Source organism: Lasioglossum baleicum, chromosome 11, assembly GCF_051020765.1.
Source record: "Lasioglossum baleicum chromosome 11, iyLasBale1, whole genome shotgun sequence".
NCBI classification, from domain to species: domain Eukaryota; kingdom Metazoa; phylum Arthropoda; class Insecta; order Hymenoptera; family Halictidae; genus Lasioglossum; species Lasioglossum baleicum.
Window position 1 is genome coordinate 16,423,223 of NC_134939.1, and position 466,568 is coordinate 16,889,790.

Sequence of the window (466,568 nt, forward strand, 5' to 3'; positions counted from 1 at the left end):
AACATTGATTTCATCCCTTAGCGATTTTGTTACATACATTAAAAGCAACATTACAGTATTCCTGAATTTTCAAAATGTTTTACTGTTTTATATTTCGCCGAATCAGTTTCTTCATAAATGCATAAAGATCCGCGGTCTAATTATAAAGAACTGGACATAACTCAAATTCCTTGAATTCTTCCGCTGCTTTATGGTTCAGCATGATCGCCGTGCTCGATGAGCACAGAAATTAATTTTCTGGTTGGATCTAAGGGCCGACGCTCGCGAGTTCACGAGAATGATTCTCGTCGAAACGTATCGAGGAATCGCGTCGCGGAATCAGCAACGCTTGGAATCTCGATAAAACAGCGACTTTCGCCGGGGTGTTAAAACGTAACGCCGTGTCGTCGCTTGCATTCACGGTTATCGATGTCATCCCGGCGGTTATCTCGGTGGAGTTAAATACACGGGACGGAGGTGTGTTGGCTTCTTTAGCGTTTACGTAGGTAATCCTATCTTACGTGCAGGCCCGGCGATAAATCGTCGAAGATGTAATTTGCCTGTGATAAATCGTCGGGGAAAAAGTCGTTAAGGTTATGCACGAGCGTAAAGTTACCGTCGTTAATATTAAAGTGGAATAGATAATATCAATGATAAATCATTAATTCGCTCGGCGAGCTAACCCGGGGAGTGGGAGACGACCGACCGGGGGAATAAAAAAGACGAAGGAGAGAAAAAAGTTATATACATATATACAACCTGTGTACATATAGGTATTATGTACGTACAAGAAGGAGAGAAAGAAGAAGCGTCACAGCTAATTAATTCGCTTTATGCTCGTCCGCGGTTTCTAATTCTCACGCTTAGCGCCGCGGACGCGCGTATGCAAATAGGAACACGAAAATCCACGAACCCAAGTTTCTCCTGTCGCAATCAAACGATGGAGACTCGTGGCGTCATCGACACTCGTCGATTCATCGCCCCGGCCAATTAATTAAACCCGACGTTTTAGACTCATTGTTGCCTCACGCTACACTAATGAAACCGTTTCGAAACACACTTTCCTGTCCTCCTCCACCGTCTCTTCTAGCATTCGCAGATCTGCTCGTATTCGATCACTGTTCCATAGATGTTCGATAGAAAAGTATGAATCGCATCTGCAACCTGAAAGGGCAAAAGAGGCAACGTGTTGAACTTTCCATTGGATTTTCAGAAATTAATTTTAATTGGACTTTGTAGGATTCGTAGAATCGGAAAGGTTAACGAAGTAACAGTGTTAAACTCTAACGTTGGAGATTTATTCGCCTCGGCTTAATTACTTTGATCTTGTGGGATTTTTCGAGGAGTGCTCTAAATTGATATTTCGAATGATACCAACTAACAATTTTCTCACAGTACCTGTGATTTAATCCTCGGTGTTTTGTCACCGTAACGCTAAAATCCAGTTAAATATTGTTATATAAAAACATGAGTCGCCATAGATAATATCTAGACCATGAAGGCAGGGGATAGTTAGAGGTAATGGGTCACTTTACGACAGTGTAACGGGCCACGGGGTCAGTGTCGCGTTACACATTTTTACTTTCCCGAAATTACTTGTCACCGTAATTTTCATATTAACTCCGTTAACGCGATATGTTTTAACGAGGCCCCGGCAAATTGTTTTAAGAACAAGTGAAATAATGAAATTTAATTCGGGCATTCAAGAAGCCGGAATTAAATATAAGGATAATATATTGCCGCGGTCGTTGATTAATTAAAAAAGAAATATACCGTCCGTCCGTTTCGGGAGAATCTCGTGAAGCAATTTCGTCGACGATCTAGACATTCTTTGCATTAACGATAAATCGCCGCGCCGCCGTTTTGATACTATCAATGATAAATCATTCACTTGTTCCGGCCGCGCGCGAAATAAAGAAAAAGAAAAAACGACGCGGTCAATTAATACGATTAGAATCCCGGTTTCTAATTCTCACGCTTAATGAGCCGACGGTTTGCATACGTATCTATGGAAATTGTCGAAAACAGCGGGATTTCTGGCGAAAACAACGACCGAAGATTAATTTGCTGTTACAATGATCGATGCCCGGGGTAATCCTTCCTGGTTCCAATTAATTGCCGCATCGATTTGGCTTGGCTCCTAATTAAAACTCGCAGTAATTTTCTATGAAGGCGAAAATCTCTAAAATATTGCTGACCGATGAAGAATGGCTCAGAAAATACGAGCACACCGAACTCTCCAGTTTGCGTTGAAGGAAACGAAAGAAGTATTTATAAAAAAAGTGGAACAACAATCAAACTCGTGACAAACAAATCAATTATACTCCTGTGCATTAGCAGAACGTTCCCCGCTTATCTCAGCAACTGCTACGACTATAATTGAACAGTGAGTGTAATTCTTCAAACCTGTTTTCGCTCGAAGTATCAAGTTGTCCGCGGGATTAACCAGATTGCCATTATCAGAAGCAATTAATTTATTACCGAGCGGCCCGAAAAACCTATGTTCTACGGCGCCGACCGTTCCGCGAACAGGTTAATTCCGCTGAAAACGAGGAATAGATTCGATCCCGATACTGCTTGTACATACACGTGTTATAAATTTCGTTCTATCGGAGCACCTGCCCATACACCTGACGTACGCGCGAACGCGTACCCATTTTACGTAATAATTACCTTGCAAATGAAGTCGCGCGAGAAACTGACTCCAATTACACAACTTGCTGTCTTCATTTAATTCGTGTCCGTGCCGGGAGATCGCGCGATATCGATTCGATTCCGTGTATCGCCGCGTAGCCGATGAAACGAAATAATTGACCATTTTTACGATCCCGGAAGCTATCGGAAGCGAATAATCGGAAGCGATTAAATTGTAATTATCGGCTTGTAAATTTTTATCGCAGAAATATTTAGTTGCTTCGAATTTCTTAATCCAAGCACAATTTCTACTAAAAATCGCACAAAATTTAGATAAGTAGAGCCTTGTCATTCTTGTAAGCTGCAACATTTCAATCGCTAACTTGATGCTACAGGGTGGCGCAAAATGATGTCTCTAGTTTGAATTCTTCATAAATTTTTTAATTTTAGAGTAAAATACATACATATTGGAAAAAAATATAGTATACAGAAGAGGAATTTTATTGAACTAGACGTGAAAGATTACATCTCGCAAATGGCGGCCATTTTCTGCTTGACACATTCGGGCTCTTTCTAACACATTTTCCATGACTTTTCCCAAAATTTCAGGTGTTATGGTGAACGCGGTGGCCAGTTGAAGTCACTATTGCGCGAAATAATGCGTTCGCCAAAGACGTCTCGTAGCAAAGCTATTGTTTCCCTTGCAGTATCTGTTGTGTATCTTTCCATATTAAATTCTAGAAGCCTTGTTTACAAATTCTGAAAAAAAAATTTAAAGAATGTTATGAAGAATTCAAATCAGAAACATCATTTTGCGCCACCCTGTATTACTTTCGAAATCGTCTTTCTCTTAGCAGCTTCCGAAGAAACCAGTGTCCCGTGGAGGGGAGGGTGAGCGATAATAATTAATAAGCATAGTGGTGGAACGCAGGTGGTGATCGATGATAGTAGAAGGTGCCCCTTCCCCCCGGAAGAGCCGACTCACTCGATAACAGTCCGCACACGGTGGTGCCATGGCTCGAAGGGGGATCGGTGCTCGCGTAACCGGAAGTGGCATTATACGCGCGAGCAAGAATACTCGTCTAATTGTCCGGGAGAGATAATTCCGTGCGATTTGCATACGTTTCCTCGTCCGTTAAGCCAAACCGCGTCAGCCGAGCAATTAGCGATTACTGATTAAGTCAAACGGCCGGGCAGACCGGGGGCCAACGAGGGGGGCCACGGGGGCCAACCGAGGTAAAAGAGGTGGCCAGAGGAGGCGAAGGGAGGAGGAGACCGCGAGAGCTTGCCCGCAGGGGAAAAGCGGAATTCTGGGAGAGGTAGGCGGGGGTGCTCCTGATGCCGGACGATTGATATCAAAGTGGGAGGAGTGATGGGTGCTCCCTGTTGGCTCGACTTTCTGGCTCGTCTACTCTGGCTCCGATCTATCCGACGGTTCTTATTGTATGTTAATTATCCGACCGGCCTAATCAGCTCGCGGTTCTTCGCGCGGGACCACTATCTTCCTGGATCCCGGACGTGGGCTGATGCAACCCGCCGCCCCTGAAGACATTCGAATTAATTGTACCCGGCCTGTAGACAAACTGATCAAACTGAACTTCTTGCGCATCTGATACCGCCGAGCTGACTCCGCCGCGATCTCTTCCTTCGCTCATTTTTTATACCGCCACCTGCAGACCCCCCGCTGCAATTCCATTTCCTATATTTTTCAGATTATCTACCATTTATTAATGAAATATAGAAAGCACATGTTTTAAAATCAGGCTTAGAAACTGCTCCTGACAGAGACGAAATGTTAATCTTAGATTTCACGGTGCTTGACACTTTTTCGATTGTTCGATTAGACCGGCGCGCTGTTGGAAAACCACGCAACACAGCCGAGGCGACATTAAAAACCTATTTAATCTCGCGGTGCAGAGACGAAAAGGTCAGATTAATTACTGATTTCGTAACGCGGGAATTAATGATTTCGCGGTAGAGCTTGATTTCTGGCACGAGTCCGGCCGCTCGTAACGCTGTAAATCGATACTGTTTGCAGATGACGTTGAATTTAATTAACGAAATTAGTCAAATTTAATTAACAATCGGACTTCGGTCGCGGGGACACATACCCACCGTTTCGTATTTCGCCTGGCACTCGGAGCTAGGAAAAGAAATTATACATGATCGATGGCGGTATGGTTATCGAACGACGCGGCGCGTGGTGCAATAAACGATTTAAAAATGAACCACCGTGCGAAAGAAAACAAATTACCAGCGAAAATCGTTTCTACTCCCCCGGACCTCATAGCCCGAGCATTCAAATGAGCCCCGGCGCGGGAATAATTATTTTTCACCAGTGACACAGCGGAAATGAAAAATGCCGGCGACAAATGTCACGGCTGGCTGGCCGGCCCTCTTTAATAGCACAGCCTTAAAGTAATCGTTATTATTGCTTCTTATTAGCATGTTCTATCGTCCTATCGGGGACCGAGGACTGTTTCAGGGGATCGAGCCGACCGACCATTATAAATGTTATCAGCCGCTGTTTTACAAACAGTGGTTCTCATTCCTGTCACCCCCGGCACACGTGAAATCGTGCTTCACTCGTCGCCGTAAATTATTCGACTTTTGATAAAAATATTGGGTCACTGCGGCAACCCTGACGCGTTACACGTATCAAAAAAAAACCTCTGCGTAATCGTTCACAAAATACGACCATAAATTATCGCAAGAACTTGCGGTTGATTATTTTATTCCTATTTCTGGGTCAGTCGCTGCTAAACGCAATAGCTGGGTATTCTTGAGAAATAACGAAATTGAGTCGAATACACTCTTTCTTTATCCACCATAAAAAATTCTTTTCCTTTTTCCAGTCCCGGACTCACCTTGAACGGTGTTCTACATAATGTACGACTTTCTTTATCAATTGTCAATTGCTTTTCGTTCCAAGATGAAAAGAAGAAACATATTTATAAATTTTCTATTTAGGTAATGACTGGTTTATTTCCAGTGGGATTATACAGTCACCAATAACGTTTTGTTAATGATTCATAGCATTCCCTTTTTTCCGAGGAAAAGGGGAATAATGCGTCTATGAATTGACAATATCCTAGACCCTTTGATAGTCTCCAATTATTTCTGCAATTCTGAAATTCTGCCATGATAGGAAATGTCACTCTTCGTAATGGTTAATCGATAGACTGAGGAGACATCGTGCGGACCACAATTGTGTCTTTAAGTAAAATTATACCATCTGAATTTATACAAATTTTTAAGGATGAAGGAATTCCGAAAATCTGGGCTCGCCCAATTTCTGCACCGACGTGTTCGATCATCGGCGAACTATTCTCGGGGTAAAAAGGAGGAACGCGTAGAAGCCCTCGAGTTGTAAATAATGTGAGGGTAGGTAGCAGGGTGTATTTTGTAATAAAAGTGTTATAAGACGTGGCGGAGGGTTTCCGCAGGAGGGGTGTATCTGCAACCCCCTTTCGATTCACGATACCAGGTAGCCACCCTTGTCAGTTGATCGCCACTGACGTCCGATGGCGGGCACTACAGTGGCGCGAGGGCATGAATATTCATCCCCCTTTCGTAAAGAAGGCTTTCGCGGTTGCGGGAGGGTGGTTAGCGGCGTCGATGTTAGTGGTGGTGGTTGTGAACGCGGGGGTGGAGATAGTCCAACGTGGGCGGTGGAAAAAGAGGTGGAAGACGGAACGAGAAAGAGAGAGAGAGAGCAGGAGATTGATAACGGATACGCGATGGGTACTTCGTTTTTTTCACAATGTTTGCCCCGAACGGCCGGTCAGGGTGATAAGCAGCGCGGGGACGTAAAGCGTCGAGGGGGATGAAGGGCTGGCGTCGGCCTCCGAGCACCAGCAGCGCCGCGACGCCGCGTTTTTAATTAATGTCGATAAAGTTCATCGCGGCGGGCTGAGACGCTGCGGTGGAATTATTCAAAAGCCGTCCGGCCGTACGCATACTAATTATAAAGTTCCACTGGCCTGGCGTTTCTGTTTGCGGATCAACGCGATCGCGACCCCGAGAGCCGGGCGTTCGCAAAAACGAGGAAATGAGCATTGATTACGCTCCAATTTCAGCCACGTAAGTCGCTACGCCCTTGCGCACGATACACGTACACCGGCCTGCCAATATTTTACTTCCCTAAATCGGCACGCTAAACATTTCACCGATATTGAATCATTTCACTGGTTCACTTTTGCTCCTCGCTGAGAACACTCACACTCGAAGAGAATGAAATAAAATTGATTTTTGAATCGGCAGTGGACGATGAGTTAAACCATGATTGGTTTTATAAATATGCTATTAGGTGTGCAAATAAGTTCCTTCCTCTTTTCTTCTACGATCATAACTTCTGACTGAATTCGAATTACTTCCCGATTTTTATGCCATCTGAAAGAGCGTTCTTTTAGTTTTAAGATGAATCGTGATGAGCGCACTAAGAGTTTCCAGTCCTATGCAATAATTTCAAGCAATATGGCGTGCGAGAAGCATCATTTTCGTTCCAGCTTACGAAATCAGCTGTCGGAGCTACTGAAATGGTTTGTGCGGCACTGGGAGACAACGCTGTATCTTAAAGAACATGCAAAAAATGGTACCAAAGATTTAAAGGCGGAAATTTTTATTTGAAAGACGACGATCGTTCAGGGACGCCGTGAAAGTTCGATGACGGCGAGTTAGAGGAATTGCTCAACGAAAATCCGACCCAGACGTACGAAGAATTGGCAGAAAGATTGGGAGAAGATTTTATTACATTTTATGTAACTTGGAATTTGGGAAAAAAGGGGAAAGAATTTATTTGCACACCTTGTAGTAACGCTTCTAGATACAAATAGAGAAGTGCGTACGAAATGTTTGAATATTGAGAAAAATCGAAGGACGAGGTCGCATAATGGGGGACGGCGATGCCGATATCTCACGAGGTCAGCGGTGTCCGATGGCTGGCATGGGGTCGCGACAGCCGTATCCACACTGAAATTAATATAGCCGGGTTAATTTGAAGTGTGTAATACACGAGGTCAGGTTCTGAGCAATTTGGCTCGGAATCACTCTTCCACGCATCTTAATTATTACCTCCGTGTGGCTGGCGGCTGGTTAACCATACTGAGAAGGTCATTACGCCTGGCGGAGTTCTTACGATAGCCGGACATGCGACTGTATATACATACATAAGTTCCTAGAGGTGGAAAAGAGTCTCTTCCCTCTTCCCAACCGAGCAGTTTCACCGTGCGTATGTCGTACGGGAAAATACCGGACAGTGGGTAAAGTACAAGCCAAGTGTGTTTCCTTTCCATGCTTGTGGTTTTAATGGACGTTAATCGTTGCCTTAATTTATAAGGCATTTTTAATGCGCGCGATTCCTAGATTGCAGACTGATCGTATACGCTTTGGACGATTTCAACAAATACACCGGCCTACTCGCAACCTGGCGGAGATAATTCGCGCTTTTCCGAGCCCGTGCAATTATCGAGCCGGACGCGTGCAGTTTTGTTCCGATGCCTCGGGATTTTCACCTCGCTTCTTCTACTTTTATCTATTTCTATTCATTTATTTCTACTTCTTCATTTTGATTTCTATCCATGAATTTCGACTCGTATTTGTTAAGAGAGTCATCAACGTGTGTTGATGTAAACGTTAGCACCGGAGCCGCGGGAAAAATAAAAGGGAGCACATATTGCACACTGATAATTACTACATTAGCTTTTCAAATACCGCCTGGCTGCATCTCGTCTCCCTGCATAAAATTCTACATTCACCGCGCTACACTTGCAACGCGTCTATGCGCAATATGATGTAGCAATAATTTCTAAAATGTTCATATCTCCAAACGAATTGCTCGGTACATGCATAATCAGCTCGATGAAAAACAGCACGCAGTGCATCGAGATGCAACGAAAATGCATCCCGAAAGCAAAAAGGCGATCGAGTATCCTCTCTGGCTTCCAATTAACGCAGTTCGGCTATCAGAAAGAATGTTTTCCGTATCTGGGGAACGGAGGCGTGTAAAAGGGTTCGTTCTCGGATTAATAATTCAAAAATTTATTTCATAGAACCAGGGCATTTAATTGTCGGAGCGATTTGCAGACGAATTCAAGGAATTCCCGGCAGCCAGCTCACCGTGACCGGACGCGAACGATAAGGGAGCCAGGAAGGTTCGCGCGTTTTCTTAAATGCGCGCGATTAGCGTGTCCCGGCGGGGAGGCGCGGGGGTGGGTGATTTCGATCCGAATCGTTAATTTGTGTATTGCAGACGAAGCGTTACGGCTTGACTTCCTTTTTCGCCGTCCGTGGAGGAGCACGAGAAGAGGAGAGACAGAGTTAGGCTACTCGGATCGCTCGTTTTTTCCATAGGCGAAGATCGCGCGGCGCTGCGGCGCTGGCATTAAAATACAATAGCTGACACAGTGTGAGCGCGCACTGCTCATAAATAACCTTAATCGGGATCGCTAATTACAGATTACGCTCGCGTTCACGTGTGTACCCGTCCGCGGCGGTGTTCCCATTCTTGACACACGGGTCAGACGGATTCGCCTGTTACACGTGTGCACGCGCACGTTTACACGCCGAGCCAACCATTTTAAATTCGTCTGTGAGTCGGAGGAGCTCCTGGAATAGGGGAAAAGGGGGTACGAGAGCGCATCTAAACGCTGATTAAGAATGTTGTACCAACATTCTACATTAATATTATTCTACCAGTAATCACGTTGCATTAGTTTACACTGCGCGCTCTGCTTGCATAATGAATACCTAGCCGGCATCGAGGCCCCGGCTACAATACCTGATACAAACTGAATTGCACCTTGCCTACGTAATTCCGACGCGCCAGGTACCCTGCGGAGACAATTAGAGGGGCAGTTACGCGTTTCAATATGTTTTCTCGATTACCGAGCGATGGGAATGATAGTGGGTGAGCATGGCGCCTTCGATTGGTGACAGGTGACCCTTGAAAGGTCTGTGAACTTTTTGGAAAATTTTTAGAACTGGTCTGTAAGGTGTCCAGAAGATCCCTGACATTTTTGGAGAATAAATTTTTAAATGTTTTCGGCGCAAAACGGTTCGATCGTTTATTACGAATTATAAAGCAACTTTGCTATTTCTCCGAGGACTTAGATCATGTTTTATGGCAGTGTTGTCTTTATGATTCCCAAAGAATTAAATTAGTTAATAAGTTGCGTAAAATTAAGTTTTTTCTACCATTAAAAGCGGACATTTTCTTTGCTAAACCTAATGTTGAAGCCTGTGAATATATCTTCCAGTTTTTATGCGACTGCAATCTCCATCTCTAGCGATTATTAATACTGTCATTGTATATACACTAACTGTAAGACTACTGTAAAAAAAATTGTTAAAGCTGAAATAAACCCATGACAGGTTTCAGTGGCTCAATAAAGAAAAACTTTGCTACTTGTCAAACAAAATCAACGTTTCGATCCTAGTTTGGATCTTTTTCAAGATTTATTTGAATCGCGTCTGTAGATTAAATATGTTACGCCGAAACACGTGTTGCGCCGAAAACATTTAAAAATTTATTATCAGTAAATACGATCGATAGAAGAAACACATTTTTGGAGAATAATTGGAAAATAATATAATTATACGGGTATTTCACCTAACTTGACCACCTTGAATATCTTTGTTGTTTTTAAAGATACATCAAATGTCTGAAGGACAAAGTTGAATGGTCAAATGGGGCTGGAGGTGAAATACCCTGTATATGTATAATTGGAAAATATTTATCGAACAGCGTACCCCAATAACGAAGTCCGAGATTCACATCAACGGAGCATCTAAACGCTGATTAAGAATGTTGCATTCGCATTCCGCATTCATATAATTCCGGGAGTAGTAATATTGCGTTACATTCTGCGTTGCTTGCATAATGAATGCGAGTGTAACGTTGGATTGTTACAACTTGGTACAGATTGAGATGCACCGTTGCTTCTTTAATTGCTCTGGTTCGGTACCGTAACAGGATGATTATTGAGGCAGGCAGACATTCCTGGTCGTGTCGTCCGTTATGTCTTCAATCCAATTACCAGGAGGCACTGATAATGAGCTCGTCTTCTAAAACGATCCAACAAACAATGGAACAGCTGAAAATATAAATATTAACCAGCCTAATAAAAACGCCATACTGATAAACATTGTATAGAGACTACAGATTTCACGCATTTATCACGGAATACCGATCCACTGATTAATATTAAGAATAACGTTCAGGTGAAACACTGACGCGGAATCGAATGACCGGAACGGTCTTCAGAATTCTAGGAAAGGAACATGCTTTCAATTTAAACGGACATGCGCACGTTTAAGCAGAAACACTGTACGAGTGGCATTGAACGACGTTTACGCGTACCCAAAAGTACCGTGGCTTACTGGCCACGTCCATCCGGTGATACGCAGTCCAGATAGGAAAATTAATTACAATAAATTTAACGGTAACGAGAGCGCAAGAAGAGAAGCCGTCGCGCTTCTACACACGTCCACGTAAATGTATTGTTCCTGAAGCGTTCGCGAAGGATCGGCCTGTGACCGGTCAAGAAAACCAGTGACCTAGCCTCCTCTCAAAATCTTTTTTATCATACCCTTAAAAATGTGAAAAAATGTTTCTGGGTCCAAAATACCATTTTCGAAATGTATAAAAAGTTATAAGAAGGTGAACGATGATAGAGAATATGTTAGTCAGGCTTAAACAATGAATTCGCGAGAGATCATCCGAAAGATCGGACCACGAGTATGTTGAAAGGTGTGTTAATTGTTCCTGGGACTCTATTAAGCCTATTCCGGCATGAATGACTAGGCAAAGAGTATGCAAATGCGAGGTGTTAGGTTGCCCACGGTGGTTATTAAACCTCTCCTTTCTCTCGATCCTTTCGTTTTCACTTGATCTGAAGTTCGAGTTACTCATTCGGCCCGCTGGTTCAGAAATAACGGAATTACAGGAAGCGAATCGAGCAATCGGATCGAAAAAGAACGTATTAAAGACTTGTGGCGTTGGGTAATTGCAAGACACACAGTCGATGGGTAGTAATTTCGATGAAATTGTTAGTAAACAGTTCATTGTTCGGACTTTCTGACTCGAAACGGCGGACTCTCGTGCGCGAACCCAGGAATTCGCTAGGAACGCGTGCAATTTTTCTGGCTTGAGGCACTCGTCTTGAATTTATTTGGACCTCCTCACCTTTTGTTCTCACCTTTATTACTTCTTAATCTCTCGGATCTCGTGTCTTCTATTTTTTGCGGGAGCCACTGTCTGCGAAGTTCACGACGCGAGTAGTAATATTCGAAGAGAGGAGAGAGTGAGAGAGAGAGAGAGAAAAAGAGATGAGAGACGATACGAACCTCCAAGGGCAGAATCAGAGAGCGCGACGCAGCCTAGCAAGACAAATTAAACCGAGCTTGTACGGAACACTTCCGGGTATAGTAATAGATCTAACACCCATTAACTCAACGAGAGATTTCCATAATACGAGCCGGCTATTTCGCTCGATGAATTATTCAATACAATTTCGTTTACGGCACGGAGATCGCGGTGATCTCCTTCGGTATCGAAACGAAAAATAAAACAACCGTTCCCTGGGCAATCGTACGATCTACGGACGGAGGGAAGACAGGATCTTTCGCCTCTTTAATTATTCACCGTACGTTTGACGCGGTTGAACAGCGAGCGCCGCGGAGCACTAGGTACCCGCATTCTGTCTGTCAGGAATCGTTTTTCATGAATTCGAAACGGGCCCCGAGACCCGGCCCGCGTTCGCACGGAACGAGAGAAGCGTTTGATAAACACGGATCAACAAAGTGTTTGTTCTGCGTGCGACGAATCAACCGCGTTCCCGGCGATAAGCCGAGAAAAATGAACTTCGATCTAGACCGCGCGTCCTACTGTCGTTTGATAAATAAAGCTTGATATGACCGGCTCATCAATCACGTTCGTTGGAACGCCACTTGTTCCAAGACGTACCAATTCTCGAGCCTCGGATCACTATTTTACTGGAAATTGCAATATTTTTAACTGACTTTAATATCTTCCCACCTACTGATTTCCAAGTCCATCATCATATTCCAATGAAATCATAATCAGCAACATCTGTCATTTGGAAAATTTTTAATTTTTGCGCCGCCTCCGAAAACTTTGTATTGTATTCACATAAATTAAATGGAAATTATTTCGTACTTTTTAGTGCATTTTTTCGAAGTCGGTTTAATTTTTTCTTATAAAATTTATTTATTATTTCAAACAGACAACTTCGATCAATTTTCAGAGAACCCATGCAAAATGATTAAAAATCTAACGACCAAGTTAGGGGATGAATTCCGATGCGCTAGCGAGCAACGTTCCCCTCGGAAGTTTGTTGTCGCTTGCAGGTATGTGTTATCGTGATTATTTAGAAGGAAGGACGACAAAACGAGTAAAGAAAAATCGGCGTGCCGGGAGAGAAAACGCGAGAGAGAGAGAGGCGAAGAACGGTGGCTCAGGCTCACTGCGACAGCTCAGCTCGCTGTTACGATTTCCTGCTATAGGCTGTTGTCGCTGGTGCGCCACTGCCTCTTCCAACGCCGCCCCTATAACGGGGCTTGAGACCGTTCTCATTAACCCGCGAGCGAATGCCGTGCTCCGTCTATTCTGTTCTATCTGCGTTTTGCACCCGGGAGCATTCGGTGGATGCCTACTTTGATTTGTCTTGGAATATTGCGTCCCGTTCTCTCGAATCTCGTGTCTGAGTCTCCGGATCCGAGCGTCCTTTCTCTCTCACCCGTGTCCGACCCTCTCTTCCTCGTCGTCTATCCACCCCTCTTCAAGTTTTTCCCACCCTCCGGCAGAAGGTAATTGGTCGGTCGCCTACTGGATCCGATCGGCTAGATTAAATCTGACCCAATTTAAACTGTCTCCCGCAGCTCCCGAAATGTATCGGCTTAGGGTTCGCGCGAACTTATCGATTGTCGAAGCGCTGAAATTCCTCGACGCTCTGCCAGACCTCGCGCGGATTACAGCAGGCTTGGGGTTTGGAAATGTTTGAATTTAGGCGAAATCCATCTGCTGTACTCATCAAAATACGTTTAAAAATTATACAATGTCCTCCAGTCGAAGTTTAATCGAATTCCAGAAAAATTTCTTTAAACGCAGCATTTTGTACGATGAGTGTTCTACTAATACGTTCGAGTAGAATTGGAAATGTATCAGGATCATGGTAGACACGATTCGATCCGTAGATTATTCTATTAATTAATACCGGATAGAATCGGAGCATCGGGCTCGTTAATGGCGAAAAGGTTATCTAATTATCCACTGTTTAATTAATCACATTGCAGAAGATCCTGTTGGAATGAGTATTAATGAACGACAATTACCAATTTGCTTGTTTTCTAAATAAGGCAATTACCGTGCATAATTTCGCCGTGGCGCCGCGGTACCTCGAACGAGCTACACAAAAGATGTCGAACAGGATGCCTACATTTTATACAAGCAATTCGCCGTGATAAACGAAATTGTTCATCTTTAATGTCTCAAGGTCGTACGAGGGGCATCTTATGTTTTTCAAATGGAAAGTTATATTTTTGTTTTGGTATTTATGAAAGTATAGAAAAGGGAAGTTCAGAATTGGTGTACGAACGAATTTCTCGGGATTAGGGAAAGTTGAAGACGAACGGTGCATAGATCGAACCGAAGAGGCAGCGCGGCGCGACGGTGTAGCTCCTATCGCAAAGGAAAACGGACTATCTGCCATTGAAGGAGGGCAGGTACTCGGCAAAGGCAATCCGAGATTTTGACCATCCTTGAGGATCCGTAGGGAAACTGGATTAAGGGAAGGAAGCGCCGGCGGAATTCTAGTCGATGGATGGACAGACGAGGCTCTTTGACTTCGGAAGGGTCGAGCGGCGATGGTATACGCTATCAAACGGCTGGTATGCCACGGAATGCCGCTGGATTCCCTCCGCGGAGTCACTCCCTCCGACCGATAGACAAATTGACGCGGAATTTCCTCCGGTCTCACGCTCAATCGGTCCAACCACTTTTCTCTTTCGCCGAGGAAATCCACCCCTGCGCCAAGCCGCCACCCTGTCCGCAAGAGGTTTATCACCGACACTTGCTGAACACCCTGAATCCAGACCTCAAACTCACTTAGGCTAACTGGCAATTAATCCTTTGTCGTTGGGTAACTTGATTCCGCCCGGTGGCTAACAAGAAACCCCGCGTGCTCCTTAAAATATTGTTTATTCGTTGTTCTTGCACGAAATTAACCCTTTGACGAGCACTTCAACCCCTTGTACTGGTAACATCGAGTCAGAAACAAGATGTCAAAAAAGAATTTGATAAAACTGATCGAGTAATTTTCAAAAGATGGCAGAAGCGACGAATCGGGTTTGGTGGCTGTCCAAGGAGACAGCGTGGTCGTCGGTTCGGAGGAAAATGTTCCGCGCACGAAAACGGTTTAATTAGCGCGACAGGGAACGTGTTTTCCAGGTAGAGTGCGCTCAGGCCGGCTCGTGCACGAGCTCGCGGGGGTGGAAAGAATCACGAGCGAACGATTGCTCTTAAATTCAAATCCGAAGGAGCCTTGAAGAACCACTTGGCATCGACTCCTCGACTTCCACCCCATTTCCGACAATTGTCACGAACGAACGGGTATCCCGAGGAAATGAGAAAGATAATGAAGGAGCGTGACGTAAAATAAAATGTAAACACGGGGGTGAAAGACGAGGGAGTGGCACGCGATACGCGCGGGATACCTACAGCAAGGGAGGAGAACGAAGAGGAGGAAGAGGCGGCGGTGATGGAGGAGGAGGAGAAGAAGGAGGATGAGAACGATGAGGAGGAAGAGGGAGGACGGCGAAGAGCCACGAAGAAGGAAAAGAGAGAAAGACGCGACAGGGGTTAGGAAGCCTGGAGGGGGGAGGGAGAAAAAAGAAGTGACGGGAGGAGGACGGAAAAACGCATCGACCAATAGTGCCCGCAGGCAGGCAACCCAAGAGCCGACCACTTATCTGTAGGAGCAACATCAGAGGAGCTCTTGGCTGCTTGGTTGGTTGGTTGGCAGGAGGCAAAGAAGTGGCTGGCATGAGAAGGACGCCGAACCAAAGTGAAGTGCGCGAGAGATACGAAAAAAAGGGGGAGGAAGAGAGAGTGCGGGGCGAGTGGATGGGACGACGTGGAGGCAAATGATACCTCCTTAGGCAATTTTAATTTTGCAGAAATCACTGTTGGGCTAATAAGAATAAAGAGATCTCCGTGGAACGCGTCCTCCCTCTCTCTCCCTCCCTCTCTTTCTCTCTCGATCCTCTTCTTGCTCTCTCTCCATTTCTCTCCGTCTCAGTCTTTTCTTCTCTTTCTATCTCGTTCTGTTCGTTCGTCAGACCTCTTTGCTCACGGCTTGTCTCTCTCTCATGGCCGGTCGAGTGAGATACACCGTCAGCCACCAGCGACATTATACGACCGTGTCGACGACCCGTGTACTGAACTGCGTCTACCTTCCATCTTTCTCCCGGTGTTCACCTCTCCCGTCTTCTTCCTGTCATCGTTTTTCTCCCATTTTTGCTTTTAATTCCTTTCTGAAGACGGGACACGGCCGCAGTCGCGGAAAAATATTAATCAGGGACCTCCAGCCACCACCGCGGGTCCCTTTACCCAGGCCCTTCTTCAAACTTTCCGCTAGCCTTTGCCTCTATAGCTTATACTCACTCGACAGCACCCCCTTGTGTCTTCGAACAGGGCGAAATGGATACACGTGCCGTTCCGACACCTGCTTTCCTCAATTATTCCCTTAACTGACCTGGTTGCCTAGAATTAGGGGGTTGGCTGGGTTTAAATCATGATGAAAGTATTGTAACATTTGTTACGTCGATCGGTACAGAGGTTCACAATTTTTCGATACAGCAAAAAGACCTCGCGCCTCCCCCAGATTTTTAACCATACAACGCACCGCTGCCAACCGTGCTCTTCGAAAATTTAGAATCGAGGAGCAGGGTGTCCTGCGTCAAGTACGACAGGAGCTGTCAGCGGCACGTACCCACGGACAAAACGACGACCCTGTCCGTATCAAACCATCCATCCAGGGCGAGACGTGCTCGTACGCGAGCAGGATGCCCGTTGCTCCCGAAGACACTAGAGAGACCACTATACACAAAGAGAGCGAGAGTGAGAGAAACAGACGGGAAGCGAAAGATAGAAGGCACGGTACGTGCGAGGAAGGGTTAAAGTGTTGGAACCGGCTGAAGGCTCGAATCGAAAGGAGGATGAGGAAGATCCGGGAAGAAGGGCGGCGAGAAGAGACACGAAGATCGTAAAGGGGTAGCTAGAGGGTGGAGGGGCAGGGATGGTAGCTGGGGGGTTGCCAGCAGAGGCCGGCGGTAGTCGTCGTCGGAGGGCGGGAGGGGCAGGAGACATATTTATTTGACATGCGACGCGACTGCACCCGAGTTTCATTAATTGAAGATCGCGGGAATGAGCACGGCAGACAGCACACCGGAGCAGACACAGGACCTGTGCACGCGCGCGCGTACCTCTCACTCTCTCCGTCACTCCCTCACCGGCACTCTCTCGCTCTTCTTTGTAGCCTTTCTCCCTTGCTTCCGGGCGCCCTTTCTCGCTCTAACCCTATTCCTCTAACTCGTTCCTCTCTGTCTGTGTATATGCATGTACTCGCGGAAACGGCAAATGAGGATTCGCCATTTCTCTGACATTCTAGCATTCAAGTTCGTCTCGATCTAGGCCACACAGAAGGCTCCCTCTGACGCGCGCTACCAACCCCCCTAACCCCCGCCGTGCCACCCTCGGACCCGGGGGTAGAGCTCTCGGCTCGTGTGTTCCGCTAAAGCGCGCCCACCTATCCTCTATCCCGCAGCCGCCTAGGCGCCGCTCATGCTCGCGCGCGGATTTCGTTCCGTCCCGTTCCGTTTCGTTCCGTTCCGCGTCGTTCCGTTCCGTTCCGTTTCGAGCGGCGGCGGCGGCGGCGGGTCTTCTTTCCATAGGGTTCGCGTTCGTCCTCTCCGGAATGAATTTAACGGGTGACGGCTGATGCGAGATCGTTACGAGTGGTGGGCGGACGGCTGGCGGCTCTGCTGGGTGTTCGCCTTTTTTCTTCTGTTTCCCTCTATCTTTTCCGCTTCCTCCCGTCCCTTTCGACGCCGTCAGCGTACCCAAGTCCCCCCCCTCCCGGTTTCTCTTCATCGTTTCCCGACGACGACGACGACGACGCGCGACGGTGTCGCGGAAACAGCGACGTTTTCCGCGACGCATCTACAACCTAGGGCTAGATGTTCTCTCTAGCGGTGTCCCTCTTTCTCATTCACCCTTCGACGCGGTTCTTAGAGCGCGCTGCGAAACGGACCCCGGGCTCACCATGGCTTTCTCTCTCTCTCGGCTCTCGGCGTTAAATTCGTCGCTTTCGTTCCCGGCTTGTCCCCCGGTTCCTTTCCGTTCCATTCCCGTTCGTTCCGTCGAACGAGCAATGGGCCTTTGATTAAACCCCAGACTCGCCCCGGTTCTCCACGGCGCGGTGGCGATGAACGCGCGCGCGGCGGAGGGGATGTATTAGAGGATGAAAGGTGGCGGAGGTGGCGTGGCGATATCGGAGATGGTGGAAATTTCATTTACCCCTCGTAGAGTTATCTAAGAGCAATACCGGGTGGCCTTAATGAAACATTCAGTCGCGAGAATAGCTCAGCAATCTCGAAGGGTCGCGGCTCAGGGGGCAAGCGGGACGAACGCCCGAGCTGCCCCGCTCTTTATCTCTCTCTGTCCCTCTGTTCCCTCTGTCTTTCTTCAGCTTGTAGCCTCCATCTTGGTCTCCATTGCGATCCATGGCACAGAGCGAGAGAGAAAGGGAGTGTGAGTGTCAGAGAGTGAGAGAGAGAGAGACGGCGAAGGCATGGGTCTGATTCCTGGCAATGCAATTGCAGGTTTAAAGTGGCGTTCCCCCGTTTATTTCGACGGTCTGCCCTCTCGCCCTCCTCCTCCTCCTCCTCCTCCTCGTCCACCCCCGTTGGATTCTCATTTCGGTCCTGGCCGAAATAGACTGAAGACTCCAGCCGTCGCTCGTGCGATAAATCCTTGATGAAGGTCAATTCAATAAAAGAGGATGTACCTGGACCGATCGTCCAACGGTGGACGTCTTCCGCCCACAAGCTGCAAGCCTGACACTGACCCATCAAAAACTTTCTTGAGACCGAGGCGAGATTTTAATTAATCTTTCAGTCCCCGTTTCTGCTAACCGGATCGGTTGCTTTTGAACGTCTCCGAGCTACCCCGCCGTTGTCTGTGCGATAAACCTTCGTTGTTGAGCTCTCGTTATCAACTAATGATCGGCGACGATAACTCGGTCATCGTGTACACGGTATTTAATTGGAAGTCTGAATTTTCTATTACTCGATTTTCCAAAAATAAAGAGAGACAAAAGCTTGCGGACCATTTAGCGAATGTCCACCTCTGAAACGATCCTCAAAGGAAGGAAGATCGATCGATCGGAGGAGCGCGGTCGTAATCAGGCACGTCCGGGTCGGTTATTGCTCATTAGCGGGCCGGTAACCCGGTCTATTTCTTTTATTACGTCGGGGGTTGGAAAGGGGTAGCCTGCCAGTGAAAACAGAAGCCGAGAATAACGACCGGCGCAATTATTCCATAATGTAGTTCGCATAGCTGAACTCCGAAGAAAATTAGAGGGGCGCCTGGCCAGGAGAACGAATGAATGAGAGTTCGGGCGTACGTGAGCGGCAGCCGAGAGCCCACAGCAGAGCGGCAGCAGCAGCGGCAAACCGGAGACAAAGACAACAGGAAGGCTGGTCGTCTAACAACCGAGGAAGACAGAGATCCGGGACGACGCGATAGAGACTATGCCCGGGCACAACTTTCTCGTTTTATCTCTCAATTCGCATTCTCGGAGCCGACGAACGTTTAAACTACAAGCCCGTAAGTCGAGCCTACCTAACGGCGGACTCCTGTGATTAAAACCAGCGAGAGTTCCCCGGGTGGTGTGCCCTCGAACGGTGGAACATGGGCCCAGCCGCCGCTACCACCTTGCCACCCCTTTGGAACGCTGCCCTCCAAAGAAACCTTTAAACGGGGCTCGATATAATTATTGCTCGGCATACGTTACGACGCCCCTGCGGAATTACTGCGAACCAACCGACCGACCAACCAACCCCCTCCATTCCTCTCCTCTCTTCAGGTTCCAGGGATCATCCCTTTAACCAGCGAACGCCTATGCTAGCTGGTTGCAGCTAACGGAGCCGCACCGACACGCTGCCCTATGGGCCGGAATTGAAGAGCAGAGGTCGCTCGCCGAATTCATTCGCGTAAACTCGCGCCGTTACGCCGTAACTCCGGGCATCTCCAATTAGTCGACGCTCTAGCACCCCGTCGACTACCGCGACTAACTGTCTGCGCACACCGATCCCTCGATCCTTTACTCATTCGCCGCTCGATCCTGAACACCCCGAATTTTAAAGGAACTGCCTCAGCCATCATTATTCTCGGGCTCGATCATCTTACGGGCGCGACTTGCGGACTTTATTTGTGACTCGTGAACGTCGGTATGTTTGCTTTGAATATAATAGAAGACATTCTTGGGGTCAGAATGTTCTGTGACTGATCGTAGAACGAGAGAGATCAATTTCTTTAAACACAAACATGTGTTATTGACCAACCACAGGACCGTCATTATTCAAGGTCGCTGAAAATATTCGAAGAATTGCATTTTTTCCGTTGATTACTGAAATAGATGTAATTTATTATTATATGCACGCGATAAAAGCGTTCAATGAAACAGCTTTTCCATCGCTCCACACGGAACCGCATACAAAGTAGACTCCGGCAACGTTCGCCGACGCGCGAATTCGTTACCACAGCCAATTAATTCGCGGAAGGGGGATAAATTCGACGTAACATGTAGTTTTTAATTCGACGAGATAGCCCGCAATCACCGCGAGGCGTCATCTGCATTTCGAGCGGCGCGAGTGCAGCCGGAACATCGGTGCAACATTGGTAGGGCTGGACGGGCGGGCAGTATTGCGTGAGAAGAGGGAGTGTAAACTCCGACGAGATTAAAAACATTTTATCAACGATATTTAATTAAATGATAAAAACTTACGGCTGGCTGTTTAGAAATTCGTCATCGCGCCGGATACGATGTTCCCGGCAGGAAATGACGTTCTTAGTTGCAACCGTGGGTAAGGTATACAGTTTAGTGCAATACTTGGAGCTCGTGGCGTCGGTGTAGATATATATAGTTGTCGGCGGGAATATTTGTAAAATTGTGCGATAAGAATTCGGGGGAAATTGTATCGCAATTTGCGTTCCGCGTTACCAATAATTTTCATTTCCCGTGCGCGGACGTGCAACGGGAGAATGCAACGGTGCATCAACGCCCAACGCCAGGCCGGAATATTGAAATTACAGCGCGTATCGTTGATTTAACGAAGAATTCGCCGAAATTGGTCACGGTACGGTGGAATTCCATTAATTTCGTCGAAACTACGTTGAATTATCAAATTGTCGCATCGGTGTCTGGTTAATCAACGACTTTCAACCCTGATGGGGATCGCGCGCCTACACGTAGTACGCTCTCGTTGGAAAGTGTCCTTGAATCCGGTGTCGTCCCTCGCTCTCCGAGGACCACCGAGCCAGCAGGAGGATGAGGAGGAGAAGAAAACGGTTGCAGAAGTGTGCGAAACTGCTCGTCTTACTTGGCTCGTACCCGTTTCGCACTCCGGGGCGGAAAAGAAAGCAAGGCGAGACCGGGGACGAAAATGAAAGCTGGGCTCGCGCGATAATCTCAAGCAAACGAGTTAATTTGCATCGAAAACGATCGCGATGATGGTTTGGGAACGACGATCACCCGGCAGCTGTCCCGCGCCACGGAAAAAAAGGATCATTAGAGGCGGCGATCATTAAGCTGCTGCCCCCTGATAACTTCCTCGTGCGATGTCTCGAATAGTCATTTTCTTGAATAATTCAGAACGCGCCACTGTTCAGTTGTTCTGGATCTTTACAATCAGAAATCTTGTCAGCCTTCATGCTATACCTTCTACTAGAACTTTTCTGCATGTTAACAAATTATGTACTCGATGGCGCGCTTTAAAATCACTTTGCAGTGTCGATGAGAAAGAGGCTCTGAAAGCACGGTAGGGAATCTTTCGAAGGCCGCGTTTCACCATCAGCGTCGATTAAAAAGGAGGTTCGGCGTCTGGGGAAGGGCTGAAGGGCGTCGTTCGAGATTAGATTGGAAGATCCCCGTGTTTCCCGGCGCTAAGAAACAATTTCCAATGGTTCCCGGTGTCGTCGTCGTCGTCGGATGGCGGCAAGTAACCCGCAACGAACCAATCCCACCGCGAGAAATACTTCCATCTCGGTTGCATCGATGCGGCTCGGTCGGCTCAGCCCAGCACGGCGAGAATCCTCTTCTCGCTCCGCAATTCTCGACGTGGCGCGGCGCGGCGTGGCGTTCCCGATGCGGTGTGTAGGGACACGAGAGAAGAAGATGCAAGCAGGCAAGCAAGCAAGCAAGCAAGCGGGGATCGGGGGGTGGCAGAGGGTGGCTGGGAGGTTGCAGCAGCCGGTGGGTGCCTTCTTCCTCCTTTTTTCTCCTGTTTTTAAGGGACGGTGATGATGGGATACTCTCGCCGTGAAGAAGCCGGCATAGGCGCGGCGAGAAGCGGCACCTCTTAGTCTAATTGAAAAGTCGGCAGAAATTGAAAATTGCGATCGCGAATTGCGAGCTGCTTTAGGGAAAGCAAAGGGACAAAGTTTGCCAGCCAACTGAAGAGGACGGACAGACCCGGGCCGTCGTTCACGAGAGCGAGAGACGCTCAGAAATAGAGAGAGAGCGAGAGACGCGAAAGGGGTGAGAGAACGAGAGGAGAGGGTGCAGGCTAGCGTGTCGGAACACGGTAGAATGAAGATTCAGTGTTTTGTCTTCTCGTTCGCTGCTGGGGGGATGGAAATGGTGTCGGAGGGGGTGCGAATCCAGGCTCGCATGGGCATTCTTTTAAAGAGTCGTCAATTGTACCGTTCTATATGCCCGTTCTGAGGGTTGATTTCCTCGTGCCTGCATCCAACCATCCATTCATCCGTGCGCATAGTCTTCGCGGAGCGCGCGCCCGAACAACAACAACATCGTTGCTAAATTCCTAGCACCCTGTGTGTGTGCACCTCTTCCCTTCCCTACCTCTCTCTGTCCCTCGCTCGACGACGGATCCCCGTTTTATCCGAAGGTACTTGCCGGTTTTTAAATCGGCCCGTCTAGCGCGCCCGGTGCATCGAGAAGGAAACGATGAGAGAGGGACGCGGAATTGTAACGAGAGACGACACACCGTCTCGCGGCGCAACTATAATTACGCTTACTGGAAGAAACGACGCGAACGCTTTGATAGTCTCTACGAGCCAGCTGTCTACGCACTCGGCGGCGGGACATACCGTTTAGCCGAGGGAGCGCTACTTACCGGATTGCTCCTCAGGGACAGCCGGAACACGGATCCAATCTGCTTTCAGAAAGCTCAGACACTGATCTAGTCCAGCTCTGATCGGGATGTTTCTTGGAATTGATTAGCTTCTTTGGGAAACTTTATTTAGTCGAACGCAAAACTACCCCTGAACTCTCTCCTCTTTAATCCACCTTCAGACCTATCCGAACCGTTTATAAACGATCATATCTTCAAGATTAACGCGTGGACCAAGTACTCGCACCATCCTCCTCGTATCCCATTGACCAAAATTATTTTACAACCCTCCAAACGCATAATACATTAATTGTAAGAATTTTACAATTTATAAAATACCTGGAGAGATTGTAAAGGGACTGCAAGGTATGCCTGGACTCGGGCGTTAATTAAAAAAGACGAGGCCAGGAGGATCGAGGTTATAGATGTTCCGTTGAAATGCTAGACATCCAGGGTGTCAGAGAAGAGCCGTTTTCGCGAAGACAAGTTCAGCCATAGGGATGGTAGTTCAGGGGGCTGGTGGCAGAGGGTGGATTGCGGCTCGATTCGGCAGCAGGCCCCCCGAGGCACGTCGAGGATCGAGAGACGCGCCATTTCATTCGCCGACTGCCGATATCGCCAGCCCCTTCCAAAATATCTCATTCCCAAACGCCCGGAGCTCTCGATGGATTACAAACCTATCTATTACTTCCCTGTCCTATCTCCCCGCGACGAATCACCAACTTGACGAGCCGTCTGTTGGCATTTTGGGTCTCTTGAAGATCGCGTCCCGGAGCACTGCTTTTTAGTCTCGTCCCTCAATCGATAGCTCCATTGGTTGTCTCGAAAATAGTAAAAGACCATTCGCGTATACGGATTTGTCTTTCAAAGACATTTCCGCCAGGATATACAACTTTTAAAAAATTCTTTTCACCCCGTCAATCTGGACAATTATCAACAAAAATATTTCACAATTTATCTTTTTATCCGCAGCATCAACCCACCACGGGATATTCGAGCGAATTTCCACCCTCCACTTCCAATTCTGTTTCCACCCCTGCGCTACACAAAATTGCCGATAAAAAAAAATACTAGAATATTCGTCAGAATTCCGGGTTCGCGGAGAATTTTATAAAAATTGATGATCGCGGGTTCTAGTCAGCGAACCGTCGAGAGGAATGAAAAAACGCGATAAAATTTTTGGATCGCGTCGTTGATTATGAGGTACTCCGAAACATTGCTATCGGAAATTTAGTTGGCTGGCAATCCCCCATAGACGAAACCGAACATTCATTACTAGTCGTTATTCACCGTAGGATCTGGTAGCCGACCTCGTGGATTTTAATGCCCGTAAAAATGACAACAATGACAGTCGTTCAGCATCGCGTTTTCCATCGTCGTTACGCCCTCGGCAAGAATCCGACTGAATGGAATCCTCCATTCTCCTCCTGGTGATCACCGTGCTTTCTTCAATCTCGATAACTGTCTATGTTTATGGGAGCCGGAGCCGGAGCTTTCAGCCCTTTTTCCATTTGATCGCCGATGGAATCCGACAGGTGCCTGGGGATTCGTATCGGTGCACACCGATCCGCCATTCTAATTCAAAAATACCTCTGCAATCAACTTAAAATGTAAGAATAATGCCACCACCGCGTTTAACTAAAAACTTCCTGTATAAAACAATTAATGCTGGGATAATGCCTAAAGCGAGCAGTTTTTAATTATTGAAGATTTTTGATGGATCGCAAAGGCTTTGGGGGAGGACGATCACCGATCAATCCCCTTTGCGATCACCCGTGGATTCTTTTCGTGCACGTGGAACAACCGTCGGGCCGTACACTCTCATCAGGTTGCAGCAGACTGGAACATTAGCAATTCCAATATGGCCGCGGGCACGCTTCCGGGAAACAATGTCGAAGATTACCGAGCATGCGGGAGAACGTCAGCGGAGCTGGAGCAGCCAGAGCGGAGGGCGATCACATTGTTCGACACGATAATATTTGTCACCGAAAATAACGCCGAAAAACCGAGAAGGAATAGAGAGCCGGGCGAATCCATTGAAACGCAGACAATGCGGCAGATTCATCTGGCTGCCCGTTCGTCTCGTCCTCGAATCCTCTTCTGCCGGTCGTCCAACCTGTCACGTGACACGCGCCAAATTAAAAACTCGGTTTCGTTGCTCCTTTTGCTCGGGCTGACATCGGATATCGAGGTGGTTTATCGTGGAAGAAAACGGCCATTCTTCCGCCCCTCGTTTCCGCCATTTTTCTACCTCTTTGAGCCCAACCGCGCATACCCATACCTCAATTTATTTACGATGCTGCAAATTATTCCAACATTAAAAGACATTCATTTTGTAGAAAATGATTTTACAAATTACCCGGCTCTCGTGCATTTAATGAAGTGAATCGAACGCAGCATTTTCTAGTGAAATCTTAGCGCGTGCGTTGCGAGGGATGCTAATTAATCGATGTTGAAAGGGCAGACGTCAGGGTTCCGTGAGCTTAAAAGCCGCCTAATTACGCGATCGCTGCGATCGGGCTCGCGGACTCGCGGTGCATTTTAGAAAAAATATGTCGAAAAGCCCGGGGAACGCGCGTTAAAATAACGCACGAGTGCAGATAAATTGGGGGAGGGAGATTCGGGGGTATGAGCGGCTCACTTTATAAAACATTCGCGTCACGAGCCGCGAAGAAACGTATGCGCCGAGGCAGAGGAATAAAAAAAAGTAAGCCACCGCAACGGAGAATACGCGTGTTCGTGCTCTCGTGCTCCGACTCACTCTCTCTCTCTCTCCGGCTCCCTCTCCCTCTCTCTCTCTCTCTCTGCCTCTCTTGTTCTTCCCTCTCTCTTTCTCTCTCGCTCTCCCTATTTTTTTCGTTTTGTTCCGTTTTGTTTTTTAATATCCGAGAATACATATTGCTTGCACATCCGTGAAGTTCAGCCGTGACGCGGTACTTAGCGAAATGATCAGCGGGAACAGAAGGCAATATCGGAATTATTGTGATTCGCGGAAGTCAGGCCGCAGGCGAGTAATCTATACCCGAGACGCAGACATTACTCGTCGCTCGGATTTGAATATTGCGCCGGTAATATCGCTTCGGGCTCTAATAGTTACTGGGAATGCCACGTGCACGCTCCTGTAACGCGCGGATACGGTCGAACGAACCTTTCCAATTGCCGGCTGTACAAATATACTTCCGCCAAACAAAAATTCACTTCTTTCTTTTTTTTTACGTTGAAGCTAGCATGCAGCGCGGAGTGCACCCGTGGCGCGCGACACGGTCGAAAAAGATGCGATTGATCATGTGGAAACACTCTGTTCGAAGTGCATAGTTCCTTCAACCACTCGTTGCAATTTACAATTCCTTCTTCGTTTCTGCGACTGGTGTCACAGGAACGGTATGGATTTTAACATTAAAAAATGCCATATTATGCGGTCCTCCCGTCGTTCTGTACCTCTTATATATCCTTACCGTCTTAATGACTGTATTCTCTCCTCAATAACAGAAGTTAACGACTTAGGTATTCACTTCTCCTCTACCCTAGACTTTTCCAACCATTTTTATCACATTGTCAACTCCGCTTCAAGAATGGTCGGTTTCATACTTCGTTTTTCCACAGATTTTCATTAAATCCATACACTTAGGTTGCTATATATTACCCTTGTCCGTCCCCAGTTAGAATATGCTTCAAATATATGGTCTCCGAAAAGCGTTAAATATGAAATTATGCTAGAGAGAGAGTGCAGCATAAATTCCTCAGGTTTTGTGCATATAAGACAAACAACCCAATGTCATTCTTTGATCATAATTACTCTATAATATTAAACACAGTCAACCTTGAAACATTATCCGATCGTAGAACAGTTTCCGCGACCAGAGCTTTATCTTCAATTTGATTACATCCTTCTATTACAAAAATGTGCTTTTTAAGCTTACACGATTGTGACCTTGACGCGGCCTCGAGTACCAGAGATTGACATTCGATAATTATAATGAACATTAGGCGTAATTGGCGTCAAAAGAGGTTTGACGAGCGCAATTAGCGAAAAGGTCGTCGGGCAAGGGGTTAATCGGTCGGAAGCACCTTTTTCCGGCAGAACCGTATTCGCATCCCGACCCTGATCCCGAAAATGGCAACAAGGAGCAAGAGTGACGCGAGGGCACGCAGGAAGCCGCGATTAATGCGGGGCCGAGCGACCGTGCGAATTAACGCTTGTTTCCAAAAGCCCTAACGTGGCCGCGACAATTCTTGAGTGCTGTCTGCTGCAGAGCTAGAGCTCCGGTAAGCGTTGAAGGGTGGGGGAGGCAGAGAGAGAGAGAGAGAGAGACAGTGGTCTACAGAAGGAGAGAGAGATAGCAGGAGAGAGAGAGAGAGAGAATCAGCCGATCTCTTGCCCTTTCTCCTCTAGCCACCTCCTTCCCGCTAACCAACCCCTTTCTCTGACCCCGGGGATGCGGAGCAACCACGTTAAACGTTGGTAATGTTAACGTAAATAGATTATAACACTCTGTTAAGCAGCCAGGCAGGCAGGCAGCCAGGCAGGCTCGGGCTTGGGCTTCGACTCGTGCGAATTACTCACGGATCGCGTGACGCGTTCCCCTGTCCTGCCAACCGCTGCTTTCGGCTATCATCCGACGTGGTGCACGCGTCGACGACGCTGTCCTGCCGACAAACCCCTTCCCCCGCATCTTGCCAACCATGTGAACGCACCCGGAGTTTTCGAAACACAGGCCAACGAAACCGTGCTCGCGGTTTTGGAAATTTCTCGGCCCGTCCTGACGTCGCATTCCCCCTTTTTCAACCCTTAACAGGCCGACATGCTCTCGCGTTGCAACTGACCACCGGTGTCCAATAGACACGCGTCAACGTTAATTCGGAACGCTTCGTTAACGAAATTTCACAATTAAATAAATTTATAGGATTCATTTTATGCGATGAGTTTATTGGAAAAACGTTGACGCTACTTGGTGGTTAGGGGTTGAAGATGGTTCAGTTATTTCACTCCGCACGCCCTATCTGGTGCCTGAAACTGTTTTAGTTTCGTGGGTAGTGGTTCCGTATATTTATAGCGATCTCTGATGGATGAACGCAAAAGCTGGGGTGATTTAGCGGCATTTTGTTTCGGGAAGTCGAAGTTAGGGTTACCCTGCGGTTTATAGTTCCTTGAGAGGACATTCGAAGACGCATGTCCTCCTGCGAAGAGAGCAGGCTTTCTCCACGCACTCCGCGTCGTTCCACGTGTGGCACGCGTAAACGCGGCTTAATGCAGACATGGGTTGATGGTTCCGTGGGGGTCGAAATCATTTATAAGCTATAAATGGGGCTTATTGGGCAGGCGAGACCCTCACGCGACAATAAAAGCACACTTTGTCGCAACTAGACATGGCCAGTCACTCCAGCCACTCTCTTCTGCTTTTTTATCTCTTATTTACAACTCTTTTATTCGTCGATTCCATCTCAATCAGGCCTCTCTGCTTTCGGGATAAGGCTCCCGAGGTTGCCCTTCTTTCAGTCGACTGTTGACAAATAGTGCTCGTTATAAATGCGCCTTCCGTCAAGCAATATCAATTAAAGTGTGGGTCACAGAATAACAATAAATAACAATTTGTTCGAAGCAGTCTCTCAGGATGAATCAAAAATTAAAATTGTGTTTGAATAGGTAGAAACAGTTTCTACCCTACATTGAAGGGCTGCTTTCACCCCCCGGCATAGCAATGGCGACTACAGAAAGCAGGATACGTGATTTCGTAGAGCTCACGTCACAGGTGAGTCTGCGAAAAATGGTGGGGAGACAGGTGTCGGGAGGTACGCGGCGGGGGTGAGTTTCTCGGGATCGAGGGGGTTGATTCCTGAGAGCGGGACGGTCTCCGGGTGGGGGACAGTTTACTGGCGGCGTTTCTGCGTCTCGGCTCTCTCGTCCATTAGCCCGCGTCCCTGAAAATTATGTGTGACAGAAGGACAATAGGTGAGCGCGCAGCAAACAAGTTAGCAGTCGCCTGATTCCGCGGAGTGGCAGCACCATAATTGTTACGACATAACCTCCAGATAATCGCATCTAAAGTTTCAGGACGTTTCGCGGAGTTAGTTGCCGGTTTGCACGGAGCTGAGCATTTAACCCGTATTGTCGTGCATACGCCGAGCGTGGATGTACACGCTCGGAGGCCTCTTTGCCTACAGGGTCGTTCAAACGGAACGTACGTACGTGTTTCTCGCTGACGGCAGTGAGCCTTGTACTCTACTCGCGAATGTCCGTAATCCGTTCACGGACGAACTGCTGCTGCCGCCGCTGCCTCCGTTCCCGCACAATGCCCTGTTACTTCAACTTGCGTGTCATTGTGTGCTGCTAATACGCCTGGAATCGTGTGATTCCCCGGCGAAGGCCCGCTCCACAATCGTTGTCGTTATGTTAACCGTCCGTACCAAGATTTATGCTACCCCCCGCCACCTCACGCCGGTCGACGACGACGACGTCGCCGCCAGCCCCTGGAATTTCTCTCGCCGTTTTTACACCGAGCGAACCACCCCCTCGACAGACTTCTTCGCGCCGTTTCAATTACTTCGACGCTTCCGCTCGATTTTTCCCAGAATTTTCCCTTTACGTTTCGATATTTTCCAAGCGGTTCAAGTTTCTCGAAGCAATCTTCTTGTCTCGATAATTCGAACGGAAAATTTGCAGGTGGTCTTACACAGTGTGCGAACGCTTAGGGGTTGGCTCGGCGCTTTCCGGTGATTTCCAGCCAAGTTTTCCGATCGACGAACGAGTCAATGGTGAATAATGAATACGTTATTGTTAAGTGCGCGTTCTGGTGTAAGAGCCAGAGCCGCAGAATGGCTCTCCCCCAGGTCGGTTTCCGATAGGAATCCCGCGAAGCGAAGGAACGACGAGCTGCCATGTCGATAAAAATCCCTGTCCGCCGATTGTAAAATTTTACGGTCGCGGGGAATAAAGATGGTATCGTCGGCGGTTGGAACCAGGACCTCCCGTTATCGGTACGCGCGAAGGGGAAACTTTAATATTTGGCCGTCTACGGGATCCGTCGGCGAAGGGGGGAAACAAGGGGAAAAGAGACGAGAGGAGAGGGACGGAAAGGAAGCGCCGGGCACTCAATGCGTTCGGGGACGATAAGCGAGAAGATAGAGAAGGGCGCTGCCGAGCTCGACAAATAAAATCTGAACAACCTGCTGCTTCGTTGTTTACCGAAGGATACCTGCAGCATTAACGGCAGGTGGAAGGGGAGGAGGAGGTGGAGGGCTACAGGGAAGGCCAAATATGCGGCGATAACGGAACGACTCCCAGGTGGTGTCAGCGATTTTTTTCGTGAATCCGCCTGCTATGAAGTCTACGGCTCGATTGTGAAACCGAGCACAAACGGATGTGTCACTCGTAAACGCAAACACCGACGACGACGCTTTATCGCCGAGCCTAATCGGTCTCGAACGAGACAATTAATCGCTTTGTGGCTCGAAACTTGCCCTAAGCATCTCACTGAATTGCTCACAGCTGATTAAAATAATTGGGAAAAGAAATTAATATTTCTGTGGACAATTTTTATTTTGCATAAAAATCTGCAACCCGAGCACTAAGACTTGCACGAAGATTAAATGTGAAGCTAGAGACTCGGCGAGGAAACATTTTCAGCCGCGAATCCAGATTGTAAAATCTCAAGAAACCACCGTTCCTCCTCTTTTCTCATTTGTGCGACAGGGGCGCGGGCGCAGATGGTTAATTTCTGTTTCCCGGTGAGACGCGTGCGAGACCGTTGAAAAGCAAAGAATTTCTATTTCCGGGGGGTACGGTGGAAATTTCGGCGGGTGGCCCCATACGAGCCGCGATAAAACAAAAGTCGAGGGGGCGAAAGGAAGAAAAGTCCGACCGCGAAGTAGCACGAAGCTCAGCCAAGATCCGCCTTCCGCCCGGCGGTGTAATATAAACGTCGTAAAATAGGAACCAGGTGAATCGTATAATTCGCGGGAGAAGGAGGGGTGTTTAGGGGGGACGAGGTTGGGGGGGTTGAAGGGAGGAAGGGGGCCAGGTTCGTCGAGTAATTCTCAGCCAGTGCTGCGACACCCAGCCCTCTCTTTCTGCGCGTACGCGTTTACCACGAGCCGCCACGTACGACCGCATCGCACACGTGCTGCTCATATTCGCCCCCTCGACAACAGGGGGAGGACCGGAAAGGGTGAGTCTTGTGTAATATACGAAGAGAACGCGGTCACATCCGATTCCATCCAGCCTCGCCGCCGGTTTTTCCTTTCTTGAGACAAGCTGGACCGCCGAAGAATTATCTCTACGGTTTCTCGAACGTAGCGTTCCTGAAGAAAATTTCCGAGAACATATTACAGTATCGTAGTACAGCAACTTACGAAATATTTTTGGATTGATTTTATCCCGAAAATAATCGCTGGAAGGGGGCTGGACTGGAGGTCCTTCAGAAAATAATTTGTAGCCAGGAAACCCTCGAAACAGCCGGTAGTCGAGTGGCGAGACGAGACCCTTCGCTGTTCGTTTATGTACACGACCTATGACACTGTTTAGTCTACTGCCGAGTCTCCAGACGATAGATTCATGGATCCCGAGTGTTTTTGTGGTGGCAGTCGCGACAGATGTCTCCTGTTATCGAACGTCGACTTACGATCTCTGTTTAGCCTGTTCCTGGAAACACTTGAGGCTCGTTCGGGGATATCAGTAGTGCGCATGGGAACTTGAGAGACGCCATACTCTGTGATCGAGTCGAAATCTGAACACCAGAAAAATTTCCCACAAGATCAATTTAGATTAATTAATGAAACAAACGTTTTTGCAAACGCCCCTGTACCAAATCCCAAGCTCATAGAAGCCGTTGCTCGCGAAGTCAATGGGAGCGAAGCTCGCTCGCTCGAGGACAAGGCAATTCGAAAGCCAGCAGACCGTGTAACGCGTTCAAGTTACGTGGCGTTGCGTGGTAGCCGGTTTGATTAAACCGAACGAAACAAGGGTCATCGTGGAAGCGTAAGAAATAATCCGGGCCCGATCTGAAGCCCTGTAATTAAACGGCAGAACGGGAATGGCGGATTTATCGCGATCCAAGGGGGAACCGTCGGGAACGATCGCTCCTCGATATTGGCAGAAGACGCGGACCTCGAACCTCGACTCACCTTCCCTCAGGTCCTGTAATTCCCCGACACCTCGAGCTCCAATCTCAACCGAGAAATTAATATCCGTAATTAACCCTCCGTTGCAAACCTTATTTATAAATTCGTGCAGTATTTTCTTATTCCAGTGTATAAACAATCAATGAATCGTAGATACAATCCCAGGGTCTCCGTAGGTAGAGTCCCTGGAAGGACTCTCTCGGTGCTAGCGACCCTTGTTCGTCCTGCAGGATCGTGAAACCCTATCAGTGGTCTTAATTCGGCACTGGTTTCATTCGCATAAATAATTTCCCCGGCTGTAGGATCCCATCCCGGCCGCGGCAACCCTTTGTCTTCGGCGTTAGAGGAGCCGTAGCCGGCAACGAGTGGCCATTTTAACCCCTTTTCCTCGCGAGACATAAATAATGATCGTTGCTAATTTGGCCCCGGCGCAGCCCTTGGCCGCCGGCGTACGTAAACCGCGCAATTATAATGCCACCACATTAGAATTTATACCGGCGCCGGCAGCCAGTCTCCTTCCGTTACCTTTTTCCAAAGCTTATGTCCTTAATCCAGTTGAAATATTTTTACCGGCGGCTCCCGTATCGGCTCCGCGGATTTTCGTCAGCTCTTAAGCCATTTAATTAAGTCCCCGCAACGGCTCGCGATTCTCCGAGAAACGCTGCCCCGGAAGAGAGTCCGACACTCCTCCGCATCTATCAGGCTTTAATTTTTTCCAGCGAGTGTCTTAAATCCTCCCAACACCATCCTTGACTCTGCAGTTCTCAGGATTCGCTCGCGGTGTTCGTTCTCGTGCCTTTAACTCGGAATATTGGAAAACAATGATATACAACTGTTAGCTTTATTCCACAATTTATTTTCCGGGAGAAAATATTCGAAAATTGGCAAGTATGATCTTCATACCTCGATCAAACGCAGCACATTATCCTTTCCAGATATTTGTAGTCGTCGGAATGAAACTCGCGTTCGTTTCCGTGTACAGGATCGTCGGGCTGATTCCGTCCGCGCGTCCCTTCGTCCCGGAAGACCGAACAAAATGGGATCTGATCGCGGTTTGCAATTACCTCGAGGATGCTCATTTTCCACTTATTTCAGAAAGAAACCCTGGCGGTGCGGCGCGGCGGCGGCACGAGTGGGCAGAGGCACTTGCTCGCGATAGGCGTATGGGTAATGGATTCGTTGAAACGATATCGGGTCTGGTTGCACGGTGTGCCGTCGAAAAAACGGTTTCGCTCTTCAATACCGCGGGGAAAATATTCGTGCAGCGAGAGGGAGTTTGCGAGCTCGTTCGATGATTAAAACGTCGTTCCGTATCGGTAGTCGCGGTGTTATTCGGTGTAAAAAAAAGGGCGGTCCACAGGGATGACGATTCGCTGAAGGGGGTTGGTACAGGTGCGGGGGGTGGGTACAGGGAGACAATTAACGACTGGGCGAGTACACAATGCCTTTTCCCAAACGGCTCGACGCTCAAACTGCACACTTGTTGCTTATCTGCTCGGTTCGGCGTAGACATGTCTGTAACGCGTTAGGATAACATGTTTAACATGGCAGATAGCTACTTATCTGCCGTGGTGTTGTTTGCCGCGGCGCCATAAAGTCCCGCTGTAAAGTCCAGACGGAATGTCACGGTGCCCTATAAATTACCGGCATGCCGCACCGGAGACGTTTGTTGAAAAAACTCGGGCGTTATCGAACGACGGCAAACCAACCGCGACAAACCGGCCGAAGCCCGATTCCATATTTGCGCGATGGCTGGAGAGGAAGTCCCATCGGACGGGATCGCTTCTTGGACCGACGGAGATTGTTGGCTCACACTGTACGCACAGTGCAAACATCAGTTTCGTTCGCCCTGTTCGGTTCCCCGGAATCTTCGGAATTAATCCTTCATTTCCAGAACCATTATCTGAACCACCACTTTCGAAATACAGCTCGAAACAATGGCTCTTATATTTGATTTCGGTGTGTTTTTGTTGTAAACTCCAACTAGTCCTGTGTATTTTATTCGTCACGTTTGCGACCATTAGATACGAACATATTTAGTAATGTAAACAGTATTGTGAATAATGGTACAGCGATTTTTAGTGGTAAATCTGAGTCACCCCTCGACTGCTAAGGGTTAATATTAGGTTGTTGCAATTCAAATGTAGTTAGTTTTTCCACGAAAGATGGGGTTGAAGTTGTCCAATTTGAAAAGTACATACATCGTATATGAATTTGCGTGTATAAGATTATCAATATTGTATAGTATACATGATTCAAAATCGATTTTGGTTCACCATGGAAAAAACCTTGTAAACTGAAAGATTATGTTAAAGATTCAGAACGGCCATTTCATTTGCAACAACCTAATAAAATGAACCGTAAAAATGTCTTTCAATTTTAATTTTTTATCCAATGGAAGAATTTTCATTATTGTAATTCAGATTTGAGTTAAAAATTGCGGCCCTATCAAATTTGAGAAACAGACACCCATTCGTCTAATGAATTTTGTAAAGGGTTTGTCAGCTGGCAAACTTTTGGTGGCCAGAAGGAGAAAGGATCGAATGAATCGCGAGAACAAGGGAAACGGTAGAACGATCGCGGGAAACCCTCGAAAAGCAGTATTTCACGGGAATGGCCGATGAAGCCTCCTTATGGTCAGCAAATATAATAAAGTCGGGGTCCATATATCCGCGCTTATGGTCTCGCCGAGGCCAGACCCCAAGAAGAAGGGAACGCGTGCCGACTCCGTAGACCCGTGTATACAACCAAGAAAAGAGGGAGACGCGACCCAGGATCGTCATATTTTCTGATTTTCCGCCAATAAACCCCATTACTATTTATCAGGCTAATGCGTCCTTATAACTCCCATTAACAACAATCTATACAGTCTCACGCATTAGTAGCCCGAGTACACGCGGCGTAACCCTGCTAGGGATTTATTATTTCCCGCGCCGGAGGAACCGTTCTTCTTAATTGCGTGTAACTTTATGCTTCGCCGTGATGACGATGGGGGGACGAATCCTTTCGGACAATGCTCCGCTTTATGGGATATGTTGGTCGTACAGATTAGACCATCGACTATGGCGATGCTTGAGGTAATGGTGACCATAAACGAAGTTCGAGGATTGCTGCCTGATTTATCAGAGTCTCCTCATTCTGAAAAGTACACTTATATTTTCATGAAAATAATGGTGTTAATGCTGTTGATTGAATTCGTGGAATTATCGTTACTTCTACTAATAATATTAACGTCCGTTTCGAGGACAATTCACGATTTTTAGAGGAATTAACCCCTTGCCGTATTTCGACGAGCCAGACTCGTGATGAAGGTTTTTAACAAAGTCTAACAAATAAAATTTGATTCGTTTGTAATCAATATTTAAGCATTAAAATAAGTGTAGCCATTCAAAAAATACACATTCTCCTTTCCTTTATACGAAATTTTTGTGCGTAAAGACGTTTAATCACTGTAATTGTAAAGAAAAAGGTACGACAAGGGGTTAAACAAAAAAAAAGTGTATCAAGTCTGAATTTGAATTTAGAAAAATTAAGCTGGATGCATGTATATTTTTTAAAGAAAAATTGAAGTCTTCAGGCTGTCAAGAAAAATTGTCGAATTAAAGAATCTGTGATCAGTTCAGTCAGCAGTGATCAGACAGCTTGCAGCGGATTCGTGATATTTCTAGTGTGTAATGCCCGGCAATACGCGCGGCGTTAAATCAAATTCAATTTCAGCTCTTACGCGTCGCACGCTGCGGCATGGAGTAGCACCTGACAAACTCATTGGTCTGACAAATTGAATCATTCGCTGTTCAATCGTTCCGCGCGCGCGGTGCCTGTGTGTGCCACGATCATCGAACCTCTGTCGCGTTCGTCGTGCCCCGCAGCCAGCGATTGCTATAACATCCTCGATACACCGGAGCTCGCTTTGTCTTCCGTTCTGCCTTGTCTACTATTCATTTTCGCGCAAACACTGCCTCCGCGAAATTTACATTAAATCGATTCATTCGTTTGGTAAAAATCCAAGCGACTTGCAAAATTACAAGAAATATATTTACGTTTCCTTTTACGGAAAACACATTTTCGATAAAATCTCTGCTTAACATAACTCGAGAACATCGTCGACGACGACAAGCGAAACTCAGCAGAGTGTTGACTGAAAGGAAAAATATGGATGATACGTAAAGTTTTAGAACGGGGTTAGTAAAAACAGATAATGGAGGCAAGCGCATCGGGTGCAAGGTGCACTTCCGACCCGAAGGAACTGCGAAACCGGGTTATCGCCGGTTTATTTCGTACACCGATCGGAGGAAGTACGCGCGACGCGTGCAACACGCGGACAATGCCGGTGCTCGTCGACGCGTCGCCCGGAGAGATACAATGCTAGTCAATAATGCGTGTGATTTGTGCAATAGGCGCCTATTGCACGTGCACCCGGTGCCGTGCAATTCGACGCTCCGAAATCGTTCCACCTCGAAACATCACCGATGCACATGTGCGCCCACTGCGATATCCGGGCCGAGTTGCATCGCGCCGCGTCCATGTTACGCGCATTTGTGCTCATCATTACGTGCAACGCTTGCCCGATACCGCATCTAAGCCGCCGTCATCTACCAAATTCGCAATTGCAATTTTTTGCCAAACGAATGGTCCATCGCTGGACCTCCGAAAAGAAAAGTGGTCCTCGTTATTGCTAACTAGACCGCGGATCTTCGTACAAAATAGAAATCATAAAGACTAATTAATTTCTCTCTTTTTAGTGAGTTTATTAAGTTAAATTCGTATAAGTTATAACTAGACTGCGAATTTTATGCATTTATGACAAAAAGGTGTACGTACAATTTAAAACAGCGGACATATATTAAAAAGATTTAGAACCACCAGTGTATTAGCTTCACCTTAATAAGTCTTGCAGTCAATGTAAACATTTTTTATTTTGCATAAAGATCCGCAGTCTAGTTATAACTTTGTATTGTTTACAATCACATCCACCAGTTTATACCTAAGAATAATAAATTTTATTCTGCATAGAGATGACGCACGGATTTGTCAGTCCTCGTGTTGCAGTTCCATAACAATTCGCGACTGAAGAATCGTCTGTTTAATTAATGAACGTACCTTTAAAGAAGGGAATAGCAGCGAATATCTTTGCGGGAGAGCGGCAGGGTTGTCCCTTGATCCAATTCCGTTGCAGAATGCATGCGAAGCGCATCGGGCGCAGGATACCGAGGCGTCTACCGTGTGACACGATCACACGGTGTGTGACGTGTGAAATGGTGCACGGTCCCTCTATAATTATATGTATCCTCTATCCCCTGTCGCCGATGCCGGGACGATCGACGTTGAAACCGGCACGAGCCTGTGCGCGAAACGTGGAGAGTGCATTGATGCAACGGCACCTCCGGTGCACCGTGTGCATGTGCATCGCCCACTGTCGACCATCGTTCCCTGTCCCCACTCCCTCTCTCGTCCACGCTGCCCTCGCTGACCATGGATGACTGGTCCATCGTTTCGACCGACAGCACAATCGAGATGATTGCGTCACATTCCTGTAAAATTGACTCTCTTGGATTAGCGGACGTTTGCTCGATCGTCGGGATTGATTTTATACCAATTAACCCGGCGCTTCATTACCATTTGCCAACGCTCCAATCGTCCCGAACACTGATCCCCAAATTCTTTCGACCGACTGTGCACGATTCCAGACTTTTTATCAGACGAATTCACCTCATCAGCTTCCGCTTCTTTTTGGAATCGAATTGTCAGAGTCGGGAACGTTTTAGAGAACGCGGAGGCTGGTCGAAACGAGTTTACAGAATAGTCTGCAGATTCGCATAAAGATGCCAACAGTAGCGCTGTTAACGCGGCAGGTCATTGAATCGAAAATGAAAACACGGGAGTCCGTGAACCGATCCGGTTAACGAGAAGCATATCACGGTCGTGCCGTCGTAAAGACGGCAGGAGGTTCGACGCGAGTAAATAAACTTGCCAGCTTCGGGGCTCTTCTTCGAAAGAAAACACGGCCGGGTGCCTGCTACCGACTTGCGACTCCTTGGATCGACGATGGATCGAGTGCCCTTCGAGTGTCTCGAACGACGAGAGGGTCGAACGGAAGCTGGGATCACAGGTCGAACACTTCTGAACGGATTTAGGCAGGAAAAGTCATGGCCAGTCGTCACTGTCTTAAAGCAGATGGAGTCTATGGCGCCAGTCTGCGCGATCGAAGGATCTCAGGATCTGTCGGACAGATTCCATGGGATCCGTGATGAGTAGACTGCGGATCTTTATGCAAAATAAAAACGTTTTTCATTGATTGTGGCAAGCAGGAATAACGTAACAATTGATTTCATCCCTTAACGACTTTGTTACTTTCAAAGCAACATTACAACACTCTTGAATTTTTTAAATCTTTCCCTTCTTTATATTTCGTCCAACCAATCTCTTCATAAATGCATAAAGATCCGCAGTCTAGTGATGAGCCATTAAAAGTGGATTCAGTTTTGCTGGAAGAAATTTTCATCTCGCTCTGATCTGTGCATGAAATAATTTATACACTTAATAATAACAGAGAGAGAAAGAGGGCTTCATCTGACAGATACGTTTCCGAATAGAAGGTTTGAGCATTCCACGATGATGTCGAAGAGGGAAGAAGGCAGTTTTAGCAGACGCAACACGTAATTCCATTTGTTTAGGCTCTCGAAGCCGTTCAGATGCGATGAATCGACGTCTATTCTGGCAGTAAGGGTCCGGGGGACTTTAAACAAACATCATCTAGTTCAGGAGCAAGGGGTTGTATCGAGTATACGCGATCTCGTGTAAACACGACGGATCGAGTCTCGAGCCACTCGAAACGTCCACGGAGAGAGGGCTGGTAGTTTTCTTAAGTTGCCCCTGTCTGGTTTCAGACAGGTTGGGGCGACTCTTGACTTCGACTTAACTCCGCTTCCGATCTGCGTGTGCTTCTTCGGATTTTCGGGATGAAACCACTTCATATTAAATATTCAATCTTGCTGGAGAATTACGTTCCCTTCCATCAAACCTCCTCATCCCTCGTTATCGATATCGACTAGAACGTCAACATCAGAAAATGGAGATTGCAGGAAAAACATTTAATAATAGCCTGATTGCTCGCCAAGAATTTCTACATCAAAATTGATCGAAGAACTGCAGCCTTTTTTGTAACTTTTCTTTCCATAAAGTATGCTGTTCCATTTTTTGTGTATATTTTTGGAAGAAGTTTAGCTGTCGACGACGTCGGAAAAATCAAGAGATTGTGTACGGCGTGATTGCCGTTGACGTTCATTGCCGCATGCAAATGGCCGGGGTAACACGATGCTCGTGAACCGCATCGAGAATAACCCACCGAGGGAAATTATTGATAATCTCATCAATATTCGCGTTATTGTCAGGCGCACAACGCCAATAATTAACGGGCAATTGTACGTACGCGAGGTATCGATACAACGCGGGCCGATCTGCAACACATGTCGCTCTATTAATAACAAGCGTGCCCGGTGCTATCGATACCTCGCTAATTCATCGGAAAACGGATTTGCAGGTCTGTCGCATTTGCATCGGGAAATGCGGAGAAGAGTATTTAATTGCTGGGTGATAACTTGTCGCTAATTGAAACGTCACGCGACGGGAGCCGCGCGGATAATATACACCGTGTGACCTGCGAAGAACCTGACTGATGTCTCAGGTGCGTTTCATTCGTTCGTCATCAATTATCAAGCCTACCCAATTATGGTTACGCTACCCCTATTCATCGCAATGTTTAATCGGTCCCACAAATATTTACACAAGTTAAATGATTCGTAGAGCTTCGTACGATATTAGAAAAATTGGAAACAGATCTTCTGCTTTTTGTAACGAAGATATAATCGATAAGGAACCCCTGGTTTGGAATCCGGATGATTTTTCCGGTATTCTTGCGACTGTGCTAAATTAATGAAGCATGTGACAGGCTGGAGAGAGGATCGCTTGATCTGTTGAACGGCGGAATGCTTTGGTGCAAAACTTGGAAAATAGAGGCCGGGAATTGTCTGTAGCAGAGCGTCGCGTCGCCCTAATCGGGGAGTAAGGGCATCGCGATTGCGACAAATTAATCCGTTTCCAATTAGACAGTCCTTTATAAAGCGACGCGCTTTCCAGCCTCCGTTTAATGGCCTGAATAGGTATTCCCGAAACGTTAAGCCCGGTGGCTTGGCCGGGGGTATTCGCGAGTGTCTACGTCGAAAAGGCTCGCCTTCGAACCGGTCGCATTAGTAATTCACCGGCTGCTAGAAATGATACGTTCAATTCCGCGGCTGAATTAATAAACACAAATAAAGAGGCAGGGCCGGCCTCGCGCGTCGACTAATAACGTATTTAGCGCTTCAGGCCGCTGCGGCCAACGCGGCGCGCGGCGTCGGGACGCGTCGACTGCGCGTCTATGCCGGTTCATTAAAATTTACCTTATAAACCGGCACCGTCCTCAACGCACACAACCACCCACGCGATAAGATAATGTTTAAACACTTTGTCGCCAAGACTACCGCGCGAAAGAAGCGGTCGCGATTTATTATGCGCTATCGATCATTCACGCGGCTCTACAACTTCCCAAGAGCTGAAATATTTGGCAATTTTTATCGCCAATGTTACAATTTAATTGATTTTGTTGCATAATCAACGTACGAATGTCATTGATGGAGCAAAAATGGTTCCAGATCGAATCAGTACGAAGATAATCAGTACGAATAAAACAAAATTGTAGTAATGAAGGACGGCGATTGTGGCTATAGTCCAGTCAATGAATGCTCATAAGGGGTGTGTAGAAGGAGATGGAAGTCCCCTTTTTCGGTTTCCCGCTTATATCTCGGAAACTATGCGAGATAGCGAAAAACTGAATCGAATCAATCTTATGGCACATTTTGTCAGCTTTACTTTTGTATGGGATGGTCTTATCGCTAGGACGCATAGTTTCCGAGATATAAGACGAAAACAGAAAAAGGGGACCTTCTATGTGCTCCCTCGCACCCCGCTAACCTCCTAGGAGTAGGGACTTTTAGTATGTTTACCTCCTAACTAGTCCAAACAAAGACCCAAAGTTAAAAATTGTGTTCCTTCCATTTCCCTCTACAACTTTTAGTTGACTGGACTACTATATGTGTAGAAAAAGCGGTGAATTTTGGAAGAGAGATCTAAGGACAGCAATGAACAGCAGAGGCGAGGCGAACGTCGGTCCAGCCTGCCTGGCGGATAAATCAAAAGTATGAAATGCTGCCGGCAGAATTTCGGCATATTTATGGCAGTGGCAATTCAATGATACACATTCCCGGTCGCGCGTAATAGTCAATATTTCCATCAGAAGCATACCTACAGCTCACGCCCACGCGGACGAATTGGTGCAGCCAACGGTGCTTTATGAGAGTTCAGGACGCATTTGACAGCGCGATGGGCCCCGGCTAGTTGTTGCTATTTATTCGCGCATTACATTACTCTGTTACCGAGTCGAGTGTCACCAGCTAATTTGCATTATAAGTGCCGCTGATGTTATCATCGCTTCGCTTATACGTTATGGCGTCGCTGACGGATCATCAGCGCGTGCTGGCCATCGTGTCCGCGAGCCTGAACCAGCTGAATGGATGCGAAAAGTGTTCGCCTGTGAAGGAGCGTGTTTCACGGATTCAAATACCCAGCCGACCCTCTGTCACACCTTTGGCTACTCATTCACACTTGATCATCGACCTGCTCGCTACACTGTCGATCGTCGGTCAAAATGGCCGCCCCGCAACAAGCCGAATTAATTTCTGCCACAGATTTCCGAATCCGGAAAAATGATCAGCAGACGAACAAGTGTAAAGAAAACATTACAGAATAAAACGCGATTCTCGTATAAATATCCCCGCACGATTTCCCGGTCGACGTTTCATCCTGGAAATTTCAGCAAGCTCTATTTACAGCATTCGTATTCGAGGAATTGCATTGAGATCGATGAACGGGTGGAAAACGGCGGTCACAATCCCGGCGAATAGAAAAAATTCGCGAGTCGGTGGGAGGTGGAGGAGGAGCGAGAGGAAGAGTGGCGGTCGTTAGACAGCAGCAGTGATAATTACCACTAAATAATTTTCGCGTAGAAGAGCCATTCAACGGTCCGGCAGCAGATGTAAATTCCCCCCTGGCGGTTTCCCCGGTGGCCCTATGAATTCCGCACGAGTGTCCGACCTTTCCCGGGGCTGCGCGATGTGTGTTGAGCGGGGGCTTCAAGTGGAGATTGAAGTGAAATATGAAAATCCGGGCAACGCGCAACGACGGTCGCTGGCCTGACGCCGGCATTTTCGTATTGAGCACGTCGCGTTTAACGAGCCGCATAAGACAGAAAAATATAGGTAATGAACGTGAATACGGGTACCACGGGACTTTCTTTTGGTTAGCCGCGTTCTCGCGCGGCATTCACCGAAAATCGCTCCTCCTCGTTCCTCGCTGTAAAACCGGCCAGCGGAAACGAAACCCAAACGAAACGAAACGCGGGAGCGCAGCGTGTGCACGGCTCTCTCTCTCTCTCTCTTTCCCTCTCTCCGCCCACACACGCCCAAAGCTCTCCTTTCCTTTTCAATGTTATTCCCCGACAAAAATTCCCAGGCTCGCCTATATTTTTAATTAAAGTCATTTTGCCGGGGCTACACGAGTATGTGGAATTTATTAACGGGCCGAGCATATGTTCGCTCCCGACCTCGTCCGAAAATCAGCAAGGATCCCGGGCATTCCGTCCGCCTCGCCCCATTCAAATCCCTCATATTCCCGTAGAACCTGAGCCGGATACATTCGGAAAATGCCCACCGTCCAAATGATCGTGCTTTATCGGGCTCAAAGAACTTTTTAACAGCGATGTCTTCCCGCGCTGCGTGAAATTCGACTTTCCCGGTTTCCACTCGCGGAAAATCTTCGAATGAACCGCTCTCGCCCTTTGTTCGCTTCTTAATGCTGTTTCCAATCCCCGGGAAAAATTATTCCGCAGAACCGCGTGCCAGAGAAATCCTTCTTTATTTCATATTCGTTTTCATTCGCGTGAGGATGTTATTCAAGGCATATCCGTTTCATCTACGTTTTACTTTCCGACTCGTTTGACTCGCCTGTCGATTTCCCGATTATTCTAATTCGAATCGGCGGATTCACAAATGAGAAGAAAAGCTGCGCGGCGCATCGCGCGGCTCGGTGCATCCCGGCGAGGGTCCGCGCTAGGTGCTCAGCATCTGTTCTCAGCGTTTACGGTTCATAATGCGCTTCTTGCGGCGGATGACCGGCGCGAACGCGAGGCATCAAACGTCCTGGCGGGTGGAAGAAACGCGAACGGTCAAATTGACCGGAGGGAAAAGGAAGACGGAGCACCGGGACAGGGGGGGAATCCGAACGCTTGTCGGCGCTTTTGTGACCGCGCACAATCGTAAGATCATGCACCGTTTTTTCGTGCACCGCCGAGAAAAACTTAAATTGATGCGAGCGGCTCGCGAGACCGAGACAGATGCGCCGCCGCCTCCCGGCCACCAAGGGGCCTGGCCGCAAAGCCGGATCGCCGCGATTGGCAAACACAGATGAAAACGGAACGGAATCGTACGGATACTGGGCCAATCTATCGTCCCCCGATCGCTTCCATCCCCAAATATTTTAGATGCTCCTGGCTTTGGAGAAACAACCAGTACAGGAGACTCTCACGTATAACGCGACGAGAAACTTGTATAAAACGATTGTACATTTACGGCCGTAGAAGTGCACGAAATACACAGTAATTTTAAACAATTTTTTCATCGCGTTATATGGGCGTCTACTGTACACAATTTCATTTTCCACGCTAAGAATTTTATTGCATTAAAATCTCAAATTAAACATGTTTCATTGATTTTGTGTACATCCTCGGTGGATGTACACGGTACAAAAATTTTGGCCAAGTCTAGCAAAGGGAATAAAACGTGATTTCTGTGTTCGCTCAGCAGATGCTCGTTTAAAAACAAGGCGCAGCACGCCGATGAATCAATAGACGTCAATTCCAGCATCGAAACCGCGGCCCACCCTCGTTACATGTTGCGTTGCAGCCCCGGCGCGACTAACCATCACCAGCAGCGCAGAGAAATAAATTCCCAAACCGAAATGAAGGATTTCCGGTGCGCGATGACGTTCGGTTCGCGCCTCCCTCCGAAACGTGCACAGTATCGGTAGATTTGTTTCGTGTCACTTGCCAGGTGTATGGACTGCGTAGTCGAGAGGTCTGTCGTATCATCGGCATGTCGCCTGTGTGGTGGTGCATCGAAAAAGAATTGGTGGAAATCAAGCCTGAACCATTCGCAAACATCGAATGGAATACGTAAATACACGATAAAGACGATAAGTTCGGAGCGGCAGCGGCGGGGCTCGCTATTAAGATAATTTTTTCGGGAGAAAATCATTTATCCGAGTAAATTAGCATCAGCTTGAAACAGTAATCGGCCCCGCCCCCTCGCGCGCAAATGACCCCGACCGTCCGCACGCTCTCGCGAGCTCGGCTCGCAATTATTATGTACACCGGCCGCGCGTACAATGCGAATACATTTCAGAGTGGCAATTCGCGCGATACATTATCCAGTCAGCGCGATTGTCGGCCATATACGATTCGCAGTTTCGTTTCAGTCCGCGTAATAACGCTGGCATTTCAACCCTCGCCCCCGCCACTTCTGTAAGAGGGGGTGGTGTCACCGACAATATTTTCCTTCGACGAGAGAGACCGGCGCCGATATTTCGCCTACTACTGTTCTCTGTCTCTCTTTGCCTTCGAAATTCACCCCTTTCCTCTTCCTCCATCCCCATACTTTTTTTTGGTCCGTTCGTCGCCGCACCGTTCGCGAAATAACTCATTTCGAGAACGCGAGGCAGCGTGAAGCTGTCGATAGCAGGCCGCGTCTGGACGGCGCACGACAACGTGTAAACAACGGCCGTGTCAACTTTATATTATACGTCGCCAGCCAGAGAGGAGTCCCCGGATTCGGCGTGTGCACGCTCTCTCGCATACTCGAGCTGGCTCTCGATTTCGATGCGAGAACCATTCCCAGCCACCCCCTTCGAAACTACCCTCTTGCGCGGCCGATGCCTGTTCGGCTGCTTCATCCACAGACTGCTGCCATTTTTTAACGATTTCAAAAGTAACAGGGATAAACTGATTCCAATTATCGATCGTAAATGTTGACTATCAAATTTATATACGTATCAAGACCAAATATGATCAAATTCAATGCTTATCATTGAAATTTATATTTATATATATATATATTTTTTTTATTAGAAGCAAATTTCCACCTTTGATAAAGGTTTAAAACGGAACTGAAACGTCAGGAAGGAAGTAAATTTTTCGCAACAGAAAGAAAGAGACGCGGACAGTTGCCGTGGTCTCTCTTTACACGCGCTCTGTACTTCTTTACGTTCGGCTCGGCCTCTGAAGCTCAAAACATAGTACCAAATGCGATAGATGCGAAGAAATCCCCCCGAGGTCTTCGCATCTATAGAAAATTTACTGTAGTTTTTTTGCGAATGTCTCGAAAACTAAAAGCGACCCTCCCATATACATATGTGAAAAGGGAAAAGTTGTTTAAAGTGGTGAAATCTATAACATATTTAAATTTCATCAAAATCGGAGAGGAGTGCCTCCTTCTAACTAATTACCATCATTTCTTAAGGATTGTAGATGCGTATGTGACGCCATAAGGGACGAAGAAAGAGATCCTCCCCGCGCAGCGGTTTTTCCGAACGAGTATCGCGAGTACATATTGTGTTTCGAATTGAAGCGGCGCGAGGGCTGTTCGACGGGGCAGAGGAAGAGGAAGCGGAGGAACGCGGGGATGAACAAATTAAATGAAATGTCGTTGCTCTCGGCGAGCGAAGCGAGTGGAAGCGGAACGGAGGATAGAGAGAGATTGTTTGTCGTTACACCCTTCTGTCCGTCCCGTACCACTCGTATTCCCAGTTAGACTGCTTATTTGCCTAATTGCGTGGCACACCCGATAAATTTCGGCAAATCGTCGCTCTGTTGCGCCGTCTTTCTTTCCGACGGTGTTTCTCGATCTCCGAAAGTCTCTCTGCCGATCGACTATTCCTCATTCCATTAACTTCCGTATCTCTCACACATGTTCCCATAAAAATTAAAATTGTTCAGCGACCATATTCCCAATTTTAATTATGGTAGTTCGGCATACCGAAAAAATTTTCGTAGCGTGTCTCGATTAGATTTTCCTCCGGGACGCTTCGCCTGTGTTTCCCCGGATCCCGAGCCGATCGAGGCAGGATGAAGAGGGCACGTCGGAAGCGAGGGCGCGATTTATTCGTAAATTTATTCAGGAAAAACAGAGAAATCAGATTCGGTCTTACTGGCCCGAAGCGAGGCGGCCGCCGCGCTCCCTCGACGCAACTTACCACAGTTTTATTCGTTTTTACATATGGCCGGGGCTCGCGATAAGAAAATGCCCGTGATATTTCACGTTTTTATACGTGTCCGCTTTTGCCTTGAGGTGTTGGCCGGGCTGCGCTGCGGCGCACCCTTCCTCTATACTGCTCTATAGGAACGTAACGCGACTTGGCTAACGGCTGATATGCGAAATAAGCAGCCCCGGGCCATTAGAAGCCCATAGCCTCGTTAACTCGATACCGCAATCCCGAAACTCGTCCGCGCAGATGGGCCTTTTCCTCCGTACCTTCGGACCCTTCGATCTGGCCGTCTCTTCCGAATCGAGCTGTTCCTTCGAGGGAAATGCTCGTTTTTTGAAGGAAGACTCCACCCTCGCAAGGGTTGTTTCGTCAGTCCTACAGATATTTCTATGCAAAAATAATCAGAATTTTCTGGACCTCTCGGTCCACGATGTTTATCGCTTTTGCTCGTTGGAGGGACAAATTATAGCTGATATTTTTACCATACAAAAATCTCGACGACATTGATGCTGGATACTTTGAAAGAAATTGATCATGCCATTGGAGGAGCAGTGAAGCTACAGCACCCCTCGTCTCTTTGTGACCTACCACAGCCCACATGTATCAAAGAAAGGGAGAAAAAGGATCGTCGCATCAATCGGTCCCGCTCGACGACTCAATTTGCGAGGTCTGCTCGGCGGCGTGTCTCCTGCAGGATCCGCGCAACAAGAAATCCTCTCGAAACGTTACAGGTCCAAGCGGAAAGCACATCCGCGGTTGGTAGTACACGTGCTCGTGTAACAAGACGGTCGGAGAGGAGAGGTAGGAGGTTCGAGTGGCTATTGAGATGCTCGATTCCCGAGCCACCCTGGGAGAAGAGCAGTACCCGCCAGCAGATATTGGAGGCAATGAGGCGGGCTACTTTTAACAAGACGACTACCTCCACAACCCCCTACCCCCACTTCCCAACCCCCTTTTTCCAACCACCCGCCCACCGACGTACTGCGCTCCACTTCACCGGTCCCCCCATATTCGATACCAAACGATGCGCTCGTTGTTATGGAATCCCATAAAATTACGCGCCACCGCGACGAACCCATTGATCCTGGACCCCCCTAACGAGCCCACGGATCCCGAACGCCGACGAGAGCATCCGCGAATCGTCTTTTTTGCGGATGAATCTCTTCGCGATCGAAACACCCCCTCTTCTCGCCCATCCCATAACCTTGCTCTCCTCTAGACGAACCAACGCGTAGAAAAATTGCCCATGGCCCCAGCCGCACCCGAGTTTTCCTCCCCCTGCTCTCCTCCTCTCGCCACAAAATTCGCGGCGGAAGATATGGCAATTTTTCAATCGACGATTCTGCGGCGATTTACGCTTTTGTTAAGCTGGTTAATCGGGTGAGATTCACTCTCCTACATTAACCCCTACGCCAATAACCAAAACTTTCTGCGATATTCAATGACGTTGCGATTTATAGTTTCAACGCATAATTCTCTGGTCATCCCCAAGAACGTAAAAGTCGACGATAATTGTGTTGTTTGTAAACAGAAGTATTAAAGTATTGATCTTGTGAAACACTCAGTACAATATTCAGTATTTTTCAGACGCAAAATTCTCTTGAAGATTATTCATACTTGGATCGAAACGTTGAGAAAAATCTTCTAAATTGCAAAATTACTTTGTTTTTGGATCGAACTTGTGCGCCGGTAGCATAAACTAATTTCTAGTATTAAAGTAGTTCTGAAAAGAAAGTGAAAGTGGATATCCAGGTACCTGGTCATTGACCTAAGGGTTAAATTGTAGTTTGCGTTGACGAATTTCCATTTGCCATAAACGCGTGATGGTTTCCTAAATCTGCGACACCGGCAGAAAGGCACAACACGTGGACCTCAGCAAAATGTTAAGCGATAGGGCTCGCGATAGGCGGTGGTTTTTATTCTTCGTTTGTCGCAGGTCTTCGTAAGTGTGCTCGCAGCGTGGAAGCCTGAATTCTAGAGGAGGTGAGAGGTGAGGCAAATGAAATCGTTTGTTCTAATACCAGGGGCCGACCTCTGAACCTCGAAGATGGAACATCGTTGGGTAGAAATTGTCCCGGTGACGTTGCAAATGGCTCGGCCGATTTTAAACGAGTTCTTCTCTGTATCTTTGTCGTCCTGACTCGCGTATCTACGTGTATACGTGTGTTGTCTTTCGTTATGGACCTCCAGGGATTAACTTCCGAGTGGTATCACCTGTATACTATTACCCAGCAGAAGTTTTTACGTTTCGGAAACCCTTTGACATGTAATCTTTTATACAAAATATTGTAACGTGACTACTTTGACTCGAGCGATGCTTTCAGCGCGATTAATGGCGATGCGGAAGATTGGTTCAGCGATACACACTAATCTTTTCCAAACGCAGAAAGAAATCGCTTAATTTTTCACTCGGTCCCGAGCTTGCATGATTTTAATCTGCGCGAAGCGGAAGAAAATAATTCTTCCCGACCCTTCTACTCATTTTATAATGCTACATATTTTAGAGTTTGTCATTTATAATTCCTAATGGGCTGGGGTTTTTCAAAGTCTCCGCGAGGAATTTACGTGTAAGTCGTGTGGACGCGTTTTTTAAAATTTTGTAGCTCTGTTACTGTTTTATTTAAACATTTATGAGAAAAAATTAATATTCATTCTGATACTCTTAGGCAAGTCTCGCGACCCCTTTCAGAATATTAAGTGAAGTAGAATTCGGTTGTTAGTGAAGCAGATTTTTGATAAATTTTGTTGGAATTATTTGGTGAATCCTCGCCTTTTAGATGATAATGCGATGCGTGCTGACCAAGCAGCGAGAGCGAAAGATAGAAACGAGCGATACGAGGGCGAGCATCGTCTAATTCGAGAGCCGGGCCCGTTCTTTCACCTGTCACGACGTCAACAACGGGTTTCCCGGTGCGGCGTTTTCCCAGTCGGGTTGGCGGAAAGCGGATGCTTCCCGGCGTTTTCATCGGCGCAAAATGATACGTCGGAATCGACCGGATTAAATACAGCGAGACTCATCACGGCGAGGACTACGCCGGCATGGTGGATAAATCGTGATTGCGTAATATCGCGCGAGCACGCCGCGAGTAGAATTGCGTAAAAGCAAATATGCAATAGACTACCTGAACACCCCGTATTGTACGATTGTCTCCTTTCTCCTCTCGCCGCGTTTCGCAGGAAATGCCTGCCTTGCATTTCCCGGCATTGTAACCACCCCGTCGGGTTCGGAGTATTGCCAGCCTCAACGTTTGAATTGCATTACCTATTATTGCTTATTGTTCGCCGCTCGCGCTTCGTATGCCGCGCTTCCTCCACCCCGTTCCTGTTACACCGACTCACCCCACCCACACACCGCCTCCCATTTTCCACCCACACACCCCGTTTGGTCAACCCTTTCTTCATACCTTTCGCGCTTCTTCCCTTTCAGCCCCGGCCAACGTCCCTTGTCAGGCTCGAACACTCAAAACCCCTGCGGTCATCGTCTTTTAAATATAAGTACCGACTAACAGTTGTAATAGTTTATAATATACGGCCAAACTGTAATAGTTTACAATCTATATCTGTACAGTACCTCGCTAATAAACAACTTTTATAAAAAGCCCTTCAGAAATTGGCTAATGTGCGGCAGTCTTTTTAGGGGTGGTTTCTAGTCCACTTTCAGCAATGTAAATGAGTAACTAGTTTTATGAATTTTTGTTACATTACATCAGTTTTTTGCACTTTTCTGACCACAGATGAAATGAACAGATTGTCCACATTTCTTTCGCTCCTCATTTTTCGCACGCGTACGATGAAGTCATTAAATTGCTGGCGTTCGACGAGTTCCAAGAAAGAATCGCAGAGAGGAATCTAGAGGGGAACATTTCTCGAGGCATCAACGTGTCTGTCATCGCATTAGTTAGTTCCTGGAGCAATCGGCGAGTGCCCCGAAGCAAGACGAAAGCGTGCATGATGGGTCACCGAGCGGATCTCTGCCACCCCCGCGACAGAATTTCCACGGAGGAAGTTGGAACGGTACGTCATTGATCTAATTCACGCGGTAAATGACTCGAGAAATATAATCTATGCCCGTGCTTTGAACTCAGGAAATTTCTTACTCTAGTCCCATGCTCTTGTTCCTTACGTGTTCTCCACACCCCGGCGCATCGACTTCTCAACCCTTCCCCCAAACAGCCACGTGCTCGTCAATTCCCCGGGTAAGCCGAGGCATTGTCGCGTTGAAATTGTGCGTAACTATGACAATAGTTCGGCAGGATCGGCGAAATTAATGAAAACTCGGCGCGCGCGGCAGTTTCGGAAGAAGAAGGGGTGAAGAAAGGGATGAAATCCTCCTTGGGAGATCGGATATCCTCGGAGGGAGAGGAGGAGAAGGAGGAGGATCGGCGGCTAATCGTAACAAATACTGATCCCGGATTGCCGAATTATAAACTAATGTCTTGAGGAAACTTCGCCCCGAATGGCTTTCTCCCCTTCTTCCCAATTACAACCCCCGATTGCCTCGCCGATCTTCGAACGGAGGCTTCCTCGGTTCAACGCGGCCTTACTTATTGAAAACCACCCCCTAACGGCCTCGTTTTTCGCCGCGCCGGATACCGAAATGTTAATTAGCCTACCTCGCTCCCTCTAAAAATTTTAATACGATCTTTACTTCCCCCGAACACGCACAAAAATGTTGGAAAAATTATCACCCCTTCCGATGATTCATAATTAACAAATTTTTTTGCGCGGAGTTGTCGCGAATGAAAGTTATAGCGTGCAAGTAATCTTCCGAGATATTAATTTGGACATAACGAACGACAGGGAATAATCGCAGAGCTAATATTTCCGATTATCGATCTTGGCGCCGTAAAAATGGCCCCGCCTAATTTCGCCGCGCGCGGGGTAGAATGGGATAATGTATTCGCGCGTTTCGTTTCATTTATCTGATCTGCGGCCGTTACGAGGCATTCCCGGTAATACCATCAGAAATCTGAGCGACGAGCCGGGCGACTTACAGTTCCATTCCCGATGTCCCTTCGTCATAATTTCATATATCAGGAATCCGCAAAAGACCGGGGCGGTTCTCTCTCTCTCTCACTCTCTCTCACTCTCTCTCTCTATCTTTCTCTCGTTCTCTCTCGCGAAAAGATCACATATAGGGACACGGCCAGGGCCGAGGTATAATGAGAGCCCGGAAAGCGTCAGCGGCGTCTAATGTCGGAAATTATAGCATATTGCCAATAAAATCCCTGGTCTGGGGTCCGCCCTTGTACGACCGAGCCAACTAAACAGGTTTCTCCTGCTCTTCGGGGGCGGCGGGCTTATTGTAACGAACGTCGGAACCACGTTTTGCCATTACACAAGATCACGCTCCCCAGAGAAAGTCCGATACACCGATAATGCTGCTGGCCGATAATTCGATTACCGTTTGACGTTTCTTTCCTCGACGTCCTTTCTTCACCCACGATCCACCGAATCTCCTTTTCTCCTGACACTCGAGATGGAATTAATCGAACTTTAAGAAAGAATATATTTCTAAAGGTCTAAAACAATTTTCTACGAACAAAATATTGTCCATTATTTCTTAGTCTCTGGTATAATCAATGTATTTTCTGAACATAGACGTTTCAATAACACTTAAACCGACATAATGTTTCCAAGACAGTTCCATAATGTACTTAAAGAACCGAACACTTTGTAATAACGTGAAGCACAGTGCTTCGAAAGAAAATGGTCTATTAAAACGGTGATTGAAATAGTTTACAGGTACTGCATTTGTGGAAGCATTTGATGAAACGTGCGTAACAGTGTCTACGGAATAAATTGTTTCTGCAATAACGAAACGAACAAGAAACGGACAGCTGGAACGTGAATCAAGATAATGGGAATCGTACGTATAGATTGACGAAAATCTGAGACAAATGCGGTTATCTACAGTCTCCTAAATCGCTGCATAGTCGTTTAGTCCCACGAAGCACCATTCTGCAACGTCAGTTTCCGAATCGCTGGTGTTAACGCAATCACGTTTCTTGTCAGGTTGACACGATAGCTCCGTCCTCGCGTTCATTCTTCGAACTTTCATCCAGCCCGACATTCTTCGGTGTCTTCCTGGATCTCGGAAGCCAATACCGCATTTACAGAACACTTCGGAACAGTCGGACGCGTCGCTCTGTGTCTGACGCGCGTCTACGTTCGAGTTGTTCAATCCTGAACTGCCTTCTGTCTGAAGCATTTAAAACTGTACAGAATGGGACGGAACTGTACAGGGTGGAAGTTAAATTGATACAATCGTTACCGCACACCGAATACTTTTATCCCGCTGCTGCTTCAATTTATATTCCGAACGAAATCTCGCGACTCGGTTCACAATCAAATATTTTCTACTCGGACACTGCTAACCGAATTGTTTAGTTCAGACGAAAATTCAAACGTCGAATTTACGACAATTAGATTTCAATACGGGCCAAATTAAAACTACAAATTCATGGCCACACGCTGTCAAGTTGATAATTATTAGACTGCGGATTTTATGCATTTATGACAAAAATGAGCACGTACAATTTAAAACAGTGGAGGTATTATAAAGATTCAAGGCCACCAGTGTATTAGTTTCACCTTAATAAGATAATTAAAAGAAGAATGAAATTTTTATATGGCTCCTGTGTCTAGCAATCAATGCAAACATTTTTTATTTTGCATAAACATCCGCAGTCTAATAATTAGACTCGACGAAAAATTCACATTCAAATTTAGTATTGGAATTCCACGTTTTAAAGTCCGAACGTTAAATTCAACATTTCAATTCGACGTTCTAAATCGTGAACTTAAAATTTCATTGTGAAATTAATACTCTGAGAGAAAACCTGAGAGTCCCAGACGTACCGAACTCGACTCTTCCGATCTGCAAGTGCTGCTGCCATCGAGCGTTTCCTTGTGTTCCAAAATTCGCGACTCGGAGCACATCTCGCACAGCTGCGAGCTCACTGACCACCTCGATTTGAACGACAAACATTTCACGTCACGGCCTCTGTCGCTGTTACGCAGCAGCCAAAAAGGCAGCCTACTCTTCAAGCTTCTATTCACGTGATAAATCTTCGCCTTCCCCAGCTTCCTATTCACAAATTTCGGATATCCTTTCGCGTTACTGTTCGCGAACAATTTCTCCAGCCTGGTCAACTTCTCTTTCTTCTTATCAATTTCGATCCTCAGCTGCTTGATCAAATGTTCGTACTTTTTCACCATCAAATCCTTGCGTTTCTTCAACGAGCACAGTCTCCTTTCTTTCTCGAACAATCTCACATTAAATCTGTCGATCCTCTCCTGCTTCTCGATGTCCTGCCGATTCAGTTGCCAGATCAATCTGCCGAACAGCAAGCAATCAAGGGATATCTCTTTCAAACTCCGTTCCACTTTCTCCGCCAGCTTGCTTATGTCTTCTACATTGCGGTCTAGGGTCTCGAAATTGCTCTTCCAGGTCCACTGCGTCCTCTTCAGCTCTTCTCGGTACTCTTCGGCGACGTTTTCGCACTCGTTGATCGTATACTGTTGCATCTGATGTAATTTCTCATCGTTCCCTTCTATCTCCATACTTTTTCTCGACAATTCTTTCTTCAGCTCCTTGATTTTCGCCGAGTACTCGGCGATGCGCTCTGCCCAGGCTTCCAGTTCCTTCGGGATCGCTGGTATCTCGATCTCGCGCGATTCCTGGAGCAAAGACGACAATGATACAACTATAGTTCGACATTACAATTTCGCTTGAAATTACCTTCCTGTCCATTGTCAAACAGCCCTCTTCAGCATCGCTGGCACCGGGAATCACGCCGGCAACCTCGACGACAGCCTTGATGCTGTCCAACTGCTGCGACAGTTCCAAAACGCAGGCCTTCTCTTCGGAGTACTGCGCCTCCAGGTTCTCGTAATCGATCTTCAGCTGCTCCAATCGTTGCTCCATCATACTATCATCGTCCTCCATCGTTTGCGTGCACTGCTCCCTAATTAGACGAGGACTATCACCAACACCCGTCGATCCTCTGCTCTTGTGGCTGGACTCGATGCCAGAGTCCTCTTTCGCGCTGCTGTCGCTGAACCTGAAGATCATGTCCGCCTCTGAATCATCCGGCGACATTTTCCTCGAGGTCTTGCCGCTCTCATAATTGAAGTAACAGTCTAACTTGGTGTCCACGTGGGCTTGCGTCGCCAATTCCGGCGTGGAGACGTCTTCGCTGCAGAAGAAGTCGCTGACGGACGACGAAGAGAATCCTCGTGACCTGTAGCAGCTCGCTTTCGACTCCTTCAGCAACTGCAGCTGGCACTTCAAGCTTTCCACCAAGGCCTTCTCCTCGTACAACTGGTTCGCCAGCGACTTAGCCAGAATCCGCGACTCCTGCAACTCCTGCTCCCTCTTCGAGGACTCGGCGAACAATCTGACACAGTTCTCGTTCGATTCTCGTAGATCCTTCTCCAGAATCTCTATATTCTTCTTCTTCTCGCTGAATAGAATCTTCACGTCTTTAACAAGCGTGTTGAAATTGGTCTTCTCCAGCTGAACGCCCTCCACCAGCTCAGGAAATTGTTCCCGGAAGCAGTCGCGTAGATTCCCCAGCTCTTCCTTGAGCAAGGATAGCTCGACGTTGCTCCGGAGTTTGTCCGTGTTCAGCAACTCGTTCTCCTTCTTCAGATTCCTCACTGTCTCCTTCAGCAGAACCACCTTCGAAGTGACCAGCGCGTTCTCCGTCTCCAGCTCGTCATGGAAATACACCGATTCCTCGTTGTCCCCGCTGTCACGTCTCTTCCGCTTCTTGCTCCGCATGATGCTGTCGATTCGCTCCCGGTAGAACAATTCCGCTTGGTTCACCGACTTCTTCAACTGCTCCTTGCCCTCGTCCTCGATGTCCTGCACGCGTCTCTTCCACGAAGCCTCTATGTCCTCGATCACAGTGGAATAATAACTGTCCAGCTCGTCTCTGATCTCTAGTTCTCGATTTAGGCGATCGCACTTCAGACTTTCCACCGTCCCTGTCAGTTTATCGTTCTCCTCCTGCAATCTCTTGTTATTCCTCAAGCAATCCGCTCGGGACTTCTTCAGATCTTCCAGTTCTTCCAGCAGCTCCTCGTTTCGATGTCTGAGAGCCTCGTGTTCCTCGAAACTGACCGTCTTCCTCGGCGTGTCGCCGATTATCGGCAGCAAATAGGCTTTCAGACTCCTAGGAGTCAGCTCCGACAAGTGTCCACGTCTAGAATCTCTAGAATCCGACTCTATCTTCCTCACGATCACGGACATGTTCAAGATTCCCATAGTCTCGGAGAAGAATTGATCAGCTGTGTCGACCGTGATGATGAAGCTCACGGTTTCCTTGCCTGTCAGAGCTTTTTGCAGGACTCTGGTTAATTTCGACTCGCGAAACGGCCCGACAGCCGGGTCACCGTTCGTGTAGCTGTCCCTCACGCTTTTCAAACATCTGCCGAAGACTAGCAGACTGTACTTGATGCTTTTCGACTCTGTGGAGGTGACGCCGTCCTCTTTCACGGTCTTGGAGCGGCCCGAGCCTGCCACGTCGCAGAATGTCAGCGTGCTCACCTAAATAATTTAGAATGATGTGTTAAAGAGCTTCTAGTTTGAGTATTTTTATTGTCACTAACACTAACCTCTACGTCACTCGTGGCGTCCCTCGTCCGATACTTCAGCAACCTGATCACGAACAACGTGTGGGACCTAGAGCTAGCTCCGTTGTTGCCATTCGCAAGCACTGTCATTCTAGACTGCGCCAGGATCAGCAGTTGACAGGCCTCCAGGCCGGTGCTTACGTTAACAAAATTCAAGCCTTTCACGTACGTGGAGCCATCCCTGCGAGTGCTCACCTTCAGCTGCTGCCTTTCCTGAGGATCGACAGCCAGCAGATCGTAAATGTTGTCATTGTAGATCTCCGCTATCGACAACCAAGCGGAGAAGATCCCATCGCCGCCGCAACTCTCTCTCTCCTCAACATCCACGAATCCGACCACAGAATTGTCCAGAGATAATCTAGCTTGAACGAAATCCCCTTTCTCGATCACGTCGCTGTTGATCAATTTCAACTTGTTCTGAATTTCTTGAAGCTTCTCCGCGTCGTTCAAACTGACCACTTGGTTGTCGTCCGTGACTCTGTACCAGGGCTGAAGGGTGCAATTCACAGCGGAGAAAACGAACTCGATGGAACGAGGGATGATCCCAGGCGATTCCGGTGTCCCGTACAAAGTATACGTCTTCCCAGAGTCGGAAGCTCCGTAAACCACGATCGAAGAACTCCGTCCAGAAATCAGATCTATCACTCTCTGACGAGCACACTGATCGAACACGTCGATCTGAGTGGATCGAGATTCGAAGATCTTCTTGAAAATGTATTTTCTCTCGACGCTGTCGCCTTTCCTCGCGAGCAGAGTCGTCGGGTTCAGAACAGTGTAATTTTCATCGACCTCGGTGTGCGATTTCGGCTTTATTCTGAGGTACACGTTGCTCAGAGGTGAATTTTGAAGGGATTGTTTCGGTCTCGGGAATTCTTGAGCTGTCATTATTTTCTGGGATGCGGGAGAAGCGGTGTTCGACGGTTCCTTCGCTTTTCGGGCAACGAGGAGCTGATCGGTGAGCGAACTTCGAGTTTACGGATGAAACTGTAGGGTTTGACGAGGTTTCCTAGGCTTGGCCATTTTCTGCGACTGTACCTTTTGGTTAGGTTACTTGACAGTGATGGGAATGAAGCTGTACCATATTGTATCTGTTTATGGATTTGGCAATTGTTTGGCAGAGGAGATACTTCACGTTGTCGACGAGTGCGAGAAGATTCACGAGAGTTTTAAACGCGATCTTTATGTCGAGACAGTCCATCTTTTTGCAGAAGAACGGAGCGAATCGACAGAGTCTAATTCGAACAGCAGCGTCTCCCACGCGGAATACAATAAATAATCGGAGTCGGCGTCCGCGAAAAGAGCATCGGCTTAAAGGAAGACGATGCGAAAGTCTGGGGTCGGCTCGCGCGGGTGTCTCGAAATATCTTCAAAGTCGGCGTCCGTCGGCAATTTATATGCGTGTCGTTCGGTCCATTAAACGCAGCCAATCAAAGAGGAAGCTAATAGCCGAGCCGACCGCGGCTCGAGATGGGCCGGCAAGGTCCACGAAACCCCTCTCGCCGTAATCTCGGCATCGGAATCGTATTGCGAGAGCACAAGTCGGCCACTGTGCGCTACTAGGCTACTAGCGAAGGGGCCGGTGCCTTTCAACCCACAATCGACCCCTTGTATCGACAGCCCCTACCACCCAAGTCCTCCTTCTGCACGCGTTCAACGCCGGCGATTCCGCTTTTCGTTTTCGCCGCTCCTAAGCTATGCCTCCGATCCGTATCAAGCCTCATCGCACACACGCTCTTCCCTTTTCGCCATTCCGCGGCTTTCCAACCCGTCGCGTCTTCCACCGACTCACATCAACCTCGCTGCTTCCTCTTCAAACCGTTCGATCATTAGACTATTTCTTCTCGAAAGCGAGGATGTTTGCGCAACAATTCTAGACATTTACGAATTTGTTCTAGAAAAATGTATAAAACGTATTTGACAGTACAGTCAGCGGCAATATTAAGTGGACACTCTTAAAAATCGCATAACGTTTTAAAAATTGGTCCAAAGGACTTGAATTTTTTTAAAGATGTTAGACCGGCTAGTTCGCTAGAAAATAAGTAAACAAAAATTCACTTGTTTCACTTGTTTCGATGTTGATAAATATTAGCAGAAGTGAGCCACTATTTATGCTGCACAAATACGCCATGAAAAATGATAGTAGCATTAATGGGGTGACAGGAAATTCAGTGCATACTTTCGTCGGTCATTGTTACAAGTAGAAACAGTCGACAATGGACAGACACGTTGACCAGACCTGTTCAGAAGCACGCCTGCAGAATATATTAAACTGTATTTTGTCGAAAACGAAGTGCTGCGCGTGACGGTAATTTATTCTACCGACAAGTCAAGGTTTTTACAAGTCTCTTCTAAATCAGAGTGTTAAAAGAATGAAATAATATTCGAAGAATGTTACCAACCATTTATAGGCTCGTACTAATTGAAACACCGAAGAGCAAGTTTTCTTAAATAAAGCAACCCACGTACAGAGCACACTGTCGGATGTTTAGGGTCACTTAATACCACAGAGCTGGGGAAAATAGTATTTCAAATAGTAAATAATAAATAATCCTATTTATTTTAAAGTATGCGTACAACAAAACAAAATAAAATATTTTATTTGATGTAGTAACTTTCGAAAATAAAATAATTTATTTGAGAGAGGCAGTAATTTTTGAAAATAGTACTTTATTTGAAGAGTATTTCGTCTTTATCTTTAATTTTATTTTTAATATTATTGCTGAAGATAATGGTTCGAATTCAGTACATTTATGAGTGTAAACCGTTTATGCGGTTTCTCAGAGTATTATAACAACGGAAAAAGTAACATTTTTCATTTTGTGTGTTCAGATTGTTAAAATGGAAATATTTTATCTTCTGGATCAAATTCTTGAAATAGAACTATTTTATTTCGAGGTTCAGATTGTTAAAATAGAAATATTTTGTTTTCGAAATTGCATATCTTATTGAAAATATTATTTTCTTCAGGCAAAATAAAATCTAAAATATTAAATAGTATGTGAAATATTTGTTTCGCCAAATAATGCCCACCTCAGCTTATATAATACCGTGAATCGTTAAAATCCCAGCCGGCCAATAAAATAGTCCCATAATATTTAGGTAAACAGAGGACGGCACGAGGACAGGGACTCAGAGATGAAATTCATGATCCGATTATTACAACCAGCATTTCGGAGCAGAAGGATTCGCGGCAGTAGCCTTTACGCAGCAACGGCCTTCAGGAATCACGGACAGCCGCGGCACCGTTCCGTTCTCGAGCGCCATTAAAGGCGCTATAAAAGAAGTGGCCTGACGGCGGCGAACAAGTCCCGATGGCGAGAGTGCCGAGCGAAATTTGTCAGTATTAAATAAATAACCCATAAACGTGGAACATCAATCCGCCGCGGGAGCATTAACGCCCGATATAAGGGAGCGAGGCAACGGCTGTTATTTTTCATACACAGGCAACCCGTCTAATATACGATCCCTGTGCCAGGGCCTCGGAATACGTAGCCTAGCCTTGGTCGAAGAGTATGTCTTTTTTCCCTTTCCATCTTCTTTGAGGCTTTTACGAGCCACCGTATCGCGGGCTGCACGCCGTAGATCAAAACTGATGTATCTATCGCGACGGAAACGCTGCCGGCACCACCCCGATCAATATCACCAAATTATTTCATTAAAAACAACCGAGCTAATTTAATTTCATCCTTTCTATAAAAAACCAGAGGATGCGGAGCCAGCAGGATTGTGTAGAATTCAGTGAAAGACATCAAAGAAAGAAAAGTGGAGCAATTAAGCACTCGGGTGACCATAGTCCAGCGACTGTTTGCAGATCCTTTAAGCTCGAAGGACGCCGATACACGCGTATCTGCGATTCCACGCCGCGGATCCATCGGCTGCTCATCTCCCCGGGGACATCCTGAAGAGAGGATATCCGAAGATTATCAATCTTAAAGCCTGGTGACTTCCCTGCGGCGCGTCGTAGTGGCCTGAATCCGCGGGAAGACACACCGGGCCTCTCCTCAAGGAGCTTCGGCGTTCCGCTTCCGAGATATTAGATTTATCCATTTGTTTGCCGAAAGTCTCATAAATATAAGCTCCCTTTGACAGCGTCCCACGGGTCTTATCTGGCACCGTGATCTCTCGCGTGGGCGTCCCGGGGAAGATGAGACGAGAGGCGCTAAGATAGACGAAAAAGGGGGACGAGAAGAGACTCTCCTGCTTGCTCTTCTCCTCTTCGATCCGAAGTCAGGAGAGGAATCGATCCGTAGGTAGGTACGGCAGAGGAAAGGTTCCATGGGACACCATCAGTATTCCCAATTAACGGGCTCCTTTTCGCCCCGGGATTATGGAACAGCCCTGTCCCGGCTACATTTATAAATATGATGATCGTAAAAGGAGACATTACCATTCGATGAGACGAACGAGTCTTTTCGGGAGATTCCCCGGGAGGAGGTGATATTGCCCGGGCGAAATTGATGGCGGCGACCCTGTTGGGGTGGAAATTTTACGGATGCCTGTAATCTAAAGGGAATAATTAATGTGCCATTGGCGTGGACTCGCTAGACGCCCGGATGCTGCTTTTTATGTCTCGCTGGCTGTCGGTGTTGCGAGATGGTTCTGATCGCTGTGAACGATGAGATCGGACCATCCTGGTACAGGAGATCGCTTGATCTTGACTGTAATATGATCATCTATTATGCTTTCATAGAGACTCGAAGGGAATTCAATCATTCCCGATGATTGCTGTTGCTTCTAGGAGCTCGAAGAGAATTGGAATTAGAAGAACTAATTTATAGGATTGTTTAACAAGTTACATGTTTGTTCAAACAAGAAGTCCAAACAACCAACAAAGAGATGTAAAGAGACGGGAACCAGCTTTGGATACGGACGAGACATTATGGGGGTCTTGTAAGGGCTGATTAAGTACGATGTTGAGGTTCCAGAAGGAAAATTGATAAAGAGGGGCTTGCAAATGTGTCTCTAAAACAGTTTAAGCAGAACGATAGCAGGAAGATTCCGCAGAAGATGAGGCAGCCAGAGAGACTAAACGCGGAGATAGAATTTTGTAGTCTCCGAACCAGTTCGCTCCCTTACATTTGTAATGCGGCAATCTCCTGAACCAGTGTCTAAACCCCGAAAGTGTGAATTCATGTAAAATTAGCAGTCTGTATCGAGCAGATCTTTGAATGTCGTCGAAAAAATTAATTTCTCCAGGGATTGATCTAATCGATAGAGACTTCCGCCAGTGTAAATAGTAATTGAGCAGTGTTCGCGATATAGACGGTGTCTCTGAGGAGAACGACGGTAGCGAATTCAGGTGGACGCGGATCACGAACCGGCCACAAATCATCGACGAGCCGGGGTCCGCCGAACTGTAATCAGTGTTCATTAGCTGTACGAAAGCGCGATTCCACGGGGTTTCTCCCATGGGGAGATCTTTTCAATAACTCTTGGTCGCCTGTAATTGGTGGTCGGCGATATCTCTCGTGGCTCCAACTCTTCGTCCTTTCGTTGCCCCGAGGCTCTTCACAATGTCGTATATAACAATATACCAGACTGTCTCTCGTCCTGACCACTATAGATAGAGAAACATTAAGTGTCCCGGGTCACAGCGATGAACCACACCCACACAACGAAAGAGCAACAGTATAGAAAGCTACCTATCGCCGACGACAACCAACGGGGACGTCGATGGAACGGGGCAGAAGCGTTTGTATTGTACTCGCATTGGCTACCGATGCTTCGCCCTTCTTTCCCTCTCTGTCTTATGGCTGCTTTCCGGCCAGCAGCTCTCATTCGACCTGTAAAATCAGCTCGGTTGACCAGTCTCCAATTTTCTTCTGGATTGTCAATTAAAATTATTACATTTGATTTGCCTTTCTTAGACGTACATCTTAAAACAGATGCAAATTTAAGGGTTCGTTTCACGTTTATTAGCGCTCCGGAATAAAAATGAGTGGACATCTGCAAGGGTTAGAAATTGCAATTAAAAACGCGAAGAACTAAAATTAATTTTTCGATTGCTGCAATGATTCGACGTGCTCGAAAGAATGATCTGGAAGTAGAATGAGAGCCACTGTCGGGAAAGCGGCGGATTGAACAGGTTGTCGCATGGTCAGGGGTTCGAATGGGCGCGCACTGGGTCATAAACGCTTATATTGCGCTCAGTGCGCCAGTAATGCCGATATTGGCAAGTTATTGGTCCCTTCCTCGAACGCGTATCACCCGCAAGGTAGCCGCAAGCGGAAACCGTATCTTTGGTAATCCGGAAAAGTATCGTTGGCCGAACACCACGGAAAGTTTAATTGGAAATATCAGGGGGATGAGATAGAGAGCGGGAGGGCGAGAGAGAGGCAAAACTAGAGGCTGAACCAGGTGTCCAGAACTGGTGCATTAACCTCTGGACGCCTTCTGGCGAATCATATTTTTGTTAACTGGTCGAAAGGGTCGATCGTCCGATAGATGGAACTTCTAATCACTTATGCGACTCCCCGCGGATATTAAATTCCATTGAATTATAGATTAATCAGAAAAATTCGCCGCACCTCCCGCGTTTTCGACCATCAAATTCAACGATCGGACACTTGTTAACTTGCGGACCGTGTTACTAAATGTTTCAGACGGAGTTCAACGCTGCAAACACATACTTAACCCTCGGAGGCCTGCACATATACTTTCCAGTGACTATTTAACACATTTTTATCTTTTGGACATCAATTTTTGATGAATTTTTTCCATTTTCCTTGGTTGGAACCGACTGAATAAATAAAACGAATTATTTTAGTTCCTCCTTTGAATAAAATATTGAATCTACGGAAAAAGCTCGACTCAAGCATGAAGATGTGCGATGAAAGCTGGCCAGAGCCCTAATTCCAGCTAATTTATCGAATTTTCTTCCAGTTTGAACCCGGACGAGACAATTTACTCGGCGAAACGGAGCCCCGGAGCTGCGAGACCGGCGCAGAAACCGAATCTCCTCTCCGGCGATACTTTTCCAGACCCAATCAACTGATATCGCGAGCTTAAGCCCCCCAAGAGCCGCAACTCCTGATACGACGGTAGTTCGGTCGTGGCCGGGCGGTCTGATCACGAGTTAGTGGTTCGAGATGGCGAGGAAAGACCGTGGAAGTAAGAGAAGCCCAAGCCGACTTTATGTCGGGACGTAAGCCGGTTATAGGCGCTGCCGATGTTATTTGATGGCCAAATGCACTCCAGCAGCGCGAGGCAACCTAAACTTCCCCGCCCTATATCCGATCTCTATCGTCCGGCCAGCATTTTCCGGGCCACCTTCCTCCGCTAGCCATCATCCACCGAGGAAACCCGATATATCCAGTTTTTTAAGGACCGTGCGACCTTGAAATCTTCATCAAACATTTCTTCCTAATAACCGAGTCAGAAGATTTTTGTTGTGGCACGAAGATCCACAGACATTTTCTCCGAGACATTTTCGAGCAGCGTTTCTGTTTCGTAGGCGAATTGTCGCCGGGCTGATTCAAGTTTAGTCCGACTTGATCGCCCCAAGGATAGCCGTTCTATCCTTGAAAAAGGACCGGAGTGAATGGGTGCCACAAAATATGATCGAATCCTTCGTTTGAAGGGCAGAACTCCACTTTATTGTTTAACGCTCGGGTCGCGATCCGTTAATTATACAAGAGTCATACGACAAGAATTATACAAGAATTTTACGAGGTAGTCTTTAGACGGACCGTTGAGAGAAAAAAGCGTTGTAACGTGACGGCGATCGAGATGATTTCGAAAATTGTGTTCGACTGGCTAAATGTGCCCTGTCGCCTTCGTTTTTATTGTCGCAGGATATCGATTTGATGATCGATAGATCATGCTTCGGTATTGGTTGCTCGCCGTCACGATTACGTCACACGATTGCGTCGTTATTGGTCGACTCGTACCAAGCAGCACACGCGCTCGGGTATTTTGATTCCGAAACAGTTTCCAAAATGACAATCTGACACAGAGGCTGCAGACGTCAGTGCCACCTTAGTGCATCGAGGTGCTCGGTTACCGTTCGGTAGCCGCGCAAGGAGCATCGCAAAGAGTAAAACCGTGCTGCTGGCGGATACACGGATGCACGGGCGAGAGTTTCGCGGCTCGCATCGCGCACTTAAATAAAGTGAGAAACCCGCGGATATCAAAGAGCCATCAATAGACAATCGCGCAACAGCGCGACAAAGGAAAAAGCGGCAGACAAAGGGAGCCGGGAGAGCAAGAGAGTGAGAGAGAGGGAGAGAGGGAAGAAAAAAAAAGCGAGAGATTCACCTGCCTCTCCTGCACAGGGCCGAGCTTGTGCTCGAGCGAGCATAAAACGCGCCGCGTATTTTCCACCCCCGCGTATTAATACGTAACCGCGGCCGCAAAACTTAATGAATTCTTTAGCGAGATCAAAAAGAACTCCGGTCGGCCGATACGCCAACCGTTGCCAGCATTTCCTTCTCTCACTCTCTCTCCCTCTCTCTCTCTCTCTCTCTCTCCTTTTCCCTTTTTTTTCCTCCTGAAGAGCGAGGAACAAAATTGAACGGCGATATTCCCGGTACGGTTTAACGACGACGAACACCCCCTGCCTCGGGGCCACCCTTACACCCTGTGTCCTGTGTTTCTCTTAACGAGGCACGTTCTACCGAACCCTCTTTCCTACCCACCTCCACCTCCTCCTACTCCTCCTCCTCTTGCTGCTGGTCCTCATCCTCCCACGACAGAGCAGTGTTCGTGCCGGCCGCTAGCAGATACGAGGTGCTGCCGCATTATGCTCGGTTTCATCGCGAGCAACGTCTCACGCATTAATGGATTCCTATAGCAGCCAAGCCCGTAATGAACACCCAGTCTACCGTGGGCTGTCTTTTCATCGGGATCCGCTGCGCGTTTGGCGACTTACGTTTCATTGCCGGTGATACGTCCCGATAATGAGGTCGATATCTCTCGCCTCTGCCCGTTTCTCTTTCTCCTTTCTTCCGCCGGCGGGGACGACGCGAGCGGTTTAACCGCGGTGTCGAGGATTCCCTGATTCGAAACGTCATACTCCGTAGCCGGCAAATGGCGATTCACCACCCTGTTCAGACGGATAGTTAGGATCGCGAGCGACCCTTCGACGCGATCGCGTATCGAGAGGTAAACGGCGCTTTGCCATTTTCTGCACGTCGCGGAATTATTCGAAGGAAATGGAATACTGTCTTTCGTATACGAGAAATTAATCATCATAGACAGCTAGGGTTGCCAGATCTTCTATATTTGAACTTGATCTCCTATATCATATTTGAATTTTCAACAATCTCTCTTTGAATAGAAAAGTTTAAAATGTGCTGTGTACCGATTTTACTTGAACTCCATAGGAGTTTTTGAGCCTATCTCATATATACATAGTTGCAGTTTTCATTACTTCTTCTATATTTGGATAAAACATTTCTGGCAACCCTATAGACAGCGGATCTTTACGCAAAATTAAAATTTTCTACCTGATTTGCAACCAACTGGAGTGAAGTAGAAATTTATTTTGTTTCTTAATTAAAGTATTTTTAAATTCTTCTACTATGTTTACTGTTTTAAAGTACACTTATTCATTTTTGTCGTAAATGAATAAAACCCGCTGTCTACTTATCACTGCGCGAGATTTAAAAAATCATATTCTGACCAACTTTTCGCGGCAAACACACCGCTGTGCGCTGGTAGAACGGAGGTGTCGTGAGTTTGCGGCTATGCCGAGTAATTGAAACGGAATCGAAGGGTTCGGTATCGACTGACTTTGGCGAGATGAGCAATCGTAAAATCCGAAAGAGGCCGGAGTCCGAAGGGCGCCTAAAAGGATCCCAGCCGGCGATAGGGCGTGGATGGCTTAATGCCCACGGTGTCGAGCAATCGGGTATCGACTTTTCCATTAGCCAGAAAAGTTGTGGTCACCGGAACGACGAAATTGGCTATACCAAAAGGGACGTTTGCGCCAAGGTGATGTCGCCCGCGTCGCCGTGAAAACGGCTCGTACAAGGAGGGTGGACAACCACGTTGGAACGAAGACACCACGCCGACGGATACCGGAGGCCGACATTAATTCTCATAACATTTTACGAGCTGGTATCTGACCCGTGTGAAGTCCTTCCAACGCCCAGAAGCACGGTTTAGGACTCATAACTCCCAATCACCTTAAGACATGCAGTCGCGGCCAATTCACCAGGACTATGGTTGACTGTTCTCCGTTCAACATTGCTATCCTCAAGCTCCTTGCCTGCGATTCTGGGATCCACCAGTGAAAGTACTCTGCTTCGGGCTAACACTTCATTTCAATCGATCACATTGTAACGGATTTACAATACGTGTAAAGCGTCAGTCGGCTCGTAACTCGTTTGCGGTGTAATGTGGGGGTGTACTCTTCCGCAATAATTTGCAGAAAAGTTCATAAAAATCGAATGAATTTCTTCGCAGCAAATCGACGGCTCGATTAATATCGAAACGATGAACTCCTCGAACGACTGGAGCTCGATATTAATTTTTATTGGAATGAGCGTCGATAGGGGAACAGAGTCGTTCGTTCCGGCGTATTGATTAAAATATGGACGGAGGGCGAAGAACGCTTTGTTTCGCCGGGAAAAAAATGATCACAGCGATAATTTGGAAATATTGAAGCCGCGTTTGAGCATGATGGGGGTAGCATAAGGGGGTGAAACGGCAGATTTATATGTACACCGAGCCGACACATACGAACGATTCGATGGGAAAACGTCGCGTCGCCGATACCGATAGGCTCCTTTGTTTTTCTACTAATTAAATTGCGACCCTTTTTCGTTCACCACCCCCCTTGTTCTCCCACCCTAGATCACTTCAACCCTTCGCCGCAGAGAGAGAGAGGCGTCGTTTGAACTTTTCTCCTCGCCGACGATTTCGAAGGGTTTCGCCATCGGTTTTCGCGAGGTGGACTAATTAATTACCGTGGAAGTGGCCCGTTGATCCTGCATCCCAGTCAAGGAGATTTAATTTAGCGGCTTTGCCGGTTGATTTGCCGCGCGGCTCTCGCTGCCTTTGTGCACGCGATTTTTCCCGCACACGCGGGAAATACGAGAAAGACTCTATTGCGATGCGTGCGGAATAATATTGCCTGCGATACTTCCGCGGAAAACAGTCGATCGATTGTTAACCTCCTGTGCGCGGGGATTTTTCGGAATAATGCAAATGTTTTCCTTGGAGAACTAGATCCCTCTGCCCCGTGTAGCCGGAACACTAGGAAAATAAATAGAAAGATCTGTAATCTATTTAAATGATCAAATTATTCAAAACAATTTTATATTATATAGTACCTGACTCAATTCACCTCTTAACATTATAATATTATAAGTAGACTGCGAATGTTTATGCAATCTCCAATTTTCACAGACAATCACGAGATAAAAGTTAACACATTACCGACCGGTGATTATTGCATAATTTTAAGAAATCTATGACACATGGCTAATCACTTTTTAATGGAACCTTCAATGGCAACAGCAATTTTTATTGAGAACTAACAAGTCACCCACAATATCGTAATCTAATATTATACTTTCATTTAAGATTACAATGTAAAAGAAAATTTCTATGTTTTCTTTTGGTACAGCACAATGATTGAAAATCCTATTAATAGGCTTCCGGTAGGTGAAGTGATAATATTAATTTGAAGCTGGAGAAATATCGTGCAACGTTTCTGAGGAGGAAGGTGGCTAGAACATCTGTTGGAATAAATATATTGAATTGAAGATCGGGGCGTTGTGACGTAGGAGTGATGGAAGAGGAAAGATTGGAGCCGTTCGTGCAATCTTTCAATCGGCTCGATAGCGTTTAGGCGAGCGGTAGAAGCGCGCGTGCACGCGGCACCGTGGAATAAGACAGCCACGGACAGAAAAATTGATTCGATCGTGGTGTGATCGTGTACAGTCTATAAATAGTGGTACCGATGATGGAAGGCCTTAAACGAGATGATATGGCCTCTGATCGACCCAATCAATGCATCCACTAAATCATCGTCTAAACTGACGGCCGCGACACAGCTAGTTAATGTAGACTGCTGGTGGAACAGTGGTGGGCGACCGGAAGGGGCCACTCATCCAGCGATTGCCGATGCATGGCATCTTTATAGGATCACGAACCATTGCGTGTTCCTCTGTGTTTCCGTGTCCCTCTCCGCTACAGATTATTAAGCCAATCTTTTCGTGAATTGAACGGTTTCCTATGCTATAGTAGGTGTTCCACTTAATCTCCCACAGTATCGTTCCCATCATTTTCCCAACGCAAATCCCCCACCTCGTATAATTGCATTCATTCTAAGTGTTTTCCCCGTGCAATTCATTCTATTTGATATACATATATTTCCAGGCTTCTTGTCGGAATCATTTATTTTCTCCTGTTCGTATAAAAATTTCACTCCGGCTAGAATTACTTATTTGATTCTAACTGGAATCGAAACAAGAATTAATTCACTATGTTCCGAACAGTTTTCCACATTACTACTCGTACATTTACATACCCCATCTCGTTCGTTACGTTTGTTATTATTCCACCGAATATATCGTGCTTGTAACAAACTCTCGAAACAGTTCACAGAAAAATTCCATCACACGCAGTAATGAATCCTGCCCATACTAATTACAAGCTGTCAAAGGAATGAAACGAAGATCACGAAATAAAGCAGCTGCTTCATAAAAATTGTTTCTAGACATTACCGTTGCGCTGCGGCTCAAAGGAATAGGAACAAACACTGAAATAAACGAGAGAGAGAGAGAGAGAGAGAGAGAGAGGAAGCATTAACAAGCTGTTCTTACACAATTAATGAGCACGACCAATAAAATAGCTTTGATACTCTCTGTCGACGACATTAGAGGACAAATAATAAATACACAGAGGCGGATACGTGAAAAGTTTTGTTATTGCTATAAACAGACAATAGAGATATTCTTTGTGCCGGGTGACGAATTCCGGACGCGACTCGTTTCAAGTATGTATGTATGTATTTCCACTAGTTATTCGGCGTCGAAAGGAAATACGATGATGCGTGGCCTGGTAGGGTGGCACGCATGACTGCAACGTCACGCCGAGTGAACGCTATGACAGGTTTTGATATAAAAAAAAAATACGAGAGAAAGAGCGAGAGTGGGGGGAGAAAGGAAAAAGAGGGAAAAAAATAATCGGTACCGCGTTTCCTGTCATTAGCATCGCGGCAGTTCAATATAAAAACGAACGTTCAGTCGGTTAAATTGATAGGTAGTGGAGGTTGACGAGGCCGGTGCCAGAGGAAATCAGATTTTGCCGTCTCGTTAATAACTGGACTGTGTGACAATCGCTGAAAAACTCGCTTCAATTCATTCCGCGATTTCCCCTCCGCGAGTTCCTCCTCCGTTCATCCCGCGATACCATCAATTTTTCCATTATTTCTGTCATCTCAAACCGACGCGACGAACAATGCTCTTAAACATTAAGTCAACGTCGATTCGCTGCATTCACTTCCCACGAAGTTTCTCGAATGATTTCATAACGTTGTGATACTAGAGTTCGATTTAATAATTGATTCTTTAAAATATATATTTTCTCTTATCTCTCGTCTTCGTTCCGGAGATAAAAAAAGAAGCGAGGTGGGGCGACTGTTTCGGGGAAGGGAGGTGGTTAGGCAAACGCAACCAATAATCGCTGATAATTTATTAAGGGGGTGGAAAATGCTCGGCGTTCGTCGGCGCGGCTTCTGCGTTATTTAAGAAAATAAATATTTGATATCCCAAACAAAGACTCGGGTTCAGCGTCTTGATGTTCGAGGAGTGGAAAAAACTGGCGAGGAAGAGAAAAAGAAAATGGGGGGTGGTGGTGGTGGTTTGGGAAAAGGAAAAAGGGCGAAGGGAGAAGCGAGCGAAACCGCTATACCGCTGCTAAAAAGTGTCGAGGGAGGGTCGAGAGAGTCTCGTGCAGCCGACGCGGAGGGCTTAAGGGCGAGGGGGTGGCGACTCATTGGCCGTGAAATATAGGGTAAAAGGTTCGATAATTGATTACACAGATTTTTTATGCCGCAAGAAGCCTTAATTCTCGCCGCGCGCCACCCCTCGATAATTCCGCGCCAAGCCGCGCCGGGAAAAACCGTCCGACGAGCTTGGAATATCGAGTCCTTCGATGTAAAACGATCTTTCAACCCTCCGCAGAAGTGTTCCGGTCCGTTGGGCCCCCGTTACCCCGTGAACAACCCCGCCCACGAAAGGCGTCGCCAACGGGAATGATTTAATTGTTGCTAAACATTTTTCCTTCCCACCGAGGGACGCCGGAACAATTCTCCTCTTCACAGTACATGTGGGAGAAACGCTAGACGCGAGACAAACCCCTTGCACCTTCAATTTTGTTTAAATTTTGGTGCCAACAACCCCCTATCATACCAAGCGCACAGGATAGGAATTTTTTTCGGGGAAACTGTTGAACCTTTTGCATTGGGATTTTGCACTCGCGTTTACTGGTATCTGAAGCTAATAAATAATAAACATTGCATTATATTTTTCATAAAACGTAATTAGTAGCGAACGACGTTAAAGAAGATTATTAGCATTGTGAAAGTTGCAATTCGGTATACCAGAGTGGCTAGATATTCTTTCTGTTTGTAGATTAGGAAGATCTTCGTTCCAAGCCCGATCTTTCCAGAGTGTGCGTGTGTTTTTTTTCTCTCCTGGCGGGAATTACCATGGCAAAAGTATGCCGGGCCAATCAACTTTTTTGGGCTGTCCACGGCGGAGAATCAGGTGAGCTTCCGTCGGCAGGGTAAATCCGAAGAGGCATTCGTGGTCCTCGTTTCGCGTGTCAATTATTCACGAGGCACTCGTTGCTCGGTCATTCGAGCGAGGCTAGAACGCGCGAAAAGGTCCACATTATAGGCAGAGCGGAAACAAGGGAGACGAAAAGGTGTTCTCTTTGACACGGCATTGATATAATATTAATCTAAGCGAGGAAAACTCAAAGGATAACCGTCCGAGTCGTAACGAGTCTTTGTTAGCGGATGTACGAATTCAGAGGAAAACGGAAACACGCTAGCGAGACTATAGTGCTTTCCGCGTACCAAACTTTCGCGTCTGGATCGTCGAAATTGACGACACTCGAAACGTCGGTGAAACTGTGCGAAATTATTTCATAGACCACTTTTGATAAGCCTGGCCGGTGTGAAAAGAATTAGAAAATTTTTGAATAGGTTCCGTTAAAAACCTACACCGTAGAACATTTTTTACAACGTCCTTAAATTATAAACTCCAATGGAAACGCCAGAGAAATAAAGGTCCCGAAATAAATTTGAATGTCTTATGGCTAGACTGCGGATCTTTATGCAAAATAAAAAAATGTTTGCATTGATTGCAGGACACAGGAGCCAAATAAAAATTGTATTCTTCTTTGAATTATCCCATTTTTGTCATAAATGCATAAAATCCGCTGTCTACTGATGGCCATTTAAGGAATTTAATTGGAGCGGACTATTATAATGGATTGAACATCAAAGTACACCATGATTTTCAATGCACGATCACATTGTACCTTCGACCTCAAATCGCCGTTTGCAGCTCGCACGGAAGTTACCCTCAAACGAAACTTGGCCTGCGTCGTGAGAACGAGACAACGGACCTGACCTTTCCGCACTAATCCGAACAGTACTCTCTAACTACTTCTAATATGCCTTAAGTAGATTTTCAGTTTTCGCGTTGGCGAAATTCGAATCCGCTCAACGGGGGCTGAAGTTTTCGATTCGAATCGGCGAAGCTCCCGAAACAAGCCCGACAAGATTTCTTCGGGTGAATGGAGCTTCAAACAGTATTGGTCTCGGAAAGCGTCCCCCAATTTCCTCGTTAAATTATCCATTGCCCACTTCATCTATCTTCTGCATCATTTTCCAATTCTCCAGTTAACTGTCTAGTTCTCCATCGATAATAAAATTTGAAGCTGAAAGATTCTGCAATTAAAAATGCAAAATTTATGCAGATTAAGAAGTTCTATTTCGGGGATTAGTTCTGTAAATTCTATCGTTAAGATTACGTTAACAGGGACGAGGGCCAATGGGTTGTTCGACGAACAACGTCCTTCGTCGGTTTCAAGTCCGCTCGTGGCAGAAAGCTCGGAATACGCGAACTTTTCCTCTCCGACGTTTTGTGCGGTGATTTTCCGACTCACACGCGTATGCCTACACTCGTCTCGGCGTGGAGTCATGGCGTTTGTTTTTCTGCTTACTTTGCCACGTTGAAAAAGCATTGGGAAGTGGCTGCCGGGACGGCTGCGTTAAACACCACCCCTGTGACGGGCAAAATGGGGGGCCCAAGATTTCCTTTTGCATCGTCGCGACGAATTACGCGTTTCAGGAAACGCAATCGATCCTGCAGACACTAATTACACCCCACTATTTTATACCACAAACTTTGCTTCGTTGCACCCCTAAACTGTATGTAAACGATCACGCAAACTTCTTTATTTTTAAAGGACTTCGAAAACGGAGAAGGTTACTCAATTCGATCTGTATGTGCCTTTTAATTTTAGCCAGTGTTATGAATCGAATAAATTATGAGGAATCGTGAAAGAGTTTCCGAAATTTTACAAATTTTGCAAATTATTCTTGAATGGAATTGAGTCACGGATTTTTTAAGATTTTCGTAACGCCAGCGCGTGAAGTTGGGAAGACGATAATCGGAACGATATTATAAATAGATGTTAATCGATTGTCTCCTGTTGGTGGCTAGGCTTTCGCCGTGTTTGTTCCCGTAGCAAACTTCAACGAGAACTTTTCATTAATGCCTGAATGAATAAATGCCACCGCGCCTCCCCCTCCCGGCTTTCTTAAATTCTTAATGCAGCAACCCCGTGGAAAGTACTCCGGGGTCTTCAAAATATCTTCAAGAAGTTATATCTTTAAAGTCTTCCCTCGATAGTATGTAAATATTGTATGTAAAGCGCGACATCAAAGGGATTCTTCCGTAGTATAATGCTTTAAATTTCGTAGCGAGGAGAGATTAGGGAACAACGGGTGGCGAGGATGTCAGGGCGTGTCACGCGAAAACGTTCGTGTACCCTTTGCTCCTCGGCTATCCTCGAAATTTATCCACAGGATCGTTTAAAAGAATGCTACATCTTCTCCGAGCAACGCCATCCAAAATTCCAATTACGACAAAATTGCGAAGTAGCGAGTATTATAAAAATTTCAGAATGTGTCGGAAGATTTATTCCCAATCCATTCGAATTTTTCTAGAATTGAATCAATGTTGCATTTAAATTTCTATTTTACAAACAGCTAATGATAACGAAATCAATTAAGAGGTAAGCTTCGAGTGTTCGGTTTTCTTACCGAAATTCGCGGATCCCGGTGGCGAAAATCTGACACTTTCGGCGGGCAGTTTTCGAGAGTTTGTCCAGCCCGGTGGATTCCAAAGGATTTTTCAAACGGGATCCGGCGAATCGCAGAATTCCTGATGAATATTCAAGAATCCCGCACGGGAACGTAATCATGTCAAAAGGACGACAGTGGTCAAAAGCGCAAAGGAAGAACAGAGATCGACGCGCGGCAAAGGGACCACAAAATCCCTGCTGGCATCCGTGCCAGGACGTTCGCGGAAACTTTGTTACATTTTTGGTGCTGGTCCACGATACACGCCGGGCCGAATAACTGGATCAAAGGGACGCGGTTGAACGCGGCAAGAGGCTGAAAAAGAAGCGGCCGTCGCGCGGACAGAGAAGGACCAAACCTCGAGAACTTTTCCCTCTCTCGGGGCCCTCTCTTCCATTTCCCCCCCTGTTTTTCTTCGACGTTTCCACCGTTTCTTTTCGCGCACCGCCCCTCCGCCCCCTTGGAAAAAGCTGTCGAAAGTCCTTTACTTTGCCCCGGACACAATGGACGATCGGACCGTGGAGAGAATGGCGGAAGGGAGGGGAAAGTGGACATTCGCGAATCGTTGCTCTGCAAGACGATCAAATTTGGGCGAAGAAAATTGATTTCTAATTTTCTATGCGTATAAAATGGGAACTCCACAATATGCTTCCGAGTATTAACTCGGCGTTAGTTAGGTGGGGTCTCACAGGCCCCAGAGATTTTAGATTGATTGTAACATTGTAACAACGCGTGACAGTTGTCAAGTATTTTTGAATAATAAAAATTTAATTTCGTGGATCTGCGTTTATACTCTGATAAAGTACAAGCCTCTTAAGCAATACCTAATCTTATATTTATGAAAAAGGTATTTATTTCTATAATACAATATACTTTTTCCTGGGGTCTGTGAGACCCCACCTTACCAACGCCGGGTTAAATATAAAAATACAGTGAATCGACGTCGAGGGTGGTTTTGAATTTCGAGCTTTTCGGGGCCGTGGGATGATACATCGGATCGGGTATTTCCGGGCGGAGGCAGTGTATTACACGAAGAACAACAACGAGTCACAGTTGCCCGGGCAATAAGAAACACCGCGACTCGACGGAATAATTAAAACCGGTGAAACGAATGTTTTACGTTGCGACGTGTATGGCTGACGTGCGTGTGCTTCTAGCGGTGAAAACATACTGTACTTGAAAAAGAGCGGAGTGGGGAGGAGGAGGTGGAGGAGGAGGGTTGGCATAGGAGTAAAAGGAGGAATAGCGAGAGGAGGAGACGTAGAAAAGGGACGAAGGAAGACGAGAGAGCCGAAAAGCGTGGCAGGAACGAGGAACCACCGCGAGTAGCTCGCGCTAAACCACAGAGGAAACAAAAGGTGCCGCCGGCGAATTAAGAACGATATTTTAACGCTCGACTTAATTGCATTAAGCCGGGGAATCCGAGTGGGAGAGCTGGAAGCAAACGGGGAAAAGACGGAGGGAACACCGTGGACGAGGATAGACGCTCTGGGAGCTGGGGGGATGAAAGAAGCCTGTCAAGAAAAAAAATAAGAAAACAGTCCGGCCGACAGAAGAGCAAGAGAGAGACGCGGAGAAAGAGTGAGAGAAGGTGATGAGGGGAGGGTAGAAAAGCGAGAATGGAAGGGTAAGGGACGCGGGTCAACCTTCATGGTTGTTCTATTTCGCGATTGGATGTGCCACGGTAATACGTCGGATTTTCAAAGTGCTCCTTACCGCGGCGCCGTTGTACCCTTTGAGCCGAAACAAAGAGAGTGCTCGCTTTTTTCGCGAAGTGGCCGGGGTGAGAGGCGGAACGGAAGAAACGGATTATGTTTTAGACCTCTGGAAGGCCGAGGGAGAAGAGGAATTGCGGGAGGAACGCCGCGCCGGTGCCCGCGCGGCTGCGGAGGGAAAGGGATCGGAGGGAAACAGGAAAAAGAGAGAAAGTTCTCCGGGACCACACGAGGCATTCGGGGTAAAAGAGTTTTCTTGTAGTGTTTTTCCCCCCGGTTTTCCCTTTTCTTTCTTTTTTTGTTTTGCTCCTCTCCCTTCTTCTTCTTCTTCTTCTTCTTCTTCTTCGGCGAATGCGCGTCGCGTGGCTGCTGCAACTCGAGCCTCTCCCTCTCTTTCTTGCGCTTGCTGTTTAAACAGCGGTTCAATGAGACCCCTCTTTGATTCGATGCTCTTAGAAATGCGAAATAATGCCAAAGGATAGTCTTGTTTTTTAAAAATACGTGTATTCGGCGCGCCTCCTTCGGAAGCGTACAGACACTCGATTCTTTGTCGATCGTCGGTGTGGTCGTTCGTCGTTTACAGGCGATTAATTTATACAGTCTTTAGTTTTCGTTTCCAGGATTAGTACTGTACATTGTTTGTTTATTCGCACGAGTGTTTCGAAAATGATGCATACCGCCTCGAAAATTGCTCAACAATTTCGAGCGAACAGTTTATTTTACGGTCGGGAAAATCTTTGTACACGCGGGAAACACTTTTGCGAACGGTTGCGGAATCTGATCGACTTTAATGTTCATTCGTCACGGAGACTCTTGAAAAATTTATACTCAAAGACAATGAGGTAGCAATGTTCTTTATACTCTAACGATTTTTACGCAATATGGTGTATCCATCGAAAAGACTTACTACCTAAAATATATTCTCCTTCCTTCGTCGATTAAACAGCACAATCTACCAACATTCAAGGCAGACTGTCTCTTCCGGAACGGATCACACTTGCAGCGTGATTTATTCTCTTGTGACTGTCCAACGCTAACGCCCCCATGAAATACTTTTGGCACTCCTGGCAGAAGAATCGATGCTTGTTATCATGACACTTCAAGTGCTTGTTCAGCAGGTCCTTTCTGGCGAATGTCTTCTCGCAATAAGTGCAGGCGAACTTGTCAGGATTTACGTGAAATGCATTGTGCCTAGCCAAATTGTCCAACCTGGTGTACTTCTTAGTACAGATGTCGCAAGTGAATTTGGTCCTCTCGGAATGACACCTCTGATGATATCTCAGGTACCGTTTCTGCGCGAATGTCTTCTTGCAAGCACAGCAGATTACTTGGTTTGATTCGTCCTTCTTTATGTCCATGTGATCATCTAGCTCCTCTTCGTTTGCAAACTCCTGCTTGCAGAACTGGCACGAGTACTTCCTAGGCTGCTTGTGCTTCTGAATGGTCTCCAGGAAGGTCGGATCAGTCATGATTTTGTAGAGGAACGTGTCCTTGAGTTTTCCACTGGATATGGTGTTGAGGTTCGATAGATCTTCGTCCTGGTGATCCTTTTTGCAAAGATTCACAGCTTCTGTTGGACTGGCGCTGTCACTAATGCAGGGTTTTGAGTCCTCTAGGAGTTTAGCTAGGAGTGGTCTTGATGGCAGCACCTGGATCATAGTAATGAATGAGTTAGAATAAGTCATACAAAAATATAATGTGTAGTTATATGTGGCATTCTTTACATTGTTATTGTCATCGCTGACAGTCGTTTCCTCTGGCTCTTCTTTAATTGATAATTTTGAGTGCTCGATGCTCGATGGACCAACTATGAAGTGTCCGTTTGGTAAATCTTTCTGCGACGAGTTAAGCTGAAACGTTACAAATAACGTTTGAAATGTATCCTGGGAATAAAATTAATTTTGTTTAAAATTGACCGCCCCCAAAAATAAATTTTGATTAAAATTTACCGCCCCTAAAATTAAATTGTGTTCAAAATTGTCCGCCCCTAAAATTAATGTTGTTTAAAATTGACCGTCCCTAAAATCAGTATCGTTTAAAATTGACCGTCCCTGCGAAATACTATGAACACTCGATGAATTGAATCGAACAGCCTGGTTTCTGTTTGTATACATTCCCCCTCCGCAATCTCAAGGAACCTGTCACCGCGTCGCGCGTCGGCTACAAATCGCGCACGAATTAGTACATATATAAATAATTACACACGAACGCACGCATACTTCGAAGCTGTCAATCACCGTACCTTCCGTTGAATCGTCATGTCCAATGCTTCCGTCGAATAATTCATAGCTTCTTTCCTCCCCTCATCGCTTTCAACAGATTCGTCTGATTGTTTCAACTCATAACTATCATCTTTGGCATCGAACGGGTATCGTGCACCTTCCAGTTTCACTTTTCCATTTTGATTATTCGATAATCTGTCCGATTTCCCAACAATTACGACCGACACTGGCTCGACGTGGTTGCTACCGTGAAGTATTCGCTGTCGTGGCACTGTCTTCACTCTCATCTTATTTGTTGCAACAAGATGTTATCTGGAAGAAATGTTTCGATAATGTAGCATTACCGCGATGTCGCTTATTTTGTACACCATTCTAGAGAGAAGCACTAAATACACACACACACAATTAATGATATTTTTACCAGTCAATTTATATGAACTATAGAAACAACAAAATCGATTCTCCATCTATCCCTCTTGCACTATTTGGCAAATGGCCTATTCAATAAATAGAATTTAACGTCATCAGTATGTATTCACTATGCAAATTAATTTTAGAAGTGAACGAAATGTTCCAGTCGTAATGTCAACAAACCGAGAAATTTCTATGATATTACGTTATCAATTAATCGTCAAGGTGACCATATATATAGAGAGAGAGAGAAAGAGAAAGAGAGCAAAACCGTGGATCCGAGGGAAATGATTCTTACCGTGCTTGGACAGTCCACTGGAAGCAGAAAATGTTCGTGAGCCACGGGTTGGCCGTCTTGAAGCACAAGAATTTCGGTAGCCACACGACACACGACACACATTTCACGACGCGTCAACCGTAACTGAGAAGAAGCACTGTTTAGTCGACCTCGGGCCGAGTTTGACGGTCGGCACAACAAAGGGCGGCTGGCGGAGTCGCCACACCGAAATCCAAGTTTGCAAACACGGGGCCCCGCGAGTTCAGCGGAATCCGATGTGTCGCGTCGGCCGACGTAGACAACTCGAGGGACATGAACCTCTTGAAATTCGTCTGTTGCCATCGGGTTATAAATTGGAATTCTTGCGGAAGAGAATGCACCCGGAGCGAGCCCCGGGCTGCATCGGTCTTTTCTACCATCTCGACGCCCGAGACAGCATTCTACCACCCACACTGTTTCCTATCCAGAACCAAAAACTAATTTTTACAATGATAAACGATCTCCACTCAATGTGAAATGCTCCAAAATTTTATGAAATAATGCGGCTTCATTTTCTGAGATTTTTCAGAGAGGGGGTGTTTTGTGGCGAACTGTAAAAGACAAATATCGGAAGACGAAATTTTTTATTCTGTCCAGAAATCTTTTAAATATTACTGCCTCCGGGTTCTTGAATTTCTAAACCAGAACCGCCCTCGGGAAACATTTTATTCGAACTGCCCTTATCTCGCACACAATCGAACGAGTCTCCAGCCAATTGCCGAGCCCCATCGTTGCTTAACAATTTAACACGCCAAGGAGATTGTGAATATGCATTGTGCTTGGAAATGATGGGGGTGGGGAAGATAACCGATCGCAGCTGAAATAAAGTAACGAGCTGTCGGGGGGGTGGAAGAAACGAGCGCGTAGCAGGAAGGACAGATACCGGGCGGGGGTGGTTTTTCCGTGGGGGTGGAGTAGGACAAGGACGGGCCGGGAGATGGGGTCAAGCATAAAATTGGCAAAAAAAGGCTCGATGTTTGGTAGGATGTTTCGCGTCCGTTCCCCGCCGAACCTCTCTCTCCCTCCCCCCGCGGTCGTTAATACGGCATAAGGAGAAAGCAGGGTTAAGCGAGGGTGAAGCGAGGATTTTTAATTGTAGTTCAGCCGGTATAACCCCGCTCGACCCGCCGGTATTGTCATACCGGAGCGGCGCTTTTCTTTATTTCCCCAGTGGCTGGATGAGGTTATACATTTTTTTTAACTACGGCAATGCCTCCGTCTTCTTATTAGCAAAGCTAATTGGAAATACAAATGGTTATTCACGGTAAGAAGGAAGCCCGAAGACCGACTCTGCGAGCCGAGTACCAACCGATGGAGGGCTCTATGGAAAGAGTGGGGGTTTGAGGAGATGGGAGAGGACGTGGCACTGAGGAGAGAGAACCTCTGAGAGAGACTATGTCCTCTCTCTTTCTCTCTCTCTCTTTCTCTCTGTTCGCGTATTAAGCTTGTATTTGCCCTGGATAATTAGGACTTTTTCCCGACCAATTCAGATGAATAATTGATTTTCCTCCGGCCCGACGGCACACCCCGTCGCTTCTGGACCTCCACGGATGACAATCACCCGAAGAAAAATACAGATCTTTCGGATGAAATATTCAATACCTGCTCGATGAGAAGGGTGAACCGAGAGACCCCCGAGGTACCATCTGGCTTATTGTTCCCCGGAAGTATCGGGAACGACGCGGAAAAATTCATCGACGAGTCTCTTCTTCCGCAGCTCCTTCTTTCTCTCGTTCAACACTTTGCCTCCTATAAGTGCAATTTTTTAATCCAACCCCTCGTCGTTGATTGGACACTTTCAGAAAATTTACAGCGACCATGTCGGGAGAGTTTCTTGAAGATTTTTTTCGGGCAGAGATTTCGGAAAAAATTCACGTTCCCCGGTCGGAAACAAAGGGGGTGGAAGTCCTTTAACGAGCGAAGCGGCGATTTGTCTCTTTGTGGCCTGGAGAGAAGTTCGGCTACTCTCGTTCGACGCGTCCTGGAGAGATTGGCCGTTCCATGGACATAAAGAAGAAAAGCCACCCCCTTCAACCCGGCAAACACTTTGCCCGTTGGCCCCCGTCTCTCGCCCCTCGTGACCCGAAACCGCGGCCGGTTATAAAGCATTCTTCCAGTTTATTAGACGGAGGACTCGCGGGCTTCTTTTTATATTAAGCATGTGCATTATTAATGCGCGGGCATAACCGTAAAATGCTGATGAAAAAAAGTTGCGGAGCCCCCGGCGGGCGTTTCTTCAGCGGCGAGACCGTGGCTCTCCAGCAAGATTGCTGCTTGACCGACTATTCCTTCGACAGTTCGCCTTGATGCCTCGAGATTTCCACGATCCACGCCATTCGAAAATTAAGGCGATCGTCTTTCGCGCGTGTTATTTATTAAATCCTTCGGTGGATGAAATCACTCGAACAGAAAAACAGTGAAAAATAAAGTTATTGATACAGAAAAGGATCTACTCTCGATAAAAAGGCTTTTATTCGCATCCACAGCATAAACCAGTCCGAATATTTCCGAAGAAGGGAAAAACTAGGTCCAGATAGAGATCAGAGGAAACAGTGCGAATGCTTGAAGGTCCGCTATCTCTCGAAGTGTCGTACGGCTGGCGATATTCAAATGGCATCAATTCCTACGGAATTGCTCCGTATATCTGGCCGCAACCTGGATGCAAGGCCTCTCTCCCTCCTTGAAGAGGGAGCGGACCGTATTGGCAGATAGCTACGACATCGTTTTACAACCCCTTATCTGGATAAGTTACGGACATCTATTCGCAGTTTCTCTCTCCATCCTTAGGGAGCCGAGTGTTCCAACTGGCGTCATCGATTTCCATGGAAATCCCTCGCGCATTCGAGTAGCCTATCCCCGGGCAAAGTGTCTGGAACGAATGATAAAAAACGGACTCCGACAGGAAACCACCCCTGCGCGTCTTAATGCCTCGCGATGTTATCTTGACACGCGACAGACTTGACCGACGACCATAAATCGAACGATTGGAGCCTGTCGCGGCGCCTCAAGTGACTGGAATGATTGAACTTTACTCGATGATTACACCTTTCACGTCTGTCCATGTGGTAAAATTGCTTTCCGATTGAACTGAAATTGTTCAAACAATTTTCATTCGCAGAAGCATGTGGCTGGAGAATTCTGTCAGAATTTTTATGAAAAAGTTGGACAATATTTGTAGTCTAGATTTTATAGGGTGTGTTTTTATTCGTTGTTTAATAAGAGTAGACTGCGGATCTTTATGCAAAATAAAAATTGTCTGCATCGATTGCAAGAAATAGAAACCAAACAGAATGTTATTTCTTCCCTTAACGATTTTAATAGAGGAAAAATCATACATTGACATCTTCAATTTTGAAAATTTGCCAACAATTTTGAATTTCATCTACTCAATTTTCCTATAAATGCATAAAGATCCGCAGTCTGTTAATAAGTACGTTAAATTTCATTCAAATCAGTGAGTATCAGTTGTGTTACTTGCAAGTAGATTTGTTGAGATTGGTGAGAATTTTAGTTTCTCTGAATAATTTGCATTCTATGAAAGATTAACTTTGCACAGCCGACTGAGGGATTGCCAGTTCCATAAGCAGGATAGACGGTAGTAACAGCGCAGGTGGATATCGTGACAGTCAGTAGATCACGGGCGATTCCCTTCATCTGCTTATATTACACATACAATATCTGGGTATCGAAGTCGGTTGATCCCGGTAGGTTCTCTCCCTTGGCAGCCGACCATACATCATGCTTTTCTTCTTTATTAAACTCATATTTTTCAAAAAGTCTCACCTCCGCGAACCGCCCGCGGCCTCCTCTCGCTCAGGCAACTCGAAAATCAGCTCTCCCGGTAGAACGAAAAAATTCATTTGACTCTCGAGGATAAGATGAATATGAAAATTGCCCGGCCGCGAAAAATGATTTACATTCGAACGTCACCCTGACGATATAACTAGAACCGACTGTCTTGCCATGAATAATTTATCCAGCCGACGAAAATGATAGAAAAATATTTCGTCACGCCTGCGCAAGATCTGTCCGCGAACTAACCTGTCTCTGATTTGCTCGTTCCGAGTGATGCAAATTATCCGATATAGTCAGTGTAATAATATTCCCCTGGATCTCACATTTTAGCCTCAACAGATCTGATCGGGACGAGCAAATCGAATTATTTCTTGTCACCCTGTAATGAAAGTGAAGCAATGAGTGGTGGATCGAGACGGAGCGTGGGTTGAAGATCGAGAGGTCAGTGGATCGTTTGGTCGTTCCGGTGCCGGAAGCGTTTCGAGGCCGGTTTTCGCGAGGCTGTGGTGCGCGTCTATGGTAATCGTCATTATTAGAGCCGCGCGAGGAGAGGAGAGAGTGCAGGAAGAATGCACGGGGGGTTGCGCAACGATAGCTAGTGTACGTGACGGGGTCTCGTCACGTAGGCGTTATCTGCAGTCGTGTTTATCAAGTGCACCGCTCGAGTCAAAGTATGTACAGTGCTCGGTGCCCGTCAATGGCGTTTCTTAGCTTATGCATAAAGCTCTTTCGCTACCTCCTTTCGCGTCTCTGTCGGGCTTGCCTGGTTTGCCTGGCTGGCTGGCTGGCTGGCTGGCTGCCTGGTTGCTTGGTTGGTTCCCTATCCCCTTCCCTCACGGCTTCTCATCTCTCACGATTTCCAACCACCCCCGTTTCATCGAGGCTTCAACCCCTTCTTCGACTGGTGGTAGCTTGGCAGGGTGTCTCGCTCACTCGCAAGTGTTTCCGCCAGGATATATCGCAAAATCTATACCGTCAGGAGGTGAGACGGGGTTCGGAGGGGGGTCGGCCAAGGGGGTTGAACGGGGTGGTGGTGGTGGAGGAGGTTGAAGGGGTGGGCAAGAGCCAGAGGATGAGACGGAGGAGTGGGCGATGTGGCGGAGGCCAGGGCGGTTTTCGAGAAGGGTGAGCCCCGTCACATTTCACTACAGACTAATAACTTCTGAATATTCATTTCGTGTTTCTCCTTGCCTGCTTGCGCACCCGTAAGCAAGGCTAATGCGACGCTCACAACGCGATCTACCCTTCGGACCCTTTTCCTGTCGAAACATTTTTGTCTTCCCGTATTTATTCGCCCCTGAAAATCCGTCCGTCGCGCGGACACTCTGCGGAACATCCTTGCAAATTTCCTTCAGCATGTTTATTAAAAGAACATTCGCTCGACCAACAATTTCGTCAGCCGTCCTAGGTCCTCGCTCGAGACGTACAGGATTATCTCGGGCACTTGTAGTGTTGGTAAAATTAATTCGTATATATCTGGGATTCTCGAGGATGCCACTAGAAATATATTTAACACAGATACACAATAAATCGCCATATAGGATTTTAATCATGGAAAATGATTAAGAGCAAAGAAACAATCGGATTTTCTCAAGTCATCTCAGGTCCCACTGATGAAACATACACCAAAGAAAAATCTGTCTGACAAAGATTTCTGTGCAAACATTCTACGTAATTAAATAAGATAGAGACGTAATCACGGTCGACTTGGCAAACAGTAGGCGCCGAAATTCGAATCGCTTCCGTGTGAGACGAGCCTAAAGAGCACGTAACTCTCCTTCGTCGAAGCGAGAAAAACAGAACAGCTTGAAGGCGAGGGAAAAGCGAGAGGCGGTCGCCATGGTAACTATGAATTAAGTAATCAATGAATTATTATTGACATTGATGTTTTCGTCGGCCTCCTTGCAATACTTCGAGACGCGAAATACGCGTCGCCCATTGTTGCCGATTAATACGTACGGCGTGGTAGGGGGAATGGTTTCATTGGATTTGAAAGGAGGAGAGCAGGGGAGGATTCGTGGGGTATTCTTTCGTTGCTTAATTACGGATTACGCAAACTGTTGCACCTTAAGCAATACGCGTTCCAGAGGGCTCGATAATGTTTGGATTCTTCTATTTAAATCGCTGGGTGGCCGTAATCCTCATTAGTGACCGCGTAATCTATTTTTTTCTTTCACACATTTGTATAATATAGTCATCTATAAATACATATTAAATATCGTAGCAAACAAACATTAATCGGTTGATCGAATGAAAAGAATGGTCGCAAATCAACCCAGTAATTCCAGTCTCCGAGAACGAAGAAGTCATTTCGCTGGTAAAACAAAAATCGCTGGTTATTAATTAATTTTCCTAGGACAAAGGCTACAGCTAATTGGTAGATATCAATTAATTAGCAGATGCTCTTGTTAATTTTCTCGGTGTTCCTTCCGACAAGCGTCTTCCTTATCGACAAAGAGTCGTAGCTAATTCGAAATGGAACTCGTAGAAAATACGATAGGACGCTGCCGTGCTAGTCTGAGAGGATGTAGGGGTTGCGGGGAGCGGAACGGGGGATGGGCTGTAGCGTCGGGGGTGAAAGAGAAAGTCAGGGGTGGCCCGGAAGAAAAGCATGCAACGGAATGCTTCGGGCCAATGGAAGAGGCAACGCGGCGCGCCTGCTTCAATTCCGCGATCTCTGCGACAAATTAGCGCAGACAAATTTCTCCCTTGTCTCGAACCCTCTGTCGTTTCTTCCTCCGTGCGTACTTCGCTGAAATTTCCTCGCGGTCCGTCGCTTACCTTAACGAAACATCCCCGGGTACTCTTTCCCGATTCACCCCGATTGGGAGACGCAATTTTCCGAACAACCGATAACCGATCCGACGCCAATTATGCCACAAGTATTTTTCTAAAATCTGAATTCGCTTAAGGGTTGAACGAACGTTTCAAAGGTAAATTTGCTCGCTAATGGGGGTGATTTTCCGTCGATGATATTAGCAAGGACGGGGCTGGTTAAAACGGAAAAAAATGAAAATTTTTCAACGATAGCTGACAATTGTGAATTCGCCCCTTGGTTGTCTCCTATAGAGCCACGGACGACCAATGTATCAACCCTCCATTGTCTCCGACGACCCCCCTCCGGTTAGGAAGCGCACGATAATAAATATAGAGAAAATGAAAAATTATTAAAAACTTCCTTTTTAGCCTTGGTAATCCTCGTCGCCCCCAGAGATGCCGCATTAAAAACCTGCTGCCCCTTCCATCCCCTACCGACGGTGGTAGAGCCGAGGTCGACCTCTTTCTCCGACGCCGCTTTCTCCGCCCTTGTCCATCCTGACTCGAGATCCTCGGGGCTGGGCGTCCGGACACGCGAATTATTTATACGCAGAAGTCTCTCTGACGACATTACCGCAGTGTTAGCATTAAATCATAATGTACGACTCGCTGCGAACTACCGTGATTTCGTCCTTATACGTGCTCGTTTCTCTGGCAACGGAATCTTCCCACCGGATTTACGCCAGACACCCACCGAATTCTCGCCGATCGTAATCTGCCGAATCGCTCTCGATACCTCCAAAAATTTCACATACATTCATGTTCAAAAATTGTTCAGAAGATATTTCAACAACCTCCGACACTCAACTAATACTGCTATAAATATACCCATCCTCTAATTACAAGATTAATCTTTGTCTTCTTTCACAGACGCAGCTGTCACAGTTGAGAACCGTGCACGAACATCCATAATCTATTTACGAGAGGACTCTTCTGTACTCCCGTACAAGTTCATTAAACTTTACATATATTAATTACGAAGTGTACTTCGTCTTTCGCAGACCGAGAGTCGAAATACATGAAGGATCGCATAGAATAATTATTTCCTGCGACAATTATTCGCGACTCGTAATGTACGCCGGCCACGTGGATAATTAAAACGATCCGAGGTATTCAATAACGATCGTGTATCAGCGGGAAAAAATCAGCGAAGATTTACCTCTAGCTTGTATCCCGGGCGTCAAGCTGAAAGAACGATACTTATCGTTCCCGCGGGAGGAACGAAACACGAAAATCCATATGAATCATCTGATGCAACGGGCGCGGGCCCGCTCTACACGCGTATCTCTTACGTCTGGGCGAACGACAGAAGAACACAAAGCTAATGCAATTTTGCAATTACACCGAGCGCCCGGCGCTCTCCTCTCTTCCTGTGAGCCCGGCCCGGGGAGGCTCGGAGGAATGTCGGCAATACCGCGAGAATATTTAAATTTCGTTTCGTTTCCGCGTCGTTATTCTTTCATCCACGGTCCGCCGGCTTTATCCCTCGTCGGCAATTAATTGGTAAATCCAATCGGCGGGCGAGGATGCAAAGGATGTAGCCTTTTATACCCCTGCTAAGTTACCGGGGAGAATGGATTCAGATCTACCAGGGAATATATTCCTCGTTCGCCGCGCCGGCTAAAAAAAAATTCCCCTCTCCCCCCTTTCTTTCTCACGACCCCGTATCATTTTTACAATGTTTCTAGTTGAAAAATCGTCACGGCTCAAAACAGCCGCCGCTCGAAATTAAATCCTCCGACTCGCTCTTTGAACTACCCTGGACAACTTACAAACTGTGCTACACCTTCGAAATTCATACCGTATTTGTTTCGATGTTTTTTGCTTTCAGTATCTTTTTGTAACACTGAAACTAGGGGCGCAATCAAAATTCAAGGCTACTAGATGACTTCAGGGCTACAGCTACTTTTTACGTACACTGAATGTCTACTATTTCTGGATGAGTATGCTAAAAATTGACCACACTAAAAATATAAGGTTGTATTTACGCTGAAGTTGCCTACGTCGAGATCAGAAAGCTGCATCCGCGATTAAAATTTAAGGGCTATGAGTTCAGTGGGTACTTAGTATTTTTAGTTCAGGCCGTGCTAAAAATATGAACTCATAACTGGAGTGCGGATCTTTAGGCATTTATGAAGAAATTGGTTGGACGAAATATAAAACAGTAAAAGATTTAGAAAATTCAAGAATGTTGTGATGTTGCTTTCAACATAACAAAATCGTTAAGGGATAAAATCGTGTTTTATGTTATTCCTACTTCCAACAATCATTGCAAAACATTCTTATTTGTTTATTTTATTTTTAGTGCATAGCTACACTAAAAACAGAAAGCATATCTACGATATTGACTATACCTATATTGAAATCTATGTACGCGAGGCTCTACATTGAAACGTACATGGGTTCAGTTACATTGAAAGCTATAGACTGTAAGTCCAGATACAGGAATGAGTGAACTCTTTTGAACTCGATCAAAATACCCTGTGTAAAGTCTCACAATTAATACAGTGACTTGCGAAAATTCGTCCAGCAGAAATGAAACGAGAAGGACGAGAGAAGGTCTTATCGAACGTCCGGGGGTGGTCGAGGGGGTTAAGTTTCCGCGTAATCCGGATCGAAAGCGACGTATCACGCAACTGTTCGCATTCTTGAAAGATTTTCCGCCGTCGCGTTACCTTCGAAATAATTCCAGCGACGAGTAACAAATCCCGAGATTAACGCGATATAGTAGCCGCGCCCGTGAAGCATTCAGAGCTTTCATACCCTGTCCGGGTCCGATTCTCCGTGCAGCGGAAAGTTTCCGAAGGATACGTAATAATCCTCCCTACAGTTTCCGCGCTCCGGACTTCGCGGACCGGTGCGAGAGATAGAGACAGAGAGAGAGAGAGAGAGAGAGAGAGAGGGGGGGTTGGACCCGGGTGGATGAGGGAAAGGACGCGGAGGTGGAGAAGAGGACACCGCGGGGGTTGGAGAACGAGAAAGAGAGAGAGAGAAACCGGGGGGAGAGATAGGTGGAGAAAGAGAGGTAAAAAGGGAATGTGAAAGATGCGGGCGTGTAGGTACGGTCGGCTGCTGTATTAGATTTGCTTTCTAGGACACTTTAATCAAAATGTACCTATGTAAATTTTTGAATACACATCCCTCGTCTCCCGCGATGTTTGTATAGGTCAGGCGAAGGTATTTTCCTGGCGAGCACCGGTGTCGCGCAGCCAGCCTCTGCCTCTGCCTGCCTCTGCCTGCCGTCGCCATCGCGTCCCCGTGAATTAAAGAATTTGCAATTCTGAAATTCAGGTGATCGCATACATACACACCATCCGGTTTTATCTCCGCGACGGCCTTCCCGAGCCGGGGGTAAGTATCGACCGAGGCGAGCCTCCGGCGGATGATCGGGCTGCGAGGCGAACTGCCTGCTTCCACGCTAATTCTTCAAAATGCAAAGATTTCTTCTCTCCCATTCTGAATCCCAGGATCTTCTATTTTCCATAGAAAAGTAGATTGTTTGCTTCGTGGAGGGTCGAAGGGGGCGGTTTTGTAGTCTCGAAGTTGGAAGTTGACGGACTTCTGCAAAGAAAAGTAATATTCACGCTGAAGAATTTCTTAAAGAGTCTAGAGACATCAATTCAACTGAATGAAATTACTGCAGCAAGAAACAAAATCTCCATTGGTTCCCGTATCATGGGAACCGTGATTTTCTCGCGTAGATCCGCAGCGTGCCGATATTTAGCGGCGATCGGTATCACGCAGAGGAGTACGAAAATTCTGTTTTCTCGACGATGATGGGAGCCCATTTCGGCGTATCCCCGTCCGCTTCCGTGTCACGAAGCAGCGGCAGCGTTGTAGACGAACGGCTCAGCGAGTCACCAATTTCGAGATAAATTCCAAAGGACAATTACGAGATTTTAATTGCATAACATTCGAGTGTAGAGGGTGTCGAAGAGAGAACGGAAGAGGAAGAGAGGAGGATGAAGAGAGTGAGAGAAAGAGAGAGTACAGAGAAGCGATGCACAGGCGAGGTAAAAAGGAGAAGAGAGGCGGCGGAAGAGACAGCCGTTGCCGTTGGAAAAGGTGAAAGAAGAGAAAGACGGACAAAGGGGTACGATGGGGGGTGTGGGGGGGGGGTGGCGGACGGGTACAAGAAATGACTGACCGAGCACACACGAGTATAATTATAATAACATTACTTGACAGAGATGGCAGCGAGAGGCGAGCCCTGCTGGACAGGCTCTGGCGAGCATTGAAATATTATACCTACCAAAGAGAAAATAATTAAAATTCAACCCTTGCGCTTGCTTGCCTGCTTGCTTGGCTCGCATACGAACACTAGAGGGAGGAGGAAAAGGGGGTACGTGTGCGCGTGTGCATCGACGTACTTACCCACGTATTCCACCCCATCCTTCGCGACCACCCTCCTCCTGCCTCAACCACCCCCATTCCTCTCACTCTCTCTCTTTCTCTCTCTCTGCACAACCCCCTGTCTCTCTCACCTACCCCCACCCAACCACCCCCTAAGGATGGGGTTTCCCATATTTTTTCCAGCGCCGTAGGTACCAGGTATTCTAGAAACGTTTGTTCGTTACGGACGTGCTTCTGAGCAACGTTCCGTGGTAAGTAGAAAAATCTACCGTGGCTCGCAGCTCGCCGTTCACGATTATCAAATCTACCCCCCCTACACTTTGACATCGTGAATCTTTACGCGTTCCACCTCCCCCGCACATCCGTCCCTCGGTTTCGCCAACCCTGACTCTACCTCACGGTTTTCAAAATCTCGCGAATTTGAATATTTCGATCGTACATTCGAATTGTTTCGAGAGGATGCATCTTCATTCATTCGATCATTTTGTGTGTTACAGGACGCACACGGTGAATGACACATTTTAGTTCTCACTGTATAGTATTATATTCTTTATAAATGTATACAGAAAAATATAGCCCTTGTTAGTGAATTTACAATTTGAAATCAATTAGAAATCTTTTATCGTATTTCACACTGTGCCAGTCCGAGCTTCAAACATCCGTGTCTGCAATAAATGAATAAAATCCACAGTCTATGACAAAGTTCTACATAGCTGACGATGGTTAATTGTCTAAATCTACAGTAAAAGTACTTGAACGACATGGTGGAACAGGAATAATTGTCCTCGGAGGTGATGCCCTTGTCCTACGATTTCTTCCGAAGCTAGAATTATTCTAGTCCCATAAGAGAAATACAATTTTCGATGTTAAAGGGTTTGTTTTTGAGCGGCAATATTTTTCCGCGGAAGCGAAGTCTTCCGAAGCTAGAATTATTCTAATCCCAGGAGAGGTTTACAATTTTCGATGTTAAAGGGTTTGTTTTTCAGCGGCAACATTTTTCCGCGGAAGCGAAGATAAGGAATTATTTAATTTCTCGGGACAAAATAGGACACTTTGGTTAACGGGCAACCCTAACTCACCGCAATCGCCCGGGGGGGGCGCGGCATAAAGCAGCGCGGCGTGTCGCGCAGCCAGGGAAACTTCTTACTCGTATAAATGCAATACCGGGCACTTCGGTCAAATATGCATTAATAAAGCCGTATTAATCTCGGCGGGGAAGGATAGAGCGATATTATCGAGCGAACGTCCTCGGCAAATGTCGGTTCACCTCCGTCGTAACTTTTTCATGAATAATCCCGTGGCTAATTTGAATAAATTATAACAGGCAGCGTTTGACTGGCCCCGAATCCTCTGCCCGGGCGCTATTGATAGCCGTGAAAACGGAAAAGGAAGAGGAGCAAAGAGGGTGGTGGTTCGAGGTGGTGGTGGTGGTGGAGAGACGACGAGGAGGAGGAGGGGGGTGGTGGCAAGGGGGACAATCTCCAACGGCTTCCATTAACCGCTTTGTCTTCCATTTGTGGGCAGAAGTGATTTTCAAGGACTTCTTTTTCCGGGCAATCCATTAAAATATCAATTAGAATGTACCGCGGACGAGGTTTTAAACCGGGATCGATGCCTTTTCTTCGTTTCCCGCGGCGAAATCAAGTCCATTGTGCCACGGGAAACAATGAAGACAGGAGACTCGCGAAACAGGAAGCACGAGTGCTTGCCGATTGGCCCTTAAGTGGCTGTGAAGAATTCCAGCGGACCGTTTCATTTCCCTCGAAATGGTCACGCTGAATTCAGATCGAGGAGACGCTATTGGCCTCGTTGGAACTGCGCTGTTCATCCTGCGAACGCTAGAGGAGCTCCTCTTAAAACGCAGCCAACTACCTCACCCCTAAATATCCATTTTTGACAATCCATCGAGTGATCCACGAGATAGTATAACCTCTTAAAAATATAACCATGGTCCACCTTGAATTAAAAATTTGTTCGACGCGCTTTTAAACAGAATTTTCACAAAGAAATTTCTAAAACATTAATCTACAAACTTCAGCAAACTAAGTAGACTGTTTTCACAAAAAAGAATGAATAAAATATCTCGCACAAGATCGAACAATGTGTATCACCGCGCCAGAAGCAATTAATACGAGGTACTGCGGCGTCCCGCGAATTTCAGGGAGGGAGGGTGGTATCGGAAACGCGTTTTCAATAATTGTGCGATTTAGCAGAAAGAGATCCGGCACGGGGTTGTATCGCGAAGAGGGTGGCCCCGATGCCCGACATTGATTTTGCAATGTAAAACATTTCAGCGCAGCCCCGGCAAGCAAGGGTGGCGGAGATCCTGCGACTGCGGCTCGGCGATTTTCTCTGCGGCCGGGAACGAAAAGATATTGATGGTTACGGGGATTTGATGGCATATTGCTCGGCTCGGATCGCTCTGTGATGTCTTTGGTAACGCTTTCCGATGTCGGCGGGATGTATTAAGAGCGTAGGGGTGGCCAAGACGATTTCAAAGTAATGCGTTACTGTCAAGAGCAACGCGCCCAGCCACACCGACGATTTCCGCCCTCGCGTCCCTTCGCGCGACGCTTTCCGCGAACGGACAATTGAATCGCCGTCAGTTGAAACGCGTCGATCGGCAAAAGGGTGCAACGACGATGGACGGATATTCCCTCGGAAGTCGATACGCAACCCTTATTTCCACCCCTTGCCTTTGCGTTTCTTCTGGAGCCGCGCTTGCGACGGCCACTTTACTTCTGACGCGATGTTTTTACCGGAGATTCATCGGGAAGGTGTTCAAAATAAGATGGAGCGACTGTACGGGGTGATTCTGCAGGAAAAGGTAAGTTCAAAAAGACTTTTTTAAATTATTTTCTTTCATAATTTGACAAATGGTCGAACTGATGTATTAATTTTATGATCTCAATGAACGAAACTCTTCTGTAATCGAATTTTTACGGACACGTCTCGAATATTATCGTATATTCACGTGTGTATATTGTCTGTGTCCTCCTAAATGAGATATTGAAATGTTTTCCAATCGTGAAAAGTGCCCCTTTCCGGGATCCTTTGTCCATCGTCTTAGCAATTTTCTGTTCAATTAGTCCACGCGACTGACATTCGCGTGGCGCTAATTCTCGGAGATACTGTCAACCCGACGGCGATTATCAATTGCCTTGTCAATTACACCCCGTCCAGGAGCGGCGCGCACATGCTGCTGAACCCTGCTCCACACCGTAGCTGCTTCTCTCTCGCTTCCTCTGTTGCCGTGACCGAATCTCGAGCTTGGCCTGATCGCAACGAGTTATTTAATTACCACGATCTATCACTGGCTGTCAGCCTCCAGTCTATAATGCATGATCGATCGAGCCTCGACTTTCCTAAAGACAACCCTTTGCGTCGATGGAGTTGCCTTTGTTCGGCTAACAAATTCCTGGAAAAATCTGCTGCTCGTGCAATTCATACGACAGTTGGATAGAATTAATCGGAGACTGTAATTCAAATGCTGTTTTAGTCATTATTGCCCTGTGCATTGAATAATTTTCTCTATTCAGAAAATTTTATGTCGATGTTTCAATTCCCGGGCGAAGCCTGCCGAGGCATTTGTATGTAGAAATTGCGTTTCTCGCGGAGGAGCTGCAGCGGGGAAATAATTTCTTCATACGTATAATCTCCTTCGAAATGTTCCGCGTTCTCAGGCACACGGTCGAATTTAAAACAACCACACAGCCTCGGATGCCTGCTTGCCGAAATTAGTTTCAGAAGCGGCGAGCTTGCGTAAACATTCGATACAAATTAATCCCAGACAGAAATTGTTAAAGTTTCTTTTAAACGAAACGTAAAAAACGAGACGGATAGAAATCTGATAAAATATCGAATTTCTAATCCACGAGGGGTCCGGGTCTCGTGCACTCGATAGAAATTAAATCCAGCGGAGGCGAAATGAAATTCCTTTATTCCGGCGGATGTTGTTTGCAGCTCGTCCCGCAGGTTCAAAGAGCTAGACGGGGGTGTATTTAGACATGAAATTTTTAAACGGGCGGAAGGGAACCGGGAATCGATTAAGATATAAGTTGAGAGACCCTATACATCTCACTCTCTCTCTCTCTCTTCCTCTCTCTCCTTGTTTCTCTCCCCGGGCTTTTTCATCGTCATTTTTATCGGCGCGGATAAGACAGCCGGGCTAATTCGCATTCCCCTTGATGTCTGCCGGAGTTAACAGTTTTAAGGGATGAAACGAGTATAGATCGAAGGTTGGCGAGTACCGTGAGAGACCAGAGGATCAGAGAGGGGAACGGAGACGAGGCTGAAGAGGGCGACGGACGAGGAAAGGAGGCGAACCAAGAAATTGATATAGCATACGAAAATGAATTGCCCCTTTGCCGAAGAATGTTCCACGGCAATCTGCCTTCTGTCTCGCTTCTTTTATACTTTTTATGCTCATTTTCAATTTCCCCCATACCACCGATCTCCACCCCCCGCAACGCGGTTACCCCATAAAACTTTGCGGTATCGCTTGAACGTGTGACAACCCCCCTCGCAGACGCCCCCGCGTTATCCTCTTACTCGCCGATGACTGAATACAAACTGACTCATTATACGCCGGCGAACACTCGCGTCAGGATCTTCGCTTTTCGCGATTTTCGATGTCCCTTTTTCATGGACTTGTGGAGCTCACGTCTCTTGCCAGACACCTCCAGAAATTCTCCGGAAAAGTTCTACAATTTTCCGAACGCGAAACTCCAGGTACGGAAATGTTCAAGACCAACATTCTCAATTTTTATCAATATTTTCGTCATCAATGTAACTGCAGTCCCAGCTCATTTTTGCCTCTGTTCGCATCCCAGTTTTGCACGAATGTTTAGGTTTTTCTGTGACAATTGTGTCGAGGCGCTCGTGAAAGTAATTAGACAATGTCGTATAGTAGAATGGTAATCGGATTCGAATTTAAAAGCGTCGTGTCTGTCTGGGGTCGAAGAAGATAAATTTCCATCGGGGGACTTGGGAATCAAGTATCTGGGAGAGGTTCGGAGGCGATCCGACAGTGCCGCGAGATAGAACCGTGTTCGTGTTCTGTTGCTTATTTGTCGCCGGAGAAACGAAACGAGCCAGGGAGAGATGGTTGCTCGGTTCTGGTAGGGTGGGGTTCAAGTCGAAGGATTCTTCGATACGGTACAAATAACACTCGCAGACGATGTCTGGTTCCTTCTCTCCTTCTCACTCCTTTCTCTCTTCCCCCTTGCTTTCTCTCTATCCTTTTCCCCCATTTCCGTTCTTCCTCTTCGAAGCATTCAAGCTCACGGCGACAACAATCGATTCTTCTATTCAAGCTGGGAATCTTCCATTCGAGACTCGATGGCTTGGTAGGCGCTATCTGCTGCCGAGGAATTCGATACCGTAAGACTACCGGCTCCGTAAATTAAAATAACGCTCACCGAAACAAACACCGAAGCTGTTAACGATATTTTTGTCGATATTTCTGCGTTAATCAGATGTTAATGATTTTGATCACTAATGCTTTGACATAGGACATCGGTTAAATTGCATTATTTCTTCCAGCCTTTCGGATTTGTTTTAATGACATTTTTTAATTTTTCTATAATGTTTGCGTGTATAATTCTGACGTGCGGCGTTTTTCCTTGCAACCGCGGATTTCATTACGCACATCTAGGACACGCGAACGAGTAAAGTGCTAACAAGAAAACGTCAGAACAAATTCACAATTAAATCCTCGGTCAACTTTCGGCGTCTGCAAACATTTCAAGCAAACATTGACGAATCTACTCGTCCTGTTCGTAAAATGAAGTCGGACGATTGCTATTTGCAGAAAGATGCCCGGCGCGGTTATTTCGATGAAAAATGTCTCGGTCCCCGTACGAATCCATGGATTTGAAATCCGTGAATCGCGGCGTTACGAGTCGCGCGTGCACGGGAATCGTTACGTTTGATCGTCGGCGAGCTCGGGATCGCAAATATTCGCTTGTTCGATGAACCACCGAGAAATTGGGATGTACCGGATAATACATTATGCACCGTCCAATCTCGCAGGTGATCTCCCACCCAACCCCCTCGACGCACCACCCCCCTCGCCACGAAATCGAGAGAGGCAATCACCCTTTTTAAATACTCAACGACGACCTCGGGAGGACCAATAAAAACTCACTTCGCGGATTGGGTAATAAAGCCCCAATCAACGGCTTAATTATTCGATTACGGGTGTCGCTTCGCCCGAGGAGGAAGGAGAAACGAGAGAACCCGAGCCACTCGGATTCCCAAGCGTTTCCGACGGCCGGATTACGGGATCGAAGATAATTAGAAATAAATAGTAACGGATCTCTCTTTCTCTCCTCTCCTCAACATTCCTCGGTCCCTCCCCTCGTTCTTATTGCTTTAATTAAAACGCAAGGCGATGTCCGGAAATTCTTTCCGCCTTTTACTCGATTGGACTCGCTGATGAATCTCGTTACGACGTTTCCGGTTAGTTTAAGTCGTTTTCGATTGCTCGTCGTGAATATTTTGCAAGGGATATTTTTTCACCGTGGTAATGGAAGTTGAAATATTGAATCAACGCCGGAACGATCAGGTCGTTTTCGGATTAAGAGTGTTAATTAGGTTTCGCGTATACTTAGCACTGACCGGAAAGATATGTAGCTTCTGCGAGCAAGAGGATATGACACTATAGGAATATTGAACATAAAAAAATTGGCAACGTGTCGGGTTCATTATATTTTCTTTTTGCACTTGTATTCAATCTTCCAAGAGGATCATTTCATTTTTATATCGAGAAGTTTTAATATTGTACACTGAAATGTGGTCAACTGCTCGTTCTAGTGTTGAACCAGGTATCGTAAAAGCTTTGACGCTGTTTCTCAGCGATTTTACTTTATTTTAGCCGGTATAAGACTTTTTATTCGTATAAAAATTTACGACATCACATTTTTGTCATTATTATTATTATTATTATTATTATTATTATTAACGGACCGAAACCCTCTTACATAAATGTTTAGTATAGTATAGTAACATAGAAGGGACATGCACAAAAACTAATGATACTAACTATATGGTATTATCCTATAATTCTGCGTAATTTTTTTTTAAACATGTGCAAAGACTCAATGAAAAAATCAATACGATTATACAGAGTGTTAGAGTCTGCAATAATGCGATTTATTGGATTAATTAATCCATAGGTAGATCTGGCTTTAAGGGTTTGAAAATCTGCTCGTGATCTCAAAGCACGTTCAGGTGCGTAAAAATTGATTTGCATAAGGAGAGAGGGACAATCTCTATATGGTTATTAATTAAATTAAAAATAAAACTCTGTGGTCGGATACTCTTCTGCGAGCAGACAATGTTTCCAGGTTGACTATGTTCAATATTGCCATTTAATATTATGCCATTTTCATTACGCAGTTCTTATACTACTTTAAAGTTTGCCAGACTAGCGTGTCCGATCATGAGTGACCGTTTCTACTTTCTCTAAAGACCAGACTGCATATAACAACTCCAATGCAATCGCACGTCTGAATATTTATACTCGCATTACCGACCACTCATTCGCAATCGAAGAAACCTCGTACGTAATTCCTTGTTGCACAGGATTCGCGAGCAATCTGCCGACGATTCGGAGCTTTCATCGGTCTTAATATTTTTCACAATTTATTCGCGGAGCGTTTTCCGCGTGAAGGGCACGGTCGCATTAAAAATCGAAATAAATTGCAGTAGTCCTCGGGGATCCGTGGTATCGGAGGCTGGCAGTCCCGTCATTACCGTCGGGAATATCGAAATATTTGTGGCCATTCCCGTTGGGAATTTATAAATGCATCGCTTCCGCGCGCGGCTCGATAAACGATTACCGGAAGATGGGCGCCGGATTCGATACGACGACGACGTCGACGATGGCATTAACGCCGGGCTTTTAATGATCGCCGATATCGAGACGAGAAGACGAATCGCTTCTTGCTCGCTTTATTAAATCCGTGTTTGCCGCACGCGCGCGGGGGGGCGGAGGCGAGCGCACATATAAACGCGCACACATCCTCGCCGATCGTTTGAAACCGGGGGCGTTAATACGTTCGACAATTTTTATGCCCGCGCGCTCCGGAGACATATTGGTGGCTTTAATGCGACATAAAATTTCACAGCCGCCGCCGCCCCCCGCCCCGCCCTGTGCCGGGGCTACCGGCAATATATATCGGCGCCACCTATATTGAAATACATATTTCATGCAGCCGCGATCATCGCCGCGTTTACCTTTTTACGCCAACCCCATCCGAGAGCTTCCTTCTGGATATTCGGATCACTGAATCACTAGGCAAGTTCCCGCGGCTACGGCACCGCGATAAACCGCGTAATAAACGCCATAAATCACGCATCGCGCGCGCAGAGGAAACACAGAGTCCATATACCGATCCCGTTCGCAACGCCAAATGCGATTTCAAACTTCTCCATCCAGGGACGTTGTGGCGATTAAGCTCAATTTTTAGTCTTCACAGAGATACGCTGTCTATCGATAGTACGCGATGTAATTTCCTCGTAAGTATGGGCCAGCGACCCCACAGCAATTTTTAACCGACTTCGAAACAGGAGGAGGTTACTCAATTCGATTTGTCTATGCCTTTTTTTCTATGTATGTTCACCGATTACGCCGAGATGGAGGGACCAATCGGAACGAATCCTTCTGCATTTTGTGGGGTATGTCTCCCGATTGGTCCCTTGTAAACAAATTTTGCATTTTCTCATTCTTTTTGCAGTTTTTATTGGGAATAACCAATAAGCAGCCAACTCAGCTGCGGCATGCAAATTTATGACATGGGCGGATGAAGTATCGGAGTTATTGTGGGTTTTGTAGTCAAGGATTCTTGATTTCTTAAGGGGTTAAATACTGTAACTATTTTTTAACTATGTTTCACCAATCCGATCATCTTGAAACTTTTAGATATATTAGATAGGTAACAGAACGTTCAGTTTTTCCCGTCCGAGGTCCCCTTCTAAAATCTCGTAGAGAAATGTCCTCGGGCCGCCAAAGGGGTTAATGCGTCTGTCATCATTTCCGGATGGAATCCCGAAATACAATATCGCAGAATATTCGCCGTAAAAGGTCGTGAACAGAGGAAAGGGAAAGGGTGTAAGGGAAGGAGGGGAAACAAGTCGGACTTTTACCATGGCTCAATATTGGTACTCCTGACGGTGTCTCTCTACCTTCAATTCTCCGTCGATCTCATTCCATTTTGTTCCTCTCCGGTCGAGCTCGTCTATTTCTTCGAGAGGAAGTTATTTGACAACTGTTATTTGCATTTCTATCCTATTGAAGAAAACATCTAATAAAGTTCCGCGAGAAATGCCGTCTCGAAGAAGAATGCCACCCCTCGCCGCCCCCTCGTTCCCACCATTCCGACGTTGCTTCCTCTTGCATCCACCCTTCAGAATTTGTACTTTGATTCGAAGCGCTCCGAGGCTCGAATAGTTCGATGGCCGTCGGATAATTGCAGTCCCTGCTGCTGAGGAGACGTTCCCGCGTTGCTCCGAGCGATTGCCAACAAGTTTTCTACGATAATCGATGTTGTAGCTCCCAATTCTGTAGTGTTCTAATTTGCTTGCTTCGAGAATCACTAGACTGTGGATTTTACGCGTTCATGGCAAAATTGAGTAGGTGTAATCTAAAATAATATTACGATAATTCCAAAAATATTTTGGGCGTCCTGCAAAGTTTACTCGATCGAGGATCCTCACAAAACTTTCTGAACGTAGATACCTATTGCAATTGCGAAAGATTCGAATTCCGCCGTGAGTTGCCGCGAAAAAGAAAACTCTAGAAAACAGAGAAATTCGTGTTCGGTGTGAAAACATAGTGTTCACAAAAATGTCTCGATCCCACAGATTAAAGCGGGATCAGTAGGACCGGTTGGTATTCTCGCTCGACGGAAAAATATTGTAAAATCGCGGGCGAGAATGGCGCGAAGTTCCCGGGAGCAGCAGCGTTGAATACAATTAAAAGCGTCGGAGTCGAGTGAATACGAGCAATTAATACGGCCATTGAAAATCGGTACGTTTGTCCGGGGCGTCGTTCGTCGCGCTCGGCCATCGCGAATTACACGGAATAGAAATAACCGATTAAAATCGCGACTCGCGGCCGGCTGCGTGAGATCAGCCACGAGCGGACGGATTAATTAAGCCCCGTGACAGCTGTTACAGCGTGAAGTTATTAGCACAACCTACTTCGCCGCTAGATACTCTGGATCAAATGACAATTCGCCGATACAATTGGCTGCGCGGCGATCACGGCTATTTCTGACTCTGATTCACGCTCGTTTAACGAACGTACTCGTTGTCATCCGATCTGTACAGTTTTATAAACAATCCCTGACCGGTCGTATTGCTTTCGTTTCATTGAGCATTCGACCAGGATCGGGCAGCTTCGATCGAGATCGTTTCGCCAGAGAAGTGGAACGCGAATTCTGCGCGAGGGCAGCCACTCGGCGAAAAACATTCCGGGGAATCTGCATTTTCATTCGAATTTATGTCGTCTTCGCTGAGTAAACGGGAAAGAGGAAAAGTATTCAAGTTCCCTCCATGTTTTTCCAATCTGCAGGCTTTCGGCGAGCAGGTTCGCGCTCTCGGCCCCCTCCTCCGTGAATTTTATAATTAATTATCTTAATGCATTCGACTCGAAATTCCTCGGGGCTCCCGGGGCGGACTAAGGTGGTGGAAATGTTTTCCTAATTTTTTGCCGAGCGGAACGTGATTTTCCGCCGACCGTGGAAATATGTTGTCTTCGAGAAGACGCCGAACTACGTTTCAAACCAGAGGGAGAATATTCGAACCGGTCTGATTAGTTTCTCGATTTGATCCAGGTTGATTTCTTCGTCGATAATGGAATTGGAAGTCTTATAATCCTTAATAAAGGATTAAGGGACGAACACATGTGGACAGGGTCGAACGAGAGGCCAAGAATCGAAGAGGAGCGATTCGACGGGTCCCAGCAAGGGCTCCAACGTTCGCCTCAGACACGGGTCGGTGTTTTTATTTACACCGCATTATTTACTTGCCGTGTATCCTGGCGAACGAACGCGAACGGGCGCGCCGCTTGCCGGGGTATAAAGCGGTCGGAGAAGACTCGGATATAAGCACACAAGCCGGTTCATTAGAGACATTTGAGCTCCTCGCGAGGATGGCGGCCTGGAATGGGTGGACGGGTGGGCTCCCAGGGCGGCTGCAAGAGAGAAACGGCTCTGGCGACGTGGGCTGGGTTTCAGGGGTCTCGCTGGGGTGGTTGGGTGGAAACAGACAAAATCAACAACGAGTAACGAGAACTCCGCGATATTAATCCACTCGTCGAGTTTTCAAACTTCCTACAAAGGCACCGCACCCCCGCCCCCACCACAGCCCCCCGCTCGCTACGCCTCTCGTTCACGAATCCAACTCCCCCCATCCTTCCCTACCTCCCTCCCCCCGCGGAACCTAACCCCCGGACCAACCCGCGAGCACCAGCGGGCTCACCTTTCTCTTGCAGTCTCTGCATGTTTGCGAACGAAACCATAATCAATATTTTATAACTGTAGCGCGGATTGCGCGGCGATGAACGAGGGAACTGGCTCTGCCAACTACCGCGGATCGTGTCAACGCGAATCGCGTCGCTTCGAGGCCGACGCGCGCACTGACAGATGGACATGGACCCGAGGTCGGCTTCGGACCCTCGCGGAATCTTTCAACCCTTCGCGCCCGAAAGTTCAACCTGATATTCTCATAAATTAGCCGGACGTTGTAATTGGGATATTCTCGAATTTTTCATTAACCTTTAACTACCCGTGCTGGTGTAAAAAGTACACCAATACAATAATATATGTACTGTTCAGAAGCACGAGAGAATACTAGCGGCAGGGGAACGGGGCAAGAGGAACGCAAAGGCAATCTTCTTAACCCCTTCCTTGCCCGCTAGTTTTACATATACAAGTGGTGTACTGAATACACCGCGCGGGTAGTTACGTGAAAATTCAGGGCGCGGGTACTTAAAGGTTAATCATCGGTCTTGCATCGAGAATTCCGCAACTGATGAAATTCGGCCTTATAAAACCACCACGTCTTTCGGTTTCCGTCGTCTGTTCTTTAAACTTGTAAAATACACGTGTCCGCACCAGCGACTCCAGATCTTGTCCGTAATTATCTGAGCACCTGTACCCGGATCCAGGATCTTCTCGTCTGCAAAGCCGCGGCTCGACATTACAGTGTAACATTTTTCACCTCGAATTTCCTCCCCATCGGCCCTCCCGAAATGGACGATGCGCGGACACGCATCAAAACGCATCGTCGTCCAGTCGTTCTGGCACGGTGTATATAAATATGCAACTCCGCCGGGGCCGAGGAAATTGAATCAAGTCGGTCTCGGACGCGTAGGTGAACCGCTCCGAAGTGTCAGTGACTTGCGACGATTAGTCATCGGCTTCAATTGACCCCGAGATGATCGTCCCGGGTATTCTTGCACGGTCCTCGGTGTCAATTGCGGCACGCGCCGACGATTCATGTGAGTCGTGATCGACTCGCGAACGGCGCAGGTTACGTCACCGGCGAATCGACACCAATGATCGAGGACGCGATCGTAAACCGTCCGTGTATTTTTAGTACGAGTATTATTGGCTATCAGAGAGGAACGCTCGAATTAGATCCCAATCTGGTGGACATGAATCCCGGCGAAATTAGTCCGTTGTCTTTCGTTTCTTCTTTTTCTGTTCTCGGTTTGGTCGATGATCTGATCCGTTTCAAGGCTGTTCACTGGAATCTAAAAATGATTGGAATTGTGCGAGGCGATCGCAAAAATCGCAGTGGACAGCGGATTTTATGCATTTATGACGAGAATGAATTGGCGCCATTTGAAACGGTAAAAACATTGGAAGAATTTGAGAATACCGCTGTATTATTTTCAGCCTATTAAACGCATTAAGACAGAAAATAAATTTCCATTTCACTCCAGTTTGTTGCAATTCTGCTGGAACATTTTTATTTTGCATAAAGATCCGCTGTCTTTAATGAGAATCGAAAAGAATAAGACTGGAAATTGATACAATTGATTAAAACAGAATAATTTTCCGTAAATCCATGAAAAGAGGTGCAGTTTTATAATCACAATGTGCACTATGTATGTGAAAATATTCTATAGACAGTCGAAAAAATTTTTCTAAACTGCTTGCTTTGTTCCATTTTTGTATTTTAGCGAAACGTCAACGATTTGAGAGTGAGTACGGCAAATTACGCGGCTCCTTGTTTGAGAGGGGGATATAACAGTAGGCGTGTAAAGTGGTCGTTGAAAGAGATCTTAGGAAAGAAAGTCAGCATATTTGTTCCAGGCACTATACTTTCCATCGTGGCGGCACTTCTACAGTTCGATACCCCCGTTTCACGTACGTACACATCCAGTACGGTCGACGAGGCGTCTGCCGACGGTATTACGTATTAAAAGCTGCAGCCGACGTGAATTTTTCACAAAAGAAAAAGTAGCTCGTATCTTCTATATTAAAATTTAATATGCGAGCAGGTAGACGTAATATCTATTACAGAGTAATATCGCCCTCGAAAACCTTCCACGAGTACTTTGTTACATTTACCGTTCATATTCGAAGGGTTGACACTGTATTAAAAGGAATTCCCGCGTGTCGACCTCGATCTCTCCCCAGAATCGATTGTTTTTTTTATCCGACACACTATCGATGCCAACACTTGTGGCTATTCGATGCAGAGGGCATTTTTGGAATTTTTCCGAGACGGTAAAAAACAGCAATATTTTCATTTTAACTGGCATACTACTTTTGACAGCCCCTTAATGCATTAATCAATTCTGAAGTTTATTTACCACCCCCATAAAAATCGTAGGAACACGTAAATCGTGTAAACAGCTACAGAAATTATTTATATACACTACCCCTTTAAAATGTGTAATGATTATTTATGACATAAATGGCCACGTACAATTTAAAGCAGTGGACATGTTAAAAATATTTAAGGACATCAATGTATTATTTTCAGCTTGATAAGATGATTAAAAGAAGAATACAGTTTTCATTTGGCTCCTGTATCCTGCAATCAATGTGAACATTTTTTATTTTGCATAAAGATCCGCATTCTAGTAATGACGAACGAATTAATTATTTGAGATTGCTTATGCTGGGGCCAACTAACAAGTAGACGAATGTTCCCCAGGATCGATGCATTTAAATAGTAATTGTAAATTAGGAAAATCGATCGAACATTTCGGAGGGGTAGCCGAGCAATTCCCATAGCAATCACGTTGATCCGATTGCCGGTGCATTCTCGGCGGGGACGGGATACTAAAGAATACATAAATACGGTGTATTAATAATCAATGGTTGGCAACAAAGTCTCGAAATAGTCGGTCGATCGAAGTCTGGTAAGCAGCCCCGTAATATTCCGCTAACATGATAATCCTTCGCGGAAGAAGCGTGTGTTAATTTCAAGGCGAAGCATCGCATCGCCTCTCTCGTTTCCCTCCCCCCCCCATTATCTCCTTATTCCTCGGCACCCTATTTTCCGAAGCTCCTTTGCATATTAACAATATCGCTGTTCGAAGAGACGAAGCGGTTTTAGGATAAAAAATTATGGAGACAGGGGAACCCCTCGAGTATTTCCACCGTCCTCTTCTTCTTTTTCTTACGGAGAAAAGGCTCTCGGTATTTTTCTTCATCTTCCCAGCCGAGTCGACTGGATCCTCTCTCTCTCTCTCTCTTGCACGCGCGCTCGCTGTTTCTCTTTCGTTTTTTTACGATAGTACCAATTACACGCCCGTTTGAATTCACTATCCGACCGAGGCGAATACCCCGATATAAATTTTTATCGTCCGCCACGGGGTTCTGCTCGCTGCACTTCCTGTTCCTGCTTTACGACAGTCTTTACTCGAATGGCGACGACTCGACGTTCATAATTCTTGTCCCCCGCCTACGGTTGCGACAACTTTCGAACCGGCCGGGAACGTGTGTATGTAATTGCCGCGCGATTCTACCGCGTTTAACCTGAATCTAATTGTCCGCCGACTTAACGTTAGTCATCGGAGCAACTAGTGGCCCCTACGTTGACGTCTCTCTGTGTTTTTCAGACCGTCTCCTTGGAGACTTTCGACTTGTTCAACCCTTGGAACATCTCGTAACGTCCATTCATATTTCATTCTCATGGATTTTCGAACGAGCTTTAAGAACATTAAAAATACTTGTCAAACATTTCAGCAACTCCGTGAAACGAACGATCGATAAAATATGAAGGGTAGAAGCAGCGAGCATCGGTAAAGCATGTAATCAGAGATTAAGAAACATAATTAACGAGCTCGGTGGGCGTAGAAGCGTCTCGCTGCAGTCGTCTGGTTTGGTCCCGACAATAAAAACGTCACGGTCGGACATTCTTATCGCGACAAGTTGAAGTTTCGCGAACGACCATAGTCAAAGTTGGCTGGAAGTTCCTCTATATCGACGGGCAGCACGATGATGAAGAAAAGACGAAGTTTATGGTAGACGGTAACGGGCCCCGGTGTACAGATTGTCGAATCGGGAAAGGACAGGAGAGGGCAGCATGCTAATTTATGGCACCCTGGCGTTCCATTACGAATATTTATCCGCGGTGAGTTTAATCTAAACTTGGAGAGTCCTCCTCGTCGCCTTCCTCGTTCGAGAGTCCTCCCTCTCGCCAACCCCCCGCGCTCTGCGAGGGAGGTTCGAGGGTGCGAGTCATCTTTCTCCTGCGTCGTCTACTTTCTACTCCATCTCGGAGAGAGAAATCCTCGCCACCTTAACGACGTATTGTCTCTGCAACTTATCAAAACAATTCGTTGAACTACTATTCCGTGCCCTCCGTCGACGGAACATTGTTTCGTCCGTTGCTGATTAAACCGGCTTGGACCCGTCTCTGCCGGGTACCTTCCGCTCGCCAACCTTTATCGAACCCACTCGCACACCTTTTTAGAACCTTCTCCGACAACCCTCGACCGCCCCTGCTACTCGATTTATTCTTTTTTACACTCGGACGGTCGAGCATTTTTATAATTTTATAATTGATCGCGTGTAAGACTGTTCAGGGTCCTGTTTACTAACTTTGTAAACATATTTTTGGACTAGAAGGGGGAACCGAATAAAATATTATTTTCAGAGGTAGTAGCCCCCGTTCGTAAATTATAATAATAAATGTAGCCCCTAAATTATAATAATAAATGCATAAAGATCCGCACTAGACCTACCCACTTATTTTTCTTAGATAAAAATTAAAGGAACAGTGTTTTTTCCCCGCGAGGTGGATCGGGAGTGCCGGATCTACGTCACAGATCGTATGGAAGACACTTTTGGTCACGACGGAGCGGAGGGTTCCCGGTGGGGGTAAACCGCTATTAATCCAGAGCGGAATTGAGTATTATTAGGGGATACATCCAGGATTTGCGGCGGACCGGGTTAAAATCTCTTCCCCGCCGTATCTCAGGAATATCTGGTAATCGTTACTTTACGTGCTGGCGAGAAAACTCTTTCCCTCTTCGTACCTCTCTATCTGTGAGATTAGACCGGACGCGGATTTACTTTATTTTATTGGCCCCAGGGTCGCCCATCCCCTCTGCGCACACGATTCGCCCTGAAAGGGACTTAATTGGTGTTGCGGGATCGCCACGGTACCGCAGACGCTCCCAGACAACCTACCACCCATCGAATTCCTACTCTAGATTTCCAATCTGGGACGATTCCACCGAGCGAGACCACGTGTGTACCAACGATAGCGGATAAACGCTAGCCTTTAATTGGCGAGCTTGCGGCTTGCTGCTCGATGGAATTTATCAAATTTCCGGGGGGCCATCGAGCAACTCGAATTCCGCTCCTCCGAATTTTCCTACTGACTCTGTCCGAGGAACGTTCTACCTGAGATTCTGACAATATTGCATTATTGTCAGTCTAGATATGTAAATCAATTGTTGAAATTAGAGCAAATTTCGTTGGGATCAGCTAAATGCGTTACTTTGATGGTATACACTAACGAGCATGACTGATTCAACACCCTTTAAATCAGAATAACTTTGTGTTTACTTTACTTTACTTTGCGTTTAATTTACTAAACTAATTCTTCTAGTCTTACAGAGAAATTGAAGTCGTTTGGTCCATTCATAAAAAAGTTATTCTGATTTAAAGTGTGGTGAATCAGTTATGCTCGTTAGTGTAATATTTTTGAGGATGCGCTTGTGCATTTTTATTCATTCACACTAGACCTACCGAGCCTTCATAGTAACTGGTACACGTTCCCTTATCAAAATGACAAGATTCATTTCACTTGTTAGACCTTGTGCGGCTCCTATTGTAATACGTGCTCTACTAACGATACCTATACAATCATTCCTTACAAAGTCATTGTTATTGCTTCGAAAATTCCACAATAAAAGATCTGGAATCAGCTATTTTGACTGCGTGCTTGAAATGATCACGCGCAAACATTTTCCACCATCGATACAACAGAGAAGATCAACTTGTCAGCTATGCTGGCTGTCACAGGGAGGTAAACGATGCGACTGGCGGAAGTGAACGCGTCAAGATCGAACGGGAACAAGCAATGAAGAAAGAGGATGGTGGAGCGTGGAACAACGAACAAGGAACGAGAGAAACAGACCGGGAAAGGTATTTTGAATCCCAAAGGTGTCTCTTTCGATCTCAATACATCTTGGCGTGTCTGCGACGTAATAGAGAAAAAAAGGTTCCTCGATGCTCACGGGGCTGCTTTCTGGATTGAAGTGGATTAATTGGTTGAACACTCACGGGGGTTGGAGCGAAACCACCACCCGTCTCACCTACCCCGCCGACCCCCTCTCTCGCTTCCTCTTCCCCCATTCAATTACTTGTGATCTTTGCCGCCAACCCTTCGGTACTCCGAGAGACCTCCGGACATATCTCGCCGCTGTGAAAATTGGTCCCTCCGCCTCTGCCACCCCTCGCGCCAAGGGAAAGGTGCGCCATCGCAGTTATCCCTTCGAATAAGGAAACCTTGCTGGGGGATCTTTCGACACATTCCCGACGTGACTGTCATATCGATTTCGAAATCTCGAGTGCGACACCGGCTACGAAATTGTCACTATCGTCGGAAATGCAAACTCGCCAAGAAAAAAAAAAGAAAATGGGGGAGGAAATGACAGGGTTGGTAAGCATTGGACTAAATATAAGAAAGTTAGAGCAAAAGAATAAAAAAAGCTGAACCGCTAAAAGAGTGAAAAATGTTCGCAGAGCATCAGACGCGCAATTCCGAGGCGGTGAAATCGCGGGCAACGCCGATAACAATTAGTCGCGATATTTCTTAATTAAATATAGCTGGGGAGCCGAGAATGAAATGAAACAGGAGCCAGTATTTTTTCGTGGGAGTTACCTGGGTCTCCTCTCTTCCCTGCTCTCGTTTCACGGCTGGCCACCCTTCCGTCTAACTCCTTGGTCGGCCGACAATGGCGAATAAGGTTGCACGGGCAACTCGTGCACCGGTTTCGAATAAGCCCTCGCTTTTCGCCCGCCATACATATTTCACGTCGAAATAATTAAACGTCGCTGGACCGCGAGTCGCCTCGAGTCGACCCGTGCTACGGGTCCGGCCTCGCTGATTATTAATTAGATCGTGTGTGTGTGTGTGTGTGTGTGTGCCTTACCGGCCTCGACTCTCAATTTCCCGATAAGCTGACCATTGATACTACCAGGACCCGTGCGCGGGACGGGTATTAATGAAAATTGATACACCGTCCGAGAACATGACTTGCCTTCGAAACTCTCGGTCTAACCGTGACTCTGCTCTTTCCGTGATAACTTCCCCATTTCCCAATTAGCCTTCTCAGAAATTATTGCGGATTGATAAGGCTTTGTCCAACCTGGTGATACCTGGCGATTGCACGCTTAAGAGTGTGGCCATGTTATTCTCAAATAATTAAAAGAATAATTACGATAAGAATATTGGAAAAGTTGGCAACACGCATATATCTTATCAAATTTAATTTAAACTTCTCAATTTTTTTTACTGAATCAATAGATCGTGAAAAAGACATGGACTTACAAAAATTTATTTAAAGTGGGGGCCTGCCGGGATCGTTTTTGTACGTTTCCAGCCGACGGTTCCCATTACTTAAAACAAATCAATATTTTCAATATTCGTAAATGGAGCTGCTCCAGCTTTCAGCTCTTGTGACAGGGACCACCGTGTGCTGCACACTGTCTCTCCCCTTATACTTGACAGTCTCTCTGTCCTGCCCTCGGATCTTTCCTTTCTTCTTTCATCAAGGACCACGGGAGAGCACGCGTACCATACGAAGGAAGGAAGGAGGGAGAGAGGAGAATGTAAACCGTGAAAACGGCGAATATGCGGTCTGACAATAAAGGACGTTAGTGCCCGGAAACTGAACCCCTCATCGAAGGACACGTCGTCGCGGACCCCTCGAATTCGACAGCGTCCCTGCAATTTCGTAAATGGGGATTGCCAATATATCGTAGGACATTGTGCATCGATTCTGTCTTGATCTACGGGGTGGAAAAAGATTGCGAACCCTTTCAAAGGTGACAGGATTTCCTTATTAGATTTCACCCACTCGTTTTAATGAAGTTCCTTTAATGTGAAAATCGTAGGAATACTTGTTTAAATATTTCTGTTAAATGGCATCGAACAAGTACACAAGTTTGCCGAGCAGACGTTTCGGTAAACCCAGGCGATTATCAGCGAAGTTCGCTGTCCTTTCCCCGGAGGAGGTGGATGGGGCCGCAAGAAATTAAAGGCAATGACGAATCCACGTCGCGCAGATAATTGAAATAAATAAAGGAATAAAAGACCGCCGAGGCAAGGAAAAAGTGAACGGCGGGGAGGGCACGAGCGAGAGGAGAGAGGAGAGTATAGTAGAGTGAAAGAGAGCGAGAGAGGGCGCAGGGAGCGCGGCTACAACCCCTTGACATCAGTAATTAAATGAAAACAAAAAGGAAGTAATCGTACGGTCTCGAGAGGGCGAGCCCAGCCCAGAGAAATGAAAGAATCTGATAGGGAAGCGGGACAATACCCCCTCTTGCTAGCACAAGAATGAAATGTCACCCGCCGGACACAAATCAGCGATTCGTTTGGAATCGCCGTTCTTCCGGGCCATCTTTATATTACTGAAGCGGCCCCTCTGCGGCCGATCTCCTTCCGTTCCAGTGGCTGCGGAGTGTCCTGGATTGATCCCGACTCCTTCTCCACCCGTCTAATTTCTTCGGGAACCTCGTTTCCATTCTTCTGCTTCTATAGGAACCGCTGCTACCTCGACCAACCACGATTTAGCCACCCTCCCGGGCGCCATTTTCCTCGCATAATGCGCCTGTTGCGAAAATAAAAATTTAAAACCCCTGGGGTCCTGCCCGAAGACGGTGCTAAATCTTCCCAGACGTTCTTGATGATCTACTAGTTGGTGATGACTAGACTGCGGATCTTTATGCAGAATAAAAATGTTCGCGTTGATTCCAGGACGCGGGGGCGAAATAAAAATTGCGTTCTTCTCGTAATTATCTTATTAAGCTGGAACTAACACCTTGATGTCCTTAAATATTTTTAACACGTCTGAAAGAACGAGCTCAGCCACAATGATTCCGAAAACCCTGTCAAATCCATCGAAGACAGAGGTGTCACGGCGGCAACGGCCTCTCGAATGATTAAAAACCACGGACGCCGAGGTAAAAGTTCGTCAGATCTCGCGATTAACGCGATTCCTTGGAACCATGTTGTCCCGAGGCAAAAAGCCAGCGCGCGAATGCAAATGGAATGGAGAAAAGGGGGTCGGTTCATCGCGAATAAAAGATAAAAAACGAACGCAAAAAAAAGCAGAAGAAAAAACGGAAAAACAGGGAAAAAAAAGAAGAAAGCTCACGTCTCACGTACGGCACGTTCAAAGTTCTCTTCCTAGCCCCTTTTCCACCCCCATGCCCCATCCCTTCGAGCGCAACCCTTCGCGCCCCCGGCGACGCAACAACTTCGATATCAATATTCTAAAAACATCCTTTGTCGTGGCGATGCAAAAAAGCGGCGTGCTCGTAATGTAGGTGCGCGTGGCTGCAGGGCCGTTTGCAGTTTGCCAGTCCGAGTCTCTCTCCTCTCTCTCCTCTCTCTCTCTCGCTCTCGGTTTCTCTTGCCGCCACGGTATCCAACAGGTATGTATCAAGCAACTGTATATAAACCAGTCCCCGACCCCTTGGGGCGCTGATATTTCCTGAAATTTGTAGATATTACATGCTCGCGTATGTGCGGAACTCCCGGCTGCGACCGCATCTTTCACCGGAACGGGATTAACCGTGATAATCTGTGCAATTTGCAAATTGTCGGGTTGCATTGTGCGACGATCGACGGACCCCGCTGAAAAACACCGAACTCCCGACTCGCAACTTCCGGGAATCGGAGCGCGACAAACACCACAGTGTCTAGACAGTGGACTGCACTTACAGTAAGGAGCGAAACTGAACCAATAACCACAAGTTTTGTATAAATCATTATTTATTGCTAGGAATATAGGAGAATAACAAAAAATCAACATTATAATTATTTTTATCATAGTTAGAAGTAACTTAAGAAATTTTTTTCAATAATTAATGTCTCCTCGTTTAGCAATGACAACAAAAATAGATTGACTGACTCTGTACTGTATCGATTGACTAGTACTCTGGACTGATAAATAAACTCCAGTCGTAGGACCGAAATATTTATGCATTTTTAAGTGATTTGGCGAAGAGATTGATCCCGTACAGGATTGGGGAGTGCAATTATTTTGGAGGTTATGTTCGTCTGTCCGACGTCTGAGTGGTACGAGCTATTTTTCGGGAAGGCTCGTATTTCCGGGTAACAAGTATAGTTATTCGACAGTGTACATCGTTGTACAGGGTGCTGTCGCTCACAGCATTTCGTTGCGCATTTCTCTCTTCGGCCCTCGCCGTCTACCCTTCGATGTTACACCCCCAGCGAGGGGTGGCGCTTGTGTAAACCGCGTGTACAGCCGTTCACCGACACCTGTTTACTCCCTACGGACGGTCGCGTGCACGCACGCTGGAAGCTGTTGGTTTACGGCCTCGCTAAAGTCATCTTGTTGCGCATTCGATTAATTAAGATTGACCCAAAAACCAGAAACTATCGATCGCCATGGAAACTTGCTCGTAATTATCCGAAACGCTGGAACGAACCTAACAGATACGAACTGTAGATATTTGCGCACTCACAGCTCGCGCGAATTTGTAGAACATAATCTAGCTAGCCTTAATAATATTTTGATTTTATTTTGGCTTGTGTACGGGTCTTCTACAGAGCGAATGAAATTTTTTACGTTATTCCGGGTTTCATAAAACGAGCTACTGAAACGGGAATTTGCATAAGGGTCTACAGTCTACTTATTATACTGCGATAATTACCAACAGTGTGCATTTTATGCATTTCAGATCTTCTAGAATCTGTTGCAGTAGAATATTTCAACACGTTTAATGAGATTCTTATCTTCGTGGGAATATAATACAACCTCAAAGAGAATGAAGAATAATTTCAGTTCCGGATCTCTGTGAATCTTTAGAAACTGATACGTGGAAAATGCACTCGAAGAAATTGCATTCTAATAAAGATCTGTCTGATCGAATCAGGGAAACAACACGTAATTCCACTTAGAATCATTTTCGATGAAGAATTGTAGGATCGATCGCGATTTAATTAATCATATTTCACGTTCTATCCCCATCGGTTTCCACCGTGTTCTTACTCGGGCCGCCGACCACGATATTAAAACGAATAATGAACCCCGGTCGGTTCTCCGTTGGATACCATCTAGGAAAATGATACGAGAAAATTTTAACATCCGGCCAGTATATACGGGCCGCCACGATAGCGCGTGGCCGTGTGGGAGGGTGGGCGAGGAAGGGGTGGGGGTGGGGTGTGGGGAGCATGTGTGAGGGCGTTTCCTTGGTTTTTTTTCCACCTTTTGGGCCGGGAGAATAATTAAAGGCACAAAAGAGTACGCCTAGCGAATTACTCGGCCGCTGCACCGCCCAGCCACCACGATTGGACGGTTATTCTCATTCCGAGATTCTCCTTGAACACGAGGTCCACGTCAGACGCGGAAACGTTCAAAGGGTTTCCGCGGAGCGGGAGGAAAAAACTAATTAACTTTTCGGAATAATTAAGATAAGACCGTTGGAGATCCGGCCGAAAGCTCGGCTCTGTGCCGTGCGCGCCGCTTCCTCTTTATTCTTCACGCCCGAGGAGCCGAGCCGAATCGGCCCGGGAGTGCCCGCGCCGTTGGGAACGGCGATCGGTCGATTAAATCGTTTGCATAAGAAGGGGACCGCCACTTTCGTTCGATGAGATCGCGCTGGAACAACGAATTCGCGGATTGATCGCTCCCGGCGATTACCACGGTGTCCAGGCACGCTTGGAAATTCGCAACGGCTACTGCAATCTGCTCCCCCGACTGCTGAATAGCTCTTAGATCAGCGCCGGATCCTCTGCTGCAGAATCACCGTTTTACTGAATTTCAACATGAACGCAACATCAATTTATTTTGATTTATGTGGTAGCATTTCGAAGTGTACATCTTTGATTATTGAAAATTTCAGCATAGTTAGGATGGCGACTATGCTTCCGATAGCATCCAGACAGAAAGTGCAAACCGAATCGAATCAAAGGGATTGGCCGTTCAAGTTCCATCAAATTTTTCGCCCGACTTCCGGTTCCGCGTCGCGCTGCGGTGTAACTTTGATTTCACTTTAATTTAACTTCATCGAGAGACGGTCAATAGCAATATCTTTAATTGCTCGTTGGCAAATCCTACCGGTCGGTAATGGCACCCTTTATTGAAATTCGCGCTAGACTTTCTTTACCCGAACACTTCTTCCCCCGTCTCCCTCCGCCATCCGCGGCAGATTCAATATTTTAATCATACCATTTCCGCTGCCAAGCGAACTGTTTTATTATTTTTGAATATCCTCTCCGGTTCATCTCGCTCTGTTCCTCCTTTTGCCGTTCCACTAAAAAAGACGTTTGTTCTTCAAGAATGTAAATTCACTATTTGACCCCTCGAGAAGGGATGGTCGAATCACGCGAACAAGAACCGAAGCATACCCGTAGAAGTTCCAGGGGTGTATCCAGGAGGGCGGTCGGCGTTGGATCTCGGCCCTCCATTGATAATTAGCAAGCGGGCTGAAGGTAGGACTGATAATTCTCAACAATGGTTCATTACCGTCGTTTAAATGTGCACGACAAGTGCATTCGAGTGGTTGTGTCTGACGTCGTTGGCGCAGCGTCGTCGTCGGGGGTAGCTGCTCTGCCTATCTGGCTATTTCCATACATCTTTCATTGTGTTCTTTGTCGCGCCTAACTATAGATTCGCGGACTGACATTTTTATGGCGGAACAATGGGGGGCGAAGCTAATGCCACGGACAAGGAGAAAAAGTGGAGGAACGAGGGTTGGAGGAAGAGAGGAGCCGAAGCGAAGATAGAGAACGGGGACTACGGGGACGAAGAGAGAATAAACGAGCACTGGTGGTCGACGAAGAGAGAGCGAGAGAAAGAAAGAGAGAGAGAGAGAGACGGAGTGAGAGTGAGAGTGAGAGAGAAGGAGACAGTCGATCCCGACGTCAACCGGAGCATCGTTATCCGAGTAAATAGGCTGCCACTGTCGTCGACGGCCCCCGACGGCCCCCGCACACAATCCACGATTCGTATTGTTGTACTTTATTCCCCGAGTGGTCGAGGCCGCTACAACGAAGTACGAATGTCTACAATCCTCTGCAACCGGTAACCTGCCTCAATCTCCGCGTCACCGACGTCGCAACGAGAAACTACCTTAAATCCTCCGAGGAACCGGAATTGATAATTCCGCGGTTGAAAGCTCGCGACCGTCCTCCCGGTGCTTCGGAGGAAATCGTTGTGCCCGGGATACCAAAGCTCTCCCGTCGCTTTTTCTCGAGGATCCCGACGCCAAATTGGAGATCCAATCAACGAGTGAAAGAGGCGAATTATTTGCCAAACGATAACCTCGCTCCTCCGCTCGTTACCCGGCGATATTGGCGCGAGAAGAAAGACGCTTTTCTAATGCCGCGTGTTCGTTTCGCTTAACCCCAGCGTAATACACCTGGAAATACATCTGTGCTACCTGTAGCTCATTTAATTCTTCTCTATCGTAAGTATTTCTGGATAGTAATAATTAGAATTGCACTGACTTCAACTTTAGAAATGTGGGAATATGGATCGAGAAATGGTCGAGAATCGAGAATCGAAGTCAAAGATCCCGCGATCGGCACTCATTTCCATTGAATGTCCACCGTTTGTAAATAGTTTCTAATGTTTTATGTTATCAGTTGTTCTTTGTCCACATGAATTGACGTATGTTCTTTAAATAAATCGTTAAAATCCTTCAGAAATTTCATTCTTCGATCTCTTTCTTTTAGTATTTTCCAGAAGTTAACTGAAATGCAATTTCAGAGGGTCCCCGGGGATCGATCGCTTCGCGAGATTGACCGTGGCGGATCTTGCGAATAAAATCGCGAGTGACTCGATGGAAATTAGCCGAGACACTTGTTCCGCCGGGGAGGCTGGATATCAGAGGTGTGGAGGGTAGTCCGTGAAACGTCGTCATTAACTGCCAATCACTGCCATTCACCGGTCGAGAAGACGAAGCCGAGAGGGCGGAAAAAGAAAGCTGACGCTGAAGGGAGATTCTAATTATTTATTTACGAAATCCGAGGAGCACGAGATTCGTCTCCTGAATCCCATTTTACCTTCGTTTGTTACCGATGTCCACAGAAATTCGCACCAAATCTCCAATAACAAGTAATGGCCTTCAATCAACTCACGAATTGAAATTATACATTGAATTCGTGAATAACATCGGCGATATTCATGTTCGAAAATGATCCATTTAATTAATTAAAATTTCTTTGCGAGCCGATTTTTCAACTTTCCAGAAAATGGCGAAACGAGTGACCACTCGACAAGGCTCAGCAGGTATTTAGCGAGTTTTTCCGAATAAATACCGCGACCGGTACATATAACATTGCTCGGGGAAATAAATAGCGGCAGGTACGCTTTCTGTTCAACTTTTAGGAAGTGTTGGCCATGGAACACCCGTGGAACAAGTAGCAGCGGAGGTCAATTATAATGGAAGATTACACGGCCGCGATTCCGCCTCGCTGGCACAAATAGCTACAAAGAGTATTAAGTATTTCTCTCGGAAGAGTATTAATCTGGCCGAATCATTGGAGGAACTCGGGGAAACAAAGCGGACAAATAATTGGATGGTTTTTCGCTGTCCCTTGCTACGGTTCACTGTCTCTTTGACAGCATTTCCCGGCAATTGTTCGAAGGAAATATTTAAAAGCTGTCCGTCAGTTCGCGTTTAAAGACGTTTGACCGCTGTCGAATTTCATTCCTGCGAAACTCAAGGAGTTCTACAAAAATGTCAATTAATTTTTGACGCTGTTTTTGGCCGATTTCTTTGTGAATGGCTTAGTCTAGAAGGTTAGTCTGTATAAGTGACGTCGAGAGGCTGACTTGTCCCGCAAACGTTATTCCCGGACGATTGCAGAAAATTGCAGCGAGTCGTCTGGCGAGAAGAGTCGATCAGACAGACTCTCGACGTCTCGCAGCATTTTGTATCACGCTTTCCAACAGATTCCCGGAGTTCCACGGTTTGCGGAAACGTGAAGATAGTGCACAGGCGTCCAAACGTCTCATACAGTTGCTCCGAGCACTGACTGGCACTGCCTGTTTCTATTTACTTGCTCTCACCCAGAGATTCTCATTCCGCCTAGACACTTTTAGCATCGATTCTTGTTAACGCTCAGTTTTCCATGAATTGTATCGTTCAATTCCCCTGCTCGAATTTCGCCGGAGATTCGCGAAGATCGTACGGTGGATCGTAGAATAGAATGAATTGATAGAATCGACGGGGTGGGTTATTGGATAAGTGAAATGAGAACAGCTGCATCCCTTAATAGCGGCCGCGGTGCATAGCCGCCGGTATTACTAACAGTCGTGCATAGTTAGGATTTAATAGCGAGTATTATTGATTATAATATCGCATGATTGGTACAATCACGTCACATTGTGCCCATCAATGCACGACATGCAACCGGCTAACCGTTCGAAGCAACCGGCGCACGAAAACGAGGGGCATCGGCTCGTTTCCTATTAGGCCAGTTAGGGTTGCCGGATTAGAATCGATACGAGCGCGAGCCGACCCATCGATGCCCGCTATTAAATGCTCACGCTTGAAATTTGTATCGACTAAATTATTCTAAATTTTATACTATTCAAGGGTGGCGGCGCAAAATTGACAATTTTCCAAATGACAGATGTTGCTGATTATGATTTCATTGAAATATGATGGTCTTGGAAATTAGTAGGTGCGGGAAGAGAAGATACATTAATATGAGAAAGTATGCAGAAGAATTTAAGGATTTTCGTAATTTCCAGTGTCGAAAATTATCAATATTGCGCTGCCTACGAAAAGATTGTATTGTATTTAAGTTCGTGTGTATTCACATATCAATTAAATGGAAATTATTTGATACTTTTTAGTGCATTTTTGTAGTGCGTTTTATCGAAGCCGATTTAATTTCTTTTTATAAAATTTTTTTAGTATCAAAGAGAGAGATTGTTAGCGGATCAAACGACGCTGATCGATTGCCGACGCGTCGAGAAGAGCCCTGGACGTTAGGTAGCTTCCGTAGAAGGGTAGTCACTGGAAAAGACGGAAGCAATTACAAACTGGCGCGCGCGCGAAAAAAGCAAAGAGAGGAAGCGAGAGAGAGAGAAACAGAGAGAAAAGAGAAAGAAAGAGTGAAAGAGCTGAAGAGAGTATTCAACGCCTTCGAGATTGTCGCCTGGTCGGGAAGATCGACCGGGCTTCCAATAGCTTTCACGCAGCCACTAATGGTCGTCTGTGAGAGAGCTGATAGGTGGGCGAGAGACACAGCGGGCCCTGAAAATATAGACCTTTCGGACAGACAAAGAGGGAAATAATAAACAGGGGTAGGTGCACGCATGGGATACAAAGGGGCTTTCTCTTTCTCTCGTCTCTTCTTTGTATCAGCTGCCTCGAAAAGATCAGAACAGACGGAAGGACAATGCTATAAGTCTTTGTCGTACGGACATCTCTTTGTATACAGCGGGGCCGTGTTATGTACGGGGTGTCCCAATCTCGTGAAAAGAATCAAAAATAAGCGCGACGCGGGAGACAACGGCGACGCTGTAAATCTCGTCCCATTCAAAAAATCCTCGTCTTTTCGCCCCCCGTCAAAAGTTCATAGATTTTCTGGAGCCAGAAATTCGACATTCTACAATTCTACATGAAAGTTTTCAAAAATTTGTTCAAATTGACCAAGATTCGCGGATAGATCATTTTCCTTGGGATGAACGCGAGCGCTGCTCCAATTCGAGAAGCATCCGTGCCGACGAATTCCGCGATCCGAAAGAATCGCTGGTAAGGCGAGCCTCGTCGTTTCTCCCCGCGATTTTTCCCATCCTGAGTTCATTGGAACGTTCGAATACTTTGCTCTGGGCGGCTCTCAGAGCTCTCTCTCTCCGTCTCGCTCTCTCTTTCTCTCAGAAGTCTGGGGGTCTGAGGCTCTCGGTTCTCCGTCGACGTCGACGGTAACCTCGCCGCCTCGCCGCGCGGCACATTTCCATTTGACATCGCGGTGCCGCGGGTAGACGGCGTCGCCGCTTGCCGCGGAGTTGGTTAGCGTTAATTGTAATGCTTTTTGGCCCATACGCGATTACACGATGAAATAATCCCTCATTTATGAGTTAAGTGGTCTGTGGAACTACACGGCGCTTCTGATGAAATGCTTGTGGCAAGTGCGCCGCCGGTCCTGAGGAGGGTCGTTGACGACGGGAGAGAAAGAGGGACGGAGAAAAGAGAGGAACGTTTGAGTGCAACGCTAGAGAACGCTGGAACACACCGACGACGGGAGAGAAACCGGGGTCCGACGAGGGGGTGCAAGAGCGGGGGTTGGAAAAGGGGGCTCGGGAACGGGGGTGAAACGAGCCGGGGTCAGGGGGCAGGTAACTACGGCGCAAACCCCTCGAACCCCCCCCCCCCCCCCCCCCGCGCTCCCGCGCCCGCCACCCCGACCCTACGGCGATACGAAACCTTTGCTCGTATTATAATTATATTCTGCCGTCCGTAAAATTGCAAATAATTAAGATTCGGTCGATGCGAAACGCGAGCCGAGCGTTCACGGGGCGCGAGAGTCGTTTGTTGCGATGAACCGACCGCCACAATCGCGTCGACGCGACGAGAGGCCTCTCGAAACCGACGCGCGATAGTCGCATGAGAGAAGACTCAATGGACCGAGCTGCCGGGGATGATTAATTAAAAATACGAGGGCCGCGGAGCCTCGCTAAACGGTTCGACGTCGCATAAGCCCTCGCGAAAGACATTTGCGATGCTCTCGATGCTCGTTGCTTCGAGGATTTCGTTCAGAGAATTTTTACAGACAGGAATATCAAACATGATTTTGTTTTTCATCGTGCGGACTGTCTTTTCATCTGTTAAAGTAGAGGATGGAAGAGAAAATCGAAGGGAGAGAGACCGGCTGACGAATGGGAACACAAAGCGACGTGGTATTTCCCGTAGGGTGGTGGCACTACGTGACAACTGCCGAAGATATTTGGCTGCGGAAGAGTATAAGCTTAATCCTGCCGCGGCAGCAACAGAAATATGGGACCATATTGTTCCCATATATCATGCCACTCTTCTTCGACGTGTCTGCTCGAACCACTATCCAACGATCCGCATCGTGCGACAGACTTAGGCGACATTACCAGCGTGCAGCTCCCCAAAAATTTGGAACAGGAAAAACATATCGCGTCGCGGGACATTAAAATTCTTTAATAAACTCAGCCACACCAGATTCAACGGACTACATAAAAATCGCAGAGGTGATTTCGATAAGAAAAAACACAATTAAAATGAAATTGATTGATATTTGAACCAAGGCAGAAGCTTTCAGCAGCTGGAAATTTCGGAATCGCAAAATCCATCTTCCGGCTTGAGGCATTGGAATCGGTGGGACACGCACGCGTACTTACACAGGTATAGACAGGTATCCCGAAAGAACCTGGGGGTGGCTGGGGGGAAAGGCACGGGAGGGTCCGCTAAAGGGTGTATGATTGATCGCGCCATGGCATGCCAAATAATGCAATTTTATTTCATTTGATTCCGCGAAGGTAATTGCTATTTTGGCGGGTCTGCCGCGGCGAACAGCCGACGGAGTGATGTATTGGCCCCGGCTCGTTCTTTCTCACCGTCTCCTTCCTTTCGCATACTTATTCCCCGTTTTCCTTCTTTCCGCTTTCTCACCTTTCTCTCGCTGTCCTTGTCCCTCGCGCGCAACGCGATATATTAACTCCAGGGTTGGATTATTGCGCCAAGGGTGGCAAACGATGGATCGATCGGACCAAGGAACGGGAAAGATAGCGAGACAGTCGCCGAGAAGATTATGGAACCTGATAAATTACAGGAATCCCCGTTCGGTAAGCCTGTCTCGATCCTGAGTTCGTTCTGATTGCCTAGCGTGCACCGCCTTCGGTGATATATCCTTAATAACGCGTGATTACGGATGTGTATCGACGTTATCATAAATCACAGTTGTTCGGGAAACTTGGCAGCAAGCGTTGATTCTTCAACTGCGAGTTGAAGACGATCATAAGTTGGACTTTCGGAAATATTATATGATGTCTGTACGAGGAGGAAGTATTTCTTAAGAGGTATAAAACATCTGAAAATTTGTTGAAATGGATTTAATTCGAGAACTCATGTTTCACGATATAGTGATGCAACGATTGATCCCATCGCAGAGTAATGTTCGAAGTTTTATACGGTTTTTAGAAAGAGCGAACGGAGGGAGACCGTTATTCCTCGCAATGCGATAAGTTCGTACCGGGCTGTAGGAGTGGCATGATTATTACTATTGCTATTATTGTTGCGGTTACATCGACCACGATCACTCAAACTCGTTAAAACTTTCGGTATTAGTACCGACTTCGGCCTGCATTCAACCCTCCTTGCCGTGCATTTCTCCTAGTTTCCCTTCTCCGCCGCCCTCGATCAACTTCCACGCACGCCCCACATATACTTTACTAGCTTTACTTTATCACGGCCGCTTTGGATAATCTTCAACAAATCTTTAAAATCAGGTATATTCCCTACACTTTGGAAAACCAGTCTGGTTACACCCATTTTCAAGAAAGGCGACAAATCTAAAATTGAAAATTTCAGACCTATAAACATCAGTAGCGTTATGCCTAAGATCTTCGAAGATATTGTCACAAATAAGTTATACAGTACTGTTTCTCTCTCGATATGTGAACAAAAGCATGGTTTCTTTAACAAGCGATCAACAACCGCTAACCTAGCGGTGTATTGCAACTTTGTCTCATCTTCTTTGGATGCTAATCTACAGGTTGACACAATTCGCGAACTCCAACACTCTATATAATAGTATTGATTATTTTAATGAGTCGTTACACACTTTCAAAAAAAAATTACGCAGGATTAATTTATAATATCAGTACCTTTTTGTACCAAAAGTTTTTTTTTTATGCATGTCCTTTCTTAGTAATTTATGTTAGGTCTTTGTTCTATTGTAAACATTTGTGTAAATGGACCTCGGTCCGTTCATAATAAATAATAATAATAACATACATACCCGGTGATCTACTCGATATTTCTCCATACAACGAACCCCGACCGCCGAAAAATCATTCGCAATTGTCCTTAAAAAATTCGAGACTTTTTAGGAGACAGTTCGTCATCACCAGCCCAATCACAGGAATCATTCAAGAATAAAATTCAATCGAAGAATCGAATTCTAAAGGATACCCGATTACCGCAGGAAACAAGGAAATTAAGGGAAGACAACCCTCTCAAAAAATCGGACGAGCTACGAACGATGTCTTCGCGGTTCCCGCGAACAAAGAAGCTACGTGAGCAGCGAGCGCAGTTGGAAGCGACACGAAGACACCGAGGTCTCCTCGGTGGGCAGAAAAACCGCGTTCCGAGGTGGATCTCGAAGGGAATCCTCGTCAGTCGTCGGGTCAGCGTAATTCCAGGTTTCCGCAAGTGAACATACATCGCGCGTGTCCGTCCGATTCTTTGCCGGTTCTTCTCGAAGGACGGCCGCTCGTAAACACCCTGGCTTCTCGACGGGCCGGTGAAGTATGAGGCTGGCGTGCGGCCCGTTAGAAAGTATCTAGGAATACGGAATTAATCGCCTGTTTCTCTTCCATTCCGCCTGGGATGGATGCAACACATCCCCGTCGTCCCTTACACAATCTTACACCTTGAAGAAACCGTGTATAGAGTACGAGCCTTGGAAGAAGAAACGCACGGACGAGCCGAGAGACAGAGAAGAACAGAATTTCCGCCGTCGTCGTCGTGAGACCGAACTCTCGCAGGGCGTTACTGTGGAGTGGAAGCCGCGGGCTCGTAGAAAGAAACGGCGATATAAAAATAGATATGAGCCGATGGGGGCGGCGGCTGTGTGCGGGTGGTGAGAAAGGGGGTAGAGACCGCGAGGCCCGTGCAAAAAGACACGAGCAACCGAGAGGAAAAGAGAGAACACCGGGGGAATGTATGGAGATTTCGAGTCATGCGATTCAACTATAAAACTCGCCGAGTTTTGCAGCTGGCGAGGCGTCGTACCTACCACCCTCCACGCACCCCCACGAACCCCTTTCTCTACCTCTCACCCCTTTCCTTTCCTTTTCGCCGTTCCCGCAGTTATTTACGGTTTGATTCGCCTTATCTTCCCTACCGCCACCGCCCGACCACCGAGTCCCATTCTCTCTCTCTCTCTCCCTCTCTCGTCTCTACGGCTACCATGCGCCCAGAACTACCTGCAGGAAGATAGTCGGGCAACCCGTTGCCACGGACTCCCCGCATCACCGCTGTCTGCCGAGCAACACACTTATTAATTGCCCAGCGCCGCCTACCTTCGATATTTACTACCCCCCGTTCGTATCCTGTCTTCTTATTCGGGCCCACCGACTCGGAATTGGACCGTAGGCGCAGTGAATCGATCCTTGGGAACGGTTATGGTCGTCTGAATGAGTATTCGGATGCGTTCAGCGCGGTTAGTGTCCCTGGAAACCGCGACAGTCCATCGACACCGCGTTCCGTGGAGGGTTGTGGTAGAATCGGGTGAATTATTTTATTTTAATCTGTCGGGGCTTGATAGGGATGGGAAGGATTGGTTTGAAACGCTATCGCGTCGAACCTCTCCCCTCATCTTTCCTCTCCACTATCGGACTGTTTGGAATCGAAACACCGAGGATTACGTCTTTCAAGCAAATACTTGGTCCTCGTTAAGGTAACAATGTTCAAACAGATGCTACATTTCCTGTGTACCCTCTCCCTTCCCTCAGACGTTTCGTCTCAAACATACCTTTCGACTCATTCAAACAAATACTCCCCGGAGAAATCCAGCTCCGAGGTGATTTCGGTTTCCCGGCGATAATTGCACGAAAATAATGGACAATTTCGTTTGTCGTCGCGTTTCCATGGTCTGCCGGCGATCGTTCGTTGCAATTGCAACGAAATCGCATGCCGAGACGGTGAACCAGCCTAATCAAAGGGTCGTCTGTTGCTAGATAATTATCTATTGAGACGCGGACCTTTCGTTGATCCTCGGCGAAAGGGTTCGGCTGTCCAAGGAGGACCTAGAATGACCAAGAGTACGCGCTGACCATGGGGTCTTGGCGCGCGTTAAAGGGCTTTGAGGAGGACTTCCGGTTCCCGTGAACCAAGACGCTTGTCCAAATGTCGGAATAGACGATAAACAGACAGGATAGGAGAACATCAGAGGGAAGCGTATCTAGCCGTAAGCTCAATAGCTCCGTTTCTAAGACGCGGCGAGTCCTTGCCGGCGTTCACCGGATATATTCGTGTATACACACAGTGTAATTGAATGCATACACCGGCGCCCAAGCACGCCCATACACCGACACGGGACCAGGATACACACACGACGGGGGAACCGACGATCGTACTTCGTCGTATAAACGCGTCTTCCTTAGCCGGATACGGCCGGATCTCAATCTTAGCTAGAAATGTAATTACGCTCAATGGACAGACGGTATTTCTGCTAACAGATAAATTTCTATCGAATGGAATTTCGCCCGAGCAACTGTCGCCGCTGTTGGACCCGCCCCCGCAACAGAGAACCGTTGCGATATCCGCACAGGGCTAATAGGGTGCTTACGGGCAGAGTAACTTTGCTTTGGGAACTGCCACGGTGGCGCTCTGCTGCCGGAAATTAATCTATTTCGAATTTTTACGGTGTCTAGTAAATCATTTCCAAACTAGAAATTGTCAAAACGCTGCACAAAATGTCATTTTTTAACTAGCCTGACGAGAAAAGTAAATTGAGACGAGTTAGAAGTCGAGCATTGCGCGAACAAATATCGAGAACACGCTTCGAGGAGCAAGGTAGGGAATAAATCGAGTTGAAGTTGACTTCGAGAACTGATTTTCCGGGAACAGGTCTGCTCTCCCCGCATTGAAATAGAAAGATGGCGGTCCCGAGAAAGGGAATAAGAGGACTGTGGAGTTGCTTGGCACAAACGCTTTCGCTATCAGTTGGCTCTGGCAGCGAAGCCTATCCATCCATACCACAATGCGGAGATATTAATTATGAGATATTACGATAAGACCCGAACAATACACCCGTATTGAATGAGAGATCCTCCTTCTACCGTTCCGTCGCACCAAGGAGAGTGTCTTACCGCCCTCTTCAACCGACGAATACACACCGAACGTGTTCAACATACACCCATGACTCTCCAACGAACAGCTGATAAGCGGCAAGCATGTACCACGGCCGATTATAGGTTCCACGAAATCGCCGAAACTGAACGCTTATCTCTGCCCTTGACGGATCTACGATGGGATCCTTCGTTCCCAACCACTCCACACCATTAACAACGCATAGAGCATAAATGTTCGCTAATTCCCACACGCACAAAATATACAGGGTGTCCCAAAATTCGTGAACTTCCCTAAAGGGGGTGGTTCCTGAGATCATTTCAAGCGACATTTTCCTTTGCAAAAATGTTATCCGCGGCTTTGTATAGGAGTTTTTAACGAAAAACACGGACCAATCGGCGCGCCAACTGTCTATTGGCCGACCGTGGCAACTCGCGTCTAGGTCGCGCTCTGATTGGTCCGTGTTTTTCGTTAATAACTCCTAAACAAAGCCGCGGATAACATTTTTGCAAGGGAAAATATCGCTTCAAATGGTCTCAGGAACCTCCCATTTCCGGGAAGTTCAGGAATTTTGGGACACCCTGTATATACATTTAGATCTCAAAATTAATGAGATATACATTTTCAACAAGGTACATTACTTTAAAAAAATTATCAAACAGGCTTATTCCACATTATTCACATTACGTTTGTGAATATTTAGCAAGACACTCGACGTCCCTTCTTCGCGTAAATGTAAAAATAGTATTTTCACGGGACAGAAATGCCGGAATGATCGCAGCAAAGGTAATAAACAGCGCGAAACAATATTTACAAGCAGCCCAGCCGTCAGGCCCGAAATTGTCTAATCCGAATACATTTAGAACCTCTTAAAACAACCCCCAGCGACGTCTCCGAGGGCGATTTCGAGGCTTACCTTTACGATAGATAGCGGGGATACTCGCCGGCGAAACTACGAAGCGGATCGATGGGCTCACCGCGGTAAAGGGTTTGTGATTACGCGGGGTTCGGGATAAGGACGCACTTTGGTTCCTTTTACGACCTCTTCTACCATGGATTTACGACTTATCGCGCGGTGGAGAACGTCCGCGATCATCCGTAGGACGGCTCTTTAAGTCTCAAGATTCCTGGATACGATGATGCGGCTCGCTGCACCGCGAAACCCCCTGCCTCTCTCTGATCCGATGCGTCTTGTTGCACCCGTTTAATTAGCATTCGCCATTTTCGCCGGTCTTCTTCCGCTCAATGTTGGACTAAAAACTATTTTTCAACTGTTAATAGACTGCGGATTTTATGCATTTGTGACAGGTGAATCGCAAAATTGAAGAAAAATGTTTATTTTACGATCATAATATTCTGGATAAAATTAGACCCAGGTTTAATGAGTGCGATCGTTCGCCATTTTTGCCAGCGTCCTTCCGTTCGATGTCGGACTAAAAATTATATTTCAACTGTTAATGGACTGCGGATTTTATGCATTTGTGACAGGTGAATCACAAAATTAAAGGAAAATGTTCATTTTACGATCATAGTATTCTGGATCAAATTAGAAATTTGAAAATTTTAAATAAAAAAAATTGGAAATTAGAGAATTAAAAATTATTTTTCAACTGTTAATACGACAAGAGCGAGTAGGTGAATCACAAAATGGAAGGAACATTTTTATACGAACATTTTTATTATAATATTTTGGATCGAAATGAACCTACGGTGAAGAGTTCCATGAGTAATTTTGAAAACGCGCGTTCATAGCCGGAAAACCGAAACATCGCAGCCACCGGCATTTATGCAATTCGCATTAAACGCCGGGCAAAGAAGCGCCCCGCAGCAGGACCGCTGATATTATGCTCGAGTGTCCAGTCGTGTCAAAGTGGTATTTTCAATAGACCGCACCCTGGAATCCAGCTCCGGGAAGAATTTGCATTTCCCGAGGGAATCGCGACTGGTCATCGAGACCAACCTTCCCGGTGAATTTCACGGAATTCGAACGACGTCCGAATACAATATCTTTTTGCAAAAATCGATTCAATCGGTAGGAGAACGACGGGATAATATTTTCCGAAGGGTAATGGAGGAGCGAGACGTTGATCAGCGGTGACAGTACCTCGGAATGTCAAGAGACAACCGGGAAGAATTCGAATTTCTCTCTCTCTGTTAGACGAGGGTCTAGCTTCGCGATTCGATCGCTGGCGGGATTCGGCACGTGCAACGTCTTAGGAATCCGACTGATTCCGTAACCGGCAAAACGGAGCTCGATTGGGAATGACAAGGAGACCTGACTACCACCCTCTTTTCCAAACCCCAGCATCCGGGAATGTGGAGCATCTGTAGTTTCCTAAATACTAAGGTCAGTGTCACCCTTCGGTGAATCGAAGGCGGATCTTCTTCTCTCGGTGACTCGGAGGAGGGTCCCCGAATGTTTCTTTAATCCCCGGGTATATATTGAACCAGCCGGATGTCTTGCGGACAAATATTTCCATAGAAAAGGAACAAGGGGTTGCCCCGGGAAAATATTTCCGTGCGCAATCGTCTCGATTATTCGAAATCGGAGACGCTCCTCAGCCTCTGTGTTACGATCAACGAGACCCTCGAGAGAGAGAGGAGTTCATTCTAATTAACCCCCGCGGAATCTTGCCTTTGCTCAGCCTTTTCGAAAGGGTAGACGAGAAAGAAAAATGTAAGAGGATTGCGTTTTAATTATCCACTGTTGGATCTCGACTTTTCTTGAGAAAGAGAGAGTGGAGCGACAATGTTTGACCGTACGCCGGCTTCTAGAATGTCCCGTCGATACACTTCTTGGTTGATTTTGACCCCGTAGCAAATCCCATTTTCCAGGTTTCATCACATCTGCGGAATGGCCGTCGTACTCGCCGGATCTCAACTCTATGAACTCCAGCGTTTGGTCGATTTTGGAGGCCAGGGCCTGTGCTCAGCCCCATAAAAGTTTCGAGTCGCTGAAAAAATCTCTACGCCGGGAGTGGGACCGAATGACACCTGAAGAGCTGCGGCCCATAGCCGAAAATTTCAAAACACGTTTGTAGCCTCTGAATCGGCTCAAAGGGTGGCCACTTCGAAACTTCTTAAATATATGAATACTAAAGGTCTATGTTATGGTTGTTACCATTTGGTTTTTCAAAATTCGTCGATTTGACAGAATTATAATAAGAAATGTTTAACTCCGTTATTTCTTGTCACCCTGTATGTATTCGAGCATTGAATCAACTTTGAAATTAGAGTGCAGCAGTTTTCGGTGGAGCAACAGAGCAAATTTCGGCCGAGTGCCATCGAGATATCGACCGGAACTCGCCTAATCTGTACGACACCGTCGGATTCGGCCCCGTGAGATTGAACGGGAGATCGACAATAAAACTGCATATCGGTTGTGTCTCTCTCCCCCGGCTCCCGGTAATCTACGAAGATTATAGGCGGGCAGAGTTGCCGAAATAACTGCGCGCAAGTAAGTAGAGTCTGCCTGCCATTGTTTCCGTTCAAATCAAAAGCAGTCAAATTCTCCATTGTGATCGCGCCACGTGCTATGGTTTGTGCCGGTGTGCGATCTCTCTCTCTCTCTCACTCTCTCTTTCCCGCAGAGTATAGTATATACGGTATAGCGAGTATAGGCAGAGCGACGATGCTGGAGACGCACGATATAACGTCGCTCGCTTATGTATACACGCTCCCCCCCCCCCTACTTCCCGAAAACCGATGCGCTCGCGCCCCCTGTACGTGTGAGATTTCCGGGTTTGTAGAATGCTGCGTACCCACGAAGGCCCTCGGGTGTCTCTACGTATACACGAACACAACAGGACACGGGAATTGGTATTCCGCCGACTGACAGAGCTAGGCAAACAATGGACGTTTGATTGTTCAAGATTTAGTACCGGTTTACTACTGTCGAATTCGAATTCCTACTGCCACGACGTCTCCTGCCATTCAGCTTCCGTTATCCTGGCTGAACCCGAGCCGTACGAATTTTTTTCACCGCGACACGCGATCATACATTTTTCATGGAAGTCCTCTTGCCCGGGATCTTCGCGTTTTCCAATCTTTCTTAATTGACACTTTGTCCGAATGCTTCCGTTATTATTAAAACGCCGCGATAGAATCAAGATAGAAATGAAGAGGGGCACAAAGCGGAGAAGGCAGAGGGATAAAATAAATAGAAAGATGAATTTCCCGAAATTCAGAGGAATAATATCCGCATTTGCGAAATCCAGTTTCTCAGCCGAGACATTACGGGGGCGGGGGTGGAGAGGGTTGGTCGGCAGCGTTGTAAAATTAGTGTAAAATGTTCTAGAGAAGAGGAACGATATATTTTTAATATTTTACGCTGGCGGGGGAGCTCGAGGAACCACCCCCTAATTTTTCTAGGATGAATATCCGGCCGCTCGGCCCTTTGTGCCCCGGCGAAAAAGGAAACAATTCTCGAAACGCGTGCTTTATCATCGGGTGCACAAAGGGTTGTGGAAAGTATTCCGACCGATCCTGTAGCGGCGGCGTGTAACGTGTACAAAGTAGCCCGGGGAATTGACGTTGACTTTTCTTTCCGTTCGGGAAATCATCCGGCACCTTTCAAACACCGGCGGAAATCAGTTTCGCGGGGTTACAGTAGCACGCTCGGATTCGGCCTTTGTCTCGTTTCGGAACTGGCACACCGGGCAAGAAAAGGAGAAACGATAAGGGAGGAGAGAAAGAGATCGCGTCAGAGAGGGAGAAAGAGAAAGAGAGAGAGAGGGTAGGAGGTGGGGAGAGGGAGAGGCTATTACGTAGACGTAATTCAAAAGCGGGAACGTATGCTTCATTTATTAAAGAGATTGCCTCGAAAGATTGCTGTTTCGCGCATGGCTACGTCTCTGGCGCTGGCTGGCGTTCTGGCTGGGCTGGGCTGGATGGCTGTGCCACGGCTCCCTTCAGCCACGGCCGCTGGTTTCTACACAGCCGTCATCATTATTGTGTCGGTGCCGCTGCAGCAGGCATTCGAATTACGCCGCGTTTATATTCAATTTGTTTCTAGAAATTACAATTTGTCGAGAATTGGCGCGAGACGACGCGGGATGAACCGCGAGCAGCCTCTATCCGCGTGCCCCCCGGCTCTCTTGGCACATAGTCCTTCGGGCACCTGCCTTTTCAAACCCCCCCCCTCCCAATAAAACCCCACTCATCATCCACGAATCTCCTCCATCAATGGCGATCTCGTTATCGAAGCCAATAGGCAACGATTGACATCACTTTCGTTCGATGCAATCTCTTTGACTACGGTCACGCGAAGTATACTTGAGGACGCGTCACCTGATTCACCTTATTTTAACAATTAGACAGCGATTGGCAAATGCAATATTCTGTTTAATACCGATACCACCGACCACGGTCACGTGAAAAATGTTTCAGATGAACACATTGATTCTGGAGCACCGCGAATTATTTCACTCGAGTATATGAAGCGCACTCTCGTCGGGAAAATCGAAACGGGATCGTAGAGCATGGGGTTAATTGCGGCGATTCGACCCGATGACTTTTTATTATTCAACGCGGACCCCGGGTCCTCGTTCAGGGATCGAAACTTTTTAATTCGTCCCGAGCAACCGGATTTTATAGGGAAATTCCAGATCCGCGGCTGTTTCCTTTTGCCCAACGAGCCGAAAAATAAAATGACTGCGGGAATTATTTAATATTTTATCCTCGCTCTACTCCGTGTTGCCGTTTCGCCGGTATCGGTCCCGGCGACGAGGGTTCGGCGGAGAGAAATAAAAAAAGGGGAAGGGGCGTTTAGTATTCCGACGCAATCGAGGCTACACAGGAAAAATACTTTTCTCTCCTCTTTCTCGGTTCGCCGTTTCGCCCACTCGAATTAACCGTATCCGATCTGTATGCACGCAATGTGTAATCGAAAGAATTGAGTATCTTTTACCGACCCCTCGACTTGTAACGAGACTCTGATGTTGCGCTACGACCCGCTGTTCTTCCCCCTTTTTCACGCAAGGGTAGCCGAGGCCGAGTGTACTTTCAAGTGGCCTCGAGATCCGCGTCTGATTATGTTTATTCGTGCATGCCGACTAAGTATATTCTCGATTCTTCTGATGTCTCGAGAATCGCCCCAAATTGCTCGGTAATGGAACCCGCGGCTTGTCGCTGCCTGCGGCCTGATTATCGCCGCCCCTGACTCACCCCCTCCGACTTATTAGTCGATTAGTCCACGGTGAATCGAGCACAACCCCGCAAGAAGATTATTTAGTCGACATCAATCGAAATAATGGAGCGAACGAAGTCAGCAGGTAAAATAACAATGCAACAATTTTCTCGCGATCGAAAACCAATGACAGGGGAATGTTCGCGCGAGTCTATCGATCTCCTAAGGTTTTGCCTGCGTGGTGCATCCGCGAGGCCGTGTTGCAGTCCAGTGTCGTATCTTACCACTCGGGGCTCGGCGTTCTTTTAAATAGGAACTTGCGAAATATTCATGGACGATATTCAAGCCCCATTCAAATACTCGGGGCACACACAAACTCGTACTCGCCCGTATGGTACGGTTCAGCGTGCACCCCCCGCCCGACCACCCCTTCGAGACTCGACCGAGGCGAGGGTGTATTTAGGTTGGCGTACGTTCAGATAGACAGAACGCGGGGTTGAAGGGGTGTTGTAGGCGGCGAATGGTGAGGGTAGTAGAGAAAGAGCGAGAGAGAGAGACTTCGTGTGGAGGTGGGTGGTGGATCGTGGATATACAAGGGAGAGGGTAGAGGGAGAGGGGAGGGTGTGAGACGCGCGTTAACGCGGTATCCGCGCGTTTCGCGCTCTGCCCCATCATAAAAGAGCCCCCACCGTCTGCGCATCGGTGTATCTTTAGAAATATTGGTTAGATTTACATATTTTACCGTAAAGAGAAGTACCCGGGGCGAAGTAAAGGAAGAGACCGGTGTCTGGCGGAAGACGCGAGAGGAGGGAGGGGGTTGGTCGACGATAGCGGTGGCCGTGGTTCCGAGAGAGTGGAGAGGCCGGGGATGGTTTGGCGGGGGGTGGAGTTAGATGGGAATCCAGCGGAGTTGCTTGAATGCGGGCGGCTTCAGAGATGCTAAATATTAATACCTACTAGTGTTCCTTTTATGCTCTGTCTACCCCACTACCAACCCCTATCGCTCTTTTCCACCAACCGCGCCACCCCCGTGGCACCCTCTCGCGCGCGTATCTACGCGTGTACGCTGTCTCTCTTTCTCGATTCGTTTGCTCTCCGTCCGTGTATCTCTTTCAACCGGCGTGTCTTCTTCCTCTCTTTCGCCCCGGTGCTCGACGCCGCATATCGTTGTCTCTTTGGACGCTGGCCGACAGAGAGGACCACAGAAAGAGAGAGAAAGAGCCACGGCTCTCGCGCGTTTGCAGACGCTCGCCTCCGGGCTCTCTCCTCATTCGATGGTCCGTTTTCACGGCATCGTTTCAGAGTAATAATGAATGCACACTCGATAATACAACTGCCGGGCCCGAGCAATTTCGCTTTGTCGCCGCCGGTTTTACCTCTGTGCGCCAAGCATCGCGCGCGCGATGCACGCCAGCGCCACCTCCTTTTCAACGCACCGCCTTTTGCGAACGCCGGCTCTCTCTCGCCGTCGCGCCGCGCCGCGCCGGGGCAAGTATTTATTTTAACGCTGCCCAAGTGCGAGAGCTCGTCCACCGGCCGCCCGGGAATTTCACTTCGACCCGTGTTTCATACCATCCCGAAGAACAGACGACCTTGCCGATCGTGGCTTTCAAAAAATATTTGGTCATTTAATTTTCAATCCCGGAGGGCGCAGACGATGATTTTCGTCGGCGAACTGCTGAAAAATCAGCGTGAAAAGATGCATCCGCGATCGTGGGCGCGCAGAGACGCGTGCGTGACGAGGCATTGCGAAGATCCAAAGGGGGTGGTTCTTTACTTAAGCATTTCCTTCGGCAGGCTCTCGCATCCGTCACACTCTCTTTTGATCGTTAGTTAAGAAGTGAATAATATTAATTAAAACGTTCTTTCGCGGTGTTGGTCTTTCTTCTCCGGGGCTGGAGGGGGCCGAGCGTCGTCGAGCCCTTCGCGCAGACGAGACGAAGAGAGAACGAGAGAAAAAGAAAGGAGCGGAAGAAAGAGGGTGGCAGTCGTCGGGAACGTGGTGGGAACCGCCGGCACTCGACTTGTCGCTCCTTGTTGGATATTTATTCGTTCGTTCGTTTTTTATTTATACTCGAGGTCTGAAGACCCGCCTTATTTGCACCCATCCCACCCCTCGAGCTCTGTTCCCGACCTCCATCCCCGTTCCGCGCGTTCCTCGCGAGCAGTTCCTTTAAACGACGCGACTGCTGCCGCTCGACTCGAAACCCTTTTTCGCTTCTCCTCCCTTCCCTCTTTCTCTATCCCTCTCTTCGTCATCCAGCCGGCTCCGAAGGAAAGGAGGAGGAAAAAAGAAATTAATGGACGCATTCGAATGAATTTTATTAATTGAATCGCGCGCAGGGCGCCGCGCTTCGACGCGACCCGATGCAACCCTTTGTGCGAACCGGCGGGGGTGACTTGTTGCAATCGCCTTTTTAAATCGTCCTCCCTCCGGCTTGCTCAAAAAGAGACAAACCTGATGCCACTGCCTACCTACCGTGGCTGCTGCTGATGCTGCCGATTGCCTTTTGCCCGTTATCACCCTTGGCTGGAGGACGGTTATTGCCGCAGACGGACACGGGGTAAAAAGTAATTGCTGTCAATATGGAGATTCTATTGGCGCTGCGCGTGCTCCTTCGTGCATGAGCTCGCGTTTATTGAAGTCAGACAGCCTCCTGGATTGGGGCGCGCGATTACGCGTGTCTGGCTTGCACACACCTTTTCCACTTCTGCGCTCAGCCTCGATCTTCAGACGTACAAAACTATTTTTAAGAATAACCTGTTAGCAGAAATCTATTCTGGCAATCTTCTAATGTAACGTATTTTTATTTTGCACGGAAATCAGAAATCTCTCCGAAAAGTCCTGGCATCCCAGCAAATCATTTCCAGCTTTCGAATAAACAGAAAAATTTGTAAAAAAAAGAAACGATTCAGCCCGCGGCAACGGCACTCCGATTAATCGGTCGATGGAGCCGCAATTTTCGTGGAACAATGGCGGGAAAAAGCGGGGCGGGATTTTTCCAGGTGAAGAGAGAGGGAGAGAGAGAGAGCTTCGAAATATCTATTACCAGCCGACGCAAACTGTTCGCTTTGAATATTGAATCGGGCGTCGCGCGGATGCGTTCGGGAGGGAATCTAATCCGCGAAGAAGCAATTTCGCGGGCGCGGGTCCGTTGCATCAATTTGCGTCGTCTGCTTGACAAACGATCAAATTCTCTATGCAAAGAAATCTACGAGGGATATTTCGTTCGCCTCTCTTTTTCTTCCTCGCCTCTTCGCCCGTCCTCTGGCACGGGGCTCCTCTCCGTAGCCGAAAGCACGGCTCCGATACTCTACAACGGGGCACACGTTCTGAATACATTTATACCACGCCGCGCGTCATCTCGCATTTTACACGACGTTGTAACGCGGCAGGGAAACCGACAGGTAATACATGAAGACGTCAAACGCGATGCTCGCGCTTGTTTTTCGCCGCAACGCTTGAACGTACGCTGTCTACGTCATCCCTTAACCCGCAAACACTGTTCGCAAGCAATTTGATTCAACGCCGCACCGCTCCTTGCGATCGGAATTTTTCTTAGGGGGGTAATTTGATCCCATGCATTTTGTAAGTAAAACGAAAGACAAAAATTGTCTGCGTAAGTATTTGAATGCTTAAAAAATTTAAAACATATCACTAGACTGCGGATTTTATGCATTTATGACAAAAATGGGCACGTATAATTTAAAGCAGTGAACGAATTAAGAAGATTTAAGGATATCTGTGTATTAATTTCAGCTTAACAAGACGATTAAAAGAAGAAAGAAATTTCTATTTGGCTCTTGTGTCTTGCGATCAGTGCAAACATTTTTTATTTTGCATAAAGATCCGCAGTCTACATATCACACACAGAATTCAAGAAGATTTTTCGAAATTTTCCTGCAGATGATTGATCCTCCAAATGGCTGCAGTCTGCAAAATAAAAATTAAGCATTGATTTCCTTTTGCTAACACTTTTTGTGGTAATTGCGTAAAATCCGCAGCCTATTGATCTAGAGTAGGAGAGGACACGTGGAGGAGGATCGTGAAGAGGCGAGCTCGTTATCGAAGAATTGAATATTTCCAGGGGTTCGGGGGGCGAAAAAGTAGTCGATTAATGGAAGCCGGGGCTTCGGATAAGATCGAGCGGTGTCTTGAGCACTGGAGTGACGTTGGAGCGAGGTTCGAGGCACTCGAGGCTACAGGAAGATACACACGGTTGGCAGCGGCAGTCGATAGGGAACGGATGGGTGGCTGTATACACACCGTGATTTCTGTCTTTGCCCCCAAACCCCCTCCTCCCCACCCGTCCGTTCCGCTCATACGCACGCTCTTTTCGTACGCACGCATCAGCTCATCCTCTCGTCTTTTGGCTTCGACTCTTCCGTGTCTAACGGCCTCCCCCGCTGCCTATCCGAGCCCGCACCCGGCTCCTTTAGGCCTTTCCTTTCAATGTTGCCTTATTGAATATCCCACGAGTGGAAAATCAGTTCAACCTCCCTGAAAGGAGTCCACGAACCCCAAGCTACGAGGCTCTGCTGCTCGCCTCGTTCTTCCTTTCGTTTCCCTGTCCCCCCTCTCGCCCTCTCGCTCGCTCTTCGCGTGCTTCGAGTTTATCGTGTTCAATGCGATTTCCTGCCGATCAAAATCGGATCGCGGAAAGAAGGAGCCTCTCGTCGACGGCGAGGGTTCTGCCAGCCGAGCAACAAATCGTCGCGTCGGATTTGCGGTAAAAGTGACGCTTTTGTGGTCGGAGGGGGCGAACGGGATTCTACGATTATTGGCCCCGAGCCGGGGATGGATTAATTATCACCGACGGGAATCATTGTATCGACGGCTGCGCTCGTTCTATTCAGATCGCGAGCGATTCTCCCTATATTCAACCCTCGAGGATCGAGATTCTAACTTTTATCCGCGAACTCTGTCTCTAATTTCGCTCCCGGAGAATTCTCGTTCGTTTGCGTTTCAGTAGAAATTCGAAAGGGTTCAAGATACAATTCGATTTTCTCGTATACCGATAAATTCACGGTGACTGGTAGAGTTGTCGCCTGGAATCCGAAGACGATCGCCGATCAGCTTTAAGCCGAACGAGGGGTTCCGGGTTGGTTCTTTGGATCGAGTGCATCATCAAGCGCTGAAGATGAAAGGTGGCTGGGCGCATAAAAGCTATTCCCAAATGCCAAGCAGCGTCGGGATGTCGACGTCGGACGTAGCCGGGGCTCTTTTCAGGGCTCGTCGCGGCGACGAGCGCGGCACGGCACGTCTCTCTTCTCTTCTCTTCTCTACTCTCGTCGTCTCTACTCTTCTTCCACGTTGCTGGTCGTGGTTGTGCGCGTACGTACGGTCAGCGCTCGTATCAGCATCAGCTTCACTCCGTCGCGTCGCCGAAACACGATGTGCAAGGCCTGATGGGCGCGGATGTGCGAGAGCATCGCACACACGCGATCCCATGCCATGCAGTCAATAGATAATACCGCGGGAGTCGGGAGTTCTGTGAATGCCCGGCCCGAAGATCAAACAGCAAACCTAAACCGCTGTTTGTTTTTCATCACGCCCCTGATCTCTTATGCAACCCCCGTTTTATTCAGAATTTAGGTTAGGTTGGCCCGATATGCACGTACATGTACACATTGCACGCACATAGACCGACGATGCGGTGCCCGCCGCGCGCTCATAGATGCACACGAGTCCACAGGTATCGACTCGTTTTGCCTCCGTGAATTCGCAACGTCTTGCACTTCCCCCTCGCCGGCCATTCCCGTCCATCTTTCTTTTCTCGTTTTTCCCCCCTTTCTTTCCGAGTCTCCTCTATTATTCCGTTTCCTTTCTCTCGCTTCCTCTTATTTATCTCTCTTTGTCTTTCTCTGAAGCTCACCTCGGTCACCCGTCTTCCATTCCCTCTTTTACTTTTTCTCGCCGCTCGGCAACTACCCTGGGATGCATCGAAAGTCACCTATACAACTGCAACACACACGGTCGGGCACGGCTCCGCCTGTGTATGCGACTCTTGCTGCAACGCCGATTCACCCTTGGGGGCCGACAAGGAACGAACGCACACATGGCCCGCGACAAGAGTCTACGGGATGTGTCTCAAAGGTACTGTCGTTGCAAATTACTTTGTCTCGACTGCCTGCGGATGGCAACTTCAATTGGATTCCCGTGTGTGCGAAGAAATTCCGTCGATTCCAGCCGAATATCTTTGCTCCAGGACGTACCACCCGAACTCGGACGAATCTACACCGGTACCTCGTGGAAAAATGAATGAATCGTCCGGTGCAATGTTTTCTCATCCGACGCGTGGTTTTCGAGACAATTCAGATTCGGTGGGACACGAGCGCGTGGTTCCGGCGAAGGGGAACAGGACAGCCATGGTCAGACGTTTCAATAAGAAATTTTACTTCTAGTTATAATTAGACAGCGGATTGGCTCCTGTTTACAGGATGTTTTTGTTGGGATTTCATCAATTTTTGTTGAAATTTCATCAATTATCAAGTAGGTATTACTCTTACCCCTGATTCATTAAATCCTAAACATTTTTTATCTTTGAGGTGGACATTAAGTAAATTAATAAATACATGTTCGTTTTACTACCTATTTATACCTATTTCGTAATGTTTTTTCGATACAATCCCTTCAAGGTGTAAAATTTCAAACTTTGATAATTATTATAAATTTTTAAATGTTTTCGGCGCAACGGTTCGATCGTTTATTACGAATTATAAAGCAACTTTGTTCATTGTCAAACAAAATCAACGTTTCGATCCTAGTTTGGATCTTTTTCAAGATTTATTTGAATCGCGTCTGTAAACTATAACATTACTATAACATATTTAATTTACAGACGCGATTCAAATAAATCTTGAAAAAGATCCAAACTAGGATCGAAACGTTGATTTTGTTTGACAATGAACAAAGTTGCTCTATTATTCGTGATAAACGATCGAACCGTTGCGCCGAAAACATTTAAAAATGTATTATTCGAAAATACGATCGATAGAAGAAACATATTTGATAATTATTCCTTTGAGTGCTTGTTATGGTGGACCTATGTACCAAATTTTAAGCTTGTAGGTCAATGGGAAGTACCCAAAAGGTTTTGATGATCTGTCAGTCAGTCAGTCAGTGACAAATTCAGCGATTTTTGAGGTCCTATATCTCGGAACCTACTAATGTTGGAAGATTAATGTTTTGTCAATATTGAGACACGATAACATTTAACAAGTGTACGAAATTACATCTCTCTATCCACCTCCAGTGTCGAGTATGAGCCTCTAAAAAAGGCTAAGTTGTTTCGTGTAAAAGGAGGTAGTGCGAGAACTTGGCTGGTGCACTACCGTGCAACTAGATTGAATAAATCTTGACGCAGCCTAAATGAGGCATATCCGAAATCCGAGTGTGGTAAAGGGACTAGGGTAGGAGCCGGAGGGATCGATGAAGAACTCTAAATCGACAATGGGTCCAAGATGGCGTCGTCAGAAGAGTTACGCCCGCGAGACTCGCGGCATTTCGCGTTATTCTCATACAGACGAAGTATCCGAGAGCATTATCTTCGTGCATAATGCATACACACCGGCAGCAGAAGCAACCTCCCCCATTTACAGAGGGTTGGATTCTCCGGCACCCGGTAGGAGAGGAGGTGGAGAACGGGTCTCTCGCTCTCTCGCGGGTTCCCCTCTCCCCATCCACCCACGCCTTTTTCTCCGGCCAAGTATTTCATGTTATTTTATTGTGTTGCGACTCAATAGTGGCCTCCCTCCGTTTCGCCCGTTACATGTAACGTTCTTTCCCTCTCTCTCTCTCTCTCTTCCTGGTTCTCTCGTCTCGCGTGCGAGGACATACCGAAATGTATGACGGCGCACGAGTTGCACATATGCGAGAGGATCATACCTCTACGATGGCGGAGGAGTTAAGGGGAGAGGCGAGAGCAGAGCTCGGGGGATGCATGCAGATACACCGAGTACTTAGCATTAAGTATTCAGCGCAAGGGGATCACGTATTATCGCCGACTCCCTGCACGCCGTACGATTATTTATTGCCACCCGGTACGTATATCGCGCTGGGAAAAAGGAAAGTACTTACCCAACGCCACCTAATGCCTCATCTCCTGCCTGCTCGCTGCTACTCTGTTTCCTTATTCCTGACGGCCGGCCGACGTCTTTCTCGCCATTCAATTCTTTACCGCACAAAGAGAACTGTTATCTGTATGCCGCAGCCGGTGTCCACCCCGTACGCCCATCTAAACAACGCGACATTCTTATGTGAATCCTAAGACGCAACGTACCAAGCATCGCTCTACTAGAATTTGGGGGTTGTATAATATCAGGAAAAATTGGTACGCGCGTCTGCCGTATATAGTTTCTCATTGTAGTTTAATTCGAGGGTGCAAGGGGATCTTTATACAAAATAAAAATTGTCTGCGTCGATTGCAAGACATAGAAACCGAATAGAATGCTATTCCTCTCTTAACAATTTTAATAGATGAGGAATCATATATTGACGTGTTCAATTTTCAAAACTTTACTCAACTTTGCTATAAATTCGTGAAGATCCGCAGTCTGGTAATTACCATTAATTAAAAAAAACTGGCGCAACGTCCTTAGCTGCAGGGCCAATAGATCGTCGGTGTTTTTGCCGCGGGAGTGGCGAGTATTTTATTGGTCAATTCCAGAGATTATCCGGGTGTGCTGTGTGGTCTCGCGAAAATAAGTTCTCCGCGAGGGAAAGGAGGAAGCGACGGAAAGAATCCGGGAATTCGGGGGGGGTGCGGGCGGCGGGGGTGTTCGGTAGCGGAACGCGAAACTTCCGAGAGAACGGTTGCAGGGAAAAAGGGATGAAGGGAGAAAGGCAGAGCTTGTTTCGCAAACAGTTAGGAAATAGCTAACGCCGAGGATAAAGTGGTATCGGAACGAGACGATCGTCGAACAGATGCCGGGCCATAAAACAACCGCTTCCTCTTCTCCACCCCCTATCGCTCTATCCCAGCCCCGTGGAGCAAGCCAACTAGCGTTTCTCCTAATGGGCCAAGACAAACTGCGCCCCCGCCGTTCGGTGTTTAGTGTCTGGCTTGCAGGGGTTGCTCCCGGAGAATTTCTTCCAATACCCATTATCTCGAGGCTCCGTCTTTCCATCCGCCCTCCACCGTCCCTCGATCTTCGTTACCGTATTTCTCCGTGGTTTTCTTTTATTTCACGAACGCGTGTTTCGAACGCGCATCAACCGCGATAAGGTCGGCTGCTGCCTCGTTCCACGGATCCCCTTCTTTCCGAATGGAAAACTCGGAGTCGTCCCCTGGCGGGTTCGTCGACCACCCGAGTGCAATTGAAATAACGTCGTCGTCGTCTACGCTGGACAACTATGAAACCTTCATGTAGATTGCACGAACACACTGGCGAAAGTGCTTCTCCAGTTCCTCCAGAGGGTGAGAATGCGTTCCATTTTTTCTAAATCTATTCTGCTACACCTACGGCCCTCCACCAAAAATGTGGCAATAAACTCGGCTAATCGTGTACACTGCGGACGAACAATTTTACACTATACAATGGCTAATATTAATTTTACCACGACGGCGAATTATATGTTGCGACTAACGACTATCTTATAATGCATTCGACTCGACTACGACTTTGTCTTTCTATATTCATTCTATATAAATAATATTAATCCTCAAATACTATTAATTCTATACAAAATCTATGATATTAACCCCTCAATTAATATTAATTGTATATAAATAATATTAATTCTCTCAAATAATATTAATTCTATATACAAAATCTATAAAACTTTCTCAAGTCTTTAACTTTAGAACTCTCTGTCTCACCGCCCGCTTGTCCTGTTTTATGTGGCCCGGCTCCTTTCTCTAATATCCGGGCCAACGCAGTTCGTCCTTCCTCTCTCACACACACGCAGCCATGTATCCATCTCACAAAAATTAGAAGTACATCAATTGACTCGGACACGTGCTATTATACAAAAATTGTCAGCGATTCTTGGCGACTCCCTCCTCCCCCGCTTTCGCGCATTAGGTATACATAGGAAGACAACGGTCGAGAATGTATCGGGAGCCTGCATACATGAATAATATTGTGAATGTTAATGCACAAGACATATTGAACATCTAGGAGTGCTGTACCCTGAACACCGATCCCTTCTCTTCGTGTCGCGTTGATTACGGGAATCTGTAACTTCGTTAACAAATTCAACCTTCACTCGTCGTCCGTCAGCAGGGGTCTCGAGCCGGAATCGATCGTGCTTAATATTCTCTCGTCCTCGCCCCTCTGTCGATCCCCACCCGGAAAACTAAAATAATCCGAAGAAATTCTCTCGGATAAAAACACCTCATCCAAGCAGACACCTCTTTCAATGCCAAAAATATAAAACCGGTGAGGAAGAGAGAGAGAGAGAGAGAGAGAAGGCGGGGGGGATGAAATGATCGTCATCGCGTCGGCGCCGGAGGTAGAGCGGCGGAAGGAATGCACAAATAATGATAGCTCGCCGTTATTTCTCATTAAAAACAAGGGATTCATCGTTCGCCATTATCGCAGAAGTGGTGGTGTGCCCTGCTTCAGGGCCGAAGCGCGCGAGCACGCCCGCGCGACACGGACACGCGCGAAAGTGCCCCTCGCGCATCAATATGCCAGCGCGTAACAGCAGGAACAAATGAGTGTCATTGAGAGGTGTCACTTCGTGGCATATTCGTTTTTTATTTCCCGCGTGCTCGTTACCTATCCGCTACGCGGCTCATTGTCGTTGAGCGTCGGCCGCGCTCGAGTGCTTCAAGCCCGGCAGATTACAAATAATCAGCACCCGGAGCGTGGCTATCCCTTTCTCTCCGATATCTCTAGTGCATCTTCTTTTTACCCTGTCGTCGTCGCTTGTCGCCACTTCACCGGCAACCAAACCAAAACCCCAACCCCCGCGACGCGCCGCGCCAGCTCTGGCCGACGACAGAACCTTTCGATTCATTTTTCCGGCGATATAACAACCCGCGTCGCTGATCTGCTCATCGTTCCGTGTCTACCGGCTGAATGGAACGTCTTTGTCTCGCCCGCGCCGCTAACAGAGGAAAGGAGACAATCGTTTCGAGAGGACAACCCCTTTTTACAATCCTCCCCCGCTCGTGGCAAACCTCCCACCACATCAAACTAACCGTGAAACGAAAAATTAATTTTCGATCGCACAGAGACATCCCAGGATTTGTTTCGTAATTTTGCTGATTCGATCCAGCAAGATCTAAGACGATATTCTTTTAATATTTTTCTGTGCTGAAGCTTTGTCAGTTTAACCCTGGAGGCTCGGCGAACGCCTTTTCCAAATATAATTCGAGGATGGAGAGTTTTGAGTATTATAGATCGTAAAACATTTTTCAAAGTGAAATTGTGGAGGAGTGTGATAGAATTTCGAGAAAATACGAACTTTATTGTATATGTTTGTGCTTGATAGTTTCGCACATGGTCCACTGACCACATTTGTTTGTTCTGATGCTGCACAGGGATCTGGTGCTGCATATTCGTTTCATAGGGAACACAGCTTTGAGCTATTGTTGCTGGCGTTTACGTTAATTGGTAATTTGACGAAAGCCTCTGGCTCGAACCGATGCTGGGAATCCCGCTGTAGAAATGGTAGTCACTGGCGAATGTGATTTCCTGTGAAATCGTCGAGATTCGCGGAATAATTCGCCCGACACGCTTCATCTTATTTCGGATCGAATACTTTCTACACCCAGCAGTTTCCTTTCCGGTCCGTTCAATTCATTTCCAACTTAGATCGCCATTTACCAAAACAACGAAGTTCCGTCGAAAAATTTTGTGAATTAAAAAAATGCAGCTAGAACTGCAATTCATTCGGTGTAAACAAATCTTGAAAATGATTTTAAAACTATGCAATTTAATTTTAATTTTTATCTAAACATATTTGTATTTTCGAGTGTTTGCGTTTTAAATATTTTTTTTTGACAAATAATGAAATCACGGAGGAAATGATTATGGCATTCTTCGAGTCGGTGAGACCAGGACAGTGACGCCTGCCGAAATTTTCGACGTACCAGCTTTAACAGATTGCGTAGCTCATAAACGCAACGTAGCCTAAAGCTATATCGACTACTAAGCAGCATGTAGTACGAATATACCTCGGTATATGCAGTGTATACGCCCGTAATTACCTTTACCCTTAATTATCTATCCAATTAGCCGCAAGCTATTATGATTAAACCTATACTATAAGTTTATAATAACAATTAGTTACTATCGACCACCCCTACGACATGGTAATTCGCACTTAGCGCGATGAATCGCGCCGCGATTGAGTCTGAAGTATCGCGAGTCAATTATCTCTTCATTCTTTGCATTCTGGGTGGCGACCCGAAGCTATTATTCCGTGCTTCGGTTGCACAACAGCTTCGCTTCACATATTACGTGCTATCAACACTGGAGTTGTCTTCTATTTCCCTGCGTTCTCTAAAATTAATATTACGTGTTAAAATTATTATTAAAACGAGAAGCATATTTTTTCCCCGGCATTGCTGGACGGAAGAAATAATTGATGGCGCGGCTTAATATTTTAGTAATTCCATCTCGAAGGAGGGCTTTTTTCGCGAAACAAAGTGTTTGCGCGGCGAAACGTTCAATTTTACGGTGAATGTAACATCGCGAGGCCATTCAGCGGTGGTATTGTTTCCCCCAAAGCGACGTTTTTTCTAGGTACAACGTAATTAAATGTGATACTCGAGCCTCGCTTCCGTTTCGAGTGGCCATTGAAAAATAAGTCGCCCCCATACCATCGCGCGCAATTGTCATATTTCCAAGTGGCAAGAAATGAAATAGAAGGACACGGCCGACAGAAATATGGTGTTCGTTAATTTAGTGCTTCTCGCCCCCTCCTGTAGCTCTCCGCAGTCATTATACCTTCGGATAATTAACTCGATTTTTCTTCCACGGAGGAGGAGATAATTGCACCGATGAGGTACGAATGTTTCAGCTCGTTAAACGTGTTATTCCTCCTAGCAAACCGTTCAAAGGCCAATTATCTTTACTACGCCGCTTATGTATAAGTACAATCAATGTACACACACATACAAATCCTGCGAAGAAAAAAATCTGAAGCGGAGAAAAAGAAAGACGGAAAGAAAGACGAGGGGAAACCGGGGGCCTGATAAATTTTCGTTTGTCGCGAACGTTATCGGCGTCGCGTTCGCCACTCAATAAATGATTTCCGCGGAAACGAGTTATTAGTCCATTAGACGGGAATTGTCCGTGATGGAACGTAACGACGCTTTCTGCATAATGCAGCCCATAAAGTCACCGATGCGTTCTATGCCTCGGCCTCAAGAAGAAGCTGTTAAAAAATCGCGGCTCCCTCGATGCTAATCAACTGGAATTAGCGCAGGCTACTTTATGTTTCCTTTGTTCGTAAATATCGAGTTCATTCGATTCCTGTTACTCGCCGGAACCAGCTCTTCAGATCCCTATCTTCTCTTTATTAGCAGCCTCTGCTTTCCTCTAATTCAGCCAGCGAGTTTTTTAATATTCCAGGCGCAATTAAACAGACTTCACATTTTTTATTCTACTCTATACGGATTGTTCTCACTTCTTGGCACGTATTGAAGCGACTTAGAATTGTTTTAGCATTCGATAACGCGAATGAACGAACGGCTTTCACGCCCGACATTTCCATACGGCGAAGCAGGAAGCGCGCGTGTAAAAATCATCGGGAGAATTCCGGCGGGATACAATAGGAAATCGGTGGATGCGCGCATCTGGCATCGAGAAACTCGATATGCAAAGTGGAAAACAAAACTCTGACCTGGCTGACAGAGGTACACCTTTGATTCCTCCCCGTGAAAGAGGTATGGAAATCACGGGGGACGTTTGATCGAAAATACGTTGGTCGTCTCGATTACGAGACTCCTCGAGATCGTTCAAGGAAATGTTCAAGGAAGTGTCACCGATTCAGCATCTGTCGGGAAACTTCTGGCTCTGGAAATCACAGTGTCTCCTGAAAACCGAAGAGTACACGTTGGGGAACGTGTTGTAAAAACGAGTCTGCAAAAATCCGCAGAACGCGGAGACTACGGTCGTCGGCAACGGCCAAAAAAGAGATCTATCGCGGCATCGTGCAAAGGGTAGGGAGTGAGTGGAGGGTGGAGTCTAGCGTAATCGCCATAATAAATAGGAAAGTTTCGGTTTAATTATTCTCGAGAGGGTCTCCATCATCCGGGCGACGTGATTCCGACGCGAGGGGTTAATTATTAGAGCCGGAGCATATGAAACGGTTGACGAGCACGCGTGTCTGAGACAATGGCTCGAAATCCCGCAGCTTGTGATTCATTCAACGAGCGAAGTCGATCGCTCGCGAAACGGACTGACATCTCTTTTCAGCGGTTCGTGGCACTCGAAAGAGAGACAAACAGAAAGCTAGAGAGAGAGAGAGAGAGAGAGAGAGAGAAGGAGAGGTTAGAGTCGAAGGACCATTTACCCGCGTGACACGTCGTTTCCTTCATAAGTTGTCACGCGACAACGATGCAGACGATTCACGAGCGTCGCGGTGGCTCCCTTTTCTCAAGAGGGTCAGGGTCGACGCTTCAAAACGCACATACACACACTGACACGCTCGCACAACACGCACATTGAAAACGCAATGGAAACGATCCCGAAGGCGATGGTCCCCGGTCCGTCGTCTACCGGTCCGCGGCGAATATCTGCAGGAAGTTAAACAAAAAGAAATCCCCGGGAGCCCCTGAATATTCTGAATCGATTAAATAATCGAAGCCTGCCATCTAGTTTCCCCGCCGACGCCGAAACCAACACACACACACACACACACACGCTCGCCTCGTCCTCGTACTTTGCCTCGCATACGCGTGCTCCCGTCGAGCGGACCATTCAGCCGCGCTCCTTCTTTTCATATTCAAATGGCACCATTGACGCTTCAATGAATAATACTCAATGATAAATTTGTGGGCGTATTCAGGATGGACCGCGGCGAGACCTTGAAATCCAACCGCGCCAAACGCGCGCGCATTTGAATACGTAACCGAAGGAGAGGCCCACCAAGTGAAAGGCGAGGGGCGCACGGGATCAGACCAAGGTGTACCCGAACACGGTGCACGCTCTACCGAACGAATCCTTTTTCTAGCAACGGACTGCTCTCGAACCGCGATAGAACGTTCCGACGCCCTGATCGCGATCCTACGCGGAATTCAGAAACGATTCTTCTTGAAGAATCCTGATGATTCTCGAAGAACTCCGCACAGTTCGGAACTTTTTAAAATTTTATCTTACTTACAAGTAACACTGCCCAACTGATACTCACTGATTTGAATGAAATTTAACGTACTTATTAATTATTTAAGAAATAATTAGCGACAAACGTTTTCATCTCCAGAGGTCGAGGAGTGCTATCTACCCCTAAAAAGCGTATTTAGTCAAAACAAAAAAACACATATTTAATATTTTTCGGTGTTTAATAAGTACGTTAAATTTCATTGAAATCAATGAGTATCAGTTGGGTAGTGTTACTTGTTAGTGTCTTCCACCCTCCGGAAGAAGAACAATAAAATACCGTACAAGTTGAAAGGGAAGCTAATCCGTGAGAAAGCTCGAAGCTTTCAGGAAATCGGAATCACCGCCACGGAAGAGTCACCGATTAAAGATTGAGATCCGTTTGAGGGAGAAGTTCGACGCCGCCGGCTCGTTAGACATTAATATCCAGGCGGCTGCGGTGCTGTTGGAAACGCGGCCCTAACAACGTTCCTGATTTTTCGCGCCTAACCGAGCACAACAGGAATCGCAACGCCTCTCGCGTGGCTCTTGCAAAAGTCGATGCACACATTTTTTCCCCGCCCGATACCGAAGAAACCATTAAATTATTACGCTCAATTAACCGTATCCTTTAGGCCGCAAGAAATACAAGCACGCCGGATGGTTACAGTTTCCGCGGTAATAATTCGTAACCTCGAACCAGAGCACAGAGGAATCGTAATTGTCGTCACGAAATCGTTAACTCTTACGGCGAAAGGGAGTCCCAAGTTTGGGTATACTGCTCGCGAGCACTGTTCCCTCTCTCTCTTTTCCCTTTTTACTCTGTCCTTCTTTCCTGCTCTCTGTCGTTCTTTGTCGTTCTCTGTCGCGCTCTAGCCTGTACTCTGCTGGTTTTTCTCTGTCGCGCGCATGGAGGCGGGCACCGACGAACGACAGCCGCTTGTGGAGCGCTCATTGTGCGACATTTTTAATATCCAGGTGGATGCACCTCGAGTCTGTCGCAAGCAACCCCCCTCTGGCTGTGCAGGGTTCGCCTACGCGACGACGCTGCATTCGGAATTACGTCACGCGTGATAAATTCTTGTCGCGCGCGCGTGCGGCCGCGCTGAAGGGACTCTCTCTCTCTCTCTCTCGCTCTTTCTATTTCTCTCTTTTTCTCTATCTCACTCTCTGCTGGTTCCGTCGTCGTCGTTTTCGCGTTCATGGCGAGCGCAAACGATCTCGGCCGGTAATCCTCTCGTAGAAACGGCGGAAGAGAATAGACGCGGACGATTTAGAGCCAGCCGCCCAGCCCGGTCGGCCGAGTACACGCGAACAAAGAACTTTTTAAGAATTGTTACCGCCAGTCTAGACACCGCGAGACCCGCGCCGCGGTCGCCTTCGTCAGGGATACGGCCGAAGAATGCATGAAACGCACCGAAACACCCCCGCAATCTTCTAACTTCGTGCTACCACCTGGGGGAACCCCATTGATTCCGGGCCTGACTTCGCGGAACCATCCTTCCCTGTCCCCGATCCTATCATGATATTTTTACCGGTTGCTGGTAAAAATTTGGTAGTCTCCCAGAGACAGTTGAGATCATGAAGCTGTCTGAAAGAATATTCCAACGCAAACACGTTTCAGCGAACTTCACCGAAAAGGTCACCGCTCGATGAATTCTTTTCCAGTGATCGTAGTGATCCGTTGCGCAACGGAGCGATTGAGAGTCTAACGAGCGATGGACAGGTATCAGCTGTTGCGGAGAAGTCTATACGTCAAGTAGCGGAGAAGAAATTCCACAGTGAGAATGTACAAGAACTCTCGCATTCGTGAGAACGTTTAAAACTAGACAGCGGAATTTATTCATTCACGAGAAAAATGTGCACGAAAATATACATTTAACGGAATGTTGTAAGTTCGAAAAAACAGATTCGTATCCGAAGGCAGAAGTTCGCAGCAGCGATTCGGGACGGTATGTAAAACGGAATCGCCGTAACATCCCCGAATTTGTCCCAACGTTCCCCTTTCTCCCACCGGGAGAGTGGTGAATAGAGGTTCCCGGGTTGTTGCGTCCTCTGTTCCGTCGTTATCCTCTTTTCAAGACGAAAGCGTTCGATTTTTCCAGCTCGCGGAGCCTCGCGCAACCGGCAAACAATAACCGATCGAAAGGGGAAGAGAATGAAGGAATACGGACAAGGGAGGAACGGCGAGAGAGGGCCCAAGAGAAGAGGTTCTACCCTGGGCGAGAGAGAGCCCCGTATTTCACGGGGATTTGAACCGAAGACATTTTCACTCGATAAATAGATAGTAGGCCCGGCAGCGGCGTGTTATACACGACAGCCGATCCTTATTATAAACTCTAACTAGCTGAAGCCTCCTGCCACCATATATACTCACGCCACGGGGTAACGACGATACTTGATGGGATTCCTAGCCGATGGTGCGGACAATCCTATCTCCGAAACCCCCACCCGCCTCTTGAAATCACGCGCCTTCGTCTTCGCCGCTCGTTCCGCTGACATTCGCTCGGCAGCCTGTCTATAATGAACGAATCTTTGCCGTACCGTATCCCAAAGAACCTCATGCTATCAGAAATTTCTTCTAATCTCCAACCACTGGGCTGCAGAACCAGTGGCAGCTGTCAACCTTCCAGAATCTCAAGGAATCTGCAATTGAAAGTTTCCAATTATCTGCAGGACCAGTGGAACCTGTCAATCTTCATCCAGCCACTCCGAAACAGTTTTTCTTGGATTTAGACTAGATTCGCAGTAAGGTTTGTTAGTGAATCTTCTGCAATTGTGTCTTCTGTATTATTTCTTTCTTCGAGCTTCCAGATCTGTCAGTCTTCGTGCAGGATTCGAAAGAAGACACACGTTTGTCAAGCTTAAATTAGACTCTCCCTTCTAGAATCAATGCTCTTAAGTACCGAAGAAAGTCAATGTTGGAGGACTGGCGTTCGAAGAATCGACATTATTAATATCTCCGCGCACTTGGTCGCGACGCAACGCGCGACGACTTGTCGCGAGAAGCTGTTGCAATAAACGCAGCGCTCTCGAGACGGCGGAGAGAGAGAGAAAAAAAAATGGAGGAGAGGTGCCCGACGAGTTCTTATCGGTGATTATGGATACGTCAAAAGAGAGTGGAGTGTTTAACGAGGACCGTCCGACCGATTGCGAGTCACCGTCGCTAATGATCGTACGCCATTTTCCTTCATCCCGGGTGACACGTCGAAACTCCGTGTGGTCCTCGAATTGCCTTACCTCGAGCGACAGTTTGATCGGCGACGAAAAAATTACCGTAACCACCGCCCCCTCGAACCGCCATTACTAGCCCACCCATGATTGCGTGCCGGTTCTCTTTTTATTTTCCGCGAGCGCTGTGCATATATTAATTGCATCGCGATTTATGGACCCGCAATCGGAATTATCGCGGTGACAATGCGGTCACGCTGAATTCCCCGTGATATTATATTATTTTTGCTCTTTGTTGCCGAAGTGGCCGCGAGTTTTTCCACTGCCAAATAAATGACAATTTCACTGGAAATATGTGTTTTTAACATTTTAGCGTGGGCTGTTCGTGTCGGTTTGATCCTCTGCTTTTAATATTTTGTAACTGAATCTATGCTATTCTCCCACTGGGTTTAGAAGAATTTACGAGAATAACTTTCTCCGTCGCAAAATCACCACAAAACTGGAGTCCGAATAAGAATCGAAGTCTGTCGAACACATGTACAGTCTCTCGAATGGAATTGCAGCAGAGTGCTCGGCCAATTAAGCAACAGAATTAATTCTCCCCCGGATCCAGAGACAGAGAACGTTCCCAAAGCAAGGGAGTAACAGAAAAACGTACCAATCTCCTCGAAAATTGCCTGAAAAGCTAATAAGCACGCCGCAAGAACGATATTGACCGTACCCCAGACGAAGGACCGGATTCATTTACATATCAGCAGCGGGCGCGAGATTAAAAACGCAGACCGCGACGGGGAGCGGTGAGGCGCGGCGCGGTGCGGCGTGCACGAGTAAAAATAATTCAGATGACAATTACATTGTAACGAGATGCGTCGGAGCGTTCCGACAATCCTTCAAAAGGTCCGTCGGACGTGTGTACAGGTATATCGAAATCGATGGGGTTCGTCGGAATCAATCTAAAGTGTCCGGGAACAATTTCCAGTGCTCGGCAGGACCGTCGGCTCGCAGCGTACAATCTCCTTGCCCCGTTATTATTTCAAAAGAACGTGGCTAATTAATTAAATCTCGCTTCGGTACAGTGGCGCCTCGATATCAAACATTAGCGAAAATACCAGGGACGTGGACAAAGCGACAAAGAGCACCATGGAGGAAGGGAGGGGGGGGGGTTGAAAAGGGGTTGAGGGTTGGAGAAACGGAGACAGGGAGGAGGATGAGAGCCAGGACGAGGAAGAGGAAGCGTGGGAGGAAAGAGAGAGGAACGGAGGGGGAGAGAACGTGAACTCTACACACTTGTACGCGCATTAACAACGGCATCAAGAGCGGCAATGGCATACGCAACGAGAAACGGAAGAAGCACGCAACGGCAACACAACAGCGAAGGCAGCTCCCGGCTGATTACGTATTAATACGTTTCTCTGAATCCCGTGCCGTCAGACCGACGGACGGACGGATGGACGGACACACGGCCAACAGAGGGGGTGGGAGAAGAGAGCGGAGGGCGGGGAAAAACGGGGCTGCGAAAGGGGGTGGACGAGAGAGCGTCCCAGTGCTCAGGGCGTCCCGCGGGACACTCGGCCAGCCATGCTCTGATGAGAAAAATTACCAGAAATAAAAGGAGGACCGACAGTACGATTATACAAAACGGATATTACAGCGGACTCACAGCTCTGTGTCTCTTATTAAACCCTCCGACCAGCCAGCAACGACTTCGCTGCGATCCGATGAGGCGCTACGACCGACGTCTTCATCCGGGAACCTTTGTCTACGGGATGCTGATTTAATTGACAACGGATGCTTGTACACCGCGGTCCTGCTGAAGAAGTGGCTTTCCCTTGAGACACTTCCTGTGGCTGCTAATGGGAGTCCTGCAGCCTTCTGAAATTAGAACGGTGCGGGGAAATTAGCAAATTTTCTCTCGAACAGTGCATTCGGAAAATTTCTCGAGTTACGCTACGTAAAATCTGAACATGATTCTTCTTGAACTGCTTATCAGCTATCATGGTTTCACGTGAATCCCTTTCAACTATCTATTAATAATCTCATACACGAAAATTTATGTACGAGATATGTACTTTTCAAATTGTACAACTTCAACCCCACCTGTCGTCTGCCAAATGTGAAAAACGGCCATTTCATTCGCAACAGCCTAATAGTTTCGAGACGCGTGGGAACAGATTATGAAAGGTTTCAGAGATTTACCACTGTTGAATTAATTACAGTGATTCTATGGGACTGTACGGTTCGCTCGACAGTGTTTGATTTATCGGAAGCATTTGTAAAAGAAAGAGAATATGAAAGGGTATTGTCGGTGGGTCAAAGAAAGGATCAGACGACAGTGCAGGCCTAACCCAGCAGAAGTGAGACGTCCAACGGAAGCCGGGTACGTCCGATATCGGGACAGAGGCACCTGATGTTTGATAATCAATTCGAGAACAGATGGATGCATATCCTTTCGACAAAGCCGAACGAATGCCGCGGCAGGGCTCCGGGTGGGTTACGCGATCGTTCGGCATTATCTAACGATCGGTCCATTTGAATACAGGTCAGATCGTGGGTCCGATCTACCCGTTCCACCTCCCTGGGCTTTGCATTTAAATATTAGCCTCCTACGAGAAACCCAATGAATGCCGGGTCGCAGGTGCACCACTACCACCATCACCAAAGAAACGCTTTTGCTTTCTCCGCAACCGGGAAACACGTATACCGCGTGCGTTCACGTGAAGGCGCACCCTTCGAGGGATTTCTCGATTCCTTCTGTTCTCCGTTGGGTGCCCTCTTTCCCTCTCCCCGCGCGCGGTCCCTAGACGATCACTCCCACCAAACCGCCGATAAAACCCACGGACAATGCAACGCGCGATGATCGACTCGTCAAAGGGTTAGCCTGCATGGGAATATCGCCGAACCAAGGAGAGGAGAGACCTTGGACCGGTTAGGATCCCTCAAAGGAGACGAAGGTCGATGTCTGATGGGTCGCAGGCCTCGATCATTGACTCAGCTGCTTCCTCGATCTTTCATTCGACATACTACCTTATGATTCGACCTCGACACACTTCGTGTTTTCAAAATTCATTTTGGAATTGTATCCTTCGTCCCTGTTCCATACGTTCACCAGCGATCAAAAAATTAGGAAAGCACGTGAACCAGACTTCACGGTTTTTGGACGTGTATCGAGGATGCACGTATTAATATTTACACGTGTATTGAGGATACACGTGTATTGAAAATACACACGAGTATACACGAACACAAATGGGGATCGCTAATATGAATAAAGGTTTAGAGTTTGGGCAACTTGCTGATTCTTATTGGCGAGCATAGCGGCGCGTTTAGTTACCATGAACGAATTACGAAACATGGTAGGCGTTAGGGGATCAACGGCGCCGTCGATCAACGTTATTTTCACAACAATACCATAATCCCAGGAGCAAACGGGAAACGCCGTGTAATAACATTCGAGAATGGCGTTCCCTCTCAATTTCGAAGGTGCACATTTGCCACGCTCCAGTGCGCAGAGTTATTTCCGATAGATGTTGCGCCCGCGCCGAGCGCTCATTTAACTCTGGCCAGATGCTACAAAAGTTATCTCCTCTAAACTCTGCCTTCGATAAATCTCATTACTCGGTGCGCGCCGTGTCGGGGCCCCGTATCGAGGCAGCATCCACTTTTCCATCGCGTTTTCCCTCCAACCCTCTGCGCTGCCCTCTACTGCTTCTTTCTCGTCTATGTACCGCTTTTTACCCTTTTTTCCGACGGCTTTCGTTTCAGCAACGTGCGCCCCGCGCGCGTCCATCAATTTTCGCGGAAAGTTCCCTCCTCGAGTGACAGAGCGAGGACACGCTCGCGCGCAGCCGAACCGAATTAAAATCCGATCAAAGTTGCGAAATTGACGCTTCAATATTTGAGCCGGCGGGGGCCAACGCGATAAACGGACCCCCGTGCACGCGAGCCTAAATCATCGCCGTCCTCCAGCTGCGAAAGTTTCGAGGGACGTCGCGAAATACTCGATACCACGTACTGAAACGTTTCACCATTTGCAGCATCGATAAACATGCTACATTTATCCATAGAATCTCCAATTAGTGGCTCGTTTAATTCTTGTTTCAATTGGCATAGCCTTCTTCTGCGATGTACATACACTGGAAGAAAGTACAGGGTACAAATTCAATCTTTACATACCGACATAAAAGATGGCGCACTCTGTACACCCAAAAACATGTTAATAAAATTGTTTGAAAATGGAACCACTGTCGGACTCGCTACAGAGACTAACAAGACGTTATTCCTGCGGATTGAACCAGCCAAGAATCGCCTGGAGAATCAGACTCTTCGAACGAGACAATACGAGAGACGGTAATCAATGATAAAGAGGCAGACAGACACACACACACAGAGAGAGAGAGAGAGAGAGAGAGCAGCACGGGGCACAGAGGGCAGCGGGCCACTTTGATGCTGGCAGCCAGTCCGAATTAGGCTAAGCAATCGGAAGGACAAGTCTTGCCTATCCTGCAATTTCCTAAACTCCAGGCGAAATCCCTTAGAGGTGTGTGCCTCTCGCTCTCCCCGGCCGTTTCCTCTTCCCGCTTCCCTACCCGGAGAGATGAAACATTCGCGGGTTAAGATAGCGTCTTTTCGGTGGGTGGTGGTGGAGGGACGCGGAGAGAGAGAGAGAGCGGGGTGGGGAGGTGGTGCGGTGGATGGGGTGTGGGAAGGGAGCCGTTTGGTAGTTGAGGAAAGTGTACGGGGGTGGCAAGGAACCGTGGAAGGTCGACGAAGACGGGTATTTGTGTAATATTCCGTTTGTCTTGCCTTCAGAGCATCCGCTAATGTACACAACACTAGGCACTGTAACGAAGACACTTGGCAGAGAGCAAGAGGCAGCTACCGGAGGATGCCAACCAGCACCGCTACTAAGATTGTTATTGTACAATTTGCTACGTCTAAGGCACATCCCGAGCGTCGAGTGTGAGGGCAGCACCTTTGGACATCAGACGTGGGTATCACAGAGAAGAGCGACTAGTACTCCTTTTGCCGGCGCGCGCCGTGCGCCAGGCTGTGCACTCGTGCCTGGAAATTCTATTGTCCCGAATCGAGCCACTTGCCGAGCACCGTTATGCCGATTAATAACAAACAACAAGCCCCCATCCACTATCCCGACAACCTATCGACGCGTTATGTTCCATTTTCACGTAGAAATCGAACGAGACCCGTCTCGATCGCTCGATTCTTTCAGTACTCGACGGAGAAGTCCCGGGTCTAAAGTTTCGCTGTTGATCGAGATCAAAGCGGAGGAGACTAGGTCTCGTATGGATCCCTGGGAGAGAGAATGGCCAGATCGGCGGTGGCTAATGGAGAAAACGTTGACAAATAACAACGGCCCGCGGGGCTAATTCGCCGGGAACCAAAGACAAGAGAGCCGTTTCAGCTTGGATTAACAACGCTCGCAAGATTCCGCGAGGCTGTTCGCGTCTCGACGGAATTACGCGACCGGAAGTGGCTTCGTTCAGCCATATTTGCTGATCTCCAACCCTCTCCACCGCCCCGCTTCCCGTTATAGAATCGCTGCGAATTGTGACTAGGTGAATCCCTTGTTTGTGTACCCGCTAGTCTATCTTCTGGGCACCGTGCGAGAGAGAGAGAGAGGATGATGGCAATAAAGTGGTTGTTCTTACACAAATAAAACAGCACTTAGTGCCGGTACTTACCCTTGCTGCCACTCCATCCCCCCACCCCAACCCTCTCTCTCTCTCTTTGATCCTCTCTTTCGCTCTATTCGTCTCTCTTTACGACAACATAGACAATGGAAATGTGACATGTGCCCGGACTCCCTACAACAGCAGGTAACGCCGCGATACGAACTCGTATGCAAATCCACTCGAGCGTGCACTTCAGCTGGAGCTACGGAGGCATGAGTTTCAGGAAAACTCCTCGGTTAAATCAGGGAACGCTCGTAATCACTCGATTGTGAGCTTCTTCGCCGCGTCGGCGTCTTTGGTCTCTGTTCTGAAGTTTCATTCGATCTCGGACGATGCGCTTTATGCATTTTAGATGAACCGGACGCGTTAAGAGAACCAGCAACAATTTTCATTCAGTGTCAAAATACAGAGAGACTGGTACAACACAATATTATTGCTTTTTTAAGACACGATGGTTTCGAAGAGAAGCGTTTTTCATAGTAGTCGATGCACTTACTATATGAAAGAAGTTTCGGACTATCGTCGTCGCGGATGGACAAGGGCAGAGGGAGACGAAGAAGCGCCGTGGGCCGATTACTCGGCCACCCGAGTACAAACAGCAGATCGCTTGGTAAATGCATGAAACACGATATGAAATGCACGAGTTCGGACGTTTTGGCATCCGGACAAGCAGACAATCAACTCATCGAGGCGTGTGGATGCATTTTTATTATATATTATAGACTGCCCAATGCTTTCCTCCATATCGTACGTCACTCACGATGTCAGTCGCTAACGTACCGTCTCGAACGTAGTTCACGTACCGGGTGCTCTAAAAATAGATTGAAAACCGTCTTCCCTACCTGCTCCCAATCTGACCCACCTCGGTCGACGATTAACTTCCGAAAGAACCTCCGCAATCTTTTCGTCATTCAGTTTTCTTGAAAAGTACCATTTTTTACAAACCGCCACTAACTCACTCGTCAAAACGACGGATTCCAGATTTCATCTTCCACAATTATATACAGTAGCGGTAGAAATTTTTGAAAAACTTTCTTTTCACATCCTTTAGTAAACTAATTGCTCTAGCTTCCCAAAAAAGTTCAAATCGTATAGTATAATATTAAAAAAGTTATAGTCTTCTTTAGAGCGGTCTTAAACTTTTGTCCGCTACTTTATACAAATTTCTTGGTATACTCTTTTAAATAAGTACAAAATAATGCGAACGATAAAAGAACAGTTTAGGACTCGTTTAGAGCTCGATAATTGTAGTATTAAAAATTGAGTTGTCCAATTGAGCCGTCGTAATTGTCTAATATTCAGTCTGCAACGCGGATTACAAATCGAAGCTCGACGACGATTAAAATGGCCCGGCACACGTTCGAGGGGTTAGGGTAATTAATCAGGTGTGTAAACGGGTGAACGAGGTAACGGCCGATTAAGTTCGATACTCACCACCCAGTATAGATTTCGGATATAGGTGTATCGAGCCGTATCTGCCTGTATCAGCGTACACATAATTACCATCTGATAGAGTCCGTTGTCTGTCGGGAGGATGATTTCATACTTGTTCTTGTTGCGGACCCGTCAAAGGTATCCCCGTGGCGGTAGGACGGTCGATCTCGGATGGGGGCCCAAGGGCCCTATGGACTCCTTCTCCCGTCTCGACCAATCACCGGGCCCTTACACACCGGCGTGCCGGCGAGCAATCGCGCGGCCGAAAAAAAAGTTTCCGATTAGGCTTGCTACAGGACGATGCATCGACCTGTCCGTGAGTTCCAGCCGCATCGATGGCCGATCGGAATTCAATCATCTCGCCAAAGATGGCGGACGGCATCGTCCGCACCTCTCCACAAATTATACAATCAATTCTTCTCTTGGACCTCGATCGTTTAGGAAATGTTCAAAAAATGCTAGGAATATAAAATTTCATTTTTATTCATGTCAGATTCGCAACTGCACGTTCGTCGAACAGGCATGGCACTTTAAAATCGGGAATGTAAATTTCAGGAAGGTTGCGTGACGAGGCTTCGCCTCGTTTCACGACAAAGTTTCATAAAGAAAGTCATACCGCGTGATTCCCACGCCAGGCGTGGACACTGTGAAAGACGTGCATTCATTGAAGTCGTCGATTGCGTTACATCGACGCAACACCTGTCGAAAATGCAGATTTACGGCGCAGCTGCTTCCGCCAGAACGGACAAGCAATAATTCACGGGGAGAAGAAGAACTCGTTCGCAATTTCGCCGCTTCTTCGATTTCTTTGAGCATCCTCCTCCGTCTAACTTCCTTTCGGGTTGTGCGAGGCATTGTTTCATCAAAACGCGCCATCATATGGGAACTAAGGCTGTAATCAGCCCTCTGAATCTCCTGTCGACTGATCGACCACCCCCTAACATTCCCAAACGTTTCCTTTCTATTTTTACAGATAGAATTTTAGAAATTGCTTCTTCTACAGTCATCAAAATTTTTTTTGGGAAGATCGAAACCCTCCACAGTCGTAGGGTTCACGGAGGTACACCTTTTCGACAGCGCATTGGCAATCACGCGTATGTGAACGTTCCCTGAATCCAAAGCCCTACATCGAGACCGAGATACGTCACACGCACGAGTTCTTTTGTTATGACATTGTCGAGCCATTCATTGGTCCGTATTCGCCCGGATGGGACCGAGTCTCCCACGCACAACACCCATGGAACCTGTTTTCTTCTTCTTCTATCGAGCAGACGAGGTGGCGAGATCGAGAAAAAAGAATCGAGAATTTATTTCGGCTCCTCCGAGCGGAAAGTATCTTTCTGTCGAACGCCGTTACGCTCCAGATTCACTTGACCGACTTTTCACGGCGGTGTCGATCTTCGGGGAACTAGAATGCACCCCGTAGCGATGGACTAATATCCCTCCATCATTTTGTACCCTTGAAATCTTTTATAAAAAATTACTTTTCAATAAAACTCTAAAATCGTCACCGAAGTGTCACAAAGATGCTTCCTCCCATAAAATTATGTTTTCCAGATATAATTAGACTGCTGACAGGTACGGGAAATTTTATTCTCTCAGAAAAAAATTGAAACCCTCGGCGGTGAATCACAAATGAATGAATTTCGAATCGTCAGCAGTGAATCACAGGTTTTTGGAAAGTCCCGAGCAGTTCCTCGCACCCCTAACGAGTCAACAGTATGTCCGGAACTTGAAACTGAAAGAAGAAGTTAGTTTTTCGAGTTCAGGGCGCACTCAGCCCTTTGTTAATTTTTCAAGGCGAGTACGAGGGAGCAAATCTTTCGAACTGGTTTAAACGACTTCCCCAGAGGGGAGAACGAAAGGATCACCTGTCGCTCGATGACGATCAGGCGAAGGCGGAGAGGACCATTGTTGGCCGCGTCCGGTTTCATATGAATCTCCATTGTCCGGGACTTATATTTATTCATTAACAATTACCGGGTACTCGCGATACCGGCATCGGTATTGTCCGCCTGATCGCCGCCTGTCCGTCAATGAATCTCACGATCTCATCAACATTTAAATAAATTACTATGGGAGACCGAGAGAATTGGACTCGCGCGCGCGCTTGCAGCCAAATTATCGGATCCTGTTGTCAACATTGTGGCCTGTGCAACGCGCATCCGAGATTCGGATCATTGACACTCGAGAAGACATAATTGAAAAATTCATTTTGTAGGCTCTTAACCTCTCCATATATTTACAGGTTAAATAGAAATCTGGGTTAGGCGATGCATTTGTACTAAAACTGGCAACCACAACTAAGAAATATATATTTAATAATTGGACAGCGGAGCTTTGTGCAAAATAAAACTTTTCTACGTGAATTGCAACAAACTAGAGTGACGTACAAATTCATTTTCTTTGTAATAATTCCTTTGTAATTCTTCAAAATAATATAACAGTATTTTTAAATTCTTCTAATGTTTTCACTGTTTTGAATGACGCTATTAATTTAGCCAGCTTAACACATTACCGACCGGTGATCATTGCATAATTTTGAAAAATCCATGGTACATGGCTAAACACTTTTTAATGGAACCTTCAATAGCAACATCAATGTTCATTGTGAACTAACAAGTCACCCTGAATAACGTCATCTAATGGTTTCATTTAAGATTGCAATGTAAAAGAAAATTTCTATGATTTCCTTTGGTGCAGCACAATTATTGAAAATCCTATTAATAGGCCTCCGGTAGGTAAAGTGTTAATTAAGGATCACTGGAGTCCAGAGGAGCATATATTTCCATAAAACACTTTCATCATTCTCCTCGAACGTTACGACGTGAAAATGGATTGGGAGTGCGGCGAGCCACCGTGTATACACAGCCAGGAACCGGATTGAGAGAAGAAGAAAGTGTCGTTCTCGAAAAGATACAAGCTGAAAGGAGTGGACGTCCAATATATGATTCCACCGAATCGCCGGTTAAGCCAGTCGTGAAAGGACAGATAAACGAGGAATCTTCCACGAAAATAATCTCCCGAGGACTCGATCTCGGATTGATACACCCCAGAGGGATCGCTTTGTGAGAGATTTTCTTGCTCGTTGTCCCGTTCTACAATCGCGCTTTGTCGAAAACTTCGTGAGAAGTCCTTCGGGGTGTTTGCGATCCTCGCTGCTTCGCGACACCTTGCGACAACCTATCTGGTCCTGCGTTCTCCGACAAACGAGTTTCCACTGTTAACGAGAGAAATCGGCAGCGCCTGATATTTGTTCTGCACACACGAAAAATTATTCAAAAGAAGTGGAAGAATAGAAAATCTATAAAAATCCTGTAACCTCATTTACTTCTGCAACAAACGAACAGCGTTTGAATGGGAACGCATCGTCCGTCGGACATGGCTTGCTGCAGTTTTGCAGTTCGCCGCAAAGGCGGAGGAAAAGATTGGCCTAATCGAGGGAGAGGTTCATGTCCGCGCATCATCAGCGTTGTCTGTCCATTACTAAAATTAACGGATGAACGCACCAGGGGGGATTCAGTTCGAGCAACGGAGCGACGCCGCAAGTTCACCTGGGCTATGGATCTGAGGAAGCTGGCGACGGGTGCCGATCAATTAACTAATGATCGCTAATTAACGTTCCCCCAGGACGGTAATATCCGATAACGCCGGCTCGACGCACCAGCCTTACGTTAACCATCGTTGGTGAAGCCGGAACAATCTTGGCGAAGACCTTAGTTTGAGTTTAACCGTGGCTCAGCACAGTGCTGAGTAATCAAACAATTACGAGGGCGGGGGGGGGGGGGGTGAAAGGTGGGGTATGTAGGTGGTGGGTAACGGGGGTTGGTAGAGGGGTGGCTTCAACCATTGCCGAGCCAGTCTGAAATGCAGGGAGAATGGACGAGAACGAAGGGATCGGATTGGAACGAGACAGCCGAATTCGAAACGCGCGGCTCCCGAAGCAAGCTATTTCAGCAAAATAATGCCTACCAGTCGATATCATCGCGGCACCCCGTCTAATTGACTGTTAAACGCCCGTGGTCAAGATGTCTGTCGTCTATTCCGTCCCACGCGATCGCGAATCCCATTCTGAAGCACGCGTCGATCCTGTTCGAACACCGCGACGAAGTCCCGGGTAATTAAAATCTTCGTACACGTTTCAAAAACGAATAACTTATTCAAAATTCGACCCAGCAGCTTGAGTTTTGTTTCAGACGTTGCACAGTGGTCTAGAGAAATCAGTTCTAGTGCTTATTAATTATTGTGCGAGGAAAAGATTGACATTTTGTGTAAAAATTACTTTTAAATTTTTAATTTTTTTCTTCCCACGCAAACTCGTTATATTTGATTTCCGTCTTACTTCCAACCAAGGAATCTACCTGGCCCAATCTGTACCATAAATTATGAAACACCCGGTATAGACACCTTTGAAAATATCATTGGGAGAGTGTTATCAAACGTCGACAAGATCGTTTCGAGAGAAGCAAAGAGGAAGAGGATCGGGGAGGAACACGCGTAGCCAGAGACAATACGCGAAAGGTGAAGCTAATAAGCCACGAAGCCCGAGTCCACTCGCGGCTAATCCAAGGACAGCAATGGCCACCGCTCCCTTTACGGCTCGTAAAACTTCCGAAAGAGACAGGAAGGAAAGCGGCAGCCGAGAAAGTATTCGCACGAAATTGAAAACTCGACGACATGCATATTCATGCTGGCAACTTTAATATATGTTTTACGGCCTCTCCGAGCCCTCTGTACCCCCTCTCCCCTCCCCCATCGCGTACCATCCTTTCGGTTCTTGTCTTCTTCTGGCGTGACCCCTGACGATCCCGTTCCTGACAGCTTCCAGTGTCTCCCGTTTCGGGACTGCACACTCGTCGCCATACACTCGGGGACACCGGATAAACAATCGTTTCTTAGAGTTGAAAATTTATACTCGCCGTGAACGTCCAATATCCTTAGAATTCGAGCGTATAACTGATTATTCTGATAGTTAGGCTGCATTTCTGTCAATCAAACTCTTTCTCCCTTGAGTAATTTCAGTAGGTTGGCAATAATACGTCGGTATTCTGTATTTTAATCCTTTGCACTCGCTTGTCCCCTCCGAGAGGCGCCACTAAAAATTGCTGCACCATTATTCGAAATATCGATATCTAATCTAATCAACAGACTGCGGATCTTTATGCAAAATAAAAATGTCTTACCTGAATTGCAACAAACTGGAGTGAAATAGAAACTTATTTTCATCCCTATTATGTTCAGTAGGTTGAGAATAATAAAACAGTATGTTTAAATTTTTCTAATATTTTTGCCATTTTAAATTACACCTACTCATTTTTGTCATAAATGCATAAAATCCGCAGTCTACTAATCAATTACTAAACATTTCGGTATTGTATGAGTATTATACCAATTTCATATCCATAAAATTTCAAAAATCGTAGGGAATGGGAATATTCTAGATCGGTAGAAACGTTTAATTTTTAAAGGGTTAATTAATTTTTACCGTAAGGAATTTCCCAGGTGTCTACGTAACGTCTACATATCCCCGAAGAATTCTGGTTATTTTTAAGCATCAGTCAGCCATCGAACCCACGTAAGTATTCAGAGGAGATGATAGATTCCGATCGTGTCTCGGTCGGAACGTCGAAGGTCCTCTGCGGGGCCAATAATTTGGTAATGTTAATTGGCATCGTGATCCCCAGGTTCGACGTTATCGCAACATCGATAGAGTAGTTCGAAAGGCGGTGGAAAGGCGGTGAAAATGACGGAGGAGCGTTCGCGCGGGCGCGGGGTGGGGTGGGGGGCGGGGTGTGTGTGTATCTGCTCGAAAGCAGATTTTAATCGAGCGTCAAGCCGGGACAACGAATTTACGATCCGGCGTGGCCCTTTAGCAACTCGATTTAAGGCCGTTCGACGAACCAAACGATACGGTAATTAACATAAAGTATTAATAACGATTCTATCGTTGACGGTTCTCTTTTTTATGCCGAAGCTCTTTTTCCACGGTTTATGCGCCCATTAGATTTTACGATCGAACCAAAAAATAGCCGGGCGACGGGTGCGTAGGGGGTCCTCCTCCACCCTTTTTGCTCTTCGTTTTCTCGGCCCTTTCCACTACCTTTTCCTCCGGTCTTTGCTCTATCGGCCAGCGCAATTTATGTTATTCCTCGGCCCTCGATATCGACGCACATTTTCTTGCGTGCCGGGCATACCGATTTTTAGCTGGAGATACCCCGTACAGCTGCTGCGTCTTCATTATTATCGAACTTTATAGTTTAATGGCCGAGCGGTCGACCGTGTGGAATTTTTATCCAATTAAAATTGCATACTGGATCTCACGAGTGCTGTGAAAACAGTCTGTCAAATTTTATCTTTCGATACTACAGCGTCAATCGAGCAAAGTATGCTTTACGATTTAAATAACAAACATATCAATGCTTTATAGCGTTTCATCTCGGAGCGTGACGGATCAGACGCGATCACTGCCCAGCAATTGTGTACACGGTTCAAAAATGGTCGGAGACCCTCTTAGAATCTCTTATACATACAACTACTTCGAAAATTGGTAGAGAAATTGTATAAAATGGTGAACTTTGTTTCCGCACACGCCAATTCGTGAATGTTAAGCGTGAAAGCCGATAAGTGTTTCTGCAACAAGAGATTCGGTTTCCTCCTGCACGTCGGAGGAGTACAAATGACCTAACATCCTACTCATCGGATCGATTCAACGGTTAATTAAGTTCTCTCTCTTTCTCCCGGGGCTTTTAAAATGTTTGATCGACGTTCGATGGTTTCGGGTATCCGAGCTCCAGAGGACGGCCGCGGTCGTAATTAGATTGAAAGTTAATTAATACCGGACAGCTAATTCCGCGTCGATCTCGTCCCTCGTATTTTTGTGAACGGTAATAATACCGTGAACGGATGTCGAGTCGCACAGCTGTCAGGTATGCCCACCTGCTGATAGTCGGAATCAAAAATGAAGTGGATAAAAAGGCTGGTCCAGCGAGACCCGTAGAAACCATTGCGTCCGTAAACCGAGAGAGATCACTTCGAGCGTACTGCTCTTTTCGATTTCGCAGAAACATATCTTCTCGCTTCTCCTTTTTACTTTTACACGTGATTTTATTAAGATTCTCCCGTGAATGTATCGAAAAACTCCGTGCCGGTAATCTTGAAGGAATTACAACACGGTAGATGTGTAACTTGCTTTTGTTGTTTGATTCATTGAAAGCATTTTATTAATTGCATTTTATTAATCCTCGAACGCTCTCCATCAACAGCTGCGCGAAAGACTCTTGATTAATATTCTTTCATCTTCGTCTTGCAGGTTAATTCTGCAAGCTATATTTTATACAATACAATTTTAAATGATTAAATTTTCACTGCGAGGAACGTAGGGGAAGTTAATAATTTTTTGGAACTTGATTATTCTACTACTACGTTCTTAAATTATCTTTCCGGCTGCGTTTAAATGAAATTTACGAGACAACAGGCTGCATATTGCTCCAGCTGCGGTAATTCAAGCCGGAGGAGGCCTCTCGGATCGGCACAGTTCGTTTGAAACTGTCTCCGCGAAATTCGGGCCGCATCCGCAGATGCAAGTATCGACGATCTTCCGTCGTCGTTTGCAAATCGGCAGGAACGTGCACGCTGAATAATTCAGGGGAGAGAGACCGGCTCTGATATCGCAGGTAGAACGCAGTAGCGTTCGACGTCTTCTCGGGACATCAGCAGAGAAACCAAGAAAAAGAGAGAAAGGCAAACGGGAGAAAGAAAGAGGATGAGAATGGTAGGACACGGCGGAGAGAGGTCAAGATTGTCGCGAGCCTCCGGCGAAACACACGGGAAGAACGAGAAATGCCGATTTACATATTTATTCCACGAGGAAGATCCACTGGATAGACGGAAAATGTCGTGACGCATTATCGAGGCCCTTCCGTGGGAAATATTTCCGGTCAACCCTTCCGTGACCGAGCCATATGCTCTTCTATCGGCCCAACATCTCCTCTGCACTTCCTCCTTGCTCGTCCAGCCCGATTTTCTCAGCCTACACACTCGCTGATTCCGGGACAATTCGATACGAATATAAATTGGAATGTGAAGTAGGAAAAATGGGAATAAAAATTGGAATCACGGCGTAAATTCAGAGGAACAGGATGTTTCTATCAAAAACTGAATGAATTGCGAGTAACCAAGCAAGATTTATTTATGAAGAAACTTTAGAGCAGCATATTTTACATTTTGTATTATTCATTTTATCGAGGAATTCGTATTTTTCTTCGAATTGCTCTTTCACTTGAAAACCGCTTTTATCTTTAACGACAGTCTTTTTCGAATGTTTCTAATCTGACATTTTTCCATGCTTCTCGTAGAAATGTCCAAAGATGTGGCTTTACTATAATACAATAGCATTATGGACATAAAAGAATGCTGAAATCTGTTCAGAAATGTTATTGAATTAATTAATATTCGATTTTTACAAAAATCAGCAAGCGATTCCAAACTTTTAGCCGGTAGTGTAGATTGGAATGTAAAATAGGAAACATAGGAATATAAATTGGAATGTAAAATAGGAAAAATGGGAATATGAATAGGAATATAAATGGGAATACAAATAGGAGAAATAGGAATATAAATTGAAATGTAAAATAGGAAAAATGGGAATATAAAAGCGGAATGTTAATAGTGAATTAATGGTAGCCGTCGTGAACGAGAAGAATGAAGACATTTTTGGAGGGGAACGAGGGAGGACAGAATGCTGTCGTCTCAGTGTAAATCAGGTTTCTTCATCGTCGCGTGTCTCCGTATAGGTTATGGCGGTTTCGCGATCCACGCTACTTAACAAACTTACCCTTTAACCCCCGGCGTCTGGGCCGTGGCAGCGGCTTGGGCGCGGGGACGCGGAAATTCTTAACGCTGTTAAGATATGTTAATTTTGTTTACCTATAAGCTATTAAAGGGGTCCTAACGTGCTTAAAGCTAAACCGGTTTAGTTTTCGCCGGATGTGTTCACGGCGGATCCACCGGAATACAGCGTGCGCGACCTCGACAGGGATTTTGGAGACGAGTCGACGCGAGGGGGTGGAAACAGAGTCTAAGGGCTTCCGCGACACAGAATTTACCGTTGGCAAGGCAAGCCTTACCAACTGCACACGGGGAACGAGATCTTATCGGAGCTGCGACAACATCGGTGTATTTTGATCCACCGTCGAATTTTACGTGAATTTCCGCCATTACAACGATCCTAAATATCATTCAACATAGACTGCGAATGAAATAGATACACTACCGGCCGAAAGTTTGCAATCACTTGCTGGTTTTTTGTAGAAATCGAATATACCGATAAATGTTGAAATGATCCGTCGGTATTATATCAAATATTAACTAGTTGAATAATATTTCTAAACAGATTTCAGTTCTTTCGTATGTCCATAATGCTCTTGTATATAGTTTATACACTCAGTGTAAGAATTCACTATTCTAAAGGGACATCTTCGGCAACTTCTATAGGAAGCATGGAAAAAATGAGAAACATTTGAAAAACTAATTGCCAGGATAACCTCAATATGTCAGGCTGTCATTAAAAATGAAGGCAGTTTTTTAATGAAAAGGCAATTTGAAGAAAAATACGAATTCCTTGATAAAAAAAAAATAATGCAAAATGTAAAACATACTATTCGTAAGTCGTTCGAGATTTATTGGACGGTCAAGACAGCCGACGATCGCAGGATCGCAGCCAGCTCTTATTACTAATCCAAGGCGGAACAATTTAGGTGTTTGCCATTACTAATAACCTGGCGAGCAAACGCAGCATTATTAACAGGTTCGCAAACATGTTCTGTATTAGTGATCCCGTCCCCCTATAACCCACATAGTCTTTCCCGCGTGCCGATTTTCCAACATCAACGACGAGCGGCGGCGCGGCAGCCTGAGCGGAGAGAGGCGCAACCCTTATTCCGATCTCTTGTACAGATATTTGCCGTGTCTACACCGACCAAATTATCTCCGGCGATTTGAAGATAAAGGATTTTCACCGGGGCCCGGAGATACTACGCGTGAAAGCCCTCCGCGTTGAGAATCGAGCGCTGATAAGTCGCTCGTCCGCGATTCTTTCCACGAAAATACAGACTCCTGATAAACGAATTTACAATCTTACCGTGAACCATGTTAAACCCGACACGAAGCCCAATTTTAACAGATGAAATTCTCCTACAATGATTATTTTCTGAAGATTCTTTTAAGGCTAAGTACCCAGAAATATGCAATTAAAATAATTGAATTGTACACGAAATAAAATTTGATTTTTCCACATCGACAGTTCGATCGCATATTAGGTAATTGCAGAAGTACAATGTTCAAATTGCATTCGAATGCAACTATGTTGACGTTTCCCGAGAATTTTAAAAAGCAGAGAATGCACTGCACTTTGTTCTTGTCAAGGGCAATTTAAAATAAGGGAATCTTAAACGAAATAAAATACAAATTCCACGAGAGATTCTGTTCGAATGACTATGTCATTGTTTCCTGGTAGATTCGCAAGACCTGTGTGTTCAAGAGCAATTTAAAATAATCAAATCTTTAGGATGCACGAAGATGCAATTTATGCGTGTCTGAAGAAAATTTGAAGCAAGCGAATTTTCCAAGCGAGATAAAACACAATGTTCTTCGTCAAAATTGAAAACACAAGATTGTTTATGCTGTTGCGAACATTTTCAAAGCTCATAAATGTACAGAGATTCGTTCTGTTCGTGTTTGGAGCGCATTTGAAAACCGTTGAATATTGAAAGAGACGCGTATGCACCGTGGATGCACGTGATCCTGATCGATTAAGTGTGAAAAAAATCCCGGTGAACAATGGCCGGGCGAAGTCAATGGATTTCCACACACGGCCGCGTTACGATGAGATATCCTCAATGACAACGTATTCACCGCGGCCGGCCACGGTGGCTCTTTATGTCCACAACAAAGCGTAAATATAGCCGATTCGCCTAAGGCCACCTTTGTGCAAGTTACACCGGCCGATCCACTATCGAGATATCTGTGTAGGTCGCGTGTGGGGGTGAGAGAAGCTGCCGCCTTGTATCCACGGTGAAATATGAACTCGAGCGAAAATGAGGAAAAAGGGGAAAAACGTAGATATGAAGATATCAATGATCTTTGGTCGCTGGACAAAAAGGAACGAGGTGTTTCACGATTCTTATCGAACGTATTAATACCAGACTTTCATATCGGGCCTGGACTACTCTGGACATTCTCTCCTTTGTGCGAAACTTTTATTCACGATCATATTTTCACAATTGTATGGTATCCTCGTACAATCTGTTTCATGTAGACTGCCGATCTTAATGGAAAATGAAAATTATCTACATCGATTGCAAGGAATAGAAACAAAATTGAATATTATTTCTTCCGAGAGAAATCAAGTATTAGCATCTTCAGTTTTGATAATTTCACAACAATTTCGAATTTCATCCTCTCAATTTTGCTGTAAACGCAGAAGATCCGCAGTTTGATTATAAGATTCACGAGAATGGGAAATTTAATCTCCCTCGCAGTGGCTCCATATTTTAGTGAAACAGAACTCTACATTAGAATTGCTTCATCCCCCAAAATTTTTCAGTCAATAAACGTAGCCAAAAAGATGGCTACGAGTCCAGTGAGGTAAAAAGCGACGAGATCGTGGTCGAAATTGGCTTTGGAGACTATCGGCGGCGAGCGACAGCAGAGCAATGTATCAAGAAGCACGGAACAAGAGTAGAAAACAAAGAAAAAGGTTCGGGGAGACAGAGGAAAGAAAGGAAGAAGAGGACGCCGAAGACGTCGGATAAATATAATTCGTTAACCGATGATGTTAGGACATCACCCCCGACTCTAGCAAGTCCTGAGTGTACCAACATTATTTCTGGCATTGACTCCCAGCACGGTGTACGATCTGACGACGATACCGTCATCTCTCGTGACTCACGGAACCCAAAATACAACGTGCATTCGAGGTGATCATTTAGGCCACCGTCATTTCCTCCGCGTCAGATAATATTTTTCATTTTACATTCGCAATTAACATTCTCTTCGGCGGCTGAATCCAAAAAATGTATCCATAACCTCCACTGATCGTGTATCAATTTACTAATTAAAATCGAAATCGTGATGAGAGTTGACCTCTCTAAATTCAGCAGATTTAAATAAAACAAAAATGAGCCCCGTCGGAAATGATAAACGATTTCGTGCGACATCGGGAATGAAAATGTACGAGTTACTCGGTGGTTTCAACAGCGAAAGAAGCTGCAGGGTCGCTATCAAGCTCGCGAATCGCAGGTTTGAGCGAGGCTGCCGGTTCGAGCGAAGGAATCGTGACAATCAAATTATCAGAAAAAGTTGAAACTGGACCAGATACAAGCGGGCACGGAACATCAAGAACTGGATACGGCGTATACGGATTTGTTATCCCCCCCGATCACCAACAGACTCGAGACAAATGCGCCCCCCCGACCCAGGGGGTAAAAGGGGGGCCGTACGGGAGTCGGTGATAAACAGTGTCGCTCATTCACAATGGCCGGCAAACACGCATTAAAACGGACTAATATGAAGTGTATTAATGCGAGCGGCATTGTCTAACCCATGGTGTACATGGCTACTGTCGTGGAGCCAGCCTTTATCCCACTGTGGGGGGCCTCGCGATGCTTACGTACGTATATATAGGGCCCCCTCGATATACCCAGTGACTTTTTAAAAGTCGCCCTCGCCAACCAGATCTCGCAGATGGTCCATTTGTGAAATTCGCCGATCGCTTCGGCTTGAATGGCGGACCTTGGACAGTCCCGGACAATCAAGAATCATTGTCCGAACAGAAGCTCGCTCTTTCAGATGTCCAAAATTCAAATTAACCAGTTCCATCACCAAAATTTCATTTCGCGAACTTTTATCTTCGATCTTCTGTACCGTCGACGAGGAACATACGGTCTTGCTCGATTTTATTTTGCTTCTTTCTGTTATATGGGGTTCGGAGAATCGAGTTCAAATCCTGGAGATGTTCAACAATTGATGTTGACATTCTCGCAAATTGCTGGGGCCCTTTACTGCCCATCTTTCAGGTATTGTTGTAGGCAATTTTTGTAGAATGTCTCAGAACATTTTGAAGTCTGCCAAAATCTAAATAATACCAAAATAATTAGACTGCGGATCTTTATGCATTTATGGCTTGTAAAAATTTTCAGAAAATGATTTTTATTTATTTTGGATTTACGTTTGCAGTCTAGTTATAATAATTGTTTCATTTTCAGCCCGAGGAGCGTTGCAGGTCAGAGTTTGCTGATGCAGCTGACGGGAATAGGAAAAATCTCGCGAAAAAGTTGGGGAAGGAGGCGCTTCGCGGACGATCAGGGAACGAGATGTACTCGAAGAGGCGTTCAAGTACAAGGTTACCAGGTACACCCCGTATGGGACCAATCGCAGGGTAGTGCTGCAAGCTAGTTCTGCCCACTGGTCTAAATTATGGGGTCGCTGTCCAGCGCGCCACGCATAAATGATTGCCCGTGTTATGTTAAACATCCAACAACGGAGAGCCCTGAGAGAGCTCACCCACACGAAACATCCGATGGAGGTGAGAGAGGAGCCTGGATAAGGGAAAGAGGAGGACGCGGAGGAAGGAGGAGAAAGAAGCAAACGTTATTTATCTCGAGCAGTTGCGCGAGCGAGGATTTTGAATAATTCCTGGTTGGCGGAAGAGGTCGAGGATCTCGCAGCTCCAGGCCTCTTCGGATTGTCCATAAATATTCTTGAGGTCTGCGAGAACTGTTCGAACACGCTTCACGCACCGGACCCAGGGACATTCCTTCGGATTTCGCCTAACCTATCATTCTCTCGTTAAGATACCATACCTCTTCTCACCGAATGTCTCCTCTTGGCTTTTCGAAGAATGTAAAATATCAATTTTTCATATATTCGTACTCTAGATCCATGAACTCGCAGTTACGAGTAACGAATGAACTTTTAATGGCTATAAAGGTGACTTACGAGGTGCATAATCTCCTAACAACGCTGCAAATGGTTCATACCCGGACGATTAAAACCTTTACTCGAGTTTTTGATGCATTTACTTCAGAAATTAGTTTCTACTGTCACATTTTACATCTCCATCTTCTCCACCAATGAAAGTGGCAGAACTTCCGTTGAAGAAATATATCCTTGAAGATATTTTCTCAATTGTTTTATCAGGTTGGTAGACGCGTTGTTCGTATCTTCCAGAAGGAAACGACGGGACACCGTGGGACTTGGAGGTTCCGATAGGTTTCGAGAAATTCTGAGCGCGGCGTGTCGAATCGCTCATGAACGCGCCAGTATTCTTTATGCGGGAAACACATACATCTCCCGAGTGGTTGGTCTGTAACGAATAGCCGGCATTAGTTAACAGGATATCAAAAGGATACTCTGAGCCAGGCCACCAAGGCACCAGGACCCCACCCAGTCGATGCCCGGTGTAACATCAGGAACGAAACCCTACCGAACACAATGCCTCGAACCTGAGACTCTATCGCGATATCATCCGGTTATAAATTGGAACACAGCTTCGCCCTGGCATTATGATGTCTCTAATATGTCTTTTTCCTCGCTGGTCACTGACCGACCGATCTCGCTGCCGATCATATTTTATTATTTTCGGTTCCTCGCGATCGTTCCCAGTCCGTCAGACATTTACCACTTGCTGCTCGCTGCGCAATTACTGTACCGTGACCACCGCAACAATCTTTCATACTCTATCTTCCAAACCAGCGTTATCATGAACTTTTGCAGTCTTCACTGAACTTCCTGAGGCAACTTCTCTAAAATAAGGAATTGTAAGTTATCTAGTTCTTACATTCAGGCGGCGATATCAAAGATATGTTCACAGTTTCATCTTAATTCATTATGTATAGGTAAAGTTTATTGAAATTTACTTAGATTGTTTTACTTCCACATTCAATTACGAAATAATGACACGAGATCGACTCTGTGTAAAATTGCCGGTCAAGAATGTGTTAATAAGAGCGCACGGGAGGCGATTGCGTGTACCGTCCAGGAGCATAGGTCTCGGTTAGGTCTCTCGGTTAGGTAGCTGGTGGGGCGAGACAAGGATGGTCAAGTTGTTCCTCGTCAGGATCATTCTGGTAGGCGGTGCCATCGTGGCCAGGCCTACCTCTCCTCTGGCTCTCGGGTCTAACAATGGATCTGCAACAATGCAAGCACCTCGCTTGCTGCCTCGGACCTAGCCCCGGCACTCGCGTGACGAGTCGCCGGCATAGACAACCGAGAATTAAACGCAACTTTGCGTCTGGCCGAGTCCCATGGTCCGGAGGCCCTTCTGCACCAACGCGAAAATAAGAACTCGTAGTCTCGAGGAAATCGCGATCACGATAAAGGAAACCGGTGGACAGAATGGGAGGAATAATTCCCGGCGGAGACAAATGCGAGCGTGTCGCAAATGAGCATGGTGGGGAGCTCTGGACGTGAGTCACACGATTCTGGCCTCTTTACCTTGACTTCACGCAACAGACTGCCCGCAATTTCGCAGAACCTTAGAACCCTACACGAGAACAATGAGCGACTGATGATTTGCTCGGAAGTTCATTTAATAATTCAGTATCGATGAATCACCGGCGTTCTTTCAATTTATTCTGTTCGATCGCCCTGTTCTTACTTCTTTCACTTTCGAGATATTGCTGTTTCAGGTTTCGATCGCTAATGTTTTCACACAGCACATCGGTTAAATCGCATTTTTCTGGTAAACACGCAAATCCTACACTATTGCGTTGGCAAGAAAGTAATTTCGGTATTTTGAGGTGAAATAGAACCAAATTCTTTTATTCAAGCAATGAAATTGCATCAGTTTTTTGCCGATGAGGACTAGAAGTTTTACGAGCGCGGAATTGTGAAGAAAAGAGCATCCAACAAAAAAAAATTGGGTTCTATTTCACCCTTATAATACCGAAATTACTTTCTTGCAATATAAAGCCCAATTAATGCATAAACTCAAATTTTTAAAAATTGTCACAGGCAAACACAGATTTTAGCTATTCGTTCATTCGATTAATCATCTTTGCTTCTCGAGGGCTAGTTTCTGCACTCGTGGGACGAACAATAAAATGTTCTACGTGATATCAAATAGGACAATGTAATCCAAGCAACAAACGGATGCGTCACTGTTAAAAATACGTTTAATTGTTGAAGGTGCAAGGATCGCAGTCTCTCAAGATGGCGCTAAAAAACAAAGGGAAATAAATCACTGACGGATCTTACGCAGAAACATCCGCCGAAGAGGTGCATAAATGCATATGTAAGAAGATGGCGCCACCTCCTAACACGGTCGGCATGCACTCGACTGAAACTCGGTGCGAGGAATCTCTTCGTAAATCATTGTGCACTGCGATTAACGCTTCTCTAAATCAACATCAAAAAATTAATCTTCTCCTCTGACACATTAATCACGTTCCCAATATTCGTCAGCCATTACGCGAGAGTAAAAAGTCTTCTCTTCATTTAGCAGCAACAATAAGGAACGAAATTGATCGTTCAGGTGTTAAAAGTCACAATTTCGTGAATGTTTCGAAAGGAACGAGAATAAGGATGTAATTCACAGCTTCTTTGAACTTCATTGACCCGAATCTACGCTTTATTCAGTTCCGATTCAGTATGTTTCGGTGAAAATTCGCGCAGTTTAAACGAATGACGAGGAGACCGGCGCGCGTACGGTTTTTTCGACACTCGCGCAATTAATTTAGAAATAATTCCAGCAGAAGAAACGGCGGTCCGCGTAAGAAAACACGATACGGCCCCATAATTAGTACACTAAAGTAGCCCAATTAAATTGCACTACACTACCCGTATGTTGCTCTGCCGCTGCGCGGCTCTGATTTAAAAAGATTCGTGTTACACAGTACATATTTAGAAGCCAGCCGCGGGAATATTACCGGTGGAACATTTGTTCGGTTTCGTCCATGTATGCCTCGTTAAATGAACATCTCCTGAATTATAAAAATGTTCTACCTTTTTGACCGGGGGATTAAGTTCAACGTTCGTGGCAACCCCCGGTTGCGTCTGCATTCTACGTTGAAAAAGTAAATAAGCCGGTGCCGGAAATAAACCGTCATTTATGCGTAACCAGCGAAAAACCATGGGTCATGGATTTTTTCAGGGGGAAAACGTTTCCCATAGCGAAGGGCGCGAGGCATGGCATTTTTTATTCAGGAGGGCGGTGTGCACGTACAATTCGAAAGGGTGAAACACCGGTTCCGTTGCTCTCCTTGAATTACCATTAAGATCATCGTCGGCGTTCGTTCAGCCTGCCTCTAAAAATTCTGGAAAATTATCAAATTCATTGCTGCTTTCAAGCGTGGTTCATAATTTATCGAGGTAGTTGCGAGTCTGTTTGAGGAGCAGTGATTTCGGTCGGAATCGCATGAAGACGTTCTACGAACGGTCTATCGATAACGTTGACGACTACGCGTCGAGTGTATCACGATTCCGGTGCAGCCAGCTCGCTAACAAGCCTCATTGCCACTTTATTATCGTATCCAGATCGGCCAGGAATAGCCACAAATCATGCAGAACTGGTTATCCTGCGCGTCATACGCGAGCCTACGTTCGCGTACATATATCTCAACAGCATTACCTATGGGAACACTTGGACCAACTCTGCCGCGTGAAATATGACGTGAAATATTCTCGAGATAACCTCGGAACAGTTAACAGGTTCCCCTAAAACTGATTTTATAAGGGATTCGCAATTTATCGGGCCCGCCGGAGATTGCTTTCGCCGTCTGATCACTCGCGGCAAATTCCACTTTCGCAAAATTCAATAAAATACGACAGAATTTAGTACGCTTTCAATTTATTTCAGAATTCATTTTTTCCACATGCTTAAAACTCGTCTAAAAAAATTGAAATAGACCTCTTTTAAAGAATCGATCAGTATTAAAACGGGAACGAACTGGGTCGGCTTTCAAGCATTCGAGGGAACGAGAGCCGTTCGACTGTCTTACGGCAGTTGATGCGGGTTCGGTGCACGGTTGCACCGTGTGCAAGGCGTATGCACATGCAGCTACTGCGCCAGTGGGCAAGCCTAAGCTCCGGCAAAGAGCAGCCGAGCGGTTTCGCGATGTAACGGCGCGGTCTCGGGCCGATCTGCGGACGAGATTGGATCTGTAATTCAGTGGACCGATATTTATGATATTTATTGGCTGCCCGAAACAATGGATCGATATTGTTTTTCGATTGGCCGGCTCTTTGTGTTCGCGTGGTTGCACCGTATGCACGGAATGCACCCGGCCCCCCTCTCTCTCTCTCTCTCCTTGTGCGCCTCAGTCGCGTCGCATCGCGTTGCATACACGCAACAGAGAGAAAAAGAGCGCGCGCAAGAGAAAGAGAGGACACGACAGTCCGTGGAACGGAGACTCGCAGCCAGCCCCGGACTCTTTATGCGAACGAACATAAATAATATTTAATATGACAGAGGGAAGCGGCGCTGCTTTGTGCGATATATTTGGTATAGAAATGTCACCGATCGCGTATCTTACTCATGAACACGAAGATCGCGCTATATTTCCGCTGCCAGACGCGAACGCGGAATATTACCGACCCCGGGGCCACCGAATTTTGGGACTATTGTGTTCTGCCTTTTAACGTAATCGTTCGTTACACGTGTATCGACGAATTCCGGTTAAGCAACCGGAACCTGACAAGCGTCAGATGTTGCAGGAAATCGCTTCTTGGAATTTGGAGTGCAAGAATACGCATGCTTAATTTTCAAAAAATCGGCGATGAAAATGATGAACGTCTACCGGTTACCCGACAAGACAACAACTCGTTGTTAACAAGGAAGCTCCCGTGGAAGATCCACGGCATCTCGCGAGCAGCCGGCGATTCGCGCACAGGCGAAGGAGGAAGGAAGGCTTCGATCTGGGATCTGCGATCGGTCCAGATCGAGCGTAGTTTCGCGGGCCAGCAGCGAAATGCAGCAGGAAGAACAAAAGCCGAGGCGCGTATCGTCCATTTGAATATCAAATTTGATGCCGCGGCATAGCTCTTGCGTATCTTTCGTTATCCATAACCGTATTCAAATGAAGATCGCATAAGGTATGCTGTTTTAATGGAGGTTACTCTACCATCTTGCTTTTCCCTTGCTCTTCCTGCCTTCTCTCTCTCTCTCTTCCTTTTCCCCGATCGTTGCTCCAGTGACGAACAATAACGATAAACCATATAATGGTTAAACGCGACAAATATACATAGAGGCGATTCTAGGGGGGTCGAGTGAAGGGGAGACAGAAGAAGAAGAGGAGAACGAAGAGTAACCTATACCCATGGGGGGAACGATATAGAAAGGGTAGGGGCGAAGGGAGGGAGAGGGGATCCACATATGCATACAATTGATACAGATATACCATCGTCTTTATATACGCGTCGCGTTATTCTTGCCCCAGCGCCAGCTAGCCGGTATATATACCTCTTGCGGCATAACACGGGGCGTTTGTGAGCCTCGTAGGCTACAATACGATAACGCCGCTCTCATAGATCCGATGTAGGCAGCCGAACGAACGAGACTACCGGATACACGCGGCCGTCCTCTCTCCCGCCTTGCTCGCTTGTGCTCGGCTATGCTGTACGCCGCCTTATTGCGCTGACTATTCGCGACAGGACAGCCCCGCGTACATCTGTTCTTGTCATAAGGAGTGATTTAGGGCCGGTCGCGGGCATTGATCTACCCGCCTTATGGGATATCGAGCCAGAGTCAACCGGGCGCACCGAGAGTACGCGCGCGACGGCCACGCCGACAAAAATCACGATGTGTCCCCCACCAGATGAATAATTAATTCTGCGATTCGACTTGTTAGGCGATCCTTGAATTATACGGGTAATTGGTTCCGAGAATAATTTGTTATTCAGTTGTGCTCGCTGCGAATTCTTGTTGCTCGAGGGTGTCGCTGTTAGAATTTAGAATTTAGCAGCTTATAAGATCGCGATGTGTCGAAAAGTGTATTGCAGCCAGGTGGAACTGATTTTAATTGGCTTGGAGTGTGGCTGGCTAGAATAAAATGGGGATTAAAGAGTCGTTTCGCAATTTTCGCCAGGTACCGTGGCAAGTATCGCGTGTTACGTCAATACAGACGGTTTGCAAACGATCTCGATGGAAGGAGCCTTCCGGAGCGTGGATAAAAATGTGGGCATTGTGGAGAGTCACCGAGGAGTAACATTATATCGCATTTGTTCTGATGTACCGAACTGAGACACGCGTTTTGTACTCACGTTTCGGTGGCCATTTGTGCGTCACCCCTTCAGCAAACCGGGCTAGATAGCGTATTAGTTTCTGTCGCTGTTTCGCAAGCGGCGACGTTCCGTCGATTCGAAACGCAAGGAACCCTTGGACATCTGGAGCCTACAGATATCTAGAACCACTCGCACTGGAAATATTCGTTCATCCGATGATTTATTGATCGAATATTGAGACGTATGTTCAGTTCGTCAGTATGCATTTATAGTGGAGCAGCGAGGTGAGCTGTGCGGTGAAAAAAAAAGAAAAACAATGAAAATACATATGTATTTTTTCATTAGTATGTGTCGAAATGTTGTCACGAATGTTGGTTTCTTTTCACCGCGCCGCTATCATCGATGCTCGCCGCTCCACTATAAATGCACCCTTAGAAAAATAAAGTGAATACTTGTGCTACGCTTTATTATAAATGCTACAGTCGTATGAAACTACACCGCGAACTGCTGAATCCAGCTTGGCAAGGCGTTCTCTTCGCGATAGTACTGACACCGCCATCTCTTGGTAACCGACGGAAACACCGTCAGGGTGTCCCTGGTACTCGACAAACTCCGCATTTTTCGCGAGAAAACATTTAATTACACGATTCTTCTTCGGAACGACCGAAAAATGCTTGAAAACGAATTCAACATTTATGAATTTAAATAATGAAAACCAATGGGATTATTCGCAAGATACGAGCCGAATGAATGTGCCCATAATCATGAAAGGATATTCGGGTATTTTCAATAAATAGATTTCAGACATCCGAAGCGAATCAGCGAAGATACTGAAACATGCAATTTCAAACTGCTCATATACCGACCAGCTCCGCTAAAAAATTAACTTCAGAATGAAATAATAAGCTGCATAGTACCACATCCAGCGACATCATTCTCTCGTCCCAAATATTCCTGTGAAGCTAGACGCCACAGGGGCTAGGAAAGCAAGATGGTTCCTCGGTCAGGCGACTTCTTAGATCCGTGAAAAATCCGGGAAAGCCTTGATCGCGCGGGGAACGAGTTGTAAGGCGGCGTGTACGTGCACAGGTTGGATCCGCGAGTTTTTCGTGAGTATCCAGCCGCGGTATAATCTCGCATCGAGTGGTTGGATAGACTCAGAGGAAAAAGAGCCGGGCTCGGCTCGGCTGGAAGGGTGGAGACGCGGCGGAGGAGAACTCGCGCGTCGAGGGGGTAAGTAGAAAGCTAGAGAGAGAGAGAAAGAGAGAGACGGTGTACACGTGTGTATGTGTCGGGGAGGGGCGGGAGGAGTTAAAGAGGATTGCCGATCCATCCATGAGGGACGATGCAGTCTCTGAATGCGAGATAAAACCTCGCTGATGCCCGGCAGAGCGATCCGACTGGTGCGAGCAAGAAGGCAAGCTAACCGGCGGCCGGGAAAGAAAGGAAAAAATATACAGGGTTAAAGGGAACGCTGGACAGAGACAGCCAGAGTGCTGGAGAGAGAGAGACGTGGCGAGGAGAGATCCATTGAATGCGGCGGAAGGTAAAACTCGAGGTAGCAGATCCGAAGAGACGCTGAAGACTCTTCCAAATCCATATAAATTGTCGTATTGTTAGAACGCCGTACCGCATACCAATTCGAGATGACACGAAAAATCCTCGGGGAAAGAGTTGCGTTGACAATGTCGCCCCCAGCCGGGTTCTACTCGCGATCCCCCGAAGTCGATATTACCGCTCTGTATCGTTCGCGATCCCGTTGACGTTTCAACGACTTCTAATCCCGTTCGTGACGACACGCGATTCAGAAAGAATCGCCGGGGAATTAACACACTGCGTACGCGCCGTCTCGAACGAACAATTTCCGACACGCCAACTTACACCTTCTTCCGTGTTACACGGCGAGGAGACGTTTCGATTGTCGTTTCCCGAGCTGTTCGCCGGCTCTCTGCAGGATTGATGGGTCAAGTCAATTTTTAACGCCGAGAACAGTACTCTTGGTAATTTATCGTGTTTGCGACTGAGAATTCCTGTTTCTTGAGAATTCTTTCTGCTGGACATTTTAACTCGAATATGATTAAAGAGTTCAAGATAGTTTCTGAATATCATAAGATTAAATGTTAAAGACGATTGCGAGCCAACTAGAATTTTCAGAAGCGAGTTGCAGCATGCAGCAAGGAAGGAGATAGCGATTTCTTTTGTCTCGCGAGCGAGAAGGAAAGTATATAGTACATATACATATAGCGAGCGTTGCAGCATCGGTTGGTCGTGTTGGTTTGCGTCCGATCGAAAAAAGAGGCTGGCGATTATCACGGTTGAGCGAACGGTTCGCTGACACACGGCCCTAACCACTGGAAATAGCCAGCGCGCGCTGCCACAAGTGGTAAAATTAAAAAGGAACGCGAGGAACGGCTGCCTTTAATCTCCTGGTCTATAAAGACTGTTCCGCGGGGCGAGGAGGAGAGGCAGAAGAAGAGAGAAGAAGAAGAAGAAGAAGAGAAGAGGATCGGTGGTGTGTGTCGCGGGGCAAAAGAACGCCGGGAAGGAAAGGAGACGGCGGAAAGGATTTCGCGCGATTCGGCAGCAGCCGGTACGTTTTTCGAACGCATCGGCAGAAAGGAAATCGGCTTACCGGGCAAAAATATACTGATATTTATGAGGGTCGCGACATCAGAGCTAATCTTCGGGAGATAATAATTTATCGGCCACCGGCGCGCCAAGGAGGTGTATTTTGACTGAAATCTCTTTGCCCCTCCTTTCTTCGAGGCGTCTTTCCACGCCGAACACCAACCGACCGATCCCGATCCTACGGAACGCACCGACTCGTATTTCAGCCAACTTCAAAGACCAGCATGACAGAATGACAACCTGACCTCTGACGGTGGTGAACGAAACGCGAAGAAAAAACACGATTATCGGTCTCGATGATGTTCGCAATGTTGCTGGCTTCACCAAAATGTGCTCCTTTTAGCATGTAAAACAGAAAGAATTTCTTTCTGAAAAGAGAAAGTTCTTTTTTTATTGTAAGGCTATTTACGTCGCATCAACATCTAGGTCATTAGCGGCGAACTTCCATGATGACTTTAGATTTTGTGGAAGTGGTTGATTTCTTTAAGGGTTTCTAAGGATTCAATAGTATATCTTGTGTGCTTTTCGGATGTAAGGGCAGCGTTCGAGTTGATTTTGAATTTGACACGCTGGGTAGAAAATGTTTGGCAATCGTACGAAAGGTGGTGACCAAGAATTGAAGAATTAATTGCAAGATAGAAGAGCAACATAGACCTCAATTTCCTTTCTCAATAATTACAATCAATGAAACTAATTCAACAGTATCTTTAAACTCTTTAAATAAGAAGAACTTTCATCGGAGACACAGAAAATTGCGAAGACGTTCGCGAACCTATTTTCCGTTGGTTCGTGTAATCTGACGGTAAATAAAAATATCTGAATCGGGTCGATCTCGAAAAGCAAACGCGACGACGCGTCGGGAGCGAGCGCACGCGTGAAAGACCGTCACCGTACCAGATCGGAACGCGGCCAGAATAATAATAGGATCCGAATTCCTCGGTGATACATCGACTGACGTTTCGTTATTTACGACAGCTCCCCTTAATCCACGCTAGAAACGGCGAATCGCATTAACGGGAATGGTGAATCCGAAAATCTGTCCTTGCACGGGAGTCCCACAGGCTGCTGCTGCTGTTGGCGTTGGCACTGCCGTTGCTGTTGCCTTTCCGTTCCCGCGTACGAATCCTGATCACGAATCGCGAGCGGATTACCCTTCCTCAAAAGCACGAGAATGTTAATGCGAGCAGGAATTCCTTCGGGCGACAAGCTTTCGCCTGATCCGATCAGAAGACATTTCTTGTTCTACTTATAAATACGGCACCCTCCTTCTTTCTTTCCTTTGCTACTGGATTTCATTGATTAATCGTATCTCCGGTGGCCTGTCGACCTGTAAATTATTTATTCATTCTATCTCCACACCGTTGGAAGACGGTTTTTAAAATTAAAAACTGTTTTCGAACAAGAGCAACGATAAAAAGCTCGTTTATTTTCCAGGCAGCTTAAAAATCCTTCAAGAAATATCGAGAACAGTTTAAGAGCCTTGTACGTACCGAGGACAATAAAAACCGGCGATTAAAGTAAGGGTGGAGGGTGTATCACGTGTCGAATCAATCCGAATAATTCCGTTCCGCGAAATTGATCGTCTATTGCGTCGGGGCTCGAAAGATCGCGTGTCGCGGTAGATAACGGGGTCGTTTGTAAAATGTAAAATTCGTAATGCATTGCCGCAAAAGTGGAATAAGCCAAGACATACGGGGGTGGAGTCGTCGTCGTGGGGTTGGCGGTGGTCGTGCGGCAGCGGCGCAGCAAACGGGAAAAGGGGTGGCGAACGAAAGAGGGAAAGAGAGAGAAAGATAGTGGAAAGAGGGTGCGGGAGGGGGAAGAGAGGCTTCTACGTGTACGTTTATGTGTCTCATTTATCAGCACAGATATTATTATGGCTCTACGCGGGCCGAGCTAGGAATTTTACATACGTACAGACATTTGTACCTTCGCGATATAATATAAGGACGTAATAATGCACGGGCATACAAACGAGCCGGCGTACCAGCACTTTCAACGACGTCCTGATGCCTCGGCTCACGTATTTCCACTTCACCGGGGCTGCTCGGACCGCCGCGCCGTGGAATTAAGTAATTCGCGCTTCCAATTGAATCCTTTTGCACGTTGCACCCTTCGCCACTGCGTCTACGCGTCACTGTTCCCTGCAATTACGCGCTGCTCTCGATAATTTGCTGAAATTATCTCGACGAGCCATGCCACCGCCATGTATGCTCGCGCGGACCACGAAATACCGTTTACCCGATTTTCGCCATCTTTTCTAACCGCAATTTCCACCCTACGTATTCGCCATTTTCCTCGTCGTGTTCTCACAACCACCGAGATATAAAATAGCGATTCCATTTTTTATTCTCCTTCTCTACAATTAAACGTTTTCACCAACATCTCCTCCTAATCTTTCAGAAAGGACAGCCTACCCGAACTCGAAGCAAGCAAGCGAATACGATCCCGAACGGCAGAGCCGGCCAATGGCAGAGAGGCTGCCAAAGTCGACTAGGAAGGCATTTTTCGAGCAGGAGAAGTGGGCCAGACCAGCAAGGGGTGAGTATCGAGTTCTCGAAGCGTCTCGGGTTGTCCCGTGAATTCGTAAAGAGAGAATTCGCGGTATCCCCGAGACATTTGGTGAAACGGCAACGAGAGAAGAAGAAGAAGAGACATAGCGGACGAAGCCGTGGAGGAGGAGGAGGAGGAGAAGGAGGAGGAGGAAGAAGAAGGTGGCGTACGGAAAGAAACGAAAGAGTCGAAGAAAGAAGGAGAAGGCATGTGTCCCAAACGACGTATGCACGCCGAGACACGTAAACGATATATCAGGGGGTTAGCCGCTGGGGACGGACGGCCCGGGCCATCTTTCTTCTACTTATACGTGTGATATTCACATGCGCAAACGTGATACACTCTATAGAGAGATCCACCGGCAAATATCCAGAACTGCCGCTCACGGCAGCACCGAGTGCTCTCGTGAGCTGTAAATGTATTAAGGTTTGACGACCGTGAAGGGACTCTTCGGTTCGGGGGTGCAAAGGGGTTGCCTTCTACCTTGCACGGTATGTGACGCACGCATCAACGTTTCCTTCGTCTGGACGCGCGACTGGACCCAGAAAACGCTTTAGCGGAGAGATAAGGCACGATTTTCACCGAAAAACGTACGGCCGTTACTCGAAATCGAAGCTAATCTCCTTGGCACCCTCTATCTCGAATGGTAAGTGTCGTTAATCACTTTGCCAACATATATTCTAATGTTAACCCTGTACTGGGGTGCAACCGTACCCTCTGCATGTTTTCCTCGAAAAAATGTATAGGAAAAGCTGTGCGGGAGTGTTTCTAAAATTTTATTGATTTTCATGACAGTAGGTAAGACTTCATTGAACGATTTAGTGCTATTGGTTATTTGCAATAGAAACCGCAAAGAATGAAAAAATGCAAAATTTGTTTTCAAGGGACCAATCGGGAGACATGCTCTACAAAATGCAGAAGGTTTCGTCTTGACTGGACCATCCATCTCGGAGTAATCGGTGAACATACATAGAAAAATAAAAGCGAAAAAAGGCACATACAGATCGAATTGAGTAACCTCCTCCTTTTTCGAAGTCGGTTAAAAATGATGCGGTATTATTAGTCTCGGGTGTGGCTACACCCCTACACGCAGAGTTAAGGCTAGTTGTGTTTTCCAATGGCTATCAAACCATTCGAAAGCTGTCCAAGAAAAACACCTCCGTTTAAAATGTCAGACCTCTAGCTTGCCTGCGAGGATAGCTACAAGGTAAATTAGATGTCGCGCTTTCCCGTGCATTTTCCGGTCTCTGATGCGTTCAAAAATTCTGAAAAAAATGTGACACATTTTCGATCCTTAGGCGGATTTTAGAGAATTTTTTCATATTTTTTTGTTGCAAACTGTGCTCACAGAAAATGAAACCAACGTAACGTGTACGAAGAAGAAGGGATCGATATTGCTAGTGCCATCAAAACGTTTCATCGGCGGTGGGCACGGTCATTCGTGGGGTCATTGCCAATTCCTCGGCGACCTTCTGATTCTTAGGTTACTTCGCGGGAATCGTCGTCCTCGGAGGATGGCCGTGCAGGATACGATGGCTCTCGCACACACAGCGTCCCGCGATATCAGCCGCATTATCGCGTACGACATTACCCCGGCTTTGACTAATGTCCTCGAACGAATGCCTACGCTTCGCCGATTTATAATGCCGGTCAACGAGATGTGGACAAACACCGAGTACCAATATATTTCAGATTATGGCTAAGCTTGCTCCGGGAGTCCCCACCTCGCGGTATACTTCTTCCAAGCTGGACGTGGAACCAGACCGACATCAGAAGTGCATCTGCAGCCCTCCTAGCCCGAGATCCTTTATGATAATCACCGATCGATGCTGTTGGCGCTCGATCCTGGAACCTCTTCCAGTTTCTCTCTCTCCTCTTTTTTCTCGATTCCCTTCGTCCAGAAAAAGAATATGAATTTATACAGGTACTTTGCTTCTTTATTTTGACGACCGAGAACCGAGCGAGTCTATTGAAGATGGTTCGTTGTATTCTTGTTTCATTAATTGGTTGCACGTATTTGTGCAAATGATATCCGCTGACTTGTACCACAAAGATTTTACTGAACGCGGCAATTAAAAAGAACACAGCTTTCGAGAACGTTCTATGAAGTGATATTCATCAACTTGCGGCACAAAGGGTTCGCTAAATGTGCCAGTTAAAAACGACAGAGCTTTTAAAAATTCTATAAAATGATATTCGCCGCCTTGCGACGCAAAGGATTTATTACACGTGCCAGTTAAAAGCAACACGGCTTTGAGAAGAATTTATCAAGTGATATTCGTCAGCTTGTAACGGGGAAGTATTGTCGAACTTGTAAAAATTCTATGAATATTTATCGAAGCAGAAAAGCAAAAGAAACAGCCACTTCGTATACGAGACAAATTATTCAGGATGATCGTTTGATTTTTTCTGATCGTCGATTCGAGCGCAGGTTTACAAGAAAAATAAAATCGAGAAGCGAACGAGTCGAAAGTCGGTTTCTTTGAGAAAAGAAGTTCGGGAATGACGAACGACCAAAGATACACGTTAATCGTAGTAATACCTCAAAACCACAACGACAGCGTACCCTTTAATGGACCCGATAAGCGAGCAGCCGAGTCTTCGATTATTGGTAGCTATTACTTAGCTACCGATAAAGACAGCCTCTCGGTTACCATAGCACCGCGATCGGTGACTAATTCGTTGATGTTACCACCGGCGGGAATAGTTAGTCTTCTTGCTTTCTTTCGTCTATACATCGCGAAGTAGTCCCTGGAGCCTCGACGACAAATTGGCCGATAAGTCTGCGGTTAATAGCATTTTCCGGATGTTTCGAGGAACGACGGGGATGGAAATCGCGTGGTATTTCTTAGGGTTTACTGGCCCGATCGTGCCAACTGCCTGTGCGATCTGTTACGTGCAACGATGGTCTGCCATTTGTTCCGGCCCGACTTTAAACAAATACTGTTCGCTGGATGTACATTCCTTCTATACGATTGAGACTTCGTAGAATTATGAAGACTCGTTTTTGTTCAACTCCTGATGTTCCGCTTCGTGCCAGGAATTGTCCTAAGTAATAGAATAATTACAGATGATCAATATATCAGAAATATTGTTGTGTCGTACATGAACACGGCCAAATGACGAATACATTAGAAGTTGTATCGTACATGAACACGACCAAATGATGAATATATTAGAAATTGAATGGCGCATTGTGATGGTGGAATGACAAAGGAGTAATCGAAGCGCGATCTGTCGAGGATTTCATGTCCATCGCCTAATGAATCGTAAATAGCGCCGAACACGTCCCGGATTGTGGCTCGATCGTAAATATCGGTGAAGGTGTCGGTGATCTATGACTGGCTGAGGTGGCCACGACGACGAAGAAGAAGAAGAAGAAGAAGAAGGAGTAGAAGGTTAGAGAAGGTATCAGAAATCTCGAGCGGCAACCTGGAAGGTCCACGGAACCAATAGAATACGAATAGATGGTCTCCCTCGGTCTCCCCCTTCCCGCACCGTTTCACCGGGTGGTTCCCCTGTACGTTTCCCCGGGTACGGTAATGCACTTATATAAATCAGGTTCAACCGCGGACCACCATAAAGCATTGCAATGTTTCGATGTCCGTAAAGCATTCCTGTGCGGGTTTCGCGTTTGATTCACGCTTGTCGGTGTGTGGGGCAGGCCCTTGAGGGTCCCATCGGCGCGGGCCCATGGTGTTCCATACCCGTCCCATGGGTCCCAACGGTTCCTATACGGACACTGACATCGCCGAGACCATTCCACCACCGTGAAACAGGCGTGAGAGAACTTGTCGCCGGCGATAATAGTTTATTTGTCGCCGGGGCCTCGCAGGAACCGAGATATGTTCCGGTTACTCGTCCCGTTCCTACCCGCGGAGGATTGTTTATTATGCGAATTGAACGAGCCGAAGGCGATAAAGATCCCGTCCGTTCCTTTTCGCCGATCCATCCGCTTGAACCCCCACCCCCCATCTACCTTCCACGCATCTCGTCCCACCCCCTCCTTCAAACGACCACGACCACCCCTCGCATTTCGCATTTCTTCGTTTCGCGAGCCGCCATCTGTTTCGGCCTCTAATTGCCGATTATCTCGATTCTTCTAGCTGTTGTCTCCACCTAGCAAACTGAGGCTACATGCAATTCTAAAAATCTATTGAATTACGAATGAAACTGCTGTCGCTTTTAACAAGTTCACTGCGTTCGACGTGTATACACGTCAATCCAAATCTCGAACCTTTTCAAGAATGAATTGTTAATTTTTTATCAAATGAATTTTTTTCGTGAAATTTATAATAGGACCATTTGTCCTGCTCTCTGTGGGAGAATTTTAAAATTAAATACAGCAGTTAAGAGGTTAAACAATTGGGGAATTCTTTCAGTCTCAAAGAGACTAGAAAATCCCAGCTAAGTTGAGTGTTAATTTCGAAGTGAAATTTCACACCAAAATCACTCTACATCATTTCGATCACGGGAAAAAATTCGACCGACCATCGAGACGTCTCCGAAGCCCAACTCCGTCGCTCGTTTGAGAAATCACGAGCCGTGATTAAGCTTGAGCAGGTAGATCGCCGCGCGAAAACAAACGTTCGGTAAGGTCGGCAATAATTTCCCACGGCGATTGGTCGCCAAAAATGGTATTAAAAAATTGTCGTCGCGGTCGTGGCGTTTGTCATCTGGCTCCTTAGAGAGAGAGAAGAATAGCGAGAGGACCGTGGTCCCGGCTGTGTATATAGTTGCACGTCTCGCATTCGAACTTGTGCCGAGGTGAGTCGAAGGTGAGAACGCCAGTGCGAAAACCATGAACGCGCGTGCGCGCGCGCGGTGAGAGTTCCTCGGAAAGACGAAGGGGAACATGAAGCAGAAACGAAAGAAGGCCGGCGCGGCCGACCGGCGCGCAACGTGTTGTATATTTTATCCTGATGTTCGAACCCGGTGTCCCCGGAACACGCTCTATAATGAGGAAACTCGGATACGATGAAGTAATACGGGGTTAGCCGTTGTTTTTCACCGGCGTCTCGCTGAAATATCGTCGCATTTAGTCCATCTTGTTGGTTCGTTAGTATCGCCGCGTGTTCACAAATGTTACCGGCGAACCGGCAGTTCTTTCCGACCTGCTCTCGCTCCTCGCGGTTCCTTTAAACCGCCTGGACACCATTCGTTTGGATAGCGATGCTAATTTTGAGAAATAGGCGCCTTTCTTTCGATCTGCTTTGGTCTAGAATTTTCAGACATTTTTCGAATAGGTAAACTAATTCTTCGAGGGCGACTATGCAGGGATAAATCGAGTATCGTTCATTTCTCCTGTTACTTGAGATTTTTCAAAATTAATTCTGACCTGATAATGCAAACTTTCGTGCCGTAGGATGCGCAAACCTGCCGCAACCTTGCATCTTGTATTTGTTGTTGTGTTTGTCATTTCGCAGTACGTGACGAGGGATATAATAAAGATCATGCGTTCCCTTCCCCCAATCTCACCAGTCCGCGTCACCTTTGTTCTCCTCGAAACAGGGAGGGGATCGTCGCGTTTCGAAACTATATTCGAACTGGTCGAAAGAACTGTTTTGAAAGTTGCGCGGTGTGTTCCTGCAACTCGCTGCGTTCGGCGTAAATCAGTCAGCCACGTCCTATTAATTGATATTTATTATCGAGCGGCGGTTTGATTGCAATTAATAAAAGACTTTGTCGGCGTCTTGAGGACCTGCACTGCGGTTTGGCGAACGCACCGCAGGTTCAGAGGGACCCTCTTCCGTTCATTACTCGCGTTTCGTCGCTGCGATGCAATTGTGGCTGCCGCTCGTCGCGATCGTTGTTTATATTAACCTGCGGGTTTCTCGAGACACTCTACAGGTTGCAAAATAGTCTATTGAAATTGTAGACGTTTGTTGAAAAAAATGTGGTAAGCGGATGATTAAAATTGATGAAAATGTTGCGATCGCGAGAAACGGAGCAGCATAATCGTCGGTGGAAGCTCGCTTAGGATCGCGTAGCGGTAGGAAGTGCAGGTGACGCATTGCCGAGATCTACGAGGCGAGGAACGGTATAAGTGGTAAGGCCGTGTGTCTTCCTCGGTTCTCGGATCGAAGGGTTCTTCAGCGTGTATATATCGAGCTCTCTTCGGGTATCACGCTGCTGGAGGCATGTTGATTTATACCACCGGCAAGATTTATAAGAAGGAACCGCGCGATTGAGTCGCAACACGGCGCCGAGTTATCGCGAGTGGGTAGAAACGACACCGCGAAGAAATGTTGGCCGACCTGCGAGGGGGGTGGATCGAAAAACAACGAGACTCTGTCCGACTATCGATCGACGCCTGCGAAACACTATCGTGGAATTTACGGGCCAACCTCGATCCACAACCTCCTGCAATTTTCGACACCCGACTATATGCATTCCGAAATCCATCACGGAATCCTGCGATTTTTCTCCTCCAATTATTTCATCGCCCCTTCAACTATTCTCCGCATTGTCATTTCTCTTTACGTTTGCACAGAAATGCGTTGGGTATCTAGTGGGATTTTTATTTTTTACAGGGTGCTGGAGAACTACATTGAATTAATGTGAATAATGCACTTTCATTTTATTCTTGAATTCGTTAGAGAAAGAGAAGTCCACCATCAATTTCGCTTTCAAGAATAATAGACTAAATAATTCGAAGAAACGACACCTCAAAAATCATCTACAAAATCGCACCAGATAAATTCTAGCGAGGATTTCAATTTTCTGTTTCGACCGTAGAGAGATTGGGGTGAACGGATTATTTTTGGGGATCGAGGGGGTTCAATGGTCGTGTGAATCGGAGGGCTGTGAAAAGAGTCTATCGGAAGGAAGCCATTATCTCGACGCGGGACCTCGGGGGCCGCGTTGAACTCAGTTTGCGTGTAACCCTTAAGGTCAGCCGCGGAGTACATTAGCGAGGTTTAAGGCATGAATGAAAAGAGCCGGTGCTCTCTCTCCGCGTTGGGTGGTTTGTTCGCGGTTGTAAGGGCCGCGGCTGCCACAGCCAGAAAAGTTTACGAGCGCCTCTCATATCTCCCGGGCCTTTTCCTTTTTTTCTTGCTCGTATATCAGCCGGTGCGGTTTCGAAATTATTTTTATGTCCCGCCGTCAAAGGCCGGACCCGTGTGACGGTAAGCGTGCCCGCGCGCCTCTATGTCTGTGTGAGCGCGTGCCCGCTCGCGAGGAACCGGCCTTGAATTATGCAATCTGCAGACTTTTCTTGATGGATCTGCCCACCTCACTGCTCCAAGACCGAGCAGGAGATTCCGCGCGTTTTTTTTTCTTCGAATTTTTCTGCACCTCTTTCGACCGAAAATCACCGTCTCCGATTCTTCACCGATTTTCTGCATCTTCGTTCGAGACACTTTATGAATTCATTTATGATTCGTTATTAATTGTTGCTAATTTATTGTATCATTTGTCTAGATAAAGAGGTTGCTTGGATGTTACGTGTCCGAGAAATTGAAAAAAAATTATCGGCTCCGGAGAATAATTTGTTGAAGGAAGAAGGATGACTGCGAGGCTCGAAGGGTCGGCAGAACGAAGGGTTTTCCTTGTATTGTCGCTAAGGATCTGGGGACGGGCCTCTCGGCTGCCGCTTCCTTTCATCTGATAAATCAGCAGTCGTAAATAACTTCGAGAGGGCTCCTATTCTCACTATTTCGTGAACGGACGGAGAAATAGAGAGATCAATAGACTACAAGCTCCTCTTCTCGCTACACCGAGGGCCCTCCCACGCTTCCCAATGTATCTTTCTCGACGGGTGAGCGTCGAAAATATCATTTCATGATATTAGTTTCCGATTAATAAACGTTGCCGAGCGAAGAATTCAATGTTACAAGGAAAGTCGGTGTCCTGGGGGTTAAAAGCGATGCACGATAAGATGCGCAGGTTTCGAGACAAGTCCCGGCATTGCGTCTGAGATTCGTTTTAGCACGCGGCTCCGATAACGAGCGATGTCACGCGAACCAAGCTGCGATTATCTGCGGAGATTAAGGACGCGATATTGCTGACTTATCGGATTCTGTTGTTTTATGGCGTGCCAGTCGCGAAAACGGACATTCGCGATTTAAATTCCCGCTGATACACTCCCGACGACCCGCAAACATTTTTACAAATGCCAGGGATACAAAGAACGGCGCAAATATAATTTTAAGCGAATAGTCAATTGGTTAAGGAGAGGATGAACAATATTCCTTCGAGATTTAAATATCCCCTTGCAGTGATTTAATCAAAATTAAGCAGTAGAAAGAACTCAATGACCCGAATTTCGGATAATAGGAAGCTGAGTGGATTTAAAAATGATCAATTGAACGAGAAGAACAATATTATTTTTGGGGTTTTCAAAATTCCTTAGGAAATTTGATGAAAATTGATCTGCATCTCCAGCGAAATCCAGCAGAAAAGAATAAGTGTCCCCCAGAATGGATTTGGAAGTTGATAAGTTAATTAGAGAAACTGATGGTACACGCCGATTGTAATTCGGTCGGCGGAATAAATAGGCAATTGCCACGTATAGGGGGTAAATAATATTTAACCGGGAGAAAAATCTCGATTTGCATAATACTATCTCAGGTCCACTCAATTCTAGGCTATTGTTACGAAGCTAAAGATACAGCTAGCGGCGCTCGTTTCATTCTGATTAAATTAATTCCGAGAAGAGCGGCCGGCACTCTCTCCTTTTTGTCACGTATGGTTTTAGTTGATTTTATAATGGAGGAAAACTACCCTATTTCCTTCCGCGCTCGGTTATGGGAAGGAGCACTCCCAAATCCCTAGAAAATTCTAATTCAATTATCCACCCTGCATAATCACGAACCATATGATTGCCGCCTGTTTTTCGCGGTAAGGTTATTCGATTTAATCACCGGGGCTGTTCTTCCTTCAACCCCCAGCCAGCAACGCCGAGGCGAACAAATGTCGCCCACGGTTTCCGGAAATTGTCAATGTTAGCCGGATAAGGTAATACTTCTAGAATAATTAAATTCCGCGAGACATAATATTCCGACTATCCAATTATTGGGGATCCTCCGAGCTTTGCGAGAAGCAACCCCTTCCCGCCGAAAGCTTGCCTCGCTGTACCAACTATTTATTGAAATAATCCTTAAAACTAACTGTGTTGATATTTTTGTCAATTTTTAAAGTAAGTCTTTCAAGTGTTTATTTTATTTTGTAAGAGTTTGTAGAGCTGTGTCTCTCGAGCGGTTCTAGGAGCGGCACAAGACTTCCTGTCGATTGAGAACCGCTGTCAGTAACGAAACAACCCATAAAATCCAGAGACTGATATTACCATGGCGTATTCCGGCGGTCAATTCCGAATACCCGGTGGATAGGGTTCAGATCTACCTTGGCAACTCTCGTTTCAACCCTCCAGCTTTTCCATCCTTTTCCCTTCATCTTCGTTTCACGGTGTTCTCGGTCGTAACATCTTTCTAGTGTCAAATAGCAGGTGTGCTGCAACAAGGGTGCCTGAAAAATATTCTAATCAACCCTTGTAGACATTCTATACTCTGCACCGTATCTCGAACATAATTAATTAGTAGAAAAATCCCGAGCATGGAAAATCTAGTTTGAAATTGACACAACCTGGATCCGGGAACAGTGTCCAGCATGCTCGGGGCAGTTTCCAATGGAGGATTCTCTTCGGTAAGGACAAGAGTGCATCGATCCGTGGTCGAGCGGGCGAGGTACAAACTGTTAAAGCCGTTAGAACAAACAATAAAAGGAAATAAGTAGAAGCAGACCCTTAAGAACAGCAGGACGATGCGTGGCCTGGCTAAATTGGGCGGAGTCCTTCTCTTAAGGGGTCCATGGAATTTTATTCTCCGTGGAAAGAGGGCGAAAGGTGCACACTCGACTAGGCTTAGAATCCATAAAAGTAAGTGGTATAGATTTGAAACGGCGTTGGTTTGCCGGTGGACGCGAAGCAAAGGGGAATGGAAAGCAACGTGTGCAGAGAGAGAGAGAGAGAAGGATGACGAAAGAACACAGGAGGATGTTTGCGGGGGTGGTTTGTGCAGGAGGGTTGTTACGAGCGGTGCGTTCAATTAACGGTGGTCGACATGGTCCTGCCGTGCCACTGGTCACGGGGGTAGTTAACGCTAGAGGCATACCTACTTACCTAAGGCAGTTTCTTTTTATGGCCGGACCACCGCTACAGGGCAGTTTCTCGCTAATTGGTATCGAACTATTATTCTCCCTCATTAACGGCCTCCCCCCGTACCACCGGCAAACGATTCTTCGGGATGGTGTTGCGATCGCGTGTCCCCCGGAACGAAAACCTATTGCGTGACCGTTCTTCTTATCCCGGGGAAGATTGAACGTTACGTGAGGCGGTTAATTGTCCGACGACGAAAATTCGGGGACCGATGCTCTCTTCGGGGCTCGTCGCGTGTCATCTACTACTTTGCAAATTTTCGACGATTCCGCGGGAATGTGGTGTCGACAGAGGAACCAGATTGAAACGCTAATTGAACGCCCGGTGGCATTCGCTGCCACCGCGATTGACAGAGGCCAACCCTCGCGATCAGGATGTTCTTAAACTTCCGAAAACCACGGAGGTTCCTGGAAATAATATTTTCCAGGATCTTTGTGCACATTTAACCCTTAGTGTTGTACAAAAGTATTCAAGTATTGTATAAAATGAATAAAATCGTGTACAATGAAATTATTCTAGGTCGGAAGAAACGTTTCATTTTCAAGATAAAATATACACATTTTTGGAAACCGTTTAATGGAAGGAGAAGGGCGCAAGAATTTTTCGAAAGAGTTCGAAATGTTGGGAAATGCACGAAGCTAATGATCAGAATGAGAATCCCTGGAAGTTCATCGGTCGAATCCCAACCGCAACATAGAGTGTCCCAAAGGTTGTATCAGAATGTAACACGGTTAATCGAACGGTCCTTTAAACGGGAGGGTAGAAACCTCGATCGTTTGGTCAGCCATTACCCAGAGGCTCGTTTGTTCTTACGATCCACGGACCTCGATCTTAATGCTCTCCTATGATTTACGCTTTATCTGTGATAACTTGTACCTCGGAGTAAAAACGAATCTACTAAAGAACTGAGCAAATGTTTTTTTATCGTTCTTTGCAAGAGGAGGTTGGATTCGAAGTTTCCATTCCATGGGCAATAGAGCTCGACAATATTTCAAAGCTCGCGTTATCGCCAATTCGTCAGACACACGCATACACACAGAGACCGGTGCGGCGAATTTCCAGCACGGAGAAGAGTTGCCGGGAATAATCATGAAATTTCCCAGGCGTCTACCGTTTTCGTAGAGCACGGGGCGAGCAGCTACATTGATACAACGTATCCCGGGAAAAGAAAAATCCTCGGTGGAAATTGGTAGGACAGTAAGAAGACGCGGAATCGGTTATCGCGCCGGCATTCGCAGCCTCGGCTGACACTACATTGGGGCACGTCACTTGGGGAGAAAATAAGCGGCGGTAGAAAAATGCGAAAATTATTGATATTGCCCGGGTCACATATCATTGTCTGGGGGATATAGACGTCGCTCTCCGCGCGAGCTCCCACCCACTTTCTTCCATATAACTTTTCTCGATCTAACGCGTGGCATCGCGAGAGCATATCGGGTCTTCGGCGAGGTGATACCAACGGGGTGTGAACTGACGGGGGTTAGGGGAAAGGGTACAGGGGTACAGGGGTTGTAGACGGGTTTGATATATTCTAGTAATATTTTTCGATCATCGCGTGCTACGGAGATTTATAAGGGAGAACGGTATAGGCTTCCGGCCACCTGATCGCGAGTTACTATCTTCGGAACACTCCTAGCTGGGGGTGGAAACGCCTTCGAGCCGACACACTGGATTACAAAGCAGCTGCCAAGTGCTTTATTATCTTTAATCTACTTCTAGATTCAATATTACCGCTGCCGTTTCTGTAAATTACTTCCCGGTATGCTTTTTATCTATCTCAATGGTTCTAACTTTCAGAATTTAGTCGAGGAAGATCGCAAGCAGTGTAGAATGTTTGCAGGCGAAACGATCAATTCGAGGAGAACGCTACCAGTTTAGTGAAGCGATACCCGGGGGTGGACACATCCGCCGTTACCGACGGCTAGACGATAACGCCGAAGGTCAGTTAAACTGTTCGGAAACTCCCTGGCTTTCCAATTAAGCAAAGATCCAGGCAGCTAAGGGTCGTGCGGCGCAGTTGACCGCGCGTTTAACACTACATAAATCGCGGTCCATCTTATTGGTCCTTGATCTAATTACCTTCCGATGCCTGAACCACTATTTGAGACTCGTGCCCGTCGACCTACTTCGAGGGTCTCCCGATTACTCCGACCCATAACGCTACCTCGCCCCATTGATCCTTTGATCTTTTGAGGTCAAGCCAGTCACCGTTTAAAACTGCCCTCTAATTCGCAGGATTCGGGAGCCAACTCGTGGACAATTAGTATCATTGTACGTACAGTGTGTGTACAAAGTATTCGTACAACAACTTTTTTATAATTGTACCGAACGAACTGATTTTTTATAATCAATTAGAAGCATTGGTTTACGAAATGATATGCGAGAAAGATTTTCCGAAAATTATAATTTTTGGAAAGTCCTTTTTGCATGATATTTTGCAAACCAATGCTTCTATTTGATTACAAAAAATCAGATCGTTTGGTACAATTATAAAGAAGTTATTAGTTTTTAAATAGGGTACGAATACTTTGTGTACACCTACTGCGTACGTAAAAATGCAGTTTCTCAAAAATTATCATTGGGAATACATACTCCGTGCTGCAAATTAGGTTGCTCGCTCTCATGGCGGATTAAACGATTGAATCAGATCCAGGGAAAAATTCGAACGCGTTCAACAGACACCGTAAAATGGCAAATTACTCGCACGGACGTGATCCTATTTTGGAAAATATGCGCGCGCTCGCCCCGGGATTTCCCCGTGCGACTGGAAAACAATTTCAATGTAATCTGTTTACGAGAATGGCGGTCCAATTAGAACGACTATTCACGGTGTGTAAACGTTAATGTCACTGCGCCACGATTATTCGATATATTTCGGTTTGTTCGCGAATTTTCGAACATTGCGGCCGCCCTACCGAAAGGGAATATTCCTGCGGCGCGCGATCATTATCGGCCTGTCCCGGAAATTAAATGAGTTTCTTACCGTCTCGCTAATGAAATTGCTCCGATAATTACATCAAAAATACAATCAGATATCCATCGCAGATAACACATTTTTTCCCGAATTTTTAATCCGTTCGTATTCACGTTCTGTTATATAATTCTATATTTTACTACGTTCATTTACGAAACGGACCACAAAAGCGATTTCGTCATTTATCAAGTTTAATTCTTGAAATTCTAATGTTTAACCTGCTGTTAAAATTATTAAACGCACCGTGTGTATTTTAGAATCGTAGCAGAGACACAATGAATTCATATTGTAATAATTAGTTGTATTATTGTAACAATTCTAGTGTTTATCGTCCTGTAAAAACTACCGAACAAATTCTGTACATTTTAGCATCGCGTCAGAGACAGAATGAATGTTTCCACGAATTCGAGAGAGAAATTCGAGAATGGATTAGAATTCGAACAGGCAGAGCCGGTTTTTCCCGGTGTAATTTCATTTCCAGGATTTACAACGCCGCCGCCAATCGTGTAACGTGATGTCGGGGCATCGATAAACGTCCCCGGTGTCGGACAAACACATAAACAAACATTTACATTTAATTGGTGGACGGCGTGGCTGAGTAATAGCCGGCCGTCTCAGTTTCGATGCGTTTCGATGCGATCGTCACTCTTCCGCGGTTCATGATCCTCCTGTCCCAGCAGAAAAATTCGCCTCGACGTCGAAATAGTGACGGATGCTCGGTCGGCTCAGTCATTGAGTGATTAATCGGCTCGAGACAGCGCGAGCCGGTTTTAAATCGCGATTTACTGGCGCCATCACGATCCGCGGGACATTCGACGAATCGAAATTCAACTGTAAAAGTTTTTACACGTGGAAAACAAATTCCACGTTCTAGACCGCTTCGGGAGCTGCACTCTAAATTTTTTTACGAAATACACACTGCACTCTTTCAATTGCTACAAAAATTATTAGGACATTTCTGTGAGAAATGTTCTGTTCGAAGACTATTTTACATTTTAATTTTTAGAGCTTCATATTGGAATATATTTTAAAACGGCGTCGTTATTTTTGAAGGCCTTGTGAAATGATTAATGCAGTGTTGTTTTACTAATTGATATAGATTTAATGAAGGACTAATGAGCGGAATAAACAATTGTACATTATGTTATTTGTTAGGTGGATGGAACGGGAGGAATAATTCGGCGAGATCAAGAGAGAAATAAATTTATAAAGCACGTTCAATTCCGAGTTCTCACGAGTCGCGTTAGAAGGCCGCCTCTAATTGGTTTTATTGATACGTTAATTGGTTATTGCCTTCGAGTGACCGTAAAGGTGTATCGCTATCGTACCAATAAAACATTTCACTCGCGTTGCATGATCGCGATCAACGGGTTCCCTCTGCCACAAATACTTTCGGGTCGTTCGAACTGTTAGCTTTGATTAACCCTTTCGCAGCACGGTATTAATTGAATAAATCGTGTCGTTCGATTTTAACAGTTCCCAGCTTCAAAAAGACGAAATCGTTTTATTAAAAAAAAAAAAGAAAATCTTTCTACCTTCACATGAAGTAGAATAAAATGTCAGTGTAACAAAAATTAGATCTTTTATTGTGTAGAGAAGTGAAAATCATCTTAAAAATGTCACGAATTGCTAAAAAGCGCAGTGACAAGTGAAGGAGTATAAGGATAATTTTCGAGCCGATTTGACATATAAAAAAAATCACGCGGGCGAATAATTAGGGTCGAAGAATCCCCGAAAAACGTCGGTCGATTTTCCAGGCGGTCGGAACGCAGCCCCGGACACGCCACGGCAATAATACAACGATATTTCACATCAAGATCGTATTCGCCGCCGGGAAGAAAAATGACGGTCACCGGTAACTCCCAGGCGAAATTCATTTTGACAGATTTCATACATTGAATTGATGTTTATATGTCGCGTTTGCCGGAAGATAAGCCACCCGGAGAAGTGTGTTCTATCTCCGCAACGCGGTGGACGTGTTACAAACGGACAAAACTTTGACCGCCCCGTCGTCCACGATACATATAATCCGTCCGAGGGATCAAATTCTTATAAAGGACGAGGTCGGGGACAGAGACAGTGGTTGGAAGACGAACTTTAAGGATTTTCATCCCCTCTCTCTGCTATCCATTGACCGGCGTAATTCTCCTTCACGGATATCGGCCTTTTTATAGGAGCAAACCACCCCCCTTTGTCATATTCCGTCGATCTTTCACGAAAAATGAAACACTGCCAGGGGAGGACACTTGCTTTCCTTTGGGCGGGATTTAATATCTACGGAGGCGTATTAGTTCCTTCGAGACTATCTCAGAACTCTAATTAAATAGATTATTACAGGAATTTGTCCAATTTAAAAAAATGCCTATATGTATTACTTGCTGCTTTATTTATAAATTTTGTTGAACGTAATCTTAGAACTACTTCTTCTAGACATGTTAGTATTGCTGTTGTTCCTGACGTAGCAGTTGTTCACTGAATTCCACCGCCAGAAATTGAATAGTTGAATGATACCTGTTTTGTCGAAGAGAGAGCCTTTTCCGAAGCGTAGAAGAATGTAATGTCTTTCAATGAACGAGAGGTCGGGGGTCCACACAACGAATATGTGGAGGCTCTAATTAAGGTTCAGCACCGTGCGATCGGTTTAAAAATCGACGTCTGAGAGGAGCGTCTTAGGAGCTGGTTCTTTTCGTTTCGCAGCCGGCTGGGAGTTGAGTCTCCTCGCCTGTTGGATGCTAAACGGATTACGTCGCGACGCGGATGTCGCTCGCGACGCTGATATTAATTCTCTCGAATGCATCCGTGCCGGGCGCTGATTGATTCCAAAGTTCTCGCAAGAAACTGCCGCGTGTCGCGCGTTAATACGCTGCGAGTTACGTACACGTTCGTCCCCTAGTTACGCGGTTTAACGCAATAACTCGTAGCCCGGTGATGGGGGGTCGGGGAGCTGTTCGTAGGGGGGCGAGTGGGTGGATAAGGGGTGGAAGAAGAGGGAGAGAGCTCACGGCAGCCACACGAAAATGCTTCTCATTTTCACGCGAGTAAGAGAGACACGGAGACAGAGAGAGGCCACCCAACGCTAGAAACCTGCCGGCAGCGTTGACATAGAAGGCTGCGCGACGAAAGGTGGGACGTAAAGATTCGTTAGCGTCTAATTCGGAGCCGCAGGCGGAAATGAACTTTAGGAAAGTGAGCCGGTGCCGCGGGAACACGGCGAAAATATATTTTGATCTGAATAATGGCGGCCCTGCCTTCGAGGGAGAGCCGTAATTGAGCAGCTGAACGGGATTAAAGATACTTTGTCTTGCTACGCTCGCAGCCTTCGATCGAGCTTCAACTTTTCTAGCAACGATACTTTCGCGCGATGTTGCTAAGAAAGTACGGTTTCAACCATTCGCAGTCGGAGATATTTTAACTAGAATAAATAAGAATACATTTTTTTAAAATACCACGTTTTTAAAACGGACTGGAAAGTATAAAATAATTTTTCCTAGCCCCATACAGATTCCTAACCCCGTACAGATAGTTCTGAAAATTTGTGATTGTGAATTTTGAATAGCTATGAAAATACTTGTAAGATTTAAAACATTTCTTCCGACCTAGAATAATTCCATTCTATACAATTTTTTGTAGTTGATTAGATATAAACATGTCTAATAATCTAGACAATATTTTGAGTAATGGTACAGCGAAACAGTTCCCACACTCGTATTCGAAACAGACATAAAAATGCATACTCCAGTGACTAAATATTGACCATCAATATCTGATTTGTTCTTTGGTTTGATCGAAAGAGTCCAAAGAAAAATCGAGATGTTTGTACAGATGTTACCAAGTCGCTGGGGATTCTTCATATTTGGAAGAAGAAGCAGGTAATCGCCGAGCAAGCAGAGAAATATTTCACATAACTGTCATAATCAGAGGCATTTCTGTTTGTTTTCTATAAAATCAACTATACACCGGGATGAGCCCTAGCCCTTTCCAATTAGCACCCTCAGCACTCCGACGCTTCTGGACATATTTCCCGGGCTGTATTAATATTGTAAACAGAAGATATGCTAGAAATATTGTGTTTATACTCGAGAAGTTTTCCCAGGTATATATGGCATAGTTAACAAATGTTCGATACCGACAACAGGAGGGGAACACGTGAATCGTTTCTCTCGGGCTGGTTGTATTGAAGGTTCAAAGGAAACGAGAAGACATAACATATTATACAGGGTATCCGAAAAATGATGTCCTTCCTTGAAGGGGATGACTCCTGAAAATGTTGGCGTCTCGCGGTGAGCCGGGCGCTGGCATTGGCTGCGCTGAAATCCCTCAGCCTCTGATTGGCCCGTGTGTTTCATTAATAACTCCTTAACAAAGCCGCGGAGAACATTTCTGCGAAGGAAAAAGTTACTTCAAGTGACCTCGGGAATCATCCCCTTCGAGGAAGTACAACACTTTAGTACCACCCTGTACGAAGAAGAAATAACACCATGTTTCTTGGCTTTCGTAACCGAAGTGAACGTATAGAGTTTGCACGAAGCAAGGTTCCTGAAAAATTGGAAAGTTGTCGGCATTCTGTGAATAACTGGCAATCGTAGATCGAAGACTGGAGAAAGAGAGGAAGGCAGAGAGGAAAAATAAAGAAATCCGTGGTTTTCTTGAATAAAACGGGGGCCCTGGGTTGGCGCAACGCTCTCTCGACGGGAATTGTGTGTACGCCGGCGTGGCAATAACTAATAATACCGTGAAGCCAATTTCGAGGTGTCACGAGAAATGGCTTCTATATCATTCGACCGCGCGGTGTACACTTCCAATTTCCAATTTCATTGCCGCGGCACGCGCAGTTATACGGTGTATAGAGGTTGTCCCTGTAGCCGAGCGGCGAGCGCCGCGCGCGCGAATACGTGAACGCCGCTAAATGATCACTGCATTAACTTGCCCGATAAATATTTAATGGCGCATTGCGGCCGCCGCGGATTAACCGTTCATATGTAAACCATAGTAATTCAATCAACTAGCCCGCTGACGAATTTTCCGCGCGCCACGGAAAAATAAACTCGCCGGGCCCCGGCGCGGCGCCCGCGCTCATTATGCTAGCGCAATTAAATACTAAATTGTTTCAACGAATCACCGGATTTACGCCCCCCGATATTTACTTTACGCGGAAAGTCCGCGCTTTGGAGAATACTTTGCGGCGCGATTGAATTCCCTGCTTGTTTCCGTCGAGAACTACAGCGTGACTACAGAATTTCGTCGCTTTCAACAGTGGCCGATGATGAGACTCGACGGACCTGTTTCACCCTTATCTAACCTACCAAAATGTACAAATTATTTAACCCTTTGCACTCGAATGGCGAGTCTGAGGTGCCACTAAAAATTGTCCATACCATTATTCAAAACAGTTTTAACATTCTTCAATTTGTCTGTATTCATATATACATTGTAAAAAGCTCAACTGTTATATAAGAAAACAGGTTCAATTTCATGCGCACAATGTAAAAAAGATTACACAGAACAAAAATGATCTGGGTTGAAACAAATACCTTGATTTTCGAGTTCAAATTGCTACGAGTGCAAAGGATTAAAACCTTTTGCACTTAACATATTTGCAGAAATCCTCATTTCGACATTCAGAGAAATTTTTGGAGGAACATTAACAAGTTGTTGAAAGAAATGGTGTAACTGGGTACCCGCGAAAACAATCAGGCCTGTTAGAGTTAGATGGGTGAACCAGTGGCGCAGCTTTGGAAGCATTAAGTGATACAATTTTGGAAAAGCGCCTCGCGTCTTGGAGGAAGAAGCTGCGGAAGGCGAAAGCAGCAAAAGTATCCGCGCGGGAGTACGATGAGATGGAAGCGTATTTAGTTCTCGCGCCCACTTTGAACTAACTTGGTAGCTGGCTTTGACGCCCTACTAATCCAGCCGTCCAGCCTTGCATAGAAGACTCTCCCCGAGGGTAGCTTGGGTTCAAGGAAAAAGCGAGAGAGAGAGAGAGCGGGACCGTTTGGGGAAAAAGAAGAGAGAGGGTCGAGCTCGAGGGAAAGGGGGTGAAGGAGAGCGAGAAAGGCTGAACGAAGAGAAAGAGAGACGAGTATATGGACGAAAGGCAAATGAACGAGTCGCTCCATGAAAGGAACTCGTACAGAATCCGGGAAACCCCATACGAGGTCCCCGCGACATGGGCCACCCGGCGACTAATTGGAATTCGTCTGTGCCAGTCGAAGCAAGGCTTTCTATAATTGAGACGCGGCCAGACCGGCAAAAAATTTAGAAAGGGGGAAAGGATGCGCGGACCCGCTGTCTCGCGGAGAGAATCCTTTTCCTCTCTTTTCAACGGAAGTCGAAACTTTCCGAGGGATGATCCATCCGGCCCCGACGTATATCCCGCATTCGTTACCTGTTATGCCCGTACATCTCTCAATATTGCCCGGGTTATGAAGGTGGATCGACCAAAGAGAGAACAGGAGAGAGCGGTGAGAAAGAGAGAGACAGAGTCGGTGGTCGGGAAAAACACATTGGAGGAGAGAGGATCGGGTTTCAGAGAAATTTCACCTCGACGATGGCGAATTAAACGCAAAAAATCGGGTCCCCGCCGGCCTCGCTACATCGCCTCTGATGTCCTGCAGATTTAATACGAGGAGAAAGCGCTTCACCATCCCGATCACGCTCGGCGACGATGCTCGATCTAGTATTCAATAGAAAAATTTACGAAGAGGACTGTAGGATGAATCAATTTATGTCGTTTTAATAAATCGTACCGCCAAGGGGTTGAGAATTGAAAGATGGCTAGGGGTTGCCGATTTTTCGATAGACGTGGTGAAGAGAAGGATGGGGGTGGTATTGCTTCCGGTGTAATAACAGCCATCAATTCGAGCATCCGACACTTGGCCAAGTCTGGACCTTATCTATCGTTTATGGCGAGTGATTCCGGGTGCCGGTCGCCTTAGGGGACGATAGTTCGCGGAACGCTTCACGGCCGGATAAGTCGACCTTTAATATGCCGTTTGAATCGGAGCTTTATACAACGTTACGAGGAGAGATAGCTGCCGGTCTGACGTGTTTGCATTCGAGTAAACCGGGGAGTATTGGATGCATATGTTAATCAGCAATATGGCGCCACGTGGATATTACCCTGCGCCGTAGAAGACCATCCCACTGGATAACTTGCCTCGACTCTCTCTCTCCCTCTCCCAACCCCCTTCGAAACCCATTACTATCTCTCTCTCTCTCTCTTTCTATCTCTCTTTCGATGAATACATTCTAGGAATATGTGCGACAATGTTCCGTGCGTTTCCTTGCCTTTCTAACCCCGTGCGCTCCTCTCGCGTCTGCATAAAACTTTATACCTGTCCCTACGTATAGGAATGTGATTGCTTAACGTTTCGATGACCCCATTGTCTCTGATCGCTGCAGAACCCCAGTCGAATAGGACGCCGGATCGTTACGAGCTCCAATGAAGTTTCCAGATGCAAAACGACACCGTTACAGTTCAGCGATCGGTCGATGCTCCGCGTCTGCCCTCCGAAACTACCCCTATTGCTCATTCGCGTCGCATACCCCAAAGAATTTTTCTTCCGGGACACGTTTCTCCGCTAAATGTTCGTCCGAGTGCCAGTAAATAATTACACATACATCTCAATTAACGCCGTTCATTGCAGTGAGAATATTCACTTGTTTGCAGCCGACCCTTCCTAACAAAACACACTATACAAAACCAAAAGTAAACGTTTGATCTAAGTAAAAATCTAGTTTAATTACCAACTCACGTCTCCAACTCACTTAACCGAACGAGAAGCCAACAAATCTCTGATCTCATATATAAACGCAGGGAACAACGGAGGTTTGGAATCGCAAGCAGCCGGTCACGAAACGATCAAGAGATTCGCGAAGCTTTTTCTAATTAACTGCGGTTTGCTGGATCGGATGATCGAGGCAGCCGATTGTTCGCGATAATGCCAATTCGCCCGGGCGAATCACGCAGCCCGATGGCTCTAAATTGAATCCAAATAAGAAATCCATAAAGGAGCATCCTTTGGTGATTACGAGCTTCTCCGACTTTGATCGTTCGGGCGTCGAAAGACGCTTTACCTTCCAGCCAAGCTTTGCCGTCGATCGTCCGGCTCTTTCTGCGAGTTCCTGTCTCTCTTTTGCGCGACGAAAACGCTGGCAAGTTCAATCGGAAAAGCAAATCTTTGGCGTTTCTCGTTCCACCTACACCCTCCCTTATCCCTTCTCCTCCCTCTTCTCCCCCCTTTGGCTCTGCTACGCCCTCGAAGTACCCCGATAAATTCGTTCCAGACGACGAGGGATTACCTGGCTTTTTAGACCAAGGCAAATGCGTAATAGACGGCAGTCAGGGGATAATCTTTGGCCGCGGAACCGCGAAGCCCTTTCCGCTTCCATGGGTTTTTAGCCCCCGCAGAAACCCCGAACGGTGAACTCCTCGATCGATGATTTAGGGGATGCCACCGACGTGTTCCGTTCCGTCGGATCGATCGCGTTTACTTTAATTCCGAAGCGCGAGCTGCGAATTCCGTTACGGCTCGCGGTAATTCGGCTCGGGATGTGTCTTGCGCTAGGGGATGAAAAGGCGAGTGGAAAAATGTAACGCGAGAGTTAAGGACCTGTGTTGTATTCAATCAATTCGAACGTGAAGTTGAAATACGGGGTAGAGAATTCTTTATAGAGTCCTTACTATCATTATATTTTGAAAGGATCTCGCAATTAAGGTATCTGTATCAGTAGACAATTGTAAGAAAATTGTTTCTCCAAGCTGAGTGCTTTGATTGCAAAATTGCGTGGCACGTTGGGGAGACTCGATCGGGAAAAAAGATATCGGTCGAAGGAACAGGGTGGCTATCAGCCCTTCTATCCCGCCCAATCGTTCGCGATACATCGGGGTTCGGGTTACAGGCACACAAATCTTGAGCCAGGTTTACCCTCGGTGATTTAGCGGGTTTTCCAGGGGATTCGGGAGCCATGGTGCGGCTACCGAACTCTTTTATATCAATCGCAGATTGACCCGGTGAGAGTCCATTGAAAGGACATGCTTACAAGAAGGACTGGGACCCTTGGATCAAGTGTGAACCACTGTTCAGCCCCTTTGCTTCCTTCTGGATTACCATGTGACAGAGGAACACAAATTGTCCGCGCTGCAATATTCGCCATTCAAAATGGCTACACCATTATTCGAAACATTGTTCAGATTATATTAAATTTTTTCAAACTTGTACTTGTACTTTATATAAAGATAAAAAACTCCGAAGCCAAAGTAGCGCCGTAATAATGAATAAAGTCAGTTTTCCAGTAATTCTGGAATCTCCAGAAACGCAAAGGCGAGGAACAAGGGGAGGTAACCATGAAAGTTCCTCACTCTCTTTCGCTCTTTCTCTTTCTTTCTCTCTGTCTCTCTTCTTGCTTTCCTTCTGTTCTCTCTCGTTTCGCAATCCTCTCTCGTTGTTTCCTTTCCCTCGAACATCCGCGGGAAAAGACCGCGATAACGGCACAGCAAGAGAGACATAGGAGCAATTGTAAAATTAATTAAGAGACTGGGAAAATAATTAATTTTTCTAATAATTCTTGCAGCCGCGCTGCTATTTTCCCAACGCGCGCGGCCACAGCTCCGCGCGGCTCTCCGGACCCACCCCCTCGGGGAGGGACGAAATAATTTCATAAGGGGCGGCTTGAGAACCGCACCTACATTTGCGAAAACATATCCCCTTTTCCGCCGCCTTCCTCGTCTCTGACCACGTCCGACCGCAACAAAGATCCCCGGCCCCCGCGATCCAATCCCCCTGCACCCCTATAACACCCTCCGCGGGTAGAAAACCCACCCCTGATGCTGCGCGAAACGAATTTTCACGACGGCGAAATTTCGCATCGACTGCTTCTATTCTGCTGCTTCGAAAAATTTCACTATTCCTCCCTCAGCTATTTCGTTCAGTTGCAATCTTCCTGTTTATTTCGATTATAATTCTTCCAGTCATTCCCTGTGCTATGCGCAGCGTTCACAATATTCCTGTCCTAATTTCCGTCGCCCTATTGCTGAATAAACTATTCCTGAAGCTATCCACAATGAACCATAAAAAAATTAAATCGACTTCGAAAAAACGCACTAAAAAGTATGAAATAATTTCCATTTAATTTACGTGAATATACACGAAACTAAATGCAATATAATCTTTTCGGAGGCGGCGCGAAATTGAAAATTTTCGAAATGACAGATGTTGCTGATTATGATTTTATTGGAATATGATAGACTTGGAAATCAGCAAGTGGGAAGGGAAGATACATTAATATGTGAAAGCATATAGAAGAATTTAAGGGTTTTGGTAATTTCCAGTGTCGAAAATTTTCGATTTTGCACCGCCTGCGAAAAGATTGTATTGTATTTAAGTTCGTGTGTATTCACATAAATTAAATGGAAATTATTCCATACTTTTTAGTGCGTTTTTTCGAAGTCGGAATGAGCAGAATTTGTAGAACATCGTTGGATGGTTTTTCGGTGTTATTGGTTATTTGCAATAAAAACCGCAATGAATGAAAAAGTGCAAAATTTGTTTTCAAGGGACCAATCGGGAGACATACCCTACAAAATGCAGAAGGTTTCGTTGCGATTGGTCCATCCATCTAAAAAAAAAGATATTTCTCGAACCGCATCGAAGCAAACCTCGGCAGACCGGCATTGATTCCAGTGGTATCCGAGAGAGTATCCCCCCGCTTAATAATCGCTCTATCGCAGATCCATTGAAAACTCCGATCTAATTACGGTAATTGTAGCGACGGTAATACCACGGTAGACGGGAAACGATTATTAATTTAAGGTGGTACGGGTATGTAACGACCATTGAAAATATTAATACGTACCGATGCAATTGGGTCGTGGGATCGGTGCCTCGGCGTCGGTCGAGTGCACCGGGACGGTCCGAACCCTCGACGTGTTTGATCATTGTGTTATACGGTTCCCCTGGTGCACACTTGCCATAAGTGTATTTTGAAATTTCGCTCGTTGTAATAATCTTCCGGCGGGCAGGTAGGAGTTCGCGTTATACCCCGCCCACGTGGCCGTAGCCGTATTTTCGCAACGGTACGCCGCCGTCGACGTCGTCGGGGCGGTTCCTCAAGGTATGCGTGCGTGTGTTACGCATGCTATGCGTGTGTGTGCTCTCGTCGGTTCACACGGGCGCACGCGGAACGTCCTGCAGGTGTGGACGAACCGTAGAAACCCCGTAGTTTGGTCAGTCAGAGAGCATAAAGGCTCTCGAGAAATTAATTCTCTTGCAGACACACACACGCGCGCATACACAGAGGGAACCCCTGGCCACCGAGAGAGAGAGAACGTTCTTCTAGATGCATTCAGACACGGACGAGAACGTACACAAACGTGTTCGGTACACGACGAGGACCGAGAGGTGTGGACCACGAACGTTGAACGCGAGAGCGCGAACCGTAGGTAGGTACGTGTTTTATTATTGAATGGCCTCCTTCCCGGGCTGCGAATCAACCTGGCAATTGGTTTATTATAATTTCATTGTGTTTTCATTACCCGGGTTAATTTGCGCACGACCCGCATGTCTCCCTTTATTACCAGACCCCCGAGGTCTTCAGACGCACGCACACTTCGACACCGTTCTTTCCTCGCAAAAATCTTGTTTGCCAGGCTAGTCAAATTCATCGTGGATTGGATTTTCGTGGGCTCGATGGGCAGTTTAGGTCGGCTCGGAGAGATGAAGATGCTCGTTCTGTCAATACTTCAATCGCATTGTTTGCAATGAACTGTCGATAATCGAGTGCAAAAGTAAAGCACAGGTTCTAATCTCCGAGCAGAGTCGGCGTAAGGCGATAAGCATCGGTTAGAGCCGGGGAGATCGGTGGGTCCATCGGCTTTAGAGGCGTCGAAAAAGCGGGGAATCGAAAGTCGAGGTGGAACAAAAATAAACGAGGAATCTCGACGGGAATCTCAATGTAAATGGCCGAACGGGATCCGAAGTAGTGGCGCACACGTCAATTTGTTTACACGTCGGATGCAGCAGAGAAGATCCAGGTACGAGGAAACGACGACCCCGTGATTCTACGGTTTCACGCGGTGAAATCCGGCCAGGCGAACGATCTGCCCTCCTCCTCCTCCTCCTTCTTTTTTCCCATCGGTAGAGGAGAGCGTGTTACTGTTCTGTCGTTCTTTGACACCGGTCACGTCAAACAGAGACGGTCGAACCAACGGCAACGAGAGGGAAAAAAAGATAGAGAAGAGAAACGACGGATGCAACGGCGTCGCGTCGGTGGCGTCGAGCCCCGGGAAACACGGTAAAAGAGAGGAACCCCGGTGGAACGGGAGAGGAAAAAAATAGGTTGGAGGTGAAGCCTTTTGATTGACTGTTTGAACGACTTTTGCTCGGCCGACTATGCTCCCGGCCCTGGCATTGATTATCGCTTATTGAATTTGTATGCCAGGCAAGGGATGCCACGGAGGGGTTGTCCAAAGTCACCCGGATAGGGGATGACGCCCGTAAAATGTTTCACTCTCGCGTTTAGGCCACCTACGCGCTAAAGATACCGATTCCTCTCGAAATTCCCGCTCTTCCCGCTTTACCGTCCACATTTCCGCCGAATACTTTTTCTCTGAAGCGGCGTCGGTGTAACCAACGCTGGAAGAATGTGCAACAGTCTTGGTTATCACTAGATTGCGGATCTTTATGGAAAATATAAAATGTTTGCATTGATTGCAAGACACAGGAGCCAAATAAAAATCTTCTATTAAGCTTAATTTTCATATTAAACTGAAAGTAATACACCGATGTCGTCGAATCTTTTTAACATGTCCACTGCTTTCAATTGTACGTACCCATTTTTGTTATAAATGCATAAAATCCGCAGTCTAGAATCATAAACGTGGTGAAAATTGCAATTTTTCATGATTTTCTGCCCGTTAATACATTTTCGGTAATTTCTAAACTTCTAAACTTCTAAAGAATCCAAGTCGTATAGTCCACTATCAGAAAAGTTATGGTCTTTTCAGAAGTGTCCGACTATTGCAGCAAGCAACCGTAAGGCTAAATTCCATATTTCCGTAATAAATGTTACGGCAAAGTGTGCCGGAGCTAATGGACGAACAATACAAATGAGGAAATTGGGAGTGTGAGGCACGGGTTCGTTTCGGAATCAATGGTCACCGTTGTTACGGAGAAAATTTCTGTTTCTAACCGGCAGAGGCGTTGCCTCGGACAGAGAAAGGCGAAGAGAGAGGGCAAAGAGGAAGTTGAAAGAGAGAAAGAGAGGCTTGTTTCGAGATCCGCGGTTGATCCCCGTGTCGTTCAATAATTCAGGGATACGTCGCGAGCTGGACGAGGCACGTAAGCATAAATGCGAGGAGGGACGGCCGAGCCGCTGGCTGGAGGAGGAGAGAGAGAAAAGGGGCGGGGAAAAGGGTTCCAGGGACGAGATAGAGACACGGGTTACCTCTTTGGTCAGGCAAAATATTTCTCTCTGCGATGTACACTGAATCTCTTGGGGGATCAGCCCGAAGCAGTGCAATTTTCCGAAGAGTACTGTTCTGGCGAACGGTGAGCAAATGGGACGTTTATTGGCACGATGATGCCTGGTCGATTAAGGAAATATCTACTTTCTACCCTTTTTTCGTACCACACCGTGATTCTACCCGTTCTACAAATAATACAGAACCTGCACAGACCTCAATTTGCATAGCTACTCTGCTTCCGGGGCGGTGTTAAATTAATTTTGGGAGGTACAATGCGTTTCTCTTCGATTAAGAAGAGTTATACTTTCCACCTTTTTTATTCTACAGTGATTCTACTCAAATTGTATTGCGGACCTCAGAAAGATTAATGTGTCCACAAGAAATATCTCACATTTTAAAAAATTGATAATTAAAAGTTACTTTTATAAGGCACCGTGAACACATTGATCTTGTTGACTGAACATCGCCATAATCGGTCGACGAGTCTCTCCACATTCCAGAAGCGCGCTGCAGCGTCAACACGGCATTTGCATTCTCGAAATTGAACCACCGTTGTCGCAAAAGTGTAATACGAAATGTAGGATTGTTAGGTCGACGGCAAACCGAAAAACACAGCATGATAGCGAGAGAGGCGGGGTCGGAAGGCGAGAAAGACTCGCGGTGGCGGAATCGAGAGGGCGATAGTACCGCGAGAGCCCACTCGTAATAATCTCCGCTAATTTAGCTTCTGGAATACGGTAACTGTATCGTTAATATTCTGAACCCTGTAAATAATAGATGTTGATGCGCCATTTGGGCCAATGAGATTTCCGCGGATGGAGTTCGAGGCTGAACCGGACTGGACCGGCTCGGAGCCCTTTCGCGCCGCGACTTGCCACCGATTCGTTTCTAAATATTACATCGATATGGCCATTCTCGTTGGCCAGCCTGCACACACACACACACCGTGTCTCTCTATATATTGCCCGTCGAGCCAAGCGGATCCTTCGGTCTTCTTCGGGGATTCATCCCGGCCCACATGGAAATTGAGTTTTAATGAATTCATCCCGCGGCCTGAGCTCTTTTAACCCTTCGTGGCCGCTTCGACGAACAATGCCGACCTCGTTCTTCGTTTTCGTACAGGATCCTCCGGATTTTATATAAAACCAGCCATTTTTTCGTCGCTCTCAGCCGTCCAGTGACAAATTTTATTCCACGTTCTTCGATAAATATGTAATGGCAGGAATTTGTTGTATCGTAAAAGCCAGGGTTCTCCGGACTTCCGAATTTTTGTTTTAATATTGGGTTGGCAAATAAGTTCGTTCGGTTTTTTAGAGTGGAATAAATCACAAAAACCGAACGAACTTATTTGCCAACCCAATACAATATTTTGTGCGGTATAAACTCTTTCGAAAATGCAGTTACGACAAAAATAAATTAACTTATACAGGGTATTTCACTTAACTTGACCAACTTGAGACATTTGACGTATCTTTAAAGACAACAAAGATATTCACGGTGGTCAAGTCAGGTGAAACGCCCTGTATATAAAATAATTCATTTTAATTAGTTTTCGGCTTGGTTTCTTTCGTTATTGTCTATCTCTGGAGAACGCGAAGGGTGGGAGGAAGCCGACGCAGTTCGGCGGACCTGCGTCCGCGCGTGTTTTTACGAAGGCCGGCGCCATTAATTTTAATATTATTGCATATTGCCGGGCCGAATTGGTGGAAAGTGCGCGGTGACGGTCAAACCCGCGATCGCGTCCCGCTTCCTCCCCCTCACTATTCATCTTGATTTTTCACGGTGGCCCCGGCAAACTACGATATTGATTCCCTCTATAAATATTTTCGGACCGGGGGAAAAACCGTATCGCTTCGGGGTCGGGTCCGACAACGCAACAGCGCGCCGCGCCGCGCTAGCACACGCTTCATCCTTCGCATATGAAGATACATGTGCCTCGTTGAAACCGGCAACGACATTTTTTCTGCAATGCCCGGCTTAATGATTTCTGTCTGGGAATCCGCGTGCCGCAATGTTCGTGTCGAAATGCTGATCGACGAGCGCAATAGGTCTTAGGCGAGCCCGGCTTTTTCGTCGAACGTGTTTTCGGAGCGTATCGCGCGGTTTCGAATGTTCTGTTCGCTGGACTCTGTGAAATATTACTGTGATTTCCATTCGGGCACGTCGACGGGTCCTTAATTAGCGTTGAATTATTTTTCTAGAATTTTTTAAGCACAGTAATTACTTTATATTCCATTAAAATACCTTGAAATCTGCATCGAACTCGCGAATTTTGTCAAAAAGAAAAGATATTGGCAGTAGTAGAGATTTTGAAGAAAATTGTCCAGGTTTCCGGGATATTGGAGAAGGGTTCTAATCGCGGGGGTGTATGGCAGTCAGATTTCCCGCGGCGGGCCCCCCATGGGTTCCCATGCGAGGCTAACAAGACGTATATATTTCCCGGCAGCGGTTAGCCGTCGGCAACGGATAGCCAGCAAGTGGCTTTTTATCGAGTGAATGCGCCATCCCCCGACCAGTTTTATTGGACCGGGGGGTGGCTTCGCTTTTCCACGCCGACTTTAGCTTTTTTCATTGGGGAGAAAGACTGTTCCGCCATAGGGGACGGCAAAGTGGGAAAACGGGGACAGAGAAAGCAAACCCACCGTTCCCGTTCGAATCTTTCTCCTTCTACCCGCGAGTACACCCTACGAGAGACCCCGGAAGACCAATTCCGCGAATACGAATACGAGAAGGAGAAATATGGATACTTCGTTTTAAAGGACGTAAAATGACCCGGAGATGGTGGCCTATATAGACACGTCGGGACGAGGCACCTCTGGCGGTACATAAACGTGATGTAGCGTGCAGATTTTGTCCTGGCATCGAGATTGGATGGCGCGAAAAAGGGGGATAGTTGTGTATCCCGTGAGACCGGAACCGTGGCTCTCGAAAAAAATACAAAAACCCTCGATACACAGAAACGGGAGCAGTAACATAACGCGTTCGAAATTGTCCTGCGGCTCGAAAGTAAGTGAATCCCCTAAACGTCCGTCCAGAACGCTGAAGCGTGTGCTTTAGGACCACGTTTTTAGCGGTGTCCCCAGCCAGTAGACGCGGGCAGCGTTGATCAGACTGGATCTCGTACTTTAATTTTGCAGAAACAATAATGAACGGATCGAGATTCGTTCGGATATCGATGTCCGGACAGAGGGGCAGTTTTCTCGGAGTTTTTCGAGACCCGTGTCGTCAACCCTTAATTTTTCGCGTCCCGCTGCGAGAGGCGAAGAGAGCGGACGCACGAGTTCAGGATTTATTCCCCGTCGTTGCCTCTGGAGGCCCTCCACCTCTTGCAGCCTTCTTCACCCCCTTTGGCGCTCGGTTCCTCCTCCTACGCCGGGCTTTATTGACCCTTTATACATCTATTTGTTATGCCGTGGCCCTTTGTGCGACGGTAGACACGAATGGAGGGCCCCCGGCGCGGCCGTACTTGCCGAGTTCTCTCCCCTGGCTATATTTGACCAGTATTATAAAAATCAACCGACCGATTTCCTACGTAAAATATTACCCCCGTGCGTCCCTGAATATTTTATCGCTGTCCACCCCATCGCTTGCCCTCGCTGCCGAGCTCCTTTCCTACCCGTTCCGTTTTCGCGTGGGACAAAGAGAAACGGAAGGAAAACATTCGGGACGAGGGCCGGGGACACGCGATTTCGGTTTTGCTTCGTCGCCCGCCCTTCCATCACGCCGCATCCGAGACGTCTTCCCAGAATTCCTGCGGTCAATGCCGAACCTTTACGCCAATCTTCGCTCCACCGCCATCGGGATTCCTGGCGATTTTTCTGCGTCCTTATCTCGATTATGCATTGAAAACATTGATGTATAATAATCGATATTATCACCAATGCGTCACGACGGGAATCTTCTCAGTGGTATTCTGCTTCAAATTATATCGTGAAATATATATAAAGAAAGAAAGATTGACCTATTCGGAGTGATTTGTTCTGTAAGTTTCTCATTGCGTTGGAATTCAGCTGAGTAGATTGATCTGCGTTTGAATTGAAACATTTGGTTAGTATTTTTAAATTATCAAGTTTTTTCTTTGTTTTTTAGTACGTGTTTTTTCCTTATTTAATGTTCAGCAATTTTAGATGTCATCGATATAATTTTCTTTCTACTTTAGTACATAAAAAGAATGACTCGCGGAACGGAAGCAGTGAAACGATTAAGATCAAATCAAATTGAGGAAGAACAGGCATCACAAAGAGTGGTTCAAATACGTGGTTCAGAGCTGAGGGTGCACGGTAAAATAAAACATATAAATGTCACATCTGTGACAGGTAAAAACATGCTTTTAAAAAATACTGACTATAAAGAGGTATTCTGGTTCTCGAACAAAATAACGTAGCAATTAAAAGAGGTAATTTGCACGGCAGCGTAGAATGAAGGATCGTGAAGGTATTTTCTATGACGGTAATCCTCCATTAAGCGATTCTACATCAAGATTCCCGAGTCCATGGGAACAACGACGCGGACCTCGCGCGGAGGAGCGTATTCCTGCAGGACACCGGGGCTACTAATCTAACAGAATTATAGACGGTGACGGTAGCTAATTGTCTATCTATATCTGGCCTGACGTAGGTGTGTCTCAATGTTCCCTCTCGTATGCCGCTCGTATATGCGTACATTGTATTGTAGCAGAGTCCGAGGCTAGACCGTCCGTCAGGTCTCTCGGAGCGACTCCCTCGCTCGCATAATGGCCAGCCTGCGTACGTGCATTCCTAATAATGAAGACAACGATAAATCAACGCGGAGAATACGGCCGCGGATGTGCGCCGAATATCCTATGCATAATATCGCGTCATTATCTGCGGCTACTGTGCTTGCTCCCTGTGCACGCATGGATCTCCGACTCGACTTTACCCCGGGTACAGGACAATCCGATTACCAGGCGAGCGCGTCGGGTCGCGTCGGGTCGGGTCGCGATCTGATCGTCCACCAGAGGTTCCTTCAAGAATTAGGGTCCTCTAGTATACCTAACCCTACACGTTTAAAAAGGAATTCTATATTGATCTGGATCCTTCAAGAAGCAGGAAGGTTGATGAGGTTGATAAACAATTTTAGTGCCAACATAGCTCCTCCAGGAATTAGAATCCTGTAGTACATATGCACATCTGACCATTTAGAAAAGAATTCCGTGTCAATCTGGATCCTCCAAGAAGCAGGAAGGTTGCTGAGTCTGATAAACAATGTTACTGTCAACTTGGCTCCTTGAAGAATTAGGAGATCTTCTCACCCTACCATTTAGGAAAGAATTCGTTATCAACCTGCCTCAATAAATTTCGTCACTACATTTTTATTCCGTCAAAATATATGTTGCAATTCTTGTCTGCTTCTTTGTGTAAATTCTCTTGTCTCGTTCGTGATTACCATTTTGTTTAATAGAGAAACATGATTTGACGACGATCGTTTCCGGATGGAATTGACGCACGGATTCGGACGCAATTAGGCTTTTAACACGGAAGCATTCGCGCAGCGATTGTTTGCGAGACGGCATCTGACCAGACATTAATTCCAGCGGTGGCCAGTGACACGGAGCATCGATCGACGAAACCTTGCGACAGGCCATCCGTGATGCCAATAATGATCCGTCATTCTGCCGGCGTAACGACGTAGATCGATCTTGGGTGATTGACGCACTCCGACCTACCCCCGAAGAGTGGTGCCACTTCTCTCACAAAAAAAAACTAGCTTGATGATCTATCCTGCACTTAGCCAGACCCAAAAATATCTGAAAAAAACGTCAGCACACTTCATAAAAGTGTCAAAAAAAATTTTCTGATATTGTCTGGCAATTCAATAAACCGCAAGAAAATATTTCGAAAATGGATTTTCAAGTTTAATTAAAAAATTGTGTCTATATAGCTCCTATTCCCAAGAAGAGAGAAAAAGATCCACATCAGAATCGACACGTAGTTTCTAATTAATTTGCAAAATTGCTGTGTTTCATCATTGATCGAACCTGTGCGCCGAGATCATCACAATTTGATTAACAGAGAAAAATATCGCCAAAAAACCCGCAATAATAAAAAATTGCCCGATCAGTTCTCAGAAGAATAACAGATGAGTGGAAGGTTCGTATCGAGTGCTCGAAGTCGATGGAGCAGGATCGACATCGCGCTCGACCGAGCGCACATCCGATCCTGGCGCAATTAAGATCGCCATGGAACACGAGAGCAGGATGTGGGAGGCGAAGAAATCCGGTAAGTCGAGCAAGAATTCGCGTGCCCGTCAGTGGACAGAGTAAAAGGAGCAGGAAGAAGAGACGGAACGGGAACGGGACAAACGGGCTAGCAATCCGTGATTCCTCTGGCAGGCAGATCGACCTGTGCGAGTCGCGTGTACACCTGGATATCGGTTACCACTGATCTCTTGTTTACGCACCGTTCTCCTCCTCTCGCAGTCTTGAATCGAGCAGAGTCCCCAACGTTTCTGCTCGTTTACCTTTCCCTTCTTAGCAGAGAGAGAGCTGTCACGCGGGATTGTCTTACTTCGGACAGCGACGCGAATGCCATGAAAAACCATAGATACTCTCCGCACGGAACGGATCTCGTCTTTCGTTTCCATTCTAACGAGGAACCAAAGAGACTCGAGTAACCTGCGCTCTGTCGCCTTCCGTTGTCTCTTGATCTCGGCCATCCGGTGGCTTCTCGGATTCGTACCGACAGAGGAAATTGGTAATACGGTACTCATTACCGCTGCTTACGTCCTCTTCTTCTTTTTTTTTCTAGTAATTTTATTTCTGGCCGCTTTTTAATGTCCTTGGATACAAAAATTATCTCGGATTCCCTTTAACGCTTTAAATCCCGTCTCTGGCAGAAGGAATTATTTCTTCAGGTTTGTAAATGAATTTTGTCGTATAAATACGAAATGATTAAATTCATGTAACGCTTGTGCAGTTTTTACTGTAATGTACGCTTGGATGAAGTATTTAATCATTCCGAAAGATTGTGAAATTTGAGATCGGTTAGCCGTGTATCGCGAAGGTATTTTCTGCATGGTGTTTCGCAGACGATTCGCATGAGAGCTGAATAGCGAAACGCACGAGGCTCCTGACGGAATAAGCCGCGTCATCGAGGATGTTGCAATAACTTTGCCAAATGACGTGCGGACTAAAGGGACATGCATCACGATCCAATAGCCGTGCAGTACCAGAACAGGACGTAGCACAACCACCTACTGTTATCATCGATGCGATCAATCCCACTCAATTAGCCTGATCATTGATTATTGCCCTGTATAATGTCACGATCTGCTTCACGCGTCCGTGTATCGCAGCAGCCCGGCCGCGTTTAATGCGGGCTCGTCCATTCCTTGCAATTTCGCCAACATTTCAAAACCTACACATGCGAGATCACTTCAAAAAATTTTACTGTCTCTCCCCATTAAATCACGAACGATTACGACTCCTCAGATTATTTGAAAATAATTTTTTAATCGACATCAAACATGTGTGTGTGGAATAAAAATGCTTCCTTCGTTAAACAGCAGAATTGACGAGTCCAGTGCGAAGAGATACGAAGAGATAAAAAGTTCCGCGGACACAATTCCAATGGGAATCGGCGTGCGGAATAGCAAAGATGCAAAGCGACGATTAATCGAGGTTCGAGTAAAAAAGGGTCGATCGCCGCTTTGAAAACAATAACAGCGATAACACACGGTGTCGCGACACGTTCGCCGATAGCGGGAAAAAAGTCGTACGAGAGGATCCCGGCAGCGTTAAATAAAATCACACTTGAAAGTGAATGCACACAGGAAATTCGCGGGCGTGCGAATAAAAAAAAAAGGGGCAGAGGTAGAGGATGAGGATGAGGTGGAGGATGAGAGAAGAGGGGGTGTGTTCGATGCGAGAGGAGGGTGTGTAGATCGAAGCAGAAACAGGATTGACCACGACCGGGGTCGGGGCTTCGGGGGCTTTTAATAAAAAGAGAAGGGAAAAAGCTAGCGGGATACGAAGGAAAGAATAAAAAGCCAGGTCGCAAGTGGAAAATCCGATATAGCCGAAGTGCGTGCAAATATTTTCTCTTCCACTCGGCGGTGAACGGGCGGACCGTGGGTATCGAGCGACCGTGGCAACGTCAACACATCAAATCAAGTGTGTATCGGTGATGCAGCACACGGTAATATCCTTTGATAACCAATTTGTGCATCCTGCGAGGCTCCCGTCACGTTCTATACGCGGACGAGCGCGCCGCGCCGAGCACCACACCGGTTTGTATTTACGTTCGCTATACCACCGCATCAAAAATCGTTCCCATAATTTTCGGATTATTTCGCTCGGCGTGTTCACTGCCGTCCGCCGGTTTAATGGCGATAATGGAAACCATTTAAATTAATGCAAAACTGGTTACGTTCGTTCTAATGGGCAAATAATCAGGCGACCTGTCTCGCGTTTTGTTTACCTATGGTAAACACGTAAACGGTATATCCGATATTGTTTACTCGACCAGTTTTACTCGGATGTCCGGATTTAATGCTGTTTAGAACAACTTTTGTATCGAGCACATCGAAAACCCTCAACCTAATATTAGGTTGGAGGTAAAGTTCTGCCGTATTTTCAAGAAAACATTTCAATCATTTTATAAATTCCTGTTTGCCAATGACTCGCTAGCAACGTGTGTTCTTGATTTACAAGCAAAATTATTTGCTTATTTAAAACGCGACAAAATTTTCCCTCCAACGTAATACTTTGATCAACGAACGAACGTGTAAAACGATACACAAACTAAAATGTCCAAATAAATCCGATGATACGAGCAATCGAATGTGCAATCTGTTTGCGAATCAATCGAACCGCATGAAAAGTTTCCGATGTACATACGGTATTTATCGGCGACTGTATGCACCCGAATCCCCTCGATCCACCTGCATATATGTATGTATGCGTACATGAGAGCTCTACTTTCCCGTTCCCGTCACGTGAAATCGTATTATTCAGATAAATTGCACCTGTCGGATTTTCACCGGATTTTTCCGCGAACGGTGGAGAATTGTCTTCTACAATATACAGTGATTCGTTAACTGCGAATCGGTCAACAATCTCGAAAGAACTTTTCATGGGCAAAGCCGATTTCCCGTGCTTCGATCATTTCATTCATCCATCTTCCATTCTCTCTTTCCATTCCTCGTCATTATTTTTCCATCGACGTAATGAAAATGTTCAGCTGCGCATCGCTGATATCTCGCACCGACAATTTGTCCGCTCGCGAGCCCTCGATGCGACTCGTTTCACTCGCAAAGGGGATTACTTCCGGTAGGCTCACGAATGCTGCCACTTCCGCGCTAATGTCGAGTGCGCGAAGAAAAATTTATCCCGTTGAAAAATACGATCGGCAGTCCTCTTTCGCCATCGATCTCCCTCAAAAATATTTTCATTCCAACCAAATGCTTCCTCGAATTTTAAGTCACCACTAACAATTGCTGTACCATTTCTCACAGTATTGTTTACATTATTAAATATATTGGTATCTAATCAATTACTACACATTTAAAGATGTTCTGGAGGTATATAAAAACGCAACAAAATTTTTGAAAATTTGACTAGATATAATTCTTACTACATTAATGCAATTACCACAATTTGGGTTCGATTCACTGCACCGTTTAAGAAATATATAGCAACTTCTTGCACATTTTAACACGTCTTCTTATGGAGAATTCATAAAATTCCACTTCAAACCCTATTTAAACCTTGAAAAAACGCAACTAGAAACTCCAGTTTTTTTAATATATATCATAGTAAAAATTATGTTCAAAATTTATTGCGATTCACTAAACAGTTACAGAGCAAAAATTTGATTAAAAAATGGATATAACATGAAATTCACTAATTAAATGAAAACTTTTTAAATTAATCTATTTTTTAAATGCAAAATATAGAGGAAGTCGGGGTATTGTGAGCCACGGGGAATCGTGAGCCAACGCCATCTCTGTTTTACTGGTAAATAATGACAGCTGCGAAATACGACAGCTGTTAACTAATTATCCTGGATCGAATAAAAGTGTTAATTCCGGGATTTTGGCTGACCGTTGTCAATAACAGGAACGCGATCGCTAAGTAGTGGTCCGTCTCGGTTGACGGGCCACTTGCACCCTGCACCCCCTTTCGGCAGGGGTGGTCGTCCAACTCACTGACACCCCACAACGCGGCAGAAGAGCAGTCAATCGGCTTCGCTAACAGGGATATCACTTACATGCAAATTTAGAGCTAAAATCCTGACCGTTTCGATGAGCGTGCAAGTGGTGCAAGCGCTGCGCTGCGGCGGGGGGTGAGTGGCAGGACAGCGTGGCTGTAGCAATGCGAATCGCGGGGCTGTGCTGGCAAAAGGGGACGAGTGAGAGAGAGAGAGAGGGAGAGATCAGGAGGCGCGATGTATTAATTACCAGTATTGATGTCCATTTGCAGTGAATTGATGTGTGGTCAGTGTTGCATCACGCACAGGGGTCGACCGGCCGAAACACACGGTGTGCAAGCGGCGCTCGCAGAGGGATGAGCCCGCATTCAAACAGGGGAGAGTCCGAATGGCCGTGTGCTGCGAATTTAATCGACGTCGATCACACGTATCGATAAATCGCGATCCTCGATTTTCCCTGTTCGAACGGCTCGAGGAATCGCCGCGTCAATACACCGACTCTCACTCTCTCTCTCTCTCTCGATGGGTTCGTATCTTCAACGTATTCTTCAAGATACTCTACACAAAAATTTCTTCTAGAAAAAATTCAAGAAGCACTGGCAACGCACAAGAAAAATCCAGTGAATCGCTTATTAACGGAGCTAGCTAGCATTTTGCTTCCGAAGGGTTCACGACTGGGTCAGGGGTTGGGTGAGACCTTGAACCAGTTCGTGCAATCTCATGGGTGGGTAGGTGGCGATAGTTGTACTAAGCGGTGGAAGAGTTGCTCGTTCAGGGTCACCGGTAATCAAATTTTCCGGAGTCATTCAAAAATCCTCGGCGTAATCATTCCCGGCTGTGCAGTCCCCTTTGTGACAAAGGGAACCGAAGTATTCAACGGAATCTTCAGTTCTCCCGTAGCGAACAAAACGATTGCTAAAAATGATTAACCCCTTGCATTCGGAGATATTTTAACACGAAAAATAAAAATTTCTTCCAACCAAGAATATTTTCATAGTAATATTTCCATTCTGTATGACATTTTAAATTTGATGGATATGAAATTGGTGAATACCCCATACAATACCTAGATGTTTGGTAATTACTAATATTTGATAACGTAAACAATATTTTGAATAATGGTAGAGCAACTTTTAGTGGCGCCTCGGAGTCGCCATTCGAGTGCTAAGGGTTAAAAATCCTGTTTTTCCCTCAAAAAAAATGTTCAGGAAGAAAATGCTTATCGAAGCTCTGCTGCTTTCGGAGCACGGTTATTGAAATTGGCTGGGATTCTTGATAATAGATATCGATGCCGATCTCACGCCCGGTTAGCAGTGATCAATAGCGAGGCCGGGCAAGTTCGATGAAGGGATAGGCATGACGGATGCCGGCCGCGGATCCCGAAGACCTATCAAGACATCCGTCGTCGACGTTTCAGAACGTAGAATCGGTCGGCAAGATTTACGAGCAGTCTCGACCGGTCTTTAGCCGCTTATTAGCATGCGGTATATCACGGCGGCTGGACCAGGCCAGGGTCCGCGACAATAATTAGATAGATACGGGACACAGACGGAACAGGAATGGGACGTAGGTGATGCTAGCTGGGCTAGCTAGGTATCTACGATCCCGGAGAGAGAACCAAAAGGGATAGAGAGAGATAGAGAGACACACACAGAGAGGGAAGAGAGACACATACAGCAGGCTCTCTGACTAGAGGACGAAACGCGGGGTCGCAGAAGTGGGTGGCGGTTGGGTGGCGGACTGGAAACAGCCAGAACGGTGCGTCGTATGCAAATGATGACGTCATACAATACCACCCTCCGGTACAAGGGGCTATAGACAATGCATCTGCACAGATAGGTCTCGTTCTACAACCCGTAGTGCACTTCGTGCTCCGCGTTCTGGACGATTCGTGACTCTGACACGGGATCTGGGATTGTTCTCCGAGACTGTTACCATGATCGCGACGGGATTTCAAAGTGGACTCGCCCCGTGAGCCGAGTGCGTAACACCTCGTCCATATGTCTCTGCCCCACCTTTTCTTCCTCGCGCCTCAAATTCCTTGTATGCACGATTCGTGTTCTTGTCGAACAGGCCACTGCTGCATTTACGACACGTGCAGATCCAGGAAGCTAAGGGTTTCTATTTAATCATTCGAATAATTCATGTTTGCTACGAATGAAGATTTCATAGTTTATGGAGAAGGATCCCAATGATCCTGTTTGCACAGACTTTATTGTTCTTCCATGCGGCTCAAACTCCTAGACTGCACGATTCATGTTCTTGTCGAACAGAAAGAATTTTTATGCGAAAAAAATGCTGCATGGACATTTCTTTCTTTAATTCAATTCGAATAATTCATGTTTGCTATGAATGAAGATTTGTCAGTTTGCGAGGAAGGATCCCAATGATCCTGTTTGCACAGACTTTCACCGGCAACCTAAGGATTCGCAAAATCGCTAAGTGGATAACCCAGCAGCGTAACGCAACGCAACGCAACGAAAGCCGCAGATCGAGGACGATACGCGTGTGCCTAGCCGCGATTAATCTGGATTTCAGCGTCAGTGCGATAGACGGAAAGCTTGAACAGTCTAGTAGCTCGTATTCGCCGTTTCCCCGGCCGCTGTTGCCGTGATATCGAATGTCACTCGCAGGATCCGTCATTTCATTCGGGCCGATTCGACCGCACGTCATTGCGGTAAGATCTCTCTCACCCCCGCCCACCCCCTCCCGATTACGCCTGATTTTCTGTCCAGGTGCTTCATCGAAATTCCCTTGAATTTGCGGAGACCGCAGAGGATAGGGGTTAAGTCCTGAAGTCATGCCAGCCAATCGACCGAAACCAACGCTGATGCCTGTGTGATCAAGGATACCTAACACCTACCCTAAGTTTTGCGCTTACTTTAGCAGGGAAAATCATAAATTAACCTTGTGCCCTCGTAGACAATGCCGTGGAAAATTAATTCGACTATTTTTCAGTAAATTGCGAGCTTGCGGTTAACGCAAATAATGTTTATTTCGCGTGATGATCCTGGTTTGAAAAATATTCGTACAGTATTTCCAGTCGAATTTATTTTCGTTTCGTATCTGATAAAAATGTGAAATTTCACGCTACCGACTTTATAACGGCGGTCCTAGCTCCTTATCCTTCAAATTTGACGAGTAGATCGCTCAGGCCAGGATGGACAGGACTCCCGAAGTGACAGTCGCCGCGGAACACGTGTCGGTGGTTGATCGAGGGATCGAATCATTAATTGATTTGATTGATAGTATCCACGCACGTTGACGGTTGCACATGTTGAATAGGGCGAGCGTATCGCTGGTTCGGCTGCGATATGTCCAGAGGATTCGTACGTAGGGTTCACAGACACGTAAACGCGTGTGGGGGGCTACACACAGAGTCACAGAGGTGTAGAGAGCAAGTATGTTGTTCGCGCTCGCGCTTACGCCTATTCCCACGTGCGTACACGCATCAGCGAGCGGCAAACGTGCTCGTACGAAGCCTAGGCTCGAGGTTGCTTCCTCTCTCGGTTGCTGGGTTGCTCTCTGGATGTTCTCTAGGTTGCAGAGGCAACGGGCACACGTGTACGCCGAATGTCATTTGTCATCGCGGCTAATTTGCCACGTTCTGAGATACGGTGACGCCTCTGACGCGGTCATTATTAAGATGCGAATTAGTAACAATTTGCGCCGGATTTAGTCTGGACTTGATCTGTTTATGGCCCACACGGATTAGGCTTCCGGACCTTGCGCGTAAATCAATATTAACCGGCACGGGAGCCCGTCCGAGTCGCGGTGTTATCGAACACGCCGGATCATCAAGGTCTTCTGATAAGGATACGAAACGAACGGATCCGGTATACGGGTCCGGGGCGACACAATGCTCGATGACGGCCCTGCCGCAACCTGTCACTGTCTTATTCCGCTGAAGTATTAGGTTGTTGCATACGAAATGTTCCATTTTAGACTTCGACTCTTGGAAAACTTTTCGATCAAGAAATTCTGATACAGTCTCTAGGTTTATTATATGAAAAACTTTGAGGTACAAAGCTAACCCGTAACACTAAACGTGCCACGACCGGTCAAATAACCGGTTCTAGATTTTTTTATTTCACAATTAATGAAATTGTAAATATGTTTCATAAGAAATGATTAGATTCCGGACGTTCATGCAAAATAAAATTGCAAGATGCAGGAGCTAAATATAAATTTATATTCTTCATTAATAACTTTAATGTGATGAATATAATGTTTTAATACTCTCAAATACTCTAATATTCTCACTGTTTCAGATTGCACTTGCTCATTTTTATTATAAACGCATAAAATCCGGAGTCTAGAAATGATTTAATAAATATCTTTATTGGAGCACATATTATAATAAGAACCGCGCAAAGTCTAAATTAATTAATTCTTGTCATTTTTATAAGGCAACCACGTGCCTGTTGCTTTCATAGCTAGGTACATTTAGTCTTAGCAAAGTTTATTTCAACGTCAATCAACGCGATTGTCGTGTATTTCTTTTATATGCCTGGAAAAATTAACGTTTATGTGATTTTTGATTAATTTACTTACTAGTCGTTCACGGTAAAAAAGAACTACAAAATCAAGATAACAATCTTGTAAACAAAAAACATGAATGACCATATCTTATTTTGACCGTAATACAATCAAGAAACTTGAAATGTCTAGATAGAATACATTGGGTGCAGAATTTCACACACATTTCTGATAGTAAATATTGTAAAATACCTCAACAATAACGTTTTCCCTATGGCGCAATTAACATCAGCTGCAACCTGTTCTCTTTGGCTTGCGGAGGCTCACAGAAATTTCAAACCTTTTTGTCAGCCCGTCCGATTTAATCAATTAACGAAATTCGAGTGTGAATTTATTCGGCGAACGGGAAGAGCGAATATCGTGCAACGAAGGGGATGGAGAGAGAGAGAGAGAAAAAAAAGGATCTGAAGAGGAAGGGTGATAGCTGGACCACAAGCCTTTCTCGATGGTGTATAGCTAATACAACGGAAGAGCCCTTTGGCAGCCTAGACAGAGCGACAACCCTCGACAATATACTCCATGACAAGACATGGATCCCCATTAATTTTTTTAGCCAGTATAAATATTTAAACGACCATTTCTCATAGGTCGCGGGGCTCTTTGGCCTCCGGTTTTTGCCCTTCCGCCCTTTCACCTGGCTTACATTATTAATGGGCCACGGTGATTTATTAGAAACTTTCCCCGCTGCCTTTTTGAAATTTTATATTAATATTCTGGATGCTCGAGCGATCGTTTCGTTCTTTTTATTCTTGATAGGTTGTAACACTCTTTCGCGATAGCCGCGTTACAACGTTCTCCTGATCGATCAACAATAGAGAATATCGAAGGACTCACCGAGTTCCCATTTACGTCCTAAAACAACAACGCTAATTACAGCGTCGAATCGGCAGATTAATCTCGCGATCGGGGGTCGGAAGAAAGTCTCAAAGCGTGGGGTCGGTCAAACAGGTAACAAAGTCTCCTCTTAGACGTAAACCGGCCGCGTAACGAGGGGGTGGTCAATAAAGAGAAAGCTAATAACGAACGTCTAGGGGTAGAGCCGGGGTTGCGGGGGTTGGACAGGTCGAGAGAAGGGGTGGGAACGCGAGGGGTCGGAGGGGTTGGGTGGAAAGTGGCGCGCTCGAAGGCGACACTCGAGGCAGAGCGCGCGAGCGAGCCGCTATCGCGCTATTGAAACGGCAAGTGAAATATACGAAATAAATCTTGCAAGACCCCATTCACCGGAGACAATGCAGCGTCCAGTCTATGGACGGTGGCGGAGGGTAGGTAGAAACGTATTGTGCGATGTTAGGCGAGGGTGGTGCCGGTCGACGAACGAGAAACGCCAACTCGAACTGTTCTCCTCGTCGACCCCGTTCCCTCGTATTTTCTCGCTCCTTTTCTATCCTGAACACCGGGTGGCCCTCTTTTCGCCATCTTTCTCCCGCCGAACGTGGTCTCTATTTCCCAACCCCCTACCATCTCTGCCACCACCACCACCGGCCGTCGGTGCCACCACCAATACCATCAGTAGAGGCAGCGGCGCGCTGCCACCGACCCACCACCATCCTGTTTCGCCCTCTTGGACTTCTCGACGACTCTCCTGGCCCCTCCAGCTCACGACGACCTCACCCACCCCCGCAGCAGCCAGCAGGACGGTGTCCATCTTCCCCTTTCTCCTTTCGGTCTCTCTGTTTCGCTTCGATTCACGAAACGGTCCGCGAGTTGGTGTCGCTGGGTAAATACCGACGGCGTGCGGGCGATCTTTGCATGGGGTGGTCGTAAAGAATGGTCGTATTCAAAGTCCGGCACCACTTCTGTGTTCCACCCTCCTCACTCACGCTCTCTCTCTCTCTCTCTCTCTCTCTCTCTCTTTTGCTCGCGCACCTTCTCCCTCTCGCCCCCAGTTAGCCTCGCTCAACGTCCTCCAACGCTGAGCTCTGCTGCCTAGCGCGTTCACTTCCTCGCTGCGACCACAGTGCAAAGTTTCTGAACCGAGACAACCCGCAATATAATGCCACCCTCCCAGCCAAAGGTACGCGGACCAACCTCGCACCTCCGGCCAGACTCTTCCTAGATACACCCCCCGACTACCTTTTCCTCGCTTTTTATGCAACTTCGGCAGGATTCTTCGCAAGTAATTTCGAAAATCATCGCTTCGTATGCCGCGCCATTCTGATTCTTAAGATACTTGTACTCGTACAGGTAAATATTATGATTAACCCGGCGTTAGTTAGGTGGGCTCTCACAGACCCCAGAGATTTTAGATTGATTGTAACATTGCAAAGATGTTTCATTAGTTAAGTATTTTTGAATAATAAAAATTTAATTTCGTAGATCTGCGTTTTTACTCTGATAAATTGCGAGCCTCTTAAGCAATACCTAATTTTATATTTATGAATAAGGTATTTATTTTTATAATGCAATATATTTTTCCCTGGGTTCTGTGAGACCCCATCTTACCACTTACGATACATTTTCCCACCTTACCAACGCCGGGTTAAAATTGAGTAGATGAAATTAAAAATTGATGATGTCAATGTATGATTTCTCCCCTGTTTTAAAATTATTATGGGAAGAAATAACATTCAGTTTGGTTTCTGTTTCTCGCAATCGACGCAGACGCGTGCAGATGCGTGTTCGAAAAATTATTCTGGAGGTCGCAACCTTCGAGAATCCAAGGTCAAGAACGTACTCGACGCGACTGCGCGATTGAATAGAACTGGCTGTAATTTAGAATAATGTAACGGTTAAATACACGGCAGCGATGTTTCAGATATTGGATAAACAATTTCAATATTCAGCGCGACGAATCACGGAGGCGAGTTTACGAAAATTGAACGATGGGAAAGCAGGTGAGCCATGAAAATCCGCTAAGTACGTTTGCCGGGTTGCCGAGGTCGGCGTTTAAGATAAGACGCGCGCGGCCTCGTTAACGGTCGCATAACGGCGGATGCAGGCCCTAATGAAGCACAAGCAGCCCTGGAATTTAGGAAGAAAATGTCGGCCATTCACCGGCGAAAGTATCGAAAATAATGAGATGAGCGGCCGGCACGAGGATCAATTTCCGCGGGCAGGATTTTATCGGCTCGGTATCGGTCTTCGTACGAAGCGACGCCGCGCTGCCGGAACAATAACAACAGCCTTATCGCGCAGGCCGCTAATTAAAAATAATTATATTCTAAGGCTGATCCGCAATCGAGAACGAGAGAGAAAGAGGGAACGTGAATATACGCGACAGGGGGTGGTTCTCCGGCGAGAAAACGACGCCCATTATCCCTCCAATAAGATTCTTGTCAATGAGTTATAGGCGTTTTTTACAGATGTAAGAGGCTTCCCTTTATTGCGCATCAACCCTTTTTCCTAAAGCCTCCACTTTGTCAAACCGCTTTTATTTCGGGGGATAGAACCGCTTCCGTAAGCCTTGATATCAAGAACCTTCGGTTTATCTTCTGTTGAATCGTCCCACGTCACTTTACATTCTTTCTATTCTTCGTATTGTCTTTTCTGGAACCGCGGAAGAGATCGTTCACACTTGCGTACACCGAATAATTAAATAAAACGAGTGTTTTACATATAACAAAATAAATGCGCTTGAATTGAATTGTTGAAGATCGCGAAAGCGTTGAGTTTCATCGGAGAATCGCAGCGACATTTACGAGCGGCGTTAAGATGGATTCGCCGTGAGATTAATAATTAAAAAGTCGCACTCCAGGTTCGGGATGGGCCGGTGGTTTTTTTGCGTCCCCCAGGCGGCCATTTCCGTGGCATTAGGTTCCTTATTTATGGACTTTCATTAAGATAAAGAAAAGTAAAGGGAAGGGTTGCCATCGCCAAACACCATGTAATTATTTCCACGAAGGTCTAGCGAAGGCTTTCTCGATTCTTTCGGTAGAGGGTCTCTCTGAAAAGGGAACCGATGCAAATAAACCCATCAAATAAATTTCGATATCGATCTTCCCGGTTCCGAGCTCCGAAAAAGGGGTGTGCCAACCCCTTCGAGCCTTTGTGCGGCTACTTCTACTCCTTGGCCTGATCGATCCTTTGCCACTCGAGAATTCTGAACCTGCTGTTGACACTGTGATCGCCGATTAAACAACCAAAACTTCACGAATTGCCACTCGACGCTGACAAATGGGTCACGGATTTTTCGATGTTTCTTCTTATTTCTTTGTGGAGGCAAATCATTTATTACTAGGCTGCGGATCTTTATGCAAAATACAAATTGTCCACGTCACGGTTTCAATAATTAGAACGTTTTTGTGGTTCGTAATTTCTTTTAAAAAGGAAGCAAATGTGTGTCTGTTGTATCCCTATATGTTCTCTAACAGCTGTACATTAACAAAATCAAAATAGAATTTTATTTCAATTTAAAGAAAATTAATAACTAGACTGCGGATCTTCATGCATTTATGAAGAAATTGATTGGGCGAAATATGAAACAGTGAAAGATTTAAAAAATTCAAGAATGTTGTAATGTTGTTTTTAATGTAACAAAGTCGTTAAGGGATGAAATCAATTTTTATGTTGTTTCTGCTTCCCACAATCAATGCAAAACATTTTTATTTTGCATAAAGATCCACAGTCTATTAATAACATAAATACATATTCATTAGACTCTGTTCAGAATCTTCATCACGTGTCTGACTCGATATCCTAGAACAAGTTTTTAAATGAAAATGTATTTTCTTTTTAAATCGTCTTGAAAAGTCGAAAATAACATAAAAATGTCCTTTACTTTTCCCATAAGCGCATAAAATCTGCAGTCTATTTATTACAGACAAGTTGGGAAGGCTAGTTGGCAGCTGGATAAAATTCGCTAATTTTTGCGAGAGCCGTAACGGCGGAGATTTTTGCATAAAGTGTCCAGGGTTTCATTCTGGTCCGCGCGGGCAAGTGTTCGAACCGGGCGGCAAGTTTTCATTTGTTCCAAGTTACGAACAGGTTCAGCGATTGTTCCGGTCGGGTCAGGACGTAGACGTAGGTGGTGAAATTGAATGCGACTGTCGGGAAAGGGTGTGGGAAAACGTTGAAGCGGAGGTGACGTGAAGCCCGCCACGCTACCGGACCCGTCAACCGTATCTTTGGGACGAACATTGGTCAGCACTAGGTTGTACACGAGACCCACAGACACACGGACTTGGCTCTCCCTCTCGTACGGGGTCTATCTACCATCAACCAGAGAGAGAAATGACCAAGGGGATCTACGTACGACCATTGTCCCGCGAACTTTGAAACAACTTTCGGCGAAAGAGTTCCGTCATCGGAATGCAGGAACCGTGACTGGCCTATGTCAAGCCTGACTTTTTAAAACTGCCTCCCCGACATTGCCTGTTCGATAAAATCACCCTAAATACATCGAATCATTCCGTTCTCTTCGATACACCTCCTCGAATATTTTCTTTGCATCCCCTTCAAATGTCTAAGAAAATTCTGTAGCTGTACACGTTCTTTCCTACGCCAGAATTTCTGAAAGAATCTTCCTGGACTTTGAATGAATACACAAATGAACAAATGGATATTAAAAGGCAATTACACATTACCGACCGGGGATTATTGCATAATTTTGAAAAGTCTGTGGTATGTGGCTAAACAGTTTTTAATGGAAGCTTCAATAGCAACAGCAATTTTCATTTTCACCCTCAATAACGCAAAAGAAAATTTCTATGCTTTCTTTTGGTACAGCACAATTATTGAAACTCCTATTAACAGGCTTCCGGTAGGGGTAAAGTGTTAGAATGATGAAAAACGCACAGCTAAAAATTGGATAAAGGCAGCATAGTTCGAGACTAGTTCGAAAAGGCAGCTCGAGATGGCAGCACTGGCCAGCAGCCTTGCAATTCCTACCTGTGCTCTTGGATTTCGCGAAATCCAAACCGATATGAACCCCGTAAAAATTGAACAACAGTCCTTGGAATAATTAATATTGTAATTTCCAGCATATTAGATGTTTAATGGTTCCGACCTATTTCCGGCAACGATCGAGAAACCCGGAGAAATTTTCGCAGAGACGCACGGCATCCCCGGTTCTCTATATGTATACACGTCTATCTAATTACAGTTCGCAGTGACGCTGTAAATAAGATACTCGGTCCGCGATTACCATACAGAGCTTCTGTAGCATCTGAACGAAAAAGAAACGCTTTAAACACGAAATGAATATGCAGGATCCCCTATGAGACATCATATATATTCGCGGTGGCTGGTACACGCGCATAAAAGTCGTTACACTCGTCGCCGTTTTGTACACCGTTGAAGAACTTTGCAGTCAGCGGAGCAACGTTCTCAATTTTTGGAAGAATCACCCACGGTCCGACACTCGAAAAAGATTCTCCTGCAAACACCGTGGACATTCTCGCCGCGCACACCAGCTCGCAGGAATTACCTAGTTAGCTTAGGGACGTAGAATTTTTTGGCCGAGCACTATTAACAGCATTGCGTAGAACGGTCTGTAATTACACGTTGATTACAATTTTTTGGCGACTTGATAAGCCGGAAATATTATCATGCAGATTGTGGACTCTGCGGGGCAGGATTTATTGTAAAAATGATTTGTACTTGTAAACAAACAAACAAACAGACAAACAAGAAAGCAAGCTAATAAAAACGTGGTAAAATGGTCCGCGAGTGTTTATTATTTTCAGTGGAGTCGAATGAGGTGTTTTTGATTGAAATTATTTGGAGGATGCTTCGTGTTTGTTTGTGGGGCATTGTGGGTTGTAGGAGGATGTTTCCAAAGGACCAACGAGTGGCCCGAACGGATGGCGAAGTCGGCTCGGTCGCAGAGTTCTGATAAGTCATTTCGAAATAATAGTGGTAGGCGGGCGTTAGGCGAGTTTAAGGTCTCGGCCGGTCCTTGCACGAGGGCGAAGGTGGCGAACGACAGTTTAGGGGTGTAAGACGGGCTGACCTCAGGTCGTGACCCCCATTTATACTCTATTACCACTACATTAGTCTCCACTGCAGGGATTTATGATCCTTGTTCGAGTTCCAGGCTGACCGAAACTTTGAATCGATTGCAAAACGCTCTGCCTTCGAGTTTCCACTCTCAAACAACCTATCGATGGCTTCCCCATAGTAATTCTCCTGTTTACTCACGAATATTTCAAATCGATCTTCTTCCACTTTCTCATTTCTTCCACTGCATAAATTAAAATTTAAAGAGCAAAGGACCGACTACGACACGGTCGAAAAAATGCAATCATGGCCAGAAAAAAATGGCTCGTCCCTCCAGACATCAATTTCGTTCCGCTCGCGGAGTCATCGCCGCTCAGGAAGGAAAAGAGTCCGGGGCGATGATTCATAGAAGAAAATCAATATATCCTTATTTTGCGGTTGTTCCCCTCCCCGCCGGTCCCCGGTCCCCGGTCCCACCCCCGCACCCGTAATTTTTAATTACCGTTATCTGGTAGGGTGGCGCGCCACCCTGAAATATTTCTCCCCGCTACTCAGTCCGGAATCACACGCCGATGTAAATTACCGCCAGCAAGCCCCGAGACTTTATCTTCTTTATCTGGTCGAGTATTTTAGCGGTTATTTTTTCCGGTGGCCGCCATTTCCGACCGACCAACCCAGCCAACCAACGCCACCGTCTCGCCCAGACGAAGCAGAAATGGAATTAGCTACTTTAAACGAGAAAATTTTTAATTATTCCTTATCGAAAAGCAATCTGCCAGGACCAGCCCCCTCCCTCGCCCCCTTCTACTACATCCACCCTGTAACACTATCTCAGGGGCCACGTAACTTGAGGATGCTGCGAGGTTAACGGGAACACTCGTAATTCAACGTTCCTTCCTGCGACTATTTCGTGCTGTGCATGATCTTACGACTCTTTCTTTTCCGCGATCGATGTGCGCCGGAAATGCTGTTGCGCCGAGATATACGCTCGTTTATTATTCATCTCTGCGTCAAGATATTTTATAAAACGCTAACGATTGATGTATTAAAAAATACCACATTGCATTTTAAAAAATGAAGGTGACCTTCATATCTCTAATAAGAATTACATAAAAACAAACCTTTTTTTGGTATCGTACGAGGTGAAGTTAGGTGAAATACCCAGTATAATGATCATTCGTTAGACATGTTGTAGATTTCAAGAAAAATTAACTGGTTGACTAGTTCCATGGGAATGGGCTTCACAAATTAATTTTTACCCGAAATTGAACTGTTTTTCATCTCACTCGTGAAGAATCGCCGTTCCAGAACAAATTTCCCCATCGCCCCGCGGATTGACTCCGCAACGAAATTTTGGAGAAACTTCGCCACGTATCGAGAAGCGAGCGTATCGCGAGGAAGTCATAATCGGACGCCGCGAAGCGAAAGAAAACCTCGCGTTAGGAGAGACGAAAAAAAAGCCGAGGGAACACAGCATCGGGAAAGGTTTTCTCTTAAAAGTGTCGAGTATTAAAATCAACGTGGCGAGGAAGACGCGTCGGGCTTAATAATTCAGCACGTTTGATGGAACGCGAAGAGACAAGGGGACTTATTAGTTCACGAGAGCGATAAAAAGGAACTTATTACTTATCCAGCCCTTCCAGCGCCATCCTCCGCTACGCTGAGGAATATTCATCGGGGTGCTTACGTACAGAGAGAGAGAGAGAGAGAGAGAGAGAGAGAGAGAGAACGTGAAGAAGATCGGGACATACACAAGGGGAGATTGTCAATTTTCGAACACCCGTATTGAAAGGCGCTGATAGGCCGACATCAAATATTCACCACTTCCCGAGGCCCTTACCGAGTTATTCCGCCAAGTCGTTTATGTATTATCGAGTAATGGGAGGAGTCGATACGCGGACGAAAACCTCGAATGGCTCTCCTGCTTCGGCGTTTCTCGGTTTATTGATTTTTTCCACCCGAATTGTTGCCTTTTCCTCCTTCGTTCAACCGGGAAGAATAGAACAATCTCCAGAGAGCAACAATATACATTAAAATGTACATCGAGGCTGTAGAAAGAGTTGGAAATCCTGTTCGCAGCGGGGAAAGAATTTCGGAAGAAAATCATTCGTCGAATTTGCTTTTTCGATAATTGCTTTTAGGGTAGCAGACCGTAGTCGATAAGTTGCAAGCGAAGAGAGTTACTATGCTATGCGACCGGCGATACAACGAACGTTTACAGAAGGCAACGTTAACGGGGACGGAGCGCGAGTAAAACGAATTAAACGTTATCTCCGAAACGGAAAAGAATCTTTCCACTCGAAAAAATAGAACTGAAACACGCAGCGTTCGCCGGGGTCCGCGCTCCCTTTTAATTTCATAATTAATTATACCAGTGTAAACATGTTCTTAGGTTTCAAGCGAAAGGCAACGCTGACGAGTTTACGTTTTCGTGAACTAAATTTCTGCCGAGAAATGGAGGCAGGCAGGCCGTGCCAACGCTGCTCGCGAGCTGCCTGCTTTCGAACGATGTTATATTTCTTTCCGTAATGCGAGAACATATTTGCAATTTATTTTCGTAGATACTGCGAGAAACCGTATATCTCGTTTCCGGCGGGCAACGCGGGAAAAAATCAACGATTCCCGTTCCATAGTAATCAAATTTATTCAGACCATGCCACGCAAACCACCCTCGTGCGAAGCCACACCGTTACTACTCCATGCCTCTCTCTCGCTCTCTCCGGTATGTGCAACATTTTTGATCTACGCACAGGCGGTCAAAAAAATTAACCGACAAGCAGTTACCGGTTCAAACTGCGTTTCTTCATGAATTTTCATGATATTCACCGTTTTTTCCTGCAACATATTCCACTCGAAAATGTAAGGGAAATGAGCCGTGCACGATTGTCGAGCCGACTCGTTTTCCAAACTGTCGACAATTCTGCTTTTGATTAATATTGACCGTGTCTACCGCCTCGTTCATCCATTTTGGAAACGGCGAATGCGCTACTTTGTTGCTGATACGCAGAGCGATAGCCTGCGGGGAAATTCGAAAAAATTTCTGTTCGGAAACCATTCAGAAGAAACACGATTAAAAGTGAGCGTTCTACGTTCGACAAACGGCACGTAGATTTTCACAATGAAATGTTCTTTCTGCGTTGGGAAACCGGATTTGTACAAGGAAGATTGCCGAGGTCCACCAGATTCCTATCGTTCATAATTAAGCCCGGTGCTCCCGAAATACACACCCCCGGACAGATCTCGCAGAAAGGAAAAGAGAGTCGAGGCCGTCTTGAGCTTTTCCCTACGGCGTCTCCGCCGCTGTTCCCTGGCCACCCCCTTAAACCACCCCCTAGAACCACCCCCATCGTCCCAAACCATCCGCGTAACTCTCCGTTGTCGAGCGTTGCGAACGAAACGAAAATAAAATGTAAGTGGAAATTTATCGCCCCGGGCGATAGGAGACGTTTCCGTACTTTTAAATATTTTATAAACTTTCTTCCTGTTCGTGCCTGCCCCGTGGTTCCTCGGCGAGGCCGTGACGATGGGAAACGAGAGGGACAGGAACAAGTGGAACGACTTAGGAGAAACGGGAACCTAGTCTCTCTTCTCTCCATCCTCTTGTCGATTTTTTACCTCCTCTCCACCCCCGGGGGACCGACGTTGTATGCATACTATATATCGTAATGTTATTAAAACTTCTAAATGGCTATGGATTGCGAGTCACCGGGCGCAGGCTTCATCCCCCAGGCGACAACCCCCGATTCGATGTGTTCCGTTATTTAACGGTGTAATCGACCACTCGGCATTCGCATAATTACGCGAAACAAACATTTTCCGTATTTATTCAGGTGGTCCACAGTCGCCAGGTACTTTTACCTGGAAAGTATTCCGAACTTAATGAAATTTTGGCACGTCATTTGGGGGTACTCTGGGGAGTCGAATCTGAGTTTGCGACCTCGAGGACCCTGTGCTAACTTGGTGAGGGGGAAAAAACCACGATTTTTGTTACCTGTTTTTGGTATTTCGTCTATAACTCAAAAACTATGGGTCCTACGAACTTTTTCTTTTCGATGGGCCTCAATTTTTTTAATCCTCCCACGAAAGCGATCGTCTCGAAAAATTCGGGGCGTCGATTCCATCACCAGCGAAACAAGAAACATTTTTCCCGCATAAGATGGCGCACTATATGTACATTTTCCGGTTGACGATGCGAGACCTATTTAACGGACGCGAGTCCGGTAATGGGATTCGAACTTACCGCCCCTGGGAGCCATTCAGATCCGTTCGCTTCATCTTCTTTCACCGCGTTCCGTGGCTACCCTAACGTGGCTGAGAAGGGAACTGGGAAATTTCGATGGGAACGGAAGCATCGATCACTTGGAGCTGGCCTTTTAGAATTTAAAATTTGTATGCTGCCGGGAACTACATCGCAAACGGGGTGTTCCCATTTAGGGGCTGGTTCAATCTGCAAAAAGAAAAATATATCCTGAAAAATTATGAACTGGGTATGCATGAACCAGTTCAAATTAGACTGCCAGTCAATGAAAATCTTATGGACTTAGAATATGTACCAAAATTCGTGCTGCCGCGGCGAGGTTAATTATAAAATATGATGGTCCGAGGAGAATTTGCTAAGAGATGGCCGTCGCAATATGTACGCGGCGGTTTTCAGAAACGAACTAATTCCCGAGCCGCGGTTCCCTGAGACGCGCAAAACAATAGCCAGCTGTCAAACGGGGCAGAAACGATTCCCGAGCGGGTTTTGGTGACCGCTCGGTTTGCGGTTCATTTGTCAGGGATCTGTCTTGAACGTATCAGCGGTTGTTTAAATTGGCTGTGTAAGTAGCACGAGAGGTGGGGTTGGCGAGGCCAAAAACTAGCGATTTAAATCCATTTTCGTTTCAGGAAGCTGTTAAGAGGGCAGAGGTGCTGGTAAACGATGCCGTTTTACTCGGAGAGAACGGTTCTCCTCCTTCGGCGATATTTTAGCGGTCAGCGAAGATTTAATGGCAAATTAAGTAATAATTACCCGGGAGAGGTTCGGGCGTTGCCGGACGTTCCCTTAACTGAAATGCGATTGTATTCCTCGAGTTCGATAATGGGAATGCAAGAGCCGCGAGCAGAAGGGCCACTCTAGCTCCATTATCGAAATAGCAATTAGAATAAATCAAAAGTGCGGCAACTCGTACAATCGGCCCACCAATTTGCCCCGGGAATTACCGGCCTTGGTGTGTAACTTGCCGCTGATCTGACGGATTAATAATCGCGCCCGCGAACGTCGATGAAAAGCCAACGGCGAAATATCCGCGGATTTCTTCTTCTCTCGCACACACGCACACATGTATCCATGTCACAATATAAAATAAAATTTCCATGGAGAGAATTTGTTCGAGAAAATTACCGGTTAACCCTTACCACTCTAATGGCGACTCTGAGGTGCCACTAAAAATTGTTTACATTATTAAATATATCGGTATCTAATCAATTACTAAACATTTAGGTATTCTATGAGGTATTCTGCCAATTTTATATCCATAAAATTCAAAAAATCATAGGAAATGGAATAATCTAGGTCGGAAGAAATGTTTAATTTTCCAGTTAAAATATTCCTGGACTCTTTCGATCCCAGCTCATCAGCTGTTGATGCAACAAACAACTCTCCGGACGGCGTGCCGTTCCCAAAATGCCCGAGGAACACGATCAGGCCCAGCGAACATGTGTCTAACAGTTGGTTTCCGTGAGAACGACGTCGTGACAGAGGATCAAGGGTTCGCGTGACCCTTTGGTGTCGTCAGGAGCAGGTCGACAGCGTCGTTCAGCACCCCATGGGCAACATATTCAAACCTGAACGGTATTGGGTTAACCTGAAGAAAATTCGTCCGTCCATCCCGAAGGAATGAACGCCGGAGAGAACAGAAAAGAACAGAGGAAAGATCGAAGTTTGTTGGGGAAGAAAAAGGGGGACGGGGTTGAGAGGGTAAGTCGCGGAAGCCTGGAGTATTGTTACCGGATGTCCCCGTCGGCGTTGACCGAAGATCGTGGTAATTGGATGGAGGAGATCGAGCACCCCTACGCGACACTAACGCTCTCACACAATCCTCTAGGAAAACCCACCCTCCGGAAAACCCGTGGCTCGAATACCTTCTGGTCAATGTATCTCCCGATGCTTTCATTTTCGAAGATTGCACAGCTCCGGAACGAACATTTGTTAACGGTACAGTCATGATCTGTTTCCGATTTTACCACCACATTTTTTCCATGAATGCATGTAATACGATTTTTTGACGAAAATGCGTTCATTAAACACTAAACCTACCAGGTTCCACATTTTTTATTCTACAATTATCGAGATAATAAAAGCGATTTCATAAGAAATGATTGTATAGATATCTTTAGTAGAGCACGCATTACAATAGGAGCCGCACGAAGTCTAAATAAGATCAATCTTGTCATTTTTATAAGGGAACATGTGTTCCAGGTACTTTTAAGGCTCGGTAGTTTTAGTGTTAAAAGCGACAAAAAGAATTAATGGGTATCGATTGTTCTCAACTTACTAAAATTGTTAGGGGATGAAAAACATTCCTGAATAGTTCTTGCGATAGAACAGCTACAATTATATAGAAAACAATTGTATTTTTGTAACCAGATTTACCTTCTTCGCAAAATGCGTACGATAAGTAGAATGAGAAGTGTGCGGTCAGACAGTGCAGACACTTGAGACTCGAAATAGAACGCTTTCTCCAGCAACCTCAATGAAATTCTTGAGAAAGAAAAGCTCGTGTGAATAATCATTCTTTAATATCTCACTTTGCAGTCAATACTTGTATCAATATTTGAATATATCTAATACCTTCAATTTTTTAATCCATCCTATACAACCCACAAGTAAACTGCAAGATTGTGGACGTCGCATAACCGCGCAGGGGTAGCAAAAGTTGTTAACCAACTTTTGCCAACGAGCGCGTACCAATTTTCATACTCTCGGTTCGCGTTTTCCGGGACGATTTCCCGCGAGTTTGGCGTACTTTTTCGAATCGGGGGATGAAAGGAGAGTTCCGACAGGTGGAAGTTGGGTTGCTGTCAGTCCGAGGGGGATGTCCAGGATCGGAAACCAGGTCGAACAGTGAGAGCCACTGAAGTTCAGCGGCCGGCCGCAAGAATTTCCCCGGTGAAGAGGGAGAGAGAGCGAGAGAGAGAGCGGGAACGGGGTTGGTTTATCAGTCCCAGCCCTTCTTGGACGTTAGTCGACTGGACGGACGAACGTTAGAGGGGTTGGCTTAGTGCTCTGCTGGACAGCACTTGATCTTAGAGTAGCGACCACCGGCTGGGTTCGGCTCAAACTACGAGCAGGACTCGACGTTCGTGGTTTTCCCGCAGCCCGAGAGAGGGTTAAAGGTTGTCGCGCCAACGAGTTGGGTAAACGGCATTTAATAGAGGACGCTAATGTCATCTGTGCAATTTGAGCACGTCGTTCGATGTCCTTTTGTTCGATTTTAACGTCCATTTTCACGGCTTCGCGAGGATTTAATGAGAACGATTCGGTGCCACCCCCTCCCGCCACGTTCTGTGTGTTTAGGTACCGACGATTTACATTTATTATCGCTGCGTTTAAAGTGTAATAGAATCGCGTCGGTTAAACGTGTCCAAAAGCGAGCTTTGTCCACTAATAACTAGATTGCGGACATGTTGCCGGATATTCACTGTTTTTGAGACTCGTTTGCGGAAATGATGTGGTTTGATGGGAATTCGGATGGTTCGCGAAAGCCCCGGGAAATTTGTTTCGAGACATTTCAGTCGAATGTTTTCGTTCGAATTCTTCTATTAATTGTAGCTATAGTGTGAAGGAAAGGGTATATTCGTGGTAAATGATTTTGTTTTTTAATGTCAGTGGAACGACGGAGTTGAATTAATGTTTAGATTGCACGGACAGACGAGTGGAATCAATGATGCATCGATTTTTGCGCCGTTCAGCCACAGCGGAGAATGAACAGTGAATATTTGAGTGTTTAATCTACACTTCAACGTGATTAATTGTAATGTGTAACCGACTGAATGAGCGGGAGTATTTATGGGGCGGATAGTGAATAATTGACCGCGACTTATTGCCAGACTGCGAATAAATACACGTATCAGACAGAAATAAACTCGTATTTATTTCATTAAGATTATTAATGGTCTCTATTCATCTAGAAAATTAAAAGCGCCTCTTTTATTGAAGCGACTGGAACTAACAGCTGTCTAAAAATTTCTAGACTTGCCGTCTATTATTATTAGACCGCGGATTTTATGCATTCCCAATAACATTGTGTTGGTGCAATCTGTAATTCTTTTTGGTGCATTTTCGAACAGGAGAAAAATGAAGATAAGCGTGCAATAAATTGTCAACGTGTTAAAATTATTAAAGAAACGTTTCAATTTTCCTAAGAAATAGACATTGAAAAAAAGAATAAATGTCTTCTAATGCCTTGAAATTTTCCACCTATAAATCCATAAAATCCATAGTCCAATTACTGACGATCGAAAGCCTTCTGCTCTTCAGAAAAACGTCGACCAATTCCATTGAAATTCCCGGAGCCCTGTGACCAAATTTTCAGCGTAATCATCTGTGATTACTAGACTGCTGATTTTATGCATTTATGACAAAAATGGGTACGCACAATTTAAAGCTATGGACATGTTAAAAATATTTATAGGATAATTAAAAGAAGAATTCAATCTTTATTTGGCTCCTGTGTCCTGCAATCAATGCAAAATAAAAAGGCACTGCATTGATTGTGGGGAGCAGGAGTAAAACAAAAAATTCATTTCATCCTTGAATGATTTTGTCGCGTTAAAAACAACATTACAGTATTCCTCAATTTTTCTAACCGTTTACAGTTTCACGTTTCACCCAGCCAATTTCTTCATGAATGCACAAAAATCCACAGTCTAGTGATTCCTAATCAAATCCTAGTGGTTCAGCTGGGAGAAGTGCAGCTCCGCGCAAAGTTCTCCGGGAAATTCTGTTCCCAATCAACCGTTGTTAATAACTGATTTATCCGCAGCACGTTCTCCATTGTCGTGCACGTTGCGCTAGTATAACACGGAGTAATTCCAGGTGAAAAAGGGTTGGGCAGAGGTTGAATTAAAGAACGGATCCGGAGAGCGAGATACCTTTCAACGGCCGATTGCATCGAGAGCAGAGGCCAGAGCGACATTGTGGCCACACTTAATTCATCCCCGGGTTACAAAAGCTATGGGATCTGAATCTGAATCTGAATCGAGCGTGTCGGATATTCCTCTGCGACGCGGACGGGGGAGGAAGAGGAGGGAGATCGTCGTCGTCGTCGCGCAGGTGAACCCCGACGGTGTCGGAAGTCTTTTTCTATATTGTCCGGGGGTGAATAACGAGACCACTCAGTCATTCCCTCCAATTTAAGTGTAACGAGCCACACCGATACGTTCCGTCTTATTCTTTTCCGTCGCCGGCGGCCGCTTTCTCGCCCGGACCCCCGATGTAATCCCGCAGAATCCAGACATTTTTCACCATTACTCCGGCCGACCGGCCGTCGCGATGTGCCCGGCAAATAATTAATTTCTCACGAAACTAACGAGCATCGCTTTTCTCTTCGAGACCGCGCCGACCCGCTATAGGCACCTCCACAGGAAAGAATAACAACGGATCGGGATCGAGACTCCGTTTTCCGGCCACCGAAGCGCAGCTCGTCTAATTAACCGACCTCTATCGAATCCGGATGTTCGGTTGTTATTTGTTCCAATAGCTCAAACTCGTCGAGAAATTGTTCCGACTCGTAGTCAACAATTTTAGTATTTCACGTAAGAAATTGTAGCGTGTTTAAATGTTTAAATTGCGAGTTAAACTAAAGTTGACTTTTCAATGAGATAATAGAGTCTGAATGGGGCTTCGACGCGTCACTAGGTCCCAGTTCGCCATGAATCTGTGAATAATCCGCATAATCGAAGATTCTTGAGGGTCGAACAAGTGGATCTTGGTTTCCTTATGAGGGTACACCAAAGCACCGAAGGGTAGTTCGGTTCGGGGTGGGAGCTGTTTCACGATAGTTCACACGATCTATGAGCCAGAGTTCGCTAAGAGACCATGAAAGGGTGGATTTACTGGTCCGTCCCACGTTCACACCACACAAATCCAAGTGACCGTTCGGGGTCTCTGCGTCCCCCATTCCTTCGTCTTTCTGGGCCAACTTACAGCCGGCGAAACTGTTCGCATGCTCTTGCTATCATTTACCCATCGACTGATGCAAACTTCTCAACCAAACACTAATTTTCAGCGAACTAACTTTTGTGTTACCTGGCTTGAGAAGTATTCATCGAACGGTTTTTCAGTATTCAGCTCCTCTATAAACGCGTTTCAAAACAAATATTTACTCTGACGCAATCGAAAGAATGTTCTCTGTCCTTGCTTAATATTAACCAATTATTGTCTTTGGTTCTGGAATAGATAAATCCCTCGGTGTCGTGAGACACAGTGCAACAAAAATATTAGATCGTTCGTGGTGTATCTTGACAGCACAGAGCTGGGTAAAATAGTATTTTAAATAGTAAATAGTAAATAATCCTATTTATTTTTTAAAGTATGTGTACAACTTATTTAATTTACAGACGCGATTCAAATAAATCTTGAAAAAGATCCAAACTAGGATCGAAACGTTGATTTTGTTTGACAATTAGCAAAGTTACATTATAATTCGTAAGAAACGGTCGACCCGTTGCGCCGAAAACATTTAAAAATTTATAATAAATAGTATTCGAAATACTTGTTTCACCAAATAATGCCCACCTCTGCTTGACAGCTGAAATTTCGGACGTCGAACCAGTAAAAATCAAATGAAACGCTCGAAAAGATTAATCCCCAAATTCCGAAGTTGAAACCACTTCCGCATCGTGCTCGGCCCAAAGAAGCTCGCTGCCAAAAACAATTTCAATTCCAATCTCGCGAGATCGGACAAAAATATAAACCAGCCGAAGCATCGACATCCCAGTTAGCAGACTTAATACACCGCCGGTAAATATTGACAGAGGACCGTGGAATATTCGTCGGTAAGCAAACGAGAGCGAGCAAGGCGTCCGCAGATCAAAGAAAAATTGTAGTCGACTCGAGGCGTCGCCAGGAATCGTTCCATCAGAGTGTAAGACGTAAACGTCGCTAATTCCAGCAGCCGGCACACGGTTCCTCTTCCTTCCTCGTCATAAAGCTCAATTCTTTCCTGAACGTTTTCGCGAGATGCCGCGCGCCCGCGTTTTCCGCTCCGAACCCGAACAGCGGAAGCAGCCGCTTTTATGCTCGCACGACGTTTCAAGTTATGCTAATTCGCGAACCGTCCTCGACTTCCCCCACCCACGCTATCCCGATCCTGGCTCTCGGTGGAGGGATATTTCTCAAGGAAAAGTATTGTAGTCGCATCGAACGTATTCATAACCGGCGTTCAAGAAGACACGTCACTCTCCTCGGCCTTTTACTCGACCAACGCAGCTAGACGACAATTTTATGCCGGCTTTTACGAGCCGCGAGAGCACACTTTGAATCGGGATCCCAGGAGTTACAGGGTCTCAGAAACTGCTCCTCCATCGTGACACGGACCGGACGGATTTTAACTTTTATTCCGGAACATTGTCGCAACTTTGTCCGTACGTGGCTGGCTTATTTTTACCCGAGGCTTTAATTCGCCTTAACGGAAGTTCGCCGGCCCCCGAGCCAACTATAGTGGATTATTAGAGTGCGCGAGCTGAGCCACCCTCTATCAGTAATCGATTTACAGTCGGTTCAACAAGAACGCGTCGTTCCTCATTTTGTCACGACGCAACTGTTTAACATTCGGTTACTTCGATTGTTTCAACACTTGGCTTCAATGGCTTCAGGTTAAATCAATTATATTCAGGTTAAATCAATCATACAGGGTGTCCCAAAATTCCTTCAACAGCCGGAAATGGGAGGTTCCCGAGATCATTTGAAGCAACGTTTTCCTTTGCAAAAATGTTATCCGCGGCTTCGTTTAGGAGTTCTTAACGAAAAACACGGACCAATCAGAGCGCGACCTAGGTCTAGGTTAGGTACCAACTCGCGTTTAGGTCGCGCTCTGATTGGTCCGTGTTTTTCGTTAACAACTCCTAAACAAAGCCGCGGATAACATTTTTGCAAAGGAAAATGTTGCTTCAAATGATCGCAGGAACCTCCCATTTCCGGCTGTTGAAGGAATTTTGGGACACCCTGTATAATCATATAACATATAAAATAAATTATGGTTATAAGGACTTTACATTCGTCAGAATAACTTCTTTATGAATGGACCAAACGACTTCAATTTCTCTGTGAGGCTAGAAGAATTAGTTCAGTAAATGGCGTCTAATAAATATGTTGACGAAACTCTCATTTGGTCGGAATTGTGGAAAACAACAGTAAAAATTGATTTTTACAATTTTTCCAACAGTTGAAATTTAATAAAAATATTGCTCCTCGTCTTTCTGGAGAATCTACTTCGAACGGGGAACTACGTACATTGAAATGATTTTTCACATAGCAGCAATATCCTCTCGCGCGATTCTCGTCGCTCCGTGACCTTCCGGTTCCGAAGCACTAATGGGTGCGTGGAAATATTTCATGCAAGTACACACAAAGAAACCCACGTGGTTCGGAGGGTAGCCGCGAAGGGGTAGCAGAGCGAGGGGCTAGTAAATGACGCGTGGCGATATTAAAATGGCATAAAAATGAGCTGTAATTTGTATCTGGCTTCGAAACTTACCCCCCCTTTTCGGCGCGACCGACTTATACACTCCCTGCCCTTGCTTCCACCCCTACTACGTCGTCTAGTATTATTGTTATTAATCTCAAAGGTCGCGAGTGCACTTAATACCCTGAGAAATAGCCGCGTTTCTTTATCGGCCCTCGACTGAAATATAAATTCTTCGGGGTGAGGGTGCGGCATTGTAGAAATCTTCAAATTTAATTCTTCACGTATAATAAAAATCGTGTAGCCAACGAATTCGCAATGATTTTCTCCAGTCAATTTGTCAGTCGAAATGAAGAGGAGTAAAAGTAAAAGTAAATTCTGGTTTCTTCTAGCACAGCTCCGCGATGGTGAATAGTAGATATTGAGGGGGGTAGAAAATGATCTCGCAAGGAGCGCAACATTAGCGCCCGCTGAACGACAGTTCTCTTCATTCAGCCCAGCGAAATCCTTCCGCTCGAAAGGATCCGCGGATAAAAATACCATTTGAATATTTGGCGTACATCCTCACTGTCATTTATAACGCGTGACAATAAAGTCTCTGGCTGGTAGTAATCTTTATGGAGCGATACGAAAGACGTGTACACGTCCTCTCCCTCTCTGCCCGTGACGCTTTTACGATATGCTAAGCGTCGCCCTTTTCGAAGAAATTCGAATCTTTATCGTCCCTCCACCTCCTGCAAGCATTTTCCACCCCCTTAGACACCGAATTGACGATCTCTGCTAACAAATAAACTACTTATGCTGTATCACAGTGTGTCGAGTGACGTCAGGACTGACTTCGAATCACATTATCGCGTCAAATGTTCGCCGTACTATACAAGCATGTCCCTCTAACCCCTTGCCTTGCGATATCGAGTCAGACTCGTGAAGAAGATTCTGAACAGAGATTTTAGAACATATAGGCGTACAATAGATGTTAAGTTTCCCCATTTTTAGTAAATTAAGAATAACAAAAAAAGTTTTGATCACTGAAATCGTAAAATAAATCGTAGAGCAAGGGGGGTTGAGAGGGTAGTCCCGTCGGAAGCACAAAGCTACGCACGTATGTAGCTATTTTCACAAAGCTGTGGCAGCTACATGAACCAAATAAATATAAAATAGGACTTTTGAGAGCGACTGCGGCCTAGATTGACCTTTCATCTAGCGTTTTCGACTGCTGAAAACCCCATCTTTGTGTTATCGAGAAATGAGAAGGCGTATCCCGCACCCTGCAATCCTGGAAACGAGTCTACTTCCTAAAAATCGCGTGATCTTCAAGCGATGAGGATAAAAGGTCCTACCGTGGCAGCAGGTTGCTGTCAGAGTCTGGTAGGGCGAATTCTTTCGGCCGAAGACAGTGTGCGTGGTGCAAGGGACAAAACGCTCGTTAACGACCGGTTATGTATCAGGTGAACGTCATTATGCTGACTTGCCAGTCAAGGGAACGTGTTGTGCGCGTTTCTGTCGCGCAATTACACGCCGGTAGACGCGTGCGGAGGCGCGGTGCAAGTGATGGACGGTCGAAAGTCAGTTGATTCGTGGTTCGGTGGATGCTGGTCCCGCAGATGGCGGCGGTTCACGGTGAGAATGGGTGTTGAGGTTAATAGGCGGCGTAAGGAGGGTGGCTTTAATGCGAGTCCGCGCTGAAATATTTAAGTTCGGATACCAGCGGCAGGGCCCCGGCGCGCCTGGAACGCCCGACGAATCTGTGCCGTTTCCTGCTGTACACACTATTATACGTACACCGGGCCTGCATCACGATTTACAATGTGTACGTGCGAACCGGTACAGAGGCGAATCTGCCTCCGTGTTGACCCGGACCAGAAGCGGATAGGGTTAACGGATTAATGAAAGCCAATTCACCAGGTCCCGGTAACAATTCCTCCTACGCTCGCCTAACGTTGCCACCGCTATAAACAAACCGGAGATAACGAATGCTCCTTCGAGGGTATCGGCCGTGCGGTTCGGCCCCCCGGAGCAATATTGCGCTACCGAAAGTATAAGGAAATTCGCAGTGGCAATTATTAATAGGAGCTTGAGTATCATACGTCATAATGTTGTCTTGAATTTTTCGGGTTGTTGAGATTGTAGTCAATTTACACAGATTCGTTCTACAACTGAGAAAACTATAGAAGATAGAAGAATTTTCACTCGGCGCGTGAGTGACACGCTGCACTGCTTCGCCATGTTATTTTGGACACAAACGCAAATTCGTTCGCAGCCAACTATACCGCTCGACTCTTTCATTCGAACGTTATTTTATTACGGTTGTAATTACATCCTATTGTGCGTATCGTTTTATTCAACCAATTGTACAACGTCCATTGTACTCTACGCTTCTATTCCGACCGTTCCGCGAGCGTCACCACACTCGTTCAACACTTAAAAACGAATCAATTTCGAATTTCATCTACTCAATTTTCAAGATCAGCAGCCTACTCGTCATCAAAGATCCAGCGCATCCGAGGGAATCGTCAACAGAATCCGACAAAGATGAATTCCCAGGAACGAGGGTATAATGTCGTCTGGGAAACAGCATCTCGATCCGGTCGTCGTGCCAGCGTCCGGCGGCGCCGCGACATATTTTCCGCGGTATGGCCGACGGACGACCATGCAGTATGTATATTTCCATTCCGGCGTTACGAGGTGTGCCGGATGATTTTATATGCAAAGAGTAGTTTAGAGCTAATTGTTAATAATAGGATTGGTAAGGTGGGAATTCGCCCCGGCGTCCGGGGGCCGGGGGCCGGTCACCCATCCCCCGGTTCAAACCCGGGTTTCGGTCCACACCCCCGCGACCACCCCCTTTTCTCTTCCCCCTTTTGCACCCCCCCCCCTCGTTTCCTCCTCTCCACCCTTCTCGCCCCCTTTTCGCCCTCCGCCCTGCGCGCTCGCGCCGAGCCGCGCATCTCATTTGGCACTGGAGTCAGCGCGTTGCAGATCTCTTGCTGTCTGTCTGTCTGTGCTGTCCGTCCGTCCGTCTGTCTGTCTGTCTCTCGGTGCGTCCGTTCCGTTGGACTGTCCGTAGGTATGTAGCCTACACGTACGCAGAGCGGCGGAGCAGGAGCACCACCAGCAGCCTCGCACCATTTCCGTCCGGGGATACGGAACGTATATATACGCGGGGAGCGGACGCGTACCTACACCGGTACGTACGTATTATTACGTATAAACGCGTAATTCTGAGTTATACGCCGGCCTTGTTAATGATAATTAAAACGCCTCGCTCTATACTTTTTGCCTTGGAATATTTTCTGAAATTCTCGCCGGATAATGGCGCCATCCGCGCTCTCTCCGCTGCTGCTCTGCCTCCTACTACCAGATCCTCTTCCTCGCCACCGCCCCCTGCAACCCTCTACGACGACCGACACCCCCGTACACCTTGCGCCAACCCTTCACCTTGCCTTTGCCCACGAAACGCTGGTCCTCGGATTACCACACCGAAAACCGAGCCTCTTCGATCTTCTACCCTTCCGATCCGTGGCTGGATCGAAGAGGGGTGGAAGGATTTTTTCAGAGGCCAATTTTTAGCAAGCGATTCAAAGATCTTTTTAGAGGTCTTTGCGAATGGCTGAGATTTTGATACATTTTTTAGTCAACGAGCCACTTCAAGATCCCAGCCGGGACGACGAAAGTCAAGTCGCCGAATGGCGAGCAAACTTTTATATTTGCCGATCGCGGCAGCGAATTAACGGCGCCGCGGTGCGTCGGTGTAGCTCGAGAAATATCATCGAACGATGAATATTCATGTCGATGAGTCGCAAGACCGTGGGCGGAGGGTACCGGAAGCCGGTAGCTATGTTATGAAGTTGCTCCGTGGAGGATCGGCCGCCATATTTTGTATGATATATTCCAGCCGGCGTCACCCTTCCTCGGTTTCGCCGGCGTCTAGCCTAACCCTTCCAGTCAGACAGATTGCTTCTCCTTCTTCGCGATTTTATTCAATTACGTCGGCCATTCAATTAGCCGAACGTTGAACAACAAGCTCGTTGTTAATACGCTCGTCGCATCGAGTCATCGCACAAATTATTCACTATTGGACTAGTCAGCCAGTTACGCCGCCGGCATTCCGCAATTGCGTAATATAGTGTCGCGTTATCACGTACCCGCGGCAGGCTAATTGCGCCGGGAAATGTTTATCAGCTGAGGAGGAACACACACACGCGGATCGGCATCGTTCTCCTTGCCCCTTCTGCCGTAAAACTCGAGATTTTATGAGCTAATGCCGGACGATCCGTCCTGGATCGTGATTTCACCGGAACCCCTAACTCACGCGAAATCCCGGATTTCCCATATTTCGCATAAAAATCAGAATGATCACTCTTAACGGCGAGAATTAAGGCAATAGTTCGCGAGACACGATACACTGTTGTTAACAGCATCAATGGTATCAATGAAACAGAATCGCAAACGACGCTGTAAACGAACTTAACGCGGCCAGGACACTTCCTTCGGAATCGTAGCTAGGATCGTAATAGATCATTAATCCGTTCATTATTAGATTATAGTCTATAGATCGCGAGGAGCATGCAGATTGCGGAGAAGCATCGTCCCCAACCTATAAAATCTTCAGGACTTGGTGAACTCGGTGAAATTACTTAATAACGACACATCAATTTGTTAAAATAATGTCAGTTATCGATCGTAAATGTTGAATATCAAATTTCTAAATGCTTTCGATCAATTACTAATATAGCAATTTTGCAAAATTTTATTTCTTTCCTGACGTTTCGGTTCCGTTTTGAAGCTTTATCAGAGGTGGAAATTTGCTTCTAAACAAAAATATATTTATATTGTAAATTTCAATGCTGAGAAATGAAAATGATCATACTTGATACGTACTTGCTATAATAACTTTGTTTATTAGCAAATTTCCACGCTTGAAATTGCTATATTAGTAATTGATCGAAATTTGATATCAATTTGTTAATGCTGAAATTGAATGACACGTATTGTTCCCGATTTATTAAAATGCTTAAAGATAGAAAGAATACGGGAAGGTATTGAACACGTTTCCAGTGAGTTAGTGTACACAGCAATCTCAGTTTCCACGAATCTTCCGATTTGAACCCCTAAATCGTAACCTTGTTTAGCCCGCTTCCGCGACGAAGGTTGTTGGCCCTCCATTTCCGAGTGTATCGAGCACCGGTCCATATTTCAGCGTTGTTGAATGTGAAACTAGAATCCAGCATCGGCGTTAAGCAGGGAACATAAAAGGGCAATTCATGGGGGGGTGTGAAGGAACTGGTTGGCGAAGAAGAAGAAGAAGCCGCCGAGGGGTTGGAGCCCGGGGACAAAAGTAACGCAATACCGGAATATGTCACGAATTAAGCGGGGAGAAACCGGGAGTGCTCTTCGCCGGCGTCATCGTCGTCGTCGTCGTCTTGGTAGTCGTCGCTTTTATTAGAATTATCTTTGTCACTTTCCCAAGTTTATATTTACTCCTCTCGCGCGAACCTCTTAAAGGCACGCCACCCCCTCGCGGCATCCACCTTTCCGTGCTTCCTTCGGAACCATCCCGCAAAACCTGCCCTCGTCCCTCCTGTTGTCTAGCTCTCTTTCTCTCTCCGATCCTCTCCGATTCACTCTGATTTTCTCTTTCTCCGACCCCCTCTCTATCGCACAGATCCATCCCCGTCGTCCGAGCCACCCCTCACTCGTTCGAAGAAACAGAACCAGAGAGAGAGAGAGAGAGAGAGGGAGAGGAACGCGGAACGAAGCAGCCACTCGCTTATTATCTTTACGACTGGGAAGATGGAATTAAACTGAGTGTGCAGCCGAAATGTAATAATATTCATTACTATGCTAATGTCCGCGCGCGCGGCCCGCCACCACCGCACTGCCACCAAACCAACCCGGGCTTACGGCCGCCGGAAACTTGCCTCGTATTTTTGTTATCTGCCGGCGAACAGAGAAGGCCTAACTTCGTTCATGATCCCCGATCGACGACGATAACTGACCGAACTCGGCTTAGGGGATCATCGCCTGTTCCACGCCGCTCAACTTTTACCCGGCCGTGCCCTCCCGCGAATTTTCCGCAACCCTGGAACCACTCCAGCACCGAACACCGCTACTATTTTAACCCTCGCCAATTGTTTCGGGACCGATTCGCTGAGAATTCCGATTTTTAATCTCCGCAAAGTGACTTGACTTTCAGCGAAAACTGCCATATCATTATTTGTAACAGTTTCTCAATGATTAAATTCTTCTGTATTCCGGAGATTGCTAGAAATTCAAATGTCCTATGAGAACACAGGTTCAATCTCATGCGAATAGTGTAAAAAAGATTATATAGAAAGATATGTACATATATGTCTTGATTTCGGAATTAAAACTGTTCCGAGAAACGAGATCAATTGCACGTCGACCCGCCTTTGATTCAACCCTTAAAGTATCCAGTCTCGCTGAACGTGTCTCGAGCCAGAACAGCTCGTGCGCTGCTAAAAGGAACTTCATTAAATCCGTTGGAAAACACCCTCGCAATATCGATAGGATGCTTAACACCCCCGTTATGTCGCCAGGGGTGAAACAGGCGGCGAAAACGCGTACACACACGCGTTCACACACCGACAGAGTACATCTAGGTAGCAAGCCGGAGTTATATTAGACAGGAGCGAAGAGCTCCGGTGGCAACTGCCGTCTTTCACTTCGCAGTGAAACCCCGTGCGCCAAGAATCTTGCTAATTAGATATATAAGGAAGCTAATTGTAATAAGGTGGAGTCGGGTGTACACGGGAAAGTCCCTCTCCCACGTTAGTATCCTACGGTATACGCACAAACGAGTGTACGCAAGCTTTCCTGACGTTTGCCCGCGTCTATACGCACCTCGGCGACAAAAATATCCATTAATTAATTTTTTCCTTAATCGCATCTCCGAGCAATCGGTTATGTAGCTGTTCTATCAATTTGAACAGACTGGAAGTCGTCGAAAATTACGGAAGTGGGGATCAAATATTTTTTCGGAGGAATTTTTGGCAATGAAGGGTTGCCAATTGATTGATTGAAAGAATGATCGAATGATCAATGGATGCAGGTCACAGCGAAGACTGCACCGACGATCGTCGACGATTGCACGGAAGTTTACGACAAAGTAGCAAAGGGTTGCGCGAGGGCGGGGGTGGCACGGGAAGAGGGGGGGGTTAAAACGTGTTGTAGTTATAACGAGGAGCCGAGTAATTTAACCCTTCTTAGAGTCGTCTTGTCTTCACGGTTCCCTCCTCCGCCGGGCCCCCACCGTGTCGTCTTATCACCTCCCTTCTTACGCTGTAATCTCCGACCCCATCGTTCAGCGTTGGTTTATTTAGACCCGGCAGAGGTGATCGCTTGATTAAATACTTCTTCCGTCGGCTTTACTTTCGTCGTACATGACGCCCGCGGAGAAATATCCGACGTTAGAAAGTTCCGGTGTAAAACGCGAACAGGGACCTCCTTAATTAACAGCCAAACTTCGGCGGAATTTATTTTTTTCCCCGTCGCGTCGACGGTCCAGGAATCTTTCTCGTTCTGCGACGAAATCAAAAAATCCACAAGTTCAATTTTCGATGATAACGCACTCGTCGAAGTTTATACATTTTCGGTGGAAGCCGGCTCGAAAATTGTCTGCAACGAGATCCCACCCCGTAAATAAAATATAAAATCGTGCCCACCCTCCTCCGAGAAGCCAAAGAACGTATGCTAAATATTCCGAATGAAGTTTCGAGCGGAAAATGAAAGGAGAGGTGTGCGCGGTAGAAATATCGCCACCCGAGAGATTCCTCGAAATCAATGGACGTCGGTCGACAGACTCTCGCGGGGCTGATTCGCATGCACAAACGAAAAGAGTATGACGCAGGTGTAGGAGAGCAGAATGGAAGGGAAAGAGATGTTTCCCAGCAGGAGTATCCAGGGGCTGGTGGTGGTGTGGCCGCGTGAGACGCGTCCGATCATTATCTCGAGCCTCAAACGAACAAATTATTCGGTTTCAACGTTCTCCCAAAACGACGAAACGCAAGGCACATCCTTTTTCTCCGGTGAAGCCGGACGAAATGGACTCGAAGAAGAAAGGAACGGCAACCAATTAAGCCGTAAAAAACATGGCGGGTTTCTAATTTCGCGATACACGCGGCAGCAAACCGGGGAACGAGGAGGAACGAGGAGGAACGAGGAGGAACGGGAACACGGGAACCGGGAGCGGCTCTCTCCCACTCTCTATCTATCTATCTTTCTCTCTCTCTCTCTTTCTCTCTGCCACCCGGGGAAAAACGTTCCTTCTACCGGGGAGAAAGAATAATTATTCGCGTATTCCGCGAGCACGCGAAAGACTCCTCTCTGACCCTAGAACGAGGAGGATCGATGCGGACGAAGCCGAGAGACCGAACGTGTACGCGTTGCCTGCGGGTCTGCACATTTTTAATTGTAGCTAAAATAATTACACTTTGAGGAGAACTGGCCGCTTTGACACCGTGGCCGGCAAAGGCAGCGACGGAATAAAAAGTCCGTACCGCGCGCACGTCTCCGCGCGGTCGTTGCGAGGAATATGTAATTCCAGGCTCGGCGGGGACATACTGCGCGCCTAAATAATAATAAGTACGTTCACCTGTGTCCTTCCCCCCACCCGTCCCTCCTCGGCCACCCCTTTTACCGCCGCCGCGATTCTTTCTTGTTCTACCGGAAATTTGTTACTGATTTTATCCCGCTTTTTCCCTTCCCGCAAGATCTCCTCTCTCTCCGCTTTCTTGAATCACTCTGGCCCATCAGGGACCTGCGTTTGGCTAACCTATCGTGTTCTTATTGCTCATGAAAATCGAGAATAGCGTGAATGTAGAAATGAAATATAAAAACGGAACAGAAAGACGAAAGACCGGAGGAATAGCATCCATTGCAGATTATTTTCTAATGGCGTTCCTTGATTATCCTGCAGAAAGCGGCTAGTGCAGGTCGTGATACATGTTGAAAATGATATTCACGTTAGAACACGCGTTCTCCTTGTATCAAAGGGGAACGCTGTGATTCGTAACAGTGGCGGCACGGTTGCAGGGGTACGAAATATTAAGTAGCCGTGGCGGTGCTTTTTGAGTGCGGGTCCACCAAAAATTTTCGTCGAGCGGGTCTTCATGAATCATCAAGCTTCAAAATAAAAGAGATACGGGGAGAACATATTGCCATCCCCGCATAATTCAGCCCGGGGATACGCGGAAACATAGAATCTGCTTAGCGTAATTCTGGAAAAGTACGACCTCGAAATATTTTTTTCAAAGGCGTCTGATTACTGCGCCGCGGCCACAGGACACCGCCCTCTTCTCGTTGACCTCTGTGCAAGCATGATATATCATTCCGGATTAAATCGGTCGACCGGAAGTCGAAGGACCGCGCGTCCTTTCTCGTTCAAGATGCGTCCGCGGAAATTCGTCCAGTATTTAAAATTTCGTTTCGGAATAAATATTCTGCCTCCGGAGAAACGTTTCGGATGCTGTGTACCTCGTGAAAAAGCGTTTACAATAATAAAAAAAATTATAATCCGCAGTGTATCATACAGGACCGAAGTCGCCGGGCAAATTTTCCGAGCCTTAGACACGAGGTTAGCCTTACTGCCAGTTCCGAAAAGGGCGTGTTTCGGGTGGAAACGTAGGAAGGTGTTCCTCTCGAAATCTGAAGGCGCGGATCGACGGCGGAACGCCACGGAAAAAGATACTACCGGCACGTAATTACTTTTAACGAGGGCCCCGGCCGCAGAAAAATATGGCCCGGTAACAAAAACTTTTCCAATTTTAATCCGTCATTCGTAGCGGGGGCATGCTGTGAGAGAGTGAGAGAGATGGAGGGAGAGATACAAAAAGAGAGAGAGCGAGAGAGAGAGAGAGCGGAAAAAAACAACACCGGCAACTTTCGTCCCGTAACAAGTTGTTGCTCGGGGGAGAGCAAATAAAGGGAGCCGTGGTGCCCTTCTCTGTGTATATCTCTCTTCCTCACTCCATCGCTCTTGATTTCCCTCTCGTAGAAAAGGGTGGAAGCTCGAAGAAAGATCGAGAAGCGCGCCATAAATAAAGGAATTAGTTTTTAATGGACGTTAGTCACTATTAATTGTGGAAAGTTAACCCCTTCCTCGGCACAACCGTGTCCCTTTTCTCCGCCCCTATCCGTTCCCGTCTTCCCTTTTTCCTTTTCTCGCGAGAGACCTGCCGCTTGTCCTTTGAGACTGACGAGTCGGGTGGCAAAGGAGCCAAAGGGACGAGAGGGTGGTGGTGGTGGACCGGCAGAAGCGGTTGCGAAAGGGCTGAAAACACGGCACGGCCTTTATTTTACATTTCCACGAGCCATTCTTTCTTTGTGCGATAATTAAGTAAGCTGAAGCCAACCGGTGGCCAGTCGTTCATTCAAATTTCCCTGCCGCGCGCACCGGAGATTAGGAAATCAGGATCGGACCCTGCTGGCTCCGAAAATCCACCGAAAAATTACTCCCGGGTAAACAACAGAGATTCAGATGCATCGGGATGGATTAATTAGTTAAGATAAATCGTGGTCGATCGCGTGAACCTTTAATTAATTAATCCGGGGTCGAGAAAAATATTTGAAAAAATCCTGGCGAGCAAGGGCGAAGAAATTCCGTCGAGCAAAAGCGTTCGCCCGAAAGAGATCGGCTTTTCCAAGTCCTCGAAGCGGTGTAACCCGTTGATAAGTGGTCCGGAATTCTTGAGCAGCGGTTCCGCAAAGGAACTCGGCCTATCCGGGGTAGGTTTCCGGGCGGTAAAAATTGCATTAGCCTCGAACGAGAGGCGAAACTTCGTTTTCATACTTGAAAAAGTCTGCGGAAACAGCCTCCGCTTCCGGTCACCGGGCGGACGGAAGACTGGCTCGCTTAATTAAGATATGTATTTATTTTAATTTCTCTGGTAGAAGCAGGCGGGACGCAGGGCACAGACCAGGTCCGAGCAGGATAACGCGATTTGCTTACAGCTCGGGTCCGCTCGCATACATTCCGCTCGCGCGGAAAGATTTTCAATTGAGGCGTAAGGAAGACCAAAGTATAACGTAATAAATACTCTCAGGGGGTGGGGGGATGAAGAGAGAGGGTGATGGTGGCGGCGGTGGAGTGTTCCGCGAGAGACCCGGGGGTTGAATCTTGCGTTTTGTTTCCCGGGGGCCACTCGCGCGAGTACTTTTTTCAAAGACTATATACCGGGAGAAAAAGTGCTCTTCTCGAAATAAAATTAGGAAACTGTATTCTTCACCCCTTTGAGAAGACGCGTTTATTCTCCTTTTCGTTGTTTTACCGTTCCATCTCGTTAACCCCTTTATTTCGTCGGAGTCGAGCGAACAGTCTGAAGGATTTCCCTTTTCTTCCGCGCGCGCCCTTTGTGCCTTCGAGCCGAGCCGAGCCGAGCCGAGCTGAGCGGAGCGGAGACCACACCGCTCTGCCACCACTCGCGCGCCTCTGCTTTCTCTCTGCCACTCTTACGGCCTCTGTCAACGATCATCAACCGGCTCGCCGAGGCTCGCAGCCTTCACTCGAGGTCCGCGGGTCGCGTCTACCTGTTTACGATCCTCGCGATTCATTTGCATTACATCGAGCTGCCACCCCCACCCTCCCCTATAATTAGTTCCCCTTAATTAACTCGCCTTTGCACGGCGACCGTCTGCCGATAAGTAAATCGACGCTGTTTGCCGGAAGAAATCGCTCCGACGACAATGGCGATCGATGCTCAAGTAGATCACCACTGCGTGGTCCTCTTCTACAACCTCTAATGTTCAAGTAGAATCTGTGGTTGTAAGGAAAACATTTTTTATACATTTTAAATTAAACATTTCTTCCGACCTAGAATATTTCCATTCCCTACCAATTTTAAATTGGTATAATGCCTCATACAATACTTGACGAATTAGTGATGAAAACTTGAAACGGCAATATCTCGAAGGTGAAAGTGACACGCGGCGTTCTTCCTCGCAACCACAGAAATATCTGCAGTCCCGTAAAAATCTAGAAACGTCCGGAGACACTTCCTCATTCGGCTTGTTCAACAAATCAAAATTTCCCGGCGATTTCACAGGCTCGCGTAATCAAGACCAGCAGCATGTAGCTGCGCCAGTATCTCCAAATTAGAAGTCGGACAGTGTTCAGTCTAATTTTATGAACTGGCGGGCTATAAATTCGCGGCGGAAGAAATGCAAGAGGGACATTTCTACGTGGGCGTCGCGTTCAACATGATGGAACACCGCGGTTACACGTGTATCGATATATATCCGTGGCGTTGCGGCCGGGCCCGGGCTACTTTGCCGCTGGACAAACAACGCCGACGCGGCGCTGTTAACAGAAAAGAGTCGGCCGGGATACTATTTTCTTTTTTGAGCGGAGGACAACGCTCGCACGCGAGAGCGCTGACTTGATGTAGAACGTTGGGCGCGTTACGTTGACGATCCTGAAACTAGCGAGAGACGATTCTCCGGCGCGGGAAAAAGGGCAGCGAAGCAGGCAGGAAGAGGGCAAGAGAAACGTCGACGGCCCCCGAGTATATAAGGCCGTTTCGTCAGTCTCGTTGTCACGGTTGTCGCGGAATGAGAACATACGGCCGGCTCGTATTTTAATTCCGCGGACAGAGAACCACCCCCGCCCCCTAGCTGCTCTCTCACCGTGCTGGCCCGCGGGCCACCCCTTTCTTCGTTCGCGTCTCCTATGAGCCCTCTCTCTCCGGATGCTGGTTCCTAACGGCGTCGCCGCCGACGCCAGCTGCGTTGACATTACCGGGCATAATATTTAATAATTATTTTCATTAAAGTCATAATAAAGTTTAGAATACTTTATTAATTTATAGGCCGGGGGAAAACACGTTTAAAGGGCGGGTGGCGCGCTTTCTCGTTCTCTCTCTCTCTCTCACACTCTCTCTCTCTTCTCGCGCTCGGCCATTCGTATCAATTATCGTCGTTCACGCCGCGTCCTCGCGGAATTAAGGAATCGCGAGACGAAAGTACACCGCCGCGTCTCGAGGAAACTTCTTCTTCGACTCTGCTCGCCTTATCGACTCGCGTTCGCCCCGTGGTTTCCTTAATATTCCGACCAGACCCCGGTTTTTAATTAAAAAAGTATACATCGGACCCGGTCGCTTTTAATCCGAGGATACGCTCGGCCCTTCGCTCCACGATGAAGAAGGGCTGCAACTATGCGAGATGACTTACTTGTTGACCGCACTGGTTTTCCTTGGATGGTGCTGCTTTCTAAGGTGACTGTTCTTTGATGTTTTATATGAACAGGACACTTGTTTTATAACAGATTGATATATTCAACATATGAATGTGTGTGTTCGTCACCCAGGTTCAACTACGCAGTTCACACTTTGTAATTGTGTCGACGACCCGTACAAGAAGGGAGCGACCTCTCTGGAATCCCGGTGTCGATATTGCCACTAAAGATATTGCAATGTATAGCCGAATAAGGGAGTCAAAAATGCCCTTGAACCGAATTATATCGACGATGGGTCATTCGATAGGATACCAAGAAAAAGCATACTGTGCAAAGTTTCAACCCTGTATCTCGATCCGGAGGGTAGTTGTGGGGTAAAATCGGAAAATCAGTTTTTGGCCTTTTTTCCTAGTTAATGATGTTTAGAAATTATGAAAAAAAAATCTCACACATGTCAAGAACCCAAATACATACTTTGCAATTGGTTTCAGATTTTTAAAGTGAAAATCCTGCTTATACAAAATCGAAAAAATCGAAAAAATGCGGATTTCACATAAAAGTTCTAGAGTGACAACATTCGTGCCGGTTTACATAGATCGGCTATTCACTGGCGCGTCCAGTAATAACGCCTGAAACGCCATCTAATGTAAAACTAGTTGTACACGGCCTCGCGACCGTATTAATACGCCGCTGTAACATATGATAAAAGTATTGTGGACACAGTGACAGAGATACGTGAGAACGAATCTACGGCGGTGAGATGAAAAGCGCCGAGCATTCGGAGGTTAATCAGCGAATCGCCAAAGAAGAGAGGGCCCAGTTATCACCACAGGTGTGCAAAGAAATTATCGTGGTCCGGTAGAATCAACGCGTTCCCGGTGTTCCCTCAGAGAAAGGGAAAGAGGAGCACAGGTAGCGAGGGAGAAAGAGAGACTGCCCGTGGCGGGTTTCGAGTAGCTAGACGGAGGATGCGGGAAGGCGTCATCGTCCGTTGAGGTATAATTTACAGCCAGGCTGCTCCCAACCCTTGGCTCGAAGAGGAGTACCTACTAGTCGGCCGCTATCGCGTACGTTAGCTCCGGCGGGTGGCCGCGTATATAACGTGTACTCCGGGGCGTAGAAAATTTCATTCCCGCGGTTGGTTTGGTCCCGCGAACGAGTACGCTTCTCTTTCGCTCCTCTCCGCTCCGCTTCGCTCTGCTCCGCTCCTCTCCTCCTCGCGGCCGCGCGTGCATGTACGACGCGGAAGGAAATAATGCACGAGTGTGCCCGCGGAACGAGTACGAATGCGAGTTACCGGTACCCCGGGTACCAGTAGCGTCGGGGTAGCAAGCGGGTAGCACAGCAGAGACCGGCATACGTGCTCCACAAACCTCTAACACACGTTCTCCGTTGCGTCGCGCGATATCCCCCAGCCCCTGCCCGCCGCCGAGCCGCTCCGGCGAGGAGAGGAGCACCACCAAGGCATTTAGAGACCTTTTCCCCGACTCATCAGCTTTGTGCTTTTGCCGCGGCGCCGGGGCATGTGCCAACGAGTAATAACGCAGCTTTTGCGCGCCTCAAAAACATGAATTTTCACTTCAACTTCCCGTTAACTGTGCCCCCGCGCAACACCTAAGTAGAAAGTTCATTTTTTAATTATCCCCGCGGTGTCACCCGCGGGTTAGTCCAACGCCACGACTACCTCGATCCTCTGCTGTTGTTGCCAATTGGGAACTTGGACCAACCAAGGAACCTCTCCTTTTGTCTCTCCCTGTATATAGCTTTCTCTCTCTCTCTATTTACCTCTACTCTATTTCGCTTTCTCTGGGTTACGACGATCGTTCCCGTCTAACTACCGGCTAATGTCCCACTCGTAAATGAGCTCGTATTAGTCTTTCCGCGGCGATACGTAGGCTTTCGGTAAAAGCGAAGTTTCCAAGCCCCTGTTCACCGCTTCGAACCATCCTGTGTTACCTGACATACCACTGGTTTACCTCTTTTTGCTCGCTTTCGAGTTGCGAAGTGCGAAATGGCCGCCGAGGAATTTATCCGCTTCTTATACGATCACTGCGCATCTAAAATTAAAATTTATTTGTTTTAACTGTTCCTACGAGGTGCAAGAAATAGAAGCTAAATTCTGAACAGAATCTAACAAGTATGTATGTTATTAATGTTCTATGAAATTTTTCTTTCAGAAAATAAATAGTACTGCAAGGGGTTAATGATGATTGCCCACTAATTTTCGTCGTAAATGCATCAAATCACTGTGACTAGCGAGAGTAAAGATCTTCGATCTCGAAGCAGCTTCCGTGGAAGGAGCATAACGAAAATTCAGAAATAAAAATAATGAAAATTGGAGCCACCCTCTCACCGCGTTACTTCGATGCGTGGAGTCCACGGTCTCGGTCGAGACACCCCTCAATTTCAACTTCAGAAACGAGTCTTCGCAGCAGCGCATCGCCGCGAAGGCTCTGTCTTTGTTACTTTTATCGTTGTTCTCGTAATGGGATCATTTGGATTCTAATACGACGGCGAGGCGTCAGTACGATTACTGGCGTCATCCCAGCACCGTTCTCTCAGAGAAGTCACTTCGTACCCTATACATCTGACGGTCGGGAACCAGGCAAAAATAAGGGTGGACAAGCTGTTGCGTTGCTTACTGCAACATCGTATCTACTGTGCCACCGATATGAATACAAATCTAGTTGTAACCCACAGACACTTGATTTCGGCGTCTTGTTGAGAGACGAGTGCATTTCTCCATTCAACGTAGCTATCCAAACTGATCTCTCTATCACAGGCCTGGCCAATCCAAATGGCCGCACTTCAGGTAAACATGCTTTTAAAAAATGTAATACAAATACAAAATTAATAAAACTTTATTGTTATACTATGATTAAATGTAATTAACTCTCGAGTCGTAATCAATGAGGTATTTGTTTATCCTTTCTTTCACTTAATTTTTGTAAATCTATATTTATGTTCGACGTTGCACATCTTTTGTTAGCTGGTTTTCTAACTGGGCATCAGTTCATGAAGTACGTGATGAACACTTTGTAAATTTGATCTTCGGAAAAAATGTTTCAACTGTCTCGTCAGATGCAATGTATTTAATCCTATCTTGGTTAAGATAGAGCGGTACAGTTTTTAGTAAATGTTCAACAAATGTTTACAACTCGTCGTGCAAAATATCTTAAGTTGGAATATCTCTCGTATGTAATACAAGTATTGTAAAAAGTAATTTTTCATGTGGATGAAAAAATTTGTTTCATTTCATTGTTGCACTGTGACTCCAATTATATCAAAGATATCAAATGTAGAACTGGAGTTCGTAGTCGCACTTGCGCATTATAACAATGACACTTCATTTATTTAATATTTTTTGTATACATACAACGAGAAACAAAAGTTTCAATGGAAATATAAAATCCCCCGGCGGGCCGCGTGTTGGCTTTTTCAATTTTCTATTTCACTTCAATTCGTTGCAGTTCAGGTAGAAAATTTTAAACATGCTTGCTCTAATCAATAGACTACGGATTTCATGCATTTTCTGTGCGGATTTTATGTGGACAAATTAAAAAAATTTAAGAGCGTCAATGTATTAGTTGCAGCTTATGAACATTATTAAAGAATGAGAGAAATTTTTACTTGGCCCTTGTTGCAGTAGACGTAAACGATTTTTATTTGTTAATCAATTGCTATACATTTAAGTATTGTAGATTTATATGGATATAAAATATCCATACAATGGAATTATTCTAGTTCGGAAGAAATGTTTAATTTTCCACGCAAAATATTCTTTTCATTCGCAATGAATGAAATTCGCTGTTCACACACAAATTTCCTCGCGTCCCAAACTACTGCAGGATCTCTGAAAAACCACACAGGAGCGGCCCAGGTCCTCGTCACATAACAGCCTCGAACTACAAACTGATTCTTCAGACACCCTCGCCCCAAGAACCTCGAAAAACCGCCGAGAGAACCGTTTCGTAGCTCGATTTTCCCGAAAAAGCCTGGTGCTCAGACTATCATAATTCAGGTCTAGATTAGGGTAGTCTCGGGTGAAAATTCTAAAGACGATCAGGAGCGAGAAGCCAGCACAATCTCCGCGGGAAAGAAAACAGTAGAGTAGTAGGCAGGGGTTGAAGGATCGTAGGTTTGGAGGTTAAACATTGGTGAATGTGAACAAAGACTGAAATGGCGGAAGTGTACGTCAAAGTCGATGCACAGGTGTGTTATCCGTGTATGTGGGTAGTCTCGAGTAAAAATTCTAAAGACGATCAGTATGAGAAACCAGCATAATCTCCAAGAAACACGAGGGGGAAGGAGTTAGGGTTTGAAGAGTCGTAGGTTTGAAGGTGAAACCTGGGTGGATGTGGACAAAGGATAGAATGACGGGAGTGGACGTCAAAGTCGATGCATACGGGGGGGTTGTCTGTGTACGGGGGTGGTGGATAATGGCGTCTCCATCATAATAATTCTCGGAGGGTCCGGTGAAGGAGGCGTCGTCGGTTGGCGTCGCGTCGGTTTGAAGCGTCGCGTTTACGCGAGACGCACCGCTGATAGTCCAAAGTTCTCGTAGACGTCCTCGTGGTTTCACACGCGTTTTCACCCGAGGGTGCCCCATGCTTCTCGGGAAAAAAGCCCTGTAAAAGGGGCGGGGTGGACGGGGGTTTTGCAGAGGAGTAGGCAGAGAGGATAATACTGAATGGCTGGCATTTAACGTGGCAGGGTTCAGACGGGGTCCAGCAGCGCGAGGTTACACCGCGCTTCGTTTCGCGTTCCTTTTTCTTGCAGCGGCGACAGTGAAAGCCGCGGCCGCGATACACGTCGCATTACCCCTAAATGCATTTTGTGCTCGGGCTCTCTCTTCCGTGGCTGCGGGCTTCCTCGTTCGAGAAAGAATGAACCCGGTCTGAAGAGGAGAGAGAAAGAGAAAGAGCAGGGGACACGAGAGTAAGCCGTGTTCCACCGGGCCCTAACTTTCAGGTGATTATGACAGGAATCGTGAAAGAAGCCTCAGGCGGCGGCACGCTCGAGGAGATCACAGAAGGAGGGACCAACGGCTGTGTGCCGCCTCGCAATTAAGTGCTAAACGATCCCGAGCTCGGCTCAGTTCACGGCAAATAGCACGAGATTGTTTTATTCGACGCCACCGTGGAAAAACGCGGATTTGTTCGCTAGCTGAAAGCCACGGTGGGGGATCTCGAAACCCTCTTGCGGTGGAGGACCCGATTCCTCGGTCGCGGATCACGCTTTCTTGGAAAAACGACACAAGTGTAACAGGAAGATACACTAGAGACTCCCGTATCCGAATACCCTAATATGTATACGGACGTTCTACCAAGGATGTTCTCTGTTATCCGCACAACGATTCGTAGCGACATTTACATACATGATACACTGTATATATTTAGATGTTCATAATGCAATTGTGATAGCGATGATGTAATGCAAAGGTTTCAGTGCGATAAAGAATAGAAGCAGTAAACGAAAGTAACGATGAGAACGTACCTCCTCATGTCGAATGAAAAAGAACTTCGATGGTTTGAGGCACAATGGAAACGTAGTTCTGCGCAGCTGCTTACAATAAAAATTTATGTGATTTATTAGCGGCTGAAAAGATATGGGACCCTTAGAAAAGACTGTCTATTTTGTCTATTTCTACTTGAATAAATGAAGTGTAATGCAAAAGAAAGTAATTGTCCTATTATCTGAAAATTCCACTATCCGGCCACTTTTGTCTCCCTATTAGTTCGGATACGGGAGTCTCTGCAATTTTTACTTCGCATAAAGATCCGCAGTCTATCAATTACACGTGGCTGACGTTTTCCAGGTAGGTTCTCGGCAGCAACAGGATTTGTTTAGTTAGAGGAGCGTGGAGCCGGAAATCGTTCAGGTGTGCGAATACTGTAGACTTTGAAGTTTTGCGGTCGCGCGACACAAGCTACGTTACTTCCCGTATAATAAGGTGTCGTCTTATCTAATGGGGTCGCCAACGTGAGCTTGGAAGAGTGTATCGCCGAGTATAATGGTAATTACGCGTTATTAACAAGCCTCGGGGGTGTCGAGGGGTGGCGATGGTTGCCTCTTGTCTAATTAACTGAGTTTACCGCGACACCTGCCCCCGTATCACGGCATCTTACACAGCTCAACCAGTAACTCAAGATTTACGCTAGTTGGAGAACGTTCAACGTCATCCGCCGGTTTTGTTATCAACCAATCGATACGCCAGCGTGCGATACTCGTCCCTGGCGAGCATAATCTGTTCTTCGTGATACGGACACTTCATTCGGAACATGTGGAGAATCGTATCAGACATCTAATGGAATGTATATAAAATGTTCATCTATCAACCCTTAGCATTCGAAAAATTGTTGTACTATTATTTAAAATAGTGGTAAAATTATTAGGTATGTCGGTATCGAATCAATTACTAAACATTGAAGTATTGAATGAGAAATCATAGAGAATGGAAATATTCAAACACAAAGAAAACAATGAAACCGATATGGAACACGGAAGAATATTAAAAATATTGAAATGATGTGGCAACGAGGAAGAAAGAAGCACGACGGAGGGTGAGGAGCATGATTCCCAAAGTGCAATAAGAAGAAGGTATAATTCAAGGCAGGAACACGTGTCGGCCACCCCAGAATCGAAGAGCGCGCGGTTTCGAAGAATGCCGATAAATCAGGCAGTGTAACAACGTCGCTGGAGAAAGAAGTTGGATGAACAAAGACAGAGGACATCAAAGTAAGGTTAGGAGCGTCCCGGGGGTGCCAGGGACCCTACCTCCTCTCGCACAGGGTGCAAAAGGGGAGGGAGTTTGATCCGCAACCCTGGTTGCGGACCAACTCTCCCCGACTCATTAAGTACGATGCCCTTATCCTTCGGAAAAAAGAGGAACGACAGAGAAAGACAGAGAGAGAGAGAGGGAGGAAGGGGGTGGACAAAAAGAAGGGGTCCTACAGCTACGTATATGCAGATATGTATTTTAAAGCTTCGATATCACCTATACTCCGACGCTTCGTTACGCGTGGGGTGTATATTGCGTTACTTTCGATTCACAATGGCTTCTACCACCCTAGTTGATACTCGGGGGAGGGGCAGCAATGAATCACCGAAACATCGGCCGGAATCGATAGCGACGCCGACATCGTCTTCAATGCGAGATCGATTGTACCGGGGGAGAGCCCGGCCATTTTTATCTCCGGGAATTTTCCAATTCTCATTTAGACTCGCCGATTTCGTTCATCTTCGACTTCATCTCGGTTTCTGAATTTATTAGAACACTGGAGTTTCATTTTTCGATCAACCGACTGCGCGTTTCAGGGGCGGCGCGAGGCGTCCAGCAACAAGTAAATAAATAATGCAGCGGCCCCGCATAAAATTGCTCCGTGTATGGCGGCGTGCCGCGAGTTCTTTGTCGCAGTTCGCCATAAAATTAGTCCCCGGTTACGGGGAATGGCGGCAATCTTCGAAACGCCGGCTCCACGTAAGAGGCGTCGCGTCCCGAGCGTCCCCAAAGCTTCGCATCAAACATATTCAAATACGCAATAACGCATTATGATTTATTTACCGATACTTTATACGAGCTCGCGAGCGTGCGACGCCGTGCTTCATGGCTCGCATGAATATTAACGAGCGAGCACCACGCTCACAGACACACGTCCAAAACCAACCCCCTTCCTACCCCTTTCTCTCTATCTCTCTCTCTCTCTCCCCCTCTCTCTCTTCGATCTCTTACTCCGTCACCATCGCACACATGTACACACGGTTTCTCCCTCTCCGGAACAACCCTCCTTGGACAAAGTGCGTGCGTGCATGCAAATATACATCTAGTTAAGTGTATTGCAGCCCGTGGAAATCCAGCGGGCGTGTATCTTCTCTCCGCTCGCCGGGAATCCGTAGGCAGACCGCAGCCTCCTGAGCCACAGCCAATATTCGAAGTATCTAATATGCTTTTGTACTACCCGCCGCTGCCGTCTGATGTGCGCGGGGGAGTAGCTTGTTGTTCCCGAAACTGATTCCGTTTGAACGATTCGCAGTTTGACTTTAAATCCCCACCGCAGTCCCAGCTCCCCGAGATCCTCGGATTATCATATATTCTGCATGAATCTTTCCACTGTTCTCCTTATTTTTTCACGTTGCTCATTCCAGTCTTCTTCAATCCAATGGTTTCCACAATTTTCATTATCTTGTTCTTTGAACCCTTCGCACCCGAAGCTGTTTTAACGTCAGACATTATTCCACCAAGAATAATTTCCATTGTACATGATTCCTTCTCGTCAGAAATGCATAAAATCCGCGGGAGAGACAGCGAACAATAGTTTCGACCGAACACAAAAGTTTTCGATTGTTTGATAAACTCTCGTAGAGACCAACACTGAATCATACCACCTGTTCGCGAATGGAGCTCCTTACCTAGTGATGTTTGTCTTTCCCCACCGCTCTCTGTTTACATAGAACACGCACACGTGCGAGGTAATGTTGTGTCTACGGAAATTAAGGAACGAAAACTATGGCTGCGAAGTGGGGGGGGGGATCAGCTGTGATGGGATAACGGGTGATGGAATTGAACGTGGCTAATGCATATTATCAAGATTGAGGATCATCTTCGATTAAATAGGAAATAATCTAGTCGGTGTCGTTGAACAGAGCTTGGGAGAGCAAATAATACCTGAACAGAAGAAGCTGAAGAACCAAAACGAGTGTCCTCTGGCGAAATGCGGCTAATAAACATCATCAAGATAGATCATCTTCGATTAAATAGGAAATAATCTAGCCAGTGTCGATGAACAGAGCTTGGGAGAGCGAATAATGCCTGAACAGAGGAAGCTGAAGAGCCAAAACGAGTGTCCTCAAGCGAAATCGAGATCTCGCCTGAATCCTCGGTTCACCGTCGACCGATTTCGCGTTTGATAGGTACCCTCCGGTACCTGTTCACGTGGTATTATATTTGTTTCCGATGGAGGGTTGGGCCTCTCCTCCAGGAGGATTGAAATGATCATTCGCATTCTGCATCCGCTCGAGCGGTCCTCAATCAGATAAGAAGGGGTTAATCAACCGGCGGACCATCGGAATTCTCCTCGGCGCAACGGCACGTCGCGTTTTCCGTGCAATTGCCTCCTAATTATCGCCGTCAACTAATAACTCGCATTAATTTCGAGCGATTTAGTGGCGGCGGCGCGTGCGCGTTACGAATATCCGGCCGATCCGCCAACCAGCCCCCAGCACACAGCACAGAGAGCCCAGCCACCCCCGCGAGCATCGAAGTTTAAATTGAATTGGGTTGGCATGGTACGGCGCTAGTTCGCAAAACTATACCTACATCTATAGATATACATGCAGCGTACGCGTAACTGTTCAGGGCACAGGCGGCATCGTATCCGAAGACCATCGACTGGAGAATAGTGCTCTCTGTTTATGGGACAAGTAACGCTATGGAGATACAGTTCAACTGGCAACGAGCGGGGACTACGGCTAGACCCCAGACCGGCTAATACCAAACACATCCCCCCTCTCCACCCTCCCTCTCTCTCTCTCTCGAAAACCCACCCACACACCTCTTTTCCGAACCCTCACGGACACCCGCTTCCGCACCTGCTAATGCTGCGAACGATATCGAATCGATGCTATCGATTTAACTTGCGAACGTCTGGCGACCTCAAGTTTCATGCTCTCGTTTGCAACACCCCTCGCTAAGAGCTGTGAACTTTCACATTGAACTTGGTCGATTGACGGGGTACATAGAAGTTTAGTATAATTCTTCTCGTCTAACCGATGAATCCCCTGTCCTCTATCATCTTCCTCGCTTGAATTTCTTCGGATAAACAGCTAGAACCACTCCGATCAGCAAGATCCATTTCCCAGGACTCGGATTCGACTCAGGTAGGTCGATTAGTGTTCAAGTCAGGTGCGAACGAGCAGGATCATCCAAGTGGACCAATAGGGCTCGGTCGTTGGTGGAATCCCTGGCGAAGGGTGAGAGAGGCAAGGACATAGTATCGGGCCAACTAGAAGGTATCGGGGAATGCTTCTTGCCGCGTAGGGTTCTCCCGCTTATCGGGAATGTATAGTGTGTTGGTCAGGTCGTTAGCAAGTTGTCGAGATTAAATGCCTTCCAGCGTATTAGAAGCTGCAGTAGCTTGATTATCCTTCGTAAGGGAGGTGGCATCGATCTCCAACCGAGAGAGGATGCCCTCAGCTACGACCGACGTCGTTGTCGTTGTCGTTGCCGTTGTCGTTGTCGTTCTCGCCGAACGCCCAACTCCGGACGACGACACACTCGATAGCTGAACGGAAGTGTATTATCTGTATGCCGTTTAAGCGATAACCGATAATTCGACTCGGTTATGACCGCTTAGCTGTTAACCGGACTTCGAGTGACCGGGACTAGCCTAATCCCCGGCTCTGCCCCCAAACACGATTTTTCATAACTAGACTGCGGATGTTTATGCATTTATGAAGAAATTGGTTGGATGAAATATAAAGCAGTAAAAGATTAGAAGAATTTAAGAATGTCGTAATGTTGTTTGCAATGTAACAAAGTCATTCAGAGATAAAATAAATTTTCATTTTATTCCCGAGCCCTACAATCAATGTAGAACATTTTTATTTTGCATAAAGATCCGCAGTCTATTCATAACACAGACTTTGGGACTTTTTCAAGATTATGTAAATAATATAATTTTTAATATTATAGAAAATTTGACGAAAAAATGATAAAACTTTAAATTGTAGTGCGAGGAATCCAAGAACGCTGCCATATTGCTTTCCAGATGAATTGTATATTACATTGAGAAAAGTTGGAAGGTTTTGGTCCCCCCGGTGAAAGTTCAACCGAGACTTTGGATCTTCAACATTGACTAGAATAATTCTAGAATAATAAAACATGATATTTTCTTCACGAAAAATTTATATACCCGACCAACATGTTACGCAAAATTGCCAAGTTTGTCCCCGGCCTACAGAAAGCGTACTATACCGTAGTATCTTTTTGTCTGTTCGTGGTCCATAAGAAAAAGCAATGAACATTAGGACGCTGGTTTGTCGGGGCAGCTGCAGAAAAGTTTATGCAACTGATACAAGCGTGCAGAAACGTTCCCGAGCCGGTTTCTTGCGGCACGAGATTTCTTCCACGTACTTTTCATGTAGGCTTGTTACTGCCTAAATGAGTAAACCAGCTAAAACCACGTCGATGCGGGCAAGAAGGCACCCTCCCGACGGTTGCTTAGCAACGTATACGAGCCTTCGTACATGATATCAGTAGGACGAGAAAAGCTCCTCGTACGAATGGTTTGATCTCGCCAAACGATTTGATCTTGCCGCATGGATCCAATAATATGCAGATTTCTACCCGCGAATCTCGCATCGAATAACCTGAATAGACGCTACCCTTGCCAAACGGCTCTACCCTTGCCACCGCGGGATTAAAGCTTCGATCCTGTCGATCCACGAAATCACTGCAACAGCAATACTACCTTCGCGTATATCTAGATCCACCGTTAACGCTGAACCTACTAAAATGTTTTACCTTATAAGAACGACAAGGCTCTGTTTATTTAGATCGCGTATAGAGCGTATATCATCTATACCAATTGATTAAACCATCTTTTAAATTTTCGTTATTGGCCCAGCCAAAAAAGTAGTAAAAATTGATTTTTACTATTCTTTCTCGCAATTTCAACCTAATGCATTTTTTTTAAATACTTTTTAGACGTCATTTACTAAACTAATTCTTGTAGCCTTACAGAGAAATTGAAGCCGTTTGATCCATTCATAAAAAAGTTATTCTGATTTAAGATGTGTTGAATCAGTTATGTTCGTTAGTATAGCTCAAATTCGACAATGTTATTGTCTCGAACATTGAACATAAGAAAACCATGTTCCTCGGCGAAGAGAAAAGTGTGGCAAAGCCTTGGCCCACTTATCGACAGTTCCCCCGACACGAGCGCCATCGAAATCGCATAACATTCTTCCGGGAGTTCTCATTCGAATTCAAATCGGATCGTCTGTAAACAGGGCACCTCGGTTGAAAATATATGTACGCAGACAACACCGGTATCCGAACGTTTAGGGAATTGTCGGCGGAGTCGGGACTTTTTCCCTCGGATAGAGTGATCCTGATGGCTGTATTGAAAATTCGAAGGAACAGAGAGAAGGCTTGGTGAAACTGGTGGTAAAGGGAAAGCAGCCACGTGCTCGAAGAGGCGAGGGGGCAGTAAACAAGCACTATAGCTCCGCGGCGGCGCTATCCAATATTGAGATTGCTGTCTTTCGGAATATGCTAATGCGATAATACATACAAATGCTCCCATAAACTATAGAATTTTCATAAAGGACATGCAAATGGCGGTGCGTCGTGTATCGAAGCGAGGCTCTGCCCGGGTTTATTGGCCCTTCTAAAAGATTGATACTTCGTGGCAACGATCAAACGTTGCCGTGTTGTCCGATTCACAGGCAATACCGCGGAGAGAGAGAGAGAGGAAACAACTATGGCTTGTATCGCGGGCTAGTTCGTTTACCATAACCGAGACGAGGGGCACGCCAGGCGCAATTAGCTAAAAGTAGCATAGATAGCTGTAAAAATATAAATGCAAATGCTACGGGAACGCGCGCAGCGCGGCACGGCGGTCGAAATAATCGTAACTCTCCCGGAATGCTACATCCGCGCCGGAGCAACAACGCTCCCAGCTCGAACAAGGGAAGTTCGAGGCCGCCCGAGCGCCGTTTGTAAGTTTCTCGCTAAACAATTTGGTGAAGAACAATGTGCCGGATGAAACGGAAGCTGACCGGCTCGCTTCGGCGAGTCTACCCGGCGGTTTCTTGCGTGGAATGCGCCTTTTGGGACGTTTTTACCCGGTCATTCGTCTGAACCTCGTCGTATTTTCTATCGATACACTTCCAACAATTTCTATAGACAAAAATATAGTATAGTATCTTGGCAATTCATCTTTTCATTTTCCTGTTCAAGAACGAAAAATGTGGGGATATATTTTTTGAAAGAATCAGAAAAAATTTGTATTCTTCTGTGCGAGAGGGGTGAGAACTAGACAAAACATTTTTGAATGAATCTACAAAGTACAAGCAAAGGTAAACAACATCTTGCCAGTTTAATTCTTATTCTTGTGCGCGAGGGGTGAGAATCAGACAAAACATTTTTGAATGAATTTACAAAGTACAAGCAAAGAAAGACAACATCTTGCCAGTTTAATTCTTATTCTTGTGTGCGAGGGGTGAGATCTAGACAAAACATTTTTGGATGAATCTAGTATACAAAGAAAGATGTACAGCATTATATTATTTTCATGTTTATCATTGTTATTCTACCAGGTGGAGGATAGCAATCAGGTAAAATTGAAGGAAGGTGAGTGGAGAGGGTGGTACGGTATATATCGATAGTCCCCGGAGACGTTTGGAGCTTATTAGGGGGAACGAATGGTCTAAACCAGGATTCTGAAAAAGCGCCACCGATTCCGATATAGTATAAAGCGAAAAAAATCCTTCCGTAATAGAATTACTCGACTCGGAACGGTCGTAAACGTATTCCCAGGGCCGATAGCCATTTTTCTCGGTCAAGGGGCGAATTGGCTAAACCGCACGCGTTTACCCGAAGACAGATAGTGGAAAACACCGGCACCCCCTGCTGCCTCGATCCTTCGCAGCTTGTCCAGTTTGTTTCCTCCACTAGCCTCTCTCCTTCTGCATCGCTTTTACCGTGTCGTTAGGGACACAATTTCATCCATTATCATTCTTACTTAACTCGGTCATAAATAAAAATATCACGCTGCGCGGTTGGTCCGCGAGGACCTTGAAATACCGACAGAGTCTAGGAACATTGAACTTCGAGGATTAACTTCGAGTGCAAGAAATAATAACCCTTTGAAGTCGGAGCTATTTTAACACATTACCGACCGGTGATTATTGCATAATTTTGTAAAATCTAAGGTGCTTGACTAAACACTTTTTAATGGAACCTTCAATAGCAACAGCAATTTTCATTGTGAACTAACAAGTCACCCTCAATAACGTCATCTAATAGTTTCATTTAAGTTTGCAATGTAAACGAAAATTTCTATGCTTTCTTTTGATACAGCACAATTATTGAAAATCCTATTAATAGGCTCCCGGTAGGTAAAGTGTTAACTCTAATGTATTTTATTATTCTATGGGAGTCTACCCAACAGAAATTTCTGCTGCGATAAAATCTTGAGGAACACGCGACAAAAATCTTGAAAAAATGTAGGAAAATAATGTTCCTAAAATTGATCCGGTTGGAAGGATTAAGGTTTCGTGAAAGAATTCTAGTGGCAAAGCGGCGGGTAATAAAGTATAATAGCAATTTTCAGGTTGCGTGTTCGGCGTACCGTGGCACGTTTGGAAACAAATATCACGATCCCATCGGCAAGATTTGTCACAGCGTCGGGTCAGGTCGTCTCGGACGTCTTCGCAGAGCGCAGCGCATTGGTGGGCAGGTAAGAGCGATATATTTTCGAAGATTGTTTTCTCTCGTCAGGTAGCCACATACGTCACGCGGAATCCCTAGAGGGAGCCTGGACGGGCAGCAGGAATATACAGGGTATAGATCACAACTCGCGAAGCGCCGGCCAAGTCCCACGGCGGAACGTGGCGAATCAACTTCCGTCATTGCCCGCCATCCCAAACCTAATGCCTCGCATTTCTCTTCGGTCTCCGAACAACCCACCGCCTGTACACAAGGTGGATGCGAGCGAAGCACGAACGAATGCATCCGTGTGCTCGTCCCATAGACCCGTAACCCTTCGAAACGAACCCCCTAATCTCCGACAAAAATCATCTACTCCACCCCTTACTCAGACACGCTCCACACGAAAGCATTTTTACAGGAAAATCTAATGTCACCCTCGATCTGCATACCGGATTCAAAGTTTTCCAGTCACACTGCTTTTATTTTCGTTAAAATGAAGCAAATAATATTTATTATTATTAGAGTCAGCTTGAAAATTTCGCCGCAATTTTATCGGAGTATTATATGGTAAAGTACAGTGATATTTAATTTGGATCCACGAGACGAAAATAATATGAATATTTGTTAAAGTCTCTTCAGGATTTCGTGCGACGATTTTCACTCTACATTATAATGCAAAGAGGTCGGATAATAAAATAGCAAAGAATTTTTCCAAAGGAAAATGAATCCTCGCAGGGCTGGTTCTACATTAAAAAATCCTGGTGCGAGAGCTTACCTCATTTTTCGAAACGCGGAGACACAGGTGAAAAATCTCGAGAGCATAAATATACCGATAGGTCACGAGGAGGAACAATTAACACCATCAATCGTTCGCATCGATGGAATCGCGCGTGGATATGGCGGGGGTTGGAAAACGCGGAGCTTCTGGCAAGTGTAATGCAGCCACGTATATGAACTCACGGCGCATCCAGCTTTCGCGGCCATAAAGTTCGAGTTTACAACGCGAAATGGACTGGAAAGCAAAACGCGCAAAAAAGGAGAGTAACGAGGAGGAGGCGGCATGGCATGGAAGCGGTGGCGGAAGGATGAGCGCGGGTTCAGCTATTCTCTCCTCTCTTTCGCTCCCCTACCTCTGGTAAAAAGAGAAACTGGAAAAGGACAAGCGGATAGAATAATCGGTGCGAAAGAAGGAAAGAAGGAAATTAAGAGTGACAGAGCAAAAGATGGTGTTCGGGGGCAAGAGACAGAGAAATCGGAGGGGTGAGTGCGTGGGTGGAACGGAAGAGCGGCCGGGGAGAGGGAAATCGAGTGGGAAAGGCGGAGAAAGAGAGATAGAGAGGGATGAAGAGAGGGGATGCCGAGGGAGAGAGATGGAGGATCGGTAGCAGCAGTCGGAGAAGTAATATCCAGCGCAACGTTCCGGCAGGATGAGCTTTAATTGGAATATGGATCCGCTCTCTGTCGTTTCCCGATACTCCGATAAATTATCCTACGTACCATTTGCCCCGGAAAGCGGCACTTCAATTCGTTGCCGCGCTCGTGTTCGGAGCGTAACACCTAGCCTGAAAGAGAGACGATGCGCCGCCATTCGTTCCGACTGAACACGATGAAGTGCGAATATGCGCGTTTTAAAGAGACGCGATTAAGGTCAATTTGTCGTGATTCGATTTGCGCTCGCGCCTCTCTCCCTCTCTCTCTCTCTCTCCTGTTCGAACCAACGAACGCCATTCAATTACGCGACGCGTTCCCGACGCAAGGAACACGATCGGCGCCGCTTTGTGGGCCCGCGATTCCGTCAACGTCGAGAGCGACGATTATCCGACGACGTTATTGGCCGCGCTCTGTCCCCGTCGCTACTCGTCGATAATGGCAACGAGTGAACGCTGCGACATTTTTCAGATCGCGTAAAAAATAGTAATCCCAGCGAAAAAAGAAGTAAATGGAGCAAGGACATAATTAGCGAATTAAACGGAGGGGATGATTTCGGAGAGATTGCCGGTGGCACCAGAGTTAGAACAATTTGGGATTCCTTATAGCGTGTTTCGAGGATCGAAATGGATTCCGTGGCATCTCCGGAAAAGGCAAAGACACGCGGGTGCAACGTAGTTGATTTAGGATTCGTGTATAACCGCGATCGAGCAAGGCCAAGCGCCGTGCCGAATGGAATACTAATCAAAGATACACAAATTCCGCTGGCTAATACTTCAAATCCCCTTTAGCCGGGACCCTGAAATTAAATTATTGGATTAGATGCCGGCGACGCCAACCCTTCTGGTCTTCGTATTCGCGGTGGAATATCCGGTATCCCTAACGGAGTCGTGGAAAGCCGAACGGCTTTACTTACGAAAACGCCCTTTGATCTTAACTTCTTGATGCCTCGATCGTTCTGATTTCGGTTTCGGGGTGAACAAGAACCATCGCACGCGGGAATCTTACCGAAATTGGGCCGTACCGAGTTACAAACGAACTGGGCCGTGCTATGATACGGAGAACAGCATAAGCAGCAAAATCAAAATACAATTTGAACCATAATTAAAAATCTTTTCGCAAGATCACGCAAGAGTGTTTTTCAAATATATTCAGGACTATACCCTTAACCCTTTGCACTCAAACAATTTCAATTCCAAAATCAAGATATTTGTTTCAACCCACATCATTTTTGTTCTATACAATCTTTTTTACATTGTGCATATCAAATTGAACCTGTTTTCTTATATATAACAGTTGAGCTTTTTACAATTTATAGAATACAGACAAATTTAATAATGTTAAAACTGTTTTCAATAATGGTATGGCAATTTTTAGTGGCGCCTCAGACTCACCATTCGAGTGCAAAGGGTTAATTCTCCGAATGAACGAATCACGCTTCTGGAAACCCGTAGCAAAACGTTCAGTTTTGAAAATCTACCGCACGGCGCTGAAACTGCCTTCATACATACAGGATTAAAAAGCCCACAGACCTAAATCAGAGGACAATGGACGAAGACGAGGAGACAAAAGACAATCGGTCCATTTCTGCCGATTCTTGCGCCCTTTTGCACCCCCGTTTCTGCGAGTTTCACCCTCGGCCCGGCCGGTTTCGTCACGAAGGAAGAACGGGGGATCCGGTGAAAAGACTATATTTTCATATCAATGATTTTATGACCGCGTCCTTTTCCACCCTTCCGTAGCCGCCCCCGTAGGAAATCTATATTTTATCGCGCGTAAAATTCTTGCTATTTATTCGCGTATAAGAATTTAAATGTTTCCAAAATGCGAGTTGGCCGGGCGTGGATCGTCTTCCACCCCCTTGGCTCTCTTCGGGTACGCTACCGACCCCGTAATCCTTATATGATTTAGATTCCGAGGGATCGTTTTCTTTCTTTCTTTCTTTCCTTTTTCCCGGGGACGTAGCCGACCAGATACAGACGAGGGGTGTGGGTGGAACAAAACGCTTCGCGTAGATTAAGTTCGATTCGCCGTGGCATATTCTTGGTGGGCCACGGGGAAATATGATCGTGGTATTTTAAAATAACGACGCCATTAGCAGCGCTCCGGGAAGACGCACCAGGACTGTCCTTGTGTCTCGTTGCCCCTGGCCACACTTCCCAGGGTGAAACTTGTACTTTTACCCTCTTCTTTTCTGTCTATCTTTCTTTGTCGAAGTCTCGACGAGCTGGAATCCCACGACGAACCCCTTCGAGTGTCCATTCGTTTCCGTTTCATTCGGCATGATTTTGGGAATGTTTCTTTTCGCCTGGACAATCTTCCAACAATTCTGATGCCAATTCAAACAGACAAGCTTAACCCTTTGCACTGGGAGATATTTTAAAATTGAATATTTTCAGATTTTATGGATATGAAATTCGTATAACAATAAATACAATACTTAAATGTTTAGTGATTGATTAGAGATACTGACATATTTGATACAGAGGACTGGAAGATTTGTAAAATGGCGATGTATCGAGCAACTATCAGGGGAAGGTGGTGCGAGGGGTGTTCGAAGAAGACCGCGATTCAGCCGGCGCGACTGGTAGCAGGAATTATATCGGTGAGTCGGGTTCCTTGTATAAATCATACATATTCAGGCGCCGACAACATTTCCTCGAGTAGCTACCAGTGATCCGTCTAATTTATAGTTTAACTTATCTAAATGCGCGCAGCGCCTGGCCTGAAGAGGGGTTGGGCTTTCTGGCTAGACGGTTCGGCTGCTGTCGGTGTACTTCAACGAACCGGCGATGACACCGGCGTTCAACCCTTTGGCTGTTTAGCATTCCATCTTCGATTCGCCTGCGGTTCCCACGAGGGAAACCGCCGGGGTTCGGTTGAAATTTTTACGCGCGTGGAAAACCGGACCAGAACCATCGTGCGAAGAGGAGAACAGGGAGAGAATAGTAAACTCCGTCGATAAGTTAACTGGCCATCCCAGAGTCGATAAATCATTGAGCGCCGGACACTGCACCGGTGAAAGAGAGGAAAGAATCCCGATAATCGGATCAACGTGACCGGAACACTTGTTGAGCCGCGCGATATAAATTAAACGTTCGCAAACAATTATTCGGCCGTTCTTCCTGTTTGCTCTTCGGCTTGCCCTGTGGACGCTACACGGATCACCTGGCTGTCGAAAGAACCGTTAAATCCTTTTTATCCAGTGATGAATGGCGTTCTCTACATCCGCGTATCACATATTTACTATTACCGCAATATTCTGCTCCAGTAGTTTCATACAGCGTGCTCGAAACTTCTGCTCGGATTTCTAATCTTTCGGAGAAGACGATTTTGAAAGAAACTATGACCAGTTCCAGATGTTTTATTCCACGATTGTTGAAATTATAAAGATGCCTTCGTTTTCATATCGCTGCTCCGGAAGTATAATGACGCAACTGTAAAATTTTGTGAAATTGACTTTATACATAATTGTACTAGGCTGCTATTTATTATTTTATAAATTGAAATAACTTGAAAGTTGCAATAATAACTCACAATGTCTATAAACTAATCTCACAGAAGAATTAAACCGAATCTATAGGCCACACACACACACACACACACACACATTCTATTAAGATAAATTGGAATTATTTTTCTTTTGCTTGTCCTGTAAAATTTCAATTTTTGCAGTTGTGTCATAATACTTCCGGAGCAGCGCAGATAAAGTTCGAATAAATTGAATCTTGTTATCTTTACAAGGTAATTTTTTATGTAGTGTAATTCTGGATGAATCGTTTTAAGAAAATAATAACATGCACCGTCTGAACGAGTCCACTTTTTTCTGTGGATTTTCTGGGGATGTTGATGAATTCGTCGGCTTGCCGTGGACGTCGTCTCGGTACATCACGGTTCCAGTTTTCCGTCGATGACGCGTCGGTTAGACAAGGACCGGGGACAGTAAAACCAGTGGCCTGTTTTACAAGCAACGGGGATGACGAATCGTTTTCGTGGGGAGGGTTTCATCCCTTGATATATCGACGCGAAGCTGTGAGCGATTCCCACGAAGGATACCGCGAGCCAATCTTTCGGAAACCAGCCCGTGATCCAAAGGAGCGTGATATTTATAGGGCGGATTTAAAGTATAAAGTTCCGACTGTGTGTGGGGAGTGCAGAAGAACGCCCATTCCTGCGGTCTCCTCTCCTCTGTTCCTGGTTTACGAAAGATCGTCCTTACAACTCGGCATTCCAATCGTGTGCGCACCGCCCGCGAGAGGTTCGTGTCTCGAAATTCAACGTCCGAGTGGGAAGAACGTTGCCTCCACTCAGAGTACCAGACGATGTTAACGCGGACCGAAAGTAGTCAACAACTTTTTCCCTTTCTTCCTCTGTGACGGTGTACCGCCGGTCATTCCTGGCCCTGTAATTGGTCAGCCAGGACGATTCCGTCACCCCTAACTCGCCTAACCTCGTGTCTCCAACCGGAATTATTTCGAGAAGAAGTGTGACACTAGTGGCGGTTCCAAATTTCATTATTATCATTTTAATTATTATTTTCGACGCAAAAGTGATTCAGAGATTTCAGTCAGAGTTCCAAGTAGACAATCGACATAAAACTCGTCTGATCCTCCACGAGTCGCTCTCGTCTCCAAACAACCCCCGATCGGAAGAATAGATTTCCTCCCCGAATCGGCACCCCTTCCCTGTTTTTTCCGCGTCGCATCTTATCGAGAATTTTGTAAACAACTTTCGCCATTTCGCAGCCTCAGATTTGCTTGGCGAGGAACGGCGCCTTTTATCGCGACGAAACAAATGTGACAACTTTTCATTCCACCCTGCCTCCCCCTCTATCTTCTACCCCTCCTCTCGCAATAAACACCCATTTTATCACGCATACATACACCCCATCTCTCTCTCTCTCTTTCTATCGCTTTCTTCGTCTCATTCGCCACTTTTCAAATCGTCGTCTTTTACAACCCCGTCATCAAGCAACCCCCACGTTCGGTAGAATACCGAGCGGCAGGTAAGTAGTATTGGATCGCGGAAGGGAAGCCATAAGTAAGAATAAAGTTCGAATAAATCGCACGTGACGAGCCTGGGAAATTTGACCAGCGACACGACCACGGTGTGGCGAAACTTTGAAACAGAAGCGCGGGTGTTCCGGGGCCAATGCAATTTACCTTTGCTTCGACATTTGCCGAGGCTTTTTATGGGGAAACTTCTTCAATTGCTTTTGTTGCTGTTCGCCGGCGAACGCAACTGGGGGCTGAAGGTGTACAATGTTCGCTTAGTACGCGTTACACTTCCCGATTAAAAGCACTTTGGAAACGCAAGTTTTCGAGCCTGTGCCTGCTCCGTGGCACTCCATTGATCTCGGAACATTATGGTCGCCATGCTAAGCTCCGCTCCTGCGAAACTCGCCGCAACATCGACGCAGAAAACGTTCTCAATTGGCCAGACCTGTTTCTTCGATTTGTTCAGTTTTACTGTGGAAACGAAAGTCTACAAGAATTTTACTGGCTAGTTTCTTTGTGTTCGATAGAAACACAAGAATTAATTGTTCGGTATGCAAATTCTTAATACAATGGAAGTTGAGAAAAATTGTAGCCCGCCGATACATCAGGACAGTTTCCCACCGCAACGGTGGAAAGGAACGGGAGAGGGTGAAGACCGGGTGAAAAGGGGAAAGGGACTCCAAACGGTGTGAAAATCCCATTACAAACTATCCTCGGCTCGGTCGGCGTTGTCTCCTTCTGCTGGATCCTCGAACGCGAGAGATCTTTGCATGAATATGTAAATCCTTATTTTCGGATCGAGTGCACTCGAAACCGAAAACCGACCTGGAGAGAAACGATCCAGGCCGACGTCCGCTTTCGCCGTGGAATTGATTTATTAGCCCGACTTATCCACCCCCCTGCGAGAGGCGATTCCTTCAGGAGAAGATACTCCGGAGATCGACCTGGAAGCTCGCGTGACTCGCATACTATCGGGTCGTTAAGTATGAAACTTAACAATTAAAACACAAATTTCAAATTGTCACATTTGTCAAGTTTCATACTCAACGACCTGATGTATCACTTTCAGAATTTCGAAGCGACAAAAAAGATGCCTGCATCTCGAACAGAATTTTATTTCGCTTTCCAGAATCGCTGGACATCGATACGAGAAATGTTGCGGGGTCGTTCGTCGGACGAAAGTTGGGCGTCTCGTCCTCGAAAGTTTTTAATACCGAGGCCGAGGGGTCGACAGACAACACGATGCGAAGGAAGTCGGAAAGAGAAAGGGAATATTTCGGATGATTGGTATTGTCGGAGCTCCGCGAGATGCGGAGAACCGTGGGGTGGATTCGGTTGTATTCAAATGGGGTGGCCATTAGAGTTATGTTAGAATATATTGATTATTGGGGGGATCAAAGGGTAGGGGACGACGGGATGACGCCACTGCCGAGCGGCAAAGAGAAAGACAAAGGGTCGAAACAACTGATTCTATGCTCCCTCCTCCCTTCGGACACCCTTTACCCTCTCCCTTTGATTCTCATGCGCGTCGATTTTGACATAGTCTTCACCTGTCGTTCTCTGGAACTCGGTGAACTGTTGTGCCGCGCATGAAGCCTGAACTACTGAGTCAGAATTCTTTGTCAACAATTTCCATGAAACACCAATTTACGGGAATATTAAAAATAGATCATACTGCGCACCAATGAAATTTCCCAGGCGATGGGTGATTAAAGTAGATCAAAGCGCGCGCTGCATCCGGCTCGTAGACACGGAACGTGTCGAAACCCGGCGTCGCCGTGCGATTCCTTTTAAATTGCTTTCCGATAAAAGCTCGTAACAAGATAAGGGTGTCCAGAGGCACGAGCGATCGCGGACTGTCATAAACGTCAGGTCCACAGACGCGGGCGAGAGAGCTCGTCGCATCGTTTCTCGTCGCGTCGCGGTGCCTGGTATAACAAGGCAGGAAATTACAAAGACAGAAATATAGTAAACGAGCAAATAATTTCACCGGTCTAATTAGTTCAACGTAATAAATGGACACTGGAACCGCGTTGTTATTTATGCACGAGTATCGCCGTCGCCGGCGTCGTAAACAGACAGAGAGGAGAGAAAGGTAGAGGGAGAGAGAGAGAGCGAGAGCGCGCGGGAGAGAAAGATAGAAAGAAAGAGACAGAGAGAACCGCTCCGGAAAATATTATTCGCGGATACACGTTGGTTTCTCTCGGCCACCCCCTCCTCCGACGGCTACCACCCCCCATCCCCTAGGGTTCCCCTGTGCACCCCCTCTGTTCCAGCAAACCCCCCCCCCTCCGCCCCCGAAGAACAAAGGCATAAAAGGAAAACGCGCGGAGGTAAAAGGGGTGGCGTGCATTTCAAAGATACGCGAAAAGAGCGTTCGAGTAGGAGGCGATTCGGCACGACACTGGAAAGTCGAGAAAATATTCGCGCGAACAAACGCGCAGGGAATTATCGAGCATTAGTCGATGGCTGCTTTTGCCTCGCTGTAGCACCGGCCTCGGTGGTGTGGGGGCAGGGGGTGGAAGCGGGAGGAGGGTTAGACCGGATAGGGTGGTGTACGGCGAAGGGATAAAAGGGAGCAGAGAAGTACAATCGATGAAAGGGTTGGACGTCAAACCCCTTCGTGTCGCGATCTTCTCCACCCTCAGTCGGTCTGCCACCGCCACCGTACCGCCGCGACTCACCCCTAAACCTCGTTCCCTTCCTCACCCCTTTCCCCACAACCTCGCCCGCCCCCCCCCCTCGTTTTCCTCCGCAACCCCTAACCACCTTCCACCACCATCCTTCCCAGCGGCCACCCAACCACCCACCGTATACCCCCTTACCGTGATAGCTGTAACTCACCGCCACACGGTAGCGCCCTTGCCGCGTACACATTTACATAAATTATTGATCCCTAAAACACACCGCCCGCCAATGCCATTGCCACTGCGGAGACCGAGCCTTAAGGAGAACCAACGTGTCACACTGTCTCCTATCGCCGGATCGGCTTATCGACCCTGGCATGCTCCTCTGTCCGAGCGGGGTACTATACTTCGATACTACTCCGGCTTTCTGATGGCTTGCAAATTTTTTCGGAGGTCGTTACTTCGATGGGAATGTTCGGGATTAGCTAGATTTTTGTTTAATAATTTCAGGATTCGTAATTTTTTCAATATTCTTAAATTTAAAATTGCTCCCGGAAATCCTGCAATTTTTCATCGGCGAAAATTCGTGTTTAAGGGATGTAACCACCCTCTCTCATTCCAGAGCCTGTGTCCGAGACGATAAAAATAAAAATCTGATAAACGCCACAGCTCTAGCAAGGCGCCCAATGAAGATTCAACTCATTCGCGAGATTCAAGGTCCGCGGCTTGAATCCAGACACAGTGCACCGTCACTTGGGCCTAAAATTTTAATTATAATATTTTCCCGAGGCGGACGGCGGGGGTGTACGGGCATTCAAGAAGGAGATGCGCGGGCGAAAACGATGCTGCTACGTCATTAAGCCGCTTATTGTTCGCAGAGGGCTGATTGTCTTGGCCGCTCGTTTTAGCCGTAGCTAGAGAGACAATTGTTCAATATTCCCATTGATCTGTGAGACGCCCTGAAGGCAGCAGCCTCATCTACCGTCAAATATACATACATAGGAGACAGGTCCACGCGTGGCTGTATCCGCGGATAAATTATATATATATACACATACATATAGACGCGTGTACACAGATAGACGAGAGGTTCCTATGTGGCAGCGCGAGCCTTTTGTCAATATCTCTATTTTAATGATATGAGGCACCGACTACCCGGCAGCACCCTGTTCCTCCCTTCTTTCTCCGCGTGCTCAATGGACCGGGAGAGCAACGGAGATGAAAACGCGAGCACACACCGGGGCGAAAAAAAAAAGAACGGATAGATGGCTGGGCGACGACGACGGTTTGCGACCGTTTCGCCAGCAAGCGAACGGTTTTATCTTCCCGAGCACGCAAAGAGAGAGTCGACGACACGCGTGCAACGACGCGCTTCCGTCAAATCGGCCGACGCGAGACGATTAGTGAGAGCGTCGTTATAATTTTCTTTTTTTCAACCTTGTACCACCCCTTTCGTTTTTCTTTTTTCATCGCGCCCCACCGCTCCGTCGGTTTTCCTTCTTTTTTTCGGGGAGGAAAGAGGAAATGCGCGACGACAAAAAAGAGCTGGGAAACGGGATCACGAGCGTGACTTCAAGATCGGGAGACGACAACAAGGACCACGATTCTTCATGGCCGATGCGAGACTATTATGTCCTACAGCGGGACGCGGTGAACGTATCTCTCGCTCTGTTTCTCTTGCACGTTCCCGCGTTCTCTCTGTTTCGACTTTTGTTTACTCTGTCGTCTAACGCGAGGAACGAACTTCCTCTCGCTTCGCGTTATTGTGTTAGATCTAACGCTGAGTGCTTCGATGCTGCCTCCTTTTTAATGACCGGGAAAATCGTCCCTCCGTGCGTGAAAAATGTTGTTGCTACGGTCAGCTTTATATACAGGTGTTTACAGAGCCAATATTGTATTGCTGTATGCTGTTCCAATGAATTACTGTTCGTTCTTTGAGGTACTGTACACCGTAGATCATGCTGTTGTGAATTATTATATGATTGCATAAGGTCGTGCCCAGTTTGAAAATAAAATTCAATGGTTAAGTTTTGAAGAATACAGCTTTATTAATTCTACAATTAGAAAAGACTTATGCAATCATATGATATTTAATTAGACTGCGGAACTTTATGCAAAATAAAAATCGTTTACATCTACTGCAACCAACATGGGCCAAGTAAAAATTTCTCTCATTCTTTAATAATGTTCATAAGCTGCAACTAATACATTGATGCTCTTAAATTTTTTAGATCTGTCCACGGTTTTAAATCACAACAACCCATTTTTGTCATATATGCATAAAATCCGCAGTCTATATTTAATAGATTTATTTCTTTGGATATATATTGTGTAATTTCCCAATCTAATGTTCTGCGAACAGTGTAATATATCGTTTCAGGATAAATTGCGTCTCTGCCAAGTGTAATATTTTCGAAGGCAAACAACTAAGTGCCAGCGGTCCAGTGGGCAACATTTCGGGATGGCGACGCGTCAGGAAGATGTTTCGCAGTAACAGGGAGGAAATTAGTCACGAAATTCAAGATCGGCCAGTGGGCAGACCGGCAGAGACATTTGTTTCTTTCGCGTGGAACGACAGAGCATCAGTGACGGGCCGCAAACCTCGCAGATTCGCGCGTCACAGAGTCAGCACTAGTAGTTGGCTCTGTAGCAACCGCACCTCTATATCAATCACTTCGGCCAGTGGCTATCCCGTATAGCCCGGGCCCTTCGACTATCACCCTTCGTTCACCCTGCCGTTCCTGCAGGACACAACTACCGTTCCCGCATCCATCCTAATCCAGCTACTCTCTCTCCCGGACTCTCTACCTCATCCCCGGCCCCGTTCGCCCCCTTCCGCTCTCTGTTGCTCTTTCGCAGACACCGGACGCTGTCTTTGTTGTATCGTGTGCTGCACAGGCGCCAGGCCGCGCTGCTAACCGATGTTCGGATTGATAATTTATGACTGTTAATTATGACCGTGCGGTCTCGCGCCCGGTATTTGCCCGGCCGCGTAATCGCGATCCGGAGAATGCGCATTCTACTTACAACCGTCAAGAAAAATCCTCCCCTTTCACCGACATCAGGCAATTTTACAAATTCAATTTTGCTCCTCACTCGAAGATAGTGAGATAAAATTGATTTTTCGATCGTGGAACGCCCACTTAACCCCAATTGAACTTTTGTAAAACTTGGAAACACATTTGCACCTCGAAATTTTAGACGACACATCGCACGTTGAGAGTTTCTCGAAAATCTAGCGCAACAGCGCTTTCGTATATTTCGCCGGGTATGAAATGGGATTTTTACAAATCCGTGGAAAAGCGGGAGGGGGGTAGAGAGGAGGGAGTGAAATCAGCTTTCCGTGTTTGAAGAAGGCGCACTCAATACGAAGCAATTATCTGATTGCTTATTCTTCCACTAAAAGCGTTTTAATTTCATCTATCCTCCAGTCAAACAGAGGGATGTAATTTTCCCCGTCGAATAATTTTTCCAAGGATAGCCGGCCGGCTTCACACACGAAGAACAGGTGGAAGTGGCCGAGCCGATAGCGGTGTGCCCTGGCTATCTGGCAAACGAAGAGAAGATCCTCCGAGGGAAATACGAACGGATAAACGGAGATTCGGGGTGGTAGACGGACGGACACAGCTCAGAGATCCGCCCGCGCCATGGTTATACGCTTTAATTCCTTCGACGGCTTTAATTCTCATATTCGTATTCCGCCTCCCCCAGATTTTCCCCTGACCGACGCCTCTCTCCCGCCTCTTCCTCCACCTCCGTCTCTATCCGACCCTCCAAAAACCCTTCCTCTACCTACCACCTCTACCTTTTCCCTTTGCTCGTCTCCGCTTCGGATCTCAACCCTTTCGCCGCCTCTTGCCCGCTGCTTCAACGACACACGAATTTCTAGGGCCCCGCAACCTCTCGCTCGAAACACCATCTTTCAAATATTAGACCCGCAATCCGTCTCACCGCGTTATTTATACCGCTGCGTGCTTCCTTTAACGTTCGCCGCATTTTTTATTACGCCCTAGACCTTCGTAGACGTTTACTTCGTGCCGCGAAAATTAAGGAGAATTTTATTTCCATTCGGCTCGAGGAAAATTCAATTGGAACAGCATTGTATTTGTGTTGTACGAATTTTTGCGATATTTTTATATTGCTAATTTATCGAAGAATTATTTTAAAAAGCAAGTGAAAAGAAGATTGGACGCGAAGGGTGGTATTGACCAAAGTGTCCTCGTCGATCGAAGCGAGCATAATAATTTTCTGAGACAGAAACGAAAAGGGAGAAGAAGGCTTTGCAAACGGAACACTGGCCATCCGTTACCGCGGCGCCGAACGACTCCCTTCTGAAAGGGCTTCCATCCCGGGAGAGAGCTTCCATTACTAATCCATGCAAAAACCAGAATATCTTTATCCCTCCGCATGCTGAGGACGTATTTCCGGAATAAATTCCATTGCGAGATCTCTACCGCCCCCCACGTACATTTTTCACGATCCCTCAATTTATTTCGTTTGTTCAATGCATATTATATAATTCCTCTAATTGCGCTTCTTTCTACGATCGAGAGCAACGAAATATATTCCTTCGCAATTCGTCGTCGCTCGCTGGACTCGACTCGCCGGGAAAAATAAAGTAGTAGAATTTATTTCTGGAGATTAACGGAACACCGCGGATATATTGCTCCTTTGTATGAAACTTTGATTAATTTATTAATTCGGAGATTCTCGAGAATTTATCGAAGGATCCAACTAAGAGTTATGAGATAGTTACCGGGTATAGGTAGAGTGTTAAAATGAAATTTCTAAAAATCGATATCGAGAGAAAAAATTTAAGATGCCGGAACAGAGGGTAGCAGAAAGAACACAGCAAGGGACGTGGGAAGATCTAGTCTCTAAAACTACGAAACTTGATTTAATTCCTTAATTCAGAGATTCTCGAAAGCCGATCAAAAGAGATTAAATAATTGCCGGCAGATAGTGTGTCAAAATGAAAGTCCTAAAAATCGATATCAAAGTAGAACGACTTGCTCGACTCGTCGAATAGACGCGTGTGCATCGATAAAAATTGAAGTTGCTGGAACAGAGGGTAGCGGAATGAACACAGCAAGGGACGTGGGAAGATCTAGTCTCTAAAAATAACAGACAGGTATCCGGAGAGTCTCCGAGCTAATCAATCTGCAAGTTTGATGCCCGGTTCCGGCTCGGAGGCGGTGGGCAAAAGAATTTCGAAACGAAACGTAGCCGAGAGAGGAGAGAAGCAAAGAGAAGAAAAGGGAAGAGGATCCGCGCGGCGTGGCGAGAGAGAGGCGATACAGGGGGTGGAAAGAGTGAGGGAAGGGGGTGGTCTGATTTTTTTATTTCCAGCCTAGAAAAGCCTGGAGTCGGAAGGTAGGTACTCTCCGGGCCGTGGAACTGGGTGTGGCCGTGTGGAGGAAGGGTTGATGTAAGCTTATACGCATGCAGAAAGAGATGCCCAGAGGCGGAGGCGCGGGAGACGCGAGGATGGCGTGGAAGAAGGGTCGAAAGGATAACGAATATGACGTCAATTTTAAGGCAGGCTGGGGGAGAAGCAATCACCGTCGGCTGGGATCGACCATCCCCCGTTCTACCCTTCCTTCCCGCGATTCTCACACCACACACCCCCGCGGACTTTGAACTTTGACTTTATCAGACTACAAGAGCACCTTCAGCCAGGTGGAAACGCGTGTATTATGTTACACGCGAACCAGCATCCTTTGACGAGGCTCGATCTCTTCCTGCGAGTGGATTACGAGACGAGGAAAGATAGCGCCGCGGCAACAAAAAACCCAACTGCGAAACCAACGAGAAAGAAAAAGAGAGGAAAATTGGAAGAGAAAAGAAAGGTAGAGAAAGAGAGAGAGAGGATAGAAGCAGAGCGGGAGGGCTGGATTCACCGTATTAACACAGACAACGCTAATTAGCGGATACTAATTATCGGCATAAAAGTTGCCACGCCGCCGTAAGTATAACCAATAGTCGGTCGCTCGGTGGCTCGTTTGTGCCGAAGCTCTCTCGCAATCGGCCCGCTGTGTGTTCCCCTCGAAATTGCGCAATTGGTTTTCAATGAACGGGAAACGCGGTTCTCGATGGCTCGGCCCGTTAAAAGGCTCGTGTTACCCAAACATACACGAGCCCGCGCGAGCAATGAATATCGACGGCGAGGCGCGCGGAGTCGAAAGATTTGAAAAAAAGCTCCGACGTCGAACGGACCTCGAATCACGAGGGGGTGTAGGAGGTGGAGGATTGTGTAGGTGGTAGGGAGAAACAGATGGCTCGGCAAGTTAGAGTGCCCTATTATATGCCTCGATGCGATAACGAGGCGACGACGACGGTGGGCGTTGAGAGAAAGAGAGAGAGAGAGAGATGAGACAGAGAACGCGAGCAAGGCGGGTAACGACGTAATGACGGGAACGACGGAAAAGTTCACTTCCTTATAACAATTACGTCATTAATAATGATCGTAATGCTAACGACTCATCTCGACAGCGGCAGAAGCCAGCCGCGATAAAAGCTCGGAAGTACGTATAGGCGCCCGAAGCCACGGATATAGAAACGCTTAAGTGGTGCATTGGAATCCCCAACCATCCGCCGACGACTGCTACCAACCGTCCCTCAAACCCTTCGTCCTTATTCTGTCTCTCTCTCTCTCTCTCGCTTTCTCTTTGCCAGCCATCAGTCCCATCGGGCGGCCGACGACTGCCTATTGTTTCAACGTATTAGTCATTCGACGTATCGTAAAGTGTGCTGGTGAGGTACTCGCGGGTTCTCTCTCTCCACCTCCTCCGAAACCAGCCTTCAACCACCATCACCACCCACACAGCACACCACGCACCCGATCACGGACGCTCGCTTTAACGTACACGCAACCCCCAGCACCAGAAGCTTGCGAATTTTCCCGCGGCACGTCGCCATCGGATGGATGCGTGATTCGCGGGCAAATTGCTGGCATTCCCTCAGACCATGCCTAATTATTCTATCGGTTTTAATCGGCGCCGGATGCTGCGACGATTGCGTTCAATGACGACAGCAGTCGCGTCAATTTCACTCAACGGCATTTTTCTAATTTGCCACCGACCCCTCCTACGTTCGCTAATTATTACACTACGGTTCTATATGCGAAATACTAATCTTCTTCCTCAATTACGAGCCACTGAAACCAAATAAAATGTATATTACGAGTGCATAAAATCCCTAGTTCAAATATGAATTGATTGCTAGGACACTTCCGCTGATGAAGAAACATTCTAATGATTTCAGCTACGAAATGTCAAGGGGTTGATCAGCTCCGTGATCCTGGAGCATCAAGGAAGGGGCGATTTCTTTATGGAAGAAATCCGGTCCGCGATAGCAGACCTTGGTAAAAAGTTCCGGTCGTGTCGGACGGATTTATGCTAAATTGAAATTTGCACCGTGTGGGCCGGTTTTACAATGTGTTTTTTATCTAATCGCGACACCGCGCGGATTTATGAAAAGGGACCAGACCGGCGCGCGGCTCTCTCCTGTATAGGAAGCAATCTTTTGTTGGCGCGTCCCGTCGCAACCTGTTATTTTGCAATGCAAGTTTTTCCATATCAGTCGGCGATTCCGTGTATACACGCTCGTTACTTTAACACGTGCAACGAAAAATATGGATTCATTTCGTCGTCGTGTGGCGGCTGGTTTCTCTGCACCGGGTGGTGTACGGGGGTGGTGAGGGATTATTCCGAAAGCGGAACCACGCGCAAAGTGCAAAGTTCATGTCGATAACGGGGTGTATCGTGTCACGCCATCGCGATACTTTCCCGGTTGAGAATTTTTCGAGGCAGAGCGTAATTATCGAATGGATATAAACGGCATGTGAGCCCGTTTCTCCGACGAGGAACGGAACTGAACGACCGGAGGCACGCAAAATCTTTTTACCCCGCGAATTGTAATCCAGGCTCGCTCTCTTTCGCTAGACGAATAAAAATTTTTACGAATCAACAATACGTCGTTCCGATGCGTTAAGTCGCGCAACAAACCCCGTGTCGCTCGTTTACGCGGCCATTTATTTTCAATTTCGCTTTTACACGGAACGGGATTGATATTTTTAAAGCATATCGTAAAGAGAGAAATTCTAATACTTGATTTTTAATTGTTCCTCCTTCCAGGGATGGAGAACAATGAATTCCCAATAAAAAAGTGACTAGACTCGTTGACGTAGAATTTTTAAGTTGCTGAGAAAACGACAGAATGCATTAATTTATGGGATGGTAAAAAATTGAATTATTTACAGCGCATATTTTCGCGTGGCCGGAGTCGTAGCGGATCGGATAGGATCTGGAAAGTACGGGCAGATCCGGCCGAAAATCAACTACAAGAAAAACAACAATGCCATCCGGCATACCTAATACTTGTCTCATTAGGAAGATCATACGATTAGGAGAGAGTCGTGCACGCAACGAGAGCTCAGTCCAATCAATATCAGTATGAGAATCCACGAGCAATCGTGTGCAAACTGTTTCTAGTGTCGCAGTCGCACGACAAGGGGCGCAATGCGGTGCTCGATTGCATCGTCGGATTCAAGTACGATCGGCTGGTCACGATATACTGCGATCAACTGATCGATGAAGCCTGGAAATAAGACCGACGACCGCCGTCTAAGAAACCGAACCCGCGGAAACGGTGTAGTTGCAAAACTTTTCTCTCCCTCGCGGTGGAAGCCGCGTGTCTAGGCTACCTGTGTCTCTCCGTCCGCGATACCATGCTCTTGCCTGGCATTCTAAACATTTTTCCGACGGTGTTTACACGTTCGATTAGCCCCCTGCACGAACAAACAGAGGCCTTCCGTGTAAACGTCGCTGGTACCGATGCTTCGAGATGATAGATCGCTCGAACAATTGATCGGAAATTAATTTGCGCTCGGGAAATTAGCTGTTCTTTCGCGAATTAATGGCATGAGCACATAATAGTCTTCTTCATTGATGAAAAAAATTGTGATTGATATTCTATCCGTTCAAAAAGAAAATAGTGCAAATTTAAAAAAATGTATGGTCTTCTTTATTAAAAATTAGAACTATTCTTACGAACAAATTCTGATTGATAGTCTATCCGTCCAAGAATAAGATAATAGTGTACACTTTGGAAAAATGTATGGCAACGATGGAGCATCGAAGAGTATTTCGCGAGCAGATCAAAAGCAGGGGCGGTAATAGCCGGTAATTAGTTGGCGGAACACATCGGGTCGCAGGAAATAGCTTAATAAATTAATCGCTGATGAAAGTTTGGAATTAATAACCGAGCGCTAACAAGCGGATGTTTGCACGAGCCTGAAAGGCGATCATGTACGGGCCGTCGGAGGACCGCGCCGCCGCACCGCGCGCCCGTTGAAAAATGAAATAAAATACGAAAGGAGGAATCAGTTGTAAAGTAATTATTAATGCCGGGGCATGCAACGCCGTCCTACCGCCGGCAAAACTTTCGGCAGCACGCGAATGAGCCATATTCCTTTCGCCGTACGTAGTCCAACTTCGGTGGAAGTGGAAGGGGTGGTTTCCACCCCTGGCCCGATCGTCGACTTTCGTTTCTCATTGGCACCGTGCACTGCTTCGGGAGTGCACCGTGGATAGACAATGTGTTTTTCCACCCTCGACACATCGTCGCCGGAAAAAATTAATATTACATTTTTTTTTAAATTCTTTTTAGTAACTCAACTCTCTGCCGTGTCCGTGAACATTCTCAATGACAATTTCAACGGTGGGAGACGCTCGACAAACCGCCATTAGCTGAGGAATTATCGTCGCGAATCAACCCCCGGTCAAACATCGAGCGAGAAAAAGCGAAAGGGTTAAAGTTCTGGGGTCTCAGTGCGAAAACCAAAAGACTGCCAGTAGAAGTGGGTGGCGAGATTTATCCGTGGCAGTGATTTCCTCAGATTTTCCGCTGGTATTATTTGTTCGACATCGGGTCGGAAGAAGGAGACGGCTACGGGGAGAGTTCTGTCCGTTTCTTTGCACTGCGAAGAATATCAATTGTTAGAAATACAAAGGGTAACAGAGCCGAGGGAGAGACCTGCCAGAAATCAAGAGAAAGAAAGAGAGAGACTTGGAAAAAACGAGAATGAGAGAGAAAGAGAGAGAGAGATCTGCGTTTGTGGTAAGGAACGCCACCAGTCGTTCTATATAGTGATGTAGGGGTAGGGAAAGTAGGGGGTGCCGCCTGTGGCACACCACCCCTGTACAAACTAAATTCTTAAGAGAATTTAACCGTTTGAATAGCTCGCAAATCCATTGCAAATGTTTACACGGGATTTGCACGGTCGCCTCTCTCCGGCGTCTTTCCTTCTTTTCGCTCGCGCCCGGAGCTACGCGACTCTTCGACTTCCTCTCGCAAAGATATTTCCGATCATCCCCGGAAAAAACCTCATCCCTCGCACCGTAACATCGACGTGAATTCGCTGTCACCCCTACATATAAAATAAAAATATTTTACGATTAAAACAGCTCCGAGTGCAAGGGGTTAAAGCAGTCTGGAAGTTTGTTTCTGTTCGAAGCTAATCACAGGCTTGCACTTCAAGATAATGCGAAAATACTTGGGACACCGGCGGAGACGTGTCGCGATTAGGGAAGTATCGCGCGATCCGAATTTCCCGACGCTATCTGCGCCCGTGCAAACGATGATAACGAACTGCGCTTAGGAGGGTAATCGTAATATCCTTCGTACGCCTTCCAAACGCGTCTCCTTTCGAGTTTCGTACTCTAAGAACGTTGAACATCCCCACGGGGTCCCGTGGGGTGGTTCTACTTTACGATCCGCTTGTCCGCGTACTTTGCACTCGGCACAAAGGACTACGCCACCTCGTTACGAAGGGACCAGTTAGAATAAAGTGTGATTAGGAAGATAGTTATGACATTTTGTATTATAATTCCGCGAGGGTAGCTCCTCTCTCTTCGCTTTCACCTCCCGTGCTTTCCTTCCGTCATTCTCTCCCCTCTGTGTCTCCCTCTCGCTCCCTCGTCGTCTCCTATTTCTTCGTCTCGTTCTTCGTCCCGATGGGGTTGTTAAGGCTCGGCCAAGTTTTCGATCCTGAGGAAACCTGAGGGTTCACGGCTTCGGAGACTTGTTTCCTAATTTGGGTATGGCGACACTTACCTGGAACCAAAACTCTGTCCGCGTGTCCTCTTCCCTGCGATTTTAACACCAGGGTTTAACAAACCTCGTTCTAATCAATTTTCACCCTTTTTTATCACTCAGCCTTCATATATTTTCTTCGAAACCTTCCGTTTAATTCTTCCACCTCATTGTTTCTCCGAGCACTCTCCTCAGCCCGTATTTGCCCAACAGTCCACTGATAAGTGGCATCGGAGGTGTCCTCGAGGATCACGTCCCTCTAGAGCAAATTCCAATCGAAGTTTCCCCGAAAGTTGATCGATCGCGAAAGACTCGTGAGAGTCCCGACGGAATGGGAAACCGAGCGCCCGTATTTGATTGTTTAATTAGTAAGATGACCAAGATCCTTGCCGGGGTTCCACTGTCTCGAAGGAGTCGGACTCCGTTGCAGCAAAGGGCAGCAGGCAGGGAACGAGAAAATCGAAGAAGCGGAAGGAAGGAGATACGGTCAGATCGAGGCCAAAGGCGACCGACAGAGACAAACATAGAAAACCAAAGGACCGGAGGGGTTGGAGAGAAGAGAAAGAGAGAGAGATAGAGACAGATCGTAGAGAATGTGTCCTCCATCTGCGGAGAAGATACAGTCTGAGGAACTCCACGGAGTAGAGAGCGGGCAGGCGGCTGGATTCCTGGTGTATAGGGGTATTAATCCCTGCCCTCAATTACCCTTTGTCTTGGGCGCAGCTTGGTCCACTTGTTAAGACACCGCCACTGTTTGTCTTGAGGAGCAGGTAAGGGAGTGGTCGCGGAGGTTTGGGGGCTGTTTCGGTCGGTGCTTTACATACGTCCGTAAACCGGAGACGAACTGCTACCGGGAAGGACTACTGATCGTTGTGGTCTCGGCTCTGTTCTTGATAGAAGTTTCCTAGCAAAGTTCCTGCATCGCGACTCCGCCTTGGGGAGAGCCTCCGAGAGGTGGCTTGATATGCGTCTCTACGTTAAATCGATCCCGACCCCCGACGAATCTTCCTTCCAGACCCTGGCTTTGCTCATCAGTCTGCCTCCGGAGCAGCCACCGCGCGATTATCAACTCGCTGCTCAATTTTATCAGGCAATCGGACCTGCATCTCTCACAGATTTCGTACAGTTTTCTTCGTGTACTCGGCCTGCGGATAGTTCACTCGCTGAACAGTTAGGGAGCCGAGCTGTTGGCTCCTAGAAAATTGAACATTCATCATTGATAGCTTAACCTCTCAGGGAAAACGGCTAAATCGTCAAGAAATTATTCCAACACGAACGCAAACGATTTTCCAAAGGAAAGATGAGACCAGTTATTTGTCCTGCAAATCGCCTAGCAACACACGCCGCCGATGTATTAATTATTGACCGGGTCTAGGGACAGTCACCCGTAAAACAGCCAAGCCGAGGGCGGTTAATAGAAAGTCGGATCTGGCTCGAGCGCGTCACCTAGATACACGACACGAGATAATTGCCGTTTTAAATTTTACATTTCATTGCCGATCGACCCGCGGCGATAGGCATTATTGCGTGCGTTCGATTGCAACGCACCCGTCCTTCCCTATCCAACGTTACTCCTCGCGGAGACCCTACGCGATCCCTGAATCATGTGGCTCTAGCGGTGCTTGTTCTATCGTTCGATCAACCGGTGCAACGACAGCTGCGATCTAGAGGGCGCGTTGCATGGCTGCCCCGCGCAATTACGCCAAGAAGACTCTTTAACCATGATCGTTCACTCGATAGATCAAACATACTTGAGCTGGCGGCAGTTGGACTATTATCGACACTCCGTAGGGAAAAGATTTCCGATCATTTAGCTACCCGAAGTCCTTCAACAAGCTTCTCAATGATTATTGGGTAAAAAGAAGGAAGCTTCATGATTTTTTTTTAAATAATCGCTGACAATGTAAAGCGAGAAGTTGCCATCGTGTGAAACAATGCAACGAGGGGAACGAAGAAATTCTGAAGAACGGTAGACGACAGAGGCAGGCTATCGCGCGCGAGTCCTCAATCCAAAAATACCCAGTTCCCCGAACGTCTATCGTCGAAAGTTCAAAGGATACTCAGTATCCGACTCGTTCATTCGAACAGCGTACCGGCGAAGTAACGGTTAACCTTACGATAATTTACGAAGTAGTTAGCCGCGCAACCTTTGACCTACGAGCGTCTTGCATGCAGCCATCGGGCGGCGGTGGGTGGCTAAAAGGCAAGACTACCCGCCGATGCAACTTGCAAGGGCTACGGGTAGAGTGAGAGACTGAGAGAGAAGGAGAGAGAGAGAGTGAAAGCGAGAGAGGGAAGGAAAGCAGTCGGGCACAGGCAGGGGTGTAAGGTCTTTTCGAGACCGTACTTATGTACATGTACCTGGCTGCGTACCTGGCAATGCCACCATCGATTATTAGTTGTTATCTTGGTGAAGTATTGCAACCCCACCGACGAGCCACGAGCAACGAACAAGGCGACCCGAACACTAGCGAACCCGGTCAACGGGTTCTAACACCGACCCCATCCCCTCCCCTAACCCCTCGAACCACCCCAACCTCCCTAAAGCCACCCCTAGAACGAGCTAGCATCGGCCAGACCTCGGCTACTTGCATACATCACTCGACACCGAGATAAGACTCGGATGGATCGTTATACTGCCCGGTCTATGATTAATAATTACTCGTGGAGGCCTTATCAGATGCCAGACGACGGTAGAGTTACCTCGATAACGAGTAATCAAACCCCAACGGCGACGGACGGCCTCTCCATCGCGTCCAATGAGTCCTGCGAGCTATATCAACCTTTCTCGAAGGTGTTTAGCCGACTTGCCGATACGTACGTTTCGCCTGACTTACCGTGGAACAAAGTAGTATAGCCAGTCGAGAACCTGAGTGCTTTGATACAGATAGCAGCACACTCTTGGCGGGCTGGCCGGCTACGAATAATTGTCCAATTGCCGGTGATTAGACTCTAGAGAGACGTAGACTCGAGGTGAGAAAGGATGAGATTGGGCAAATCGAGTTTTGGGTCGCTGTTGGTTTTTAGCTGCTTCAGTGAATAGGACACGGGGTTATTGCGGTGGCTACTTTCTTAACTTGAAACTCTGAGGAATGAATGAAAGTATGTAGAATTTCAAGAAGTGGAATTTTACTGAAAAAATGACAAGTATTTCTGTAAAATAAATTTTTCGTTGGAAGAAAATTATTAAGCCCCCTTCCAGTAGATGAAGTATTAACGTTTATAGCAAAATTGCGTAGATGCAATCGATACAGACAATTTTTACTTTGCACAAAGATCCGCAGTCTAATTATTAATATGGAACAAACTGATAAAACAAAAACAGAAATATAATCGCTGTAAATAAGAACGTGACAACTCAATTACAGGGGTTGAAATAATAAGCAGCGCAATTTCTCTCCCCCTTATTTGAAATTACAAGTGATTTTTTGAAATGGAAAAGCACGCTTAATAAGTATGCCAACCGCAGTTGATACAAGATAATGTTAACCACTGTTTCGTGTGAGTTCTAAAGTGATCTTATTTATTTGATATTATAAAGTTTCAAAGAGAGATCGAACGAAAGACAGAAATGATAAAAATCCGAGAAATTCTTAGAAGGGACACACACACGTCCGCGAAATTGTTAGCTACGAATTGCGAGCGTAATCACGGAAATCCTATTTAACTGTACCGACGCGGTCTTTCGTAACCGCGTGTCGTGCCGTGACACTTTCTCGCCCTTGTAAATGCAAATTTTATTAATAACGAGGAGGTTATATTTCAAATTGGTCTGAGTTTCGCGCCGGCCTGGTAATCGCATACCTTGGGTCACGCACCTGACGCTGCTACGTTCCTCGAAATAAAAAAATACTTTTCCGCGGTTCCAACTTGATGTTGCACGAGGGTGGATCCACTGGAACCGTTTCCTTCAATCCGACGAATTTTCTCAATCTTCTCTTAACTTCTTCGAAACATTTAGACTAATTAATCTTGAAGGTATTCTAATCAATATTTAAGAATAAAAATATAAATTTTCTTTTCTGTTCTACGACAGTTTTGGAGATAAGGTCGGTTTTAATCGCTGTAACTCTAAAGAAAATGATACGGCGAAGGGTGAAATGGTAATTATTGAAAAAATTGCTCTAGGAATGAAAGAAGCGGAATTGTTCGATGTTTTCCTTATTGCGAGGGCGAGGATAGGTCGGTCTCCGTAAAATTCACGGAGCCTCATCGTTCGAGGCGTGCAATATGGTTCACCGGGGACGCGTATATAGATTTTTATGCAAATTCTATTGATATCCGATCGTGGCTGACGATAGCGCACGGAACGTACACGTTGTGCTGGCTTGTAGTTAGCGGTAAATCGAGCAGACCACGTGAGTCGTAGCTACCTGCCATTGGTCGTTGCCGGTCGAATGGTCATTCCGATTGGCCGGGGTCCTCAGACCTCCGACCATGCTCGGTGGTAGGGTAGATCGCGATTAACGCCGTCCGCTCACCCCTAAACGAGACACACCGACCCCCGTTGACTCTGTGCAGCAGCCTTTTATCAAACGTATGTGTTTTAGAAATTATACGTGGCGGTGGATTTATCGAACGCCATGCCGAGCCTCGAAACAATAGCCGGGGAAAATTGCGTTCGACCTTTTCTATTATTGCCGCGCGCGCCGTTCAATGCACTGAACACGATTCAACATACTGTTCGCGGAACTGCTGTCCGATAGTGTTATAATTAAACTACCCTCCTTCCCACGCGCGTCACCGAGTCGAACGTTCTCGATAAATACACGGGAAAATATCTAGCAGAGTCCTCGTGCAATTTTTATTTCATTTCAGGTCGAATAATGGCTGCGCTAACGCGAATTATTAATATTCGTGTTTGCGAAGATAGTTCAGTGGCGATTTATAGAAGCGTAGAAAGATCAGCCATTAACGGAGAACGAGATTGCTAAAAGGGGGTTGTTGGCAAAGTCTATTGAATAATTCACCGAGGTTGAGGTTGATAATGTCACTGCTGGCTCACGGAACTGACAATAGAAATTTCGGTGGTGTTACGGGGCTCGAGGAGGGGATGTAATGCACGAACACGGATCGCGAACTGTTCCGAGTCACTCCCTTCGCACACGATGCATGTGTTTTATTCGGAGGCCCCACCTAAGCATCTCCCATACCCTGTCGGTGTCGACACGCGTGTCGACACACCCGTAATCGAGACTCACATTCAATTTTAAAGCGCGCCTCGAAAGCGGAAGTACCGCGAGGGAAATACGCCGCGTGCGTGTGAACGAAGACAGTTGAATTTCCGATATCTTGAAGGCGAACCACTGGTAACGAATATTCAACGTTATCGAACGAAAATATTCCTAGCATAGATAGTTAAATGGCGACATAGCGGTATTTCCATTTAGCGAGTTTCCCAGACCGAAGAACGAGAAACTTATCGGCGGAGCGCGAGGGCATTTGAGCGGGTCCCTCGGAAAGCGTTTGATCCATTCGTAATTAAGGCTGGTTTTCTAGATCAAAAATCGAAGCCGTAGGCGGGGCGAAGCGGGGCCGAATGCAGGTAGGCAGGAAAGGCAGAACCTCAATTAAACGGGCGTAATAAAAAAACAGGCAGTTTCGATTCGTTACACGGGAAGCGGAAAGCGAGCGCAAACACGAGACGGCACACGCGGCCCTCTCCTCCTCCTCTTCCCTCCGTTTACAACCCCCTTACACACCCCCAAAGAGAGAAAGGGAGAGCGGGATACTCCCATGAAAACGTAAAATTGTTCGGAATGAGTAGTCTGTAGCGATGCAAAAAAGAAAAAGATCCAAGAGACTAGCACGGTCTTTTTCCTCTTCTGGCCAGGAGCTCGGAGGGTTCGGTTTAAAGGCCGTTTTCGGCGAAAAACACTGGCCGCCTCGGTGCACGCGGCTGATTTCGATTGAATAATTTATGTTTCATTACGGCAGCCCGTGGCTTATAGACGCCTTGCAAACGCCCGGCCGTTCCGTACAGGCACAGAAAGGCCCTGAGCCAACACCGGACCGTCTGAATCAGACGGCCTTTCACATATTTCCTATAGGCATTCAGGCCAACGATGAAAAGAATTTTGTATCGAGGTTATTGAAGGGACGCCCGACCGATACCGGCGCGATGCCCCGGCGTCGTTCGTCCTTTCATCAATATAAGGAGCCATTTTTCCTAACGGCGCCGCGTCTTTCGGCCCGACCCGGCATTATTTGCCTTAATGAATCGCTGGATCGGGGAACCGTACCCTCCAGACCACGCCACGACGCCACATTGATTGCCACATTGTGTAACGAAGTATCGGACAGAATTGTAAGACGCCGCCACAGCTATCGAAACATTTCCGATTTTTATTTGACGTACAAAATTAGTTCGCAGCACTTAGGGATTCGTAAATTCTACGTGGAATACAATTTCCAAGCAAGACAACCGGAATAACGGCAGAAATATACTCTCAGCCCAAATTTCGTCGAAATATAAACGACGTGTCATCCGCGAATCGAACAGCTCGGGTATAACAGTCGAAGAAGGGTGTCTCGAGCCAGGAGAATGGAATGAAAAACATCCCGGGAAAACGTGAAAATCGTCTGCTGTAATATTAAAGCGTCCCCCGGCCCCGCCCCCCTCCGCCCTCGCAAACTACCTTGACGCAGAGTTTTGCGTCACCTAAAATATCCACCGTGAACGAAGTATGCATGTCAATATTTTATAATACGACAAGACACATAAGGGATCCCGCCCCCCAGAAAGCACTCGATACCTTCTCGTTTGCCAGATATTGTTCGAGGGTGGAAATTGATAGGGTGGCGCTGATATAATCTGCGATACGCACAAAGACCCCGTTTCCTCTTTTTCTAATTCAGCTGCAATCAATAATTCTGCGAATGCTTTCCTCCTGTAATCAATTCTCGTCAAACAAAGCGAACAATTGCACACAAGAAGCAAAGAGAATTAACAAGGAAAATCCTTTAAAATTCCTTTTAAAATTTTTGGTACGCATTTGGTTTATTGATGTGTTTTAATATCATTCGTTTTGTGGAGTTAATCGATTCGGCAAATCGAAATCGGTTCGATTCGAGACGTCACCAATTTTCCCGGCGACCTTCTCGAAGCCGCGGCGAATATGGCAGCGGTGATTTAGCGGGTGAAATTTGAGTATCGCGAAGCACGCGAAATGCGTATCGCGAATCCAATATAATGTTCCCCCCTCTATTGGATGGCCATAACTCACGGAGGGGGATTCTGTGATAAAAGAAACGCGTCTACGCGCATTCGCAAGCTAACAAATTACGTTTTCCTTAGGTACGAGGCCTTTACAAACTGGAATTAACACTTGAAAAAATACCTTTGTCATTTGTGCAACGTTTAATAAACAAACTGTTTGATTCTCTCGACCCAACGCGCTCCAATAAAATCAAACTGACACCCGACCGCTATGCTAATAGCGGATAGACGCCGAATAGAAGAACTATGGTCACGCCAAACTGCAATCTGGCACGAATTGCGACGAAATTCTTACGATTCTTTCAACGTTATCACACCAGTACTTTTGTCGACGAAATTCATAAATCTTTCCTCCACAGTGCAAACACAGCAGAAAGATTCTTTACCTATTATTAAACCTTCCGCATATATCAAGAGAAAAAAACCAAACAACTTATCCGTCTAACGAACATCCCACATCTTCATACCTCATGAATTATTCGCAACCCTGTTAAATCATCGCTGTTAAACCTTGTGCCGATTTGTTCAAACAATTCTTGTTAAATTATTTTCAAAGATTGACTATTTTAAGAAGTTAAATCGTCCCGTAATCTCCCTCAACAAATTTCTTCCAGGCGTTGTGTTTTTAACGATTAACGTCAGGTCTGATGAAAAATTCAGCGTTATGCTATAGCGAAGGGACGCGAGGGCTCGTCTCTCGCAGAGCTACCCCTTTCTATCGGGGACTCAGGGAGCCATTTTGCATTATGCTTCCAGTCGATAAGAAGACGGTCGGCTAGCGACCCCTTAACCTTCCATCGACAATATCTGCCGTACCGACTCAAGCAACGGGGTGGCTTTCCAATCCAAGAAACACACCGGCAACATTATGCAACTGCAATGATACACCACGACTATATATGTGTTAGTAATCTCTCGTGCAACCCCGTAGAAGGGTGTAATCCCTACCCTCGAGTCGAGGAATGTGTAACGGAACGTATACTCGCATCCCCGATGCATCGCCGGTTATCGTGTGAACTGCATCGCAGATTACGAGCCGGTAAGGTAATAGTAATTGCAATCATTATGCAAATACCGAACCGAACGATCAGCCCTATCATCCGCGAACCACCAGGCTATCGTTTCACCCCATGCTCGTCATTTTTCCTCCCTTAAAAATATTAAACTCAATTATTAAACATGACGTAACGAAAATTCAGTCTTGATCAACGGGGGAGACTATTCTAATAAATTCCATACCAATACCTTTGTAAATTAATTGATATTTTATGGTGTAATGAAATAATAATGATATATATCTCCTCGATTTAAGGGATTACAGCGACTGGAGCTAGGGAGAAACATTGTCCACGAAGAAACTAATGCTCCGTAATTTCCAGATTCGAGTTATCCATCATGTCATCCGATTGATTGGTCCGCCGGAAGTGCCGACATGGCTGAAAACATTTTTTCCCGACTCCTTTCAATAAGAACCTGCGTGTTCCCCGGACATCCGTGCGACAGAATCATTCCTCGGAAATAAATCGACAGAGGACCGTGGTCCATTCGTTTCCGTTGGCGAAAATGCATCAGTCCATTAATGTCCCTGTATCGTCCCCATAAGACGTGCGGTGTCCCAGGGACACGCCGTTCATTTATATCGTTCAACGTACACCCAGGATCGTGCCAATACTCGATCGACCCTCCTCGGATCGTTTGTCATGCGTGCGTTAAGTATATCCGTTCGCGCACGCCATTCTTGCATTCGTCATGGAATCACACGACAGTGGTAATTACTGGCGCGCGTAATTACTTTTGATGCAAGTAGTGCAACCGATTTCCGTGCGGAAATACGCGTAATTAAAATTCTTAGCGGCGTGCAATCATGCGTCCCGGAAAAATGCATATCTTTGCGACATACCACGCGAAAAGACACGACTAATGGCGAATCATTATTATATAAACACAATGGCCGATTGTTAACCGAACAAGTTGATCAAAATTATTAACCCAAACCTCACCGGTGAGCGAGTTCAGAGCCTGGAGAGTCTCGCCCGGCGATACCCGGGGGATGTATTCAATTTTGATGCGCCCGAATTCGATTTCTACAAAATTCCCGTTCGCGAAAACTCCGCCCCCGCCTCGTACGCTTTGTTTGACGCGGCAGTCGGCCCCGTTTCATGTAAACGGTAACGACGTTACGTCGGGCTAACTGTATTAACACACGCAAGTTCCGGTAACCTGTTATGAAATCGCGGGCGTGCAGAGACGGCGCGCAAAACCAACGCCGCCGAAAGACGAAGAGGACAGAGGGGTGGGGCAGAGGTAGAAACGACCGGTAACGTATGTACAATATTTGTAATTGTTGACGTTAAAATGAGCCGCCATGCTTCTCTCTCGTTAACGTGACGCGCCTACGAGCGAGGGTCAGCAGGAGAGACAGCCCCGTCACGTTTTCGGCGGAGCCCTCCTCTCTTTCTCTCTCTCCGAGTTATTTATTTCACGCTTAAAGAATCACCCACCGTCTATACACATGTCCTTTTTCTCTCTGTCTCTCTCTCTCTCTCTCTCGCTCTCGCTTTGTCTGTCTATGTGCGTGGGCGGTCGACTTCGGGAGAACTGTCTTCTGCAAACACCGCCGCCAGTCCACACACATGGCGAATTCGCCGGAATGATAATGCGTATCATGCGAACGCGGCTTTTCGCTAATGCGGAGGACCGTGGTCCCGGAATAACGGATTCAAACCCCTCAGAGACACGCCCTGTGTGTTCTTATTGCAGTCTCCTTGGCAAATATTAATTGCTAATTGATACACGGGTTTCGAAAGATCAACTTCCGTGCACGATTGTTCGTGTTTTCTGGAGAATGTGCTTTCACCCCTTGTGCCGCGAATTCAAGATTTCAATTGAGATGTTCACGTTTTACATTTGCATAAAACAGTGAAAAATTTTGTTACGTTGTTTTCAACAGTCTTTTAAGGGATGAAATGAATGTTTATTTGACTGCTGCTTCCCACAATCGAGGGAGAAAATAAAGATCTTTATGCATTTATAGCAAAATTGAGTAGATGAAATTCAGAATTGATGGAAAATTTTGGAAATCGAAGATGTCAATATATGATTTCTCCTCTATTAAAATCATCAAGGGAAGAAATACAGTTCAATCTGGTTTCTACTTCTTACAATCGATGCAGACAATTTTTATTTTGCATGAAGATCCGCAGTCTACTAATCATCACACTTTGCGATACCTCGATGTGGCGCCTCGGTTCAATGACCCGCGAGAAAGTAAAAGGTTTCGAGGGAAGACGCAGCGGGCGTTTTAATGCAATCCGTAGCGCGACAGATTATTAGTTTTCTCCTTTCGTTGCAAATGGAGCTCGTCTCTCCCGCGAGCGACGTTTCCCCGGAAGAAAAAGATTGCCATACGTCTGCACAGGGTCGAATAAATACACGGATAAGAATTTCCCCGGGATGGAAGACGTCGGGGGAGCAAGTCAGACAGACGTGGTGCAGCCAGATAGCGGAAGTAGTAGACGAGAACTTCCGATGGACTGCATTGTACCTCGGTCGCATGTAAAATACACCGAGAATCAAATGCGGACATTTTCTGACGCACAGTTTCCTGACGTTCTTTCGATCGAATCTCGAGTAACAGAAAACTCGCAAGTTTCATCGGGCGTCTTTCGGTTTCCGGTTACTCGGGAAATTAACGAAGAGTTATTATAGATAAAAATTTTCTTTTCCGAAAGAAAGCCAGTCGTGTTAAAAAAAAGGAGTTAAACGGCATCTTGCGATTCATTGATTTATTAATGGGGCCGGTAATGAACGAAAAAGATAACGCACAAATTTATGATGGCTCCGTTGAACACCCGACCATAGTAAATTGATCGCGGCGTAAAGAAAGTCACGCTTGCAAGCTCATTAAATAGAAATAAACCGCGGCAATAAACGGCGCGGGGCATTTGTCTTGCGCTTATCTCCGACATTTCATTAAGCACGAGTGCTTTCGGCTGAATCGCCAATAGGAATCAGCCGAATCAATTACGTCGACACCTAACGAACCTCGGTCTAATTTCTTTATTGCGAATCGGACGATGCGGAAAATATTATGCACGATATAAAATTCGGATACCTCTATTACCACGATCGAGAGACTCCGTCGCGAGTATCTGCGGAGTAATGAAGAAAAGCGTAAGCGGTGACTTACCAGGCTGTTACTCCGGCCCAGCAACATTTCGGGAAGTTTGGAAAGATGAGTCGGCGTGGCTTTGACGTATGAAAGACGTCGAGTGTGGGTTCGTACGGCGGTGTCGTCGATCCGTCTTCCCTTGCCTTTCGCCAATGGCGAATCCTTTTCGTTCTACAATTCTCCGGGTTGTATAAATGGTGCACGTGTCTGGCAGCAGGCCGCTGGCCAGGATCCATCGTTCTTGTACTAGATTGCTCTGTTCTCGGCTCCTTCGATTTATCAATTGGCTCCTTTCGGTTAGTCTTCTAGCAAACCCATTCAACCTTCGCACAAAACCAAAGAATTTTTCTCGAATAGAAATTTATCCATATTCAATGAACACGTTATTTCGCTACTCAGGCGAATAATCTCAATTGTGACTTCGTTCAAATTTCACAGTATAGTTTGTCGTCACAGGGTTTGAATAAAAATTCTGGTAGATATCGTTTTTCAATTGCGGTGATTCAGCTCCCGTAGCGTCGTTAATAGAAATTACATCTTTCGCCGGGTCGACGAGCGAGATCATTCCGGGGAATTCTGATTGCCACCACATGCGGGTGCGTTTAAAGTCGTACTAATTAACACGGCAGCGATTCAAGATGTCGGCGCTGCACGCCCGGAATGGGTTGAGACGGTGGAGAAGTCTTAAGACGGCGTGTTCTCTCCAGGGAGCCAAGTGTTAGGAGAATTAACAGCAACCCCTGATCTTGGCCCTCTATGCTATCTCCCTAATAATAAACTGGTAATTCCCAATGCCCCTATAAGTTACTCCCTTTCAACGCCACAATAACCTACGAGTGTTAAGACGTATTGTCTACCGGGTGTTCGTTGTTTGCTCTGCCACACGCACGGCTCGCCTCTATTTGCTGCTTTGATTGATATTACACCACCTACGCTATGTTCTATTTTTTACCTGCAATCAATGTGGCTAGACCGTTCTATAATTACCTACATGCTACACTCTAAACGCCTCTTCTTGTCTGCTTGTTGAGAACCCAGAAAAAATCAATAAACGTCTACAGTGACGTGTAGACTGCTGATCTTTATGCGAGATGTAAATGTTTGCTTTCTTAATTGGTTTAATGAGATGGAAATAGTAGCACTTTTTCCTATATTTAGGATGAATTTATTTTCGGGACTTCGTCTAGCAATATTGTTGATTATATTATTCCCTGTCGAATTCATCGATGAATTTGTTTCTCCGTGCTGCGCACGACGAAATGGAGTATAATTGAGGGTAAAAAAGATTGGATCGGATTATGGCGATGATCCCGATGCGAAGGTAAAACGGCGACGCGGAAGGAAATAGCCTCGCAGAGGCCGGACCGCGAAGTAACGCAGCAACACGCGGTTAACGAACCAGAATTGTTGATTAATCGACGGTTTCTAATTTATCCGGCGAAGTAAGCAAACACTGGGGGGCAAGACAGAATTTCCAGATTCCTGAACCAGGTTTACCGCGATAGAATATTGATGATCACGCGTTTTGCATATGTACCCTCTTCCGGACATTTAGCGAAACTCCGTCGACCGGAAGGTAATTCGCAGTTCGAATGAATTCGTCATGATTTCGTGAGCAATGTTCACCCGTTACATCGTTACAGGCGGTGCTCACCTTCATCATAGACATCCGCCGTGGCTTGCAAAGTACCTTGCTTTCGAGCCTGGTTTTCGGCGGGGGTGTGTAAAACGACAGAAAGAGTGAGACAGACTGAGCGGGTGAAAATCAAAGCGAAGGAGAGACAGGGAGAGACAGAGAACAAGTGAGAGAGGGGAGGAGGAACGTGGTGCTGGAAACTTTTGGCAGAAACACCGATCCTCTCGACGGAAACCGCTCGGATTTATGGGTGTAAATTTCTATCCAATAAGGACCCGGTCCCTCGAGCACAACGTTACAGAATCGACGTTGTTTGTTGCAAATTACCTCACGCACATTTTCTTTGTCGCTGCTACGAAATAATCTGAAACAATCTGTACTGGTATTTTGGTACTTGAGTTAAAATACCAATCTTATCCGAGTCTAGACTAGAATAAAACAATAAAATCAAGATGGAAGCTTGTACTCTTTAATTACCATTTTGTTGAAGATAAGCAAGTGTCCGGTGATTTATAAACGGGAGTGTGTTTTGCTGCTACAGTGTTTGAGAATGATCGGCGAGTGGTCGCGATGGTTCGCTCGGCCGTTCACATACGTTTCTGATAAATCTAATCATGTTGCGGGGAATGGGCAGTAAAAAGCAACGAGAAGCGTCTTATTGCGGGCGTAGGACTTGTTCTCTCCTGTGTTTAGCTCTGGGTATCTGCTTCGTAGATTAGGAACGAAGGGGATAGTAACGGTGACCGATAAATTTTCTGGCGACTGTCTCTTACTTGTAATTAAACGCACAATTTAAACGGGCCGTTAACGTCACCATGCCCAAACCAAAGTGTCTTCTCCCGGGTAAGTGTTCTTAGAAACCTGGCCTAATACCGGGGATCAATTGGACGGTGTAACGGGCCGTGTAGACAAGCTGTTGCTACCACTAATTCTGCCACGATTATTCTTCCGAGACACCTGTTTAAACACTATAACAATAATCCATCAAATTCCGACAACAAATATATAGCTGTTCCAAATTTTTGCAATATCTTTGTGACACGGTGAGCATTGTCAGCGATTCGTCATTGACGAGAATAAAAATACAGTATTTGATTAGGTATGCATATAAACGAAACACTCTCCTAATTACAGCATTGTGGCGACCCATGCCACGTACCAGTCGAACATCTGCGATCCATCGTGACGGATAAATCACCTTGGGACCACCCTCCAATCGCGTCTCGACCATCGCCTTGCATATAGACAGTTACTAATGAGCCAACCCCATTTAATTAACCGTATATAGCTTCGACACAACTGCCAGACTATTTCCCGGTTAACACACCACGCATTATCGTTCTCTTCCAATGCAGCGCGTGGAAGAAGGGCTGATACTGCAATGAATTCTTACGCTCGCGCATCTGTTCGATTTTTAAGCATTTATTCGTGCGCCGTGATGCAAACGAGGGAATTAGGATTTATTGCTTTAAAGCGGAACTTCTGTAATCTGAGCTGATACGTGTACGCTATGCCATTTCAATGAATAATTTCGTGTGTGCGTGATGGGGTAGCAGGAGATACAATAATTTTCGATAATTGCGAAAGGGAGAAGGTGAATTAATCAAAATGTGAATGTGATTAAATCTCTTATTTTGCCGAAAGGAAATATATTTGTGCAAATTAATGAACAAGACTGCGGGTGATTTTATAGTAAATGAAAATGTCCTGCAAGAAATTGGAGTAGAATAAAAATTGATTCCCCATCGAAATGATTCGTATCGATTGGAAATAATATTACGGAGGATTTGGAGGGTAGTTTTTTACAGGAGAAATATTTTCCGTAGTGCCAGAGGTTTGTAATCAGTTGTACGAATGTTCTGATAAGAAACACTTGTTCAGACCAGTCTAGAACGTCGTCAGCGATCCGGATATCAGTTTGCGGATTCAGCATGTTTATCTTGGGTTACGTAAGATCGTCGACTGCTGGTTTTGCGATAAATGAAAAATAATATATCACTACTTCACTTTGAAACACTCGGGAATTAAAAGGCCTCCGTGGCGCAATCGGCTAGCGCGTTCGGCTGTTAACCGAAAGGTTGGTGGTTCGAGCCCACCCGGGGGCGAATTCTTTTGGTTTCTAAACATTTAGACTGTCTACATAACAATAAACCTCTTGGAACTTACGCTAATCAGCTGAAATTTTTGTGGACAGAAGAATATATAACAGAAACATGCTTTTCCATTCATCCCGTAAATCAAATACATTCATCAAGATAGATATCATTATAATATATAAAAAGAAGAGGAGCATGTCTCTAAAAAATTATTGATTATGCAATAATGTATATTGAAATGGAAATATTCTTAAGAAAAGTATCACGGAACTGACTACTTCCTTCTTTTGCGATTTGTAGAAGAGTAATAAGAAGTTTAGAAACCGAAGAAATATGTATGATTTGTTCTGAATGTGCAAGAATCGATTTTTGAAAAAATGAGTATCTATAGAGAAATTTATCAAGAAATACTGTAATTAGGAGATGGAGTTCCAACGGCGCCGTGGCTTAGTTGGTTAAAGCGCCTGTCTAGTAAACAGGAGATCGAGGGTTCGAATCCCTCCGGGGCCTTCTGAAGCAATAATTGCTTCGAATTATTTTTTTTCACAGATTATTCAATGTTCAATCAATTCTACTTTACCCCTACATAATCAAGGATTTTGTTTAACCCTCATCCGTCCCTCGTGTCAATTTGACAGAATTTCCCGAAATAATTTACACGGTTCTGTTATTTGTAGGTTTTGTTCGAAACTTCGTGACATTTATTTTTGTAACGCGAAACACAACCGAAAAATCATCATGTACATGTTAACTCATGATTTTTAATAAAAAAAACATCGAAAAATAACTGTTTACGGATGTGGGTTAAATATTTAAACCATAGAATTAACTCATAAACAGTTTCTAATATTGTATGGAGAAAGGAGCAAGTACGTACTTACGTAGACACAAAACACGCATGATCTCTTTCTTGTTCAAATGATTCAATATTGTTTATTTGAAGCATTAACAATTAGATGCATAGTTCTGACGTCAATTTCTAGTTTCATAGGCTATTTTATAAAAATCCTAACGATTCAATTTCTCTTATCTACTGCAAGTTCAAACACCGGTCAAAACAACATGAACATCTCGTGAAGTCTCTCCGGCGGAAGTAAATTCTGCTTTAGAGCTGCCAACTGTCTTCAAGTTTCGACTGTTGGCAACGACATACGTCACTGGATTCAAATGGGGAACTTCGTTGTTGTTTAGTACGTTGCGCGCTGTTTTAACCTCAATCCTCCGAAAAATGAGTGCGTACACGGATCCGTTGCGTTTAAACGAGAGATCACTGTTCCGGGAGTTGAAGAACCATGTGCCGAAGAACATAAAGGACACGAGAAACGTTCTGGAAATCCGTGACAACGTGTTGTACGTTTGGGACGCGAAGGAATTCTGTGTGGTGACGTTAAACGTTGCCGTGTCTCTTGGCAAAGACGGAGAGGACGTCGGTTATCAGGTAAGTAATCAACTGTCCCTTCATTAATTCGCTTTATTACCCGCTCTTGAAAATTGTTCAACGAGAACTCTGTATATTTTCTTACGTATCGATGCATGGGAACATAACCTCTACAGCGGTCGAGGCGAGCCGCGCAGGCGGTCTTTATTTTCTCCACGCGTTCGAAGTTCGAATTGCGTACAATAGATTTGTTTACATTTTAAATCTGCGCATGAAGTCTGTGTTTGAAGTCGCGTAAAGGTTGTGTAATTATACTTGATTTTCTTTTTCATGGTTCAAATTGATTTTATTGTGTGTTTACCTCGTTGTGAGTAACCTCGATTTTTTATTTGTATGTCATGTTGTTATTTAGGCGTTTATTTCTTGGATTCTGCAATTGTATTGGACGATTGCGTGTTTAGCCTAAAATTGAAGGGTTTTTTATATAAAATTAGGGAATGACAGCACAACTTTTTCAGGGCATAGATAGTGAACAATGTGAAAGAATTATTAACAAGTATTTCACTGGTAATTAAAAATACGTACGATCTAATACCAAAAGGTTTTCTAGAAAAGCGTGTAAATTTTCGCATAACCCCGGAACAAACAATTTCCAGACAAAAGTAATAATGGAGTAAAAAAGAAAGGAAAATTTGTGGGAGCAGAGCAGGGAGGTTCCTGAGGACTCTCCCTTATCAAATCAACGGGTGAACGAGCGATGATCGGTCCCTGAAGGGAGAGAAGAACCGGACCCTCCCTGAGACTCTATCCCCCTCGAGCTCTTTATCTACCTAGCTACGAATACCCATACGTAACCGGGTTGAAGGGTCTGAATTTGCATTTTATTCGCAGTTGCGGACCGCGGGTTTCCGTGGGTAACGTTCCTCCGCGGCACGGACATTTATTTTAATTAAATTACTCCGGAGCGTCGAACAACCCATTTCCTATAAATTATCCCCTCACCGGTCTTTTGGTCTTTCGTAGGCGTCCGCCCCCGCTCCGTGGCTGTTCTGGCGTTCGGTGTTCGCGAGAGGACACCAAGCGCGGTCAGCTTGGCCAAGCATTAATGTACCCGCTGATCCCACGGTGCCATTGAAATGAAATAAAAGCACCGGGGCCGAGAGAACGAAACGTTCTGCCCATTCTCGCTCGGCGTGGCGCGAGAGCGTGGCCCTTCTCTCTCTCTCTCCCTCTCTCTCTTCCCTTTCATTTACCTCGTAATCATTTTCCACTAGCGCGCGTATGCACCTACTCCGATTAACCCGCGGGACATAGGCACCCCTCTCCCTCTCGCGTGACACACGTGGCCCTACCACCGCCTGTATATTGGTATCGTGAACCATAATTTAACCGGCGCTTAATCGTCCCGAATCAAAAGTTCGCCCGAGAAAACGCTTTCGCGGTAATCGTCGTTAAGGTGGAAGACTCGTTTTTCCAGGACGGCGAGGGTGCGGAGTGCGTGTTCTCATTTCTCGATAATAAGATGGGGTTTTCCAGTAGTCAAAAACACTAGATAAAAGATCGATCGATTTATGAAAATAGCTACATACGCAGTTCTTTAGGACTTTTGAGGAAGATCGCGTCCTAGCTTGATCTTTTATCTAGCACTTTTGACTACTGAAAACTCTCATCTTTGCATTATCAAGAAATGAGAAGGCACATCTCGGACCCTTGCAATCCTGGAAAAACGAGTTTACTTCCTTAAGCGACACACCCCGGTTAATAGCCCCACCAGTGGTTATCGGGCAACTTCTACTTAACCGATCCCCTGGAATGCCGTAATCCTTCGGCGACCGCACACCCGAGCGATGTATGTTCTTCTTGGCCTTGTCTCAATCTTTTCTTTCGAAGAAAAGGATAAGCCTGTCGCAGGGTCCTCGCCTGACCCGAAAAATCAGAAATCGAATCGAGACGAAGGCCTGTCCTTGATATTCTCAGCTAGTCAATTGAATTGAAGAATCGCCGGCTCCCAAGGGCCACTTTACGGCCGTTGGCGGGTGTATGCGCGGCGGGCGCGCGGGCTGAAATATCGGTCGTAAATAATAAAAGTTAGCGAGGTTCCTCCCTGGCGCGCACGGTGGGACTTTAAACCGGAAGATAGGTGTCGCAGGATACGGACGAGGTAGAGAGAGTAGAAAGGGGGAGGGAGGGGGGGTTGGCGGCGATGAGGAGGGCGAAAGAGGTGGCCCGGGGTAGCATCGGGGTACGGGATGGAGACAAAGACGCGCTATTGTCAACCGCTCCGCCATCGGAACCACCATCCGCCGCGGGAAACTTTGAATCATTTTTATTGCATAGAGTTATCTTTGTTACCAGCGGAACGAACGTCTAAACGCGTCCTCTCTGTCCCTTTCTCTGCCGCTCTCCTCTCCCTCGGTCTTCCTTCCCCGTTCGTACAGGTTATTCCCTCCCGTCGTTCGCCCTGGCCTTTCTACTAGCCGCTACCACCGCCAACCACCCCCGCCTTCATCCTCATCCTCTCACCCACCCTCTTTCAACCCCCCAGACCACCACCCTCCTAGTCGACCGCGTACCCGCACACCCTTTTTGTTCTTCTCGCTCGACGCGAGATAATACGAACGAGGAAGCGTTCACACCCCTTTGGCTGCCCAAATGGAATAAGTTCTTTAATTCGCGAATTTACCGCCGCTCTAACGAATCGCCAGCCCCTGTCGCCAAGATAACGCCGCTTCTTCTGGAACTGGCTACCTTGTTACCTTCGTTTCGAATTCTTTCCCCGACGCGCGATAAACGCGGACGATGATCTACGCTCGGGACAACCGCGCATCCCCCAAATAACTATAAGTCGCCTGGAAAACAGAAAGACAACGAACACGTACTGGGTTAAAGGAAAATTCTTTATTACCAGACAATATTTAGTGTCCTTATTTGAATGTTAGACCAACTCACGAGGGTGGTAAGGGATGAAACCGAGGACACCATGATCAACCGTGTTCCCAGTACAAACCGTCGGCCGCGGTTAATTATATTTAATCAATACTTCTTCCCTTGTATTTTATTCGGGACGCACAATGGCCGGCCTTACAATTCGCGCAAGCAAACGCGGGGGATGAAGGAGCGGGGGATGGTCCCGTCAGTTCCTGGACACAGGTTAGGCGAGCCGGGGGGCGCGTGTGGAAGTATACGAGGAGGCAGCTCGAGCAATAAAATTCACGGGAAGTGTTTTACATTGGTGGTGCGCGGGGGCCAGTGTGCACCGTGGACAGGGGTGCCAGGGTGAGAGGAAGCCTCGACGAATTTAGTAAGTGGCGGACAATGGCTTTTGTGGTAGACATGGGCCAACTCTCGCACCCTCGCCCTCTCTTTCTCCCTTCTGGTATGCGTATTTCGTTCCCACCACGGATACATTTTCTCTCCGAGCCCCGTGGCTGCTTTCTTTCTCTGTTCGTCCACCGCTGGCTCGTCGTCCCTGTATACCGTCCTCGCGTATGTGTATGTCGCGTGGTTTTAGAAATGTGTTAGGCAAGGCGAAACTTAGCGTTGAAAGAACGAGGAAAGAGAGTCCCTCGACTCCTCTATTAGCAGCCTCATATGCGCCGGAGAATGGCTGGCCACCGGGAGCAGAAATTAAGGCGGGCTGTTTCGGGATTCTCTGGAATAGGAATCTGAGCTTCCGCGAATATGCAGATAGAATCTCGCCTTATCGTTGCGTCTCATCGGTAGACTGCGGAGTTTACCCTTTCAGATCTAAAACGGGAGAAACACAGAACAGTAAACGCATTGGAAAAATTAGAACCATTTTAAGCATTTTTATGCATTTACGTCTCCAGGTAGAGAATGTTTATAATTCATAAAGATTTCGTGCCCACATTTTTCTAATTATTCTTATTGCATACTCGTCCCAGTTCCACGTTTGTCAATAAGAATAACAGTGTGTACAATAATTTGCACTCTTTTCCGGATGCAACCACCTGTCCAGCGACTCACGCGGTTGCCAGCACACATAAACTCGGGAAATCTCGCTGGATCCACGAGTGTAGTTCTCTCGGCCAAGAACCAGTGTCTTTATCTCCCTCTGTGGAAGTCGTGTACGAGAACAACGTGGTCCATTGTCAAACCGGCCCGTTAAAATACGAAACGCCCTTTCGTCTTGGAAGGAACTGAGCGTGCACGCAACATCCCCTTTCTCCCGTATCCTCTATTATCGCCGGCTTGTATAGCCTATAAGCGTGAAAGGGCTGCAACTCCCACAATGACAATAATTCTGTGCTAATTACCCCTTCAGGGGGCTTTCTTCGGGCTCTCGACCTCTCCTTCATGCTATCTGCGAATCGCCCGCTGATTTCGTTCCAATTATCTACCGGGAAAATCAAATACATCAACGTCTTCTATTTGACTCGATTTTTCAGCAGAATAAATATTTCTAAGCTCGTAGACAGACTTCCAGAAACGTCGCGTCGTCCAAGATACGAGATGATCCCTCGGAGTGGATCGTCCCGGGTTTATCTCCAAGAAAAAGGAAGTCGAAGACCCTCGATCGCTTGGAGTATCCGATGTTAACGTTTGCCAGCGAACGAGGGTCGAAGCTTTGCCGACGAAGTGGCTCACGTTCCGCAGGGGGTGGCTTTGTCAGCCCTACAATACCTTGGCAAGCTAATGCATTTCCTTTACAGTTTTAATGGGCATTCATAACTAAGTTTAATAATGCCGGTAGGAGGCCAGCCGTCGTGGTTGCATATCTAATAATTCCACGGTTCTACCTCGCGCAGGAAGTGGCACAGCAGCACGGATTTTAGTGGTGGCTGCTCGAGTTCATCCCCCTACCCTCCGACCACGGCGCACGTTCAACGTTGATCTCTTTCTTGCGCCCTCTTTTCCGCCTTCCGCCTATTCTTGTCACCCTTCGACTTACCGCGAGCTAAGATTTCGCAAATTTCCAGAACGCATCTTCGATCATGTAGCTTCCAATTTTTCATCTTCTTCTTCTTCCTCGGTGAGCTAAGATTTCCAAAAAAAATAAATCCTCGTGGCCGACAGAAGTCTGCGAACGTACCGAAGCGTGGTTCACACATGTAAGAACCTACAGCGAGAATTCCCGGGGCTTACAGCGAGGAGAGCCGCAGCGAGACGTCGACATTTGCGTTTCAAATGGCCAGGTTAATCGCCATCGTCTCGACAATCGAGTTCCATCGCCCGTGAACGTCTTAGGGCCGCGTCCGATCGAGGCTCGGTAATTCATACGGCCTTGAATGGGAAAACTTTGGCCCGAGGTGTTTCACTGACTTAATCACCCCGAATCAAGTACAAGGAGGATTCGCAGGGCCGAGCGACGCGGCAGCGTGTCTAAGGTATCCTCGCAGCAGCGAGAAGAGGTTCCGGCACAGCCAGGATATAATGGCGTTTTGGTTGTGGACCAAGATATAAATCCCGGCACCGTTATGTGGCATAGAGCACCATCTTAGCTTGGTCTTCAGCGCGTCGCGTCGCCCGGAGAGAGCCAGGCAGCGTCGCGGCGCGGTCTCTAATAAATAACCGTGAGACAATGGACACTGTCCAAAACACGGTAGATCTTACGCCTTTAACTTGGGTACCAAGTCTTAACCCCTTGCCTCTTCCCCTAGGCAAAGCGTTCCGCTTCCCTCCCCCGACCACTTTTCTTCAGTCTTGCCACCTCTACGAAGGACAGAGCCCTTCCTCTTCGACCAAAGAGCTTCGTGAGCACTCGCCCACCCACCCTTCTATCTCTCCCTCCCTCTCTTTTGATCTTCCTCTCGTTCTCTCGCTCTCGCTCTCGCTCTCGCTCTCTTCCCCTCGCGCCGGGAATTATAATGTTTGTTTCTAACAAATTACCATGATAATGCCCGACGTCGCATGGCGAGAGAGACCGTGTCTTCGGTAGCACACTTAAATTACGCGCGCGGCTAGAAACAACGCCGCTGTTCTGGCACACCGAGAACGCGACCGGAACATCAGCAATGCCGACTCGACAGCAGGAGATTCCTCGGGGGTAGTTGTAATGTTAATTAGCCACTTACCTAACTGTACACCCGTTCGCAATCGGCGACCGTCGCGGCCCCGCCAAGTTTCACCTTCGATCTCTCTTGATCTCCAATTGTAAGAAACGGTTCTTCATTGGTTTTAGTAAATCGAAAAAGACTTGATCTCTCCACTTTTTTAGATTGTGCCTACGCAATTTTCGTCGCAAATGCACCGAACCCGTGATCTACTTATCAGCGAAAATGTTATTCGTAAAAATACACCAGAATCCCTTAAAATTTGGCAAACGAATAATACATCAAGCGTCCCATCAAATCAACTACGAAGCCCATTGAAATTTGTTAAAACCTCGTATCGCCCAACAAGCTAGCCCGGGGATTTTCAAAAGCCCATTCGAGCGGAAGGTGGAAGAGGAAACCGTAGTCGGGATTTCGATCGAAAAAAGCTGATTCGCGGACGCGGCGCTATTATTATTGTTCTCGAGGATAAATTGGTATACCGGGTCGTAGATTTCCGGCGGTGCGTCCGCTCGCCTCCCTCCATCGTTATTCGCCGACACGTTGAGCTGCCGCAGCTCCATAAAAATTACGTCGAAATCTACGAGCAACGACGTAATACTTTTCACATTTTCGAGCGTACGGGTGACGGTGATGGTTGCGCGAGCGAGAGAGAGAGAAAGCGAGAACGGTGGCCATTATGTTGGAGTGCTGCGAGACCGCGAAGGCGATAAACTTTATTTTCCAAAATCGTCGGGTCGCGCGTCAGGTCCGATGCGTGCTCTCGCGCCCCTAGTCCCTCTCTCTCTCTCGTCGTTACGATCGCGATAACGCGCGTAGGAACGTACGAGGGATGCCAGAGGATTCTCCTGCTCTCAAACAACCAACAAAAATAATCGTCGAACCCGGGTGTATTTGTTCTCTGCTGTCTCTCCGCCGCCGCGCCGTTGCTTTTTTCCCCTCTCTTTTCGCGTTGTTGTTTCCGAGGCGCGCTTCGTGAAAAAAACAAAACCGAGTCCGCGAAATAACATTCGGTCTCGCGGCAGCGACACGTAATGACGGAAAACATAATTCGCGCATTCGGACGGGGTCGCGCATACAGAGCAACGATTTAAATACGCGTTCGCGCCGGTTTGCCGATAAATTGACTGTTCCGACGAGCGACGCGTCCTCAGAACATTTGTAAACAACCGCGAACGACGTCCGTCGAACACGCTCCATAAATTTGGATTCAGCGAGAGGTTTTATTTATGCGAACACGCTAAAATTTTCGTAAACACCAACGTTAAAGCGGGTCTGCTGTTTCGGAGCGTCTTGCGCATCTTTTTATTGGTTTTTACTGATTTTTCTGTACGTGGCTCGAACGAAACTTTATCAACAACGATCTCAAAGAAACGTACAGCTTTTACACACCGTTGTGGCTCGGTCGTCGTAAAAGTTCGGTTAAGCTTAAACAGCCGTGTAACAGCCGTAACTGCGGGAAAGTCGAGCGAGTTGGTTACTTTATCGACACTGTTTCATTGAAAACCGGCTACGTGGACGCTTTTATTAGAAATCTGCGGCGGAAGTTTTTCAATAGCCGCGTTCCATCGCGGTTTACGCGACGCCGTTGCGGCGAACGGTTCGGAAATGGGAACGCGACCAGATTTTTGTTAGAACGCCGATCGCACGCGCGATTCTCCGTTCTCGAAATATCCTATTAGGTCGTTTGGAAAGCCATTTCGTTTTCTCTACACCGAAAAAATATTTAGATGCCGCAGTATAAAGTTTGATGGGCGTCGATCGCTATGAGTTTTTCTGGGGAGAATGGGGAGTCCTCGGGCAAATCATCAGCAGTGTCGAATGCATAACGGAACAGGTGGTCTCGGAGGAGCGTCGAGCGAACAAGAAGATAAAATTGGAGAGAACGAAGGAAAAACGAGGCCGGCGTTTGCGAACGAGCGAGAGAGAACGGGTCGAGGAACGTCTGGCCTGGCCCTCGAGCAGTAAATCCAGAAACGGTGTTACGGAGCGGCCCCGGAGATAATGCGCAATCATTTCGGAATGGAAATTAAAATCAGATGATGAATCCTAACGATGCCGTTTATTATTTTAATTTTCCGCGAAGGCCGCGGCAACGCGGGCTACCAACCGCTTCTACAGACGTCTCCGGCGCACTGGTAACTCGAGTTCGAGACACTAAATTACCTTCCTATTAGCCGTATAATTACAAGATGGCCCCGGTAATTTCCGTTTATTCCGACTTCGTCTCGCCGAACGGGGCTTTATATTACCGCGGCTATAAGCTCTGGGGCGCCGGGGAGCCTCGCATGGTTGAGTTTTCCTTATCGTCGTCGTTAAGCGCGATTTTCGTCAGAAATTTCCGCGTCATACTCGCGATAGAACTATGCAAATATCGGTCGTCTAATGCGAATATCTGTGTCGATCGTGTTATCGAGTCTCCGGATGAATTGCGATGAATTTTCAACCTTCTTCGAGTGCAAACCTACATAAAAGAACAAGTAACTGTGAATTTATTCATTCGAAATAGTTGTGGAATATGCACAGCGACACCTGAGTTACATTCTCGCATTCATTTCGAATTTATCTGTTCCAATTCCCGCCCCAGCCGCAGCAACCCCCGGAAGGGCGCGCTTACGAACCAGTTTCCAAGGATCGGAACTAGCAGCGTGTTTTTTTCGGCATCGTTTCCACCGAGCGGTTACGAGCCCCTAAACGTGCCAATAATCAGGACTTTCTCTTTTACATCGCCATAAATCGTTGACTTCTGCTGCCCTTTTACACGCCCCCAGGAGAATTTCCATATCCGCAGTGATACATAAACACGCGGGCCCCGGTCGTTCGGCGTTTTCTTCGTTCTCCGACGCGCGGCTTATTATAATGTAACTATAACGTTTTACGAGGCTCGTAACCGTCGATACAACTGCGCGGTCCTATTCGCGGGATCTCAGACATCGGTTCCACGACTGGGTTCGATGCATCTGGCGTTTTCGGGAACGACGAAGAACCCTTTAAAACCGTACGATCTCTTTATACGATCGCTGAGGCTAATCCGCTACATAAATTCGCGTTTTGATTCCGCGAAACGGCTGCCGAATGGCGGAATGGTTAAACGGAACGATCGCGGAACTCCCGGCACCCCTAAAAATTGCAGTATTGCTTGGAAAACTGGGAAATTGGTGACAGAGAACCACCCCTATACGAAAATGGAAATACCGAAGTGAGGAAGCGACGTGATAAGTTGAAAGTAATTTGAAAAAATCTTTATACCCGAGAAATGTCTGCGGGAGGGATAACAAAATGGCGGGACAGCGGAATCAGTGGAAAACATAGCCCCGGTTGGAGAGCACGAGCGCCGAATCACGGAGCACAGAAGCTAGAATGCGGAAAACTACTTTAAAAAATTGTTTCTACGGTTTCTGCAAGGCACTTGGACCACAGAAATGGCTACCGGTCTGATTACGGGCACGGTTATCCATAGAGTATACAGCGAAACAAATACATCAAACATGAAGGACGTTGGTAGGATTCCTTTTCACTACCGGGGAAATTAGAATTTTTTCGTGGAGAGCCCTCTCGGACCGGAACCCCTTAGTTGTTATTATTACTCATATACAGACGTTATTCCGTGTTAACGAAGAAAAGTGCTTGGCTAAGGCCAATATACCTACTTTGTTCCTAACGTCCGTTACGTAAATTCTGCGCTCGCTTTCACATACTTCCAAGATTACTTTTCTGTCCGGCGTAGAGCTAGGGGGTAGGTAATTAAAACCTCGAGTAGGTAAATAACCGACTGCCAGACCGGCAGCGGAGCTACCGAGAAACGTAATAAGTAGGCGAGTCCGTAGCCTTAAAAAGGGAGATCCTTAAAACACGTCCACCCCCCTCCCCCTGACTCCCCCTTTAGCTCCTCCAACCCCCGAAACCAACCCCCGCACACCCCTATCCAGCCTCTCGCCGACGTCCCCGCAAACCCCCGCCGACCTCTTCAGATCTCCACCATTTTTTGTGTTAATTTGAATTTCGTAATTAACCGGCTACGTATGAATTCTCGTGAGAATACATAAAGGTCCTTCCTTTAATTTCCGCGAGGATTCGTTATAATACCGCGCCCCCTTGCTCGCTGGAACGTGGATTTTCTGACCTCGAAGGGGACGGCTCCGGGATACGCGTGGAAAGGAAAATGGCCCGAGAAACTTATCACTGGAATATTGTATCCTTCCTGCGACCAACCGTGCGGCCGAAATTAGTTCGAAAATTCCCAGAATCCCCCAATTATTTTTCCCCATGACCATCCGCCGTTCTTCTTCCCCCTCTTTCTCAACCCTGGAACCCTTTCGTTATTAAATTTGTACCGCGAACGAAATTGATCTGCTGTCGATCTAATCACACACACACACATCGACTTTTCTAAATGAAATGGATAAATTGATAATCAATATCGTCTTCACCGTCCCTTTACAAATAAAAATTTAAAAAACTCACCGAAACGAGTGAATTGTCTCGTAAAACAGACAGCCCCGTTGGCAGCGTGAATCGAGCGAGTGAGCGTGGCAGAAAATCGTTTGCTTAATAGTGATTCCTCCGTGTAAAACGTGGCAGTCCGTCTTCCGCTTTCAACTCTATTAAATTGCTCGAGATTAGACTGACGTCTTGAAAAATAGAACGTTCTCTCGTCCTAATGGGCGGGGACTCTTAAAGAAAATCGAAAACTCTCCCATCCTCCGGCGGAGTAATCGAGACGACGGTGATTGGGGTGGTCGGGGGATGCTAAAGGGAGGGCTTGTCGTAATTACCGAGTATTTTTCTCGCCCGGTTTCTCCCTCGAAGCTGATTGATATTTTGTATTCAGGAGGTACCTCTTCGACGGTGGCTCTCTCGTTCCGGGGGGGGTGATTGCTGCTCTGGCGAACGCTGCGCGATGAGATTCCGAGTGATCTGATTAGCATCGAGGCGCTCAGAAACGTCGACGACGATTAACGGGCCCATCGACGTCCCTATTTCCATAATCCAACAAGTCTGAACAAGTAGAAAGATCAACCTGGTTATTTTTTAGATATTCAATCTACAATCAATTTGGCAAATTCACATGCCAAATGTATCAATCATAGCTCCAGCCCACTCCCGAGCAAGTAATTGCAACCTGGCATGTCTTCGGATGCAGGTGCCACCGTTTACAACACTATAAAGCATTTTATCTCTCGATCGAGCGAACGAGATAACGGCTCGGGGGCATAAAACCGAGAAAAAGGAAGTGGCTCGGGTGTCTCGAAAACCGGAGGGTCCTTATAAACTCACGCCCCATTTCGCTGAAGGTTCATCTTTAATTTCTTCGCGTTTTTTCCCCACCCCCTGTACCCGACACTCGACACTCCTTTAAATTCCGCCCTAACCAACCCCCGTGTACCCCTCTATCCCTCCGACGAAAAGAAGGAACGAAGACTCCGGGCGTTACTGTTCGCTCATTTCTCCGGTTGTCTTACGGCGATTAACCAGGCTCGTACTACCCCCCTTAGAGTGCCCCTCTCGACCAAATGCAACCCCCTGCAACCCCCTCAGGGACCCGACACCGTGTACATTCCCTTCTCTCTGTCCACCTCGGCTACCAAGCCTCTCCAACACTTGAGTTCCTTCCTCCGACTTTCCTTTCCTTTCCTTTCCCGTAGTCACATTCTTAATACCGTCTTTTTAACATTTTTTTTAAGCGCCATTAAGGAAACTATATTGCCACTCGTTCCGTCGGATCCACCCCTCCACCCGCCATTCGACTCCCTTCAAAGTACCGAGCATCGGAGGACACCCGCCGAACACACGACCGCCCACTAAAATTAGCCGAATAAATTTTCTTTATTTTTACAAGCCCCGTCGCACGTGATCCAACGACACCGAACCGGAGGACCGTGGAATGTTTGCCCTTCCTTTAACGATTACCGTTATCCTGCCTCGAGTTATGGCCCTTTCCCTTTTCCAAATTTCTTTCGAATGGTTCGGCGCTCGTTAGAGACTTGAGAATTACTCCGAGAGCAAGGAGAACGTTCGAGATCGTTCAAGAATGCTCGTTACCGTATAAAATGTTTCACAAAATCCATGTAAGAAGCATGCTTTTTATTCATTCGCGACTTCTGCAGATTTTCCAGCATCCTTTTAAACGCACGAAGTAATCTTCTGTTTCCGCCTCGAGTTTGTAAATCTTCGCTAAATTCAATAAAATTCCACTCTGAAGGAACACCTTGCCTTCCACCTTTTCTTGCTACATCGTTCTCAAGAAAAGTAAATACATCAGTATCATAATGCCCTCTTTCAACTACAATTACGCACTGTTTGATCCAACGTTGTCCCATAAACTGGTCCCTCCGAGTGAAGAAAGTCGACAGAGCGTCTCGATTTAATTGTCACTCGGGCTGCGAAGTCGCAGCCTTATTTATCGCGCGAAATGAGAGGCCGAAGGGTGAAGGCCCCGGTGCTTAAAACGTACAAATCTGACTGTCAGCCTGCTGTCAGACCGTTCCACCCCCAGCGCCGTTCTCTCCCGGCTGACATCCGCAGCCCGCGGTGGAAGTTACGAAGCGCGAACGTCGTCGGTCGGTCCTTAAAACTCACCACGTGTACTTAAAAAGTAATTTCCCGCAGTCGTTGGCCCGCGCCAAGTAATTCTTTATCCTATCAACGAAACACCGAACTGTCTCGGGGAAGACTCGGCCAAATCCTCTGTCTCCGAGTGCTGACGTCTCCGTGATCCCAGGCGATTCAATTCCCATCGAAAATCACAATTTTCGAACAGCATCCTCTGCAAATTGATAATCGCAACGGTAAGCCTTTCGTAAATTATCAATCACATGGTCCTCCCCATGGAATTACTATGGGGCTTCAAAATTCGAGACCTGGGTCAAGATCCTCGGCGAACTGAAAACTTTGGAAATTTATTCTGAGCACACGGTGCCGTTCAGTTGAGAGAACATTTTTCAAAAAAGAATTTCTATTTCTGTTAAACATGTTTCGGAGAGGGATTTGTAAAAATATCGAACCCCATTTGATTCGCGTTCCCAAAGAAAGGGTGAGCATATCTCATAGTAACTTTTCCCCAGCGTGCCATTGGCGTCTCCGAGAGAGAGATTCTTTCCCGCTTATATCGGAAATTGAATATCGAGGAGCAGGAAGATTGCAGGCTCCGTTTTGTTTTCGTTTCTTCGGCTGGAAATCGAATTAAGGAGGCGAGGATCCGGATAATTCGAATATCCAGGGGATGCACGGTTTAAGGGGACGTTCGTATCAATCTCCGTTCCAATTTGAACAGGGAAAATAGAAAATCTGCCTGATTGATTGACCGAGACGTGTCTCGGTTAGGGGATGCTTCGGAGATAATCGTTGGAATAATTGTTGTCACGGATCTTCGGACTTCTGGATGTGCTATGTATAATATATAAGGAGGAACGGAATGATGGAACGACGTTAAACTGCGCAACCAGCATCTTTCACAATTAGACTTTTTAATTTTTATTAGCGACACCCAGCGTCCGACTAAGCGTATGCATAATGCCATGAATATTTTCGTCGTAACTCTGCCAACTTGTCTCCTAAGGAATTAACCCTTAAATTAGCAGTTAGCTTCAGTCTCAGACGCAAAGTCCCTGCGTCCTGGTAAATTAGAGCCTCTCTTAGGCCGCTTCTTCCTCGCCCATCTTTTTCAAGGCGTCTTCTCCCCGTTTCAGGACCGTCTTCATCTACTTCTCCCGCGAAACTTTACTCGCCTAACGCCGGATCATAATCCGAAGCGCGATTAATATCAATCACCCTGTGAACGCAATTTTGTAAGATGTTTGTTAGACACAAAGGGTTGTTCATTCTGTTCTGGCATTTATGTCTTTTATAACCCGCGGAAATGGAAATCAGTAGAGTTGTAGTCTGCGCGCTGTTCGAATTTGGAAAAGGGCGTGATTTCGACAAAGGTTTCTCGCGAGGGGATAAACTGCGGTGGAAACAAGCGCCACCTGAGACTTCGATGCATCGATCGAACGCTTCGGAGAAAGGTGGGGAATAACTGAAACAGATAGGAGACTTCAATGCCCGAGTGCTACGAATCGAATGCCGATGGGGGGTGGTTCGCGCGGACGCAGCTCTTCAAACCTCGTCTCGCGCAATGTAGAAATAATTTTCCCAACAATTCCTAACAATTAAGACGCACCAACAATATTTATCGTGTTCAAGTTAAAATTGTCTACTTGAAAATAGACTGAAGAATGAAGGTACCGAGTATGTACTCTGATATTGCGAATTTGTTTGAAATTTAGATTGAAATTCGACGCAGCGAACCGAACATTAAGTTGCTGGGACTGACGGCTGGGACGAGGAAGTTAATTTGCAGGATGGGTTACGATGGCTGGTAGTTTTTGATCAAATATCGTAGATCTGGTAACGCGAGCACGTGAACGAGCAGTAATACTGTCGCAGAAATACGAGTCGCAGTCCGGCTGCAGCTCGGCCAGTGGAACTTATTAGACTTCGTGCTTTCGCCCGGAGCTTCCGTACTCCGGAGGTCCCAGGGCTTATTTAAGCCGGCTTCCTAAGTGCGCATACTAAATATGATAATATTGCAACGGCAAAAAACGTCAGCGGTATTTAGCCCCCTAATTAGGGGATCGTGACTCGTTTGCGAACGTTTCATTTCGTCGGTTTTCGCCTTTTTCCGGGGGCGGCGGCCGGTCGCTCGCGCGTTTTCCGGCTTCCGTCCGGCTTCTTCCCCCGCGTCTTATTGCGCTTTTGTTTCCTTCTGCCCGCTGACAATAAGTTGAGTAATAAATGGACGACGTGACACCGGGAACTTGCGAAATTACGGACAGTTTGCTTCACTTTCGCGACGCGCTACACCAACACCCCTCACTCTCTCACTCTCTCTCTCTCTCTCCCTTCTACCCCCACACACTTTTACTGGGAAAGTAATTAAATGCCCGTGAAGTTTCGCAAAATAGTGTCTGAGAGCTCGCGAATAGTCACGTTTCGCATACTGTAGACCAGTTTCGTATATAATTCATAGCGAACGGTGCCCGAGCGCACGTCAAATTTCGGCGCCCGCTTAATATTCATCAAAATGAGCGAGAGCACCGTGCACCGTCCGTCATCCTAAAATTATTTATTGCCCAATTCTAATGTATACTAATGAGCGACCCGCTAGATTTCGCCGGGAATTAGTCCCCGGCGCTAGAAAAATATGGGAAATCCATTCAGCCTCAAATCTCGGTGGTCTCAGTTTCAATTTCGTTCCTCGTTCACCCTTAAGCGGACGTTCATAATGTTCTCCAGAAATGTAATAGCTCATTCTGCGTATTCAGTGTCCATTCTTCCGGAATTGTTCAAGGAAGATCATTGTTATGTTCCTAGCAAAGCTAGCAAACAAAGACGCTAACCTACGGATGGTAAGAGAAGATCGGTAAAAAATTCCGACAAACATTCCCACCAGCTCTCCTAAAGATTTCTCATCTTCTCAATCGTTCAGAGACAAGCCATCAAAACCTGAATTTGCAACATTCGCGAAGCAGCATCCCAGAACATTCCAGCACAAGTACGAAATCTGAGGATTGCCCGACGCAGTAGCGGAGATCGTGAGCGTGTTCTCGTCGTAATGATTGCATAGAGGGAAGTCTGCAGGTGGGTTTGGTCAGAGGGCGGTCTCGTCCGCATAATATCGATATATCATCCGCATCCAAACAGCGCACAAAGAAAATCCAAGCAGCCGCAATGCTGATTCTCCGGTCCGGGGTTAGCAGCAGTGGAGAGAGAGATGCTCTGTTCCTGAAAGTTGGTGCGCATGTATCCTTAATTCCTTAACGAATCCAGGGTAGCCACTCGATGACTGGCCGATCCCCGGCGTAGGAGGATGACGTCGGAAGGGAGTTGGAGGGGGTTGGATCTCCTCGGTTATAGCCGCTATGAGAAAATAGCAAAAGCTCCTCGCGGGCCGGCCGGACCGGCGCGATGGACTTTGTGGGTGGAACCAGTTCGAATCCCCGGATGCCTCGACGGTGGGTTCAGCATGCCCAACCCCCTCATCCTCCCAGAAGCAAGGGGTAGGTGTGCGGAACTAGCTTCCACCCTCTCTACCGAGCAAGCCACGTTGGAACAACCGGTGTGTTGGCGAGAGAGGTGCGTCTCTCCTCCTCGCCATCCACCCACCGGTCTCGCGTTCTTCCTTTCCCTCTGTTTCGCTCTGTGTCTCTCCCGTGTCCTCTCTCGACGCGTTCCCCTTCGATCCTCACCAGGCAGAGGAGACCAGGAACCAGTCCGCGAGGTGCTGCTACGTTTTGTACGACTCGTTGCTACAATCCACTTGCGAGACATAGTATGTAACGCACATGTGCTGTAGGGGGTGGATTTAGTATCGACACCCTGCTCCTCTCACGATGACCGATTTCTTCTGCGAATTTTTGCACCCTTCCCCTGCTCGTTAGAATCCTCTGCTTGATTGGGATATGGGTGGACCCTCTTGCATCGACTGATGCTATGTTACGAGTAGCTACAGTAAAATTACCATGTATAATTTAATTTTATCTGATTTGTACTAATCCCGAGTTTCTTGTAACACTGTACGAATTAATTATATTTTCTTCTACTGTAACCCACGAATATTGACTGGTGGGGTTGCATTTAGTATCGGTATTTGTCCCCCTAGAATCTCGCTAGAATCAAAGGATCGGACGAAAATCTGTAAGATGGACGCAGCACGAGCTCGCGAGCAAAAAAGTAAACGGCCAACTGCAGCGGTGTACATGGTAGCAAATGGGATCTTTGTCGGTGTGCACGATCGCGCGGTCACGTATTTACGCGAATGAGGAGCAAAAGCATGAGGAACGGCGAAGGACATCGAGGAACGGCCCCTCTCCCAGTGTTCTCCGCGTCTCTTTCACCTTCTCGGCTATTCTACTGGCTCACCTAGAACGCGCGGAACAGCGTCAAGAGGGTGCGCGGCGGTGCGGTGCAGGGACACGACGACGACGGGGTTGTTCCGGGGGAAGAAAAGATAGAGATGGCCGATAAGGGGATGAGCGGGGGTTTGATGGTGGTGCGGGGGAGGACGGTGCGGGGAGGGGGGTTTGGAAGAGCCAGGCAGAGTCGACACAGCCGTAATGATTTTGTTTTAAGGGCGTGTTTAATTATGAATCCGCATCCGGTTGAGGCTCCACCCCCCTTTGCACGGTGCCCACCAGCACTGCAACCGACTCCGAAAGGGTGGGGGTTGTGCCGAGCCACCGTCGCGGGGGTGGAAACGACCAGAAGAGTGAGAGAAATCGAGTAAGAGCGTGAGAGAGTGAGGGAGAAGCAGCGTGCTTTCGCGGTGGCAACTAGGTGGCCCTCTTTCGGCCTTAATTGCAGCGTATATTATCCATGCGGTATTTCTAATTACTTATTTTTGCTCGACCGGCCACTCGCTCGGATAACTCTAATATCTTTGGCAGCCAGGCTGCACGCATTTAATTGGTGCGTAACGAGCCGGCAGAGACTCCACTCGAGGCTACCCAACAACCACCCCCGTCTACGCCACCCCTCGACCGCCACAATAAGCCGACGTTGGGATTCTACTTTGAGAGATTGACGCCAAAAGCCGCGCCGATTTCATGGCTGCGAGTGTCAACGAGATCGAAACGCTGTCCCAGGATCTTGAATGCACAGGCTAAATGGCAGACAGAGTGCCACCCTGCCCTTTCTCTTCGCCGATTATGCGATTCTCGCGCTATGAACTCTTTAAGGGTGTCTTTTCCCTTTGTGACAGACGGTTTGACGTCCGTGATCCATCTAAATCTCCCAACGAATGTGCCCCAATAGAGATTCTACTGCTAGTATACAAATTTTTGAATCAGACCTTAGCCGACTTTCACAGAATCTTAGAATCCTAGAAGGGAGTGAAAAATCTACACAAATGGAGACGCACGCCAGTCTGCGAATCTCGAGGAGTATTTCTGCAGCGGCGAGGCTCATCGGGGGGTGGCGTTGACGGCTGCAGGTTCTTGAGGAGGTACAAAATGAAACTGAAGCGAGCCGGAGATCAAGAAGCGGTGCAGCTTGCAGGATACTCGTTATCGCGATTACGTGTTCACCGGGCGTGTTGGTTGGGCGGCCATTATCTGCGTGGTACGCGACAACGGTGGCCCAAGAGCAGACTGATGTCTCCTTTCGTGTTTGGCTCCGCAGAAAGATGTTCTCGCGTCGGAAATCACGCTCTTCTTTCAAGCCGAAAGAGCCACTGAATGCCACCGGAGAGAGAGGAGAGGAGAAGAGAGAGATAGGGTACACCAGCAGAATTCCGGCTGGCTTAATCCTCTCCTTCTCGACGCACGACACAAGGAGGGCACCGCCTCGTTGATCTCACCGGCGCGAACTCTGCATCGCTAGAGAGAGAGAGAGACAGAGAGAGAGAGAGAGAGAGAGAGAGAGAGAGAGAGAGAGAGAAGAAATAGAGAGACCAAGAAAATGTGGCGAGAGAGCCAGGAGAGGGAGAGAGAGGAGAACGATGATCTCTCGCGAGCCACGGGCCCGGTGAATGAAATGCCCCGTTGTGAGACGCGGCAGGAGAGAGGCAACGTTTTGCGGCCGCTTTTGAGGAGGTTAACCGAGGGCTCCGCTCGGATTAATTTCAACCATGCCAAGCGTTCGTAACAGCCGTCAGAGCGATAAACCTTTCGCGCATCGCTCCACCCAGTCTATAGGCTGTCAGGAACGAGACCAGCGTCTCATGTTCACGCTTCTTTCGAACCGCGAACAGCCTCTTCCCCGACGCCGTTGTCTCGCCAAGAAAAACACTCCTTGGAAAACCTGATTCATTTACCACCTTTGACGGCCGACCCCCCTTCCCGGCGAACCCTCCTCTTATCGGTGTCCTCTGGCGCCTGCTGTACGCTAAAATGTCCTGCAAGTCGAGGCACTCGGGATTCAAAGCCTCAGAGTCCTTGGGATCTTCAAGGTTCGGCTGCAGAAATGGTAAAATTTGGAGAACTTTGTATATTTTATAAGTTTTGAAGGTAACGGAGCTAGAAGAAAAAATCCAGTCCCCAAATTCCTGTGACTATGATCTTTCTAGCGTCTCCAAATCCAAACTGGGGTCGTTAGAAAAGATCAAAGAGAGGGTCCAGAACTCTGATCGCTAAAAAATCGGATTTCCCGTTGGAAGAAAGGATTCTTGCTAGGGCAGGCGGGTCCGGGGGCAAATCCCGCCACCTAGGCAGTGGTGTGCACAAGCTTAAGCCCGTACGTAAATGCGCGGCGGTCGGAGAACTCCGAGGCACACATAGACCGTGGGTGGATGGGCGGTCGGGTGGTGGAATTTGCTCTGTGGAACGAACAGAAGAGAGAAAGAGAATCCGAGGGAGATCGTCGAGAGTCACATGCATGGGCCGAAGAAAGAGCGGGGAGGCAGACAAGAGGTGGGGGGTTGGTCGACCGAGGCTGTCCGCAATTAAAATAATTCCCTTTCTGCTTGCAGCCGAGCGGAAAGAACTTACCAGCACCCTCTCGCGGGTACCCCCGGGGTGCTACCCTCTTCCTCTTTCTTCCTCGGGCCGGCAACATCCACTTCCTCTTATTCCCTCTTCACCCTCCTCCCTCTCTCTCTCTCTCTCTCTCTCTCTCTCTCTCTCTCTCTCTCTCTCTCTCTCTCTCTCTGCTAGCCCTGGTAAGCATAGCTATTTTAATTGTGTCGTCCTCCGGCAGGATGACCAGTCCGCACGGGACGGTGCGGAATGAACGCACCCTCTACCCGGCCGCGGACCCGCAGAACACGAAAACCTCGAGTATGTGGCCACGTTACTATGCTTTACTCGCGAGAATTACTGGCGGCCGCCGGGGGTGATTGCATCACGGGGGAAGTGGACAATGAAAGACCGGCACAATCTTCCTGGCTCATCGGAATAGACGATTTTTAAGCAGATTTCACCGCTAGATTCTTAGCTAGATTGCGAAAATTCTTCAATACCTGTGGAAAGTTATATTCTTCTGGTAGCTTCACAGCAATTTGTTCGCTATCCGAACTTGAAGCTATTTACTACCATACTTCTAAGACCCCGTAAAACTTTAGCCTCCTTCAGGTGACTTGAACAAGGCAACGCTGCATTCAAATAATTTACACATCACAGTGCCCCAAGCACTCTTAAATCCCTACCTACCAAGAGGTCCCTTTACAGCAACATCGGACAAAGTCCAGCAATTCTCGGGAACCGGGCCGAGGATATGGCACCTGCTTCAATCGCAAATAACCTGTCCTCCCTCTAGTGTCCTAACTATCTTCTTGCTCCCTTGGAAGTCGTGATCTTCTGAAAATACCACTAGCTTGACCGTTTGCTGGTCGAGCGATGCCCCTTGGACGATTAGAGTCCTTCCAAATGAGTGGCCTCTGCGGTGTCTTTACTTTTCCGTGTGGTTTTGGAGACGCTGGATCACAAGGACTGTCTTTTCCGAACTTCCTCGATGTCTTGTAAAAGTGTTAACAGGATTGCCTTTGATGTTGATCGAAGTGCCGTTATCTTCTTCGGAAAACTGTCTCTTGTACCGAAACTTTTAGATCTCTCGAGGTTGGAGGACCGCCAAACTCGCCAACTGGATCCTAAACGTTCGTCGGCTCGCAAAGGGTGGAGCCCGAAAATTAGTAAGACTGCGAAGAGCATCGAGATGACGCCCTCGAATAAGATTTGCCGGGTGTGTCGGGGGTGGTTAGCTGGATAAGAGAATAAGGTGAAAAACGAGAGCGGGTTGAACGAGGGTCGAGCTGTCGGTGGCCGAGAGAGTGCAGCGCGGTTGAAAGAATATAACCGGAAGTGGCTTGGGCGGCGTAGGGAGAGAGCCCAGGCCATGCAGGCTCTGGGTGCGGGTTGCAGTTTTCAAGCGTCCGCTTCCGGCCAGGCCTGAAAAGGACGCGGTCGGCTTCATTGTTAAACGGCGAAGCCGACGTCGTTGCTAGTTACCGTCGGGGCTAGCACCGCTGCCGGCGATGACGCAATTACCCGCCGCGGGAAAATAATTAATAACAATTAATCTCTCGTGTATGGCAGCGGCTGGTGGTTCTGCTCTGATGCTGGGTGTGGAGGAGGACACGGGTGGTGCGGGCACGGTGCGGGTGCGGGTGCGGCAGGAACGCGGAGGAGGCGCTATACTGCCCGCCCAGTAATTATGCTCGGATTATAAAGGTCGAGAGCCACCGCGAGTACTGAAGGGCTGTTCACTCGAACTGTTCACTTGGCATTTACACTTGCGGAACACCCTGAATCGCTCGAGGCCCCTTCCGCATTTCACCCTGCCACCCCCTTTACACCCTCTATCTCACTCTCACGCTCTCTCTCTCTCTCTTGAGGGTTTTTTACCCTGCCATCCCCGTGCCACGCTCTCCTCCACCATCATCGTACTTCTTGCTTCCTACGGCGCACAGGACTGCCTAGCTGTTAGCCTACCTTTTACACCGCGGAAACAATGAACGCTCTGCCCCTTTTCTGTTCCCAACACCTCCCGTTTAACCATCGAGGACCTTCCGGTCTTCGGAAGCGAACTTTTTGAGAATCGACCACCCCTGCGCAAAAGCTTTGTCCACCCCCCACGACATTGTGTCCCGAAAAATATCGCGCGGACCAAGATAACCGTTTGATCCTTCGGTGTTCAGTGAGAACGCCATAAAGGAAGATTCATGGGATCGGAGAACTTCTACCGGTACCGTGGTTTGTAACGAACCTTGGGGTCCACGGTGTCGTTGATCATTGCTGGACAAAATCGCCTTTCTTCCTTTTATAATTTCAATAAATTTCGGCTTACAATTAGCTCCGCCGTAGAACACGATTCTGCAGTGCTATTCGGATTGGTCAATTATGGTTTCGAAGCGAGCAGGCGCGAAATTAATTGTAAACTACACCAGGACACAGCAATTGCAACGTTAACGCGTAACGGTGAACTGGCGGAACATATCGAGCTGATCGTAAACAGCGTCAACGTTTTGCGGTTGCATTAATTCTTGGCAAATATGCATTCTCTCTGACTCTCTCTCTAGCTTTCACCCTGCACCCTTCCTCTATCCGTCCCTCTCGCTAACTGTTGTCGTAACCTCTGTATAGCCGACACACGCTCGGATCTAGAGCTCCGGACATTTGCGGCTGGTAATGATTATTATGCCCATGTAACTCATGTCCGTCGCCTTCATCCTCATCCTCATTCTCGGCTATTCCTCTGCGGCCCCTATACAAGCGTTAATTCCATGCCGGAACAAAAATTTACGCGACGTTAACGCGCACGCTTGTTGAATCCTGCTCTTTACTGCCCGGAGCAGATGTTCTTCTGATAACTTTTTCGGGTGCGCCCCAAAATTACTCGCGCGCTAGCGAAAACAATATTTTAATATCCTCTCTTGGCCGAAGTTCCGACAAATTCGTACATTTTCAGACAAGCGAACGATCGAAATCGATAAAAATTTCTGTGCAGATCAACGAAGCTCAGAAAGACGGATACACCTCGACCTGGGCGAAACGAGCGGCTCTGAGCGTGATTCGTTCGCGGAGCGGGAACGAAGGTTCTCCGAATAAAAAATTCGCGAAGCTCGAGTCCTCCCCAATCGTCGCTTTATACTCGAGGGCTTAGATTAAGTCCGCTAAGAAAAATCTATCCGACCCCCCGTTACGGAACGCTGGAAAAAAGAAAGCCAGCAATATGGCCGTTGTCCCGGGCCGAATCTCTCACGAGCGATATCCCGGTTCTACGAGAGGGATAGTCAGCCCCAGGGTCCAAGAAGGAAGCGAGGGGTTGGAGGAGTAGGAAGAGGAGGATGGTCGGGCGACGAATCTAGGGGGGGACGTTCTCTTCCATACGTAGGTAACTCAATTTAGATCGAGTGGCGGACATTTGTTACCGTGGCTCGGCTCCACGGTACATCCTGTCCCGAGGCACCGGCCGTTTTTATTTCCTATTATTTATCTGGATAAATAAGTCAGCCTCCGAGGCTGGACCCTCCATTATCGGCGCTGGAATTCGCTGGAGACTTATCGATGAGTTATTTGAACGGACGTTCTCTCTTCTTCAGTTTTCCCCTGTCTGCTCGTCTTTGTTTATTTTGCATAAAAATCCGCAGTGCACTTACCTTAAATGCACAATGCAAAATGTACAATTTTCTCCTGCGAATTTTTCTCGAGATAACAGAGGAACACCGCGGGGGGGATCGAAGTCTGGTTAGCCAGAAAACGGAGTAGATAGGTATATTTAGAGGCTCGGATCTTTGATAAGAAACTGCATTGTGATTCCGCTCACCTACCGGCTGCTAACGATCCTCGACTCGCGCCGAGCGAAGAGAGACCCTTCTCTTTCTCTCTCCCTTATTCGCCAGCCCTTTCCCAGTCGATCTTTCTCTCTCTCTCGTTCGCTCGTCCCAGGGAACCCTCGTTCTCATTTCTCTCGACTTCTTAGCCAATACCCCACAATTAGCTTATCCTGTTAAACTCCGACCTCTCGTGCCTCGTTGAATTCGTTAAAATTAACCTTTCTGGCAGACACCAGGTTCGACGTAAACCGCAACGACGTTTCGGCAGCCGGCACTTATTTCGTCTGCCGTTCCTACGGAAAGAGTGCTAACGACGATGATGCTAACTCAGATGCAGACGACTCCGTGCATTTTTGCCTCGCCGTTCCTCGAATAATTGATTAGAAAGTGTAGCTCGCCGTCCGGTTGTAATTCAACTCGTTCCGCGGAAACCGAAGGACCAATAATTGCATTTATTATACTGCTGCAAAAATTCCTATAAGAATTATTATTTGCAGAACAGTCTAACGAATCTTCGTAGGTCACTATGCAACGCTTTGAAAATGTATAAAGCGAAAGGCTCTCAAAAAATGGAAAATAAAGATTTCTTCGACTCTGAATAATTGCAATCCAAATTTTTCTCTTCGCGTGGGAAAGGGAATAGTTCGATAAGATGTCGCAGACATGAAAGGAGAGTAATAGCGGTGGAAATTCATTTTTCTTCGGGGCTCCGGCAGTCGATAATTCAAAGCAGTAAGAAGACAGCGACAGAAATGTATCAATTCGTGTGTAGACGTGCACACGCGTGTGTATCCAGAGCGTTCTCCCCGGTGATCCGGCGGCGATGGCCCGCCAAATCCCTATAGAGTTTCACAGCCAGCCCTGGTGGTGTGGCTTCCATGTAGGAACCCATTATCAAAATGGGCTCATTTCTTTCTCGGCCCTGTCTCCACCCTCTTATTGGAATTTTCTTTCCTGTCCGCAGTTATTCCCTGTTCGCGCGAATCTCTGAAGAATTAGGTTGATCAATCGTCCTATTAATAATGGAGGAACGGGCGAGGCTCCTTCCTCTGCCGATTGCGGCCAATAATGGGCCCAGTAAATTCACGGTTTCACGGCCGATAAAGCGGAAAACCTGAGATTATTCGACGGAAATATCTTTCCTCGAAGAACCAGAGATATATCACTGATCATCGTGACAGACGTAGTCTTTCTACGACGCTCATTGCACGTTGCAATTTATCGAAACAATGATCGTGTGAAATCGTGTGAAATAAAACAAGAATGGAATGGAAGAATGGAAAGAATCTCTTGAACATTGATACGATGACATGGCGTGAGGTCATCGAAAGGATCAGGATAAAGGCAGAAACACGAACAGGAAGGAAAGAAAATTGTTTGACGCTGCGTGGTAATTCAGTTTGTGGAATAATGGATCATTGCCCCAGCCGTAAGGCGCCGGTCAGTCCTTCATAAAGCATTCCAACATCGTTCCGACAATCCCACAGGAATCCAGCCACCCCCTCAACCTTCCACCCCTGGCGGCGGTCCCTCCGCCGACAAAAGACCCGGCTTCGGGATCGACGGTCTCGAATGCTCCGTTTCAGCAGCGTCCTTTTTGTTGATATCGTTTTCCTGTATCTTCACCACGCGAAAATAACATGCTTCAACCCTTCTTGTTGCCTCCGAGACTTCAAAAGAGCACAGACACACACACATCAATTGATTCAACACGATGAAAATTGATTAATAGACTGCGAATTTTATGTATTAAAAAAAAAGAACATCAGTCTAGTAGTTGCAGCTTACCAGTTACCAGCTTAACCGTAATTAATGGTTAATAAGTGTTTAATCGTTAACCGCAATTTTGGCGACTAAACTAGTAGATTCATTGTTAATTACGATTAACGATTGAAGTAGAAATTTAGTCGTCAGTCGTTGATTAAATTTCTGCCCAACTCTGGACTCTGGAAGATAGAAGTTGAAGAAACTGGAAGCCAATATCGCGGGAAGGTTCACTTTACGTCTGTTTCGAGGGTTTCCGATCATGGTGGAAGGTTAGGGTGGCGAATATTCGGGGTATCGAGTGCCAGGATCCGAAAGGAGATCCTCTTTAAAGCGATTGCGGTGTCTTGACAGAAGGTAAAGCGAAGGTAGCCCGATTACGGGACGTCCGAAGAGATATAGCCACTCGCTGGCCGCTACACGACCGATCGAGGGTTGTTCCTACCCCCGAACTCCTGAATAGCCTTCGAACCGTAACCCTCGTAGCCCCAACCCCATCATTTCAGATGCAACAGGTGATCCTTTCTCGATATCGGCCCCATATGCCGTGTTGCATCGTCTCCTCGATAGCTCTCGCCCAACGACCAATTCGCGCTCCCTTGCATCCCCGTTCATTCTCGCTTTCCTTTTTTTCTCTCTCGGAGCACCGGCTTGAATTTCAAATCGGGCTTTTCATTCGCATATTAGACGGGAATACCGCGGGATACTTTCCGCATTCAGTGCTTCGCTTTACACTAGATATTTTCCGTAAACCTCTGATCTGAATATCATGCGGTACATTTGGATTCAAACATTTCCGCGAGTGTCTGAACAGCTGCAGAATTTTTCATCGATCTACCTACAATTATGCTGAAAAGATTGTATAGACGAACTGAATGTTGGCAGCAGTCGATAAAATTCTAGTAACAATGAAATTTTTGTTTGTTGTCAATTTTGTACTATCCTTGGAATTAGTCAGGCTTTCTCTTTGTAATTCCTCCTTCGACTCATTCTATATCTTGACGAGGAAACGGCACTGCCCTCCATAGTCATCGGTCTATGTCACGAACACAACCCTTTCCAGCCACCCCTAACTCGGAGATCGAATCGAGGACGTTTGAATTAAAGATGGAAACGATAAACCCCGGGAGCAAGAAGAGAAAGAGGAGACTCGGGGCTCGGCTGGCGATAACAGATTAAAATTAACAAAGCGCAGAGACTACCCAATTATAAATACATTACCGAGTGCAAAACTAAAATATTCCGGAAATCCACAAACGAAATGGAAGAACAGTTCGATGTTTCTACGAGCTTTATTATTTTCGTGGGATCAAGCCAATTTCTGTGAAAGACAGATTAGAAAGTTTTTGTGCCATCGATCCCGAAGCGAACGAAAAGAAATCGCGCGGTTGGGAACCGTGATTTATGTCCGCGAGGAATCAAGGGCTGTTTCCCGAAGTCTGTTTCCGATACGGGGAGTCATTAATATTTTAATGCGGCTGCCATTCGGCCGCGGAGCAAGAAAAGAGAGCCGAGATATCCTCGTGGAATCGAGATCTCAATAATTACGTCAGTCGCAGGCGCGTCCTGCTTTTGATTCATAGCACAACAGAGCCCTGGGACCGGCATAGGGGGATGAAGAAACCGTCTTTGGATAATCGGAATTCAATTAAACCATTAGCATCCGCTCCGTGGGGGAAAGAACCAGACCTCTGTTACACGATAGGAAATTCTTGAAAATCTCGAGACTAGTACGTCTTCAAAAAAAAAAAGAAATAACAAGTCTAAACTCACATCTTCACGAGGAAGAGACGATAGTGAAAATTTGCCGGAAAAATACAATTTGTAAGAGATGGCCAACAGTTAAACGGTAACGAATTAATTTTATTTAAACGTTTCGTTTCGCGGTGACGGGCTTGAACAAAACACGTTTTTCTTGCTCGTCGTTCGATCGTTTTTGATGCTTTCTTGTCGTTGATAACGTAAATAACAATATATCGGGTGACGCAATATAGTTTTCGCAATATAGCTTACAAATTTTAGCGGAAGCATCTCGTCTTTGCTTCGTTCCGATTCGTTCGATTCGTCAAGCGAGCCGGGGCTTCAGCCCCCAGAATTGCGCAAAACGGAGGAGACCTGACACGCTGTCCCGGGGAATATTTTTCTGCGGCCACGCGCGTGTTTATACGTTTCCGTGGCTGTTGGGGGAGCAACGTTTCGGCAAGCATCAATATACAGAGCACGGAATTCCAGGGTGGAGAGGACGAGACGGGACGAGAGACGGTCGCCGAAACTGATACACCGAAAGACAAAGGGTGGTGGAGGAGGGTGGATAAAGGAGGAGGGGAGTAGAGGGGGGGGGCCACCGAGTAGAAAGACATCCAGAGCGAGGGTGTATCTTGCCAGCCACCATACATCATGCTTGATGTCGGATCCGATTCTCATATTGTACCTCCATACGTGGATAGATAGATTTCTGTCCCGTGGTTTGACGAGGCCAGAACGCATTCACGCATTCAGCACGAGCCTCCACGTGTGATAGATTGCCCGGACGCAAATCGAAGATGCTTCTTGCTGTCGTTTGACCGATGAGCCGAGTCGTCTGTCCGGCTTACCGATTGGACGACTGCTGGACTCCTCTGGGAATGATTAAATTGCTTGATTTATTGATTTGCTGCTTGATTTTGTGCTTAGATTTCTATGCGATATTAGAATGGTTAAGAATTTTCATTAATGGGAAGCATGTTAATAGGATTTTCAATAATTGTGCTGCACCAAAGAAAGCATAGAAATTTTCATTTACATAACAATTTTAAATGAAACTATGGGTTGGCAACTAACAATAAGTAATTGCGGATTTTGTCGATAGGTGGTTTTAGCACATTCTTTTGTTTCGTCAACGTGTTCAAAGCACCTAACCTATATTTTCTTCTTGTTGTTTGGACTTCCACCTTTAATTAGTGAGAAAATTGTATCAATTGGTTATTTAGTTTCGTAAAATCTCATTTAATTCAGTTTGTTGCTGCAAAAATCAGAAATTTTATGAACATGGAATTATGACACTGCCTGAAAGATGACAAAAGGTCATCGACAAAACCGGGGACAATATCTAATTTATTAAAAATTTTGAATTTTCCTTCTTATTTAAAATCCGCAATCACTTAGTTGCCTTGTCAGTTCACAATGATAATTGCTGTTGCTATTAAAGTTCCGTTAAAAAGTGTTTAACCGTAGATTTTTCAAAATTATACAATAATCAACGGTCGGTAACGCGTTAATAATTGAAGTTCTCGGGTGTAGACCTGTTTCCCGAGGTCCTGGAGTATTCATCAATTCCCAAGAAGATTCTGCGGTCCGTGGAACGGCGCGGTATTAAGGAGTCCATTACGCAGTGGCGGGAAATCATGTCGTTATAGGTTGCGAAAAGACGGCCGCATTTTCCGAGCCATAAAAATCGGATATTGCGAGAATTATTCAGGATAATTTAAATTGAGGCGGGTGGCTCCAGGCACGGCGCTGGATTTCCCGCGGAACGCGCTAGGAAAACAAGGATATAAATTATGTACAGATAGGTGGCGTAATTTAAATCGCGGCTCCCGCGCCGATACCGCAATTTCGGGGCCGTCTGTACGCGTCGTAAAATTCAAATCGACCCGTGTGTTAGGCGAGCCGCCCTTCTCGACGAACCGACTATAAAACGATGCTCCGAGTCGTTTGATAAATGAACTGTCGGGTAAACTTTCGTTTGAACCGCTGCTGATCGAATCGACTGATGGGGAAACTATTTTTCCTATTCTGGAATGATAATTCGAATTCGATGGACCATCAAAAGAACGTATGGTTGAATCAGCTCACTTTTAGTATGAGAAACTTCGAGGAAAAGATCATGGCTGACCTATTATTGATTTACATCACTTGCAAAGGTGCTGTTTGCAAGTTGAACGTGTTTTGCAGTGACCAGAAAATATTCAAAGGATATTGCTTGAAGTAACCAGTTAGCGTTGTAGCCGCTGGAAAAAGTCGTCAAAATTCTTGAATGAATGGACTTTTTCGAATGCGGATTCTCTTAAAACCTTCTCGTAGAAACGCTGCGTCTAATGGCTCAAACCCAGGTTTCTACGTTCAGCCATTACGGAGATGTTCGATTACAAACAAACGGACAAACGGACATTTACATTTTTATTTATACATATAGATTGAATAGGGCATCGAAACGATGCATCGCCGATGGAAGAATCGATATCGAAGCAAGAAAGAGTGGAATGTCGACAAGGAAACAGGAAGGGGATAAAGTCCACCACGAGGGAGCAGTTTGAGAACCCCGATGGCGCAGCCGAAGCGGGCCGAAGTTAGGATATGTCTTTGATTAACGACCGCGACACTGGATCTATATATATATATATATATATATATAGAAGGGAGAGAGAGAAAGTACGTACCGATCAAAGCCCTCAGACGCACTCGGTAGCACCCCGCTAACAATAAGAAATATCGCCGTGGGTAATTTATTATCGATAGCAAAAAGCGTCAGTGGCGCATCCGCCGGGACGCAGGGCGCCACTGTCTGCAACCGAACGGTCTCACCGTCCACGGTATTACGGATGGCTCCTATTTATTAAGTGTATGACGATCTTCTGTTCGCCATTCGTCTCCTTCTCTCTTCGAATCCGATCCGTAACCCCTTCGAAATGCTGCTTAAAAAGCTCCAGCTTGACACTTGCTCGCAACATCTGCGACTCGCAGATCAATTTTTCCCGATAGCCAAGGTCCTGAAGCATTTCCAACACGATCGCAATTACTCACCCCCGCGCACGTTAAATTCCGCGGCAGGCAGCGGCATGACACACGTTTCCCCGCGACAGCATTCAAACCATCTCGAATTTAAATAAATCCACCGCGAGGCATTCTGTGCCCGATAAGGTTCCATCCGTCAACAGGATATTACGTTTCCCGGTAAACCAATGATATATCAGTCTCCCCTAGCAAAGACAGCCTGCGTCCGCCCCCGCAGCCGACTCCCAGGTCCGCGGTGACGTGCCTTCCTCTGGAATCCCAAAGAAACGGAGAACCGCCCGCGCGCGGGGTTACATATCGCGGAGAATTTATATTTTAAATCGAGTCGCATTAGGATGGGGCCGCGTTTAGACGTCTCCGTTCTCTTCCTCCGCCTCCGCCGAACCCCTCGCGCAAACGGAAGAGAATGCACGCGCTTGGTTTCCGCATCAGACGCCTGTAATAACGTAATAAATAGACAGTTTACAAGCGACGGCCACCGCCGGCGCATTCTTGTCGAGAGGGGGCATTATGCTTAATGTTTGACGCCGCTTCCCTTTAACAACCGTGACACAGGCCACCCCCTTAACACGTGTGCCACCCCCCTGTCCTCTCTTTCTCTTTCTCTTTCTCGCGTCGCGTTCCCTTTTGTGTTTGGACTTCGGATTGCCGAGCACCGAGACGTTGGATGACGCGTTTAATCGCTCTCAATGCCGCTCTCCGTTGTCTTCGCAACGAGCTGCAAAAAGTACGAGCGTGGTCCGAGCCTGCGCTCCCATTATTCAACCCCTAACTGCACTGTGTTCGCAACATTTTTGTTCGAAAGTATCGGGTGGTAACGTTAATGCTTCGAATAAATTATTTTGCGATTACGAGAACTTCTTTGTCGTTCATAATTTCTTGAAAGAGAAGGGAACTTTACATTCGTTGCTATTCTTCAGTGTCTGTACGTCGACAACGATAAAATTGAATTTTCCCTCTCGGCTCGGAGAATTTTTGTCGGCCGGTTTCGCAGAAAAGGAGCGTTCCACAGAGAAGGAAATGAATTCGCGCGTAGGAATGCCAATCGCAGCGGCTGTTTAGGCCATAGGTAATATTAAAGCGTGTTTTTAATTACTTCTGGAATGTCGTAACCGGTGGAAAAGTGAACGGGGACGCAGTCGGGTGACCGTCGCGGACGCGGGATGCACGCGATGCGTGTTGCACCACTGAAAAATCGTTGTCCGCGTAAACGCACGGCCCGTTAAGTACGGCCTACGCTGAAAAATAACCCGGCAAATTGAATGGAGGCGACGGCAGCCTGTGGGAAAAGGGGTGCGGGGTCCGCCAGACGATGTAAAGAGGGTGAGTTCTGATGGTCGGAATAAAAATTCGGCGAGGTTGCCGACGACGAGACATTGTACTTGTCACCCCACCGCGATTCGGGCTTTTATAAGCGGACCGTGAGCCTTTTGTGGCCGAAAAATACGCTGGTCTGAATGTTGCTTGCTGATCGATGCCCACCACCATCTTTGACTAGAAATTCCCCCACTACGCGGCCGTCGTTCGCCGCGGAATCTCTCGTCGTCATCGTCATTCTCCACTCCAATCAACGGCCCCGCTAAAAATTCTCCACAATATCCTTTCATCATCCTCAACCAAATATTTATTCACAATACGCGCATTAGTGCACAATCCTCTGATTAAATGTCTGCTACTTTGTAAGTAATCATTTCTATCGTATTCGAGTACAATGAATTTTCTATTTTCCTGTTTTCTGGATTGATTTTTTCTCCAAACCCGAAGACAATCGACGCGGCGGCATCGCGGTCGAAAATGATTGATGACGTTCGTTCCCGCTGCGTCGGCAGGCGGCAACTTTCACGGCAGGATTTCAGACAACTATCTTTTTGTCCTTATGAAACATTTATGGCGCTCCGGAGCTGCGTAACTTCCAGCTTAAAGTGCGTCTCGTACGTTTTTCTTTGGCTTGTTTCTCGATACGGGTCGCAACTTTCTCTCGTTCCTTTTTCGCCGCGGTTATAAGAGTTTTACCGCGACCCACGGCCGTCCCGGAATTCGTTACTGGAACTGATTAAAAGTTGTCACCGGTATAAGCTGCTTGAGAAACAAGTTTTGCAAACATTTACATAGGAAAACTCCGGGCTAGTCAATTAGGTGGGGCCAAGTTAACGCAGCTCAACGGGGTTCGTCCGTCTCTATGCAACCGTAATTTCATCGCTTAATCAGCGGATCCGATCGGATCCTTGCTGAATCCGTAACATAATCAGCTGGAAATCATATGCTGCAATCGTCGGGACATCTTCAAAGCTCTAGCGATCCTTGAAAATGATTGAACATTAATAAAACAATCTAGAACCTCCGTAACAGAATCAGCTAGACATCCTCAGGACATCTTCGAAGCTCTAACGATCCTTGAAAGTGATTAAACATTAATAAAACAATTTGGAACCTTCTTGGGAAGGATCGTACAAACTGCAAACAGTCGGAGAAAGTTCACCGGTTCGATAGAGGTGCAAAGTCGAGCCGATCCTCTCGCGGAGTCATGCTCGCAAGCCGTCAGTGACACAACTCTTGGAAGCTTACCTGTTACATCCAGCCCCGAAATTAACGCGGTTGTACCGTGAAGAATACGCTTGTATCTGCTGGCAGATGCACACGCGCGCGCGGAACTCGCGAGATATTTTACAATTACTGCGAAATCCATTAAGGCGAACCGAAACAGCTCCGCGGCCGGAGTTCCATCGCGCGCGTACGTGTGGCTGCGCAGATATTCCGGATGCGACGAGAAGTTCTCGCGAAGTTATACGGGGCTCGCTCCTCTCTTCGTCCTCTCTCCAGGCAGGGCTAAGTCCCGCCTCGGGAAACACGCCCCGAGTAACGCGCGTTATTTATTTATTTATTTCGAGCCGTAACGGACGCCTCCATGAATCCCATTTTGCGGTTCACTGCTCTCCGCGCGCGCTCTCGCAACGAATCTCCGCCCGGCCTCCTCGTACGTTCTCCTCGAATTACACCGTCCATGTTACTTCTTTTCAGGGCCCTCTGCCCTCATCGAATTGCCCTCCACTTGCTCCCACAATCCCGCTAATTAAAGGACCGCGCTGTACAACGTATTGCAAAAGCCGGTAACGAAATCCCGGCGAGCGTGGACTCGAAGGAAATCCCTGATACGATACATACGCGTCGTTAGTACTGTTCTGTCAGTGTCAGATCTTTTATGTCAATCTTGACCCAACGAAAAAATCGAAGCTTCGAAACTTCGATTCTCATCACTAAACTGCGGATCGTTATGCATTTATAGCAAACTTGGATAGATGAGATTGAAAATTGTTGGAAATTTTCAAATCTGAAAATGTCAATATGTGATTTCTCCTCTATTAAAATCATTAAGGGAAGAAATAACACTCAATTTGATTTCTATCTCTTGCAATCGATGCAGACAATTTTCAAGCTTCAAAATCCTCGACCTTCGAAGGCAAGTACATAGTTAAAATAGTTAAAATACGGCGAGGGGTTAAACCAAGACACAGTTCCGGGCTGCAGTCTAACGCGTCGTTAAAAGAAGAGCAATTGTTCCGACTTGTATCCGAACGAATAGCTCGAACAGAAGTTGGTCCCGCAAGTCGGCCGGTATGTAAGTCGCCTTGTACGATATCTGGCCAACGCACCATTCATCCGTGAGTACACGGAAGGTACGTTAGTCGTAGTCGCAGACACACATTTCTGCGAGCTGTGGCCCCACCGGTGCTCGACAACGAGTTTATCTCTGTATCTTTCGGATGTTAGACGACCCTTGGTATTTCCTGCAGTTAGTTTCCAGGGCGCGACTCCGTGTGATTTCGAAGGGTGCGTGTTTCAGGCCCATGTTTCCTTGTAATACATGCTCAGGTAGGCACGTGCACAACCGTACGTTCCAACGGCGGAACACCGGAACACCGTAGCGGCCGTGTACACGTACGCTTGGATAGAGTTCCCCTGAATCTGGCAATTTCATAACCGGGAGTTAAAACCGCAGCACGAATGTCGTATCTTAGCCCCGGAGAAACGCCTCCGTCCCCTAACTGGGGAGAGAGAGAGAGACTTTCAGCCCGCTTTTCCAAGCCGCCCTGGTTATTATTAACAGCCCAAGTTTCATTTTAGATATCTGGCCGTGAGTGATTCTCGCTGCTCCTGCAACCAGTGCTCCCGCGCTGGTTTTACGGCTCTCCGTTGTGCCACTGACTTCGCGCCTTCTTCATCTGGAATTGTTTCCGGATATTTATTCTATTTTATCTTATAATATGTTGAAAATCTATTTGTCATCGCGTTGTAATTAGACTGCGATTTTTTTTGTAATAATTGAAGATAAGAGTTGATGTTCGCGTTTGAGGAAACGGAATGACTGTAACGGAATCATCGTGTGTAGGTTCGAGGAAATAGGAGTAGACGCAGCCAGCCCGGTCACGCCCGTGCGTGTGTTCCTAATAACGAAGAAGGATTAAAACTTGGCTGGGTAGTATTTTAATTCCCGACCGTTATCGCCCCGGTAGCCAGGGTCAGTAGCAAAAGATACATGTAAGTTGACCCCGCCCTCGAGACCTCTCTGGACGCTTATGAATATTAATTTCGCCCCGTTACCCCCGCCCACAGAAGCCACCCCCCAACCGAAAACAGACCCGACAGGAACAAATTAGATCTTTCCTTCCATACATTTCCCTTTTATTCGTGCGGTTCCTCCTGGACCGGTCTGAATTCTTCCCCATTCAAAGCCACGTGCCTCTGACGTGACGCGGCTTGCTAATCGAAATGCCCGTTACCGACTAATTGAAATATAGAGAGCATGTTGCGCAGAAAAATTGTTGCAAAATCGTGGACACGATCTTCCAGTAATCAGTCTGAATTTCTACACATTTGTATGAAATAGACTGAAGGTGTTTGTGCAAAACGAACGATCGAGATACAGTGGAGGACCGATTGAGTGCTCAACGGAGGAACGATAGTCCAGCAAACATCATTAATCGAGTGGTTGAGTGGTGACGTTGCGATAGGTGGGCCACGAGGTCTGTCTCGAAGACAGGGGCCAAAGGTGGATGAGCTGGCAGTTCCTGGCGGTATACAATTAGTCGTCGAGTATTAATCCTGGCCGGTAGCCGTTGCCCCGACAGGATATTATGGTCCCGCAGGCAGTAACAATGAGGATTATATGGGGAAAACGCTTCGATAGCGTTTCTAATAGAAGCTGTGTGCCCCCTTCGTCTGTCCTCCTTCGCCGAAGGTAGTTACAGGGTGCGGCTGTTCCCGTAAACGTTCGCCCACGGACTGACTTAACTTGGCCTGGCAATAATAAAATGATATAGGAGGCGAAATATGCATTTAAATTATCGCTCCGCGATAATAATTTGCATACCACCGCGCGGCACCTCGCCGCCACTTCGATGCCGCCCGGTTCGCTTAGTTTAGCCCCGTTTAATTTAAATAATACTTCTCAGCGCGGGGGAGAGCACGGCTCTGCCAAGATATACATAAAATCGCCATAACATTGTAAATTATAACTGATACGGCTTATATCGCGGCGTGAGTGCGAGAGAGGACGCTGATTCTCGTTCCTCCTTCGACCTCCTGTCCTCATCTCTGCCTACCCCCTTTTTCCTCTCGGCTTCTACGACGCTCGCCAACATCCTTCTTCAACTCCTTTTGTTGTCGAGACGCTTCTGGACCGCTACGCGCGATTATGAAAACTTCAAGGGCCCGGTTTCCCCGGAAAATCGTTCTAAATAGTACGCGAAATCGTTACTGCTTATTAACTTGGAAAACAGAAAATAATATATTAGGTCGTCCCATAATTTCGCGAGTGAACATTTCCTTATGTACAATTTCCACGGTAAATGTTTAATCCAATGTAACAGCAATTGCAAGTAGAATATCGGGCACGTTCAGGTTAACTTGCAGCGAGGTGCAACACTCGAGAGAAAAGTTTCATAGAGGCAGTTATCGAGCAGAATTTCGAACGTGTTCGCCGCGATTAAACGTTCCTGGTTGTTCTCGAGCGCCAGGCAATAAGTCCTCGGTAATGATTCTAATAAGACAACGAAGGGAATTGAGAATTTAAACCGGCCCCATAATTCCCGGGCGGTAACGGCGCAATAAAATCCCATGTATCTGGTATCAATAAAGCCCCGGCGTATTCGTCATCTTGCCGCGCTTACGTCGGCATTTATCTCGCTACGAAATGATCCGAACGACTATCCGTGGCGATAATAACGACCGTAAGTCACTCTCACGCTGGCAAACAGCCTGATTATGCCCGCCGGCTGAGAACCGGAGGAAAACGTGCCGGGAGAAAAATTAATAATTCGTCGGCGGACGGGAGGATCGAAGAAACGGAAATTCTATGATAATCAAATGGGGATTTCACCCCTCGGTCATTTGCCAGATGCAACGTGACTCGAAATCTTGTCATTATTAGGTCATCTCAGCCGTGGTGGCATCTGAGATCACTAATAAATCGATAAAAATTCTAATTCCCCCTGCAACGGTGTCTTTATTGAAATAGACTGTAGAAACAATAAATAGTATTTCTTGTAATTTGTAATACAATCATTTCAGAAGAACTATGATTGTTCTCTGTTTGATTTTCCTGCTTGACTTTAAGATCATGTTTATCTATTTAAAATGTCCCAATACATATAAGAATCTTGAAGAACCTACAGATTTGAACGGATAAAATCGCTCCGTCGTTGTAATAAAACAATTCCAGGAGAACTATGCTCGCTTCCTATCTGATTTTCCTAAAAGGTCTCGGTAGGAATATCGAAGAACCCACAGAATGGATTCGTGTACGAAAGAAATCAGCGTAATACGATTGATAACATATAAAAGTAGTAAAGGTTCGGGTTTAGGACTGCTGGGGAATGGTGCAGCGGAAGAAAGATGCTCGCGTAAAAACCAATTATTTATGAAACGTGCCGATATTTTACGGCAGCAGTATAGAGAGGCTAGGGATGCCTGGGGCTCGAAGGGTGCCACAAAACGACAGAAACAGCGGTAGAAACTGCAGGGTGGTTGATGGTGCCGGTCCGTGGCGTTCGCCCATCGTCGTGCCAGCCGGACCACGCAATTCCGCAAAGTATGCAGATCTAAGAATTCAAATGGCCGCCCTATAGCGGCCGTAAAATGGCGGACAATCGCGCTCGTAAAGCACTATATTAAAATTCTATATCGTCCCCCATTGCCAACACCGTCGATGATATCATTCCTCCGGCCGCTTCCTCCGTCTCCTCTGCTTTGCCATGGGGCCAAGCCGATGCTCTGGACGTGTCCGGAGGCTTGACCTTCCCACCTAACCGATTCCCTACATTGTAGTTGCATACACGACTCGACCCCACGTTTATGTGCACGCAGAACCCGCTTATGTCACCCGGACGTTGGCGCCTCTCGGTCCCCGGGATGCATACTTTCATCGTCGCATAAACCGACGGCTTGCGTACACTTTTGAAAATGCAGTTACCCCGGAACTGACCACGCACCCCCACAACCAGGAATTACCTGCATCGTCCATCCTCGACCATTTGATTCCTGCATTCCTTTGTTCGTCTCCATTCTGGACTAGTGATGCGTTTCACGATAAGATATCGACATGCGGTGGAATTTGCAAATCGTTATTAACAGTTACAGTGATCAGAACATCTTTATCCGAAAAATGTCGTAGAAGAGAAGAGAAAATTTATATTTTTTGTATGGCTATATTTACTTTAATGTTTAAATATGGATCACAAACGAATCAAATTTTATTTCATCTAAAATGAAACGCGTAACATTCATATTTGTTAGATGTTGTTAAACACCTTCATCACTTGTCAAAATACGGCTAGGAATTAACAGTTTACCTACCGAAAGCCCATTAATAAGATTTTCTACAATTGTACTGTGCCAAAAGAGAGCATAGAAATTTTCTTTTACATTACAATCTTAAATGAAACTATTGGATGACGTTATTGAGGGTGACTTGTTAGTTCACAATAAAAATTGCTGTTGCTATTGAAGTTCCATTAAAAAGTGTTCAACCATAGATTTTCCAAAATTATGCAATAACCACCGGTCGCTAATGTATTAACCAAGACGTAGTTATTTAGTTTGTTCAAGGTATCTGGTATAGAAATTCATTCGTAACTCCTTTTCTACATTTTCTTGTCCCTTCACAACTAAACTGCACTCAAGTTTCAACTCTCTGCACTCGGAGCTGATTAATTCCAGAACCTAACATTTTTTCTGCCACAGATTTTTATTGATTCTATTCGTTTCTCTCCAAACGACACGATTGTCGAGTTTGATCGAAGACTTCAGAACGCGGAAGAATTTTTATTGGTTTCTTGTCTGCCGACTTTTATACACCATGAAGTGTACAACGTCCACCGGATATGGGCATTCTCGTTTATGGCAAGCCAGTGTCCACGCAGGCGGACCTTGGCGCCGAGGTTCTTCGCGCTTGAATCCTGGCACGAGGATGGCTGACCTCTTTATGGTTCATTACAGAAAATATGAAAGCTTTACAGCGACGCGGAAACATTTTCTTTCGAAACCCAACGAAGTTTCGATTTTCTAAAGACTCGTAAAGCAATTGCAGCCACAATTTAGTACATTTCCCTGGACGAATAAAAGTAGGATACGATCGCAATATTGATTTGTCACACCGACAGAAGAACCACAATAAAACAGCAACAAGTGAGTCAGCGAGTCCAGCTGAAAGTAGAGCCATCACGAAAGGCTTGGACGATAAAAAAGAGCCTGGTTTAATTAGAAAACAACCGAATTGGCTTGATCAAATCGGCGGAACGCGCCCAATGATTCGTCGAAAAGACGGGGCGCGTATGAACGCGACAGGTGGGTAAACAGAGAGAAAGACAGAGAGGGAGGAAAAAAGAAAATTGAGGAGGGCAGATAAAGAGGAGACGATGGATAGAGGCAGAAGAGCGGTAATGGACATTGCGTATACGTGTATCGCTGATTCGTGTCTCACGTGCACGGAATGACGAGAATACGCAATAAGTTAATCGTGTTAGCGGCTCGCTTGATTAAACGAACGATCAGGCTGATGGTGACTGTCGTATACGCGCCGCGCAGGGACCATGGGTGCGGCCATGCTCGGGACATTAATACAAAACTCGATTGTCATTCGTCGCTCGACCCCACACCCCCTGATTACGTCGATTCATTAACGGGGTGTCGTCCAGACCCAAAACGAATTGCCGTTTCACCGTTGCACCGGAAAGCCTATTAGTTTTCATCGTTACCCTATTATTTATACTGCATTGTTTGCGCTGCCACCTTTCTTATCTTTCTTCCACCCAGGTCAATTACCGCACGCCTTTGTTTTCTCCGATCACACTATAGGGGAGCAATCTTTGCATCTGTTTGCGATCCTTGTGTACATTCCACGGGAATTCGATCTGTTTGATCAGAATCTCTAATCATCATATTGTTATTATTTGAAGATTCGATCACTAATGCTTTTCGATTAAATTGCATTATTTCTTTCAACCTTACGAATATATAAATCCTATACTATAGAACTCAATTAAAGCATATACTCGAATTTTTTGAAATCGCGACATGTGGCGTTTTTCTTTACACCCGCAGATACGCCGCTTGCTTGGCTGGGAACTTGCCCTGCACTTATTTAACGGGTTAGCGACGCGAAACAACGTCGGAGGAAGCTGAAATTTCAGAGAACGCGTCTCGACGCGTGCAGAGACGTCAATAAAACGTGCCGAAAGTTCCACGAAAGAGAGTGTAAGGATTAGTGGATAACGGGGACGGTAAAGGGTGTCGGAGGACGACAGAGGGTGTAGGAGGGTGGTAAAAGCACTGGGGGGTGGGGAGAGGGTGTAAAGGGTGAGGGTACCGGGATTCCCGGGTCCCAATGCCGACAGCGGCGCCAGTGCCGCGCGAGGCTGTAATGCGTTATTAATGAACACCAAGAATTTCATTAAAGATTGTTTGTATATCAAACTGTCCACTAAATTATGCCCTATAACCCCCGTGGCGCCTTCCCGGGCCTGGAAACTATTGGCTGCGACCGCGGGTAGGCGCCGCCTTTCGCACCTAACTAGTGATTCGCGTTGGCGAATCTTCCGGGGAAACGGTTTATGGAATTTCATACTTAATTTTGTCGGGCGACTCGCCTGTCAAATCGGCCGGCTAACGGTAAGAAGAAAGATTGAAAGCGAGAACGGAACGACGTGGTGTCGTTGTTTTCCTGGTGTGTTGTTGTTAACACTCGGGATGCCATCAGTCAGGCTGCCCTCTCGGCAAAGTCAGTTATTTCACGACCTTTGGAACATATATTATTAGAAGGGACGATATAGGTAAGTACAACGCGCGCGACCGACCCCCGGCGAGAGCAAGAAGGACGATCGCTACGGAGAGAAAGAGGGAGAGAGATCGCGAATGGCAAAATGGGCTAGCAACGATGCCGGAGGGAAAGAGACGGAACGAACAGGCATGACGCGTCGAATGAACGGTCAGGGGGAAAGAGAGGAAGAGGCCGGGTAGACGCGGTGGGTTGGGAGATACAGTTAATCGTTGGGAAGCTATTAACTTCGGACTGGAATGCCCCATAGCGCCTCATTTCGTTCAATGCAAATTTACACCCGACGTCGACCACCTAACGGGCCTCCCTACCTCTTTCTCACTGAAAACGACGCGTATACCGGGTGTGTCTTCGTGTATCCGCGTTGATCCTCAACGGTCCCATGATTATTCGTCATTTTCCTCATCGATCCCTTCGATATCGAACACACGCTTCGGAAATCAACATTCAGCCCCTAGTTGGACAAGCATAGAATCCTCTGTACTAGAGCAAGGTCGGACAAGTACACGAGCGCGAGTGAACCGAGCCAATGCAAGATCAGACAACTCCAGAGACCAAGTAGCCTGAGCTCTCTGTGGTCACACAGGAGGAACAGTTTTCTCCAGTTAGCTATCCAATGGTTATTAGGGGATGCTGCTGTCAGAAACATCCGAAGGATTTGCGAATTCGAAAACTATATCTAATTGAAATTCTTGGAGGATAATGGTCTAAGTAGTCAGCGAAGAAGCTGCTTGAACTTATCCAATTTGGTTGTCTCTCGTAGACGATCAACGTCGTAATCGGTGACCCGCTTCGTGGCTGCTCGGTGAAACTTGGATCCTTCTAGCGTCACCCTTTCCTACTCCTGATCGTCCCACCTCGGCTGTTGTCTTATTAGTTTAGAACTTAGGCTTAATATAAAGTTGCGTGTGTCGCGAGCGATGGAGGCCTCCACGGTAGACAGTGGGAATTCCTTTGCTCGCGCGTACTCGGCATTATCAATCGATCGTTCAACCTCGAATCGATCAGGGACATTCTGGAAGGAAGAAACAAATATTCATTCGGTTACAGTACCTCTAGAAAAATGTATATTCTGCACAAAGTCGATATAACGAACAAAGGGATGGGAATTAGAGCGAAGCAGCGAGATAGCTGATCCGCAGAATCCACGTCTCGCGCGTCACAGAGAAGTTTCTCTTGGTCCAGCAGCCGCGGCGCATTCAAGACCAATATGTCTCGGCAAAGTGAAACATCCTCGGTGGCGTGCATCTTAACACGGAAAATAACGCGTGCGGAGGAAGCGACCGATGACAAACGGCCAGGTAACGGGTGCTCAAGATACACATAGTTAACACAGGACGGTGGGGCTCCGGCTAACGACGACTGATGCGGCCACTATATAATTTCAAAGCGCGCACGCAACAGACGCGCGGAAACGAAAACCGGCGGCTGCGACGCGTTAACGCCTTAATATGGACAAATGTCGGATTACGTCTCGGATGAGGTTTGCTTTGCATTATTCGGATAACGGGCTAGTTTGCTATCTTTGCATCCTTGTATGTGCTTCCGCGGGTTTACCATTTTTCCACTCGCGTTTACGCTTCCGCTGCGACGCACGGTAAAAATTATACTGTTCATTAATTAAATCATTTAGTATAGTATGCACTTTTCAACATGGTCGTCACACTCCACGCTCGAGTCGAAGTTATTCCTGGAATGTTAGTGTGCACAGCCATGCTGTTAATAATCCCATACGGGGCTTTATAGTCTAAAAAGTAAGTTGGCGGTTTTTAAGAAGAGTTCGCGCAGACGCACTCTGTGGGGTATTTGGCCGATCTAGCTGTCCAAAAGTCGATTTTGTCAAACTTATCCCAGGTAAAAATGAGTTGTTACCTGGAAAAGTTGAACTTTGGGGGGTCAATAAACCGTCGGTTTTGCATTAGCAACGTTTGAACTGAAACTTTTGAATCACGAAAGTTATTTTAAGAAAACCGATGATGGATAGTGTTGTAGCAGGTAAGTGTGTGCATTTCACACAATTTTAATCAGATATGTGTTCATTTAAATAAATTGACAGCAAGTGAAAATAGTCCATTTGAAGGCAGTTTTAATCTCAAAGTACATACAATCGGAAGGAATTAGTTGTACTTTCGGGACCGTCGCGGTAATGTTTTTGTAACCACTGTAAACTGGAAAGTTTCAGCTTTATTTTCGTGTAAAAAAAAAATTACGGAAATATGCGGATTCACAAGTTATCGTTAAAATAAGATTTTGTAGACGTGAATGATACTTTTTAAACTGATGTTTTACCTGATTTAAAAGTATTTATTATTATTTTAGGGCTATCTAATGTTAAAATATTTACACGGAGGCAAATATGGTGCATTACGCAGCAACTGCAAAATACCAATGTATTTTTTTAAGATAATACACCATATATAAGTTATTAGGTACATATGTATTAAACGCGTTGAGCAAAAAAAAATAAGTTTGGCCAGCTAGACTGATCATATGCCCCGCAATGAGACGTCCGGCCGACTGACATTTCTCGGCGAGACTCCGTCCCGGAACGGTGGCGTTAATGATACCGACTCGACAGTGAGTGAGAGAGAGAGAGAGAGAGAGAGAGAGAATCACGGGGGCAAGGGGCGTCGTTGGAAAAGAGGGTCACGGGATGAATGTGTTCACATTATAAACCCTCTGTTCTTTTAATTTCTTCAAAGGGCTTCTCTCTACCGGGCGACACCTTGCTCCTCTCCTCTCTTCAACCCCCACCCCCTCCGAATTAATAAGGCGTCGACGATGCGACGTCTCTTTTTCTTCTTCTTTTTCTTGGTTCTTCACTCTCCCCCGAACAGGACCGGGGCAAAGTGAATGAGAGGAACTCTCGGCGAGAGAGGATAACAGAGGGAGGAGCACTCTCTTACCGGTGCTTAACAGTGGGACGAGATGAGCTGCCGTTAATAAATGTGTTTCTAACTGCGGAGACAGGGAAGAACTGTCTTTGCCCGTGTTGCATACCGCCGACGTCCCTCCGGAATAAGTCTTAATGAAAAGAAAACTTTTAAACGCGCTAGACCTCCGCGCTTTGCGCCCCGATCCTCCGTCGCGCGCGGGTTTCACGCTGCTCCGAGGGACGAGGATAGGGGGACAGTGATTGAATCGGAGCAACCTTGGAGGAGCTCGTGTTTTCTGGCTTGTTCGAGCTTTTTCGGTTGGAGTTTATTTCTTGCCGGGGACTGGCTGAATTCTAGTACAGCTGTATTGGGAATGGGTGTTGATAAATGCACACTGGTACTTTTAAAATAAAACTATTCTTTGTTTCACGGCGCGGAGGGAAGGATAGCGCAAGAAAATTCGGGTGAGCTGTAGAAATGGTCCGAAGAGTCAATAGTTTTCGACTCTTAGACTCTTGATCCTTATCTTCCAAATTTGTACAAACATTACAATAAAAATCAGGCAGGGTGTCGAAGTAGATTTTGTTATGGGGCGAAAGTTGGTCAGCTTGCGAGGAGAGATCCGAAAAGGTCGAGTCGATGGTTTCGGTTCCCCGGTTCGTCGTCTTGGCAGAAACTACCCCCGGGGCAAAAAAATAATTGCCCCTTGATACGCGCCGATACCCCACCCGCGGGGATGCCGACGCGTAATGATGTTCGCGTTCGCGAACTTAGTTCGAAATTAAATATCAAGGCGGGGGTATGAGGGTGGTCGGGACCCTGGTGGGCGAAAGGGGATGTTAAAGAGGAGTCTCGAGGGCGATACGGGGCGCGAGGGGGGTTGGTCGTGCACCTGCCTTTTTCCCGGCAGCCACCGTGATAAAAATCAAACTGGAAAACAAACGAGAAGTAGGATCGTATTATAAAGTTTATTAATCGATAGACGATGCGAGGGTGAAAGTGGAAGTTATGGGGTTCGGGAATATCTCGTTACCGCGGGAAATTAAAATTGTAATGCTGCACGAGCAACGAGGAAGTTTCGCTCGCGACGATATCGTTGGAGTTAGAGGAAAGATGAAGTTTATAAAAATTGTTTCAGAGCCGGAAGAATCTTTTCGACGATCCGGGATCAAACTGGATATTTAACCACTTCAATCGCTATTATATTCAATTCATTTTTGAACCCATTTTTTTGTTCATGTACTGATTGTTTTCTTCTATTTGTGCTTCAGAAACTTCGTCCCACGGATCCGCCAATCTTCGAGGTGAAAAATCTAGTAATCAACGAGACGGGAACACAGCTTGCGCTATGGGGGAACATGGGGATAGTTCTGATGGAGTTGCCGAAACGGTGGGGCAAGGACGGGATGTTCCAAGGTGGAAAGAACGAGATACTTTGCGTGTGAGTACAAATTTTTGTGATTTATATATATAATTACCTTCCGACTTTCGTGGAACACATATCTACAGTAGAATAAGGCTGTTTTCGGTCAGACAAGACCAGCTTACCGCGTGACCTTAGTATGAGTTTATAGTGGAGCAGCGAGGTGAGCTGTGCGGTGAAAAAAAGAAAAACAATGAAAATACATATGTACTTTTTGTTTAGTATGTGTCGAAATGTTGTCACGAATGTTGGTTTGTTTTCACCGCGCCGCTATCATCGATGCTCGCCGCTCCACTATAAATGCACCGTTAGAAATCGAAAGCGCACGATTCGGTGGCAATTAGAAAAATGAGGGTTCGTCAGAGGCGGAATCAATCTCGCGTAGCCGGCGGGGGAGTTTGCAGACCAAGAAATCCGGCAGCTAAAAAGCGAGATAAGGTAGACCGCGCGAATAATAAATCGCACTATCTGGCTTCCTGCACCTCCGTGGCTCCTGCGGGCGTCCTAATATCCTGTAATTAAGAGGGTGTTACGATGACGCCCGAACCCCTTTGGCCTCCCTCTTATGGAATTAAGGTGGCTTTACTCGGTTAGTTTTCAAAAGTTCCAGGCCCGGAAAGCACCAAGCTGAATACTAACCGCCTCATCAACGACACATGCCACACCGGGACTACTGCCTCGCGTAACATTACCCTTTCGCGGGCTTCGTCACCGCGTCTCCTCGTTCTCGCTCGCGTCTAATCTTTCGGGTGATTAGAACCTGACGCAATTAGCCGCGCCGCGGGCGACGAGATTATGCTGCCGCGCTTTTCCAAAGCTTTCTTATTCGTGCCTCCCCTTCTATCCCGAACCGTACGATCCGCGGCGCTTTACGAGCAACACGTTGATCGACTCTGAACGCGTCTGCTTATCCTCAATTACGGAAAGGGCCTGTTCACTTTGCAACGACGGAAGTGTGCATCCATTTTGAACGCTAAAACAAGTCCATTTGTTAAAACAAAAATATTTTCCATTGATTGCGGGAAGCAGGAATAACATAAAAACTGATTTCATCTCTTAACAACGACTTTGTTACATTACAAGCAACATCGCAATATTCTTGGATTTGAAAAATATTTCCCAGTTTGTATTTCATCCGACCAATCTCTTCTTGAATTCATAAAGATCCGCAGTCTAATTATTATATTTTCTATTTTACTCCAGTTTATTCATCAGATTCATCGCTCGATTTTTGCGAACACTGAATTCTGAATCTTCAGTTCCAAGCTGAGACCCTCGGGCCTCGAATCTTTGCTTCAAGTTTGAGACTTCTAAATAACATGTTCCTTAATAAAAACCGCTCGTGCCGCACTATGATCCCGCTCGTACTAGGAAGAGAGCGGCAGTGGCCGATGGAATAATTCTTGAGAAGGTTAGACGGTCCATTTAGGAGGGAAATTCAAATTAATTTGAATTACGATGAACGAGACGAGACACGAAGCTACTTAATTCAGGGACAGGGACGAGCAGAGGCGGGAAGGGGAGGCCAAGCACTCATTCGCTCCAAGTTGTCGTTCGCATTATAATTTCATAATAAGTCGAGGCCAGAATAAATGCATTACCATCCTGCCGACTTCCCGCTAATTCATAATTCCGAAGTTTTTCCGGAAACGAACGAAACGTTTAGCCCCTCCATGCCTACGCCTTGGTGCCTGAGCGAACAACACAAACTGGTCAAATTAAGAGCGGCAGTTTATGCTAAAGTTTTTTCGTTATTTCACTTAAGCAATTTCTGCGGGCCGGGCTACTGCTGGCTGTTCCTACTCCTCTCTGCTACAGGGGCCCCAGGAATCGAGGGAATTTATAAGAACCGTACGTAGAGCGAGTGGCGTTAAATGCGCACGGCATAAAAGACCGCGGCGCGCGGGAGGAACAGTTTGTAAGAGAGTCCGCAGCCATTAGAACGAATCTCTGGGATTTAATGTCTCCTTCCTTCCGTTGGCTTAAATAAGGCTAAATGGAGTTTATGCATTATTGCCCGCGAAACTTCCAGCATCGCGACAGATCTTTACGTACCCTCGCAGAGGGAAAAGTTTAATCGTTGTCCTGCGGCCGCCACCGTGATCCCGCGGAATCCATACAACCGACAAATCATCGAGCTCTCCTCGAGCACCCACCATTCCCCACCTTTCACCTCGACACACAGTGTACATTTTGTAGATGTTGCTGTACGAGCACAAATATTATGTCAGTTGCGAGGATATGAGTATACACTAACGAGCATAACTGATTTAACACACTTTAAATCAGAATAACCTTTTTATGAATGGACCAAACGACTTCAATTTTTCTGTAAGGCTAGAAGAATTATAATAGTTTAATGAATGACGTCTAAAAAATATTTTGAAAAAATGCATTTGGTCGGAATTGTGAAAAAAAAAATAAAAATTGATTTTTAGGTACTAGATTTATTGAGGCACCACTAAAAATTGCTTCACCATTGCTAAAAATATTGTTTATTATTAAATGTATCGGTATCTAATCAATTACTAAACATTTAGGTATTGTATGAGGTATTGTATCAATTTCATATCCATGAAGAAATGTTTAATTTTCGAGTTAAAATAGCCCCGACTGCAAAGGGTTAAACAATGTCCAAAATATTATATGTTGATAATAATATAACACGCAGTATATTTAAATTCTTCTAATTTATTTACTGTTTCAAATTACACCTACTCGTTTTTGTCATAAATGCATAAAATCTACTCATGAATGTCTACTCATGAATGAATGTTTGACTCAGGCTGGTTATTCGACGGTTGCCCTAACTTCGAGATCAGCTCGAGCGTATCGCAGAGTGATCGAGCAGGCTCCAGGGTTAAATTCCGAGGTGGTAGTTTCGATACAATGCCGGGCATCGTCATCGGCCAACAGACCCCAAGTCCCGAAGCGTGGAAAAGCAAGCGGCCGAGCTTCGGATTAAGCAAATGGCGGCAATAATAGTGATTATTCGGATTATGATATCAGAGCGCGAAGTGGGTTCGCTTGGACTTACCAGCAGCCACTAACTGCTGCGCCACCAAATCCCGACTTCAAGACACCGGATTAAAACTATTACCACTTCACGGCGTCGCTACCCTCTACCCTCGCCAATCCACCCCTAGCTTTCTTCCTCTTTCCACTGTGTCTTTAAGGCTGACTGCCGCCTGAAAAAATCCTGGTTGGTCTACGCTTTCTTCAATTTTCTACCTCGAACACTGCGGAATGGTTTTTTAAAACAATGAGAGGTAGAATCTTCGAAGTTTCTTCAAATTTTTCGTAGCACTGCGTGCTGTTGGGAACGTTCAGATTATTGAATGCAGTCTCCAACTGCTCAGAGTTAAACAGTTAGAAAATTTTGTGATACAGGAAGATTCAATTTCGAATACGGTAATTTTTTAATACTCAAATAAAGCAGTCGATCCAGTCAGTTCCTCTGAAAGCAATTTTACAATTTCAACAATTAAGAGATAGAAAACCGCAAAAATCCGTAAAAAACAGATATCAACAGGTACGGGTAAGACCGCGTTTCGACCACGGGGAAAAAAACAGAAATAAAGTTCTTTCGGAAGTGCAATTACGAAAGCAGCCTATCGAGGATTCCTGGTGGTACAGAGTTCCCTCCTCGAAGCAAACATTCCGCGGGATAATGGTCATAGGAAGAAGGTGCAATTCCGAGGTAACATAACTCGGATCGGGGTAAGTAAGTCGCGGGCGTCGCGAATTGTGGTATTAATTCGAGAACGGAACACGAATACAACGTTATTCCGCCGCTACGCCCGGAAGATCGTCGCCCGGTGGTTGGCTGTTGCGGCTAATTATTGTTTTAAGGATTACCGTTATGTGTTTATTATGCGGTCTGGGAGGACCTTTCCTGCCTTAATATTCGGTAGATTTCAGCTTCGGTCGGTCTGCGAGGCGCGCCACCGTAGACAGAGAGAGAGAGAGAAAAACAGAGGGAAAACGAGTGAGAGAGAAAACGAGAGACACTCTACACTCTACACCCCCCAGTTCTCTCGTCTCCTTCTCCTCCTCATCCCTCACGTCGCCGGGCCAGCCTACGTTTATGAATAATTTTCACCTTTCGCGTTACCCACCCACGCCATCCGACCATTCCACTTCCAACGAACGCTACTCCGAATCATCCCCGGAGTATTCACCTCGTAAAACCCTAACGCTGTGTCCTCGTTCCAGGGACATTCCGTTCTCTGATCCCTCAAGCTTCGAACCCTAGCCTCAAGAAAGAGCAGACACTTCGGAAACACGCCAACTTCGACGTGGATACACTGAACTTCGTTATTCAAATTTTATCGAATCGACCACGATCCGCTGCACTATGTTACATTCTTTACTATAGTTTATTACTTCAATCTAGGTAGAAAAAGGTCCTACACATCAGATGCCGCAAAAGAATATCGATGACCTTGAAAAATGACCTCGAGAGAAAATAAAATTCGCAAAGCATTCACCTTGCGATACCATTTCCATTGCATTTAGTTAGTATTTCTATAGGCCACACATTAGGTGGCCACATTACAGAAAGTTATATCTACTTTCCGACATGACTCTTCCCCACCTGCAATGGCAACTCGGTGCACCGTGCGGCGCGGCGCGAAGTACCTTCGGTACGAAGGTAGCAGCGGAACAGACTGATTCCCCAATTTCGCGCGGGTTCTCCGACACGGCCGGGCGTTTTGTTAAGCGCTGATTCGACGAGAAATACCATTCGACCGGCAATAAAGTCTCCGGTCGGTCTGATAAAGCGCCGCGGTAGCAACCTCGCGCGGGCTTCGCTCCGTTTGTGCTCTCGGGGCTTCTATATTTTTTTCTCTGCGCGGCTCGTGGCGACATTTTTCAAAAGGCGGCGGATATCATCGGGGACCATCTAAATCATCCGGGGCTCGCTCGAGTACAACGCACCCTATGCTCGGCCTCCGCAAACACGCCCCTCTTACGCCACCCTCTCGCGGCTAACCGGTGATTTTCGTTAGTGCTTGCTCATCGAAAAAAAGTTGGAAAAAAACGAGCGAGAAGCAGAGAGAGAGAGAGAGGAGCGGAAAGTATGGCTGGTTTGAACAGGTCAAACCATGTACGCGAAGAGGTGGTGTGTAGGGGAGGGGGCTGTGGAACCTGGTTCCGTTGTGTGCACGGGGGATGAAGCGTGGGCGAGAGCGTACGTGGATTACCAGGACACCGGGATGTACGCGTGAACCGTGTGTGGTTTCCCGAGATTAGCCGCGGGTTTATATCGGGATTACATATGTAAAACCATTAGGTTAAATCATTTTTTAAATAAACGCATCCTATCCCCTTTCGGCGCGGGCCGAGCCGGCGCCAGGACAGATAGGCGAGTGCCTGCAACAGCCCTTCAACGGCCAAGGGGTGAATCGCGCGACGGGACAGTGAAATATTCCGCGACACGTCCCGTTGCGTGCTCCTGCGGGATTTTCGCGGAGACCGAGGAATCGATCCGACGATCGGCTCTTTGTCGCGTTCCTTTCATCGGCATCTTTCACTTTCCAATTCGGACGATCAGATTGCATTATTGAGGATGATCGTTCGCGATCGTCATTTCCACGTACGGCAGCTTAAGGGGGTAGACTCGTTTCCAGGATAAAAGATCAACCTAGAACGCTGTCACTCTCAAAAGTCCTACTTTTACGTTTACGTGGCATAATTTGCGTTATTCAGCAGCGACAGCTACATTTTACTAGTCTACTACTTGAAGACAATGAGGTAAAGATTGATTTTTGGATCGTTGGAAAGAAGAACAGAGAGAGAGAGCCCCTTAATTACCCGGAGGGGGGTCTAACAACGTCTCAGTTGGTCAGACGTGAACTTCCGGTTCCGTGTACGATAAAAGGTCCGAATCTCGAGCGACGCGTGATGTAATCACCGAGAAAACGTTGGGTCAAGCTCGGAGACGTCGTTCTCGGTGGTAGTCAAAGATGTGCCCGTCGTTTCGAATGCAACGAAGCAAGCATACACGCGAGGTGGTCCAGCTTCGAATATCATAAGCGTGAATAATAGGGAGCTCGAGTGGTTTTCCGGATCCTTCCCATTTGACCTGGCATCTTTTCTGGGGTAAAACGGTATTCTACGGTTTGTGTATGAACGTGCGCCGGAGTGAAACACAAAGACAGTGGCATGGCGGCGGCGTACCGTGGGGCCAAGGGAACAGGAATAGAGAACGTCGACGGACGGGTTGCGGGGTCGGTGCAACATCTACTTGCGAAAAAAACACGCACTTAGGTAATCCTGCGACGCCTGTAGGCACCTGGCAGCGGTTCTTCTAATCAAAGAATTCCGGCCGGGACGCCGGTGGAAAATTTAAATAGGCGAGACGCATTCTGCTCGTCTGCGTCGACATTGTCCTGCACATCGTCGTTGTCGTAACGAAATAAAACCCGACGGCAAAAGAGAGACATCTGTCGGTTCTTTTAATTACCGCGGTACGTGTGCCAGGACTACCGCCGTGGACTTACATTTTCCTTCCTTCTCTCTATACCAGCTTTCTCCCTCTACCTTTCTCTCTTTGTCTCGTTCGTTCTCTCTGTACAGACCGTCTCTTTCTCGTCGACAGCGCCCGAGCTTTTGTTAGCCATTTTTCGTCAGCCTCCGCGTCGTCGTTCGTTCATACTCTATCAGATCTCGCCTGGCCGCTCCAGTCTGTCACGCTCGAAGACTGAAAATTCTCGTCCTCCGTGTCCCCGGTATTCCGACTAATTTTATTACCCGAAATATTTTCTACGCCTTTGCTCCGCCAAAAAAGAATTCACCGCTCAACCGGGCGCCGTTCCCAACCCCGAAAAAAGAATAGCCACGATCCTCACCAAGGAATTCCGCCGGCCATCTCGTTTAATCCTCCCGCTGACGAGCTGGGACCTATTTCCACGATTCCTTTCGCGATCTGTTTTAAATATTTTACATTCAATCAATCATTCAACACATCAATAAGAAGAAATAAATATATCGGAGAGAAAGAAATTCTAGAATTAAATTTCGTTGCGGACATAAACGACCCAGGTTGCAGACGAAGGGTTAATTCAGTACTGCCTCCTAATATGCTCCATACAAATTAGACATTCCGTTTTACGATTCCACTGGCAATTCGCGTGTTCCCTACTGAAACGATTTCGTCAATGGGAGAAGCTCGAAGCGTAGGAGAAGGGAATAGAGAGAGAGAGAGAGAGATTGTGGTAGTGGCAAGGGTGGTCGCAATTAAAAATCGCTGGGTCGTTAAAGGTGCGGCGTAAACGGTGGCCGGCATTTTATCAATGTAAATGGACGATTTTTCATCGGGCCGTATTTAGATGAAAGGATCCGTGGGAAGGATAGTCGGGGGCGTCTCTGTTACCGCGAGTAAGATGCGAGGCATGGTCCGGGTGTACGGGGGTGGCCCATAAAATCGGGATGTTACGCAAAATATAACGAGCAACGTTCTGCTGGGCTGGCTGACGCTCCTGTCGTAATTCATCCGGCTCTCGCTTGCGTTCGCCTTCCCGACGACACCTGCGTCGGCAACTAAGCCCGTTAATTCTCGAGGTTGCGTCGCGCTCTCTTCGCGGCCATCGGTTTCCAGGAGCCTGCCTCTCCTCTGCTTTGCTCTGTTCTATCCGAGGAGCTTCTCCGCGCGCTGCTACTTTGCAGCTACGTCCTGCGTGCCTTGGTTCTCGATCTTCCCGTTAGCGACACAGCACGTTCCGAGGGTCGGGCGGTCACACTTGAATCGTAAATTTTCTATGCGAACGCGAAAGACGCTACTTGCGGCCGTTCCCAACCCTGCCCGTTCGTTTACCGCGTCGAAATGTGTCGACGATGGTCAACGATCAAACGCAACACGCATCTGGACCCTCGAATCTGCCGTGTGAACGCTCCGGACATTCTTTTCCAGAGCACCATGCGGTGAACCTTCAATCAGCCCAAAATTTGCTCGTATAAGGACATTAAGCGAAACCGCGCAAACCCATGTTTCGACCCATTTTTCTAGTAAGATTCTAGTTATTTTCTAGTTACAATCCGAGCCGGACGTTCTGGAGGTACAATGGGAGACGAAAGTACAAGAAATTCGAAATCCATCAATATCTTGTCAAATTTTCAAAAATTTTGTTGCGTTTTTATATACCTCCAGAACATCCTTAATCCAATTCAGAAACGTCCAATAGTTAAAAATGTTATCGTCTTTTTTAGAGCGTCCGAATATTAACTACTTCAAATATCTCTAAATATTTCAATAAACTTACGGAACTCTATTAGCCCTCTATATACTTACTTAATGTGTATAGAATACATGTAAAACAATTATTGATTATTAGTAGCGTTTAGATCTATGCACTCCTAAATCCGCCGTTTGAACCACTGCGTGTGAATCGGTTCTTTCAGACATTGTAGCTGGTGGTTTTTTGAGGAGAAGCAATTTGTGACGCACGCAAAGCGTCTAATTCCCTGTCAAACGTAAGCACCCTTGATCCCTGATACTTGCTCTTTCATCGTACACGTCGCACACAGCCGGGTTAACGAGTTATGTCTAATCTATGCATCCGCTTATCATAATGGCTCTCGTTATATCGCGAGCATAGCTTCCTAGGCTTGGGAAAACCGCCCCCTCGACTACACCAGTGTCTCCTGGCCACCCTCTCACTCACTCTCTCTCTCTCCACCCCTTCTGCTTCGCCATGCCGCCACGGAGATCGTAATAAAAATACTCGGAGTAACTGAACGATATTACGTCGTTACGGGGTCACCGAGCGGAATTAAGTAGACCGGCTTCCTCGGCGACGCCGATGTCGATTTTTATCTATTATAACATTTTTGTTTTTAACCCGGCGTTAGTAAGGTGGGAAAATGTATCGTAAGTGATAGACGCAGATCCACGAAATTAAATTTTTATTATTCAAAAATACTTAACTAATGAAACATCTTTACAATGTTACAATCAATCTAAAATATCTGGGGTCTGTGAGACCCCAACTAACTAACGCCGGGTTAAATTTATCAACGCTAAGCCTACCGAGCACCGAAAGCGACTGAAACGTATTACAAAAATGACGAGGCTCCATTTATAATATATTTAGATTCTGTGCAAGTTCCATTGCAATATGTGCTTGGATAAGAAAATTTATCGAATCAACGTTCACGTAATTTCAACAATTGTAAGATGAAAAATATAATATTGGTCATTTAACCGGCAGGAAATTTTGATTACGATCGAAAATCGACGATCTACAGGATCTATGTATCGAGGGGCTGGAAGTGGGGGAAGAATGTCAATTAAGTCGCACAGCTTGTGTGTGTATGAGTTAAGCGTTTCTCGAGCTCGTCGGAAAATTCGAATAAAATGTAATTAAAATTTTCCCCGGCCCTGATATCGATCCGACTATGGACTCGGCTAACCGGAAGAGAGATCCGGTCGCGCGGATGAGCATTAATGGCTTTATAATCTAATGAATTTTTAGGTTAAGCGGCGAAAGGACCAGCGGGAGATCCGGATAGGTTTTTTCCCCGAAATTTATAGCCGAGGAGGAAAAGACGAAAAGCGAGAGAGTTGGTTGCTTATCTCTCGTTCACCGTTACCTTCAGACCCGTTGGGGATAGGCACCCGGCATTTTATTCTACCGAAAATTCCGACTTTGCATGCTCGCTGTACTTCCGGAACCATTAACCCTTTTTTTATATATACACGCCGCCGCCTATGATAAAAATGGTCAGTTCATTTTTCGCTCGGAAAACTTCGAAATCCATTTTATTCTTCTCGAAATGATGCCTGAATCAAGTTAATCCTTTTTTTACATCGAGAACAGAAAGACATTTTATTATTTATCTAGTATACCAACTCTGCCGTTCAGTTTTTATTAAAAGGAAATTGATATTTAGTACGGCAACATTCCGGTTGTTCCTTGGGCTGGGACGACGACAGTAAAAAGACGCTGTCCTGCGGAGATTCGGATGGATTTACGATTCAAAGTTTTACGGTATAATTAAACATGGCGGCTGGCGGCCATCGAAAGTTTCAACGTCGGGAGACTTAATCTAAATTTATCTTCGCTGTTTCACATTCAAGATGAGGATAACAAAAGAAAACATCCTGATCGCAACTATCGGTCTGCTCGCCGACTCCTCGGAGACCCTAAACTCTTGCGACAGCCGCGAGGACGCTCGGTATTCCCGCGCAACAAATTTGAAAACACTTTAATTCACCGGCACGGAAGAAAACGCGAGGAAGTGGACAAACAAGCTGGGTAAATTATCGGGTAAAGCGCGTAGGGGTTGGAAGAAAGAGGGGGGGTGCACGGTGAAAAGCCGCGACGGAAGCGCGGGTAACTTAAGCGTGCGGGCCAAGAGAAACACGAGGGAAAAGTTTTGCAAGAACAGAATGATACGACACCGCGTAAGATCCGCTTTGAAGTCAGCTCTCCGTGGGCCATTCTTTGTAGGAATTGGAAGAAAAGCGCGGCGTAAAAAGCTGCTCTCGGCTACGACTCCGCTCGAGCTTTCTCTCTCTCTCTCTCCGCTTCGGGGTTAATACGTTTACGTAGGAAAAAAATTATTCTTAATTTTTTCTAGACTGCCCCCGACAAGAGGTGTACAACCACGGCACGAGGGTGTGGCAGAATGTGCGGCACCGCCGTGTAAGAATTTCTTAATTAGATTCGAGCAGCTGCCTGGCCCTCTATTTTCTTTTGTCCCGCTAAGAAATTTCACGTCGGTTCATGCCGGCGAGAGCGAGCCACCGCCCAACTAAATATTCGAACATTATTAGCAGCTTTCTTTTCCTTACAACCTCGACGGAGTTTTTATCCATTGTGGCCAAGTAATCCGTATAATTATTAATATCGCGAGATATGTTAAGAGGTTGATCAGACAATTGGTTGGGAAGAAAAGCAACAAATTCACTATTCAGAAACGCGTAAACTGTTTACGGTGGCCGGTGGCCGTATGGCGCGCGGCTACACACGCAGGGGTGGCCCATAAATTTTGATAATTCCGAAATTGTGACAGAACGAAGAAAAATCCCCGCGAGGCCGTGGTGCAAAGTGCGAATAAATCGTTGCGTGTGCCTTTGTCAACGAAGCATGAAAGGTTGGCCGTGCAAAAGGGAAAAAAAGAGCGAGCGAGAGAGGCTCGACCGAAAGCTCTGTGGAACGAGCAACGAAAAGAGAAAAACAGAGAGAGCGAGAGAGAGAGAGAGCGGGGAAGAGAGGGAAGGGGACGATGGAAACGGAAGGGGTGAGCGGAGAGGGTGGTCAGACCGAGGCGCTGGGGTTGACCACGTCGTCTGGCTTTCGACCGACTCTCTCTACTGGTGCGTGCATGCGTACATTTTTATCAATTATTAAGAACTCTGGCGTGCTTTTGCAACGAGCCGAGGCTGCTGGTGATGGTAAAGTTGCTTTCGTCCTTGTCGTTGGTGTGCTCGGTGTAACCAGTCGTTGCTGACGATACCCTATGCCCACCCGACCTTTTTTGTTTCCTTTTCATCCCCCTACCCCCACGGCCGCTCTTCAACCCTCTCCCCCGTCCCCATTTGCGTCAGGTCTCGTCCTCTCTCTTCCTCTTTCTCTCTTCTTCTTCTCTGTTTCCTCCACCCTCGCCTCGCCGAACCCACAGCACACCCTCTCTCCCTCCAACCGGTACTGTGCCGCGGACATTAATAACGGCCACGGGCTAACCACCGTCAACCCCCTTTTGCCAACGTTACCGTGTCCAGCCACGGAAAGTGCGAGAGTAATAATAAAATATACGAAATGTAGGCGACCATCGTTGCCGCGCGGCACAGCCTCGTGCGCCGCGAAAAAACAAACACCGCGACCAGGACCCCGGCCGCTGTATTCCTTTCCTTTCGTTTCGTTTCGTTCCCGTTCCCGTTCCGTTCCGTTCTGGACCGAGGGTACGGCGATCGTGAAAGATTACCGTAATTTGCGTTAAATAACGACACGTCGACCCGGCCCCGGCTAAGTAGCGACGCCCAGAGACAATGCTCGAGATACTCCACTGTAATTCGCGACGATCCCACTACAAACCGCGAATCGAACGCTTTGAATCCACTTCTCCGCTTTGAAATTATCCCTAGAGACCTACCTTTAACACTGCTACCACTAGATCCTAAAAATGATAGGCTCCAATTTTTTAATTAGGGGTTATTGAAACTGTAAAGATGTATACAAATATAATATTTTATTCAATTTTACGTGGTGAATCCACTTTGTCTCTGGAGATTAATTACCTAAGGTTATAAATGATTTGGTGTGTAATATTTTGTATGTGATTATACGTTCAATTTTTAATTGCAGGGAAAATGTTTATCTACCGCAAGGATAGCATTCCCCCGATCTGTTTTCTTCGGAAAACTTGGTCGATTCCGCACGCGCCGAACAGAGATCGTATATACTTATGCAAATTCTATCAAATACACTCGAACTACCTTGAAATGTTTGATTGACTTTAGCCCGTATAAACTGGCACCGATGTTGTGTCAGATGCAGCTAATCTGCATAGTTCACAACTCATTTGAATTCGATCCGAGCCAGATCTAAAGTGAATTAAAACTTCGAGCTTGCTTCGAGCCCGAGTCAACCTTCTCGAAAATAAATCTTTTCGTAATTCCTGAATATTTTCATCAATATTATTATCACGTCGATGTCCACGTTGAAACATGTCACGTAAACTCCGTTCCTTTTACTCGGACCGATGCATATCATTAATAACTACTCTTCATTATTCTAGAATATACAAATTCGATCATTTCAACACGTCAATGGAGATTCGCCAGGCTAGATGGCATCCTGCATCGACGAATGACTCTCATCTGCTAGTTCTCACGTCTGAAAACACATTCTGGTAAGTTTCAGTGATGTATAGTTCAACCAAAATATGTAACAACACATTTTTTAAGTAAATTCCAACTGCGCTGCACGTTCAAGTATTCTAGAATATTTTTGCGATCAATTAACTTCATTGAGGTCCATTTTCAATTATTCTAGAACATTTCTCTCATGGATTAATTTCACGAGAATTTTCTTGCTCCACAAAAATTTTCTTATTCAAGAAGAATTTTTCTTATTCAACACACAAGAATTTTCTTGTTCAATAAGAATTTTTCTTATTCAACAAGAATTTTCTTACTCAATAAGAATTTTTCTTATTCAACACACAAGAATTTTCGTATTCAACAAGAATTTTCTTACTCAACAAGAATGTTCTTGTCAAGAAATGTTCTCAATCGTAGCTCGATACTATCTGAAACTATAGTAAATGTTCAAAAAATCGGTCCACCTAGGTGCACCTCTTCAAATCATTTCAAAATAATATAGCCATCTCAATTGTAAACAAATGCTTTCTGCAGCCTATACGAGTGCGAGCAGAACAACGCACCGAAGCTAATAAAATCATGGAAAGTCGGTCGCACACATTTCGGCTCGCCCTCGAAGATACCAGATTTCTCAGCTTTGGGAGACACCGCGGTGGATTTCGATTTCGCAACACCCACACTTCGTAAACCGGAAATGTTCGCCGGGAAACATATTAACAAGGTAGGAGAGTGAACGGTCGAACGTTTGCGGCACGGTAACTGCGAGATCTAAATGGGAATTGCTTCTAGAACACTATGGTCGATTGGAACCAAATCGAATGGCCCATTCTGGTTCTCCGTGGGAATGGCGAAGTGGTTATTGTTCATGGCAACGTGTTGCTCGATAAGTATGTAAATGCGATCTGAATTGCTCAGATCTGCGCAATCTATTCGAAGATAGGATCTAGTCCTAAAATAAATTCTAAAATCATATGTATTCTTCTATTGTAGAAGATGTCGATTCATTATTTCTGTTTTGTTTCCAACTTTTCGTAATGTTAAGTTATGAAAACCCGGTGGTGTCAGGAACTCTCTCCATGTATCCTCCAGCCGATGATAATTACGGGATAGACTCGTGCTCCATCATGTGCGTGCAAACTACCCCTCCTATAGTGATCATCGCGATGTGCAGCGGGAAAATCTACCACGCGATTTTGCTGAAAAAAGAAGCGAACGAGGACGAGGACGACGGTGACAGCAGAGTAAGTCTCCTTTCGATCAGACAGCTTTATTTTCAATCTTCGTATCTCGAGTATTTGTTTCTGGATTTTTAGAGAATTGTATAGCAACTACAAATAGGTAGAGCGTTGATTAATGACTTTCTAATTTGTCAGAATTGGTCGCAGTCCAGTTCCATGTTCAACGTTCACGGATCGGACCACGCGCTTTACGTTTACGAGTGCGTGGAGATAGAACTGGGTCTCTTCTACGCAGACAACGACAAGAAATATAATTGTCCTATACACATTCGTTGCGACAAGAGTAACAAGTCCAGGTAGATACAACTGTCACGTTACAGTTTACAAACGCAGTAATAATAAGCAATTAATGTGATTAATAACCGGATTTTCCGTGTCAGATATTTCTGCACTCACAACGCCGGCGTGCATATGGTCACTCTGCCGATGGTCCTTCAGCTAGAGGAATACTTGAAAAGTTCGGATGGTAATATGTCTGTAGCACTGCCATCGTTGTCCAATCAGTCCAGCTCGCAGTATCTAATTTGTAGAAGAACCAAGCACACAGGAACGAACGAAGCAACGCCGATCCTCGGCTTCGGACTTCTTCAGGAACCGTGTGTCCTGGTCGCTCTGTTGCACACTGGTGACATAGTTGCTCGTTCTGTCATCGATCTGCACTATTTCCCGACGATCGAGCCTCTAGAGCCGATACTTAACACGGCGAAGGAGATATACAAGGTACGAGATATAAATTATAGGAATGAACGCAGTAATTTGGAACTGGTAATCGTGAATGTAATTTTACCAGCCCACCAAAGAACCATTCGACGTCTACATCAAGAAATTGTTGAAACGCGAGACCTCTCAGCCAATTATAAAAATGGAACCGAAGGCGATGTCGCCCAGAGAATGTCTGCAGGTATCGAATCGACAGAATTATCAGGTTGGAGGGACGTTCTGTGGTATTTTAAATAACCAGTTAATTTAAAACACATGTTGCTAGTGAGTGATTGGGGAACAGGAATTTTCTTTAACATACGACAGAGCTTTCTTTCCAACCCAATATTTATTGCAAATCAATTCGAGCAGAGCTATTGAGGTAAACGACTTTGTGAAACAGCTTCTGTATCACGCGACCGACATCTTCCGCAAGGAGCACTTCGTCAGACACGATAACGTCCGCAAGGAGATCGGCAAGAAGGTGCGGGCGTTGAAATTAATGAAAACTCACCTGCTGAAACAGTTGGACAGTTTAATGGAGGCCAGGAAAGATCTGCAGCAAACTGCTGAACGTTTGGCCGAACGGTACGAGGATATTAAAGACGAGCAGGAGAGGCTGGCGAAAAGGTAACGAAAAGAATGTGTTGTGCGATGTTCGACAATTATTAACCGAATGTGGTCGTTGTTTAGAGCGAAAGAAGTGCTACGGCTAGTAAATTACAAGGAACCGTCCATCACCCCAATGGAAAGGGCGGAAGCTGAGGAACTCCGGAAAATAGAGATGAAGATCGAGGAGATGAAGATCAGGTTGCTAGAACTGCGGAGAAAATCGGAACAACAGTCGCAACACATAGAAAACAGCGATAGCAACGAGAGGAGAAAGGAGATAGTTTTTAAAAGCGATCAAGAGAGGGCGATAAAGAATACTCTTAATAACATGTACGTATCTCAACACGTAAACATACACACGGACTCTAAACATGTACAGTTTCTGATATTGTTTTTCGTTCGCCAGGGGAAAGGATATCAAAGATTTAATTTCCGACGTGAAGAAGCTCGAGGAGGAAGTGAGCAATTGAATGTAACAGTAAAGTATTACGTTTATATAGAAACATTTTTAATCTAATTCGAATATAACATAGGATTTTGGATATAATAAACAATGATTTTATTCGCAAAATAATTTATTATTATATACCGGATATATATATATATGTATATATATATATATACACATATCCTATATCTAGTCGCAGTACTCATGGAATACTTTACCGTTTATGTATATACATACAATAATTTCATTTTGCGTGAAGCACAACACACATCCCAGTGAGAAAATCGTGAATGACGGAACATCGATCGTTACAGATGCTTGGGGGAATTGTTGTTTAACAACAACGACAACGGCACGCTAGTGATTAAAAGTAAATTTAGAAAACGTTTAAAAAATTGGAAATGTATCCTTACAACGGATACAGCGAATCACATAAGTAGCCTCTCAATTTCTCTTTGTTGTTTTTCGCTCGATTTGACACATGAAAAGAACACAACGTTTAATGAAAAAGTGGCGTGGACTCGCCCGCGATCTTACAACTGACTCGTTCGGTATCGTTCAAGGCACAAAAATGTAATGAGACACGTCGTTGGAATCCTCCATCACTTTCGACTGCAGCAACTTGATCTCCAGCCGCAGCTTCTCCTTCTCCATCTCCTGCTTCCGTATCTCATTCGAGTAGCAATTGATCTGAAGCTTCAGCTTGTCTTTCTTCAGTTTTAGCATCTCAGTCTCGTGGTACAGCTTCCCTTTCTCCGCTCGCAGCACCGCAAGCTGTTCCTGAAGAAGCTGGTGGCTGGCCTCGTCGGAAAGTATCACTTCCGATGCGTCGATGTCAGCTTTCCCGGTCGTCACCGAATTCGAACAATTCTCTCCGCTTTCCGGTCCGCTGTCTGGTTCCGTTTCGGCATTTGTAGCTTCCTTCATGATCCAAATCCTGGAATCTGCAGCCTCGTGGAGGGCGTTGGGCGATTTGGCCGACTGTTGCGGTTGCGGACTTAAGGATCTGTTCTGTGGCTTGGGAGACAATGACGCTGCCTTCATCTTTTCTATGTCGCTGGTCGGGGCGATCGTCTCTATGCCTAACACTGGAATAAACAGTTCCTGTTAGTATTTCTTGAAAAATGAGCAGATGCAATTTAAAACAGTACAATCAATCACAGAGTGAATTTATTGTCAATTAAAGGTACCTCTAGAGTTGGACGATTGACTATCGTCCACTGTATGCGACAAATGATTGTTGCAGTAAGTATTGAACTCCCTTTCGTCAACGAAAACCGAACCGTCAGCGTTCACAATGGATTCGACTATCACAGACGGGTCTCCATCCTGCATTACCAATTCCCCAACAATCTCGCCGTTCGCTGCTATAATATCCCCGTCGTTATTCGTTCTTAACAATTCACCGTCCGTCGTGTCTATTTCGTCTACTACTTCTTCTTGCGTTAATTGACCACTGTAGGAATCCTCGCCATCGTTCCCTTCGCTCACTTCTAATTCCGTCGGCAACCTCTGTAGACACTAAAATTGTTACTAAACATGCAGAAATATACCTATCACGTGTAGAAGAAGATCTCTTACATCTTGACCCCAAGGAGATTCTTGCTCCTTCTTCATTTTCTTTATCGTCTGCGCGATTTCATCCTCAGACTCCGAATACGTTTTCCTATCGCTGTCTCTTCCCTGCATTTTCTCGATATCGTGAATCTTTTTAAATAATTGATAAGCTCTTTCCGGAGTTATGTTTCGTTTTTGTTTATTAGCCGCTGCTATATTGAACAAATCTTTGGATCTAAGTATCTTGTTCGTCCGCAACTTTACGTACTCTTTCAGTCTCTTACGGTCTATGTGCAGTTGCATTAAATCCTGTACCTCTTGCCTAATCTCGCCGCATAATTTTCTCTCTTGCGGAAGGTTCTTGAACAATTCCTGAATGAAAGAATGAACGTTCAGTTTAAACATTTTAAGGTGATAAATTGAGTTATCCAATGGTGTTTAGTTACCTCTGAGATTTCGTGATTATGCTCATTGTTCACGCTGGTCACCTCCAGTTTTGTACCGTCTTTCGATGCCCTTAACATAATATGCGCTGGACAATTTGTCCTTATCGATCTAGAATAAAACGCACGAGATATACACACAATGAAATGCATATAGTTACAGGGTGATCCACCTAAATATCTCCTTTATTTTTGATAATATAACAAATGCTTTTAACGCAATGTAAAGGTCATTTTTTGAAGGTATATTTTCTTTCTTTGGGGATATTTAGGTGACTCCGTTTAGCTAGACCACCCTGTATATGTAGTCCTTAATTTTATCAACTAACTGAGATTGTCTCCTGCCAGCTCCCCGTGGTAAAAACTTCTGTCCACCATAGATACAGGCGTATTTTACAGAATAATATTTCAAACGCTCGCTGATCGGACGAGCAGTTTTCATATGAGCTCCGCTGACTGTTCTGCTGTCTCTCCTCCAATAATGGACTAGACTACGCTTCGAAAACTTCTCTAGCTTATGTTCTAGCTCTTCGTAACTATCAAACATTTCTCCCAAGTGGAACGATATATCTTCATCTTCCACTATATTTACATCCATTATAAAAGTAACAGCTAACAATCTATTTCGTAAACAGATACAGTCTTCATGAATTTAGATGGACATATGCTCAATATTTGATTATATCGGTTCAAAGTTCTTGCCCGAATCCTTGTTGTACATACTTTAATATGAAATCAGACAGGAACTTTTAGAGACATATAAGACATAAACATATTTATTGTACACAGACTAAGAATCTTATATATCATTAAAATATAGGTGAAATATCAAGATCACATAAACAAGAGAGGGTAAAATGCAACAGGGTTGAATACCATAATATCATCATGATTTTTCTCATTGTTTCCAAACGTGGTTGTGAAAATTGATCGCGTTACATATATACGATGGCGTTATATATGATTTTATAAAAAATACAACGTTATATAAAAATCTGAATGAAATGTTAAGGTCAACCGAACAATATTTTTAAATCGCGATGCTATATATGGAAAGAGATGAAATGCAACGGAGATAAGCAAAGTGATAGCATTTTACGGATTTTTTTCTCATTATTTTCAAGTGTAATTCTTGAAAGTAATGATTAAATCGGGTGGAGAGTTCGGAGTTTGGAGGAAAAGCATTGTTTTCGTTCGACGATGTTTTCGAGGTTAGTTTTCGATTTGATTGGCGTGGCAGAAGCCAAGGCGAAGGAACCGTGAACACAGCCAGACAGAATTACTCGAGAACCGGACAAAGTCGGGCGGGACTTTCTGTTGCCAATTAATTTCTCAGTCTTTACTACAGAGTAAGTAACTTACGTCTTGTCATATTTCTCGCGGTGTCCCGGTATCCCTTTGTTGTTTTTATTCGGATCTGTTTGTTATGGGAACGTGCACTGTGATTTTACGCCATTTCTAAAACAGGACAAGCGGCTGAACGACGGCGCAACTGTTGTAATTTCCATCACGATCAAACGTGTTTTCATTTTGAAAGAAATCGTTTCAAGAATTGGTCGAACGTGTTTTCTATTGATAGACCCATCCTTTTCGACTCGGATTATTGTATTTTATTTATACGAAATACCAAGACACATACATATGTACATATTTAGACGCCAAACGCAATAACCTATGTAAATATATAACAAATCGCGATTGTAACTAAAATAATTTTCGTTAATACGGAATCTCAGAGTCCTACAAAATACTTAATATATGGAAAAATTGTTTGTTTACATTACAGTTATGTTAATTAAGGGATGTTCTTTGTTCTTGTAGCACATGGAAATGTAGACAGTGGATTTTATGCATTTATAACAAAAATGAGTAGATGTAGGTGCGATTTAAAACTGTAAAAACATTAGAAGAATTTTAAAATACTTTCATATTATTGTATGTAATTCAAGTAGAAAATGTTTATTTCGCATGAAAATCCGCTGTCTTGATAACTGAGAAAACATGTTGTAGTAAACAAAAGTTTTCCCAAGGTCACGTTTCTCAAAATCTGAAGGTCATCGATGTTTGTTTTAGAGAGGTAGTATAATTCTAAACTCTAAACAAGAACTTACACCATGACCTTCAAGATATTTTTGTTACCTAATCAATAACTAGCCTGCAGATCTTTATGCAAAATAAAAATGTTCTGCATTTAATCCCAATTTCTTCAGAAATGCATAAAGATCCACAGTCCATCAATAACATTCGCGATATTTGTGGTGTTCAAGCTAGACGAGCCACCATATAGAAAATATTGAATGAAAGCGTTAATGCAACCAGTCGCATTCGTCTTCGGTGTCCATGGGAGGAATGGGTGGGGGCTCATCCTGTAATAATATGGGTGATATCTGCAAATAGAAAAAGCATAAGAATGTGTCTGAAAGTCGAAGTGAATTGACTGTAAAAAATCAATAGTACATTAGTACTCTCAGAAACATAAGTCTGCTTTGATGGCTGGGTTGGTAAAATACTCGGGGCAGGAGTAACAGTTTCTGTAGCTTTTGAAGCCTCTGCTTCTGTTACTTTGGCAGCCACTGATTCAGCCTTTTTACTGGTTTCTTTATCAGCATTGTACAAAATTTGTAACGTTGCATTCTACAATCACATTATCAATGAAAAGTTGTGAATGACCTAGAGAATCACTAATGTCTTATTTTATTTAGAATTTACCCTTATTGTAACAGCAATTGTTGATTTGATATAAGAGGTGGGATACGATTCATCCTCGAATTTATCCATGAGCGTAGAATAAATTCTATTCATTATACTTTTAATTTCTCTGTTTTTATTCTGAAAAGAATTGTTACGAGAATATCGAATATTATTATATGAATTACGTAAAACAGAAGTAAATAGTCTTACATCGTTTGTCTCCACGGAACTCGCGGATATTGATGAATTGCACTGTTCAACAAGCTTAGATATTCTATTCTCTAACACAATTTTCTCTTCCGTATATTTGCTATTCAATTCCTTCGCCTCTTCTAAATCTTTTTTTGTTCTCTCGGCATGCTGATTTGTTTCTTTTAACGAAACCCCTAACTCTTGAATCGTTTTACTTAAGCTTTCATTCGTTTTTGTTAAAGAGTCTTTCTGACTCTCTAGATTTTTAATGCGGTCTGTTTTCTCAATCGATGCCGCTATAAATGAATCCATCGATTAACATACTGTTCCCTAGAACAACATGGTTTTAAACAGTTCAGAATACCTTCCGACTCCGCCAATTTCTCCTTCAACGCGTTAATTGTACTCCTCAATTCATTCAACTCTACAGAATCCTTGGCAATCGCAACGTCTGTACTTTTTTGTAACAGTAGATCCGTTTCTCCAGTCTGAGATGTCTTCATGGTCAAAAACATCTTCAGAACGTTGTCCAGAGCTGTTTGATCTTTTACAGGAGACGTAGCATTTTGAAGTTCAAGAACATGAAACTGTACACGATATATAATGGCGTTTTTGTAAATGGTAGATTACATTCCCAGCATATAGCTACCTTGTCGAGCAACTTCTGCACGTTGTCCCCTATTTTCGACATTCCCATTCGAAGTTCTGTATTCGTCATTCTAGTTTCCGATAGCAACATATTCAGTCCTGGGTCTACCACTGGCGACAATGTTGGTGCTACATTTGGTCGCTGTAATGAATACACTTGACCATCCAGAGTAACAACGTTTGGCTACAATGTACATGTACACAAATTAATATCAACGCATAAAGGTAACTCGTTCGTACGAGTGCTTTTCAATAATGAATAAATTGATACAGAATGTTCTGGAAATCGAAGTACAACCGGAGAGAAGACGACTCTGTTCTTTCCAGTTGTATCACGGTTTATGCGACACCCTGTATACCTGCGTGTGTTTAGAAGACCACTGGGAAAACGTGGGTGTAGAAATGAAAGGTCTACAAGCAGCATTTGTTACAGGCACATCATCTTTCGAATTTCTATGCACCTTCATCGGTGCTTCTTCCAAAGATTCTTTGGACGAATGCTTCCTATGGTGGCCATCTTCCGAAGAGTGTGCCTAAAGTAGGATATGACTATACATACAACGTAAATAGGTCCTTCGTTAACACTAGGTTTACAGGGCGCACTCTAATATTTCCATTTCAAATTCATTTCTTTGGGTATATATTATTTTTAGAAATGGCTAAACATTTAGATAGACAGATTTTCGTTGGTGTCACAAAGTAATGTAAAACCCAGTGTTCAGAGAAATGTGTAATTGGGGCAAAAAGGTACTTACCATCCTATGGCGCGGTGATTTGTGCGGTATATCATCCTGCACATGAAGTACACACAAATTATTATAAACTAGGAGTATTGTTAAATATTGATACAAAGATCGTAAGTACCTCAGTGTCTTCGGAATCAGTAGTAGTGGACACAGGCATTTTTGGCAGCATAGAGTGACCCATTTTAGCCATTCTCGATATGATCGACGCTTTATCATTGGCAATTTTATGCAATTTAGTCATTTCTTCACTCGGTTGTATATCTATTATCTCTATCTCCAACATAACATCTTTCTCTTTAGGAAACCCAGGACCCAAACTGATCTATGGAATATTAAGATGTTTATACTTATTCATCCATCAATGGATCAGATTATACAAAGCATCGGTCTTCAAACTTCGACGACTCGCAGAACCACCCTTAAAGATTAGAAATTATTGCTCTCTCGAGTTTCCCTTTTGAATTTGAACTCTGTCTCATGGAACAGACTTTGAAGACCGCTGATATTAAGTGTTTGAATGCGAAACCTGTTTACTCGGCGGCAAAAACAAAATTCTCTTCAACCCGTTGCTACTTCCGGCGAGTGTTTTCTCCCAATTGTCGTCTGTAGAGATTTCTACAGTCATCGTTTGCGATGCTGCCAAGTTGCATTTAAAAGGCTGTATTATATCCGGAGCGATAAAATACTTTAAAGTCAGATTATCCCCTTCTCTGGCCGTCGAGTCTTTGCTCGTAGGAGACAGGTCCTGATAAAGTACATTCTCTGTTTTCCCATTCCTCGAGAAATATCGAGCTAATGCAACTTCTCTAGCAAATTCTAAGCAGGTATCATTATTCTCAAATAAAATCGTCCAGTGCTCCTGTTTGCAATCGTAGTAGCTCGAATAATTATTTGGCTGTACCAAGTATAAAAAATCGTGCGTCACTGTAACGGTAGATACATGATCTAGCTTGGTTTTGTATAAAATAATCTGATACGCTCTGGTAGCAATCTTTCCTGTGAGAGCCATACCGAGGCTGCCAACTGGTACGTAGGCTCCATTTTCTCTGCAAACAATTTCAATTACCATGTATTAACATATTTCAGATAAAATGAACATGTTAATCAAGACTTACAATTTAAACACACGCACTGCTTTCGCAATTATGACTTTCACGTTGTTCGGATCACTTTGCTGTTGATTGCGTGAATTGCTTGGTTGTTTCTTGACAGTCTGCTGTTTCGACAAAGGATGATTGTCCAAGGGCTTGACTTGCATCCCAAAAATAGCAGCCAAATTAGACCTGAAACGGTGTCATTTCATTAATTATTATAATTTGACAGCATAACATTCACGCTATCCTAACCAATTTTTCTCCGTACATATTTTCCACAATACATGGATACTCGAAAACAAAATATTCCCCCAAATTGTTCAAGTTGTTTTTTTGTTTTTCAAGAGATATCCATTAATTGTTTGAACGGAAGTTATTTATTAAAAACAACAACATACCCTCCAGAGGGTAAAAAATCCGGCTCATCATCATCTCGAAAAATTTTATTGAGATTTGGCAATTGATTTCCCGAACTCATAATTATAAATCGAATGTAAACATGTATGATGCTGTTGTAGTAAATAAGAAATAAATAAGATATAATTGAAATAAATTCGCAGAGAAGAATTCTTTTGTCACTTGCGGATTAAGTGATCAAATTTCCAGCAGACGGCGCAACTACCTATTTATACATATCGCCTATGCATGTATATGTACAAGAGATAAGTGGCCGTTTCATTCAAAATGTAAAAATTTCGTGTAAAAAGAAATCGTATCTTTATTCTTATTTATGCCTTGTTAGGTTTCGATTGTTTCCCCATGTAAAAATGTAACTTCATTTTTATCATCCTATAGTTTACTTGAATAATACAGGTATTGAATAAGAAACAATAATTACAATTTGATCTATTGATTTATTAGAATATTTGTTTAGATTATTTTATTATACGAATTTGTACTGCGCATATTGTAATTACAACTTCAATCCAGATCAGGAAAGCTATAGTGGACTTCTCCTTTGTATGGAAATTGTTTTGGACTCTGAAACAATGATGCATTAGTATTTTTATAATTAAAAACATCTACTCGTGAATATTATAATCATGAAATGATACTTACGTAGAGTGGTTTAGAATCTGATATCTTTGCTCCAAAGTATAAAGTGCAGATATAATAGAATACGAAAAGCGCAGCATATTTATAATAATTTCCTTTCGTACGAACACCGTACGCAAAGCGATCTGCTTGCATCATGTCAAACTGATAATGTATCTGTAATAGAAGAAATTACTGATTAGTATTATTGTTATGCAACGTATAAATCAAATTCTATAAATTATAGCTGTTAGTTTAAACTTACAACTTCCCCATAATTCCTTCTTAGACCAGGAAAATCCCATGGATAATGAGGATCCTGAGCTTCAACACCTTTCCATGGTAAATCTGGATAATCTCCTAGACTTGACTCGTCATCTGGAAATGGTTTGTATTCGCTTGGATGTAAGCTGTACCGTTTTGCAGCTATTTGCATCTCTTCTTCCGTTTCTGGACGTTTAGCTGGGTACCATTTTTTAAAGTTAGGATCTGCAAAAAAAGATGCGAAAGTGGAAATTACTACTTGCTGGATGTTTATCAGCATTGTAGAAAATTTGTGACATTGCGTTCTACAATCACATTATCAATAAAAGTGGAAATTACTACTGATCTAATCCCTTCTCTAATTAAGTAATAAAATTATCTACAAACATGGTCGATTAGTATATAATTCTATTTGATTCGAATTTCTTTAAATTAAATCATCTCGGAAACGATTGTTTAATGAATCCTTACATAATAAAACCTAACCTATCAATGAAAGAAAATATTTGAATATCTTTTACAAAGAAACATGATACCCACTTATAGCCTTCTCCAATTCTTCTTCATATATTTTCTCCAACTTAGAAATAGTACTGTCTGATATATGTCTGTAAATGCAAACATTTGGACTGGTTGTCCTTAGTAATGTAATTGGTAATGAACCGAATTTCTTTAAAGCAGCCATTTTCGACGAACCATAACCATCGCACAGTGCAAGTGACACAGTGACAGCATGCAGCAGTGACACTATCGCTGAAATCAATGACGTAATGTATGTGTTCAGCGTGTACTACCACAAACGAGGTGTAGAAATAGACCAATCACCATGTGTCCCGCATAAACATACAAAAGGATTTACAATTTACACTCATAAATGTATTGAATTCGAACCATTATTTTCAGCAATAATATTTAGGATTGAAATTGAAACTAAACAAAATAGACAAAATACAAATATTTCCAATATTCTTCAAATAAAATACTATTTTCAAAAAAATTACTGCCTCAAATAAATTATTTTATTTTCAAAAATTACTGCATCAAATGAAATATTTTATATATTTTCAAAGTTGTACGACTATTTCAAGCCAGAGAGAGAGGAAATCTTTCCTGTGTATTTCTCTGTACAAGAATGGTGTCGCTATTCGTCGTAAGCTCAGTCCCGATCTGCGAGTCGAGCTTATAGCGAGACAACGTGCAACATCGAATCGAACGGCCATGTTTCCCGACGTGTTAACGTATTACGAGTAGGGGCAGCAGGAAAATGGCCGGTAGCGTGTGTTCGCCTGTGTTGTTGAATTTAGCATAGCTTTGGATAAATCCCTTTGTTCAACACTGGCGGACGTATGGCGAGAAAGGTGCTTCCCCTTTCGATCGAGTGAATTTTAAAAGGTAAAACCTGCGAACGAAACTATTTCTATGACAGTAATGGAAATCCCGTCGCTTCGCCAAACCCTAGCGCAAACCTACAATTCAGAATGAGTTGTCAAATTTGCTGTTCGAACGTACCAGTTTCCAATTAATACCGTTTGACAATGCACATTTTCTTGTAAAATGAACGCGAAAAACTGCATTCCATCGATACCGTTTAATTTATTGCACGAAGCTCCGTGTATGCGGGCGCGCGCGTATGTGTGCGTGTGTGTACGAAAGTTTGTGTACCTTCGACAACACTAATTTGTTCAGTATTACTGTAATTACCGTCTTCAAATGTTAACCAATTATCGCTGAATTCGCGTCGATTAATTGTCGAGGTTGTTCAATTATTGTTTATTAATTCTTCAGTTATTTCTTTCTTTTATAATCTGAATGACTGTTTGCACTATCGTGATTATTGTATTGTAAGGTACTACAATCTGTTCTTCAGAAAAGATGTAAGAAATTTCTTCTTTCCGGTGCTAATCGTTGAAATGTTTCAGGAGGTGATTGAATATAAATATAAGAACAACAAGATGGCCAGTCCTTCGCCGCAATCGTCTCCCATGCCTCCGCCGCAAGCCCCAAGTCCGATGGGACCTCCTCAGCAAGCGCCGTCGCCATCCAATCCTCAAGGCAGTCCAATGGGTCCACCGCAACATCATCCGCATAGTCCAACACAAGCGTATCAATCTGGTCCTTCGATTCCACCCGGCGGCCCACCTATGTCTCAACAACCTCAGCAACCGCCTCAACAGCAGCAAAACTATCCGCCACATCCCCAACAAATGCAGCAGAATATGGGTCCACAGGTAAGAACAAAACAACGTAATTGGGCTCCAATCTTATTCCTTTTGCAGGATGCATCTTTTATTGCACACGTATATAAATCGGGTAGCTGGAATTTGGAACAGTAAGAAGACCAAAAGAATTGGAAAATTCTAATACATATATTATCTTCTTTTTAACAAAGTTACTGCAGAGAGAAAGTTAACGCGGAGAACTTTGCTTTTGCAGAAGTATCCCCAGTCTGATTAACATGTGAGAGAATATGGGCTTACAGAATTCTTTTTATTACAAATTATATATTCTACATTAGGAGCAGTTGAACATAGTAAATAGTTTGTAAGACAAAATATTTAATGGAGTATCGTTATATATACAGTAAAGTCTTGATCAAAGAAAAACCTTGGGTCCAGGCAATATTCTTAGATCCTAAAGCGCTCGTTTTTTTATATCAAGACTTTACTGTATCATCATCTTAAGTTTCTATCGATGGCCTTCGAATCGGCAATTTTGAAGAGATCGACCAGCTGATCGGCAATCTGATGGTTACAAGCTGCGATTACTCTGGGCACCATCAAGTCTAATTCTCCACCTGAAACAGTACAGTTGACATTGTAGCTATTGCAATTTACGAGGCAGAGAATTATTTACAGTATTTAGAAGTGATTCGTACCGGCTGTGTCTATTACTATTCCGCCTGCTTCTTCGATTATTAATTTTCCAGCAGCGACGTCCCAGGCGTCTATACTCTCGACGTGATACGCTTCTATAGCGCCCATTGCGACGTAACATAGCGTAAGAGCGGCAGTGCCTAGTGATCTGATCCTGGAGACAAAAATTCAAATAACAAATCGAAGAAGAATTTCTTAATGAGTAACAGTAGCGATTTTATTCATAGACCAATAAGTTGTGTCGAGTAACAGCAAGTTATAATGTGATTATTATTTGAAGGGAAATTACGAAGGTTCTTCTACATACAGAAGAGTTATTAAAGAGTCAAATATACTCGTCATCACTTGAAGATGAACTTCTACAATGAAATGACAAACCTAAGGGTTTATGAGACATTGCAGAAGATTGAATTACATAAAATACTACTTCTCATTAAGTAGCAATTCGTCAGTGAATGAGGAGAACACAGCGAGGGAATAGCGTAGAAATATTAGCAAAATTACCCATGAGTCCCTTGAATCAGAGCATGCATTCTACTGTACACGGTAACTAGGTAATTCGAGTCTTTGGCTAGCCACGGCTCCATTGCGATTAACGACTGAGCTATATCTGAAACCAGGAAACAGAATTCATTAAAGATGTTCAAGGTGTTTCTTGCAGGTTGTCGAGTATCTACATACCTGCTACGTCCGAAGTCTTTATAGGGCGTCTATTTAAAAATGCTCCTTTCTGTCTCCTCGCGGTAAACAGTTGTCGCATCAGCGGATTATACACTATACCGATCTCTGCTTTCTTATTGATTAACAACGCTAAGGAGATGCACGTGTGGGGAAACCTGTGCACGAAGTTCGTTGTGCCGTCTATGGGGTCAATGATCCACGTTGGGTCATCCGTTAGCTTCGGCAAACATTTGTCCTCCGCCGTTGCTTCCTCGCCGATAAATCTGCAAATTATCGAATTGTAGACCACACGGTGATTAAATCTGTTTAATGTGCCTCCTTGGGTAAACTTACTTGTGCTCTGGATATATTTTCGACAAGTGTCTCTGCAGATCGTGCTCGATTTTGCGATCGTACTCCGTTACCAGGTCCCAGTCGATCCCTTTGATCTTCACATTCTTCTTCGTGTTGATTGCGCTCTCGATTATCTGCAATTCGAATATTAATCAATTAAAAACTGTAGAGAGTACTCTAGAATATTTAACACTTTGTGATTCGATTTCGCGAAAAATTGTAGTTCGAGGCCAAGCGTCCGCAATATTTAATAGATGATCTCCGATAAGTGGTCGTTTACTGTTCTAGGCTTTCAAAAAATATTAAAAGCCTCTGTTGTAATATATTATGGTTCGAACGTCAAATGTTCAAAGGATTAATGAGAAAAAATAAATATCGAGAAGACAGAAGTTCGCGTTAAACGACCCCGGTTGCTCACAGAGGGTTAATTAATTTTTTGGCACATCGGACGGTATTTAAAAATGGCGTCGTCCCATTCGCACTGTTAAGAGAGTCGCACCACACGATGATCGTTCGGGAATTTCGAAGCACCCCGTATAGAAATCTGCACACATACTTTTCCCGCTTTCAAAACCAGTTCCTCGGCCACATTGTAGTATCCTTCGATATCGTGCGACTGCATCGTGGTTCTTCTCGCAAGAGCTCGCGTCGATTTGAGATTTCCTACAGCTGCACTGACACTAAGGATGCACTTGCTGGCCTATATAGTGACTAGAATGGAAGAAAGAAGAGAGCGGGGCAAACGAGAAATAGGTGGGGCGAAAATCCGTAATGTCTGATTTAGCAAACACCTATGCGTCGTGTTACCTACCACGGCCGTATTTAATATCCCCGGTAGAATCACGCGATACATAACGATTCTTTAAATAAATAAAAACGTAATCGTGGATCCTTGTCGCAATAATCGTGCTTCTCGTTTTCTTCCGTGTCGTATATCACAGGACACGGGTTTTCCTCGGTCGTCGTCACGATGATTTTTCCCGGTGGATTCTACTTGTTCGTCATTGTCTTATCAGACCGCGAGATAACATCAATTTTATCAGACTTTATCGTCGAAACGAAAGTCGATCGACCCGTGAGGGGGAAATTATTTGCATCGTGTTCGATCTAGAATGTAGATCGATTGCGAGCAGGGCTTGCAATCCCGCAGCATCCCGCTTTATTATTATTATTATCAGACTGCGGATTTTATGCATTTATGACGAAAATGGGCACGCACAATTTAGCGCAGTGGACGCGTGAAAAATATTTATGAACATCGATGTATTAGTTTCGGTAGGATAATTAAAAGAAAAATACCATTTTTATTTGGCTCCTGTGCTCTGTAATCAATGCGACCATGTTTTACTTTGCATAAAAACCCGCAGTCTAATCATTATTATTATTAGGATTCCTCTTACCATTAAAAACATTGGAAATACAGGTAATATTCGTGAATAAAATGCTCAGATGGACACGAAATATTTCTTTTATTGTCGCAATATTACAGAAAAATCACTATCCCTTATTCTCTACTCTTTGGTCAGCATCTCGAATGATTCTGAAGACGTCCGTCGCGATCTTCTCGTTGCACGCACCGATTGCACGGGGTTTCATGATGTCTATTCTCTCGCCTGCAATCAAAACGACTTGTGACTACCTGGCGCATTTAAAAGAATATATTGACAACGATTTTGTTACCTGTTTCACGATCAAGAACCACGCCGCCCGCTTCGGTGATGATTAACGAAGCTGCAGCGATGTCCCACGTCGAAATTCCTGGACCCTCGATGTAATAGGCTTCCACGATCCCCAGGGCAACGTAGCATAAAGTCAACGCAGCCACTCCGAGCGTGCGAATCCTTTAAAAGCAAGAAATCGTGAACAATCACAATCAAGGAATTATATGATAGATATCCATCGCTTTGGGAAATCTCACCCCTGAGCCTCGCTAATAATGGCTTGCAGTCTCTCCATGGTTTTCTCTCTCATGCTGTCCACCTTGATGAATCCGGCTTCCATGCAGACCAGAGCTTTCGATAGATCTGCAAAAATGATCCATCGTGTTGGACACTTTGTAGAATTAATTCTACGAATCAAATCATCGACGAGATTTTGCGTCATGGTTATATTTAAACAATCAATTGCGGAAGCGACTGGTTCGGATAATTCTTATTTTCGAAGCGAGAAACGGCTACGACTTACCTTGAACTTCGGAGACCTTGATGGGTTTCCCGTTCAAAAACGCGCCCCGTCCCTTCCTCGCGGTGAACAGCTGCTCGAGAACAGGATTGTAGACGATTCCGATCACCATTTCTTTTTTAATCGCCAGGCCAATCACCACGCAGGTGTGTGGAAAGCCGTGAATGAAGTTGGTCGTGCCGTCGATCGGATCAATGATCCATGTTGGATCGTCTGTTAACACCGGTAGCTCTTTCCCTGTCGATTCTTCGCCGATGAACCTGAACATTTCGCAAATTTGCAATTGTCGAATTTTTTAATCTGGAACACCATTGATTCGGGAATTTCGGTTGCTAAAAGATTTAGAAGTTTGCTTTGTTTGCGAGAGACAAAATGTGTGTATTATAAAGTGTACCTGTGATTGGGAAACTTGGTCTTCAGATTGCCAATGATGACGTCCTCTATTTTGCGATCGTACTCCGTCACCAGGTCCCAGTTACCTAGTTTTTCGTCAACCTTCTTCAACCCGCTGATGGCCGTCTTGAGAATCTTGAACAGTAAATCATCCAGTTGCATACTTTCTCTTTGATTCGACGATCGCTCGTAGGAATCTCAAAAACAGAGATTTGTTACTTTGTTCCCTCAAGTATATCCCCCTTAAAACGATAATGGATCGCTGTTTAAAATAAATAAATCTGCTGTTTCATTAAATCTGTATCGCTATAATTGTGTGCCAAATCGCATGTAAACCCTGTCGCTATCTTCTACATTTATGTACCATGTCACTTAACACTCCGTGATTAACCGCATTCGAATTGCTGATAGGTGACCCGATAACATTCCCCGAGTGGCAACAGGCTAATTTTTATTTCACTTCCTTCGCGATGCAAAATAGATCCGCGACCTCACACGAGTTCCGGGGCAAATCCTTTCGACCGATCAAGCATTTAAAACAGCAATTACGATCGCTACGATAAGGAAGTCATGTTGCACTGTATGAAAAATCGCTCGGAAAAAGTAGAATACATTGACGCCACGGGGAAATACTATGAATCAATGTGACGCAAGCGTAGGTTCTTTATTTGCCTCCGTGTCTCCGGTTTCCCCACTTTGACACTCGAAAGTGTACTGTTGTGTCACCTGAAATTACCGTTTTTTTAGGTCTTATTAATCACCGTTCACGTTAATGGCTTCTTTCTGACGAGAATTCTATTTTTACGAAAATCACCGTTCCTCGATTCGAGAGATCGATTTTATACGAGATACATGATACACGACTTCTCATACTTCTGTGAACGATTGAAGTCCTTGCGCGAACACTAGGCGAGGCCATTTTTTTTAGAAAAGTATCACTATCTTCATGATTTTACATATTTTTATCGCCCACTGCTTGGTACAGGAATTAAACCATTCAATACTTTCCTTTTAATCGTGTACACTCCGTTTGACCACACTTTTCTGCTTTCAATGCGAACAAAAATTAATTGGACGTGTCTGCGAACCGATTTATAACATTAAGCTCGAGGTGTTTAATGTTTCTGATCAATTTTCAAAATTCTACACTCAAGAATGCTTTTATTTAAAACTGATTATAATTGATTGTAACTTTGACAGCTTCTAACGTGAATGTAGCGGTAACCAAAGCGCTCAGGACCACATACCATTTTTTAACAAGAAGATGTAAGATTGTTAAAGCTATGGTACTCACCGAAGCAGCATCTCGAGTCAGGGTGATGGCGAATTCATAGTAAACGTCTTCGGCGTATCGCGCCATGTTTCCTGGAGACTGACGAACGCGAGATCCTCGTCAGGAAAACGCGTCAACGGGTACTGCGTTTGCCAGACCGGTATCCTGTTCTTTTCATTCGAAACCGCTTCGAATATATCGTCGCCAATGACTCAATGACTTGATCCATCGTGCTCCCTCAACACTCTCGCCTCGGGTATCGTTTTCGGGTCGCCTGAGCCTCTCTCGCCGGGTAATATTTTTACGAAAATCTCACGATAACACGAGATTACAATGCTACCGTGGCACGACATAGTTAATTTCGGCAAACAATCGTTTGCAGCCTTGTCTCCGGACAGCCTGTTGATTTATTCGAGATAAAACGGTCCGTTTGATAACTGCCTGCTTGTTTCTCAACCGATCCTTTTGGTAATTCGCCTCGGGACCAATAGGATGCGGGCCTGATAGCATCGTTTCGAGGCTGCATGCAACCGGCAGCGTGAGATTCACTGTTTTTTACATTTTATTCAACGATTCTCGCACGTGGTACGTTATGCAAATCCCGCGTTTTAATAGAAGAATCCGAAGAGCCTGCAATTAAAGAAGGCGGTGCTTCCTCTATAAATGATTCCGCGATATGTTGATACTATGTTTTTCTCTTCAGAATTTCCGGCAGAGTTATTTTAGAAACATCCGTTGGCTTCTGCGCTGGAATTCGTTCGCGGAGAACGTTGGGAAAGGACGATTAGGCGTTTGTGTGGTTCAGACAAGAATTTTTATTGGGAATAGTGAAAAGAATGCTTCAAGGTGAGATTGAAGGTCATTCCAAGGTCATCGATGTTTCTCTAGTTCGATCGATCACGATTTTATGAATGTATTGATCTCACGTGGTACGATAGTGTTTGTAGCACTGTGAATTTTTCGAAATAATTGCTGATCAACGAGCAATCGGTTTGTTCCGGTTGTCACGGCTGCCGGATCGGATCCAGAGGCAAAATACTCTATTGAGCTTCTCCATTAACATATTTATTATGGAATTTTTCACTCCCACGTGTAAACCGCGGTTAGATATCACTCGCTGGTAATGAGGTTACGAAAGAGTCAAGATCATTATCAACGTAGCTAGAAAATCCGCCGTCGGATTTTGCTACAGTGACAACCGATGTGTCCGAGGGTACGTGGCCAAAGACTGTGCCAAGGTGAAACATTATGATCACACTTTCACAGCGGCGATCAGCTGTGGCACACGATTATTTCAATTATCGCGTTTAATTAGGTGTGTCGATGTGGGAACCAGTTTTTTTTACAGCAAATTTGATAGGCGTTCTATCAAAGCGGCTAGGAAACTTTTGCGATTGATTAGTCAGGCGAATTCGGGTTTTCTTTTTTTGTTTTCCTTTTTTTATGGTACCTACGTTAACACGTACCATAATAGGATTCAGCGATATTTGCGTTGCGCGAGAATGCATTCTGAGAAACCGCAGGTGCTGCCTCTTACACCGTATCCTTGAGATCTGTGTATCGATCTTTTTGCTCGTTAATTTGTCAGCAAGAATCAGTTAATTCATACCTCTGAACGCGACCATTACAAGCCGGTGCCGTTACGCGCATTTTTTTTCGGTCATTGTGAAATAGAAACTCGGGCTGAAATTAATCGAGTTCCTTTTTATTTCCAACTTAATAAATATCTTCACGCCATACAACGGCCAATCGCAGGCAAAAAAGAAATCTTACACATTTTATACATTTCTAGCACTTTAGATTCAAGCAGAAAATTTAATTTAACAACTAGACTTCGGATCTTTGTGCATTTATGAAGAAATTAGTTCGGCGAAGTATAAAACAGTAATAGAAATAAATTTTTGTTTGATTCCTGCTTCGCGCGCGCACAATCGATGCAGAATATTTTTATTTCGCATAAAGATCCGCAGTCTATTAATTACTTCAACATTCCCTCTCTCTCTAAAGTATTTTAACAGGTGTGGGCATTATTTGGCGAAACAAATATTTCAAATACTATTTAATATTTTAGATTTTATTTTGCTGAAAGAAAATAGTATTTTAAATAAGATACACAATTTCGAAAATAAAATATTTCTATTTTAACAATCTGAACTTCAAAATAATATATTTATATTTCAATAGTTTGATCCACAAAATAAAATATTTCTATTTGAACAACCACAACAAACACGAAATAAAATATTTTACCTTTTGCGTTGTTGTAATACTATGAAAAACCGCATAAACATACAGTCTATCGTATTGTTAAGAAACGATTTACACTCGTAAATGTATTGAATTCGAACCATTACTTTCAGAGTAATAATATTTAAAATTGAAATTGAAAATAAAGACAAAATACAAATATTTGCAATATATTCTTCATATAAATTATTTTATTTTCAAAACTTACTGCATCAAATAAAATATTTTATTTCAAAGTTGTACACACACTTCAAAAGATAAACAGGATTATTTACTATTTACTATTTAAAATACTATTTTCCCCAGCTCTGTATTTTAATACCTCAACGATTACGCTGAATTTCTCCTGATCTTTCGACGGTACGTTCAATTAAAAGTTAATTAAAAAATCGCTAGATCATCGACGCAGCCTTGATGTTTAAAATAACCTCATGCCTCTTCGGGATTAATCAAAATAATTCCACGACTATCGAGAGATTGTTTTCAATCGTTTATTTGCAGGATACTTGCGAAATTCTTCGATCGCCGAGCATTTGAATTCCGATTACCTTGACAAGCAATAAAGTAATAATAAAAACAGTAATAGCGTTCTGTGCAGAAACATACATCATTAGAATACTAGGATCGATCTATGCACGCCAGCGTGGAGGCTCGACTTGATTTGCAAATCGTTTTTTCTCCTCATTATGATTAATGTAGCCTCCGGCCTGTCGAATTGTTAATTGCCGAGTAGAATTTCCAAGACGTCGCTTCGGATTTCGTGGAATCTGTCTCGGTCGGATTACCTATTCATCTGACGTGGTCGAAATAATTGCTCCTGTGAAGTTTCCCGTTACCAAAGTTCCCATTCCCCCTAGTGGTTCCCCTGTAGATCGCTTTGCTACTGTGTAATGGAGATCGATGAGTCATTTGTTTATTCGCGAAAGGAAACCGCGACCAAAAATGCAAGAGACTCGCTGCAGACTATACATGCATCGCCGACATCAATTTCCCAAGCATTCGATCATATTTACTCACTTCTGTCGACTGTGATATACATTATTCAACGAATAGATTAACCCCAGATCTAATACTGATATTTTATCTCATAACAAGACTGCGGCGGATTCTATGCCATCGTGAAAAATATAAACAACGTCTTTATTGATCGACGTGAAAAATTGTCGAGTTATTAGATCAGGACCTCGTTAATCTCTTCCTCATTGCTTTCAAATCAGCGTTCACCATTAAATTCTTCAACTCCATCGCCAGTGTTTCGCTCGCAGCCGCCACCACGTCCGGTTTCATTAAATCGAGTTCATTACCTGAAGAAAATTCAAGTATGTACATCTTTTTTCTTAGAGATCGTTTCCGATAATGTTCGATAGTCTGTTGATTGAACGTGCATACTTTTTATGCTGGTTATTGAGCCACCAGCTTCGCGAATAAGCAACACACCCGCCGCAACGTCCCAAGAGTAAATGCCGTCCATTTGAAAGCAATCCAACGCACCTTTCGCTACGTATGCTAACCCGAGCGCGGCTGATCCCAAGCACCTAATTCTGCATTCAGGAAAAAACGAACAGGCCTTCAGTATCATTGTTCTGCCATTTTTTGAAAATCTAAACATTCGATCTGTCTCGCAATCTCTCTGTTGATTTTTGCAGCCTCCACATTCGTCAATCTATCCATTTTAAATGTTCCTTTTTATATCGATCGTATAATTGTTAATAAAAAATGTACTGATGCTCTCGGCGCACTGATTCGATCTAATTTTACATCGAAGCAATTTTGCAAATTGCAATGGTTTAGATCATTTTCAAGAAAAATAATAACTGCGTCTGTGAATTATTAAGCAGAAAAACTTGTATTATTACCATCAGTAAATTAAACATTGAATATTGAAATGAAAAAATTTCGAAGATCTCGCCAGAATTTAAAATGTGAAATGAGTTTTCTTTTCCTATATAGACAGTGTAGTAAAATGAATTTGATTTGATTAATTAATTTTCGTTTACCCTCGAGAGTTCTCAATAAGGGCTTCGAATCTGCTCATCCTGATGTCCCTGTTCTTCAAAGTACTCCTCAAGAAAACCACATCTATTTCGACCAAAGCTTTCTTCAGCTCTGCAAACAACATGAAAATAATCGAACGAGTTCCCATCAACGAACAATCTCCAAGAAAATGCTTTGTCGATCAAGAATCGCGTTAATTGATTCGCCATGCGCGCGTTGTTCTCAGCCAAAGCTAATAACGAAAATTGCGAAAAGAAACTTAGCGTTACAGCAGAGAGATTTCGTAACCGAATCAGCGGCAACGATTTCAAACTAGATATGACTAAGTTTTAGTTAATTACTGGGGTGGGTATAATTACTGGATGCATCGTAACCGAATGTCAATGCGCAGTGCTCGACGTCATGATTGAATTATGTATTTTCAATTACGTTCACGTTGTTGTTATCTCGCAAGATCCATGAGGATCTTAGTCATTCTTGGTGCGAAACACCATCATCATCATTCTATTATCTAAGCCTTCGGATACTTATTGCACAATAAGATGTGTTTCTCGCTACGAATGCATTACAGGGTGACAAGAAATAACGGAGTTAATCATTTCTTATTATAATTCTGTCAAATTGACGAATTTTGAAAAACCGAATGATAACAACCATAACATGGACCTTTAGTATTCATATATTTAAGATGTTTCGAAATGGCCATCTTTTGCGCCGATACAGAAGCTCAAACGTGTCTTGAAATTTTCGGCAATGGGGCCGCAGTTCTTCTGACGTCATTCGGTCCCACTCGTGGTACAGAGATTTTTTCAATGACTCGAAATTTTTATGGGGCCGAGCACAGGCCCTGGCCTTCAAAATCGACCACACGCTGTAGTCCATCGGGTTGAGATTCGGTGAGTACGGCGGTCATTCCACAGATGTGATGAAACCTGGGAAATGGGCTTTGCACCACTCCTGAGTCGTTTTCGCCCTGTGGGCCGGCGCGGAATCCTGCTGTAACGTCCATTCCGGATCGCCGAGGTGCTGTTGGGCCCACAGAAGTACGACGGCTTCGAGAAAGTCCCATCGATACACTTCTTGGTTGATTTTGACCCCTTGATCCACGAAAACCGTAGCAAATCCCATTTTCCAGGTTTCACCACATCTGCGGAATGACCGCCGTACTCACCGGATCTCAACTCTATGAATTCCAGCGTTTGGTCAATTTTGGAGGCCAGGGCCTGTGCTCAGCCCCATAAAAGTTTCGAGTCGCTGAAAAAATCTCTGCGCCGGGTGTGGGACCGAATGACGTCAGAAGAGCTGCGGCCCGTAGCCGAAAATTTCAAAACACGTTTAAGCCTCTGAATCGGCTCAAAGGGTGGTCACTTCGAAACTTCTTAAATATATGAATACTAAAGGTCTATGTTATGGTTGTTATCATTTGGTTTTTCAAAATTCGTCGATTTGACAGAATTATAATAAGAAATGTTTAACTCCGTTATTTCTTGTCACCCTGTATAATATCACCTCGATTTATTCATCAAGAGACAACTCTTCACGAGCTACAAACAAGAAAAATTAATTTCGTGCTCTTTCTTCAAAGAGGCAACAATTAAATTTCGAAGATGAACGAACATTACCAGTGACGTTTGAAGTTTTCATAGGTTTTCCATTCAGAAACGCGCCTCCTCCTTTGACTGCAGTGTACAGTTCATTGGCCATAGGATTGTAAATAATCCCAACAACGATTTCTTTGCAGATTGTTAAACCAACAGAGATGCAAGCATGGGGAAACGAATTCACGTAATTCACCGTCCCATCGATCGGATCTATAATCCACGTCGGCTTATCCGTCCACTGTGTTGATCCTCCTGCAGCAGCAGATTCCTCGCCGATGAACCTGCAAAATCGTGCTCGAATTTTGATCAATGAACAGACAAATCCTATCCGAGATCGAGTCGACTCACTCGTGATCGGGGAATTTCTCTTTCAATCCCGCGAACAACAGCTCCTCGATCTTCTTGTCGTAGTCCGTGACCAGGTCCCAGTCACTTTTCTTGGTGGTCACGTTTTTCTCACCTTCGAAGCCGCGTTTGAATATCTGGAACGAGGCGAGAAAGTAGTTAAATGGATTTTATGGTCGCCGTGAAAACTATTATCTCGCCTATGCGATAAGCTCTCGGCGATAACAGCGAATCGTTGATTCATTGTTATTTGCGTTCGACTTTTTTCGGTCGTCTCTTTTCCTTCTGTTTCTGGACTGACTAATTATAATTCATTTAGTTCAGCCACTAAATTAAACACAGTAATCAATTGCTGTTGATAAGACTCGCGGAAGAAGACGTTGGTAAAAAATCACGGAAGAAAATATTATCGCGTTCTTATTCTAAAGTCCTGGGAATTAAACAAATGACAGCCGAATGATTCACAACGACTGAATCAATTAAAAGCAATCACAATCCTCTGAAGTCGTCATTGATAAAAATCACGAAACACGTTTCTGTTATGTTCACCGCTAATTAACCCTTATTAAAAGTCTTGTAAATTCAATGAACAACAGCGGAATAATTCAACGCCACGGGATCAATTAGAAGCGGTAATAATTCTCGAGTTCATGTAATATCGCAACGAACGCGTGATCCACGAAATGAATTCGGAAACGAGGATCAGAGTCTCTCTGGGGATAGATGAATTTATTGCTTCAATGAGAAAATGTTTTGGAAAGGAATTCTACTGTTGAATGAACGCCTCGAGGCCACGGAGACTGTTCTATCATGCATTGAGATCACCAGAACCGAGTTTCCGTTGATCGCGTTCACCACTCTATCATTCGGAAACGATGAGTCATATTTACCACGCTTGTGCATTCGAAATTTCAAGGATACGCCGCGTTTGTTAAATTTGATTATGCAATTCTGATAACGCTTTTGTTATGCAATTAATACACGCGCTCTCGAAGGATCGTGGATTTTACTTTACGCCCCGACAATTCCTGAAGTGTCATACGATCGACCTACTTATAATAATTATATAATAATAATCATTATATTGACGTTCCTCTCGTAAATGAATTAATGTGGTTCGTCAACTCACAGTAAAATCAAAATTCGTGTTGATTTAGGGGTATCGATAGGTAAAACGAGAAAAATGGAAGGATGTCTCACCTCGCCTGCCTTCAGGGTGAGGTCCCTGGCGAACTCGAAGTAATTCCAGATGTCCTGCTTGCTCGACATTGTCAGCGATGCTCTCGGGAGAACGACTGATCGATTGAGCACACCGCCTGCTAGCTGTGATTCTCTTATCACTATCACCGACGGCAGAGAACCACGCAGACGACATAGGTGGCTGAACTTAAACATTCGATGCTGCTTCTTATCTAACGCCCCGCTATCAATCGATTTTCAAGAAGGTGTTTGAAGTTTCAGCGTTTACCGTTGCTTCCGTTTGAAGCTGCGTTTCCTCGTTTCGCCACACGACCTCCGCACACCTTGAACTATATGACATGAACTCTGCTGTCAATATCGGAAGCACTATTTAACTTTTAACAGGTTAATCGGATAAAGATAAAAATTCATTGAGAATGGAAATCAGTGTAATAATTTTAAATGTATCGCAGTAGAGAAGGGTTAATGTTCAACTAGATCTTTATTTCGTGTATTTCAATCAACGATAACATGTTAAAGTATATGTTAAATATCCAGGATAAATGTTGAAAATCCAGGAAAACCGCCGCGTGTCATATATTCAAAAAATTTCAGTTTATGCATTAATTTAGATTTGAAATGAAATTCTTCTCGACCAAAACTTTAAACGGCAATTGTATCTCGAAAGTGAAATGATGCGACATGGCGGCGTTCTTCCTGACAACCGCAGAAATAATACTTCGTTGCGACGACGACCGTCACGGTCACCTCGACCATAATCTTACAATTTCGACCGTTCATCGCGGTCTCGGTTATGATTCAATGGGCAAGAATAAATGCATAAGGATCGCATTATCGTCGAGGAACCTTTTTTCCAATTGGCACGGACTCGCGCATCGCTTATGCAACTGGCACTACTGTCTATTGTTATATAGAGGAGTCGGAGATTAACGCAGTTAACATTAATAAGACACTAGTTTAGCGCTCGGCATTCTCATTTCCCGCGGAAAGTGGTGTCCTTCTTTCTTCTCGTGTCAACTAGTATCCATTTAATCTTTGGTCATTTCATTTATGGAGGAAAGAATTGTCTACTTAATGAACTTCAGTCTAAGAGAATTATGCGTCGAGGATGTTCTTCTCCGGCTATTTCTTATGCTGATTTCTTTTGCAAAGTGGCAGTGTCGGCCTTCTTTATCAGCTTCTCCAGTTCAACGGCCAATTTGTGATTACCGGCGGCGAGCACCTTCGGTGATCTCACGTTAAACTCGCCACCTGAAGCAAAACGAACGATGTCAGCATCCGTGACTAATTTCTGGGGAATGATTAAACGCTGACAATTTTCTTTCTCTGACTTTCTGCGAACCAGCAAGTCCAATGGAATAAAATTACAGCGACGAACTGACGAACACACAAATCCATAAAAGCATTCAATTATTCCCGAACCTTCTCGAATTAAAATCAATTTCACATCGCCGAATAACACAATCGGAAGAATCGGTCAAAACGAATGTCGATTGTCGAGGAATTATCTCTAGTTTCACCGTTGCGTAAATGAATAACAATCATTATCAGTTATTATCATAATAATTATCGCTACATTCGGAAGTAATAGAATTTTATCTCCGCCGCGAGCTGTAATATCTCCGTCACCGATATGCTAGATGCATAGCGGCATCTATTTTTGTTATAGCTAATGGTAGTAATCAGTAAATGATCCCAGTAATCGTTACAGTAACCTTCAATTGAACAGCCTTTGCCGCAGGTAATTGTTAGATTGCGGATCTCCGGGTCACTTGTAAATTGTTACGAAAACTGTTGAATAGATTTCGACTTTCTCGCGAGAACAAAATCTCAACGTTTCAAAAAAATGAGAACTAAGCATAATTGAAGGCGAAGAGGTGGGTGGATGGAGATTGTAATGGGTATGTGTGTGATGGTAGTAGACGCACCGTTTGTATCAATCACTACCCCGCCAGCCTCCCTAATGATAAGCACGCCGGCAGCCACGTCCCAAGGCATCAGATTGTCACAGTGATAGGCTTCCGCTGCGCCCATTGCCACGTAACAAAGAGTCAATGCCGCTGATCCCATTGTTCGTATTCCGTGGGCAACCGAGACGAATGCCTCCACTCTTCCCAGAATAATGTCTCTGATACTCTCAATCGTCGCATACGATGCCTCCAGGCAGAGCAACGAGTGCTGCAATTCTGAAACAAATCAGTCAGCTCCCCTAAGAAACATCGAAATTATCCTCCGTCTCGTAAAGCTGCGTCCACATCGAGCAACTGTTCCTCTTGTTACTTTCTGCTTTTCTCCCCAGATAAAACAAAGTCTTCTCGCCCGATCATTTAACCACTTGAAGCAGTTGTCGCTGACAATCTGTGTAAGGATTGTCTTTAATAACTTTAATTTCTTGCCGAATATTTAACCTTGAATTGACGTGGACTTTAGGCTTGAACCGACAAGGCTAAATATTCGGCAAGAGATTGGAGTTATTAAAAAGGATCTCTACACAAATTGTCCGCAACAATTGCTTCAAGTGGTTAAACGATTAGGCGAGAAGTTTGGAATTTGCTTGAAGCATGTGTGTGTTCAGCAATTTCGTAGGTACGATAATGAGCGCGACTCCAGGGTCAACTGAATTAATCAACTGTGATGATATATAGTTTATTGTTGATAGTATAATAGACGTTTTTTTAAGACGAGCTTAACGAAGCGCAGTATAGGCCGCTTCGATCCAGCAGGAGGTTGTTAATTAATCAGGTCAATGCGAATTAGGGAACTGCTTCCGTGTGTTCTATACTGTTCTGCCATTCAAAACATTCTGATTTCAATTGATAAGCTATTCAAGCAATGAATCGGCTTTATTGGAAGCTATGGTATTCGATTTCTAGTCTGAACACAAGTATCGTCTATCAACTATTCAGATTTTCTGGAAACTAGTTACTCTGAGAGATGAAACAGGATGTCAACAAACAACTTACGCTCAGTTTTCGAAGATTGTATAGGCTTCCCATTGAGAAATGCTCCGCGACCTCTCCTCGCCGTGAACAATTGCTCCAGAATGGGATTGTAAACAATGCCGATCTCCAGTTGCTTGTTGACTGACAACGCGATCGATACGCACGTGAAAGGGAACGAGTGAACGAAGTTGGTGGTGCCGTCGATCGGATCGATGATCCATGTTGGCTCGTCCGTCAACTCTGGCAGTGAGTTTGTCAAAGACACTGTCTCCTCGCCGATAAACCTAGAATTCGGAGAGATTCCACTTTCAGTACACCAATCAATAATTCTTTCATGCCAATTTCGATGCTTTTTAACTTCTAAAAATTCTCTAATTACACTGTCCAAAACCAAATTTGTTCCACAATTACTGCTGAGTGGTTCCTATAGAGTCTTTTGCGCTGATTCCGAATCTGTCCACAGTTTTTGAGAAACATGACTTTGAAAAAAAGAATGTATTTTTCGACTTTAAACAAATATTGTGGTGTTATTGTGAAAGATATTGAATTGTTCTTTACAGCAAAAGATACTGTAGACTTTCCCGTATACAGTGATATCCAATATTAATACATTATGATTGTTTAAGCATGTTTAAACATGTTTAAACAATTATTAAAGACGGAGAGACACCACTTTTGCACCAATTTTTGAGGACATTTTTCAATTTATCTGAAAAAATAAGGGTCCAGCAGAACATCGAACTATACCACGCGATAGAGCAGACTTTTGTCTTAAGAAACCATCTTTTCAAGTTTGGAAAGTGACGTTTTTTTCGAACCAGAAAGAAAAATATCTTCGCCCGACATGAGTTACCGCCAGTGGCGCTCGCCATTAGAACGGGCGTTCGCCGAGCCATATCCCGTGGAATATTTTGCTTTCTGATTCGAAAAAACGTCGACGTCCCAAACTTGAACGGGTGGTTTCTCAAGATAAAAGTCTGCTCTATCGCGTGGTATAGTTCGATTTTCCGCTAGACCCTTATTTTTTCAGATAAATTGAAAAATGTCCTCAAAAATTGGTGCAAAAGTGGTGTCTCTCCGTCTTTAATAATTGTTTAAACATGTTTAAACAATCATAATGTATTAATATTGGATATTACTCGATTCTGGAAGTCTTTAGAATCTTTTGCTGTAAAGAACAATTGAATATCTTTTATAATAACATCACAATATTTGTTTAAAGTCGAAAAATACGTTTTTCTTCAAAGTCATGTTTCTCAAAAACTGCGCGTCTAGGAGAAAAATTAAGGACAGATTCGTAATCAGTGCAAAAAACTCTATAAGATCCACCCAACAGTATATTGGAATCATAAGAAAAAGTTGAAATTTGTTTGACAGTGTTATTTCATTATTAAACTCGTAGCAATCTCCATACTTATGTTTCGGGAATTGTTTGGCGATACTCTTGATGAGAATGTCCTCCACCTTCTTGTCGAACTGTGTCACCAGGTCCCAGTCTCCAGCTTTGGTCTCGATCTTCTTGGATCCCTGGATGGCATCTTTAATAGTCTACAAAGCAAAAAATACACATAGATTCTCCCGTTTCAATTTTAATATACGCTAATGGCAGAGTAGTTCACCGAATCGTAGAAATTCCCGAAAAGTAACAGAATCGAATGAAATGTGGCTCAAAGTGCATGCGTACCGAAGATAAAGCGTTCAAACACGACTCTAAACATTCCGTTTTCCCGCAGACCAATTAGCGCACCGATTGGAACAATAGCTTTGGACGAAGTGTACCGAGTTGCTTAGTCGGTGAGATTTATGAGCGAGCACAACAGCGATCACGTAATAATGACGGTATTTGCATCAAAACGAGATAATTGTATCGCGAGACAAGCCGGAAGCCGCGAAACTGTTTTAATTCGAATAATACAACCGGAATCGACGATTTGTTAAGAACGGAATCGTGTGAATCGATTAAAAGAAAGTAACGAGTAAGGTAATTATCGTGTAAACTAGTAATTAAAGGGGTTGGATTTGCAGATGATAATAATACCTTTCCCGCATCGGCGGCCAGCTTCAGAACGAAATCGTAGCAGCGGTCGAGTTCTTCGTTACCAATCATGTCGAATGTTGTTAGTAGACCAACGGTTGTCGCTCTATTGTCTTAACATGGTGGGCTCTGCTCTTATGCTGCGATTCTCAACCCCCACTAGGAAGTCCGCGTGATCACATTACCAATGAACTTCCCCGGTGGACAAATTATCAGTTACTGATTACATGACAACCACGTGTCCAACTTGCAACGTTTCCCAACGTTTCACCCACATTTTTACTCGCTCAAGCTGCACAACAACTATCAGGGTCTGATCAAAAATATTCAATTTTACAGTATAACATCTCCTTGACCCCTTCGCTGGGGATGACGAGTCATCGTCGCTCGTCATTTTACTACGTTTTCTATGACAAAGAAATTGATTTTGAAATATGTTAGCACGATAGAAATACGTCGTGCGGATTGAATTGTTCACCACACTGAATTCTTATTGATTATTTAACACATTTGATTGATCGTTTAACACACTTTATTGATTATCTAGCATGCCCAACCACGAAATTTGTGGTCCAATCAATTTGTTTCGTGTAATCTCAATCTTCCAAATTCCTAATTGAATAATGTTTATTTGTAAGATTCAGGCGTAATGCCTCTCCGTTTAAGCAGTTCAGCAGAAAGATCAGTGAGAGAATGGAGCAAGACAGCGCGGATCTCCGATTAAACGATAAAAATGATTTAAGTATCTGAATAATAAGGCACGAATGAGGTCCCTCTCGGATGCTATCAATTAATCTCGACAGGAACTATGAATATGATGACTTTGAATAATCTGATCTCTTCCGCGGGAAACTGAATGAACGTCTTTGAAGAATATCTCCGCTGATCAGCGAGACTAACGTTTCACTTTTTTCGCTACAATGCCATGTGCAGTTTTCTATCATACTTGATCCACGTGCCGGCCAGATGATCGTTTGTGTTTATCTGCATGACCGAAATGATCTTTCGCGGTGCGTCAGTCTGCTTAATGGAAAGTGTACTGACCATTTATCGGTGCACGTCACACAACGTACACGATCATGCGTCACAAAGGATTTTCATCGGCCGAGTCACGATTGGATAATTGCGGTGTTTTCAAACACGGCCGCTATACCTGAGCTGACGTTCTCGTTAATTTCTATGCGAAAGACAGAAATTTGCCTAAAACAGGACACCGGAAACTTTCCATCGGAGTTTATCAGGTTTCATCGTTTTACTGCCGGCAAGTTATTCTCGATCTTCTTCCTGGTATAGATACACATCTTTTTTTTTGTCCGGATCGATAAGGATCCATAAAATAACTTTTATTTGGGTGCTGGAGTTCTAAGAGGTCGGATTACCTCATTGGATTACTTGACGGATAAAGGAAATACGACAGTGCTCGTTGAAAAAGAATTCTATATTTCTCAAGTCAATGACATGTTAAAAGATAGAAATACATACAGTGACTCCCACTAATATTCGGACACAAATTTCAATATAGGCCCGCATAAAAAAGTTGTAAAATGTAACTTTCAGTATTTTCTCTAAAATTCCGACCAAATGCAATTGTTGAAAAAATTTATTTTCACATCCTGTAGTAAACTAATTGCTCTAGTTTCCCAAAAAAGTTCAAATCGCATAGTCCAACATTTAAAAAGTTATGGCGTTTTCAAGAGTGTCCGAATATTAGTGGGAGTTAGTGTATATTAATTTTTATTCTGCCCACCCATTACAACAACACAAAGCACACAGAAAGCACGTCTATTTCAATCAGGCTAGAAAGCATTGAACGATACATCGAACAAATAACTTACGGGTTTATAAATAAACTGAAATATACAAATATTAAATCGATCGTTCCTTCAGTGAAACAATAGATTCATTTTGACATATTTCAACAGATGGGTCCTGGTGGTCCGAATCAGATGGTGCCCAGCAGTCAGTCTCCGATGGGACCTTCTTCGATGGGGCCTGTCGGACCCACAGGACAAATGGGACACAACGGACCTTCTTCGATGGGGCCTGTCGGACCCACAGGACAAATGGGACACAACGGTCCCTCGCAGATGGGTCCGAACGGTCCGGGACAGATGAACATGGGAGGCTCATCGACGCAGATGAGTATGGGACCAGGAGGCCCTGGTAGTCAGATGGGACCTGGAGGACAATTGGGACCGAACGGTCTTGGACAGATGGGTGGCGGAAGTGGTCCTGGTGGACAGATGCCTCCTGGAAATGGACCTGGCGGTAATATGGGTCCTGGAAACGCGCCTGGTGGACAAATGGGGTCCAGTAGTGGGCCCACGAGTCAAATGGGCGTAGGAAACGGTCCTGGAGGACAGATCGGATCGGGAGGAGGCAGTGGGAGTCAAGGCGGACCTGGTAATACTCCGGGAAATCAAATGCCACCTGGAGGTGGGCCTGGAGGGCAGATGAGTGGTCCAGGAAGTGGACCTGGCGGACAAATGGGTGGTCCAGGAAGCGGTCCCGGTGGTCAAATGGGTCCCGGTAATTTATCTGGAAGTCAGATGGGACCTGGAAGCGGGCCCAGTGGACCTGGTGGAATGGGGCCTGGTAATCAGATGGGTCCCAATTGTCCTGGAGGACAAATGGGACCTGGTAATACTCCGGGAAATCAAATGCCACCTGGAGCTGGACCTGGAGGGCAGATGAGTGGTCCAGGAAGCGGACCCGGCGGACAAATGGGTGGTCCAGGAAGCGGTCCAGGTGGTCAAATGGGTCCTGGGAATCTATCTGGAAGTCAGCGGGGACCTGGAAGCTGGCCAAGTGGACCTGGTGGAATGGGGCCTGGTAATCAGATGGGTCCCAATTGTCCTGGAGGACAAATGGGACCTGGTAATACTCCGGGAAATCAAATGCCACCTGGAGCTGGACCTGGAGGGCAGATGAGTGGTCCAGGAAGCGGACCCGGCGGACAAATGGGTGGTCCAGGAAGCGGTCCCGGTGGTCAAATGGGTCCTGGGAATCTCTCTGGAAGTCAGATGGGACCTGGAAGCGGGCCTAGTGGACCTGGTGGAATGGGGCCTGGTAATCAGATGGGTCCCAATTGTCCTGGAGGACAAATGGGACCTGGTAATACTCCAGGAAATCAAATGCCACCTGGAGCTGGACCTGGAGGGCAGATGAGTGGTCCAGGAAGCGGACCCGGCGGACAAATGGGTGGTCCAGGAAGCGGTCCCGGTGGTCAAATGGGCCCTGGGAATCTATCTGGAAGTCAGATGGGACCTGGAAGCGGGCCTAGTGGACCTGGTGGAATGGGGCCTGGTAATCAGATGGGTCCCAATTGTCCTGGAGGACAAATGGGACCTGGTAATACTCCGGGAAATCAAATGCCACCTGGAGCTGGACCTGGAGGGCAGATGAGTGGGCCAGGAAGCGGACCTGGCGGACAAATGGGTGGTCCAGGAAGCGGTCCCGGTGGTCAAATGGGTCCTGGTAATCTATCTGCAAGTCAGATGGGACCTGGAAGCGGGCCGAGTGGACCTGGTGGAATGGGGCCTGGTAATCAGATGGGACCCAATTGTCCTGGAGGACAAATGGGACCTGGTAATACTCCGGGAAATCAAATGCCACCTGGAGCTGGACCTGGAGGGCAGATGAGTGGTCCAGGAAGCGGACCTGGCGGACAAATGGGTGGTCCAGGAAGCGGTCCCGGTGGTCAAATGGGTCCTGGGAATCTATCTGGAAGTCAGATGGGACCTGGAGGCGGGCCCAGTGGACCTGGTGGAATGGGGCCTGGTAATCAGATAGGTCCCAACGGACCTGGTGGAATGGGGCCTGGTAATCAGATAGGTCCCAACGGACCGTCCAGTCAAATGAGCCACGGTGGTTCCAGCAATCAGATGGGTCCGAACGGAGTGAGTGGTCAACCGTCTTCTGGTCAAATGGGGCCTGGTTCGCAAAGCCAGCCAATGGTACCGACGGGATCGGCGCCGATGGGGCCTGGCGCACCTGTAAATCAGATGAGCCAGACTGGACCTGGGCAAACAGTTCCTTCCGGTCCCAGCGGTCCTCCAGGACCTTGCCAAATTGGGCCTGCAGGAGGTCCTCCTGGTCCTGGCCAAGAGAATTTGAACGCTTTGCAGAAAGCGATTGATTCAATGGAGGAAAGAGGACTTCAAGAAGATCCACGGTACTCGCAGCTACTCGCCCTGAAAGCTCGGCAAGGTAGCATGGGCGAAAAGCAAGCTTTCAGCTCTCAGCAGTTGCAACAGCTACGGTACGTTATATCAGGAAAAAAGCTTCGATAAATTTATAATTATTCATGGACACCGATATTTCATAGAGAAGTGTTTTCAGGGTACAGATAATGGCGTACCGATTACTGGCTAGGAACCAACCATTAACTCCGCAATTAACGCTCGCTCTTCAAGGTTAGTCAACTCTTCCAATACTTGATATTCTGCTGTAGGTGACTACTCTGTCTTTTGTATCGCTTTTATGTTATCAACGTTTGCTTGCTGATCGATACTTTCGTTTGCTGGTTTGGTTGCTGTTAATAGACTGCGGATCTTTATGCAACATTATTGTCATATATGCATAAAAACCACAGTCTAGTTATTAATGTAGTCAATTCTCGCTTCTGTCTGCAGTAGATAATTGGGCAGTGTTAATCACACTGTGGCGTTATGGGATGACTGGTATATGCTTCGCTTTTCCGTTTCTAGTTCTAAACAGAGTCTCGATGTAATTAGCAAAGTGTTCCTTGTAGAAATGCAAAAGTAGAGTAGAATGATCCACACGCTGGGGGTTTGATGTAAGATTAATGTAAATAGGTGGAGCACCTCCTCCTCCTCCTCCAGGTATGGTGCCACGCCCTCCCATAGACCCAACTCAAGCAAGCGCCGCTACTACAGGGCCACAGATCCCCGGGCCGAACGTGATTGGCCCTGCAGTGCCCCCTAGACCCGGTTGTCAGACACCGCAACAACAACAACCTCCTCCGACCGGTGCTAAGACCAACAGGGTGACTAGCGTGGCGAAACCAGCTGGGTTGGATCCATTATTAATATTACAGGAACGCGAGAACAGGTACTTGATAGAATTAGGTAAATGTCAATAAGACAATCTCAATAAATTTAATGTCGCTTCTCAACAGAGTGGCAGCGCGAATAGCATTACGGATGGAGCAGCTGAGCAACTTGCCCACCAACATGCCAGAAGACCTCCGCATACAGGCTCAGATCGAGCTGAGAATGCTGAGAGTGCTGAATTTCCAAAGACAATTACGATCAGAGGTAACTATCAAACATTCCTAACATCCTCCAGTAGATTCTAACCGCGATTGTCCTCAGATTTTAGCCTGCACAAGAAAGGACACTACCCTAGAGACCGCAGTGAACGTAAAGGCCTACAAACGTACGAAGAAGCAGAGTCTCCGCGAGGCCAGGGCCACGGAGAAGCTGGAGAAGCAGCAGAAGTTGGAGGCTGAGCGGAAACGCAGACAGAAACATCAGGTAATTTGATCGAACAGTTTGTTTCCGATCAGGACGATAGTAATAATTGAATTGTCATTTCGCAGGAGTTCCTAAACTCCGTGCTTCAGCATGGCAAGGACTTCAAAGAGTTCCATAGAAACAACTTGGCCAGATTAGGCAGGCTGAACAAGGCTGTGCTGAACTACCATGCGAACGCGGAACGTGAACAGAAGAAGGAGCAAGAACGCATCGAGAAGGAGCGTATGAGACGTCTGATGGCGGAGGATGAAGAGGGATACAGGAAACTGATCGACCAGAAGAAAGACAAGCGATTGGCCTTCCTGTTGTCCCAGACTGACGAGTACATCAGCAACTTGACCGAGATGGTGAAGCAGCACAAGATCGAGCAGAAGAGGAAGCAGGTGGAGGAGCAGAAGCGCAAGAAGAAGAAGAAGAAGATCCTGCAGGATGGCGAGGGTGGCGAAGACGGTTCCAACAACGAAGACTCTCGCGTAGGAGTCATGGAAACAGCCACAGGACGCACGTTAACCGGAGAAGACGCACCTTTGATGACCCAGCTGCAAGCGTTCTTAGAATCTCACCCAGGATGGGAGCCGATCGATTCGGAAAGTGAAGACGACGATGACGACGATGACGACGACGGCGACGATAAATCGGATCACAAAGAGAAGGCAGACTCCGAAGAGGACAAAGTGAAGAAAACAATACACAAAGCCAAAGTGGAGGACGACGAATACAAAACCGAAGAACAGACTTATTACAGCATCGCTCACACAGTTCACGAAGTGGTGACCGAGCAGGCGTCTATCATGGTGAATGGAAAATTGAAGGAGTACCAGATCAAGGGATTAGAGTGGCTAGTGTCGTTGTTCAACAATAACCTGAACGGTATACTCGCTGACGAGATGGGTCTCGGTAAGACTATTCAGACAATAGCTTTAGTAACCTATCTAATGGAGAAGAAGAAGGTGAACGGGCCGTTCCTGATCATCGTACCTTTGTCTACTCTATCGAATTGGGTGCTAGAGTTTGAAAAGTGGGCTCCCAGCGTTGTGGTAGTATCTTACAAGGGTTCGCCAGCTGGCAGAAGAGCTATTCAGTCTCAGATGAGAGCCACGAAGTTCAACGTGCTACTAACCACTTATGAGTACGTAATCAAGGACAAGGGAGTGCTAGCAAAGTTGCAGTGGAAGTACATGATAATCGACGAGGGTCACAGGATGAAGAACCACCACTGCAAGCTGACACAAGTTCTGAATACACATTACTTAGCCCCTCATCGTCTCCTCCTGACAGGTACACCACTGCAGAACAAACTGCCGGAGCTGTGGGCGCTGCTGAACTTCCTACTGCCCTCCATCTTCAAATCCTGCAGCACCTTTGAGCAGTGGTTCAACGCGCCGTTCGCCACCACCGGAGAGAAGGTCGAACTGAACGAGGAAGAAACGATCCTTATCATTCGTCGTCTGCATAAGGTGCTGCGACCTTTCTTGCTGAGACGTCTGAAGAAGGAGGTCGAGTCACAACTCCCGGACAAGGTCGAGTACATCATCAAGTGCGACATGTCCGGACTGCAGAAGGTGCTGTACAAACACATGCAGAGCAAGGGCGTGCTGTTGACGGATGGATCGGAGAAGGGCAAGCAGGGCAAGGGTGGCGCCAAGGCCTTGATGAACACCATCGTGCAGCTGAGGAAGCTGTGCAACCATCCGTTCATGTTCCAAGCGATCGAGGAGAAATACTGCGAGCACGTTGGTACTCAGGGCTCGGGGGTGATCACTGGGCCAGACTTGTATCGAGCGTCTGGCAAGTTCGAATTGCTGGATCGCATCCTTCCTAAGCTGAAGGCTACCAATCACAGAGTACTACTGTTCTGTCAGATGACACAGTTGATGACGATCATGGAAGACTACCTGAACTGGCGAGGATTCATGTACCTGCGTCTCGACGGAACGACGAAAGCCGAGGATAGAGGAGACTTGTTGAAGAAATTCAACGACCCTGGCTCAGAGTACTTTCTGTTTTTGCTGTCCACGCGTGCCGGTGGTTTAGGGTTGAATCTCCAAGCTGCCGACACCGTGATCATCTTCGACTCCGACTGGAATCCTCACCAGGACTTGCAAGCTCAAGACAGAGCGCACAGAATTGGCCAGAAGAACGAGGTGCGCGTGCTGCGGCTGATGACAGTGAACTCCGTCGAAGAGAGGATCTTGGCTGCGGCCAGGTACAAGCTGAACATGGACGAGAAGGTTATCCAGGCTGGTATGTTCGACCAGAAGTCGACTGGGTCTGAACGGCAGCAGTTCTTGCAGAGTATCTTGCATCAGGATGACGCTGAAGATGAGGAAGAGAACGAGGTGCCGGACGATGAGACGGTGAATCAGATGATTGCTCGGACGGAGGGTGAGTTTGAAACATTCCAGAAGTTGGACCTGGAACGGAGAAGAGAGGAAGCTAAGTTTGGGCCTAGCAGGAAGGCTCGATTGCTAGAGGAGAAGGAATTGCCGGACTGGTTGGTGAAGGATGACGACGAGGTTGAGAGATGGACTTACGAAGAGGACGAGCCTGGATTCTTAGGACGGGGCTCCAGACAGAGGAAGGAAGTCGATTATAGCGATAGCTTGACAGAGAAAGAATGGTTGAAAGCTATAGACGATGATGGAGCAGACTATGAAGAGGAAGAGGAGGATGATAAGAAAAAGAAGAAGACTCGGAAGAGAAAGAAGAAGGGCGAGGAAGACGACGAGCCTATGCCAAAGAAACGGAGAGGTGCTGGATCCTCCATCGATCCGAAGATGAAGCGTGCCATGAAGAAACTGATCATGGTGGTGGTTAATTACACGGACAGCACCGATGGTAGGCTACTCAGCGAACCGTTCATGAAGCTACCTTCGAGAAGAGAACTGCCAGATTACTATGAGATCATTAAGAAACCGCTGACCATTAATAAACTACTGCAGAAGATCGAGGAGGGAAAGGTCAGTCTCAAACAAACCGTGGAATATTTTACAATTACTTCGGATTGTTTATATGCAACTCAATCTCTGTTCACAGTACACCGATTTCGACGATCTAGAAAAGGATTTTATGCAGCTCTGCAAAAACGCGCAGATTTATAACGAAGAGGCTTCTTTGATACACGAAGATTCTATTGTGCTGCAGTCTGTTTTCACTAATGCCCGGCAGCGGATCGAAGAGGAGGGTAATAATTCTGATATCGATGACAAAGGTAACTTCTATTGGCATTTTGTAATTTGTTGAGAATGTGATCGGTGTTGTTCTCAAGGTTATTTGAAGGTCGTACACTTTGTTTTTTAAATAGTGTCGTGTGTTTTAATTCCATAGTGCGACTGGATGTTATGAAGTCCAATATACAATGGTGACAGTTGAAAAAATGTTGACGACCTCCAAATAACCTTGGAGAAATCTTCGAACGGAAGATGAAGGATGGAAGAAGTGTCCAATAAGGATAAATATTTTCATTATTTTTTTACTATTTTATTTTCTCGGATAACTTCGACGCAGACACTGTTTAAACGAGTTCAAATGTCTATAATCTTGTTTAACACGTCAAGTGCCTAGCCAGTCAAGTGGGCCACCATGAAATGTGGCACTTAACGTGTTAAAGAAGCACAAAAAATTCTCAAAGTTGAAAAGTGCCTTTTTGTTTCGAAGTTGAACGGAGAATTGACCGTGCAGAGAGTTGCCTTTTAATTTTTAAAAGAAGTTCGGCCGTTTAGAATGCTGTAAAGAAATACACCGTTGCACTTATGAGAGTCTATTGAATATTTCTGTGTGAAAAGTGTTCGCAGTTGAAGATTAGCATTCTGATAGAGTACGATATGCTTGTTGTTTGAAGGTGATGGCGACGACGGTTCAGACGCTGACTCGAGTATGCGAATGAAGATAAAATTGAAAGGGAGAAAGGGCGAGGGTCGAGGTGGCCGGAGGAAAAGGGTCACCAAGAAGTATATATCCGACGACGACGACGACGCCGACGACAACTGAGAGTCGTATGTGATTTTATAGGGGTACAGGAGAGAATAGGTAAGACACGTTTAACCAGCTATCTCAAAGTCGAACTATTACCCAATGTGCACAATTGTTATGATATAGTTGAGCTATATGAAATTCCGCGGTGGCGTTACAAAGTGAATTATAGTATGGTGGTATTATTGTCGGTAAGGGTTGTAAGTCGACGTGGTCCTCTGACAACTGAAACTACCTTCGGCGTGTGTGTTGCGTTGGATCCAGTTCTCTGTAGATTTGATACGAATTGTAATAGGGTCGACGGATCATCTCTCTTTCTTTTCCTTCTTTGTCCTCTTCGCTTTAGTCGTTTTTTTTTTATTTTCGGCGAGCCGAGTGTACGTACAGAACTTGTACGATGTACAGTAAAGATTTAGCGTTAACCGATGACAGAGAAATGCAGTACGTAATTTTATTTTAATTTTTAAAAAGAACGAGTGCACATCGCGATGATTTAGCCTGTACATTAAATATCAGCGAACTTTCTTCTTTCATTCATGTTTTTATTTAGCCCGTTCGAGGGTGATTAACGAGGACATTTTATATCAAAGAAGCAATGTCGAATGATGATATCAATTACTGAAATACAGTGACTCCTATTAATATTCGGACGCTCTAAAAAACGCGATAATCTTTTTAATATTGGACTATACGATTCAAACTTTTTCGGAAGCTAGAGCACTTAGTTCACTATAGGATGTGAAAAGAAATTTTTTCGAAAATTGCAATTGGTCGGAATTGTAGAGAAAATACTAAAAGATCCATTTTACAACTTCTTTATGTGGGCCTATATTGAAAATTTAAAAAATACGTTTTGTAGATCTGTTTCAATTGAACATATCCTGAAAATTTCTTGAAAATCGGTTACAATACAAGCGTTTAAAGATGGTAAAAATTGCAAATCTAAGAATTCTTACATCTTTCAATGACTGTCATTTTTCCCTGCATCAACCGATTTCGATGAAACTTTCACAATGCATATAACCCACACAGATCTACAAAACATATTTTTCAAAATTTCAATATAGGCCCGCATAAAAAAGTTGTAAAATGCAACATTTAGTATTTCCTCTACAATTCCGGTCAAGTGCAATTTTTGAAAAAATTTCTTTTCACATCCTGTAGTAAATTAATTGCTCTAGCTTTCCAAAAAAGTTCAAATCGCATAGTACAATATTTGAAAAGGTACGGTGTTTTTAAGAGTGTCCGAATATTAGTGGGAGTCACTGTACATGCTCGAATCCTTATATTATATCAAATATATACAACGCGCGACAAATTATACGCGTTTCGTCTAATTCGATACGAGAGCCTCGTTACTCGTTCCTCCCGCTAACATTTTTAATCAATGAAGAATTAACGTTGAGTATTCGGATTATGGATTTCTATCGATCATTGTTGTCCGTGAGTTTCGAATATCGTTCGGTGGTTCCTTCACGTGTATAGAATCTGTATCACCTATGGGACTCTCGTTTCGTAATATTATTTTCGTCCGCCGTCGTTCAGTGAAAGCAGCAGCAATGGTGATGTCTTCGTCTAGAGTTCCATCTCGTGAGATACGATTATTTCATTTACACTGTATTGTAACTTGATCTTATATATAAGTGAATAAATCTGAAAAAGTATTGAAACATCTGTGTACCACGTTCTTATTATTCTAAGCGTTCTTTAGCCAGTAGAATAATATAAGTGATATGCATGCTTAATAATCTTCGTCTCGCTATTCTCTAACTCGAACTATCTTCAACTTCAGTGTAGAAATAGGCATTTGTCAAACACAGATAACTCTCGAATCATTTTAATCTTATCCCTCACTGTTTCATCCTTTTATCTTAATATAAATGTTGACCGATTCCAGTCGACGCTCCTTTGTTTTCTAATAGTGGCGTAACAAACTTTACTTTTTCGTATTGCTAACGGTGAATGCAATTTCTCTTCATGTATATAATCAAGCATTATTAAAGAAACCTTAGAAATTGAATGGCAATTGTTCTCTGCTGCATTTTGTACAGTCTCTGATTTTGATTTTCTTTTAATTCGCCGTTCGGCAAGACATTTTTACAGTCAAAGGCAAGTTCGATTGCGAACGGACGACGCAAGTGTCGGAACTGCAGTATCCTTGAAAAAGTGCAGCAGATAATGCGAGTTCAATTGTAGCAGCGAGTGTTACACACCTCGTGTGCACGTAATTAACGAAACACTCTTCAATCTTCGTCACATTCATTAGCAGATAGCGGGCCGCGTATATTACACGCGCACGCCATGCAGACAGTGAATAGATATGCAAATGAAATCTTATCAGAGATGCATCCAAATGTCATCTGTATCAATGCCATCCTGTTAGCGTAATATTTGTCTGCGGGATGTACACGGTGTCAGCGGAAGATAACAGCCGCGATTCGGATAACTTGTTTCACTTTCCACGTATTCCAAAATTTCATTCGAAAAAGATCGTACAACATTCTCGAACGTACAGTGACTCCCACTAATATTCGGACACTCTTAAAAACACCGTAACTTTTCAAATATTGGACTACGTGATTTGAACTTTTTCGGAAAGCTAGAGCAATTAGTTTACTACAGGATGTGAAAAGAAATTTTTTCAAAAATTGCACTTGACCGGAATTGTAGAGGAAATACTAAATGTTGCATTTTACAACTTTTTTATGCGGGCCTATATTGAAATTTTGAAAAATATGTTTTGTACATCTGTGTGGGTTATATGCATTGTGAAAGTTTCATCGAAATCGGTTGATGCGGGGAAAAATGACAGTCATTGAAAGATGTAAGAATTCTTAGATTTGCAATTTTTACCATCTTTAAACGCTTGTAGCTTATTGCAACGTCGACCGATTTTCACGAAATTTTTAGGATATGTTTAATTGAAACAGATCTACAAAACGTATTTTTTAAATTTTCAATATAGGCCCTCATAAAAAAGTTGTAAAATGGATCTTTTAGTATTTTCTCTACAATTCCGACCAATTGCAATTTTCGAAAAAAATTTCTTTTCACATCCTGTAGTGAACTAAGTGCTCTAGCTTCCGAAAAAAGTTTGAATCGTATAGTCCAATATTAAAAAGAATATCGCGTTTTTTTTAGAGCGTCCGAATATTAATGGGAGTCACTGTACATATTGGGGAAAGGTGTTCCAGAATTTTCTGTCAGTTCGTTACCAGAAGACATTAAAGCCTCGATTCTTCTGCAGAGAATCGTCGAATCGTTCGCGTTGTGTCAGAAGTCTCTTCTTTAGATTATTGTGAAGATGAAATCCGGAATGAATCGTTCGATTCCACGGTGAAACGAACAAGTTTGAACGATTCGGTGTGCTCTCGAAATCTCTGTCGAAACTTACTCCGTTTCCTGGGTTTACACGGCGAAAATGAAGGAAGAAGGCGAGGAAATTACGTGTCAGCCTCGCGTCAAAGATCCCGCTCATGTGAACCGGCTGCGAGGATCCTCAGTGTTTCCACGAACTTCGTGTATTCCGATGTCTTACTCCATAGTTCTCCTCTCTTTTTCGACTCCTCGGACCTTTCTTTAACGTTCATTTTTTCGCTGAACCATCTTTATCATCACAGAATTATTTCTGCGATTTTTGTAGCTCGGATAAATTGTTCGCTCAGGACTTCACTCGATTAACGATAAAATCGATGGGGCAAACTTCGTTTACTTAATTTCTGAATTGTTTATAATTCGACGGGTATTTGCTGCGAGCGTTTAATGGAACGTCTTATCGGATTATTTTATCTCCACGCAAATCCTTCTTGATTAGTATTGGTATTAGCTCTTGCGACTCGAATTTTTCTACAGTTGTTGATTTATTTTATGGAGCATTTACGACCCCGATAAAAATTATTCTTATTTCTAGAATGTTCTTTTTTGTTGCCTTTTTGATACTCGAGTTATAAAGTAAAAGAGAAAAGAAACTCAGCTCTTCTGCCGGGAAAAGAGCGATACGTTCAGACGGACGAAACCGGAAGGGTTTGTTTCAAAAGATCTCTTAACCGCGGGGAGAAAGAATTGACGCATCCCTGCAATACGCGTGGCAGTTTAATTACCGTCCACGGTCGAGTGTGAAATTGTCAATTACTATGGCGGCACAGGCGGGCGGGGCCCTCTTTGCATCGGGTTTCCGATTAATCTGGCCGTTAGTGCAATGACTGATCGGCTCACCCCTTTTCCTTGAACGGCCGGTGTAATTTTTTAAACAACGTCGTTCGCGATCGATTACGTTTCGCACATGTTTTTTCCCTCTTGTCGAACGTTGATCGTTTCTCAGCTAGAGCGGACGGTTTTGCTGGACAATCGACCGCGAACAACCGGACAATCGTAAATCGTGCTCGTTACTTAAGTAATGAGCAAAACTTCGGCTGGGTGACCCGGTGCCGCAGACATTGGTGAGTACTTGCGAGCACTTACGCAAATTACGAGCAATATGTTTAAAAAGGACTGCGTGGAACGAGGTGGAATTTATAAAGGCAGCGGTTAATGTCGGACCATCTCCGGTAATTTTATTGCTCTTCAGTTTCTTCTCGCTGGATAAAAACATTCATTTATTGACTTAACAGTTTATTGACCGAACAGAAATTGCCGAAAAGAATATTTCAGCACAATTAGTGAACTTTAAGCGCGGATATCTCGGAAACTATGTATGCGAGATAGCGAAAAACTGAATCAAATCAATCTTGTGGCACAATTAGTCAGCTTTAATTTTGTATAGATTAGTCTTATCGCTAGGACGCATAGTTTCCGAGATATAAGCGGAAAACCGAAAAAGGGGACCTTCTATGTGCCCCCCTGCACATAAGTTAAAAATTGTGTTCCTTCCATTTCCCTCTACAACTTTTCGTTGACTGGACTATAAGAATTAGAATATAGGATGTTTAAGTTGTTGGCAAATATTGCTGTATGAAAATTTTATAGGAATTTTACGAGTATTCGCCGAAATGCGATAAAAAAAGTTGCGAAAAATGAGTCGGGGATTGGAAACTGAGCCAAATTAAGAACTTAAAGAAGTTCTTTAGAACGGAAGTTGTTATAGGTGCGTATTAAAAGTTATCGTAATATAGTTGTAGCAGTCTATGGGTACTTCAGGATGTAACTAGTCATCTGATATCTCAAGTTAAGCGGGCGACTTCGCGGTACCAGGTGGGATGAGGGTTGCCGCGCGGATTTTTCTTGGCAATTAATTCCGTATAAAATTGCATCTGGCGTCTTTAACGAGTCCATTCTACCGTTCAAGGTTTTCCACGATCGCTTTAAGGCTATTTGCAATACAAATGAGCGAGCACTAGTAGCCGCATCTAACAGAGAACCAAACAATTCCGACAGTGATTTGGCAACAAGATTGATATGTGTCATCGACTTAACAGCCAGTTAAGAAAACACCAGATTAAACTTGAGAAACAGAAAAATGTTGCTGCTGTGTTGCACGAACGGGTCACGATATGTTGTCGTGCTGGGTTCACGGCCCGATGCGGAAACTGTGGACTTATATAACCGTTTCCGGCCTGTACGAAACATAAAAACTTTCCTAATATAAACTTCGTCTATCAACGTCGCGGCTTTGGATGGATTTCATTCGCGATGCGATACGAGATACGTAAACCGGCCCCCGTGTGTCGTTACAAAAGGAAATAAAGGGAGCCATTGTCATCGGGACAATCTTTGGAGCTTGTTACCGGAGCGACGACTTCTGTTGTGACATTAATAAACGGGAAGAACTTCGACGAACAGGTACAAGCACGAGGAACAATAGGAAATAAGCTTATAATTCGATAATCGCTGCGAACTACAATTTAAAAACTGCAAACACCATTATGAAAATTGTGCAAGAGGCTCTCGCGAAATGATGCAACACGCCAATTGCATCGAAACTTCGCTTTCGGAAGCGCGCGTGAGTCACAACCGAGATAACGATCTGCTAATTCGCGTTTCTATCTGGAGCGAAAGTTCTGTCAGCGTTGAGCAATTTATTTTTTAATTTGTAGAAGAGAGCATAAATCGTGACGGTGAAAAATCTAGAGTCTTCGAGTCGTTCTTCATTTGTCAAAGGCACACGTACGCAGCATGATTAATCGGCGCGATGTAGAGAGCGTAGGACAGAGGCTTGTTTGCAAACCTGACTTCTTTCTGTCGCGGAGCGTGATTAATTGCTCCCGATGATTATTTATCGGCGCGGACTCCATTTGCAGTTTCTACTTTAGCCTATACTCGTTACGAATATCCGGTTTGATCTAGATACCATCGATTATCCTCTATTCGATTATCCTCGCGGATACTGGACTCCTTTACGAGCAAGATAATACCATGGCCGTGTATGTCCATTCGAGGAACACGAATCTATTAATCCGGCATCGATTAGCGCTCGACCCGTTACAGTGTTTCGGGTTACGGATCTATCCCGCTTGATACCACGTTAAATACTGATTATAACGGTCAACCATAAGATTCACCGTTGCCGTGTAGCCGGAAGAGAACGACCGGCAATTTATAATTCCGCTATAACCGCAATCTTCGTCAATCTAACCAGCTAAATTATTCTCCGGACGAAGATATCGCGTTAGAAATTTGTCGGCTCGGTTCGCGGCTTTATTAAAATGTTAATATTAATCTTATCAATTTCGAATCAACCGGGTAACACAATTTTCCGCGAAGCGATCTTTCCGAGGAACAAAATATCTCTGCGTTAATTACAAGCTGGAGCTAAACAGAAATTTGCTACCTCTCGTGTTTCAATTCCAATTTTACATTGAATTTTAATTACATTGAACTTTAATGCTGAATAACTCGAATAAAAAAAATTGCACGATATTCAACAACCACACAATTTACACAGGAAAGATAGCCCTTCCAAATGACATTAACGCGATTTATCAAAAAAATTTGTTTCTCCCCGTGTGATGTTTCAAAGTTGCACAAAATTTTTGTTAACCGTCAATGTTGTCTTTATCTCGCTACAACTTTGTAAAAAACCAACATAGCAACAATTTGAAGCAGAGCATCCGAAACTAGAGGTTTCACGCTTTCAGACCATTGTTTAACGATATCGATACAGCAATTTTGACCGTAGTTATGATCATGTAAACTAGTAACAATTTTTCGGGTTCGTAGAGGTGATCCCTTAATTCTTTTGAGGAGTGTAATAATCATTTTCTGGAACCGATGCTTTAACGATCGCAAAGAAAATTTGTATATGTTAATCACGAAAGAAACGTTTCAGGATAATGAGGCCACAGCAGTCTACTTTGCTAAAAATTTATTCCGCCACATATAAAACTAAACCTTTACCCCGTCGCATACAATGTTTAAAAAATCATCCGCTTGAGCAATGTTTGAATCGTTCGACAATGAAACTCGACGATTTCCAACAAAAACCAATTCGTTCCCCTACACTTTCTCCGTCATATGTCCATCGAGATGTCGCTATTGTCTGACCACCGCCGATCAAATCTTCTCGATGCTCCATCCTGAACGTTATTGTTGCCGGGAACGATAATCCGTTAATTAGTAGTCGATGGTGTCGCGGAAACTTCACGGAACCCTTTCGAAGTTTCAAACTCAAGCCTCGAAGCTCGGAACTTCTTTGAAGTTCGAGGAAAATAAGATCACCGGTTATAATTAGTTTGGCTAATAGTCGAATCTTAGGGTTCTCCGTCCAATTATCCCTCTGGGAAGTCTGAAACAGAATGAATTAGTCGTCGGAACGAGAAAAAAAGGCTCCACGTAACATTTTATGAACATGTGAAAGGGGTCAATTTAGCAAATTAGTCGGTCGTCGTTGAATACGAAGCTTTTGATGTTTAGTCGCGCGTTGAAACGTTCACGCTCATTTGCGAGGTGTAAAAAGCGCGTGCATGAAAACTGTGCGTGTCAAGCGCAGCTTGAATGATTCGTGTCTGTTACAATTAATGTATAACGCAGTGGAGGATTATTCAAACAGTCTGGTCTAACAAAAACTGGTAGCAGCTTTTAAGGAATTTAAAAACGCTGTAGTATTATTCCCAGCTTATTGTAATTACTGCTACAATAAATAAATAAATAAATAAATAAATGACAATTCTCGTTATCGAAATGCAAAATTGATCGTTTCCCCAAGCGTTAAGCTCAACAGCTTATGGTACCAGTTTTAACAACCTGAGATCGAGGATCGAATCCGCCAGTCAGAGTAATGGCACCGGTGCCTAATTAATTTCGGCGAACGTTTCTCGAGTTTAACGGTGTTTCGTTTCGATCGCTCGCAGGTTGGCTTCCCGTAGATCCTCGCGGCGCGTCGGCGTCTAGATCAATCAAAGATCTACGAGCGCGAGGGGGCGTATCAGGGATACGGGGAAATTTCTATCGATGGCCGGGCGTTTCATTAAATTTATGGCGCTAATATCGCGGTAACTAATTGCGCCTTAGGGCAACGGATTTACGGCACTCGCGCGACGTCGAAACTCATGTATTTTACGAACTAGCAACGCCGCCCCGTGTACTAGAAATTACATCACGACAGCACATGCTCTGCGTAGAGAGCAGCTGCCAGGGCTTTCCCTCGTTCTCTCTCTCCCTCTCTCTCTCTCTCTCCTTCGCTCGAGTTTTCGACAAAAGTGCACGGAAACGTCGTTATCCGCGGCCATTATCGTCCCTACTTCGCGCCTCGACTTCACTTCTTTGCCTCCACCTTCGGTTTGTTTGCCTTTTCCTTTTCGCGTTTTCCCTTTCCTTATTTTTATTTTTGTTCCTCGACGGGGAGTCGCGAGTACGCCCGATCCGACTTAGCAGGACTTTCGGAATCGAAGCATCAAATCCCGACTGTCTCCGAACAATTCCCGTGGGAACGAATCTTTTTTAATATTTGCCCGCCGACAGTAAGTTCCACGAGAAAGCTCCGCGAGCTTTCCACTGTATCAGTATTTTTAATCTTTAAACTGTTCCGAACTTTCAACGCCGCTTTGCCGGGGGATCGAAATTTATTTGTAGCTTCCTTGGTCTCTGTCTTCCTGTCGCAGGGTATTGAATATTTCATCGTGCCGAAAATTTCAAGACACGTTTGAGCCTCTGTATCGGCGCAAAGGATGGCCATTTCGAAACTTCTTAAATGTATGAATACTAAAGGTCCATGTTATGGTTGTTATTATTTGGTTTTTCAAAATTCGTCAATTTGACAGAATTATATAATAATAAGAAATGATTAACTCCGTTATTTCTTGTCACCCTATATCAGCAACATTTTTGCTTTGAACTTCGCTAAGTACATTAAGGACGTTCTTTACGTGATTTTTCTGTAGAATAGCAATTTCATGTAGAATCTTGGAGTCGCGTAAAAAATGTGTAGAGTCGTACTGCCATAAAATAATTCGCAGTCTTCGGATTACGTTAAAAAACGTGTAGAATTTTGGAGGAAAAGGAGAGAAGGGCTTAATAGTGATGTTTCTTGTGGTTAGAGCAGAACAATTGATCGAGCATTCCGCGAACCTGTTGAGTTTTCGGTCGCTCTGGATCGGAACAAGTTCTCACGCTGCGCTTTTCACCAGGCAAGGTGCACAGAGGAAGGCAAACACAATACCGCCGGCAAGGATCAAAGCGATCATGGCTAGGATTGTCCATGTGTTGGAAGCGGAAGTCACTCGAGTAGACAACAGTCTCTTGCTCGCCGGCAGCTCGACGACTTCGTCCGTATTCAGGCCGAGCCTCTTGGCCTTGCCAAGCAAGAACCTGAGGCGTCGCGATGCCTTCTCACAGGACATCCTCAACAGGATAGACGTCCTCCTTCTATCTCTCTTCGGAGATGCCTTCCACAAAGTCTTCAGACTGTGCACCGACTTCTGTCGTTCATTATCCTCAATATAATCAGCTGGCGAATGGATGGAACGCTTCGTGGCTCTCTGTCGCAGGAATTCCTTTTGACGTAGAATTCACCATTCGCCGGATTATACAATTGCACAACTTCCGAATAGTTCTGTGTCGAATCCGCCAACGGCCTGGCCGATTTTTCGCAACGATTTCGCTTCCTCTTCTGGCATTATGCACCTCGATTTTATTGCAATTGTTATTTTCCGTGTCAACTCGAGTTGTACGATTTTATTCTCCGGTCACTCGGAAATTCCTCCGGCTGCTGCGAACAGAAAAATTAAATTAGAAGTTGTATTATTTTCAAATATTCGAAGTCTTCTATTCTAAATGAAGAATACCTGCAGATTTTATGCGTTTATGGCAAAAATGAGTAGGCGAACCACTCCGTATTTTCGTATAATTTCGATATATAATCGTGAAGTAAAACACAAATTCAGTATTGAACTAAAAATCGAGAGATAAGGAAATTAGAGCAAGATTTTAAGGCGGACCTCGACGAAACCGTACGTCCCTTTTCTGAAAAGAACTGCGGATTGATGGGACAGTAATTCTCTTCATTCTCCCTAATTCTCGTTCCCTCTATTCTCCGGCGAACACGTTTCGATCGGCGGCCACGTTCCCGAGGATCGTAGGCGTTTGAAACTGCTCGGAAAACTCTCCATAATTAACTTACGTAATTAACTCATCGATGAAGGATCTGACCTCGGTGGAAAGAGAGGCGGGAGTTGCGCGACTGTGAAAGAACGCCGTACGCTGATTAAACGTGTAGTCTTGACAATCAGTTTGATCGATCATTGAACGGTCTGCAATAAAAGACTGTTCAATCAATCGCTCTCTGCCGAGAGAGCTCGAAACTTTTTTCTAGGTGTACCTCGTTAATCGTCAGAACTCGTTCCTTCTTTTTAAACAGCTTGCCATTCATTTGGAAAAATTCTGTAGCCTGGATACCTTCTGATACTAATTCTGCAGTTTACTCGGTACGGGGAGATCAAGTGACTAATCCTTAAATATACATGGTCGATCGTCGATCTTTAGGCAAAAATAATTTATTCGTCACACGAATACGAAAATAGATCTTTATGCAAAAATAAAAATGGTCTGCACGTGCTGCAAGTCATACAAGTCGCTCTTGAATTCTTTGAATTTTTTTACTGTTTGAAAATTGATCTCCCGCTCATAAGTCTCAGTACAGTGATCATATTTGTATTCAATTCTGTAAAAATGAAATAATCGTTGAAGGATGCGAACAAATTTTTCCTGATTTAAAGGTTTCCATGTCGAGGAAGTAAAAAGATCTTTATATGTATTTTCTTTTCATCGAAGAATCCGCCACGTCTCTTTATTACAGTTTCCACTATCCTTGGCATCCGCGTGATCCATTTTCTTTTTCTATGATGCTTATATAAACAGCAAAAGATCAGAGATTCGCGACAGAAGAATAATGTTTTTGTGTATTGATGAAAAAGAAAATGCAAAAGTATCATCGGAGCGTATTAGACGCGCCATAAAGCGACGCGACTAAATTTTTAAATAATCTAGACAGTAAAATGATTAATTTTATCATTCTCATCATGCAATTATTACTGAACATATGAGGATATTTATATTATGTAGTTAACACTTTACCTACCGAAAGCCTATTAATAGATTTTCAATAATTGTGCTGTACCAAAAGAAAGCATAGAAATTTTCTTTTACATTACCATCTGAAATGAAAGTATTAGATGACGTTATTGAGGGTGACTTGTTAGTTCACAATGAAAATTGCGGTTGCTATTGAAGGTTCCATTAAAAAGTGTTTAGCCACATGTACCATAGATATTCCAAAATTATGCAATAATCACCGGTCGGTAATGTGTTAATACAATTAAAGGTTCATAATCTATACGAAATAGAGTTTCACCAAAAACCAGAGGTGTCCTAAGCCTTGTGGAGCGGGAGTGTACGTCGACGAGAGTGTTTGCGGATTTACGGATGCGATTAACACGGATTCACGTTGAATTAATCAATTTCCACGCGGCTCGGCGAATGTGTGTGATAGAACGATTCCTCGAGAAACATTGCGCAATGTTCCTTTCCCAGCGATAAATTAAGCGCCGAGTAGATATCTCAACGAATCGTTGTGTCATCGTATCATGTTTATATACAAACCGTAGCATGTTGTCCGCGGAAGTTTCCGAATCAACCGCAACACTCTGATCGTAACCGGAAGAATCGACGAACGCGGACGGAAAGTTCTTCCGCGAAAGGAGAATCGCAAGTGCACGGAGCTGTTCAATTTGATTTTTAACCAGCCAACAACCGGTCCCGCTCGGAATTGCGTAACACGGTGAGCATTGTCAACGTCTTACTTTCGAAAATGCAACCGCCCACCCCTACGAACTATAGTCGTTTCGCCGGGCCACGGAATGCGACAGTGGAACCGTAATTAGAAAGAAACGCGAATCGTGCCAAAAACTTTCATCGAGAAATTGCTATGTCCGATCCGTTTCATAAAATTCATTCGTATATCAACAACCGTACATCCGTTTGCGCTCCGAACAACAAATTTTGCTCGTATTCCTGCTGAAAAATCACAGAATCGTTATTCGTCAAATAATTCTACAAAAATGTACTTTAAATGTTTATTCATCGAATACTATGCCGAGAAATTTTGCTGGTATTCCCGTTAAAAAATCGCAGAATTTCGTAGAAACGTACTGTTAACGAATTTATCGTCGCGATATCACGAACGGCAGGATTGTCCTATCTATGACGTTCTTGCCGGACCATAAAGTTCCTATACCACTTGCCCCAGAGCCATTCTAATCTGCTTAATTATCCCAGCACAGTTTCCATTCTCGACTTGATCGAACCCGAACAATCCTCCTCCGTCTAGCTAGGAATAATACAATTTTTAAGAAGCTAGTTCGAAACAGTTCCCTGTGTCTGACCTATGACGTTCCACGCCCCCTTGACGTTCGAATAACAAGCCTACTCCACTTGCACGATCATCGTACATTTTTAATTACTTCTTGCTCCGATTCTGTCAGCTCGTTCCGTGAGCAATGTCGTTCTTGGACGCCGCCGTTCGAAGTATTAATACTTGCACTTATTTTTAACCATCGATCCATGGAGCCCGCTAAGTATTAGGCGCCCTCGACAAATTTTTTCATGTCTCACAAATTATACTTCGCGAGCTGTTCAACGTCTAAACATTTCACCTACCGAAAGCCTGTTAATAGGATTTTCAACAAAGATATTCAAGGTGGTCAAGTTAGGTGAAATATCCTGTATAACACACATTAGTATATATCAAATACTTATATTAATAAGAGGAATATATATACAAGAGGAATACAGCGAGGTATTTCTTGAATTTTTACGCGTTTTGAGTGTCGCTGGAAGTTCCGAAACGCGGTTACGTTTTCACGCGAAGCCACTTTCCGAACGCCATAATTCACGGCGCGGCTAGAAAAAGTCTCGCCGGTTTCTCCCAAGTTCTCGCAATTCATCGCGGTTTTTACTCGCAAGGCTTACACGCGAATTTCACGAGTTACCTAACTCATTCTTCGGATGATTACGTCCCGCACTTACACGGAACCCCTTTTACCTGTACTCCACCTTTCCCGGATTACGACAAGCCCGCGTAATTACATCGGGGAGATTCGTTATCACTTCTTAACCGGCATCTCGTACAAATTACTCGATGAATAATTAAAGAGCTCGCCTCCTGCGACAAGCTTTGTCAAAATCTACGGTCCGCGGAATCGATGGCGATATCGTCGCGTACCATCTACTTACGTTGTTCTACTTTCCACTAGCCGATTCTACGTAAAAAACTGCACTGAAACCGTAAAACACAATTTTCGAAAATGTGCCTCTATTTTCGAGAAAATTGAGTTTGAACATTGCCTGACGCGGTGACCAGACAAGTTGCGCGTCTTATGAACTTTCAATGTTAATTTCGTATGAAGAAATATTGTTCTACATTTTCGAAGCAGATTTTCACATAGAATCAGCCAGGTGTCAATATTTTATAATAAATAGACTGCGGATTTGATGTATTTTTGACGAAAATGGACACGGACAATTTCAAGCACCGCATACACATCAGAGTATTAATTTCAGCTTAATAAGACAATTAAAAGAAGAAAGAAACTTCTATCTGGCTCCTGTGTCTTGCAATCAATGCAAACATTTTTTATTTCGCGTAAAGATCCGCAGTTTAATAATAAATATCTGGAATAGTCCGTAAATTTATATTTATTTGCAGAATTAATAGGAAGATAGAAAGCGTTTGCTTTCTTCGGAGAATATTTTATTTGTTATTGTAGACAGGAGAAAATTGAGAGTCTTGGTGGATTGCTGTTCTCTCTCTTTCTCTCTCGAAATCCGCGCGAGGATTTCCCAAGGAACTTGGATCATTCTTTTGATGATTGCATTCCGTGCTTACACGGAACCCCTTTTACCGACCCTCGTCCCTCCCGCCGTTTATCCGACGTGACTCTTAATTGTGACGGTGGTTGCATAATTCGAGGGCCACGATAAAGGTTCCGAGAAGCGGAACCGAATTATTTCATAATCCCATTAGTATCAAAGCTAATAAAATTAATGGTATTTACCGTGGGGCGCGAGAGGGGGAGCTTGGACGAGACCGTAACCACATAAATTCGGAAGTTCGTAGTTTTGAAAGGGAGTTTCAGAATTAATATAAACTACGTCCGCGCCGCTAAATAATAAATCACACAGGTGAACGTGTCCTGTAACGGATTCGCAGGCGCTCCGGGGAATAATTGTTCGCGCTCCCTCGCCGAGAATTGATCAAAGAGCAGTGACCACTTCAGAAAACAAATCTTCGCCGGCTAAACTGTCCGAAATAAATTACGAGTAGAGTAAGAATTGCAAACTAGATGAAAATGTGACGAAAATAATGTAGCATTCTGAAATTGTTCCGATATATTCACAGTTTCGTTCTTCACTGATCCATTTTTATTATAGACGTATAAAATCCGCAATTATTAGACATTCTACTAAATTTCGAATCTTCAAAAATGTACTTCTTCCTGCAACAATTTTAACGTGACGAAAATAATGTAGCATTCCGAAATTGTTGCGATATATTCACAGTTTTGTTCTTCACTGATCCATTTTTATTATAGACGTATAAAATCCGCAATTATTAGACATTCTACTGAATTTTGAATCTTCAAAAATATGGAACTGTGGAGAGAACTCACTCTAATTTTAATGTCAATTGTGGTTGAGGGCGGGAATTGATTCCCCGATGCACCAAAACACACGACACATTTTCCAGAATTCCTGTTTTCGATTCCCACCAAAGTTCTAAGAAAGAAACTCGCGCGATACGAATACGTGGGTGGGTGAAAATAGTGAACACGCGGTTTTTGCTTCGAGTATAAATAAATCAGGCGAGGTTCCAGTAACCACGTGCTGACGATCTCGACGCAGAAACGCCGTACGCCGCATTCTCGACGGACGTCGCGACGCTTACTAACTGCGGGACCGACTACCAGCGACGCTTTATGGGTTGCAGCTTCCCTTCTGCACACCCACCCTTTTCCACCTGCGTGTTTTCTCCCGCCATTGCGGCCGGGTGCGATTCCAATTGCGAATCCTGGACAACCAACACAGGAAAGACAGTAATAATATTGCTCGTCTCCTCTTTGCAAAAAACAAACTCAATTCACATAAAAGTCGTAGAGACATTTATTATTATTTCACATGAAAGTCCACTTGAATATCTTCAGAATTTAATACTTTATCGTTTCTACCAGCAACTGCAGGAAACGCTCAGTCTAATTCGAGAAATCGATGAATCCCTCGTCCGATCCACAACCTCCTGTTCTACTGAAGTGGCGCGCCACGCAATTCTACCTCGCATCTGATAATTATTTTAATTCGCAAAAACTGGCTACACCGGTATCGTTCTCCCCGGTAGATTTATCTTCCGGGCAGTTCATTTCGTTAGATAAAATTTTACCAGCGCCGACGTTGAGCAATTAAGCGTAGAAATACCGCGCTACTTGAACCCACGGTTGAAAGGGGGATAATCCGTAGGATTTTAATTCTAGGACTTAAAATCGAAGGAAGTGAGAGGGGCGGGGAGAATTGCCATCGGTTAATAGGGGCGTTAGACGACGACGGTGCCAAAGTTTGCTTTAGAGATCGTGTAACCAGGTGTCGCATAAGCGGAAGCGGTAAAACCGAATTAATGTAACGAAATTTCTAATATGCGTACCGAGGCTGGCTAACTGGGTACCCTAAAATTGCGTTTTAGGTGCCTGCTTGGCCCCGAGCCATGAATTCCTGGTAGACCATCGGACGCATTTTCGTAAATTGATGGTAATTACGCAATTGATATCTAGAATGATATTATAGATTCAGATTTAGACGCGCGTACACGTTACCGGCAAGATATTATTACCGGTTTATCATTGCCGTAGAATTCCCCACAATAAATTCTCCCGCGAACCCTGCTGTACCGTCCCTTTCGAAAGTTCCGACCTAACTATTACAATATTGCATTTCCTAAATCCTGCACGTTTCAAAATTACATTTTCGAAACGTTTCTGTCACAATTATCTCACCTTTGTCCGATTAACCCAGCTGCACATGTTCATTCAATGAGAAATGATTTTTTTTTCTTGATCTTCTTAATCTAATCAACCTGTAATTATAATCTCAGAACTTTAAATTTAGTGTTTCAAGCATAAATAAGGGTGTCGACTACGAATATTTATTTTGCATTAAGCTATGTAATAATCTTATCGAATGAAATATGTATGTTGGAAAAATTGTTGTTGAAAACGTCGCTGTTCTTCCAGATTAACTTCTGACCTGACATACCTACGCATCTCCTAACTACAATTTTATTCATCGACGAACAGTAAGCAGAAAGAAATTAATCTTGCGAGATTATTGGCGAACGCTCGATCAAATGTGATGAAGACGTTGATACGGTATCGCGATGATATAGCGAGAGCGGAGTCCCTCGATCACGATGACTGTCGTCAATGCGGCGAATGACAATTCGAAATGGAATCTTGCGCGACAGAACGCATATGAAATGCACAATGTGTGCGGCCGCGCGGTGAATGTACTGCGTCAGATTGCGCCGCGAAATCCCGGCGTTGCATAATGCACACCGTCTTTCATAACCTCGTTTCGATCCCGGTCGGGAAGCTTCCGTAGCCACGTGTAAATAATCTTAAACTGTCAAATGCACATGCCGGAGACCGATCTCCGACGGGACGCTTACGAAACGCCGATGGTCGAGCACGCGTGAATGCACTATGCACCTCGTATACACCGGGCGCAAGAACCACGCCGGATGCACTGCACCGGAATAATCAGAGTTCGACGAGGCTCACCGATAAGTATTGCACCGGCTCCACCGTCTTATTGGGGAACCGTACTTTTCTCAAAACGAAAATATTCGACGAAATTTAGAGAAGCTGTCTTCAACATATTTGTTGTTTAATTTAATTAATTAGTTAATTTATGGATATGAAATTGATGTAATATTTAGTCGTTCGGAAAGTCATTTCGTTTTCTCAAGGGAAAATAAAAGCCAATTTTTTTTTATTTCTTTTATTTTTCTGATCTTCTGTTTTCAGGAGACAAAATATAATTACGAAATTCAAGGAAGCAGCTGCGTCTAACATTTCGAATGATTTCGTTATAAAGTTACGCGAGTAGTTGAGATTTTCTTTTGGCAAATGAACGGTAGTTGGATGTTGTTGATGATGGAGCGAAGGTGTGCTAGGTAGATTGCCAGTAGGTTGTTGCGTGATCGCCATTAAATGATCAGGGACACCGACAAAATATCACAAGCCTAGCGGAAACTTCAAAGTTTCGGCGCTTGCACATGACTGGAGGATCGTTAATGAGCGAGAATAGACTTCTAACGCCATTAATTGTTGCCACGGGCCGGGCCCCGGAAGTACCTGTATTCACGTAAGTTCCCCGTTCAAAACATTGTCATAATCAGGGCGGAACTTTGAACGAAGTTAACAGCGGCGAGTATACATTCGCAAGACCGTGACAACCACCGCAAAATTACTATGCCGGATTGTCTGCTCGAATCTGTCCAAAACTCGAATTCCTCGATCAAGAAAAAATATCATTTCTCATTGAATGAACATGTGCAGCCAGATTAATCGGAAATTTCCAGTTCTGATTAGATTTTTTCGAAAACAGACTCCTACCTAGTTAGAAGATGCATCTTGTCAGGTCAGAAGCTAATCTGGAAGAACAGCGACGTTTTCAACACCAAGTTTTCCGGCATAAATAAATTTTCATTCGATAAAATCACTAGCTTAATGCAAAATAAATATTTGTAGTAAACACCTTTGTTCATGCTTTAAATACTAAATTTAAAGTTCTGAGATTGTAATTAAAGATTCATTAAATTTTTTCTGAAACTGACTCTATTAAAAAAAATTATCTTCTCCGTTGCTTCTGTGCAGTAAACGATATTAAATGCACAAAGTCCACAATCCGATGACAGAATGATTTTTCAATGTCAGAAGTCAGACCGCACAGTGGCTGAACAGAGTTAAGTAGAACAGGATGGCCATTGATCAGACGCATCAAGCTCGAATACCTCGTGCACCAAAGCCGCGGAATGCAACTGCACCATTAAAAATGAAACGTTATAGCCGATTAAATCCGAAAAGACTGTCGAAGTAAAGAGTGATGGGCGACGTTAAAACTAAACACGGCCGACACAGAAAATAATCGTGAATTACTAGTTTCCACTTTGAAACAATTAACAGACGACGTTCACTAATTATGTGCTATATCTCATCGCAATAAAATCGTATTTGGTCGGGAGAATTAAATCGATTTATGAGAGAAAATCCGTTACGAATGTCTCTGGTGCACAGCAACAGACTCCTTATTATTTATGGTATCACATTATACTGTATCAGTGTCTCAATAATGAATGGCTGACATTATCGTTTACCAGCGTCCCATTAAAACCGGACCATCAACTAGCAGATGAGACTGTTCTGGAAAAAGAAAATAAAAGAACCGTATCTTATCCTACGGAGAAATAATTCTTTTCTTTGTATTCTTTGTATTGGTTGAGACGATGTGTCTCGTATCAGTCTAACACGCATTTAATTAATTCTGAAATGTACCCACATCGAGTTATTATCGTTGAACAATGCGAATTTTATTCTTCTCTAATCTCGCTACAATCGTCCATCTCTTGAGAAGGAGCTCTCGCCTTATCTTATATTAATTTCTTATCAGCAGACTGTGGATTCGAGGCACTTGTGACAAAAATCAGTAGAACGAATACGAAACAGTGAAAACATTCAAAGAATTGGAAAATACTGTCGTACCAACTGTATCTTGCAATTAAGATAGAGAATTCTTATTACGCATGAAAGTCCGCAGTCCGAACTGATTAAAAAATCGCAAAAGGATGCGCGAAGATTAAAAGCCCAGTTTCTGATGAACGCAGAAGCCCTGTAATCACAACGGGAATTCGTCAGTGGTAAACCCGTACAGGTGATCGTATAGAAACGGACATCCGGTTGATCCATCTCGCGATCGAGTGGATCAGGATGATTGATCCTCGAGCTGACCAGCGGAGGTAAGGCGTGAATTAAGGATGAAGGCTGGTGGGATTATAAAGATGCCAGAAACAAGCCGTGGCCATTTGTCAAAGCTCGTAAACTCGAATCGACCGACGCGGACGGGTAATTCGAAGGGTTCGATCGATGTTTCATCTTGTCGGCGGGTGTTGCGCGGGTGGAATCTCCTCTTTGTGGATCGTCGGGATAAAGCGTTCCGGGTTTATTTAAATTCCGGGAAAGAATGTGTCTCCCTTGAGGAGAGAGAGAGAGGCGAGAATTTTCGAAGGGCTCTCTGCGCCGGCAGTGTAATAGAATTCGAATATAATTGAGTGTCGCGTTCTGTAGTTGTACGCTTCCTCGAAGAAGAAGAAGGAGAAGAAGAAGAAGAAGAAGGTAGGAGAACGGTTGTGCTGCCCCGGGATCTTTAAATTCCCGGCATTTCCCGGATATTCCTGCTCGGATTCGGTGCAACCTTCCTCGCTACGGTGTTTACCAGGACTCCGATCCCAGGATAAGCGTCCTGTGCACGCGTACAACTCCCCTGCAGTTGTGTATTCACCGATATATAGTGCAGAAGTTCCGGCAGGAAAGTGCACCGGTATGCAATGCGTCCTCGCATATCGAACCTATCTCCAGACGACAAGGCGTTGAGAGGGAACGCTGCCGGAATGTAAACTCCGGTTTTATGCGTGCAACGACGAAAGACATTCGACCCGCGCTCGGCCTATGATTATAGAACCGGCGAAACGATCGAAATTCATGCGCTACACGCTACCGATCCTGGAGATTTCAGAGACGAGCCTAATGCCGCGCCGGAATGACCAGCTTGACCATCGAAAAGTCTGCTGTCTTCGGGATTTTTTTCCAGGATAATTAATGAGCGAAAAATTCCGGCATCTTGCAGCGGCGGTGACGTAACTTTCGACTTTATCCTCAATTTTTTTCAGGAGAAAATGTTCAAAAATGGCTGAGTTATTCTGAAACTTGCTTTAGGATGTCCCCCGTGACTTGAAAACCATGGCGGAAGTTTGAAGGGGATGAAAATAGCGAAAGGAACGAAGTTAACTGACACAGTTTCGCAAAACAAGGGGGGAACACGGTCAGGAACGAAGGTTCAGATTTCGATTTGAATTGACCGGCGCGACGCGACGCGCGGCCGTGTTAAGAGAGCGTAAACGAAGGAGAAATCAGTTTTCGAATGAGACTCGACTGAGCAAACATAAGGAAGAGCCCCGTGCATCGGGTTAGGGAGTGCTTCTCTTCGAGCACCGGGGCGACAGGTTAAAGGGGATGCTCGGTGGTTGGAGGCTGTGTTTGCATCCCCCTGGTGGGAAAGCTCTCCCCGTAGCTTCTGAAGCCCGAGACATAAGTGCAACTTGATTTGCATATTTAACTCGACGAGCGTGCTGAACTGCCAAGGCCCCGTCGTTCCTTTAACATACACTCCAAAACCCTCCCTCTGGTCCTTTACCACCCCCTGGCACCGTCATCCAGCACCGTTGCCCGGATTCGATTTACTTGCAATCACGCCGCGGATTAATTAGTTCGTCCTAACATAAGTGCGTGCGAAGCAGATCAGGAAGTCGAATATGGGCTTTCGTAGTTGATTGCGTTTAGAAGGTACGTTGATTATTCTGACGGGGGAAAATCGATGCGGAGAGCGCCTCCATAGAATTATTTCAATGTCGAGCCATTGTTAACTCTCTTCTTTCATAAATGTTCCCGCGATTGTTGAATTTTATGGAGACAGGTGTTCGTGAAAATTTAGATGTATAGAGCCCTTTCAACCCTATTTTTAACCCCTGCTATTCGGATTCTGTTTTATCCGGTGTGCTGTATATAAAATTCTAAAATCTATCAACATTTCTTGCCGAATAGTGGCAATTTTCTGGACTATGTACCATGAACTAAATCAAATTCGCTGTTCGCCCTTCTATCCGCGTTCCCATGAAAACGACAACGATTCCCTCGACTCGCTTCGAGTAATATCCAGCAAACATCTCGTTCCGGATAAATTCGAGAACATCCTTCGGAATATCCTCGCCAGCTATCACAGCTACCAATCAAATGTTACCGCTCCAGAGGAGTAGGTAACGTCTCGCGTTTACATCAAGGTAATACGACGCAGTTACAGAAGCAAATAGCACAGGGTATCGGTTGCGATACGTGCTCTCGAGGAAAACACGCGACAGTTTTCTTTGATCACAGCTTTTCCTCTCTCTCTCTTTCTCTTTTTCCTCCTGTCTGTTGTCAGGTCGTCGATGAGACGAACTACCTGCTAATGAGCTTAATGAGCGAGCTCTGTTCAAATGCGAGCTCGCCGCTTCGTCTACGATCTTCTGCGAACGGCAAAATAGTCTCGGGCAGAGAGAACACGCGGGGGCTGGCATTGTCTAAACTTCGTTACACGTGGTTTTCAGCGATGTCGTCAGGAAAACCGATCCCTGGCGCTGGAACAGTAGCTTTGTTGACAGCGATTGGCCCTTGTGTGCGTTCGAGTCCTCGCGATTCTACGGTACAAAGTATTCGTACACCTTTTCGAAACAAATAACTTTTTCGGAATTGGACCGAACGGCTCGAGTTTTTTTAGGGAGAATGTGTAAATAATGTTCTCTTGAAAAAGTAAAGGTCACGATTTTTTAATTTTTTATCTGAACCTGTAATGAAAATCTGTAAAACACGTATTTTGTAAATCTAAGTACATGTACGTGACAAACTTTCATTGAAATCGTAAAATGTAAAAATATATGAATTTAGGGTTTGCGATTCATTTAAATCGCAGATTCTTACAATTTTTCCTATTTTCAATCAATATTTATACTTCATAAGTTGTGTAATGCATGTGTTATTGGTCGCAATTGCGAAGGATACATAGACCAGTAATTAGTACACGTTTTTATTGATTAAAAATTGGTATCTTCGTGATTATGCAACTTTTCGAGTTTGATTTTATTCGATAAATTACTTTGAGGTAGACCACTTTGATCATTTAAGAATGAGATATGTTCTTAGGAATTTTTTCGAAACGATGAAACATTTGTTTTTGATTGGTCGAATGCTCGGCGACGTTCAAAGACCTTTACGTCATACGTCCAAATTCCAAGATGTACACGCGTCCGAACAATCGGTTTGTTCGCAGCTTGTATCCGGACTAGTATTATTATATACCGTGAGTTAATTAATACTATTCTCATTTGCCCCGTACACCGAACACACAAACGCTGGAATTATTCATCCAGAACCAAACGTGTGGTAGTGTTCCGAAAGCAACCGGAGGGGGCTGTTGTAATTTATTCGTATGATTAATTTCATCACAATGGACCGATGTCTGTCAATTACGTCGTGTTCCGAAACGCTCGGGGAAATTGCTTGTAATTACTGTTAAAGAGAGGAAAGTGTAGGTAATTATCGTCGGAAAACAATACGTGCTTGTTCTCTCTCTCTCTCTCTCTCTCTCTCTCTCTCTCTCTCTCTCTCTATTTGTGAGAGTAGCGAATTCGACTGGGTCGGAAGTGCCTCGATGAAGAGGTCGAATCTCTCGAGCGCCGTGAGAAACAATAAATCCTTCGTACCGCACAAGAATAATAATTAATGGACCCTTATAAATTGAAAAAAGAGGGTGAGAGGAACGAAGTGGCACGGGTGGAACGGAAGGACCCTTCTTCAGGGTATAATCGGTTGAAACGGTCAAGCAATGGCGTAGTCATCCCAGTTTCGAAGTCACAATAAATCCCGTCGATTAAAACACTGCAAACTTCTCCTACACTCTTGACGCGATTAAAATTTTACTGGAACAACAAATTATACAGTTTCTGCACACGCGTCAACTACAATTACAATATAACAGAAAAATGATCACATCTTTATGCAGAATAAAAAGTTTGTGCATCGATTGCAAGACGTAGGAGATTATGTGCTGTAGCTTTTTGTGTTAATTAACTCCCATCCGTCGCTCGTGTCAATCTAACACAGTTTTCCCGAAATAAGCTACACTGTTCTGTTATTTATAGGTAAATTTTCCCGTAACTTAGCGTCGTTTATTTTTTTAATGCAGAACAGAAAAACCTAAGATTTAAATGTTCACTCATCAATTTGAGCTTTACAAAAACACCGAAAAGTAAGGGGTTGAGGGTTAAATAGCGTCTCGATTAGAGTCAAATATTTTTACGCCACTGTGGGATCGCCTCTCATTTAGTAACGTAGTCAGTCCTTCAGCAGCGAGCCACTTGTACCGTTGCCAGAAAAGTCAATTGCTAGAGCAGAGACCGGCAAACAAAGAGGGTGAAAAGCGAAGGGGTGAAGAGAATTAAAAAAGAAGTAAGAGACTTTGACCGAAGAAAACTGTCGGGGTTTCGGCCATGCTAATTAGCATATAGAAACCTGCGGGATAATTGGTTTCACCTATTCATCGCAGAATCATCAATCATTACCCGATATTATATCGAATGTATGACTGCTTTCTAGCGTGAGTTACCCTCGGGGGTTGTGATCGAAGATTGTCGTAATTGTTCGATGTTAAACTAGAATATCGATGTTTCACGGATAGTCTCGAAACAGTAAACCTTTTGCAACGATATTACCGGGAACAGTGACGTGTAATTGTGCGAGCTGCGCACTCTGGTTTCAAAGGATATAATGTTATGTATTTGTAGAACGGGCAAATTCTGCTTCATAATTTTATTCTGCTTTATAATTTGATTCGCGGCTCGAATTCTCCGAAACGCTGTGCAACAAGGCTGCAAATGATTTTTTAAATACGTACATCGTACACATCATCGTTTTAATGTACAGAATTTTTGTCTTTACCGTACGGAGGGCGAGTTCTACTCTACGGTTTATGACAGGCTATCTCGCGAGATAAAATCGTTATTACATGTAATAACGTAAACGTATGTTAATGTTCAGACGGAATTGCGTGTTCATTTACGCGCGTGAACGACGGCGAATATGTCCGTGTGCAGGATCGGAACAGGTAAGCACGCGGCGTTTCTAGGAAATTACATGTCAAATGTCATTCTGTCGATGAGTCTATAAGTTCCACCCCCGTGCAAGCTCACAGCGTGCGATGTAATTTGCCCGTCAACGCCCTTTTGGACACAGCACCGGGAAACAAAAGGTCCACTTAGGCGTGTGCCGGTGTCAGGGGCTGACGTGAATCGCGAAGAAAACCGGCCAGCGAAAATTCGCTTCACAACAATGACCGGGTTCCTTTAATAAAAACCGCTTGATCAATAATTAACTACCCCATCCTCAGGCAAACTCCGATTTTCTGCAGATTCTTTCGTTTAAAAAATCCCCAATATTTTTCCTGTTCTAAAATACACGTGTACACGTGTATTAAAAATTGCACGGACTCCGAGATGCATCAGAGACATTGTGGTAGATTTTTCAGATTTCCTGGCTTTCTTATAGAGTTCGTTTCTTCGTCAGTTCGCTGAACGTGTCTCAGCTTTGCAACCTCGTTTATCTTTCAGAAGACAACCATGCCTTGAGCTCTATCGTTCGGAACGACACGTTCAAATGCACACGGGCTACGGTAACCAGGTTTCCGACTAATTAAATTTCCTTCGTTCGCGAAAACGATATAGGACCGGCCGAGAATTCCGTCGTCGTTCTCTCCGAACAGCGTCGCCTTCGCAACCCCCCTAATTGCGGTTCTATCCCCGTCGCGGATCATCCGAACTCGAATGGAATTATGATCTAAAAATTATCCCCGTGGTCTGTCTTCATCGTGACGGGAATTCATCGCGCGAATTCCCTTCTGTCCTCGCCTCTGAGAGGCACGGCTGGAATATGCTTTTTCAGAATGTTAATTCGAAGCTCGGTTCTGATAAAATACTGCCCTCGAATTACAACGGGTCGTACTTTAATGATAGAACTGAGGTTCTCTTGATCCTCTTCGAAATGCAAGGTAGGAAATGCTTCCTAGAAAATTATTAACGCCTCAACGTTAATCGCCAGCATCAACAATTTTTCAGGAATGTAATCTCGAAGAGTCCAATTTTCAATCATAAGAAAATGCCTTATTTTGCCAAAGAAGTGTACTATAAATATCTTTCTCGCTTTAAACAATTATTGGAACGTGTTTAAATGTTGCTAGTGATGAATTTTCACTTTCTGCGATGAATTAAACAGAATAGCCACTGGTGCGACTAATAATTGAGAAGAGGAGTATCGTAAGTAATACGTATGAAATAAGAGCAGTCGTGCAAGTTGGAATCATTTCCTGTTTGCTAGTTCTATCTCCGGAACTCAGTGTACTGAGTCTACGCTCACACAGTCTATCTAAAAAAGAATATAACATAAAATTAAAATACATGGTAGACCCAAGGAAATAAAAATGAAACAAAATAATATATAAATTAGAATAAAAGAATGGAGCATGAAGGTTCTAGATTTCCTTCTTTAGCTCAAAGTTCTATTACATCATATTTCAATGAGTTTAAAATTCCTTAGAATAAGATGATCTCCTATTACCAAGTATAATCATAATCCATGCACAATGATCCGTTAGAGGTGTTTTGTCCTATTTACCAAGGAATGAAAGAAGCATATCCATTTAAAGTTACAATTGTATTTATTCAATCATTTGATGCTTATTTATAATATCATGTTAAGTACATTATCATTAACATTTTCTATACTAAACCACTTACCTTACCGTATCCTCTTGCGTACAACAATTGTTTCCCTCCGATCAACATCATAAGCGCTTCGTATCCCTTCTTCGTTGCTTGTATCATCTGTAAACCTGAAAATCATTCAAGCAAATATAACACAGGAGTAAATTCTAACAAAATCAATAAACAATTCATTCATCCTCACCCGTAAAACCTTCTTCGAGAACATCTTTACAAATATACAAATATTTGCTTTCACTGTTCTTCAAAGAAATTGAACAACATAAAATTCTGAAAATATTCTAACACTCACCAGCCATCAAAATGCACATCACAGAATATTTTCCAATTTTTATCTCAACAATTCAAGTTGTGATAAAAAAAATTCAAAAAATTTCCCTAAAAATGTGCAGATTTGAACAAATTGGTAATGAATAGACTGCAGATCTTTATTAAATTGTTGAACAATTTAAAAAATTGAAGATGCCAACATATAATTTCTCCTCTATTAATTAATTAACATTCAATTTTAGTTTCTATTTCTTGCAATCGATGTAGACAATTTTTATTTTGCATAGAGATCCACAGTCTCGTAATGAATGATTGCGGAAATATTTGAAGAAGCCAATAAGAAAATACTTACTTGGCCAAGCATGGAGCCGCACAGTCAAATTGCGAAAAATCATTAGATCATTTTGAGGATCGGTGGGCGCATGCGTGAGTCGAATCAGCTGTTTCGGTAATAGCGTACGATGCGTGTCCCAACGACGAAAATGTGTTTTCCCGTGGTGGATCGTAATTATTCCTCGGGAAAATAGTGTCCGCGGTATGACAAAGGTAGCTGCGAACAGAGGCGGTAACGATTTAACCTTGTCATCGCCAACGGCTCAATTACACGTCAGATTTTGAAGCGGCGGTGACTGGTGGCGACAGTGATGGTAGAATCGGCTCGGAGATGGAGGTAGTGGCAGTGATAAAAGCGGTAGTGATGGCGGCAACCACGATGATATGGTGACGGAGCAATGACATTGTCCTGCGTTTGAAAAAAAAGGGTATCTGTTTGCTGACAGGAGAGTTCTCGATGCGAATTGTGATGTGAGGCCCGTGAAAACATGAAGATTCACATAACATTCGTGTACTGGACCCTGCTTTTCATATCGGTCGCCTCCAGGCAAGTACTTTTCTCAGTTTACACTCCTTTATTAAACTATGTATCCTCGTATATACATACACACACGCACACACATGAGGTCGCTTAGGGCGGCCACGCGCTTTATTCTCATGGTATTGGTGCGCCGTTAAAACCGGTGCGTTTCGCTGAAACCTAAATAGGAAAACTATGCTGTTACCACATGAAACGTGTCCTTCTCCTCATTATCGCGACACTTAACGTTAGCATCGTTAAACCTTATCAGCGTTTTCGGCTGTCTACGCTTTTATAACGCGAAACGATCGCGAAATGTTACTCGTTAAAACATGGTCTGTCTCTCTCGTTACATTCCGCACACAGTTGTCCTCATGTATGAATGAATTTCTGCTGGAAACGTTGAAATTAGAGCAAATTCTTTAACCTCGTGCGTTGCGTCACTTTATAAAGGTCGCGCAGCGAGGCTCATTTACGATTCCAACCGCCGAACGAAATTGTTTTTATTTCTATTTATTTATTTGTATATTCGGAATCTATTTAATAAAGACTTCCCCCTCCGCATTATCTAAAGTAATACCTAAATCCTGTTGGTACATTTCTACAAGTACCATAAATGTTGCAGCACTTCTCTAATGCTTTGCGTTATTTCTATTTCGTATACATATTGTACACACGTATGCGTATTGTAATGAAAATGTATCTGGAAGATTAATAAATCAATGTTTCGAACAACATGATTATTTGAACGAATACATTGTACACCAAAACTGTATCTCTTGCGTACGCCTAATGAGAGAAGTATTAATTTGATCCTTTCAACAGTGCCCTCCTCTTCGTCATAGTAGCTTCAGAAAATTCAGAAAGCAATTATTACTCTTCTGTGAGAAAGAATGAATCATCCGAAATTTATGATAACGATACATTGGAGAGCGTAGAGAATGATACTTTGGAGTCGTCCGGTATCCCTGTCGTGAAACTGAAGAATGCTAGGAAATTAGAACCTAATTACGAAGACTATTATCAGGTAAGGTAATCGAACCGTCGAAATGTTCATTATTGCGTTAAGATAATCTTTATAATGCTCCGCTATTTTTAGGAGCAGATTCCTGAATCTCCTCACAGCTTCGAGACCATAGCAAATAGCGAAACAAAGAGAAAAGAGAATCCTTATAAAGATGTAGATATTGTGGCTGAGAGTCTTCCCCAACAACCCAATCTATCACATGGGTAAGTTTCTATTATGTGCCAACACTGGTAGGAAAATCTCATTACTACGTATTGCATAATATCTCCATTCTCAGGCGCATAAGATATATTTGTCAGAGTTAAATAACAGTATCGTATACTGCCCTGTATAGATAGAAAGCCAGCGAAACATTCAACATAATATTTCTACTTTCCGCAGAATTTCTGGAACGGAACAGGCTGCGGTATTGACTTTGGTGGACACAGCAGCAGCAGAGTTGCAGAGTCTGGTAGACCCAAAATTTACAACAGAATTTTCAAGAGCAAGAATATATGGAAAGAATTCCTCTTTGTTAACGAAAACGACCAAACTTGGGCAAGAAGCGAAGAAGGAGGAGATAGAGATATCGAGCACACCGATGCCATCAACAATTCTAGAAGAGAGTGAAAGGACTAACAAAAGCATCGAAGAAGAATTGCTATCGAATGACGAAAGGACATCTGAAGGAGTGGTGGTGGTGAGGGCTGAACAGGGAGCTATTATCATCGATGAGACAGAGATCCTTGAAAATGAAGATAAAATACTTCCCGAAGAAGTCGCAAAAGTAGATAAAATAGTCACAACAGCTCCTGAGCTCAGCGACTCGGATGTCAAAGGTCGATTAATGGGACACACCAGAGACGAAGCGCCTGCCATCGTTATCGGTGAAGAGATTGTGCCAGTAGGTTCCCCTGATCCGCACGAAGACATTCCATCGTTTAACGAGTGGACGCAGAAGAGGTTGGAGGAGGCTGAGAAGAAGAAAAGTAAGTGTGGCTTATTTTTATACATAAAAATGAATGGAATCTAACGTGCGCATTATTGTCCTCAGCTCATTCGAATGCATCGGTTCAAAATTCCGGAACGCCGGCTCGAAGCACGAGTGGAATGAAGGTTCGTTCGAAGAACTATGCTTCCCCAGATTGCGGGGCCAAGATCGTAGCAACAAATCCGGAAGCAAGGAGCGCCAGAAGCGTCCTGGCATCGACCAGGGACGAGTACATGCTGAATACCTGCACGTCTCGCATATGGTTCGTGGTGGAGCTCTGCGAGGCGATTCAAGCGAAGAAAATTGAACTAGCGAACTTCGAGTTGTTCAGTTCATCTCCGAAGGACTTCTCGGTGTACATAAGCGATCGTTTTCCCACGAGAGACTGGAGTATAGTTGGCCAGTTCGCTGCGAAGGATGTGAAGGACACTCAAAGCTTCGTCCTGCAGCCACACTTCTTTGGAAAGTTTATCAAGGTGGAGCTGCATACTTATCACGGGTCTGAACACTTTTGTCCAGTCTCTTTATTTCGCGCTTATGGCACCAGCGAATTCGAGGTCCTGGAGACGGAAACGGAAAACCAAATTTCTAGAGAGACTAGTACGGACGTGGATGACGAAGAGGATAGCGACGAGGAGGAACCTTTAGACGTCGAGATCGGAGAGCCTCCAAGAAACCTATTCGGTAGCGCCAGGGATGCTGTCTTAAGTATAGTGAAGAAGGCGGCCCAGGTGTTAGGAAAGTCGAGAGAATTCACCGACAAGAATATCACCGCGATCGAGCAAAGCATAAACGACGACAGTATCCTCGGAGATTCATTCGCAAGTTGCACCTCGCCGAAGTACTCGATTCTCTGCGACAGTTGCTCAGCGCAGACGTTCGCCAAGGTCTTCCAGTTAGTTAGTTGTAGGGATCATCAGCTGAATCAGTTGCTGGACATCAGCTTTGTAAATAGAACATTAAAGCAGAATGGCTTCTGCAGGAGCCACGCAGTGGATATCGAAGCATTCAGAAGAAGTTTGGGTCTCGATGTCGAGAAAGCTACGAACGTAGAATTCAGACATAGCCGAAAGAAAGATTTCTTGATGTCTATCTTCAAACTTGAATATATCGCAGCGCTTTGCAACATGCTAGCGATAAAAGAGGGTAAAATGGTAGTGAACACGAGCTTCATAGCTAACGTAGCGGTACCGTTTAATAATTCGAAAACTGTTAGCAAGGAGAACGCGTCTCGTGTGCATAGCGAGTCTGTCAAGTCGTTCGAAAGTTCTTCAACTGTGTCCACGTCTAACGCGAGCACTTCTAAGTCAGCATCTTCGCGAGATCAGCAGAAAACTAGTCAGGAATTGCCAAAAGAAGAACCTGAGAAACTGGTCGAGGCTTCTTCGAGTTCGGAGAACGTAGCTTCGCAGACTAAGCCAACGCTGGAGAAAGAGGAGGTGAAGAACGAGTCCTCGGTACCCGTTTTAGAATCTAGCAGAGACACCGTAGAAGAAACAGTTCCTGTCGATACGTTGTCAACCGATTCATCCACAAATGCTGGTCAACACGCGCCCACGAAAGTCTCTGAAGAACTCGTTAGCCCTGGTACTGTGATCGAAAACTCTCCCCAAGCTACTGCCCCCGTACCAGTGGTCACTAACGATAACAATGAAGCACCGCAAGACGATGTAGTCGCTGATGTAGAACCCGTAGAAGCACGGAGTACACCGAGCACCGTAGAGAAAGTGGAACGACAAGGAAACGAACAAGAAGGAAAGCAACCGGAGATCCTGGAGCAAGAAATTAAACTATCCTCTCAGGATTCTTTGACGTTGGACACGTTGTTGTCCGACCTGAAGGATCTAGAAGGGGTAGCAGTGCACATGCAAGGCGGATCAGCAGCTAGCGCGTCTGCGACACAGTCGACAATGAACATCATGCCTCAAAAAGAATCTGTGTTCCTTCGACTGTCTAATAGAATTAAGGTAAGCTTGATTTTTCATAGAAATTTGTGGAAAAACGGCCTCGAAGATAATGTAATTTCGTTTTTAGGCATTAGAGCGGAATATGTCTCTAAGCGGGCAATACTTAGAGGAGCTAAGTCGACGCTACAAGAAGCAGGTCGAGGAGATGCAGAGGTCTCTGGAGCGAACGGTGTCGGTGATGAGCGAGGAGACGAAGAAACGAGACGAGCGTGAGATGAAGAGGGCGGAGGAGATCGCGATGTTGAGAGAAGAGATAGCTGCTCTGTCGGATTCAGTGAAGAACCTTCTGTACGACCACAATAGTTGGCAGGGAACGTTCGCAATGATAGGTCAATACGTAGTTTTACTGTGTTCCCAGATTTTCGTGATATTCCTGATTCTATTGTATTGTCGGTCGACGAAGCAAATAGTGGGTAAAGAGAAGCAGCAGTTGAAGAAGGAGCCTCTGCGACGTAAGAGCGCGGAGAACTTCAGTTCTCACGTGAAGAAAACGAAGAAACGTCGGCCAAGTGAGATAGCGTGTCACATCACGGGCACGTATCGCGAATTGATGATAGACGAGAGATCCCAGTCGAAAAAGGAGAGGAAAAGGAAACGGAAAAAAGAAGCCACAAGCAGCGGCATCAAGACAATTCTAAAAAGCGAGACCAGACCAAATTCAGTCGTAGAATATCCTCCAAATTCTCTCGTGTACGATCCGTTATTGTTCCACGGGTCTCAGAACGATTCTCAAACCTGCAAGAGGCCTAAGCATGTTTCAGAGAGCCCGACCGATTGGTTGAACAATCGCGAGGTGAAATCCAGTGTTCAATTAACTTCGCCGTGTAAGGATGACTGCGAGACGGAATCTGTGAAGAGCTTGGAGTTCACTAGCCCCTACATAGAAGATTTGAATGAGTCTAACTCATTGGTGGCGAATATGTTCCCGGAAAGCGAGAAGCCTGCTAAACAGACGATGGACGTTTTGAATTCGAACAACACCGGCGTCACTGTGAAAGATAGCAAACTAAGCGCCACATCCTTTTTCATGAAAACCGCGCTAAGCACGAGGAGAAAGAGAAAAACGAATTCGAACACTGTGAACGGGGATTGGAGTCGGAATTCGAGCGACTCGAACGAGAAGTCCGTGGGCGCGAGTCCCACGCCTTCGATATCGTTGCCTGAAAACGTTTATAGCGACTGTGATACTACTGCTAACGGTCTATCGGTGGACCAAAGCGACGAGTCTAGGAGCAGTAGCGTGGCGTCGATGTCGAAACGAAAGGACAGGAAGAGTACTGGTTTTCGAAAGATGGTGAGAAAATTTTTTTGATTAAGATAGGCTTGTCCACGATCCGCTTGTCCAAGCTAAATCCAAGGGAGACTACGCGCCGGTTCCACTTGACGCGTAGCGATACGCTCGACTCGAATGCTTCGCTGATAAGGTGATAATATAGAATGTAGAGTATACAGACACAGAGTTTACGCTATGTTGAAATCATGCTTGTACCGATGTTAACTGGATGTAAATGTTACTGTTAGGAAAGTTGTTCGTGTATAACATAGAACCGTTTTGAAAAAGTCTGATCACCTTTAACGGCATGATAATGCCAGTAGAATTATCTCCGAGTAAATCGATTTGTATATACATATATATATGTACAGGGTGTTCCGAATTTCCGAATGTCTCTGAAATTCTTTATGACACCGGATAAAATGTTTCAAACAGTAGTTCTGTTGTTCCATTCACAAAGAAATAGATTTGACACTTTTTGCAGTGTCGTAAATCAATTTCAGAGATATGTAAGGGGATCGATTTAAATCGGACACATCCTGTATACATATAGATAAATAGTGTAGACCTATCCCGTTATATATATATTCTGTAGTGGATTTTCCTACGGTTTTCTTTTGTACATACTTACAGAATCATCGTTGATCCTGTTTGTCGCAAATAGGATGATCAATGTGGGGAGAGAGAGAGAAAGAGAGGCATCGACAGTTTGTACAGAGCATGCAGGAGTGAATTTATGAGCTGGATTTTTGTGATAGTTTGAGCGCATCTTCGACCAGTATCTCAGTGTATGACCTAATATGCAATGTTCTTTTTAATTAACCCCTGTTTTAAAGGAGACGACTGATTTATGTTTTATTACGTACTGTATATAAATATGTTTGCAATTAGATAAATATTATATATATATATATATACATATTATCGTGGTAATAGCCTAATGCGATTAAGGGATTCATTAAACATCTCGTATGTAATACAGCACCGCTTTTTCTAAAATTTGTTACGGTTTTCGAAACCCCCGCCCCCTGAATAGCTAATGGCCCTAAGATAAATGTTCTCTCATTCATAGTTTCTGAGTTTCGGGAACACGTGTGCGTCAAGATGACTGTTGTTTTGTCGAGCAACAGTTGTACAAAGTATTTATGCATACTGGTTATTTCTTTCATTCACAAGAGTTTATACGAGTGTTTTTTTTTCTCTGTGTACGAGTACGCGAGCGTGTATGTGTGTCTGTGTGTTTTCGTGCCGCTTATTGCGATAATTTACTTCAATAAGAACTGTTTATGGATTACAGTTAATAGAGTGAAGGTATTGAGATAAGTATAGCTGTACGACGAGACTTTCCTAGCGCCCTATATAAAATACAAGCGATTTTTAATACAGTGAACGTTTCAATTAATAAATCTGTCCACTCGTTAATCGTTCAAATTTTCAATAGCGTTCGATAACATATATGTTCTGCCGTAAAAATTCAGTTAACATAAAACGACAAATTTTCAGATAAAAGTGGTTCAATTTCTTGGGGTTCAGAGGTTCATTTTCATCCCTTAGTTCGACTAAATTTATAGCAGCTAAGGGATTCATAATTTTTTGTCCAGGCTGGAGATCTTTTCTTTTGGATCTTTTACAAGCCAGTGAAATTTCATCGAAGTAGTATATTTCGCGGGTATTGCTCGGCAAGAATCGCATTGGTTTCCGCAAACCCTCCGGGATTATACTTTATTCCCCGACGGAGTTTGCGCACGATTTCTGGTAACATGGATCCCCCGAGGGGTGCACGTCTTTCCACGTCTTTCTCACCCTGTGACGTTCCGTGAATTTCAGTGTCTTTAGAGAACGGAAGCCCCGTGCTGTATTGTTACACGGTTGTTAATATTGCGCAATTGTTCCCGACAAAATGTCTCAGGCTTATATGCACGCGTGCGAACGAGCGGAATTGCTAGGGTTGCCGATACCGAGTGAAGAGGAGTGGAAAGAGACGCAGAGGATAGAAGAGGAAAATCGTGCAAATGATGAGGACGATGACGCGACGATGCAGGTAATCACGTTAACGGACTATTAGAAAAAAAGTGTCGCACCCGAGGCAAAAAAATATTCGACCAGAAACAAGCTTTTCATGATGAAATATATTTTTTATTCGCGATAAAAGTGAATGCGATAATAAACCCTGTAACACCTAGAGGAAATGCTAATTTACAAATGAAAAATGTTTATTTCCCTGTAAGATACAGAAGGAGAAAATTTTGCACCTTTTAAGGGTGGGTTCCATCACCCCTTAGCACTAAGGAGATTTTCTTGGATTTTAGTCAAATCTTAAATTTTTAATATTTTTTATTGCGTGCTTAAATAATTTCTTCGTCGTTTATATATTCTTGGTACTGTTCGAATATTTTATGCTAAGGATACGTTTATACGTGATGTAAAATTTTTAATCGAAATTCCAGTGAATTAATTGTTCTTTTGTAATTTATAGCACCTGGAGACCTCCGACGAAGCCGCACAACGAGTCAGCGGCGGATTAGACGAATTAAACAGTATTCTGCACGTGACGCAGAAGAAGATTAACAGATTCAAGGTTTGCACGATCGCTTATGTATATTTTTCGTAAACGAAAACGGTTCTGTAACAGTCTGTCGCCAGGAATTATAGTAATCTGAGATCTTTTGCAGACCGTATGCGGCAGTCTGAGTACCTTGCTGAAAGTGAGAGTTGGATCTAGACATAGTACACCAGATCACAAGGCCACCGAACGAAATCACAACGAGACGGAGCAGATTAGCAATGAAGCAGAAGCGAACGACGAAGAATTAACAGTAGATTTATCAGAGGATAAAGCAGAGATTGTAAAATCTGAACCAACGCAGCCGAAACTATTAGACCTGAACAAAAAAATGGGATCGCATTTAGACAAGTTGGATTCCCTTATCACGAAAGCTGAGAATGCTCAATACAGTATGCAGCATCAAAATAAACAGATGAAAAAATTCCTGAAGAAATGAATCACTTTCAAACATCTTATACTATCACTGTCGGATCTTCTTTGATTTGCTGCTACTAGTGTCTGCTTGATGAAATATCATTTATTGCTACTCAACGTGAATATATTGTAGAGTTAGATCGAGAATCTCTGCAAAGAAGAAAAGTTACTTCACCGAAATGTTCATCAAATTTCAAGAATCTATGATAAGAGTTTCATGCAGGGTGCTCCACTCTGTATAGAAGAGTTCCCTTCGAAAGAGAAGGGTCCATCTATATTTTCTTTGAATAATTATTTTGTTAATTCTGTACAGATTTTCGAGAGAAACTATGGAAATGCTTCTACGCGCTCTATAACGATATTATATTTGCTATCACATCGTTAATCGCCTTCTTCCGATTTAATATAAACGGTAGATAGAAGCTACACTATTTAATGAAATTACTCTCGTCATAAGGGATTCTACTGAGTGAATGCAATACTTAAGAAAAAAATAACACAATAGCGTTCATTGTGAATACGAATCGTCAACAAAATATATACGTTCATTAAGACTTCACGTATTTCTTTCTATGAAAGAATTATCGAAACAATCAGAATTAAGCCTTTTACTGCACTGTGAAACGGAGCAGCATGCATATATGTGTTTGTTGTGCGTCAGAGTTGGGCACACATTGATTAAACTGTTTAACTTGACTGGTCAATTAATGTTTACGCTCGACGAGAATTAATCATGAAAAGTCGCGGTAGATTTAAATAATTCAAGCGACACGATTGAACATATTATTTAGATTAATGTCTAAATCGATTGCGATTGTGCATCAGTTAAATTAAAAATTCAAGATTGTCCAACTCTGGTTGTGTATCTGATCATAGTTAGTATAATAGTTGTAATTGCAGTTTCAGATTATCTATATTATCATGTTACTTATCTCTTTAAGAAACAGATTTTATATAATTTATGCAATACCCTTTTAAAGGTTGATCATATATTGATATAATGTGTACGCAGATGTTGAAGATAATTTATTATTGTTATGTAAACTATAGCGACCATTGGTGGTACCTGAATTCAGGTATTGGACAATATTAATGTGCCATGTACATAAAACAGCTTCTTAAACATATAATTATTTTCTGTTAGTATAGATTTTTATAAACACGATGATGTTATTCATTTTGATTTACAAGAGAAAGATTTAGAATAATTACCGAATGATATTTATATATACTTTAAGACTAAATTCTATTTTTACATTGGCAGTTATAATATAAATTAGTTATTAGTTGTAGTATTATATATAGTTCTCAGAATTTTTTACACGCGTGTAAGAGAACGATACATATTGCCTATGTGATTACAACGAGTAATAGCTTATTTAAAAAAAAAAAAGCAAAGTACGATATAACTTGACGAAACTATTTGATATAACTTGCCTTGGCGTTCTACTTTTCTTTTTTTTCAATACAAGCAATATATAAAATTCCGTTTACTTTTATATAAATATATATACACATCGTTTCCAAAGACAATTAAATATATCCTTACATAAAACTTCCGAAGTTTTATGATTATCATATATCTCAATATTCTATTTTCCAGTGAACTGTTTACATGATTATTAACATATGTACGTATACATTTAAATATTTAAAAGCGAATACATGTACTTATATTCAAGGAAAATAAAAGTGACGCTTTAAAAATTACATATTTATCTTATATCATTGCATTGCAGAATATGCGATTGCGAGCGTGCATCGGGAATTCGCGTTTATTTCCAACATAGTGTTGGACGCAAATTCCATTAGCATCATCGATTTCCAGGTAATTAGCATTGAATCGTGAACCGATTCTAATAAGGAGATAAATATTTAAAAAAAATGCTATCGTGGCCGAAGTGATCGATACCTTTCGAAAGGCGATCTACGAAGCTCTAAATAAATATCAAATCGTTTCACGAACTTTGACGTCAGATTAAAAGTACAAAGATAATTGAAATAACAAATTGACTGTATACGATTGCGTTCTTGAAGCTTCAATTTTATTTATTCATTCACCGAGCGTACAAAATACAATAAAAAAGAAAAGCTAAATACACAGAGTACATATATATATATATATATTCGATCTTCCACGTATACAAACAAGCGGTAAGATTCAGTAAGATTGGAAGACAGATTCCAAAGAAGTTATTGGTTAAATATGCCATATTCTGAGAGCCACATTAAAAATAAATTAACCGAAGGATTGAACGCTTCGCATGTGGTACGTATTCTACGATTTTTCATCCGTTTGCGTATATATTTGATCGAATTTTTTTGTTATCATCGTCTCTAACCTAGAATTCTTCATGTACAAACGTAGGTTGCTAAAAGTTCTTTTCTGAAACGCATTTGTTCCTCGGAAAGATTGTTGCTGTCTCGTTAAATATGCCAGGGAGCCAGCAGGTTATATTAATTTTCCTGTTCGCACTCCTTCTGAGATGGTGCATTACATACCATTCCCATAGCGGTCAAGGGGAACCCCCAATGTTCGGAGACTATGAGGCGCAACGACATTGGCAGGAGATAACGTATAATTTGCCCGTTGAAAAATGGTATATCAATACTACAGACAATGATTTACAGTACTGGGGATTAGATTATCCTCCTTTAACGGCTTATCATAGTTTTTTAATTGGCTACGTCGCTAACAACATCGATCCTTCGTACATTACGCTACACGAATCGAGAGGACTCTCCTCGGAGAGCCACAAATATTTCATGAGGCTCACAGTTTTAACAGCAGATGTTTTAATCTATTTGCCAGCAATAATTTACTTTGTATTAAACAATCAAGCATCGAGAACAGAAACTAAAGAGACTAACGTATTTGGCTTCGATAGAAAGCATATTGTTCTTCTAACGACGCTGATATATCCAGGGCAAATATTAATAGACCATGGTCATTTTCAGTATAATTGTATTTCTTTAGGGCTCTATATCGGAGCTGTCGCAGCCATCCTCCAAAATTCATTCGTTGTTGGATCAGTTTTATTCGTATCTGCTCTAAATTATAAACAAATGGAGCTTTACCATGCACTGCCAATTTTTTTCTACATTCTTGGTAGATATTTGCCTCCCAAAGGATTTTGTTTATCCAATTTGGCGAGGTTGTTGTACATATCGTTTACGGTAGTTTTTACATTTTTCATCACATGGTTGCCCTTTGTCAAGAATTTAAAATTACTTACCATGGTTGCGCTTCGATTGTTTCCGATCACCAGAGGGCTGTTCGAAGATAAAGTAGCCAACGTTTGGTGCGCAGTGAATGTTTTATATAAATTACGAGACACTTTCACGAACGCGCAACTAGCTACGATCTGTTTGGCAGCGACAACAGCTGCGGCTCTACCGAGTTGCATAGATGTATATTTAAAACCGCGAAAAGAGAGATTCGTGATTTCTCATATCAACTGCGCTTTAGCATTTTTCCTGTTCTCATTCCAAGTCCATGAAAAATCAATTCTGCTCGTTGCGATCCCAGTATTGTTGCACTTTCAGGATGATCCGTTCCCGTGCTTCTGGTTCCTAATAATTTCGCATTTTAGCATGTTACCTTTGTTCATGAAAGATAATTTATATTTAGCTTATTGGATAACACTAATCTTTTACACTCTGGCTACTCTTTGGATGTACCCTGATATACTCAGCTGCGAGAAACAAATGGTCGACGAAACACAAAAGTTGCGAAAGCAAGCCAAAGTCAAACTATCGAGGAGCAGTAAGAGTAAATCACTTTTCACAAGACTGAAGAAAGATGTAATATATTATTGCGAGAATCATTTTAGCGCCTTTTTAAAGTACGATCTCTGGCTAGTCAGACTATTTTATGGTTCAGTTATAGGAGTGATAGCATTGTCTATCGTTAGCGGTTTCTTAGAACCTCCGAAGAAATATCCGGATCTATTTCCATTATTAATTTCCGTATATTCCTGTGGACATTTTATTGTATTCTATCTATATTTCAATTATAAGCAACTCTGTGTATAAACAAATATATAAACTTGAAATAAAGCAGCTGAATATTTTCAATACATTTGCATTATGTTTTTTAATTCGTAGTTAATTAGTATTAACAATCTGCAGCTATATCTACACTAACATTGACTAGATCGTTCCACCTTTTTGTGTAAATTATGTAATCCTCTATGTGGATCTGAACTTTGCTCTGTTACTGAATATTACTCTGCTAAATTAGCATAACAGTAATATTACCCGTACGCTTTCAATTCCCGTCAGTAGTCAAATAGATGCTGCATTGAAAGCGCCTTAGCGACACAAACGAACGAGAATTATACAATAGAAAATTCGCATTTTCTTTTAAATTGAAAAAAGTAATTTAGAATGCAGTGTCTGGGGTGTATGTTACAGTTGTTGGTCAGTAACATCAAGTGATTTTTGCTTTGTTTTCAATGTTACAGGAAGTGGAAGATCAATCTGATGGTTGTGGTGCGAAGTTTTCTGTAATTGTTGTTTCTGATGCATTTGAGGGAAAACCGTTACTCCAACGTCACAGGTACTACACTCCTATGCACCTAAAATTCATTAATCACGATGAAATTCCTCATTTCATACAATACAATTTATTGTGAACGATTTAGGTTGGTGAACGCAGTGCTGGAAGAGGAGCTGAAAACAATTCATGCGTTTTCCCAGAAAACATTGACACCGGAACAGTGGGAGAAGCAGAAAAGTTAATATACTATTACTTCGCATGCTCCAGAACAATTTCCCTTTACAGTGACACGAGAAGAGGTGCAAGTATTCAACATAGTATTCAAACAAGATTCTCCGAAGTAACCGAACCATGATCCAGTTCAAAGTTTCCGCACCGGGCAAGGTAATTCTTTACGGAGAGCACGCTGTCGTGTACGGAAGAACTGCGATCGCAGCTAGCTTGGGTTTACGCACGACTACAGAGTTCAGCGAGCTGCCAGAGGAGGAACAAGTCATTAAAATATGCTTTCCGAAAGTGAACTTGTTTATAAACGTGCCTGTGCAACACGTTCAGAATTTCCTTGTGAATAACAGACACGTGAAGGCTGCAGAGAACCATGACGAGTTTTACGAGAAGATCAAAGAGCTCGTGGCCACTATCGGCTATTTCAATGTCAAACAGAAATTGAGCTTGGAAGTGTTGTTCTATCTTCTTTTATATATCGCGCAGAATGTTGAGCTGAACGTGAAGCCGTTTCAAATCCAATTAACCACCGATTTGTCGATCGGTTCCGGACTAGGTAGCTCAGCCTCGTTCGCGGTTTGCGTAGCCGGTTGCTTTCTGCACTGGTCGCATTTACAGAAAAATATTTTCAAAGCATTTGACATGTCCGACTTGGAAGCTATCTCAAAATATGCATTGGCAAGCGAAAGAATTATGCACGGCCGTCCGTCCGGCATCGACAATTCCATTTGTACGTACGGTTCCGTGATAGAGTACAAGAAGGACAGTTACATGAAATCCATTAACGTTACGCAAGTTATGAAAATTCTACTGGTGGACACAAGGGTCAGCAGAAGCACGAAAGCTTTGGTGGAGAAGTTAGCGGAATTGAAGCACCAGTATCCCGTTATAATTGACTTGATCCTGGATTCGATAGATAATATAGCAATTACGGCGATCAAAGTTATTCAGAAGATTAACGACGCCTCGGGCGTCGATAATGAGACGCTCTATGACGGCTACAAGCAATTAATGGTAAGTATGTTGTTATTACAGATTAGAAGAGAGTGGTCATTGTCCCCAATGTTTAAGTAATTTATGCAAATCTTCTTAAACGAGTATCATATTCGTTCCAGACGCTGATTAACATGAATCAAGGATTGCTAGCCACATGCCAAGTGTCCCATCCATCTTTGGATAGAATTTGCGGGGAGGCGCAAAATTATGCGCTAGCAGCGAAACTAACCGGCGCTGGCGGCGGTGGATACGCATATATTTTATTGTTACCGGACACCCAGCCAGAAACAATCACGAGCATTTCACGGAAATTGATCGCAGACGGATTCCCGGTTACGTTGACGACGTTGGGCGGCGCGGGCGTACAAATTCTAAAATAACACCGTGAATCAATCAAGATTTCTGCGGATCTTTATGCATTTATGGTTTATAAAGATTTTCAAACATTTTGGACCTACAAATGTTGTCTAGAAAAATGCATAAACATCCGCAGTCTAGCTGAAACGTACAGAACGCATTTGTGCCAGCTCTCTTCTGTTTTATGTAAATTTTATTGTTACATGAATACAAATAAATATTAAGGACTATGTTCATTATACCTACGTTCTTGGATAATTGCACTAACTAGGTATTGCATTTTGATGTTACAACCTTGTGAGTCGACGCATCGCGAAGATATGTAACATGAAAATTAATGGTTAGACAGCGGACCTTTATGCAAAATAAAAATGTTCTACCTGAATTGCAACGAACTGCACAGTGAAATAGAAATTTATTTTCCTTCTGAATACGTCTAATTGATAGGAACTGATACGACAATAGTTTTCAATTCTTCTAATAATTTTACTGTGCTAAATCACAGCTGCTCATTTTTGTCATAAATGCTATCAAATCCGTTGTCTACTAATGGTTAATGATTTATCATTGTCAACAAATTACACGACGTTAGATGTGCTACGATGCGTTGGCCGTGAGTTGCTTCTAGATCTAAGGTGATCTGATTCGGATATTACGTCCTCCCTAAAGTTCTCGTCTGCGCTATATACAGGATTCGATAAATATAATCTTTCAGCCTCTTTAGCTTCCGCGATCCACTCGCTGATTTCGATCGTGTACATTTTCCTTTGCAGAACATCCCGCGTTCGTGGACGCGATCCAATGAATACGGTCGTTCCCTGTAACGAGATCGTGTGAACAATTTATAAACAATATCGATTATGTCGTTAACTTACGCCGACCACGAGCGATGGTCTCAGTTTCTCTAGAATCTGGAAATCCTCTATCATACATTGTAACTCGTCCCATCTCAATTCCACTTCTTCGTGAAGCATTTTCTCCTCTGCAAGGAAACGTTTTTAGAAAACAAATGGTCACGATTGTTATTTAAAATGAACATAATTACCGTCGCGTTTAGACGTCGACTTCTTGTAGTGTATTCTAAATCGGAATGCTTCCAAGAAACTGGACACGACGATAGTTAGTACAATCATCGTCACCAGATAAAATACCATGAAATAAATTCTCGTGTACATGCCGACGGTGATCGCATACGCGTTCATTAATATGAACCAGTTGTTGACAACTGTTAATTCGAAGAGCGTCATCCCGCTGGCTATAAGATTGTCAAAAGTATTTAAATAATAGTAGCCCAGCGTGGTACTTTCGTTGACAGAGTACTTGTAGAAATCCTCGACTGTTGTGTTTCTGTAAATCTTTCATTTAATACATGATATCAAATTAATCTCCTCCGTCTGCATATTGGATTAACATAAACGACCTAGATTGCAGACAGAGAGTTCACTGCGGATTTGATGCATTTATAACAAAAATTCATACGTGCAATTTAAAGCAGTGGACAAAAATTGAAGAACATCAACGTATTAGTTTCAGTTTAATAATTAAAAGAAGAAACCTCTGTGGCTTGGAATCGACGCAGACATTTTTTATTTTGCATGAAGATCCGCAGTTTATTAATTAGATTTCTACGTACTTGCAGCAGTTCCGCATGTTGTATCCGGCGAACAGCTCCATCCCGATTATGGCGAAGAAATAATACAAGACGAGCATGACCACGGCGGTAGAAGACATCAAGGGAGTCAAGATAACCAGCGTGCCGAAAACGTCCCTGTACCTTTTCTTCATTTTAAATAATCTCAGAAGTCTGAGCGGTCTAAAGAGGACAAAGAACGTTGCTGTTGGAAAAAGACGTAAAATGCAAGCTGCAACGAGTGTCATTACTGAGGTGCCTAAGTCGAAGAGGTTCCATCCGGAGCTGAGATACCATCTCGTGCCAAGACCAAGTACTTTGATCAGCGCTTCAGCTACGAATACTATAATATAAAACATTTTCATTATTATAGACACACTTATTTGTGAGCAAGATTTTACTTACTTCCTCCGAAAAGGAAGGTGTCCCATGACGTGGCGAACAAACGGGCACTGTGAAGATGATTATCATCCGCCTGTAGAATTCTTATGATCATAGCAATTCCATTCCCAGCGATCGCGATGTCTGAAAAAATAATGGTAATAATTAGAGCCAGATAAAAATTGTATTCTTCTTTTAATTAATAGTAATAATTAATTTTTGTTACAGGAACTTACACATCATAGTCTCGAAGTAGCTCCATCTAATAGCAGCATGAGCTCCGTTGCACAGGATTTGCAGAGGTTTGGACGCACTGTGGTACCAAGGTACGCTGGAGTATTGCGGTTCCCACTGGAGTACTATTGTGTCATAAATGTTTAAAAACTCTTGTGAACTCAATGCTCCGGATCCAGAAGAGTTCAAATGTCGAAAGATTAAAACAATGTCTCTGATACCTGTAACAAATGAATAGAATCTGTTTAATGAATTCTACGACAGTATGGTTGTAAGCAATCGCGCATACTTCTATTCGGTGCATAGTATCGCATCAACCCTTCGAACTGTCGGAATCTCATTTTCTCTGGATTCTGTTTAGAGACTAACAACTTGAACGCGTGCTGGCACGCTTTTCTTTTATGTAAAAACAACTTTTTAAACTTGTCCCGCTCGGCGGCTGTAAATGTTTCGTTTACTACTGCCAACATTAAATTCATCATCACATACAACATCGTTGATAAGTAAGAGACAAAGTATATTGCGTACCACTTGTTTTTCGAATACGACGGCATCATTACATCTGGAAAGCTAAGCAAATCAGATCGTTACCGAGACGAAATACTATTTTACATCAATGAGCATGGTCGGTCACATAATCGATGAAAATAATATAATAGTATTTTTAAACTCTTCTAATGTTTTTACTGTTCTAAATTACACCTACTCAATTTTATCGTAAATGCATAAAATTCGCTATTTATAATTAGACTGTGGATCTTTATACATTTAGGAGATAAGATTTTATTTGATTCCATTTGTGTGTTCATATGGTATGTGCCATCAATTATGTGACAATGCTGCAGGATGACAATACTTACTTAGCAGTGGTGAGAAGGACGAAAAGACTTACAAAACTGTCTTGCAGCGTGGAGAAGTATCTGTTCATATCGGAGAACATATAATAGCCTAATACCATGTAAAGTGTGATAAAAAATAGAAGCAGGCCAAGCATATCCAAAATCGGAGGCAACGTTTGAAGTATTTGTCTGATAAATCTTCGCACACCTCCGAAACATTTCGTATCCACTAAAAAGATAGGCCTGAGAGCGCGTGTCACGCGAAAATGCGACGACTGTCTCACCAACACTGTCATTGCCTCCAGAAACATGATTGCCAATGTAGCGCACTGTAACAATAATTCAATGTAATTCCGATGCTTGTAATTAATTACTCGACATTGTCTTCTTATGTATGCAAGCTCTGAGTCTGTTACAAAAACATTTCATCAGTATCGGATAGTAGTAATCCATTGCATAAGAAATATGAATATGAATGAGCAGGGTATACATATAGTGATCTGTTAATAGTCGTAACTTAATACTGATTCGCATGGCAGTCGGTATTCAAAGTGACCTTCTAAAGAATCTAATTACAATGTTCGACGCCAAATAATTTTCGTTCGAAAGATTTTTCGATGTAACAAATAGTTTACAAGCAGATTTAGGCATCGCAGACGAACGATACAGCCCTGTACAATTGACGATGAAGAAACGATGAAGAAACAAACTGCACGACTATCGGAAACATGATTTGTTAAGAATATAAAATGGAACGGTCCGTAGTTGTTGGCTTATCTTCTCATTAGTATATACTCGTATGTTTTTTGTATCAGTGCAGTGGAAAAGAACCATGTTACTTGTACATACAGAGACAATGCAGCTGCGGCAATGCATTTAACGAGGTCTATTCTATCCCTTTATAATTTGGAGTCACTTTGCGTGCGATAAATGGATGGTCATACTTAGACTGCGTATCTTTATGCATTTATGGGTTCGAAAAATGTTCGATATTTATTTATTTCAGATCTACAAAGACTATTTTCTTAAAATTTGCCTATAAAAATTGAAAATTGTATAAACATCCGCAGTCTAGTCATATTATATGTTCACCTTCAGCATTGTTCTTTTATGCTTTAGCATAGTCGCCCAGCCGATCCATCTTAATTTCAATGTTAGTTCGATGCCTATGATCATCAGAGCGAAAAGTTCTATCGACCCGTGCGCCCATACTGGTATCTAAAATAAGATATATAAACTACAGTGATAGTATAACAACAGGAAACTATTGTTCGAGCTTTTTACAACTTACTTTAAATAATGGTACAGCTGGCTCCTCTACGAGAGCCAAAGCTAAGAGTAAAAGGGAGGTCAATAAATCTAATCCGTAATACCAATTATTGTGAACTAACAGATAGGCTGGCAAATCTTCTGGGTGTTTCGGATGGGATTCGAATTTCTCGTTGTTTCTACCTTCCTATAAAACCAACATGCCGCTTTTAAGTAATTACCATGAACGGCAAGATAAATTTCAACAGATAAGAAACATTTAGATACCTCTAAAAATATCGCTGCCTTGTGATAATTCATTTCCCAATACAAATCATGATCTGAAAGGGAGTCATGCAAAGGAAGTACAGCATTATTAGTCATGGTGTCTCTTTCTATTTCGTCAGTGTCAAATTGTTCTGGCAACTGATTGCTTTCGCTATTGCCTAACGGTGAATTTATGTGCTTCCCTGGGAAAGAATATGACAACATTGATCCGTATTCTAAAATGAACAAGAAAAAAAATAAAATAAAATAATCAAGAGACAGAATTGTACACAAATATAAGTACAATCTTAAATAAAACAAATTAACGAACAGGCTGTGCCCGATAATCGACTATTTGGTAAGAAAAACAATGAACGATAATCGAAGCCGCGAGAGAGCAGTGTACCGCTAAATCAATGTTTACTGTACCGAATATAAACAAATAAGGAACGGTGACGATTGTAAATTGTTAGTTAAGAAAAAAAAATGAATTTGCATTGTTTAAATACGACTTACTTTGGCTCGATTGATCGGAAATGTCCTGCTCGAGGGACACGTTCGCGTCATCGTCGAAACGTTGATAATTGTCTGTATATTCGGAAGATTTTGGGGAAGACATTTGAGAACGGTGTGTCACATGTCACATGTACCGAGCACGCACACACCGTTCGTTAAAATCAGTACTTATTTACGTTTGACGTAACGAGCAACGCGACAACGTCACTCTTCAGAAACTGGACACCGACTGGACTGGACTGAACCGAAAAAATCGTCTCGGGATCTCTGCATGCTCTCTCGTGACAAATATTACATATTACAATGTCATAATACTAAGACGGTACGTTATTCGATTCCTTTATGTTTGACGTTTCAACAACCGATACGCAAGCGCGCTTATACGAAGCGGATTTATCCACTTGAACCATCAGTATATCGCAAGGCTATTGAAGAAAATTTTCCCCTCTTCTCCCTTCGTGATGTAACAGATGCAACTAGCATTATTTACCGATTAACTGAACCGTGTATAATAAATAGTTCCAGAGATAGAATAGTCCGAGCAAAACCTTCGCGAAACGATGACGTTATAGCGATTCGAATTTCTACGATTTTGAAAGTGACGATGTTATTATTATTATGCTTTGTAACGGATTTTTTTATGATATTATTCTACGGTGTTTTTGTCTATTATTATTAGTTGATCAAACAATAGACGAGTTATAAACAGTAGTGCACCAATCATTTGTTCAGAACAGTTAAATAATGAACTGCACGAGACTCCGGTGCAAAATGTTGATTTCCAAGGAGGCTCAATTTATGAAACATTGTTTATTAATTTAAAGAAATTCCATAAGCTAGGGGTGGGCCAAGAAGTGGATACTTCAATAGTTTCTTTGTTTCACCTTGGCCCCATCAGTTTCTGTTTCGGAATATGTACTTGTTCATTCAACGAATACGACAATTTTTATTTCTCCCTTTTTAGCATGCTGAATATGGGTATAGGTTCTGTTCCATGCTGAATATGGTACGAATTCCACCATTTCAACGTAGGTGTCGCCAAAAGCCTATGAAGTTTCGTGTTCTATCGGTACCAGTTGATTTCCAGCTTCAGCTTTGCTCGCGCTGGCGGTAAAAACAGAATTCACAGGATAGATAAATCTCGCCAGAATCATGTGTAATTACTAGAATGCGGATTTTATGCATTTATGACAAAAATGGGCACGTACAATTTAAAGCAGAGAACGAATTAAGAAGATTTAAGGACATCTGTGTATTAATTTCAGCTTAATAAGACGATTAAAAGAAGAAAGTATTTGGCTCCTGTGCAAACATTTTTTATTTTGCATAAAGATCCGCAGTCTAGCAATTACCTACATTCATTATGAAGAAAAGGAATTTTTCCGGCGAAAAATGGTATCTGAGAAATTTTGATCTTTGAACGGTTATTGTAACGAGAGTTTCCGATATTCTTAATTGACATTATCGTTTTCGAACGTAATGGACATTTAAAAAGCATTATACAGTCGCTAAAAATCGATATGAGCTATCATATAATATCGATTTAATAATTACCAACTATTAGCTTGTTGTATGCAATCGTAATGAAATTCACAATTTTACCGGATTAATCCCGAATAAATATTGTACATTTTTTTCGTAATCATCGATGAACGTTTAAAACAAATCGAGCTTTAACACTCTATCTGCAATCTTCTTTCTCTCGACTGTCTGCACACTGGGTCGTTCATGTTCACGACTAGTGCTTCCACTAGTCTAGATCCCAAAAAATTCTGGAATATCGTTGGAATATTGGAAATATTGGAAAGAAACAAACCGTGTCCGTTCACCACGTGCAGTGTCTTCAGCATCGCAACATTCCACCAACTGCTCATTAATACGATTGGTAATGACAATAGCGCAGTCAGACGTTCTATTCACAACCTGTTTTGCTTTTAGTCACATTCATAAGTTTTAGTTTGAATCTTATATAATATGATAAGCATTTGTTGGCACGGCGTGCAAGTTCATCACGAACACATTATACATACAATGAATAGAGGTATTCGAATACGTGTGGCGGGCAGTGGAAAATGCTGCGCGTGCAACGGCAGATCCTTAATTTTGAAACTCTTCGAAAACGTATGCACATGTCACTGGTATGCTAAAAGCCAATATTTTTTCACATCAATGTGAAGATCAAAGTGTTAGAACTAAAGCCGCTTTCAAATATGGATTTGAAGGACAATTCGTGTAGTAAATCCATAACAGGCTCATTTAGTCGAACCACGCTCTTTAAATATACCGCAGAGTGGTATCATTTACTTAGTATGTAGAATGATATCGACAGCGGGAAAGCGTTCATTTACTACAATTACCGTTTCGACATCGTTATTCCGATTCGATTTTCTCGCGCATATCGCAACAGATGCACATATTTCAGACTGGAGTACATGACAAGCGTTAAAAGTGACATCAATCATTTTCGAAAGAGCTGACTGGCGATCGTCTCTTCTCCGATTGCACCCCAGTCAGCAAACACCGCAAATAATTAACAGAAATATTTGCGTAAACGCGAACACGCGATTCGCCGTTCTACATTTGCATCTATGGTTCTACTACAAAGCTGGGATCAGAGATACTTGATCTTGTTCATTAGCAATCATTCATGAGTTGCATTCATGAGCAATCGGTGAGGTCGCAGAATGACGCGAGGCTGTTTAAAAAATTAATTTAATACACGGTCTAGGAACCGGCTCCGCGTGTTACTAACAATACATACAATGTATTTTTCTAATAACAATACATATGTATTTTTCTAATGCACCATTAAATGAACGGTGTTAATTATTTGTGCAATCAATGAAGGAACACTTTATAGACTGCAAGTATGCTAAGTGAAGTGCGAGGTTGCGGACTTCACATAATTATGATAATGATAGCAAACTTGGTACATATTGCGTATCGCGCGGTGTCGAAATTCAAATTCACGAAGCTATCGGAAATCCATGAAGAAAAAAATTAAAACAGCAATTTGTTGCAACTTTTTTTGTCATGTTATGATTACTTACTGTTACTTACTGAGTTCGTCCTAAGATCCTCTAAAAGATAGGCGTAAAGACATTTGAAAAAATTTGAATATCACCTTGAAAAATCAAGAAAAAAAAGAGTTGACAAGAGATGCTATATGCTTATTCTAGCACATGCTACCGTTTTTGCAACTTTGCATTGACGCAAACGGTCCCGACAACAAGTACCCACTAGAACAGAAAATATGGAAAAACGCATAATTGTTGCACCTGCTAGAATAAGTTCAGAAACGATAGTACACAGTATGTTCGGAAAGTAACAGAACTTCTTTAATTTAAAGCAAACTACTGACGCCGTCTATTGAAACAAAACATAACGTGAAAACTGTAACTTTCCTCTACAAAACAATGTGATAGTACCCTTAGTCTCCTCATCTCAAAACAGACAAACAAACAAACAAACAAGAAAACGAGCTAATAAAAACGTGGTAAAATACGATGAAACAAAGAGCAAATATTAAATTTTGTTTCAAGCTCGGTAAAACTTTTACAGAAACATTTGAATTGATGAGAAAAGTTTATGGTGATGATTGCTTATCCCGTACACGTGTTCGAATGATATAATATAAGCGATTTCAGGACGGTCGTGATATGTACTTTGGAAGACGATCCAAATCTAGGCCGGCCAAAAAAGAAAAATCGCGATGAGTTGGTGGAAAAAGTGCGTGAAATCTGGTTGTTATGGAGCGTTTGTGGAAGAGAATCATTCGAATGAGAGGCTCGAATATCGAGCGCCAGGACCATCACTGTTCGTTAATTTCTGACGAAAAAACAAATCTGTGTGCTCTAACATCCTCCGTATTTGTCTGATTTATCACTGTGTGGCTATTTCCTGTTCCCAGAACTCAAACTGGCCATAAAAGGAACGTTTTATGACAATGTTACACAAGTCCAAAGTGCCGTAACGAGAGTCATTGAGGCGATTCCGCAAAATGAAATTAAAAAATCTATGCTAGCATTGCTTGAACGTGCCCAGCGGTGTATTGATTATACATCCCGGCAGCGATACGAAGATCGCGACATTGCTTTAACGCACGGTCACCACTTCGAGCACCTCCTGTAATGTAGGAAAATTTATTTTACTACTAGATTTTACCTAGCATGAACTTCAATGATAGCTCGCTGAAGTCGTCTCAACATCGGCTATCACATCGCGATAAAAGAAACATAGCATTCCATTAAAAAATATAGAGATGGCCTTGAAATCTTTTCTACGCCTCCACCCACGCAAAAAATGTTTCTGTCACAACATGTCCCCCTCTATACCGTGTAAGTTTTGTATATAACATTTTATCATATTATTACAAATAACGGCAATATTCAAAGTGGACATAGTTATTGCCCCATCCTGTATCTGATAAAAACATTTTCGATCGGACTGCTAATAACGTAATCCCTTATAATCCCTAATAAAGTAATCCCTTCTGTTCACGATTCGTGGTTCACGCTTATGCACAGTGTCCAGGTATTCGCCCCGGTAATAAACTTTCGCCGGTGTCCTTGGTGACGCGTTCGTTAGAGCAATGCCGTCGCGAAAGGGTTAGAAAAGGGCTAAAGAATCGTTGGTCTATCCGCGTAGTGGTTTTCCAACATCTGGACAGTTCCCAAAGGCTGCATACCAGACGATTTTCGCGCAGAAGCGACCGGGGCCAGAGAAGAGCTCAAAGGGAATCGCGACAGCCTTCGGCAAGTCGGATGAGTCGGTCGCCGGTGAGTCGTGGGCGAGGAGAGTAGAGTGGTAGTATCGGACACTATATTTTCGAGCTATGTCAGGCGGCGAAACTTCGTCGAAGGATGCTTCGTCGGTTGCGTGATTGCGCAATGTCCGCGTGGCCTAAAGCCGCGAATGCGAGAACAAGAGCGAAAAGCGAAACGGACACGGTATTCGCGAGAAATGGAGCAGGGTCCGCTCTAGGGGCGGGCAACCCGGACACTTGTCCGGGGCGCCATTTCGGCTGTAAGTGTGAGAACAATATTGATGTGTTAAATACCTAATTAATAGAAAATTTGTGATTTTATTAAAATATAAATAAGATGATTTGATTTTTATTGAAAATAAAAAATATGTAAATTTATTAAAAAGAAATATATGTATATTCTTAAGGGGCGGCAATTTGTCCTTTTGGGGGGGGGGCGACGCAACCGCTAGAGCGAGCGCTGAATGGACAAAACAGTACTTCTATGATCTTCAATTTACCACGAGATACGAAACAATAAAAGGCCGGAACACGCGCGGTCTTGCCGTCCCTGTTGCTTGTGCAACAGTTGCAAGACAGAAAAAAAATGCAAGATGGCTACGAGTTTTCTGTACTTATGACAAAACGAATGCGATGGAGGAATTTCAGAGCATCGGTATATCAATTTCTGCTCGCTAAGATCATTTGAGGAGGAAAGAAAGCTCAGAAGTTAAACATGATATCGAATTAATTTAAACTCGTAATATAAACTAATTTTTTGACATTTTCACAGACCACTTTCATAATTACGAGACAGTTCGGGTCTTGCGATTGATGCAAACAAATTTTTATGTTAACCTCGAGCCGAGTCCGAGAAAGAGATCGAGTGGGCGGTTATTTCCGATTGTTTGCTACTAAAGAAAGCAAACGGTGTTGTCCAGCCAGCCAGTTCGAAAGAATGTGAGACGACGGCGGTTATACGTTCGTTTCGGTGGGGTGTTCGTGGTCGCGTTTTCCGGCGCGTGCGTGCGAGAGAGAGCTCGCTTTATCTCGCGGACTCTCTGCCTCCGAAATGTTGATGCTAAATAAAACTCCTAGCTGGTTGGGCCGCTGCCATGCGTTCTAATTTTCACGAAGGAACGGCCGCTGGTAGACGCGGAGCCCCGGGGTCTGGCTTGTCGTCGGGTTTGATAGTCTCTCGAGGGTGTCCGGGTCGGGCTAACTGTTGTGCTTGTTGTCCGTGGCGTGATTCGCCGAGAATAGGAGAGGGAAGAACGTGTGGCCGCCGATTATCAGTAACCGCTGTAGCTCGCGCTTGTGGGATCGCGGTTCCCGTGAGGAAAGTGTTCGTTGCTGGCTATTGCCTGTTAGTTGCTCTGTTGATAGCGGCGGCGGCTGCCGACCCAGAGTTTGGCTTGGTGCTTTGCAAGTTCGTTCGCCAGTGCTCTGCCAGCGGTACTTCCATGCTAACGCTCCGGTGACATGGCTGCCGCCCTTCTGGGCAAGTGTATCGGTTTGTTGGTGCCCGTACTCCTGCTGCTGCTCTATACCTGCTGCTATGGCTTCCGAATACGCGAACACGCAACCCCGACCGCTTCGAATTCAGCGATGGTCGAGGAACACTCGTCGTCTAGCAGGGCCACCTGCGACTCGGACGCGTTCCCCAGGTGCCAGCAGGACAAGGCATCGTCGTACGCCTCTAGTCGTCGGTGGCACGAAACCACTGCTTCAACGCGGATCCTTGCCAAACGGAAACCACCTGTCGAGGTGACGTCGCGGGAGGATCGCGAAGAAGGGGCGTCCGTGAGACACGAACGAATCGCACGGTCGACGGTCGGGGTCGTTGATCACGATGACGAAGACGACGACGAAGAGGCGGTCGTCGAGGTCGAAGACAGCCACGAAATAATCATTGACTCTGCCGACGACGAGCAACGCTCCGAAGACGACGAAGATGAGGACGACGAGGATCAGGAGGAAGAGCAGGAGGAAGAGCACGAGGACAGAAGGAAATGGAAATCGAAGCTGGCGACCATGAAAGACAAGATTAGACAGGATTCGGGCATCAGGAAGAAGGAGATCAGACCGTTCAAACAATTGAAGCGATCGAAGGATGAAGACGAAGGCGACGACGATGACACAATGCCTGAGAAATCGAAGCTAGAGGTTCACGACGAGGAAGATGATGAAGAGAAAACAGAAAGCAAAGACGAGGACGAGGAAGAAGACGAAGAGTCCGATGATGAGTCGGACGAAGAGCCAGAAGTTACCCCGCCACCGGCGAAGCTGGAGAAAGTCAGATTCGCGGACAAGGATAAAATCAAATCTGTAGAATCATCATCGTCTGTAGAAAAACCTAAAGAAATGAAGAAGCCAGCGGAGAAGAAGGAAGAGCCGCATAGGGTAGAGACGAAGAGAGCAGCGGAACCAGCGAAGAAGACGGAGAGCCCAGGGAAACCTGTGGAGACTCCGAAGAAAGTTGAACCTGTCGAAGCAACGAAGCCGGAAGCTGAACCCCGGAAGCCTAAAGCTACCCCGAAACCGGAGGTGAAGGCTCCGCCAAAGGTTCCTCCGACGAAGGAGAAGGTTCCAACGAAGGTAGAAGACAAGGAGAAGCATCCGATGAAAACGGATGCGCTAAAAGCGAAATCGAAAGACCAACAGATAACGCAGTCCGAGAAAAAGAAAGTGGAAATTGCGAGCTCGAAATCCACACCTCCGGCTAAGCCCGCGGAGGTTAAACGACTCAACAGTGAGTAGACTCGAAGGAGTTTTCGTGATCGTCTCGCGACGGTGTCCCGCTAATCGTTTCTCTGATTGTTTGTAGAAGACGATTCGAAAAGCAAAACGAAAGCGCACGCAGACGCTCCTTTCACGCTGGCCGAGCTGAACGATGCGCTGCTACGCGTGCCGACCTTCGTGCCAAATTTCACGGCCGTGGAACATTTCGAGTGTCAGCAGCACGGCAAGATCTTCCTGAGACAGCTGAGGGGTCGCAAGCTGTGGGCGCTGCAAAGTAAGCCGAGATCTCGCCGGTCGTCAAGCCCGCTCCCTTCGAATCTAGTCGATCGTTCAGGCTGACGCGATCGCGGGGTAAATCTATGTAGTGCGTAGATCGTGCACGACAAAATTCTGCAATCTGCCAATCATTATCAAATTATTTGGCACGTAGCGATGCAATCACGAATAAATCGAAAACTCATCATTATTCATTCAATACCTTACGGATTCTACTCTATTCGAGTTGCTAGATAATTGATTTGCTGAAATAAAAATTGTTTGTATCGGTTACAATTGTTCGTTTCTGCTACAAATGCATAACATCTGCAGTCTAGCAATTACGATATTACGGTTTCCTAGAATTAGCTAGCATAGTTTTCTAAAGTATGTTACCCAGTCATATTTGGTGTAGAGTCTGTTAAAGTACCATAAAGAGTCCTCTGTTTGAGGCGATCCCAAACTGTCGCGGATGATTGTTTGCGAGTACTATTGCATCGTGCCGATTACGTCAATTACATCCTGTCGCGATGAATGAGATGTTGCATGTTGGTTACATATCGTAGCATGAATGGGAACTTTCTAGTGGCCATTTCCCAGTTATTCTGTTATAGTACTCGAACAGGCTTGTATGATAACATGAAATAATCTTCTAGTGTTGGACTCGAGCGCGAAGATCCCACCGGGTTTGTTGCGGGGCAATGTGCACCAGCTCGGCGATTTCGACGAGTGTACGGGAGTAATGGCGCACGTGAAGTTGAACAATTCGACGATAAAGGTGCAGGGGAAGTACTGTCTGCTGGACATCGATCTCTACGCCTCTCATCCGGATATGAGGCACGCAGTCAATACGATGCTGAGCCGTTACATCTTCCGAAGTACCATGCGCGATGTAAGTACTAAACAGACGTCCTATGATCATTCATCGTTCCAAGAAAGAGCACGTGTTTATCGTATAATCGATGAAAGAATCATTGACGTCATGGTCGCGAAAAGTGTCAAATGTGCCGACGATTGCGACTGGTGCAAGTCGGCACATTTCACAGTGACTTTCGTAACTCGGACACCTCGTTCGAAAACTGCATCATTCGCAAAACATACGACTCGAATGAACTCCAAAGAAAACCTTAAATTACGCTTTACATTATTGCAAAAATAAATGATCTAATCTTGAACTTCAAAGCCGTTCTGGTTTCCTCTCGATCTACTAGAACTAAAGGGAATGACGAGCCTTGATTTCGCTGCTAGAGATACTTTTCTATTCAAATTCCTTGTTTATTCGGTGTTTCAGCCCGGTCATTTTGCCCCGAGAAGCACCACAATCAATTGGGGAGTTTGTATTCCAGCAGCATGTTCAGCCGAGTCCGCTAAAGAGATAGTGGAACAAGCTCTAAGTCCTTACAACTCCACCACAGGGATCACGTTCAACGTGGGCGTCGATCCCAAGATGTGCTATACGAAACAGAAGCCGGAGAGTTACTCGAAGGAGACGATCGGCGTTTTGTACGTAATGAGAGTCCTAATTACTCTAGTTCTAATTACTAGACCTAAAAACTACCATCGTAAACTTCGTCATTCGTAAAATTGTCATTTGACTGTTATTGCTGCGTTTTAGGTATTTCTACGCTATGATTATCTGTCTGGCCCTCGTGGCGACCGTGAGGGATTATTTAGTGGTGTCCGAAGGGAAAGGTAAGGAAAACTGTGTCACCATACAACTTCTTGTTATCTCACGAATCTTATCTCACGCAGGGAATTATTCCGAGCGAATAATTATGGCGTTTTCCGTGAAGAGAACTCTGAAAAGCTTGTTCAAGAGGGGAACAAGTAGTTTCGACATCGCTTGCATCCACGGGCTGAGGGCGTTCGCCGCGATACTGATTTACTTCGGACATAAGTTCGTGCCGATATTAGGCATGCCATACTCGAATCGAAGTGACCTAGTGGAGGTACAGAAAACGCTTCCACGTTTACGGACGTCGCGTCAGACATATATCTGTAGCTGTAAGGAAAAACGCCGCATGTCACAATTTCAAAAATTTTAAAAATGTATTAACCAGAAAAAAATCATGAAAACAGATACGAAAGGCTAAAAAATATTTAACCGCTGTTCTATGTCAAAATATGTGACATGCGGAGTTCTTCCTGACAACCACAGATATATGGGCGATACAATTCTTCGTGTCTTTTTAAAAATTAATTTTGTTCATAGTACTACTGTTTGAATTTCCTGCAATTTTGATTACAATGATTAAGTTGGATTGATTTCATGGGATTTTTGCCAGTCAAGTGCAAATCGACCTTCGCGCGTAACGAAACGGGAATGCTTATGTTTGATGATTATTGTCGATGAAGGTATTGAGCAGTCCCGCCACCATCGTTGCAAGAGTGAGCTTCATCTATACGGAATGGTTTCTGCTATTCAGCGGCACGTTGACTGCTTACAACATGGCCAACGAGTACACTAACCGCGGGGAGATTCGATGGTTTTGTCGTCTCTTCACTAGATACGTCAGGTGAGCTCTCATCAACTGTTAAATTTCATCATTGATAATTTCGCACAGATTTTCACTGCTAAAAAATCACGTCGTTTTGTAGGCTCACGCCAGTATTGCTCGCAGTGGTGTTCTATTATGCGTTCGTGATGGAGCATACGGGAACTGGGCCACATTGGAACAATATCATAATGCGCAACGTTGATATCTGCAAGAATACCGGATGGCTAAATTTGCTGTACCTGCAGAACACCCTTAACTTCGAGGACATGGTAATCGAAGAATTCTTCGCCGCTTAAGGGGGTAGACTCATTTCTAGGATTCTGAATTCCATTTCTCAATAATGCAAAGGTGGGGTTTTTCAGTTGTCAAAAGCGCTGGATAAAAGTCCTATTTTTACGTTTACGAGGCGTAATTTGCGTTAATAAATTTTTAAATGTTTTCGGCGCAAAACGGTTCGATCGTTTATTACGAATTATAAAGCAACTTTGCTAATTGTCAAACAAAATCAACGTTTCGATCCTAATTTGGATCTTTTTCAAGGTTGTGTGTTTTTCGCCAATCATGGTAAATATGTTTCTTCTATCGAATCTTCTACCGAATTTGCATTATTCGGAATACATGCGCAGCTTTATGGACTTTTGAGGGCGATCGCAGCCTAGGTCGATCTTTCATCTAGCGCTTTTGACTACTGAAAAACCCCATCTTTGTAATACCGTCAAATGAAAACGCGCATTCCGCACTCTTGCAATTCTGGAAAAACGAGTCTACCCCCTTAATGCTCGACCACTTTTACTTTCGAAATAATTTATCAACCGAACGAAAAACTTAATAGTTGAGTAGCTTTGGGGATTGTTGGAAAAGTTGACAGGCTATTTGATTGATTCGCAGTGCGCGAGTCACACGCATCAGCTGGCAGTGGACATGCAACTGTCTCTCATGGCCTCGATCTTGGTGTTCTTTTTACAATTCAAGACGATCATCGGTATCCTCTTGATCTGCTTCTTCATCTTGCTAGGTGCCACCCTCCGTTACATTCGGATGATAAGCTACAACCTTTCTCTCGTCTTCATCAATGGAGCTTCGTAAGTGTGCGAGCTGTCTGTCTCGTTTAAAGATAATTACTTTGGTCTTTATCAATTTGAATTGTTCGATCACAGAATAAGACAACTGTACAGGACAGCTAATCTGACCTACATATTACCGTTGCACCGGGCAACGTCATACGTGATTGGCGTGGGACTTGGTGTGTTGTTGCACTACACGAAACGGGACTTGAGGATGAACAAGGTATTTTGCATGTGATCCAACGTGTGACGAAGAAATGTTGATATACTACTTTTAGATGGTAGTGATCTTGGGATGGTTAATCGCGACGGTCTTGACGTTATGGACGATATTCTCACCCTGGAACCAGTGCCAGAGAGATTACGTGTACAATAGCGAAGATGCGGCTAATTACGGAGTAATTAGTCCAATACTGGCTTCCATTGCTCTGTGCTGGGTCATATTCGCTTGTCACACGAATCATGGAGGTGAGGATTACTTCACGTTATCTGAAGCACGTTGAGTAAGGTTACTTAAATTTCTAGGGTTCAGTCGTAATTTATGTCTTTGCAGGTGTTATCAGTAGAATCCTGACGAACCAGTGGCTACTGGTTATCAGTAGACTGTCGTACTCGCTATACATGACGCAGTTCGCAGTGTTCTTCTATAATATGGGGTCCACGAGATACGCGAGCGAGTTTAGCATCATTAAAGCGGTAAGTGACAGGCATTAATGAATAATGAGAAATGATTACCCTACTGGTCTGACGTGTATTCATTCAGCTACATCTAGAAATCATGAGCCAGGCGAAATGATGGGTTCCGAGTTGATAAAAATGATCCACTTTTAAAACGTCATTTCTCCAAATCTGTTTCAGCTCGACGTCGTTGAAGCCACGATAGTGATGACCGTCTCGATCGTCGTGACTCTGCTATTCGACATTCCAATGCAGGAGTTCAAGAGCGTTATAATGGAGTGCTCCGACACACAGCCGCGCAGACAGAGTCTCGTCGGAGACAGCCCTTCAGGATCCTCCGAAGTGAACGAAGAGAAAAAACCAAAGCAACCTGATGATCACCGAAAGGAAGGGTACGAAGTGACCGAGACAGTCGATGACGAAGAGCAAGTAGACATGCCGATCCCGAAGCGCTCGAACCGCAGAAAATCGTTCCTATCTCACGAGCCGGAAGGCGACATGACGTTGCTTTTGGACAGCGCGAAGGATACTAGCAGAAGGTACCCTGCCAGCGACGATGGGTACAGACAGCGAAGAAGAAGCAGGAGCGTTCAGAGAGATTTCCTGGACTCCGAGGAAGAGGAAGAACTGTCCAGATTGGAGCGAGAAGAAGCTGTTTTCCGAGGTAGAAGGTCAATGTCGAAGAGTGTCGACAGGAGGCTGCAGGACAGCGACGAGGAGGAACAATATTTGCTGAGGCGGGAGCGGGAGGAGCCGAAACACTACAGGAGGTCAGAGTCCAGAGGGAGATCGGCGATTAGGGACGCGGACGATCATCGTTCCTCGGAGCCTGTTAGCAGAGAACGTTCGACTTCTAGAGGTCCAGAGTATAAAAGGCTGTCGAGCCGATCGGAGGAACTGGAGTCAGCGCAAAGACAAATAAGATCACTCTCAAGATCCTCGGACCCGAGGAGAGTATACTCCTCGGAGAGCGAGGAGGAGCTCTCGCAGCGCAGGAAGTTGGAACGGAGACAGCTTTCGGCGGAGCCGAGGATCAGCGATGAGGAGGAGTGGGAAAGCGAGTTGAGGATGCGCAGGAAACAGTTTATGGAGAAGCTGGCCACGCAGGAGCGAAGCTCTGTTTTGGAAGAGGAGGATCTAGTGTCTCTGAGGAGGAGGTCCTCGGCTGAAGGCAAGATGGCACTGCTGAAGGACCCCTCGGCTGATGATAACATGGATTCCTGGACGGTCAGCGTCGGGTCAAGGGTCGCGCACTTGGGTTCCTCGCAAGAACCCAGCGAGCCTGAAGACGACAGCGTATATAGGAGGCGTAGGGAATATCGGGAACAAGCGCCGCCACCGGGGGACGATAATCAGAGCGAGGAAGAGGCTGTGTGGGACGCCTCCAGAAGATCCTACACCAGCAGCAGTCAGATCACCTCCGTGGAAGAGGACGAGGATGTAGCTACTTTTAATTTTGTGCTTACTAAGGATAGCAAGAGGATGTCTTTACAGGCAGGACTCTTGTTTTAAGTTTCAAGTAGATAGCGAGTGTGCGGGGGACTGATCTTGGCTGGTGTAAACTACTGGATTTTTGGGAATTTATTCTAGACCGTTTGTTGGGCCAATCTTTCTCAACTGTAGAAGTCAATAGCTTTTTTGGGACGTTAGAAAGAACTTCGGGTTAACAAGTATTGTTGCAAAAAATGGTTCTATCGGAATGGAAGCAACGGTCTTTATGGAATTATGGGGACATTTTATTGCATTATTATAGTAACTAAGAAAATTGTTCTTGATCAAAAAGACCGGTGAATGCTGTCACTGTAACGGTTTATACCAAGCCCGTCGTCAAGGAACCTCTTCTGTCTCGAGCAAATGTGTGTTAATTGCCTGCTGCATGCATTCTGTATTCCTTCGATCTTTTTATAATCACGAGGATAATTCGCTGCGTTATTGAAGTAGTTAACAAAGTCTGTCTTGGTCGAAAAGTGCTACGAATAATGTCGCTATGGAGGCTTATGACGTCCAGCCTCAAGGAAATCTTATTTCGTTCTGCAGGTGTGTTTTTGATGCTGTATTAATCAGAATTTAAATTGTTGTAGATCATAACTAGTTTAGACGATAGCATAAAAAATTTCGAAACCGAAAAACTAAGCAAAAGCTACAAATTTTTAGATAGAAAAGGATATCGGTATTTGGGACAGTCAAATTAGCACTTTCTATCAAGTACTGCAGGACAGAAATTTTTCAATATAAAATAGAGCTACCACTCTGTTCTATTGCTCAGGTGCTTATTCTGTCTCCAGGACCTGTCTAAGCTGTCGCAGGAGGAGGCAGACCTGTCCGAGTCCGGCTGGAGCATCGTGAAAGAATCTGCCGATTCTCAGCCGAAGGGTCTGTACAAAAGGGAATCCATAATAAAGAGTCAGGCCAGCGAGGAAGATCCGGAGTACCTTCTTCCGGAGAGGCCTAAATTGGTACAACAGGAACGCGAGCATCCTTTTAAGAAGGCTTGGCAGATGCAAAAGTCGAGATCCGAGGAGGATTCTTTCGCCATCAGGGAGATCAAAGACCAAACGAAGATGGATCCAAGGCCGAAGAACGAGGAAACTCCTAGCATAAAGAGAGAGCGCAGCGGAGAGCAAAGCTCAGAATACGAAGACGTTGAATCGTATGCTGAAGACATTGGAGCTTACGCCGATGACGAGTCCGAATCTATGACATTATCGCGAAGCAGGAGCACCGATACCGAAGAGAACAGAACCCGCTCGAAGTCCGAAGAGACAGCGTCGACAGATGGAAGAAGCAGAGAGGGTAGCAAAGCTAACTCGAGGTCAGATGTTGAAGACGACTCGTCCAAGATGAGTTGGCCAGCCGAAGAAGAACAGTTTGGTAAGAGAACCGTGAGGAGCAAATCGGAGGAGACCGACTGGACTTGGGAGGAGGAAGAGACTTGAAACGGGGCGGACTAAACATAATGATCGTACGAAATTATTGCGACAGCTGCTCCTTGCACCGTGAGAGGCTCACGGTGATGACAGAAATTTATTGGCACGCCACTGGCCGGAGATGAACGCCGAGCTGCCGGCGATCGATGTTTATATTGTGGGTTAATAAATTGGTACAGGACCGTTTTCAAATCGATTTTTGCGACCCTTCTATTTACTTTTCACGACCATGCTGCGGATCTTTAGGCGGAATCAACATTTTCTTCATCTTCTACAAGTTGAATGAAAATGTGTTCTCCTCTTGGTCATTTTAATTATTCGAAAAAACACGTACTCTATTTTTTTCTGGTGTTTTCTCATTGGTGGTGGAGATATATTAAAATACTTTTTACTGGGATGGGCCCAAATAAAAGGTTTC

At 45.4% G+C, this 466,568-nt stretch overlaps 18 protein-coding genes, 1 long non-coding RNA gene and 2 other non-coding genes across 37 annotated transcripts; 10 read left to right on the plus strand and 11 right to left on the minus strand.

Annotated features, from left to right (window-relative positions):
- Nucleotides 1-53,075: 53,075 nt before the first annotated feature.
- Nucleotides 53,076-63,414, minus strand: LOC143213470 (uncharacterized). Its single transcript, XM_076433366.1, has 3 exons — nt 56,197-63,414; nt 54,317-56,128; nt 53,076-54,255 (listed from the first exon to the last, which is right to left on the minus strand). The coding sequence occupies exons 1-3, from the start codon at nt 57,097-57,099 to the stop codon at nt 53,395-53,397; spliced, it is 3,576 nt and encodes a 1,191-aa protein (XP_076289481.1). The 5' UTR covers nt 57,100-63,414; the 3' UTR covers nt 53,076-53,394.
- A 563-nt stretch (nt 63,415-63,977) lies between these two features.
- On the minus strand, nt 63,978-302,597 carry LOC143213353 (uncharacterized). Of its 2 annotated transcripts, XM_076433109.1 has the most exons (8): nt 301,011-302,597; nt 233,406-233,612; nt 150,128-150,339; nt 138,119-138,275; nt 78,193-88,383; nt 77,504-77,795; nt 76,986-77,111; nt 63,978-76,910 (listed from the first exon to the last, which is right to left on the minus strand). In XM_076433109.1, exons 6-8 carry the CDS (start codon nt 77,768-77,770, stop codon nt 76,224-76,226), a joined length of 1,080 nt encoding a protein of 359 aa, XP_076289224.1. In that variant the 5' UTR covers nt 77,771-77,795; nt 78,193-88,383; nt 138,119-138,275; nt 150,128-150,339; nt 233,406-233,612; nt 301,011-302,597; the 3' UTR covers nt 63,978-76,223. The 2 variants fall into 2 exon arrangements, with proteins under 2 accessions (XP_076289224.1, XP_076289223.1); XM_076433108.1 differs by lacking the exons at nt 138,119-138,275; nt 150,128-150,339; nt 233,406-233,612; nt 301,011-302,597 and having other exon boundaries at nt 63,978-77,111; nt 78,193-88,503.
- Nucleotides 302,598-304,659: 2,062 nt separating this feature from the next.
- Nucleotides 304,660-304,733, plus strand: Trnan-guu (transfer RNA asparagine (anticodon GUU)). Its single transcript has one exon. It is a non-coding gene; the product is annotated as a tRNA-Asn (tRNA).
- A 427-nt stretch (nt 304,734-305,160) lies between these two features.
- Trnat-agu (transfer RNA threonine (anticodon AGU)) lies at nt 305,161-305,234 on the plus strand. Its single transcript has one exon. It is a non-coding gene; the product is annotated as a tRNA-Thr (tRNA).
- Nucleotides 305,235-305,872: 638 nt separating this feature from the next.
- On the plus strand, nt 305,873-366,497 carry Mbo (nuclear pore complex protein Nup88). Its single transcript, XM_076433615.1, has 12 exons — nt 305,873-306,162; nt 350,379-350,548; nt 363,275-363,388; nt 363,894-364,080; nt 364,149-364,246; nt 364,402-364,600; nt 364,733-364,893; nt 364,978-365,317; nt 365,388-365,498; nt 365,700-365,926; nt 365,990-366,238; nt 366,315-366,497. The coding sequence occupies exons 1-12, from the start codon at nt 305,953-305,955 to the stop codon at nt 366,376-366,378; spliced, it is 2,130 nt and encodes a 709-aa protein (XP_076289730.1). The 5' UTR covers nt 305,873-305,952; the 3' UTR covers nt 366,379-366,497.
- Nucleotides 366,498-366,562: 65 nt separating this feature from the next.
- On the minus strand, nt 366,563-369,866 carry LOC143213601 (uncharacterized). Of its 6 annotated transcripts, none has more exons than XM_076433619.1 (6): nt 369,233-369,580; nt 368,686-368,976; nt 368,360-368,468; nt 367,938-368,285; nt 367,547-367,877; nt 366,563-367,444 (listed from the first exon to the last, which is right to left on the minus strand). In XM_076433619.1, the coding sequence occupies exons 2-6, from the start codon at nt 368,952-368,954 to the stop codon at nt 366,915-366,917; spliced, it is 1,587 nt and encodes a 528-aa protein (XP_076289734.1). In that variant the 5' UTR covers nt 368,955-368,976; nt 369,233-369,580; the 3' UTR covers nt 366,563-366,914. The 6 variants fall into 6 exon arrangements, with proteins under 6 accessions (XP_076289734.1, XP_076289735.1, XP_076289737.1 ...); XM_076433620.1 differs by having other exon boundaries at nt 369,456-369,578; XM_076433622.1 differs by lacking the exon at nt 369,233-369,580 and adding an exon at nt 369,080-369,220.
- A 90-nt stretch (nt 369,867-369,956) lies between these two features.
- Nucleotides 369,957-374,336, minus strand: LOC143213597 (FK506-binding protein 15). 2 transcript variants are annotated; one of them, XM_076433613.1, is made up of 12 exons: nt 374,126-374,336; nt 373,749-373,916; nt 373,160-373,679; nt 372,752-372,955; nt 372,643-372,678; nt 372,247-372,420; nt 371,889-372,071; nt 371,604-371,826; nt 371,258-371,535; nt 371,066-371,185; nt 370,814-370,990; nt 369,957-370,743 (listed from the first exon to the last, which is right to left on the minus strand). In XM_076433613.1, the coding sequence occupies exons 1-12, from the start codon at nt 374,203-374,205 to the stop codon at nt 370,663-370,665; spliced, it is 2,244 nt and encodes a 747-aa protein (XP_076289728.1). In that variant the 5' UTR covers nt 374,206-374,336; the 3' UTR covers nt 369,957-370,662. The 2 variants fall into 2 exon arrangements, with proteins under 2 accessions (XP_076289728.1, XP_076289729.1); XM_076433614.1 differs by lacking the exon at nt 372,247-372,420.
- Nucleotides 374,337-374,561: 225 nt separating this feature from the next.
- On the minus strand, nt 374,562-375,774 carry Nd-ashi (NADH:ubiquinone oxidoreductase subunit ASHI). The gene is made up of 4 exons (XM_076433631.1): nt 375,567-375,774; nt 375,028-375,251; nt 374,787-374,939; nt 374,562-374,708 (listed from the first exon to the last, which is right to left on the minus strand). The coding sequence occupies exons 1-4, from the start codon at nt 375,709-375,711 to the stop codon at nt 374,649-374,651; spliced, it is 582 nt and encodes a 193-aa protein (XP_076289746.1). The 5' UTR covers nt 375,712-375,774; the 3' UTR covers nt 374,562-374,648.
- A 440-nt stretch (nt 375,775-376,214) lies between these two features.
- Nucleotides 376,215-405,965, plus strand: Brm (ATP-dependent helicase brm). Of its 3 annotated transcripts, none has more exons than XM_076433604.1 (10): nt 376,215-376,418; nt 376,946-377,254; nt 397,048-399,386; nt 399,467-399,540; nt 399,943-400,198; nt 400,266-400,404; nt 400,462-400,623; nt 400,689-403,583; nt 403,660-403,834; nt 403,951-404,447. In XM_076433604.1, the coding sequence occupies exons 2-10, from the start codon at nt 376,979-376,981 to the stop codon at nt 403,986-403,988; spliced, it is 6,354 nt and encodes a 2,117-aa protein (XP_076289719.1). In that variant the 5' UTR covers nt 376,215-376,418; nt 376,946-376,978; the 3' UTR covers nt 403,989-404,447. The 3 variants fall into 3 exon arrangements, with proteins under 3 accessions (XP_076289719.1, XP_076289717.1, XP_076289718.1); XM_076433602.1 differs by lacking the exon at nt 403,951-404,447 and adding an exon at nt 404,465-405,965 and having other exon boundaries at nt 376,216-376,418; XM_076433603.1 differs by lacking the exon at nt 403,951-404,447 and adding an exon at nt 404,465-405,965 and having other exon boundaries at nt 376,216-376,418; nt 399,970-400,198.
- Nucleotides 377,281-379,624, minus strand: LOC143213605 (uncharacterized). The gene is made up of 6 exons (XM_076433628.1): nt 379,470-379,624; nt 378,914-379,047; nt 378,581-378,843; nt 378,404-378,509; nt 377,902-378,053; nt 377,281-377,820 (listed from the first exon to the last, which is right to left on the minus strand). Exons 1-6 carry the CDS (start codon nt 379,533-379,535, stop codon nt 377,699-377,701), a joined length of 843 nt encoding a protein of 280 aa, XP_076289743.1. The 5' UTR covers nt 379,536-379,624; the 3' UTR covers nt 377,281-377,698.
- On the minus strand, nt 380,345-383,009 carry LOC143213606 (uncharacterized). Of its 2 annotated transcripts, none has more exons than XM_076433629.1 (6): nt 382,782-383,009; nt 381,489-381,622; nt 381,098-381,354; nt 380,832-380,937; nt 380,594-380,754; nt 380,345-380,526 (listed from the first exon to the last, which is right to left on the minus strand). In XM_076433629.1, exons 1-6 carry the CDS (start codon nt 382,845-382,847, stop codon nt 380,411-380,413), a joined length of 840 nt encoding a protein of 279 aa, XP_076289744.1. In that variant the 5' UTR covers nt 382,848-383,009; the 3' UTR covers nt 380,345-380,410. The 2 variants fall into 2 exon arrangements, with proteins under 2 accessions (XP_076289744.1, XP_076289745.1); XM_076433630.1 differs by lacking the exon at nt 382,782-383,009 and adding an exon at nt 381,852-382,502.
- On the minus strand, nt 385,302-390,525 carry LOC143213603 (uncharacterized). The gene is made up of 6 exons (XM_076433626.1): nt 390,149-390,525; nt 388,952-389,085; nt 388,625-388,884; nt 387,005-387,113; nt 386,397-386,548; nt 385,302-386,311 (listed from the first exon to the last, which is right to left on the minus strand). Exons 1-6 carry the CDS (start codon nt 390,341-390,343, stop codon nt 386,184-386,186), a joined length of 978 nt encoding a protein of 325 aa, XP_076289741.1. The 5' UTR covers nt 390,344-390,525; the 3' UTR covers nt 385,302-386,183.
- On the minus strand, nt 390,611-395,289 carry LOC143213604 (inositol monophosphatase 1-like). The gene is made up of 5 exons (XM_076433627.1): nt 395,129-395,289; nt 394,505-394,638; nt 393,112-393,374; nt 392,077-392,334; nt 390,611-391,399 (listed from the first exon to the last, which is right to left on the minus strand). The coding sequence occupies exons 1-5, from the start codon at nt 395,195-395,197 to the stop codon at nt 391,278-391,280; spliced, it is 846 nt and encodes a 281-aa protein (XP_076289742.1). The 5' UTR covers nt 395,198-395,289; the 3' UTR covers nt 390,611-391,277.
- Nucleotides 405,966-406,107: 142 nt separating the features above from the next.
- On the plus strand, nt 406,108-428,131 carry LOC143213611 (uncharacterized). The gene has a single exon (XM_076433634.1). It carries the CDS (start codon nt 414,049-414,051, stop codon nt 414,469-414,471), a length of 423 nt encoding a protein of 140 aa, XP_076289749.1. The 5' UTR covers nt 406,108-414,048; the 3' UTR covers nt 414,472-428,131.
- On the minus strand, nt 414,389-431,456 carry LOC143213612 (uncharacterized). 2 transcript variants are annotated; one of them, XR_013009999.1, is made up of 3 exons: nt 431,331-431,456; nt 430,724-430,818; nt 414,389-414,733 (listed from the first exon to the last, which is right to left on the minus strand). It is a non-coding gene; the product is annotated as an uncharacterized LOC143213612 (long non-coding RNA). The 2 variants fall into 2 exon arrangements; XR_013009998.1 differs by having other exon boundaries at nt 414,389-414,736.
- A 259-nt stretch (nt 431,457-431,715) lies between these two features.
- On the plus strand, nt 431,716-438,453 carry LOC143213595 (SUN domain-containing ossification factor). Of its 2 annotated transcripts, XM_076433609.1 has the most exons (7): nt 431,716-431,858; nt 432,657-432,858; nt 432,931-433,061; nt 433,240-433,826; nt 433,892-435,795; nt 435,863-437,089; nt 437,702-438,453. In XM_076433609.1, exons 1-7 carry the CDS (start codon nt 431,800-431,802, stop codon nt 437,711-437,713), a joined length of 4,122 nt encoding a protein of 1,373 aa, XP_076289724.1. In that variant the 5' UTR covers nt 431,716-431,799; the 3' UTR covers nt 437,714-438,453. The 2 variants fall into 2 exon arrangements, with proteins under 2 accessions (XP_076289724.1, XP_076289723.1); XM_076433608.1 differs by having other exon boundaries at nt 435,863-438,453.
- Nucleotides 438,454-438,589: 136 nt separating this feature from the next.
- Nucleotides 438,590-441,758, plus strand: LOC143213609 (uncharacterized). Its single transcript, XM_076433632.1, has 3 exons — nt 438,590-439,109; nt 439,545-439,646; nt 439,741-441,758. Exons 1-3 carry the CDS (start codon nt 438,969-438,971, stop codon nt 440,068-440,070), a joined length of 573 nt encoding a protein of 190 aa, XP_076289747.1. The 5' UTR covers nt 438,590-438,968; the 3' UTR covers nt 440,071-441,758.
- A 124-nt stretch (nt 441,759-441,882) lies between these two features.
- LOC143213599 (bolA-like protein 2) lies at nt 441,883-444,834 on the plus strand. 2 transcript variants are annotated; one of them, XM_076433617.1, is made up of 3 exons: nt 441,918-442,317; nt 444,515-444,609; nt 444,695-444,834. In XM_076433617.1, the coding sequence occupies exons 1-3, from the start codon at nt 442,255-442,257 to the stop codon at nt 444,789-444,791; spliced, it is 255 nt and encodes an 84-aa protein (XP_076289732.1). In that variant the 5' UTR covers nt 441,918-442,254; the 3' UTR covers nt 444,792-444,834. The 2 variants fall into 2 exon arrangements, with proteins under 2 accessions (XP_076289731.1, XP_076289732.1); XM_076433616.1 differs by lacking the exons at nt 444,515-444,609; nt 444,695-444,834 and adding an exon at nt 442,417-444,127 and having other exon boundaries at nt 441,883-442,317.
- A 66-nt stretch (nt 444,835-444,900) lies between these two features.
- LOC143213602 (uncharacterized) lies at nt 444,901-446,522 on the plus strand. Its single transcript, XM_076433625.1, has 2 exons — nt 444,901-445,788; nt 445,890-446,522. Exons 1-2 carry the CDS (start codon nt 444,901-444,903, stop codon nt 446,148-446,150), a joined length of 1,149 nt encoding a protein of 382 aa, XP_076289740.1. The 3' UTR covers nt 446,151-446,522.
- On the minus strand, nt 446,298-451,731 carry Tpcn1 (two pore segment channel 1). Of its 3 annotated transcripts, none has more exons than XM_076433610.1 (12): nt 451,243-451,731; nt 450,748-450,962; nt 450,503-450,667; nt 450,304-450,429; nt 449,233-449,540; nt 448,662-448,942; nt 448,375-448,593; nt 448,163-448,282; nt 447,761-448,100; nt 447,173-447,474; nt 447,003-447,109; nt 446,298-446,945 (listed from the first exon to the last, which is right to left on the minus strand). In XM_076433610.1, exons 1-12 carry the CDS (start codon nt 451,343-451,345, stop codon nt 446,706-446,708), a joined length of 2,526 nt encoding a protein of 841 aa, XP_076289725.1. In that variant the 5' UTR covers nt 451,346-451,731; the 3' UTR covers nt 446,298-446,705. The 3 variants fall into 3 exon arrangements, with proteins under 3 accessions (XP_076289725.1, XP_076289727.1, XP_076289726.1); XM_076433612.1 differs by having other exon boundaries at nt 450,748-450,800; nt 451,243-451,730; XM_076433611.1 differs by having other exon boundaries at nt 450,748-450,929; nt 451,243-451,730.
- Nucleotides 451,732-456,456: 4,725 nt separating this feature from the next.
- On the plus strand, nt 456,457-466,346 carry LOC143213594 (uncharacterized). 2 transcript variants are annotated; one of them, XM_076433606.1, is made up of 14 exons: nt 456,457-458,738; nt 458,814-459,002; nt 459,640-459,875; nt 460,275-460,486; nt 460,599-460,675; nt 460,736-460,932; nt 461,339-461,499; nt 461,582-461,750; nt 462,370-462,563; nt 462,639-462,768; nt 462,824-463,013; nt 463,099-463,241; nt 463,404-464,663; nt 465,509-466,346. In XM_076433606.1, the coding sequence occupies exons 1-14, from the start codon at nt 457,469-457,471 to the stop codon at nt 466,157-466,159; spliced, it is 5,079 nt and encodes a 1,692-aa protein (XP_076289721.1). In that variant the 5' UTR covers nt 456,457-457,468; the 3' UTR covers nt 466,160-466,346. The 2 variants fall into 2 exon arrangements, with proteins under 2 accessions (XP_076289721.1, XP_076289720.1); XM_076433605.1 differs by having other exon boundaries at nt 456,458-458,738; nt 463,404-464,717.
- The last annotated feature ends 222 nt before the right edge of the window (nt 466,347-466,568 follow it).

Bases quoted from the DNA above. Each gene is read 5' to 3' on its own strand.
- LOC143213470 (XM_076433366.1), bottom strand. From the start codon at position 57,099: ATGACAGCTCAAGAATTCCCGAGACCGAAACAATCCCTTCAAAATTCA. The intron at 56,129-56,196 runs GTTAGTGTTAGT...TAAATTATTTAG, and splicing joins ACGCCACGAGTGACGTAGAG to GTGAGCACGCTGACATTCTG. The intron at 54,256-54,316 runs GTAATTTCAAGC...TCTTTGCTCCAG, and splicing joins GTTTGACAATGGACAGGAAG to GAATCGCGCGAGATCGAGAT.
- LOC143213353 (XM_076433108.1), bottom strand. From the start codon at position 77,770: ATGAGAGTGAAGACAGTGCCACGACAGCGAATACTTCACGGTAGCAAC. The intron at 77,112-77,503 runs GTACGGTGATTG...GTAACGTTTCAG, and splicing joins ACATGACGATTCAACGGAAG to CTTAACTCGTCGCAGAAAGA.
- Mbo (XM_076433615.1), top strand. From the start codon at position 305,953: ATGAGTGCGTACACGGATCCGTTGCGTTTAAACGAGAGATCACTGTTC. The intron at 306,163-350,378 runs GTAAGTAATCAA...TTTGTGCTTCAG, and splicing joins GAGAGGACGTCGGTTATCAG to AAACTTCGTCCCACGGATCC. The intron at 365,499-365,699 runs GTATCGAATCGA...TTTGTGAAACAG, and splicing joins CGCCCAGAGAATGTCTGCAG to CTTCTGTATCACGCGACCGA.
- LOC143213601 (XM_076433619.1), bottom strand. From the start codon at position 368,954: ATGGATGTAAATATAGTGGAAGATGAAGATATATCGTTCCACTTGGGA. The intron at 368,286-368,359 runs GTAACTAAACAC...TCTTTCATTCAG, and splicing joins ATAATCACGAAATCTCAGAG to GAATTGTTCAAGAACCTTCC. The intron at 367,878-367,937 runs GTAAGAGATCTT...TAACAATTTTAG, and splicing joins AATCTCCTTGGGGTCAAGAT to TGTCTACAGAGGTTGCCGAC.
- LOC143213597 (XM_076433613.1), bottom strand. From the start codon at position 374,205: ATGAGTTCGGGAAATCAATTGCCAAATCTCAATAAAATTTTTCGAGAT. The intron at 372,956-373,159 runs GTTTCGCATTCA...AATATTCCATAG, and splicing joins TTTTGCCGCCGAGTAAACAG to ATCAGTTTGGGTCCTGGGTT. The intron at 372,072-372,246 runs GTATACAGGGTG...TGTACATTGTAG, and splicing joins GGTCTTCTAAACACACGCAG to CCAAACGTTGTTACTCTGGA.
- Nd-ashi (XM_076433631.1), bottom strand. From the start codon at position 375,711: ATGGCTGCTTTAAAGAAATTCGGTTCATTACCAATTACATTACTAAGG. The intron at 375,252-375,566 runs GTGGGTATCATG...CTTTTTTTGCAG, and splicing joins AGAATTGGAGAAGGCTATAA to ATCCTAACTTTAAAAAATGG. The intron at 374,709-374,786 runs GTAAGTATCATT...TCATTGTTTCAG, and splicing joins CAGATTCTAAACCACTCTAC to AGTCCAAAACAATTTCCATA.
- Brm (XM_076433602.1), top strand. From the start codon at position 376,979: ATGGCCAGTCCTTCGCCGCAATCGTCTCCCATGCCTCCGCCGCAAGCC. The intron at 377,255-397,047 runs GTAAGAACAAAA...ATATTTCAACAG, and splicing joins AGCAGAATATGGGTCCACAG to ATGGGTCCTGGTGGTCCGAA. The intron at 403,584-403,659 runs GTCAGTCTCAAA...CTCTGTTCACAG, and splicing joins AGAAGATCGAGGAGGGAAAG to TACACCGATTTCGACGATCT.
- LOC143213605 (XM_076433628.1), bottom strand. From the start codon at position 379,535: ATGCAGTCGCACGATATCGAAGGATACTACAATGTGGCCGAGGAACTG. The intron at 378,844-378,913 runs GTAAGTTTACCC...GATAATTTGCAG, and splicing joins AAAATATATCCAGAGCACAA to ATTTATCGGCGAGGAAGCAA. The intron at 377,821-377,901 runs GTACGAATCACT...GTACTGTTTCAG, and splicing joins AATAGTAATAGACACAGCCG to GTGGAGAATTAGACTTGATG.
- LOC143213606 (XM_076433629.1), bottom strand. From the start codon at position 382,847: ATGGCGCGATACGCCGAAGACGTTTACTATGAATTCGCCATCACCCTG. The intron at 381,355-381,488 runs GTACACTTTATA...CGAAATGTTCAG, and splicing joins ACCAAGTTTCCCAATCACAG to GTTCATCGGCGAAGAATCGA. The intron at 380,938-381,097 runs GTAAGTCGTAGC...TCATTTTTGCAG, and splicing joins CAAGGTCTCCGAAGTTCAAG to ATCTATCGAAAGCTCTGGTC.
- LOC143213603 (XM_076433626.1), bottom strand. From the start codon at position 390,343: ATGTTTAAGTTCAGCCACCTATGTCGTCTGCGTGGTTCTCTGCCGTCG. The intron at 388,885-388,951 runs GTGAGTCGACTC...ACGATTTTGCAG, and splicing joins GAGAAATTCCCCGATCACGA to GTTCATCGGCGAGGAATCTG. The intron at 386,312-386,396 runs GTATGCACGTTC...AATTTTCTTCAG, and splicing joins CTCAATAACCAGCATAAAAA to GTAATGAACTCGATTTAATG.
- LOC143213604 (XM_076433627.1), bottom strand. From the start codon at position 395,197: ATGATTGGTAACGAAGAACTCGACCGCTGCTACGATTTCGTTCTGAAG. The intron at 394,639-395,128 runs GTATTATTATCA...TTTGCTTTGTAG, and splicing joins TGGCCGCCGATGCGGGAAAG to ACTATTAAAGATGCCATCCA. The intron at 393,375-394,504 runs GTATGGAGATTG...TCCGAATTCTAG, and splicing joins AAACAATTCCCGAAACATAA to GTTTATCGGCGAGGAGACAG.
- LOC143213611 (XM_076433634.1), top strand. From the start codon at position 414,049: ATGTTTCTTGTGGTTAGAGCAGAACAATTGATCGAGCATTCCGCGAAC.
- LOC143213595 (XM_076433608.1), top strand. From the start codon at position 431,800: ATGAAGATTCACATAACATTCGTGTACTGGACCCTGCTTTTCATATCG. The intron at 432,859-432,930 runs GTAAGGTAATCG...CGCTATTTTTAG, and splicing joins ATTACGAAGACTATTATCAG to GAGCAGATTCCTGAATCTCC. The intron at 433,827-433,891 runs GTAAGTGTGGCT...TATTGTCCTCAG, and splicing joins GGAGGCTGAGAAGAAGAAAA to CTCATTCGAATGCATCGGTT.
- LOC143213609 (XM_076433632.1), top strand. From the start codon at position 438,969: ATGTCTCAGGCTTATATGCACGCGTGCGAACGAGCGGAATTGCTAGGG. The intron at 439,110-439,544 runs GTAATCACGTTA...TGTAATTTATAG, and splicing joins ACGATGACGCGACGATGCAG to CACCTGGAGACCTCCGACGA. The intron at 439,647-439,740 runs GTTTGCACGATC...GATCTTTTGCAG, and splicing joins AGAAGATTAACAGATTCAAG to ACCGTATGCGGCAGTCTGAG.
- LOC143213599 (XM_076433616.1), top strand. From the start codon at position 442,482: ATGCCAGGGAGCCAGCAGGTTATATTAATTTTCCTGTTCGCACTCCTT.
- LOC143213602 (XM_076433625.1), top strand. From the start codon at position 444,901: ATGATCCAGTTCAAAGTTTCCGCACCGGGCAAGGTAATTCTTTACGGA. The intron at 445,789-445,889 runs GTAAGTATGTTG...TATTCGTTCCAG, and splicing joins ACGGCTACAAGCAATTAATG to ACGCTGATTAACATGAATCA.
- Tpcn1 (XM_076433610.1), bottom strand. From the start codon at position 451,345: ATGTCTTCCCCAAAATCTTCCGAATATACAGACAATTATCAACGTTTC. The intron at 450,668-450,747 runs GTATCTAAATGT...TTGGTTTTATAG, and splicing joins AGGCAGCGATATTTTTAGAG to GAAGGTAGAAACAACGAGAA. The intron at 448,943-449,232 runs GTAAGTATTGTC...TGATTTGCTTAG, and splicing joins GTCCTTCTCACCACTGCTAA to CTTTCCAGATGTAATGATGC.
- LOC143213594 (XM_076433605.1), top strand. From the start codon at position 457,469: ATGGCTGCCGCCCTTCTGGGCAAGTGTATCGGTTTGTTGGTGCCCGTA. The intron at 459,003-459,639 runs GTAAGCCGAGAT...ATAATCTTCTAG, and splicing joins CAAGCTGTGGGCGCTGCAAA to TGTTGGACTCGAGCGCGAAG. The intron at 459,876-460,274 runs GTAAGTACTAAA...TCGGTGTTTCAG, and splicing joins TCCGAAGTACCATGCGCGAT to CCCGGTCATTTTGCCCCGAG.